Source organism: Colossoma macropomum, unplaced genomic scaffold (assembly GCF_904425465.1).
Source record: "Colossoma macropomum unplaced genomic scaffold, Colossoma_macropomum, whole genome shotgun sequence".
NCBI classification, from domain to species: Eukaryota; Metazoa; Chordata; class Actinopteri; order Characiformes; family Serrasalmidae; genus Colossoma; species Colossoma macropomum.
Genome location: NW_023494799.1, coordinates 26,688,873 through 27,230,576, shown reverse-complemented (window position 1 = coordinate 27,230,576; position 541,704 = coordinate 26,688,873). Strand labels below are relative to the sequence as shown.

The 541,704-nt window shown below is 39.4% G+C and overlaps 9 protein-coding genes across 15 annotated transcripts; 3 read left to right on the top strand and 6 right to left on the bottom strand.

Annotated features, from left to right (window-relative positions):
- Window positions 1–45,385: 45,385 nt before the first annotated feature.
- On the bottom strand, window positions 45,386–122,077 carry nek7 (NIMA-related kinase 7). Of its 2 annotated transcripts, XM_036586919.1 has the most exons (10): window positions 121,839–122,077; window positions 97,962–98,043; window positions 91,912–92,073; window positions 88,367–88,429; window positions 83,996–84,106; window positions 80,274–80,382; window positions 79,263–79,370; window positions 72,157–72,251; window positions 50,630–50,743; window positions 45,386–48,056 (listed from the first exon to the last, which is right to left on the bottom strand). In XM_036586919.1, exons 2-10 carry the CDS (start codon window positions 98,013–98,015, stop codon window positions 47,946–47,948), a joined length of 927 nt encoding a protein of 308 aa, XP_036442812.1. In that variant the 5' UTR covers window positions 98,016–98,043; window positions 121,839–122,077; the 3' UTR covers window positions 45,386–47,945. The 2 variants fall into 2 exon arrangements, with proteins under 2 accessions (XP_036442812.1, XP_036442813.1); XM_036586920.1 differs by lacking the exon at window positions 97,962–98,043.
- Window positions 122,078–136,137: 14,060 nt separating this feature from the next.
- On the bottom strand, window positions 136,138–145,561 carry lhx9 (LIM homeobox 9). 4 transcript variants are annotated; one of them, XR_005008140.1, is made up of 6 exons: window positions 144,958–145,561; window positions 143,847–144,049; window positions 143,077–143,432; window positions 139,975–140,177; window positions 136,684–136,943; window positions 136,138–136,475 (listed from the first exon to the last, which is right to left on the bottom strand). XR_005008140.1 is itself a non-coding variant. In XM_036586918.1 (5 exons), exons 1-5 carry the CDS (start codon window positions 145,129–145,131, stop codon window positions 136,887–136,889), a joined length of 993 nt encoding a protein of 330 aa, XP_036442811.1. In that variant the 5' UTR covers window positions 145,132–145,561; the 3' UTR covers window positions 136,138–136,886. The 4 variants fall into 4 exon arrangements, 3 of the variants coding, with proteins under 3 accessions (XP_036442811.1, XP_036442809.1, XP_036442810.1); XM_036586918.1 differs by having other exon boundaries at window positions 136,138–136,943; XM_036586916.1 differs by lacking the exons at window positions 136,138–136,475; window positions 136,684–136,943 and adding an exon at window positions 137,651–139,066.
- A 17,357-nt stretch (window positions 145,562–162,918) lies between these two features.
- cunh1orf53 (chromosome unknown C1orf53 homolog) lies at window positions 162,919–167,988 on the bottom strand. 2 transcript variants are annotated; one of them, XM_036586555.1, is made up of 3 exons: window positions 167,597–167,988; window positions 165,309–165,406; window positions 162,919–164,075 (listed from the first exon to the last, which is right to left on the bottom strand). In XM_036586555.1, exons 1-3 carry the CDS (start codon window positions 167,879–167,881, stop codon window positions 163,844–163,846), a joined length of 615 nt encoding a protein of 204 aa, XP_036442448.1. In that variant the 5' UTR covers window positions 167,882–167,988; the 3' UTR covers window positions 162,919–163,843. The 2 variants fall into 2 exon arrangements, with proteins under 2 accessions (XP_036442448.1, XP_036442449.1); XM_036586556.1 differs by having other exon boundaries at window positions 165,305–165,406; window positions 167,597–167,981.
- Window positions 167,989–172,637: 4,649 nt separating this feature from the next.
- On the top strand, window positions 172,638–304,470 carry dennd1b (DENN/MADD domain containing 1B). The gene is given in 25 exon segments (XM_036585923.1): window positions 172,638–172,909; window positions 173,571–173,635; window positions 207,415–207,458; window positions 229,656–229,705; window positions 230,682–230,801; window positions 237,089–237,158; window positions 239,723–239,803; window positions 241,434–241,493; window positions 245,213–245,266; window positions 246,653–246,763; window positions 254,344–254,444; window positions 256,470–256,515; window positions 258,141–258,242; window positions 269,537–269,662; window positions 274,012–274,113; window positions 279,195–279,285; window positions 279,565–279,605; window positions 283,064–283,111; window positions 283,386–283,442; window positions 285,398–285,484; window positions 291,021–291,062; window positions 297,580–297,662; window positions 298,096–298,309; window positions 299,125–299,720; window positions 299,722–304,470. Coding segments are annotated over 25 exon segments (2,460 nt in total). The 5' UTR covers window positions 172,638–172,892; the 3' UTR covers window positions 299,774–304,470.
- Window positions 304,471–306,941: 2,471 nt separating this feature from the next.
- On the bottom strand, window positions 306,942–341,416 carry crb1 (crumbs cell polarity complex component 1). The gene is made up of 13 exons (XM_036586725.1): window positions 341,341–341,416; window positions 335,566–336,159; window positions 332,296–332,491; window positions 331,109–331,248; window positions 330,415–330,597; window positions 327,103–328,023; window positions 325,164–325,717; window positions 324,584–324,749; window positions 322,128–323,112; window positions 318,720–318,764; window positions 318,084–318,206; window positions 316,921–317,047; window positions 306,942–307,160 (listed from the first exon to the last, which is right to left on the bottom strand). Exons 1-13 carry the CDS (start codon window positions 341,414–341,416, stop codon window positions 306,942–306,944), a joined length of 4,329 nt encoding a protein of 1,442 aa, XP_036442618.1.
- Window positions 341,417–342,264: 848 nt separating this feature from the next.
- Window positions 342,265–367,986, top strand: aspm (assembly factor for spindle microtubules). The gene is made up of 30 exons (XM_036587321.1): window positions 342,265–342,667; window positions 343,940–344,083; window positions 344,742–346,194; window positions 346,847–346,915; window positions 347,022–347,123; window positions 347,693–347,839; window positions 348,835–349,071; window positions 349,317–349,384; window positions 349,488–349,629; window positions 349,747–349,877; window positions 351,680–351,855; window positions 352,061–352,206; window positions 352,351–352,436; window positions 352,978–353,187; window positions 354,309–354,507; window positions 354,651–354,799; window positions 354,921–355,049; window positions 355,136–355,330; window positions 355,981–360,333; window positions 360,463–360,612; window positions 360,798–360,964; window positions 361,065–361,224; window positions 361,930–362,139; window positions 362,699–362,848; window positions 363,781–363,972; window positions 364,104–364,296; window positions 364,395–364,549; window positions 364,748–364,924; window positions 365,018–365,190; window positions 366,679–367,986. The coding sequence occupies exons 1-30, from the start codon at window positions 342,371–342,373 to the stop codon at window positions 366,779–366,781; spliced, it is 10,263 nt and encodes a 3,420-aa protein (XP_036443214.1). The 5' UTR covers window positions 342,265–342,370; the 3' UTR covers window positions 366,782–367,986.
- Window positions 367,987–368,640: 654 nt separating this feature from the next.
- On the bottom strand, window positions 368,641–377,325 carry LOC118819496 (complement factor H-like). Its single transcript, XM_036587322.1, has 9 exons — window positions 377,184–377,325; window positions 376,824–377,045; window positions 375,492–375,597; window positions 375,336–375,412; window positions 374,580–374,771; window positions 372,975–373,166; window positions 370,049–370,240; window positions 369,639–369,818; window positions 368,641–369,133 (listed from the first exon to the last, which is right to left on the bottom strand). Exons 1-9 carry the CDS (start codon window positions 377,248–377,250, stop codon window positions 368,937–368,939), a joined length of 1,425 nt encoding a protein of 474 aa, XP_036443215.1. The 5' UTR covers window positions 377,251–377,325; the 3' UTR covers window positions 368,641–368,936.
- A 5,046-nt stretch (window positions 377,326–382,371) lies between these two features.
- strn (striatin, calmodulin binding protein) lies at window positions 382,372–453,273 on the bottom strand. 2 transcript variants are annotated; one of them, XM_036585915.1, is made up of 18 exons: window positions 452,878–453,273; window positions 414,698–414,801; window positions 411,211–411,284; window positions 409,003–409,084; window positions 401,377–401,553; window positions 399,535–399,670; window positions 399,254–399,419; window positions 394,875–394,985; window positions 393,422–393,565; window positions 393,031–393,167; window positions 390,677–390,852; window positions 390,191–390,238; window positions 389,510–389,631; window positions 389,253–389,420; window positions 388,191–388,337; window positions 387,560–387,661; window positions 386,851–386,937; window positions 382,372–386,712 (listed from the first exon to the last, which is right to left on the bottom strand). In XM_036585915.1, the coding sequence occupies exons 1-18, from the start codon at window positions 453,091–453,093 to the stop codon at window positions 386,543–386,545; spliced, it is 2,367 nt and encodes a 788-aa protein (XP_036441808.1). In that variant the 5' UTR covers window positions 453,094–453,273; the 3' UTR covers window positions 382,372–386,542. The 2 variants fall into 2 exon arrangements, with proteins under 2 accessions (XP_036441808.1, XP_036441809.1); XM_036585916.1 differs by lacking the exon at window positions 394,875–394,985.
- Window positions 453,274–459,181: 5,908 nt separating this feature from the next.
- Window positions 459,182–461,485, top strand: map1lc3c (microtubule-associated protein 1 light chain 3 gamma). The gene is made up of 4 exons (XM_036586615.1): window positions 459,182–459,315; window positions 459,534–459,589; window positions 459,673–459,779; window positions 461,272–461,485. Exons 1-4 carry the CDS (start codon window positions 459,192–459,194, stop codon window positions 461,453–461,455), a joined length of 471 nt encoding a protein of 156 aa, XP_036442508.1. The 5' UTR covers window positions 459,182–459,191; the 3' UTR covers window positions 461,456–461,485.
- The last annotated feature ends 80,219 nt before the right edge of the window (window positions 461,486–541,704 follow it).

Genomic DNA, 541,704 nt, shown 5'->3' with positions numbered 1-541,704 from the left:
ATAAATAAATAGCTGTCTTAATCTTGAGGGTAAGGGACTTCTTCACTTCACACATCAACTGTTCGAACAGTCAGCCGAACCAAATAAATCAACCACTGACATACACAAATGACTTATGAAAGTACAACCTTGTTTCCAAAAAAGTCGGGACCCTGTGTAAAATGCAAATAAAAACAGAATGCAATGATGTGCTAATCATTTAGACCCAATATTTCATTGAAAATAGCACAAAGACAGCATATCAAATGTTTAAACTGGCAAATTTCTTTGTTTTTAACAAATATCTGTCTATTTTGAATTTGATGCCAGCAACAAATTAAAAAAAAGTTGGAAAAGGGGAACAAAAGACTAGTAAAGTTGTATATTTCTATAAAAATACTTTTATATAAAAACAGCTGTTGGAACATCTCACAACTAATTAGGTTAATTGGCAACAGGTCAGTAACATGACTGGGTATAAAAAAAAAAAAAGCATCTCAGAGAGCCTGAGTCTTTCAGAAGTGAACATGGGGAGACGTCACCACTCTGTGAAAGACTGCGTAGGCAAAAAGTGCAACATTTCACACACAAGAATAATGTTTCTAAGCATAAAATAACAAAGAACTTACGGATTTTATCATCTATGGTACATAATATCATTAAATGATTCAGAAAATCTGTCCGAAAACTAATATTGGCCGATCTTTGGGCCCTCAGGCGGCACTGCATTAAAAACAGACATGATTCTGTAGTGGAAATCACCGCCTGAGCTCAGGAAAATTTCTGAAAAACACTATGAAAACTGTTCGTCAATGCATCCACAAATGCAAGTTAAAACTCTACAATGCAAAGAAAAAAACATATATAAACAGCATCCAGAAACGCTGCCACCTTCACTGGGCCTGAGCTCATTTAAGATTTTTCGAAGTGGAAAAGTGTCCTGTCGTTTCTCCAAATCATGGACACCGCGTCCTCCGGGCTAAGGAGGAGAGGGATCATCTGGCTTGTTATCAGCGCACAGTTCAAAAGCCAGCATCTGTGATGATATGGGGATACATTAGTGCACATGTAATGGGTGACTTGCACATCTGTGAAGGCATCATTAATGCTGAACGATATGTACAGGTTTGGAGCAACATACAGTGCCATCCAGATGACATCTTTTTCAGGGATGGCACCATATTTTCAGCCTTCCTTATTTCAGCAAGACAATGCCAAACCACATTTTGCTTGTATTACAACAGCACGGCTCTGTAGCAAAAGAGTCTGGATGCTAAACTGGCCTGCCTGCAGTCCACACATGTCAGCCATTGAAAACATTTGGTGCGTTATGAAACAAAAAATATGATAAAGGAGACCCCAAACTGTTGTGGCAGCTGAAATTCTATATCAAGCAAGAATGGGAAACATTGCAAAACTACAGCAGTTGGTCTCCTCAGTTCCCAAACACTTACAGAGAAGAGGTGATGAAACACAGGGGTAAACACAGCCCTGTCACAACTTTTTTGAAATGTGTTGCTGGCATCAAATTCAAAATGGGCATGTATTTTTCAAAAAACAATAGAATCAGTTTCAACATTTGATTTGTTGTCTTTGTACTATTTTCAATTAAATATAGGGTTTGAAATGATTTTCACATCATTGCATTCTGGTTTTATTTACATTTTGCAGAGTCCCAACTTGGAAATGGGGTTGTAGTTAAGGAATCAAACTGATTACCAGTAAAATAATATAGAAATGTTTTTTTTTTTTCAGAGTTAATGAATCCATTTGAATTGATTTATTCTATGAATGAATGAATGAATTCTGTTAGGCAATGTTCAATCTTCTACATTTCTTCCGGTTAAGTTCCATTATAGTGCACGTCCCTGGGTTCCTGCAGTGCATTTTAAAAATCACTCTATGACTTTTGTGTGTACTAAGTAAGCTTGAGCCTGAACACGCTGACTCTGCTCACCATCCCCCCGCCTGAATGATGTGAAACCATCTATATTCAACTTTGTACTAGGCTAAATCCATGGACAGCTTTCTGGGGTTACAGTTTCAAACCACTGAAACAAAAAAAATAACAGTCAATAATGCTAACAGTGCCTGTTGCTGCTTATTGTGTGAATTGTTTTGTTTTTTGTGGGACTCATAATCCCCATAATCAAGGGAGGTGATGCAGGTTCGGGAGTGGGTGGGTGTAGGCTATAGGTTGTGTTGTTTTGTATAACACACAGTTATTCTTTTTATTTGTTTGTTTATTTGTTTATTTGTTGTTTGCTTACAGAGGGTTGAAGGGGTTATTTATGTAGTAAGCCATCCTGTTCTAAGAAGGGAAATACTGAATGTTATAGTAATGCAATCAAACTAACATTAGAGCTGGGCCTAAACCAGACACTGCCAGCATGTTGAAAGTCATCATCAAAAGGCCTGCCCACTGTAACTCAGTTTATGATTATTTAACTGACTGGTAATTTGAATGCAGAGTATTATGGCAGGACAGGATTGCTTGTGTACAGCTTAACCCCCTAAAATCAAGGCTGCCCAAAGTGTGGCACATGACGCCAAGCTAGCCCACTTGGCCCACCAGATAGTTACCTAAACCTCACTAGGTTTTAGATGATGATTAATTGGCATATAAATAACTGAATTTAACAATTTGTTTTCTTTGTGCTCTGTATGCAGTTATTAAAGTGCAAGCCTGAAATGCCCATTTTAGCTGAATAGTTATCTTGCTTCCTGGTTATTGACACTTAGGCAGCTCCTAAATGATGACAGGCGCAGCTCGAGCTAAAATAAGCAAACAAAACTTAACTGCCTCATTGCTTTTTCTGTCTCAGAGCAATGCTGAGAAACTTGTTCATGCATTTGCAAAATTCAGCAGCACAAATCCCAACAAAAACAAAACAGAGAGGTCATATCACTTGTGTTTTCAGAGAACTTCACTGGCTATCTGTATATTTCAGGGCAGATTTTAAAGTTCTTCTGCTAGTTTTTAAAGTTTAAATGGCCTTAAAGCCCCCACGTACCTCACAGAATGTCTGTCTGTTTACGTTCCTGCACGTGATCTTAGATCTGCAGATACAGGCCTTCCACAAACACCTTCTGTGAAACACAGAGAATGTGGAGAGACTCTTTCTGTTATTATGCTTCTAAACTGTGGAACTCAATTCCACTTTTGATAGGCAGTCAAACTTGTACACATTTTTAAGAAACATTTGAAAATGTATTTCTATCACGTATCTCTTTTTTGGGTATTTATCTTCTTAATTTGATCTACATCACTGCTTCCTATGTTTTTCATATATGATTTGTACTTTTAACCCCTGAAATCCCAGGCTTATTACATACTAAGGCTTATTATTCAGTAACTACAGGGACTTCAATGCAAACTGACTGTATTATTCTTAGCTTATAGAAGTGTGTAATAAAACTTTGGACCCACCGGCAGGCTCTGGCCATGTAAGGGATTCACTCTTTTTTTTGTCTTACAGTAGAAAAAAAAACAAACTCAACTTTAATTTATCCTATTCCTATTAAACATTATGTATGAAAAGTGCTCTATTAATAAAGTTATTAGTATTAGCAGTAGTAGTAGTATTAGTAGTATTTTATTAGTTTTTTTCTGCTTACTTTTATTTACATGAATTTGCCTCAACCCAACTCATTCTGTTAGTCGTGATGTAAATGTGTGGTTGTGAAAGCTAAGAACTTTGGAAAATATTTGCAGTCAAATAACTGTTCTGATTCTGTAATAACCGCAGCAGGCCCAAACTCCACCTCCGCACCCAAAGAGAGAACAAACATGTTTCAATACAATATATATAACTTATTAAACTCTGTTTTTTGAAGTCATATAGTAACAAAATATAGTTTGTTATAAAATACATATTTAAATCTTGAAGCCTACCTCTTTATTTGATTACTGTTTTGTCTTTTTGGCCTTTTGTCCTTCAAGACAACAGGTGTGGGCACCTCTGCTTTAACCTTTAACCACTGATTAATCTCAAGACCTAAAGACAAAAGAATTATTAATCAGTAACTACAACAGATTTGATAATTACATGAAAGTAGTACGAAACTTATGTTGTGTTGAGTGTAGAACCATTTACCGGCCCTCAGAGCTGAAGGGATTCATATCTGAAACTAACACTAATGCTGAGTATTCATATGGCTGAAATCTGATCTACAGATTTCAGTACAGAGACAGTACACGTGCTTATGAACAAACGGATGTGATTACAGAACAGAGACAAATGTGATCTGACTGCAGGAGAGCTTCAATACAAATGTCAATAAATGAGACATAATCCACTGATGGAAAGCATGCAGTACAATGTAGCTGCCAATAACAATACAGGCATGCGGTGAGTCTGACCAGAAATATTCTGACTGCTTCTAAATGCTGAAAGCTGTGTGGAAATAGCAGCTAATTATGTGCTAATTAAATCTGCTGGTGTTGGTGAAAATTTCCTGTTTCTATGACCTTCGACATCTGTCCACTTCCACCTGCCTCTGTGGGTATGGGTAAAACGTAACTCACCCTTTGACCTAAGGCAGCACTAAGCGTATGATGACACCTACGATTATTCATCTCTGGCAGCGCTCCATAAGGTGGTGTTATGCTGTACAAGTGGAGCAGTTCAGGGCCGCACATTTGACCAACATAAAATGATACTTGCGTCCTGCTGACCACCGACTAGCACAGTTTTTTCTTCATTATTTTTAAACGCCTACCGTTAAAAGCATCATGTAAGTAATAATATCTCTTTTAGAGCCTAGTTATATTAATAAAGCTCATATGCGTTCATTCAATGGGAAGATCAGAAACTTTGCATCTGATAAGATACAGCAGCTTCTCTATTTTTAACTCTCCGCTTTAAATGTGTGAGAGAAGATAGGGGTGGGGCCTAAATGTCACACAGAATTGCATGGTGGGGGTGGGGGTGGGGGTAGGGGTTGGTTTAGCAGCTCTGAGAAAAGATGCCCTAAAATGAAGTGGCGAGCTATTATATTTATAATGCAAGTGTAAATTCAAAGAAACCAACAAAAGATTTTCACAGGCCAACTCCTTTCCCAGACTACATGCTTGCTGGCTGCTACGTTTACTTCACTCTAGTTTCATTCTCCAGCAAGTTGCAGGAAGTCATGACAGAAATCTTTAAGAGGAATAAGTAGCAATACTATCAACAGCTGGAAAATCCCCTCCCAAAGTGAGTTCCTCTTAGCGTATACAGGTGTTGCATTTATGAGGTTAGTTAGCACGGTAGCAGTGCATCTCTCTCTTTCTCTCTCTCTCTCATGCACACACTTGTATCTCTTCATCTCAAATGACATCCGGTTATTTCAGATTAACAAAGAACGCCCAGACACAACTGACTAGACATATGATTGTTGGGAAACACTTTATCTTGATGGTTGAGTGTAACAGATTAAATCTAACCCTACTCTTAACCCTAATTCTAACCCTAACCTTAACTTCAACTTCAAACTTACCCCTGCTCCTAAACCTAAACCTTACCCTAATGATGCTGACAATCAACCATCACCATCAACTATGTTAATATCTGTAGATCACCTATAGGGGACTATCAAAATAATGTGACATTGATAGCTGTCAAGAACTTAAAACACAAAAGGCCAGGGTTGATTTCTGCTTCATACTGGTTGGCACTAGTTGACATAATTATAACTCCTCCTGTAGAGTCATGTGACTCAGACTGTTGTTTCACACTTACAAAGTGAGAAAATATGCCCCCGTCTGAGTAAAACCAGCAAAAATGCACACACTCCTAAACACAAACACAATGCATAATGCAGAGGTTAGAATCAAACATTCATTAATTCAAACATTAATGTATATATATATATATTCTACTATAAGCTGTAACTGAGGAAACAGACTGAACTAAAACTGAAACTGTGAAATTTCTGAAATTCATAATTTTCACAAAGTTCTCCTTTTTTCTTGGCTTGCATACGCTTTACAGTAATTTGGAGCAGTCATGTGACGCCAGATCCACCCAACTTGCGGCTTGTTTGCATGCACAGCCGCATGCTTGCCTTTTGCTAAAGCTGGAGACGAGCTATCGTGAACAGAAACAGTGACATCACAAGCAGCAGCAGCAGTTTCATTTCCTCATCTAGCTTTTCTGCTCGATGGGAGCATCAAGTTCCCGTCTATCTAACCCTCTTTGCAGTGTGCACAGTTACTATTTAACTTCCAGGACTCCAGTGTCATCCATCATAAAAATCTCTTTTGTTTGTACTGTAAAGGATAAGAGAGTATCATAAGAGAAGAAGTCAAAGTTCTTCTAAATCAACCCAGTCATTTTTACTAGAGCTGGCTTAAAGTGATTTACAATGAAGAAACACTACTGCTACTGTAACATCTAGTAAAATGAAGCACTTTGGAGGGGAGAAAGTTCCAACCTAGGCCACTGGATGGCAGTGTGCATCCACCTTTCCTCTTCAGGCCTCTATTCCACTGACTCCTTTCTCTGAGAAGGACCAGTAATTTTACATTCACTATAAATCCAACTGTATCCAGATACTCCTTTTAACTAGTGCATTTAGCTTCTTTAAGGTGCACCCATTGCTGAAACGGATGTTCAATTATGGAGTTAGATTTAAGCCAAAACATATCGTATTTGTGAACTGTGATTTGAAGGCATGCATCAGCTTTTGAATAGATATTTATTAAAGTGCAAAAATAAAAAGTGAGTTATGCGAGCAAGTTTAGTCTTCAGTTCCATTTTCTGATGTGCAAATGTGCATTTTGACCATATTTTCTACCTTTCATTCATTCAGTTCAACTTATACAAGTTTGTGTTACAGTTTGCTAATTGCAAACTCTTGTGAATACTGTTGCACTGCTACAGTGTGCCATAAAATGTGTACCTTACTTGCAAAGTCTAAATTGTATACGTATTACAGTTTGCGAACATGAACGTACCAACTTCCCTTCATGATACGTTCATGTGGATTAACTCACTTAAATTTGCGTCTCATTTTCAATACATACAAACTTTTGACAGAGTCACTGCACCTCTCTTGGAATCGTAATTGTACCAGAGAATTTGTAGTGCGGAGAACTGCCACTCTGTAATGTGTTCCAGGTTTGTCAGACACTAGAGGGCGCTCCCAAGCAAGTCCAGAATGAAAGACTTAACATGGAGCATTTGAGCAAAATAATAGCTTGTAAATCCTTGAACATTTTTATATAGAAGAATGCATCCATCTGCTGAATACATAACAGGGCTTAAAACATTATAACATGGACGTTTATGATGTCATTGAGCGCAAACCACTTCACTCAGCCAGTGAGCACTCTGTAGCAGTAACACTAGCGCCCTACTGTCCAAAACCTGTGTGCTGTAGAAAAAAAAGAAATATACAGGTAAGTTGTCTTTGCTTTTTTAGTGAAATGCATCCTTCAACTTTCCAAAATTAAAGGAAGATTCGTGACAAGTGGTGAGAAACTATTTTAACTTTTCGTTTTTAACTGTTTAGCTCCATGTTCTCCCGTTCACTTAGGACTCGCTTTCAGACACCCTCTGGCCTTTGCAGTCATGTTTTTGATATGACGGGAGAAATATTAAGTGTCCAGACTCCCCTTAAACTGGCTCTGAGTAGTGTATGAAGCTGGCAAACAATGGTCACTTCTGGGTTGTGACATTATTCACAATAATAGACCACAGCTGTGTCTGAAACTAGTGTTATTTGGTGTGAAGATGCATCTTGTCATTTCCTGTGGAAGTATGTGATTTGTAGCTGCAATTTAGCAACTAGCGGAAAGCGACATGGTGACATAGCGACAAGCGAAAAGTCGAGTTGAAATTTTCTCAACTTTATGCAAATGAACTGTGATGTGGTGAAGTGACAATCTAATTGATTGGCTCAAACAAATTCCTCAGACCAATCGTAGACACAGTGGTCCAAGATCCACAGCCACCACTCTCTCAACTTTTTTTTCTACCAACATTTCATTCCAATTTTCAATAGTATCACTCAAAGTGTTGAAAAGAATCTTATAAAATTATAAACCTATAATCACATTTCATATTTTAAACAAAATGGCAATACAAATATAGCACATGATGGAATCTTCTGTCACACAGCACTGAGCAAACCTGTATGATGTAGTGTCTGAAATCAGTTACTACCATCATGAAATCTGTTTCCTCTAATAGTGTTCTACACAGTGATCCAGATTTTTGAATGTAGCATGTGGTAATTAGTGGATTATTTCAGATACAGCACCTGTTTTCACTGTTTGCCTTTTTTAAGACACTTCATTAAAGCTTGCTAGTAACTAGAAAGAACCAGAACCAAGTGCTCAGCCACTTCCTATTGCTCCCACCATATTAAAAACTACTAAATAACGCAAGATGGCACCTGAGCGAGTCCTTATTGAATGAAGGTAAATGAGGCAAAATGGAAAAATGTTAGTAATCATTTACAAATGAAAATTTTGCACAAAAGCTCCATATAAATCCATTCATTTTGGACTTGCTCAGGAGCGCCCTCTAACTTCTGACAAACCCAGCAGGCATGCCCGGGTGGGAAATCTCCTCAATACAAATTTTCTGATAGAAAAGGGACAATTTTTCTATTGTGAGGGGTGGCAAGCAATGATGACCCAGAAGTGACCACAGTTTTAGCTTCCCACACTCGTCTGAGCCATACGATTATGATTCTAAGAGAGGTGCAACACTATGTAGCAAACTGTAACACAAACAGTCTGAATGAAGGAAAAGTAGAAAATGTAGGCAAAATGCAAATTTGCACATCTGAAAATGGAACTGATTGCAATAAAACTCCAAAATTACTGGCCTAACTCACTTTTTATATTTGCACTTTAATACATTTATAGTCAAAAGCTGAAAGCCTTCGAATCACAATTCACAAATACGATATGAACTCCACAGACTAAGCTTGTGCAGTCTCCATATATTTCCTATAGGAAACCCTTTGGACTACCTGCATGTGCCCCTAAGGTCACCATGCCCAATGCCAAGTGTCAGCAAGAGAGAAATAAAGCCCCCCAGCATTGGGCTGCGGTCTCTGCAGAGATAGAGCACCATCAAATGCCTCTGGGATAAGGTGGAGTGATGTTTGTGATCCAGAAATAACCAGTCAATATCAGTACCTGATCTCACTAGTGACTGAATGCAGTCAACCCTTTATAGCTATCAACTTTTAACAGCATGCGAGAAGACTTCCATAATAATCTCCTACAGTAATCACATACTAAACTGTACGAAATCTTTCCAGACGAGTAGAGGCTGTTACAAACTCCTTATTAATACATTGATTTCAGAAAAACACTGGATGACCAGGTGTTCACAACCCTTTCCCACCTAGTTTAAAAATAATCACATTATATTTAAATCATCATTTTAATCATGGATTATATTTCCAGACTCTGAAGATGCATCATCAGCCATATTTTCTTGCTATGAAGCCTCTGAGAGCTTTACAAGGCGGCTGTAACTCAATTTATGTCAGCAGGTCAGTGCAATGTTTTTTACTTTTGTTTAAACTAGTTTTGACGTTTGGTCTAAAAACAATGTGTGCTATCTATATAGGTTTTAATAAACACAGCTGATGGTTGCCAATGCCTTTACATCCGCTCTGTACACAATGTTAGCTGTTAAGTTGTCACTCGATTTGTACTCTTCACATCATCACCTACAGCTCTATGACCAGAGAAGCACCACCAAAATTTTAGCTAGCCTCTGTTCCAGCTTAGCTATTGTGGTGCCTTTCAGGATGGTGAATTTATTTTACCTAAATGGCTTTTTTTAAACAAAAAATGTGATTGAGCATTTTCTTACTTTGTTTATAAGTCCTTGTTTCTGCTTTAAAAGCCAAACTAAGAATATTCAGCAGTGAAACACATCAGAGTCTCTACTGAGGCTCACCGAACAAGCTAGCCAGATCAGCTAGCTTGCTTCGGCTCGCAGAGCATGAGCAGACAGGTGTAGCAGTGATGAGGACAACTATTCACAGACTAACCAATCAAAAATTAACCAATCACAGGCTAACCAGTCATAAATGAAGCAATCATAGCATAAACAATCACAGGCAAACCAATCACAGGCTAACAGGCTCTGTAACCAATCATAGCCTATGCAAAACTGATTACTTGTGGGATTTTCCCAGATGGCAGATGATGGATTTATCTGAATCTTTTCCGTTTACAACTGTTACCTTGTCGAAGGGCCACAAAATTAAATGTAGGTTACTCTGAACTTTTCTCTGATTATTCCCATGGTTTTTTAAAATTAAAATCAGGAATCAAATGTTATTCAGTCTCAAGGCCTTAAAAAAGTGTTAGGAGTGCAGAAAAAGTACATATACTTACTCTGTGGTGTAAAGGCCTCTGACGTTGTGCGTCATTCTGTGGTCCGAGTCATGTCCATAATAAGAACTCTAGGTTTCTCTCTATGACAGAATAGAACAGCATTTTTGAAAATCTCTGATATTGTGACCTGTATTAGAAAAAATGTTCCAAAGTCTATACGTCCTCTGAATTTTTGAGGTCATTAAAGAGTCAAAATACAAATACTGGTACATGCATGCTCGCAAGCTAAGACTCCAGACAGAAAGCTTAATATTACCCTGTTTTTAATGGATTTAGATTTTTGAGTCTTAAATGCTGAACAAATCCAGGCTTGCCCTGTGTTATATAACAAAAAATAAAAAAGTGCACAGAGCATGCTACTGTCTTTTCTGTAAATAATCAGACAGGTAAATTATTTTTATTTTACCAACAAAGTGAAATTTAGATTTTTTTTAAGAAAGCATGTCTGTAAATTTATGAATTTTCTTGGGGTTAAGGCACCTGGTCTTGACTGACAGCTTCCTATCGAGGACAGCCTGAAGCTCCCCTCCCACAATGCTCCAGGAAACAGACCATGGGGGTGTTTGCCTTCATCCTTCTGTACCTACACACACGCACACACACACACACACACACACACACACTCACACATACATACACATAAAACACCACATAACTGTTACACTACAGGCCAAAAGTATGCAAGCAAGCAGTAAAGGTTCAAAAATAGTTTACAATAAAATCTTTTGCCAACAACCCATACAACACAGATCATTCACTGGAAAATATGAAAATATGACTACAAATTTAGAAACACAACAGCAAATTCAGAAATACAAGAACTTTAAGTCAGAAGGTAATGGGTAGGTCCTTACCGAACCAACTCACGCTTCAGTAAGGTTATGGTTGCAGCTCACACTTGTCTGGGCTGTGGAACGTAAATGAAGAGCTGAAAGTGAACATATAAGTCTAAAAAGTTGACAGCAAGTGTAATATAATTGAATATGTGAATGCTACACAAAATATACATTTTTTTCCACAGTCATTCAGACTGATACAAGCTTTAATAATCAGCAAGTATTACAAGCATTTCCATCTTCAATTAATGTTGTTATGTTTCTATATTTGCTGATGTGTTTTTGATTTGCAAACAAAAACAGCAGAGTAAACATATTAACTGTACCTCTGAAAAGAAGAAAATATGTTTAATTTTTTACAAAGCTAGTGTTGCATCCTCACTTTTGGCCTGTAGTGTATGAAATCGAGCTTTGTGACAGACTGCACAGAGCAAACCAACCTTTTTGTCCTCACTGACTGAAGGCCAACTTTGTGTTGCTCTTGACAAGCTATGCACTAACTTAGATATATGAGGTAGCAGGCAAAATGGTTAAGTAAGCTCATTAGCAGTATTAGCAGGCTACAATAAAATCATTAGCGTTATTGTAAATACTGGTAGCTTAAAGATATTCAAAATAGCAGGCTACATGATAGAGTAGTAGTGTAAATACTAGTATCTTATATATATACGAGTTAGCAGTCTACACAGTAAAGTAGTTAGCAGTATTGTTAATACTGGTAGGTTAAAGATATTCAAGTTAGCAGTCTACATGATAAAGTAGTAGTGTAAATACTAGTATCTTAAATATACACGAGTTAGCAGGCTAGCTACATAATGAAGTAGTTAACAGTATCGTAAATACTGGTAGCTTAAAGATAAGTAAGCAGGGTACATAATAAAGTAGTGTTGTAACAGTTAAATACTAGTAACTTAAATATATAAAAGTTAGCAGGCTACATTATTAAGTAGTTAGAAGTCTCGTAAATGCTTATATCTGAAAGATATACGAGTTGGCTACATGGTAAAGTAGTTAGCTTAGCAGTATTGTAAATACCGGTAGCTTAAAGATATAACTAGCTAACGTTACAAACCTGAGCTTATAAATTTGAGTTAGTTAGCACGGTACTTAGTAAATAGCTGGTAGCTTATAGCACATTCCCAAAATACTCATTCTCGATGGAAGAAGGAAAATAGTTATCGTTTCAGCTGCCCCACTCCTCTGTTCTGTGAACAGAAAACACAATATTTGACTTTCATAAATCTGATTAAGGCTAAATACAGCTGGGCTATGCCCACACATTTAGGTATGGAGTTATTATTTGCTCCTGTTTGGGTCGCTTTTGGACGTCTTGGTCAGTTAATGATCTGCTTTGCTTAAATAAACCCCAAAGCAGCTGAACAGATTCTGCGTCCTCTGTCTTGAAGAACGGCTCCAACGGCGATGAAAGGTTTCTAAGACCGAGAGCTCGTGCTCGCGTGTTCCTGTTTCTAATGGGGAGTCGTTTTTCCAAAGGCGGGGTTGCCATGACGCTGTCTCGAGGATGCGTATTTGGCGGGCGAGTGTTCCTCGCGGGGAATGAACGCACCGAACAGGCGCGCGTGTTCATTATGTAGCAGCAGAACGGCAGTAAAGCAGCATAGCTGACCGCTAGAAACCTGGAAACCAAGAACACCTGTTCAAAAGCCTGCTTTCAAAACATTCCCCGCGTGGTGTGGAGAGAGAGAAAAACACTACAGATTGCAATTAAAATTCCACTTCAAGGGATACAAGGGCGCGAGCCACTCGTTTGACAGCAACGAGCCTGGTCCATTTCATGTGCGCGCGAGGCCGAAAGAACAGAGCTGACCGCGGCCTCGTATCCTACTGTCAGCAACGGTGGAGAGGTGGAGGAAGAATGGAGGGGGAGAGAGAGAAAGGGGAGGGGGCGAGAGACATACATCACACATACAAAGAGAGACATATGAAAGGTTGCAAACACCATACTGAATGCAGTTTGATGTAGACATCTATTTTTAAATATATACATACTGAGCATATAGCTGTATGTTTTTGGGCCTTTGTAGCACATTCCCCAGGGATGCTAGTCTTCTGTCAAACACAGGCGGTGTCCAGGTCCATTCCTCATTCTCTCACTCTTTCTCTGTCTTTCTCCATGTGGAACAAGCTGCCGATCTCCAGCCTATAGCCTGCCCAGTCTTCTGTTCATGGCAAATATTTCATACGTCCTCAGTGTTTCATCATTTGTAGCCATGCAATGGAGTGATGAGCCCTGTGGTCCCTGTGTGGACCGTTAGGGGCCACACTCTCAGAAAAAAGGTATGAAACTGCCTCTGGGGCAGTACCCCTCTTGTCACTGGGGTGGTACCCTCAAGGGTACATCTCAGTACCTTTAGTCAGGGAACATAATTGTACCATAATCTATTGAAATTATATTTTCTAAGTTGTATTGACGCCACACGCCCCATCTCGTCTCCAGGCTTTTATTTTATTGTTCTGTTTTAAAACATAAGGTTATGAAAAGATACAAATATGTACTTTTTATCTGGAAAAACTTATTTAAGGTTCACAATTGGACCTTAAAACCCACTGTTGTACCTTTGAGGGAACATTTACATTGTTTGTACCTTGATGAAAGAAAAATGTACCTGCACAGAACCTTTATTTCTAACAGTGCTGGAGCTCTTGCTTATTACAGTGTAACACTGCCAGCTTTGACATTGTTGATAAGAATGAATGTATTTGGCTGATCAGCTGATCAGTTAAACAGACTCAGTCATTTCTATCTGAAGGTTCACATTCTTAAAGGGGCAATGCGTATTAAAACTAGCATTCAATATGTTATTGGTTATGTTATGTAGCATTCTTTGCTACATAGACGTCAGATGTCACAGATTTTATATTGTTTTTGTACAGCGTTCTGTCACTACAATACCCTTCATGCATTACGCAAATACATGCCACAGTCATTGAGTATCTTTACGGTGCAGAACAAATCTTAAATCCTCAGAAACAGGAACAAACGAGGACGAGCTCTTGGTCTTAGAAACCTTTCATCACCATTAGAGCCATTCTTCAAGACAGAGCTCTTCTATTCAGCAGCTTTGGTGTTTATTTGAGCCAAGTAGATCATTAACTGACCAAGACACCCAAAAATGACCCAAACTACAGCAAATTATAACTCGTCAGCGTATAGCTACACTCTCAAAAAAGATGGTCCTTCAAGGGTTCTAAAGTAAAGCGAATAGTTCTATTTAGAACCATGAGTTGTATATAGAATCATGCAAAGAACCCTTTAAGTATGCAGACGGTTTCATGGTTCTATATAGAAGCATTGTCATTACTAAAGAACCCATCAAGAACTATCTTTATTAAGATTGTACATACCGATAACATATCAGCCACTGATCTAGAGGCTAATCTATGGTGCTAGCAAGCATTAGTCATATAGCACTAGTTTTAATTAGTCATCAAACATTTTCCTTTATAAAAGGAATAATTTAGCCAACTAGCAAAAAAATGCCAAACGACTCACCCCTAAATATCCACCCCAATAAGCTTGTAGCCTTTTACTTCCACCTTCAAGATACATCATCAAAATAGGGTTTTCCTAGTCTTTAAAAAAGGACATCTCGCGTTAGGGACTGTAAGAGGTGAGTAGGCATGTTTACAATAGATGTAGCAATGGTTACATTTTTCATTCTAGCCAGAGTGTCCCTTCAAAATGAAGGTTCCTAAATGGCTCTTGGCTTGGACATATGGTTGAAGGATAAAGCTTTAATTAATAACTTAAGAAGTAACTTTTATAAGTAACTTACATTACATGGAGGTTCGTAAAACCTCTTCACACTCACACATCTCTAAGAACCAATAACAGTTCTTTAAAGAAGACTGAGAAGTTCTTTACGGAATAAACAGTGGTTCTTCTATGGCATCGCTCCACCCCTTTTTGGTTCTGTTAGTTTTATGAGAAAAATTTATAATGCACGTGAGAGGTTTATTGCTACTAGCAAATGCGACTTATGGTCATTGAACAGCATCAGAGTGCATCCCCAGTATTCCTTACTGTGATAGCCTTTATCTACTGAGAATTTGAAAAAACATTAGGGTTTATTCACACTTCCTTTAAACTGGGTGACATTACCAGCGGTTCTCGAATCAGAGCAGAACAAATCACCGTCTTCTATTGTCTTTGTTATAGCGACACTTGCTAGAAGCAATGTCTTGGCCTGTGGTGGCTTGACCAGTGCAGACAAATAGAGCAATTTAAAGGTGACGTACAGTAGTTCAGCGTGACTACGAGAGCTCCCTGGGCTGCCCAGAGGGATTTGAGGGAGAGCCTGCTACTGACCGTGCATCTAGTGTGAGATGTAGCAGAGCCAGGAGATTCGGCAACCTAATGAGGATCTATGGCCTCCCCCAGATCCTGCTCACAGCCAAGCTGGACGGACATGGGCGCCCTTTATACTGACTGTAATGGCCAGTGCTGACACACTTCAGGATATAAACATACACTTTCCAAGTCTTGACTGAAAATGCAGCATGTTGGTGCAGTATTGATTGTAATAGTGCTGAATGTGCATACAGACATGCAGTACACATATGAGATAATGGACACTGAATAAGTTTTTTGCTGAAAAATAATCTCTACAATATCCCTCTAAGTAAAAGTCATTCTATGGAACCACCAGCAGTATAGGCGGAGCAGTCAAGGGTGGGGTGGTGCCATGGTGACTGGGCCCACACCTTTATTGGAGGTCTCATATCGCCACTTAGGAATTTTATGTGGGTGCCTATGATAAGTTAGTAACATATTTCAACCAATAGCCTACAGGAAGGCCCAAAGTTGGCCCATGAGGATGTTTGTTTTGGTCCACCAGAAAGTTATCATAAGCTTACTATCTCACCAGATGAGAGAACAAACATATATTCTATATAAAACATACTAAATCCTTATTTTCCTGTCCCCTCACAGCAAGAAGGGCCTGGGTTCAATTCCCTGGCCAGGTGAACAGGGTTCTTTCCGTGTGGAGTTCTCCCTTTGTCTGCTTGGGTTTCCTCTGGGTTCTCCGGCTTCCTCCCACAGTCCAAAGACATGTAGTCAGGCCAACTGGAGATACCAAATTGACCCTAGGTGTATGTGAAGGTGTATGTCTGGGTGTCTGCCCTGTGATGGGCTGATGGCCTGTCCAGGGTGTTTTCTGCCCAATGAGTACTGGGATAGGACTTTAAGACTGCATCTATGGACATTACATATACTTATAGCTCATAACTGAGACAAGAACAGTGTAGTTGCTTTGGCATTCATGAAAGAAGAAAACGGAATATTAAATTGGGAGTATTTAAACGCATTTACTCCATGATAAAACAGGGTTAAATTGGTAATTCTGAGACACACAACAGTATTCCCCAGAGAGGTGTCCTTTTGGAAATGTATAATTTAGCTGCACCCTAGAGACACGGCTCTCAAAGCTAGCCACACACAGGGTGTTGCCTTTGTTCTGCTGCTTTAGCAACGAAGATACAGCCACACTCGGCTCATATGAGTGGTGACGCACGACTAACACACCGTCTGCCCACTCCTTCCTTCCCCCTACTGAGACTGTGAAAAACAATAAAGAAAAGGTTGGAACCTTCAGCATCAAATTCTCAGCCAATCACTGTTCAGTGTTACAGATGTGTATGGAGAAAAGCTCAGTGTTATCTTACTGTTCCTAAGAGGATACAGGACCAAAACACAATATGTACAAAATCTTAATGCGGAAAAACAATCTGCATTTTATTTTAAATGTTATTATAGATGTTATGAAAATAACACATTTAACAAATCAATAATGGATAAAACAGCTTAATCCTTCAAAATCCAAGGCTTATTACATACTAACAACAGGGACTTCAGTACAAACTGGTAGAGCTATTCTTAGGTTATAGAAGTGTGTAATAAAATGTTGGGCCTGCCACCAGGCCCTGGCCATTTAAGGGGTTAAGCCCTTAATCTTATTCAGTTATTACTATTATTATCTTTTATAATTTCTGAATAATGTGGTGGAGATAAACAAAGTCACTCAGGTATGATGTGAAACTCCGATTTCTTTACAGTGGAGGAACAAGGTGTTGCTATGTCTACAATGAAAACATAGCCATTTTATTCACTGTCCAAAACAAGACGTAAATCTTCTGAGTGGTAAATCTGAAACAAAAGCTTTCTTTAGGGACTATTCTGCCTTACAAAGTGCATCCCCACAATGAATAGATATGAAAAATATGTTTTAGGCCAAAACCTTATCACGAAACTATTCTAAAACATCTCTCAGACATCAGGCAACGTATTTGTAACCTTTTCATGCAATAACTTTCTGTGAGGGAGCTTTTTGAGGTGGACGTCTGGTCCTATCACCACCACTGTGAACAATTCTGACCCAGTAAGTTTCTCTAGAATAAAGCATTTCATTAAACCACTCTGAATGACTTTGTTTACATCTCAAACATTTAATGGTGCAGACGTTTTAAAAAGTCAGTGTGATTCCTCTTTAAATGTAAGACTTATTTATTCTGTAACTACTATGAAACTAAAATATAACTTTTGAGAAAAGAATCGAAATGTAAACAGATGTATGGGCCCCTTAGAAGTTAAGAGGTTAGGGTGATATTTGTACTGTAACCAACAGAAATTCTATTGAATCCAACCACTCGCATTAATGAATTTACTTTAGTCTTTATCCCCTTTAACCTTAAGCTGACTACTCAGACTTAACAATATAGTTGCTATGTAACTACTGTGAATTATTTGGTAATTCCTATGAAACTAATATGTCAGTTAAAGGAACAGTATGAAATACTGACAAGCAAGCTTTTAAAAATGAGTACTGCAGTCCAAATTCAAAATATTGGTGAGAGTTGTCTGCCCCGCCCTCTCCTCCCCAGACTTGAAGCTCACATGGGTTGCCAGGTTGAGGAAACTGAACCTACACAAACAAGTGCAAGATGAGCACAACATTAAACTTTGACAATAGCATACAACAGTGAGTCCTACACTGTAAGTTGATCAGCTAATGTATATGTTCGCAATGTTTTTATTGTTTGCAATTTACAAACCAGCTCATATGGATTATTATAACTCTGTCAATGTGAGCGAGATGTGTGGCTGGCTATGTGCAGAAGCCTGTTATCAGAGTATGAAAGCGAGTACTTGAATGTTGAAATTACTTAAAATGCCCTTCCCCACTAGTGGCCATGATAAATTAGTTAAGGTTAGCGAACCTTCAGTGTTTCTCAATGTTTACCTGTTCAGAAATTAGCAAACTCAGCATCCATCTTAAAGTCCTTCTGGGCTTGTCTCCATCTTTCAAATGTATGGCCAATATTTACTACATCTCTGCTCATGGAGCCTTTTAAAAGGATGCAGGGGCTTTTTAGGTCGGTTAACATTATCTCTGTTGATTCAGTTCATTTGATTGCCTCCATGGCTGCAGCACGCTGTGTTTGCCGGCCAATTTTCTTTCATATCTTGCAACCTGGGGTGTCAAAATGGTACTAGGAAGCGGGCAGTGGGCAGGATCACAATTCAAAACACAGACAGACTTTCTGCTCTCTAACGGTAATTTCAAAGAAGTACCTACTAGCTGTAGCACTGTTGTCAGGGAAGCCAGCATTTCAACGTAGCATATTTCCTTAATCTCTGATGACATATCATAGTCATTTTCTGATTTAGTACAGTAAATATATTACATATTGTTCCTTCAAATAGAGGCTCTTGTACAGATATGGTGGGTGGGGGGGGCTTAAAGGACAAACAACCAATCTAAACTGTGAATAAAATTTAATTTCATTCATTTAATTTACAGCATGGCATCCATCTTTATCCATACAGATAGTCTTATTGTGTTTCAGATTAGGGTAAATGCAGGGTGTCTTGGCCAATGACTCTTATAGGCAGCCTAGAATAACACAGAAATCCCTGTTTTTACAATAGCAAAAAACTTATGCACATTTTAGTGCCCCTTTCTGTCAACATTGTGTTTGGTTGGTGTTCAAAATAATAACATTATGGAATGTGATGCTTCATAAAGAGACATATTATCGACACTTCATTGGTGTGATTTCCAACACTGATGAATGCATCCCTGAGAGGCTGGAATTACTGGGGCAGAATCTTCACAGGTGGTCAGCACTGCACCAGAAACGACACTCAAGTGTGACCTTGTGCAAGCTGACCCACTGGCTCTACACCCAGGGCGAGACTGAGAGGAGTGTCCCTGAAATGGATATTAACATTGCTCATACAAAACTATATGTGTATGTGCCTTAAATTACAGTTCCTGACTTGGAAAAAATGTAATTTCTATAAAACCTTTCCATTATGGGGAGGTTTGTTAAACTTTAGTGGGGGTTCCTGAATGGGGTAACCGTCTAAGCGTTGGCCCTGTCATTAGGATCTTGCAAGCTCAGGCCTCAGGGATGCCACAGCCATCCGTGGCAGGAAGTCCAAGAGACCATTATTAGCCTCGCACTCTCTGGGTGGGTGGGATGGCCCTCCCTCTTCACCCATCACTTGCATGTTAGCCAACATAGGCATCTGTTAGCTGCCACAACAGAATTGGCAGCTAGCTTTTCCCATCAGGCGTGTTGAGCTGTTCAGAGACACTACATTAGCGGCAGTTCGAAAAGATTCTGTGACGCAGATTCATGTTTCTTGGTGAAAGCTAGTCTTCACATATATTATTACCAATAAGAGGGATTTCAAAATTTCTGCATAATTAAATTGTTATATTGTCAACAAAGCCATTCACTGTGCTCTCAAGTGAAATGCTCGGGTGTCAGTGGTGACAGGAACCAGACATCTGAAGTGATTTAAAGCTCCCTCACAGGAAGTTATTCCATGCATTATGAATTACGTAGTGATAAATATGCTGCCTGATGCTGTTGCTTTAGGATACTTTTGAGGCAAAGTTTTGGCCTAATGTGTATTTTTAAAAACCATTCATGACAAAGAGGTACACACAGGTAAAATGGCTTCAGTTACATTTAAGACATCATATGCTTTCAAAGAGGGGGGGGCAATTATTTATTATCGCTCAGCCCTTATTCTTTGGTGATATGAAGCTGAAGTTAGCTATTCGCCAGCTCCTCATTTGAATTTTCCTGTTCCATCTTAAATGGAGCAGCTGTTAGATTCTGGCCCTTCAGGCATCAGAACTGCTGGAAAATTTATGGTGGAATGAGAAATTTAACAAGCTAGCTACCAAGACATCAGCATAATACTAGCAATTTTTTATGCTTGTTATAAAGAAAAGCACGATAAAACATTGAAATTACATTGAACTAAGATAAAATAATGATTATCGTAATTATCTAACGGATAATTTGTGGCTTTCTTTGGTGCGCCGCCATCTTGCCAGTTTTTCCTTTATTCTCATAACACTCTGTTTGGAGTGTGCCTCTGAAACACATCAGTTTGGAGGGCCATGTAGCCCTAACACTTCACCCTACCACTCTATCTCAACAAAAATCGGGACACCCATATCCCTAGGTGAGAACACGCAAAATGGGGTAGTAAGGGGTGAAATGGGATTTGGCCAATGACTCAGTCTGTTTGTGGTTTGGATAACAAATAAAATGGCTACATTTGTGTTGTAGACATGGTGACCCCTGGTTTTGAACACACTACTGTAAAGGGATCTGAGTTGGTAAGTTTCTCTACAGTGCACCATTTTAAGCCAAACCACAAATCATACCATCTCAAAATAGCTCTTAAATATTGAGTTATACAAAAATTTAGAAAAATTGATGGAGTTCTCTTTTAAAGATCTGTTCACTGAAAGTGGTGTTTATATTGTAGCTATAAGAGTGAGGAAGTCTATGAAGCACTATGAAGGGCATCAATTGAAAACAACCTTTAAGAAAACAGATAGAAAAGTCACTTCTGGCAGCTGAGCCTCTGCAACCAGCAATTTCTGGAGGATAAATGAAAACTATCATATTTTCTACATTAGCAAATCCTTCTCTCTGCCTTCAGCCTCTTTCCTCACCTGCCAGAGCCCCTCTCCTCTCCTCTCGCCCTTTCCGCCTCCCCTCCAGGTTAACCCTGTGTGTCCGAGCTAATGAGGAGTTTCCGTGGCGTTCCGGGCACCCGGCTTGGGCTCCAGCTTCCCCCACCCCCCCTCCAGCTTGGGGGCCTGAGGAGTGGGACAGCGGCCCTGAGTCCCGGTGTCAGCCGCCGCTCCATCGCACATACATCATGCTGGTCATTAGCGGAGGATCAGGCTAGACCTTTGGCCAGTGCACCACTGGCGGCAGGGAGAGGAGGGCGTTAAAAAAAGAGAGGGGGCAAAAAAAAAGCCCAGGATCTGTCACTCATTGTCACTTAAAGTGAGAATTTATCAGGGGCCTCTGCCTGCACGCACATGAATAATGAATGCGCTTTCGGAGCTTTGCCATTGCGCCCGGGTACTAATGGGGCCGGAAAGCAGCGGCAGAAGCTTCCTTTGTGCTGAGAGGCTGCTGTGTGGGGGCCAGAATCTGCCGGTGGCCGGGCCGTAGGTCTGCTGGCAGATTCACACTGAGAGTTCACCTCAGCTTCTGCTTTCTGAGCTCACACTGTTCCATACTGCAGAGTGGGAAGAATTCTCACAGTACTAGACAAGTTCAGCATGTCTTTTTATCAGGTGCAGCTTTAGAAAGCAGTTCATTTGTCTTTCTTCTGCAGGTCTTTCTGCAAACTTACATATTAGCTTTATAGAAATGACCAAATAAATGAGTTATGGAAAAATAAGCCTCAAGATTAGTAACTGAAAAATAAGTCTGTATTTTAATAGTTTATCTCACTTGTTCAGCTGTTCTATTTGTGTCATAACTGCACTATCTGGTGCAGCGCAGAGGAGGACGGGTTCCCCTTTTGAGTCTTGGTTCCTCTCAGTGTTTCTTCCTCATGTACTTAGGTAGTTTTCATGTCACTGTTGCTTCCGGTTTGCTCTTGCTTTTCTTCACTTTTTTGGATGTAGTATGTAGACATCATTATAGGGCCCATTATATTGTTCTCCTTGAGGTCCACTTATGAGATCTGTGTGGGTTTATGTATCAAAAACATGTGTCTTTAAGACTGGTATATGCAAATACAACTGAACTGATTGGCTGCCCTGTATTGTGCCTCATTCAAAAAGCAGTTCCAGCTGAAACACTCCTTATAAAGTCAGTGTGAATGGGAGGGGCTAAACTGCTGTAGGCAGATATTTGACAACTCAAAAACATTGTAAGTTTCTATATGGACTTTATGGTCTGGGGAATGAATGATAGGTCTGGAAACTTTAGTATGTTTACAAACTACATCAAGCTCTTTTATTTAAAAAGGTGAGGCAAATGTGTTTTTCCTTGATATGGACCCTTTAACGTTTGATGTACTATTCACTTCCCAGTCTACGCAGTGCATATATTAAAATCAAGCCAATTTCAGTTCAGTATTTTGTGATGTCATGGAAACCAACACATTTACATATCATCGCTGTCTGGGACAAAATGTGATATTTTCCATCCGCTGTGTAGACTGTGTCAAAATTTCATGACAAACGGATCAATACAAATCGTTCATAAAAAGGTTAAAAAGGTTTTTTGCATTTTATGTAACATTATGATACAAGGTTTTGTGTTACAGTGATGTGTTCAGCACTTTAGCCCCACTCATCAAAGCTGAAATTACAAGGAGTGTTTCAGCCTGGACTGCCTTTTGAATGAGGCACAATAGCCAATCACATATACAGTGTTATGTGAAAGTTTGGGCACCCCTGGTTAAATGACATGTTCTGTTGATTTATAAAGTGATTTAACTCAAATATGGCATGTTTCTGCAACATCTAGTGCACTTTGAACATATTGGGGATATTTATATATATTTATATATATTTGTTGCTGTCAGAAGAAAACCTTGAATCTCCATTGCTCTTTACATTGTGTGTAAATGTCATGATAAATGGACCAAAAAAAACAACCCAAAAGTACTTGAAAAAAAAATCAGGTTACCTTGACTTACATTAAAAGTAAAGTAGGTTTTTTCCTTCTCCTGTAAAGTTATCATTTTGGAGATTTTCTTCCAAAACAGCGATATATATATATATAATTTTTATCATTTTAATGTGCATAAGAGTGTTTTATGTATTTCTTTTCAGTTAGAAAATCAACAAAACATGTAATTTGACTGTGGGTGCCCAACCCCCCATAATTGACTTCTTAATAATAAAGGCTGAAAAGAGGTTGGTCATGTAAAAATGAATGATTGTGACTGTTTTGTTCCACAAATGCTATAAATGATAATAGAAAAAAGTAAAATAGGACAAAAATGTAGAATGTGATTTGAAAACATTCACGAAATACCCCAAAAATCAGAACTCACAGATGACTGTCCCTGTTCATCAGCACTGAGAATCATCATATCAACAAACACTAAGAGACACACAGAAATAACAACAGAGACCAACTGCAAACGTCTTAATGGCGAAGCAGACCATCACTTCATCTCCAGTCTTCAGTACAGAGCAGACTCAGGCAGGACGGAGTGAGTCCAGCTCCGTCTGACAGCTCTAATAACACAGAACCAGGGGAGCAGATGGAGAGAATCAAGAAATTTCATAATCTATAAATTAATCATAGCATCTCCGCGCGCACGTTCCCTGCATGGCCTTGGGTGTAAATTAAAACGGGATCTATACGGAACGCAATGGAGGATTGCAGGAAATATCATCAGCAAACTCGGCGGAGCCACAGAGGCGAGCAGAAGCATCAGAGGGCCCGGGGCCCGGGGCCCGGAGTCTCGGGGATGTTTGAAGGGGTTTTTGTTTGGACTGTAAAGGACAGCTCAGTCGGCGAGTTCACTCTCTAATGTGCTGTAACTAAACGTAAGGCAGAGCTGCTAATAGTAAAGAGAGGGAGTGAAGGGCTGAGACTCGGGCTCATATAGGCTGCTATACTCTGAGAAACGCTTTGATCTCATGGAAGATTCTTGGAGGGGTGAAAAAAGAAGAAGAAGACAAATAAACAAGGAAGACATTTCTGAGCTTCAGCCTGAACTCGCCTTTATGTCAGAGCTTGGAAAAAAGTTTCAGCTAATTACGAGCTGAACCCCCCCCCCATCCCCCCCTCACCCCCCTTACACCACAGAGAGCATCCGTCACCATCTGAGGATGACAAAAGGCTGAGAGAGAGAGAGAGAGAGAGAGAGAGAGAGAAACAAACAAGCGCGTGGAACAAGAAAAAAACGCTTTTCCAGCTCGCGGGGCTCGAGCCTAATCAGTGGTATGTGTGCGCGCGTGTTTCCAGGGCGCGCCTGTAGCGGTGCGTCGGAGGCGCGCGCTTCCTCTGATCAGCGCGCACAGAGACTCCCCCTGCTGAGCCCAGTCCCTTCTTCCCCTGGACCACCGGGGTCAGTCCTGGGCGAGCACAGCGCTGCCTTCATGCCTTTGTGTGAGCGCCTCGCGCCCTCATTACGAGGCTTGGAAAGCGCGCGCCAGAGGTAACGCCACCCCAAGTGCGCCTGGAGGGGGATGTGCCGCGCGCGCGGCTCGTCGGAAGGGGGTGGAAGTGGAGTTGTTCTGAGGGGTTCTGGGTGGGTTTGAGGGTTCGGAGGCGCGTGGAGTGAGTGACTGACTGACTGAGCGCCTCGGGGTCAGAGTGGAGGCGAGGCGGCGTCTACCTTGGAGCGCGCGCAAACAAGGAAAGGACCGTTAGATCTCCTCCCCCTCCTCCTCCTCCTCCTCATCACGCGCTTTATTATGCTGATTCGCGCCTAAAAGTGTAAACTAATCAGGAGAACTTCCACCTCATCCGTGCCACCTGGGAGAGCGCGCGGAAAGGTTAGGAGAAGAGGGAGAAGCCTGGCCTCCAAAACTTTGGCGCTCCCAGGACCTCCCAGGTTCCAGGGAAGCTCTGACGCTCTCCAAAAAAATAAGAAGAAAGAAAGCATGCATAGTTAATTGGTGAGGCGAGTTTTGATGGACCTCCACAGAAAAATAGTCCATCTCGGTGGGACCCAAGTTGTAAATAGTTAATTATGACTCTGTATGCAAATGTTGGCCTTTAAATGTATTCAAGGAATAATTCCCATTCATGCATTTGCATAAATGCATATTACATGCATTTTGCAACCCAGCTCCTCAAAATGTCATTAAGAGTGACACAGTTTCTCAGAGTTTAATTCCAGTTTGTCCGTCAGAGTTTCAGCAAACAAACATCTACCATAAACAAAGCAAACATTAGCGCGTCTCCTTGATACACATCAAGTAGCTGTTCTCTTTTTCCCCAGAGAAGCCAGAAGTTATTCTGCAGGTGCACTGATACAGCAGATAACACCAAGGTAAAGTGTACAGAAATGCTCCTCAGATTTAAGACCTCCTTACACGTTCACTCTTTACACCGTTGGGTTCCAGCTTGGCTCCTGAAGCTCTCCAACACTGAATGCTTGGGGGTTTTGCTTCTCTAACAAACCTGATCTGACTAATCAGGGCCCAGTTTCCCCAAACAGCAATCATAAGATCATCTTAACTGGAAGAGAGAGTGTTCAGTGTAATGCAGCTCTACCAGTTAGGAATAATCTTTATGATAAGATGTTTTCAGGAAACCCAGTCTTAGATAATTAAAGGAAACCCAGGCTGTTAATACTTTAAAACAGTGTACATGTCCAACACTATTAATATATGACATATAAAAAAATAGGAATGTTTGGTTTATTATAAAAAGACATGACAAATAGGCAAAATTCCTCTACTTGTAGGCCACCAATTGTCCCACTGTCATGATGCCATATTGCAGCGAAATCAGTCCTATGGAAAACAAGGCAACCAAAAAAAGTGTTTTGAGTAATGTTCTACACACTTAAAAAAGATGGTTCTTCAAGGGTTCTTTAGTAAAGAAAATAGTTCTATATGGAACCATGAACACTCAAATAACCCTTTGCATGACTAAAAACTTCTTTGCATCATTAAAGGGTTCTTCAGACTAATGGACAATGTGCTTTAGATGGTCTATATATAGAATCTTTTTAAGAAGCATTCTATTTAGCACCAAAATGCGTTCTTCTACTGTTACAAGATTGACATTGTAACAATAGAAGAACTATACAGAACCCTTTTTAAAAAATGTTCTCTATAAAACCATATACAACAGATTCTCCATCAATCTGAAGAACACTTTCACCATGCAACAAACATTTTCTTTACGGAAGAACGCTTGAAGAACCATCTTTTTTAGGAGTGTAGCTAAAGTTGGAAGGCTGAATGATATATTACAGTTAAATGAGATATTTAGCTCTCTGTTTCTCACTCACTGGACAAGAGAGAGAGCAACTACTTGATGCAGCAACAGAAATGGCAGACTACTAGAAAAAGTATTTTGTCTATTTTTAGTAGTAAACAAAGTATTTGGCTTGGTTCATACAATATATTCAAGTGGTACTGGACATGTCCTCCATTTTGGGGCCTATATGTCTTAACAGTCTGGGCTTTAACAAGCCCTTCTTGAGCTGAAGTGGGTTTTTCCAATATACCACTCTAAGAATTTTAAAAATGAGCATAAAGTCTCATAAAAAATGTTGTTATGCTTGAATAAGGTGTAGAAATTGGTTTGTGGATAAAGAAGAAATGTGATGGAAATCACATGGACACCTTCAAAGTCAGAGTATGAAGACAGGTACAAATTTTCGATGCAGCAGGAATTGTCCAGATTGTGAACGTTACAGCTACTGCAGCATTCACATCTGTTAAAAAAGACATTCTGCATTCTGCAAATGCTCTATTCTCCAGCTGTTGTTGGCCACAGCCGTACATAAGTGGAGTGTTTCTCTAACAGCTCACACCTCTACACTTCTTAAACCAAGAGTGTTTATAGGGAGTTTGTATCTTTGCAGCCTCTACTTTTCTGCGAAGGCTTTACACTGCAACTCCATATCCAAAAAAGTTGTGGATGAATGGTGTGCAAAATACCAGTAAAAACAGAATGCAATGATGTGCAAATCATTGAAACCCTATATTTAATTGAAAACAGAAAGACAAAGACAACATATCAAATGTTGCAACAGAGAAATTTTATTGATTTTGAAAAATGTATGTCCATTTTGAATTTGATGCCAGCAACATGTTTCAAAGAAGTTGGGACAGGGGCAACAAAGGACTGCTAAAGTGCAATGGTAAAAAATGGTACCTGGTGGAGCACCTCACAACTAATTAGTTTTTAACTGGCAACATGTCAGTAGCATGACTGGGAATAAAGAGAGCATCTCAGAGAGGCTGAGTCTTTCAGAAAATGGGGAGGGGTTCACCACTCTGGGAAAGACTGCAACAATTAAAGAATAATCTAAAATAGCTAAGAATTTGGGGATTTCATGGTCTACGGTACGTAAAATCATTAAAATATTCAAATCTTGATAAATCTCTGTATACAAGGCACAAGGCTGAAAACCAATATCGGCTGGCATTAAAAACACACAATTCTGTAGTGTAAATCACTGCATGGACTAAGGAACACTTCCAAAAACCACTGTCTGTGAACACAGTTCGCTGCATCCACCTTCTCTGGGTCAGAGCTCATTTAAGATGGACTGAGGCAAAGAAGAAAAGTGTCCAGTGGTCCAACAAATCAAAATGTGAAATTATTTTTGGAAATGATGGACGCTGTGTCCCCCGGGCTAAAAAGAAGAGGGACCATCCAGCTTATTATCAGCACCCAGTTGAAAAGCCAGTATTCATGATGGTATAGGGGTGCATTAGTGCACACGGCACGGGTGAGATGCACATCTGTGAAGGCACCATTAATGCTGAATGATATTTACAGGTTTGGATCAACATATCCTGCCATCCAGACGACGTCTTTTTCAGGGAAGGCCTTGATTATTTCAGGAAGACAATGCCAAACCACATTCTGCACGTATTACAACAGCATGGCTCTATAGTAAAAGAGGCCAGGTGCTAAACTGGCCTTCCTGCAGTCCAGACCTGTCACTCATTGAAAACATTTGGCGCATTATGAAACAAAACTATGACAAAGCAGACTTTAAACTGTTGAGCAGCTGAAATCCCATATCAAGCAGGAATGGGAAAACATTTTGATTGTGTTCAGCTGCAAGACCATTAGTGAGGTCATGAATTGATGTGGGATTTTTAGTTCATGATTAAAATCTCCAGTTAATCACAAAGGTACTGGATGAAGCGCCATCACAACAAAGACTGCAGTTCCACTATTCCACAGCCCAATGCTGGGGGCTTTATACCCCTCTAGCTGAAGCTTGGCATTGAGCATGGTGACCATAGGCTCATTCAAATTTTTCGTTCAAAATTTAGCTAGCTACAGAGACATTAGCATACTGTTCATGATTTTTTATGCTTGTTTTGAAGAAAATGACCATAATTCATTAAAAGGACACCAAACTAAGATAATACAATGATTATGGTCATTTTTTTCATAACACTCCGTTTGGAGTGTGCGTCTGAAAAACCTCTGTTTGGAGGGCCGTGTAGCCCTAACACCTCGCCCTACCCCTCTATCTCAAGAAAAATCAGGACACCTACCCCTAGACACACGTGCAAAATGGAGGGCTAAGGGCTAAGTGGTACGAGCAAGGGGTGAAATGGGATTGGGCCAAAGTGTAGAAGTAATAGTGTAGTACGTGATTACAATAGAAGTGTATTTTCCATGTGACCTTCACGGAGAAGAGGGCCAAGAACCCTAATGTAGGTTGCCTTTTAGCTGATTCAAGAACATGCAGAACTGGGGAAACACTGTGAGAGTCAGAGGAACTCCAGGACCAGGGTTGCACTCTTATGCAGAGGAATATGTGAACAGGAATATGTGAAATACTGTCAACCCCCAGCCTGGTGGGCTGCAGTAAGCTGAACGTGCGCTCAGGTAAACGTGCAGCTGAGCGCAGGGCTGTGCGCTGGAGAGGAGCTTTAGGCTGACGGCGTTAATTGGACTTTACAGTAGCAGCATGGCAGGTGTTTGGATAGGAAAAACTCTGCAAACACTTAGCGCCTGGTGACAGGAAAGGAATGCTTTTTCTTTCTCTTCCCCCGTTTCCCCGGCTCCTCTCCTTCCTCCTCCTCCTCATCCTCGTCCTCCTCTACGCAGCCTTAAAATAAAACTCAACGCCTCCTGCTTGTCTACCACCTTGGTTACAGTAAGGGATGTACAGTCCTGCCTCCATACACCTATTTGGCCCTCATGCATGGGGGGTGGGAGGTGGAAGGTGGCGCTTAGTTTAATCCCCACTCTACGCCCTCTGATATAGACTTGTGTTGTACCAGAGATATGTTCAGCCTGCCGGTGTCTTTGGCTGGGGGTTGTACATAACTCAGGTATAACAAGGTGTTTTCTCAGATTCGGCAGGTCACGCTGCTTTGTTGTTGCGCTCCTGTCAGAGCGAACCACTTTTTTAAAACACAAGATGTCTTCCCTCGCAATAAAAGCTGTCAGCTCTCTGTGTTGGCAAACTGCTCCTTCTCAGCATTCTCCCCCGGCAAAGGAATTTGTCCAAGACAGGCGTTTCACCTCTAAATATAGTGCTGCGCGCATTGAGGTTGCGCACAAATAAGCGGAACGCAATTTCTGTTTTCTGTAACTACTGATATACGCTGCGAATTCTGCCAGCCTTACAAAAACACCTTCCTCCATTTCTGTCATCTCCAAATGGTGCGCAGCATGCTGTGCTTTCATTCACGAAAACGTGTCTTAAAGTTATATTATGGTATTTCTGTGTAGCACTTTCTAAAAGGAAAGCTTCAGAGATTTTTAGGCCTAATCTCTATATGCGGCATCTGACACACAATCTCAAAGCTTTTCCACATACTTACAAAAGAATATATATATATGCTTACTATAAAGTCAGTGGGCAGTTGCTGAATTTTGTTTATGCAAAAACATTCAGTGACACTTTATTTTGAGTTGTCTGTTTAGATGAAACACACTCAATGGACTCTCAGTAACACATCAAAAACATATGAGGGTTAGGATTAGGTTTTGGGTTGAGGTTGAGGTTGAGGTTAGGGTTAGGATTAGGGCCAGGGTTAAGGTTAGGTTTTGCATAATGAAGGTAATATTAAAATACATCTACTTAATGTATGTAATGTATCAACAGTATCTTCAAGATATTTACCTCAATGTATTCAGATGCTTCACTACTGCTACTTCACTGGAATGTTGTTGATGTGTTACTGATACTCTGTTAAGAGTTTATTAATCATCTACAAAGGACCTCTCAAAATAAAGTGTTACCAAACATTTCCATGAATTTTTTAAACGTATTTGTAAATAAATTGTAAAATAATACTGTATTAGTTCCGTTAGAGATGGGACTAGTTATCCAAAATTCAGAATTTGTTCAAATATTACCATTTGAGAGATTGTGTAGGTGGAGTTTTCACAGGCTCTGTGTGATCTGTGTATAAATACCACTACTTTTTCACTGTTTTGCTCCAGTACTGGATAAAACTGTGGTAAACATTACCACAGCTATTCTCATTAAGTGTGATCCTACACTGGAGCAATACAGTTAAAACAGTTGTGGTATACAGTATATGGGCGGATCTAGAGGTGGGGACAGAGGAGCACTGGGCTCCATTAAAAATGTGATCGGCTCCTTAAGTGCTTCTCTCATGTCACTTACCACCACAGAGCATGCAGGGTTGGGGTGTAACGGTACACAAGTACTTGGAATATGTATTCAAAATGCATAAATTAAGTATCTGTATTCAGTCCAAGGTAGATTTTGTAAAGGCAATATTCAGAATACAGTCGCTTTTCACATTTTTAGAATACTTTTAGAATGCATACCCACTAAATCATAAAAAATACACATTATTCAAAGGAAACACCATCTATAGACTATTTTAGAATCAGCTCACATGTTAGACAAACTCTCAAAAGTTCAAGTAACACTTTCTTTACTAACACTGAAGTTCCTGCTAAAGCCTGAGTAGACTGATAAATCAATGTGATGATCAGTTATTAATCTCAGTTTTACTGAGCTCTGCTAAAGCCTGAGTAGACTGATAAATCAATGTGATGATCGGTTATTAATCTCAGTGTTACTGAGCTCTGCTAAAGCCTGAGTAGACTGATAAATCAATGTGATGATAAGTTATTAATCTCAGTGTTACTGAGCTCTGCTAAAGCCTGAGTAGACTGATAAATCAATGTGATGATCGGTTATTAATCTCAGCGTTACTGAGCTCTGCTAAAGCCTGAGTAGACTGATAAATCAATGTGATGTAAATGGTTCTACATAGCACCAAAAGGTTTTTTCGTTGTGATGTCAAGCCTGTAACAATAGAAGAACCCTTTTTGGTGCCACATAGAACCCTTTTTAAAAAGGTTTCATATAAAACACACTCTCCATCAATCTGAAGAACGCTTTCAACACACAAAGAACCCTTTAATCACGCAAGGGGTTCATGGTTCTATATAGAACCAGTTTCTTTACTAAATAACCCTTGAAGAACCATCTTTTTTAACTGTGTACATGAGCTATACATACATACACCAACTGTCTACTCTAAGTGAGTTTCGAAACAACAGGGTTTCGGTTCTAGGTACAGAGGAACATGCTGAAATGAATGTCCGTTGTCCACTGACAGTGCGATTCGGATGTGGCACATAGAGATGAGGCTGAAAAATGCTGGAATATTCCTCGAACCAAGCACAGACACAGCAGCTCATCAGCTGGTAACAAATGGAGCTGCTTCTCCTTTCAGCCGCTCTGCTGTCGCCTGGCGCTGCTTCCTTTCCGCTCTTAATGGCGGGAGAGCAGTGAAGCTGCCTCTGCTGGCTGGCAGAACAGAGGAAAGCGTGGGAACGAACGAGCGCACACAGGCTGGAGCTCCAGCGCGCCGCAGAGCTGCGGCCTGTTTTTTACGCAGGAATGTCTGTGGTCGCGCGCTGGCGGTGTAAATCAAGGCCCCGAAAAGACCCCGCCCCCTGAAGCGCAGCCCGCCAGCATCTGCTAGTGGTTTTGATTTACTGGAGACCTGAACAACATTACAGCGCTGGAAAACGGTGGGGGCCGCGAGTCCAAAGGGCTGAGACGCGGGGAGAAAGGGCGCGGGGAGGCGGGCTGTGCCGGCTGGCCTCCAGGAGCGCTTCATCATTCCAGAGGATATGAGGAAACGAGTAAACACGCTGGGCTTGATTAGCCTTTAAAACCGCACGAGGGAGCTAATGAAAAATCGATGTGACGTCAGCGCGCAGACTGCGATGCAGTCTGCAACCTGATCATTAGCAGCTCTGTCACGATCACTCGATTACATTCAGATACTTCATTAAAAATCGACTGCATACTTAAAAAACATGGCTCTTCAAGGGTTCCTTAGTAAAGACAATGGTTCTGTATAGAACCATGGATTTGCATGCTGAAGGGGTTCTTTGCATGGTGAAATGGTTCTTTTATATAGCACCAAAAAGAGTTCTCCTGTTGTTACAAGCCTGACATAGCAACAAGAACCCTTCTGGTGCCATAAATGTTCTATATAGAAACATCTACAGCACATTCTGAATCAGTCGGAAGAATCATCTCATCTCACCATGCAAAGAACCATTTCAGCATTCAAGGGATCTTTAGGAAAGAAAATGGTTCTGTATAGCATGAACAAGAACTCTTAGCACGATTAAAGGGTCCTTTGTGTGGTGAAGCGTTCTTCAGATTAATGGAGAATGTGTTTTATATGATTCTGTATAGAACCTTTTTTAAAAGGTTCTATGTAGCACCAAAAAGGGTTCTTCTGTTGTTACAGACTTGATATCATAACAATAGAGCCCTTTTTGATGCTATGTAGAACGCTTTATAAAAAGGTTCTATATAGAATCATCTACAGCACATTCACCATCAATCTGTAGAACACTTTTGGCAGGAAAAAACCTTTTAATCATGTAAGGGGTTCATTGAGTGTTCATGGTACCACTGTCTTTACCAAAGAACCCTTAAAGAATCATCATTTTGAGAGTTATGTATTTAAAATATGTACCTTGACTAGAGTGTAAAAAAAGACAAATCTGTAAAAAAAAAAAACGGAAAATGGACCGGCAAAAAAACTAATTTTCCGTAAAAGTAAAAGTAGCAGATAGTTCTGGCACTCCTTTAAAGGAAGTGTACTTTCTGGTTGAATGCAGTTATTAGCTGGCAATATGCATACTTTTTTCTTGTATTGATATCTCTTACAGTAAGAAACTTTAGCCTGATAGATTTTTTCTGTTTTTTTTTTTACAAATTTTATAAAGTTGTTACTATCCAGTTTTAATCTTAAAAATAATCGATGGATTTCTCAGAATTAATCAACAGTGTAAAAATAAGTAGAGGCTAAATGATAAGAAAAAAATGAGCAAAAAAAGAAAGTATGATTCTGATATCTATGTACAATAATTTACAAAATAAAAAAGTTAAAACAAGTTCATAAACTCACAGGAAGAGGTGGAGTGAGATTGAATGTAAATATAGAGCTTAAATCAACTAATAATCCTTTGTTTCGATGGTCCCCTGCAGATCCTTTGCAGATGCTTACCTTGTTTTAACCTAGATGTTTCAACAAAACATCACTAAAATTGTAATAAACACAACCTTTTCTTAACACCTAACATCTTAAACCTAACACTCGCTTGAACCTGTTGAACTTGAGGATAAACTGTAGTGGACTGTTGAATAAAGTCTAATAAACATAAAAAGTGCATCACTGTTGAATCCTGTGTAAAGGAAACATGCCTCACTGCAGGTTTAGGACTAAAGCTCACTTGTCAGACGTCTGTGGGCTCTTGCTGGGAGGAAAAACGCCGGACATCTTAAAAGTGACTCTTTAGTTCCTGCTAAACGGAGGGGACAGATGTGGTTATTTGAGGACAGGTCATTGGCAAGTTTATGGCCGGGGTGCTTATTTTACTAGAGCAGGGCATTAGTGGAAGTGACCCTGAGGGAAATCCTTTAAAAGTTCACTGTATGTTTTCACACAGGACGATTTAGGATACAAAACAATGAGATTGTACCATCCAGTGCTGAGGTTAAGCTTCTGTGACACACTGAGTACTGCTCACTGAAGAGGATCGCACGATTGTGCTGAGGATATGTGCCTCCATACAGCTGTATCCTGTAATAAAGAGGTAATAAACAAGTATTGCACAAGATTATGGCCTTGAAATGAATATAAAAAGGAGGAAATAACATTGGAAGGTTTTTAGAAAGTGCTGCTTACTGTTATGACCGAGATATCTCTGAAAACAAAAACAAACACAAAACACGTTTATTTATATATAAATATGTTTGGTTTTTTTTTGGACAGTGATGATGGATGTACAGTATTATTCAATTATTAATCTTAGGACTGATCATTTTTTAAAAGGGTACTATATACATTCTTTAAAAAGGTTCACAGATACCACTGAAGAACCACTTTTAGTTCCCTAGAGAACCATGTTTTTCAGATTTGTGAGGGTAACTAATATTAATATCTTCACATAATGTAAAGGTTCTATATCAAATTAAGGTCTCAGAATGGTTCCATTATGTGGAGGTTCTTTAAACTTTAGAAAGGGTCTTCCCAATCACATCTAATTTGCAAAAAGGGTTCTCTGAAGAACCATCCATTGAAAAGTTCTTGAGTGGTTCTTCTATGGCATTTTGCAAATAACCCTTTTTGGCACCTTTATTTTTAAGAGTGTAGGTGCTATTACCTGTAACAATAGTGGAACCCTCCAGGAGCATTTTCATAAGGTTATTTAAAGAACTATATATATACTATATATAGGTTCTCCACCCTTCAACTACAAAACTATTAATAAATACAACAGATATTATAATAACTGGTAATCATAATAAGAACAACACATAAAAAGACCCATTTCAGACCTTTTTAGGCATTCAGTAGGTTCTCTTAGCTGTCATGGTTCTATACATACTATAACACTGCCTATACTGAAGACCCGTTCAAGAACCCCATTTTATAAGAGTGCACTATGAATTATTCAGCAGAATTTAATATGTAAACTAGTATGTAATTTAAGCAGTAATAAGAGTGAGGAACTGAACTGCGGACCCTCATACAGACCCTCGAGTTTAACAAGTTTATTATTATTAGTTTCCAACTTCAGATCAAATCAAAGCCACAGGCAGCTTCTTCTGTTCATTGTCTGCTTTCTCTCAGCCGTCTGCTTTCCCTCTCTGTCTCTCTCCTTTAGCAGGCTGATGAGGAAAGGCGACGGAATGGGACGTGACATTTCGGACGGCTCCACAACTAGAATCAGCTGCGGGCAGCAACCACCTGTAAAGCCCCTCTCTGGATCAGGCTTCTTTTGTAACTCTGGCCAAGCATTTGTTTCCAATAGTTACAGAATGTGAAAAGCCCGTAATGTTTGTGTGAAGCTTCCTTTCTTGGCTAACATGGGCTAAGCGTGCCACGCAACACTGTACATACAGTTACTGGGCCGGTTCACAGGCGTGCTAACTTTGAATCAGTCCAGAAGCACCAGGAAGTGGTCAAGCACTGAGCTTGACCGCTTGTGAGGAAATCTGATTCATTACTAAACGTGTTTGTGTTTTGTTATTTATGACAATAGAGTGTTTAAAATCCAAATTTACAAAGATTTCCCCTAAACTCAAATGCACTCGGTCAGCTAAGTCTGTTTGGTGTCTGCAGTTTGCTTCTTAGGTTTTGAACTAGAACGACAAGGCTAATGTAGCTTACAAGTAATGGAAGCTTATGACCACTAGGTTAGCATGGGGGAAACTGCATGCATAAATCATCACACTCCTGCCTTAACCAGTGTTGTGTTGTTAATTACTATCACATAGACTTGCTTATGTTGTGTCTGACACTGCATGACATCTGTATCTATAAAAGTAGAAAAAAAATGTTGAAAAGCTAAAAACTGTAGAGCCATAAAAACCAGATAAGCCTGTTAACTGATATTACTTAACGATTCAGCACAGTTTGAAGCAGGTATAAAATTTATGCATGTAATTTACACAGTGCTAAATGGTGGTCATAAGCTTCTATTACAAGGTAGCAACTTATAATAGAAACTTATTTTATAATTACAATGGAAAATGTGTATGTTGCGTTGTGTTGATTTTCTTGGCGAACTATTCATTTAATCAGGTCTATCACACTTGCCCATGTTCATCAAAGCTGTACAAAAAAAAGAGTGCAGATTTGACCACATTTAATGACACACAGACTATTCTGCAAATGAAACCTTTGTATGATGTGAAAACAAGCGGAGATCTGAGAACAAATAATTCATCAGCTTCAGTGCGTGAAATCAAGTGCCATCCTACCAGCACCTCATTCAATATCATTTACATGAAGCACGTCCTAATCCATGCAGATGTTTCAGTAGGGAGCCAATAAAACTACAGCATTCAGTGACACGAGTCAATGGATCTGCTTACAGGTGGACTTTGAGGTCAAGCAGTGAGTCTTTGCTCTCCCTATTGACCAGACTTTATTGTGTTAAAATTACAATGAGTAGAAAGAATAAAATGTGAAAATAAATGTAAAGTGTCAGATTTTAAGACATTAGAATGATGTAATTGTTTTTCATTTTGATTTGTGGGCGGAGTCCAAATAAACAAAAGCACAGTGTAATATGACTTTAAATGGAACACAGAAAAGTTGCAGCATTTGTTTATACCAACATGCATGTAAAATAAGTGCATTCACTTTTTTACTGGATTGCCATGCAAACAAATTATTAGTAACTGTTATTTTCACTCTTATTATTGGTATTATAAACCAGTGGTTCTCAACCTTAACCACCTCAAGGTCCACCTATTCATCACTAGAGAGTAAGAAAGCCCACAGAAAAAAAATGGGGGGATTTAGGTGAATAACCCCACACTAAGCGACGTTTATCACTAAACGAAAAAGATCTACAGATTAGGCTAATGTTAGCTTGTTTTATACCAGAAATCAAGCAAAATGGCTGCAAAGTAAGCAGAATGTTGCTGCATGTTTTTGGAATGTTTTAGCGTGAAGGAGCACTCTTAAAAAAGATGGTTCTTCAAAGGTTCTTTAGTAAAGACTGGTTCTATGTAGAAGAACCATTTGCATGTGTTCTTTGCATAGTCACATAGTTCTTCAGATTGATCGAGAACGTGCTGTGTATGGTTCTATACAGAACTTCTTTGAAAATGGTTCTATATAGCACCATTATGGTTCTGCTGTTGATCCAATGTCAAGTTTGTTACAAGTACCTGTTTTGGTTCTGTATAGAACTATATATGACACATTCTCCATCAATCTGAAGAACATAATGCAGAGAACCTTTAAAGCAATGCAAATGGTACTCTATATAGAACCATTGTCTACTACTATTGTCTATTTTTATTATTAAGTCAATAATTTTTTCACTGATTTTTTTGAGAACATGCCATCAATGACCCACTTCAGACCACCGGCTCCCCCTCCATACAGGCCCAAGAACCACCAAAGGATGTTGAGCAGCCAACTTGTGGCGTACAACCCAGTGGTTCAGAAACCCTTAAATGGCCTGGGCCCACCAGCAGGCCCAACGTTTTATTACACACTTCTATAACCTAAGAATAGCTCAACCAGTTGGCACTGAAGTGACTGTAGTTACTGAACAATAAGCCTAAGTATGTAATAAGCCTGAGATTTTAAGGGGTTAATCACAAATCAAGCATTTTTTTCAGGTTGTTAAAAGATTACACTCATATTTACAGTGTGTGTATTGGACATAAGTCTTATCATACAGACATGACAAAGATGACACTCATGAATATTAAGGGTGGAATGATTCTCCAAATCCACAGTTCAGTATATACCTCGTTTTTTTTTTTTTGTCTTTTTTTTGGGGGGGGGGTTAATGAGAAAAGACGAATGAGAAAAAAATTAAGTTTTTATTTTTTTAAATCACCAACAATTTGAAACACTAAAGAGAAGAAAACTAAAGAACATGTACAGTTTGCCCTACACAATTAAAAAGGTGGTTCTTTCAGGTTTCTTTGCATCATTGAAGGGTTCTTCAGTGACGGAGAATGTGTTCTATGTGCTTCTATGTAGAAACTTTTTGAAAGGGGTTCTATATAGCACCAAAAAGGGTTGACATCATAACAATAGAAGAACCCTTTTTGGCGCTATATAGGACTCATTTAAAAAAGGTTCTGTATAGAACCATCTACAGCACATTCTTCATCAATCTGAAAAAAACATTTCACGATGCATTGAACCCTTTAATCATGCAAAGGGTTCTTTGAGTGTTCATGCATCTATATGAAACCATTTTCTTCACTAAAGAACCCTTGAAGAACCATCATTTAGGGGGTAGAGGGGGGTATCGTCTTCCGGAACTGGGACACGAGACCGTGGACGTTTGTATCGCGGTTTCAGTCTCAGTTTCAGAATCGTTAGACCCCTAAAGAATCACAAAAGTGCTGGTGAAATTTGCGTCAGATTTCATGGTCAGATTGACTGTTGTTAAGCAGGCCTAAAAAATGTCAACCCAACTCCAGCATTCAAAATGGACCAAGTCCAAAACAAACTGATTTCTTGCAATTGAGAAATGGTCAGAAAAAAAAAGAATTTCAGCAGCGTCTCAAATGATTAACTACAGAGTGAATGGTGTATGTTTGGGGAGCGTCCCTTGATAATTCCTTCTTTTTTCACCACCAACTAATATGTTTGAAGTATAAGTTGCCAAGTGTGCGCCACGAGCTATGAAGAATCTGCGCGCTATTGATATTTCACACTTCAGAACACAAACCCTTTCAGTACGGAGGAGAAAAAAACACAATCCTTGTGAGGAGTTAGCTGTTTTCCTCCCTGCCTGTCCACTGGGGGCAAATGAGGAGGAAAAAAGCATGGGTTTTAAGCAGCTATTGTTCATACCCCCACACCGCTCCTCCTCTGCGCGGCCCTCAACGCTCCAGACTCAGCCGAGTTTTCGGCTTACGCAGTGACGCGCTCTGCTGACCGCAGCCCCGAGTCAACACAGCGACAACTTTCTGGCCACTTCAAATACTCGACATCATAGTGAAGAAACTTGTTCCAAGAAACAGACACAAAGCAGCAGAGCTCCTCTCCTCGCCTGTGTGCTGAAAAATCTCCGAAAAGAAAAATGCTTCCAGCAGCCGATTCCGGCGCCGGTGCAGAGGGGACACATTACAGGTGCTGGTCCCTCCGGCAAGCGGCTGGATATGGAAGCACCTGGACGCGGACAGGTTAAAGAGAACACAGATAAATGCAGCACATTCAGTTCAGCGTGTACCAGCACAGCGTCGGCCAACACTCCGACAATGAAATGTAAAAATGTCTCCCCATACAGGTCAGCACAAAAAATAAATAAACAAACTAAATAAATAAATAAAACAGCAGGACACCTTCAGCACTTCAGCAACACTGTGAGACATATTTACTGAAATATTTCACCAAAAACTCACTATTTCCAGCTTTTCTACAGACAATAGTGTCATCACACATCATTAATACTGATATATGAAGCTTTACCTTACACACAAGAGGGTTCTTGTTCCTCACTGGTTCTTCAGTAACAGCAATGGGTCTGTTTAGAACCATGAGCTCTACACTCTTAAAAAGATGGTTCTTCAAGGGTTCTTTAGTAAAGGCAATAGTTCTATTTAGAACCATGAGTTCTAAAATCTTAAAAAAGATCATTCTTCAGAGGTTCTTTAGTTAAGGCAATGGTTCTGTTTAGAACCATGAGTTCTAAACTCTTAGAAAAGTTTGTTCTTCAAGGGTTCTTTAGTAAAGGCAATGGTTCTATTTAGAATCATGTGTTTTTACACTCTTAAAAAAGATGGTTCTTTAAGGGTTCTTTAGTAAAGGCAGTAGTTCTCTTCAGAACCATGAGTTCTAAACTGTTAAAAAGATGGTTCTTCAAGGGTTATTTATTAAAGACAATAGTTCTTTTTGGAACCATGAGTTCCACACTCTTAAAAAGATCGGTCTTCAAAGGTTCTTGAGTAGACAGTGATTCTATATAGAACCATGAACACTTAAAGAACCGTTTGCACGCTTGGTTCTTTGCATAATGAAACGGTTCTTCAGATTGATGGAGAATGTGTTGTATATGTAGAACCTTTTTGAAAATGGTTCTATTTAGCATTCAAAAGGGGGCTTCTATTGTTACGTCTAGCTTCTAACAACAGAACTCTTTTTGATGCTATGTGGAACCACATACAACACATCATCCATCAATCTGAAGAAAAATGTCACCATGCAAAGAACCATTTAATCATACAAATGGTTCTTTGACTGTTCATGGTTCTGTATAGAACTATTGTCTTTATTAAGGAACACTTAAACAGCCATCTTTTTTCTTGCATAAATGGTTCTTTACATGATCAAATGGTTCTTCAGATTGATGGAGAATGTGTTATATGTAGTTCTATATAAATCCTTTTTGAAAGTGGTTCTATATAGCACCAAAAAGGGTTCTTCTATTGCTACAAACCTGACATCATAACAATAAAAGAACCCAGTTTCAAAAAGGTTCTATATAGAACCATATATAAAACATTCAATCTGAAGATAATTTCATCATGCAAAGATCCTTTAAGCATGAACACTTGAAGAACCATCTTTTTTAAGTGTGCATTGTTCAAAAGTTTGAAATCACTTGTTATATTAATAATTGCTGCTGTTTTATTCAATAATAACCTGTACAGTGTAGACTGGAATACTATAAGCTAGATACCAGTAGATATTTTAAAATATGCAACTGGAAACAACTGCAATAACTTATCAAATGATAAACAATGTTTTTTATATGTTTATTATATCAATAATATATATCCAGTCATTTATCAATAATAAAAAATGATCGATTTACAATGATTTCGTAATGAGTTATGAGCCTGAGTTTTGATCACCACTATTCAAATACGAGGCTTTCTGGATGTTCATTTATTATAACTTTTTATTATAACAAAACCTGTGAAGCTCTAAAGGAGCATCAAATAGAATCATATTCAACATGTACAGTGCTGTGCACAAGTCAGAGACCACCCTGCATCTATTATCTGTTCATTTGTCAGCGTCAGAAATAGGCCGAAAACATACGTATAACAGAAAATTACACAGAAGCCTGAACTAAATATGAAACAAATGAATTCAATATTTATTGTGTTCACTTTTTATCTTCATTACAGCTTCTATTCTTTTCAGAAGACTCACTTTCAGATTCTGAAAGAAACCTGCAGGGATATTTTTCCATCTCCAGAGTTCAGTCTTAGAAGTTTTTCTGCTTCTCACGATCCGAGTCATCCCAAAAACATTCAGTGATGTTGACGTCTGGACCCTGTGGTGGTCAGTCCATGGGCAGCTTCTTTCATTTGCAGTTTTACTATGTTGTTTCTATGTTCTTTGTCTATGTTCTTTTCTCAGTAAGGGCTTCTTGACAGCTACACATCCTTTCAGACCCAGTGTTGTCTTCTCACAGTGGAAGGATGGACAGAAACACCTGTGGATTATTTCAGATCTGAAGCAGCTTGATTTTCTCCTCTCTCTCAAAGATGAAAGTGCTTTTTACCTGATGGGTTTCTGGCGGTCTGCCAGGCCTTATTAGGAGACATATTTTGTCTTTTCATAATTTTTTTAAACCCCAGTTTTGGAAACTCCTGTTTTCTTCCACTTATTCTTCTTTGACTTTCTTCTTCCTTATGCAAGTGAATCTCACATCTAACCTCCTCCTGAAAATTAAAGAACTTGTACTGGCCATTTTGCAGAAAATGAAGGGTTTCTTACTTTTGCACTGTACTTTATGTAAAAAAAATGTTTTTATCTCATTGAAAATTCAGAACTTTTGAATGGCAGTTAAGTGTCACAATTGCTGTACGCAAAAGTTTAGCAATTTCATTATGCATGTCGCACAACAGGACAGAACAAACAAAATATCATGAGGATCACTACACTCTCAGAAAAAAAGTATGACACTGTCACTGGGGTGGGACCCTCAAGGGTACATCTCAGTACCTTTAGTCAGGGAACATAACTCTACTATAATCCATTGAAATGATATTTTCTAAGTTGTATTGACTCCACACTCCCCGTCTCGTCTCCAGGCCATTTTATTGTTCTGTTTTAAGATTATGAAAAGGTACAAATCTGTACTTTTCACCTGGTAAAAACTTATTTAAGGTACAAAATTGGACCTTAAAAACACTGTTGTACCTTTGAGTGAACATCTACATTATTTATACCTTGATGAACGAAAATGTACCTGCACAGAACCTTTATTTCGAACAGTTTATTCCAAGAAAATGTATAACCTACTTTATTGAAATACTGCAGGTTAACCATAAAACAAATACAACTGTCATCACTTCAGCAAAATTCCTTACAGATTTGGTTGAAATGTTTCACAAAAATTTTAAATTGGTAATATTTATTTGGCATAAAAACTGCCATTAGTAAATTTCATTCCCATATCATCAAACAATAATTTCAAATGAATTACCTTGTTCAACAATAAAGACAGAGCAGTTTGTGTTTTGAGTGTAGTTGGATATTCTTACCACTAGATGGACGCGTGTGACTCTTACATGAGAATGTAAGTAATATCAAAGAAATGTATATCCATGTACATATATATTTATTCTAAAGTTTATAGGAGCTGTGCTGAAACTTTTACTAACAAACTGTTTTCGCACACATCCGACATTCACTCTCAGCCCATTATGAGGGTAAAAATAAACTTTTGAGAGGTGCAAAACCCCAACAAGCCAGATATCAATTGTGGAGCTTACTTTTGTTTGTTTTCATTGTGTGTGCACTTTCATGGGAGCAATTTCCTGTGATGACATTGAACTGTACTCCTCCTGGAATTCATTAGAATGCAAGAGCAGGGGGGGCCCATGCCTCTGTCTGTCCACAGGGGGAATAATCTAAACGAAGACCCAGGGGCATGACACACCGCAACAGCCCATAATAACGCTCGGGGCTAGCAGAAGGTGCTTGTTAAAAGGATACAAATAAACACAATCAAACGCGAACGGGTGGGGCTACGGGAATTGACTGGCATGCACTAGCAAGATGATTCTATTAGGAACTGAAACAGTACATTGTTACCCATTTCACTTCCACAAGCACTTAACTCATTAACAAATACATAAATTCTACAATTTGCAAAACAAAGTGCTTTAATTGTAATAAAATACATTTACTGCAAATATATATTGCCATCAGATGATATTTAAGTTTAAATTAATGTAGTTAATGAACCCACCCATGTTTCGTGGGGAGTGGAACTAAAAGCTAATAATGTCTTACAAACCCAACAAAGCTTTGATTTTGTTCTGCTTCTTTTAAAAGGGAGTCTTACAGTATTAGAAACTTTAACGGGTCAGAAACCACATTTCCAGAAAGGAAGCTTACTATTTATTTGGTTCTTATGTATTTTGAATTATCAATCTAAAGCACCCTGCATGCAGAGTTTATTATCTATCAAAACCTCTAAAAATAAAAATCAATATTATTGTGTGACACCAGTTCTGGTATAAATGACAGAAGCATAGATATAGAGTATCCTAAACTCATACTCAAGTAAAAGTACTGTTGCTTAAGTGAAATAAGGACTTGAGTAGAAGCAAAAGTTCCTTTCCAAAAAACAACTGGAGTAGAAGTACAAAAGTATCAGGTCAAAAAAACCTTTGAAACTTATAGAACTGCTGTTTATGTAGTATATTAAATACTTAAATAGTGAGTGAGTTGTAGAACTGCCATTCTATACAGCATCTTTAAGTACTTACCAACTGAGTAACTTACAAAGTGCTATTCTATGCAGCAACTAAAGTACTTAAGTACTAAGTAACAGAACTGTTTTTCTTTGCAGCAACTAAAGTACTTCAGTATGGAGTAACAAAGAACTGCTATTCTATGCAGTAACTAAAGTACTTACTGAGTAACTTACAGAACTGCTATTCTATGCAGCGTAAGTACTTAAGTACTGAATAACATAGAACTGATATTCTATGCAGCAATTAAAGTACTTAAGTACTGAGTAATAGAACTGCTAATTTATGCAGTAACTAAAGTACTTATGTACTGAGTAATGTGTAGAACTCCTATTCTATGCAACAACTAATTAAGTACTGAGTAACTTCTAAAACTGTCATTCTATGCAGTAACTGAAGTACTTAAGTACTGAATAATTTACAGAACTGCTATTCTATGCAGCAACTGGAGTACTTAAGTACTGAGTAACTTACAGAAGTGCTACTCTATGCAGTAAAGTACTTAAGTACTGAGTAACCAAACTGCTATTCTATACAGCAAGTAGAGTACTGAAGTACTGAGTAACTTAGAACTGCTTCTCTGAAGCAACTCAAGTACTTAAGTACTAACAACTGCTATTCTATGCGGCACCTAAAGTACTTAAAATACTAACTTATAGAACTGCTGCTCTATGCAGCAACTAAAGTACTTAACTGTGAAGTAACAGAACTGCTACTCTATGCAGCAACTAACGTACTTAAGTAATGAATAACTTCTAGAACTGCTATTCTATGCAGCACCTAAAGTTCTTAATTACTGAATAACTTAAAGAACTGCTATTCTATGCAGCAACTTAAGTATTTGAGTACTGAGTAACTTGTAGAACTGCTATTGTATGCAACAACTAAAGTACTTAAGGACTGAGTAACTTCTTGAACTGCTATTCTATGCAGCAACCAAAGTACTTAAGTACTGAGTAACCTATAGAACTGCTACTCTATGTTGTACCATAAGAACGTAAGCACTAAGCAACTTACAGCAAAGTTTTATGCAGCATCTTAAGTACTTAAGTACTGAGTAAGTTTTAGAATGGCTGTTCTATACAGTACCATAGGTACTTAAGTAATGAGCACCTTGTATAACTGCTCTTCTATATGACATCTACCAGCTCAGGAAGTCTGTTTGGTGCTGTTCTTCTCCTTTTCTTTTTTCTCTTGATCCACAGTGAAATGATAAAGCTCCTAAGTCATACATGTAAAACTGCTAAGCAATCCAGATGCTGCCACCAATGTAATGAAATTCAACAGAAAAAAAGGGTTAGTAACTAAATTTTAGCAAATAAAATTAAGTAGGCTCCCTTCCTCACAAACATACTTATAAAAGTAATATCTGAAAATTCTAAAAGTTACTTAAGTACAAGCACCTGGGTAAATTTAGAGTTCTTATCTACCTCTGCAGGTGATATATTACCAACCAACACTAAAAAAAGCTTTAAGAAATGTGTATATTGTCATGGAATAACTCAACAAGTGTCATGCAATAAAAGAAATTCAAATTTTATTTTATTTTCAGTTAGCGTAGAAAGTATTAATGTGCATCTTGAAAGTTAGACATGTAAATGTTCAATTGATCCATTGAAAACAAAACAGAACAAAACAGGAGATAAATAAATAACAGGTGTCTTTACTTCCCCCCGCCCCAAACGCTTTGGGTGTAAGCAAAAAGTAAAGGCCGGGGGACGTTCAGCAGGGCTTCACGCTGTGAAACGTTCAGCTGTAGGTTACATTTATAGAGCAGGCTTTGTTGTCTAACAGAGGAGTATCTATACGTCCACTTGTATGAATGGTATCTCTGCACTCAGCGTTCCACAACATTACACTGGTGAGCGTGACCCGGCTACGGATGTGACACTGAGGAGAGTCAACAGCAGATCCACAGCACATTCTCTGTCAAGTTTTGCAGAGGCTTCGTTTGTAAACACATCACCATGAATCTCGCTGGAGAGGCACTGGAACTAGGAAAAAAAAACAAACAAACAAAAAAAACCTACAGTCTGTCCGACCTCTTTAACGAGCACCGCGTACACCACGGCCGTTCACCACACACCCTGTGTGACTATTCCTCACCCCGACCCTCCGCCTCAGAGTTTAATATCAAGATAAATACGTTTATAGGAGGCAACAGGAGTCAACTCTGTTACTGTGTTAACAATATGAGGGAAAAAAATAAAAGTTACAAACTGATTAAAGCTAAATATAACAATAAAAGGTAAACACTTAAAATGCTCTCAACTACTCTGTTAAAAACAAATACCATTTGTACACGGATACTATCACAGCAAATCAATTATTTTACTATATGAGGAGGGTGGTACACTATATAGCTGTTACAACTGTAAAGTACAAGCTCAGATGCTTGTGTCATTTTATATCCAAGTCTGTGACGGATCACAAGCCACTTCACGAAGCACTTTTAACAAGCAGTAGGAGGAGTTGAGTTTGTAACGGGTCAAAGAGTCACTGAAATGGAAAATTCTACAGAAGCTCTTGAAGAAACATACCGTGACAAAGTAATTGCTAACCAAGATGTAAAATTCATCTCAAAACTGATTTGTAAAATGTACCTCCTACAGAGCATAACTTCTCTTTCAAGACTTATATTGCTTGTAAACAAGCTTTAACACTCCCCTCCCCCCAAGAAAAAAAACACCAACAACTCGATACCAAACTGATAAAGATGAAAACACATTTCGTCTTATGATGTGCTGAACACTGCTCATATTTGGTTTAGGTGAGAAAAGGCACTTGATGTGCTTTCTTCTGTTAAGGTCCACGCTGGCAAGGCTTTCAGGGTGAAGAAAAAAATTCATTATGTCTAAAATTCATTTGAAAGAACCCAATCACATACCAACTACGACACAGCAGATGTGCATTATGATTGTTTGCTTTAAAATTGTCGAGCTGTTCATGATATACTACATTTTATTTGTGTTCCTTCATCAGTTCTGGTCCATAATCACATCCGACATTACTACTTCTAGTTGTTAACAGAAAGGACCTGTAAACGCTGCTACTGTTCAAACCTAAAAACTGTAATGGATGGCTTGTTTTAGCCAAAGTGATAACAGGGATTTGGGAATTGAGGGGGTTAATAAAAAGATAGCCACTATAGTCTATACTGAACGCACAATAAGAGAAAAACACACAGGCGCAATAAAAAAAGCCAGGCGGCTGAACTTACAAAACTCTTTGGAAATATCATCTAAAGTACTAGCTCTTTTTCTTTAAGTATGTGTAAGAAACATAATATTTCTCTAAGTATGCCAGATAAACACATTTGAAGGCACAGGGTTAGTTATGAAGCCCATGCAACCTGCAACAAATACCACAATGACTTCATTCTCTTTTAATAGAACCAGAAACCTCTAGCTATTCAAATGGGGAAGCTTTTTAGGGGAATTTCAGTTGACTTTTATAGAGACCAAGGGAGCTTTTTATAAAACTTGTTGTGAGATGGTTTTGGAAGGAGTGTCATGGGACCATGCAAAGCATCTCTCACCGACAATTTCTTTTCAAATAAGAAATAAAAAAGCCTCCTCTGTGAGGTAAATTTACATTCAATGATCAGGGTGTTGCATCAGCTGTACCAATATCCAAAAGTGCATAACAGCAAGATGCTTTAAGGCTGTGGTTTTCTTCTGTGTTTAGGCACGCTATTTTAAAAGAAGGCTGTTCAAACCATTTCTTCTATGCACTTCTATGCATACGTTTCTGTTATTCAATATGTAGTAATTGTACCTGTGTGCACGTGTACTTTAACATACACATACTGTGACTCATCTTCAGCATTACTTTATAACTATATGGAAGTGGAACTGTCAGGGACAGCTTCTGTGTATTTATTGACAACTTTGGTTTCATAGCTCCTGAAAACCAAGAAGCTTTTTAAGGCAATCTCACCCTTACTTGATGGTAACATTACTATGTGATGGAACAAAGGAGCAGTTTACATGACTTTTGCAAAACAGCTGGCAAAACGTCATCCGGAAAGTGGGCCGTACAGTGGAGAAGCAGACGAAGAGGCTGGGTGATGGACTCAGTTCGCGAGCGTCAGAGCGTGCATGTGTTTGGCGATGTCGTACACGTAGGTGATGTCGGGCCGCTTCTCTGGGTCCGGGTTGATGCACATATCTACCAGCTTTCTTAGCTGTGGGGAGGGGACAAAGAGAAACAAAAGGGCAAGAGGAGAATCACAACACATTCAACATTTCACTCACTGTCTGAAATCAGTGTGAAAATGAGGATGAATAGCAAAGTGACATGCTGTGTATTTGTGGGCACATTTCCTCCCAGAGCTAGTGAAAGGGCTTGAGGCAGAGCTACTTCCAGCTAGGAGTCTTAAAGCCTTCTGCATGCTCGTTTACCCGCCACACGCACAATCCCCAAAATTTACACTCATATGCCACGGAAAGAAAGAGAGATGCGACCTCAGCCCTAACGACCGGCATCATTAAAAGCAAAATGGAAAGAGAAAAAAAGCAAAGAAAAAGGAAGGAAGAAGTATCCCCCCCCAATGCCTGATCACCATGGCAACCAGCTCTTTCTAGCCGAGGCCTGGCTGGTGCTGCGTGGCGCGCCGTCTCCTAATCAGCGCGGCATGTGAAATGCAAATCTAGCCAGTTGCAGAATTAGTGGAAAAGAAATGGCGGCGGGAGGTAGAGGGGGTGGGCGAGGGGCAAATCAGGATGCAGATATGTAAAATATTCATATGCTTGGTGAAAAAAAAAAAGATGGGGGGGGTGCAGAATTTTTGATGGGGAAAGGGGTTGTCTGTCAGGTGAGAAGCAAGGAGACGGTAAATGACACACCAAAGATGAGCGGCTGACAGTTTTTTGCCATTCGCCTTCAGGAGCATTGTTTACACGCAGACAGGGGAGGATGCAGGCCCTCTGTCTCCGCTGGAGGGAAAGGGGGTGAGGGTGGGGGGCGGCTGGCAGGGTGGGGGGAATAGAGGCTCGGCAGCGCTAAGGCGATAGAGAGCAAATCTCATGAATGGGGGGAATAACGACTCCAGCTGTAGGTGAGGCTGGCTATGGCGGGGAGCCTTTAAATTAGGTACTGATGATGGCAGCTAAGGATATAGGAACATGAAGTGAAAATCAGTTACAGCCCATCAGCCAGGCTTAGAAACCTCCAGTAAAAAGAAAAGCCAGGCTTCTTGCCTCTGTGTTTTGCAGGAGACAGCATAGTGTTAAAGTATGTCCATATATGGGTCTGTGTTCATGCTGTTGCATGTGTCTAGGTAAACTAATGCCTATGAATGTGTGCATGAGAATATAAAAGTGTAAAATAATACAAGCACTTCAGGGCTGCACCGTTCATGAAAATTCATTTTATGATTATATTGCTACTAGTGCTGTCAAACGATTAAAATTACATTACTTTGTGTAGTTCATAGTGTAAGTAATTGCAATTTTCTTTCAATTTTACCCATGTTTACACGTTTTTCTAATAAACACTTTTCAATTCAATTTTCAATTAAAAGACTTAATTTTGTTATAGCTATATAAGTGGAGCAAAAGAAGTTTCTTCAGAATGTATTTTTAATTATTTCATATTATTATTTTCATTGTGTGATTGCTGGGTTCACAAGATTTCCATAGTGAACACAGTTTTCAATTTTCCAAGTCAAACTAGACAAATGTCTTAGGATCTAACGTGCATTCAACCACAATGAACGGAAAAGTAACAGCAAAAAAGGAACGGACTACAGCCACAATAAGCTTAGGGCATTAGGCTGACTTTTTACATGACAATAACAGAGGTTACAATTTGAAAACATTTTTTGATATTCAAAAATAGCAATGAGAAACGTCGGATGAATAACGGAAGCCACCTCACTGGCAGAGCTAATGAGCTAACCCTAAATGATACAAAGATGGATGCTAATAAGGACTCGTCGTCTACACAAGGTCTTTTCTCCCGATTTGCTCATGTTACTTTGCCAGAGAAATATATTTTAGCTTTTTCCAGACCTAACAACAGCAAAAGCAGTCAGCCTAGCTAGCGAAAAGCTGCACCAGGGCCAGCCGCACTATTTATGCCTCCTCAACACGTCCCTGACAATGCACTCACATTAAGGCATTCTTTACAAGTCTGGTTACAAATGCAAAACCAGCATTTTCTCTGTCTTACCATGAAAAAAGTAATGCCTGAATCAAGTTTTCAGTGTTTGAATACTGGCACCTCAAATGGTTAACTGAGTACTTGAGTACCCATGTACGTTCCTAGTTAACAGTGTAAAAAGAAGAGTTAGTGCTATTAATAAATGTGTTCATTTGGACAGAACTGTTAGATGTGATTATTATACAACTCAAAAGCAAGTAAAACCACATTAATGACCTCCTGATGTGATCCTAATGACTAGCCTGTGTTATTTCTAACCAAAATGACTTGTTGGATCATATAAATGCCAAGAGTGACAGCACACAATAAAAAACTTTATCTGTTAAAGAGTTTGTGTGCATGTTGAGTCTTCTGCAATATTAGCATCACTATAATTACCAAATGATACACTGTGCAGCCCTACAAAGCACTTAGTAGACCAATATGAGACACTGGTCATTTCAGACAGTCTAGCACTTTGAAACCACAAGGTAAGAGGTCATCTAATAAATGTGCATTCTCATACATCTGTGCAGACCTTTATGCATACTTTGCCCCAGCACGTGTTTGAAAATCGTTGAGCCCTCTGCCCAGAGTGCGCCCCAAGTGCCTTACCTCTTCCGAGTAGTGATCAGACGGGAGGGGAGGGTAGTCACACTGCTCGATCTTTTTACACAGAGAGTACAGGTTCATCTTGTCCCCATAAAACGGACTCTGGAGAGCAGCCATCTAGTAGCAAAGGAAAAAAATGAAAGGGTATTAGATTTTTTGAAATGGCTCAACCCCCGAGCATGTACAGAATGACTGCATAGACTCTATAACTCATCAGCATTATCCTTTCTTGCTTTGCCCTTGCTACAGAATACACTTGCTTGTTTTGAGTTTCTACTCTTCCAACAGTTTGACTACACTATATAGAGCTGCTGACTTCGCTAGTCTCCTCAGTAAACTTGGCCACTGCTTCATTTACTGAATCCAATAAGTCTGAAGGTCTGAAGGCAAATGACATTTCAGTGTATTTCTAAAGTCACTGTACTGGTGCCATTTTCAGTACATCAAAAAAAAAATAAGGGAGCCATGTCACCCATAAATTTTTTTTCTTCAAACTTCTACCAAATTGTGGCACAATTATCTTCCTGTGTAAACCTTCTTTCAGAACTCAGAAACAAGTTTACAGAAGTTGTGGTGTACCTTTAACTGAACACAAAAGTGCTACTATGCCAAAAAGTTATTTATCCAAAGAAGAATACTAGGTCTTGCATTTATTCATTCACGTATATATGCGTCTTGCCTCGTTTTTTTTTTCTCATTTTAATTTGAAAACACACACACACAAACAGGGGACCAAGAATGGCTGACATTTTCCTGAAGAAATGGTCCTAATATTACACATTGAGAAGATGAAGAGAAAGGGGACTGAATGAGGAGCTTGACCACAAGAAATGCAAATCTGTTAAATCAGCAATGGCTTATTCTTTGTCCTCGGCTGACAAACAGAGCCTTCTACAGAAACTGTTTAAAAAAATGTCCAAAAATCTGAGACCACACTGAATATCTGGGATTGTCATTTAAACCTGGAAATAAAGATTATGAAAAAGAAAAGTTATGCCAAGTAAAATGAGAAGACGTATTCGAGATTCAACACTATTTCTAGGTCACAGTTCAAAATTAAGCAAATGTGAAACTGACCATGTTAGGCCTTATAGCCTTATCCCTTCCGTTGAAGCACACGTTCAGGTGACTCTCAGATGGATCTGATCTCCTCATCAGAGGCTTCTGCCTCCATACCAGAGTCCATGCCAGCCTGAGTGCTCAATGTCAAAAACATACCAAATACTAAGAAAGTCTGAAATTCATGATAAAATTTCAAAGATTCTACTTTTCACTCAAACTGTTATGCTCATAAAGTATTAAATTAGAACAGTACACAAAATAGAAGCATTTTCGCTGGTGCTCTGAGACCTCTGGATCCCACTGTTCAATGCATGTCCTTGTATTAAAAAAAGTCAAGGAGAAAGAGTGGGCTTACCAAAAAGGAGGTTAATTTGATTGTTCATTTGGCAGGAATATTTTTTGAACTGAAAGCAGTGCTGTAGTTTGTTTCAGCCTAAAACCTTAAACTAAACGAACAGACATTCCTTTCCTGCTATGCAATAGTAGTGCATAGCAGAAGCCCTGCACACAGCTCGGGCAGACATATTTATGTGTGAAAAGGCATCTTTTTTTAATTGTTGTTAGACAGGATATTCATTTTAGGCATCTGTTACTTATCTATGTGTCAGCTGACAAAAATTGAGAAAGTAAGAAAAACTGCTAATAAAAAGCCCAAACTTTCCTGAACTAAGAAATGGCCAGTTTTAAATTTTGGGGAGCTTTATAAACATGAGAGGTGACACAGAACTAGCAAATGTTATGGGGAAGATGCAAATATTACAGTCACCTTTCTGAAAACACAAACATTACAGGCATCAGCTGTGGAATTAATACTATAGTGCTTTGGTTGTAAACACAATACAGTATCCAGGGTCTTGCCACAAACTGCTGGTCTCTCCAGTCATATTTTGTTCTGCTATTTTCAAGTGATTCAGGCTAACTGACAAGTGATCTTAATGAGTCTGCAAGTGCAACGAAGCTATGAGAATGCGGTTTAACAAATCTGCCATACACAACTCAACTGAATGACTGCTACGGGGATGTAACAGGAAACAAATAGCCATTATGGCTGGAGTCACTTCCTTTCCAGATGTTTCTCTCTCTCTCTTACCATCGTTGTCATTTATCAGATTTTAATCAGACAGCTGCCGTTCCCTAGCAACCCCATAAATTTCAGATGAAGTGTGTGGAAAGCTTACACTTGCGAACCGGTGAAAATATGCACAGAGAAACCTTAGAGAGAATGAGCGAGGAAACTCTACAAAAACATGGCCAGATGTAAAATGTGGGGAAAACTGAGCATATTGTTAACATACACTACACTTGATTACACTGTCTTCACTATATGAAGATGGCACATTACTTCTTTTCTGATGCTGAAATCCTAAGATCAGCCGATACATAATTGTACTGGTTTAAAATGTTAAATTGTTTTTAAATGAGCCAATTTTCCAACTGTGATGCAATACTCTGAAAAATATTGACATTGGATATCGTTCTTGACCCCACAGGATTTGGAAAATAATATTTGTCTTGACAATTGTTTTAAAACAATGGCTGTGACGACAGCCAACAACAGGTCACATGAGCAACAAGGCCTAAAAGTGACCAGATCAAAAGGTCAGCTTAGACTTGATCAGAAACAGCTGGAAACCCAACAACAGTGCCATATGCACCTGAACAATGGAGCAAGTGGAGCACCTGTACACTTTTATTATTTTATTTTTTTTGCTCTATCTGTCTGTCTGTCCCCCTTCCTTTCTGCTGGTGTTGGCCTCATACTAATACTTGTTATCAGACTGGTGCCACCTGTAGTTAAGATTCTTCCAATGAAAGACATAGCAGTCATCAGAGTTTCAGTGACTGAACAGACAGCAAGTCCTGAATACTAAAAAACACTGGTGCTATTCTAAAATGAAGTCTGCACCAAGTAAAAAACTTTAGATATCTAACATTTCATGTGGATGTTATACAATACAGTGTGAGTCTGAGGCTAGTACCACAAAACTGAAACATCTAATATAAAGCCACACGGGTGGGGCCTGCAGAGCTTAGAATGAGCCTCAAGAACCTGGCAAGCTTTGTGGCTTGGCTGCAGTCTCATCCTAAATCATAGAAGTTTCTCAAGCACACACACACACACACACACACACACACACACACACACACACACAAACACACACACACACAGGCACAATCTCTCTCTCTCTCTCTCTCATGAAACACTCCAAGTAGAGCCACTCAATCTTCATCGAGCAGTAGCTGACAGACTGGCTGGAGTTGCAGGACAATAAATAACAGACATCACCGAATGACTGCCTTCTGTTTGAGTGAGACTCCAGGCAGCTGAGACGCAGCCTATCGGACCTATGATGTAAAGATTTTATAACGCTAAAGTCTCAAACAAGTTGCCTAGCACAGGAATACAATTCACAGAGCCTGTTCAGAACATCTTTAAGGACACAGATAAGATAGCCCTTGTGAAGCTCTCCTGGGCTGCACAATATAGACACAATTAGGGGTTTACAGTTAATAGAGTATACAGTGCATAGTTAATAGAGGGGTAGTGATACATTCAGTCCACGATTCAATTTGCTTCTGATACTGTGTTCGCAATTTGGTATTCCCTCAATATTTCGAACAAATCTGAATGGAGAAAAATCATGACTATCCAACTTACCAATGAACATGCTGGTGTGGGCTGTTGACTGGTGCTGCTTGCTTGTGAACGCTGGGGCTTAAACAATGCAATAGTATTCAACACCATCTTCGAATATCATACAACAGTTATAGGCTGCTACTGTTTGTGGCACAAAGAACTGACAACATTAAAGTACATTTGATACCATGTTCGGGGCTTCATTGCTTTACTTTTTTTCTTTATTTTGCAGAACTGCAGTAGAAAAGCAATCGAACACTAAAGGTCACGTGTGATCGCGAATAAGACCACGTTTTGCCACAATAACTGTACCATTCCGCTGTGCACCAGCTGCTAAATACCGACTCACTTTACACTGCAGCTAATCTTTACTGCATGTCGACTTTACTACATATAAAAACAGAAAACGGATACATCATACTTACATAAGATACTGTCTGCAGCCCATTTGATCAGATTCTGAAGAATAGTGTGACAGCAGAGCTACACCAAACTCCGAACTTGTTGTGGTCTCTAAGCAAGCTTGGCAGCTGTGATGGCAGAACAATTAATCAAACTAGAACTAGCTAGAAATAAACTGAATACAGCTCAGCAAACAAGATGGGCTGTGAAAGGCTTTGCAGACCAGAACAAAATGACATTTAGGTTAATCTGGGATGCACTGAAAACGCTGAGCAGAACCTGATAAGTTTTATGGCTCTATCCGCAAAAGTTTGCTACTTTTTGTGGTGGCAGGAATGGTCAATATTAAAGCACATTTGATACAATGTTTAGGGCTTTTTTGCTATACTTTTGTATGTTGTATAAAAGCAAGAGAACACTCAAGGTTGTGTGCTATGGTGAACATCACGGCTATGATTCAGTCGCAGGCATGAGGCTCTAAAGGACTTTCCACATCAATAAAATAATTAGAGCATGTGTGTACCTGATAATATCTTGCACTCAAACACAATTTTTTTGTTGTGACATTATTTTATTCACCCTCTGCTCGATTTTTGTGAACTATCGCTGAATCATGAACTCACTGGCCAGTCATAATCTCCAAAAGCATCTCCGATGCACTGTTACACCACTACTGCCTAACACTTATGTATGCCTAATTTGCTTAGGGCAGTTTTCTATCATTACAGTACTGTAAAAACTAATACAGCAACTAAGATTAACAAGCATAGTGTGCAGTAATGCCCTCACTTACAACAGTCTTTTTTCAATCTTGCTCCTGGCAACCCAGAGTACTGCACTGTGTAAATTATTCCCTGCCCCAACACACCTTATTCAGCTCATGCAGGGCTTGATAATCAGGTGATGAGCTGGATTAGGCATGCTGAATTAAGGAACACTTCAAACCGTGCGCTGCTGTGGGCCGCCAAGAACAGGATTAAGAAACACTCGCAAGTAGCAAAGAGTCCTATCGTCCACTGGGGGTCTATAACCCCATTTTATTCATGCTGCTTTAATTTAGGATTTTGGCCTGAAAACACCCAACACCTGAACCACAACCAAGCATGTGAACCCAGAGCTTGCTAAAGCAGACACTGCAAAACATGAAATATGTTACTTTTTTAAGTACAGCCAGGTATGCATGCAGAAGACCTTGCAAACATAACTGAAGCATGTTAAATGGCTTACTTAGTCCCCCCGAGCAACCGAAACGTAATCGAAATCATTCCAGCTCACGCAAGGAAAGTACAACACTGAGCTTGTCTTTATCACAACCATATCTCTGCATTTTAGAACCTCTGTTTTGCAATACATTTACCATAGTTAAAACACATCACTGTGACCTTGCACTAGTCTCGAAACAGTGCAAGTTTTCAAAGCAATCACTACAACAAACAGGCCAGCGAATGATTTGCAACAGAACGCAACTGGCACTCCCCCATCGAGAGCTCACCTACGGACACCTGTTGATAATAAAAGCCATGAGCTCAGAGCCTCTTTGTTGTTTGTTTCAAGGAAGTCCAAGACAACCAAATTAAGCAGTATCATAAACACATCACAGAGCTTGTTCCACAACACATTAACAAATGTGGTGGGTTAAAATAATCTCAACCTACTCAGTTAACAAACTTCTGTTTTTTTCTCATACATTAACTACTCCTTAAAGTGTTAATAGTCTAAATCTGTCCAAGATGTGAATGTCAATTCTGTTAATAGCCTTATTTCTACTAAAGGCATTACAGCATGTAAACCGATTCTATTGTTCTGTTAAAGTTATTAAATCAATGTAACAATGTAACATTTTCCTTGTTAAATTTCCTTGCACTCATGTGGAAACACCTGTTGTTGAAGCAGAACAAGAAACATAAAATTCAAGACATGAAAATGTAACTTCAACTATACAACCAACCACAAAAATAAGACCCAATCTATAGTGTTCTGTATTCAGACTGTAAATTCATAAACTTTGGATCAACATTTGCTATCATTCAAAAGCTTGGGGTCACTCTTTTTAATACTATTTCTTTAAGGGGTTACGAAAGCTATATAGCATCGAGAATTAACCTACAACAAATTAAATGACCAGACTGCTTCATATTTAAAAAGCAATTACCAGATCTCACTGACCAAATGTTTATATAATGATTCAATGACAAGAAATCACTATACATAGATAATTACAGTGTATTGTTCAATAACATTACTGTTTAACCATAGCCTCTCATTGTTCTCTAAATACTTTAAATTGTGAACAAACCACTGGTTTATGTTTTAGCGTCTAGTAATACTAAAATCTATGTATGAGTTATAACTGATTAACAATTATTAATACAATTGTTAATTGTGTGAACTTTTGAATGGTTGTGTACATCTGCAGACAAAACTTTCAAAATCGCCACTATCTACATTTGCAATAACAGCAGTACAGCTCAGGGCTAAAAATCATACGCTTAAACATCTCAGTACTGAAAAGCCTTCTATGAATTTTCCACAAACCTCAAGATGTCCAGAATATTCATAAACTCTGCTGGTGCAAATGAATTATGGGTTGTCAATTCCAGTTTCTTGCTGAAGGTCACTGCTACAGAACCTCATCAAAAAACAAGTAAAAAAGGGCAGATTCTCCCTCTGTTCACAAAATAAGAATCTGAAATGCTGTTAAAATGCCTTCCACTTAAAAAATGGATGTTAACAAATTATCAATAACTGATTCTCCATTCCAAAGTCACAACACATGGCACAACACCACCTTCTCTTTTCTGGTGACGATACTGGAACCTTAAGTATTGGCCGATACCGATCCGATTATATTTTCTTCAAAACGGCAAAGCTTTAAAAGGAGCACTTCACTTAAGATGAATATCTAAAAGGAGTCTTTTATGCTCAGTCTTTCGACACTCCACTACCACAAAGAAGGAAAAAACACACAGTCAACATCCCACAGCGTGACTGTGTGCCATTTGTAACAGGCTTGGATAGGATTCATTCTTTTATCCAATATGGTATCCAATCCAGCATTTTCTGATGTCAGATCAGAATCTAATATTCTCTAATATTCACACTGATAAAAGTTAATGACTGAAATGATGATCAATTTACTTTGGGACACCTCATGATGTACAAAAGTCACAAAAAGTGGCAAAAGCGCCAAAACAGTGTAGGAAAAACAATTTTGTCAGACTGCAGCTCAAAACAACAACAGAGAATAACACTGTGGAAAAGAAAAATGGCAAAAACAAGTGAGAAACAGCAGCATTAATACAAGGACAATCGGAAAGAGTTTTCCAGATGCAAACAATATACAGACCAAACCGCACACAGACAGACCCAAGCGCACTAGCCGGGAACTCAATTAAAATGAGAGAGAGAGAGAGAGAGAGAGAGAGAGAGAGAGAGAGAGAGAGAGAGAGAGAGAGAGAGAGAGAGAGGCAGAGAGGCGAAGCGAGTGAGTGAAGTGGGGGGGGGGCATGAGTGTCAGAGCGAGACAGCATGGCAGTCTGGGTTGTCAGTGACGGAGTGGAGGAGGCGAGAGAGGAGCCGTGGAGCGGAGCTGTGTGGAGCGACGTTTCTCCGGAGCCTCATCGCCGCTCATGCTACACTAACGTAGGCCAGGCTGGCGCAAGGCCACCGCCAGCTCCTCTCTAATCACTCACCAGCACAGTTACAGCACAGCTGGAGCAACAACTCCGCCAGCTCACACTGGGCCGACTCACGGCATTATTCATCACTTCTCCAGCTCCGTAATATAGCAAACAACATATCATCAACAGGTCACCCTATTTTTTTTTTTTAGAAAGATTTCACTTGTACATAAAAAAAAAACGTAGAGCAGTGATCTGGAAGTAATGTATATGCACACACACATACGAGTGTCTGTGATAAATGCTTGTCATGTCAGCGAAATCTGTTCAATAAGTCATTTTAGGTATGCACAGAAGTTCTGGCCACTGAAAATTCTCGACTGAAAATTGCCGAAAGTGGTACTTAAGGTTTTCAGCTGAAAGAGAAGCGCTTGTTTTCTTCGCTCTCCTGCCGACAGTTCAAACAGTCTGAGCAGCAGCAGATCGACAGTAAACACTCCAACATGGTCCTATGCAGTTGTGTTTAGTACTTACATGCTTTTTAGCATTAACTGATTTAATGTAATTCTTTGGAAATCACATATACTAAGCAACCCAATATCTTACGATGATCAGCTTTTTTCCTCTGGCTTTTAAAGTTACTGTAGTTGTTGATGTAATAGTGCATGTGTGGGATGTTTATGGTTGCTTTTTCATTACGTAACGAACAATAAACATTTCTCCCCTGCTGGAGAAACTTCAGACTGCTAGGTGGGAGATTCAAAGCCACGTCCACATGCTTTACACATTATAGACAACAAGGTGCTTTCCTTCATTATAACAGAGGCCCTCTGAAATTCAGCTTTAGAGGCCTTTTGGAAAACATTAAGTAATCATTCATAACTTTACAACTTACAATATGGAACACTGTTTAGCAATTAGTCCTCCAGTTGTCATCTGAATTTGGCATGAATTTCAGTTTTAGTGCATCAGTAATCTATTAATTTGTACAAAATTACAGAATATGACAACAATATTTTAAATTAAAAAAATTTAATAAAAAAATAAAAAGTGGAATTGTCAAAGTCAGCAACCCTTTACACACAGTGTCCAAGAGACATCAAGGCTAAAGCTTCAGCATTAGAAAGAAAACAGTCACTCATTATAGTGGCCTTAACCAAAGGTTGACAGCACTGAGGGAAAGAAACACACTGTATGGGTGGGTGATATGGCCACCCAATTTAACATTGCAATACTTTCCACAATACAAAGATGCACTACAATATTTTTCTGAGGTTTGCTATACTGGGGAAAAAAAATCATAAAAAACAAAACATAAAAAAGCCATTAAAATGAATACTATGATGTTTATTCCACATTTCACATATTGTTCTGCACTAAATCCATTTAAATAGGACATATCATTTTGTAATGGAAAATTGCTCAGTGTTCTTTAAGTAGCCACGATATACTCAGAAAATGTTATTGACTTAATGCATCATGATATCAAAAAATATGGTCATACTGCCCCCAAATATTGCACTGCAACGTTCCTCTCAGTATCAGATAAAAAGCGTTAGGCTTATAAACATTAAGTGTGTAATTGGGAAATGGCTTGTAAAAGTGCTGTGCTGCAGAACTATATCTGATGAGGCCTTGTAAAGACGCTACTGGCGATGGGTTACTACAATCAAATGGATTAAAGATCAATTAACGATAAAAAAAAAACTCTTTGCATGCCAGATGAGGATGTGGCTAAAGCTGTGCTTGTTGTAAAAATATAAAGCGGACCACCGACACTTCTACTGGGGGAAAAAAATAAAAAAGAAGAAGGAAATTCAAAGCATACCGCTCGTATCTAAATGTGATCTTCCTGAGGACGTCGTTTTTATATCAGTTAACTAAGACCGAGACAGTGTCTGTACGTGACAGTCCAAATGTTTCAAGGCTTTTTAAGTGTGTTTTCTGTATGGAGTGAAGTGTCCAAAAACACACGAAACCGACACAACAGCCTCCAAAAGACTAGTGCAGATGGGAAGGATGAGGGTTTTTCAAGTGTACCTATGGGTAAGCAGAGGAATACTCTGCTGTTTTACTGCAACATCTGGCTCTGTTCAATACACCGCTGCTCTTGCAAAGAGTTCCTCAGGATAATTACAGTGTGCAGCGTTCTGCCGCGCTCTGTTTAGTGTAAGCTAAATGTAGCCAGTCCTTGTGTGCGTGTACCTGTAAGGCGAGGGGAGATGCAGGGGGCATTACCACATGTGCTCCCAACACAGCTTTCTGTGTTTGTGTGTGTGTGTGTGTGTGTGTGTGTGTGTGTGTGTGCACATGCTGAGATATGGTGTGTGTGCTTTGCTATGGGGGGTGGTGGGGTGGTGCAGCAGCAGTAGTGGCAGCTGCAGTCAGCAAAGGGTTAAACAAGGACCACAGTATTTTCATGCATCTTCTGCTTCTGACAGATGAAAAATGTCAACTGTCCTGTTTTTATTTTGGAGTTTTTGCACTATTCATCTGGTTCATTAGTGCCCGGGTGCTCCTGGCCCTGACAGCTGCTCGCCCCGTGCTCCTGGCCCCTGAATTTTTCAGGCTAATTTGATTCGGGGCGCCGGGCGATGGTTGAGATGATTGACTTGCTCCCTGACCCCCGGAGCCCAGCAGCTCTCCTCATTGCTATTCCACAGCAGAACACACCCCGCTCCACGCTGGCCTGCTGTCTGTCTGCGGGGCTACTGCTGCTTCTGCTACTGCTGCTTTTACTCGAGCATGGTGGCGCAACAGCACACACACACACACACACACACACACAAATATACACACACATATACACATTCAAACACACACACACACAGGCCTGAACACATACACATACAAGCTTAACCATATATACATAGACACACATGCAGGCACAAAACAGCCCCCCCACACACAGACAAACTCTACGTCCTCATGTGTGTACACATGTACATCCGCACACACACACACACACACACACACACACACACACACACACAACAAAAAAAGCAAATACAACAGAGACACAACTGAGTGTGCATGTAAAAATACGAGCAGTCATGGTCACTAGGGGTGGGAATCTCTAGGCATCTTATGATTTTATTTGATTTCAATTCAGGATGCCAAGATGCAATTACAAAACAATTCTCAATGCATCTTCAATCAATGCAGTTTTTTTATTTATATAGCCTACATTACAAATGCATCAGCGTATTCTAACAGACATGAAGTTTAAAAAAAATAAAAAATAAAATAGTAAATTAGGGTTTTTGATATGCAAATAAGCTCTTCTCTAATGTTATGCATTCTCATAAGAACCATGAAATGTCTGAACTTTGTACCACATCATAGGAAAATAAACAGCCTGTTTCTTTGGTTTTCACGCTTGTTATCTTTTTACACCAAAGAAAAAAGCATAGAATGACTACTAAAGCCAGCTAAAGGCTACCGCACACCAGACAAGAATCTTTGCGCCGTGTCACAAAAGGATATCTGCTACATGGCGGCAGACATTACACAGTGATGCTATAGCACATAGCATGGTGGAGATGCACCACTAAACAACAAGCTCAAGCTTTTACAAATACAATTTGCCTGTTTATCTTCAAGACTTTCGACTGACACCTTTCTTAGTGTAAATTTTAAGGAACATAACCTACTATGAATTTGTGGCCCGAGTCTGGGTTTAATATTAGTACAGTAACAGTAAGATGCTGTGTGTCAACAGCTCCTCCCTGTTTGAGAAACTTCAGAGGGCTACATGGGCTCTACTTCCAAAGCCATGTCCACGTGTTTTCCATCATTAAGGTGGAGCTGCTTTGGAATGCAGCTATAGATGACAGTGGGAAACTATGAAGTATTATATTTTCATAATTTTACAACTCATCTACACCATCGGGACACTTACGTTGAACAGAAAATGCAGACGGTACCTTGCTGTACTCTGGTTCCCAGCATATTTTTTGCTTTGTATCTTGCAGCTTTACAGTTAATCATTCAGCAAATATTTAAACTTAAAACCCAATAGTACTGTATTAGCCTGACTGCTAAACAAAGCCACATTCTTACATAGGTTACATTTAATACGGTTTTAAGCTTATTATTTTATTTACATTAAATTTGCAATTTATTTCTGACATGTTTCATTACTGAGATCATGCAAGTATCCTACTTTATAATGTGTCTGGATGCGCACAGAGTTTTCTTTTTTAGGAGGAAACGCAGAGCCTGTATAAAAATCTGATTATGATGCTTTGTGAAGAGAGAACTGCAATGCATCTAACAGCGAATCCTTTCACCCACCCCTAATGGCCCCAGACACAGCATGGGGATACAACTATACAGTTAGAGCTGGACACTGCATCCACTTGTCCACATAAAGGTCTTAGCCAAGATTAAAAAACTCTAACCTTACCCTTAACTTAATATTTATCTCTCTCTTTTCTTTGCTTATTCTCTGCAAGTCAATTAAAATCCAAGCGAGGGCTCCACGTGGCCCAGCTCTCAGGAGCTACAGCGTAGGTTGCAGCCCCAGCAATAATTCAAACGTGAAAAAACCCATCATTATTTCATCCCACTAGTTTTTTTTCCTGGAGTCGTACTTTAATGATATATTAATAAAAGTGAGGGCACACGCAAGGCACAGGGAACAAAATCAAAAATACATTCGCTAAAGAAGTTCCCATTTGATGACAGACAGAAGCAGCGACTTCGCAGGGACGGCGGCCGCACACACCGTCTGGTTTAAACCAGCCAACTTTCCTTCTCCTCCAAGCCAAACGAGAAAATGGCTTTTATTCCTTTGTAACGGTAAGAAGACAAATTACAAGGAGAAAAGGTTTACCAACGTCTTGTGTTTGTATATTTGTCGAAAAAAACAATGCAGCATTTCTTGGTTTTATGCTTCATTAGTAAAACAAGAGAAAGACAGCTTATCAAAATGCACACAGTTCTGCCAAGCTGGAGCAATTCTCACCCACAACGCTCCCCCAGCATCTTTAACATGCGCATTCTGCAGCTGTACATGCCCGAGTCAAATTAATTCACTAAACTAACAAATTAAAACCTGAATGCATGACAATGAGAAAGTGAAGGGAAATATAAACCTGAGTATAATGCAGATGTTAGAGAAAAAAACAAAATCACACCATTACATTTAGAAAATTTTTCCTCTTTAGGATTACACTGGGCAGGCTTGACCTGTAATAACCAGCTACGACAAAAGCGGTGTTTCAAAATCTTATTGTGTTCCATGGTGAATCTATGTTAACTGACATCTTTCATTGGTTAGCCTGAGTAAAAGATGTCAAATAAGAGCCTAAAAATAGGCTTCATTTCATTTGTCACCTCTTTGGCCAGGATATTCTCGCTCTTTAACATTAAACTTTCATTTACCAGATTTCCCATTGTTAGTTTTTTTTTTTTTTTTGGATTTTTACCCAATTATCTCCCCAATTTAGTCGTTTCCAATTCCACCCGCTAGTTAGGACTCCCCCAATCACACGATGCTATCAACGCTAGGAGGGTGAAGGTTAACACAGGCTTCCTCCGAGACCTGTGAAGCCAGCCACCACTTCTTTTCGAGCTGCCGCTCACGCAACGTCATTGGACAGCCGAACGCGCTCGGAGGAAAGCGCCAACCGCCAGATCTGTTACGTCAGCTAACAGACGCCTGCGCTGACTAGCATCGCGCTGAGTGATGGGGGGAGAAGGAGGGGCCATCCTACCCACCCAGAGAGAGCGAGGCCAATTGTGCTCTCTTGGACTCCCGGCTACAGATGGCTGTAGCATCACCAGGGATCGAACTCGCGATCTCCTGATGATAGGACCAACGCTTAGACGGTCGCGCCACTCGGGAGCCCCCGTTGTTAGTTTTAAGAATGTACAAAGGTACTCGAGTACTCAGTTAACCTTAACATTTTACTTGCGTGTAAATCTGTCTCAGTATGTGCTGATGTACTATCTTAGGCTAAAAATATAAATGAAAATGCAGACTTACTTTGCTCTACTTCAAGCTTTAACTCAGCTAGGGCCAATTTTCTCACATCTCCAGCAGGAACCTTTTCCTCAAAAGTGGAACAGTTTCTTGTAAAATGTCTCCTAATGTTTGACTTTTTACAAGCTGAAGCCAGCTTCTCATTCGAATTTTCCCGTTCCACCTTAAATGGTGCCTGAGGCGCCAGAATGTAGCTAACTATGTAGCTAACTGCTGCACCATTTAGGGTGGAACGTGAATATTCAAACAAGAAGCCGGCGAACGAAAAGCGACTTCAGCGTCACGACTTTTTAGTGTTTGACAGTTTCTCATTGCAGATTAAATGTATCAGGAAACGAGCTGGAGTGCTTTTAAATACAAATAAGTCCATTCATCTCCAAATTATCAATGTTTGTCTTAAATTTTTCTCTTTGCCTTCTCGTTAGCTACTCACTAGGCGAGATTCTTGTCTGCATTGCTATGGCGACCAGCAGTCTGCACGCCAACCTTCAGGATTAAAGAGTGAATTAGCAGTTATGCATCAACTCCAGTGTTTAAGACAATTTATTGTTAATACTGTGTTAGAACGATCAGCAGAGCTTCATTTTACGGCAAAAGAGGATTATTTTTTTATTATGTTTACCTAAAAATCTAATTCTGCTGGGGAGCCGCAACAGGGCAGTTAAAGAGCCACATGCTTGCGACTCCTGTTTTAACCAATTATTCGTTCATTAACCCTTATGGAAAGTTGAATAGCAACATTAGTTGGAATGCACACTGCTAGTTCATCCAGGGCAAATTCTTGTCCCAGTACAATTCCACCCCAAATACTACACTTCAGGCTCCTCTCTTATTGCTGACCCAGTTTGGAGGAACAACCTGTTCCAGGCAGGATAGAAACAGAATGTGCCTCTCTCTTCTTAGTAACTGTTTTAGCAGTTTTCTAATCTGACTAGAGGTCCACCCATCAAATTCTGCCTCTCTGCAGTTCTTACAATGGTCTGCTCCAAATTCTTTTGTACTTGAAATGGAGTGTTAGCTTTTAAACAGGCTGAGAAACTATGTGCTCAGAATTAACCCTGAAACCACTTAAATGAACATGGCACAAGTGAAGACAACTCAATATGCCATATGATATATGCCATATGATGTTAATTCGCACCCGATTTTAAGTAAAATTTTAAGAGAATGAATACTTGTCCTGCACTAATTTCAGGGTGTTTTATTATCCAATATATCCCATTTTTATGAGCTGAAAATAATAATAAAACTTCGTTTCCAGTCATCTGAATTCTAAACTAAGAAAAAACAAAATGCAAACATTGGAACCGGGCTGAATATTCACCAGAGCCAGTGTAGGGTCATAAATGAGAAACATTACTTCGCACCTATGTTTGACTTTTAATTATAAAAACCTGATCAGTGAGCCCAGGCCATGGTTCAGTGCTGAAGGGAGATGTAACAGACTATGGGTCTTCATTTATGTTAATATAAATTCCTAACAGCCCCAAAGACAGCTATTATGTACAGGTTTAAGAGCACTTCAAAAGGCCAGGCCAGACCATGGGAGCACAGATACAGCAACATGAACGCAGTCTGTACTTAATAGAGACTGGAGACAGTAAGTGGAAGACACTGACAGGACCATCTGGCTAGCCTGAGACGACCCTTTTATTTCAGGCGTCATAAAACCCAACACCAAAACCCATAGCATGGAGTCCCGCAGAGATGAGGGCGCAAGGATGCTGTGACGTACAATATCATACCGCTGTAGGTTTAGGTTGAAACTGGAACGAGATGTTGGAGAACGTGCTCAGAAGTCTCTCTTCTAGGTTAATTAGTAGTGCAAAAAATAAAAAAAGAAAGAAATAACGGAAGTTAAGCTACACAACACTGCAGTTGGCCTAGTCATGCTCTGTCCACAAATGCTTTCTTTTGTGGTCACATTTGCGAGGAAGCTTGACATAAAATCTCATTCAAACTAATGAGAAATTGTAGGGCACAACTAAGCTGTCATCATACATACTTTTAGAGGTTTATTCATTTTAAATTATATTTATTGTGTCACAGATTTAAGGACAGAATGGGTGTTTTATTTTAATGTAATCTGATTGATAGACTAAGCACAAACTTGACTGTCTTCATCTGTTACATTGTTGCTAGTTAGATAAGTAACATTGCAGCCACTGGTTCCTGCAGCATGGCTGAAGTTACTTGAAAGATTTTGCCAGCGGCATTTCCCCCTTTCGTACTTTCCATATTTAACATTAAAGCAAAAAAAGAAAGTGTGACAATAATTTTTAATTACCTTAAACAGGACTTTTCTGTATAGTTTAAAGTGTGCCCAACCTAGCCATGCTAATAAAAAAACAACAAACAAACAAAACAAACACATATCTGGCTGGAATACAAAAAAAAGGAATATAGCCCTAGTGTTGTAGTCAAGACCGCTAGGTCCAAGTGCAAGTCAAGACCAAGACCAGGACTGGCTGAGACCGAGTCCACCTTACCCCAAGACTGAGATAAGACCAAGTTTAAATAAGGTCGAGACAGAGATTGCTCGTTTATGGGGTCTCGAGAGCAAGACCAGACTTGAGTACTACAACAATTTACAGCCCACGTTAAGATCAGTGCATGACTATAAAGGATTTGCGAACAACATTCTGTATTAACTGAAAAACTAAGAACTAGAGTATATCTAGGTCTTGGAAACAGGCTTATAAATAAGGTTGCACAATGATATCGGCACACCAGCACTGGCAGATAACTGCTTAAAAACATCAGGTAGACATTTAGATTGGACAGACATTTCAAACTGATAATTGGTGATGTATTTACTGTACTCCAGAAGAGCAGAATGTTTAGGTGACGCTGTGTTACAAAGCTAAAATGTCTGCATTTTATTGACTTTACTGTAACTCTATAGAATGAAATGCTACATTTCACTGTAATGCTAATCCAAGTAGATGAAGTCCCAACTTCTGCACTTAATAAATGCTTATGTATCAGTATCAGCAGACATGTGGCATGAAAGGCATGGAGTATTGGCATCAGAACACACTTCCCATATGGGTGCATCCATACTCATAAATAAGCATACTAATATGCTTTTAATATAGGTCTATAGTCCTCTAATGCTTTGTTCACTCAGCACCTCAAAATATCAGCTCTAGCGGTCCCAAGGCTTTCTAACTTAAACAGAAACACACACTTCCTCCTTAGCGCAGACTGAGGTGTCAATAATGGAAATGACGTGCTGTGCGTGGCTGAAGCTCCAGTGGTATTGACTGAGAGCACGTGCCCCGCCTGCTGTGAAGGTCAGCTGGGAGCCAGCCCCGACGCTGGCCGGGGCCCCACCCAGCCCTCATCACAGGGCCACGTAGTCAGCTGACCAAATCAGCTCCAACAGAGAGGCTGCATCAAACGGAATAATAGATGCAGATGCAGGAATACAATGCACAGGTATTGATGATTTTTAACCAAGGCCTTATGACCTCAATCACCCCCCTACCCCCACAATCCCTCATCCCCAAAACCCCAAGGCAGATTGGCTGAAAGATTCATGCTTTCGGAAGGCAGAATTATGTGCATATGTGTAGGCCCTTCACACAAAGGAGATCAATGGAGATCAATGGGAGATGGCACAAGCCTCCAAATTACCACTGCAGCTGTTCACAGCTGCAATGGTGCATGGCAGTCGTCTCCAACACTAAGACACTGGGGCTAATAAGGCAAAGAGTATTTGGGCCATATCAACAGTCAAAGACAATAGAGTGCATGTATAAGCGCAAGCACAACTTGGATACTCAGTAGGGCTGTCACTAGTGATTATATTGGTAATCGGATAACGTAGTGATTATTTTGATAATTAAGTGCGCAACGTTTTTTTTTCTTTTAAACCCCTCAGACCATAGCATAATTCTAGAAAACACTAGAGTCCTGTTGTAGAGTTCCTTACACTTTAAAGAGTAAATGCTTTTACACACCGAGCGTGAATTATTCATGTGATTTATTTACACAACAATAAATGAATAAAAGCATGGGTATAACTGACATACCAATATCTTGCATACCAAAAGCAATTTTTCTGAAGATGAAAATGCCTCAGTATTTTATTTGCCCTCTGTTCAATTTTTGCAAACTTTTGCAGGTGACATGAACTCACGAATCACTGTTGTCTCCAGCATTGGCATGGCGACAGCTAAGCTGCGTCCCAGCCAAATAGATTACTGCTTTGTCACGAATGGTGTTAGCATCTCCAAAAACGCCTCTAATGGGCCTCAAACAGAGTTATGGACATCAGAGTTATACGAGGCAGCACTCAAAGTTCCAGCTCATGAATGAAGCAATGAAGCGCTCCATTTTACTTTCACTTTTCCAAAATGGAGAGAAGCCTCCCCACCAATTTTTAAATGACAAAGTACATCTTTCTGCCTTTGATGACATACTGCTCATGTGTTTGTTTTGGTCACAGTGTGAACAACATGGCAAATTATAAAAAAAAAAGTTCTGATGCAAAAATACTGCGAAAAATATTCTGCATTTTCTTGTCGTATATGTACGTCACATTCACCTAACGGCCTTTGGTTACGCTTTTTGATCACTGTTTTAAAACATTACTGGAGAAAAAAACAGAAAAATGACAAGCTGAAAATGAATCAAACCTTTTTAATATGAAAACAAAACCAATGGGAAAAAAAAAAAATCAACATAGAGTTGTGAATCAGGACTAAATGGAACATGGGCACCGAAATAGTTATCGGCATTATAATTGTGAATGCTAAAAATGCATAATAAAAATAAAATTTCCTAGAAAAAAACAACAGGGATATGAAACAAACTGACTACAACGTCTAACAAAGTTCAAAATTATCACTTCCTAACAATTAACAAGATAGACTACTAGGTTATCACCATGTCATACCCATGCAGATGACAGCTGTACATTTAGCTCAAGAACTCTACCCAGCTACAATTTTACGAGTCTTCTCCCTTTATTTGAAAAACTGAAGACTAACTGTGAAGTGGAAAATACAGAATTGACAGGTACTATCAGCTTTAGCTGATTAATATGGGACATGAAATGTCTCTATAAATTGATACTAATTGGCATTAACTGAAACTGAATGTCAAGTTATCGATACTGAACAAGACTCATGTTCGTCTACCAAATTATTTCACTTGCAACAGGACATGAGAACTTTATGACAACCTGCTAAAATACTTATGAAAACACATATCTCAACAAAGCCTAAGCAGACTCATCTGTCTCCGTATTTGATAAACAGCATGTACGAAGACTCTTTTGAGCACTGTAAATCAAAAGCAACTTGCATGCTAATAACTCCCCCTCGGAGAACCTTCAGACTACTGAACATGGCTTCATAATGACTGCAGATACCATGTTTATCTTAGGTAAGCCGATTTATCAGCACCATAAACTTTAATCAATTATTTTTTTTATTTAGTAGCTGGCTTTAATTTTAATTGCATTAATTAATTTAGTTATTAATCTTAGTAGATTAATCATGACAGCCCTTAGACTCATTTATGTCCATTTTGTGCATGTGCCTCATCAGCCCTTCTCTTTGCACCACTAAGCATGAAGAATCCGCCTGCTTCCAAGTTTGCCACAAAAACAGAGACTCTCTGGCTTTAACACATACACACACTTACTGCCAGCGGGTTCGCCCATCATCAGACCTGTCACTCGAGCAGATGTCAACTCATCACCTCCCAACATTCCCCCTCAGGTCATGTGACCTGCTAGAGGCGGGACAGGATGAGAGACCCCCTCTGTTCCGCGGGGCGAAGGGAGCGATCTGTTCTGTTCAGGGCCCAGCGCTTCGGCCCCGTTCTTCAACAGAAGCTTAAGAGATCACAACCGTTCCCCGTTTGCCTCGGCGCTGCACTCGGCTGACCCGTGGCCGCTGCCAAGCGGGGCACACTGCCGGGCCTGGTGCATTGTGGGAGACTAATTAGCGCCAAGAAGCGCAGTCTCCGAGCAGCGGTGAACTCAGATGGATGTTTTTCAGCCCCAGGCACTTTGGGAGGTGCAGCTACTGGTGAGCTCCCCAACAAGAATAAAAAAAGATGAGTGGAAAAAAAAAAATCACTCAGGGGGATTCAGGGAAGAATGGGTGCTGGACTAACAATGTGTCTATTTCTACTCTGCAAATGTGTCTGTGTATGTGTATGTGTGTATGATAGCATGCATGTAAGTCAAGATTTGCATGATGCAGAGGACAGCATGTTACCTTCCATTCCAGATTGGCTTTATTGACCCTTAAAGGACAAACGTTGCACCAGTGGCACAATAACGTGTTTAACCTTAAATAACTTGAAATAAACAAACCAAGTTTCAGCTTAAACTACAGAAGCTGAACTTTCCGACAATATGCCATGTGTGATGTGTGTCGTAAATCCTTGTGAAATCCCAGGTCTGATCAACACTACATCTGCAGAGTCCTGTATATTGTCTCTGTATTAGATCACTTTACATAGATCAAAATTTATTGGCCATTTCTTTCTACATATACTTTTTTGTTCTCAGCGCTTGACAGCCAGTGAGATTAAGTACACCATCCAGCAGTTCCAATCAAAGCAGGGGTTTACCCTTACAGACCCACCCATGGCAAGTTCCAAAACAAGACTGCTGGCATAGCAATAGCGCAACTCCTAGATTCCAAAGCAGGTGACATCAGACTTCAGACAAACATTGTCTTCAAGATGGGTGCTGAAAATGTACAAATGTTTTTCGAGGGCAATGAGGGGGCTGGAAACACCAGAGAAGTGAGTGTTATATGGCTCTGTACAGCTAGATAGCAATAAATATCACCAGTAAGAGCATACCTCTATACAATACTACTACTAAAATAACTAAAACGACTACTGACAGAGCTGGGAAATGGTCACAAACCTATACATATACACAAGAGTGGTTTAATAAAGTGGTTTGCTGTTAATTCAAAATGTTCCATTCTGTTTGTAATAAAAATGCGAAAAATCTGTATGTAATAAAAAAAAAGCATTAAAAATTCTATTTTTATGCATACTATTTTGGTTTTTAACATTTATGATTTGTGTTCAATAACTGATGTTACTGATTTTGCATAGGACTGTATGTCCAGGCAGACAATTCCTAGGCTTATCCCTTAAAGGGTTAACTAAGTCAAAGGAAATCCTGGCCAAAACACACAATAAACGTAGTTGTTGTGTGTTCTAAGTTGTTCCTTAGACACAGCTATGTTCCAAAAGCCTCAATGCTGCATTACAACATAACTTAGTTTATTTAAAAGTCTGACTCACATACTGATAGATCTAGCAGAAGGAAGCAAACATTGATTACGGTAGGTGGTAGCAGGCTATGCTACAGTAAAAGCATGCCAAAGATCTCCAAGCTCAATGTCAAAACATTTATCTCGGTATAAAAACACTGCTGACCTTTGTGCAACTTCTACATCAGTCTGTGCTGAGTGCTAAGCAAAAACTCCGTCCCTGGAGCCAAAGGGTTTACTTCACTGTGTGTCCAATAATGTGGTGTACGTTATTCAGGCAGTATCATTTCAGAGAAAGTAAGCTATGCGTCTTATCTAAAACACATGTAAATGTCATTGAGATTTCTCTGCCAACTTTGAAACACACTCCAGGTTTCCTATGCAGGGACGTTTACCTCATAAAGTACAAAACCACACTGCAATTTTCACGACAGACGGCGCGGTCCGGCTCAGAGGATCAGGAAAGGAGTGTAGCGCTGCGTCTCAGAGAAGCATCAGTGGGGGTTTGGGAAGGGTTCAGGAGAGAGTTGGTGTTGGTGGTGGAATGGTTTTCTATACATTACCTCGTAGAGCAGACAGCCTAGCGACCAGATGTCAGATTTGAAGTTATATCCGTTTTCGTGTATCCTCTCGGGAGACATGTAATAAGGGGTGCCCACTGGATCAGAAAAAGGGGAAAAGAGAGAGAGAAAAAAAAACAGAAGTTAAAGGCATGTCTGGTTTGCTAAGTGAGGCGTTGTGGAGGTGAGAGGTTCACCCATGGATGCTTCATTGACGGGGGTTTCAGACTGAGGAGAAGAAGCAGCAGCAGCAGCCTCGGATGACTAGAGAGCAGATAGAGGCTGCTCAGAGCTAAAAGAGATCCTGAGTCAACGATGCATGCATACAGTGAGGAGTGACAGAAACAAACTTAGGGCAGGGAAGAATGGAGAGGAAAGGGTGTGTTCATTAAATCCAGTTAACTGATAGTGACTCAAAATCGGCAAGTGAAAAATTATTTGGAGCATGAAAGTAGTTCCAAGCGACTGATAGCAAGTTTTGCTGTAGAACATTATCAAGTTCTAAAAGTAAGAGGGAAAAAGTTCAAACGTTCTGTTTAGCTGATATCTTGGTAGGCAGCCATTTTCATTCAGCAGTGTCTAAGGCAGAAACATAGGCTTGGAATATATGATCGATATTAAATGTGTGCATTGTTTATACATAAAGAGCCAGTCATAATGGTTTTTAACAGTGGAATCCTGAGCCAATTTTAATAATTAATGAACAAATGACTCAAGCTGGCTATGAACAAGGGTCTGCTCTCACTGTGAAGCGTGCTGATAGCGTGGAGGTCAGACACACAAACGCTGGTCACTTTACATCACTCTTAACATATACCCGCCAGGAATACACTGCCCATTTTGAAACACACTCAAACGCAGTTACAACCACCTCCCAAATACAGGTGGACACTAGTAAGCTAGCTAAACAGAGGCAAACAAGTCAACGTTTGTTACCAAAGTCCATATATGCCGACTTTACTCTGACTGAATACAATCACAGGGTATAAATGTTAACACATTGATTTTTTTTAACTGTCTTTGTAAAATATGCTATATAGAGACTGTATTGTCCTACTGTTTACATTTCAGTGCACAGTCAAGCTGCTGTAGCGCAGTTTCTCAGTGTGTTTGCAGAGTACTTGGTGCGCAACGTGTTATTCTGAATGAAACTGTTTTATTGGAAACTGTCCATAGACAGAGCTGTCTGTAGGGGCTGCATTTCACATATAATGTTAATTGGACCAAGTGTTTTCATACAGGTGTGAGCATATAAAATATGGGCTTTGTTGGGACACGACGGTTTACTCAAATGTCCAGTATGAGCCACCAAAGACAATACTGTCTGGCTCTAGAGGACATTTAACTGCAGCTCAATCAACCAGTCAAAACACAGCAAGACATAAAACTCCAGAAGCGAGCTCCTCGGATGCATTAGCCTCGGATGTGATTCCAGTTCTCACCGTGACACAGGCACTGTTGTAACATGAGATCAATGAGGAGCATGAGAACAAAACTATGAGACATACTTTACTTACAGCAGTACAGAAGCGCTGCTTCTTCTCCACTGCAGTACTACTTGTTTTAAGGGAATTAATGCAACATAGCTAGCTAATGCATGCCATTTGAAATCTGTTTCAATTTGTTTAATTTGTTTTAATGATTTAATTGTGCATGATTTAAAGTTGCATTGCACTCATTTACACTAACAACTACTTAATTCTAAGTAGGTAATTCATTATTGTATTGGACTTGATATTGGCGAGTACTAAAAAAAATATGTACTTGTACTCGGTCTGAAAAAAAAAACGGTATTGATGCATCTCTAATCAAATAATTGCAATTAGATTGTTATGTAGTAATTGTGGAAGGCCATTTTAAAACAGATCAGTCATTTTAAAAAACAATGTGCCCAAATTTGCATCCTTGGTGTACAAGCAGGTGGTTGAATGAAGGTATGCCCATGTATATTTCTTAGGGAAATGAAGGAATTGGGGGAGTTGGGTCAACACATGTAAGGTGATGTGTAAAGTTTGTTTTTCCCCATCCATCACCAAAAAAAAAAAACACGATCACATGCAAGCAGATAAACAAACCTTTATTTAGCTCTCTTTTTCAGACCGTATTTATATGAGCTTCTCTACCTGATTAAACCAAAAAACCCACAGCAGCTGTGTCAAAAAACTCATCCCTCGGAGGGTCTGCCCCGGCCTGTAGTTCTGCTTCGCTTCCACAGGAAGGAGGAAGTCAGCTTGTGGGCCACTGCTCCCTGCTTACCCAAGCCACAGCATAGTCACAGTTTACCCTGTGGCTAACACAGCCTAAACATAGTCTACACTTCAGCTCTCAGTCTATAACCTCTCAATTGGTTTTTGTGGGGAGGGAAAAAAAAAATGACTCCAAAAAAAAAAACTATACAGAGAGATCGCAATATCTGCCATGGCATGAAGGAGAAAAAAGCTTGAAATCTATGAAGATACACAATCTGTTCCATTTAAAAAAAAAAAAATAGAAGTTAATACTGGGTAAGTAGTAGGACAAAAAAAACGCTTATTTAGTGATACCATTGCTGTCAAGAGGAACACATTATGTTTGCATTTTATTGCTAGTGATTCTCTGTAATACACGTATTACCAAGACCTTGATTCAAAAATTGATCTCGCATTCTCAAGTGAAGATCAAAACCAAGTCATGCTGTTGTGGCTATGTGAAAATCTTTTATAGTGAATGCTGAATGCTGTAATACCATGAGACATTGTGCGTGGCACAACATTGTGAAGGCCAAGCAGCGGCGGCTTTCCTGGTCCACGGCCGTGCGCAGGAAAGCAGCTAATTGGCAGTGACTAATAGCCATCAGGCAGAAGAGCTGGACCCAGGAGGCCATTCAAACTCCCCACACTGCTCTCTCTGGAGCCAGCCACAAGTTCCTCGTTGCATCATCACAGCAACGAACGGGCCAACAAGCGTGAAAGATTGATGATGGAGGGAGGGCGAGTCACGAAGGGGGAAACGAGAAAGGGAAACGTTCTGACAAATGCTTGCAGCTTACAAAAGTTTAGCCCTGGCACAAACACCTCAGATCTGACAGAGCGCAAGGAGGTCTCAAGTGGCGAGAACAAAAGCCAGACAAACACTTCAACACCAAACGGCATCAGGACGCGAAGGCAGGTAGCAGAGCTGCGGATATCACTGACAAAAGCACAGGGAAGCGCCTCCTCCATCTCACTGCTGCGTCCTATGACGCAATTTGTACAAATCAAACCTGCTGTCCACAACTGCTGCCCTTTTTCTTTTTTTTTAAGTGACATAAGAAAAGAAGATAATCACAGAAATGATGATCTGAAAGTGTTTATGCAATCACCACTGCAATTAGGCGGCACTGCACTGCTGATTTTTATTAATTTAGTAAGTCAAGCACACAGATCTATGTTATGTCCTTAAGGTTCCTGCATAATAATGGCTGATCTATAATTCCAAAAACCAGCAATTAATCTCTTTATTGACTGAATAACTACCGAGATCTTTTAACGGGTGCTAACACTTGCGCTTCTGCTTACGCTCGGGTCTCCCAGCGCTGTTTGAACAGCGTCCCTCAACAACCATTGTTAGATGATTAAAAATCATCTTCTCTTATGCTAATAGTTTCATAAAAGCCAGATGCTACAGCGAGAGCATTCCAGCAGCATACCAAATTAAGAGCACATCACTTATTCATGCAAATAAACAGAAAGTCGTGTTGGGATTGATTTCCATTATTATGAATTGTTATGACATTAGGATGCATTCTCTGTGAAGTGAGTGAAATAGTTTTCTGAGGGGGCGGATGCTCAAAACCCAATTACCACTGGCTCTCAACAATACAACAATTATAAGGAAATTTATTATCCTGATTGATTTAAAAAATTAAGTAAACAGACGCCCCTATTTTAATTGTGCACCTTTACACAGAATCAGAAGAGCACTCTAATGTAGACAATGTGGCACTGAATGAGGAGCTAAAATGTAATTAATGTGACTTGATTCCACTGTTAATTGCAAAATAAGTAAACTCTAAACCCCTCCATGTTTTTTTCCACCTCTTTCAACGTTATCCCCCTACCCCAAAATTTTCCTTTGCGCTGCTGTCCCCTCCACACCCACTAACGCACACCCCCACCCCCCTTTAATTTAAAGGGGAAGAAGCCTCTGGCAGGAAGTGCAAAGAAAAGAGTGATTTTTTTTCACTCTCTATCTTTCACTCCCCCTCTTTGGCTTTGTTTGTATCTGTGGGCTGCAGAGCCACTCAGAGACAGAGTTAAAAGGCTACGGCTCAGCTTCTGAGGGGAAGAATTGACAGGCACGGAGCGGCGCTTCCTGGACCTCCATCCAGTGCGCATCGCAGTGTTCTACCACGGTGGTTTGTCTCATTACAGCCCAAACTGTCAAGCCACAATCCCTCCTCCAGCACCCTCCCCGCCTATAACCACCACCCCCATGCAGCCAGGGAGAGGGAACGAGGGGCGAGAGAGACACACACACACACACAGAGAGAGAGAGAGAGAGAGAGAGAGAGAGAGCAAGAGAGACAGAGCTGGAGCAGGGGGACTTTAGTGTACCCACCCAGAGGGAGACATAGACCTAGGTCTCCATGCCCCTGGGTGAATTTAACCTGCCAGGAGACACTCATGAATTTCATACTCCACTTTAGCTCAGCCTGTGCACAGAGAACCCAGCACGACTTGCAACAGCAGGAGAGTTCTATGACGTGATCACACACTCAGCAGGTCTGCATGATACAGATGAAATACCATATTGCAACTTTACTACTGTATATTATGATTGTTATATTTCTGGCAATTTTAGATCACAATGGTGTATCAATAGTGTGACATGCTCAAAAACTGGAATGCCTTATTTTGATCAAAAGTATTGATGTGTGCTGGATGACATACAACACTGCAAACGTTAGAGGCCATCTGTCATTTATTCAATTCCCAGTCAAAACAGTGATTAAGTGCAAGTTTCATTTTATTTTAAAGAAATTTTTTTGAGTTCCCATTCTTTTTGGTTGACTTGCTTTCAGTATTTCAAAGAAATCTCTAGAAATATTTTTCCACACCTCCAAAGTTAAGTCTTAGAGGCTGGTTGCATTTTCGCCCTCTCACAATCCAAGTAATCCCAAACACGTCTGTATCTTTTGATCATTTTTGAACTTTAGTTTTAGAAACTCAGTTATTTTCCTTTGACTTTGCTTACACGAGTGGGTTATCTTTTATCTCCTCAGAAATGTCTCTTCAAAAATGAATATCTTCAGTTTTTTTGACTGGTAATTAAATTAAAGATGCAGGGTCTTGCACTGTCCTGTAAAAGTCTTAATTCATCCAAACACAGAAACTCACGTACCATGTGTGTGTGGATTGGTGTCGTGATTCTGCCATGATTACTTGAATCATGAATTACTTAAAATTTACCTTCTCTTTGAATTGGAAATTATAGGGTTTGCAGTTTGAAGGCTGAATGCATTGTTTGTTATTGTTCAGTTACATCTTAAATGAAAACACTGATTCCTTTTTTTCACTGTCAAAAAAATTTGTAGATTACTGAATTACTAATATAATTCGTAATAGCAGCCCTACTCAGGGTGATCACAGTACCCTAAACTACATTTGGTGATTTGTTTGAGGGCTTATTTACACACTGCAAGTGTTGTCAAATCACAATTGCAAAGGCTAGTATTGGGATAATGATAACAAAGCAAATACTGCACATCCTTAACACACACACACACACACACACACACACACACTTTTTAACTGCATGTGAAAAACACCCCTCAAGGCTTACCTTTAAGCTGTGTGTGAATTATTTCATCTGTCAATACTTAAGCACACCAAGCACATCTGAGGCACAATTTGCAAGTCTTAAAAGAAACCTGGTTACGACACCAGAACATGGCCGTCTGTAGGAGATCTGGCAGGACAACACTGCCAAAAGTACGTGTAAATGGAGCACAACGTTTCCCCCTACATGGTGGTCCTCTGGTGACTCAGGCATCATTCAGACACTATTATCAAGTCCCGAATAAGGTCTTACTTCCTAACTGGGGTCTGACTGAGGATGGACTTCACTAAGCTGACCTGTAGAGGGTGCTGTGGACTCAGCTTTTTTGTCACATCTGTCATACGCATTTTCTGAGTCTGGTTTTTGTTGTGAGCTGTGCTGAATTCGAAAAAACAAGCACATTCGGTGGAGCCACAAGAAATAAGGCTCAATTCCTTTCCCATACAAAAACAGATATTCAATCATTTTTATAGTAAGGTTTGGGTAGAAAAACAACAGAAATGAATGAAGTGAGCTGACCTTGCAATGTAACTTCTCCACCATAAGACTATGCTACATGATAAAGCGAAGGGGACAGGCTGAGCTAAAATTTAGTTCTGAATGACCAATAGTAACACTGGGAGGACATACCGCTGAAACAGTCATTTTGGGATTGATTTCCATTGCGAACAGTTTCCACAAAAGGATTGTATTATTCATGAAGTAAGCAAAACACTGAGTAAACTGCTGATGTTTCTCCAAATTACATGTAACGCTGAATAAACAGTGCACTAAAAAGTGTCAAAAGCACCCGTCCAGGCCAGCACCTCCTGAGTCGGCCTCTTAACAAGAGGAGGCGACTATGACGTCTTCATCTGCCATGAGTGTATCATTCCTGGGCAGATGCAACTAGACAAGATGGGGTGTACTAGATAAGAGTCCTCGACACCACCAGTCAAATTTTCTCTTTCTTTAATTTAGAGTCGTAGCCTGGCTGCTGTCTCTATGTAGAAATTATGTGTGAGGAGAAGGGTCGCAGGGTCAAGGCAACAGGAAAGCCCTAACTGCTCAATGAAATGGATACACAGCCTGCCACGCTTTGCTCCCAACTGGCCGCGGGGGCTGGCGGAAAGTACTGCTTTATAACGGACACATGGTTCTGCTCGCAGCAAGGCCTAATGAAACACATCCAGCTCCTCCAGTGATTAAAGGGCCTTACTGCCGTACTCTGTCTCTCTCTCTTTTTGCACAGAGAGAGAGAGAGAGAGAGAGAGAGAGAGAGAGAGAGACAGAGAGCGAGACAGAGAGAGATGAAGATGAAAGAGGTTTACCTAGAGAGTGTGCAGCAGTGGTTTTGGAGCTGAAGAAACGTCCCAAACCCAGGTCACCCAGTTTCACCACTCCAGTGGCTGTGATGAACACATTGGCTGGTTTTATGTCTTTAAAAAGAAATGAGAGAGAGATGGAGTAACTTATCAGACTGACACACACTGTACATGAGTGAGGGGAGGGAAACATACAGAAATAAAGTGAGACAGAAAGTAGGTGGAAAACTACCTATGCTCTATAAAACACTCAAAACAGAACTGCATGGACTACACAGAACCAAAGGAAACATCCCTAAATCCAGGAAAGGACAAGATATAAATCACCTTTAAGAGACTGGGGGGACCAGCGTTAGACATTTTAAGGGCAGAGTGTGTGTATGTGTGTGTGTGACGTTATAGGAACCATGTGCTTTGAGACACACCACACTGTTTCAAGTTTAGCACCTGAGGACATGAGGCCTTCCCAGCAATAACAAACACACTGAAATATGTTTAGAAGCCAAGGTGCGATCTGGAGAATCAGATGTGAATTGAATGGCTCAGGTGTGAAATGGCTGTATACAGGGGTGGCGAATGACAGAGCAGAGGCCAGTGTCTGTACAGCGTTCTGCTTGTGGAGGGGAGGTGGTTTCCAGTTGTGCTGCAGTGCTGAAGAACTGTATTGTATTATCTAATGTAGTGACATTTTATTCTAATTATTCTAATTTTGAGCCATTTCTATTAGTTTACAAAATTTTATATATATATATATATATATATATATATATATATATATATATATATAAAACAAGGACTGCTGGCATAATAGAAAAACAAAACAAAAAAGGACAAAGTTTTATTGGCACAGGGGGAATAAACAAGCATAAACAACAAAATATTAGAAAGAACATTTACGTCACCAAACGTTTTAAGGGGAGCAAAAACATCTATTTGGCCAAGCAGGTACACAGTTCAAATGATACTAGCAAGTATGCAGCTCAAATGGTACAGAAACATCTGAGTGTATGCGTGTACCTCTGTGCATGACGCGTCGGGAGTGCATGTGCTCCAGTGCACTACAGAGCTGAACAAAATACTTCCATACAGTCTTTTCAGGGATCAGCCTCCTCTGTTTCTTGAAATGCTGCAGAAAGAAGAACACAACCCTCAATGCAAGACGAGCTCTCCCTGAACAAGGCTGGACATAAAGGCCTGAGGCCAACATGACCACAGACAGTCAATGGAGATTCCTCATGAACTGAACCACTTGAGCTTGAGCATTTACACAATGTTTCTTGAGAGAACATCACTTAATCATGGAAAAGGAACAATGCCAAAAAAGACTTCTCCATTACAGGTTTGAAAATATGGCATATGCAGATACACCAAACAACAGCAGCGAACAGGAAAGTCCCTATAAGCATTATGTTATGTGCAAAAGTTTTTGAAAGGACAAAAAACATTTACAAACACTGTCAAAGTGCAAAGTATATAGTCGCATACAAAACTTTGAACACCCCCAGGTTAAATGACACAATTTGCTGGTTTTCAACAATTGAGTAAAACTGAGTAAAATGAAGTTAACACATCCTCTACAGGGAACAAAACCAAAAATCTTCATCTACTGTTAATATGATAAAACATGCCATGTATGTTTTTTCCAATATGTTTGGAGCTGCAAATAAACAATAATTGTTCATTAAAATGTGCAGAAGTGTTCTTTGTAGAAAGTTCAACGTAACTTGACTAAGGGCACCCAAACCTTTGCACACAACTAAACTGCTGGAACTGTACCTGTTTTTAAGGATGTTGAATTCTGTGGCAGAAATTTCACCCAAAAATTTTTATTTCGGTGCATCAGTAGCTCAGACAGTTTGAAAAATGTGTTTAGTATCATGCTGTCTGCATTGAAATGATCATACTGAGAAGGGAGGCACATGTTAGTAAGAGTTCAGCTAAGGGTAACTTATCAAACAGACAACTTCTCACTCATCACATCATCTCCTCTCGACTCTTCCTAGATGGGACACCTCTGTGTGTGCCTTGTAATGGACCACAACTCTACTAATCTGAGTATGTGTATCTGCACAATGAAGGTTTGACCACTTAATTCACCTCTGAACAACCTCTTGGCCTCACTTGACCTGTTTTCACCTCTTAAACACCATGTAGTGCTACAATTAGGAACTTAATTAGGGGACAACATCCATGCTAATGAAAACTTTACTTAAGCATAATGTATGTAAATATCTTTTTCAAAGCAGAGCATAACTACACTTTATTACCACTGAAAACTAAACTGGACCAAAAGCTGCTTCAGGAGGTTAGCTAAACATGAAACTTACCAATATTCTGGACTTTCATGTGACTGAAAGTATTGCAGGCCTTTTGACAGTGTCATTACCGCAGCGTTATGGAAAGTCACTGTGCTTTTAGCACCAATGCTCTCAGCATGCAGAGGAGGTGCATGAGTGGTCATGAACCCAGCTTCAAAGTTCCAATTAATTCAATGTTACACAATTAAGACAAAATGAAGCTTACTTAACCAAAACAACAGTAATTATCTGACCTTTTGTGCACTGACTAAATAATTGAGTCACCAGCAATGAGGTGATCCTGCTTGTCAGCACAGGTAAATGTGGTGGAAAAAAAATATATATATATGTAGTTGTGCAGGTTATTTAAGGCCGATTTATTATTCCATTGTGCAAATGCTCACTTTGCCTGTTTTAACCCCCTCCCTTTCATTGAAATGATTGGAGCGGCTGTGAGCATGCAGTCTCAAGCCCAGGAAACCTTGGCCCACATCCAAACAAAGCCGGTGGATCTATTCTTCCCCAGCCCTTCTATTTGCATATCAGAAGGCCGTTTGATGTCAATGGGGGAGCGCAGCAGCCCCCTCCGTGCCTTTAAAAAGCAAACACGGCACATGCAATATTCTGTAAGTGCATGCAAATGAAGAGGCCATTTGATTTCATTTGAATCCTGAGATGGACAGAGAAAGAGGGGAAAGAGGAAGTGAAAAAAAATCAAAAAGAATAAAAAATGGTAAATTCATGCATTTGGAGCTTCTGTTTTACATATGGCACGCTGTTCGGTCATATTTATTTCACAGTGCGGAGGGGATTAACCCTGATGTGCACGTTTGGAGTGACATTATTTAATAAATAAATAATACTAATTAAAGGAGTGCGGAATGATGCGCGAATGTGAACAGGTGGAGAGAGGTGAGGAGTAAGCATGAGAGACCGTTGAGGGAACCGCACACGTGAGCTGACGGGGCCTTAATATCCGACTGAAAGCATCGGTATGTTATGATGCCTCTTAAAGGCTGCCAGGCTGAAGCCCTCGTAAAACTAATCCTCCATGTCCTCATTTACCAGCTCCTATCTCTCAGATACAACTGAGTAAAGCCTTGCCCCGAGAGCTTGTTTGCACTCCACATTGTTAAAGAAGGATGAGATTTGGGGAAGGGCGCCTTTTACATGCACGCCATTCATTTGGAAGCATCAGGTTGGAAGTGCTGAGTTGTACGGTTGTCAGGAATGGAAGAAATGCTGAGGGAAAATAGACTGCACACAGAAAACTGATGTGAATGAGGACAATGAAGGATATACTTGCAGATAAGCAGAGCACATTAAAAAAAAATTCTGCATTAAAAGTTAAGTTAGAAGACTGGAAGAACACTGTGTCAAATGCGATCACTATTCTTAATCCTTTTACAAGAAAAATGTGCCAGTCATGTATGAGTATTGAATCAAAGTGAATGGCAAGATAAAACAATGTTTCCCAGACCCAGATTTAGCCCAGATTAAATGGGGTTTTTAACGGTGCAACACCTTTGGTATCTCAGTTTAATCCAAGATCAGGCTTAACCACATTTAATCTAGGTTTAGGCTTAGTCTGGGGCAAATGTGAAATGAGGGAGTCGGTGGAATTTCAATTATGTCAAAGATTCGACAGTTCAGATTTTTGCTTATGAGATATGTCCATGGTACTCAGAGACATTTGAGATTTTACATTGGACATAGGTTTCATCTCAAGCCCCTAATACCACAAGCAGAAGTATCTTACTTATTCTATCTTACTTATATATCTACACATATTTACATTTACTCTCTCTCTCTCTCAATATATAGAGAGAACGACATGCCCCCACACACACACACATACACAATACTGTGCAAACGTTGAGAAAATTAGATTAAATAACTGTCCAGATAAATAGCTTTTCATTTATTTGTTCAGAGTAGCACTAATATTAGAACAAATACAAATAATAACACCTTAAATAAGATTTTATGTATGTTTAAGTTCTTGTCGATTTATTTCCAAACCACTCCTTGAGGAAGCCCATTATTTGTAGCTGTCATCCAATACCTGGGTGTGGCTAATCGATACTCCATTATGTTAAATCAGGTGGGCTGGTGATGGAGTTTATCAAATCCTAGTGACAGCTGGCATCCATAAGAAACATAGAACAAAACTTTGTTAAACTAGCTCACAAGACATCAACTGCTTCTTTGAAAACAAGAAATTGTTCTAGTAAAAGCACACTTAGTGGTACAGATAAGTGCCAAGATAAGTGGTACAGGGGTACAGTACATTACACACACATATACACATCTACAATAATTTACATTTTTTGCTGAGCATTTTGAGTCATCAACTATGCTCATTCATTCCACTCTGCAGCAGCCCCAATGCAGAAAATGAGCACGCAGAGAATCTGCTGACACAACGCCAGGCGCCCATACCTTTATCATACGTGAGAGGTCCCCAGCGTCTGCAAGTTCCAGTACTATATTTAGCTCATTGTCTTCAATGAATGATGCGTGATATTTAATTACGTTGGGGTGGTTCAATTGCTGTGGAAGAGAGGGGAGAGAGAGCAAAGTATCAGTGACTGTTAAATATTAAACAGATTTCATGAGTCAAACAATGCTTTCAAAAGTCAAGACAGCAGAAACAAAAAGGCAGATGCTGGTTCAGAAGTAAACATGCCACTGTCATCTAGGCTAGTGTCCGATTCACCCAGGACACCTTCAAAGCCAAAAAGGCTCAAATGGAATTCATTTACAACAAAACCCATTGTGGGGATGGCACCGAAACGAGAGGAAAAACGAAAACGACATAAACAGTTGCTCATGTAAAATGCAGGAGTGTTTCACTCCAGCTAACTAAGCCAGGCAGGGAGGGAGAAAGGAGGGAGGGCTAGGAGGAGAGCAGAGGAGAGGAGAGGGAGGTTTATTTCGGAGGGAGAGTGTCTTGCCTTAGCCCGCGACAGTGTACTGAGCCATGTGGCATTTCAAATAATTAAATAAAAAAAATAACTAAATAAATAAACAAACAATCCCTGGCTGATGCTAACATGACGGGCCAGGCAGCAGCAGTGCGTAGCATAATCTCCCTCCTCCGCTCACCCTCGCCTTTTTTTCTCCCCTTCCACCTCTCTTTTTCGCTTTCTTTTTCCCATTGGTTGGTCAATAAGTGGAAGCATCCGACATGGTAAACAACAGTGAAGACGACAGCGACAGACAGGAGGCAAAAAATAAATAAATAAAATAAATAAATAAATAAAAACACATAAATAAGTGTATGAATGGGAAGCAAGAGAGGAGAACAGCTATACACCCCCCCTTCTGGGGCCATCAGCGAGGGAGAGCGAGCCGGGGCCGGGCGATGTGCTGTGACACGGCAGAGGGGGTTATTAAAGAAATGTTCATGCTCCGAGCTGATATAGTGGAGGACGCGCGCGTACGTTTCCATCGCCATCCCGCGCCTTTTCCTTAGATGTATTTTTGGATCACACAGCCGCAGTTTGAGCAGTCGGCGGTGTCATCCTCACTCCTCTTCCCCTTCCCGACCCTGAGCTGCAGTGCCGAAACGTGGTGAACATGAAACGCGACAACACGCGCAAATTGGAGCACCGCGTTTGCTTTAATCACGCTGAGCGCTGTAATTTTGCCTTCATCTTACATTCTGAACGATATGCAGTAAACCTTCTGTTTATGACTAGGCAGATTAAGGTGATGCAGTTATATCATGCTAATAGAGCTCTTAACATTTCCCACAAGCTTCATAAGCTAAATTGCTAACACAGTTCAATCTTGCAAAATGAACACACAATACTGATTAAGGCATCAAATCTATAACACAAAAGAGATAGAGATTAATATCTTTGGGACAGAATAATATCTTTAAAACAGGATGCACAAAAAAAATTAACAGGATTTGCTTCGTGTAAACATTTTAAGCAGCATCAGGAAGGAAGAAAAAAGCGTCAAAGTAAAAGCGTCCTCCCCCCATAATAGCACAGTGTTGGTTACAGTATGTGAGGGAAAATGACAGATAAATAAACAGACAGACAGACTGAGGGAGGGGGCTCCGCCAGTTCAGGTACTGCCAGTCTTGCTCATTATTTTGATTTGCGACTCTCTCTTCCTTTTGTTTTTTTCCTCTGTTCGCTTGTTCTGTCCGCTGAAGTAGAAGACATGGTTCCCTGTTTTACACAAATGTCTTATTAGCTGTTGGAGGTGACTGGTCATAATGACCGCATTCATTAGCAGAAAAGAGCTTATAGAGAAGAAAGGAGTGGACGAAGGGGGGTAAAAGGTGGGGACACTGGAGACAAGGTCAGTTTCTCTGTCCCCTCTGACTCCAGTGAAGGGCGAGCGCTCGCCTGGCAAAGCATCACCAGGAGGTATGACTGAGCGCTCTTCCCACATCATGACCTTTTCATCCCCCCACTATCCTCTTCTTGCTAGTGGAGGTCTGCAATTTCTTCTAAGTTCTTCCTACCTAGGTGTCAAAAACAGTGCTGGAGCGATGCCATAGAAGAAACAGCTCCCAACTGAAGATACAGCTTGAACTCAAATAAACAAACATTACTCAAACCTGCTCTTAAATGCATGACAGCATCAGTCAGATCTGCTAGAACATTCATTGTTTCCGACCCATTACGCATCTCAATAAATGCATTTTCAGCTTTATTGTATTTACCATGTTTCAGCCTCAACTCAACTAATGAAATCATATCCAATTACCACGGTGTTTATTGCGATGTCAACATATGATTATGAAAGCTAACAACTGTTGACAATTATTGTGGTCATCTTAAACAACTGCAATCAACTTGAGTAACTGCAATTCAGAGATTATGTATGAACTGTGACAGGCCAAATTAACTAACTGTTCTTCAAAGAATCTCACAAACGAGACGTGTGAGTGTGAAGAACTCTTTGAAAGTATATGAAGAGATTATGTAAAGGTTCTATTTCAATTAAAGGTTTTTCCTAGAACTGTGCGCCCACACCAGGAGCCATTTCATCTATCATCTATTTCATCAGTCATCTATCCTGAAAAAGAAAAAAAATAGGAAACAAAACATGGTCACCAATAGTTTTGGGCAGACTACTTCAGAACTATAATCTGGTATTACTTACAAATTACATCACTACAAGATCATCAGTAATGTAATCACTTAGATTACTTAACAAGTCTAATCTAATCCAATTTCTTCTGGACTGCTTCTGATCTAACTTCCTATTCATGTGTCTTTAAAATTAAGGTTGTTACTCCCTATCAATTTGCCTAATGCCGCCAACTTGATCTCCAGGTCTGAAATCTGAAGATAATGCTCCTGGTATCTTCTCTGCCCTCCTTCTTCCTCCTAAAACTACATGTAGTTTATTGTTACTGGTCATGACGCAGAACGTACCTTGAATTGCATGCATGAGGAAGCAATAAGCAACAAGCAGTTGGTAGGCTTACTGAAAAATCAATCACACAGTGCTAAAATAGTGTTCAGGGCCACTTTTTGAGAGGAACTACAACGATGTATCACATTGAATGCAAACATCTGCGAGCAGTAAGACCACCATTTTATCTTTGTACGTGAGAGACGGTAACAGCTTTTGAGAGCTACTGAGGTACACTGAGCCAAAGCTGCTCTGGTCATGGCATTTATGTTTGTTTTAAAATAACTTTTGAACTTGAGAATATAGAATTTTCAGAAGCCCATCATTATACACTCCAGCCATTAAATCAACTTTTTAGTTTTTGCTCACATAAACCATAAAACATATTACAGTTGTCAGACCCTCGGTTTAAATGTAGGGTATATTTTATTGCCAAAAATTGCATCAGTAATGTAAACAGATAATTACAGTATAAAAATGCATAATTTTATTCATTTTTTCTCAGAGAATCCTTGAAATATATAATGACACATCTAAAATATGCTTTGACAAACAGTTTTAATTAAATCCAAATCATGTATGTTATTACTGTATTTAAAATAACAAAAACTGTTAGTCTGGTAATGTATTTGGTAGTGTATTCCCTTACCACCCAACACCGGCCACCAGTTACCTAGTCTAAAAAGAGTCTCTATCAGAGAGAGATAGAAAATAAGCAGGCACAATTCTGGACAATCATGAAAACTCGTAAGGAATAAACACAGAGATCTGAGTTGAAGCAATTAACATGACAACATGGGAGTATGTGCGTGCACACATGGAAGCTGATCTGATGAGAGCTAGCAAGAAAAAACAGAGCAGAGTTCAGTGAGACACCTCTGATCACCCAGACGCTCCTTTTTATTGGACCTGTCATTAATTTGTTAGTTAGCGCTCATGCTAGTATGGGCCACAGCCTGTTTAAGGCGTTTTGATGAACGCAAACGATACATTTAAAAAAAAAAAGGGAGAATGTTATGAGGCAGAGGACGTGCAACATCAAAAGACACATGAGGGAGTCAATGTGAGGGAGCTAAATTTCCACGCTGTTGCTCTCATGCCCCCCACTCATCCCCCCTCAATGCTAAATATTACAGAACAAGATAAAAACTATAGTTTTGGCATAAAAAAAAAAAAGAGTCAATCTCAGCCTGGAGGAATGACACGAAGGAGCCCGTGATCTGTGCTTGCCTTACACAGGGAGAGAGAGGGAGGGAGAGCGAGCGCAAGCAAGAGAGAGAGAGGGAAAGCAGTGCGTCTGGTACAGATCAATTGTTTTCTCTGCCTCTATCTCTGTCTTTTTCTCTGGTATTAGGTCTCGGCAGAGGCACCTTTAGAAAGCGTAATAGCGGCACATGGCTCCACTCTCTCCCTCCTCTTGTTTCTTACCTTCAGGAGATCTATCTCTTTGATGCAATCTTGCCGAGCTTTGGCATCCATCAAATCGAATATCTATCAAGAGATCAAAAGGGAAGACGAGAGAGAGACGGAAAGAGGGAGTTATGACACAGAGAAGAGAAAATAAAGAAAAGAAAAAAGAAAAAGAAAGTGGCCATGTGGTACAGGCTTGTGTGGCAGGTAGGGAAGGTGGTACTAAGCCAATGCCACACTGCCTCAAGGCAAGCAGAGGGACAGCCCAACCTGACCACCCAAACACCTGCTTGGGCCAAACACAACAGCCGTCTCACCACAGTCAGAATGTTTCATTTACAGCAGTGACTGGAAGTGAGGAAAGCACTCCAAAAACTGCTGTCTGTTGGCCTAATTTTATACAATTATGTACAATTTCAACAATAAAAAAAAGACCTGTAATGTACAGTGAATACTAGGGGTGTAAATCTCTGACCTTTTCAGTACGATTATGATTCTTTAGGAATTATGTGTTATCTAAAAATTTTGAGATATTTTGGTATGATTTATATTCACAATACACTGAACACACAAATGTGATTGCAGGAACAATTTACACATTAGCAATTTACACAATAAATTACATAAATACACAAAGTAATTCTTTTTAATTTTACATCTGAAAATAGTAGGGCTGGCCCAAACAACATTTTATAGGCTTAGAATATTTGTTAGTATTGAATGAGACAAATACTTGTCCTCAAAAACACCTATTAAAAACAATAATATTTGTGTTTCATACTTAACCACAATCATAAGTATGTACTATATTGCAGTTCAAAATATAAGGCGGCAACAATGTATTGTAGCCCTCTCGCTCAAATACAGCTTTTATGAGTTGTGAGTTATGAGAGGGTGTATCGAATTAAAATTAGCATTTTATTTATCACCATCACAGTTTTAGTTTGTTGTAATAAGTTGCTGTTATTTTTTGTTTTATTTCATAGAGTTATTTTATTTGGTTAGTTCGCTGTTTTTTAATAAAGGAAAGCTGCAGTAAAGGGCAAAGAGTAGAGCCAGATGAGCTCAGTTATAATCGAGCTACAGAGAACAGAGGGGAGGACTGAGCAGCTTTTTAATCTAAAGACCCGCCTGAACATGAGGAGAACCACCCTAGAAGCAGGTCAGCAGTTACCCAGCTGATGCAGTCTGTCCTCATGGACCTGCTACCGAGCTTGAGCTCAGAGGAAACATAAGCCAATGGGACCACTGAGCCTGGCTCTTAGTCTGCGGCCTAGAGGGTCGCTGGCTAGAGTGCACTTTACCTCCATGCCACACTCCTCTTCCTGGAAGAAGCCATGACTGTGTTTCCCTTCCTCCTCCACTGCCAGAAGTCACCAAAACAAACAGGTTTGAGGTTCTGAGCTCCCTGGTTTTAGCACCAGTGACTAGTGGTACTGAGGTAAGCATCGCTTACCTTGCATATTTGAGATGATTCATCAAACTTGTCATGACTCCATGGTACAGCAATCTCTTATTGTATAGTTTGAAGTAACAATTTTTTTTTGTTGGTTAATAATTTAAAGTCACACATTTCTTTCTGAAGCATTTTTGCTCTTTTAGCTTCAACGGCTAGGTGGACAGTAGAGCAGTTGGCTGAACTCACAGGCAAGATAGCGTGGATGCTTAGCATGAATGACTTTATTATTTAATATTAAATATTAACCATGTATAATTGGTGTATCTAAAGGCCTTTGCTGAAAAAAAAACTTGTTTCTGGCTGCAATTTTTTGTAGCTTGAAAATAAGCCAAAGCTTTAGAACACTAAATACAGAATATAGAGTATTTGGACCAGCCCTAGAAAATAGCATACATTTTTTAATTTTGGCTGCGTAGTTTACTAAAAACTATGATAATCAGCTTCTTTATAAAATGAGTTACAAAACCCCTACAATTGAATCACCACCATCACCAATCACCAACGTTACACCCCTATTGAACAGACATCAGACCTGACAGCTTAATTTTCTGTTTAGCATTTTACAGTTTACCAAACATGCCTTTGGGCATAGTCATGTCTGCAATCATATTTGCTTTAAACTCAGTTTAAATCAACTACTAAATAAATAAAATAAACAGTAGACAAATTCTAAAACCAGACAGAAATAAAAAGCACAGGATTGTCACTGAAGTATTAAAGCAAAACAAGGGCGAAGTACAAAATGCTAAAACTCAACACTCTAAAATGTTATACTCTCATATAACGTTATATGAGCTGTAGTGGTGAACATTCTCAGTGCTGAATGATGTTTGCGTAAATCCACAATTAACATTTTGTGTGAATATTTCAAATAATTTTATGCTCCTAAAAGAACTTAAAAATGGTTGCAGAGCATCATTCTGGAAGATAACCAGCTCAGGGTGAAGTCTGTGGGTTGCAGACGTTTGATGACCATCATCCACAGACGCTTTGAAAATAAGATTTAATGTGACAGTTGTACTGTTTGTTTGTCCAATTACTTATGATCCCATAAAAATGAGGAGGGGCTACAACAGGTGCCACACGGCACCCACAAGATATAAATATCTTCAAGTTCAAGCTGAGATTCTGGGATTGTTTAGTGAGTGATTTGTATTCATGTATTACATTCTAAAATGATTAAACAGTAACGTTTTTATACTGAGAGATTATAAATGAACGAACAAACGGACGAACAAGCAAATAAATATAGTCCTGAGCTGCCTTTTCCAGGCCATCTTCACAAAACCTGCAATAGTCTACTAACAGTTTAGTTACTAGCAGGGATGCATGTTGATATAACAATCATATTGGTATCATCAGGTTAATGCATAAAAATGATCAGAATCAGAGAGATGTTTAGATTTGGCTGATATATCAAACCCATATTTGATGACGTATTTATTCTGGAAAAGCAGAGCATTTAGGTTATGCTGGGTTACAACGCTAGAATGTTAAAATTTTCATAATTTTACTGAATTTGTAACCTTCTACAAATAATTGTTACATTTCTCTGTAATGCTAATCCAGGTAGATCTAGTCTCAATTTCTAGATGCTCTAAATGTTTATGTATTAGCAATGGTATCAGCAGGTAGGTACATAAAAAATATCGAATAATGTCATCAGCCCACATTTCCCACTATCAGTGCATCCCTAGCTAAAAGCATTTAATACGAACTTTAAATACTTCATTAAGACCAATGAGAAATGGTTTGATAGTTTGGTTGTCAAAGAACATGTCTGTAAACCAATGAATGATAAGCACCTTTGCCCTTGCTCTGTCATCACCTTAATAAAAGACTGCTCTTAATAGTCATACTTAAAACATCCAAATTCAGAACTTACATTACTACAAATACTTTTCATATAAACAGAAGGAAAACCTGAAAGTATTTTAAATAGCAGTTGATAGTTTGCCTACTAACCTTTATAATTCCAGCGTCATTTAAAATCAAAAAGGTTCCAGGTTCAAATACTTTTGAAGTTCACTGTATCTTTAATCTATCATGGTATTTTGTTGTTTTTGACTTTTTCGTTTAGTAAGACTGTTTGACAGCAGCTTACCTGTACTTTTTTCAATGCTACCGGAGTGTTGTCTATCAAGTACGTGGCCCGATAGACCTCACTAAACTGTCCTCTTCCAATCTTCTTCTCAATGTGAAAATTGGATAAGGTGTTGTAGCCCATGTCCGTAGGTGCTGTAGGGGCTTCAGGCTGTAGTTGCTTCTGTTATAAAACAAAACGAAAAAAAACATTTCAGAAAAAAACAAAATAAATGTTCAAATAAATCTGATAGCATTGCGTTCCTTAAAATAAAATTAACAAAAACATTTCCCTTTAGAGCAACCGACCCAAGTTTTATTTCATATGTCTAGTAAGAGAAAAAGGACGCCACTGGGTGATTGGTAGAGAATAAGAGATTAGAGTAATAATTCAGGAGATTAACATTGGTATCAACATTAACCATGTCCAAAACTTAATGAATATCGCTTTCCTTCCACTTTGTCTGCCCGGGTGCATCAGGCCAGCATGACATTGTAGCTTCTGAAGTGACTTATGTTGGACCAGTTAGTGATAAATCGCCCAGAGTGCTTTTCATGAAGAATCATGCGGCGCCTTGACACTTGCACTCTAAAATTAAAAAGCTAAGCAATAGCCAGAATTAGCCCCTTGGATATAAATCTGAAGAAAAAATACGCCAACTTGACCTTTAGAGAGATTTTTTTGGTAAACCTCCATCCCAGAAATGCTCCAGCAACAAGAGGTGACACATTAAAGAACAACATGTGTGTCATAACTGAATACCCTAAGACGGCCACAGGATAGCCTTTAAGGCACATAACTTTACACAGAGATGGCAAGGAAGAGAGGGGATGAGACAATTGCATCCTTGAGAAACAAAGGAGCAGTACTAGATTCATTCAGTTCTATTATATTTCATAGTTAAACAGTCAAGTGTGAAAACAAACCTGAGGCAGAGCATACTGCATGCCCTGAGCCAGTGGGAAAGTGCCATTTCCTTCATCTGAAAATTCCCTTTATTCACAACTGTATTTTATACCTTGTTCTTCAAAGTTTAGGTTAAGACTCATATCTTCCAGAAATCCAGAGTTTAGAGCAAAAGATAATTAATAAGAACTTGTGTTGATGGCTAAAGCACAAAATGCTTTCTTATATTCTACTGATGTATGTACAGGCTGTCTGCTGAAGCCATCAAATACAATAGTACATGACTGGATGAACCCAAAGGGCTCACAGAAATCTCAAGAAGCAGCTCACTGCACTACTGGCTGGATGCTAGAAGGATGGATGTAGATCAAGGGGCAGCCAATTCAAGCATTTCATTGTTTCCTAACTTGACAGCTTTAAGGAGAGAAAAAAAAGGTGAGAGCTAAAGAACTGCCCCATCCAATTAACACACCGAGGTAGCTTGTTTTTCCTTGTGACACCACACACTCAGCCCTTATTGCCGGGACACATCTGGTGTGAGAGAAGAAATTCTTCTTTTTTTCCCCCCACAGTGATATCAAGTTGAGAGGAATTTTGAATGTATTTTTCCTTTCTGTAAGAAATAGCCGTCTTTTAAATCTTTTTTTTTGCTTTCATCTCCAAAAATCAGTGAATTATACTCTTTTGTCGCAACTATATGCCTGCCACCAGATGAACGGTATTTCATTCAGGATGGAGCTTTTACTCATTTTCTAACAATCATTATTAACAATGTCTTCTGGAGTGGCCATTTAAGGACAGGCTGGTGAAAGGGCTTCACACAGGGTGGGAGGTCGAGTGACGGAGGAAGGCGGGGTGGGGGTGGGGGTGAGGGTGGGGGTAATGTGGGTTGGAGGGTTGGTTGGTCAGCAATGGACGGTCCACACAGCCAAACAGTGAAGGGGTGAGGCATTGCTTTCACTCCCTGCACGGTCGCTTGACAAATGTTAGCATGAGCCTCTAAAGCGGCGTGACAAGCGCATGCTGAGAGCAAAGTCGCGCTAATGTGTTCTGGCATGCGGCTCGCTAATCACACATTTACATATGCAATGACCTACATTTGCATGTCAGCTTGCACACTGTCCGGCCTGATTAACGACGGGCACCTCCCAGCACTGGGGCGGCCGGCAGAGCGGCGGGAGAGGGCCAGAGGGTGGCGGCTTTTTTGGCAGCCGAAGGGACGCGCTGCCAGCCAGGATTAGGCCTGACGCGGCCTGAGCCCCAGACACTTCATTAGAGGTAATCTGTTTAGCAGTGGGCAGTGTATGTAAACTTCACAGGCCATTTGCGGCACCTTTTCGCCCCCTGGCCTCGCCTTCAAAGGGCAGTGGGGCGCACTGACTGACAGGCCATCTCATTCAAGGCTTTGCGCTGTCACACAATTTAGAGCGCCGAGCTGAGACGGGATGAAGCACAGCAGCCGAGGACCCTGATGACCGCCGGGGTCATTCACCGCAGACGCAATGCAATTTGTACAGATCGCAGCTTGCAGAAGGAGAGGAAGCGCGAAGGGCTTGTTTCGGCTCGGCGGGAGGGGGAAGAAAACAAAAATAACCGGCGGGAGTGTGGACAGGTGGACTGCAGAGGAGGCTTTGACCCCAGTCACACAGCTTCACCACAGATAAGCTGGTCCAACTGGTGACTTTTCAATATTGTTTCTGAAAGCACAGAAATAAACCCAGCTTGACGTGGCTTTTAATTTTATCACTTGTATTTTACTCTACTAAAATCTACCAACCTTTAAGTTTGAAATTCACACATCAATCCGGCCTTAACATTAAGAAAACATGCTTGCAGAACAAAGAAGCATGAAAGACCTTGTCTTTACATAAAAGATCCAGAGTGGAATCTGGAAATCTTCTGGTACTGAGTTAAAGACAACTGTCACAGCAGGATAACTGTGGAGTGGCAGCATCTAACTACTATAATGTATTCCCTGTGATTTTCAGCAATGTCACAGCAATTGCCTCACATCAGTCAAAATGTACCTGTTAGGAGGTACAATGAGTGTAGGAGATATAACTGCCTAGCAATTTAGGCTAGGACTTGACAGACACTGTCTGTAGTTGAATTACATAGAGCATGGAGGGGAGGGACTGGTCAGAGGGAGCCACAGATGCAACAAGGCATGCAGGGTGATGACTCGAAGGGAAAACACATCATAAGAGGAATGGCAGGGTACGGAGGGTTGGCCACTGGTGACATGGGTGTAAAAAGAGAAACATAGGCATGCGGCCCAGTGACAGGAACATAGGAGACAAGGGGGGTGGGGGGGGGGAGTGGGGGGTAGGAGAGAAGAGCGATGGAGGATGGGGCAGTAGCAGCATGGAGGACTAGGTGTGAGATGACAGCACAACACTGCCAGAAGCTGCCAGGGAAAGGACAACACAAGCAGCGAAGAGGTGCGAGAGCAGCGAGCCAGGGTTGGTGGTGTTGGTGGGAGGAAGAGAGTTGCAGGGGGGTGTGACAGGGCACGAGGAGCAGGGGTGGGGAGTGCAAAACATGCAGGAGATCCAGTTCCCATCCTTTTCATCAGCCCGCCTCTCCAGGCCTGGCCCATGCAATATTTATGCCTCCTTCACCCCGACAGTGTTTCTGCTCCTCTTCAATCTGTTTCAGTATTTAAAGCCCTCCTTGCTTTACACAGGGATTTTGCTCTGTCAAAAATCCGAAGTGACGATCAAAATCGAATCTGAAAATCTCACCCTCCCACTCGCTCAGCGAGCAAATGCGCCATTAAATATGCAAGTCTTACCAACTCTTCCCGTATCTCTAATGCATATGTATTATACCTTCGGGACTCACCAGTATGATCTCACCAGCGATACCGAATATCCATGACTGCATATACAATTCTCAACTCTTCTCAGCCTTTTTTTTTCCTTAAGGGATGAGAGTTAAGGGGATGCTTGTTGAGTGTAATCCATCAGACTTATAAAAGTCATCTTCTTGAGTTGTCATTGTGAATTGCAACTCTAGGCTTACCATTGTTCTTTCACTACTTTCCAGCTTCACCAAAAAAAAACTAATACTTAGAGGGCAGTATGGTAATATTTATCGTTTTCTGCAATACATTACATCACAGGATGCTTTTCTGCGCATGTGTACTTAAAGAACTCTGACCAACTGCATGTTTCATAACAAAAATAGCATAATTAATCAAGTTTAATTGGATTTAGTGTAGCTCCATATGTGAGTGCTGAATAAAAATCGTTTTCGTAGTTTTCCTTTTCCTTTGTTCCAAATCATCAAACCTCTGAAAAATAAAATATTGTGATGCATTTTGTACATTGCAAAAATGTCTTAAAGTATCGCGACAATATATTTTTGTGCTATCGCTCACTCCTACCACTGGTGCAGGACTTAAAATGAGAGAGGTCACAAGCAAAACATGGAGGGAAAGTCATCTTAAAGAGACTGAAGTGAAACCTACTGTATATTCAAAAGAAAATTATTTATTTTATTCTAACAGTTAATCATTACCTTACAGAAGTGAGCCTAAACCCTAATGATTAGCTACTGTATCTTTGAATGGGAGCTTGATATTGAAGTATACCTTCTACATATTCAACATTCATCTCATCGGTAGATAAATGAAATTGGTGCTGGGTGCCAATTATCCTTAATTCAAGAAAAGTATGCACATAATTTTTGCAGAAAGAGAATGAGAAAGAGAATGAGAGGCACATAGTGAGAGAGAAGGCAGAGTGAAAGAGGGAGAAAGAGAAGCAGTAAGTGAGAAAGCGAGAGAGAGAGAGAGAGAGAGAGAGAGAGAGAGAGAGAGAGAGAGAGAGAGAGAGTGCTAGCAGCTGAGCTTCAACACCTCTCTGTCTCTGGCAATGCAGTGGAGAAAACACATGATAGCTTTTGTGTGCAGGAAGCACTGCTTGTGCAGAGAACGGAATCTCATTATCACTTCTCATCTAGCACACAGGAGGAGCCAGAGAGGAAAGACAGTGTGAGCAGACCACCGCCTGTCTCTCTGCAGGAGGATTGACAGTCGGAGAGATTCGACGGGAGCAGATGTGGAAGGGGGCGACAGGCTCATGTTGTATGCTGGCAAGCGAGCAAGTTGTGGCTAAGGTTGGTAAAATGGAAATGAAAAGGGGAAAAACGGACAGCTGTTATAAACAATTGCAAAACAATCAATGAAGAGGACAAACATAAATGAAACAGCCATGTCTCTGTTCAGCTATTCAGTAAGCAATTCCACTGCGCATTACGAACACCTTAGCCTTTCAAAGATTTAAACAAAAGGACACAAACTACAGTGCAAGTGTGTTTCTGTTAACAAAAATATGCAAATGAAGTACCACTCTAATGCTATTCTAAGGTACTTCCCAAGAACAAGTGAACATAGTCCACTGAGAACTAATTAACACTGGGCAGATTATCACCACTTTTATTGGTAAATTAACCACAGTATTTCATGGTATCATTGGAGACCATAGCATCAAAACTACTGCAAGTAACTCCAATCAAATTGCAGCTAGCACTCACTAAGGTTTATGCCAAACTTTTGAGTCACTTGCAAAAGTCATTTCCATCATGTATTTTTAGGAGAGTAGCAATTAATTCGCTGAATTGCTATGAATTACTGCCAATTAGAGATGCACAGTGATATCAGAATCATATCCATATTGGCAGACTGGACAGATGTTTAGATTTGACCAATATTTCAAACAGATGTGATGTATTTATACTCCAGAAGAGCAGTAACACTGGACTACTGTGCTTAAATGTTTGCATTTTATTAATTTTACTGCATTTGGAACCCTCTAAAAAATAAGTGTTACATTAATGCTAAACCAGATAGATGTAGCTCTAATTTCTACATTTTTAAAACATGTTTATGTACAGTCATTGGTTCTGGCACTGGCAGATACATACATACATGAAAAGTGTCAGGCATAAGCATCAGCCCACAGTTCCTGTATCAAGTGTATCCCAACTGCCAAGGCAACAACACTATTACTTTATTGTTTGAATCAATCTGAATATTAAATTAATCGTGATTCCATAAAAAAGCAATATAAAGCAATATAAGACCAAAAAAAGTTTCTTTTTAGAAAAACTAAGTACTGCACACTGTCCTCATTTTTGTGGGAATGTGCGTGTTCACCAACCTGTGGTTGAAACACTGGTATTGGTGGCTGCTGGCCTTGCGGTTGTGCGTCCATACTGACAGGAGCTCAGTCCCTTACACCCCTGTCAGACAAAGAAACACACCAATAAATCACATGAACATATACCACTTCCCTTAATTTCAGTTTTCTCACTCTGGTAGAGGTAAGCCTGAGAATCTGGTAATAGAATTAGAGGAGCAAGCAGCACTCTGGCAATCACATGCTGCCAAGGAAATGGCTGTCTGGCGTCACCTTGTCATGGAACTCTATCCAGTGAGAACACGACACCTATTGTGATAATAAGACCTGTCAAGGAGTCACCAAGTCAGAGAGCAGTAAGAATTCAATTTTAATCTTCAAACTGAACTGCAAAAACCTTCCTCCCCACAGGAGAAAAATAATTATGGACAAGTTATTGATAATATTTGAATTAGGGGGCATTTCTATTTGCTTGTTCATGTTGATCACCACAAACACTTTTTCAGAAATAAGATTACAACTGATATGGGAGACATCTAGTGCCCATTAGCTTCAAATCTAGGCTTTTTCCCTGCAAACAAAACTTCTATGTCCCTAAAACTCTCGCACTGGCACAGCAAAACACTATTGTTGTGCTCTCAGACTGGGTACTATAAGAAAGCTTCAGATTACAAATATAATCCCCGTTTCCTGGTAGCATGAATGAGGTCTCTCGTTGCAGATGCAGGCACACAGTCCTCAGAAGTTCTTTTTCTCAACTGGCTGAGACATATAGTATGTATTGGGAGGGGCTACGCCTCCATATTTAATAGATGAAGCAGTATCTATTCGTCACTTCATGCAAAGAGAGAAGTGTGGTAAGGTACATCACGCATGCTATCAGTGAATCAGGCTCACGTTTGTAACTTAAAGGGCTTGTATGCTACATTGTTCTTGTATTTTATTTCATTATCTGAGGTTCTCCTACAATATTTGTGGAGGTTTTTGTAGACATGAAATAAACACACCAGACACAGTATATGCAATCATTGCTGCTCATGAGAGACAAACAGAGAGGCATAGAAATATATTAAAGAGACACTGACATAATAACCTTAACGCAGGGTTAGGTCTCAATAAATGAGCACATGTTCAGTGCACTAAAAATGTGTGAACAGCAACCCATTCTGCAGAAGCTAGTGCTATGAATTGGAAATGCTGGCTGTTTCCACTGGCATAATGCCAATGCACAATTTACTGTGATGAAAACACTCAACTGAGTGGCTAGTTGTCTGTGTTTGTGGCCAGACAAATCAGCCCCAGAGCGGCACAAAGGTCACTTTAGAGCAATACACAAAAAACCCGCAAATATTGGAACGGAAGAACTAGATATTAATAGATCACACCCTGAAAGGTAATTTCCTGTGAGGAGGCTATATAGGGATGTAACATCCTTCAGCTTAACAAAGATTAATCAGTCTCTGGGGCATTCAAACTGTAAAAGCTGTATGCATCAGCATGTGTGCATCTGAGGTACATGTTCAGGTCACTCAAAACTGAAACAAGCCTTTGGAATAAGAAAATTCCTTGAGTAGGTATAATTTTCATCACCCTCTTTTGCACTGTTTTTCAACACAGAGTGCTGTAAACGTGCGACAGCACCCTTTGCTCTACACCTTGCTGCACTAGTGAGAACACATTTACTCGAGATTTGAGGGTGACTCCAAAAGGAACTTTCAACTGAACACTGTTTCACCTTTTCTTTGTGGTGAGGTCAGCTATGAGAGGATGGAGAAACCAGACAGAGGAGGGCTCTGTCTGCGGCATGAGGCACTTCCAGTCTAGGTCTGGAGAGTACCAGCAATGTGGTAGTCTGCATTTACTTCTCTGCGTTTCCCTCACATGACTGCTTCATGGTAGCAAAAAGTAGAAAACAAAAAAGCACTTCAGGTCTACACGAGCATTCAGGGGCTCATGAGCGCCCTTATGAGACACGCTGAACAAGTTGAGCAATCAAGCTTCTTCTGCACCACCATGGGGCCATTCCAGCCACCTTGACAATGCATCTGTGCGGGCCCAGGCAGTGATCAGTCACACTGCAGATTTCAAACAGCATGGAAAAGGTCTTGGAAGTTACTGCCTTCTCAACTTTAACATGATATACTATGCATAGGTGAGACAGTGAGACCTCTACAACTCAATGTGATGTGGCTAATGTCTTCTGTTCATGGAAAACTGGGAGTCTTAAGATTGTAAAGTTGGGCCAGCAAAAGCTATAGCCTTCTAACAAATCTGCAGATCAAAAAGAGAAAATCCTCTTACTTCCATGTCCACAAAAATCAGAACAAGACAGAACTTTTGGCAGAGAAAGGCTCACTTCAGGAGCAGATGATGTCTGTGCCTCATAGATAAGAGCTCGTCTTTCTTCCCCTTCAAGGAGGAACCCATAGTCTCTGGTCTATGTTAGGAGATGGAGAGCCCAACTTTTGCACACATCCTTCAGAATCAAATTAAGAGGTAATATTATTCCATCTGCATCACTGCCATCAGGACCAGGACTCCTGGCAGCCCAGGATTACTGCATCGGTGGAAATGTGCTACATGGCCACAAGGCTATCATCGAATTTAATAAACACTGTCAAGCTGATCACAAGTTAACTCTTGCAACAGCCTCAGAAAACTCTGTGCATGTCATTGACAGTCCTAACCGGACAGACCAGCCTAGCATGAACATATGAGCAGAGTAATCAGAGGTATCGGTGATGCTAATACTGCCAGGACACGTCGTCACTCAAGGCATGGAGCATAGCTGGTTGTGGCATCCATGTTTAAAATCTTATTTCTGCAGGAGTAGTCTAGCAAGGGTCACTTCTTCTCCTTAGAGGGAGGGTAAGGGGATCTGCACCACTGTTTTCAAACAAAAAGAGAAAAAAAATGCCTTTCTTAATCTTCTGCTTGGAAGGTATCTTGGATGCTTGTTATTCAGCAGACTACCTGGATACAGGATAGCGAGCTAGAGGGTACTGTTTGGATACAAGGTAGCTTGTTCCTTGAAAACCACGCGATCCAGGTAAGCTAGCACCGGGTGACAGAGATGTTAGCTCAAGCTTTGGAGGGCAGTCCTGTTGCAAGATCTTATTGAAAAAGAGATGACAATAAAACATTTTGTATGGAAGTGAAGTGGCCTTGACCTGATGGATACATCTTGATGGTCAGACCGTGGAGGCTGGTGTACTGAAAGAAGAACTTCTGAAAACTACACCAAGATGCACACCCGTTGTGAGATACAGATACGATTGCTTGAAATAGAAAATACTGTTGTTCAATACAGTCATTAGTGGCCATGATAGCAGCATTCCAGTATGGCATTTATTCAGTATCATAATCAGCACCTTTCAGCTGAAAAAGCACTGCTGTCAGTGTATGTACTGGACTCTGAGCTGCAGTCAACTCAGATATAGACTGTGTTGTAGACATGAATGTCTGAGAAAAAAGGCTGTTTTCTTTTGCACCTAAGCTTGTACAAATACTTCAACACATTTCTAAATTACATCCTATCTAATATGTTCAACTTTGCAGATAAGGATCTTGGAATTACAGATTTCTTTAAAAAGAGTTCGCAATGTACAAGAAGACAACAGGTGAAATGATAAGAACATCATTAACAAGATATGGTAAAATGTCAGCTTTAGCACTCCTCAATAATTACTTTTTTCCAATTCCGTAAGGTACCATCTTTGCCTCATTATAAAAACCCTAAGAGTTTAATTTTCAATATTTTAATTTTCATTTCATGTGGCCAATATCCTCAGATGGCAAGTGGATAATTGTTACATGAGAAGTTCTATGAAATATATTGGATGTCAGAAACATATCACTTTCTGTTTTTTCAGTACAATGGTGCAGTACAAAATCGCCACAATGATAGCGCCTCCTACAGCAAAAAAAATCCTTTCATGACAATATATAAATTAACAAAAGCAAACAGATACCAAGATAAATTGGAAAGGGTTAGACATCTATAGAAAAGGGAATAAATTAGCTCCAGTTGGTGACAGAGAGCAAATACAAAAGACAGCAGTACGCTCTTAAGCTGCTGGAGATAGGCCTATACATGGCAGCCATCAAAAATTTTAATGATTTGTCGGTTGTCACAAGACTACTCTGCACGGCACCGGGAAGCTCAGTGTCCCACCGTAGTGAAGGGATATGAAGAGAAAGAAATCCCCCTTTCATAAAAAGGCCATTTACATGTCGCTCACCTCAGAGAGCATCCGCCTCCGCCATGCCGTCAGGAGTGTGGCGAGCATGGAGCTGGAGCCAATTAAAATGCTTCATGCAGGAGAACGGAGGGATACAGCCCAAGTTGTCACCATAGCAAAATAAAACCAGCCTGATTTTCGTGAAGGTTAATAATGCTAATTAAGCACAAAACCCAGGCCTGGGGTTTGAGTGGCAGCTCTGGGAGGATAAGGTTTCTTCACCATTGTTTATTGTTTATCATTTTCCTATGTCCTTTTTATTTCTGGACTTGAGATTTTAACAAATTGAACAATCATACTTTGCCAAGTATGGCTACTGGTACCACAAACTTGTTAGTGGGTACAACCTAATTTTGAGTAATGAGAATTTATATTAGCGTAATAAAAAGATGCCAAAAGATGACTAAAGCCACAGTCACACCAAATGCAAGTAAAACCTGTCTGGCTAAAAAAGCCAATTCAGTGGAAAAGGACACGAGAACATGAAAAATCATTTAGCTTTCGGTGAATTTGAATGTGAATTCAAGAACCTCTGCCAGCCAATACAAAACAAGAGGATGGGCTATCTTCGTGGTATTCTGAAAATACTACATGGAGAAACATCACTCAATCAAATTAATGTCTCTTATGACTCACAGTTCCAAAAAACAAACTAGTTAACCAGCTCACAGTAACCGCTTACTCAACCGCACATTAATTCCAAAACCACCCATACTCGCCTGATTTTGCCACCCGCCCCACAAAGAAAACAGCAAGGCAGCAATCCGGTTTGACCACAGCTTAAAACTAACACATTAAGGGGTGTGTAAATAGAGCTTCTGGATAAATAAGCGCTCTAAAAAAGCATTGTTTTGTGAATACAGCTCTTTTGGTAATAAAAAATATATATATATATATATATGTCACACATTGTTACGTAGCTTCCTTTCTTGTATTCAACATCAAGAGAAAGTTTAATTTGGACTCATTTGTTTTATTAATAGCAAATTCCAACAGTAATCAATGTGTTATAACAGGAACGCCACTGTGACTTGCATGGGCCTTCAACATTGCTGCCATGAGACAAGGTGACTTCAGTGCCTGCCCTGAGTGAGTATATGCATTTTGTTGTCTGTTGGGCAAAGGAAAAAACAGGGCTGGGGTTTGGGCGAAAATGAATAGGACTCAATAGGAGGAACAAGGAATGACAAAAACGACACATAGAAGAGTGCCGGTCGGTATGGCTGTGTAGTACAGTTTGAGGTCCTACCCTTAGGGAGTACATGTAGTTTGGTGACTGTAGGGCAACAAAGTAATAGAGTTTGTGTGGTGGCGACAACGAATGGGACTCTACAGGAGAAACAAAGGCTGGAAAGAAAATGACAAACAGATGAGTGCAGATCAGAACAACATTGAATTTGTGCTCAGGGGCCTGCCCTGAGATAGTACATGCAAAACAGTGTCTTTTGGTCAAGGAGAAGTACAGTAGGTGGTGGTGCAATTTTTCACCCCATTAATTTTTTCAAGAAATTTTTTTTAATGAAGACTGTATGAAAACCGTGCATCCGATCAAAAAGCTGTATACTTGCCAGAATCACACAATCAGACTGGATAATCTGGAATTGGACCAGTGTCAATATCCTGAATACTGCGGAGCGAGCTGCACAGCAAAAATCCAACAGAAAAATAAGAATAAAAGAGAAGAATAATAATATAAAACAAAGAACTTCCTTTCTTCTATTTAACATCAATCACAATGTGTTGTAACAGGAAGGCCATTGTGACTTACATGGACCTTTGACACTGCTGCCGTAAAATAAGCTGACTTCAGCTGCAGTTAGGTCCACATCCGTCTCAAGTGGTTCTGACCCAAGTCTGGCACTACTGGTCCCTTTCTTGACCGAATATCTGTGTCAACATGTCTCCAGGGCATCAAGCCATTCCAATCACAACTAATCCTTTTCTAACATCCTCATTAACAAAATCAATTAACAATGCCAGATTATATTAGTGCACCAGTACTGAGACAAAGGTGGAAGAACTACCATTGCTGGAGCTCACCATTTGAAGGTGGTTCCCGATTAAATGTAGATGAGAGCGTTGGCTGGAATGCAAAAAAGCTACCCCGAGTGGGAGCATGAGCTTACCAAAAATCTAGCACTGTTCAGATGAATAGGAGATAGGGTATCAGCTTTAACTTCCTTTTAATCTCAACTTCCTTCCTCTGCACTATTCATTTACCAGGAAGATGGGATTAAAAAGTGAATCAAGGAACATGAGAGATTTATGTAAACAGGGTGGCCAGATTAACTGAGCACAGAGAGAGCTTTGCACACACGAGGTGGCAGGCAAATTGCAACAATTCAAAATCTGACCAAGGTGTATTCACACTTCTTCTCAGCATGCAACAGTCCAGGCACAGTAAGAATTCATGCAAGCATTTTGTAATTTGAAAATAAAGAACCTTAAATCATTTCAGGGCTCATTCTACTGAAAGATCTTCAACAGCTGAGGAGAAGGAAGAAATCTGACAATAGTGGAGCCTGGTAAAAGTGCACTAATCAAAGGCAGCTTTGAGCTTCTGAATTCAGTAGAAGAGGTGTCCATGATTACAAGAAATAGAGAAACCTTTAATTTTTCTTCTTCCAGAAAGCAAAGACAGACCCATCTGACGGTTTCACAGTCTTTGACTGTGAGAGAGGCTAATGATGGAAGGGTCGGAAACGAAAAGAAACACATTTGGCCATTTAATTATTTTATTTTATCCCTGCTGAAAAAGGAAAAGTAAAAAAAAGCTTAAAAGTATGTGCTACAGAAAAAAGGGCCAATTACACCTCCCAGCATCTCTGTGACTACATCAGCACTTGAATCAGATGTTTGACTGTCAACCCCCGGAAGGGTCTGTACAAGCAACAGCATCAAAAATGCTTTATTTTTTCCTGAGGTGGAGACAGAAATATTTGATATTAAGCAAAATATGAAACCCCCTGGTATTCATCCAAGTCACATGCAAATGATCTTCTATGCAGGATGTCCTTTTCCTTCCCTTTCGCCTCTGTATATCAGCCATGGAACTTCTGCTGCAAGACTACATTTCAGGTGGAGAACACTGAATTGATTTCCACTTGAAATGCAAAACAGAAGAGGATCGACCGATTCCAACTGTACCAAATTGAAAATGGAAGACATTTCACAGAATTTACACAGCCTTACTTAGCGCTACAGGAAAAGTTACGGTCCTGTGTTTTATATATATTAAAAAAAGGTTTCTTGGCTTAACAAGCTAATTAGCTATAAAATTACTGTCTATACTGCAATTTCTGATAAATCCAATACAGTCTTTAATACTATTTCAGGAAATGCTTTACTTGACTATACAGTATCTACAAGATAAAGAAGAAAAAAAATGCTGAGGACTTGAGAAATTCCCAGAACAGCAATTCATATTTTCAGCTCACTGACTATTTATAGACCTCCTTTACATTTTTCACTTTCAGATTTTATAGGGTAATGATTATTTCCTTGCAGAAGTAAATAGCACAGCACAAACTGCCTCTGCATGTGAGGGCCGTGGCTGATTTATACCCACACAGAAAGTAGCTCACTAGTTCATGCTTTTATGGCTGATTCCTCACCACCTTTTACTGTTTGTCCCCTGAGAGCCGGTACCCTCCTTTGCTTCACAAGTCCCACCTCAGCCCTGGTCTTTCTGCCTTTTCTCTAAAAACAATGGACACAACCTACTCCTGCAGACTTGTGTGTACGTGTGCGCCCCAATTCAAATTTACCACTCTGAAGCGGTACATAACCCACATCTTTCATGCAACAGGAGGCTGAAGTGTGTGCAGCTGTGAAGCTCCTCCACTCTTTGACTCAAAAGGATGGCTTGGATGAGCTGGCACAGCAGCAATAGGCCATGGCCATCTTACAACCTATCCATTGTTGTTGCCCTCTCGAGTACAAGTGTAATGAATCAGGATTGATCTGAGGCTTTTGTTGGTCTGCTGTCAAGCCTGCAGGTGCTTTATAGTAGAGGGACTGAGTGGAAACAGTTAATTACACTGGAGGGGAGAGCATGTCCTGCGCTACTGTTTGATGTGTTGAATCTGAATGCAGTGGGGGGAGTTGGGGAGTGTCCAATGCAAATAGTCTATTAGAGACAACCCAATTTAACGGTTTGTTATGATGACAAATGTAAATGACGGGAGAGGTGACAGACATCTTACATAAACACAAAGTTATTTAACCCTTAAAGGCAGAACAGACATGCCAGCGTCTATAGATTTGCAGCAAAAAGTTCTCTGAAAAACAGGCCAATAAGATAATGAAGTAATAAACTAAGAAAGGAAATCCATCAAGTCCCACCATACAACATAGCAACTATCAGCAGTGGAAAAAGGCTATTCATTAGTGTAAAGTTGGCCTGCAGCAATGGAACAGTAGATCTGGAAGAGCATAAAGGACAGCCTTATATCTTTTGTTCAAAAGAGTAAACATAATAAATTGTTCTTCTTAGTAATGGATTGCTATAGGGATGTAAGATTATATCAAAATCATATCAGTATCAGCACATTATTCACTGTAAAAATATGCAAATTTGTTTAAGTCTGGTTGACTTAAACCTTTGAGTAACTTCAGTTAAAACATGTAAAAAACAGACTATGTTGTGCGTTTTTTTATTTAAAAAGTTGCATAATTTTTACACTATATATATAATCAGGCAATAAAACATTTTGGCATTGAAATGATGATTAGATTTGGTCAGTATGATTCTGTGTTTAGTAAACTCTGGAGAGGGCTATCAGTTTTAACTGACAATTAATTTATTCATTGTGTGCAACAATTAAAATACAAGCCTAAAGTGGATGATTAGCCACATTACTTGCTCACTAGCTATGTTTACTAACAGGCTTTTATCGATCCCTGTTGAGGAACTACATTCTTTTTCGAATTTACATTTACATTATCTTAGAGGGATATTTTTGTTAACACAGGAAGAAATGTTGGCAACAAAAATTTGTGCACATTGTTCTAAAAACGTAAAGTTTAAATCGTAGTCTGTGCAGGAAAAATGTCAGGATAACTATACAGAGGGCTCCAATCAGAGCTCATCTACGAACCATCGAGACAAAGCAGGCCAAACAGATCAGCTGTCGGGCGGGACAAATCCAGAGCCTAAACATGATTACACGCAGATCGCAGGAAAATATGGCAAAACACATTTTACTGCTAAATTATATTTATTATCTTTCTGATTTCCAAGAATTGCAGAATTTATGCTACAGAGGATTGATATTAACTTCTACCATTATATATTTAACATCTTCTAAACACATCAGTGTCCTACTTTTTTCACACTACTCACCACGTCTACCGCAGTGGTTGCAGCAGTCACAGATAATGACCCCTATAGAATTTCCTCATAAATTGCTTTTTTTTTTTTTATACATGTTTGTATTGATTTGTATATACATGAATTTCCAGTTTACAGTGTTTCATATTGTAACTAGTTTATTATTCTTTGGCTGATCATGTAAATGCTGAAAAAAGACAAAAATGGCAAAAGTTGATTTGAAGTGTTATGAGATTTGAAAGGATGTAAAATATTGATTTTGTTCATTTAAATTAAAATTTTGCTTTGCATTGTTTCAGTGAAAATATTTTTTGAGTTGAATTAAACCACTTAAATTGCTTGTAACCACATATAACATTTTTAGGTTAAACTGACAAACCATTTTTCAGTGAATAAAAAGCGATCATTACATCAGAGAAACATAAAAACAGAAAGATAAGGCTTTATTGTATAGGAACAAATGAAGTACTAGAGACTAAAGAATCTATGTTTTCATCCACATCACACCTAATGTCCTCTCTGCATGTACACATACTAATAGTCATTTGCTTATTATGCTATGGGCCCATAATGGACTATGCAATGTGAATAAAATAACTCCAGAAGTGACCCCTTTTTATAGATTGTCATCACCTGGGCAGGACAACTCAGATAGAAATCAATTTTAACTGATAAATAAGACAAACTAACACAGAGAAGACATTTATAGAAACAGTCTGTATTTATCTGCTCACATGCTGCCTATTAAACGTAACTTGCTTTTATGCTGCAATACGAAAACTAAGATTAGTGATGTAACCCTCGGTTCACTGATCTGTCTGCCAGTTTAGTCTCTATTCAGAGGGCTGGTTCCAACTCTATCTTATGATGAACTGATAAAAATACCAATTAACTGTTCTCATAATTTTTCATCAGACATCTTTACATTATATAATATTTACCAGTTATGCACATACTTAGTTTGTCTAACCAGATAAACCTTTGTGCAAGCACAATTCTGAGCTGTTCACCACTGCAGTTCACTGCACTGATACTGATTTGCTTACTGAGAGAAAAAAGGCGATGCAAGACATTTGATCGGCCACTTTGTTTAGCTGCTGACGGCGTTTGCCCAATCAGCTATATGACTTTGTATAAAGTTGTGTTAAAATGTGCACAAACTGAGAATGCCAAAACGGCAACTGCAATCACAAAAAAACAAAGTGTGTGATAGTGAGTTCTCACTCAGTTCTGAGCCAGGAATCCATCAACCCAAGAACTAAAACAGATACAGAGACTCGACCCACCACATATTAGTAGCTTACACTTATTATACGGTCAAATCAACACTGCACGTGCACACAAACTCACACAAATGTCCACAGTCAGACAGAATTATGTTTAGTCAAGCAAAGCTACTTGTACTTCACAAGGGTGAAAATAGAAGCAAAATACACTCATTCTACCAGCATACATTATAAACGTTAGAATTAGCTACACAGCTAACAAAGAAACACATTATTCAGCGCTGCCCTCCACAGCACCAAGCTCGAACTTTTTTGTTTTCTTAAGTCCCGTGATGTCTCGATAAATGCATTTATTGCTCTCTTTCATTTATATTTATTTGCCTCAACCCAGTGCATCCAACTCACATTTTGTTTGCTGCAGCATAACGTGACTGTGAAATTTAACAACTGTGGAAAATGGCTGCAGTCGGCTTAAATAACTGTGATTAGGCAGTTATGTAATATCTGTGACAGGCCTGACTCCGGAAGAGCAGAACGCTCAGGAGACACTGGGCTTCTGTGCTAAACCGATTTATTTTTATTAATTTTATTTCATATCATTTGAAATCTTCTACAGTGTTAAACTGGATTTAACCTCAATTTCAACATCTGACAAATGTTTATGTATCTGCATCAATGTCTACACTGACAAGATATGCGCATAAAAAAATCAGATATCAGCATCGGCCAAGAACTCCCCAATTGGTGCACGCCTAGACTGCAAGAAATTAAAAGAACTGGGGATGCACGATTATATCTGGATCATATCAGTATCTAGATATTGATGTTGTGGTTTATATTTGACTGATATTTCAACCTGAGCAGAATGTTTAGGCGACGCTGGGCTACTGCATTAAAATGTTAATATTTTATTAATTTTTCTGCATTTGTAACCCCACAGAAAAAAAAAAAAGTTACATTTCTCTGTAATGTTAACCCTGGTGGATGTTTATGTATCCACATCAGCATTTATATACATGAAAATATCAGACATGGACACTGGCCCAAAATTCCCAGATTTGAATCCCAAATTGAAAGCTATATATTTGCCTGTCAAGAGGTTCTCTGGGCCTCTTGAATCAGTCAACACAAAAACAGAGACGTGTGCAACTAAAATAAATAAATAAATTAGTTAATTATTTAATTACTTACTTAACATGAAAATAATCTACATGATGACCTACCTTCTTACTTTGGATGCATAATGGCACAACAACTCAAACATGAGATTAACAAAGTGCTTTTATACGTAATTCATGTTTACTGTACCATGACTGCACTAGTAAAATGCAAAAGAGAACGGAAACGATATCTGTAATTACACCTAAATTCCATATCGATCTGCCCTTTCTTCCTGACCTCTGATATACTTTGAAACCCTCTTTGTTACTGCACACAACTAACATAACCTAATGAGGACCTTTCCCTTTTGTTAGCAATGTCACTGACTACAAAATTATCCTGTTAACCTTTGACCAAAATGGACTGTGACAATTCCCAGCACAGGGCTAAATCCCTGTTATTTGTAGCTAGAGGGTCAGCCCAGTAGCTGCAAATCATGCTAATCTGAGTCTACAGTCTTTTAGATCACCCTACCTCTAATTCTAAGCTTTCTCTTTTTTTTGGGGATGGGGAGCTAGAGAGAAGAAAAAGCCTGAAAACAAATGCCACACCATTCTGCCAATCACTGAGCATACATAATCCCTCATTACTGCTAAACTCTACAGCTATCAAAACAAAACAACAGCTGTTGCTTATGGCCTGTTTTGTACAAATATTCATGATGCAACAATGTCAAACATATCGTTCAACAACTTCTGAGCTACCAGAAAGTTAGTTTAGATAAAAGGAACTTGGGGAAGCAGGTATATCATACAGGACTCTTTGTAGACTTAATACACTTAATATAATTAATATGCAGATTAATATGTCTAACCTGTCTTTTTTGCCTTTCAGATGAAAGCAATGTGTAATCACATATTTGTAAATCCAACATGGTGGGCCAGTTTTCATTGCATTTTATATATATATATATATATATATATATATATATATATATATATATATATATATATATATATATATATATATATATAAGCTTACAAAAATAACACTGTTGTTTAAGGTTTGAAAACTAATTTTACCAAAAGCCTTCACAAATCAACAAAAACAAGCACAAAAACAAAACACATATTGAATGCCATCTTACTGTGAAAAAAAAAAACGTTCACTAAAACCACTCGAGGTCCTATTGTCATGCCCTATAACATTAGCTTAGAGGGAAGCTGTAAAGGAAGTTAGCATTTAGAGCTGTTCACTCACAGGGGCTGTTTATTTTTTGCGCAGCCCATTCGCCTGGCATTCCTGCAGCGAAGAGTAGTCTGGATCACAGTGCCCTCGAGGGGCTCCGTCTCCCGCTGCCTTCATGTGCCTACAGGGACTTCCCTTTTTAACTCCAGAGAGTATGCCACATTCCGTACCCCTGCTACACTGCCACACAGCTTCATCAAGCTTGATCTGCTCTCGTTATCCAAAAACACATACTTACAACTACAGCCGTTTCCCCTCTCACCTCACTTTATCCTCTGCTCCTTTACCCTTTATCCTTTGACTTTGGAGTCTCTCTTCCTTGAATGCTTTATCATGCACCAGGAAATCACGCTTTCAATTAAAAAAAAGGACGTCCATATTATCACTAAATAACTGGACATACCTTGAGTGATGTACATATTCGTTGATTAAATCTGATTTGGACATTTCAAAGTCACAGCATACGCTGCTGTTTGCTATACTGTGTCATGTTGTCTGAACGCTCAACCAGACTATCAGAGCCTTAACAGCCTAACAACCTTACACAGGGTAAATTATAAAATGGATATTTATGTACTGAAACAGGCTGAAGTAGAATATGCTTTTGGTCATATTTTCATATTCCCATGACAATGAGTGTATTTATATACACTTAATAATGCAAAACAGCAGAAAATCAGATTTTGTCAATGATTCGTTCAATGCGTTTACAGGCACTTGGGTAATCAGATAACAAAGAACTCTGGGTCTACATGAGTCACTCGATAATCGTATTTCTGCTTTGCAACCTGTCAATAAAATCACACTAGAAGAAGGATCTTACGTAACAAATCAAATTTCATGCTACTGCTTTTTTTTTTTAACATGGCATCACTTTAATGACAAGTATGAATATACATCATCTAGTCGATTAAGAATTTTAAATTTCGTCAAGCATGTAGTTTTATAGTACAGGGAGATTCACTCAAAAGAGGCCCCAAATATTCCGTAATAACTCTCGCTAGGACGAAGCAATCTGAACAAAACAACATGCAATGTGCTCCGCAGTATATGGAGCTTCGAAAAAGCTGGGATGCCCCTGCGTCGGACAGCCGTCGCGACAATTAACCTCCATTTGAAACTTCCGGGTGCATTCCCCCGTACCCCTTTTTGTGTCTGGCAGAAAACGGAGATCACTGCCAGCATCACATGTAATGCAATCGATTACACATACGTCAAGGTATGTAGCGGATGTTTTTGGTTCAGATTGCTTCATCCTAACGGGAGTTACAACAGAATATTCGGGGCCTCTTTCGAGTGAATCTCCCTGTATTACTCAACAAGTGTCATTTGCTGCATTTGTAGTAGAGATATGTAGATCGCCTGTATAAAAAAAAAACATTATATCTTGCTGAAGTACTTTTAAAATTATTTATTTACCTGCAGAGTACGAAATATTTTCTTTGGCTATTTTTGAATAAGAACACATTTTCAACTGAACACCTATGTGAGCGGCACAATTTTGGTTTGTACTACTAATCTATTTTAGCCCAGCACACCCGCCTTCCCTGATACGTTACTATTACACAAAAGCCTGTTATTTTCTCTCCCACTTCATCTATATAATCTGTGTACATCTTTTCACGAGTTAGCATGCTTCTACATGAGTGCCCTCTGGTGTGTGATCGTCTTGTTCCCTCTTTCTAGACCTGCATCATAATTTCTGTATATTTTTACTGTCCACTAATTAAACTTTTAGATTTAAGGCCATTGAAGTGCAACTCAAAAATATGCCAAGTAGAAGCAAAAATTCACCTACTCATAGCGTCAGGCCAACAGACGATGCCATCATCCATCTTCGATGGCTGACAGACATCACAATGTTGAGTCAGCATTGAGATGCCACAACCCCCCCTCCTTGTTTTTACAGATAGCTCTGTAAATAAAAGCTAAGTAGGTGTAAATAAAATCAAAATAGGCTATTTTGATAGCTTAAATCACCATGTCATAAATAAAGCCACTATTAAAAACAAGTGAAGTCAGTTTCTCATTTACCAGCTTCTTTTTCTGGCACCGCAAAGTGCACTAAGACAACAGATCTATTTAAATCCCTACTGGTGTCATCGTCCATCGCAATGTTTCCCTATAGACATTGTCATATGTCAGTTAGGTAGACATTGCCCAACACTACCTACTCATACAACTACAACTGCACTGTCACTGAGAAGGAAATGCTTTTACCTCTTATATCCGCCTAAGCAAAAGGGAAACCCTCTATTACAACAAGTATTAGAGACCACTGACTCTACTTTATACAAGTACTGTGATTAATCATTAACCATTTTAAACAAGCTTAAAATGAGACAATAATTAAAAAAAACTTTTAAGTTTTAAAACACAAGTGCCACAAATATCTAACCAGGCAGAAATAAACGCTACTGAACGTAAATGTGTATTACTGTAAGATCCAGGCTATAAACCACCGAACATCTAGGCAATAAACTCAACTGTTACAGAGATTAATGCAGAGGAAGAACATGATAGTTTCTTAGAAGTACTGCAACAGGCATCAGTACATCAATTAATTTTTACTTAGTTTTAAGAACACAAAAAAGCTTGTATAAGGCTACAAAAAAAATCGCAGCAGTTGCATAATCTGCCATTCTTCTCCAATAATTCTGATAACTGATCACTGACAAGTAGAAAAAACTGATCAGTGTATTATGAAGAGAAAAAAAGCCTAAAGACTGGAAAATGTTAAGTAGCATATTCATGAATGGAGCACTGAAAATGCTGAAATACTGAGTCAATAAAAATGACTACAATATGATGCCACTGTTTTTTTGTACAGACTATTATAGATCACTGCAACCTTACATTATCAACATTAATGAGATGCCCTGGGATTTTTTTGGCCAACTGCAACATGAAAAACCATGACTTCCAGCGGCTCTGCACACAGTTTGACCCACAGGCCCGCAGACACTAACGTGACAGACTCACTGTTCAAAGAAACTGGCCTCCTTTCATCTCCGGCTTTTTTTAATAGCCACACTGGCCCATGCCATCTGCTTTATTCTAATACGAGAGCTTAAGATGCACATTTTTGAGGCTTCATGAGCGAGATAAACAGACTTTACAATGCTCACCCTTGATTATAATACACAGTACATTATGCTGTAAAATATTCACTGCTAAACTGCCAGCGACGCTGGCCACCCGCCTGGTCTTCACAGTATGGTGGCACGAGGCCTATACGCTTCCGCCCCCGCGACCTTCTGTGTATTTCCTTCTCACTGTCAGCTGAGAACAGTCCTGCTCCCTAAAACCTTCCAGAGCAGCTCCAGTACCCTGCCAGCTACCATGCCTGGCTGCAGACATCTGTAAAATATTTTTATTCACTGCCCCACAACCACACTGGCAAAGGTCTCCGAGTTGCAACTTGGCATGACTTCTGAAAAAAAAAAGGGGGAAAAAAGCAGTATGACTGCTTCCTGCAGCTTTCTAGCAGGATGTCTGTTTCCCTCAGTGGTGCAGGGCAGAGTTCATCAAGCATCGAGGGAGAGCACTGTGGCTCGTTCCAGGCCGGGGGCACAGAGCCCCAGCGCCGGACAACCAAAAGAAATCCTGATGAGTGCTACTATGCCAGGCTGGCAGAGCCAGCTATCTGCAACACATGTGCTATTCCATATTTAGAGAGACAGCCTTTCAAAACATGCAGCCTCCTCCCTCTGCTCCACTCCATCCCATGTGAAATATTAAGACTCATTTGCAGTGAGGACATAACAAATGCCAATAGCGTGCCGTATGGAGAACAGCAGATTATTTTCAAATAGCGCAGACTCGTTCTGATTAAGTCTCGTTTCATGACAAATGCCTACTGCCACTGTGTCTGTTACTGTGTTTACGCTGCCATATGCATCGTGTAATTATTCCATGAAAGAGAACTGATGTCCTGAGGGATTTGTATAGGAATCAAAAGCAATGCTAGGGAAAAAAAAGGGATGGCTGACAAATCTCACAACACACAATTTTTTGCCTTTGAACATGCTTTAAGCAGTCTAGTCTGCAACAACACGCCCCTAATAACAGAAAAAATAATAATAATTACATCATCTACCACATATGTTGACAACCATGTGCAAAAGCTCATGGCAAAAGAGATAAATGCTGTATGTGAACGTGAATATAATGGCTGCGTTATCTTTTTTCACCTTATTATGTAAAAGGATTTTAGTGTTTGTTAAAATGCTAGGATTTAGGAAATTTACACCTTCTGCCACAGTCCAGAGGCCCAGCTATCATTAAGACCATTAAAGTGTGCATCCAGTCAGGCATGTTACAGTAAACTTACAGCACCAAAGACATTAGGTTGTTGAGCAATTTTTAATGAAATTGCATAAGTAAAGTCTATCTGGGTGCAGGTTTTGCTATAAGAGTACATCTCAGCTTATATATATATATATATTTTTTTTTTATTTGTTTTTAGGGATGCCCCAAATCAGTTTTTTATGCCTCATTTGCATTTTTATGACCTAGTATTTCTGGTTTGGGACATTACAAAAGTTGGATGCGTACCCATAGAAAAAAGGCCACAAAAAGGCCTCATAGTATTTCCAGCAAGAACTTGGTAGACAAAACCTTTTGCTGCTTGTGTCTAGAGATGAAACGGTATATGAATTTTTTATATCACGATTCTAGTTAAGCTACCTGGTCCACAGAATTCATTCTTAAAGGGCATTCAGCTCGCTCTGAGCCTGAGGTAAAAAAAAAAAAGCGTGAGTGTTCTAACAGTTTGTCCTACTCATTGATCAGTCCTAACAAGCATGCACATATGCTTAGTACAGCATAGTAACTCAGAGTTTTAAATATTATACTGTGTTTTTATTTGTAATTCAGTACAAAGCCAGGTTAATATTATTACTTAACCTAAATCAGCTTGTCAGAGGGTATTAAAATATCCTAATGCTGGTGCCACTTTCCAAAAAGACATCAGCCAGCTTCTTGTTTCAATTTTCTCATTTCACCATGTTTCACCACATGGTGTGGAAGTTACATTCTGGTGCCTCAGCTTCGTAGTTTTAATGCTGATAGTTTTTTTTATAAGAAGATTTAGGTCTACCTAGTTTTATTAATGGAGCTACCTATAAATGTGCTATGAAAGGACAACTCGACAAAGTAGCACAATTCGTCAGATCACATTCGCTATAAAATAGTGGGTGGTGATCCTGTAGAGGAATCATAAGATTTGAAGTGTTGCCCCTTTTGCAGCGATTTTCTTTCTGCATGTTCTGCAGACATGATGACCATCTTCAATCAAGTTTACCTCTGAACTCTGATAAAAAACAAAATACAACCACATTTCAGACTTAGTTCTCTTAGAAGGCTGAAAAATATCCAGAGTGCCCACCATGTTTTCACTGACACAACACAAGCCCACGTTGCGTGAGGTGTCTGTTTGCCTGTGTCTGGGAGAAGGCTGCTCACTTGGGTTGATGCTGGACAGTATTTAACATGAATTTTTCAAAGCATGGTAATCAGCCACAGTTTTAATCTTAATTAAAACTTGAAATAGTAATACTAACTGCCTGGAATTTTGAAGTGGATTTGATTCCCCCTCACTGTATGTTATCCCCAAGCTAACATGCTAGTCACAATACAACAACACAATGTGATACAATCTTATTCACTGCAATAAAGTTCATTTTGTTGTATTACTACATCTCTGACTGGCTCAAAAGGATTTAATCAAATTTTATTTTGAGTGAAAACACACCTGGTCAGACTAATTGCCGGAGCAGTTTACAAAGTTTATAAAGGGTTATACAACTAGCCATTGATTAGACATTATCATTTAGAAATTAGTACTTTTATTGTCAAACTACGTCTTGTAGTAGCCTAAAACAAAATGACTATCTTGAAACTGGCTGAAATTCACAATCTTGCCACCACAGATTTGGACAATTAATGAGTTTTAACACTGCTCTGTTCTGAATCAGAAAGATGAAACTTAAAGACGGAAATCAGAACAGGAAAAAAAAACAACAGTTCTCATTATGAATCATCTGTCATTTTCTGTTTTTTTTTTCTTTTTTTTAAATAATGAGTCACAGATACTCCATGATAAATCTTAACATTGTAGGATCTTTCACACTTTATAACCTCTATCCTTGATTTCCATCACAGCAACATCCATGCACAGCATAGTTATGTTTTTTCTGATATAACACAGTTAAGAATCATATCATTAGCAAATTATTATCCCCACTGTGAGCTCAAAAAGACATGTTTTTGAAAAAAGAAAATAGGTAGTGCAGGAAGGGCTCCAGGACTGGAGTTGGGAGTTACTGCACTAGACGATGTGGATCTGAGACATTACAAGATCTGACACTTGTACAGACCACACACTATGTTTAAAAAGTGTAAACTCACAAGATCAGATCTTTAATAATATGGACAAGTAGTTGTGGCAAACTGGCAGCACTCTACTGTGAGCTTACATCTCTAGCATCTCTGGCCACCAGGCTGTAATTACATGGCATTGATCTCACTTACTTTATTCATCATTTTATGCATTTATTTATTTATTTAATCTCGATGCCTTACATGCAAGCTGCCATCTGTAGTCTGTAACCTAAGCGCTGTGCTTAGAAGTGAGAGATTCATAATTTCAGCACATGGTCTTCAACAGGGATGAGCAAAGAATTCCAACATTATTAGAAGAATGCACAATGATATCGTAATCAGATCAGCACCGGCTTTAAAAAAATGTACTGGCGCTAGACAAATCTTACCAAAGGTGGTATTTAACTTAGCGTAATCCAGAAGAGCAAAATGTTTAGGCAACGCTGGGCTGTTATGCTAAAGAGTCAGCTTTTTTTTTTTTTTTAATATTTCACTGCATTTGTGACCTTACAGCAGGGGTTGGCAACATGCGGCACCACAGCAGAATTAGATTTTTAGGTAAAAATAAAATAATCCTCTTTGCATTAAAATAAAGCTTTGCAGATCGTTTTAACACAGTTTTAACAATAAATGGTCTTAAACGCTGGAGTTAATGTATAACAGCTAATTCACCCTTTAACCCTGAAGGTTGGTACGCAGACTGCTGGTCACCATATCAATGCAGAAAAGTCTCACCTAGCTAGTAGTTAACGAAAAGGCAAAAAGAAAGATTTAAGATGAACTTCGATAATTTGGAGATTATCTGACTTATTTGCATTTATAATCACTCTAGCTGGTTCCCTGATATGTTTAATCTGCAACCAGAAACTGTCAAACACTAAAAAGTCACACTCACCAGCTTCTTGGTCAAATTCTCCCGTTCCACCTTAAATGGTGCAGCAGTTACATTCTGGCCTCAGGCACCATTTAAGGTGGAATGGGAAAATTCGAACAAGAAGCTGGTGAGTGTGAAGCTGACTTCAGCTTCATAAAAATCAAACGTTGAGAGGCATTTTACAAGAAACTATTCTACTTTTGAGGAAAAATTTCCTGCCGGAGATGCGAGAAAAGCGGCTATAGCTGAGCTAAAGCTTAAAGCAAAGTAAAGTAAGTCTGCCTTTTCGTTTATATTTTTTAGTCTAGTGTTAATACATCAGCACATACTGAGACATATTTACAGCCAAGATGGTAAAACGTTACTTCAATAAAATGTACATAAAATGTTGTGGCTCCCAAGATGGTTTGATTTTTGTTGAAAGGACAAAATGGCTCCTCTTAACATATGGGTTGCCGACGCCTGCCTTACAGAATTGTTATATTTCTCTGCAATGCTAATCCGTCTAGTCGATCTAGTCCCAATTTAACCATTTTATATAAATTTATGTATCAGCATCCATGTCAACAGTTTAGATGAAAAACACTGAATAGCAACATTAGCCTACATATCGGTGTGTCCCTAATTACTAGGCATGACAAACGTCACTGGTCAATTCTGTGACAGTCTGAAAGCAGTCTGTTTGGTAAAACAGAAGTGCTATTTGTTCATTACAAAAAATGCCAAAGGGAATTTGCACAGACATGTTGTGAGCTGACTGGTTGTGTGACTTTATTAACAGCCTGACAAACGTCATGCCTTGTACATCTAGTACAACTTAGGCCTGGAAAACATTTTATTAATAGGGAAATTACTGATCTCTAGTTAAACATGTTACATATCATCACTGCCCAATTAAAACAAGTATCTCCAGAATGGTAAGTTTACAGGAGAGGCCAAAAATGTTCTTTACTTTCAATGTAAGTTAATGTAAAGTGATTTTATTCAAAGCAATTCTGGAGCGTTTCTATTGATCCATTCGTCAGGAAATTGTCACACAGTGTACAGAGCAGCTGCCGGGCTCAAATGATGTAGAAAAGTAAAAATGGAGATGTTTTTCTTTGGACAGCAATGATATGTTTGATTCCAGAGCTCTACCGTGAGCTGATTTGGTTCCTTATTATCTTTTAACACAACTATCAAGTTTGGGGGCTTCTAAGTAGCTTAGCCACCTACAGAACCATTTCTGCAAGCAAAGATTTTGGTTCATTCACTGTTACCTGATCTTTGTCCTGAAATACTCAAGGCTACAATGGTCCCTTTTCTAACCGACAGGGACCGGCACGTAGCTCATAAAGATAAAGTAATTGGATTCACATGCTTTGTAGCAGCAGCAGCATGTGTCTGTCCATGTCCTTCAAGGTTGGTAGCCAAAATGTGAGAGGGAACAGACTTGCAGGGTGCAGAAAACTGAAAAGTGTGCACATTTGTTAAATTGGGGGCTAAAGCTGCTTTTCCACTGCATGGTAAGGCTCAACTCGAGTCGTTTTTGGTACCAGCTACTTTGTTTTCCACTGCAGATATAGGACCCCTTCAATGTAGCTGGTCATCATAGCGACACCAAATGAAAGCGCCGTGAGGGGAAGGAGACAAATTTTGTTGAAAAAAAAAACGAAATACTGCTTAAAAAAAACAGGAGCATTTGGGAAAAACAACATCAGAGTGCAAACGACGAGACAATTCTGGTTGCTCAAAGGAGATGCAAGAGGCTACGCTAACCTGGTAGCTAACGTTAGCATATGTGTTTAGCGAGTCTCTCTGACCAAACAGTAGCCTGCAGCATGTTTGCATCACCTTTTGGTATCGGCTCAGCTCACTTGGAACCTCAACAGCTGTGATACCAAAAACAGTACCCGGGACCAGGTACTAGATTTGCTTAACGGACAACCAAAAAGGTGGGTCAAGCAGAGCCAGTACCATACAGTGGAAAAGCATCTTAAATGGGGTGGTGACAAAGTACACTCTTAAAAAAGATGGTTCTTCAAGGGTTCTTTAGTAAAGAGAATGGTTCTATATAGAACTATGAACACTCAAAGAAACATTTGCATGCTTAAAGGGTTCTTTGCCTCATGACGGAATCGTTCCTCAGACCGATGGAGAATATGTTGTATATGGTTCAAAATAGAACCTTTTTCAAAATGTTCTGTGTAGCACCAAACTATTGTCTCAAGCTTGGCATCACAACAATAGCAGAACCCCTTTTGGTGCTATATAAAAATCTTAAAGTGCCATTTTTTTTTGTCAAGCTTGTAACAATACAAGAACCCTTTTTAGTGTTATATAGAACTATTTCAAAAAGGTTCCAGCTCTAAATAACATTTAGAACTATAGCACCGCATAAAACCATCACTTTTACCAAAGAACCTTCTCTTTTTTTGTCAAGTTTGTAAGAACACAAGAACCCTTTCTGGTGCTATGTAGAACCATTTCAAAAAGGTTCCACACAGAACAATATACAACACATTCTCCATCAACCTGAAGAACCATATCACCGTGCAAAGAACCACTTAAACATGACATGGTTCTATATTGTGGTAGCTAGAATAATATTTAGAACTACAGTTCCAAGTAAAACCATTGTCTTTACTAAAGAACCTTTCAAAACCATCTTTTTAAAAGCGCAGCGCCAGAAACTTTTGACGTAATTTGAAATATTCAGCACCGACGGTGAGATGAACAGTTAGTTTGATTAAGATGTAGCCAGTCAAAACGCCTGCAGACGCTAGTAACTCTGTTCTTCTGAACGGTTTACTGTTACGCATAACTTGAAACGACGTGCCGAAGCGCACAGCCCCAAAAATAACCTAAAAACACATTTCGTGCTGGTCATTTTGAGCAATTGTACTCCGCACTGGAGGGAAAGGTAAGCCTCGGGTACTAACTGTAGTATTAGCAAATTATAACGTGTTAGCTAACAGGTTTCTCAACTGCGCCTCTACCACGAAGTTAGACTAACAGCTAAGCGAACTATTCAGCGGCATGTTTCTGACACCTCGCTGACAGGTCGATACGTTAACAGCCAGTAGTTATTTAACGACCTAGTTAAGCTGACACAAACGCAGGAGCTACTTTTAACTGCTCACAAGCAACACTTTAATGCACTGAAGAGGACTCAGTCGAGCTGGTTGAGTCTAATTCCTTGACATTTATGCCCACGTCAACCGAGGAAGCTAGCAGCGCTCGAATGCTAACTAGCCGTTAGCTAGCTCAGAACCTCAGCTAAACTTTTTCCACAGTGAGCAGCTGCTTCATTTCTACCAAACTCACTCGTTAACACAGCTCAACCGAGACACGGTCGCCTTATTAACACTCTAAAACGCCTGCCAGCGTTAAATACGAGCTATAACAGATTTCAAAGCTGACTTAGGACTTCTTAAAAGCGAGCTGGCTGTAGCTGTTGACACAGGATGAACCGTGTCGTTAGCCGGCTAGCTAACTTCGCTCTATCCTTACCAGGAAGTGCCAGCTTAGCTTCCACACAGTCGGTCCGCGCTGGAACTCGAGTTAGATGATGGCGCCTCAAGTCAGTCCAAGGTCGAGCTTCAGCTCACTTCTCCAACTTCGTTCTTGTGTGGCTTGCCTAGCGCGCAGAATTACGGCGGGTACTCCAAGACTGCTAACGGGTGAGAGATATGCGCGTCCGCAGACCGATTTTCTAGCTCGCCATTCCTGAGGTGTAAAACACACATCCCAGCATGCCCAAAGGAAAGGGGGCGGGCTGCAACACAGACACAAGACAACAACACCAGCGAGAGCAGCAAGTTAGCAGCAGCAGCACACGGAGCCACTGTCGGAGTTCTCTGTGGCATTGAAGTCCTGTTTATCGCAGCTTTACGGCAATTATTTTCTTGTACTAAAACTTAATTACCGAAACTAAGTCTAAAAAACACACTTCTTGTTGGAAAAGTTGAGCTTTCGTAACTTTCTCCGTAGCGCGATACTAGACTGAGGTTTGCTACTTATTCGAAATTTCCGTTCCACCTTAAATGCGCCAGCAGTTACGTGCATCCATTAAAGGTGGAACGGAAATTTGAATAAGTCCACTTCAGCCTCGTCGAGCTCAGACCAAAGGTTTTCTAAGCAGTTGATATTTATCGTTAAGCATATATATATTTATATTAAAAAATAAGGCCAAAACGTCTAAAAAACACATTTCGCGCTGGAAAACTTTAGCTAGCTCTCGTAGCTACGCAACTCCGAGGCCGTGCGTACAGATCACATTAGCCCTCAGATGACCAAGCACTGATTTTGTTTATGTATTTTCCTTTTAAGCTGCCCTAAGGAAACCTCTGACCATAAAAAGTATCATATTTTTATATGGATTTTGAAGGAATGCAAAATTGGAATCCGGCTTTCAAAGGTTAATCATAATCTTATTTTGAAAGTGCGTTACACATACAAGGAATCTGACTTGGTGAGCGCACATGACTGACATGTAACACACTGATCAGACAGTTATTAAGTAAGTACACAGACTGAACAGTTATTTAAATAAGGGACAAATAAAATAAAAATACAATAATTAGAACAAATAACAAGAAAGAGCCAATGTGAGAGGAGCTAAAGAGATGTGTGAATATCTGTTCATTTGATGAATATCTATACATATGCAGGTCTGAGTAGACTATAGACTAAATAGACTAATATTACTGAATGATATGAACATTTGTAAAAATGAACATTTATACAGCTGTGCAAATCAGCATTGTGTTAGAGGAGGAGTTGTACTGTAACACAGGAAGGAGGTTTGTTGGGTTCAGTTCAAAGTGTGACGTGTTCACTGTGGTTAATGAGCACTGCAGCTCTGGGGAAAAGCTGTTAGCATGTCTGATTGTGCCCTTATGAAATTTTCTTTTTTCGCGATTTTTGTTCTTTAAATAAAATCTTATGTAATATTATTGGAGCCTGTAACACATGAATATGTATATGTATGTTCTGTATGAACAGTAAGTAATCTTCATATTTTAAATTTAATAATATGAACAGCATAAATAGTAGACATGTATTTACATTTTAAATGCATTTACATGTTTTTGATGTAAATGTAAATATAAAAAATTAACACTATTACATGTTTAATTCATATCTGCATATATTTTAAGATACTGACATATATGTGCATACACTGGTATATATTTATTCACATTCAGATACATACATACATATATATATATATATATATATATATATATATACACATATATATATTATGGGTGCAGGAAAAAATCGATTCTTAGATGCATCGCGATGCGGACGTGAACGATTCTGAATCAATTCACAAATGTCAAAAATCGATTTTCTAAATATTTAATTTATAACGTAATGTTGACGGAACGCAAAAGGCGGAACTTGGAAGTGCAGCGCCCGGACAGTCTGTGGCGGCACATAACAAAAACACAACTGGATGAGCGAGAAATCCGACCGGCTCCCTCTGCATTAAAAGCCAGGTCAGGAATCACACCATAAATGTTAACATTTTGTCCTTTCAACAAAAATCAAACCATCTTGGGAGCCACAACATTTAATGTCCAGTATGTCTCAGTATGTGTTAATGTCCTAGTATAGGCTAAACAATATAAACGAAAAGATTTACTTTGCTGTGCTTTAAGCTTTAGCTATAGCCGCTTTCCTCCCATCTCCGCCAGAAAACTTTTCCTCAGAAGTAGATAAGTTTCTTGTAAAATGTGTCTCAATGACTGTTTTACGAGGCTGAAGTCGCTTTTTATTCTCTAGCTTGGAACGGGAGAATTCGAAAGAGAAGCTGTCTTCAGCTTCGCCACTTTTTAGTGTGTGACTGTCTCTCGTTGTAGTTTTAACGTACCAGGAAACCAACTGCGCTGCTTATAAATGCGAATAACGCATCGCTGCTATGTGACCTGCAGTCTGCACGCCGGTTCTCAGTCGTTGCGAAACAGGGCTTTCGCACTATGTTGCACACGTCCCGTCTCAAAGATACTTTACTGACACAGCGATCCCCCCGTCTCTACAACAAGACCAAAACCGAAGTTATAAAATCACTAAAGAAAACGGGTAGAATAGCTGTAACATGTGCTGCATGGTCATCCACTGGATCTTATTTCACCGTAACTGCGCATTTTATCGCAGATGAGTAGCTTCTCGTGCTCCAAACAAGAGCACTGAATGAGAGCCTTCTAGTTCACTTGCCACATCACTTCCATTTGTTTTATTAAAAAAGATATTGGAAGTAAATTCATTATGGATCATTACAAATACTTTGCTTTAAAAGTACTAAGTCACTTTAAATAACAATAACACCAAGTCACTTAGTCACTTTAAAATGTATATTGTCTCTATATTCCGTATATATTCTGTGTATATTTTGTGTATATTTAATATATTTCAGTCGGTTTTGCTTGTATTTTTATTTTTACTTATTTACTTTCTGTAGAGTGATTAGCTGAGCCTCACCACAAGCATTTCAATGCATAAATGTCCTGACATGTTGTGCAAATGACAAATAAACTTGAAATTTGAACTTGAAACTTGAGCTCACACAGTGAGAGAATATAAATGCTATATAGAAAAAAAAGATGCATCGAGATGCATAGATAATCGTTTTATAATCGCATCGCAGCCCTCTGAATCATAATCGAATCGTGAGGTGCCTAGAGATTCCCAGCCCTAATATATATATATATATATATATATATATATATATATATGTGTGTGTGTGTGTGTGTGTGTATATATATATATATATATATATATATATATATATATATATATATATATATATATATATATATTTACACATGCATAAGAGTGGAGAAACTGTGCAGAGTCGATGACGGAAAAATTAGGAGTGGGTTAAGAGGCCTATAGTTGCACTTTTGCAACATTTATGAAAAACTGCATGAAATGTATGTAGTTTTTATTTAATTACTGTAAATTTCTACTGCTAAACATGTTTTTGAATAACAATATTACAGCCCAAATAGTTACTTGAAAGATTGCTAAAAAAGTGTAGGCTTATAGTTTCATTACTATCTGTGAATAACAGTATACATTAACATACATCAAACTCAATGGCCTGTTGAGAGCTCAGTTAGCAGAAAAACCTCTCAAAAGCTTGAGGTCAAAAGTTTCTGCTGTGAAAAACGCAATTCAGTTTCTACTGGTGACTTCTTAGGCTTAGTGTTGGTCCAAAAGCAATCTTAAGTGTTTAAACTGAGTCTGCATAAAATTTGCCAGCCAGTTTCCTGTATTGTAGGCCATTCAATGTTTATTAACTAAATATGATTTCATTTTGGACAATGACCACTATGGCTTGGGCTCAGTGTCAGGAAGTCATAGGTTATTATGACCATCTCAGGGCACAACAAACCATTATGGCTTTTTTGGTAATACTGACAAATAAATAATTTTCTTTCACAGTGAACTTTAATTTCACAGTGAACACTGACTGTACAAAACCAATTAGTATATGTTCTAATTGAAATTTTGCCTGGTTTAAATGACACTGAAATGAATTACAGAGGATTTCAGCTAATATAACAAGTGAGGTTTAATATGCATTTTGTTTCAGAGCAGGGGTGGGAAACATGACAATATTTATTGTCATTGAGATAAATTATCTCACATTCATTCACAAAACGCTTGAGTTTTGCATAGATATCATCAGTACTTAAAGAACACTGAGCAACTGCATATTTCATTACAAAGAGATCATAATAGTCCTGTTTAATTGGATTTAGTGCAGTGCAGTATATGAAACATCACTAGTCCTTTTTTTTTCTGTTCCAACTTTTGAAAAACTGAATATTGTGATGCAAATCCTGTATGGAAAAAATGTCTTGCAGTATTGTGATATTATATTTTGCCATATTGTCCACCTGTATTTCAGAGTTAATTAACTTTAAATGTATGTTTTATGTTTGTCCAATATGTTAAATGCAGTAAACAAACAGTCATTGTACATTTAAATGTGCAGAGGTGTGCTTTCCGTGGAGGATGTGCTCTTAGTTTTACTTAGGAAATCAAAATGTAAGTTGACCAGGGCAACCCAGACTTTTGCATATAACTATGTACAGTACAGCATGTGGTTTGTAGATAAGAGAATCTGTGCAGTGACTGTTCACAGACTTTACAGAGCGCTTTAAATTTGCAGTAACACATTATTTGTTGCATGCTATCTTCCTTGCATGTTGAATTAGCCTGAATTTCAAAATAGTAAGCCTGAATTTCTTTAGTTCAGTCCAAATTTAAGTTCTTCACAATAATTTCACTTGAATCCTGATAAATTTCCAAATTCATATAGACTCCGCGTGCGCTGTTCAAGGTAAACAAACTCAAAGAAATATCTCACTAGGCAAGTCCTTTATCTTTGTCAGAAATAAGCTTGATTTACCATGCTGAAATTGAGTACAGCAGGTTGACATGAGATGCCTTATCTTGCATTTAATCAGACGATGCATTCTAAAGCTTTTTTTCTCTCTGTATGACAAGGGAAACAATATTATTCACCTCTGTTTTGACAGTTGATAATCAACAAGTGATGTGTGCAGATTTTTTTTCCGCCTGACACTTCAATAGCGCAGCTGCTAACCTTCGCACAAATACCATATAAAAAAGGTAAAGCACGCGGTGTGTGTTTTCTCCTCTTCTTCAACAACGGCGGAAGATTAAAAGAAACATCTCTGGAAAATCTGTCAATTCTGTTGGCGAATAATGCTGGGTTGGATTTTAATGGTATGAGTTATATTGGGCTCCCTCAACACCCACATTTTCTCTCAATGAGATCAATGCCTTGCCATGACAGATAGGGACTGTCTTTAGTATCTTCAAATTTTGGGTTTCTGAGGGAATAATTAGATGGATGGATGAGAGGCAGTACTTCTGACTGTAAAAGGGGGCTCCATCAAGACGCTCTGGTTCAACATGCGAGTCTGTTTTGCTGAAATCTGTCTAATAATCGTGTCGAATCTCTATTGTTCTAAAAGTAGCACACACTGCCAGTGCCGTATTATAAACGTATTGTAAACTTTTTTTCTCCTTTGCCGATATTATTTGTTTTGCCGCAAGGACTTTTGTTTGATTTCGGATTTTTCTGGAATGCAGATTAGATTCACTTCAGGTCTTTTTTTTCGTGCTACAAACTTTAGAGTCTGGCTTATCGTTTCAATAATACAACACATTTTTACAAGTATGAGAGAAAGGATCACGTTATAGTGGGAAAAAAAACAAAGCATGACTCTATATTATTATATCTGTCGATAAAAATCAATAACCGAGGATCTGCCTAAATGACTTTTTGAGTGTGTGCGCTTGCTTGCACGCCTCATGAGATGCTTCTTAGTCAAACTGCTTTTTCTTTTTTAAATATATTAACTGAAGCAAAAATGACAATGATAAAATGCCCCGAGGGATGCTAAGCATTTGTAATCTTTTGCTTTTGAGCTTGGCAGTGGAGAACAGTGATGCAGAGGTTATGTATGGTGTTTCAGTGGTCGGCTATTATTGAATGTATAATGACGCCTAAAATTGTCAAGTACTTCAACCCCTTTAAATGGCCCACCGGCGGGCCCAAAGTTTTATTGCCCACACTATAACCTAAGAACAGCTCAACCAGTTTGCACTGAAGTCCCTGTAGTTACTGAATAATAAGACTTAGTATCAAATCTAATCACCTGTATTGTCACATCACATTTACACAGATGCAAAGGTGAGTAAAAATCTTAGGTGTGTGGCCCCCTTGTAGTTCTTAAATATACCAAAGAAAAAAATAAAAATACATACATACATGTGTGTATATATATATATATATATATATATATATATATATATATATACACACACACATATATGTATGTATGTATACACACACACACATTACACTTTTAATATATGCACATATACACAATATACACATTAGTATACACACAGTATTGCACCATTCCAATGTACAGTTTTTTTATACAGTAATATGTACAGTTGTACACATTGCCATATATGCAATTTGTGAGTCTGAGGTAAATAAATGAAATGCAGGGTAGTATGTAACAAGCCTGAGATTTTAAGGGGTTAAATGAGTTTGTCCTGTGCTTTCTTTCATGTAAATTACAAAGCCTAAATCATGTGACTACAGGTGGGCCTGTCAGATTATTACATAATCTCAATTAATTATAATTTTATGCAGTTTTTAGATTTCACAACCATTTGTTTACACCGCAACAAACACAATGCAATTTTTTTCCATCAGCTAGATTAATACATGTAGATTTAAATAATAAAATAATGCAGAAACCACATTATCTGAGACAAGTCACTGGGCGCATGAGTTAAAATTCCATCAATTTTTCAAAGTTTCTGCATAATTAAATGGTTGAGATGTAAACAAAGTCATTCAGATTGATTTGGTGTGAAATGTTTCATTCTAGACAAAAATTAATCAAGTCAGAATTGTTCACAATGGTGTTGATAGTAAGCAGATATCTGAATCATTTAATGCCTCTTAATGCTCCCTCACAGAAAATTATTACATGAAATTGTTCTAAATACTCAGCCTGATGTCTGAGACATTGTTTTATGGTAGTTTTGCAATAAAGGTTTGGTATAAAACACATGTTAATCAATTTATTTTAATCTATTCATGATGGAGGGATGCATGAAGAGTGTTGTAAGGCAAAATAGTCCCCAGAGAAAACTACATTACACATTACATATATCAGGATTACATATAAAAACGTAAGAAGGCACATGTAGGTTCATTGGTGGTTTTGTATAGAAAATAAAATGGCTAAACTATTATGTGTGTTGTAGTTGTGACCCCTGGTTCCTATCACCACCACTGTAAAGAAATCTGAGTCTGTCCGTTTCTCTATGATTAAGCATTTCACACCAAACCGGTCTAAATAACTCTGATTACATCTCAAACACTAAATTATGCAGACATTTTGAAAAATCGGTTAAATTTCCCTTTAAGCGTTGAGCTCGAGGAGCTTCTGTCGTCAGTTGGAAGTCCTCTGTCTTTGCAGCTGAAGCCAACGGACAGTTTAGCTGATTATGGTGAGGCGAGTAGGAAGTCACCAATCACTATTACATGACCAATAATTACACCAGAATGCTAAATACAATCGTTTATTAATGTGTCGATTGCTGTATTTTGAAATTATCACTGAACGTTAACGCAAACCGCTAAAGGGACGTTTGGCTACTTAGCTAGGTTAGTTAGCATTTACGTCTCACTGTTAGCATTTATGCTAGCGGCCACAGAACGAGTGTTTTTGCGCCTACTGCTCACTCTCATAGAAGTCCAATAAAAGCTTTGTTTGACGCTAAATATGATTTTGTGTTATTGTAGATATGAGTGTGAGCACAGAGCAGCGCACTATTTCTCTTAAATGTGAAAAACCTAGTGTTGGCTTGTAACTTAACCTAGCTACTGGAGCTAGCTGGCTAGCTAATTTGTCATTAGGTTACACTATAGAAAAGGATTTGCGAGACTCGTTACGCATGATTCTACACTCACTAAAAAAATGTGGTTCTTCAAAGGTTCTTTAGTAAACATAACGGCTCTATATAGACCCAAGAACACATTTGCATGCTTATATCGTTCTCTGCATGGCGAAATGTTTCTTCAGATGGATGGGAACGTGTTGTTACGTTATATGGTTCTATATAGAACCTTTTTGAAATAGCATCATTTCAACATGGAAAGAACCATTAAAGCATGCAAATAGTTCTTTCAGTGAACCACTGTCTTTACTAAAGAACCTATGAGGAACCATCTTTTTTAAGAGTGCGTGCAATCGTAGATGTATGAGTTCATGTCATTAACATGAATAGCCTAGTAGTAGCCCAGTAGCCTAATTAATGACCTGGATAATAGCCTAGCTAAGCTAACTAGCAAACAAGACCCTTATTATCTGAAGTATTTTAAAATATTTCTCACCATCAAGAAGACTTTGAACCTCAGTTTGCCCCTTTCCTGGACTTGCAGTCCGGCCCTGAACTGCAGTGCTGCAATCATGGAGATGTGTGAGTGGCTCAAAAACCCTGGAGGCTAAGCTGTCAGGTAGCTATGTAAGTTTGTTGTAGGGCCAAGGTTTGCAGAAGAGTACTGACCGAAAAGAACAGTATATTTGTCCCTTAGGTTAAGGTGGCACTGTGCAGCAGCAGCTCCTTGAAAAAAACATGGTTATAGAAACTTTCAGACAGAACTGAAGTATTTCTAAACTGCAATCTTACACTGTCATCCTAATTACAGTTAAATCAAGAATTAAATAAAACATAGGACCCTCAGCATTTCATTAATTGTGTTTAATTAATTATCCTCCATTTTTAAATTAATTATGTATCTATTTGTTTGTTTGTTTACTTAATTATGTCACATTTTGTCCCCCATAAATTCTCTGTAAATCTGTATAATGAACCACCTCAGTGAACTCACCTTTCACGTGTGTCTGTAGACGTCTGAATATAACCCATGGCTTCTTGTTCTAAGGGCAGGGGTGCCAACAGTAGCAGACAGCTAAGGACATCCCAGTGAACTAAGCTCACTTTTAAGTATCTAAGAAAGTACAGTGTAGTCTTGAGAATGTCTAGCTGCTCTTTTGTGTGTGTGTGTGTGTGTGTGTGTGTGTGTGTGAGTGTGTGTGTGTTTGTACATTTTCAGGACAAACGTGTTTTAACTATAGGTATAGGGATATGTGTATATCTGTTAACAAATAGACATTAGACGTATGCATGTAAGTATATATGTGTTTAGGAGTAGATATTGAATATATAGACAGTATGCTCATGTACAACACTAAGCAAAAAAAGACCACCCTTTCAATTATTTAATTTCCAGTCAAAACAACCATCAACACCATTTATTTTTCAGTGTCAGAAAAAAGGAGAAAACATTTTTAACAGATAGAAGCCTCAATAATGAAATATAATAATCAGATTTTCAGTCTTTAGTGTGTTCACTGTTTGCCTTTATTACAACTTCCACTCTTTTCAGGAGACTCACTTACAGTTTTTCGAAGAAATCTGAAAGATATTTTTCCACTCCTCCAAAGTTCAGTCTTAAAGGTTGGTTGTATTTTCTGCTTCTTACAATCTAAATATTCACAAACACATTCAGTGATGTTATGGTCTGGCCTTTGGGGTGGTCATTCCCATTGCTCTGAGAACACCAGCAGCTTCTTTTTATGTCCTTTTCTCATTAACATCTTAACAGCTAGACATCCTTTTAGACCCATAACGTTGAGTTGTCTTCTCACAGTGGGAGAATGGATAGAAATGTGGAGTTTTTCGGATCCGAGGCAAGAGTGGAGCTTGATTTTCTGCTGTTTGTCAACGATGAAAGCTGTAAGTGTTGTTTATCTGATGGTGACAGTTTCCACTTCCATATACAAGTAGATTATTTTATATCCAATCTCCTCAGAAATACACACACATTTTCTAAGACACATCCTTCAGGGTTGCAGGGTCCTCAGAAATGTCTCCTGAAAAATTTAATTTCTTTATGGTCTTTTTGACTGGTAAATGAATTAATGAAGGGTGGTTTCTGACTTTTGCACACTATTGTATATGAGCTAAATTCCAGACTCTACTTACTACACTCACTTTCAGCTCATTCTATTTGGCCTCCACATTCCATGAATACATGAAAACACCAAGAGAATTAAATCATATCTAGCTAAAAATCTAGTTACCATTATATTTTTAAAAAGTCTTCTTATTTGCTACCAACAGTGTTGTCCTTTGTTCGTGCACTGACTCAACCTAAGCTCACATGAAGAACGCTGATGAAATTTGAGCAGGAAATGCTGTTGTTCCCATTGCGTTTGTGTGAATGAGGCATGGACAAACACGCATGCATTTATTTGAGCTGTGTTTTTTTTTCCAGGCTGGCAATGTGCCCACGTCCCTACATGCAGTGTGGCTCAGTGGAATGTGAGAGAGTGTGTCGTGTGGGGACTGTCATGCATGTCTTTGTGTACATGTGTGACAGACTGTATGTGGTAATGTATGTATATGTTCAGGGAGAGATGGGTGCTGGTGCAGAAACTCAACGCAAACACACACACACACTCCATCGTGCAGGTGGATGTTCACGTCTCCTCACACTGCTCTCTCATCTCTGCACAGTGTGTGTTGAGCATGTCGCTGTAAAACGTCTCTGATCAGCCCCGTCTCTCTCTTAGACTCACTGTATCTATTCTATAAAGTACCTAATAGTCGTGGGGAAACTGAGCGAAATGCTGCGTTAAGAACAAATCCCATTTACTGTAAAGCTAAATCATATCTCTGCATGAGTTTAGCATGTAGAGGATGATGATGCATAAACTTCCGCACAGAAAATCTTAAAAACTGTCTTCTTGCCCCACTATTGGGGCAATATGCCCCCTACCTGGGGTAAGATGCCCTGGTGAATCCGTTTGTTTAAAGTTTTACAGAATGTATAATTTATATGTCAGAAATTTCAGAAGCAATTACACCTTAGCCATTCAGTACGTGTTGAGATTAGATTTGGCTCCATCATTTGATCAGCAGAGAAAATAAGATGAGGGGGGCAACACATCCTAGAGGGCTTCCTTCCTCAAGTTACCTCTACTTCAGACAAATTAAAGTACTTCTATGGAAAATATCTCAGATAAAAGTTAAACTAACCCACAGGAAAGTACCAGATGATACATGTGGGATGCAGTGTGATATCAGAATCATATCTGTATTGGCAAACATTTGTTTACGATTATCGGCATCAGACAGATGTTTAGATTAGATTGATATTTCAAACTGATATTTGATGATTTATTTGTACGCCAGAAGAGCAGAGTGTTTAGGTGACGCTGGGCCACTGCTCTAAGATGTCTGCATTTTATTCATTTTACTGTCTTTGTAACACTAAAGAAATACGTTATATTTCTGTGTAATGCTAATCCATGTAGATGTAGTCCCACTTTCTCAGTTTTATATGTTTCTGTGCATCAGCAGACATGAAAAATATTGGACATCAGTATTGGCCCACTATTCCCATATCGGTCCATCCTTAGTGGCTTGAAGTTCCCATATTGTACATTTTCTTATGTAGGATAGTTTATATGTTCACTTAGATCCACTTATGACGTTTATTTGCATTAATGTACAAAAAAATAGTCATATTTAATTTTTACATGACAATTTTTCCAACCTTACTTTATCCCTTGGAATTTAAGATGGTTTTGGTTACTGTGCAGTTAAGACTGATGTGTAAATAACATGTATTCTTTTATATACATTTTATATATAGTCAAAAAGTCAAGAAACTCGAGTCAGGCATCTTCTTTGCACCAAAAGAGAATGCGTTATTATAGTGATAAAATACGCTTTTGCAAAGTGTTTGTATGTTGTTCAATACTGGATTTAATCCAGGAAACATTGAGGTAGTAGACTTATCTCAAGATTTATTCAAAACTATATACCTCTCAGTGGGTTCATGCACTGTACCTGTCAGTCTTCCTGCGCTGACTCAGGCCAAGCTGGTAATAACCATGGTAACCTAGTCGAGTGGGTAGGGCACTATAGGGTGAGTTTATGTGAGGATGTGTAGCTGACTCACTTTTTCAGGCTACATTTGCAAATGTCTTGCTTTCATTGTAGCAAAAGTAATAGGAAACCGTATTAGAGTTAATGCATCTATTTTCTTTCAAAATGTAACGCCAGCACAAACATTTATGACTGACTAAAGTAGAAATATTCCAGAAATCTACTGAAGTACAGTGACAAATTATTTTTCTTTGTTACTGTTCACCACTGCACGCTACCCAGTCTGTTACACCAGGCCCATATACAATAGCCTTACCAGTGTAACCACTTAAAGCTACGGCCCATTCAAAAATCACTGAATGAGCATATTTTATGTGCATACGCCAGTGTTTGCTTCACTTTGTGTGTGTAAGCATTTTGGTTACAGTACTTAAAATTCAAGTCAGCATGATGTACTCAGCAGTTCAGCGAGTAGATATTGCTTGATTTTATAGAGAGGCACATATAATCCAGTGATATTAGGCCACATGAAAGGACGAAGGCAAAAAACAAAACTCATCATATGCAAAAGTTTGGCCACCCCCAGTCAAAAGACGTGCTTTGTTGATTTTCTAAGTAAAAACAAGTAAACACATCCTCTACAGAGAACATGCTTCTGCACATTTTTATGTACAGTTGCTGTTTATTTGATGAATTTGACAAATTGGAAAAAAAGGAATGAAACATAAAATGTGGCCTGTTCAAATGTTATGGCACATTTTATATTTCATTTTTTTTTAGTATGTTAAAATCAGCAAAAATAGAAAGTGTGCAACAAAACAAGTTAACACGTCCTCTAAATTGAACAAACTTAAAAATGAAAGTGCCAAGTTAAGTTTTCGTTTTGTTTTGAAATTAACCAAATGTGTCATTTGACTGGGGGTGCTCAAACTTTTGCATACAACTGTATTGTCACTGTCAGAATAAAACATTCTATTTTCATTTTTGCCATTTATTGATTATTTGTTTCTTTATTTGCAAAACTTTGAAACACAATATGCCCTTTGCATCATCTTAAAATTTCTCGACATTACAAAATGCTTGTTATATTAACTTGCATTAAAACTAAGAGTGTTTTTTCCTTCTGATATAAACGTACCATTTTGAAATCTCATATCTCTGTTTTTGTCATTTTGAATTTTTTGACATAATTTAAAGAAAGCAGTTGCCCTTTATGTTGTGTCAAAATTTCATGAAGAACGGACCAACATGAATGGTCCAAAATGACTTAGAAAAAATATTTCTCTATTTACTTCCATTAAAAGTTGAGAACTTTTTCTTGTCTTGTAAAGTTCCCTTTTTGGAGATAAGAGGTTTTGCTCCAACAGCAGCAAAATATACATATATATACATATATATATATATATATATATATATATATATATATATATATATAGCTATAAAATGCCTGCTTATGTTAATTACTTACATGTGAAGGGTCAGGGGGTTCAGCTTCTTGCTTCCTCCCGGCTATGGTGGCCGTCTGCATTTCCGCACTCTTTGTGAAAGTTCTTCAGCATGACTCATCATAGTCTCTTTTCGGCCTCCCCGAAGGACTTTCGTTTTACAGCAAATTCCGAAAGGAACTCCCTGAAGTCCCAGGCTTTAAGAGGCTCTGAAGCATGCCATGACTTTGCTCCAAGGACTAACCACTGTCTAAACTTTTAAAATTGGTACCATTTGACGTTGTCAGCATGTTTTACACCTAAAGTGTACGTTTTAAGAATGGAGAATGTCATATGTAAGAGAGTTTAATAATACTCCTTGCTAGGTCCACTCTGTACATAGAATACTATACCAGTTTCTAAAAGAAACAATGTTTAAACAAAGACTTTAATTGAAAGCAAGCATGAAGGTATAATAAATGTATATTTCTGCTAATAGTAACTACTTTGGCCTAAATGTTAGTGTTAACGAAAGAGGAAAGAAAGCAATAATGTGAAGATATAATAAATGTATATTTCTGCTAACAGTAACTACTTTGGCCAAGTTGTTAGTGTTAACGAGAGAGAAAAAAAGCAATAATGTAAAGACTAAGTGCAAGTTTGTATATGTTTTGTATGTCCATATTTACCATATTTACAGAACAATGTTTATGTCAGAATTCAACACCATGCTGCTTATTGGCTTCCATATGGTTCAGTATTTATACCTTTTATTCCTTTATTTATTTATTTGCAACAATGCACCAGTGCATACTGTGAAAAGTAAACCCAAAAGTGAAGCAAATTATTCATACCTCTGAAAGAAGTATTTTATTATTCAAATAATGCATGCATTTGTGGAATTTATTGTTCCATTTCCATGGGAGGATCTTGGTTTCACAAGGGAAATGTATTATGTGGTGTATTTTACAGTTCGCAACAAAATGAAACATCAAACAAAAGAATAGAGCTACTCATCTTTGAAAAATGTAAACAGATGATAAGGTGCATGCAACATATGAATCTTTTTTTTTTTACTTCCTTTTCTGATAGAGTCGTATGGCAAAGGAGCGACTCCGCAGTTCTCTTCACCAGATTGTGTCTGATCAACATTCTGCCGTTCTGCTGTTCAGCTTTAAGGAGGCCGTGTCTGTATGACAGTGACATTCATGGTGAGAGTTTTATAGCAATTACAGGCTTGTGTATGTGTATTATTTATGTCTCCTGTCTCGTCATCTGGTCATCATTACTCTTTTCTGTTATATACAAGCAGAACTCAATACAAGTGTCATTGCCATTCTTATAATACAAAGAGCAATTGTAGCTCTGTAAGAACAAAGATATAAGAAAAAGCTCACATATTGAGTGGGTTCTCCTCCGAGCGTGGACTCAAACATTCAGAAGAAATCAGAAGAAAGTTTTTAAAAAGAGTTTTATGCTTTTTTTGTTGTTGTTGTTGCTGTTGTTGCTTTAGCTTTTAGCACTAGCATCTTATCCTAATATTGTCTTTGTCTTCAATGGTGAGGAATTCCGATCAAAGTTTCCCCCTTCTTTTAATACTTTAGGGAATTTTCAAACGCCGTGAAGTATGGCTGTAATGCCCCAAGATTTGTTCTCCCTGAAAGAAATCATAAAGTAAAAATATATTAAACTACAGAGCAACCTGGCTTTAAGAGGTTTGCATTTAGTTTTACTTCAGTGCTGTTTAAAATATCAATATGTGCTTTCTAGCATTCCTCTGAGTTCAGTCTCTTTATAAGGTAGCCATATTCATGCATTAAAAATCAATCCTCATATTTTTCTTTTTTTGCGTATCGACCACAGGGCTTTAGTGCAAATCCATGGGGCATTACTTTGGAACAATAAAGAGAATGAAATTGGAAATCAATATCAAAAATGAGAGCAAGAGATGTGCGGGAGGGAGTTTTGACTGGGTATCAATTATCAATATCATGTTTCAGTTGATGTGACCAAAAAACTGCAACAACACAAAAAATGGTTGTGTAATGAAAAATAAAACTCTGTTAAAGCCAAGTGTTTTTTTTATTCACACAAATTTAATAAGATATAACAACCGTTTGGTCCATAAATATTTAAGGGGAAATAGTTTCTATACACCATCTTTTTTTTTTCTCAAGAAACAAGGAAACATGGACAATCTTGATAGAACACGTACTGTACTATTAACACGAAGATCAATATATAAGATTCTTGGATTTACCAACTATATTTGAAAGAGTGCACAACTGCTTTCTATGACATCGCTGCCCCCCTTCGTAACAGAATACACCATTTAAAAAGATCGTCGAAAATCAGATGAACACAGTACAAAACTAGTGAGGCGTTTCAAAGGATGTAAATCAGTTAAACAAACAAGACATGTATCTCCTGAATTTCACAAACTCTCTTCCAAGTTATAGCGTAAGGCACATAGCAGAACTGAGTTAGGCATCTACTTCATGAAGTAGATCTAGAGTACCACTTTGTTCTACAACAGAACAAATTTCCCATCACATAATGAAATATTTCACCCTAGCAAGGAGCCGGATCAGTCCTTAACCGTCCCTCACTTAAGTTTCCAGACAGAATAAATGAGGTTGTTTTTTTTTTTTTTGGTCTGTTCAGTGGCAAGTGTCCAGAAAAAAATGTGTGAATATGTTTGGGGAGAGAAAAAAATGGACTTTCTCGCAAAAATAATGTCCTCCAGGCTTTTGAATCAGTTCTAAAACCTCTACAATTTATAAAACTCCCCGTTTAGCATCCCTAACTCACTGTCACCCTGAGCAGCACCTTCATAATGCACTTTTTACTAATTGTATACCTAACAGTTCATGGGCTGTTGGACTACAAAAGTTGCTTCATAATTGTTAAAAGTGCTTATCTGTACAAACAATCAATTAAAACTTAGCCCATCCATCAAAATGACTCAAGAGGAACTGAGATGAGGTTTCCTTCCTTCGTCCTGCCAATATATTGTAACGTTTTGAACAGTTACCACTGCACAGATGATATTTTATTTCTAATTAGTACTTTGTTGGCATGATAGTACTAGAGGTTAAAGCATCCACCTGGCATTTGAGTTGTAAAGTGGTAATAATGTCTGTTAGCTACAGTTGTTCGGGACCATTGAGAAACAATTTTAGAAATAATTGGTTGTTACTGATTAATGCGAAAATTTAGTTCACCTAAAAAAAAGAACTGACTGTGGTTTAGGCATATTATCCACTTCCACCTATGAATGGCTAATACCAAAAGTAGGCAAACTTGCTAACTAACATAGTGCATAAAAATAAAATTAAAATTAAAAAAATACATGGAAACTCAGCTGCCAAGTGGTTGCAAATGCTACACATCAAGTTTTCCTCAATTTTTTTAATATCTCCAAATCCGAATAGGTCTGTCTCTGGTCGCTTAAGGGTGATCTCGTGAACAACAACAAAAAAAAAATTTTTGAAGGGAAAAAAAAAGACAAAAAACAAATTTGTGTTAGAAAAGGTTTGTCAAGGTAGTTTGTGGGGGACTCCCGGAATCGTGGCTGTCCAAACTAGAGGTCACTGATGTTACTACGGTGATAGAGGGATTGGTCAGGTCTGTTAGTGTGGTGGCGGTGCTGGGCGGGGTCAGTGCACCGCTGTCGGAGGAGGGTGGAGGAAGTGACGTGCCGTCAGCCTTATCAACACCCCCATTCTCCTGCCGCAAAACGTTCCTTCTGAATTTGGCCCGTGCGTTTTGGAACCAAACCTGCAAACCAATCCCAATGGCTTTACTGTTTTGATGTCCGCTGCGAATTGTCATATTCCAACCTCTAGAATATTACCATCACAGTTTTTCTATCACTATATCACTACTGAACAATTCCATAATACAAAAAAAAAAGCTAACGAAGAGCTATCGCATTTTATAGAGAAAAAAATTTGCCTCAAGTTTTGTTGCAAGTCAGTTGAACAGAAAGAAAGCATACAGTCGCATGCAAAGGTTTGGGCGCCTGTGGTCAAATTATATGTTTTGTTAAATTTTTAAGTGAAAATAAGCACACAGGCTCTACAGAGAACACCCTTCTGCACATCCAATGGATAATTACTGTATATTTGCTGAACTTAACTGTCACATATATGTCACCACTGTCATATATGTTATGTTTTATTTTTCCCAATTTGTTAAACAATTTTTTCAGTCAAGGTAAAATTTGATGAAATTTTATTCAAGTGTGTTTTCTGTAGAGGATGTTAACATACTTTCACTTAGAAAATCAAGAAAACAAGTCAATTCCAAATCAACAAACTTTTGCATACGACTGTATGTCCTATTGTCCATCTATGTACGTCCAAATTACTGTTGCCTTTTTGGGTTCCTCTAAAAACCTGTAAGAATCTTTCTCCCTGAACTTTAAGTGCACGCAAGTCTCCGCTTTAAACAGTAAGAGTATGAGAGAGTGTCTGTCTAAAAAGCAGTAATAAAGTCTGTTTATGCTGTTAACTTGCAATACGCCTTACTACTCAACAATAAACTGCTGGTACGACTATGTAGGGAATGGATGGAACACAAAACAGAAAACAAAGGGTTGGATGGCTGATGGCAAAAGAAAATCTCTGATAAGGTTGCATGTGAGATGACGTCTAGCATTTCTCAAAGACTAACTGGGTGCTTACCTGAAGAACTCTTTTGGTGAGGCCCGTCTTCTGAGCGAGCTGCTTTAAGTCCTTGGCATCGGGGTTGTGGTTAATGGCAAAGTAGGACTTCATGGTGCGGAGCTGGTGGTGCTTGAAGGATGTACGCATGCGTTTGGTCTTCTGTGAGGGAGGGTAGGACTGCTGATCTCGGTCCAAATGGTCAGCTTCGTTCTCATTACAACCTGAGCGAGGAGAAGACAGCGAAAAAGCGAAGGCTCAGTGGAAAAAGCCAACAAAAATGCACAAACGTGAGGAAAAAAAAGCCTAACTAGGGTATATGTTTGCTTGGACTGAAGCTCTGGGTAACTGCCAGAGTGTGAAGATATGTTCAATGGTATCTGAATTCCTGCTGAAAAGGGGCCATGTACAAGCCAAAAAGGATTTGTTTACAGTCTAAAATTGGAGATATTAGAAGAGAATAAAAGCGAGCTACACATAATAGTGGACTACATGGCACAGATATGGGAAGGATGAGGGGGTAAGAGTAGAAAAGCACACATATAAAGAACAAAATTAAATGAAAAAGACCTGGTTTAGACCTAGTTTTCACAAAACATCATTGTGTTAAAGCCATATAGGTTTACTATATTTACTCTTCTATATTCAGAGCCAATCTCGCTCCTGCGTTTTGGGATCTTTGTGCCGAGACGTTTTAAGAAGCTCTCTTAAGTACTTTTTTTAAAAAGGAAAGTGAGGAAAGTAGGTTATCTACGTGCTCGTCGTCTTGTGCCCTAACAGTTTGATTTCGGTAATATTTTAATTGGCCGACGTGTACAGATTGTCAGCGAAGCACGTGACGGTTTTTCGTGGCCTCGTAATACAATGTACACCGAGGAATAAACAGTAAATCTCTGAAAATGAGCTTTTAAAATGTACAGAATTTCTCTGCGTTTTAAACCGCACTATATTCAAACGTATACACTTTACGTTTTGCATATATAGCCTAGGATTCAAAAAGAAAAGCAGAGCTCGCTGAATTTTTTCCCTACATTTTGAGAGCCGAGCTGCAGGGTCATTCTTGGGTCACGCACAGAGCTGATGCCTTTTGCAATTATTTTATTTTCCCGTATGCGTGACTTTAAAAATTAAAAGTAATTAAAACATTAAAACATACATTATTAATATATATATATATATATATATATATATATATATATATATATATATATATATATATATATATAATTTCAGCGCATATACAAACGAGCACAAACACCCTTAAAGTGTGAATCTTCTTGCTCCATTTAATGAACCTCTCGGACGGAAGATCTTCCAGCTCTTACTGGCGTTTCACACTTTAATATCAGCGCTCAGACGACTCCACAGTAAAATATCCCAGAAAACTATCAAGAGCTCGGCGTATATTTTGACAAAATGTTCCTCCGCGCCGCCGCAACAAGTAAGCTTGCGCCACTTTCCGCCACCAGGGGGCGCTGCAGCTAAACTGATGCTGTTAGACAGACTCAGCTGAAACGGGCCACATGGTGGAAAAAAAGAAGGAATTCGGAGTTTTCGCCGCTGTGATTAACTAAATGTTGCATGTTAAATGCTGACATAAAGTTTGACAGCCTACCAAACAACGAAGCACACAATATAATTGACAGAGTCGAATTTGTTGTGCTGCTCTCGTCTCCATCTTCATCTTTTTCTTTTTTTTCTTTTTTTTAAAGAACTCTTGGCTAACCCTCATGCTGAGGCTAAAAACTGACCTGATATAAAAACAACGAGCAGTCCCAGCACTCTTTGTGGAAAATGGTGATAATATAACTGTGGTAAGTGTGATAAATATTCAGAGCTGCTCAGCTGAAAATACACCATAACACAGGTCAGACCGACCAGGCAGAAATGTGAAAAACTATTAAATTCACACAAACTACAAAATATATCAGAACTAGCGTCTAACTGGACGGCTCTTTTTTCATTTTTTTTCTTTGACTGGGCAGCACTGACTGACCCTCTGCAGCTCCGTCTCGAGCGCGCGGAGTCCACGGATTCCGACGTCGCCTCCAATTAACACAGAACAATTAACGCGCAGATTGCCCTTATTCCTCTCCATTCATGAAGAAACGGCAGAAACTTGGCACACCGAGCCGGCCTTTTTTTATCCGGCCGGGCTTTAACTGTAACGGCGATGACAAAAGAGGCGCAGCGGGTCGCGCTGTGACAGACCAGCAGCTCTGCGGAGGAAGCATTATGCAGAATTATGTAGGTGTTTATTACGGCATTTTAACATAAAGGTTCAGAATGATACTTCTGTCCTTACTGACGTGAAACCGCTTTAATTAGGTATTGTTTTTTGTAGTTTCAGTTCTGCTAGATTTGTTAATTATATATGACATTTGGTTACAGGCCAATGAGCTAAATAATCATAAACAGGGCCTTTAATTAATTACTTTAAAATAATTCACACCTTAATTAGCTGAAGTGCACAACACAAGCGGCACTGTTAGCGTGTCGTGCTTCAGAACGAATTTCGCCGTTTATTTCGTTTTTAAGAGGTTTTTAAAAATTGGATATTTATACATATATTACATATATCGGTCTGGGGAGGCATGATTTTTTTCCCTTATTGTGTTAGTTTTAATTTGTAACTTGAGCCTAATCTACAGCCAAACGGTTCTGGACATTCATTTTGTGTTCATAATGTGAATAGTTTAATTAACAGCGTTTAATGTTGTGTTCATTTTAATTTTTAGCATAAATTGCGTTAAATATTATGTTGATTTTAACGTTTAACTTAACATTTTCTTCAATATTGTGTTGATTTTAACATTTAACTTAACATATTTTTCAATCTCGTGTTATTTGAACGTTTCACCCAGAACTGTGTTTATTATTGTAACTTCGCGTTGTGATCAACACTGAATTAATCTGAACATCTGATTTAGCATTTCTGTGTCGATGATTTTAGCCTTTAACTCGACGTTGTGTTCATCACCGTGTTGATCTTATCTTTTATCTCCAGTGCTGAACTGGTCAGTGTTCACTCCTGACCTGCTCGGTGGTGATTTAAGCGCTGCGTTGTTGTTGGTCTGCTCTGTGCTCACTAACAGGACTGCAGGACAAACACCAGCGTCTTACCTGAGTTGTACGTGCTGATGTCGATGCCCATGGCGGGGCTCTTGCGTTTCCGCGGCCTGCCCTTCTGCACCGCGCCCGCGCCGTTGAAGTAGGGCAGCGCGAGCCCACCGCCCTTGGCCGCGAGCTCAGCGTAGTTGAGGGGCGCGTGGTACTCCCCCTGCACCAGGCTCTCGAAGTGCGCCCGGCAGTACACCAGGTTCTCGCGCATGCCGAAGTGGTCGCCCGTGGTCAGCGTCTTGTTGCACGACGTGCACGTGAAGCAGCTCAGGTGGTACACGGACTCCCGCGCGCGCATCACCATCTCCGAGGCCGAGATGCCCAGGTGACAGCGGGCACACCTCTGCACGGAGAACCTTCTGGAACAGCCAAGAACACCATTTACGATCAGGCCGATTTTAGCTGCCTTTTTAAATGTCATTCACTGTTAAATGCCGGATTGCTGGAGTAGTTTTGTGGCCTACAGGCTGCAGGCCTGGACTGCTTCACTGAATATGGGTTTGAATTTAGACAGAAGGGTAAAAATGCAGTTTTTTGAAAATAAAAACTGCAGAAACGAAAAGTAAACAGAACTGGGATTTAGCGTGATTTGGGCTAGGCAGACGTTAGCTAAGCTAACATGTGGAGAACATTAGAATAACGACATACTGGAGTTCAGAATGAGCTCGCTTTGTTTCAGCCCTGCTTGCAATGCTGATGTAAAGTTATTTTAGAGAGATGGAGTCGGAGAGAGAAAGAGAGAGAGAGTCAGGGAGAGATGGAGGGCCTCTTACCTGTAGTAATCCTCTTTGCAGTAAATGCTGCCATCCTTGGCGAAGCAGGTCAGCTCCGACTCCAGGGCCAGTTTACATTCACAGCACTTGAGGCAGCGGAGGTGCCACTGCTTGTCCACCGCCAGTAAGTAGTACCTGTCCGAGATTTTGGACCCACAGCCGGCGCACAGTGCGGGTTTCTCCGGGCTCACCGAGGGCATGCTCTGCGGAAAGCACCCAACACCTCTTACATTTACTTTAATGAGCAGAAAGGAGGAATTTAAACAGAAGCAAACGGGCCTGAAAACATGAGGAATGAACTTAGACTCTAAAAATAATGTGTTAAATAACAACACACGAACTTGTAGTACTCATTTTACACTTTTTATGTAATACTGTTTTCTGATTTAACTTATTCTGTGTAAACAGCAACTCAAATTGTGTTATTCTTAACTGGGTATAGAAATATTTCAGCACATTTTGTGTTAAAAATAACAAAATGTGTCATATCCACCTGAACACACTGATGTGTCTAGTAATTTTGTTAATATATATTTTAAGAGTGTAACTAGCAGTGATTGTTAGTTAGCTTGGATGGATGAAAAGTCACTTTATCAGTGAAAATGACTGGGTTAAATAATAGATATTTGGGTTCAATTGGCCAATAATAAGACGTTTTAAGAGTCTCAATTAGGCCTAATTAGTTTCTTTGCCAATAATACAAAGCCAGAGTATTATTATTATTATTATTATTATTACGTTTAAATTATTATTCTTATTCATTTAATGGAATCCACATTATTTAAACTGTCTGAAAACAGTTACTATATTATTTCCAGCGTTCTAGATAAGCTCACTTTCTTGCTAATATACAGCTTTTCCATTTTATTAAAATGAACAAAATCTTGAACGTTTTCATTTATTATTAGCTGTTTTTTAGCACTTTTTTTTTTTTTAATTTTAGGCCAGACTCGCGGTTCTTTATTTCACCAGATTTATCCCTGCTAAAGTGAGCCAGCACTGATTTCTCAGCCTTCTCCACCGGTAGCCCCCCGCCATAACGCAACAGCCCCTCTATCTCTTTTTTTCTTTTCTTTTTTTGGGAACCAAACATTAAACGCCAAAGCCTCACCGACTCCCTCCCGTTCATCTGGACCGTTTTGGCCAGGCGGGACTCCGTCTTCGACCTCCTCTCCATCTCCTCCATGATCCCTTGGATGTGCTCCCCGGAGATGCCGTGGAAAAGCATGGCTGCTGGACGCAATGTGCAACTGCTCTCTCTCGCCTTGCACCCCACCACTTCCATATACGGCGCTCCGGAGCCTCAGACCATCCGAAACGGACCTTCACGCAAAACAGTTGCACCCCAAAAAATTTCGCAGAAGTGTTGGGGTGGGGAGGGGGGGAGAAAGAAAGGAAAAGAAGAGAGGAGGAAAGAAAGCAGGCACGCTTCAGTGCGCCACCTCGCCAGCAGCAACGGAAGAAAACACGAACATTTGGTGGAGACTCCGGCAAGACCTTAAAAAAACAACAGAAAAAGAAAGAAAAAGCAGAGTATAATCCTGGTGATAAGGCAAAGGCAGTCAGTAGGAAAAGGCTGTCGCACGTTTGCGCGGTTAGAAGTGTTTTAGCTGCTGCTGTTGTTGTTTTGTTGTTTTAAGGTAGTAAGTCCCGGGTAGTTGTTAGGGATCCGAGTGCTGTACAGTGGAGTTTGGGACTGTGCTGAGTTGCAGAGCCCGTGTCCTATTTGTGAAGAGAGCACACGCCTGCCCAGCCTGGGCTAGCTGAGGAGGAGGAGGAGGAGGAGGAGGAGGAGTTCTCCCTCTCCTCTCCCTCTCTCTCTCTCTCTCTCTCTCTCTCTCTCTCGCCACCGACTTTTCCTCACCAACAAAGAGCTGTCACTCTCTCCTCAAAACCCTCATGATGGGCGATGAGGAAAAGCCCTCTCACTGTTTTTAGCTGTTTACTTTATCACTAGCCTCTTTAGCTGAGCACTCTAGGTTTGGCTTTGTTTCTTGTGATTTGAAGGCTGTTCTGGCGCTCAGAAAGAAGCAGATGAGTTGAGTGAGGGTTTCAGTCAGTGGACAGTGGTGTTAAAGATCTGTCTCCCTCAGTTTAGTCGTAATAAACGAAATGGAGATGCTAGCTGTGAGGAGAGTGATGCTAACGGTGGGCTTGTTGGGAAAGCTAAATCTGAGAGTGTGACTCAGTGTTGAGTGTAAAGAGTGTGAACGCGTGTGTGTGAAAGAGAAGAAAAAGAAAGCTAAGTTTTAATTAAACTAAAACTTAACTGCTGCATTTCCCTTTTATTTGGGTGATAATCAGTTTATCGATTAGCTTACCTGCTGGTGGCTCATTAGAGATGATCACTAAGTTGTGCATATGCTGAGAAACTGCTTTTAATAAATGGTGTAAGGTAGATTTATTTTTATAGCACTCTTTTAAACAGTTTAAAAATTGCTTAATGTGGTTTTGTGTAAGATAAGACGATTTATTTCTTTTTGTTTGAGAACCCTTAATATATTTCTTCAAGGCTAAATAGTTTGACTCATTTCAGCAGTTGTGGCTGAATGCCTGCTGTAAATAGCTGTAACAGGAGATCATGTTAGCAGCGTGATGGAGGTAAATGTCCTGATGCTTTTGTCCCTTTTTCGCTCCGTCAGTCTGATCGGATCGTGTGAGGCGTGACGGAAAAAGAGCGAGAATTAGATCAGAATTAGATTCACTTTCACACAACAATCGCCAACTTTAACGCTATTAGAAAGACTGACTCCAAACGCCGTATTAATAGGTGCTCGCGTGCGCCTACAGTCAGATTTAGATTAAAGAAAAAAAAGATATTTATCCTAATTGATCTGAATCTTAGAGTTTGCAGATGGGATGCGACCTGAACGCATTTTCTCCCATGCACGTGCAGATTTTCTACTTGCATATTTAAAATGACATTTTTATATTTTTGTTTGTTTGGGTTTTTTTTTTCTTTTTGAAATCCTTTTCCTTTTTTTGGAAAGAATGACGTATTAGCTTGTGATCTGTAACTATGAAAGCAAAATGTAAAAAAAAATCTGAATTGTCTCATTTTCGCATCAAGTGACGATCAAAATAAAAATAAATACAATTTCGTTTATATAGACATTACAGTTAATTCTAAATCGGCGTTTTAGAAATAGTCAATTAAACAGTAATAATAAGAAGAAATATCATAATACAAATAATAAGACCTTGATTACAGTTACATTTCTTTTCATTTACTTCATCTGCAGACCAAACGCAATTTTAAAAGCTTTATCAACAGGCCTAAAAAATCTCCAATGAAATATTTAGTTTCGAACCAGTTTACTCAGCACGAGCCCTCAAAAGAACGGCTAAGAAACGGAAACTCGACTGATCTGCTCTGATGCTGCTGCGCTGATCTTACCTGTGTGCGTTAGTCAGAAATAGAAAAATGGAGGGAAAAAAGGTCTCGAGCTCCCGGTTCTGTTTCGTCCGTATATGAAGAGCTATACTGTGCAGAACGCGGTTACAGAGAGCGCGGAAGCAGCGCAGCGGAGGACGGATGGAGATGGAGGTGAAGATGGAGCTTTACCGTGCGCTGCGCTGAGGCGTCCCGTGCAGAGCCGCGCTGGAGGAGGATGGCCAGCCACGCTGCAGCCTATGGCAGGAGAAGGGATGCGAGAGAGATCCTACCAGCAGATGGGGGCTGTTCCTCCTTTCTTGTCCTCCATGTGGGTGTCAATTACAACAGAGCCAAGCTCGGGAGGAATTTACATGTGTGTGATTCGGTTTATTATTTATCTGGAGCGCGAGGCCTGGTCCGGGGCTTGACAGAAATATTTGGAAATAACTCCCATTTCCAGCTTTTTTTCTGACCTAAGTGAGTGCGCGCGCGCGTTTGCGTGAGGAACGTAAAGAGCAAGCAACTATTATTATTATTATTATTATTATTATTATTATTATTATTATTTGTTTTCATCATGTACTGACATATCAAGTCAATATGTGAATAAACGTCTGCTGATCAATACTTAACACGTACATAACTTTAAAAAAAAGCACGCTTAAAAGCTCAGACTGGCGTTTACCACCGATTTATTATGTCTGATACGTCGTGCATTGACATGCATCAATGAAAAATATCGATACAATAAAAAAACCGTTCTCGTACAGAAGAGCTGCCTGATACGCTGATAGACTGTAATAAGCAGAACCGTAGGCTACTAGACGTTAGTTGATATTTGGCGTCTATAAAATGAACTGCTCACTGAAACAGACTGGCCCTCCGTTGTAAATATAGATATCAGCTTGACCTTAACTATTATCGTTGGGGTCAGTTTGACCCCGTTCAATGTTTAACGTCTGTAGATAAATGATTGGCATCATTTTTGCTTCATATTTAATGCATTTTCATAATTTAATGGGGACAACTGGGTAAACATGAAATTAACGATAGGTTTTCAACGTCTTTGCCCACGTCAGTGTTCTTTAGGGTCCATTTGAGGCAGTTTTAGCTGTATAAAACATAATATCAACATTTTAGCCATTTTTTTGGGTTCTTAACGATGATATTGAGGTCACTGTAAAATGCAATTTTATAATCTTCAAAAACTTCCTTTTGCTTAAGGGGACTAACCTATAACCATACCTGTAGTAGTGTGAGAACCACACAGCATGGGGGAGGGGGAACTTAATTCACACCAGAACTTTGATATTTCCTCGAGGTTTAAATTGCTAGAGGTCAATGTAAAAGGTGTTAGTAAATTTGATGATAACAGGAGGGTTAAGTACAGGATATAGGCTTTCACAAAAAAAAATGCAATACCTCTGGTGTTGGTTTTAATCACTGAGTGGGTCTCATTCACAACAAACCAACCATTTTTAAAAAGGAATTTCTTCTTAAAACCCACTCGCGCAGTTTTCACGAAGATTCCGACCTTCACTAATGTTTTCTTATCTGAGGTTTGTTCTTCGGTAAGAACAGAATCTGCACACGCTCAAGAGCACAAAGGTGTGAAAAATTCTGCAGTTTAAGAACACGTCACGAGTCTGACGTAGACTTTTTCTTAGGACCTATCTCAAGAACAAGTTAAAGAAAAAACTTAAGAAAATATTGGTGGATGAGGCCCATTGATATTGCTTAATGTTAATGCATATAAGTCAGTGAAACTTGACTTGATAAGTGTTTGTTGGGTCAGTGTAATCTTGTTGAGTGAAACTCAGCATCTTTCCTAGTGGCTCCTCTCATATTTGCGTGTTGTTTTGCTTGTTTTCTCACCCTCTTCATGTTGTCTTTCTCTCTGCATGTGTACATTTTTCTTGTACTCAGTTAACCACTTAGCCTACACCATTGTTGGCTGTAAGTGCAAGTTACCATGGATTTAACTGCTGGGTGTAATTCTACAACAGCTCAGTATCGCAGTAATAACTTAAACCTAGCTTTATGTTCTTTTTCTGCTTTAATTAGCACATACTAATAAGCTGAGCATCTTAAAAGCTACAGTTGTGTGGAACCACTTGCAAAAAACATATATGTTTAGTAAATATGACCCTTTGCTTTACTCAAATCACTTTAATTTGATTGACTTGAAATCCTCAGGTACATATTACTCAATCAAAAGCTACTTAACACAGTTTGACATAACATTTCTGAAGTAAATCTAGAAGGCTAAGAGGCTAACTAAATAACTGCATGCATTGCATTGACCTAATATGCTCAGCTGCTCATTTACAGCAGCCTTTTTTAATACTGTTTGTTTTTACATTTATTTCGCTCTCAGGTGAATTGAGAGGTTTTGGATCACTTTATCAGCCCTCATTGATGTTCTTTCAGCTGGTGCATTGAAAGGAAATCATCCAGAAAAAAACTTCACTGTCCCACTGGCTGAAACAATGTGACGTAGTTCAAAAGGGCCTGTATCATGGACAACCAGATTGTCCTCACGTTTTCTTTTTAAATTTGAGTTTGTTGTAGTGTGTGAACATTGTTTAAGTTTCACACCCCAATCCATATATGAACGCTTAACTGCAAAACAGACCATTCTTCAAATTGATTGGTTTTGTAAAGATGGAAGCCAATGTATTTATGCATTTACATATATCCACCTGTTCAGCTTATAGCAGTTTAGCCCCACCCACCAAGGATGAAGCTATAAGGAGTGTTTCAGCCATGACTGCATTTTAAATAAGGCCTGTCAATACAGTGCAGCCAAAACAGCTCACATACATCCATCTTAACAGCAACAAAAACAGCCTGTTTAATTGTAAGGCATAAAGAGAGGTCAGAAAATGGTCATTCATAAAAGAAATTTTGGTACATAAACCTACACAATCATCATAAGTGGTCTTCAGAGGAAAAAAGCCCCTTTAGGACTTTTGCTGACTGGGCTCAGACCTTGTGGGAAGTCATTTACTATTACTAGTGCATTCATAAGAGCTCACTCTTAAAGATAAAGGTTCCAAACACTGCAAAAAATAGTATTTTAACAAGTGAATACTTAAATCTAGTATTTCTCCTTATGAGATTGATGTGAGAATATTATAAGATTTCTCCACCAGTTTCTTTATGTTTTTACTTGTTTTAAGTGATTTTATCTAGTGAAAGTGTCTTATTCCATTGGCAGATTAGTTTACTTGTTTTGAGAAATAATTAATATAATTTTGCTTATTTCAAGATGTAATGCTTAAAACAAGTAACATGATCTGTCAATGTAACAAGACACTTTTATAAGATAAAACTGCTTAAAAGCAAGTACAAATGTCTAGAAATAAGTTAAATAATCTTCCAATATTCTTAAAACTATTCTCATCATGAGAAATTGTAGATATATTGACCACATTTAAGATGTTTACACTCACGGACATATGATTTTTTTTTGCAGTGTAAATGGTTCTTAGGTTGGATGTAGAAAAAAATTTAATTGGTATGGGCATTTTACATAATGTGGACCGAAAGTGGTTCTTCTATGGCAGATGCATTGTTTGAGTGAAGCAGCAATGGCTGTATTCAAACTATAGCCCTTATAGAGCTATAATAGTTAATGTGCCAGTGTTGGCTAAGCCATACAGCATTTCACAGTTTTCAAAATAGACCCGAACCCAGTGAAAAACCATAAACCTTACAGACAGTATGAGCAGATTTTAATTGAAATATAATATTTTATTCTCCTGATTCTACCGTGTCGTTTGCATTCACTCATGCGGCCTGTGACAGCAAACACTACAGCATTTACACTCAAAGATCCGTTTTAATCACAGGCCCAGAAATGTCCTGTGCTGTCATGCTACACATTTGGAAGCCTGGAGTTTACGTAGCAGATGCTGTGCACCGGCATTTAGAGCTTTGATTCTGATAGGGGATGTTCATTCTGGAGAGCCTAATGAGAATTTACACCCCCCTCCCCCCAACCACACACCACACACACACACACACACAAACTTTCTCCTTCCTCCCTTCCTCCATCTCTCTGCCTGCTTCTCTTGATGCTGAGCCCTGCTCTGCTGATGCTACAATCACAATTCCCCGCGTGTTGACAGATGGAGGATGGCTCTGTATGACTAGCTAGAGTCCCCACAGTCCAACTGCTGCCTACCCAACATTTTTTTTCTCTCCCTGTTGTAATTCAGAGCTGACTGATCCTTGAATCATCAGATTGGTTACTCCACAATACGTATCCAAAACCTAATCTGCTTCCTTTTTAACATGGACAGTATCTGCTTCAAATCAGTCATGTCTTTACTCAAAACCTGAAAAATACAGCCTAAAATGGCTTAAGTGTTGAAGCCTAACACTCCATACTCTTTTTGGACCCAAAAGCTTCAAAAACAGTTCCTACATTGAGTGTATACAGTACTGTGCAAAATACCACTCTTCATTTATTTGACTTCCAGTAAAAAACAGCCATTATCCATTTTTCAGGAGATTTCTGAGGAGGTTAGATGCCAGATAATCCACTCGGGAAAAGGAAAGTGAAATAAGGCGTTTCCAAAACTAGAATTAAATAAAAATGTTAAAGATACAAAGAAAATGGGACTCTTCATGACCCAGGAGACCACCAAAACTGTCCCAATCAGATAAGCAGCATCTAAAGCTTTCATCTTTGAGAGAGAGGAGAAAATCAAGCTGCTTCAGATCTGAAAACATCCACAAGTCTTTCTGTCCATCCTTCCACTGTGAGAAGACAACTCAGTACTATGGGTCTGAAAGAATGTGTAGCTGCAGAGAAGCCTTTACTGAGAAAAGGAAACAGACAAATTAAAGAAAGAAGCTGCAGGGGTTCTCAGAACAATGGACTGACCACACCAGAGTCCAGACCTCAGCATAATGGAATGTGTTATTTACATCATGAAAAGCAGAAAATTCATTTTGGACATGTGGAGACATATAACTCTCCTTTGAAACACTGAAAGAAAGTCTCCTAAAGAGAATGGAAACTGTGATGAAGGCAAATGGTGGACATTAAAGAAAAAACAGAAAAAATATAATATTTAGTTATTGAGGCTTCTTCTTCTTTTTTCCTGACACTTGAAAAAGAATAACTTCATTTAAATGCTGTCATATTGCTTCTTTGGGCCTTTGAGCAAACTGCACAAAATCTAAAAACTTAACCACAATTTGTAGTAGTTGTCTGTGGTCAAGTGCATAAACTACATTACATTTAACACCCATAATTACTAGATATTGTTGTAAAAAATGCCGATAATATTTAGTCTGAGCTTTCAGATAGGAGGTGAAGGAGAAATGCTAGCACATGAGTTATGGATTAGTGCCAAGTGAGAGAGAATTTCTAGAGCAGAGTTGCTCCTGCACACTCATTGGCGCCAGCATCCAAATGTACAAGCAAAAACTGTCTGAAGAACTTATCTGGTTTCAGCTTCCTGACATGAGTTTTAGCATCATGACTCCTCAGACTAGCAGCAGTGAGCAATTTCAGCCAACTATGGATAGCTTGGACTCGTCTCACTTGCTGGTTTCAAAAGTGGCTTGCTGTGTACTTCAGAAAAACGTTTTAAAATGAACAACCAATCCAGGGACATTTCCAGGTCAGTTTTCATAAAATGAGGCCATTAATGGAATTCAGTTGCCATATTTAGTGTTATCAGTATAACACATGCAGTTTTCATTACAGTACAATGTAAGTATGGAGAAGAGTGCTTAAATGACCACAGCACGTCCCTGACCCAGGAGGACAAGCGGCTTAGATAATGTGCGTGTGTGTGTGTGTGTGTGTGTGTGTGTGTGTGTGCGTGTGTGTGTATTTAAACAGATTTAGACAGATTGTTTATTGCTTTTGACTTCAGGGATGGCTATGGGTGGAACCATTTAGAGAAGACAAATGAGAATGCTCTTTTCAAAGAAGGGCTATTTTATATTATTAGGTAATATAAAAGATTTGTCTTTCACGTACCTTAACTTTATGTTTCTTGCCTTGTTTTGCATGATAGATGTTGCACCTTAACGCTGAAGACAAACCACATGCATAAATGTGGTTGAAATGATATATAAAGAAGTGCAAGTTATAGCTGTAGTAAGCGATAGTTGCTTAAAGCGATTTCCCTTTACCCCCAATGTAGTTGATCAGTGTCTGAAGTTTGTTTCTCTAGTTTCATACTGGAGCTATGAAGCTTATGCAGCAAGCAAGTAATAAAGCTTATATCCAATTATCAAGGCATCACACATTTGCCTCAAATCATATCAAATTGTTAAGTAATCTCAAATAGACTTGTTTATGTGGTTTCTGATACTGTATGACACACTGTTATCTACAAACCCCATTTCTAGCAAAATTGGGACATTTTGTAAAATGCAATAAAAACAAGAATCTGATTCATTAATTCTCCTGAATCTTTATTTAACTGACAAAATTTGTAGAAGAAAGGACTTTTAATGTTCTGGCGGTCCAACTTGATTGTGTTTCATAAATATAAAAAAAAACTAATTCAATGCCTGTAACATTCTCAAAGAAAGCTGGGATGGGTCAAAATAAGATTAAAAAAAAGTAAGCAGAATATTCAAGTTACACTGCTTTAAAACATTCCACAATAAGCAGGTGAATTGGTAACAGGTCAGGGTATCATGACTGGGTATAAAAGTAGCATTTACCAAAGGATAGTGGATCGTGGCTCACCACTTTGTGGCAAACTTTGTGAGAGAATTGTCAAACATTTGTCAACTCAAGGTTGCAAAGAATTTAGGTCTTTCACCATGTACGGTAATAATATTGTGTAAAGATTCAGGGAATCTAGAAAAATCTCAGTCTGTGTAGGGCAAGACCAGAAACCACTTTTGAATGTGAGTAACCTTTGAAACCTCAGATGGCATGGAATGAGAAACTGTCATGCTACTGCGTTAAAAATATAGCGATATGTGCCTGAGAGTAATTCGGAAAACCGTTGTCACTTAACACAGTCCACCGCTGCATCAAGAAATTTGATTTGAAACTCAAAGAGAAAGCCATACGTCAATTCTATGCAGAAACGATGCCGAGTTCTCTGGGCCTGAGCTCATTGCAGATGGTCCATAAAACCGTGGAAATGTGTGCTGTGGTCAGATGAGTGCCGGTTTCACCTTGTTTTTGGGAATAATGGACATTGAGTTCTCCGTGCCAGAGACGAAAAGGACCAGCCAGACTTGCAGTGAAAGGTACAAAAGCCAGTATTTGTCATGGTATGGGGTGTATCAGGGCCCACAGCATAAGTGCATATGCGTGAAGGTACCACTGACATGGAAGAGTAAACTGGGATTTTAGAGAGACATATGCTGCTGTCAAGATGACGTCTTTTCCTGGGAAGTCCATGGTTATTTCCGCAAGATAATGCCAGGCCTCATTCTGCACATGCTACAACAGCGTGGCTTTGTAGACACAGAGTGCTTGTGCCTGTCTGCAGTCCAGTTCTGTCTTCTATTGAACATATAACCTGAAATCTCGTATCAAGCAAGAATGGGCAAAAATTCCACGTGTCAGACTGCAACAATAAGTATCTTCAGTTCCCAAATGATTAAAAAGTGTGAAAAGGAAAGGTGATGTAACACAGTGGTAAGCAAACCTCTGTCTTGTGTTGTTTGTTGCAGGCATCAAATTCTAAATTTGTTTATATTTACAAAATTAATTAGGTCAGTGAAATTTATTTGGTAAGCTATGAGTTATTTTTAAGTCTACGTATTATTGATTAATAACCCAACTAAGCCTGTTTGACAACTGTGTAATTTACTGTGTAATGATGCAGTTTGCCCAATGCTGGTTTGTAAGTAAAAGCTTCCATTCCTTGCTGAGCTACACTAGTGTTAAAAGTTTGGAATCACTTTTCATATGAATTATTGCTGTTATTTTATTCAATTTTAACTTATGCAGTGTAGCTTGAATTACTGTCAGCTAAACAATAGAACGTATTTCAAGATGTTTTATTCCATATTTTTCTGAGAAGGAACACAAAAAGTTATACATATAAATGTACTGTAATTATTTATTTATAGTAATTTCTTGGTAAGTTATCTGAGATTTGATCGCCATGTTTCAAGTACGAGGCATCCTGGATGTTAATGTTATTTATTCTCAATGGTTTACATCTTTCTCCATCATTAAATGGTCCATATCCTACATTTTTGTTGCATTTTATTTTATTTTACTTATGAAGCTTGTGTGGTTCTGTGTACCAAAAAATAATACATTTTACATGAGCATTTTCCAGCCTCCCTTTATCCCTTAGAATCAAACAGGCTGTTTTTTACTGTGCCTGATATATGAAAATGACCTCTGATGAATGTATTGTGCCTGGTTCAAAAAGCAGTCTGGGCTGAAACATGAGTGGGCGGGGCTAAACTGATGCAGGCTGAATAGGTTATATATGTACATATATATGGAGATACGTAAATGTTTTGCTTTCTTAATGACATCACAAAAACATTGAATTCAAAATAGACAGCGTAGTTTGCATATGAACTGTATGGACTTGGTAGGGGCAGTGAGTGATACATTTAAAACCTTATCCGAATTAAAATCTTTTATTCAAAAAAGCAAGGAAAATTGTTTTTTTTTTTTTTCTTGATATGGGCATTTTAAGGAATCTATAAGCATCTACCTCTCTGCTCATCACCAAAAATGTCTTCCTTTTTACAGTTTCCTACTAAATAGATCTGTGCAGCTTGCAAATCTGTTACTAGCAGCATAATAATAGAATGATTTCGTACATTCAAACACTAGTGTACATATGCATAGGACTACATTTGTGGCAAGGTTAAAATTGTGCAAAGTAGATTTTCTTTTGCTGAAATATCCCTTTGAAGGTGCCATATCTTAAAGTTAGCTTGCACTTTATGTTTTGCACTTTATTTTTTGACTTTAAGTTTATGCAGGTTTATTGAAAAAACCCTCTAATTCATTTTTATATGACCGTTTTTGACCTCTTAGAATTTAACAGGCTCTTGTTACTGCATCTTTAAGACTAATATATGTAAATGACCTTAGTCCATGCTGAAACACTCAACATGAATAGGCATGGCTAACCTGCTGTGGGCTGAATAGGCATATATGTGTACATTTCTATGATTTCACAAACAGTGAATTCAAAACAGACTGTTTTTGTGGCTTAGTATCCATATATGGACTAAAGAGTAAATGGTACGCTTTGAAACTTTAACAGTGTACACATACCCTATCAAACACTTTTATTAAAAAGAGGAAATTTGGTTTTCTGTGATATGGGCCGTTTAATGGCCCTTTAATTAAATGTATGGAGTGATTTGAACAGTGCATCTGCCTAACATAATATAATATCACATCTGGACTGATATGCTGAGACATTCTGGCTGGAGCACTTTGGAGGGGTCTTGGGGAGATGCCCTACTGTTTTGTGTGGCTATTTGCAGCCCTGCCCAGAGGAATCTGGCCATGTGAATGACAGTCAGATGTGGTGAGCTTTGTGCAGCAGTGCTGGCACAACCACAGGGAAACTGGTTGTCCATCTGACCACTTTGGAGAGGCTGCAGCCCCAGGGCTGAGTGACATTGTCTCTGTTGCATGACCAGACGGTGATACGGGGGCTGCTCAGCTGCTGCTTGATCCAGCACACACACACATACATACACACACATACAAACCGGCTGGAACAATGCTGTTAACTGAGCACAGAATCCCATTCTCGCACTCAGAGGGACAGCCCAGATGCTGAAGCGGATTTTTTCAGCCATCACCCAGTTGACATCCGCTCCTCTCGGCCAACTGCGTGTCATCCGCAGCCTGGCCTGAATGCATGGGTGGCAGGAGGGAGCAGCCGTCTGTGGCTGGACGGCTGCAAGTCTCCACTCTTGGCCCTCGTCAGCCAAAGATGATATCTCTCCGCAGACCTGAGTCCAAACTGGACGGCTTTTCCTGTGCAAACTGACCAGTGGCAGCGTGGTACTCCGCTGTAGCATATGCTCTAGCTGAAGGTCAGCTCAGACTCCAAAGCTCTTCTGATGCAGACACAGTCTCCCCCACGGCAGCTTGGGTGCATTTCAGTATAGAGCAGATAATTATTATAGCCAGAGCACGGCTGACATTTGCTGATGATGCGAGGTACTTAATGACCTATCAATAAAGCGTAGAGATATGAAACTCTCTCAAAACAGAGATTAGATGGTGAAGGACAAATGGAAAAATGAAGCTCCACATATTGCCATTGATTAAATTGCATGGCTAAATCATAACACTTGCCTCAAGTTGTTAAAGGAGTATTTTGGGAGAAAAACTAGAAATTAAAGAGCCCATATCATATCATAACTTTTTTTTGTAAATAAGCGTTAGATAATATGTAAACATGTAATATGTATATTAATATGTAATATGTAAACAAAAAGCAAAAACAGCCTGTGTTGAATTCATTGTTTTTGTGAAAAACCAGCACATTTACATAAATCCACCTATTCAGACTACAGCAGTTCAGCTCCACCCACTCAGCCTACAGCAGTTTAGCCCCACTCAGTCACTTTGAAATTATGAGTGTTTTGGCCTGTACAGCTTTTTGAATGAAGCACAATATGGGGCAGCCAATCAGAAAAGAGCCAATTTACGTATTTCTCTCTTAAAAGAATAATAAAAAAGAACAGGCTTTGAGATAAAAAGAGGTTGGAAATGGTCATGCAACTGTTTCTGGTTTTTAAACCCACACAAAAATATATAAGAAAAATATAGGACATGGCCCCTTTAATATGTAATTAATCATGTTATGTATTATTATATATGTAGGATGTGCTTTGTATCCCTCATGCAGAATTTGTCAGAATTCACGATTATATATCTTTTTCATGTTTTCAATCATCAGTGGTCTCTCACTATAGTACATGCAAATACATCATACAACCACTGGTGTCAGCTAAACTGCTGGCTAATATACACAACCAGGGTTTGCAATAGTGTAGCTCCTGTTCATCAAACAAAATCATGAAGAAAACAATGAAGTTTTTCAGCCAGAGAAAAGAGGCTAAAGATAAGTATGTAGATATTTTGTTAAATTAACCTTCTAGCTTGTCGTCCTTCTCATCTCACAAGTCATTTCTGTTGTTTGACTAATACATTCTTTTTCCACTGCAATTATGGTTTGAAGATGGTTACTACAGTTATATGACCACAATAAGATAATTAGCTTCCTCGTAGAAACTACTGCAGCACCTGTGAAGGATGTAAGCATGTCTACAACAGATGTAGTGATGGTTACATTTTTCATTTTGGCTGGAGGCCCCCTTTAAATCTTAAATAGATGGGTACACATATCCACCAGCACTTTGCACCTCCTTCGGCCTTCAGAGCAGCATTAATTCACCTGAGCATGGATGCACAAGATGCTGGAAGCATTGTGCAGGAGTGTTGTACCATGTGGAAATGATTGTTTTGCAGGAATGGCAAACCATGACTATTAGCGCTAGGCCATCAGTTTGAGCCATAAATTTCAAGACTTAATCAAAATCAAGGGCAAAAAACACCTCTGTGTTAATGCTAATTTCTGCTAGCGCCCCTATATGATTCAAGGAGTCTGTTAGAGGTAAGCTAAGGGTGGTTCGTGTGAACAATTTTTGGTTGTTCTGGATCTCTAAAAGCTTGTAAGTGACTTTTTTTTGTTTATCCTGCTAGAAAAACCAGGATAGACCAGCATGGCTGGTCATCAACAAAACCAGCATATGTTTCGGATGCTGGTATGCTGGTCAGCAATGGAAGTTAATATGTTGATCACTAGCAAAAAAGCATATGTTGTGTTTTGGATGCCAGTATGATGGGCGACCAGCTAAACCAGCACCAGACCAGAATTAGACCAGCATGGAATCTTAAGCTATACCTTGTATATATTAGTTCTACAGTGACTCTTTCAGTAAAGACTCCTGGCATTGAGCCTCCACTGTTTTCCTTTTGCTGGTAATTTCTGGACACCCAGAAGGCCTAGAGTGATGTTTTTTTCTCACAAAATTGGAATTGGAAATCAAAATTTAATTGGTTGATTCCACTGCAGTTCCATATTATGTCAGTAGTTGATCTGAGCTTTTAGCCATTCAGTCCATCTTGTGAAGGCCTAACCAATGGGAATGTTCACTTGGTTGTTTCTACCCAGATACACACACACACACACAACGTCTAAGCCGGTTTTCTACCCAGACACCACAAAAAAAAAATCGGATTGGATAATTTTCCAGAATTTACTTACATTGTTTAAATTCAAGCATGACGATTCTATAAAATAAAAACGAACTAAAAATAATTGGGATGTATTTTTTTTTATTTCACAGAAATCATTAGGCCTTCTCTGAAGCCCTAAAGGCCCTGATGGTTCCCCTCTGCTTCACACCAATGTTAAATTCACCAATGATATACTCAAATATGATGTGCCTGATTGCGGCCTGTTTGTTTGCTTGCATTTTCCTTTAACCCCACTTTTCAACAGGCTGATTTTGTCCACTGGATTGCTGATCACTGATAGTTTGTGTGCTTTTTGCCATTATCAGTAAATACTAGAAAGTGTTGTGTGTGAAAAGCCCTTTAGGAGTGCAAAATATTGTGCTACATTCAAAGTCACAAGGGTCACTTGTGCCCATTCCAATGTTCAACTAAACATTAAATGATGCTAGAAATGCTGGTCTGCCTCATTTACACCATACATATACCACCGTCACATACGACAGATTTATGTACAATTTGTGTGACTGGCAAACTGTCAACCTATCGTTTGTGGTTTATGACATTGTATGACTTGTATGAGTATAAGCTCCTGTTACTTGTTGGCAACTTTAGCCTCATAGCTCCAGTACAAAAGTGAAGAAGCTAAGCTCAGACAATAGTTATGTCCTATTGACTACAGTTGGAGTAAGAGTAAAAATAAGGAGGCATCAATACCACTTTTTCCCCTCACATACCAATACCGATACCTGACCCTCAACCATTTACCAAAACTGATAACCGATAGTAGTTCTATCTAGCCTAACTACTTGACAAGTCCCTGTAAATCCTGATATTTATACCATTCCACATTTTAAATATTATATTTGGGTAAAAGCAAAGTTCTATGTCAAAAACAAAACATACTAAACTTGAATGAATGGCATTTACTGGTTGGATACACATTTTGAATGGTTTCAGAGCTACAAAAAAGTCACTGTGCTCTTATGAATCGCTTTATCTTCAAATGATTAATTAATTTGATGTAAATCCCACACTACTGACATGTTGCCTGTGTCAATTAATCTCTATCTACTGCTACTTTTGCAATTTCTCAGTATCGCTCAGTAGCACTCATGCACACCATAAACTTCTTAATGGTATTGGTGCTCTCTATTGCCAATACCAAGTGCCAGTATCAGGCTGATACTGATATGGTATCTGTGCAGCACTAGGGAAAATGTGTAGATGCAATTTCTTTGTTTTTCTTTTTACCAAACTAGTCTTTTAAGAGAGATATATTGTTCCTAAGATGCAGATCCAGATAAACAATTGGATATCGAAGGACCTTGTGGTTTTCTCATGCAACTGTTATTCATGCAGTTGCTCCCATTTCCAACATATTCCCATTAGATTTCAAATTCATCTGTCTCTCTCTGCCAAGTGCTCAAATTCATGTTTGCTTGTTCAGTGGTTATGAATTCAACTCTGGGTCCCAGCACATGACAAGACTAGTGAGTGCTTGTCTAGTGAGTCCTTTTGCTCCAGCAAGCCCTCCTGAAATCTGTCTGCAGAGGGACCGGGAGCTGTGCAACGTTTGCGTCTCATTCGCCAACTGCTAGGGAGCGGAGTGAGGAGAGAGAGCGACAAGACTAGGCAATCTCTGAAGTCTCAGAATGCCGAAGAGTGAGGCAGACATGAAAGTTGGCCTATTTCATGGTCAGGCAGTGGGACTGGGGAGGGTCCTGAATGGCAACGCATCTACTTTAATGTGACAGACAAGTCCCTAGGCAAAATGAGCACACCCGTGGCAGGCAGGCCCAGGTACTTGATGAGTGTGACACCTTCACCATTCCGCTGGAAACGTTGTTGCCGCACGCTCCGCTGCCTCGCCTCAGAATTTGCCCAAATAAATTTGCTTCTCATGCGGAGTGACGACGGCGCCAAGCCCTCGCCAACCTGTCCGCCCCGGCTCTGTTGAGATCATGAATCTCCTTGTCGACGCTCGCAGGCCTTTGCTCCCGATCACTGAGCGCTTGCCTTGGGACCCACCTGCCGCCCGAGACTGCGGCCCGCGTGAGCCAGAGGGTGAGGCTGCAACGATGCTCTGGTAAAGACACATTCCCACGTTCAGATGCCGTTTGCTCGGGTTGACAAACATGGCCTTGCCCTACTGCCCTGTGTGCACTGAGTGACAGGTTGGGGGGCCAGTGCCCAAGGGCATAGCGCTACTTACGTTTACAGAGCTGTGGATGACTGACATGTAGAGACAGGCCAAAAGCAAGAATGCTTAACCCCACATCATGCTGCCAACACACAGCAAAATCACTTGGATAAACTATATGGGTATAAAAATGCATCTGTGCATTCTGATGCATCCGTCTGAAGGTGGAGATTCAATTGTATTGATTTTGGAATGTTGCAATAGATTATAATAGATTCTATTAATATTTTATGATGTTGGCCAAAGTAAAAGTCTTGCATTATGTCCAAACGTGAACCAAAAAAAATGCTTGCTGTATTGTTTTTATTGTTTGTACTCCACTGCTGTGTTACATTTGTATGGAAGCCCATTTCAGCCAGGCAGAGGAGAAAAAAATCACCCTATTTCTCTGTCAGGCAGCAGTATGTCCAAAAATTGACATAGCATCTCAACATAATGAGCTATTTTTCTCAAAATGTTGACTACATCAAAATAAATAATTTTCTTGAAATATACCATGTCAAAATAATGACTTAGTATCTCAAAATAATTACTTTATTGAAATTTTAGAAATTATTTTAACATAGTATCTCAAAATCTCAAGGTAATAAATTGGAGTTAGAGTTATTCAGTCAGTATTTCAAGAAAATAAGTCATTATGTTGAGTTGCTAAGTCAATATTTGGAGAAAGTAAGTAATTACTGTGAGATGCTAAGTCAATATCAAGCTAATAAGTCATTATTTTGAGATGCTGAGTCTATATTTCCAGAAAATAAGTCAGTATTTTGAGAAATTAAGTCACTATTCTGATATGTCAATATTACGATAAGTGATTATCACAAAATGCCAAGTCAGTATTTTGAGTAATTAAGTCATTATTCTGGGATGATAAGCCAATATTAAGGTAATAAGTGATCATCACAAGATGCAGAGTCAAAATTTTGAGAGAATCAGTCATTATTTTGAGAGGCTAAATCAATATATTAAGAAAATGTCATTATTTCAAAATAGAAAAATGAATATTCTGACATCCTGCCAGAAACAGAGAAGCAGGAAAACAATTATAGGCAATTTTTCTCCTTTACCTGGTGAGTTCAGGCTTCCATAAATGTGTGTATTCAATGCATTTGCCAAATAACTCTGAATCTTACTAAAACCAAAAATTGTAAAATGTATATTTTCAATATGTGTGAGGTCAGAGATTTACACCAATGATAAACCAACACCTACAATATGCATTCAAATTTGTTGAGACTACACAACAAATACTGTGGACTCCTTTAACATGGTGGTAAACTCATTTTATTGTGCTGTATTATAAAACCATCATCTTTTTTTCATACTCTATATGTAAATACACATCTGTATGTGTTGGAACAGCATCTTCTTGAGATGAAAATGACAGTGACTACACTTGGTAGCAGCCCAAGTAATAAGCCTCAGGGAGATATGGAGAAGAACATGAATGCCAGGAGTCAACACAGTGTACACAGATGGAAATGAATATGTTGATGCATGTGCCGTGTTTGTTAACAGTATGAATCCATCAACTCATGTAAAAGTAGGCCTTACAGCGTGGATGAGCACTGATTAATGTCAGGCAGTTACAGCCACACAGATAACATTACATATGTTTAATACCAAAGATCTATCATAATCCAATATTCCTTTGTGATTTGACCATCTGGTTTTCAGTTAAGTATTACAACGAACGACTAAAGTTTCACAAGAATAGACAAATCTTATTTACGAAGAGATTTACTTTCATACAAAAGTACAGTGACCTGTTGAAACTGAATGTTGAACGTTACTCAATTTACAGGCTGGAAAAGAAACAACAGCAAATGTATAATGACAAGAGAAGCAAATCTAATGAGTGGCAAGGTCATAAACCTTAGCTAGATGCTAAATAAATATAAAGATTTCTTGCTGAGTAGACATTCATCACATATGCGCATATCTTGGTGGTTCAAAACAGATCATTTATGTGAAAATTATTAAATGAAAAGCTCCTGTAGATGTTCTCTGCCCTTATTCACATTTCAGTTATTTCATGTCAAGCCTTTCATTGATTGAGAGCTGTCAGAACTAACATCTGACAGTATAAATATTTTGTATTGCAACCAAATTCACACCTACTGAATTCATAGGCTTGAGGAGCAGGCCAATCCCCGGTGACACAAATCACAGTGGAGAGATGTGATTCATCGTACTAGTTCAAGAAGTGTGGGTTGCACATCTGGTGTGCAGGATTTCATCATTTCAAATGGAGAGTAAGGAGAATGCACATTCAATCCAAAATCAGTATAAGCACACACGAAAAAAAAAAAAAAAGACTTGCTTGGGAAGCGGTTAGCTGCACGGCTATACATAAAAGGCAGAGTTGAAGGTTTTCTTCTTAGATGGATCTTGCACATTAATTTGGCCATATGGACACTGTGAAAAAAGATAATTACAAATCAAGTTAAACCATTTACAACAGCTTAATTTCACTAACACATTTGATGTCATGCCTATAGGCTGGATTGTTTCATGCCAAATTCATCATATCGTCGTTCTGTAGTCATGCCCATATCAGGAACTCCTGGTCTAAGCTGGTTTTCTCCATGAGAAAAATGGTGTTTTCGAAAAACACCTTGTAGTAAGTATGTGTTAATGTTACGATCACAGGCTCAAAAAGAAGGTCAGACTCAATGTTTAGGTCTCATATGCAAAACCAATATTAATTATTCTGATGAAAATGTGATGACAATATTATACAACTAACTTACATTCTCAGAGGACACGTCCTTCACCAAGTTTTGACTGGGTTCTCTTTGAAAACTCTTTCAACATACAATCTTCAAAATCATCCACTCACGGAAGGGGTTTGAGGCAATTTCACATTTCCACCATAGAGGCCTCCAAATCCCCAACATTTACATAGTGTAGCTTTACATATGGCATCTTATGCACACTTCAGTGCAGAATTTCTATGTATTTGCAAAGTTCGACAAATAAAAATACAAAACATATAAAATGTGTTAAATGTCAGCAAATAAACAGTAATTGTGCATTAAAAAACAAAATATGTCTTTTGACTAGGGGTGCACAAAATGTACATTTTTTCTCTGATGATTGTTGGATCCTCTAAACTATGAGGTCATTAAGGAGCCAAAATACGACTACTGCTATTTTCAAGCTAACACTGCTGCACTGAAGTGATTTCACAAGACTGACAACCTCCAAAAATACTCCATGCAAACCAGTAAGCTTATTTAACAGTGTTGAAGTTTAGTAGTAGATTTTCATGTGATGTAATTTCAGTGCACAGTGGCGTAAGCTTACTTGTGGCATGTACGTAGTGGGATTCATATTCTGACCTCACAATTCAGAGGATCAGGTGACACATGTAGGAGAAATGTACAAAAGACAAAACTTTTTGTTTTGGAACATTTTCACTGCAGGACACGATACTGGTGATTTTAGAGCACATTCATTTTTGTCATTGAGAAAATGTGCTTAGATCCCAAATTCCTAATATGGGCAAGATGTAATCTACAGAAGGTCTATGATTGTAGTAGCTCACATTAGCCAATTTGCTTCACATATACAGAGAATTTTCTCATCTCAACATTAGATTGAGTTACTGTATTTGTATCTGAGTTGTATGAAGCAGAGCTTACATGCCTACATGCACATCCACAGCACCTCCCCCTCTGCTTATGTGCAAACTCAGTGAACACCTTGTATCCAGATAATGGGTCAATGTACGTCTGTTCCCCAGCCTGAAAATGAATAAAACGTATATAAGACATTGGAAACATGGCTTTGGACGTGCATAGTCCTGAGCACAGCACCCTCCTACAAGTTGCTAAGATGTTTCGTCAGAATCACAGATTGTTATCATATTTACTGCTGGCTAAAATGATACTCGCCTACACTTCTGTAGACGACCATTTTTGTTTCTGCCTTTAAGCGCCCATGAACTGAACTGAACTCGGTCAAAATGGAAAATGGTAGAAAGTTTGTGGACGTCACCTCCGACTGGGTTTAAAAAGGCAAGCACGCCAGTTTCAGCCGTGACAGGCTCCAACGGCAGGAGAGCCTGCGGCGGTGTGGTGACATGCCATTTCCCATGCCATCTCTGGGCTCCATAGTGAAGCTGACACTGCCTGTGCATCCACTGCTTCTGTGTGTGCACTCGCTGAGGTTACAGGTCTTCTGGAACTCCCTTTCTGCCATCAACTTTGACTGCACCATCAAAAACTATCCCTGCTGACAGCCGCAAGGACACGGGCTGAATCCTGAATGGCTTTCTATTGGACATATAGGGCTGGTTTCTTGGACACAGAATGAGCTTATACTGGGATTAAATTGTAATGTCAAAATGATCAATTCTGAGCCCACTGTTATACAGTTTACATGTTAAAGGGCTTGTTTCATACATTTTTCCTGTCTTTTATTTTTCACTTCCATTTGTAACATTTGTGTGGTTCTATGAATAAAAAAGAAGTAATAATTCATTTTTACATAACCATTTTACAACCTCTCTTTAACCCTTAGAAGTAAACACGCTGTTTTTGTTACTGTACATTTAAGACTGATATATGTACGTGACTTCTTTTCTGATTGGCTGCCCTGTATTGTGTCTCATTCAAAACAGTCTGGGTTGAAACACTTTTTATAACTTCAGCATGAATGGGCAGGGCTAAACTGCTGGAGGCTGAATAGGTGTATAAATGTATGTAAACACATGCAAATATGTTGGTTTTTTTGACATCACAAAAACAATTCAAAACAGGACTATTTTCTATATCTGGAATAAACGGTACATTATTAAACTTTAGCAATGTTTTTAAACTATTTTTAGTACGTGAGCAGTGCTAAATATTTAGTATTTTTTGTGTCTTTAAATTTGTTATTTAAAAAAAAAAATTCAGTTCATAAAAATTCAGACTGAAGCACTCCATAAAACGTTGGAAGCTAAACTGCCACAGAGTGAATGGGTGGATATATGTAAATATGTTACGTCACAAAATGAATTCAAAATGTTAATTCCAAATGTTTACATATTACCTCAAACTTTTTTGTTTCAAAAAAATAAAAATAAAAAAATAAGTTTGATTTTTCATTATATGGGCCCTTTAAATAAACAAATAAAGTAACGCCAATTGTGATTTACCATAGAAAAGCTATGTTAGTCTGCAATCTTAACAATATGATTCTTTAAGGTAAAGGCAGTGGTTCTATTTAGAACTATTTGAGAACTATTGAGTTCTATATAAAACCATTTCATGCTTAAATGGTTCTTAATATGGTGAAATAATTCTTCAGACTGAAGGAGAATGTGTTGTGTGTTGTTCTATATTGCACCAAAAATGGTTCTTCTAGTGCTACAAGGTTGGACATTGTGCTATACAGAACCATTTTCAAAAAGGTTCTATATTGAACCATACAATACATTCTCTATCAATCTAAAGAACCAGTTCACCATGCAAAGAACCATTTAAGCCTGAAATAATCGATGCAGAACTCATGGTTCTAAACAGAGCCATTCCCTTTACTAAAGAATCCTTGAAGAGCCATCTTTTTAAGTGTGTAGGCTTATACTTGGTGAGGTAAACCGGCCTATAGGCCTCTATTTGAGTGGTTTATGTAGCTAGCGCACTATCTAGGGAGTAGAGACTCTTTAGAGAGTCACCCAAGTTTGTTGCTCCGTATCTGTAGCAGTAAATTAGCGGTTTGGCATTAACCTACACCAGCCTAGTACACTAAACGGTTGGTCGGTGAACCAAAACATGGCAGGATGTTCGTGGTCACACTGCGCTGTATTACTTTTTTTCGGAACAGCCACAGAGTTTGGTTTGTCTTGTTGGGGAATCGCCTCGAAACAAGCCGGCAGCTCCTCGGAGCTTCCGTGTGCTACACGATTCAGTTTGGGTGCAACACCCCCAGGCCGTCCCCTTCGCTCGTACCTTGCACGCCTCTTGGTGAAGCCTGTGAATGACCTTCTCCTGCTCGGACAGTCTGTTTTCCTCCAGCAGCTGTGGGGGTCCTGCAGTCTTTCCCACACTCCGCTCTTCCGACTTCGCCTCGTCCTCGAGTGTATTGTGGTGTGAGCAGGTCAGAGTGTCTCCCTCCTCTCCGAGATCGGAGCATGCGCTGCAAGTCTGAGCTGACATTATAATCGGAGCTCTACCAAGTTTTGGACCGCCACGCAGAGTCCAGCTGCTTCTGCACAGTCCACTGAGAAGAAGCATTTCGCCCCCAGCTAACTGCTACCATACTGCTGTGACTGTGTCAAAATGGTGGAAGAAAATCTGAGCCAATAGGTAATGGAGATGTCACCAGCCATCACGAGGACCACTGTCAGGCTATAATAAAAAAATATTCTTCTTCAAGTTATTGCTTTCGGAAAGTGATGGCCTTAAAGTGGACATTCCATTAGTGTTTCAAATGTCTCCATAATTTAGTCGCTGAAAGGCAAACAAAGTCATCCAGGTTGGTTTGGTGTGAAATGCTTGGTTCTAGAGGACTTCACCAAGTCAGAATTGTTCACAGTGGTGGTGATAGGAACCAGACATCTGAAGAGTTTAAAAGCTCCTTCACAGAAGTTTACTACAATCGCAGGGGGTAACAGTGTGCCTAGACACTAGAGTATGCCGGAAGTGGAGTTTGTTATACCCACATTTAAAGATTAGTCATGTGTGGAGTGTTTTTGCCCCCAACAAAATGAGAGAAACTAACTTTAAGATTCTTAATGATTACTATCCGTGTAATGCGTTATGTTCGTTTTTTGATAGCCTATCTCCTGTAGCTGCTGTGCCCACTCTAAAAAATGGATGCATATTTCTGTTTTATTGTTTTTATGTTTTAATAGGTTATTTAGTAGGTTATATATTTCTGTTGTTTTAGATTCTCAAACAAAACACACTGACTTTGACAATGCTGTAATATTGCTTTGTCTTCTAGGAAAGTCTCATATTTAGAAAGCCAGAGCTCTGAAGTCTAAACCTAATTTCAAACTTTCTTGTTTTGATATAGTGTCATTTACATGTCAACAACAAGGCCTTTGAACAGCAAAGCTACTAAAACTTACAACATACTGGACATTATTGTTGGCCTTTTGACATCTTAACTTTGCTTTTTGCATGCATGATATACTGTATATTCCCAAAATGTGAGTTTCTTGTAATCTCTTGAAAGATATTTCTAAAAAAAAAAAAAAAATTTACTACAGGAAATGGTTACAAATATGGTACCTGATACCTCAGACTTTGTTTCACGATGGTTGTTAGATCAGATTTTGGCCTAAAAATATATTTTTCCAATTTGTTCATGGCAGAGAACGCAGGGCATTTTAAAGGGGACCTAATATTAATTTTCAGTGTTCATAATTTTATTTTGGGGGTCTACTAGAATAGATTTAAATGCTTGAATGTTCCAAAAACACTATACATCTCTATTCACCCCTGAAATACTCTGTTAGAGCTCCTGTGTCTTTAAGCTCCGCCTCCTGATGAGCCCACCATGCCCTGATTGGTGCCCAATTTTATTTTATTTTTTCAGATTTACCACCATAAAAACTTCACAGTCATATATATACACTCACTGATTGTTTTGGACAGTAATTAAAATGTATTTGTGTTATAAGTATCATGACGCCTGGTTCCTATCCCCGCTACTGTAAAGAAATACAATACAGAAATTGTGAAAAAAAAGTAAAATAACCCTTTGAAGATTCAGGAATGTGACCCTGAAGTCATGAACTTTTGCCACGTCCATGAATCCGTTTGAACAGCTCTTCAACTCGTAATTCCCACTCAGAAAGTTGAATTTTCTTAAGCGTTCTGACTCCGATTCTGAGTTGCAGTTCCATGATGTCACTTTAACATGGCAGCTCCCATAGATTAAGAAATAATTTTAAGCATTGTTTCAAGCATTTTTAAGCCAGCAGTTGAGTTTGTATTTGTATATCTTTAAATACATGAAAGATATAAAAAATTCTGGTATCTCTGTGCAAGATTTTTGATCATGCTATCATGTAATTTTTGGGCCTATATTACTAACAAATTGCTGTACATCCACATTTAAAATAAACTAAAACACATTTTAATCTCAGTGTAAAGGCTTAATAGCCCTTTATACGCATTCAGCAGCCAAATAAACACTGTACTGTGTCTATTGTTTTCTAGCTTCAACCAGATGAGGTGGTGTGAAAGTTTGGAGGTGGAAAGTCGCTCCAAAATGAAAAATTCCTTTTGTTCCCTTTTGTTACAGATGCAGCATTAGCCAGCATTCTACAGGCATACTGTAGATGGGCAAAATAAGCTCCCATAACCTGTTCTCCAAATGTTAGACTGTGGTCTAGATAGGCTGCATTGCTAACTGTCATCAAAGGCTGTTCCAGGCAGAAAGATCCTTTGAATACAGCCGAGAAATGCAGCCTACATTCACACAATTTTTGAAGATGCTACCAGGGTATCCCTCAGAGTTTTCTGTCACTCAGAGTGTCTGACCTAAAGAACATTCTGGCAGATGAAACCACCACATCGGCAACCTCAGCTAGCTATGCTTAGTCAATTGCACTGCCAATACTAAAACAAAGCGCTATGCGAAGTGTACTACGTGTTGTTTGAACAGGCCGGTGCGCTACTTCTTTGCTTGCGTATAAACTGAATGCAGAGGGTGAAATGTTTTTGCTCTCAGTGAGGTGAACAGTAAAATAACATTTACTTACAAACAAATTAGTGCTCTGTTTTGAATTATGTAAAGCCATCCTAGAACAGTGCTACCAACTTTCCTGTCACTGTTTTTACTCCTTTATTCTTGAGCTTAGAGTTGAATATTCAGGCATGTTGACTTCAAGACTTAAGGTTGTCCAGAATTCTTTGGCATCTCATTGTAATTTACATTTTAGAGCAAAACAATGAAGTGAAGAAGCTGGTAAAGTGAATTTTATAAACTGATTATTAAACAGACTATTTATTTATGTTGATTGTACTCATCCTCTACCGAGAACACACTTCTGATGATGCACAATTACCCTTTGTTGGCTGAATTTAGCACTTAAAAAATGGCAGAATGGAAATGAAACTACTGCCATCCACCTATGTCATACTCCTGTCCAGTTCTTCAGGTGGCCATTTCTATTACGTTTCCAGGTGGCAAGGGGAGGTCAGTAGTGTTAAAAACAGTAACGTACTGGCGTCCTAATTCCAGATCCACACGGCCACTTTAATCTGAGCGTGATGAACACTGGAGTGATACTCAATAAATTACAACAAAATGGCCCCTTGTGACTAATTTTGTGAAGCTGAATTTCACCATAACAGCAAATTATTACTAGTAAATTTGACTTGATGTATGTATGACAGCAAGTTATGGAGTATGTTCACCTGTAAGAAAGCATTAGGTTATGTAGGTTACATGACTACTTGAGTGAAATATTCAGTGTGAAGTTCTACGTTGCTGTAAAATATATCAATTAGGGGTCTAACGATTCTGAAACCGAGACCGAAACGACGACACAAATGTCCATGGTCTCGTGTCACAATACTCCCCCCAACCCCAACCCACTGCCACCACTGCGTGTGCAGCCTCTTGAGCTCTCATTACGTTACTAATGTAACAAAACTCATTTTTCATTTCACAATTAACACTATAACACATGTAAATCACAAAATTAGTGTTCTTCTCTTTAGTGTTCCAATTTGCTGCCAGATTTTCTTTCCTTGTTTTTCTTATTCACCACCTGCCCCCCTCAAAAAAAAAAAAATATATCAGTGTATGAACCTCCACCTTCTCATTTATTTTAAAGAAAGAGGAAATGACAGTGTTATATTCTTAAACTGCAATGTTTTTTTCGTCATGGGTAGATAAAAGGCCAACGCTGTTTTGCCAGCTTTGACTGGAGCTTGTTTATTTATAACTAGGCTCAACAGGCATTTGGTGTAATGACACCTAGTCATTTTCTCAAAACCAGTGGGTGGTGTGGAAGATGTGCTATTTCCTCCTCAAGACCAAGACAACCTGCCTATATTATTAAGTAGGCCTTGTTGTTCTAGACTTCTTCTTCCTTGCTGCTGGAAGAGAGCAGTAAGCTCTGGCACAGAGGTATATGGCACAGCTGCCCAAAGTGTGGCACGCAGGCCAATTGGGTCACTAGACATTTACCCCAAACCCTCACACAGTGACCTCAGATATATTTATAGACTATGTGTAGTTGGTTATTTATTTAAAAAAAATGAAAAAAAAATTCCCTGTAAAATTGGATTTTTTTTAGTATTGTAGAAGCAAAATATTCAGTTGTATGCAAAAGTCTGAACACTCAAATTACATGTTTTGTTGATTTTCAAAGTGAAAATAGGTCAACACAACCTCTACGGGGAATCAATTTCAATGCATTTTTCTGGAAGTTGTAGTGTAGAGTTTAACATGTATAATGTAAACTATAAAATGTGCCATAACTTTTTCACCGGCCACATTTTACGTTTTATTTTTTTTTATCAGTATGTGCATTCAAATGTGCAGTAATATGTTCTCTGATGATGTTTTAACTTGTTTTTACTTTCACAAATCATCAAAACATCATTTGACCAGGGGTGCCTAAACTTTTGCACACAATTGCAGTGTAAGATTATATGTATTTTTTTAATGATAAACATTTTTTTTTTTTTAATTTAAGTTTTAAAAAATCGATTTGAAACCTACCTACATTCTTTACCTTTTGTATGTTGTTTTGTCTTTTTTGCCCCCAAGACAAAAGTTTAACCTTTGGTATGTCTGTGCGTGATGATGCCACAGAGGCACGAGGTTAAAAATGAAGGAAAAAGGCAGAAATATTAACTTTTTAAACCAGCAGATATCTTATTTCATTCTAAGGATTGTTTTCGGTTCAAACATGATCCAGAATTCGCCCAGAAGTATGCAACCTGAGTCAGATGAATTCCTCCAGTTCACTTCTCTGAGAGCTCCTCACCGCCCAGGTGTTCAGCTATTACGGCATGACGTCACGCTGTGCTGGCCGCACTTCCTGGTGCTCGCCAAACACAGCAGGAGCAGAAGTGAAACGGCCGGACAGTTGCGAGCTCGGCTCCCAGGGAACAAAGTTTGTACGTCGCGGACAGGAGACACGAAGTGGCCTAAAATGTGCTTCAGGTAGCCGGGAAACAGAGCTCCAGAGCGGCCGGCCGCAGCGTCCAGGCGCCGTCGCTTTAGACTGAAAGCCAGAGCCGGCGAGAAGGCGAGCGGGGTCGCGATGCTGTAGTCATGGACAGCAGGATACGGTACGTCCGAGCTGTTTACTTCTGGGGGAGCTGTGCGTTCCTGCCCGCACTGAGCGAGCAAGCCCTGTGACTGTCCCGAAGCCGAAGCTACTGTCAGGCTGAAATGAATTACTCTGACTTGGGGGGTTTAGCTCAGTTAGCTTCGCGGGCTAGGAGGAGGAGGAGAAGAAGGAGGAGGAGAAGAAGGGCTCTCTAACGGAGCGCTCTGTTAGCTTAGCTTAGCTTAGCCAGCCACTGCTTTAGGTTACCACCGCTTTCTGTTTTTAGGAGAGGGGGACACGGGGCGCTAAGGAGCCATGACAGGCCAAAGCGATACGTCCTCAAGCGCCTCTGAACTAAGAGTCCGTTTTGAGGAAGTTTAGCTGGGCTGTTAAACGCTGCATTAGGCGCTCTGCTGTCCGCTGGATGCTCAAATTAGCCAGCTTAGTTAGCTGTGCACCTTCCACTGCACGGAAGAGGTTTGAGTGAAGCAAAGCCGCATTAACAAACCACAAACTGATAAAAAAAAAAGAGCTTGACATGCTTCAGCGCATAGTATAACACTAAGACTTTACTTTAGAGATTTATACAGAGAATGTGAAAAATACATATCTTAATACGAAAAAAACTACTTTATCTGTGTCTGATTTTATCTAATTGTATCTTTTGTAATTTGTTTCAGTGAGAACCCAGAGAGAACATTTGATTTGGTTCTACAGGTGGCATGTCCAGCGTCTGAAAATGAAGGTGAGCTTTTCATTTAGTTGATTGTCACCAGAGATGGTACAATAGTTCACATACTCACGTAAAAGTGCTAATAACTAATATTGTTTATGGTATGTTTAAAAGTACACTCACCAAAGTACTAGTTAAAAAAGACTTAAAGGGCCCATATTTTAAAAAGACACTAAATTATACTGAACATTTCTATGCTAATATAAAATTAAACTAAAAATTAAACTAAAACTAAAAATGGTTTTAAAAGTAACATTCACTCCCTAGTCCAACCAAACAGTCCGTATATAGAAAATAAGCTGCAAGAACAACCTGTTGTAAAGTGATTGTTTTTATGATGCTGCAAAAGCAAACAACTACATGCTGAAGTTCTAAGGAGTCTTTCAGCCCAGACTGCTTTTTGATTGAGACACAATACAGGGCAGCCAATTGCAACCGAGCTCATTTACGTATCGTCGCTGTCCAAAGAAAACAGGTATCTCCAAAATAGTAGCTTTACAGGAGAGGGCAAAAATTTTCTTTACTTTCAATGTAAGTTAATGGAAAGATATTTTATTCTAAGCAATTTTGGAGCATTTCTATTGGTCCAATCGTCATGAAATTGAAAAGTAAAAATCACAAAAGAATGGCGATACATGTTTTTCATTGGACAGCGACGATACAGCCTGTTTAATCCTAAGAGATAAGCGAAGTTGGAAAATGGTCATTTAAAGGTGAGCGGTAATGTTATAAGTGAGCCACAAGGAGAGAAAAATAAAATGCAAGAAAAATGCAGGATATGATTGAATGAGAATAGTATTGAGTATTTGAAAATATTCAGAAAAGCACAAATCTATCAAAATTATTACCTGAGTATGTGCAGCTAGCCACTACCCACCTCTGATTGTTATTTACACAGTCTGCGTTTTGCAATGTGAACTGTGGTGACCTTTTTAAACGCAAACTGTCCACTGTGTGACCCAGTGATAGTCCTCAACATGGGTGTAAAGCACCTCTTGCTGCTATTTCTATTCTCTGACAGTTTAGTGGGCTATGTTATCAAGCTGAATATAAGATGCCATGGAAAGATAGATTGCCTGTATGTCAAAATAAGTTGTCATCTCCGTTGTTTGGTTTCTGTACTCCTTGTGCAACATCACATGCTCTCCAGGCGCTACCCATCGGTAAACCTTGCATTTCATGTGTGGTGTTAACTATGGCAAAACTATAATTTACAGAAATTACATCCCTCTCATCTTGGTTTTCAGTTTGATGAATGCCTGTCTGCTTCTGTATTAGTAGCCTAATCTACATAAAGACCATTGTTGCTTTTTCTGTTTAGTTTGGGCACTGAACTAAGAAGAAATATGTTTAATATGCCGCTAGTGGGCTGTACAGAGAAGGCTGTGTTGTATATCTTTGTTAAAGGGGAATTCCACCCATTTTTCAAACTTTCCACATAAATCTATTGAGATATAAACAAAGTCATTCAGGGTGGTTTGATGTAAAATAGTGTAGAGAAACTTACAACTCAGATTTCTTTGCAGTGGTGGTGCTAAAATGGCTGGTGACTTCTAAGGTTTTATATATATTTTTATATATGTTGATAATGGTAAAATAGTGGTAAATTTAATTAAATGATCTTTGTGACCTGTTTTTGCCATACAATGACCTGCATGAACCCTGTGATGGACTGGTGATCTGTCCTGGGTGTATCCTGAACTATATGAAGTTTTCATAGCTAAGAATGTGATTTTAGTGCATTAGACATTATATCTATAAACCTTCTATTTAGTTATGAATGAAGTGCCTTAACTAGATTCTAATATAGAGGCTTATGAAAATGTTGGTTAAGGTTTATTTGGAAAAAATATTGAGAATATAAAAACAATGTTGAGAGCCGTTCTAACCGTGGAGCTTCTGTGGTTCTTCTCAGTACACGATGGTATATGCATAGCGCATTGTTGGACAGGTGGCCAGACACCAGGTGGACATATGTGGTCTTTTATCCATTAATGTGTTGGTCAAAGCAAAATAAATAAATAAGGCGGGGCTAGCCAGCATCAAGCATGTGCTGTTTGGAGTTTGCAGGATGTCAACATAAGTTATCACTTGGAACAACTGCAAAAAAAACACACACACACAACATTGGTGCAGTGTGCATGCGGTTGAAAGCACACAGTTGGTTCTTCCCTTTAATCTGGAGCTGAAGTTAGACTTTCCTTATGAGTACTGTTGGCAGTTGGCTTTATGTTTAGTTTCCCAATGTGCCATTTGACCATGACTTGCAAACACGATCGTACTGCCATTGTCTAAAGCAGAGACTTGTGGTCAGTTGGTTTTTCAAAGATTACTTAGCCGGTTTGCGGACGATGAAAACAATGGTACTTGTTCGGATCAAATGTTTGAATTGCCGTACAAGTGAAAGGCACATGACTTTCTGTAATTACAGCTGGGTTGAGTATCATTTAAAAACCTGCAATAACCAAACAGATACATTGACTTCAGTGCTGATTCCTGAATGATTTTTTTTCCTTTTAAATTAAAAAACACAAGTCTTTGTGGCTTGAACCAGAAATGTGATAATGTGCTGGAAGTGCGTCTATTTACTGACCTCAGTGACGTGATCAAGAAGTGCTGATGTTACTAACATGCACGCAGAATGTGATTTCGACAGCCAGTCAGCTGTCTAGATTTTGGATCAAGCATGTTCGTTAGGCCTGTGCTGAGTGATAGTTAAGAGTTACCATGGTAACAGCCCCGTTCACTCATTTACTGACATAGTTAATTCAGACATTTTATAAAATAAATCATGCTTGCAAACCATAGCAGGACACCAGCACTCTCACATGTGAATATATCAATCTTTTAAAAATGTTGTGAAATCCTACGTTAATACCACAGTTGTTGTACCTAACATAGATGAGACTGTTCATGCCTGTACATAAAGCTGCTTATATGGTGTACACTTTAACACATCTTCAGATCGCAGCATCAGGTTTCATACATCAGATAAAGGATTGAGGAAATTGTGCAATCAGGCTAAGCTAAGGCTAAAGATAACACAGCACTGGTTAAAGTTTGCATGGCATTTAAATTCTGTTCTTTTTTTACTAATTTAATTATATTTTTAATAGCCGAATTCAAGATAATACATTCAAACAACACATTTTACTGAACTGTGCTGTAATAACATTTTTTAAGATTAAAAAAAACAAGCATCATCTAAAACGCTAACACCATGCTTGCTCACGTGTCGCCTTCAGTATTGAAATCCATGATAATAATAACAACAATAACATTAATAATAATAATAATAATAATAATAATAATAATAATAATCATTATTATTTATTATTATTATTATTGTTGTTGTTGTTATTAGTAGGCTTAATCATTATTATAATAATTGTTAAGCCAATGGGGTCTAATTAGAAAGGACTCAGTAGCATGCAGTGGTGACTTAGAGTCCTGAATTATCCAGGTATGTATTGCCAATAATTAAAAGGCACTGCTCGACTGCTTGACTCTTTTATAGTGTTTTTGGATGAATTCTCTATATTTATTGTCTGCATATGGAAGGCAAAATATTACAAATTTAGACCTAGTGCAAGAACATTTTTGTCACTCTTGGGTTACCATTTTTTTCGTTGGCTTCAGTGGAAATCACTCCCCTTGCATTCTAATAAACAGAGTATTCATAATATGTTGTATTGTGTAGGCCAATATTGCAATAATAATAATTGATGGCATAACGGATATTGTGCAGCCCTCTTTGTGGGGCGTGGGGTAAGGTCAGCATGTCTTTGTTTTCATTTCATCTCAGCACTCAGGTCACTGAGTCAGGTTATTCTCCTCTCTTGTAAGTAACGACGCTTGCTAAGGCTACCAAGCACTCAGACTGGACGACATTTTATTGAGTTTCTCTGCGAATGTATTTGTACAGTAAGCCTCTTCCCCTCAAAGACTGAACAAAAACAGACGAGGAAATGACCACCGTTGGGTCGAGCATCATTTTCTATATAGAAAATAAGAGCACAATTTCCACACTGATATCGAGCATTAAGTAAAAGGATATGAAGAGTTGTGGTGCAGACATTGTATGTGGTTTCCCCCGCCTTTGTCATTTATCATCACTGTTTGACGTTGAGGAGGTGAGGCGCAGGTGGGCCACTTTAGCTGTAACCGAAAAAAGGAAAGCAGCGCGCGTCCAGACGCTGACGTGAAATTTAAAATGTGTTCAGGTCTCACATACTCATAGCCCACTTCCCTTATGATCTGCCGGGGTTATTCTCATTTCCTGACCCAAGCTCTCAAGAGTGCAGCTACATTTCAGCCAGCCAAAGGCTAAGGAGAAGTTTGATGTGTTATCCTAAAGCTCAAGCGCTGTAGGGACAGGGAACGTTTCTGATGTGTTATGCTCGACGTATCATTAAGCACCTTCAGTATCTTATTACAAATAAAATGTTTTTGTTTGAAGAGCCTCCCCCACCAAAGTCCTTTTAAGATACCTGATTAAGCTGCATCATTTATCAATAAGAATGACAGTAGTGTTTATTTTGTGTAGTGTTGTAATTAGTACGATAGAATATGTGGTCAGAGTGCACTCTACAGAAATGTGACGTTTGCCTGGTAAACACTTGCTACTAGTGCAACAAAACCTGTAATGCACATCTCATTGTAACTGCTGTTTGCTTTTGGAATCCCAGTTCAGGTCTAGTTTGGATGGGGGTCCTCAATTACATGTATTAGTATGAAATCAAATTTATATCACAATAGTCTTCTATTGTCCAGTCTCCCGGCAATAGTGACATGATCTAATGATGTATACGATATCGTATGACATTGTCTTTTGTATACAGCTTGTATATGCTGGACAGTGCTCATGGGAGACCTACGGATAATTGAACAGGCAGCAAGATAACAAACGCAACAGCAAACTGGAAATCTTCAGTTCCCCTCGAGAGCCTCCTCTGTAAGAATCCACAAGATGTGTGAGTGCGAATAAGAACAAGAGGGTACAATCACAGAGGAGTTGAACCGTTGTCTGTATATATGATACATATGATACATAATCGGGGTGTAACGATGTACTCAGCCCACATTTCCTTTCGATTCATGATGCTGGGTTCATAGATCAATATTATCATCACTTTGGTCAAAACAAAAATGAAGAAAAGGTGGTTATAATCATGCTGTTGCAGCATTTACTATCAACAGTAGAGTTGGAGTGAGCTGTTGGCTCTGGTTGTTTGTGAACTTATTCAAATAATGCAACTACATTAGATGATATAGTTAATAGAATGTCCATGGACACTACACATGGTCACACTTTTGCATCACAGTATCACAATGTGTGTTTACATGCACTTAAGAATCCGATAACTGCAGAAAATCAGATTTCGTCAGTAATCCGTTCAGTGCATTTACATGGACTTGAATAATCAGATAATGGTGAAACTCTGGGTCTACATGAGCCAGGCAGTAATCAGATTTCTGCTTTGCAACCAGCCAGTAAACTCACAGAAGAAGATGTGATGTAAACGTAATGTAAAACTCAAGCTTTAATAAAACCACAGCTTTTTTTTTAAAAACATCAGCGCACTTTACCTGAAAATATGAACATACGTTGTCTAGAAGATAAAGCATATATAAATCTTTTGTTTCGTCAAGCATGTAGTTGATTTCAGCGTCGCTCCAAAAGTGTTTTGCTGCTGTCCGTGTAAGAGTTTAGATGCGCAGAGAAATCTGATTACTGAGCTGAAATTCAGTTCTCTTTATCGGATTTCTCAATCAGATTTTTTAGACCTTACTAGGAAATCGGAGCATGCTGTTCACATGACCATTTGAATAATCAGATAACGTGCAGCCACTGTTGCTCTCACTGAATGTCAGTGATGAAAATAGGGAACGGTGTTCACTCTGTGGAAATTACATGGTGAAACCTACATTCACACAATGAAAATAATGTTTTATTAATTACTGAAAATAATAAATACATGCTGATGATGCTTATTTTATCCACTCTTGTAGTTATTACAAATGCACTGCTTTTAAAAAGGAGATATACTTTTGTCCTGTGTTTTAAAAAAAGGGAGAGAATATATAACAAGTTATCAAAGATAAAAAAGGTGCGGTTAGACAGAAATTGACACCATCATACGACATTCACACACTTCGCTAAAGAACTCTGACCCATTATGATTATTCAGCTGTGGTTGTGATTGCGGGTGTATGGACAAATGGGCCCAATTCACATTTTTATTTGAAATGTTTAAAAGTACCTCTGTATGGCTAATAGAAAAACAGCAGTATGTTTATTGGAATCATTATTGAGAACGAGCAGTGGACTCTTTGTAAAAAGTGAGAAATTTGTACTCAGAATACTACGGTCAGATTTGTTAGTGGTGAAGTTGTGATTGGGAATATGTGATGTATATAAAGGCTCCGTTCTATATTGAATATATAATACTACATTGGTGGAATGTTGCAGCAGCTGTTGTAATAAAGGTTAATTAACATATTATATCCTGGGGAGATTCTTGCTACGTTCATAGTTGTGTATTCTACTTCAAAGCAATATTTATAGCCAGTTTAGCAGCGTTTTATCATGTTGGAATGAATGTATGTTTAAATGGAGAGCATGCTGAGCGTTACATGAACTTCTTCAGACTCTGTGTTGGGGGTGGACTCCATGACTTTGGATGCTGTTATGTATGAGTTCTGAATATGCTGTCGTTCTTCAAACCTCAGCAAAACTTGATTTACAGGAAGCCAGCTACAACAGGAATGTTTTCTAAAAATAAGAATTTTAGCAGATGGTGTGCAAACCTGCCTTTACCACTTCCTGAAACAACATCCACTTGTTCTGTGCTCATGGCAGAGAAACAGGTTCTGTTGTTTTTGTTGTTTTCCTTTTTTTTCTGTCTTCTCTTTTTTTTTGGTTAGAATTCATGGAGACCTGATTTCCTTTACCAATTATCTTCTTACTGCAAAACAAATTTAGCCACCTGTGGAGGTCAGTTGTGGGTTTTTCTTTCTTCTTTTTTTTTGCATAAGATTTTTTATTGCATGTTGTTAGTTCTAAGATTTTCACTGCATCTAGAAATTTATAATAGACTAAGGGTTGTCATGCTGATGTCAAAGTGAAATTGACCATTATGTGTGGTCAACACCAAGTTCATGTGTTTTTACGATAATTGATTTGTTAATATAACCCCCCCCAATGTTCTTCATGGACAGGTTTCATTATGAGCAGTTTATTTTGCGACATAATGCTATCACGCCTTATTAACTTAACACAGAACTGGAGCTGACAGGACCTTAGGCAGTGTGGCATGTGGCTTATTTTAGCCAAGCGGTAACATTAGAAGTTGAATGCTCAGCCGGCTCTCATTGAGCATGACTGGCATGCTCGCACATGGCTATATTGAGCCATATTGATGTTTTTCCAACTCTGTGCCAAAGCTAGCAGATGATGCTAACTGTGCCAAGGCAGTAGGTGGAGACAGATGCTACCTGTCTTGCCTGCGCTTTTCATCCAGATTGCTCCAAGTGATAAAGCAGTAAAGATAATGGATCTGAAAAGCGATTTTACAACTAGACTTGTGCAGCAGTTAGTGAAAGCTTTTTCCATTAATAGCCCGCAGCTTTATTTCTCTTTAATCTGGTAACTGGTGATCTTTTTGAAGCTTGTCAAAAATTCGTAACTAAATCTTCTGGTATGGATCACTGGAGCAGCTAAGCAGAGAGTATTTGTAAATGTTGCTGATGGTTTTTCTACAGGCTTATTTGGGTAGATTACGTTCACAGAGATTGATTAAAGTGCTGTTGAGCTTATTGCCTAAGTAGTGCATTTATATACTGTACTATGCAGAAGAGCACACTTTATTTGTCTAATATCCAGTCAAAATGGCAATTGACAGCCAGGTTATTCATTTTACATTATCGAAAACAAAGAAAATTACACAGCAGCCTTAACAGCTAAATATAATAACACATTTTTCGTAATTTTGTGTGTCCACTCTTTGGGCCTCATTCACCAGCCTTTTATGAAGATTCTGACATTCACCAATGTTTTCTTATTTGGGATTGGTTCGTAGGTAAGAACAGAATCTGCACACACTCAAGAGCGTGAAGGTGACGACAGTCCTGCGGTTTAAGAACACGTCATTAATCTGACGTAGACTTTTTCTTAGGACGTTTCTCAAGAACAAATGTAAGAAAAAGGTATTGGTGGACGAGGCCCTTTGCCTTTATTACAGCTTCCATTTTGTTCAAGAAATTTGCTCTCAGTTTTTCAAGGAAATCTGCAGAAATCTTTTTCCACACTTCCAAAGTTCAGTCTTAGAAGTTGGTCGCATTTTATTTAATGATGATGAGATCTGGACTCAGTCAGTTGTTTTGAGGAAACCAATAGCTTCTTTGATTGATTTGCAAATGTTCTTTTTTTTTATTTATTTTTTTTTTAATCCATGTCCTTTTCTCAGTGAGGTCTTCTTGCTACACATCCTTTCAGACCCATAGCACTGAGTTGTCTTCTCATAGTGGAAGGATGGACAGAAACACCTGTGAATTTTTTCAGATCTGAAGCTGCTCCATCTCTCGAAGATGAAAGCTTTCAGTGCTGTTTATCTGACCGTTTTGTTGGTCTACCAGGACTTCTTGTTAGGAGTCCCCTTTTCTCTGTATCTTTTCATCATTTTTGACCTCCAGTTTTGGAAACTCCTTCATCTTTTCATTTATTTTCCTTTGACTTTTCTTTCCGTCTGTAAGTCTGATCTCTTAAGAAATCTCTACCGAAACATGAATGATTTTTACTTAATGTCATTTTCACTATAAATGAAATAAATGAAGGATGGTGTCTGACTTTTGCACAGTACTGTAATAATATTGCCTTAATACAGACAATCACAGCCTTTGAAATTTTTATGCATTATAGTCATTGGAGAGAGAATTTCAACCACAAGAGAATTTTAACCGCGAGAGAATTTGCTCAGTGGCCGTCTGCGTGTGTCAGTAGACACTTGATTGGCCCACAGCTGTGTCTCTGGGTCAGAGCAAGCTCAGAGTTCATTGACAGACTAACAGATACCGCTGTGAATAAGATGGTGTTGATTGGTCATTAGTGATAACAGGCTATGCAGTCATTTGCATCGTGCTGTTGTACTGATTTACATGTGATTTTCCTTCCTTTTCTTTTTGCCTTCATGTAGACAGCCTTATTTGATCTGGCCTCATTATGTTTGCTGAACTTCATGTAGGAAGTTTTTTTTTCCTCCAATTCCCCATTTATCACCTAAAGTATCATGATGAAACAGTCTATCTTGAGGCAGAAGTTGTCGTCACCCGCAGCTCCATGTTATAACTGAATTCAGTTTGACCCCCATTTAAACGAGTTGTAAATAGATGCTGATTTACACACCATGGAGTTTGCGTAGTTACTGCTCTGACCATTCATTCTGCTTTATCTGTAGCAGACCTATCGCAGAGCATTTGAATGTTTTTCACTCTTATTGCTTTGTTTTGGACTGTACTGTACAGTTGTAATTCTAGATTAGAGATTCATGATAGGTTGTTTAACCTAAGCCTGTAGGTCACTGAGGTATTCTACAGTATATGGACTTTAGGATTTTGGTATCCGAGTGAATCTTGTCATGTTATGCTGGCTGCTAATTCCCTGATGCTCCGCAGTGGATGGTTTTGTCATGATGTGAAATTCATATTGTCGGACACTCTCCTTAGTGATCAATGTTGAGTTGCGTTTATTTGCTAGGAATGTGAACATTTCTTCACTCTGTCTTTCTCTTTTTTTCATGTACTTGCATCACCACAGCAGCAGCGCTCTGTTGGCAGAAGGCTTTGGAATTCTTTATTTGCAACTTGATCTGTTGAATTTGAAGACATTTGGTCATTTGAAATGTTCCCAGTTGTCTTCACTAAACATCTGCACATTTCTGGACATACGCTCTGGTCAGTCTTGTAGAAGCAACCACTAATGGAACGATTTTCTTTTTGTTAGATCAAGCATGCAATTTAATGATGCTAGGGAAGGAACTTTTATTTGAAATGTAGCTGAGAGCCAAAACTGCCAGGAACATGAAGTGAACATATAGACAGTTTAATTGTATTTGCAAAAGTTAAAGGGCCCATATTCTGGAAAATGAATTGTCCTTATGGTCTTTGGAATAAAAATTTGATGATGTATGTAAACATTTTTAAATTTTCAAAACATTCTATTCACTCCTCAATCCATACAGTCCATTTATGAACAATAAGCTGCAAAAAACAGCCCATTTTGAATTCATTGTTGTTTGTAATGTTACTAAAACCAACTAATTTAAATATATCCACCTACTCAGCCTTCAGCGGTTTGGCCCCGCCCATTCATGCTGCAGTTATAAGCTGCTTTTTGAATGAGACACAGTACAGTGCAGTCAATCAGAACAGAGCTCGTATCTGTCTTAAAGTCACAGTAACAAAAGCAACCGGTTTAATTTAAAAGGATAAGGAAAAGTTGGAATTGGTCATGTGGATATTAATTATGACTGTTTTTTGGTACATAAAACCACAGAAGCATTGTAATTGAACCTCAAGGGAAAACAAATAAAATACAAAAAAATGTAGGCTATGAGCTCTTTAATTAGAAATTGAAAATTGAAAATGTATTTATCTAGAAGATTGCATTACAGATTTAGGAGTAGGGTTGTCACAATTTTAGCATGATTACCTGATCGCAATTATTTGAGCTGATAGCAGTTATCTGTCATATATGTTTGTGTGTATGGATGGTTCTATATAGAACCTTTTAAAATAGGGTTCTGTATAGCACCAAAACAGGATCTTCTATTGTAAAAAGCTTGACATTGTAACAAGAGAAGAACTCTTTTTGGTGCTATAAAGAACCCTTTTCAAGAAAGGATCCCTTGAGGAACCATCATTTTTAAGTACGTGTAACAATTAATTATCGTCTAGAATTCCATAATTTGGTGACAGGCCTACCTAACCACTATCAACTACTGTTTTCATGATCATAAATGGTCTAAGTGAACAGTGAGCTTGGCCATCGAGTAGTGATTCAAAATAGAGAGAGTGATTTACATGAGCTTTTATGATACACACTTGATAGAGGTGAGCACAGCTGTAGCTTAGGAATTGAGATTTAACAATTAAGACTTTTCTTTAGGACGTTTTTTACATGGCTGGTCTTTTATCTTGGTTACCAGCTTATATACAATACAAAGTTCTTCTTTCGTCCTTTGGAGCTCTTCACGATCTTACCCCTCAATATTTTTCCAACTTACTCCATCCTTACTCCCTGGCCCGTGTTCTCAGATCCTCTAGTCACACTTCTCTTGCAGTTCCTAAGTTTCGAGACAGTTCTATAGGTGGCAGGTCTTTCAGTGTAGTGGCACCTAAACTCTGAAATGAACTCCCACAGAGCCTCGGTAGCATGTCCTCCATCTCAGCTTTCAAATCGCAGTAAAGGATTTCAAAGGCTTTCATCCTACATTTCTCCTGTCTGCTCACAACCGTTCTGTAGTTTCATGTACCCAAAACAGTCATAATTTTTACATGACCATTTTCTAACCTCTTTTTATCATTTAAGCAGGCTGTTTTCTTTACTGTGCCATTAAGACTGATATATGCAAATAATCTGTGTTACGATTGGTTGTCCTGTGTTGTGTTTTATTCAAATAGCTGGGCAGGATGAAACATTTCTTGTGGGTGGGGCTAAACAGCTGTAGGCTGAACAGGCAAATATATGTAAATGCTTTGTTTTTGTTGACATCACAAAAGCAGTGAGTTCAAAGCAGTCTGTTTTTATAGCTTCATTTCCAAATATAGACTGTGTGGACTGGGGAGCAAATGGTAAACTTAAACAATATTTGCATAAACTTGTTTAATAAAAGTGAGTAAAAGTGAGAGACCTTTTCTCTGTCCTGTCCATCTCATTCTGCTGTTGTCTAGCCGAGTCATGTTATATTGCTGTGTCCTCTGCTCTGCATTATCTGTTATGTTTTCCTGTTTTATTTCCTCATTGTTATGTTCATATTTTTCTTTTCTGTTAAGAGGCAGTCTAATGTCTTAATGTCATTTTTATGCTTTCCACATGTTCTAAATTTGATTTGTAAGGGCTTTTAAATACAGGAAAGTGCTGTATAAATAATGCCGTCTCTATTAACCCTCTCTGTTACGTAAAGAGTGTCTATACAGACTGTCACGTTATTTTGTTCTTAGTTTCATTGCTGCTATTGCGTCTTATCATTTTTAGCTCACGTGCAAGTTTCGTTCAGTGTCATGTGTCAGTCAGTGAGTCAGGCAGGGCTGTGGTGAAGACAGTTGACCAAGTCTTCAGCTCCTTAGCTTTCTGGCAGCCGCTGCTGCTCTTGGATGACAGTTGTGCTAGCAGGGTGTGCAGGGCTGGCAGAGCGGCTGAGAATCAGCAGTTGTGACGGGAACAGTCAGGCCCTGCAGGGAGTGGGCCTGACTCCTCTCAGGTGGCTTGACCTTCCTGATGCTGTACAGGAGCTGCTGGGCTCAGTTTGGACGGGTCTTGCGGTCACAGCTCTGTTTGAGCGAGGATGGCAGCGGGAAAGATCTGCTTATTGTAGTAATGAGTGGCAGCGTACTGCGCGGCCCGTCACAGCACGCAGACCAATAACCCCAGCTTTAACCCCGCTTTTTTGGCTCATTTCCATTCATTATTGCTGTTAGTCAGTAAGAGCATGGAACAGTGTTTGAGCAGTGTTTTGAAGATGTTGTTGCAGAGTTTTTTTGATCATGCTAAGTACAATCAATAGAGATGTCATGGATCCAGTATCCATTTGTATGGTGCGAATAAGCACAGAAAACGCCTGGTCAGACATCAGAGGAGTAGCCTGAAATAAACAAATCTATCATTGATCTGACAATATTTGCCATGTTTATGTATTTGTGGTGTAGCCAGATTCTGGTTGGATTCGATTTACGTCACGTTTCACAATCTTAACAATATGTTAAACAAATTTGAATGAAGAAAAATGAGGACTGTATCTGTGTTGCTTCCCATAAGTATTGAGATTAGAGCTGCAAGGTGGGTGGAGTGCAGCATTCAACATTAACATACTGGAGTAAATTAGATTGTTGCTGGTTGTCTGTGAACTTTGGTGTTTAAACAGTGCAGCTATATTGGATGCCTGTTCTTCATAATTGTCACACCGTTACATCTCCACGATACACTTCATTTTTTAGCATTATTACAATGTCACAGTCCATTGTTACACCACTTATACATATTATGCTGTTCCTTTGTTTTAAATAGTGTAATTTGGTACACATTTGTACTGTAAGATACACGAATTTGAGAATTTGATTTGATAAGTTTTACTGATACAGCAAAAATAAAGAGTGACTAAATGTGCATTATGTAAATATGTTAAATGGCCTCTATTTTGGAAACACTGAATCCTCCTTTTGATGTAGTATGTATACACTGGTGTTTACTCCCCAATTCATGCAGTTCATTCTGAATTATTTGTTTTTTGTGATGTCATTAAGAACAATGGGCCTCATTCACCAATACCCTCCTATGTTTTTTCTTAATGTGTTCTTGAGAAAGGTCCTAAGAAAAAGTCTACATCAGATTCATGACTTGTTCTTAAAGCACAGAATTGTTCACACCTTTGTGCTCTTGAGTTTGTGTAGATTCTGTTCTTAGCTAAGAACAAATCCCAAATAAGAAAACACTGGCGAATGTCAGAATCTTCATGAAAACTGCACAAGTGTGTTTTAAGAAGAAGTTTCTTCTTAAGAACTGTGGGTGAATCAGGCCCAGTATTTTTACTCAGCTGTACAGCAGTTTAGCCTGCACCCTGAAGTTATAAGGAGTGTTTCAGCATTGGCTGCTTTTTGAATGAAGCGCAGTACAGGGCAACCAATCAGAGCAGAGATCTTTTACATATATTAGCCCTAAATGCACAGAAAAAAAAACTGGTACATAAAACCACACAAATGTCATAAGTGGCCAAATACAAGAAAAATGTAGGATGTGGGCCTTTAATGTTTCCATTTTCATTTTATTAGAGCATTCAACATTGTAAGCGTGCAATATTTAAAACAAAAGCTGTGGTTTATAGTGTCTCAAACTCATGTTCTAGCCGCAGACTAAACGCTTCCCCTAAGCTTACACATTAACCATAAGATAATATGCTAGTCATAGTACAGTGATACAGTGAGATACATGGGGTTGTTGCAACCCTAATTGTAGGTGATATTTATAAAGAAGCTGTGGTTTTGTAAGTTGAGCATGTTTGAGCATGGTACACTCAGATGGCAGTCTGAAGGATCATCTGTAAAAACAGCTCATTTTAAATCTTTGTAGTTCTTAAAGGAAATAAAAATTGGTGGATTGGTGTCAAATGATTAAGGTTTTGTTATCAGTACTGGAAAAGAAAAAGTGGTGTTGTGCCATCTCTAGTAATAAGTGGTTAATCTTAATCTTTCAGTCGTTGCCTTTTCTCTGTCCAGGTTTTTTTAACCAGTCTGTTATCTGAATATCACATATACCTTTTGGAGGTATGTGATGTTTTAGACAGCATGTGAAGAAAGAAGCTCTTACAAGCTTAGAAATCGATTGACTGTTGTTTTGGGTTTGCTACACTGATCTGAGCTGCTGCCTTTTCCTTAGGCCTTGAAGTCTCATCTCAAAAAATAAATAAAAATAATTAACAGTTGTAGTCATTTTTGTATTGTATTGTATTTTCTTGCTAAGTGAGAGCATTTCTGATGGAGAACTCAAAAAAAGAGAACACACCTTGTGGTTCTACAAAAAAGCAGAATGCGGTAGTTGACCTATTCTCCTCTAATGGCTTAATTCTGGTGAAGTATCCCATGGCACATCTCTGTGCTGGTATCCCATTTAGTGGAACTAATGGCTTCCTCAGGCAAACAAAAACAACAACAAAACCCTCAAAGAATTCATCCCCCCTACACTCATGGGCACGCATCCAAAATGAACAAAGGTACAAGGCCCATCCCGTTATCAAAAGTTTGTTTTCTCAGCCTTTTATTGGCCAGTGTTAGGTATGCTTTAAGCATATTCTGGCATATTTTTCCCTGGTTATATGCCTGCTTGAAATGTTCATGTGAAGAGTGACACTTTTCTGGGCTTCATGTTGCAATCTTGGCCTTTTTAGGCTGTAGTCCATTTTTCACCACTGAATATAGGTCAGCCCCAATGCATGTCTTTGTGAGGGCTTAGCTGTGCTATTTGTCATCGAGTATCATGTGATTCATCCATGAGGTCTTTGTTGTCACACATGGCACAGCATTCTTTCACCTGATTGGCCTGCAGTACCTCCTGTGATTCAGCGAGTGTCAGACAGAATTAGTATAAGTATTGTCATTTGCTTAAGTATGCAAGCATGTCTTTTTTCTTTTTTTGTCTATTCCACTCTAAACCATTCATCTTTCAGCAGTGATTGTTCCTCAGGCCATTCATATGCATACTAGAGCTAATAAAATGTGCATATTTAATATAAAGAGGAGTGAGTGATGCTTACTTTCTACATTTATTTTACAGTTGTCAAATTTTAAAGTATTTCAAGAATAGTGGAGAGTAAACAGAGTATCAGCCTTTAACAAAGTTAAACTGCTAGAGACACAAAGATTTTAAAGTTTTAGACATCAACCACTGAGGCCTGACTGACATAAATTTTGTGACCGATACAAATTTTAAGGAGAATAAAATGCAGACAGCTGATACTTTCAGTTGTTATAACTTACTAGACTAATATAGCTTTGGTCAAACAGTGCTATCAGTTGCTGTGAATTGACAAGTATGATGCAGTTCCGGCAACTACGACATCTGCAATCTAGGCTACCTGTAGTTAGCCCATTGGGTAGCCAATGCTAATGGTAAAAGAGCTATGTAAATTGGGCTACACATTGTTTTAAAAGGCCAGTAGACTGCACAGTAAGTTGTACAGTACACGGTTTCTTTGTGTGTCTAAGAGGGTGTGAATTCAGTGCAGGGTGTGAAATGCATAGACTTTCGGTGTGTTGATCAGTTTTTAGCTTGCAGGATAGCATTTAATTACGAACAAATTAATGTTTTGCCTGCCATGTAGTTATCGTCATCAAGAGCATTTTCACCGTTACATTTCCTAAGCTGCCTTTTACAGATTACGTGACAGTGTGGCTTAACAAAACATGTCATTTTACCAGGGGTACCCAAATTTTTATAAAGTTGTGAGTGAGTGTGAGCAAATATTGATGGTCAGCTGGACAGGTTTTCTTAAGTCTAATGGTTTTCTTTGTGTCTGGTCTTTACAATATAAAAGTAGCCACTAAGGATTGATGATACTAATAAATATGTGGCTGATGTTATCAGCCAGCTGACATATTGGTCAGGCTGTATGTATACTGAGTGAGTGTCACCTAGTTTACTATGACATAAATACATTTTCTGCTGCCCTCACTAAAAATAGCAGTCCAGCCTATGAGTATTGCACGGTATTGACAATGCCGAGCATAATTGGCTGGTAACATCCCTTAGGCATGAGCTAGGCCTCGAACATTGATTTTGCAGTGAGAGTATGACTGGTAGCTCTAAGCTGGATGTCTGGGGCCAGTTGGTATTTGTCATCTCCCTGAATGGATGTTTTTTTTCCTTTAGGTAGCCTGCTATTAGATGTGTGTATGTGTTCTGCGTGAGGCAGATGGTGCGAGCATATGGTTTGCAACTTGTGATTACCTGCTGCAGCCCTTCTCCAGCTTTTCTGCTCACACACCCTAACGGGAGTTGCGGCTGCCCCCCTTTAAGAGGTAAAGACATTTTAATGTCTGCGAGATGTGGTCTAGCTTGTGATAAGGCAGTCTGATGACTGATATGATTAGCGTACTTAGCTATAGCGCCACAACAGAAGACCCCACCCCCCCTCCTCGCCTGCCCCTGAAAAGTGTGTACTGTGCATATAAATTACTCTTGAGTCAGGAGTTAAGGTGTGATTCGCGAGGCAGATCGTTTGAACGTTGTTTATTGTCTTTGTCGAGCTGTAGCTCGCCGTTTGTTGCCTCTCAGTGCTAGCCACTGGAGTAAATGGTATGCGAGCAAGATGGGGGGGGGGTGGGGGGGGTGGAGGGGTGGTTGGAGAAAATCCTCTCACATGCAGACAGTTGATAAACATTCCTGGCTTTGGACATGTATTGTGACAGACTGCGCTAACATACAGTGCTATGCTGCGACTGTCACATAGACGACATCCATATGCTGCTCCACTCAGTCATGAAGCTGTGAAATTGGGGTGTACCCCAACCTAGCTTCATGAATCTAGATATGCTTTTTTTCCCTCTTAGTAATAGTTTTTTTTCTCACTGTATACTAAGAAGTTTAAGCATATGTATAATACGCAAATTAGGTTGCAGCGTTTGTTACAGATTATAATAAAAATATGCTGAAATTTGCATTTGGTGGTAGTTTGCAGGTGGGGAAACTGATATGAAAAGTGTTTTCACTTTTACAAGTAATTGTGCTTCTTTTACAGAATGGTTAATGGAAGAATATTGGAAATTATTCTGATTTGGATATATAAAAGATGGTTACTTGTAAATTACTGATAAAGCTATTCATAAAGCCAGATTGAATAGCCAGGCCTTTCTTGCATGGAATGGGCCAAACATTTAGCCGATTATCATAGCACTGAACAAGAGAGAGCCTTTTCTTCATTCTGTAGGTTGGCTTTTCTCACTAAATTGTATTTATTGTATTATGCAAGGTGGTGTATGATGATAGACTGTGATAGATCAAGTGACAGTGTGCTCTCCTGTGTGTGTTGTACTCAAAGACCTGCATGTTTTTATAAAAAAATAGAGCATCATCAGGCTTCATTAATTGAATTTAATGCCATGCACAATGTGAAATATTGAATAAAAATAATTGTGTTCAAAGTTTTTTGATAGTGTTTTTAACTACTGGTTCTTTTTTTTTCTCTATTCCAACTTATCAAGCTGCATAATCCATATCATGTAGCGTGAAAATCTGATGTATTTTTTGCTGCATCACCTACCTTTAACACAAGGTACCTTCTGAACTTATGGATTTTTATAGCTGGGAGGACACTATGAACTTCTCTGTGTATGTATTACACAATATATGCGCTTAACCAACAACTGCTTGTTTTCAGTGGAACAGTACATTTAAAATTCTATTAAGTCGTCAAGAAATAAAGCCGTTCAGATTGTATGTTTCTACACAATGGAGCATTTCACATCAAGCCAGAGTCAGAAGTGTTCACAGTAGTGATGATGGGAACCAGACGTCTGAAGTGTTTACTAGCCTCTGAAAGCTACGTCACAGAAAGTTGTGATTATTAATAAGCTGCCTGGTGCCTGTGGCGTTTTGTCTTTAGTTTTGAGAAAATGTTGTCCCAAAACCTTTTTCCGTTAATAATTTATTAATTAATTTTTTCATAAATCATTAATGATGGAGGGGTACATGCAGGGTGTTGTAAGGCAAAATAATTCCCAAAGAAAACTACTGTTTTATCATTATCAGAATTACATATAAAATCTTAGAAGAAATGAGTAGGTTTAATGTATCAGTTTCAGTATAGTGAGCAGTACATTCAGCCTATAACAATATCCTTATCTTAACAAGCTTTGCAATGTGACGTTGCTTTAAAAATATAAATATTCTGAAGGTACTGAAGATACTAAATGGAGAAGAGTCATTGTTGTTAACCTATCATGGATGAAACTTAATAGTCACCAGCTTGCAAAATAGAACTCCAGGTAAAAGGAACACAAGCTCTGTTAGTTCCCCTATGAGTCGGTTAGTTCCTCTAGAAATGAGGAAACAACAGGTCACAAAAATGAGGAAAATATATCTATTTATTGCCTACCTTACTACACTCAAAACCTCAGGTACGCATATCACATTTTCTGTCACTGCTCCTTTGACTCTGTGTTAATCCCAACCAGTTCTGCCTGACTGACTGCAGGTCTCCTGTGTTGCTAAGTGTTAGGGGTAGCATATAGATCCTCTTTGGTGCAGGTAGCCAATCATAGTGTCTTTCGTGGTGCTGCTGCTCATACAGCATCACAGGAAAGCTGATCATACTTAGAGCAGAGAACTGTTCAGTTCTGTGTATACAGCCTAAGAGACGTCCTCGGTTTTGTTACCTGGTAAAGACGAGGAGGGAACTGAGTCCCATGAGAGCGTAGCCAATTGTACAGTCATGTAGTCCTGGCTATGCGTTGCTATGGCATTCTGGCATTGCTAGGATTCAGACTACACAAATTAATTCTCTCCAAAATCTAGCCCTTTACTGTCCCTACAGGCAAATAAAATGGTAAGCCCAGAGTTCTGGCATTGAAAGATCAGAAGAATCCATAACAGGAGCTGAGATGTGAAAGTATAGCACTTGAATATGAGTTTTTAGCCATTAACTAAATCTTTTCAGAGTGAAAGATTTTAAGCTTAATGTTTCTGTGCCAGAAATATCACAAATTCTGGAATATAAAAACCAGGGATCTGCACAGGTGCTCGAGTACTAGGTTAACTGTTCGGGGTGCCAGTGTTTGAATACAGGAATCACTTTTATTTGTTATGTTTTATCACAGGAAGACTGAGACGACATACAGATCAACAATTCTGTGCAATGAGGATTTTATGTTTTAATATAGTTTTTGCTCTAATTTGTGAGTGAGTGTGTTATGTTAAAATGAGAGTGCCTTAACGTGTTGCTTAGTTCGCATTATTAAGGACGTGCCTGAGAAGAGCTTTCATCGCTCAATAGAGTCACATTCAAAGGTTGGAACAGCACTGGTCAAATGACGTTTTGTTGATTTTCTAAGTGGAGCTAAGTTAACACATCCTCTACTGAGAACACACGTCTGCACATTTTAAAGACCCAGGGAATTTAAATCTGTGCTTTCTTTCCAATTAAGGTTAATCTTGGTCTTGCAGGCAAACAGTAAACATGTACTAAGTGTATCCTTTGAGTATGTTCCAATGGCCAATAAATGACCAATATATTTCACCATATTTTTCTGCTCTCTGTGTAAACTGGGCAGTCCGCATCTTGGGTAATGCTTCCGTTAGCCTTCCCCTGACCAATCACAAGGCTAGTGTCTCTTGCCCCGCCCACACAAGACAGTTTCATCAGTTTGTTCGACCATCTGCTCATCTGTCCATCCTTATTTTCTTTGCCCAGTTAGTGTCACATAAAAGCTGGATAATGATTTTAGTTCTATATGAGTGGCGAAGCAGGCTAAGAGTGTTGGATGGAGAGCTGTCAATCAAGCTGCTAATTAGCCACACCCACACAGTTCTCAGATCGGTCTGGTCAGCAGTTTTAAGCCATGCTTTATCATATTTATATCTTAGATTTTTCTTTTTAACACTCAAGTTTAGTATCATACAGACATTTTTAATATTTTACTCTTTTTTCTCCTGGGACTTTAATACACAATTACTGTTTTTTTTTGCTGAGTTTAACATATTGGATGGAAAAAAAAAATAAAACATAAATTGTGGCCTGCACAAAAGTCTTTTGTGTTAAACTCAGCATCATGCACCAAAATGATATTTTTGAAATATTTAAGTTTGTGTTTTAACTTGTATTTCAGATCAAAAATTCGAATATATTTTTCTGGCGAAGGTAATATCTTGGCATATTGTCCTCTGAAGTGAAAAAAAAACACCTTTAGAAGATGATTAACTCATCTGAGGAAGCCTTTGTTATGTTACTCATCCAACACGAAAACCTACTGATTTCCCTCCAGGTTAACTTTTTTTTTCTTTCTCATCAGTTATTCCGATATTTGTTCACCAATTCTGCTGGATACTCGAATAGCAAGATTTGTCTGAATACACATCCCTAATAAAATGTACATAAATGCATAAACATCGAAATGCCAGTGTTTGAGAAGAACCGTCAATTGTGGTTGTAGATTAGGGTTGTTTTGAAATAGTTAAATTCATGGTAAACAAATTTCCCATTGTGTAGTGCTGATATTACCATGAGTATTTAGAAGTCTTCAGTAACCGTACAGTCTTACAGCCCTAAAAAAACAAAGTCGCTAACCTTTTGCCACAAAAGCACAGACTGTCATTCAGTAAGAGTCATGGGTTTCTCCTTTCACTAAAGTTCACAGGCAGCAAGTGATCAGTGTGATAACTTTAAGAAGCATGTCATTGCAGTGTAGTATGTCCTTTCTTGAAGGCCTTGCTTGCTAAAGTAGCATGAAATGTAATGCCATTTGCAGCAAGCAATCAGGGGAGCCAAAAAAAGAGATAGAGAAAAACATTTTTGAACAACTGTGAGTGTTTTCTTTCTGCCCGAGCTTCAAAGATGCCCACTAATCTGCTTACCCCTTTAATTGTGAGCTCTGGAGGCGGAGCTGCTCGTCGCTGGAATAAAGCTACTGATCCAGAAGTAAACTGATGACCACAGTTATTCCCTGCTTTTGGCACTCAAACACCATCCTCCCCTCCTCTTTTTGCACACCCCTCATTCTGGAGGGGGAGAAAAAGCTCCTTGTTCCGACAATAGAATTTTTTCTCTCTCTCTCTCTCTCTCTCTCTCTCTCTGGCCATATGTTCAGTTGACATCTTCATCAGGTTCACAGCAGGTTACCTTAGTTAACTCTCACTCGACCGCTTGATGGGATTTTCTCCCAGTTCCTTGACTCTCTTGCTCAAAGTCTAGACGAGCCCCAAAAGAAAACCCGAGACCCTTCCAGTGTGCCACTTACAATGGCATTATTGTGGGCGTTAAGTAGCTGCAGCTTCCTCTAACTGGCTGCCTCTTTCCACAGACCTGTTAGGACACACAGACAATGGCTTTGTTCTGGGGCATGGAGTGGGCTAATCCGGACTACTACATACTGTGAAATAAATCTTTTATAGATAAGAGTGGGGGGAAAAAAGAAGAGGAAGAAAAAAAAAAAAGACTTTGCCAAGAAGGTTGAGAGTTCAGCAGTTTAACCTCTGGCCGAGAATGAGGCGCAGAGAGAGGGAGAAAAGGGGAACGTGGAGACAGGCATTACGTGACAGGCGTTCTTCATCCTAGGTTGTCGACAAGTAGGCCTTGTTCATATCTATTGATTTTCTGTTTTATTGATTTTGAATTATAGTGTATATGAGCAAGTCACGACTTAAATAAAATGAACTAGATGTTGTGATCCAAAGAAGAGCGCGGTGAGAGGCGATCCCAACATTTCGACTATATTAAGTCCAATCCAAAAATATAAAACGGAAATTAAATTGTGGTATCTGCACTGCTGGTGTTTTGACTGTCGTTAAATTAGTCACCTTTTGTTAAAACACGGTTAGTTAGTTAGTTAGTAAGTTGCATGTATAATGTGAGTGCATAGAGATCATGCTCATCAGATCAGAGCAGCCAATCAAATAGGATCATAAGTCATTATAGGGCACACTGTAAAATGGTACTTAAAACAGATGCCTGTAAAACAAAAATCAGTTCAGAATTACGTACATACTGAAATGAAGTGATTTAACTGTAGCATTATTTGACAGCCTAGAATGTCTTACATAGATTGGATTGGTTTTACTCACTGAACACTGTGCTGCTGTATTATCCATGAAAATACAGATATCAGATCAGAATCGATAATGATTTACAATTGCATGCAAACGTTTGGACAGTCAAATGGCATGTTTTGATGATTTTCCATGTGGACATCCTCTATAGGGGACTGACTTAAATATTGCTTTTAAGTTTGACATATTGGGGAAAAATAAACAGAACAATTTGTTTATAGGCCACATTTTGGTTTTTGTCTTTCAGATATGTTACATTTAGCAAATAAACAATAATTGTATATTGAAATGTGCAGAATTGTGTTCTGCGTAGAGGATGTGTTTGTATTTTAAAGTGTCGAATCAGTTTAGAGTTGAAACGGTGCCTCTTTTTTTGATGCCAATACTGATTCTGAAGCCTTGAGTGTCAGCCGATACGGTTCTGATATTTTTCTTTAACTACTGTGCTTTAAGATGAGCATTTTTAACAGATGTGCTTCATTAAATATGAGCGTCTAAAAGCAGGCTGGTACTCCACAGGAAGAAGTACACAGCTAAGATCACATAATGTGAGTGATTGCTCTTTCAGGATAGATTAATCCCATCCAGCATTTTCTGATGATATTGTACCAATACCAGTATGTCATCTCTAAACTGGGGCAAAAAATTGGGGTGACCCAGCAATGAACCAGTAGTAGTGTGTAAACATCAGCTTTTTGATGCTCATGACTCCTCTCTGCTTTTTGCAGATCAGTGTGTGAAATATGGGACTAGAGAGTCTAGAGTCTCCTTTTGTACATACAGGTCCGTGTTATTGCTTGACAGGTGTTCTGCACTCAGTAGCATCAGTAGCACATCACTCATACTTATTCTTGTCTTTCTTTTTGTTCCAGCACAGTGGAATGTGTTAGTAAGCTTACTGCTAGCTTACTATAGGTTCAATGAAACACAATGTCATAATTAACAGAGGAGGATGCATCGTAACTCTACACCATTACAGCTTCACTGAGGTCATTTATGAAGCCACGTATTTGGAGTGGAAACCTGAACCTTTACGTGTTGAATGATGTGGTCTTCTTACTGCTTTGGCATCTCACTGTTGAAGTGCACTTTGCAGCATCAAAGCCGGGACTTTCACACTGAAGTTTAGCCTAGGTTATCTGCTTTCACTTCCCTAGTTCAAACCATGCCTAGGTGTGTTCAGAGTCATCGTCCAAATGTGTGAATCCGAAACTCGAGAGATATTGTTTCCTTGTTTCTGCTTTCAGATCAAGTAATCAGCATATATTAAGAGTGTAATTTCATATTTGCATCTAGCAAATTGTTTTTATTGTTTTTACTTTTGTCTTTTCTGCAGAAGTATTTAATGTAGATGCATTCGGTCAGGCTTTGTATTTAATAAACAATGAAATACATAGTATCTTTAGTGTTGTGAGTATAATACGCTGTATACTATATGTACTTATATCTAACTTCTTACAGCTTTAAAGGTTTCTAATCTAAACTGTATTAGTGGTCTTAGTTAGCTATGCTGATACTGTTGCTGCCTATATTAGTCACAGACTTTGCCATAGTTCTTGAATGTTTATACTAATGTAGTCAATTTAGGTAGCTTATTTAAGGCTTAAATACGAGCATTCCTTTGGAACTTACTGCTGCTAGCAAACAAACCTCTGTTTATCTTGTTGACGCATTTTAAGCTGTACTAATTTATTAACTTAAAGGCAGGATTTCCTCTTTTATTCTTCTTTCAGTTTTGTAAACTGCCAAAAACATTTCCTGTCAGTCTTTGAGTGCATCCAATCCCAACCTTACTATCTAGAATCTAGCAATATACGTACCAAATCATATGTTCCTTAAATTGGTACTAGAACCAAACATCAAGATAATGATGGCCCATTCTGTTGACATACTGGCATCATCACTGCTGTTGTAGACCTTTTATTTAGCACAGCTCGACCCACGACGAAATCAAACACATGAAGCTACTGGCAGTTCTATTAACATACGATGACAGCCAAGCAGCTGGGCTGGCCTCAAGTCTGACCCATGTTGTTTGTTGTGTCTGTATATTCTTGCGATATCTCCTTGGCCCATCCAGAGTGCCGACAGACAGACAGAGGTGGTAAAAAGTGGTGTCAGCTGTGAGAGCATGCTGGGCTCTCTCCACCACTCACCTATTAACCTGCTCCCCCCCGGCCCAGGCTCGATCAAAGCGCCGCATATCGACTTTTAAAGGCAGGCATCCCCGGGACGTCAAAACATTGATTTGCGACTGACCCGCGCCGCCTGCGCTCAGGGCACTAGCGTGTTGCCACGCGGCGGCGGTCCTGTCGAAGGTTAGCTGGGCATGAAGCCCAGGGGGGATCAATGGAGGGTTCTCCTGAGCCCCGCCATCAGCTGCAGCCCTGCTGCACTTTGGGTGCGAAGCAATCGAAAATAGCTCACTCCTCTGAGGTGATTTCAATTCAATTCTCACCCATTAGTCGGTATTCGTGGCACAGTCAAATGACTTTTCCCCGGACTGACGTCGAGAGTGTGCCGGATTGTTTTCCACTGTCACTGACAGACAACACATTTTAAGACTTTACCCAAGTGGCTTCTTTCGTCTGTTAGATAACAGCGTTTTCAGTGAATAGCACTGCGAACTTTTTGGCAACATTTTTTCATTTTTGTTATATTTACACATTTTACTTTTTGACTACCTTCTTTTTTTCTGTAGCTTTTTTATCTCTGCACTGTAAAGCACTTTGAGCTGGTTTTCAATTATATGAAATGTGTTATAAATAACGTTTATTATAGTTGGATAAAAGAGCTGTGATAATAGTAGGCCTATGATTGCAGCCTTGGTTATCATATGGATCACTCTGTCTTTGTCTGATTAACAGTCTATAAAGCTCTAATGACTCAGACAATGGTAATTAAACATCAGTGTTGAGTTAGGATGTTTGTAGGAGTGGGCAATGTGGCAAAAGTGCATTATCTTGTGCTTGACATTTTCATGGTTCATGTTATGTATAACTGTATTTAGTCTTTCTGAGGCTTGGAACAGACAATTCAAGGGCAACACAGGCCATGGGCAAGGAATTAGTTGTGGGCAGTAAACTAGTTCTTCGGATATACCGTGTTAAATATTTTCTGTTATGAGGTTTGTCATAACCTTTATACTGAAGTGCCATAAATAAGTGCAGGTAACACAACATGCAAAATTTACTCTTTATCTCGTTTGGTTGAATGGCTCAGTGAGTCAGTAGTGGGTTTTCAATCCACCAGTTTTTTGCAAATTTGCAAAAAGAGATTTTTTACGCTGGGATGAGATGGAAAAGTTACAGTATTGCTAAAAGGGTGGTGGAAAAAGGTTTTTCGAAAAAACAATGACATATTAAGCTGTAAGTGAGAAATAATTGGCCCTACAGATGGTTCGATCGTGGCGCATAGGTTTTCAAAGGTTGTTTTCAACAATCTAAAATGCCAAGGATCGTTTGAAGAATTGCTTCCAGGACTGTCTGGTGTGTTTGTGTTCCCAGATTACAAGGTGGACATCGTCAGGGTGGCACAGAGATTTCGGTCCTCATTAGGTGGGTCATTGCTTGTCCTGCCCAACAACTCTAAGCTGCAAACAGTCATAAAAAGATGGCAAATGGCTGTAAGGATGATTCTACTTAAACAAAAACAGAGTTGGATCTCTTCATCTTGCTCGTTTTGATGCAGCCACTAATCATGTTAGCTTAAGTCATCTAAAGTTTCTTCGCATAACTAGTTGATGGAAATAAGACTCAATTCACTTTTTTCTGCCGAAATTTCGGAAATGCGTTTATCATTTGCAAAAGATTTGAATGGAAACCCAGCTAGCGATGTTTGTCACGTTTCAAGTGAAAATTTAAACCTCATCACCTGCTGTGTAGTCAGTTGCAATCTGAGGTAGTCCAATTTGTCTTCTCATGGGGTTAGCCTTTAGCCTATCATGGACAGCACACTGCTTGCTGCGCTCCTGTTTCCTCTTGCACGGCCTGTTCCGCCACCTGACTCAGTCAGCTGCATCAGAAGATGCCACGTTCTTGGGGCCTCATCCTCACAGCAAGCTTCTTCTCACACAAATGTCATGGGTACTTATATACACACACATATTCCATGGTTAATACTGAAAGAGTCAAATTTTAATTATTCTGTGATATAAATTTTATGACCATACCACCTGCTACTGTAAGGAAATTGTTCTGACAAGGACTCACAAAAGTTAAATTAAAAAAAAAATGTTAAAAAAATAAGAACAAGAAAAATGTAAAATGGTAAAGAAAAGGTTCTATAGATTTATATTTGTATCCTGGATTCTGTATGTGAAAGTGTGAGTTTGATTGATGTGTTATGATTATAAATGAATTTTGCTGTTTAGTGTAATATGTGTTCTTGTGTCCAGCTCGTGTGTGTGTGTGCTGGTGTGTATGCTGGCTCGGGGCAGTTCACAGACCTGCTGGGAACAGGAGCGCTCTCAGCATCAGGCCCAAGGGGGGCAGAGGGAAGGCCGTTAGGGAGGGAGTGAGAGGGGTGAGGCGGGGTCTGTATGCGTGTATATGTGTGTGTTGGGGTGGGGTGAGGTGGAGTGGGGATTAAGCAGCCTCAGGTCTGTCATGGTGACATTTCTCTCTGGCTCAGCAGTAGGGGTTAGGTTTACCCTCCTAACCTTCAACTTTCAGCCTTAACCCATTAATCCCCTTTGTGTCTGTCTGCCCGTACGCCTCGCCCCCGCAAGAACGCTCACAATATGGCAGCGGGAGCCCGCAGAGGCAAGGAGCCGGGGTCTCTTTGACAGCTTTTCACCCTCAGACAGGGGCCTTCATCTCACCACATTCCCTAGTGTAACACCCCCCCCCACCTTCACCCACACCCACCTTCCCCCAAAAAAAAAAACAGGAGGACAGTTGGTGACTAAATCAGAGTGAACAATGATTTTGGCCTGCTATTTTCCACTGATTAACAGATCAGTTGTCCTCTCTGTGGCAGATTCAGAGTCTTCAAGGCTGCCATGGATAGAAAATTTAGGCCTTAAATGAAAGTGCACAGCGTGTGTGTGTATGTGTGTATGTATATATGTATATATGTGTGTGTGTGTGTGTGTGTGTGTGTGTGTGTATATATATATATATATATATATATATATATATATATATATATATATATATATACACACAATGATAATAGCCTACGCAGTGTTGATAGAACAGTATTGATAGACTACAGTATTCTACTGAGCTCTATAATAGTTCAGTTTTTATTGTATGCCATGTACACTCTAACCAACCTTGATCTAAATGTGATCCAGGTCAGTTTCTGTGGAGATTTTGGTGAATCAAGACATTCACATGACCTGCATATCAAATGTTCTCACACAAATGATTTTGGTCAAAAATAACGAAAGCCAGTCTTTTATCATGTTTTTAGAGATTTACCAATAAGAATGAATATATTGCAATTACAGTATGTACACATGCATAGTAATTTGTACAGTACTATGCAAAAGTCAGAGACTGCACTTAATATGTTTAATTTCCAGTCAAAGTAAGCCAGAAAACAAGCTGTATACCTATATGTAACGGAATATTACACACAAGCCTCAGCATCTAAATATATCTTTTTTCAGTATTTAATTTTGTTCACTCTTTATCTTTATTACAGCTTACATTCTTTTCAGGAGACTCAGTTCAGCCTTAGAAAGCATTTTCTGCTTTCCGTGATCCAAGTAATCCCAAACACATTCAATGATGTTAAGGTCTAGACTCTGGGCTCCGCTATTCTGAGAACGCCAGCTGTTTATTTGCAGTGTGATTTGCAAATTTTCTACTATTTTGTCTATTTCCTTTTGTCAGTAGTGGCTTCTTGACTGCTACACATCCTTTCAGACTCATAGCGTTGAGTTGTCTTCTCACAGTGGAAGGATGGACAGAAACACCTGTGGATATTTTCAGATCTGAAGCAGCTTGATTTTCTCCTCTATCTAAAGATGAAAGCTTTGTGTTTTTCTGATGGTGACAGTTTTGGTGGTCTATCACGTCTTGAACAGTTGTTTGGGGTCCGATATTCTCTAAATCCTTTAAGCATTTTTTTCAGCCCAGTTTTTGAAATCTCAGAAATATCCCCTGAAAAATGAATAACTTGTCATTACTGGCCACTTTGACTGGAAATCAATGAAGAGTGATCTCTGACATTTGTACAGGACTGTACAAATCACCCAGCCCTAGTGTTGCTTTAATTATATCACATTAAACAGAACTTTTAAGGGTAACACTTTATATGGATGGTCCACTTTAGATGCTGTATAGATACTTAATTTACTTTCGAGTTACATTCAGCAAAATATCTACTAAATTGACCATAATTTTCTTTAAACCTGCTCTAATCCTAACCCTAACCTTAACCTCAACCCAAAACCTAAACCCAACCCTCACCCTGGTCCCGGTCCCAGCCCCAACCCTGGTCTTAATCCTGACCCTACCCCCACCACTGTTTAGAATCAACTGAGTTTCAACAGATAGTTTAACAATTCTGTAGAATCAATAGGAGACTATCTAAATAAAGTGAGACCTTTTTAAGTACTTATTTAGGGTCCTATTTAACTACACTCTGTCCTTTGCTAGAGCTTCATTTTGGAATATTTTACCTGATGAAGTTTTCTTTTTCTTTTTTCTTAACATATATTGTAAAAACCTGAAATGTCACCGTTTTTTCCAATACCGATAAGCTCTTCTTTTTAGTCAGAGATGTATTAGAATGTCTTCTTTTCTACATTAGAAAGAGACAAACCTCCACAAGTGTTACTGTAATGTTACAATCAGCCACAAATTTCTTGTTGCGCAGTTAAGATGATTACTTTGAATATTCAGACTCTTCCAGTGTTTGAGCAAATATGGCACTTTTAACCCAGACTAACAGACACATTTTGTTCAAGGTGGGACAGTAGAGAGAGGCCCTTTATGAAAGGAGCTCATCTGAATTCTGGGCTTTTCATGTGAATCCCCCATGGCGAAAAAAAGCTGAATTCCCTCGGGGGTTGAGATTTGCAGGTTCATATGAATAAGCATGTCTTGAGGTATGTTTGAGTACTTTACAATACGGGACCCTCTTGGAGGGGCAGCCCCTCCCTTGTCCATTTTTTTTCCTCCCCACCTTTGCCTTTTTTGTCTACTCTTACTGTTCTGTTTTTATGTGTTTATTTCTTTTTCTGCCTCTCCTTCAGTCTCTCCATCTTTTTTACGCACCCCTTTTCTACCCACTCTTTCCCTCCCTTCTTTTTCCCAGCTCCTATTTCACCTCTTTCTTTCTTTTTTTTCCCCCTCTCCTTGGCACTGGTGTTCATCCTGTCACCCATAAAATCAGCATAAAATTGACCCAGCTCTGCCAGATCAGATGAAGGAGTTGGACTCGCAGTCCCTGGGGAGAAGCAAATTCAGTTTTGAGAAAGAAAAAAAAAATCTTATAAGACAAGGTCCGTGAAATCTTGCAATGGGATTATGTAACACACCTCTGTCTGCCAACTACCCCATCCCTCCCCCCACAGTCTGTATTGGAGTCATGTTTGTTTGACATTGTGAAAAAAGTCTTGCTGATAATGGAATGTCTGAATAAGACAAAAGAACAGGAAGAAAGACGGAAGAAGATTGTTAGTTTTGAGCACTAATTCATCTGAAAGAGTGGGAAGAGAGATGTTTAATCCCAGAGAGAACTTGTACTCCTGAGAGAGATCTGTACCACATATTGTTATTGGTGAGATTTAAGGTTCACTTAGAAGTAATCATTTGTTTGTCATTGTTGGCAAGCGGTCAAAGCCTGCCAGATTTTTGGGGTAGAAGTCTGATGCCATCAGGGCTGCACATTTATTTAGTTTGTTGATCATCACAATTTTGATCTTTGAAATATTGATATCTCAGGGATGCAAGGTTATTTTGACTGATAACACAGTCATTATTAGGTGATCAATTGTTAAAAAAACAAGCCTAAAATCAAAGAATGGTCCTATCAAAATACCAATTATAAAACTAATCATCCCGATTCTGAAATCCAATTGGCAAAGCTGCATTGCAGGCCATTGTAAAATACTTAATATATTAAGCACACTTAGCAGCGCGCACATCAACTGAATTCTGTATTAATGCACATATATATTAAGAAGTGTTCCTTGTATGGAGTGTGTAACGTAGTACTGATATGTTGGGCCAGACATCAGTGTGCATATGAAGTAACTGCTGCCACACTGCTAAGGAGTTCTATTCTATACCATGCTAAACCAAGCAGTGACTGAATGTACTTTGCATTGAAAAGTTGCATTGGTGAGATTTAGTGTGTTTATACATGCTATAACTGACTAATTATGAATACATTGATTTTTCACACACTGCACTGTACCAAGTCCAATTAAACAGCACCAATTATACTTTTTAATAAACTTTGCAACTGGTTAGTGTTTTTAAGGGCTGACAATATCCACAGTATGCTCAAAAAAAGCGTATTGTGTCATGATTTTTCACAATAATGTTAAAATTTTTCCTCTCCTGGAAAAGGATGGTATGCCCCCTCCAGGTAAGGGGAGAGGACCTGCCCCAGGTGGAGGAGTTGAAGTATTTTGGGGCCTTGTTTGTGAGTGAAGGGAATTGTGAGGGATGTGAGATCAGCCGCAGGCTGGGACAGGCGGCAGGCGGACTGTCGTGGTGAAAAGGCAGCTTTATAGTAGTGTACAGTATAGTATCCAGTAGGGGTGGGAATCTCTAGGCACCTCACAATTCAATTCGATTACGATTCAGAGGGCTGCGATGCGATTATAAAACGATTATCGATGCATCTCGATGCATCTTTTTTTTCTATACAGCATTTCTATTAACTCACTGTGTGAGTTCAAGTTTCAAATTTATTTGTCATTTGCACAACATGTCAGGACATTTAAGCATTGAAATGCTTGTGGTGAGGCTCAGCTAATCACTCTACAGAAAGTAAATAAGTAAAAATAAAAATACAAGAAAAACTAACTGACATATATTAAATATACACAGAATATAGAGACAATATACATTTTAAAGTGACTAAGTGACTCAGTGTTATTGCTATTTAAAGTGACTTGGTACTTTTAAAGCAAAGTATTTGTAATGATCCATAATAAATTTACTTCCAATATCTTTTTTAATAAATCAAATGGAAGTGATGTGGCAAGTAAACTAGAAGGCTCTCATTCAGTGCTCTTGTTTAGAGCACATGAGACGCTGCTGCTACTCATCTGCGATAAAATGCGCAGTTACGGTGACAACAGATCCAGTGGCAGTGCATGTCCACGCAGCATGTTACATCTATTCTACCCGTTTTCTTTAGTGATTTTATAACTTGGGTTTTGGTCTCGTTGTAGAGACGGGGGGATCGCTGTGTCAGTACAGTATCTTCGAGACATACATAGCACGAAAACCCTGTTTCGCAACGACTGAGAACCAGCGTGCAGACTGCAGGTCACATATCAGCGATGCGTTATTCGCATTTATAAGCAGCACAGTTGGTTTCCTGGTACGTTAAATCTCCAACAAGAGACTGTGAAACACTAAACGGTTACGAAGATGAACTCGCTTCTCTTTCGAATTCTCCCGTTCCACCTTAAATGGTGTCGCATTTACATTCGGCGCCTCAGTCAGAATTTAAGGTGGAACGGGAAAATTCGAACAAGAAGCTGGAGAATAAGAAGCGACTTCAGCCTCATAAAACAGTCTAACACATTTTACAATAAGCTGCTCTAGTTTTGAATAAAAGTTTCCTGAGGGAAAGGGGAGCAAAGCGGTAAATTCAGATTCAGAATCGTTCACGTCCGCATCGCGATGCATCTAAGAATCAATTTTTTCCCGCACCCCTAGTATCCAGTATGCAGCAGTTACAATCATGTACCATGCTGCAGTATCACTTGACCACCAGACAATTATGTTCCTTGTCAGTGTCCTTCTCAAGTGACCACATTGCATCAGAGGATGCAATATATCATGATGGTAGCTCTGGCTGCAAACGGAAATATCTGGCCAGAGCAGTACTGTGTTTCTTTGGTGTACTGGAGAAATTCATGTTGGTCACACTCCATAAGCTACTACATGTTACTTTTGGGCACAGTCAGTACTTGAGCTGTATGTATTAAGCTATTTCGAACACATCCATTGAGTCAATGGAGAGGGAGGTGCTTTTGGAGTCTTCCAAACTCCTGTCTGTGAGCATCCATATGTGGTTTTCATGTGTGCGGTGTATAGACTGTATATTCATCCCCAGCTTGTACTGAGGCTGTTGGTTCCTCTGTTTAGCCTGTAAACTTAGATGTCTCAGTTGTTATTGAGCTTAAGGGCCTCGCTAATAATATGATCGTTTGATTAATTGATTGGATGAGTTTTGATATCCATAGACCAACACATTGTGAAGAAATTATAATAATCTTCCTCAAAGTAATGGGTAGGATATGCCTATTGCTGCAGTTGGTCTTAAGGGACTCATTAATAACAGAATTTGTTGATTGGGTCAGTTTTGACCTGTGTGGAATAAAATCTTGAAGAATTATGAATAAATCCTGCTCATAGTAATGGGTGGGCTTTGGTCAGTGTTTAAATAAAAACTATTGATGGAGGTCAGTATTGTCTCTAGATGATAAGTAGGCACAGCATTGTTCATCTGGGGTTAAAGATTTGTCTTGACTAAGTCAGTCAGCTCTGTGAGATTCTGTGACATTTGACCTGTCCATATGGTTTAAGTAAGGGCTGACCTCAGAGCATGATGTTTAATGTATAATCCCAGTATTAGTATTATGTTCTAGCTGTCATTACCTAACCTCTTATCTATGCAAAGGCAACTTTACAGGAAAAGGACAAAAAACAAAAACAATTCTGTGACTTTCATGGATGTAAATGTATTTTGGGGCCACTTCTATTGGTCAGTTCCTCATGAAATGTTCACACAATGTAAACGACAGTAAGCGTTTTCAAATGGTGTACAGAAATAATAACAACAATTCAAGCTGCAGTAATTCTACCAATAATACATCATCACATTTTTCAAGATTGGTGCAATATGAAATTTTCATTGCATGTATGATTTGTATGTCTGTGGGCCTCTGCACGCCTGCTATTAGCATATGCAGAATTCCTCATACTTCTGCTCTGTGCTGCAGTGTGTCGGCACATAGGAGAAGCCACCCTTGCCCCCACCCCCTTCATTAATATGTATGTCTTCTGAATGGTGCGTGGCGTTGTGCAGCCACTGATTAATGCTGTCTGTCAATTGCTTACAGATCCGACAGTGCTGTGGAAGTTCCCCCAGGACTTCGGAGACCAGGTTGGAAACAGAGGAACTTTTTTTTTTTCCCCCCCTTCCCTCTCCCCCCTCCTCCTCCTCCTTCGCTCATTTCTGTTCAAATGAACCTCCTCACCTCATCCGCGACCCCTCCTTTTCTGTATGTCTTGCTCCCCTTCTCTCTGTCTGTCTCTGTCTCTCTCTCACTCTCTCTCTTTCTCCCTCCCTCCCTCTTCCCCACTTTTTCCTACCCCCCCACCACCTCACAGTGAGCTACTGCCGATAATGAAAAGCAGTGAGCAGGTCTTCAACTGACGTACGGGTAATTATCATGTGGCCGTGACAGGAATGAGCATGGATGGAGCTTCACACACTCGCAACCTTCAGCATAGCTGGGCTTCTTTCTCATCCGCCCGCCACAGCAGCGATGTCCCTACCAAAGACGTTAAGCCTTTTATTTTTCAATGCTTTGCTCGTGTCACGTTACACCACTCTTAAATCCCTCTTGAAAGAGCGTGTTGAAAACAGTGGGGGATCCTTTTGTCTCGTCTTATCCTAATAAAACATGTAAACTGATAAAATGTATCTTAATAGATAAATCCCATGCAGGCCATTGCAAATGGGTATTACAAGTGTATTATGTTCTATCCTCTATATCGAAGTAAGGGACCTACAGATTATGTTTGAGAGAATCAGATCATTTATCAAGCCTGTTACTTCTCATCATGTTTTTGTTTTTTGCAGATCTTGATTCTAATTGGCTAGAATTGCCCACTCATTTGTGTTGTGTGAATAGATAAGGACTTACTTCAGAGTATGAATGAACAACCGTGACCACCACCACCCCACACACACACACACACACACATCCTGCCTGTCTGTCCACATTTTATTTCTTCGTACTCACAGCCTAGACGCACTTCATAAAGCAAAACCATCATGGTGACAAAAGCAAGAGATCCTAATGTTGGTTTATGTTTATTATATCCACTATGGCTTTGCTCTGTGTATAATATTATGTAATTTGCACTGATGAATATTATGTGTCTGATTTTGGAATTGCAGCCGATAATTGCAATCAGGCTGTTCTTTTCAAAGATTGGCTCATGAACAAGCTGCTCAAGTGTATAGCATAGTGGATAACGTCACACAAAGCAGTAAGTCACTAGAGGCTGTACGTTACTGTGATTTTATCACGGGTAAAGAGTGTTGTTAGGCATGACACAAAGCGTCAATTTCTCAATAAATAGTTTACAGTAATTAATTAGAACTTCAGTGCTCAATTTTTTGCTCAGAAATGTGTTTGTTTTTCCAAACTGGGTTTAATATTACAAAAGACAGATCTAACCAAAACCAGAGACATTTGAAGCGTGTAAGACATTCAAGTACCATATTCTTTTTTTTATTATTATTTATTTATTTTATTTTTTTACAGTGACTCATCAGTAAGTATTTCAGTTCAAAGCCTCAAACCGAATATGAATGAAGGAGTAGTTCAGCCTGTTAATTATCGTTTAGCCTGTTTGGCCTGCTATCTTTTAGGCCAGTTGTTAAGAAAATAAGTTGTCGGTCTTTCAGCTTAAAAAAAAATGTGGTCTTTACTTCATCTGTCAGTACACTCTGTGTTCCGTGCCAACAGCATAACTGTTAATTCCCAGGACTATTTTTTTTTTTAATTAAATTGACACATTAGTGCAGAAATCATTTGCTGTAAAGTGGTGAATATGTTGAGTATTTTACAACAACTTTCAGTGCAGCTCAGTCAGATTTTAGTATCAGAACAATCTGTTTTATAAAGAAGAATTTATGTCCGTCCGAGCAGGATCACAACAATAAGAGTCCATGGGCAGAACTGCCAATGCCTACATTTGGCCTATTTACAAAAATGACCAAGCAGACGGCAAATCAAGGGAGAACTCATTGAAGGTTTCTGTTTATGTACATCACATGGCACAGCTGGGATTCAAACACAAATCCCAGGACTAAGACCCACCTCTGCACTGCTAAGCAGAGTATTTACTATTTAATTACCTTGGGGGAACCTCATTCGAAGGTATTTAATTAAATGTCTTAGGTTAATAGCACCTGTAAAAAGCCGTTTACTCCTGACTTAAACTGTTTCTCTGTCTCAATACCGTATCGTATTCATAGAAAGCCATATAGGATAGTTGTATTTCTTAATTCTTTCTTCATTCAAACTAGAACTGAGCCATAATTGGAGTCACTTTAGAATGAGTCATACTTGGCCTTAGAGCGTACTCGTTTGTTGTTGACCTAACTACGTAAGGCCGTGGTTGCTGAGAGTGAAGTGGTTCTGGCTTTTACGGCAGCATATTGTGGTCTGACATGGCTGCTGTTTGCTCATGGTCTTGAAAGGCCTGTTAGCAGTTCTTCGAGGACTAAACAGAACGGACTGTTGATCAAAAAAGAGACAAGAAGGAGAAACAAATAAGCGTAAACTACTTGGTTTAGTTCAGTCTAAATGGCTTTGCCTTTCTCATGCACTTTGAAGTCGGAGCATTTGCAGTGATGCTGCAGGCACTGCCTGCCCCACAACAACAATAAGCGCAAGAAGGAGAAAAACAGAAGAAGTGAAAAACTCACACATTATGGTTGGAGAAACTGGCTCATGCCTTCAGAAAGCATCAGCGGTGTTAAAGAAGTCTAGCCTACTTCTTTACACTGGTTTCTCCAATTTTTTCCTTTTCCTCTTTCTCCTTCTTTCTTTTTTTTTTTTTGATTAACGGGATCGTTTCTACGGTAGGACGGCGCTTTTGCTCGGTGTGTACAGATGGATCGGCCTTTTCCACGTCCACATAAAGACTCCCATTCAGTCGCCTCATTACCAGGATTAGGCTCCTTTTCCTCTTTGTGGAGCTGCTCCCTCTGTAGCCGGAGAAATCCCTTTTTTCCTCAAGTTAGCCAGCATATGGCAGCAGCAGACCCAATCTCTCCAGGCCCCCTTTTGTTTATCCTGTTATTGTTGCGGAGCGTAATGACAGTTGTAGGCCGTAGATAGGGGTGGAGGGGTTAGTCTTCCCCAGGGGAGCAAGAGAGAGTGAGCGAGAGAGAGAGAGAGAGAGAGCGGGAGTTAGAGAGAGGGAGCAAGGGAAGAGACAGACAGACAGCAGTGTGGATTATGGAAATATGGATTTTTTTTCTTCCCTTCTTCCTCTCTTCTCTTGCCTGCTCTGCTAGAATAGGGGCTCTAAATAAGCAGAGAACAGACTGGAGGCTGGCACCGAGGGGCGGTGAAATATGAAGTGCAAGGACCTCGGCCCCTGAGACTGCGCTGTAGTCCTGGTCATCTACAGCTGCTATGTGGAGAGGCCAGAGCGGCGGACATTTGAATTGCAGCAAAGCTGTTTTTTGCAAATGAAGGAGACAGATGGAAATCCGAACTCAGATGTCCACCCAAAACTTCAGAAAAAAACAAATTATGAAGAAATGGCAGGCCGGATGAGGTTTTTGTGTGTACGTTTTATGCCAGTCGTAGAGCTGTTATCTCAGTGTTCTTTTCGGAGGGTTGACTGGCATTCCTTGGAAACATTTTAAATCCACTGAAAGCCATTAAAAAGGATAAATTACTGGAAAAATAGGTGTATGTTAGTTGTCCTGTGTTAAATGTTACAGAAAATTCCCCATTTTGATGCCAAATGATGGCATTGGTGTCAGTTATAGATCATATTCATTCGGTGAGGCTGGTGACCCTTTACAAGAAGTCTTATCTGTTAGTCATATGTGTACTCAGGAAGTTACAACTAAAATTTTCTGGTAAATGTGGCAGCGTGTAGGCTCGACTAAATATGAAGTTGTCATGCAGTACATCAGAGGGGAGCCGTCAGGGCCTCTAAGCCTCCAGAGAAGACCTAATGATTCCATTTTGAAGTCATTTTTAGTTCATTATTTATTGTAATTATCATGTATTTTGTTGTTTTAAATTCTGCAAGTATTGTAGTAGTGCTCTTATTTAAATGTTCAGTTTTGGTCGTAAACCCAAAAGTTAAATTTCTGAAATGCCCCTACAAAAAATGATCCAATCAGGATTATTTTTTCTCCACGGGATCTAGGTGGATACAGCCAAGTGAGCTCTCTTAGTCTTAGTTAGCTGTCCATTTTAATACCAGTTTTAATGTACCCTCGTTCCCTAGGCCTCACCATTTCCTGTTGAGATAATTTTAGACACTGTCTTAAGGGCCATTTGGTTATTTATTATCTCATTTGACGCTTGTTAGATGAGCAGTCGGGGGGGGGGCAAGAAATTGAGTGAACATAAGTGTTGAACATAAGCAGCAGAACTCATTGTGACCTGATGTTTTTCACTTTTTCAATCCCAAAAAATGTGGGACAAAGCTGTTTATAAGCCATAGCAGTAAGCTACTATAAAATACAACTTTAAAACTCTAACTTCCAATTTGCTGGACTTTAGGTTGTAAACTACTCCACGTGTTATATACGACTGCCAATACACCACCACTTTACTCTGCTAGCTTGCTTGTTGGCATGATAAAGGCTATATGACTAACAACAACGAAATAAAAACATTACACCACAAATCTACGCCAAATTTATAGTCATACAAACTGATTATTCACAAGTTTTATGTACATGATGTTCAGGCGTCTCAAAAAAAAAGAAACCTCTTCCAATGTAAAGTTTTTGTGGCTAGCAGCTTAGCACACTAAGGCTAACCTGCTGAAACTTCCTGCCCTGTCCTCCCCTTGTGCTGCAGTTGGCCACTTGTATAAAACAGGTGAGTCAAAGTTGGCAAGGGCATGTTAAAAAAAAATATTTAAGTGTTGCCTGTGACCTCAGGAGCTGAACAGAAGGCCTAATGTGTCAGATAAACCACTAACATAGTTAGGAACTGACAGTACAGTCGGCCAATCGGATCTGACTTGCAACGGGTGGGACCAATTTAATCAGAAAAAAAGTTACTCTAGACCTTCTGGGAGTCCTAGATTCATCACTGACTGTGATTATGTGTGGTGCCCTGACCAATGAATTTCAGTAAGACATTAGAAATGGAAAACTCTGTCCTAAGACTCTTCACTGCAGAAGTCACTGTGAAACTGCTGCAAGGAAAAATAAATGTTAATGGCTGTTACAGGCATCAAATAAAACACAGAACGACTCTTACAAGCTTTAAATGTCTGCAGTTAATCTTAAATTGGGCAAAAAAAAATATGTGCATATTGCCGTTAGCTTAGTGCTAACATGCTACCAGAATCCCATAGGGACGCTGGTAGAAAGTAGCATTATTTTTTCTTTGTTTTTTGACCAAGGAGAACCACGTTTGGTTTCCTAAACAACCTTTTAATGCGTGATTCTTTACAGAATTAGTTTTGTTAGATGCTAGTGTGAGGAAAATATTTACAGTTTCATGAACCTGTACATAATTTAAAGATTTTATAACAATTACAGTTTACTTCCAAGCCAGTAACCATTTAGGAATAGATAGATGGCTGTGAGTTTACGTTTGTAAATAAGATTAGAAGCCCACCAGGTCAGTTTCACCCTGATGGCAGTCAATCTTCAGTCCTTAGCGATGCTCCTGCTCCTGAGGCCTGGTCCCCAGAGCACTACAGAGCAAATATTTGTCTGTTTTTGACATAGTGTTCAATCTCATGCCCCCAGTCTGACACTTCATGATTGGTGGCCTCTTCCTCCCCACACTCCCTTATAGGATGTTGATGAGTACCCCAGGGGACAGCCAGCCAGTGGAGCGTCATGCTGGAGCACGGGGGCAGCCAATGCGGTGATAGCTATCTCTTTAATGCTTTAGCTTGGAGGGCGTGTGAGAGATAAGCCATGATGGGAGAACAACATGGCAGAAGTTGGAAGGAAGGGAGGAGTGGCAGGGATTCCTTTTTCTCCTTCAGTGCACACAATGACAGCACTTCTGCACGTGGCCCTATAATGTGCATTCCCTCTGTGCCTTGCATTCTGGGGTTGAGCTTTACCCCCTCCTTCTCCAAGCCCTGAATCCTCTGGGACCTGCCCAAGCTGTGGGTCACGCGCACACCAGCCCTAGTGAACTGGCCTTTGTGCCGGCCTTAGCTGGACCCCCTCATTCAGGCCCCAGTGTTGCTCATGCCTCCTGATTACCCTGACCTCAGGGCTAGCATCATGGGTGAACATGAAGTTGGTACCATTTTTGTTTATTTGTTTAGTTGTCAAAGTCAGAGTCAGAGTCAAATGCACTGGTCATTGTTGTTAGTCTGGGAAACGTTAGGCTTTGGTGTACCGTTGTTAAAGCAATGGTTATATCCAAAAATCAAATGTACACAAATTTTCCCATATGCCTTGGTGTCTGACGTTTGCTTCTTTAGTCTAGCCTATAGCTCCAGTGCACATGTAGCTAATAAGTATGGAAACCTTATAGCCTCCAGTTAGCATTGTGTAAACTGAAGTTATCACTCTCTTGCATCAAACCGCATAAAGGTGTTAACTTACCTCAGATAGACTGTGGTTGATCTGCAGTACTGTGCAAAGGTCAAAGACCATCCATCATGTATTTCATCAATGCCTCTAAACCTCTGCAAAAACTCAGATTTTACAATATTCAGTTTGTCCAGCCTTTGCTGTAATTACAGCTTTAATTTTTTGGAGACTCACTTTCATTTTTTCTGAGAAACCTGCAGGTATATTTTCCCCACATCTTTAAAGTTCAGTCTTAGAAGTTGGTGTTTTCTTCTCCTCATGATCCACGTAATCCCAAACAGATTCAGTGATGTGGAGGCATGGACTCTTCTGAGAATACCAGCAGCTTCTTTTTTGGTCTACCTCGTCTCTGGTCTTGCATGTTTGTTAGGAGTCACATTTTCTCTATATCATTAAATATATTAGGGCAACTTATTTTTTCTTTCCCTTTATGCAAGTGAGCTAATCCTTTTAGAAATATCGTGAACAAAGAGTAAAGGATAATCTCTGGTTTTGCACTGCATAAAATGGATGAATGAAAATTGTATACCTCAGAAGAGTAGTAGCATCCACCTTGAAGCTTAATTTTATTTGTAAATTTTTAGGAAGAAAATTGTGTATATGTGATTTATGGCCAAAAGGTGAGATTCTCATGTCTCATTTTGAAGATTGAAGAGTCTGTCTTTACTTGCTGCCTTCCAGAATAGCTGCTGAACAATTTAAGAATGATTTTAACTCATTTTCTACATTGTCAGAGGTCAAACAACAATTCCTGCTTTCTGAGGATCCAAGTGCATAAGACATGTTAGTGGGATGATGGTCTTCTGCCCTGTCTGCCAAGGAGCATTAATATGCCAAAAGTAGATTAAACCATGGATAGTGAAACTCATAAGAGAAGAGAGAAAAAAAAAAGAAGTGAGAGAGTGAAGAGGTGACTCTGTTGCTACAAGTGTGTAGACTGAGAAGCATACGCACACAGTGAGAGAGAGAGAGAAAGAGAGAGAGGAGAGAGAGAGAGCTCCAATGGGAGATGACAGCTTAAATGCAAAAAATCCCTCAGGCCACTTGGCACTCAATTAATGATGTTTCTGGCTCCACACTTTTGGGGCATATGTGGCTGAATCTCCACTTGGCCCAGATGAATATCAGTTGTATCATAAGAACAAAACCATTCGCCTGTCACTTGCTAATTTATGCAGCGTGGAGAGAATATCTCCTTCTGTGCTTGTCTTTGAAATCAAGCCGAGCCTTGCTGATGGAATAGTTCGCTAATTTTTTTTTTTCTCTGCTGATTTTAATGTGGATTGAAATCATTTGACCTCAGAATTGATGCGTTTTTGTGACTAATTTGGTTAAATAGAAATTTAGTATTCAGCTATTTTATTTTTCTCCCATTGTGTTGTCATTCGGCATAGTTTGATGTGAAATGCTTTGTTGTACAGCAGGTTTGCATAGGCATAATTCTTCAGAATTGGTGATTATTTAATTGTTTATATAAAAAAATAATTAGCATAATGTTTTCTGGTTAAAAGTGATTATCTGCTCTCTCTATATACATAGTAGATATTTAATAGATGTTTCTGAACGTGCATTCTTGAGATTCCTTCTGGTATAGATTCATTGTGACCTGCATGCTAATAGCACCCCCTGCTGGAAACTGCAATACTCAAAATGAGTAATTTATATTAAACAATGACATGTCTTTATGGAGTCACTCTGGAATTCCGCTATAGATGCGTTTGGAAAGCCATTTAGTATTATTTTTTCATCGTTTTCATAATTTCACCCCTCTAAACCAGTGGGACACTTAAGCTGTGCGGAAAATACTGGACATTTTTCTAATATTTTAAGTCACACTCTGGGAAACCCACAGGAGAGATAGTGGGTAATTTACTGTTACCTAACAGCTTTTTAAGGCCCCATTATAACTCACTGTTTAAAGAGTACAAGTGAATAAAACATCATGTGCACATATTAATTAATATTATTTATTTATTTATTTATTTTTTTTACTGATCCTGTTTCCTGACTGTGGACAGTGATCAGAGGATCTTTCTCTACTTCTAAAGGTTCCAGGGCTAGAGCTAGCTGCTCTAGGGTAACATCCAGTCACTTTAGCTTGGTTGTTTTACTGCAGCGAGGCACACTAAAGCAACCATGTGGTGGGTAAAGCTGGCATTACAGTGCGTAGCAGAGAGAACTAACAGGCAGCTTCTTAACAAACCCCAGTTTCCCAACATATTAAGCACGCTGTTTAAAGGTAAGTAAGGCCTCTCTATGTCTCTGTCAGTGTCCCAACACAGCGATTAAGCATCGTCATCATCACTTATCAATCGTTAGAGATGTCTGATTATGTCGACCTATCGCTCAAGCCTAGTGAAGATAGCAGATGTCTGATGCTTTGAATACATTTAAAATCACAGTTATTAAATAACATGGTTATGAATATACTGCCGTTTCCAGGAACTGTATCATAGTTCTGCTATAAGGCATTTTTCTTAAATTAAGCAGGACATAAGGCAAAATAGTCTCCAAAGAATGCATATTATTTCAGATTTACTGCTGTTTGTCTGTTGTCGACGTTGCGTGTATAAACTCATAAACTCAGAAGACATGTGTAGGTTGACTGGTCATTTTGTGTGGTAAATAAAATAGGTAAATTTGCATTGTAGACATTAAGTTTCTCTGCATTGAGCCTTTTCACATCAGACCACTTTGAACGACTTTGTTTGCATCTCAACAATTGAACTGTGCAGAAATTTGGAGAACTTCCTCTTCAAGTGTCTTCATGTATATTCATAGCTGTAGCTTTCAGAAGCCAGAAGGGTACTTGTACTTTTTTTTCTCTTGAAATGCTGATTGAAAGGAAGAAACACACTGTCTCCTTTCACATTTGACCACTGGGTCTTTTGGAGAGCTTTGAACGGCTATTCTGGAGCCTCTCTGCCCATCTTGCCCAGTTTCAGGTCCCTGTGGCCCTGTCACAAACTTGTCAGTGCTTTTACGAGCGGCTGAGGATCAATACTTCACCTGCTACATTTCCTTAAGCAGTCTCATGAACACAGCCCGTGTTTGGGAGCGAGAGAAATGACCTCTGCACTGGCACACCGAATATTAACTTCTTTCCACCTAAGGGTCGACTCGAGAAGCCGTGAAAACGAAGGAGGGTGGGGAGGGAAAGTGAGAGAAAAAGCAGAAATCAAGCACCTCCCTGCTCTGCTCGAGTCTTTTTCAAGTGAAAATGTAACGCCCAGCGTCAATTTGAAACTGCATCGAGCCTCACACTTCCCCTTTAGCACGTTGCTTTGGTCCAGGGGCAAAGTCGGCACTTATTAAAGGCGCATAGCACAGGGTCAAAACGGCAAGCCAGCAGCATACGATTAAAATATAATGAAAGAAATCTCGGTTGGAGGATTGGAAGGTCCAGAGCACACAAAGATTATTTTCCCCCCATTGATCTGCCATTGCATCAGACCGTGGTGCTGAAACGGAATGGAGGTGTGATGCTGTATGCATTTAGAGCCGTATCAGGATATCAGACACTCTAAGTAGAAGTTAACCTTGTGTGATTTTAAGATGGGGTTGCCACATTCGTACCTCTCGCCTTAACTGTTCTAAAATAGCAGAAAACTTTTTAAACTGCAAAATGCAACATCCTTTAACACTATTAATGGGTTGTTGTAATTTGCATTATAAATGAGGAAGAAGCTGTTACAGAAAGAAAGAAGTGGCTGGTTTAGTTACACGTCATCTGTTTCCTGCTGTTCCCAAAGCATTTTACTGTTCTCCAATGATATCTGCTGAAATTAGAAATTAGTAATGTTACCAGGCTGAAAGTGCATTCTGTAGTTTTTATAACCACAATGTGATAACTACCATGCAGTTAAATCCTTTGTATAGAGATTGTAGCTGTCTTAGTATGTTTACTAGTTTTCTATACTGCTTTGTTCTAGTTTCATTGCATCATTAACTGAAATAAAATCGCCTTAATTGGTGAGCCTGCAACCGAAAGGTATTCACATCCCAAGACTGATGGAGTGTACCTGGTTGTGCACTGGGCAAGGCGCTTAACCCCCCATTCTACTGCCAGACTGGGATAGATAGGCAGCAAAATTATAACCCCCCCTTTTGCGGCTATAACAGCCTTTACTCTTCTGGGAAGGCTTTCAACAAGATTTTGGAATGTGTCTGTGAGAACTTGTGCCCTTTCAGTCAAAAGCGCATTTGTGAAGTCAGACACTGATGTTGGACAAGAAGGTCTGGCTTGCAATCAGTGGAAACCAAACTCAGAGAACAGGTTTCTGCTGCTCCTGAGTCCAGTGCCGGCATACTTTACACCACTCCAGCCGTCACTTGGCATTGCACATTGTAATATAAGGCTTCAAGCCATTTCATGAAGCTCCTGACACACAGTTCTTTTGCTTCTAGAGTCAGTTTGGAATTGCGTAGTGAGTGATGCGACAGATGATAGACAGTTTTTATGCTCTGTGTGCTTCAGCACTGGGCAGCCCTGTTCTGTGAATTTGTCACTGAGCTGTTGCCGCTCCCAGGCACTTCCATTTCACAGTATTAGCACAAACAGTTGACTTGGGCGGATCTAACAGGGCAGAAATTTCACAAATTGTCTTGTGGCAAAGGTGGTGTCCTATGACAGCGGCATGGTTAATGTTTTATGTTTCATTGAGCTCTTTATTATGACTCATTCTACTGCCAGTCTTGGTCTATGGAGATTACATCGGCAATGGGTATGGCTGAAACACCTGAATTCAACAATTAGGAGTTATGTCCACATTCTTTTGGCCATATTGTGTATCACTTTAGCTCACTATGGCAAGGCATGTCACTTAATCTTTGTCAGAGTTTCCAAAATTAGAATTCAAGGATGTGTCCAGAATTGAACACCAAACACACAACAATGTGGAAGCCCATGCTAAACAAAGAACATAAATTCTTTGTGAAAGAATTCCCTCACATCAGTCAGAGTGCAGTAATGCCAGCTAACATCTACCGAGTGATTAAACAATGGATAGATGGAAATATCTACAACCAAAAGCTTATTTGCCTTGTTGGCTTAAGATGTTAAAACAACTTGCTAACAGTAAACTAGCTGACAAAAAGTAAACATGCACACATACAGACAAGGGGGTGTGCCGTGTAGTCATGGTCTGTAGCACCACTGTAGATGTTTCCCACAACTGTTGGCTCCAGCGAATGACTTGGTCTCTTAAAGGCCGACACTTTTTGAGGGAAAACATGAAAACTGTTCCACTGAAAGGGGCTAGAAACAGCACCAACTTGTGATGTTAGTCAGCAGCTGTGAAATGTTGAAACAAAGGTACTTCCCCGTTTATTTTGGGTATGTATTTGCTTGGGTACGCTACAAAAGCTCTTATTCCTGCCATCATTGTTATTGTTGTTTTAGCAGATGCGGCTTAACCCAGCAAGCAGTAATTCCATCAGGAAAAACCTGGAAAAGTGAAAAGAGACTATTATGATGGAAACACATTTCCGAAATAAATAATGTATATGCTATTTAACAGATCACACGTTTACCTTTTTTGCCTGGCTTTAGCTACATGACGGAAAGCAACAGGTTCCAATGAACTGACGAAGAAGTTAAAACATATCTTAATCCTGTCAAAGACTCTCATGATGTAAATATTAATTTTATAGGCATAATATGGAACAAAACAGCAAAAGCTGCCTAATATTAAAGATTTATCTGTAAACTCTGCTCATATCTTTCAGAAATGTTTCACCAGACGTGACGTAGAAACTTTATTCTGTTATGTGAAGCTGATTGAAATTCAGTCTTATTTGTAATTTTTTATTTTTTGGCAATATTTCAGCTTTTCACCTGAATTCAGTTCGACAGCTGGATGGAAACCCTGGCTATTGAGTTGTTTGTTTTTCTTTCTTTGAGTGTTATGTCAGGACCGTACTGTGGAATTTGACAGCATCCACCCGTACCTGCCAGTTGTTTGCTTTATAGCTGAAGATACAGGTTGGGGGGATCCTGCTCCATTCGTAAAGAGAGCTTTAGGTACAACCAGGCATTGATAATCATAAAACATGAGCTTTCTCTGTATTGATCTGTCCATGATGTGCCCACAGAGGCGTTCTTTCAAAGGAACTTATTAAATTATATGGAAGAAGTAATATACTGAGATGTTTTTAAATGCTAAAAATGATTTTGACACAAAACATTTCAAAAACATGTATAATTTTAAAACTTTCAAAAGTTGCAGTTTGCAGCTGTTCATAGCCAATTGCACATATTGATAATGTAGACCTAGTAACATATAATAAAAAAGATCCAATAAAATTCTGTTTGACAATTAATTGCCATATAGATAATCACAGTTAACAATTTCTTTTTTGTTAATTATATTCACCTATTAAAGTGCAAGCCTAAAGTGACTTCCAAATAGCTTAGTATCTCCCAAATGATGACAGACATAGCTTGAGCTCAAATAAACAAACGTTACTCACTGCCCTCTAAAGATGTTATCACCAGTCAGAGGTCAGAACTTCTGTTGTCTTTTGTAAAATGTATGCTGTGTCTCAATAAGTGCACTTTCTGCTTTTGTTTATTTACGTGAATTTGCCTCAACTCATTGCATCCAAATGTACCCAGTTCACATTCTGTTGAATTGCATTACTTTAATGTACATTGCCTTCTTATGTAAAGTTACAACTTTTAAGAGACTTTTTTGGACATCAACAAGTCAGTGATGTCAATAAAATGACTTTGCAGTGTGCCCTTAGGTAGAATTTCAGGTTGCTTCAGTTTTTGTTCTGACTAAGGTAGCACTGGCTTATATGTACACTATGTCCAAAAGTATCCGCTTCTAATTAGGTCATTCAGCTACTTTTAAGGTGAGCCCATGGCTTACACAGTTGTTAAAGTGCGTTATATAATCTTCTTAGAGAAGCGTTACCAATAGAATGGGGTGGTCTGGAGCAGCTTTACATGAGCCTAAGACAGGGGTCGGCAACCCAAATGTTGAGAAGAGTCATTTTGTCCTTTCAACAAAAGTCAAACCACCTTGGGAGCCACAACATTTTGTATTTATATTATATCCATCTGTAAATCCGTCTCAGTATGTGCTAATGTATTAGTATAGGCTACAAAATATAATATTAATGAAAGCGCAGACTTACTTTGCTCTGCTTTAAGGTTTAGCTCAACTATAGATGCTTTTCTCACATCTCTAGCAGGAAACCTTTCTGCAAAAGTGGAATAGTTTCTTGTAAAATGTCTTTCAACTTTTTACAAAACTGAGATCAGCTTCTCATTCGCTAGCTTCTTGTTTGAATTTTCCTGTTTCACCTTAAATGGTGCCTGAGGTGCCAGAATGTAACCATTGCACTATTTAAGGTGGAACGGGACAATTGGAATAAGAAGCTGGCAAACGATAAGCTAACTTCAGCTTCATGACTTCTTGGTTTTTGACAGTTTCTCGTTGCAGATTAATCGTATCAGGAAACCAGCTGAAATCATTATAAATACAAATACGCCCATTCAACTCCGGATTATCGATGTTCGTCTTAAATCTTTCTCTTCGCCTTTTCGTTAGCTACTAACTGTGTTGTTATGTGACCAGCAGTCTATGTGCCAGCCTTCAGGGTTAAAGGGTGAATTAGCAGTTGTAGGCTACATTAACTCCAGCATTTAAAACTGCGTTAGAACGATCAGCAGAGCTTTATTTTACTGCAATGGAGGATTATTTCTACCTAAAGATCTAATTCTGCTGTGGAGCCACAACAGGACAGTAAAATAGCTGCATGTTGCCGACCCCTGGCCTGAGATCAGCATGTTCAGTGCCAAGGGTCAGCTAGAAGGGTTTAAACCCCAGTCCCTCCCAGCACTGGGCTGTGGAGCAGTGGTTTGATATAGCTCCATTCAGTACCTTTAGGAGTTGTGTTTGTAATCCAGAACTAATCATCGATTATCAGGGTGTACTTCCTAAAGCAGGAGTTCTCTGTTTAACCAAACAACATTCCTATTTGACAATCCTAAACTTTGAAGTTATCTAGCTAACTGAAAAACCCGGCTTTGTGAAATACCCCCACAGTATCTGGGGTAAAGCCTTTCCAGATGTGTAGAGGCTGTTACTGCAGCAAAGGGGAGACAAATGCCTTATTAAAACCTTCATTTCAGAAGAAACGTTGGATGAGCAGGTGTCTACAAACTTGGGAGATATAGAATATCAGCGTAACACTTTCTGTTTCCGTAATAAGTCAGTCATAATGTCAGTTGTGGTTCTGTCTTGAAGGCAGATGATATCTCATGTTGAGCAGTAGGTTGGAAATGCTTGTTTGGGGACGGAGGTTTCTCTGTGTCCTGGTAGTCCTGGGCCTCTGTACCCGCATACATTACAGCCGGACTCTCAGTGGCCAAAACAGAGAAAGGACCTAATTGGCTGAGGACAAGCGAGAGGCCGGGGGCTGCAGCATTGATCTGTGGGTGAAACTGTGGATTAAACCTGTCACCAGCACTTCTGTACCATCAGCATAGTGACTCTGCCAGTCACACACACACACACACACACACACACACACACACACACACACACACACACTCCCCCCGACCCCCGACCCTCGCTGCAGACATTCAGCTTCTTGGTGGTGTGTAGACCTGCTGGCTGGCAGAATTTTTAAAGAGCATCAAGGTTTAAAGACTCAAACCCCCCAGAGAGGAATCCCACCAGCTTGAGGAAGAAGGGGACGTCTCTCTCTCTCTCTCTCTTTCTCTCTCTCTCTCTCTCTCTCTCTCTCTCTCTCTCTCTCTCTCTCTCCTTTTCTCTCTCTCTCATTTTCTCTCTCTCTCATTTTCTCTCTCCTTTTCTCTCTCTCTCTCCTTTTCTCTCGCTCTCTTTCTTTCTCTCTCTCTCGCAGGCTAACTGTGTCTTTTCTGTGTATTTTCTCTTTCAGTTTCTTTTTTTTTCTCTCTTTGTCATACACCTGGTCTGTTGTCTGTTTTTCTTACTGTTTTTATCTCTTTTAAACTTGGTTTGTTTAGTTCTGTCTTTCTATCGTTCAGTCTTTCTTTCAGCCTTCCTTCCTTTCTGTCTTTCTTTCTGTCTGTGTTTTTCTTAATGATTTTTGGTCTTTCTGTCTTTCACATTTGGTCTCTTTTTTCTTTATTTCAGTCTTTATCTCAGACTCTTTCTCTTTCTTCTGTCTTTCTGTACTTTTCTTTCATTCTGTCTTTCTCGTGCTTTATTTTCAGTCTTGCTTTTAGTCTTTCTTTCTGTCTTTGTCTCCTTTCTTTCTTTCATTCTTTCTTTCAGACTTTCATCCTTCTTGTTGTCTTTCATCCTTTCTGTGTTTCTTATGGTGTTTTTGTTAGTTTTTCAGTCTTTTTCTCTGTCTTTCCATATTTTAGTTTTTTCTTTCTTTCTTTCTTTCTTTCTTTCTCAAATGTACTATTTCTTTCTCACTCTCACTTTTCCCTTTTCTTTATCTGTCTCAGTCACTTTCAATCACTATAACTGTCTCGTTCTCTCATTGTCTTCCTTTTTCTCTCTCACTGTCTCACTCTATCCTTCCTCTCTTACCCCCCCCCACACACACCCCACCTCCCAGCAAGTATTGACACTGTGAGGTTGCGTGTGTGTGTGTGCGTTGTATTTCTCTCTTTTACCTAGTAGTGCTAGCATACGCTGCCAAGTTCCCCCAGCTAGCATCCCATGGCCAAGAATCTCTCTCTCTCTCTCTCTCTCTCTCTCTCTCTCTCTCTCTCTCTCTCTCTCTCTCTCTCTCTCTCTCTCTCTCTCTCTCTCTCTCTCTCTCTCCCCCTCTCTCTCTCTCCCTCTCTCTCCCTCTCCCTCTCCCTCTCTCCGTTCTGTCTCGCTGTTCTCATTTAAATATCCCCAGCTCAGAAATGCTCCTGACACCCAGATACACAGTGAGCAAGCCCACTGCTCCAGTCCCCAGATTCTTCCTTCTTTTTCCCTTTTTTTTCCCCTCCTTCCCTTCTTTCCTCTTGCTTATGCAGCCCCCTCGTCCAGCCCTGGAGAAGCTGCCATCCCTCTGGGGGGAGTGAAGGAAGATGGAGGTGTGAGGGGGGGGGGTTAGTTTCTTGTCGATGTGTGTGGAGGTAATAAATGGAAGGTAGAGAGAGAGAAAGAGAGAAATGCGTGAGAGAGAGAGAGAAAGAGAGCGCGGCTGTGATTGCAGGGCCTCCGCAGTGGGACCTGGGCGGAATGGAGACTTTGCTGTCTCATTGAGTGATATCCCTGTCTCAACAGTAAATAAATAATGCAGCCCGCAGAGTTCACCCCGCTGCTGCCTCCAGTGAGTTGTAAATGTATTAGCTGCTTTATATTCTTTTGTCTTGGGAAAATGGTTGGCGAGGAAGAAGTGAGGGGAAAAGGAAAGAAAGGGTGTGTATATGTGTGGAGGGTGGTGGGGGGCAGCAGAGGGGAGGTATACAACCCAACAACAACAACAATAGCAACACACACGTCGTACACACACACACACCCCACCTCCCGCCGATCTGCCTCCCCTCCCCTGACACGCTTTGCTGTAGTCCCCTGATCACCTGGATGAATGGTAATAAAACAGTGAGGGAGGGAAAAAAGGTACGTTAGCACATGCGTACTGCAGGGTTTTAGATTCACTAATGCCGCGAGGAGAGTCGTGGGAACGTTTCGCTCGCTCTTGCTGAGAGGCTGCTGCGAGCCCAATGGCGCTCCTTTCTCTCTCTCTTTTTACCTTGCGTATGGATTTTTAAACACATGCCCAGAAAGGAATTTGTAGTAAGCGCGAGGCAGCGGTTTTGCACATTTTGTTGTTCTGCTCTTTTATTTCCACAGCTTAGCGTTTAGCTACCTTCCCTTCTCACCTATATAATGTCTAAATGAATTTCCTTCAGTACCTGTCTGATGAAGTTAAGACTTTGAAATCTGTTTACTGATGTCATTGTTGAGGTTTTTAGTAGAGATGCACAATCAGATTGGTATGATGTTTAGATGTGACAGATATTTCGAACGGATATTTGTTTGCGAATGTATTGGGCTGTGAATGTCTAGGTGATGCTGGGTTACTATCATAAAATATCTACTTTTCATTCATTTTACTACATTTATAACCTTAGAAGCATTACATTTTTTCTAAGAATAATCTGGGTGAGTCTGTGCCCCATTTGTACATTTAAAAAATATTTATTTAAGCGGTTTACACTGCACCTTCTGCAATTATTGTGTTTGAAGTCTGCAGGTGTGTTTGCAGTGCCGATCTTGCATAGTGTTAAAGCAGTAGCTCGGTATTAGGTTAAAGGGATGCTCTGGCTGAAATGAAAGATATAACCATTGCTGCATCTGTTGTAAACATGTCAACTCATATTTCACTGCAAGGCCACAGTAGTCTTTAAAGTGAGATTTTCTAGTATAAAACCCCCCTCTGGTGATGTATCTTGAAGGTGGAAGTAGTCTCTGCAAGATTATTTTAGGGTATATATTGCTCACTGGCTAATTCCTCAGATGAAATGTTCCCCTGAACAAAAAGAAGTTTAATGACTAATAGAGATTAATGCTATATTAATAGTGCTAGCTAACGGATGTGTGCATTAGCCTCCAGATCAGTTGGCAGGAGTCACGTTTTTTTGAGTGCCTTAGAGATTCCGATTGGTTGTGTTATGCATTTGCGTAATGCATGCTGGGTATTGTAGTGAGATTGTGAATTTTGTCAAACTGATGAGGCAGAGTAATGTAGTGTTGAACTACAGAATACTATGTTACACAACAAACAACATTAAATTCAAGTCAGTCAAGTCATAGACTTACTTATGGTTTCAGCTTAGCTGTGTACAGTAATGTACTTCGTAAAGCTCCAGTGCAAAACAAAAGAAGCAGACTTTGGACAGGAAAACTGTGTAAATTTGACTTGATTCAAATGTAACTCCACCAGCAAAGGCTGGCTAACTGTTAGAAAGCAGGTAGCTGGTAGGAATGAGTGAATCAATACCAAAGTATTGATGCATCTTGTCTTGAAATTTCCTTTTGAGAATCGATCTTCACATAAAATATAAAAGTGTTGATATGAATTGTTTTGTCTGTAGTTTTAATATTTATTCTCTGTAATGGAATGTGTGTCTGATGTTTGAAAAATTGGGGGAAATAATTACAGCAAATGATCATGTAGATTAGGACCTACTTTTCTTTGCAATCTCATACATGCACAAGTCACACAATTACAATGCTGATTGCAGGAAGAAAATTAAGCGTGCTTTGAATTTACGCCACCAAATACAGGGGGGGAGCCCTTAAGCCCACATGACCATAACTAAATATATTTCAAATGGATTATTTTTATTGTTAGTGTTTTAGCTTAGGATAGAATTAATCTGTCTTTCAACATAAGTTTTATATGATTTGTTTTAAAAATGATGAAATAAAGAACCTAAACAATGTGAAGTCTGGGTTTAAAGGAGCCATCTTTTAAGCTCACTTTAGTTCCTGATAAGCTCATTCATTGTTTTATTTTATTTTTTCATTGAAAAAAAAAAGCATGAACAGCTTATGAATGACAGAAATGCTATTTTAAAAGGACTAATAATAAATGCTTACACATTTTCAACATTTTTATGCATTAAAGCTCGGGGAGGTCCCTCTAGTCCACTGATCAACTGATTGTAGCATATTTAGTTTATTGAGACACATTTATTTTGTTATTTACAAAGCTGGAGATATGGGCATTGTGGGCAAATGCTGATATCTGATATTTTCCATGTACGTATCTGCCAATACAGATATGTATGGATTAAGAAATAAAAATGGGACTACATCTGCTTGAATTGCCATTATGGAGGAATATAACCTTTAATTATATAGGTTTATGAATGCAGTGAAATGAATAAAATGCCGAAATATTAGCACAGTATCCCAGCTATGCACATTAATGCATCATCAAATACCAGTTTGAAATATCAGTCAAATCTAAACATCTGTCCTATACTGATTTTTTTTTTTTAAGTATCTGCTGATACTGATGTTATTCCAATGTCATTGTGCATCTTTAATAAAAATCCTTTATGTGTGCGCTCTTCAAATCTGTAAAAATGATTCTTAGGTCGAATGTGAATTCTGCAAACAACATTTTGCTTCCAGTATTTCAAATATGATGTAAGCCTAACACTTACAAAATGTGAGTTGTTATCATGCTAAATTGTATCCAGTCAAGTGTAATAAAAACATTTAACCTATGTTAGTTCAGAGTTAATATTCTGTCAGGTTTTGCATTTACATTGAATTCACAGCAAATTGAATTTACAGCAAAGCGAAGAGTAGAGTGTCTGTAATATTTCCTTTAAATATTCTGTAAAAACCCAGGCTGTATCCTTGTGTTACTTATAGACATGTTAGGCTTAAATCCAGACTCTGTTGACAAATGCAATAGAAGTGGGTTAGTGGGATTATTAGGGCCCACCATGTCAAGTAGGAATTCAAGCATATTTTTACACACAAAAGTGAGTCAATACAATCAATTTTTATTATTTGCTTATATTAGAAACAGAACAATAGAGATGCAGATGCAGTGATCCTTTAAAAACAGTTTTCACTGTAGAAATCAGTGCACAAAGAGACTTTGTTACTGCTATTGGTATTCATATTCTAGCATTGACATCACTCTGTATCATATCGCCAAGAAAATCAGCAGTATCGCCCGTCCTCAGCAGCCGGGCCAACACGGGGGGCGGCCATGACAACTTCGGAATGCGGCGAGCAGACGAGTTTATTTACACCGGGGCTGGCGCCATATGCACGGCTAGGAAAGCGAGGCGCAGCGGAACATATTGGAGTGCGCCTATGGCAGTTAATAATAGTAGCGGGCACATACGGCAGCGCTGAGCGTGCTTGTGTGTGACACTCTTTTATATATTTATTTATTTATTTATTTATTTATTTTAAAGCAGTCGTACAGTCACAGGCCACAGAGAGACAAGGCACGGGTAGCGTTGCCTCTGCCAGCTCTCCTCTCCTCTCCTCTCCTCTCCTGCCAGAGTCTTCAGTCTCTTCTGCTATCTGCTATTTCACTTTGTCCCCCCCACCACAACCCCCTCCCTCACCAAACCTCCACCTCCTACTGAGCCGTACAACAGACAGTCATCAGCTCTGCACACTCGCGCACAAATAAAAACACACAGACATGCACGGATACACGCGCCAGCGACACACCCTCCCTCCAAGTGGTGGCAGCTTTCGATATTCTTTTTATATATTTAATTTTTTTTTGAGTGGTGGGGGATCGCTGGAGGTTCCCCATGGCTAAGCTGTGGTGCAGGTCCGGCCAGACGTGGCTAACCCATATGGCGCTGGGCAGGCTGTGGAAATCCATATGCTGCTGGTGCAGGGCCTCTCCCTGTGGGGCTGTGTGGGGAGGTAAAACCCTTAAGGCCGCTTCCCCTCTCTCCCCTCCACAAACTTCTCCAATCCCCGCTGCCGCTCAGCCATTGTCCCGGCAATCTGGCAGCACCTTCAGCCCCCCTCCTGCACCCCCCTCCTCTGCTCCACCTTGCCAGTGGATGAAGTTAATGGTAGCTAATTATTTAAGCTACTGATAACCCCCCTCTGCTAGCTCAGTCACCGTCGAGCTTAAGTGCTGCACATGTCGACTGATTTATTTCATTAACTCGTTCAATTGCCTTCTTTGGCAAACAGCTTATTTGTACTAACACACAGAAAGCGGTGTGTCGTAACATCTCATTGGGATATTTACTCATTGTTTAGATTCGGTGTTCAATGAGACTTTGAGCCAAAAGGCTTTCCTGATTCTAGCTGTGTCATCAGACCTAATAGAGCTGCTCAATATATCGGTTGCAGGGATGGAACCATACGGCATGTTGTATTGTATCGAACTGTATCGCAGTATTTCATATCATTGTATTGTGATAGCTTGTGGCTAGTATGTTAGCTTGGGACTTACATATTAGCTTGTGGCTAACACAGCTTTTGTGTTAAATATTGTACTTTTTTGATAATGTTGGAAGCTCTAATAAACCGAATATGGAAACATTGTTATTAACATAAGGCACATTTTCAGCTCTTCTGTTTTTGCTTTGTCAAAAAATCTATGCATGAATTGAATAATGAATTTTGTGAATCGTTAAACTGCTAATCGTTTATCAGTCATGATCATGAATTAGGCCTAGTAGTCTTTTAGTGGCAAGAGGTTACAATATGCAGATGAACTCGCTAACCAGTTTCAGTGTTTTTAGTGTGTGCAGTGAGTTTAGTGACCGATCAGTAATTCCAGAGGAGGGGTTTTAGTGATGAATTAGAGTATTCATGCAATCCATCAAAAGTAAATGATGTTGGTCAGTCTAATGCAGGCCAGTCTTCGTCTGTGTTGTTAATGTGTTGTGTATTGCAAATAGGGAATGCATCAATATGGAAATTCTCCTGTATCAGATAGTTTTTATGGATACATCCGGTGATGCTTATTCATAAACTTTTTAAAAAATGTAGAAATTGAGACTAAATCCAGCTGGATTAGCATTGCAGAGGAATAGAATATTTATTTCTGTTCGGTTACAAACGCAGAAAAATTAATCAAATGCAGATATTTTTGCGCAGTAGCCCTGCATTAACTTTGTTTCTGTACTATAAATACATCATTAAAATATTGACCTAATAAAAGCATTTATAGTAGGTATCTGCTGATACTGACATGATTCAGATATTATTGTCCATCTCTAATTGCAAGGTCTGTTGCAGTATGTTGCAATAGAATCACAACACTAGCATTTTGTCCATATCGTGCTACCTTTTTCAGATTTAATTTTGATGTGTTCTCCTTTTCTTTTAGGAGGTCCTACAAACTGTGCCCAAGTTCTGTTTCCCCTTTGACGTGGAAAGGTAGGAATTCTTTCTCATTGTCCCTCTAACCGCCAGCACTTATGTTTTTTTTTCTTTAAATATGCAAAAACAGTGTATAAACACCCACGGATAACGCACAGTACACACCTGCATGTATACACGGTGGGTAAATGAATAACGGGAAGTGCCATGCACCCCTTTTCCCCTCCTTAATCACCTGACCCTACTCTAAAACCCATATATTGAAACTAACCAAAAACCTACAGAGGCCCTCACCTCTGTAAATAAGATTGTATGTTTGCATGTCACTATTGGGTCCTTGGGGACGTAGTGGGGGCCCGATTCTCACAGCAGCGGAGTGTAGAGTAGACTTGCTGGTGGAAATAAAAATGTGAACAGTGCTTTTGTATAGTTTATAGGTAGTGGGGGTGGGGAAATGCCTTTCTGCTGAAGCTTAACTGCTGCCATCTAGTGTCAACGCACACACTGATTCAGCTGCTCAGCCACAGTTTAATTCAGCCATTTGAACTATAGTATCTTTTCTTTTCACAGAGAAGCAGTTTTCCCTCCTTCACTTCTACACATATACATAATGGACCTTGCACTAAGCCATGGGCAAACAGACCTGTCCAGTAATTCACATAATGCATATAATGCACATAATGGCAAAATCAGCTGGAAGCTACTACGTCACCACACAAAGCTGTTTTGTCTGTAGATCAGCAGGCCTGTTCAAATAACCTACACTTGTAGTTTTAAAAAATGCTGCTGTTTCTTTTCTCCATTTTTTTAAAATGAAAAATTGAATCCTCTGATGGCGCATAACTGAGCAAAGGTTAATAAACGCTTAGACTGAACACCCCCCCCCCACCCTTTGAGTTTCTTGCAATTAGTTTAAAATATGAGTCAACATGTTCTAAAGTCACTCCTGAGCTGGATGTCTCATTAGCTCATACAGTGCGCTGGGCCGTTTTTGAAGCACGCTCGTGAGCTCACTTCTCTGTGCTCGTTGCAGAGTGTCCCAGAATCAGGTGGGCCAGAACTTCACGTTCGTTCTCACCGACATCGACAGCAAGCAGAGGTTCGGCTTCTGCCGCCTGACCTCCGGCTGCAAGGTGTGCATCTGTTTGCTCAGGTGAGTAACGGCACTTCTTTCTCACTCTCTCTAAACTCCTGCGGTGCTACTGTAGAGGCTTTTTTTTTTTTCTTTTTCTTTCTTGTTCTTTCTTTTTTTTGTTGTTACCCAAGCAAACAGGTTATTTTTCAAAATGAAAGGTGCATCTTGGAAGATTAAATATCTGTAAATCAGTGAGAAGCTTGGTATTAATTTGAATGAAACTTTTTTTTCTGAAAAATGCAGCTCAATGTTGGATATTGCTGCTGAACTTTTAAGTGTAGAATTTTCAGAGATTTTCAGTGGTGGTTTTTCAGAATTATTTATTTGGTTTCCAGTCATGCATGAGGGCAAAAATGTTATATTCTGAGGCAATTCAAATTTCATTAATGATCAGTGCTGACAAAAGACTGCGCTTTTGTTTTTCACGTGAATATGACAACTGAGAAAATAAAACAAAATGCTAAATTATTCCAAATTATTCTACAAAGTAGAAGCTAAGCAGGAGAATACAAAGCTACAAAAAAGGCATTTACACAATTAGAAATTCACAGCAAGGTTTCTTCTCATTTTATTCTACTAAAATGTTTGCGTGATATTGATGGACAATTGCAGGTTCATCATAGACTTGATGAGCTGCTGTCGAGATCTTTCCTCCTCCCACCCCGGTCTGGATGGCCTTTGTTTTTTTTGTTTTTTTTTTCTTTCTTTCTTTCTTTCCACTCGTTATTCGGCTACTGGCACAGAAGCATGCCAGAGACGCTTCGCCGATAATTATGCATGAAGCCTCACTGCCAATTAGCAGAAGTCTCCCCTGTCCTTCTCACTGAGTTTTACATGCTAATTCATTTGACATATGATGTATAAAATTCATTATGCATTCTGAGTAGTTTGCATGGCTTACTTCATTCATAATAAGAAATGCACTGAAAGTTTCAGGCTTTTTTTTTTAAATAAAGGTCTCAGAGTTCTTTGTTTGCATTGAGAGGGAGAACTGAAAAATTTAGAAAACGCTTATTTATAATTTTGTGTTTAGTTTGTTTATTAGAAATAAAAAAAATAGTGTGCTGCTGTGAGAAATTTAGCAAAGGGAATTTTTCTTTTTTAAATAAATATTTCAATATTGTTACGTTCTTGATTAAGTTTAATTAAATATTAAAAACAGTTGTGTTCAAAACTAGAAAAGGAAAAAAATACGCGAAAGCTCAGTGAATCGCTTTTCTTCAAGAAGATACTTCTTCATGCTCCTCTGCTCCAGCTCTGCGCTTGAATATAAAACAAAGTAATTAAAACAGTTTGTGTCCACGCGATAGTTGAGGTGGTGGGACCATAAAATTGTCACCTATGCTTACACGAGGAAGTAGCCTAATGAGAAGGACAGTTTTATGTGGTCAGGCCTTTGTAGCTGAGTGTCTGGATTCCAGGCCAAAAGGGCAGGGTTCCTTTAGGCCAAAGCGCTTTTAAAAGCAGAAGGAATCCTTTTTACACTCCCTGTACTCGCCCCTTAGTCACTCTGGAGCAGAGTGAGCCGTAGCCTTCGCACGTCTCAGAGGCCCAAAGTGGAAAAGGCCTGCTTTATTCGATGGCTCAGACTTACGACTCGCTATCGTGATGTAGAGGCTTTCTACTGTTACTGGTCACTTAGCAGCTCGGACAGAGAATAATTCATTTTCTTTGCTTAACCTTTAACATGGGGGGAAATAGACAAGCTGTAATCATATCACAGTCTAAGCTGCTTACAAGGTGCAAGCTGTCTTAAGTAATGCACCAGAGCAGTTTAATTTAAGTTCTGTGATATATATTATATCTAATGAATGGAGACCCAAAGGTCCACGTTCGCATGTCTTTTACGTGTATGTGCAATATATAATACATGTATTTAAGCCGTCACGTAGGCACTGTATTTTGTAGTAAGACAAGCTTTTATGTAATAGTTATGAAGGCTGGATCAGCTAATTTAGCAAATCCAAATTTAAATATTTACCGTTTTACAGGCACTTTCATATCAAAACTTTGTAATGTTGTGTTTTTTAGATTTTTAATTTTTTTTCATTGAAAACAGCAGCTGCCCTGCACATTTCCCCTTCTCCAACAAAGATACAATTGTTTGTCACAATATATGTCTTATTTATGTTGCCTAAAGTGCCCTTTTTTCCATCATCGTAGGCCAGTTTGCCAGGCTGTAGATGTAGTTAACGGTCCGGGGCTAACGCAGGTGAGGAGTTGCGAGTGGGCCGCAGATTAGCTGGTTTACTTTGCGAGTGGCCGTACCACTTTGTAGCTGAGAGTTTAAAGGTGCCGGCAAGATTGCTTCGCCCCAGCGCAGTTCAGAATGACGAATGTTCTCTATTGGAGGATTGGTCGAATACAAACACATTTTTACTCACTAACCGTGAAGAGATTGGAGGGGTTTGGTTGAGGTGGGGGGGTTACCTCTCTTCCAAGTTATTTGAGGGGGGACAAAACAAGTATCAAAAAGTGGTGTAATTTCAGTTTATTACGTTGAAATAAAACATTGTGCTGGGAATATGTGAGAGGTATTCCTCCCTGGATATCTTGATGAGCTAAGGTTCGCTGCTCATACTGCAATAATTTATTTGGCTTTAAAACAAAAGATTTACAGGCTCCCTCATTTAGGAGTATAATGAGTGTTTGGGTTCTTCGAGGCCTGTCGAGCCTCTCTGACAGCAGGCACTCCTATTTAAATCCCCTTCACAAGTGAAAAATGGAGGATTAGCATCCAGGAGCCTTGCATTTTAAACAAAGAGAGCGAGGGAGATAACGATTGGCTTTGTTATGCCAGGCAAACAGGCTTGTTCAAGGTGTCAGTCGATTGCGATATGCTAAACGATGTGTCACGCTGACCAAAACGCAGCAGGAGCCTGTTTGTACGTATTTAAAGTAGGGGTGGTCAGCATGACGATATGTTATTGTTATCAAGATAAAGTGAATAATGGAGCAGATGATTGGTATCATCAAGACTTCTGGAACACATATAATAATATTATTATTGTAATGTAACAGAGATTTAGACCAACTACAGAGATCCTGTAAACAGCAATCAGTGTACTAAGAGTATAACCTTCATACAAGTAGCTGATTGGATGACATCATCTTAATTCACTGATTGAATCACTGATTGATTAAGTAGTTTTGCAAATGCTGAATTACAAAATCACTGTAGTTTTTTGTAGCCCTTTTTTGTGAGGCACTACTGTTTTTCTCACTTTGTGGACACAATGTCAAGTATCATAGTGTTATATTATGCTACATGGCCCACCCTTAGCATATAGGCTATTGTTTTTTTTTTTTGCATAGGCATATTTCATTTAGATCGTGTGACCTGGTTTAGGAGAATCTTCCTTCGGATGTCAAAATATTGGCATGTTAAGAGCTGATTGTTTCAGGTTAATGGTCATTCAGACTTCTCGCTCTCGCGCTTGAGCGCACTTGCCTGGGAACGGCCCCGTCATTGGCCTCCTCTGCGGATTTAGCAATATGAAAATTTGCATTACGTTCACTTTATTGTTTTTCTTGTTGTCTGTTAATTCCAGTCTGCCGGAGCGCTCACTGACCCATGCAAAGATGAGGGGGGGCGGCTCTCATCATCCCACTGTCTGTGCTGTAGTTCAGTGAGGAATCAAGTGTACAGAACCTGTTCTATGAAGAGAGAGAAAAAAAACAGGCTGCATTACATTATTCAACTTTTCTGTCACCCATTAATTAAAACCTCTCATTCTTTTTTAGCCACATCGATGCAAATGAAGGTAATGAAGCATTTATGACGATTAGACTCTGCAGCCCAGTGTACAAAGTGATGTAATCGGCCTCAGTTAAGTGTGAGATTTCAAATTGAGTCAAAATGTGGTGTTGAAATCAATCCTAGTATAGCTAGCTGTCTGTGATTTTCATTAGATTGCATAACAAAATAAATGGTGTGTGTTCTTGCAACCTCTAAGCCAAAACAAAATGTTGGCCCTGTTCCACCTCCAGGATCCTGTCAACTTTGCCAAGAATCTGTCAAGCTAAACAAAAAACACGATGTTGCAGATACATGGTACTGTATCTCTTGGCGAGGTATGGTGTGATTAGTTAAACCAGAGATACAGTATAATTTATTATTTTTTCCTTTTTTTAAATTCAGTGAGCCCGGCTAGGCTAAAATTCTTTTTTTTTATTATTATTATTAAAAAAAAAAACACTGTTGGTGGTGGGGGGTACTCATCTAGTGGGTGAAGTATGATGCCTGGTGCATCTGGGTGCAGCATGCTTGTAAACCATTGCATCCCTCTTTTTCTCCCTATCCCCCGTTTATTACAGGCTACAGTGGCTCAGTCATGTTTTTGTTGAAGAAACCAAATCCTTTTATTTACCCTCCTTTTCCCCACTCCTCAAAGTGCAGCCTCGACTGGAATGTTTAAAATGCGGGTCCCGGCGAGTACAAAGAATGTGATAATAGGGGATGGTGTACTGTAGCAGAAAACGCTGGAGGAAACGCAAAGCCACTAGGTTAAATGTCAAGGTGAGGGAGAGACGCTGTTAACGGTAGAAAGTGATTTCAGGCTGTTTGTTTGTTTTTGTTTTTGGGACGATGGTTATTTATTTTTTTAATCTGATTTTCGAATCTAGTTTATTTTTAAGGGCCAGAGCTGTTGTCTAGCGTCACTAGTGTTAGGGGTGTCCTTATACGATACCAATACCAAGTGCAGTATCACAATGCTCAATACTGTGGCAGCAAAATAAGCACTTATCACTCTCTGAACACCAAATGTTTATTGGACTGAACACAGAAGAAATAAGATTTTTACAGCTTAATTAACACTTTTAGCATTTTTTTTTAATTCAAGCTCTTTTTATCTGTACAAAATTTTTCAAATGCAGGCAGAATACAATGTCAACTAGAGATGCACCACTGTGGGATTTCTATGCCTAATATAACCAATAAATGATACCTTTTTGTGGCTGATACAGATATTAAATATTAAATAAAATTAATTATTTAAAATTTTAATGGTATTTAAACAATGTTAATGTTTTAGATTGCTTTATGTTGATATTCTACATAAATTAGTTGACATCACAACAGTAAGTAAATAGATATAACAATTCCTAAAAATGAAGAACAGGAATATGTAATCAGTTGTCAAACAACTAATAAAGATCAACATTGTTGCCTATAAAAATTCATATCCTGCCCATATAGCTAAAGGCTGCACAGTAGACTCACCCCAGCTACCACTTCTTCATTCTATATATTGTAGGACTATATAGAATAAGCTAAATATCAGAACATTAAAAAAGCTAAAGGGTTTAGCTTATTCATATAAAATACAAAATCCTATAGAAAATGAAATTGTTTACTTTTAATATTAACATCAATCTGCCCCGGGACTGCAGATGTAAATTAGCCATTTGGCTAAATCCAGCACATTTACATTACGAAATGATGTTGACTGAATGCATATAAACAAAGTAAAGTTAATGTCTTCTCTGTAAATCAACACAAATACAAACTTCATATCACACTGGTAGGCCTTGCTGAACCTCAGTCCTGACTGAGATTTTGTTAGTCTATCACAGTTATTTCACTCATGATAAAACATGAACTTGGCTTTGTATGTGGTAAATTAATGATGAAAACACATGGCTACACAAAAATGTAAGATATTTACATGTTGTACTCACCTCCATTTCATCAGTATTATCTAGGATAACAAATATCTTGTCACTTGTTTTCGTATCTGACGTGAGCTACTTTAACTCTTACATGTGCTGTTAGAGCATTTAGTATAATAAGGAGTGTATAAATGTCTAATACTGTTGTAAATCGAAATATTTTGTAATGAAAAATTTAAATATAAATTTAACAACAGTTTACACACGCACAGATATATGTGTGTTTGTGTGTGTGTGTGTGTGTATATATATATATATATATATATATATATATATATATATATATATATATATATATATACACACATATATGGCTATATACATATATATGTATATATATATATATATATATATATATATATATATATACACACACGTGTACACACACACACTTCTGTATGTTTGGGTTCATGTGTACTATATACACACTACTATATATACTTCTTCGCATCTTCTGTGTCACCTTGGCGCTGGCTTCTTAAATCAATGAAAGTACTGTTGAACTGTTGTTTGTGGTTGTTATTGTTGAAATGTGCTGATTAAGTATTGAACTTTAGTTACTATGCATTTTCTCATTATAATCACATTTTCTCCACAATACCTGATTCAATGTCTCTCTCTGTTTTCCTCAGCTATCTCCCGTGGTTTGAGATTTACTACAAGCTGCTAAATACCCTCGCAGACTACTTAACAAAACACCAGGTAAGTTTATACTGTTGTCTTCAACAAAAATACACATTGCGGTCGTTCAGGTGTGTTCTCTGAAAAGAAAACTTCTAGCGGTGCTGTTTTTTCTCTCTTTGGAGCCCCAGTGTGCGCCACACTCTGGTCACTTTCTCACATTGGCACTCTGAAATGCTAATGAGAGCTTTTAAAACTTTTCTCTGTGATGCCAGTGCTTCATGTGGCTGGCTAGAGCACGCAGAGCCCTCTGCTGAGCAAACTGCTAATGTCACAAATGCGAAAATTACCCTGCTTCCCTGCATCCAGCGCCGGGACGAAACTGCAGCCGGGAAACCAAACTCAGTTGTTACATGGTGAAGTGTGAAGAAAGAAGAGAAGTAAAAGACAAACATCGCTGCACGGCTAATCCGGGCCAGTTAGTCAGGCAGCGCTAGCTGGCACTCGCGCGTTTCGCTTTGCTGTGTTGTTGACATTTAACAGACCAAACATCGAACAGGAAGTCAATCCTCAGTGATTTACTGGAAAACAAATCGCTGGGAAATGCACCATGCCAAACCCTTTTGTTGTTCTTTTTTTCCCCAAAAAAGTGCACAGTATAGTGTAACTGCACAGGGAGAGGGAGAGAGAGAGAGAAGGAGTTTGGGAAAGGAAAACATGGGGCTGAAATATGCAGCTTACATGAGGAGACGAAGGGGGGAGCAGGGTCTTAAAGAGTTAGCGTTTAGCACAGAGGGAGATGGAGGAAGTTGGAGTTGCTGTATCAGTGGGCTGTCAGGCAGCAATGCTTAGCAGAGCTACGGAGAGAGAAGTGAAGGGGACGAAACCTCCTCACAGTTAACACAAACAGATCACAGGCTAAGTACACTGGGAGGCACAGAGAGCAGGGAAGCAGCAGTACGCTGCTCCACATCATCAAGCCACCCACAACGCAAGCACTTCTTCATCTGTCTCAGTATATCTGTTTATTTATTAATTGAGCAAAAGGTTAACTGCACTTATTTATTTTTATATTTAATGTATTTCATAGCGCATATCAGCCACATTCTTTCTTTCTACATTTTATGAAGTATATCAGCCACTTGATCACTCATTTATTTACTTATTTGCTTACTTACTTGCATATGTAACAAAAGATTAACTGCTCTTGCGTATTATTTTCATGTATATTATGTTTTGTAATACATACCAGCCACTTTATTAGTCTTTCTTTTGCATACACTTCTGTTTCATAATGTGTATCAGCCTTTTTATCAGCTTTACTGCTTAATTACTTACGTACTACACTAAAGGTGAACTGTGCTTAATTTTTTAAATGATTATTACATTTCATAACAATTATCTGATTATTTTTTTGTTTATACGTTCGTAAATTTTGTTCATACATTCATTCATTCCAGAAAAGGGTATCAGTCACTGTCAGTCTTATTTACTTGTTTATTGTTTTCATATTTATTACAATTATTACACTAGATCAGTTTATTCATTTATTGTTTTCATATGTGTTGCATTTATTACACTTAATCACTTATTTATTGAGTAATTTACATATTTACTTATTTATTAATGAACATCAACTGCACTTATTATTTTTACATTTATTATATTAATACATAGTATACATAGCCACATCATCAGTCTGTTTGTTTGTATGCTGCTTTGTTCACCAAAACATTAACGACTTATTATTTTCTTGTATAATTTTTTTTCTGACCTTTCATTTTTTATTATTATTTATTACTCCTGTTTTTCTACACTATTATTATTTTATTTTTTATTATATCCCATAATAAACAATACAGGATATGGGAAGTTGTTACACTGAATGAAAGAATTTAGTTTGCAGCAAAGTAAGAAGCCTGCGCAGTGTGCTAAATGACAGGCAGTGTGTGGTGAGTGTGTGCGCGGGGGTGCGTTTGTATGTAGCATGGCGTGGCGCGTGAAGCCGAGGTTGACTGACGAGGGAGGACAAGAGCGATGACGGTTTAAGGCGAGGGGAAATGAAGTGCTTCCCCGGGCTGTGTTACTGACCATGCGTGTGAGCATCCGGCCTATCGTGACAGCAGCCTGAGCTACACTGATGCACACACGCACACAAATACACACCCAGCAAACAGTCCTCACAAACAACTGATCAGGAAGAGCCTTAAATAATTTACTGCAAACAAAGCGCACCTCTTGTTTTGTCCAGCCGTATTTCTTTGCAGCAGCAGAATTCTACAGTTTGTGGAGTTAGACAGAGTAAATTTTGCCCTCGTCAGAAGAGCTCGTAAAAGGCCAGCGTTATAATCCTGGGGCCTGTTTTGTGGCTGAAGCTTTTCTCCAGTGCCTTCTTAAAGTCGCGTTCCCTGAGTGAGGGCCTACGGTTAATTACGAACAGCCGATGTTGGCCATAAATCATGGCCGGAATAATAAGAGTCTGCCGCGGCCTAACTTACCGTCTCTTAACCTCAGGATTGCTTGTTAAATGAGTGTCAGTCGGATGTTTTTCCTCCCCCTTTGGCCTTGCTGCTCCAAATTGGTCACCAATTGCCAGGCGTTCACCATAACTTGTATGTTTTCTTTGTGTCTTCTGTCTCTTGCAGGAAAACGATCTGAACGACATGCTGGAAACCCTGCACGCTCTGGCCGTGCCCAAGCCCAACACGCCGGTGAATCTGAGTGTGGTAGGTACCAGAGCTTAAAAATATAGTTTTGTCCATGGCTGCTTCTCCTGGATACCCTTAACCGTAATTGCAACTTTTCCATAAACCATCAGATCCAACTTCAAGCACTCTTCAAGAGCCATCTGTCAGTGCCACAAGTTTATATTTATCAAGTTTGACATTCTGTCTGAAAGTATTACTAACTATTAGGAGCTTTACTTTTTATAGAGACCTGTTGCTGTGCAAATAATTCAAATATGGCAATGTTTTGCTGACCTGCAGTGTTTACATACACTTTGGCAGAGCAGTTGCATTGAATATATTCTGATGCTGTTTCAATTTGAACAGAAACATATTTGCGTTAGTAACCACAGTATCATGGCTTCTTGAACTGAATCATAGTTTACATTCAAGACTTTTGGTAAGGTTTATATAAGCTTTGAAGATTTACTTTCATATTTAAAAATGAATATCTTCGTTTTCATTTTATTTTTCTTATATTTTGTAGATTGTAGTGCATTTACACATTTATTCCAAAAGCTTTTTCCGTTTGTTTTATATTAACATGTAGTAGGTTTATATATCTTGCATAGTCTTCCCTGTGTTTACAATTGAAGCACATAAGCACAGTTTTACAACCCCCCCAAACCAGTTTTAAATGTATTTACAGTACTATGCAAAAATCAGAGACCACCCTTGCTTTATTTATCAAGTTTCTAGGAAAAAACAGTAACTAAGCTCTTCAGTTATGTTATTCATTTTGAGGGCATTACATGTAAGATAATCTACTTGCAAAATCAGATAAGCAAATAAGCAAAAAACTGAAGTTTACAAAATTGTAAGAAATATTAAAATAGAATATGTAGAGAAAATGGAACTCCTAACAACCATGCAAGACCTGGTGGACCACCAAAGCTGTCACCGTCAGATACACAGTAAATTGGAGAAAATCCACTCTTGCTTCAGATCTGGAGAAATCCATGGGTGTCTGAAAAGGAGTGTAGTTGTCAAGAAAACGTTACTGACAAAGAAGACGACCTCTTGAATTCAGCATCATTGAATGTGTATGGGAATACTTGGATCATGAGAAGCAGAAAAACTAAACCTTCTTCTAAAGATGTTCCTGTGGATTTCTTTGAAAAACTGAAAGCAAGTCTTCTGAAAAGATTGGCAGCTGTAATGAAAATGAATACTTTTTGAAACTGTAATTTTCTGTCAAGTATGCATTTTCTGCTTTTGTTTTCTGACGCTGAAAAATGTTCAACTTTTTTTCGGTGTTTATGACTGGGTCTCTGTTTTTTGCACAGTACTGTATATTAGTGGCTCAGTTGCACTGTGAACCAATTAGGCTGCCTTTTTAACAAGGACCTTACTTTATCAGACTCGTGCAGCTATGAATCAGCAACAATTCATTGTTAAAAAGGTGCAATTAAGTGTCATTAAAATGGGCATTTTTCTGACGTTTCCCCAACTTAACAAAGGAAACAAATTATACCAGGAGGTGATGCTAAAGCAAGAGCTGTTACCTGAAACAAAGTTTGACATGTGATTGGTGCAGCAGTGTGTCTAAAGTGAGTGATTGCAGTGTAAAAAGGCTGATATCTCATTCTGAGTGTGAACCCCGTTTTACTCTTTCTTCTCAATGTGCAAGAACAAGTGTTTGCATATTGCCAGTGGGCAAGTTGTGAACGATCCAGGAAGCCAAAAGCCGGTGAGTGGAAAGTGAGCAAGTGTGGGTGCATGAGAGAATGAGAGAGAATGGGCTCCTGAATCCGAAGCTGCGGTGCTAATTGCATGGAAGACGAAGCTTTCCAGTTTTGCCAAAGAATCCAGCGCTGTCCCTTTTAAATATGGCAAAAAAACAAACCGTCTGGGGTGTTGGTGTCTGTTTCTTCTTTTCTGGAAAACAATCAAACTTCCTAAATGATTAATGTTCTTCCATGCTGCTGTATTCTCTTTCTTAATATCAAAGCGGTTCTTTAGTTTAGCGTTAAAAGCAAAAGGCAGTTGTGCTCAAGAAATCTCCTTGATGCTTTTCCTGTTAACCCATATTTCATGGTTTTATATAAACATTGCTCAGAAAAATGTAAGCAAGCCACAATTTTGAGCGCTTAAATATCTGCTTAAGAGGCAGCAGCATCGTGTAAGGTTCCCCCAAAAAATGTAACTCAGTAACTTATATCGGGTCCTTTTTTAGGCAGTTAGATGAAAGATAATCTCATTCTTACAAATGAGGTGTCAAAAAGTGTGTATGTGTTTTTTATATTAACATACATACATACATACACGTGTGTGTGTGTGTGTGTGTGTATATATATATATATATATATATATATATATATTTGTTTTCTGCATAACTTGAGCTCAAATTTCACGAATATATGTGTATATATATATGTGTGTGTATATGTATGTATATAAAATATAAATGTTTTGGTTTGAAAAACATAAGTAAGTGTGAAGAGTGAAGAAACTTTTTAAAGCTTTAAAGATTTAAGGGTTTTGTTCTGAAACGTTTACAGTGTATGGGGGTTCCTTTAACTTTCAAAAAAAAAGGTTCTTCACACTGACGCATCTCATTTACAAAAATTATTCTCTTAAAATCCTTTCAAAGGTTTTTAGGGAACCAAAATTGGTTTTCCTATGTCACCTCTTAAAGATTTCAAGATTTAATGACACCTTTCTGTAAAGCTGCTTTGTGACGCCTGTTGTAAAAAGCGCTATATAAATAAACTGTGTCTTGACTTGACTTTTAAAGGTTTAAAGATATAAGGGTTCTTCTTAAAACCTTTACAGTACATGGAGGTTAAACTTTTAAAAAAAGACAATAAAAAGGTTCTTCATGCTGGGATGTCTCATTTAGAAAAATTAATTTCTAACCATCCATTCAAAGATTTTTAGGGAAGCAAGGGTGGTTCTCTATGCATCTCTTTTAAGATTTAAGTCTTTTAAAGGTTTAAAAATCTAAGGGCTCTTCCTGCAACCTTTACAGCATGTAGAAGAAAAAAATAAATAAAATGTTCTTCATACTGGAACATCTCATTTAGAAAATTAGTTCCCTTTTCAATGGATGCCTCTTTAAATAACTAGATTTGAAAATGAGATTTGAGTGAATCTTTGTTTTTTATGTTTAAAGAACCTCAGCATAATGTAAAGGCTCTGTACCAAGAGGTTTTTCCTAGAACAGTATATCCAAGCCAAGAACTGTTTAGAAACCTTTATTTTCATGAGTGTAGGAATTGTGTACAAACACTTGTTTTGGTATTAACCATGAAATGACAAGGCGAGGAAGCTGAGATAGTCAATCATTTTTTCAAACAGATTCATAACAGCTTCATTCAGACTGCTGGATTTGTCCTCGGCTGCTGAAGCTGAAAGTGTAGTTGATAAGCCTGCTATCTTACGCCATCGCTAAGCAGAGATTCAGCCTGGATGTGGCTGCAGAAAAGCCTGGTCCAGTCATCAAAGGGGATTTCTTAGAGTCGCCTTTGCTTTTAAGTCTTGAGCGCCTTCTCACCAGGTGGTGGGTTCACCTATCTGCGTCCTTCTCCAGGTTTCCAATGCTGGGAAAGGTGGGGAATGGCAAAATCATGAAAAGGGTGATTGGGTTTGGAGATTTGCAGTGAGGGCTGTGGTTTTTGCCAGTGCTACTGTCTGTTCAGTAATGTAGAACGCAGTGCTGGTTGTGTATGTGTGTGTGTGGGGGGGTGGGGGGTGTGTGGTTGTTGGGGGGGTCTATCTAGGATCCTTCTCACACCAGGGAGAGCAGCAGGCAGGCAGACAGGCAGAGCACAGTGATAACAAGCGCTCTGATAATGTGTGATTTTTATAAACATGGCTACAGAGCGCCGGCCACCGCCAGCTGGAACTGCAGCCCACGACACAGAGGCCAATCAGAAGCTCTGTGTGGGAAAATAAACACACATGTGCCTGCACATTGATGGGGACCATTTCAGAGGCTCTACATGCTATTTTTGGCTCCTTTTTTCTGTTTGAGGCAGCCAAAAAACATTTTTATGGACCCCCTCCATTTGTAATCCCATAGTCTCATATCTAAATACACACACACACACACACACACGCACGCGAGGGCTGCATAATGAATATATGTGATATTAAGTCATTCATTTATCCAGAAGTCTCCCATTGAACACTGTCCAGCGTAGTCTGTTGGGCTGAATGTGTCGCTTTAAAATAACAAGAGGGCTACAATGGTCGATTCTATCATAAGAACATACAGCGTGCTGTACCTGGGCCTCAGCCTGGGACTACTCTGGATGGTTCGAAGGGTCAAATAAGGAAAATGTGCCAAAAAAGATTGAGTTAAGAATTTGTCATTTTACCTGGTGATTCACATTAGCATAGGTTCACAATCTCAATCACAATATGTAGCAGTATATACATTCCTGGTATATGTTTGTAAATATATGATCACTGTCTGAACAAAGCCTTGTATCTCCTTTTTTGTTTTTATTTATTATTTTTTTTTAACAAATTTATTTATTTCTTAAAAGGTCATGGGGAATGGACCAATAGAAATGCTCCAGAATGACTTGTTACAGTAACTCACATTGAAAGTTGACAATATTTTCTGCTGCTCCTATGTGTGTGTGTATGTGTTTTGATATGTTCATGTGTGTATATATATATTTATATATGTATGTAGTTATTTATTTATGTATATATATATATACACACACACACACACACACACACATTATTTTTAAGAGAATCTTTTTTTAATTTGATATCAAGTCACTTTCTTTTTTTCCTGTCTTTTTTGTGACAATTAAGATTTGCTGAGCATAAAACAAGCGTTTTTGTTTTTGTGTTTTTTTTTGTTTTGTTTTGTTTTTTTTATTGTTTTTTTTTTTACACATTACACGAGTTAAACTTGCTTTTGTTTGTAGAACATATGCAGAGGCAGGAGAGAGTTGAACCCGAGCTCTCAGCAACAGATGGGCACTCTTCACACACAATGAGGCACGGCCTAGCCTGGGGAGGTAGAGAGAGAGAGAGAGGGAGGAACACCACACAGGCAAACAAAAGCTCTAAAGTTAGCGTGCAGTGTGAGGATCTCTTGCTCCGGAGCCTCTTTGATCCAGACATTAAACCTGCTCGGCTCGCTAAAACGTGCGCCGGGCGGACCCCTCTGATCCTGTCGGAACAGAGCAGTTGGCTTTCTGTGCCTTAATAAAGACTTTCTCCCCCTTCACCCCTGCCAGCAGTGTCCACAGGGGATCCATCCTGGTGTTGACTCTAGATATGCTGTGTGGTGTGTATGATTAGAAACTTTTTGCCGCTGCTCGGATCGTTCAGTCATTGAAATGCACAGTGAGGAAGAGGAGGAGTGGGTGATGACAGAGGAATGTTTCTTGTCTTCTTGAACGTTCTGACCATTTTCTTTCTGCTTCATTTGTCTTCCCCTAGCATTCATACTTCATAGCCCCAGATATTAATGGACTCCCCACCATACCTGAAAGTGTGAGTACATTGTTCCCTTAAGTCAGGAAATCTACTTTTCTAATCTGTAAAGCGCCTCAGTTTTTCCCTCTGCTAGTACAACCGTTTTAACCTCCTTAAAGGGAATTCTGGCAATTATTTTTAAAATTCAGAATTCAGTTGTTGAGGTGAAATGCTTCATAGTAGAGAAACTTTGTCAGATTTCTTCACAGTCATGGTGATACGAAGCAGGGGTTGTGATGTTTGCAACTAAAATATAGTCATTTTATTTACTATCCAAAATGACCAGTTACTCTACACGTCTGCTGATTTTTTACATGTGATTTTGATAATGGTAAAAAAGTGAGAAATCGAAAGTACATTTTCTTTGGGCCTGTTTTGCCTTTCAACATCCTGCGTTTACCTCTCCAATGTTATAATATTTAAAAAAAAAAGATACATTTTAGGCTAAAACATCATCGCAAAACTATCATAAAACAGTGTCTTAGTCATCAGGCGGTGTATTCATAACCATTTCATGTAATACATTTCTGTAATGGATGTTTTAAAGGCTTTAACCTCTTTAGACGTCTGGTTATTATCACCACCACTGTGAACAATTCTGACTCTGTGAGTTTGCCTGGAATGAAGCATTTCACATCCAGCCACTCTGGATGGCTTTGTTTACATCCAAGCCATTTACTTATCCAGAAATCAAAACAGCTCAATCATTAACAAAGTCATTTAGAGTGGTTTGTTGTAAAATGTGCAGTTTTAGAGAAAGAGTCTTTTTTTTTCCCCACACTGTTGGTTATAGGAACCAGACGTCAGAAGTCTTTAATGGCACTAAAAGCTTCATCACAGAAAGTATTACATTAAATGGGTAAGAATATTAAACCTGAAGCCTAAAACATTGTTTTATGATCTTTTTGGGAGAAAACTAAAACTTTTTTTTTTTTTTAATCCATTCATGGTGGAGAGGCACAAGCAGGGTGTTGTAAGGCAAAACAATCCTGACAGAATACATATTTTGCCATCACCAGCATTTCATATAAAATCTCAGAAGACATATGTAGACATCATGACCCCTGGTTCCTATCACCACCACTGTAAAGAATCCTGACTCTCTAGGTTTATCTACGATGCACCATTTCATATCAGACCACTCAGAATGACTTTGTTTACATCTCAGTGACTGAATTATGTAGAAAGTGGGACCAACTGAAAGAATTCCCCTTTAATTATAATGAGTGCAGACTTTATAAGAAGCATAAACATTAAGATATGTTCCCCTGATAACTGCCAACTAATGATTCTGAATATCTTTAAAATGGAGATATTGGTCAGTATTGTTTAAAATACATGCTTGAGAGAGTGAATAAAAATGCATTTTTTAATAAAGTGCACTTGTATTTTTCTCCCCATCAGAGAAATCTGACAGAGTACTTTGTGGCGGTGGACGTGAATAACATGCTGCAACTTTATGCCAGCATGCTGCATGAGCGTCGCATCATCATTACCTCGAGCAAGCTTAGCACTGTGAGTACCTCTTCCACTTTCCTCACCCTCTCACTGTTCCCACCACTTCCTGAAGTGATGTTTTCTCAAGTGTTCACTTGCGTGTTTTTCTGAATCAAATTATTCATGTTGCTTAGTTCTGTAGAGTTACAGTAACACCTACATGTACAAAGTTGTTGTTTTGCTATACATTTTGATTCACATCATGTAATGATTGATATGTACAGTCATGTTAACAAGTTTGGTAGCCCCTTGATAAAATTACATGTTGATTATTTAAAAGTGAGAATAAGTTACACATCCTTATAGAGAGCACACTTCAGCACACTTGCTGTTTATTTGCTGGACTTAACATGTGGGCGTTTGTTTAAATGTCTAGAATAGATTAAAACCATAAAAAAGATAAAAAAATTCTCACAAAACAAGACTGTACCTATGGCATTACTTACTCAAATTCAAATCAGAATTAAAATATCTCCTCTACTCTACTTCTACTTAGAAATGAAAGTGTGATAATGATCGAAAGATGTGAATCTGCACTTTTAACAAAATTTCTGTATTTCATTTGTTTTGTATTTGTTCTGAATAATTGAGAAATTATTTAACAAAATACAAGAGGCATTTCAAGGCCACCTCATTCCAATATAAATCATTATATTCATTATGTAACTAGGAGGACTTGTCTATTCTGTTATCATCTTTTTTATACTGTGTTTTTCTAACATTATAAGAAAAGTACATGATCAGACCTCATATTGCATATACTTGCAGACTCATTGCTCGTCTTCATACTATTCTGCTATAGTGTCCAACTGGCTTATATTATCGCTTATTACAGTTCCAACTCTTTCACATAGTTTCTGTCCAGCTCCTCTTCCCTCGGAAAGGGAGTAGCAGCTTATCATGTGGGGAAGGGGTGCAGGGGGGGCGAGGGAGGGGGTGGGCCGCAGCCCAAACCTTCAGCACGGTTCACGGAAAAGGAGCAAGTGATGTCAGGCCAGTGATATCTCTGCATTCTGTGGAGTTATCTGTAGCAGGAGAGAAAGCGCGCCTGCCCAAAGCGCCGGAACCAGTGGCCTCCATCAGGATGACCCAATCTGCGGAGTATTTCACTCCTCCGTCCCGCCGCCATCATTCCGCGTGCTCACTGACACGGGGGGTGTAGAATGTGTAAATCATTAGCCTCTTGAGTAAAGAGCCCACCCCCCCAACAACCTTTTTTAATGTGATTTACTGTTTTGCAGAACGAGGAGGCAGCCGACCTCCAGTTTATGAAACTAATATGCCAGCAGACTTAGTATGAAGTCTGGTGTTATTTGGGTTCCCCTTCGCTTAAGCCTTTCATCTTTCTAGATTTTAAACCCATCAGTCGTTCTTCGTTAGCTCACCCTCGATGGTTGAGCACACAAGCAGAGGGTGAACAGCAAATGAGTATGTGCCAACGTGTGATTAGCTTTATCATAATTTCTGTCACTGTAGCTAATCTACGAGGCATTAGTTATTCAAATGTGTGGATATCTAAACTAATCCTAGTATTTATTCATTTATAAATGTATTGTTTGGAAGTTCAAATTAGGCATAGTTTGGTATAAAACAGACAAATAAATTGTTTGTTTTGTAATTTTTTTGAGTATGCGACATAGAATCACAGAGAACTATGGGACAGCAGCACATTAAGCACATTAATAAACTGTGACATCTAAGTGGATTTATAAAAGAAGAAAAGTTTGTACTGGGTAATGTAGTTTATTTTTTGTAGGCCAGCTAGAAATATGTTACATTTGCTGAGGCCTAAAAAAAATCACTAAATCAGCAGAACAATCAGTTGGATCATCTGTCATAGCTGCATGCTATAAATGGATGTTTAATTTTCTGTTTTATTCATAAAATGTTTTCTTTGGGATACTCAAATACTATTTGTTTAAAAATGTGGTATTCAAGTAGCAAAAAATTGTTAACATGCCTATTCCAGTGATCTACAAATGCTACACTAGTTAAAGTAGCCCTCTTGCCCAAATTAAAAATGTAATCTGTACTGCACAAGTTGTAAACATACCTACTCTTACACCACAGTGGTTCAGTAGCAGTGTCTAAAGTGAGATGTTCTGGTTTAAAGACCAACCCCCCCCCCCTTCTGATGATGTATCTTGAAGGTGAGAGGAACTTTTGCAAGACTACAAGGGTTTTGGGGCAGATACTTCAATACAGACTGTTTGAATTTTTTTTCCCCACTAGCTGGCTAGAAGGAAGCCAATTAGCCTCTACATCAGCGGCTACGCTAGCAGTCAGGATTTCTTTATTGCCATTGGGATGTTCTCAATGGTGGCATGCCATATTTGTGCAGTGCATTCTGGGTATTGTAGTTTCATTGATGTATGAAAAAAGAAAAAGGGTACATAATTGTCTGAGGCATGCAGTGCTGCACTACGGAATATTACATAGCATACCAATTAACATGAAATGGCCGGAATGGCCTTTTAACACAACTTGTGAATTTTCAACAGCTTTAGGATTAGGGTTAGTACCAGTGTTAGGTTTTGGCTTCAGATTAAAATTAGGGTTAAAGTAAGTGACGGGGACAGAGAAAATGTTAAGTTGACTTTAATATATATTCATTTATATTGACTGTCACTCAAAAGTGAGGATCTATAGTGAATTAAAATAAAGCATCGTTTCCCAGCCCCGATCCTCAGGGCCCTCCAGACATTCCACATTTTTGCTCCAACCTAACAAACAACACATAGGGATGAAGGAAGAATGTGGATCATCTGGGGGGCCCTGAGGACCAGGTTGGGAAACACAGAATTAAGTAAAATATTACCATAATTTCTTTAATCCCTGGCATAATCAGGAGAAGACGCGACGGTAGGAGGGTGTGGTCAGGCTTGGATTTGGTCTTGCTGTCCTTGCGGTGAGCTAGGAGGATAAATAAAGAGAGAAGGCGAGAAGGTGAGAGCGAGGCATACATTATGTATGCTTCAGGCCGGCCCTCTGTGTTTGGGCCCCCGGTGTACCTGCTGTGTCAGTCTAGCAGAACATGGGTGCAGCCTCGCCTGTGTTGGAAAGCAAAGGAATAAATCATGATCTTACAACAATGCATCAGTTGACTTATCGCTGTTTCGTGACCGGAGGTAAGGAGTACCACTGTTTTAAAGCCGTGTCGCCTGGCTCGTGAGTGCAGCCGCCCGTGCAGCCTTGTCATATGCCAGTATAATTGTGCTGCATCAGGCACCCTCTAACTAGTCAACTGGGAGGCCCCTCGCGCGTTTCATCCGCGAGACCCCCCTCGGCCGGCCCCCAGTCCTGACAGCAGCCTTCTCATCATGCTGTCAGTGGTATGCTAACAAGAGCTGATCCTGTCTTGGCCTGTGGTGCTAGCCACTGCAGTTCCTTTTGGCCTCAGACTTCTCACTTTTTTTTTCTTCCCCCCTTCCCTTACTTTCTCTTTGTCAGTTTTCTTTTTTTTTTCTGCTCAGCACTCTGCGGTCTCATTTCTGTGCCCTCTCCGAGCTATCTCTCATACCCTGGCTTTGATAGATACTTCTATACTTCTCATCCCGTGCCACTTCCTCTCTTTCTTCCCCATGTGTGCTACAGGGATGGATTATTATTATCTCATGTTTACCTCCCTGTGCCCTCTCCGCACCTTTTTCTTTTCTTCTCTCTCGGTGCCACCTGCTTCTTAGCGGCGCGTTAGTCTTAGCAGCATGCTAGTTTGTCGACAGGAGCTGGGAAGGAGGCTGTGGTAATTGGGAAGCAAGCGGAGGACCAGGGGAGAGGAGCCTGGCGGCTTGCAGGAGAAGCTGGTGCACACGCCAGTGTTGTCACCCCTTGTCATGCGGAATCACACCTCCACTCTGCCCCCAATCACAGCGATGCTGCTGTCTGCAGCGTTGCTCTTATCAAAGATCAGGACTTTTTGTCTTTGTCTCTTTTCCAAGGTGTTGCTATGGACACCTTCTCTGATGCAAAGAGAACAAGAAACTTCTTCACATGGACGTAAATGACTAGCTGGTGTTGTTGGAGGCATCGGCCGTTATCTCAACCCAGCACGATGGAGTAGATGGAGTGTGCCTGGTGGCGGATATGCTTTAAATGTAGCCAGGAAGCTTACCTGATCCTGTCCTGTCATTCTGTATGAGTTCATACGAGGAACACTACTGAATTATTACACTTTTTCTTCTCTGAATCAAAGCCCACCACTTCAGTACTGTCACTTGCCCTAGGAAAGTGTCCGTAATAGGGCTAGATCTTCAGAAATATCGCCTGTTCCTCTTGAGGGAAATTTGCAGGCCCGTTCCTCAACACACAGCTTAAATGCTCCAGACCTATTAGGCCTTCTCAGCTCGTTCTCTGTCATTTCCAGGTCTACGTCAGCTCAACCTTGACACCCGAGAGCTTTTTATGTCCCTCTTGACAGGAAAGACTTGAGCTTCTGTTTCATGAATGTGTTCAGTTATCTTAAAAGCGGTTTCAGCATATATTGTAAATATTTCTTGTTAACTAATCCCTTAAATCACAGCGCAATAAAGATTTCAGAGCCCTTTGTCTCACGACAACAGCATATCCAATCAGTCTGTTTGGGCTGCATTGAAGACACCCAGCTGTGGGATGTCCCTAATGGTTGGACGGGGTCGTTTCTCAGAGCCTGGTCACCTCTGTATAATCTACCATGTGCGGCTGGCCTCCACTCAACATGCTCCGAGCCTGCTCATTAGTACCACAGCTCAGGGGCCCCAGCAGGCATCAGGTCTACACCCAAACAAGCCATAATCCAGCATTTGTTCTCATAGACGGGATCTGTTTCTTTTTTTTTTTCTTTTTTTTTTGTCCTATAGAATATCAAACGCACACCTCCCACCTTTTTTGGGGGGATCTATGTAAGCCATTTGGCTTTTTTCATTAAATATTTATCAGCTTAGCAAATATTTTATCAGCAGCACTGATCCAGCAACTGAATGTGGTGGAGTGACTGAACTGGAGTTTTGTTTTACGTGTTGTTTTTTTTGTTTTTTTTTCCCCTACAATTTCATTCCATTAAAACTGAAAAAGGAGTTGCTGGTTGGCTTCTATGAGTTCTGGGTTACGTAAGGTCGTCTATTTGGGGTAGAAAAAAAAAAGCTAATTTGTTTTCTGAATTTCACCTTCAAATATTTATCTTAGTTTCACCACCTCCTCTCCTTCCTGTCCCTCTGAAGAGAGATAGTGGCTCCCTTTCAAGTTCTGAATAAATCAAGCCAATGGGGCTTGTGTTTAAGCTTTGTTGAAATAATTGGAGTGCGATCCCGAGTCATCTTCCACATCTCTACGTGGTACGGAAAGGTTTCTCTCCGGGAAATGAGACAGCAACCTGTTTGCACAGTTGAAGAAAAGTGTTCCCGAGCAGCGCAGTGACCTCTCGACATCACTTACCGTTGCAGGGTCATTTAAGGAAAACAGTAATGAAACAGAGAATGTCTGGTGGCTTTGATATCATCTGATACCCACCTGGTGTGAGATGATATTAATATTCATTTATTACTCCTAAATTACCCAGACACAATTAGATGTCACTGCTTAAGGTTCCTTATTTACAAAGAAAATGGCACAAACAAATTTGCATATGTAAAAATGCAGAACAAGGCCTGGTTTCTTCTTCTTAATTAAAGCTCAACTTAGCCGAAGTGGGTGCGTTCAGTGTTTCTTGTTTAGAATGTAACACAAAGGCACACGTTATACCAACTTGCACAATGATATGCTTGCCCTGCTTTACGCTTGGCCTTGTGTAGGTAGAGAAGGGAGAATACGTTTTAAGCTGGCTGCTGTACCGCCGTTTTTACTGGTCACTTGTGACATTGTGTGTCAGCAAGCGGGGGGGTGGGAGTGGGGTCTCATGATAGTTTAGAGCAGGGGTTCACACATTACTGGAAGCTCCAATTGTCAAGCAGACCACCCCACCTCACCCCACCAAAAAAAAAAACCCTCACCCAGCCCGCCTCCCTCCGGTATTCCAGCGGCTCACGGTCTCTCTCAGCTAACTCATGTTTCATTCTTTGGCAATTTGCCCTAATGAAGTCCCAAAGGAGCCTTCAGACCTCTGTTCTTTTTCCATATTTAATCATGTTATTTTAATCTAGTAGATGAGTGTGTATGTGTGTGTGTATGTGTGTGTGTATGTGTGTAGGTCATTACAATTGCTAGGTAGCCACAAGCATGGATTGGGGGTGTGAAGAGGGTTCACTTGGGTTTTCACCACACCAGCCATACAATTAACTGTTGGCTTTTTGTTTATTGGCTTTATTTATTCCTCTTATTGAAGAATCTTAAAAACACCTAATTACATGCTAATTATGTTGCAGCAAAGGAACAGTGGTATACTCTTTAAATTAAACTCAATTTCATTAAGTTAAAACTCTAAACTCAGTTTCAGTATGTGAATACTAAGCTCTGTGTAAAAGTCAGGGACCACGCTTCATTTAATTTCCAGTCAAAATAGTCATAAAAACACATTGTTCGTTTTCCATTAAATATTAATGAGGAGATTAGACATAAGTTGATCCACTCGCATTAAAAACAGGAAAGTCGAAGTAAAATTAGTGTTATAACAAGAGTTTCCAAAATGGTTCAAAAAGGTATTAGAAGTCATAGACAAAAGAGGACTACTAATAAGCATGCAAAACCTGGTAATAAACAGCACTTAGAGCTTTCATCTTTGAGAGAGAGGAGAAAATCAAGGTGCTTCAGATCTGAAAACATCCACAGGCGTTTCTGTCTATCCTTCCACTGTGAGAAGACAACTCAGCACTACGGGTCTGAAAGGATGTGTATCTGTCAGGACGCCACAACTAAGTAAAAAGAAATTTGCAAAGCAAATAAAGAAGCTGCTGGTGTTCTCAGAACAATGGACTGGCCACCCCAGAGTCCAGACGTCAAAATCACTGAATGTGTTTTGGATTACTTGGATTATTAAAAGCAAAAATACAACAAACTTCTAAGACTAAATTTAGGAAGTCTGGAAAAATATCCCTGTACATTTTTTTAAAAAAACTGAAAGTGAGTCTGAAAAGAGTGGAAGCTGTAATAAAGGTAAAGACTGGACACACAAAATATTGCAAATATTGAAAAGTGATATTATATGAAGGTGTTACAGATTTTGTGTAATTTTCTGTTAATGTGTCTTGATGCTGAAAAATGAATAGCTTGTACTTATTGTCCATTTTGACTGGAAATTTCGTAAATGAAGGTTTATCTCTGACGTTTGCACAGCACTGTGAATAAATAAATAAAGAAAGAAATGGATAGATAGATAAATACCACTTGATAGATGCCATGATCTCAGTTTAGTCTCCTAAACCTGTATGCATCAGAGCCAAAAAGCGCAAAGAAAAAAAACCCTCTTGTGTTTAATGCGTGATTTTAAAGATGAAAGGCTAACTCTGATTCTACTTGCTCTCCTGGCCCACATTATATAGAATCCCCTGAAGCATAGCACACTGAACATGGTGTTCTGTACTCTACTGTAGCTTTTCTAAAGGAGTGCTTTTTTGACTGTGATTACAGGGGGACTCATAAGTATGTCTCTGTGTCATTTTTTTTATTTTTTTGCTCTCATTTCCTTGTAGTTAACTGCATGTGTGCATGGGTCCGCCGCCATGCTCTACCCTATGCACTGGCAACACATCTACATCCCTGTACTTCCCCCACACCTGCTGGACTACTGCTGGTAAGATCACTGCTCATACGCTCACTCGCTCGCTTGCTCTTCCACTTATTCAGCCTCATAGAGATACAACTTTCCACACAGGCGTGCAGATACTCTCCTAGATGTCTTTCACTCAGGCTTGCCCATGGCTTTGAGCTCAGGATGCGCACGGGTGCGTGCTTTGCTTTGGTGTTGGATATAGCTTGCACGTTTCTTATCTATTCTTAGAGAAATCATCCAAGATTCATGCAACTTTACTTGCCATCCATTTCTTGTTGGGGTCATTATTATTTGAGTTATTCAGCGGGGCTAAGTGTGCCGCGCGCTCCAGTGGTGATTAAAGCCCAGATTCGGCACAGTTCTGGATGTCTGGCATACAGGGTCGTCTGTACGTAATGAACATTCAGAATAACCTTCCTAAATATTTGATTTCTTCAGCTGGTTAAGCTCATCTTCCAGCGTGTCTGAAATCTCGGCGGATTTGAATATTACAAATCGGACTAAAATCCGGTACATTTGAACCAGCATTGCCCGCCGAGCCTGGCTTGCTGAGTCCTTGTTGTTTTGCAGGGGGATATAGCTACCACAGGCGCTTTGGTCTCTGCATGCCAGTTCTGGACTTTGGCCATTACCACGGGCTAACGTATCTCTCTGCTCTGCATTAGCTAGCCATACTGTTAATACATTCTCGCTTTGATTGGCCCATGCTGCTGTGCTTGACCCCAGTGCCACCTACAGCACTTCCTTTTACTTTACAGCACAAATGAGCAGACGAAATAAAGAGTGCATTTATACGCAGTATAATTGGCCTGGTAGGCACTCGGTGAACTGTACGCTTCGGCTGATGTGGAGAATTCAAAGTGGTCCGTATGTCTTAAGGAAAAACTCTTTTCCAGAATGGCTTCATATAGCATTGCTGGGGTTTTTGTTTTGTCTCATTTATGTCAAGACCTTTGTTCCAGCATGGAATGCCAACGCTTATAGATAAGTTTGTCAACTGCTTATTTATTACAATATATTACAAATAATACCCTGTTTGCATAGAGTTTCTGCTACGATGTGTGTTACCTAATTAAAAGAATATAGTACAAAAAATACATTGTTTGAATAGTTACAGCTCATGAATGCTGCTCATTTATTATAATATATTACAATTAAAACCTTGTTTTTACAGTCTTTCTACTAGAGTGTCCAATGCTTATTTATTGAAATATATTACAATTAATACCTCGTTTGAATAGCCTACTAGAGTGTCCACTGATTATTTGGTAGAAAATATTACATACAACACCTTGTCTGAGCAGACTAGAGTGTCTAGTGCTTGTTTTATTTATATTACAAATTATCCCTTTTTTTAATAGTTTCATTTAGTGTCCAGTTAAGTTATTCCAAAAAGTACCTTGTTTGAATAGAGAACGTACAGTAGTAAAAAGTACTGGAAGTTAAGGCTAGACCTTTAGAATGAATTAATATTACAGGCCTGGTCAGTAATACGGTAATAGCAGTGAATGCATGCTCTCTCTCTCTCTCTCTCTCTCTCTCTCTCTCTCTCTCTCTCACTCTCACTCTCACTCTCTTTCTCTCTGTCCTTCCCCACGTCTGCCGAAGCAGAGGCCGTAGCAGATGCAGCAGCAAGACTAGCCTATTAGCCGCGTAACTTGATTGAGCAACCGCAGCAGCAGCTACCCAAACCTATCTAATTATGCGGCCCTGCCTCGCTCCACACTCCAGCAAGCCTGAAAAGTGACGCTCACCAATTACACTAATCACCTTCACCGCTCAGAGTGCCCCTTCCTGGAAACAGCCAAAGACGCTAATAAAGTTTACCTCTCTAAGCGCATTTTGTCTCAGATATTTGTCAGTTTTTTGTCTATATATAAGCTCTGTTCATTTGTCACTATTCTTTAAGATTGCTGAGCTAATGCCAGTGTTTTTAAATTCACTATGTTGGGCTTGACCAGCTCCCTCTGCATTGACTGGTGAGCAGTTTGTAGGTTATTATTAGTTCTGTTGCTAATGACTGTGGCTTGCCTCTATTCCCAATAGTGCGCCCATGCCATATCTGATTGGAGTTCATCTGAGCCTGTTAGAGGTAAGCAACATCAATCTACTGTCAGCAGCTCAATGTCTGTTTATCCTCCCCTAAACACTTCACCAAACGCCTTTATCAAAAACAGCTCTCAGGCTGCTTCTTACGTTATATAACACTATGCTTTTTTGTTTTTTATGCTTTTTTTAATTTTTTTTTTTATTTTATTTTAGTCCATCTACTTTCTGTCTGTCACTGTGCAGTATACATGTGGTCATTTCAGCTCAGCTGTCCTAATTCAACCGGTCTGTGCCAATAACGTCACTGAAATCTGTTCAATTGTTTGAAATTCTAATGGCGCGATATTTACTTTGACGCCTCGGCGCCGAACACAAGGATATCTACAGAAATTGACAGATTGTTTTGCTTTTTATCTCCCGGGTGCGTGCATAGCAGGGATATGAAAGAGTGGGATAGAGCAGAGAAACAAAGAGCTGGTGTGTATGGTTATTGGAAGCTGGCGTGTTGGTTGGAGGTAGACCTATAGCAGCGCGTGTGGATTTGATAGCGCTGACAGTCGCAGGCACTGGCAGTATTTATCACACTTTCGCATTAGTGACAGTCCCCCTGTCTGGCTGCACATAATTAGACCAAATCAGCACGCGGGCCTCCGTAGCAGCGACTGTCAAAAGTGACAAACCAGAAATTTTTTTACACACTCGGCTGTTTCCCCACCTGCACCGTTAGAATAATTGCGGGATTTGTCGCCATCAGGATGCGTGACTACCTTTTTTGTGCGGATGCAGGAGGCACCTCAACAAAAAATATTGTCCTGTACCCGAAGTGGCTGAATGCAGCCTTTTCCATTTTTGATAAGTTTGAAGTGTCTTGGTGGTTTGTGAGCGATAGTTTATATTTTTTGGTTTGGATTTGAAACTGCATTTAAATTATGTTCTTTAAGTCATTATTAGTTTGGTAAATACTGAATATTAGGGATGTACTAATATGAGAATTGTGGGCTGATATTTTTGAACATCTACTTGAATTTGGAGAAATATAATGTTCATTTCTGTAGGGTTACAATTGCAGTAAAATGAATACAATGCAGGCCTTTAGCACAGCAACCCAGCATCAGCTTAAAAGTTCTGGTCTTCAGGAGCACAATAAATAAAAAATCTGTATGAAATCTCCAAACCTCAGCCTCTATCTCATGCAGATCATGTATTAGGCAGTTAAATGATTCCAAGATCATAGTGCACCCTGTGTACTAAATATTCATTATGATTGTGTTGCATATTTTGTGCTGTTTTGATAACACATTTTGCTGCTGTCATTGTTAAGACTGGAATCTTTCAATTCATGTTTCAGTCGTGATTAAAATTGTCATAATGCATAAAGCTAGTATTTGTTACCCACAGATGTGTTAGGGGGTGGGGGTGGGTGGATACTAATTGAATGCAGTTATAATAAGCTTGTCTCTCACTGTGTTTTAACTACACATTTACTAATATAGCTCAGTCACTCTCTCCTCAGGTATTATGCTAGAAGCTGGTAGTTAGTGTAGATTATTGCTTATTTTCATTGATACTGCAAAAAGAAATTTTCAGTCAAGCAGTCAATCAAAAGAAAATATCATTGTCATACTGTTATTTTGGTTGAAAAGCTTCTAATCTATTGTATTCCTGCAGAGAGTAAAGAACAAGTCCCTTGAAGACGTGGTCATTCTGAATGTGGACACAAACACACTGGAGAGCCCCACAGATGACCTGCACAACCTGCCCAGCGATGTGGTGAGTGCCCACAGCTACAAGTGCTTCAATACATGCTTCTCACACACACACACATACACAAACACACACACACACATTCACATACACACATACAGTACTGTAGAAAAGTCAGACAGAGACCTCCCTTCATTTATTTAATATCAAATCAAAACAGCCATGAAGTGTAAGATGTTCAGTTTTCACCATCAGGAAAAAAAGGAAAAACAACATGGAAGTTTCACTAAATATAATATAAAAAAATGACTAAATATGATATTCAATTTTCAGTATTTAGTGTGTCTGTGTTTTTCCTTATATCTTCCATTGTTTTCAGGAGACTCATTTTCAATTTTTTAAAGAAATCTGCAGGAATATTTTTGAACTCCTCCAAAGTTCAGACTTAGAATTTGGTTGGACTCTAAGGTGGTCAGTCCACTGTTCTGAGAACACCAGCAGCTTCTTTGTTTGATTCTTCTTTTTATTCTTATTGTATTTCCCTCTTGACATCTCCAGATCTTTTCAGACCCATAGTGCTGAGTTGTCTTCTTACAGTGGAAGGATGGGCAGAAACACCTGTGGATTTTTTTCAGATCTGAAGCAGCTTGATTTTCTCCTCTCTCTCTCTTATGCAGGTGGATTACAATATATTTGATCTCCTCAGAAAAATCTCCCGAATAATGGATTACTTGTACTTAATTGCTGTTCTGACTGGAAATTAAATAAATGAAGGGTGACCTCTGATTTTTGCACAGCACTGTATAGAAGCACAAATCTTGGCATTTTTGGTTTCTGTTTTTCTCTTGTTCTTCCAAGCCGATACACACACACTCAGTGCCTCTTTCACACATGCTTCCTCTGTGTGTTCCTCATTCTCTTTCTCACCCACTCCAACGCTTTAACAAACACACGGGCTCTGGCCACAGAAAAACACCCCCCCCCCTCTCTCTCTCTTCGTCATTAGTATCTGCAGTGGTAAATCCTCAAACTGCGCTGGGTAAACTCGTCTCGCCTCGTTTAAAGGCCAGCGCTATTCACTGGCCGTCAGAGCCTCAGCGAACGCGCAGCTTCCAGCCTTCATCTCATTTTCTTTCTTTCTCTCTTTCTTTTTTTATTTTAATCATTATTTTTACAAAGCGTGCCTTTTCTGCCTGCCCAGTGGCACGTCTCGCTGGAAGAGAGCGCGCTGGATTTTTCTGAAGGCGCAGTGAGAGAAGGGGGCCAATTATCAGTCGCCGCTTTCCAGCCACCTGCCAGCGCCTTCTCCCTTTAATTAATGTTGTGGTGACACCGGTCAGTGCAACAGGAAATGCAGCTACCGTCAGGGTCAGAAATATGTCTGTCATCTGTCCCTTTTTGAACATTAAGGAATTTGTTTGTTTTTTTTTTCGCCCCCCCTTCCTTTTCTCTGGCTCGCTGGGGGGTGTATTTTATTGGTCCTATATGAATCATTGGAGCCCTGCTGCTATCTATCTAAGTGGGGGGAAAAAACCCTCACTGTTTTGTGATGCTGTCACCGCACTGGCGTTCCATTTGTAAATTAAATTGCAAACTGAGAGTGTCATAAAAAGGAGTAAGGTCTTTTGAAACTGACAGAGAAAAGCAAAAAAAGCCCTTTGTCTTCATACTCTGATAAATTAAGTGCCAGCGCAATGTTTGCTTTGATCCTCTCATGCAATTTTTCATTGACTAATGATAGAACATGCTCTGCATATCATGTTAAATTACCCCTACCTGAAATGTAGATGTCACCTGCAATAATATATTTATCGCCACAAAAATTTCATTCCTCTTTCTCTTTTACTGGCTATCCTACCTTTGGGGATATTAAAATTCATAACAAAAGGAAAAGGCTCTAATTGAGCAAAGCTCAAGGTCTCTTTTTCCCCCCCGTTTGCTAGTTAAACTGTCTGTCACACGGCATTTTCCTACAAGACACCAACTGCAAATCAGTATGATTGCAAATATGATTTACATGAGAACACGGTTAAAGCTTAAAACTACTTACTACTTACTTGTAATTCTGAGTTTCATAATTCAGAATTATAACAATGAAAAAAAATTCTTTAGGCTTTTACTTTACAGGATTTTTAGCATTCCAGCTCCAAAAGAAAATCAATATCTTTTACTGCTAAAAAGGAAAATATAATAAAAATGAGCCCTGCAGCATTTCGTCTTTGTTTTAAAGAAGTCGTCTTATATTGATTTAAGCTGAACCTTTTGAGATTCATATAATTATGGCTGCGAAGACTTTTTTGCCATGTGGACTCTATTATTGGGTGAGTCTGACCATTGGTCTAGCTCTTAGACGGGTCAGAGGTGACAGTTGTCCTGCATTACCTGCCCCTTTTTTCAGACGGGACCCTATGCTGAGCTCTTTGCTGTCCATCGCTTAATGGCCATTTTCCCCAATTTCACACATAATATTTTAGATTTATTGACTATTAGAAACGCTTCCATGCCAGTAGCGGTTCCGTTCCATGCAGAATCTATGGATTTACAAATAGAGAGAATAATTGGTGTGGCTTGGAGAGGATATGGCAGTCGTTTGAGAATTTTTAGCATGAAATTTTATTGAAAACACTGAATGTGACTGAATTGAGAGTCCGTTGTTAATTACGCTTACTTTCGACGTGCTCTGAGAAAGTCTTGACAGTGAATAGAGACAGGGCTGCTGTTCATGTATACCTTGTTTAGAGTTTACAGCAAGTTTTTCCAAGTTTTGAATAATTTTCTTCACAACTTGTCTTTTTCTACTTTTTTTCAACAAGGGGAAAAAAGAAAACACTTCAAATATTGTGCCATAGTCTTAAAATGTAAATGCAGTAATTTATACCAGCCTTCCGGTAAACAATGGCATTATATTATATCCCAGACTGATCCTTCATTAATTTTTATCTTTGGTAACTCCACTGGTTTCATATGCACGTTTCAATAAGACTTGCTCTCATTAAGAATTTTAAAAATAGAAAAATTGAAATGGTTATTAACAGGTTGTTTAGATTGCCGAAAAAGGGGGAGAAGCTTGATTTTCCTAAAATTGTAATTAATTTATTTATTTTAATGGTTGTCATCCCCCCCACCACCACCACCACCAACAGATGAAGGTGTTTTTCTCTCCTCTCAGAAATGGTGAAACTGCTGCATTTTCTTTTTCACTTATAATTGGAGTTCGGTAGCAGGGAAAGGGGTGTTTACTTCTGTAGTCATTAAAACTATCTAAAAATAGGAAATTATGAATCCATTACTGCTACCAAACAGCTAACAATTGAGTTTGATTTTTATTTGATCTTGCCTTCGCAGGTCGCGCATCAAGCTTAAGATAGACGTCTTCATGAATTTCTTTTGGTTTTTATTACGAGCCACAGGAACACAAAGCCCCATTGTTTATTTTCTCTCCTTCTTCCACTCTTTTGCTGTTGCTTTTCATATGACATCCTTTTTTTTCTGGTCTTGTAGACACAGCTCATATTTGTATCCTTCCTGCATTTGATCATTTAGGTTTTCAATCACGAGTGGAAATTTGAGTTTGCACACCCACCTCGTGTACATTAAGGCACCAAATGTAAGCTAACAAATGAATCATAGAAAGTGCAATATCAAGGTGTGTCCTCTGAGATCACCTGGCACAGCAAATCAAAAGCAGGGTGTTTAATTGGGAGTTGTGCAAAGCTTCCAATGTTTTGCAGAGAGAAAACAACAACAACGACTAGATAAGCCAACATGCTGAACAATTACAGTGAAGAGAAGGAAAGTTCAGTCCTTTTTAATATTTGCTGTCTTTCCTGTTCTATTTCTTCAAGCACTTTCCACAGCACAAATGAATCAAGCATGTCCTGCAGCCTCTCCGTGAAGAGCGGGTCTTCACACCTCGCACTGTTTCAGCTCTCTGTGTGCTGCAGCGTCCACAGCCGACCCTGGCTGAATATCAGGGTCACGACAGGAAAGGCTGAAAAGATTCTTCATAATGACTGTGCAACATATTCTGCTATTTTATTGACAAATATATATATAATTTGTAATGAGACAGAATTTGTATGCGTGCTTCCCTGTACAGTACTATACAAAAGTCCACCCTTTTGTCTCTTTTTTTTTATTTTCATCTCATTTTATTTTCAGTCAAAACCTGTATGAAGTGCAAGTTATTAATTTTATTTTCATTTTCAGGAGATTTTTCTGAGAGGATTAGATATAAGATAATCCATGTGCACAAAACAGGAGGTATATCAAAGAAAAAGGGGGGCAGTTTCCAAATCTGAAGTTCACACAATAATTCAAAGATGTAGAGGGAGTTGGACTCCTACTAACCACCGACAAGACCTGGTAGACACCAAAACTCTCCCCATCAGATAAACAGCACCTAAAGCTTTCATCTTTGAGAGAGAGGAGAAAATCAAGCTGCCTCAGAACTGAAAACATCCGCAGGTGGTTCTGTCCATACTTCCACTGTGAGCAGACAAAGCTGAGTCTGAAAGGATGTGTAGCTGTCAAGAAGATCTTACTGAGAAAGGAAATAGAGGAAAGAAGAAAATTTGCAAATCAAACAAGGAAGCTGCTGGTGTTCTCAGAATAATGGACTGACTACCCCATAGTCCAGACTCCAACATTAATGAATGTGTGCATTCTGAGAAAGTGAAAATGCAACCAACTTTTAAGACTGAACTTTGGAGGTGGGTAAAAGGCAAATTTCGTTGAAAGCCTAAAAGCAAAGTCTCTTGAAAAGAATGGAAGCTTTTATAAAAGAAATGAGTGAACAGTCAATAGTGAAAAAATCGAAATTACATTTAGTTATTAAGGATTCTGTGTAATTTACTGTTAATGTTTTCTGCCTTTTTTCCTAGCATGAAAATAACTTGTGCTAAACGGCTGTTTTTAATAAAAATGAAATAAATGAAATGTTTATATATACATTTGTTTTGCACCATTTAAAACTCCAGCTGCCAGTTACATTAACTGAACATTTCATGATGAATGAACCAAAAGAAATGATCAAAAATAGCTTAAACATATCTTGTTACTTTAACTTATGTTCATAATTAAGGAAGCCTTTCCTTCTCTTAGAAAGTTAAATTGTTTTTACAAGATTTACTTATTTATTTATTTATTTAAGATCATGGCAGTTGTGAGTTCAGACATTACATTTTTTGTATCATTATTTGTTGGTCATTTCCAGTATTTTTCTATTGTATGCTTGAGACAGTGACTACGGAGCACTCCATCATTAGTGCCTTTATTATTTTCTTTAAATTGTCACAGCTTGTTTTTACCAATCTCCCTTGTTCTCTTATAACTTTTAGTGTTACCCAGCTGTGTTAAGCAGGTCCTATAATTTCTGGCATTTAATCAATCTACATTAATAAGAAATGTAAAGATCATGCTTGTATGAGGAGCAGGCACTGGCCTTTATTTGTCACGGATTCCTTTATCATTATGGTTGAAATGTTAGCAGCCTTTGTGTTCTGTTGCTGGGATGGTGCATTCATTCCGTGTGTATGTATACACTTCACCCTGCTGCACATCAAAAGAAAGCAGCAGATTTTCATAACTATTCCTTTTTTCTTTGTAGTTCTTTTAATTGCATCCCCACGGCTTTCCATCCCTGGACAGAATCCTTAACAAAACACCCTCCTCCCCACCAGCACCACTACTGACTTACAGAAAAGTTTCAGCCACTCTTTATGAGCGTGATACCAGTATTTAGCTCCGCTGGTGTTTGTGTTGATTCATTTCAGAAGAAATGTGTGACTTTTTAGGAATTATTTAAGTGATTGCCATCTTCCCAATGTATTTTCATCACTTGCATCAGCGGTTTCATGGGGACAAATGTCCTGTGGGTCTTTAAAGTCTTATAGGGTCTTAAAATAGATTTTAAAAATAATCATAAAACGTCTGAAATAAAAAAAAGTCTCTTATTTTTTACTATGAGAGGTATGCATTTCTGAGTCATGCACAGTACTTTGCAAAATTTTTTAGACACCTTAAAGAACAGTAATATTAGAATAAATACAAATATCTGAATATATGTGTTGATTTTAAGTGTTTCAGTGTGTTTGTTTAACCATTTCCAAACCTCTCCTTAAGGAAGCCCAGTATAATTTGTAGTCAGTTATTTTTAATGTTAATTCTGCGTTAAATTAAATCAGGGTGCTGCTGATGGAACCAGTCATTGCAATGGCTGGGAGCATCAAGGAGAAATCTGGAACCAAACTTGTGTTCTAACTGGCTCACAAGATAGCAAGAATTTTTTGAAACAAGAAAATCTTGTAACGTTGGACATTGCATTTATTTATTTTCATGTATTCAAATGTAATTTTTGTTTTTTCATTTTTTTTAACAAACAAATTCCCTGCTGAGATCTTTCTAAGACCTCTTAAGACTGTTGAACAGTACTTTATATTGAACCAAGTGAGAATTTTTTGCCAACCAAAAATATCCAGCCAGCAGTCTTCCTCTGGTCTGGAACCTGACCACTGATGAAGGGCTAGGGGATGTCAGAACTGACGAATCAAACACACTGAAAAGACTGGCTTAAAATATAATCTATTTAGATTCTCAGCCAAACTGGTTGAATAAAATCAATGCTGATACATACCATATTTGAGAGAACTGTGTTATTTTTCTCTTTATAAGGACTTGGTGTTAAAAAGCACTGAATTTGATTTTAAGTGTAGCAAATCGCTTTTGTGTTCAAGTCACAGTTTAAAATTGCTAGAGTTGCCGTTTTAATTGTTGCCTGCATTATCAGCGCTGTTGTCTTAGAAATGTAACTAAATAACATGGAATTTGTGAACCACCTGTAGATGAGTTAGACCATTCAAAAACAACCAAACTATTATGTGCTCTGTACATGACACCACGACCACAACTAATTGTCAGACTGATATGCTCCAGCCAAGTGTTCAAGCCTCAAGCCAGAAAAATATGGATATGCTGGTCTTCTTGTCCAGAAAAAAAACAGGCCAGAACCTTAATTTAACTTAATCAACTACACATTCGATGCAAAATTGTGGCCACCCTTCATGTTTACAATTTTTAAATGAAAATATGTTAATGCATCATCCACAGAGAACACCCTCCTGCACGTTTTAATGCATAATTACTGTTTATTTGCTGAAATTAGGCTGTTGGGGGAAAAAATAAAACCTAAAATGTGGCCTGTGCAAAAGTTCTGGCATATTTTATATTATGTTTTAACTGAGCATATAAATAGAACTTCTAAAATTTGCTGAAAAATGCCGCATTTAAGTTCCCTGTAGAGGATGTGATAACTTATTTTCACTCAGAAAATCAGTGTAACGTGTAATTTGACTAGGGTTGTTCAGACTTTTGCATACAGCTGTATCTGTCGAGTGTAAGTGAGGACAGCTTTGCAGAGCAAGCTATCAGAATTCAATCTCTAGGTGGCGTGTGTTGAGTTTGCCCTGAGAGCTGAATCGTTTATGCAGTATGGTGTGTGTATATTTGGCCAGACCTTGTCCACTTCAATTAGATGGACGGGCTTGAGCATACGCAGCTCATTGTTGAAGCAGGGTGTGTGGTGGGGCAGCTCGGAGTGTATAATAGCAGCCCACCATACAGAGGAGAGGCTCATGGCATCATCCCTTTTTCGAAAAGGAGACAGTGATACACCTGCTAATTATCATCTCCAGCTGGTGAGTTAAATGGAGATGTGTTTTGCGGGCCACCTCTGACCCCGTGCTCTTTACTTGACGCACTTCAAACCCTGTTGGGGAGTCCATGCAGTAGAGTTTAATGAGGCCCCATGTTTGCCCTCTGCGGGCCCTGCGAGTCGGACGCAGCACTTTCATCCCGAACCATCCTCCCTTGATGTAAATTGAAAAGATCACAGCTACGGGGAAAAGACCTATACTGGAAAGGCCTCTCTGCATAGATTATGAATATCATAACTCAACATCAACCCCCCTTCCCCTCTTTCTCTCTTTACCCACCCCCTACAATACCATGCTTATAATTGGACCCAATGGGGGACTCTCCCTTTGATCAGATCATAGGCTGAGTGACTTTACACTAAAAAATGTCACTGCCAAATAGGTTTATCACCTGTAGAGCTAAGCTCCCTTCTGAAGCCCCCCTGCTCGTGTCTCGTTAGTGATACTCAAAGTATAATAGTTAATTAGTCTGACAGATCAATTACTGTTATTGCATGCTTGATGAGATGCGTGTGCCACTATCAAAAACCTATTATTAATTTGAAGTTTACCGCCACAACTCGTTTCGCATGCAAATAAGAGCAGTGGTATGAACAGGAGCATGTAAGGACATAAACTGTAAAGAAACATGCATGCATTTGGTTCAGTTTAAGACTTTCTCTTTTAAGTATTTATATTGCCAAGTCAGAGACCAATCACAAAGGCACATAAGTAAGTTGAGATATTACTGAGATTAGATATCAGATAAACCAAAGCAGTTCAAAACATTATTAGAAAATACCAAGACAATAAACCTCCAAACAATCTTGCAAGACCTGGTAGACCACCAAATCTGTCACCATCACATAAACAGTACTTAAAGCTTTCATCTTTGAGAGAGAGGAGAAAGTCAAGCTTCAGATCTGAAAAAATCAACCGATGTTTCTGTCCATCCTTCCACTGTGAGAAGACAACTCAGCGCTATGGGTCTGACAGGATGTGTAGCTGTTAAGAAGCTCTTACTGAGAACATTTGCAAACTGTGCAGAGAAGCTGCTGATCTTCTCAGAACATCATTGAAGGTGGATTACTTGGATCATTAGAAGCAGAAAATACAACCAACTTCTAAGACTGAACTTTGGAGCAGTGGAAAAACATCCCTGCAGATTTCTTTGAAGAAGCAAGTCTTTTGAAAGGAATGGAAGCTGTACTAAAGGCAAAGTTTGGATGCAATAAATGCTAAATATGGTGTAATTTTCTGTTAAATATGTTTTCTGATTTTTTTCTATTTCTGAAAAAGTAATAACTTGTACTTAATTGTCGTTTTGGCTGGAAATGAAATAACTAAAGGGTGCTCTCTGACTTTTGCTCAGCACTGTACATTTATTCTTGACACATTTTTTGTGGAGTGAATACCTCGTCTCATTAGACGTATTTACATGCTGATGACTGTTGCGAACACAATAACTTCTTGTTATACCTCCTCCTTACTCGCCTGCTGGGTACGCTCTCCCGCGTGTGAATGACAGTTTGTTGTCTTTGATTTTTCAGAAAAAACGAAGACAGTTTAATGGATTGTTTGGGGAGAAAAAACAGTTAATGCATCAACATGAAATATTAATACGGTGCCAACTTTACATAAACATAAAAGCTCTTAGTCCAGCGTGAATATGGAGATGACACATGTTAATTTAGCACTGCTAAACTTTCTGTTTGATGCTTGTGAGCATTCGCAATGGCAGCTTTGGGACGCTATGAGTGAGAGAGAGTGCCCCAGCAGAGACACGGGACAAAAAGAAGATGTTTAAAAACGCTCAGAATGAGCAGTGCAGCACTCTGTGAATGTCCTTTGAATTTCCAAATCCATGACTCTGCTTCTCTTCCAAGTTTTCCTCATCATATCATCTGCTTCGAACAATGTCAATAATGATTTGATGCAGGGTGCCGCCTCTGCATGCTCGATGAAGCCTCTCCTTCTTTAGTATTCACTCGAAGCCCTCTTTGACTGAGTTAAGGGTTCTGCTCCTTGCTTGATATTCACTGATGAACGAAGTCAAACTGATTATTGATATGCTAGGTGCTGAGCTCGGGATGCAGGAATGCAAATGAGGCTTTAGCAGATGGTGCGTGCTTTGCAGTCTTCATAATCAAAATTAGTAAAGCTTATGTTTCACATTCTCACTGGTTTTAAAGCTCAGTCCCTGGATTTGTGTGTTAATGTTGCTGATGGTGAATAAATTTGGTTCACGGCTGAAATATTTGGTTTACTGGCAAACTTTTTATGGAGAATCTTTTGCTTCATTGCTACAACTTTGATGTTTGATGTTAAATCAATTGATTTACTGCTGAACATTTTTTATGGTGGATCGAATGTTTTACTGCTAGAAATTTTGTGGAATTTTATGGTGAATCCATTGGTTTTCATCTATAACAATTTTACAGTGGATCTGTTGGTTTACTTCTAGACATTTGATGGATTTTCATCATGAATTTATTGGTTTGCTTCTAGAACTTGTATTCATTGGTTTGCTTGTAGAACTTGACTTTTGGCAAAATCACTACACCTTTGGGGTACATTTATTGGTTTACTACTAGAAATTCTATGGTTTATTATGGTAAATTGGTTGCATTCTTATGTGTAGGGATTTTTACGGTATTTTTTTTGGTTCACTGCTAGACATTTAATGAATTTTTATTGCTAATTCATTGGTTTTCTCTTCTAAACAATTTTACAGTGAATCCATGTGTTCAGTGCTAGAAATGTTATGGTGAATCCATTGGTTTACAGCTGGACTTTTTATAGATTTTCATGGTCGATTTGCTGTTTTTACTTGTATTATCTTACTGCTACAAGTGGATTGTTATGATAAATCCCATGCTTTTTTACTGCTAAACATACTGCGATGAATCAGTTGATTTACTGCTGGAAATTTTATGGCTTTTATGGTGAATCCATTGGTTCAGCTAAACAGTTCTGCTGCACTGGTTTACTGCTAAAACTTTTTTTATGCTGAGCCCATTGATTTACTGCTTAAACTTTTATGGATTTTTATGGTGAATCCATTGATTTTACTGCTCAACATTTTTATGATGAATCCTTTTAAAGTTGAACTGAGACTGTACTCCCTCCTGTTTCAGTGAATGGCCCATGCCATGTACCCTCTGGATAGAGTGAAATCATGCCATGCTTCCTTAACCATCCGGTACCTTCAGAAAGATGACTGAAAGCAGGGCTGGTGGCACAGAAAACTAATTAAAGCTTATGTGTGTCAAGATACTTTTTAGGATGGAGAGAGGGGGTGAAGAAGAGAAAGATGCCCTGTCAAAGTCTCTTTGCTTTCAGCTTCCTCAAGAAAAAAAAGAAAGAAAAAAAGCTAGCTCCTCCCCCACACACCCTGCCATTGCCTCAATTAACAGAGCAGCAGGTGCTCTCAGCAGCACAACAGATAAGCTACAAGGGGAGCGAAGAGGCTCCTCTTTATTTCTTTTCTCTTTCTCTTCTTTTTGGGGGTGACCTGCAAATGTGACACTTCACACCCTGAATGGTTTTGCCTCTTCCCCCACCAATTTCAGAGGTGCTAATTTAACTCTCTCTCTCTCTCTCTCTCTCTCTCTCTCTCTCTCTCTCTCTCTCTCTCTCTCTCTCTCTTTCTCTCTCTCTCTCTCTCAGGTTTCCAGTCTAAAGAGTAAGCTGAAGAAGCAGTCGACTGCTACGGGCAGCGGAGTGGCTCGGGCCTTTCTGCGCTCACAGGCCGCTCTGTTCGGCTCCTATAGAGACGCTCTGAGATACAAGCCTGTAAGATTTCCCCCAGCTGTCTCCTTTCCCTCGTGGTGAATTACTCCATCAATACATCTTAAGGCCCGCACCATATATATGCTATACTAAGACTGAAATTTGCCGTGATAATATCAGAATCATATTGATATCAGCAGATATGATGTTTAGATTTGATGACATCTTTATTATACTTTATACTTTATTTTTATTCTGTTCATTTTAGTGCATTTGTAACTCTACAGAAATAAAAGTTGTATTTCTCTTTAATTCTAATCCATCTTGAGTTAGTCCCAATTTCTACATTTTATAAAGGTTAATGTATCAGTATCAGCATCAGCAGATATGTACATGAAAAATATCAGCTATTGGCATCAGCCAAAAATCCAGCCCAAAATTATCCTTAATCACTGTGTGTTTGTGGGCTTTGACCAACTCGGCCAATCACAGTTCCATTCTGATCAAACTGGTTTGGTCAAAATAATGCTGGCAGAGTTTTAACCATATCTTATTATTGATTTACCAAATAGTAAATGTTGTTAATGAATTTTAAGCTGTTTTTTGGGTGATACCAATCCAATATTTTTTATATTGGCCCATTTCCAATACCCATCGATACTGATGTGCCATCACTGTATGTGGCAGTATAATCCCAGTAGTACTAGGACTTTGTGTGCTATCATGTACATCACTGAGACATCGAGCTTCGCCTTAAATCTCTACCACTCATTCATATTGTTCCCCTAGCATAATTGCCGTGACATAGTTTTACTGTAATTGATGAATAATTCATATTGATTACTTAATGTTAATAACTGACAACAAAAATTTTGAGACCAAACACAGGCTAAGGATCTTTATATCATAATGTCTTCCAGTACTTGAACTGCCATTCAAAAGAAGCCAAGCAAAGTGCCGTCTATAGGCAAAAAGAAGGGCGGGGGGGAGGGGGAATGGCTGAGTTAAGGTGGGCCAGTCTGTATCAGTGAAATGTCAGAAGTTGAAAAGCCGGGACAGCCTCTTTGAAGCCTCCTTTCAGGCCTGGTGTGGTATTCTTCTCAGGCCCTTCTCAACTCCTGAAATGCGCCTTTCAGTCCTGCACCCGGAGTCGGGTAAAAACAAAGTACGCTCTCTGTTTGTCAAATATGGCTGCCTTTGTTGGAAAGGGTGAGAGTAATTGGTTTGTGTAGACCCACAGCGTGAAGATACATAATTGATGTTGCGGCAGTGGTGTGTACACAGGCTGACTTTTCTCAGACACAAAAAAACACTTGTGTTATAAAAAAAAAGAAAGGCGGGTTTGCACAACTCTTAACCTTCAAAGCACTGTCTCAATTGAGCACAGCGGCATCAGATCTTTATAGAATTGTAATCACTTTCTCTTCTATGAGAAATGCTCGCCTTTGCTTGGGCTTTGAATTTGAAAGACCTTCCTGTTAGTTGAAGGCACACCCATGTATAATGAAAACACGTACCTGGGACTTTTACCACTGAGGACTGCTGCTGTTATTTTAATTACAGCTAATTTATTTTAACTACAAATCGTTTTAACAAAATTTCATGATCATGTGGCAGCTGCAGCGTGATTTATTGTGTTTTGAGAAATTGGGTTTGAGGTTACATCGTATAGGGTGAAAAATAACTTGGGAGCCACATGTCGAGTGCTGATTTTCTTCTAACATTGGAAAACAGTTTAGAAAGATCTTACGTTTGTTCAAGAGAATTTTAAGCATAATAATTTTAAGCATAATAATCTTAGTTATTTAAGCATTGTAAAGTATAAAGTGGGCATAGAACTAGATACAAGAACAGAGAATGTGCATGCTGACTGTTCTGTTGTTGCATTCATGGACTGGTAGTAGTGCTGTTTTGCAGATCTCTCATATCAGTAAAGAAAATGGACCTGCAATTTCTGATAGGGCTTTAATAATAATAATAATTTATATAGCACTTTTCTTGCTCTAAGTGCTTTACAGACAAGTGATTAAAGTTTAACAGTAATACAAGAAATTGAGTACTAAAATAAAATCAAAGAAAATTACACAGATCAAATAAAAAGGTAAATACAGTTTTATTTAAATGCTAAATTAAAGAAGTACGTTTTTTTAGATGCTTCTTAAAAGTGAACACTGAGCTTGACTGTCTAATAAAAGGTGGAATTGAGTTCCACAGTTTAGAAGCAGAATAACTGAACAAGTCTCTCCATGTTTTCTGTATTTTACAGAAGGTGTTTGCAGAAGGTCAGTATCTGCAGATCTAATATCACGTGCTGGAACATAAACAGATAGACACTCTGTGATATAAGCGGAGCTTTATGGTCATTTAGAGCCTTAAAACTATTAGCAGAACTTTAATATCTGAATTCTGAATGACACAGGTAGCCAGTGCGGTTATTTTAAAACGGGAGTGATGTGATCTCTCTGTTTTGCTTTTGCTAGGATCTGTGCTGATGCAGTTACAATGAGTTGTAAGGGATGTATTGTTTTCTTAGGAAGTCCAGTAAGAAAAGCATTGCAGTGATCAACTCTGCTTGTAACAAATGCATGAACAAGTTTCTCTGCATCGCTCTGAGAATTTTAGCAATATTTCTCAAATGATCAAAAGCTACTTTCGTCACTGTGTTTACATGCGGGATAAAACAGAGCTCAGAGTCTACGATCACACCCAGGTTTTGTTCGTCAGGTTTGGTATATGAAGCTAAAAAAACAATTTTCTCATAAAGCTGCTTTCTCTGAGTTTTTGTACCACCGATCAGTATTTCTGTTTTTTCGTGATTTAATTGTAGAAAATTCCCTTGCATAAGAAAGGGGAAGGTCAAAGGAACATAAGTCTATGCACAATGAAAAGCACGTGTACCTGTCAAGAAGCTATCACTGTAAAAAAGGAAATAGACCAAAACGATTTTGATCACACAAGGAAGCTACTGGTATTCTCAGAACAATGGACTGACCACCCCAAAGCTCAGTAGAAAGTGTAAAAGCCTGCTCATTAAATAGGTTTAACACAACTACTATAAAAATACACCTTAATTTCCAGTCAAAACAGGCATTAAGTACAAGTTATTAATTTTTCAGCATCGTGAAAAAGCCAAAAGCATATATTTAACAGAATTACACAGGAGCCTCAACAACTATAATAAATAGTTTTTGGTGTCCACACTTTGCCTTTATTACAGTTTCAGTTCTTTTCAGAACATCTGCTTTCAGTTTATCAAGGAAATCTGCATGTATATTTTTCTCCAAAGTTCAGTCTTAGAAGTTGGTTGCATTTTCTAATGATCCAAGTAATTTCAGACACATTCAGTGATGTTGCGGTCTGAACTTTGGGATGGTCAGTCCATCATTCTGAGAACACCAGCAGCTTCCTTGTGTGATCAAAATAGTTTTGGTCTATTTCCTTTTAACAGTGGCGACTTCTTGACAGCTACACGTCCTTTTTTTCATAGTGCTGAGTTATTTTCCTTTGACTATCTCCTTCCTTGTACTAGTGAATTGTTTTATGTCTAGTCTTCTCAAAAATACCTCATGAAAATTTTATTAATTGTACTTCATACATGTTTTAGCTGGAAACTATACAAATGAAGGGTGCTCTGACTTTCGCACAGCATCGTATATAATTCTTCTCAAATACCATATCTCCGAAACAAATGAACAGTTACATCATACACACAGCGTGCTATTGATATGGTTTACTTATGAAACCCATGTGCCTTCCCACTAGCAGCTCTGATAAGCATTGAAGTCTAACTGAGCTGTAAATGAAACAGTGCAGGCAAATGATAATGAGCTCCCATGCAAGAGGTGGCAATCGCAGTCTTACTGTATATAGGTCATTAAACTCTGCTGTGGAACTAGCCCGCTTCTGTTATTGATCCTTGCAACACATCTTCTGTTCCTTTTCAAGATTAGCTTTTGTTAGCAAAAGCACATCAGCATCTGCAGCAGCAAGCTGAGTGCAACTTGCACTTGCGTCTGACAGATCTAATACAGTATCCTAGCTGTTGTGTATGTTAATTTAATGAATGTATAATTGGGTCTGAACATCTTGAGAGGGAAATGGAAATAGCTCGCATTCGTTTAAAGGAAGTGCCTGGCAGAGGTCATGCTAACTCATCCCCAAATAAATCATACAAAGGGTGAAATATGCATATGCATGTACATTAATATCCCTATTTACATACCCATATGGACCATGAATTAAATGTCTCTCGGTGGCCATTTACATATTCTGTTCGTGTAACTTGAGGACACATGAAAATGATGTAATTGATTGCAATGGATTGTAGTGATGATAAAGTCCAGGTACCTTCAGATTCAGCCAATCGGAGCCTCTAGATTGTCATTAAAGTAAGCTTCGTTTTCTCTCCCCAGGGAGAGCCAATCACCTTCTGCGAGGAGAGCTTTGTGGCACACCGCTCCAGCACCATGAGGAATTTCCTCGAGATGGCCGTGAACCTGCAGCTCTTCAAGCAGGTATGGCACACGTGATTGAGAAGATCCAGCTTCATTACCTCTTCTTTACCGCACTGCCTCTGGCTTCTGCTTCAGCTAGTATCCGGACACAAGCTTAAGGTTCCTCCTTCGGACTTAACCAAAGCCTTTTCACTGAGTGGTATGTGATTGTTCGAGTAATCAGTTACTGATTAGGACGTGTGTTGACATTGTTATGAAAAGAATGTGATAAAGTGAACAGGCTTCAAAGTAAATGCTTAGAAAGTGCTGGATTAAAAAAAACAGTAATAAATAAAGATATGATTGAGATTAAAAACAAACATGTAAATAGCCCTTGCCTCTCCCCTCCCCCACACCACCTCCCAAGGTCCACTTAAGATATTTGTGTGGGTTTGTGTAAACATTGTTAAACAACAAAAACTATCAAATTATTGTAACTGATTTTTGCAGGACCATTTTATGACCTCTTTTCATCCCTAAAGATTAAACAGGCTGTTCTGTTACTGTACCTTTAGGACTGATATGCAGTCATAAATAGTGAAAATAAGTAAACACGTCCTCTACAAAGAAAACACTTCTGTACATTTTAAGGTACAAATACTGTTAATTTGCTGAATTTAACGCTTTGTGGTGAAAGCTGTGAGTGAAAGCTACATTTTGAAACTTCAACATGTACGTACAACAGTGAACTTTTAATTTAAAACAAAAGTGACAAAAATTCAGTTTTCCATGTTAAAGGCAAAGCAAATTATGCTAGAGATTTGGAATTTTTGATTTTCCATTTATGATAAGAAGATTTTTGAGTTTAAAGTTTCACTAGGTACGTTTTTGCCCAAATGAAAGAAGTAGCATTGCTGAGTCAGGAGACAAAGACACTAACTAAAATATGGTGTACGTGGGTTGTATTTTGTGGGATTTTTGTAGGACCACACCTTTACATACCTTTACATATTAACGTCACAGTTACAGACTAAAAAAAAAGGAAGGTCCAGCTCGATGTTTAGGTGTCAGATTTGCTTTCATCCTCAAAAGACACGTCCTTCACCATGTTTTGACTGATTTCTCTTTTAATAGTCTTTCAGTGCACTCGCAATCATCAGAGTCGTCTGCTCAGGGAAGGGGTCTGAAGCACAACTAACATTATAAAATGTTCTTCCACACATTGCATGCAATTACATATTTCCACCAGAGAGGTCTCCAAATCCCCAGATCTTGCATAGTATGGCTTTACATGAAACCAATCTAAACTGACAGTCTTAAAGGACAGATGGACTGATTGCCATGTTTAGAACTTTAAGAATTTGATCAAAGATTACAGACCATCTCTCCTTCCCTATTTATTGCAGCAATATTTCCCCACTTGCATGTGTTTTTTGCTGTAATAGTCAAAATATTTATTATTCTTTAATATTTACTTTTGCATCATTCATTGGATGTTACAGAAGATGTCATTATTCTCAAAATTATCTTTCAATATAGTCACATTTATTGTCTAAACTCCACTTCCATTAATTATTCATTTCATTTAGAACGAATCATCATTTCTCAGTAAAAGACAGATGCACTGAATTCTATGATTTGGAGTTCGATTAAGAATCTAATTCCTGCTCCCTCACAAAATTAGAGACCATCTCCTTCTATTTATAGGCCTGATAGTGGGTCCCTGTAACCCCCCAACTGAATCGGATAAGCTTTAATTTATCCCCTGGAAAGAGCTGATATGCACTTAATCACTGCCTTTGTCTTAGACGCTTCATCCACATTACTTTTTCTCCAAGATCCAGATAGTGACCACCAGTTCAAAGCCATACGCCCCTCCCATCCGCGCAGTAGCTCGGGGAGAGCCGTTATCTACTGGCCGGCCACGCTGAGAAAGGCCAGTGCCGCCGTGCCCCGTTCTGACCATGAACTGCATCCGCTCGGAGGCCAGCCCTGCCGAGAAACTAGCGGAGGATAGCTGCCAAGAGAATGCGGGGGAAGCCTGTCAGCATCGACCTGCTTTCTGTCTCTGACCCCCCTCCCAACACACACACACACACACACACACACACACACACACACACACACCGCTCTGCTTCTGCTCTGACGCTGCTTCATGTTCACACTGCCTGCGAGAAAGTTTCATGCACTCGTGCACTTCCACACACACACACACACACACACACATCAGTGTGCCCTATTTTAGTTAGCTGGCACCGTTTCACAGCTCTCATCACGTTAACCATTTAGTGCTCTCGTGTAGGATGACACACAAGGTTTTTTTGTGTTTCTAATTGCAGCTTTGTTACGCTATTCTGTATTTTTTATTTATAAAAGTGGTAGCCCATTCTATTCTCAGTACTATGCTTTTGGGCTTTTTTGAGGGAGGTTGTAATAGCATGTGTCTCTCATTACTGTACATAAGGGCATGCATATTTTTTTGCGTTGTGTACTATGACTTGACTGATATATTGTCAGCCAATAATAATGTTCCACTGATTTATCAGTATCACCAAAAACCCCTACTGATAGTGTTGACAGTCTCCACCTGTTCACCTTTATTACAGTAATGACAAGCTGAACTGATAAAGTTGAACACAAAAACCTGTCGACAACACTGAAATTTACAGAATACATCCAAACTGACGTTTTGGCACGACATATAATGTTATAACCAAAATAATACAAAAAAGGCAAGGAAAAAAAACTCAATTATAAGAGCAAAATAAGAAAAGACTTAAAAGGCACTTACTAAAAGCTGAGGATTCTGGGATGCACCATACCCACACTTCAGTATTACTGAATTTTGTGCTGTTTATTTGCCTATAATTGAGTCCTAGTTGAAAGCTGACATTTATCAGTCAGTGAAACACTGTTTAACAAAAATCACTGGCAATTTTATTATCAGTATTACGGCTCTCAAACAATTAAAGTAATTCTGATTGATCACATACCTTTTGTGTAATCACACTTGTCTTATTTGCTCAAGTTGACCCTGAAGAAAAAAATAGTTTTCATTTAAAAAGCAGTGCATTTTTGTATTTTGTTGTAGCTGTATGAGTGGACAAAATGAGCTTCCTCTGAATGTGTATATTACAGTAAGCCAAGGCAAGTTTATTTGTATAGCACCTCTCATACACAGTGGCAATTCAAAGTGCTTCACACAAACACAGAAAAATAAAAGCATTAAATAATAATGCAGCTCATGACATCCTGCAATCTAGCACCTCAGAAAGGCTTTTGCAAAGATACCTACAAAGGCATAATTAAAAGAAAGTAGAAAGTAGTAAAAACATAAAAGAGAAAAATATTAAAAAAAAAAAAAAAGAGAGGCCCAAATATTTACAAAGAAGTTCCCAGCACCCTAAGTGAGGAAGTAATGCAATAGCATTCATTGAACACAGTGTTCACATAGAGTTGAACATGTACATCACCAAACGTCACTGAATGTGTTTGGGATTACTCAAATTGTGAAAAGCAGAATGTGCAACCAACTTCTAAGACTGAACTTTGGAGGGGTGGAAAAATATCCCTGCAGATTTCTTTGAACTGAAATTGAGTCTCCTGGAAAGAATGGAAGCTTGTAAGGAAGACAAAGGGCTAACACTAAATACTGAAACATATTATGTTTAGTTGTTGAGGCATCTGTGTTCTGTTCATGTGTTTTTCTGCTTTTTTTTCCTGACACTGAAAACTCGAGTTTTGCACAGTATTGTATATTACAGTATATATGCAGTCAGTGGATCCAATTCGTCTGTGAATGTTAGCTTCTTGCTCTCTCAAGAAGAACTTTTCTTTCTACTTTGCTGTTACTTTTGTTAGTTTGCTGCTCATTGATGCAACAAGGTGTCAAAGATATTGCTTTAAGATATTTAAAAGAGATATATTTGAAAGAGAGGGCTACAATTGCAGATTCTATCTAAGCAACACATATGACACAAGTGTCTGGGTTTCAGCCTGTACTTCTACAGATGGTTCGAACTAGGGGAGTTTTTATGGCATTAAAAAAGTACAGGCGTTAATAATTTGGTGTGTTAACATGTTAACTTTGACAGCCCTAATATTAACATTATATCTGTGTTATTATCACAATTTGTAAGTCAGGAAAATCTAAAAACGATGAGTCATATTGGTCGGGCCCTGTTGTGTTCATTATACCTCATTATACCTCTAATAACTCAGTCATACCTGCTTCATGTTTGCAATCACCAAATAACCTTTCATTTTGTCACATTGTAATGAGCCCATTATTATGACCAGTTGATTTGAATATAGACAACGACTATAATTAATGTACCCTGATCACTGGTTCTGCCAAGATAAACAAACACAGACCAAAAAAAAAAGCCATTGCTGGAGCTGTGTGTGCGGACACTGGAAGCAAGTAGCCAGTTAAGAGAACAGAGGCGCAGTGTGTGTAATGTGATCCTGAAGGAAGGGGATAAGTGGGGGATTTGGCTGGGTGCTAATTTGGTCTGATTATGTGCTCTAATTAGGGGGTCAGACAGCGCAGGCTGAGCCCTGTGCTCTCGTCACTCATTAAAGTTGCTGTAATGAAGTTAGCCTCCATCAGCGCCCAACGCAAAGCCTTGAACCCCAGAGATGGCTTTACCTTTTACTGTGGAAAGCTACACACATTCTACTCATGCACCTTTTACAGTGGTTCTTCAGCGCCGCTCGCTACTTTTAAAGCACTCATGCAAAATGCATTCAGCAATAATTTGTTCTGCTCTGCTCAGTAGTAGTAAAGCTTTGTAAAATAGTTTTTTTCGCATCATTAATGGCATATTGCAAAGAATATTTTCAGTATTGTCATGTTTATTGTCTGAGCCCCGTTGCTGGACTGGCACTAATGGGCAAATTTATTGGATGCTGTTTTATAACCTTTACGTGACAAGGGAGGAAATTGAGTTTCCCACAAAGCATTGCATGTGCAACATACCCGTCTGAGATGTTAATCCTTCACCTGACGTGAATTATAGAAAACGCACACGTGCGCACAAGCGAATGTGTCCGGAACAGACTGGATGGAATTGCTGCAGTAGTGTTCCCCCTTCTCTCTCTCTACCTCGCTTTGCCTCTCTCTCTTTTAATAACTCTGATACTCTGATTTATGGTTGCAGTTCATTGATGGCAGACTGGCCAAATTAAATGCAGGAAGAGGTTTCACAGACGTCTTTGAGGAGGAGATCACAGAGGGGGGCTTCTGTGGAAGTGAGTGGCATTTCTCTGTTTGGAGGTGGAAAAAGAAGTGGAAAAAATAGGCAGCAGCTTTTTCCTTTTGAAATAGTTTAAAAAAAAATGACAAACTACATTATAAGATACAAATTAGAGGCCGAAATAAAAAAAAAAATCACAGGCCTGAAAGTATTGTGAAGGCTCACTAACTCTATCTTTACAGTTTCCAAGATTGCAGGCTTTTTTAGGTCCATTTGCTCACGTTTGGTTTTGTATGTGTGGATGACAGCCTTTTCATGCCCCATTGTTTCTCAGGTAATTCAAGGTCCTATCAACAGTGGATGCACACGGTGAAGGTAAGCAGCAGTTTTTGATTCAAATTTTCGTTTAATGAATATTCAATTCCACCTGAATGATTGAGCCTGATTGCTGAATCGTGCTTATTGTCTCTCGCTGGTTAAACAAGCATATCCAATTGCTCTTGAAGCGTGCGCAAAGTCCGGAAAAAAACGCGGCGGAAAAGAAGCGGAAGGCAGGGAACACACGCATGCGGGACGGTTGAGATGTTGAGACAGCGTTGATATGATGTGACAGCCAGTCATCTGAGATGACACATGGATTCTGGCAGGAAACACAGCCATTACTCAATAGATTGAAGGAGAGAAAAGCCCCCCCCACCCACCCGTATGCTTCGTTCCTCTCTTTTGCCCGCCACCCATCAGCCCGTGCCGAATTAGTTCTCCGGAGTGCCTTTTTCAAAAGGTTTCCTTTAAAGTTCACATCATCTGACTGACACAAATCCATAAGCGGGGCCTTCACCTCCATCCTGCTGGTCGAGTGTTTGGAATTGAAGCACTAGTGTTAGTGCGAGACCATTTTAGCTGTTTAGCGTGTTAGTCCAGCGCTGCTCTGCTGCTGCAATCTCTCAGAAGAGAGAAAGGGATGGACTAAGATAAGAGCGAGGGTATTTCAGAAAAGCAGGATTTCTTAATAAACTGGAAAATTAGTAGTAGAAGTTATGGAGGCATTTGCAACAGCAGTAAAAATAAATTAATAATAATAAGATGTAGTGATGCCATAGAAGAACCCCTTTTGGTTCCCTAAAGAACACAAAATTTGTAAATTTCTTCGAGATGAGAGAGTGGTGTCTTAATTCAATATATATATATATATTTTTTTTTTTTTTGATACAGTAAAAATAGAATGGCTGAAAATGTGCCTTACATTAACTAGGGTTCAAGCACACAGTGTGAGCTGTTGCTTTTGCTCGGATTTGTCTTCTTCTTCTTCGTATTGTTGTTGTTGTTATTATTGTTATTATTATTATTATCATTATCTTTATTGTTATTATTATCTTTTATTGTTATCATTATTATTATTATTCTTTTTCTCCTGATAAACTTGTTGTGGAAAGAGACCGTAAGTCTAAGAGGCACCAAACTTGGTAGGTAGGTGTAGTTTGTGTGCCTCTAGCCAGACAACAAAAATTACCCTGATTAGCCAAAGGGGGAGCTATAGCACAGCAAAACATGTTTTGCCTCATAACTCCTAATCCAATTGTTTTCAGTTTACTAGAGCATTCAACATTCAAGTAAATAATTAAGCAATAGAACACAAGAGGGAGTGTGTTGTCATGAAATAACATCACCAGCCGATGGTGAGATCATCATAGCCGTAAGAAATGAATAAATTGGGCCATGAACGTGGCATTTAATATGTTTTAATGTTAGCAATTCCTTCTGCCAAATTATAGTTCCTTAACAAACAGCTTGTTGCTACGTCAGAGTAACGAGCTCCGCTCACTCGCTGCACAGCCGGCAGTTCGTTCTTCAGCTCCTCACACAGACCAGCTAACAGTTTGGGAATTTAGTGTAGTCTCATCTTCAGAGTCCGACCAAATCGGCTGTAGATCAAATGTAATCTTAAAAGTATCCATTTTCTCTTTGTGCACAAAGTAAGAAGGAAAAAACGTTCAAATGGCTTGAGCGTCTCCTACAGCTGTCAAAGTCATTGCTTAGCAACAGCGTCTCAGCGGAGTGATGCAGTGTTTGTGAAAAAAAGTTAGAACGCTTCTCAGCCAGTCAGCTTGTGTGGCCGGAACTAACTGTTGTATAATTTTAGATAAAAGCTGTACTTTTATAGTGTTCTGATCTGTTGCTTTAGCCATCAGCTAATATGTTAGCCCTGAGCTAACACACTAGCCACAAGCTAACATGCCAGTCATGAAACAACAGCCATGGTTGAACAAGAGGTTTGTGAGCATGAAGAACCTTTTAAAGGTTTAAAGAATCTTCACATAATATAAGGGTTCTTACAGAACCTTACAGAAATTTCAATTTAAGATTTTTTTTTAACCTTTTAAATTTAAAAATGCTCTTTCTCACACATTGTATTTACAGATATGAATCTATAAAGAACCATTCATTGAAAGTTAAGATGAAATGTTTTAGCATTTGTGTAGCTATACAAGCTATTAAAATAGAACAAGATTGTTAATGCATCGTTTAGTGTCATGTATGACCAAGTTGTCCTGTATATTCTAATTTTGATCTCAGAAGCATGCAGACTTTATGGGACCTGCCAGCTGCCCTTATTCAAGAAAAAACACCCAGAACTAGTATTATCAATGCAGTAGTACTTCATTTAGAACATTAAGCAGACCAGCACTTGATCTTAAAACATGATTTGGAATGAATTGTCAGACGTTCTCAAATGAATAAAAGTGCTAATCTATTACGAGTTTTAAAAACCAACAAAAGAATCTGAAAAATCAGTTCTAGCAGAAACAGGCAGCCAGTGAAATGATGGTGTAAAAACAGGTGCTATATGTTTGAAAAGTCTGGTGAAACAACTTTATCACTGTGCACAAAAGCTGTGGAACTTTACCATTATATATTCATCAGGCATGTACCATTATAAACAACTAAAACATTATTTATTTAGAATATAATGGCAATTTTGTCATAGATATATTGTGTTTTATTGATGATATCCATTTATGCTAATCTTCTTTATTTTTTGTTTTTGTTTTACTTTGATATTTAATTTTTATTTCATTTCTTCCGTTTTTCTTCTTTTTTTCTTAGTAATGCTACTTAAGTTCTTATGCTATTGTTTTTGCTGCTTTATGATTTTATGCTATGAAGCACTTTGAGCTACATTTTATGCATTAAAGGTACTTTATTAATAAAGTTATTATTAGTAGTAGTAGCTGTATCCTGACTAATGGAAAAGAATCAGAAACTGTAACTGCATGAACGAGACGGTAGTTGATTAAAAAAAAATATGTACGTTTTGGTTGTGCAAGTAGTTGAACAGCTAACTTACTAAACAAGCTGAAATCCAACACCCAGACTAGGTTTCGGTGGACAGGCTTGACTTTGGGCTTAAATTATTCTGTTTATGGAGAAATCCTGCTTTATGAAAAAGCCCACAGTGTGTGGTAGACCAGTGTACACCACACTGCATACTGCTGTGACTGAAATATGACCACTGCATTTGTGGACAAGCACTCTCTCGGGAGCAGACCTATTTAATATTTAGTTTTAATGGCGTCAAGCGAGTTTTTGGTACAATTTCTCGTACATTAGGGGCACTGTCATTGAAGTTTTGGCGCAGGACACAAGCCGTTTATTTACCTGCTAACGATTTTGGAGAGCGTGGCCAGCTGTGTTTGTTTGTACGTCATATACATATCCAATAAATTACATTTTTCAGTAATTTTTTGTTAAAGTTTTGTTCAGTCAGCAAAAGTAATGATGTTGGTAAGGAATTCCTTATTACTCATTCAATGATTCTCTTTTTTTCTGCATAGAGAGGAGTGAATAAAGCCAGTCCAGCAGTGAAATCAGCATACAAGATTGTAAGTTTTTGAACTGTGGTGAAATTTCAAGCTAGCATTTTTTTCCAGTAAAGCGCTTCTGTTCTCTAATATGGTATGTCATTTATTGCACTGTAAATTGCTCTGTTCTGACTGTGCTCTGTTACTTCTGCGCTCTTCAAGGGTCTTATTAGTGTTATCAAGATTCATGTGATGTTGAATTGCTATGGAGTTTCTCATGGTGGCCAAAAAAATCACCATTTTATTGAACAACAATGCGTGTTTTTCCATGTTTCTTCCTTTTTTTCCTTGGAAGGCCAAAGTTCATGCAAAAAAAGGCCTGCGGGGTGTGAAGGACAAGATTAGACAGAAGGTAAGTCACTCAAATATTCTGATTTCCACACACCTGCACTGCTTAACATAGCACCGATAGTTGAGCGCAGGGTGCGAGCTCAGGGTTTAAAATGGGCTTATGAAACCTGCTTAGCACTTTGTTCAGGAGTATACATTTTTAACAAGTCTGCCTCTGGCGATGGGCTGTCATGTCATACCCTCGCTCGGAGATGCCCCTTTATATTTTTTGCATATTTCATCAATGAGTGAGTGATTTGTTCAAAGCCAGCGTAACGAGGTGTGTGTTTCTATAACGCTGATGGCTTTGATAAGGCAATTGTGACATGAACTGTCAGGCCATGGTGATCCTGGTCCACCGAGGATTCTTTCACATCTGATGCAAATTTCCTATTGGTGCCTTCTTTGATTTAGCTAAAACAAAACAGACTGTCACAAGATGGAAAAGTCTGGATGATGGACGGTGGGTGTGTGCCTCTGCAGGAATATCTGCATATGCAAATATGGAAATATAGAGGACATGGGATTCCTAACAACAGGGCAAGACCCAGTAGACCACCAAAACTCTCCCCATCAGATAAACAGCACTTAAAGCTTTCATCTTTGAGAGAGAGAAGAAGATCGAGAACATCCACAGGTGTTTCTGTCCATCCTTCCACTGTGAGAAGACAGCTGAACACTATGAGTCTGAAAGGATGTGTAGGTGTTAAGAAGCTCTTACTAAGAAAATGAGATATTTGGAAAACTTGCAAATCAAGCAAAGAAGCTGCTGGGGTTCTCAGAACAATGACTGTTGAATGTGTTTGGGATCACTTTGATCATGTCAACCAACTTTTAAGACTGAACTTTGGTAGAGTGGGAAAATGGCTGCAGATTTCTTTGGAAAGCTGAAAACAAGTCTCTCAAAAAGAATAGAATCTGTAATAAAGACAAAGGATTGACACACACAAATGATATTACATTTAGCTCTGTCATTTTCTGTTAAACATGTTTATTGCTTTTTTTTTAATTTTTGGATAATTTTACATGGCTGTTTTGAGTAGTAATTAGATAAATGAAGGGTGGTCTGTGACTTTTATACAGTATTGTACAGTGTTAAAAATAAAGGTTCTGTGCAGGGAAGTCTTTTGTTCATCATGGTACAAACAATGTAAATGTTCTCTCAAAGGTACAACAGAGGGTTTGTACTTTTTCATAACCTGAAGTTTTAAAACAGAGCAATAAAATAAAAAGCCTGGAGATGAAACGGGGTGTGTTGAGTCAATACAACGTAGAAAATATCATTTCAGTGGATTATGGTACAGTTATGTTCCCTGACTAAAGGTACTGAGATGTACCCTTGAGGGTACCACCCCAGTGACAAGAGGGCTACTGCCCTAGGGACAATTTTGTACCTTTTTTTCCGAGAATGTAGATTGGTCACGAGGGGACAAATCCTTGGTTTTACAAAAATATAAGCAAAATAAATAGCAAAATATTGTCCAGTCTTATTAATTGGAAGTTGCCAAATTTGTAGGCTTTTGTTTATGCATAAACTTCTCAACTGTTGCTGGTATTAATCACTGGATTGTGCATGATTAAATGCATGATCAATGCCATCAACAAAATATTCTTCCGTTTTTTTTAATTGCACAACTACAAAGGATTTAGTTGTGCACATACGTGTATGCGTTCAGGAAAAAAGGTATTGTACAGGTAACTACTTGCCCCACTCCCCCAAATATAAGCAGTATAAACACACTTTGGAAGATACAACTTGATCCTTAAGGTCTGGTTCAGTATATTAAATTTAAATAGTTTTAAATTATACTATGAATATGCATCATAGTATCATGAGGCTTTGTTTCAGTTACCATGTCAATTATATTCAACCTTTGTCTATGGCGCTTTATGCTTATTCATTCTCTCTCTCTCTCTCTCTCTCTCTCTCTCTCTCTCTCCCCCTCTCCCCCTCTCCCTCTCTCTGCCTCTCTGCAGGACACTGAAGACGTGTATGGTCCATACTGTGCAGGTTCTCCCACCAGCACTAAAAGCCTCTCACCCAAGAGGCTTCAGAAGCGAAGGGTGAGTGTGTACGCATGCAGCTCAGCACACACACACACACGCACAGTCGATGTGTTTTCGGACAGTCCGGCTCTTGAAAGCGATCGCCCATTTGCACACCAGTAAGTCTGAGGCGATGTGAGGCTGCGTGACTGACAGCTGTGGCTGCTGCGGCCGTGTGGAGTGGATGTGTGGTGTGTGAGGCTCAGTGATGTGTTGCCAAGCCTAGGCAGGGAGGCTGCGCGCCCCCCCTGCAGACACAGGAGGTGGCCTGGATTCCAACCACTCTCTTTCCTGCCTCCATTTCACACTCAAATAGGCCACAGGATAACCCACCGGCTCTGCGCTCATGATATTTTACACTGCCAGAATTTTTTAAGGGTCGATGGTTTTGATTGATTTATTTTTTAGATTTTTTTTAATTAATGGAAATTTGTTCATAGTTTTGTAGAAGTCTCTTGCAGAATGCACTGTCCAGCATCCTCAAGAGAAACACTAAAACAAACCACACAGGTACATTAATTATTAGAATTAGATTTAAAATTGTGTAGCCTCCTTTGTGTAGACTCTGCATGTCTCCATGAGGCTTAGAATCCTGTTATGTTTTAGCTTGTTTAATCCTGATATGTTTAAACCTGTTTGCATTCCACATGCATAGATGCAGCTGTTATTTTACAGTAACAGTCCAATCTAAAAAAGCTAGTGTTGCTAAAAATGATGGTAACGGAAGGGCTGCATACTAGCATTAAGGAAATGACATCATGAAAATTGATGCTCCTGGATTCTGGATTCCGTTTGCTTTTATGCCACATTAGCATGTTAAGTCAAGCTTATTTGAATGCAGCTCTTTTTTTTTTTAGGGCGCACGATCAGAATCGGCAAAAATCGGTCGTAAAATGTTAAACAGGCAACCATTTTTTTATTCATTTAAATATTTAAAATGCCAGTTTTGCCAATTAAAGAGCAAGTATTGTTATTTATGTTGGACCTGAAAATGAATGCTAGTGTGCTATTGTGTTTTGTGTGTTCATTTAGCCCAGACAATGTGATATATTTAAAAAACATAATAATAAAACCTGGCTAAAATCATCTGTAGGGCACTTTGGGTGTAAAGAAATGGTAATCTGAATCAGCCACTCAAAATTCAGTGCTCCCTAATCTTACAACTGAGTGTTCTAATCAGTGTGTTTGTGTGTCCATGTCTATGCCCACTGTGCATCTGTCTCTCTGTCAATCTCTCTGTCTGTCTGTCAGCGTTGGCATTAGGTATTGACTGATTCCTTAGGGATCAGTCAGCCGCCATTTCCACCCCTGTTCCCTCTCAAAGACACACATACTCTGCGACTCTCACTCATGCAGTGTGGCTAGGAGCCTTTGGGACTCCAGTGCTGTGCTGGCTGCATTGATCCGCTCCTTCATCCTTCCTCTCCTCTTCCTCACTACTCCCCGCCACTCCCCTTGCCCTCCACCCAAGTGTCACTGCTGAGCCTAACACTCATATAGTATTGGAAATGTATCTGTTTTTTTTTATTACCAAGATTAATTTCTCAGTGCCCATATTCACTGCTTTTAATCCGGGTCAGTGGAAACAACCCTTATTATCTATGGTTTGACTTCGTTGCCTGAAACTCTCCTTCACTAGCAAAACTGGCACATGAACTGCATCATTGGGTTCACTTTGTTTTCACTGCATTTGCAGCTCATTTTCCGAAGTCTTTTTTTTCTTCAGTATGCCCAAGAAGAGGCCACATCTTCCGCTCCATAAAAAACAGCATCTGCAAGTCAGCAGTTTCTGAATCAGTTTCCTGTGGTATCATTAAAATGCCATGTTTTCTCTGCCTATTTTATGCAAAGCTTTTGCATACACATATTCACACATCCTGCTGAAGCATATAGATACACAAACCAGCTGTTAGTGGACATCAGAGACTTTATGAATTTCTGCACTAGGGCAATACAATGTATCGTTTGTTAATCATTATTGCAGTATTGGTCTTTGCAGTTACTGATATCGCAGAAGGCTACGATTATGCGCAGTGCAAACATCCCCACAAATCAGTTTTCCAGGTGAACATTCTGTTAAGGATCAATGTATTTATGCAGAGGTGGAGCCAGCTGGAGGGATGGGGAGGTTGAGGATATGATTATTCTTAACAGAATTCTGGTTGGTGTGAATGCAACTGCAGTGTTATAAATAACAGAATAGTACTTGCTGAGCGGATTTGAGGTCCGGTACAGAACGTGACTACATAGCAAGGACACCAGACTGTCATTTATAACACTGAAAGGAGAAAAGATGAGAGAGAGCTCACTTTAACTAAACTCAGTTACACTTACTTTTTTCTTTGTCATCCAACAACTTCAAACTTGAATGACCAAATGGAAAGTGACCATCAAAATGAGAGGAAGAAAGAGTTTGACATGAAGAAAATGACCATGCAAAAAAGTCAGAAACATGAGATGGAGGGTGAGGAAACATTAAACTGAATGAGAGACAGCAGGGCGGTAGGCTGTCTAGCAATAATAATGAGGGAGATTAATGTTTTGTTTAATGATAGAGATGATGGTGCGAGTGGACTGTCATTTATGCTAATGACTAATAATGTTTTTAGCCTAGCAGTAAATATTTCAGTCAAAATAATGCAGGCGAATCTTAAACCATGTCATATTATTGATTTAGCTGTGTTTTAATACATTACAAGCCATGTCACAATTACTATATATATCAATGTAATTACAGTACTAGTATTGTGCCCATATTGCGCATGCCTGCACTGTATGAAGAAAAGAACCTCAAATATCTCTCTTAGACTCGATTGAAATAACAAATTAATCCAAAATCTGATGTAATGGTCAGCGCTACTGAAAAATGTCATACAGGCAGTGCGGTGTTTAATGTCCTGCTCTTGTGTTCACCCACAGTCCCACCTACACTCATGCTGGAGAAGGGCAGCGGGCAGAGGATCTGATCTCGCCTCTGTCTGGCCTCTGCCGCCGTCACCGACTCTTCTCCACTCTTTTAATTAGCGTGGCTATTCGCTGCGTCGCCGTTGTCTGGAAGGCCGTGGAGGGGGGGTAGCGGTATTAAATAAGCAATACAAAAAGGTGTAGAGACAGAGGTCTTCCAATTAGGGCCTTTCAGAGGGAGGCCTGGACCCCCTCCCTGCTCTGCTCCACAGTAACGGGCCCCAGGGGACTGTACACACACACACACACACACACATACATACATACATACACACACATACACACTCAGGATGCCGTATCCTACACGGTGAGTGTGTTTTTGTGCATGGTGGACATGGCTGACACAAAGCCCCCCTGCACGATCAATGCCTAAATCAATCAGCAGCGCAAAAGATCTTCAAAGAAAAGACCAAACCAGGACAGGCCAAGAGCGGCGTAGCACTAGGCCAACACATCTTCCAATACAGCACACTCTTTCTTCACTGAAGAACACACAGCAACCACTCATTAAGTTAACGACATCAGGCATGATTCTGCTGTTCCTGCTAGATTTCTCAGTTTGGGTTTTGGTCCAGTATTTATTCTAACTGTTCCAATACATCTTAAATTACTTACAAGTTATTCGAAAAAAGACATTCACATTTTAGGATCATGTGTGACCAAGTTTTGATGTATTTTCTAGTCTTGATCTCACTGGCGTTAACGGAACCTGTGAATTGCTATTTTGTAAATCAGTTTTACTTGCGCAAAGAGCCAAAATAGCATTATCAATGCAGAAACCGTTTCTGGGTAATGGAAAACTGTAGATTCATTAATGCATTGATAGTGCAAAAAAATATGTGCCATCTGGCCAAGATGACTCAACTCCAATTTGAGTCACACTTGAGTCACATGTTGACTGACTCTGAACTCAACTTGAATTCGTCCTTAAATGACTCGGAGTTCGGGCTCCATTAAAGGCTTTCAGCCTGAGATAAAACGCAACAAAACCAATATAACTAGGATTTATAACTTTAATGCAGTAAATTAATAAAACTTGTCATTTTCAACCTTAGATGTCTTTGCATGTCTGTTAGTCTGCGGTTATGTGCCGTTGTTACTGCAGTGTCATTCTCCAGCAGCCAACAACAGCACGAAGTTCGACACTAATTCAAATGAGAGAATATAGAACAGCCTTCAGTTTGATGGACAAATGGAGCTTTATATGCAGTTAGTGTGATGTTTAAAGGAAAGAGGCAAAGCAACTTGAAACATTTGGCTAGGATTTAGAGAGTTGGCACCCCAGTGATTCGAGACTCGTCTCAGACTTGCATTCCAGTGACTCGGGACTCAACTCAAACTTGCACTCCAGTGACTTGAGACTCAACTTGGACTCGCACGCCAGTAATTTGAGGCACGACTCTGACTCACATTCCAGTGACTCGAGTCTCGACTCGGACTTGCATTTCAGTAACTCAACGCTGACTCACACCCCAGAGACCCGAGTTACTTACATGGCACCCCAGTGACTTGACTTGTCTTGGACTCGCACCCTATTGACTCGAGACTTGTCTTGAACTCGCATCCCAGAGACTCAACTTTGACTCACGCCTTGAGACTGGAGAGTGACCTCGGACTTGCACCTCAAAGAATTGAGACTCTGATTCGTTCCCCAGTGACTTGAGACTCCACTCTAACTTGCACCCCAGAGCCTCAAGGCTCGACTTGCATACTTCAAGAAGTACAGCTGGATATAGCTAAATTCTTTTAGCAAATCCCCGTTATTGTAACCAAACCTACCAAATGGTGTCTCTGAACGCTCTTGAGTTTAATCCGCATAAATATAATCTAATATAAGTGATTTTGGGCCATCTCCGTTGGTCTGTTCATTCTGAAATGTCCACACAGTGTGAATGGCAGCTGTGGTTTTCAAGTAATGAAGTCATAAGGTTTTAATGCCCACAATAATATATAATTTTCCTTTTCATCACAACTGTAGATGCAGTGATTAAGTGCAGTACTGAGGGAGGTGAGGCAGGAGAGGTATCCGGGGCAAGCCCGTGTGCTGGTGAGAGGCAGGCTTGGGTGTCAGTGGCACAGCCTGAGGTGAAATGCAACTGATTCCTGCGCATCTGCATACTTACTGCTCTTACTGTTCATTCCAACTGAATGAAGCTATGGCTGTATGTGTAAGTGTGTTTATGATGTGTGTGGCCAGCTCCTCTGAGTGTCACAGCCTCTGGGGAAGGACTGCACACACACATGCGCACACACACACACACACTGAATGAGACAGGCAGATGGATCCCCCCTCAGCCAGGCCAGTTGAGCAGCTCTGCATATTAAAGAAAGCCCAGAAAGCCCTGTTCAAGTAGTGTATAATTCATAGACATCTCTGCTGCAGCTCCTAGGCCTCCACCTTCATTTCCATACCGCTTCATGCACTGACCATATTATAACAGTGCTGTTGCCATTTAATATCGCATATGATATCATCCTCATCCTGAAATGACTCAAACAAGAGAATGCTTGATCTGTGGCACTTGACCCAGTCTAAAGTAAAACTGAAAAGAAATGCTGATGATTTGTTTTTATGTTCATCTTTTTTCAGACTTTGAATCTAATTGAGCGTTTGAAATCTCAAAGCCATCATGTAAGTGTCTCGGTGGAAAAACTACTTGCGATGGTGTTCCTTGCCGTGTGCATGCTGAGAGGTTTTGTATTAACCTGAGATTTAGATTTAGGAGCATTTCATCTACATCAGCCACAATTTTATCTCCATGCTGGCTGATGCCTATTTGTATGGCTATGTATATGTGTGTGTGTGTGTGTGTGTGTGTGTAGGTACAGTACTGTGCAAATGTCTTATTTTTGAAATTGTACAGTTTATAATTGTTTACTATTTATCTTGTCAGTAAGTGTTTTTGTCTGTAAAGACGCTATGTACGGTAACTTAGAGGAAGACCCCAAGGTAGAACCTCCCCTCCACTTATTTTCTCACCAGGTCGAATAATGGGGTCATATATAATTTCAGCATGTTTATTGAATGGCTGTGGTCTAATTTATACTTTATTTATACTATTTTAATTTCATCTTGACCACATCTCTGAAAATTATTGCCCCAGAAGCTTTTTGGGGTCAGTTGATGTAATTGTTGTCATTGGATAGTACTGATCTGTGCATTTATATTAAGTTGTACATGGAAAATTAGTCAAAAGTCTGCAATTGTAGGGGTTTTGCAGAGAACGATGCATTTGGTTTTTAGAATTTTTTTTTCCTTTTGAAGTGAAAATGTGAAATTAGACTTTTGGGGTAGGAAGTCTCCTTAGACACGGACCAAAACACTCCCCCACACTCCTTCACACTCCCCCAGAAATAATAGTTCGATTTTCCCTAAAAAGTCAGAGTTGCTAACTATTAGCTTTGGGTTGGCTATCTAGCATTAGCATTAAACTTGATTGTTGCTTTGTTTAAATTATTATTGCTTTTTATTGATGCCATACTAGTAATAATAATAAGAATATTAGTAAAATTGATATTTCAAATGTTTAAATTTTACTGTCATTTGTTTAATTTAGAGCTCATTAAAATTAAGTGGAATCATTACCAAATGAATTGATAAGGGCTTCAGTTTCATTTTAAAATGTAATATTTTTCGTGTTTCTGATTTTCTTTTAAAGATTTAAAGACTAGAATTTTTTTGTCACAGAATTTATGTTTTTTCATAACTGATGGAAGATCTACTAAGGGGGCTTCTTACCCCAGGTACGGCTAAGATGTTCTTTTTTTGTTTTGGTGGTTTTTTCAATTGCAAGACCTAATAGATATCCTAAGCGACTGCTTATACCTTATAGCAAGTTACAGCTTTCAAATAGTATTAGAATAAAAACAAATATACACACATTAAATAAAATGTAACTTTGTTGTTCAAAAAAGTTAAAATCTTTTCAACATAGAACACAGGTTTGGTTTCTGACATCTCACTCTAGCCATCACAGTTTAATGAAGGCTTGATTGACGATGATGTACTGGATGGAAGCTGTGAATACTGATCTTCTTTAAAAAGTGGAAATGGATAAGCTTACACACATCAAATCACGTGTTTATTTGTTTATTTGTTGTTTGGGCTTTTTTTTAAACAAATAAATGCTCACTGCCAACAGAACTGGTTTTACATATAATTTTCTAAGATGGTCCAAGACTTTCGCACAGTACTGTAATGTATATGCCTACGTGTGTGTGTGTGTGTGTGTGTGTGTGTGTGTGTGTGTGTGTGTGTGTGTGTGTCAGCCCACTGTGACACTTCATGAGTCTGGAGCACTGCCAGTGTTGGGATGGATTTGTTGGGTGTCAAAAAACATTGACATACAAATAGAGAAAGCGCTCTTGGCTAGTGGGCAGCTTTGCAAACAGGAGAAAGCAGCACATCTGCATGGCTGTGATGAGACTGAACGCATTGCCTTGTATTGCAGTCTAGGGGATCCACAGTGGGAGGCAGGTTTTGGACCGGGTGCAACCCGGCCTCCTTTAGGACGGGCAAGTGCACCTCTGCTGTAACCAAAGTGCCATCTACTGGACGCTTCTAAGCAGTGCGCACGCGTTTATGCTCAGCGAGACTTGGCTTTTGAAAGCGAGATGCACCGAAGCGCCTCCCTCTGATATTCTTGAAAGCGTCTTTCAGCCGGAGCCAGTTGGAGCAGGCAGGACGGCGGGTCTTGCCTGAAACGAGGGTTCCAGGCTTTGTTTCAGGGGAGGGGGGCCTCGCTCGAGCGCCTCGGCAGATGCTGGCTGCGGTTCGGCCTCTGAGGCGCTGGGGTTTTGTTTTGCGTTTTCCAGGCAATGTCTTCTTCCCTTCCAAACGCTGCCAAGCTGATGAGATCAGTGGCCGGACTGAAATAGCATGTGAAATGCATAATGCACGTCTCACTATTAAACTGGCAAGAGCATTGGCTGCAGTGGAAAGGCCTGTAACTGTTTTGGACAACATAGCCTATATGGAAATGCATACACACACACCCCATGAAAAGACATTTGATGGTGAGCAAAATGAAATGAATTCTCTGTCAAGTCTTGATGAACTCAGTGCACATGTCAATTCCTTAGACACATGCAAATATAAGCAATAGTATATATTCTGAAATTTAAAGGGCCCATATCAAGGATAACAAATTTTTGTGGATTTTATTAAATAAAAGTTTGTTGTAGTATGTAAACTTTGTTAAACTTTCAGAACATGCCACACTCCCGAATCTGTACTGTCTAAAATCAGAAACTAAGCCCGTTTTGGTGGATATATCCACCTATGCAGCCTATAGCAAATCAGTCCCATCTACCTCACGCTGAAGTTATAAGAACTGATTTTTTAGTTTAAGACACAATATGGTCAGACAGTCAGAACAGACATTCTTTACATACCTCAGACAAATTACATTTACATTTATTAGACATGTAAAAATGAGTGATTAGGTACATAAAAGAATGACTGTTTTTGGTACATAAATTTATAATTGGACCTCTGAAGGGAGAAAATAAAACACACAAAAAATTATAATATGGGCTCTTTAAATTATATCACCAAACCTCTTTTACTGATACATGCATCAGAATCTATAGTTCTACAGTTGAAGTGTCTTAGATCTGGAGTGGAAAGCTGGTCTGTATGGTAATCTCTGCATTAACTCAGACTAAAGACAGCTTCTTTTTTTCTAGCAGCACTTTTAAATGTAGGACCTGACCTGTAGCAGCTCTAAATCAGCAGTCCTTTCTGATTTAGAGCATGTGTAACAGAATAAAATAGGCACATGTGTATTTTGTCTCTGCTTCCAAACTAGTGGTTTTGGCCAGGCTCAGTCCAATGGCTTAAACGATTTTTTCATTCTTTTATTTCATACGCTGTTTCTTTTCTTGGCCTCTTTGAGCGCTCTGAATATAACCACGGAAAGTATGAAAGATGAAATGAGCGGGTAATCTGTAAGCTTTATTTTATTTTGGTATTTTTGCCCAGGTCAGTGATCGGCGCCTTAAGTTTAAGGACAGGTTTCTGTGACTTCTGTGACAAACACACACAAACCAGCCCCCAATTTCTTCTCCATCTTTGCCTTTGTTTCTAAGGAAACATAGCCATACCTTTGCGGAAGCTGTAAAACAACGAATTAGCCTTAACACATTGTGCGCACACAGACTGACAGTGATCTTGTGAAAGGTGTAGATTTATTTGGACTAATTAATGTGGAGCATTGTGCAAGGCTGATGGGAAATGATTGTGGATGGTGTATGTGTACTGATCGCTGCCATGTGCAGGAAGGTGTGGTGGTGTGGCTCTGAGCTGTGGGCCTGGTGTTGCTGTTCTGAGGGGGGAAAAAAGGCAAGAGCTCCACTGTACTCACCTTGTTTTAATAAACACCTCTGCTTACAGAGCGAGTGGGGGAGGCCATTGCACACCACGCCCTGCTGCCTAACGGAACGGGCTAAGTGACTGCAAACAGTCAGAGCAGCTGCCAGTGGAGCAAAATCCCAGCCGCCAAGGCTCATAGTTCGAACAAGTTTAGACCCTTTGAGACTGAAAGCCAGGCTGCACAATATAGTATTTGTTTATGGTTATCGCAACATTGGCTTTTTCAGTACTGCTATTGCAGAAGGCTGCCATACGCAAAAAAGCCGTCTAACCCAGATTCCCAAATTTTGTGTGTCTGCTGGACAGAGTGTTTCCCCTAGATTTTGTTTTTTTTTCCAGGACAGGTGGTAGATGCTTCACAGCTAAAAGGCTTATATTGTGTCTTTAAATGTGCGGGAGCCAGGGTAGTATCATTATTATTTTTTATGTATTGTAATAAACAGTACTGTGCAAAAGGTTTTAGGCACCTAAATACATTGTTCAGAAACATTTATTCTGGCAGCACATGTTTTTTTTTCTTGTAAAACACAATATATCAATATGATTTATATCAATATATCATTTTATCATTAGAATAAAAACAAACAAAGTATATATTGGAAACCAAAGTTTGGTTCCAGATTTCTGCTGGACACCTCCAGCCATTACTGATTTATTAAATTTTATCACCGGCACACTTGATTTAATCTAATAAAGTATTGATTAGCCAAACCAGATTTTGGATGATAATTACAAATAATACTGGGCTTCTTTGAGGAGATATTACGATAAGAGAAGCACACTGACAGACATAAAATCACTACTTAACGTGTTAATGTTGAGTGTTTTTTTTTTCTCAACTAATACACACTTACTGCTCAGAACACCTTGTTAATTGTAATTTTCTCACTGCCTAAAACGCTTGCACAGTACTGTATTTCTATAGAAATGTATAGGAATAGTGTTAATAGTTTTTAATTTTTATTTTTATATTGTACAACCTTCCTAGAATCAAAAGTAAATACTGTTTGGACTGTCAGGTCTATAAGGAACCCCAAGCAGGTCTGCATTTGATTGTAAGGCATTATTAAGAATGCTATAGGAAGCGCTACTCACCGATTAAACGTCAAAGGTGAAGCACCATGTTTTATTTTCACTTATTCCAATTTCAGAAATACATCACAAATTTCAATAAAAGTAAAACCACCCCAGATGGCAGAAAAAAAAACATGTTAATGAAATTCTGTGATTAAAGCCTACTGTGACTAGATACTAGAACACTACGCTGCTCCTTGGGCACAAACCAGCTCGCCTCTGCTGCACACTTGCTTGCAACTCACTCACTCATGTTTAGCAGGCTTAAAAAATTTCCACAAGGGCACACCATTAGTAGTGAAATAGTCTGTGATGCTTCATAAGAGCACTGCTTCACATCAGTGACACTATGTTAACTTGTTTTTATTGGATGCTGAGGTCAGATATGGTTGCAGATGTTTCTCTGGGTGTTTTGATGAATGTTTTTTCATGTAATCCAAAAAAGTCAATTATTTCAGTCATTATAATTGGTAATACAGGGGAGTTACTATTGATGCACTAATGCATTTTTGATATATGGCAGGTGTAGTATGTAGCAATACAATCACAATACAGGTTATTTGTCCATATAATGCAGCTCTAATCTAGACCAACAAAAGCTTTATTACACGTCTGGGCTGAAAGAAAGGCAAAGAGAAAAACAGCACAGTGTTGTGGTCATAAATTATTACTGCATGAAAATTTCCAGCAAGTACTGAGACTGTGGTCTTGACCAGGACCCAGACCAAGATCCTGTTTTTATAGCTTTCACAGGTCTGATGGCCATGTGATGATTTCTCCATCTTCCACCCACACTCAAATTCTCTTATATACATATGCACCCTCTCCAAATGAATGTGACGGTGTTTCCGCAGGTGCATCCAGTCCCTTCTCTCGGGCAGGAGTTGCACACAGGCCAGATTTACGGCCCTGACACAGGAATCCATTAAAGCCTTTTGGGGAATTCGAGGCCTAAACTCCCCTGTAATCGCTTTCATTATAGCTCGCAGCTACCAGCGAGCAGGGCAATCAGTGCCCAACATGTGTTCCTGTTTATTCCAATGGCAAAGGGCCTTAAGTGGCCGGCGAACACTTCTCTCAGCTATTTTTATGGAGCGGGTGGCGCTTAACCCTTTCAGACGTTGCATGTAGTCAAGACAACGGGTCCACTTGACCCCTGCTAGTCCGGATTGAGGCTGCTGCCCTTTCCCTTAAAATGAGATGAATTGGTGGATGGCCGTCGTCCGTCAAGGCCAGCCCAATCAAAGCCCTTAAAGAGCCTACTTCCCTACTTCCTTTCCCCGGCCACGGACACTGTAAATGGCCTCCAGTTTAGTGGCAGGCTTTGATAATGTGGCAAACGCTGGTTTATGGGCTGCCTTAGCGACTGGCCAGCTTTCTTATATATACATGTATGCGAGTGTGCGTGTCACAGCAGTGCTGTTTAATGACAGGCCTCGAGGCCTGAAGCCACAGCATGGAGCCATGCCCTATAATGCTTCACTACTTTAATTTGCCAATTAAAAGTGTTACTCAGGTGTGTTATAAAGCTCAGGGATTAGCAGTCTGACTGGTCTGTACCAGGCCAAGAAACTAATGTTGTTGCTTTGTAATTACGATCGGAAAATAATGCCTGAACGTTTGCTGGTCACTGAACAAATTTTCAGGTTTTATAACATTGTTCCACAAGGTTGTGTTTTCAACCTTTTCTTTTCTCTTTCAGGATCAGGCTCAAAAGTCACCCGTGCTTGCTGGCTTTAATGACTATTTCATTGATGGAGAAGACGAACAGGACACAGCCAGCAAGTAAGAGCCTGACTTTAATCAGATTTCACCCTCAGAGTGAACTGTTACCTACACATAATATGAACATTTGTCTTTTTTCCTTTAGAGTTTCATTTTATTGGAAATAAGGCAAGGCTTCTTGAGGCAATATGAAGGATTCAGTAATTCATTGGTTGATATATTGGTTCTCAAATTCCTAACAATACTGCCATCTGGTGTTCATCACTACCCTCACATTGATCTCAACAGTATTGAAAAAATCACAGATCATGAAGGTGTTTTATGAAGGGTGATTTCTCAGTTAGCTGAATAACCTAAGCAAGAAGGTAAGACTGTTCAATAAGGAAGTGCCTCATACTGAACAGCTATTTGGCTAACTAAGATATGTTTCCTTCTCAAATACTTGCGAAGTTTGATTGTAGCTGATAATATTAATGTTTGTGTTTGTCTGTAGGATCTCCTCGGAGGACAGTGGGGAGGTGCCGTCCTACACAGAGGACAGTGATGACTCAGAGTTGGAACGCGAGGCAGGACGGACAGGGCAGATGAATTTGCTGGAGGAGATCCTGGACTCTTTGAGCACCACCAGTATAGAACAGGGCAAACTCTCTGCTGCCAAGAGCCTTGACTTCTTCAGGTCACTGGAGGACCTCGATTGCGATTCCACGGTGAGGAGGGGAGCTCTGTTTTATCCTCAGCTACTTAACAGTTTATGAATGTGAAGACACTGTTGATTTGTTAGATTTTTTTTTCCGTTTTTTTTTGGTCTGAATAAATGTGGAAGGACATTGTTTACCATGAGCGACATGAATTTCTGACTTAGCAACAATTTAATTCAGTTCTGATTTTTAAGGAAGTAATTACATGTATTGTGAAATCACAGTTTATACAATGATTCAGTTTGAATATTTGGTTAAATTGAGAATTATTTGCAAAAATTCACTAACTACATTGAACAGTTTTGATAGTACTGGAATGTAGGTGATAAAAACAAAAATAGCGCATGGTTTTGTTTTGTTGAGAAGTTCAGTTTGGATGAAAAATGAAAGCTTTATTACAATGCAGATTTTTTGCATATTGTCATAACTTATACAAGACAAAGATAACCTGAGAAAACACAAAATAGTTTTTAAATAAATGTTTATTAAATATAAAGTTGTCCAGCATTAGCTGGCCTTGTGTGGAACAGTTAATCTTAGATACTTAATCAACCAATTAACCAAATGTACCAACTACTTTTTCACAAAGAGGATATAGGTGTTGCAGAATGTTTTTCCTTCAATAAATGAAATTATCTTTTAAAAGCTGTTTCTAATTATAAGACGTTTCTCTGTCTTATGTTACATGTTGTATGAGGATCTGAAATCCTTTACTGTGTCAGATGAGCAATTATAACAATGCAATTGCAGTTATATGACAATCAATTATAATATTCCAAAATATATGCAGTTCACTTGACACCTTATTAATGCATATGTTTCAGAACAAATCCAGATCTTCAAGTGGGAGCAGTCCGGCTCAGGCTGGCTCAGTAGGTGGAGTGGGCAGTGGAGATCAGAGTGGCTGGAACATGGGGCAGGATGACAGCGCTCTCCATGGCAAGCATCTTCCCCCTTCACCCCGGCGCCAGTGCAGCACCAGGTCCCTACCCGTTCCCTTGCCCAAAGCCTCCAAGGACCCTCCTGACACAGGCCTCCCGCAGCCTTCGGCCAGGAATTCTCTCCAAGAGGAACCTTTCCAGCCTGAAAAGGGCAAACCTCCTGTCGCTGACGCTCCTGCCCACCTAGAGCCCCTCTCAGACCAGCAGCTGAGCCCGGATGACCAGCAGCTGAGCCCGGATGACCAGCAGCCAGCGGCCTCCTGCACCCTCCGGAGGAAGGTCCTGTCCAAACAGACACTGAGGCAATACCAGGAGCGGCAAGGTGGGGCTGGAGCCGTGGTGCAGGGCGGCAGGCAGCCCTCAATCCTCGTGCCCTGGGAGAAGGGGCGACAGGGCCATGGAGGACAAATAGAGGAAGAAGGGGTGCAGGAGAAAGGCTTGCTAGAGGAGATAGAGTCCATGTGTCTCCTCAGGACAGCCCTCGACTCAGCTCAAGCAAGTTCATAACAACACCGGCCTGAACAAAAGCTGAGAATGCAAGCATCCTCTAAGCATGTTCATCCTCCCATCCTTCGCTTCTTACATATGCCACCTTCTTCTCCTTCTGCGTCTGAGGTACTGAGGATAATAGTGCTTTGATTTCTTAAGTGTGTTTCATGGTTTGAAGTTCTTGTGAACAGTAGATCTACATATTTCTCATGTTTGAACTCATGTATGAACATTTGAAAGGCGTGTAGAAACGGGCATGTTGCGAAGACAAATGAACGGTGAAGAGTGCTGTAATGGATGAAAAGGGACGGCGTTCCACCTTTTTTCTCCTGTCTCACAGTTAATATATATATACAATATTTTATATATATATATATATAGTAGATACGTCCCAGTTCCAATATACTTTGCAAAGACATTAATCACTGTAACTCTAAATTACTGTGTTTGGAAAACAAAGTTCTATCCAGATTAATGTATTTTTGAAAAGAAAAAAAAGACAGAGAGAATTTTAGCTAAACAAGATGCCTTAAACTGAGTTCTGATTTGCTTCTGGCACTACGTAGTGTTATCAGACGTTCACTCTGGAATCTACACATGAATGCTACCTTCGGTCGTCTGTAGCTGTAGGTTAATCGTATTCCTCCATGGCGTGTTCTTTGGAGGTGTGTGTGTGTGTAGCTTGGAGAAAAGCCGGCTATTTACTTCACATTTTCTGTGATTAATGAAACTTTTGTTTTTAGAGGCATGTTTCTTTTCCAAGACTATTCTCAGGTCGCTTCAGGTAGTATTTATATGTCGACTCCGGCCTTGCCGTACGGTAGACTGTCAGTATACAAACTGACCCTTGACCCTAGAGTGGTATGTGAACATATAGATAGTTAACACTGAATGATTCTAGTTTACTCTCTTAACGGTATGTTTGTCGCACAGCCTTAACATGTACAGTGGAGGCCAGTACACAGCACCTTGAATAATATTTTGCCTGTTTCAGATGCATGACCCCTGCTGTGCTGTACCAGAGCAGTGCAAAAATTATCGACTAATCACACCCAAAGTCCAGAAACCGCCCAGAGCTGAGCAATAGATTTCTTAACGATAGTTTAAATACTGAGTGACACATTGAGCTTTCAGGGAAATGTCTTTTATTTCAAAGTATGCCTGGCTTCTTCGGAGAGATTTGAGCTTTTTGTATTCACTTCGGTCACCTTTGGCTATTTACTCCAAAGCCATATTGGAGCAAACGAGTAGAAGTGTCAGTTTTGCAGGCACTTGTTTCATTTGAGCAGATTAAGTATTTAGGCTCTTAGGCTTAGTGATTTACGCCACATGCCATTCTGTCAGACACTTTAACAGCCGACCTCACCCCCTCCTGCGCACTGCTTTGTGGTAACGATGTGCTTGTAAAAGCATTCCATGATTTTTTTTTTTTCCTCCTTTTAAAAACCTCGCCTCAAATCTGTATTTCAGTTTTTATTTAGCCTGTTCACTCTTGCTCTAAAAGTCTGAGGCTGTCACGAACATATATGCAGGCTTTTCCAAGGCTTTCCTATTCTTTGGAAAATTGAAAGGCCCTAAAATAGAACCCTGATGAACTATGCAAATTCATTTTTCGGGTTCTAATAGATATTAAAGTTTTCAGCCCTTTGCAATAAGATGTCATTATATGAGTCTCCCACAAAGTCGTATGTGGTAAATATAACAAAAAATAACAAAAAATCTCAGTTGTATCATAAAGATAATCAGTTTTACTCTGAACTGCTGCTGAAGTGGAGTTTAGGAAAATCTATGAAGATTCAGAGGTACTGGTACTGAATTTCAAAGGTCAAAGAGCATTTGCTAAAAATGAATGTGCCATCCATTAGCAAATTAGCATAGTTCTGTTTATTAGCACTATGCTAATTTCATTCATTATTAATCACACTAGTATTTCTGAACAATTTATAACCTTAATTATTATGTAGCCATTTATGGATATATTTGGTACAAAATTAGGTTTGCCCTTTTATCTTTGCTATGTATTATATAACCTTTGTCTTTGCTAAGCTTGATAGAAACGTCGGTACAGGCTAAATTTTATGCATTTTTGTTTTTAATAGAAAGTCTTGCACTAGGTTTCAATTTCCAATTCCTCTTCAAACTCATTAAAATAACAGCAGCATCAGCAGCAGCTTTGACTTCTAGTCTGAATGTTAGGGTGTGCCTTAAATGAATAAGCGATTGATACTCAAGGACGGTTCAGAGTAGGTTCATTATTCCTTTCTTTCTTTTTCACAGTTTGCCTGATTGTACAGTCTTTGTTTTCATGCACGCTGCACATAATCTCTGTGTTATATAGATTCCCCTTAAAAAAGCTTTAAAAAGATGTATAGCTGAACATCATCATGTTAATTGAATTATTCGGTTTTACATACAACTTGTGGATAAAAGTTAAATGTTTAAATGTTTTGGATGTCACTCGGAGGGCCTGTTCGATCAAATGAGCACAGGAAATCTCAGTGGAATAGCTGGGACTGTCTCAGTGTAGCTTTGTCAGTATTATGCATTTAAAAGCTGCATCTAAACTAGCATTTAAGTAATACATTTTAGTAATACATAATACAGCAAAATACATTTAAGTATTTGTCTTTATTTTCATTTCACAAAATTTGTTTGGAAGAGGTATATTTATCAAGCATTTCGGATTAGAACACTGATTTAAGGTCTGTTCATGTGGTTCTTTTGAGCTATATAAAAGGCATAAGATGATCTCAGATCAGCATTTTTACTGTTTGATAAACATGTGCTTGAAATAGTCGTATGCAAAGGTTTGGGCAGTCCTGCTCTAATGACGTTTGGTTAATTTTAAGTGGTTAAAAAAATTCCTCTGCTGTTTTTATTGCCTGAAAAACAGTAACACTTTATTTGGATGGTCTACTGTAGCTGTTTTGTAGACTAAATGTCAGTTAAATGCTACTAAACTTGAGGTTGGGTGTGAAAGGTTCTATTAAATCTGTCTCTAACCCTAAACCTAACTGTAACCTTAACCTCAAGGCAAAACCTACACCTGCTCCTAAACCTAAACCTAACCCTAACCTTAATGTTGTTGATAATCAGCTATCACCAGAAAGTTTGTTAATGATATAAGTATCCGTAGATCATCTTTAGAGGACCATCCAAATAAAGTGTGACCAAAAACAAAGTGTGCAAAAATTACAGTACATTTTATTTTTTGTTTTATTTTTCCCAGTTGGATAATTTCGTCAAATAAATGTACACTGTGCACTTAAATATGCAGAAAGTGACATATTTAAGTGTGTTCCCTGTAGAGGATGTGTTTTCCCCCTCCTCCCCTCTGTACTTTGCCCTTTTTCATCAGTGACGATATATTTTGTACTTTTTCAGGCTTACGTTGCAGTCTTAGTGCTGTCGATCCAGTTTACTTCATCACTCTGTTACTTGTTCAGTACATTTAAAGTGATTTATGAAATCTTAAACTTTGTTAGGTACAAATGTGGCTACTTTTCTTTTCAGACCACATAATTTCCAAGTTAGCATAAATAAATAATGTTAAATGGTTATTATTTCTTTCTATTATTGCATTTGTTGGCATTCTAAAAACACTACTAGGCAGCAAAGACATTTTGCAAGAAAACAGCAAGTTCTGAAATTTAGTGGGAAATACTTGATCTGTAGTAGAAGCTGTTCTGAAAAGTCGTCTGAAGTCTTCGTCTCCTGTTTACAGATGATTCCTCTTGTTGAGCAGCCCTGGCTCTTAAATTGAAAGCTTACTACTGTGCTTACTTCCACCATACTTAAGGTTCTTACAAAGTGCATGATGAAAGATATATACGTTTAAAAGGACAAATAAACATGTCAGATTTCTTTTTTGTCAGTATGTTCATGCATGATCTTTTTTTTTTTTATAATTTTTGCTTAATTAATTTTTTTTTTAATTCTCTGATTTTACTGTGCAGTTATTTGACATTATATATTGTAGTGGAACTACTGTTGTTTTCTAGAATGTGCTTTTTACTACGAGTCAAAATTCTGCTTGTCAAAGATAAACTATGTACACATTTGTATGATTTTGAGCATTGCTGTAAGATGTCCTCACCAGAAAAAACAAAAATCAGCTTCTGTGCATGTGACCCACACTCCATACAGTCTTTTAGAGGAATTATAGGCTTAAAGAAATAATCAGAATATCATTTCGACACCACCATGTCAAAGTTTGGACAGATTCTCCTGTAATGATAATATATACCCAAAATGGCCTTTTGCTTCAGTGCCTACATGCGCAGCCCCACATACTTCAGCTGAGCTCTCTTGAGTGGCTGTAAGGGCTGTATTGAGTGTGAGTGCAATAAATAATGCTCAAAATCTTACATATTATAGCTTTAAACGACAAATGATCCTGTCTCCAGCATACAATCCCTAATCAGATCTATTCAAACATTCTCCTCCTGCAGTGACAATCAATCGCTGCCCTGTAATGACACACAAAGATAAAAATACAAAGATGTCACAAAGGAATGTGCTTTGATCCGTCAGGTGCTGTGGTGATCAGAGTATATGCATTTCAGTTGTGGTCTTAAGTGGTAAAAACTCTGTCCAAGTGCAGTTGCATGCCCTCTATTCAAACGTAATAGTGTTCAAGGACAGTAAAGGTCAATCTAATGTGTTGTTTCAGGAACTACTGGTACAACTGTATGCACTGTGAACTGAGAATAAATTATATAGATGTTTATGCAACTTTCATACCGTTTTGTTGTGTTGTTTTTATTTTTCTTGTAAAGTTTTGTGACGACATAAATAGTTCTTTTTAAAAAGTCACACAGAAAAATGATGAGGCAGATGAGTATAAATAAACCAAAACAGACATGATTCTCCATATAAAAAACAGAACTTACAGCATTACAGTGTTACACCGGGATGGTCTAATCTATATTTAAGGAAACTCTTTGTCATCTACATCTGACCATTCTTTTCAAAATTTCCTCAAGATCTACCATTCAACAATTTCACAATCTACTTCTACAGCTGATATAGAGCCAAGGCTATGCAATACTTGAGGCTGTCTGAAACCCTACTTGAGCTGGATTAGTTTTACTCAGGGAGGTACATTTAAGTGATTAAAGGGTCCCTTGCATCATGAAAGCGTTCTTCAGATTGATGAAAAGGATTCTATATAGCACCCAAAAGGGTTCTTCTGTTGTTGTCAAGCTTGTAACGATAGAAGAACCTTTTTTCAAAAAAGGTTCTATATAGAACCATCTACAGCACGTTCATGCATACTCTCCATCAATCTGAAGAACCCTTTCATGATGCAAAGAACACTTCAATCATGCAAAGGGGTTTTTGAGTGTTCATGGTTCTATATAGAACCATTTTCTTTACTAAAGAGCCCTTGAAAATCCATCTTTTTCAAGAGTGCAGATGAAACAAGTTCTATATGAGTTCTATACTTTTAATAGCCTATGAACATAATTTTTATTCTTTTTTTCAAACAGTCCGTAAAAGTTATAAAGGAAATCATTTTAGGACTATCATGGTAATAATATTGCCCAATTGGCTGGTTCCTCTAGTCTGACTGGCTGGCTGAATTTTCCCTCCTGTGCTCTGAGTGGCTAATTTTTTTTTACACTTTGGTTGGCTAGTTGAATTTCCCCTCCAATGTTCTGATTGGCTAGTTGAATTAAGCTTTTTGTTTCTTATTTAAACTGGCATAGAATTATTTAGCTGTATAAGTCTTAAACTCAGAGAGAATAATGATATTAAGAATATAAAATCACCCTAAGATAAATGCAATGATAAGGTTCTTGTAAGTGTACAAAACAATATATGACTATAGTAGTAATGGTCATATCATTGTATTGCTCAGAATAAAGAATTCAAGTTAAAATGAATTCATCTTAAATGAAAAAAGAATAAAGGTAAAAGAAATAATTACTAAAGCAGGTTATATGTCAAAATCGCTGCAAACTATTTGCCTTTAAATACATTTATTATTTAGCAGGGGTTCTTATCCAGTGGTAGGTGAATACAGTGTTAGGAGTCTAGCCCAAGGGCTCTAACTGGTACAGCATTGGTGTTCCTCTTTGGATTGGAATATTGAACCTTTGATCCATGACAGTGGTGTTATCCACTTGGCTATCCAACACGCTACAGCTATAAACAACTTATTTAGGCAGCTAATGATGGAAGCGCGTGTGACGTAGGCTAATCTCACTGTGTATTTACAAAACAGGTGGAGGATGTTTGGTGGGATGCTTGCTTACAGCCCCAAAAGGTTCTGAAATGACACTGATATGTAGATCCAGGCTATATATCTGTTTTATACAACAGTTAGTTCCGGCCACGCAAGCTGATTGGTTCGTTGAGAAGCGTACTAACCATGCTGTTATTCTCTATAACAGCATTGTTTCTTCACACTGTATCACTCCGCTGAGATGCCGTTGCTAAGCAACCACTTTGACAACTGTAGGAGCCATTTGAAGGTTTTTACTTCTTACTTTGTGCACAAACAGAAAATGGATACTTTGAAGATCACATTTGACCGACAGTCAATTTGGTCAGACTCTGAAGATGAGACTACACTAAATTCCAAAACTGTCATCACCACTGAGCTGCTTTTCAGTTGGCAGCTGTGACAGAAGAACAGCTAAACAACCTGAAAGCAGCCAGAAATGAACCGAATACCGTTCCCCAAACAAAATGGGCTGTAAGATGCTTTACAGACTGACCGGAACAAAACAAGGAGCTGGAGAACGAACTGCAGACTGTGCAGCGAGTGAGCGGAGCTCGTTACTCTGACGTAGCAACGAGCTGCTTGTTAAGGAACTATAATTTGGCGGAAGGAATTGCTAACATTAAAACGTTCAATGCCACGTTCACAGCCCAGTTTATTAATTTCTTACTTTATTTCTTTAACTGTTGTATAAAAGCTATAGAACACTTGAGGTCGTGTGTCGCGAATAACATCACGCCTTAGGCTCGTGCCTGCGACTAAATCACAGCCATAGTGTTATTTCGCGATAACACATTCCCTCTCATGTTCTATTGCTTAAGTATCTGTGGTAATCTGGGAAAATGACAGATACTTTATCACCCAGCCAGATTAACCTCCTGAGATAAAACCAATCCAGCTCAAGTGGAGTTTGTTTCATTTGGCAGTTGAATCACAGTCACTGTGACACCTCAGACCCAGTTTTTTAAAGATGGCTTCCGGCTCAGATGAGTCTCTCTGCAGGTGGCGGCTGAACGATGTTCCACATCTCCACGCGGGACCCCTCCTTCTCCTGTCGGCTCGGGCTGTAGGTGCCATGGGTAGCCCGCCGGTTCAGGGCCACCACAAGAGCCGTGGCCGCGGCCAGCAGAGCCAGAAACAGCACCACCGACACCAACGTCACAGACAGCAGCAGATCAGACGCCACACTCTCTGCATTCAGCTAGAAGAGGACACAGAACAGGCAGGGTCTGAGACGCGTTTGGTGGTAAAAAGAATAATCTTACAACTCTGTGTCCAAAAAAGTTGAAACATGCAAATCATTTAAACCCCATATTTACTTAATAATAGTAGAAAGACAGCATATCAAATGTTGGAACTGAGAAATTTTGTTTATTTTTTTTTAAATATTTGCCCATTTGGGTCCCTTGGAGAATATATACCCTGAACACGTCATATTAAATTTTGTTTAATTATCTCTCAGTTGTGACTCTTTGAAATAGGGAAAGAAAACCTGTCAAAAGCATGGATTAAACTTCCAAATGAGACCAATTTCGTGTTTATAATAAGGACAGGAGATATTTTATTGGTGTAACTATATACATAACTCTGCATTTATTGATACAGACTATACATTTAAAGGTAGCTCAACAACTGTAATGAATTACGTAATGATCTATAAGTAATTACGGATTGTAAACTTAATGCATAGCAAAACTAGATTTGTAAGCGTAAAGCCGGACCAGTTGTGTTACAGCTGGAAAGAACGAAATTGTGCATTCCTGATCTAGACTTTACGTAGAGAAGATGTCCAGTTTGTGAAGTTTATGATGCGGTCATTCTCCTGGCCTGGCTCAGTCCTGAATGCTGAACTGTGGAAGCCATTTAGAGACCTACTGGAAGAAAAACTGCAGTATTTCTCCCAGAGCATATCACCTCACTGCAGGCACGCAGACGCCTAGAGGTCCAAACAGCCTTCTATAAAGTCAACTTATAGCCTTACTTTTAAATATCTTTAAATACTTTTAAAAATATCTTAAGCTACTTTTAATTTGAAATCATTCATTTTGTCAGGGACATTAATATTATTAGTTTTGACATTTTATCTGTGAGGCCTCTGGAAGTTTAGCTGGTTTCCTGAACATAGAATAAGCCTAGTCTTAGTCTTGGACTAAATTGTAATATGTAATATGTAACTTTCTCACTATTATGTCTCCAACAAGTTGGTTTCAGGACATGCCACTTCACCTGCTAGCATCTAACATTAAACTAAATGTTTACATTAGGCTACCTATTGAGGATATTAAAATGATAAATAATGAATAACAAATGCTGCCAGGCAGTGCACTGAGGCAGGAAGGCGTCCTGTATGGCTTGAACTTTGATATAAAACACTGCCCACTGCAGTTCCTCCATTTGGCAGTTTTTTTGAAGGACACCTTGATGCATCCCTAACTGCCGTACATTTCCCATAATTCTGTGTGTTAGTGTCAGTTTGGTCAGTGGTCGGGGAAAACAAGTTGAAGGCACCTGCACAGTGGAGGAGAGTGGTTTGTGTACAAATTCAAGTTATTTGTGATTGTTTTTATGTACATGAAAATGAAAGTTGTTTTAAAAGTGTACCTGTGTTTTGCTATGTAAACTTCTGTTTGTGTATCTCTATATTACTTGTAACCTACAGGGGCCGTTCAGATAAGCTGCAGTATTCATTATAGTTAGGCTAATTGCAAAGTAACTTTTAACAGAGTTTTTATATAAGTAAATCACAACCATGTTATTTTTACTTTAGTATATTTCTAATAAGTAATAAACTTAGATATTTTTAAATTCTAATAACCATTTCAGGGTTTAAAAAGGCCTATATTTCACAACTCAACTTTAGCAGGTTGACTGATCTAATGTTACCTAAAAAGCTACTTTTAAGCTAATGTTCAAGGTGAGCTAATTCTTAGGTAGGTTAGCTTAGCCAGTAAAGTCAGCGAAATGTTTCTTTTTTTGTGAGGAGTTTCTTTAACGTAAAATACCACATTTTGATAAAAAGTGCAATATCCTCGTCTACTTAATGCTAACGGCTAACACTAACGCAGCTAAATGCTAACAGCTAGCAGTGAGCTGTTAATTTTGTGAGAACTTGTCATATTGCTGCATTTGAAGCGCGTCTCAAACATATGAAAGCCTGTTTCCACCACTTGAATAAAAAAGTGTTAGTGAGATAACGTCTCATAACAGTGAGGTCACTCCATTTATGCTAATGACTTAACATCTCAAAATGACTTGGTGTCTTATAATGAGTTAATCTCATAATAATGAGAAAGTTTCTCATGATTTAGCATCTCATAATAATAGTGTCTCATGCGTTAATCACATAGCAATGAGAAAGTTTGATTGAGAAAGAGAAAGAAGATTTAGCATCTCATAACTATGACTTAGAATCTCATAACAACAAAATATCTCATAATAATGAGTTAATGTCTCATAATGAGTTAGTATCTCATAACTATGAGAAAGTTTTCAGTTATGACTTGGTATCTCATGAGTTAGTGTCTCATAATCATGGCTTAGTATCTCATAATAATGACAGTATCTCACAAGAATGACAGTATCTTAGGATAAGATGCTAAGGCATTATTAAATACTAGAGACTAGAGAAAGTCATAATTATGACAGTAACTCATTCTAATTAAATCGTATCTCAGTATTATGGGATGTTAACTCTTTATTATGAGATAGCAAGTCATATTTATGAGATGCTACATCAAAACAATGAGATACAAAGTCATAATTGTGGGAAACTTTCTCATTATTATGATTGACTAAATGACTATATGGTGGAAATGGGCTTCCATACAAACACGATTCTGTTACAGGTACCTTCACCACAGCGTGAGCAGTAAGGCATCGAGGCAGCTGCTTTCAGTTTCAGACACGGGCAGAGTCGCAGGTTGCAAAACATTTGTTTGACCACACTTACTATGTATGAGATGTATATGAAATATACAGTAGAATGCACAGCGATTGTAAACTAACTGCATAACTCACTACGTAACCATACATAATTACATAACTACATCTGAAGAGTCTATCAAAACAAGTAATAACACTCAACTAAGGGTTAAAGTTCAGCCTTTAAATCAGAATTAAAGGCGCTCACACATTCCCGAAGTTCTGACTGTGCTGTTCTGAGCAGCAGTGACAGGTAGAGGCTCAGAGGCCTTTGAAGCTTCATTCTCAGTGAGTGGAGCTGAGCTCATCACCTGTTCTATGACTGTGGGCGGATTTCTGTGCCAATGTGTGTATGTGTGTGTGACTTCCTCCAGATGAACGACCCTGTCATCGGGATAAGCTGCTCCCATACATCTAGCCTGCGTTTTCCCGACCTGCAGCGATGCTGCCACCGCTCTGCTGAGTTGCATTTCGTGGAGAAGCGTGCAGCGTCTTTCTGCTGGCCCAGCACTATTCACTCACTCTGAAGGCGCACACGTCTACAGTACAGCCACCAGCTCAGCTCAGACTCTCCCAATCCTCCGAGATTTATGCTTCAGCACACACAAAACTGGCCCCGGCTCATTTCTACCCTGTCGCATGATTTCTGACTTGTTTAAAGTTGGTAAGATTTTTAGTTTAAAACTTTCCAAAATTAACTACAATTATCAACAGAATGTGAAGAAATAACAGTTTTGACATTGTCAGTTTCGACTTTGTACCATGTTGCAGAGATATCTACTGAAGTTGGCATGCTAACCTGCTAATCCTGGCCTAGCCTGTTTTGTAATACCACTTTGCATTGTAGCGTTGAGTCTCTCATCAGGCCAACATGAAGTAGCACTGTCCTGAGACTGCATTCTAACCTCTTGTCAGCCATACTGAAGGCACCGCCCCCAGTTGGACCATTTAAGGACACATAGCCAATGAATGGACCAGTAAACACAATGACGGCTGAAGCTTTTGGCAAGTGACCATTATCACCACCACTGCTCACTCCCAGCAAGAAGCCTCAGTTCTTGGTGGATAAAGGGATGAAGCTTGATGCTGATTTTTTTCTTCTAGACTAGTAAGAGGGAGGTGGAGGGACTGTGCATTTCCTTGTGTCTTACAGTAGGGGTGGACACCACATCATTCTCGTAATATGCTGCCCCCTATTTGGAGTGTGGAGTATGAATTCAACAGGTTGTGTCATCTTACATACTGCACCTTTAAAGGGAAATTCCATATATTTTTCAAAATGTCTGCATAATTATATGGTTGAGATGTAAACATAGTCATTTAGAGTGGTTTGGTGAGAAACACTTCATTCTACAGAAACTTACTAAGTCAGTTTTTCACAGTGGTGTGCCTCTAAAAGCTCCCTGACAGAAAGTTATTACATGAAATGATTCTGAATACTCAGCCTGATGTCTGAGACATTATTACAAAACTACCGTAAAACAAAGTTTTGGTATAAAACGTATGTTAATCAGTTTATTTTAATCTATTCATGATGGAGGGATACATGAAGAGTGTTATAAGGCAAAATAGTCCCCAGAGAAAACTCTTTTATTAGATTAACTACATCACATATATCAGCACTACATATAAAACTCATGTAGGTTCATTGGTGGTTCTGGATAGTAAATAACATGGCTATATTTGTGTTGTAGACATTGTGACCCCTGGTTCCTATCACTACCACTGTATAGAAATCTGACTCTGTAAGTTTCTCTATGATGAATCATTTCACACCAAACCACTTCGAATGACTTTGTTTACATTTCAACCACTGAGTTACGTAGATGTTTTGAAAAAATGGTGGAATTTCCCTTTAAGAGAAAAGAACCGAAGGTGCTCTGCTGCACATATTAAAACAACATCTATAGAAGCTTCAACATGTTTTAAGTTATCCTACATTTTACTTGTATTGTATGTATTTTCCCTTGAGGTCCACTTATAACATTTGTGTGGGTTTATATACCTAAAACAGTCGGAATTCATTTTCACATGACCATTTTCCAACCTCTCCTTTTAGCTTAGAATTTACAGTGACTTTTTTGCTACTGTGTCTTTAAGACTGATATATGTAAATGACATCTGTTCTGATTGGCTGCCTTGTAGTGTACCTCATTAAAAAAAACTTCTTATACCTTCAATGTGAGTGGGCGGGGCTAAACTGCTATAGGCAGATATCTGTAAATATGTTGGTTTTTGTGATGTCATTAACAATTTTGCAGCTTTGTTTTCATACATGGCCTGTAGGGACACTTTGAAGCTTTAACATCTACTACAGCATTTACAGTGGACGATCCAAATGAAGTGTTACCAAAAGCAGTGACTGTAATTGAGATGACAAATGTTAAAAGTATTTTCAGGTGCTGCTTCCGAAGCAGGGCAAGCAGTCAAAAAGTATTTGGGGGTGAGCTTCCATGAGGTCACACAGTGTGTCAGATAGGCAGGTGCTGTCAGGTGATCGCTCTCCCACATGTATCCTGTTAGTGAGGATTAGCAAGGAGGCTATCTTTAAGTCTCACACTAGCATGCTACACATGGGTTTAAAGAACAGCTGAGGAAACTCTTTAGCTCTTTAGCTGATTCACAAACCAAGAAATAGTCCAGAAAGTCTAATTTACACAGTTTATCCCACAACATGTTTGGTGTTTGAAGCTTGCTTCTTCAATTCTGCACTGACCATGAGGCTAATTTAGCTAACGAGTAAGAGAAGATTAAACTTCAGCAGTTAGCATTGTGCTTAATAAATTCCTAAGTCATCATTTTACCTCAGACCATGTTGAGTTCTTAAAAAAAATATGCAAAATATATGACTAATATGACAAAATATATTACAATATGCTTTTCTGAGTGTATTGTAGATATCGTGAGTGCTCTAAGAACACTGACCAACAGATTTCATTACGAAAGCATAATTAGGCCTGTATTGTTGAATTTAGTTGAGAAAATCATTGTATTCATAATTTTTATAGTAATCTCTTTAGTGGTTTTTAGTGATTTTTTTGTGTCTGTTCCAACTTCAAACTTTCAAAAAAAAATATTGTGGTACATGTCATGTATTGTGAAAGTATTGCAGTTTCATATTTCTGCCATATCGCCCACCCTGCTACCACTACTGTTTTCAGCAATGCTATGTACTTTTTAGTGCGCTATATACTTTCATTGCTTGTTAGCAACATTAACCCCTTAAAATCTCAGGTTTATTACATACTAAGGTTTATTATTCAGTAACTACAGGGACGTCAGTGCAAACTGGCTGAGCAATTCTTAGGTAATAAAACTTTGGGCCTTCTGGTGGGCCCTTGCCATATAAGGGGTTAAACTTGTAGCTCAAGTACAAAATAAAAGAAGCAAATTTTGAACACCAAATATGTCTTGGCTGGTCAGGGTAAAGTAAAAAAGATACAAATTAGATTTTTTATTGATGTATGGTAGAGTCATCTAGTGGGTTTGCCTTCTCAGCTCCATCTTGGTCTAATTTTGTGTTTTGAACTGAATATTTTTTTAACAACCAATATTACATCTGTTGAATGCTTAAACAAAAATTGGTGACACTTTATTTTAAGTGGTCATTTGTAGATGATTAGTAAACTAGATTATCAGTAACACATCAACAACATAGCAGTAATGAAACTTCTGAATACAGGTAGAGGTAAATATCTAATATCTAGGCAAAACCTAACCTTACCAACCTTACCCAAAACCGTAATCAAATGAAGCTCCAGTTACAGAATAGTGTCAGCAGTGTGACTGAAACAGCTTGTTGAGGATGTTGAGATGGTCTGTATTAAACCTGTTACATGTTTAGTAGCGTCTCAGATTAACATCTACAGATATGAATTTGGACCCTCCAAATAAAGTGAAAAACAACTGAATTCAGCAGATTATAAACAAATCTTATTTACGCAGTTTATTAAAAGTCTCTTGATAATCTATGAATGTATTCACTGCTGCTACATCATTGACGTTGTTGGTGTTACTGAGAGTCTGTTGAGTGTTTATTTCATCTAAAATGGACCACTCAAAATAAAGTGTCACCCAAAAATCACTACATTCTTTAAAAAACAGCTCTTCAAAGTTTCTTTAGTAAAGGCAATGGTTAGAACCTTGAATACATAAAGAAGCACCTGAATGCATACATCATTCTGAGCATGGTTACATGGTTTCTGATGGAAAACCTGTTGTATATGGTTCTTGACAGAACCTTTTAAAAATGACTATATAGTTAAAAATATTTCTGCTATTGTTACGAGTCACCAGTTTCGCCAAGAGTTTCCGAACTCCTGGCCATTTTCATTGCGACACAGTTTTCAAATCAGTTTCAAGCTGTTTCAAACTTGCACAATGCTCGCCAGCCCCCGGCATTCAGCAGAGTCAGGATGGGCACCAAGACAGTGATGACTTGACAGACTGCAGCTGATTCTTTGACTGCATTTTCGCTCGTGATGGCTTGACGTGCCTGCTTCAGTTGGCCTGTCCTTCAAAATCTGTAGCAACAGCATCTCACAGCGTACGAAAAAGACAAACTATGGGGAGAGTCACAGCACTGTGATGACAACAGACAATAGACAGCTAAACAAAATTTACATCTACAGAGACAAATAACAGCACAAGAATGGACAGAATGGAAAGAAATGTTTTATTAAAGATAACAACGCTAGATGACATCATTAGAGAACTATATACAGACACATGACAAGAGTATGTTCTGGTCATGACACACACTAACAGACAGATGAACAGACAGATGAATGCATGAAAACTATACTAGTAGATGCTAACAAATACACATATTTAGGGTCAAAAGTGAGAAGAGTTGAAGTTGAATTGTAGTAATATGTTGTAAATTATACATGAATAAATAAAAATGCATAATAAATAGAAATACTTTATGATGATCACTCGTGAATAGTGACATAAGTGCTTGTAAATGACTGAACTAAAGATGAAATACACATAAAAAACAGAACAGTATGTCATATTTCAAAAAAACTGCCTATGTCTAATGTAAATCACTAAACTTCTCGGCTTAAGACGATATGAAAAAAAGTAAATGGAGGCTATTACATGCTCAAGTACTGTCATAACCAATAAATATACATATTTGGGATATTTTAAATAACCCATATCCAATTATGTACATTTTCAATATGTGAACTGTTCTCCCTGTTCAAAGCTTTGTGCAGTGTTTTATACAGCACAGATCTTAATTTATTATAACTTGAAAAATTGTTTATAACTTTATTATAACTTTAAAATTGATAGAAAGGCACAAAATAGATCCCTTTTTGTCTTTATTTCAAGTACTGGAAGTTTGATAACAAGGAAATTTTACTGGTGTAGCAAATGGACAAAGTAGTATTACTGAGGGCCTCAAATCATGACATTATGACATACTCATGACCCACCTGAGATAAAACCTGATGACAATGGACCTCCACATGGACGTAATTAGTCCTGGTGCTTAGGTAGCACAACCAAATTCATAGTGAACTCTGCTTCACTCTCTTATGAAATTCTTCTGTAACCTCACCCACTGGGGTACTGCACTGCAAAAAATCTTGGCAAGTAAAAGCATCTTAAATACAGGCAATATATCTACTGTTTCTCTGTATTGAATTGTTTTAGCAATATTATACGATTATTTGCAAAATATGGTTGCAATATGAGAAGAGATTGTATTCCTCCAGGAGGGGAAAGAACTCTGAGAACCTGGTCTGGAGTTCTGGGTGGTTCTGCTTCAGCATTTTTTACAGCAGCCATAAATTCATATGGTTTTTAATGTCCTGTTTTTCTTCAGTAAGCAAGCTGGATTTTTGCCTCTGTAGTTAAGACAGCAGGTCAATATATATAAAATAGTTTTTTGCATGTTTATATGCTACTTTTTATACGTGTGGCAGCTGTACACAATTTTTGACATCAAGAAAGCTGCAGTTGTGCTGTCCGTTTAATCTCAGCACGGCTGTCTTTGTGGACAGGGCTGAATTTTTCACAGCAGGAGGTTCTCACTACACCCCTTTCACCACTTATTGCTCACTAGCAGCTCAACAGAGTTTCAAACAATCGACAGAGAGAGAGCCAACAGTGTCCTAGTTACTCTGATAACAGAATTACAGGGAAAAATATTAATTTTAAATATCCAAGTCAATTTCCTTTCTGCTGGTGATATGGTCACTAGTAGTCCTGCAGAAAGGGGCCAGGCTAGAGACCAGAAACATAACCCCTCCACCCCCCCCTTGAAGAACAGAGGGTAGAAATGGACATTTATAGGAAGGTAGACTGGAGGGACGAGGAGCTTCAGACATGGTTCTCCAACCAAACATAAGTTGTTTTGAAGTCTATTTCAACCTATTTCTAGTTTTTTTTTTTTTCATTTCATCTTATCAGGTGAAATTATCCCACTGCACTGGCAGTTCATTCAGCTTGATTTCTGAAATAATGCTTAAGGAAAGTCAAATTCCTTCATCAATTAATTCAAATAAAAATGTCTAGAAATAATATTCTTAAACAGTCTTCTAATGAGAAGTATCAGAAATATTACGTACATGTAAGAAGCTTTCACATGTGAAGATGCCTTACAGAGCAAGTTTATAATTGAGCTTATAGCTGAGGGAATAAAACGTTTTTGTTTGCAATAAAATATATTCTGTGTAGAAAATACTGCAGTTTAGAATAGCAGCCCATGACATAAACTCTAATGACCAGCATATCTCAGCAGCGCCTGACAGTTTTTGCTAAATTGCTCACGTACACCCCTCTTCTACTGGACTTGACTGTTTATCAGCAGTGGAACAGGATTGTAAGTATGACAGCCAGCTCTTCTCATAACCACACACACACACCCACACACACACACACACACACACACACCCACACACAGCTCATTCATTCTCCCCCCAGTCCACGGCCGGCTCGCCTTCGTCCAGCCGCAGTATGAGGTAAGAGAGCAGCTGGAACAGGTTCTGCCAGAGTAAAACAGCCACGTAAAAGTAGATGTCGCTTACATCGATCTGACAGGTCTCGCCCCCGTAGCTCAGCTCGCACACGCAATGGAACTTGTTGACCAGGTTGCGGCAGTAGCCGCCGTTCAAGCACGGGTTGGACTTGCACTCGTCCAGCTCCTGTTCACACCTGAATGCAGACACATGTATGAAAGTCAAGTGGGAAAGATAAGCTTTAATTCCTAAATAGGGAAGACTGGAGTTAGTTGTAATATTTTCCATGTTTTTGGTAAACATCAGTGACCTAGTGCTCAAAAACACTGATTTTGGACTCATTTTTTTGTCTGTATTTATACCAAAGCCTTTCTAAATGTATTTGATATTAAAGGGCTTTATTCTACTTTTTTGTTGCATGTTTTTCATGTTTTTCCCTGAAATGCACTAATAATGTTCATGTGGTACCAAACACAGCTATGATTCATTTTTACATGACCACGTACACATCAGGGTTTCTCATCCACTGGGCCGTGGACCACAGGTGGGCCATAAAGCACCCTCTGGTGGTCCTTGGGCCCTCAGGGAGAAACCAAGTGGTCCTTAGTGGGCTGGCGACGGCTCTTTATGTCATAAAAAATTAGTAAATCTGAAGAAATAAATATAAATTTTTTCAAACGGTAATGTTAACACAAGACCTGCAACAAAGGCGCTCAAAAAAGGGCTATACTTTGGTATAAAAAGTGCTTTGCAGAAACATTCTGCTTAATTCGCTATCATTCCTCTCAATTCCTGCTATAAAACAAGCTTACTGAAACTCATTCAAACAGCTGTTTCCATTGTATGAACTAGAAAGTGATACCAGCTCCAACTCTTACATCAATAAGGAAAGCAAAACTTGGTTTTCCGTGATATGGGTTATTTAAACCAATAGATCAAAATTTTAAATTTGACCCCAGGCATTTTTTTTAATTGAACTGCTGTTGACTGGAGCATTTGGCAGCTGACCCCAGTCTCCTGTAAGTGTTTCCTGAATGTCTTGAATAAACTCCTTCCTTATAAGTCAAAGTTATTCATCTCAGCAGTGTTCATAAGTAAATTCCCCTCTTTTGAGAATGGTCATTCAGTCTGGCCCTCACTCAGAGTGCGCAAGAGAAACAGAAAGAAAAGCAAGAGAGGATGAGTGACCGAGTGAGTGAATGAATGACTGACTGACAAAGAGACAAACTCACCGGTGACCGGTGAAGCCGGGCAGGCAGTCACATGTAAAGGCTGCCTCAGAGCAGTTACCCCCATTAAAGCACGTGTAGTTCCGTTTCTCGTCCCCACAGATGGACACTGGGAGCTTGGGGCCTCTGGGGTGAAAAGAAAAGAAGAGGAAAGAAAAGAAAATAACAGAAAAGAAAAGATGAGGCAGGCTCCCCTGTGCTTTGGAGAGCCCCATGAGGGGCCACCGGCTGTCCCCCCCATCTCCATCCAGCACAAAAGCGGATTAGCCAGCGATCAGGATAATGAAATTAGCATCTGAATGGACCCCCGACTGCTAAACAAGAGCATATTAAATCTTCGCTGTGTCTGAGGATTAACATCAGTCTAATATGGACCGCACTAACAATATCAATGTACTGTAAGGGAAAAAAACGCAAATGTCCGATTTTACGAATATTCTCAATGTCAGGATATTCCAAGTCATGGAATATGGAAAAACAATGAGGCTATTATTCCTTCTTTGGAATGAGGATGCTGTAAGTGGCCTCATTTGATCACTTTATGAGTTAATGGTGCTGCAAGCATTGTGGTGGTTTGATATTTCAGGAAAATACAGCAATAAGTACAGAGGTAACGAAAGAAACAAAGATGAAACTCACATGTTCTTGACAACTATGTACCAAGGAATCTCTTCAACTTGGTCGCTGTGAGGGGGCAAACAAACAGAAAACAGAAAATGTGATTCTTTTTTGTTTTTCCACAAGAAAACTTTGCACCAAAGATGTCTCTCGCTCTGGAGGGGAGAAAAGATGGATGTATTACATCTCCCCGCTGCCTGCGAAGCACTTTCAAAGGAGACGAGAGGAAACGATGTGGCAGCAAGACGTGTTTACGAGATAAATGGTTGCAGGCGTGCCTCTGATGCTGCCCTAAAGGCAAAGCACAACCACGGGGGGGGGGTCTGCCTCAACAGAGACACTATTATAACCATCGCTGCTTTTAAATGACACTTATGGCAGCAGTCATATTACCACAAATACACTCACACACACATAAATAATATCATAAAAAACATTTGCATTCTCAGGCTAACAAATCAGTCCCAGAGGGCACTCAAGTTCAGTAAAAGGAAGACACTGTTGTGCTTCTTAAAGGAGATTCTTTGTATTTGCTTTTCACCCCATTAAAATTTACAAAGGGTAGAATATAGTTCTGTATTCTCTTTATTAAAAAGCGCCACGTACTGCTTCATGAGAGTATTGTTTTTTCATATGTGTGTGATTTAAGCTCTTGCTTTAGTTAAGATCAATGGTGCGTGTTCAGACTTGGGACCATGATCACCCTGAGCACGGAACACACTCTAATGAGGTGAACAGAGAAGATGAGTGAAGAGAAAACGAGGAAAAGTACTTCATACTTCACAAAGATTCCCTGCCTTAGAACTGCTGCTACAGTGGTCAGTCCTCATTTATTCAAGTCTGATTTTGTAGTTTTGCACTAATAATAGAAACTGACCACCAATTAGCATAATGCAAACTGCAAACTTAAACCATCAAGCACTGATTTAACCCCTTTTCACAGTGCATGCTAAGGATGTGCATTTCGACTAATATTCAAGTGTCCGTGAGGGTTAAAGAAAGGATAATAGGGAAGTAAAACCAACAAAAATTGGACTTCGGCCAACACTGATGTAGGGCTGTAGCTTACCTTTTTATTGTATTTAAATGTTTAAATGATTGTGGTGATTTTACACAATTTTTTCACATCAAGAAAGCTGCAGTTGTGACCATTTCACCTCAACATGGCCGTCTTTGTGGAGAGGTATAAGTTGTTTTTACAGCAGGGGGGGGTCTCTCCCACCTCCTTTTACTTCTCATTGCTCACTAAGAGCTCAACAGAGTTGAAAAACTTCACACATAAAGAGCCAACAGGCTCTAGTTACTCTGATAACAGAGTTAAAGAGAAACATATTACTTTAAAATGTCCAAGTTAGTTTCCTTTTTGCTTGAGGATTGGTCACTAGTGATCCTACAAAAAGAGGCCAGGCTAGAGACCAGAAACACCATTTTAATCCATTTTTAGTGATCTTATCAAGTAAAATTATACTGTGAATAAACTATTAAAAGAAGTGAAATTCCTTTATCTCGAAACAGATTAAATATATTCTTATAGCAGTCTTATAATGAGAAATATTAGAAATATTAATGTAAGATCCTTTTACATACAAAGAATTTGCCTTACAGAGTAAGTTTAGGACCGAGTTTATGCTGACCTCCTTTCAGGAAAGGAGTAAACAAGAAAAAATGGACATAAATGTAGGGCTGTGGACCTACCGTTTTAGTTGATGGCACACAGTGAAACACATTTTAAAACACGTTTTATTACTGAAAACAGAGGCTTCCTCTTCAGCTGACAGAGCTAAGTGACAGCACTGCAGGCTGATGAGGACTAGTTGGCCCAATACCATTTCACCACTTGCTCCTACCACTCAGCCCTTAGCCCTTTTGTGCGTTCACGTCTAGCAGTAGTGTGTCCCTATTTTTGTTGAGATAGAGGGGTAGGGCAAAGTGTGAGGGCTACATGGCCCTCCAAACAGAGGTTTCTCAGAGGCAACACTCCAAACAGAGTTATGAGAAAAAAAGAAAAACCGGCAAGATGGCGGCGCAAGAGACCAAAGAAACTCACAAATGTAAGAATTTTCTCAGTTAAAGTTCACAATAACCATTGTATTATCTTAGTTTAATGTCATTTCAATGTATTATGGTTCTTTTATTCATAACAAGCATAAAAAAAAATTACTAATAGTATGCTGATGTCTCGTAGCTAGCTAGCTAAATTTCCCGTTCCACCTTAAATAGTCCTGCAGTACTGATGCCTGAAGCGCCAAAATGTAACTGCTGCTCCATTTAAGGCGGAACAGGAAAATTCTAACCAGAAGTTGGCGAATAGCTGACTTCAGCTTCACATTACTGAAGAACTAGGGGTCTAATAAATAATTATTGTGTCCCCCCTCTGGGCCAAAAGACAAATGACACCCTTAATTTAACCAAAGCCCTGCAGCGAGGTTGGTGAACTTTACCCTCCTCTGCTATCACTGCAGACTGGCAATGTCACCTACAGAGCACCACTAGTAGTCTGTTAATGAAGTAATGTTCTTTTTTATTTGAGGGTCCCATTTCACAGGGGAAGATTTCAACCACTACCCCCATACCTCAGTTCCCAGGGACAAGGTAACAAGGGCAAGGGGTAAAAATAAGAAATGGGATTGGGCCTTTGTCTTCCTACAGGCGAATCATGTGACAATGTGTTAGTTTGTCAGACAAATATATTTTTACTGTTTCTGGACCTAGCCAACATCAGCTAGAGTAGTAGATCTAGTTAGCGATACTGCCACGTCAATTGCAATGCGCTTATGTTCAAGCACTCATTTTTCATTGTAGCAAAGTGTTATAAAATATACTTACACACAAATACGAGTGAATTCACTACATTTTACAGTCCTGTTTCAGACAAAGTGGTGTGAATTGTTTTCACAGCAGGAGGTTCTCACCCCTCCTCTTTCACCATTCATTGCTCTCTAGCAGCTCAACACAGCAGTGTTAATTAGATAACAGTGTTACGGGGAAAACATTTTATTTGATATCATTTTATATATGAATTTTTGTTCTTTCGGCTTACAGAAAGAGGCTACACAATGATTTCAACGGGCTTGTTTATATGGTTTCTGCACTGTGTGTCGCATAGCTAAAAAGTGCAGTAGAAGCCATTTTGAAGTCTGTTTTTTGCATGTACTTTTAACCTTTTTTGTATATAACAGCATGTCATACAGTGTCAAAAACTACATTAAGCAAGTCTATTTGATAGCACATAATTTGGTTTGAGGCAAGTGTGTGATATAGTTTGCACAATCCATTGCTTGTTAGCTAGATTAGCCTCATAGCACAAGTAAAAAAAGCAAACATGTCTTTGTTCATTAAGTAAATTGTGTTAATTAGATTTTTCGCTAAACTATTTCTTTAATAACTATTTAAACTATTCCTTTATAGAGAATTACTGGTGGGACTCACGTGCAGTATGGCCCGGTGTAGTTTTCAGCACAGAGGCAGGCGTATTTACCAATGCCGCGCAGGCAGGTGCCGCCGTTTGCGCACTGGTGCTGTGCACAGGCGTCCACCTCCACTGCACAGTTCATGCCAGTGTAACCAAACTCGCAGGTGCACTCGTACTGCAGGCCCTGAGTGGTACAGTTTCCATGGTGACAGGGGTTGGAGGCACAAGCATTGGTGCTGATTTCACAGTGCTGGCCCACCCAGTCGGAGGGGCAGGTGCAGGTGAAGAGGTCAAAGAGATCCTCACAGTCACCGCCATTGAGGCATGGGTTGGGTTCACACACTGGCCCACCCGTGCACTCATTGAGAACTGAAGCTGTGGATGTTTTCTGGAACTGCTCCTTCTGCATCTGGGGCAGCCTGACGTCGTCTGGACCATGATACGGCAACACTATTCCACCGATCTCTATGCTACTCAAGCAGCCAATCAGGTTCCAGCCTGGCTTGGTGCCCAGTCCCCCTACAATGATGTCCATGCCCTCTCGGAGGAAGTCCAGGTTGCTGCCTTCAGAGTCAGATGTAATGGGTTCCTCCCCATTGTCCAGCACAAGCATGGTCCATTGAGAAGAGTAAGCCCCAGGTGCAACCATGAAGAGCTGCACGCTATGCCACTTGCCATCAGCTATAGGTCTAGCACTGCGCAGGCTTAGTGTGGAAGAAAAGGAAGTTGAGGGAGAAGAAGTGGATGTGGAAGATGAGGAGGAAGTGGTGGAGGAGGAAGAAAAAGAGGATGAAAAGGAAGGTAAGCTAAACAACTCAAACACTAGCAGGCCATCCTGTACCAACACGTTAACAAAGCCAGAGCCGCTGACGGCGTGGAGTATGGCTGCATTGCGTTTACGAGTGCGAATACTGAAGGAGATGTTGGTGAGGTGGCGGGAGATCAGCCCGTTTCCTCGATACGTTAGCCTGATGTCATTCTGAAAAGTAGCATTTGAAATACCTGTAAGCATAGAAAACATTTTAGGTAAGCTAGCGGTTTACATAGTGCTTCCAAAAAATGGTTCTTCTAACCTATATTACTTAAGATTGCCCTATTTTGAAGTGCCTAGTGAGAAATAAATGGCTATTAATAACAGTCTTAGCTAGTCATTGTGGTTAGCTGCCACAAGGCTAACCATCTTGGATGGCAGCTAATTTAAAGGACACAACACTAAAACTGACATTATAAAGACAGCTGGTGACACTGAACAACGCATTTTTTCTCAGCTTCATTCACCAAAACTTACCTCATGAATTCACCCATGCTAAATGCACACTTGCAGAATGTAAATTAGTGTAATAGAGTTAGCCTGGATTCATCTTAACTGTGAAGTTAATCCAAGTCAAATTGATTTATTACTGTGGGATCATGTGGCTTGACATAGCAGATGGATGTAACTCATAGTTAATCCAAAGCGGGCTAATCCTGACTAGAACAAATCTGTCTGCTAAGAAGGCTAACAAACGACAAACATATTGTCAGATTAAATACTTAATGAACATACAAGGCAAACATATACTCTCTTCATTAGGTCCAAATTCAAAAAGGGGAAAATAGGGAAATGTTGTTTAAAAGAGGAATTCTGGCCTAAAATCAGAGTTTAATCTGTTGTGTTTAAAAGTGTTAGCTTTCTGTAGCACGACACACACCCCTTAGCCCCATCGATTCTTCAGAATTCACCATTTTTTACTTTTACATGTTTTTGTTCATCAATGTTCTTTCGCTAGAATACCCAGCATGCATTATGCTATGACATTACCTAGGAATAATATTGGGAATCACTGTGGTGTCAACAAACCCTGACTGCTAGCCTAGCGACTGATCTATAGGCTTATAAATAAAACCAGGCTAGCCTTAATAACTCTTACTTCAGTTGTTAAACAACTAATAAACACAGCAATTCTGTCCTTATTTTGCACAGAAAAGGGCACCATTTACCTTTTCAGTCAGAGAAAATGAGCCAATCTGAGTTAAGGTATCTACATAGCTGGGTAAGCTATCTTGCTAATTTTATCATTCTAGCTTGTTTTCCTTATCTGAGAAGTCATTTCTGTCTATAATCTATTCTCTCAATTGTAATGATTACATTACTACACATCCTAGTAGTAAAGTTAGTTATCTGGCATCCTTCTGCATTCAACAACTAACAAATAAGTAAATAAGTAAGTAAATAAATACATTCAAAAGCAGAACCCCCCTTAAAAAACTGAAGTAGTTTTTCAAAAGAAATATCTTTAGAAGATGGTTATAATAATAAGCACAAAGCTTTCAACTACCTTTGTTCTGACAGCAGTGATAATTTAGAAAATAGAAAAGGGCTGATATAAACTGACTGTAAAACTAGTAAACTGACTGAACCAGTAACTTTCTCTACCTGTTTCTTCCCGTCAACAATTTGAAAGAAAAATGCAAAACATGCAGTTCCACTTACATTCATAGCCCTGACTAACGGTCCTGCACTCTGCTTGGGCAAGGCAGGGGGAAAGCTCACACCAGTGAATGTCCTCACAGTGCCGGCCAGAGGTACTGGGGGGACAGGCACAGGTGAAATCATCCCACACCGAGAAACACATACCACCGTTCTGACAGGGGTTTTTCTGTGGATGAGAAAAAGAAAATGGATGAACTAACATACTTGTGTTCATTGTTACAGATTACAGTGTGCAGACTACATAAGCAAGTCCATTTGAGATTATTGAAGAATAGTTTGAGGCATATGATGTCTTAAGCACGCAGGTGCTAACTGGTGGGGTATAAGCTTCAATTACTTGTTAGCTACATCAGCCTTGAAGCAAACTTCAATTGCAACCATTTCTTGCCCCAACTAGACCTAATCCAGCTCAGGAGGGGACTGATGATCAGTTGAAGAGCTGAATCAGATGTGTTGAAGCAGCAAACAGCTAAAACTGTGCAGAGCAATTGGCCCCCAGAAGCAGAACTAATAAACACTATGAGGTTAATCTAATGATTACTATTAAGTAAAAGCTCATGGCATATGACTTGTCACTTACCACACAGTAGTCATCCCCAATGCAGCCTTCAGAAACATTAACCAGATGCTCTGGACTGTATGACTTCACAAGAGTGCTCAATGGGAAGAACAGCAGCGGCTTGTCATTGAGACGAAGGTCCTGAATGCAGCCTTTAAAGGGTCCACCAAATACAGTTAAGGCATGTATGTCACCCATGCCAGCAACATAAACCTTGTCCCCAGCATGAACATGAACAGGGCGGACTGCCAAAGGCCCGGACACAAGGTCAGATTCCAGCAGGATCATCTGGCCCTGCTCAATAGCTAAGCTAACAAAGTGGATATCACCATCACTAACAGTGTTCCTGCCCTCAATGCTTGGGGAGTTGTCGACCTGCGCTTTGAGTCGTCCTTGCTCCAGCCACACATGAAGGTACCGGCTGGTACTGTTGGTCAGCGCCAGAAGCAAGCCCGACTCTCGTCGTGTACGAAGGAACATGGAGAGGGTGATGATGGTTGGATCAGGCTCATCGCTAACAGTGAAGACAGCGTAACTCAAAGAGTTTTCCTGGCCAAACCTGGCAGGGATGTACTCTGTTGGACAAAGGAAAGAGACTTGAAACAAAATGTTTCAGGTTCATTCACCTCTGATATTTACAATATAAATAAAACTTAGGCTGCATTTCTGTCCTCCCACCTACGAACTTCAATTAGGAAAACATTCAAGTGCAGGAAAGGCCTTGTCCTTTATTAGCAATTATAGGCGAGGCTTGCCATTGTGCCAAAAAATACACCAGTGAATAATCCATCAGTTCCAGGGAATCCAGAGAAATTTCTCTGCATAATGGGCAAGGCTGAAAACCACAACTGAATCCCTGTGACCTTCAAAACCCTGAGATGGCACTGCATTAAAAACTGGCATGTTTCTGTGATGGATATCATCACATGGGCTTGGGAAAACTTTGACTAACACAAATGCAGATTAAGGCATGCCCATGTTTATTTCAACAAGACAATGCCAAGCCAATTCCATATGTGTTACAATAGCATGACTGAGCGTGAGTGCTAGACTGGCCTGACTGCAGTCCAGATCTGTCTCCCATTGAAAACAAGTGGCGCATTATAAAGCGCAAAATATGACGAAGGCCCTGTAGCAAAAACTTGCATTACCGGAAAATGGCAAATCAAATCAAGACTGATTGGTGTGTTCAGGCCCCAAACAATTAATAAGTGCTGTTAAAATAAAATGTGATGTAACACAGTGGAATGTGTTACAGGCATCACACTTGGAATTAGTGTATATTTACCAGAAAAAAACGATAACATTCGTAAGGCAAAACATCACAAATACTGTTTTTGTACAAGTGAAACAGAATTTACTGCTTTCTGTTTTCATTAGCATTTGTCACATGCTGTCCCAATTTTTTTGGACCTGCAGTTTGTACTTTGACATCAATACTGGATGCAAAAAGCAAATGGTGGAAAACTGCATGATGCTTTAGGCCAGTAGTTTCCAACAGTGGTACTGGGGTACCCTGGCAAAGATTAGTGTTTTCCCTACTCTAGCACACCTTCCACTCAGGAAAAGCTTAGTATTTAGTTGAAAGTGTATATAAGCAATGAAAATACTAAAATATGCAGAGCAGGTGTTCTCCAGGACCAGGGTCAGGAACCACCACTTCAGTCCTAGGTAGTCCACACTGCACATTTTAGTGTTTTCCCTGCCCTAACACAACCATTCTAATCTCATAAAGAGCTTGTTAATTAAGTAATGAGGTTAGTAAGTGTGATCAGAGGTACTCCAGGACCATGATTGGGAAATACTGCTTTTATATTATACACCTGAACATAGAAGGGTGCTCCAGAGTGTATGCAATTGGTAACTTGTTTGTTAACAAGCCTGTAGATGACAGAAGAAAAAGATAAAACTAGTTATGTATCATCCTACAATGTTATCAGACTGCAAATTTGCAGCTTACCGTCAGTGCAGTTGTATCCTTCATACGGCCGCTGGCACTTGCACTGGTATCCTTGCCACAGATTAATACACTCGCCTTGATTTTCACATGGAACATCCAGGCAGCGGTTACGGTGATCGCAGCCATGCGTGACATTCACAGCTGAAGAAATTAGCCAGTCCTCTGGCACCATCAGCTGCGAGTCCACATACAGGTCCCTCATGCAGCCGATAAAGAAACCAGAAAAGCCTCCATCTGCCAGGCCTCCGATCAAGGTGCTCAGCAAGGCTGACTCCAGCACCAAAGGTCCAGTCTCCACCTGAGCTGCTGCCCCACAATATTCACCTTGGCAGGGTTCCAGGAGCTGGAGGAACACTGTACCTTCAGCTAGCATGGCCTCCACTGTGTGCCACTCACCATCCGCCACATTCTGAGGTAGCTTCAGAGCCCAGACAGGGCCTTCTCCTTGGGAGTCTGTTCTTAAGCTTAGCCGCAAGCGGCCATGCAGCAGCTCCAGGGTGAGCAGCGGTCCTTCAGCGCCTCGCTGGAAGAGCACAGAGTTGCTCAGAACTGTCCGGAAGCTCAGGGTGATGTTGGAGGAGTAGTCCAGAAGTGGAGTCTGCAAGCTCAAGTAACCCCCAAAGGACTCAAAGGAAAAGGCGGTGCTGGTCTGGCAGTGTGAGCCAGTGTAGCCGGGCAGGCAGGAGCAGCTATAGCCGTGCAGGCCCTCGCTCAGGAAGGGCCTACAGGCTGCCCCATTCAGGCACTCGTGGCCCTCACAGCCCACCAATGGCTCACTGCAGTTCTGGCCTCCATACAGGATGCCATCCTTGCTCTCTAATGGGCAGATGCAGATGTAGCTGCCAAGAGTGTCTTTGCACAAGCCTCCATTATGACACGGAGCAGAAGCACAATCGTCAATGTCCTCTTCACACAAGGCACCTAAAGGGGTACGATAGAGTTATGGAGAGTATAGTTATAAAATAAGTGAAGTTTGGAGGGAAGACCACACATGAAGCTTCTCCTCCCTGCTACACTATATAGACAAAAGTACTGGGACACCCCTCCTAATTATTAAGTTTAGCCACACCAATTGCTAACAGGGGTGAATAGTGTAAAGCACATGCCAGGAGAACATTACCTGCCTGACTGCACTGTGCCAAGTATAAAGTTTGGTGGAGGAGGGATAATGCTATGGGGTTGTTTTTCAGGGGTTGGCCTAGGCCCTTTAGTTCCAGTGGAGGGAAATCTTAATACTTCAGCATACAAAGACATTTTTGACAATTCTATGCTTTATGAGGAGAGTTTGGGGAAGACCCTTTTCTGTTCCAGCCTGACTGAGCCCCAGTGCACAAAGCAAGGTCTATTAAGGCATGGCTGGGTGAGTTTGGTGTGGAAAAACTTGACTGGCCCACACAGAGCCCTGACCTCAACCCCATCAAACACCCTTGGGATGAACTAGAATGAGTGAGCTGCGAGCCAGGCCCTCTTGTCCAACATCAGTGTCTGACCTCACAAATCCTCTTCTGGATGAATAAGATAAAATTCCCACGCACACGCCAAAATTTTGTAGAAAGCTTCCGAGAAGAGTGGAAGCTGCTATAGCTGCAAAAAATTAACTTAGTCCTCGGCCTCATCAACAATCAACAGTTTAATCGTGCAGAAATTTTGAAAGATTTCCCTTTCTAGCGGAAGCTGTCCAAAATTCCAGCTCAGCTCTTTTCTCAACAGTTCTCTCCCCTCCTACAGTCATACCGTTTGGTCTCGGTTTCATGTTGAAGTTGACCACATAAACATAAACCCTCTGAAGACAGCATGTCATTTTTAATTCATTATTTCCCAGAGGACAGCTGGGAAATTTGCATCATGCTCTTAAAAATGTTAATTTCAATCTAACCATGACCTAAATAGGATCCAGTATCTTCTCAATATCTCAGATTCTCCACTCAACATGTTCCAGACTGATTCACTGATTTGGCTCAGTGAGGATTTATTTCCCTTTATTTCTGCTTGTGTGGGAATGGATATCAATTTGGCCCTGCTGATGCCGAGGATAATGTGGGCATCTGTCAGTTGGTCGTTCCTCAAGCGGACAGTCACGCAAAGCTGGCTTCATAATGCCCAAATTCTTGTGTCACTGCTGCTGCCAGAGCTTGGCAGAGCTTCGGGATTATTAAATTTAATCGGTATGCCCACAGTTTGAATCACGTCCACGATGACTAGCATGTCATCACGTTAATATGAAATACAAATAAATAAAGAAATACCGATCTAAACAAGCAAAAAGCAACTATTTGTTACATGATGCTACACAAAAAGATGTTTGAGGAATTCAAATCTTTAACATAAGCAATAAGACTTCCCCAGAACCTTTCGACGGATCCGCATAGCAAAACATACGTATGATAGTACTGCTAATATAACTATTCTATAGCACAAATTAACCTCATACCACACATCTACTTCACAAAACACTAAACAGCTACCTAATATTTTTGTTTTGGCTAACTTACACAAGAGTTGAGAGAGACGGAGACATTACCTGAACTAAGTAAGAGGGCACTCCAAACCCAAATGATGTCTGTCCTCATAATGCTACAGATACTCTAACCGGTCACCAAACTTTCCTGCAGTCGCTTGACTCTGGGCACATATCCATATTTCTTATTGGCCATCCCAGTGAGTAGCCTTCACTGCTTCATGATGTACAGCTCCAGTCAAAGCCAGCGCCTTAAGGATTATCTTAATGCTAGTTGAGCATCTTACAACAGCAAGACCCAATTATAGACTGCGCCTCCGAACCACTTCTTAAGCTGTCTACCTGATCTGCCTCTTGCAGTGAGAGTGGCTGAACAGAAAGCGAGGGAACAGTTGGTTTTGTAACTCGCTGATTGGCCTCAAAACCTCAATCTGGTGCGGGCCTGTGTAGCCTATATTGGGTGAATCGTGCCGAAAGATCTATTTTATAGCATGTACTACCTTAAAGTTTCATTAGTCGATTTATTTATTTTCTTACTAGTGCAAATAACCTTGGACAAAAGTAGAACATGATTAAAAATAAATTGTTTTAGCAATGGCATCATGTGCCTGAGAAACCCCCATTTGGAAAACTGATTGGTGTACACAACAATTTAAGATGTTTGAAGACATGGCAAGAATGGCCTTCTCAGCTGCCATTAGCCATGTTTACATGCAGCCTGAAAATCTGTTAATAATCCGGCTAATAGCTCAATCGGAACATCATACGTCCATGTAAACACCTCAAACGGAATAGACTATCGGAATACAATTTATATCCGATTGAACAAGGTGGATAATCCTGTAAATAATTACCTGTGAATCCTTGCGGACACCTACATACATATCCAGCAGCGTGCCTGTGGTCATAGCGGTCAGGCAGCAGGTTCTCTGTCCCATAGTGTTTCTCCCAGGAGCGCTCGATGCAGATGGCTCCGTTTAAACAGGGACCACTGCCACATTCATTCACATCCAGCTCACAGTGATGGCCTTCAAAGCCTGCAACAGAGAGGACCATTACATAGTCTAATTGTATTATATATGCTTATTGTAATAAGCAAATAAATTGAATACTTGTGTTACTTCAAAATAATTAAAAAAGACACATTTCAAAAAGACTTGTTTATGTGGTTTCTGACACTGTATATGATACTGGTATCTATAACGATGGACAAAAGTACAAACAGTTCAGTATGGCTGCTACGACTGTTTTTAGTTATTCGACATACTTTTGTGCATTTTAGGTAACAGTATTTCATACAGTGTCAGAAACCGCATAAGCAAAATCCAAGACCTGAGGACTGTCATCACCCTCAGGCTACTTTACTTCATTTAGCATTGATGTTTTACTCATATTACATTCTTTACAGGTTAAATTTGAAACAGTAATGAATCAATGAATAAATAAATAATGCATATGATCTCTAATTAATTTATTAATGCAAAAAATCTTTGACATCATCAAGATGCACCTACTTGCCTTTGTGACTTTTACTTTAGCTGGGCTTACCTGGCCAACATTTGCAGGTGTAGTTCCTCCCCTCTTCCTGACAGAGGGCGCCATTGAGGCAGGGCTCATCCCAGCATGGTGGAAGAGGCACCTCACAGTACAAGCCAGCGAAACCGCTCTGGGAGCAATCACAGCTGTAGCTGCAAGAACAGGTTACAAACTGTGAAATAACACACGTTTCTCAAGTGCATGTGCAGTTACTGTAAATATGAATTATTTCTAAGAGCATCTGATTTTAATGCCTATCTGGGCTCCTTTTTTCACATATTCAAAATTAATTAAAGCAATGAACTGGTGAAAAATTAAATTTACCTCAGATAAAAACAATTAGCCAAAGCATGTTTTCTCCTTTAGTGTGGCACTGTGTCTGTCATGTAGATAACAAGCACAACTGCTGGAAATGCTTGATGTGAGTAGTTTAATGTGAAATGCTGTGTTGTACAAAAACATACTGAGTCAGAAGTGTTTACAGTGGTGGTGATGGGAACCAGACGTCTGAAGTGTCGAACACTTCTAAAAGCTCCTTCACAGAAAGTTACTACATGAAATGGTTATGGATACGCTATGAAGGCTATGAAGAGGGGCTGACATACACGTCATCTGCCTCTCATCATGTGTCCGTCTACATTTTGTGTGAAACTGACCAATGGACACTCAGGAAATCACTAAGGACTGACTCATCACATCAGAAACCCTTCATTCTTCATTCACTTGACATTAGAGACACATGAAATGGTGTACAAAGAGTTCACAGCCTCTGAATTTGCTGCAATGGTTTTGGAAAGTAGCAACTAAGATAACAGAGCATTTGATATGAAACGTATGGGCGTCGTTTTATATGCAAGTCAAAGGCAAATTCATGAAGACATGCATAAATCGAGAAAATGCCCTTAGAGCCCAGGGGGTTAAAAAAACACTGTAGGCCAAAAACTCTCTCTAAACGATCATAAAATGAGGCCTCAGGCGTCAGGCAATGTGCTCATAACCAATTCAGGTAAAAACAGTTTATCAAGTACCTTTTAAAGACGTTAAATTCTTCAGCTGTCTGGTTCCTATCACCACCACTGTGAACGATTCTGACTCTCTAAAATGGAGCATTTCACGTCAGACCACTGACTGTTTACACTTCAACATAATGAATTTAGCAGAAATTCTGAAAATTCAGCAGGAAACAATAAAAATCCTACCTATCGATTCCGTCAATGCACAAAGCTCCGTTCTGGCACAGGTGGTCTGTGCAGTCATCAATGTTGATCTCACAGATGCTTCCCTGGAAACCAGCCGGACAGGTGCATGAGAAGCTGTTAATGTGGTCGTGGCAGCTACCGCCATGAAGACATGGCTGGGACTGACACTCATCAATCTGCACCTCACAGCTAGCACCTGCAATCACAATATCAGGGAAAAGATCATTTAGCGACAGCCTGAACATGCCATGTGGAATGATACCAGACTCATAACAAGAAAGCCAGAAAAGAGTTGCTCCAGTTTCATGTACTAGATATGACAGTGATGTGGCAAAGATGTTGGCATGGCTTCTCTTTGAAAAGAAATGTTTTCTGGTTTTATGCTTAACATTTTTCATTAAATTCCTGAAACAGGTTGCTTGGATCAAATCCGAATAGGCCTACGACTTTATGGAAACACTTTAAATATATGTACTAATAGGTAAGTGCTGAATAATACTTCCAGCACTGTAGGGAGAATGCTGTTGTTTGAGCTTGACCCTGTGCAAACCAGTAATCAACTGTTCGCAGCAGTAATGTAATACCACAGTTCCACCACTAGAGGGCAGAGGAATCTTTGAAAAGAGGTACTTTTATTAGAACAGTCAAAGCAGATAGGCCACTTTCGTCAGCTGCTCTTACTGGCCACGTAAACACCTGCCTTGTAGGTCCACCTTGGTGATGTGCAGTAAGAGGCTGCTCCTCTAAATCTATCTGGGCTGTGTTGAGAATGGTCCACCAGTCAGATAATACTCAAATAACTGTTGTGGAGTAGCCACTCTTTGAGCAGTACTTTCATATATACACTACTATTCAGATGTTTGGACTTGTCATATTAATATTTTCTGATTATTTTATTCAGCAATGACATACAGTATGGACTGAAATATTAGAAATCAGAGGGTGTTTATACAGGTTTAGACCATATTTCTGGGAAACACAGTTAATGATGATGATACACTGTATACTTGTCAAGATATCTGCCTTGATATTTGATCAACACCTTTGCAATTTGAAGATTCCTGAATGTTAGTTTTATTATTATTTTATTTTATAGATATTATTTTATAATTACAATAACTAATAATCTGCAGCTTACACAAACATCATATTATTTAAAAAAAGTTTTATTTACTAAAAGCAGTGATTTCAAATATACACACCTTATTTGCCTACATAAAATCATTAAAGAGTGAAAAAGGTAATGCATTAAACTCGATTCAAAATTGTTCATCATTTCCACACGAATAAAACCTATTACATCAGGCATTTTTATTGCCAAAAAGTAAGTAAACTGAAAGACAAAATTGTCTTTATGTAGTTTATTCATTTAGAAATTGTGACCATCATTAATACAGAATTTCACCCATTTTTAAGAATTTCTGCATAATTCAATCACTAAAATGCAAACAAAAGTCATTGATGTGAAAAATATCTTCCTAGAGAAACTTTTAGAATTGTTCAGAATTGTTCACAGTGAGGTGAGGGGAACCAGACATCTGAAGAGTTCAATGCCTTTAAAAGCACCCTCACAGAAAGTTATTACACCAAATTATTAGGAATTTGTCACCTGATGTCTGTTTCACCATAGTTTAGTTTTGTGATAAGGTTTCAGCCTAAAACACATTTTTAAATTCATTCATAGTGGAGAGGTACATGTAGGGCTTTGTAATGCAAAAGAACACTTATTTACCACTATTTTACCATTGTTATAAAAACTGTACATGTAAATGTACAAATACATCTAAAAACTGAAAAGACACATGTAGGTTCACTGGTCCTTTAGGATAGTAAATGACAGGGGTTGCGACGTCTACAACACAAACATAACCATTATATTTACAATCCAAAGCCATCATTTGTCTTCTGTGTTGTTCATATATAAAATTGTGTAACATCTGAAAAAAATATATATAAAATATATTTCTAATAAATATATTATCCGCCACAACTGTTGGCACTCCTAGAAATTCTTGAGTGAAATTCTTGAGTGCAAGTTCACCTGTGTGATTAGGAACACTTAAATGGTCAGCCACTTCCTGTTTCTCTGGAGAATATATATGAGATGAAACACAGGCCAAATTCCCTCAGTTATCCATCACTATGAGAAAGACCACAGAATACAGCAATGATGTACAACAAAAGGTTGTTGAGCTGCACAAATCAGGAAATGGCTACAAGAAAATAACAAAATAGTTGAAAATGCCCTTTTCCACTATCAGAGCAATAATTAAGAAGTTTAAAACTACTGGAGATGTGAAGAATCTGCTGGGAAGAGGACGCATGTCTGTACTAACCTTATGTACATTGAGGAGGACAGACAAAGAATTTCCAAGGATCACAGATGGGGAATTGCAGACATTAGTTAGGTCTTTGGTCAGAATGTCTCCCAAACCACAATCAAACACCACCTCTATCACCATAAGTTGTTTGGGGTGGTTGCCAGACGTATGCCTCTGCTGTAAAGGATCAAAAACTCAAGCGTCTACAGTTTACTAAACACTACTGGAATTTTCACTGGGACTGTGTTTTATGAACAGATAAGGTTTTTGGCAGCAAACACCAGAGGTGAGTTTGGCGTAGACACAAAGATAGCCATGCAGAAAAGCACCCTCCCCTTTGTGAAGTGTGGTGGTGGATCTGTGATACTGTGGGGCTGTTTTCCTTCCAAAGGACCTGGACAGTTTATTCAGATACACAGCATCACAGACTTCATCAAGTACCAGCAGAAATAAAATTAAAATCTGACTGCCTCAGCCAGGAAGCGTAAACTGGGCCATAGTTTGGATCTTCCAGCAGGGCAATGAACCAAAGTACACATCAAAATCAACACAAAAATGGTTTACTGACCACATAATTAAGGTTTTGCCATGGCCACCCCAGTCCCCTGACCTAAACCCCATAGAAAACCTGTAGAATAAGCTGAAGAGGAGAGTCCACAAATGTGGACCTTGGAATCTGAAGGATCTGGAGAGGTTCTGTTCTGTATGGAGAAATGGTCTCAGATCCTCAGATCCTGTAAATGTGTAAATGTACGACTCCTGGTTCCTATCACCACCACCATAAAGAAATCTGAGTGAGTACGTTTCTCTACATTGAGTCATTTTACACCAAACCACTCTAAAAAACATATAGCTCATAAACTGAATTATGCCGAAAAAAAAAAAATCAGTGGAATTCCCTTTATGCCGCCCCACTCAGTCCAGTGAAGAGTGTATCCCTCCACCTCACCTGTGTATCCTGGTCTGCAGATGCAGACGTAGCGTCCGATCTTGTCCAGGCAGGTTGCTCCGTTCATGCAGGGTTGCGAGATGCACTCGTTCACCTCAATTTCGCAGCGCTTACCCTGGAAGCCTGGCACGCAAAAGCAGGAGGGGCCGTGCGGGCCGGTCCGGCAGAGGGCACGGTTACGGCAGGGGTTTGGCATGCACTGGTCTGTCTCTCTCTGGCACTGGGGGCCGGTATAGCCCGGTTGACACAGGCAGACATAGCCCGGGTCCCTGTGGGCCACAGCCAGGCAGCGGGGGCTCTCTCCGCACAGCGTATGGGCACATAGCTGGGCACTGGACTTACAGGCCTGGTCAGACAGGCCTGGCCAGCAGCTGCAGGCTAACTCCCCAGGCCGGCCACCGGTGGACTGGCAGGTAGCGTTACTCTGACAGATGGGGAGGTGACAGAGGGCATTGGAGGCACAGCTCTCACTGGACAGCACCGCAGCTGAAGACAGGCACTGACACAGAAATGTGGAGGGGTCATCCCGGCACTCAGCCCCGTTCTGGCAGGGTTTAGACAGGCAAAGGGAGGAGGCCTTTAGTGGTGCTGCACCTGAAAACAGTAATAGAGATGGAATGAAGAAAGAATAAAATCCCACAGCACAGTAGAAAACTGCAAGGCCTGTCATGATTAAACAAACTTGATTACTCTATCTAATTGCCTATATCTTATATTTTCTAAGATAATATTTTTTGTAGCAGAAATTGTTATAATTCATTTTTATATGACCATTCTCCAAGCTCTCTTAATCCCACAGAATTAAACAAGATGCTTTGGTGAGTATTGTATAATTAAAAATGATATATGCAAATGAGCTCTGTCCTGAGTGGCTGTCTTGTATTGTGCCTTGTTAAAAAGCAGTCCAAGCTGAAACACTCCTTATAACTTCAGCATGAATTGGCAGGGCTAAACTCACATACACAGTCGAATGCACAAGGTCAAATTACATGTAATGTTGACCCTCCAGGAAGGTGATCTTGCAATCAGGAAAATTTCATGCAAATTTAACCAATCCTTGCAGTATTTGCCAGAGTTTGCAATTTTGCCCAATCATGGCATTACTAACACACTCAACATGTAAATCTTTAAAGTGTTTTCAAAATGAAGCCACATATAGATGGAGCGTCTGATATCTGAGCTAAGCTGGCCACAATCAAAATTTTGTCCATTCCATGATTGCCTGTCTGCATGTCCATGGGAATGCTGCTCAGTGCCTTTTGCAAGTGGTTCCCCGCGCTATGTGCCATATCTGAGCTGTTCATAGCAATTTAGATACACTGTGAACTGTGTTGATTGGTGCAAATTGAGTTCATATTAGTTGTCATAGTGTCACTGGAAGCTCCAACTACTGTATTAAATACATTTCCTCAGACTTCCTGATGCATTAAAATGTGCAGAAAAGTGTTCTCTGTAGAGGATGTGTTAACTTGATTTCACTTAGAAAATCAACACCACGTCATTTGACAAACTTTTGCATGCAGCAGTAAATGCACTGGTTGAATTTCACAGGGTAGGTGAGGTTTTCTGGATGGTTTTACTGTTTAGTTAAGACCAATTTTTTCACTTTCTTAACTCAGATTATTCGAGTAAAGCCAAAATAATCAGTAGATTAACTGATTAATAATGACATCTTTTAAGAAGTACATGTTAAAATGCTCAAGTTTACAATTTCCACACATTGTCCAGTGGTCAGTCGACAGTCCTTCACAAGGCAATGCTCACTCGCCTGCACATGAAATGCTGCCTGGTGCCTCTGCTTTGTCTTTGGAGTGCTTTATTTTTGTTACGATGTCATTTTGTCTGTAAGTAAGCAACAGTAGAAACCCAAATCAGTGGTGAGGGCACTTGAAGGCCCCAGGAGGGCAGCATCTGCATCGGTTGTTGAGTGAAATGAGCTGGGATGAGAGCTTATCAGGATTTGTACAGAGATCTGAGCTGCTTGTGTGAATTTAAATAACCAACTGCTCTGATTTCAAGCCTAGGTAAGAGCCACTGACATCATCTCCCAGCTGAAGCATCTAATGTAGAGGCCATTGACATTCCCTGATGAACAGGACAATCAAGTTACATATATTTACAAGTTAAATAAAACCATTTCTCAATATCTTAAGGACCACCTTGGCTCTACTGGATCTGTTGTCTTTATTTGTGAGCGTTTTTGAAATATGTCTTTTTAGAATAAAAGCTTTTGCAAGAATAATTTTTGAAAATGCTGAAAAGCTTCTTAAAGAAAAGGTTTTTAAAGGGTTCATTATTAAAGGCAGTGGTTGGTGTGTGTGTATGTATATATATATATATATATATGTATGTATATATGGGTTAGCTGTGGCGCAGTTAGCCAGTTAGCTGCTCAGTGGCTCATTGTGCGGCCTGTCAGCGGTCGTGCTGTTGTCGTGTTATCGCTGAGAGAAACGCCGCTCTCGCGCTGAAAGGCTCCTTTCACGTCCCGCGAGCCCCACAAGGACATTTGCAAACTTCAGCGTCTCAACAAAGCGTCAGATCTGTCGCCATGGCAACCGATTCCACGCTTCCCGCGCTGAATTGCCCGGGTTGCTATGGTGACGGGTCGCGGACATAAGTCAGTCATTACGGGGGGCGTTTATCACTCTATTGAGCGGCCTCTGTCCTCTGTTATTTTACTGAGCAGCGAGACGGAGCAAATGGCACTAGCGGTGATGGTGATGATGACGGTTTTGTGGTGGAGGACGAGCTTTCTTTGTATGAATTGCCCTCATTTGCGGCCCATGTTTTTAAAGGACAGCTTTACCGAAAACCGAAATTTACTTCTCAACCACTGGGACCACACGTGGGCCGCAGAGCACCCTTTGGTGGGCCAATGCTCATAGTCCATAGTGGGCTGGTGATGGCGATTTGTCATAAAAATTAGTGAAAAAATAATTGCCAGAAAAGTTTCTTTTAAGTTCTGCCCTGGAGCTACAAGGCTAATGTAATAATGATGTATGGAAGTCTACGTCACCCAAAATCGTATGTCACCCATATACAGACGTTTGGGCACCTCTAGTCAAAGGACATGTTGTGTTAATTTTTCTAAGTTTAAATAAGTACAAATCCTTACAGAGAACACACTACATTGTAATACACAATTACTGTTTATCTTCTGTATTTAACATAGTGGAAAAAATATTTCCAATATGTTAAACTCAGCAAATAAGTAGAAACTGTGCATCAAACTTTGCAGATACTTAAGTTTGTTCCCCGTAGATGTGACTTATTTTTCCTTAGAAAATCAACAAAACGTCATTTGACCAGGGGTGTTCAAACTTATGCATATGACTGTAGACTATTATTATATTATAATGTAAATACAACAAATCTGTCTTATATGCTATGTAAGTAAGGATATTAATATACTTTTATTCCTACTCTCTCATACTTTACTCTATTTTTTTGTATGCCCAATTTATGTTTTTTTATTCCTATTCTTATTTCTGTGTAATATCTGTAAGTTTATGTGCAATTATCTATCTCTATCTGTCTCTTAGCTCCAGTACAAATCTAAAGAAGCTAACTTGGCACACCAAACATGTATTAACTGACTAACTTTAATTTCAACCTTACAGCATTTGTCGAGCAGGGATGATCAAAATCATAATCATTTATAATATATCCTCCTTATTCAACAGGCTTCAATGTCCCCCAACCCACAACTCCCTTAATACCTAAACTTCAGCTGCCACTCCTGAGGAGGAGCAATGCAGGACTTCAGGGAGTCTTTATGTACCTCATAATTGGGTTAACAATTCTCATTTTACATGGAGTGCAATAATGTCACCTGGGGTTTTAACCACCAAGCTCAGGATTCTTGTTACTTTAGTCACAAATTCAACAAGTGAAATTGTTTGCCTTCAGTCCACTTGACTTTCTCAATGTCAATGATATGCAAAGGAGCAAATTTCAACAGTTTGGGCGAGACCCTGACAGAAAGCTGTCTGTCATGAGAGCACTTTAAGTGCACTTTCAAACTCTTTTGCAAAGAATACATTAGGAAATGTGCTTGAACAGTAAATCAAAGTCTGGGCACATGACCACTCAGTCGAGACCATCTGTCATGCATCTTTACAGAACTCTGTGCTCTTCAAATGTTCTTTAGTATAAGGAATTGTTCTATTTAAAACCATGAGTTCTATATAGAACCATCCATTTCATGCTTAAACGGTTCTTTGCATGGTGAAATGGTTCCTCAGATTGATGGAGAATGTGTCTTATATGGTTCTATATAGCACAAAAAAGGGTTCTTCTATTGTGATAAGCTAGACATACACTCTTTTAAAAAATGGTTCTTCAATGGTTCTTTACTAGGGCTATTCCATGCTTAAATGGTTCTTTCCACATACAACACACTCTCTACCAAGCTGAAGCCAATCAAACCTATAGAAGCCATTACGTGTTTCTGTTGGTTCCAAAAACAGTTGGTTTTGTAATGTGTATTGATTTTTGTAATGGGTTGATATCACAATGTAATCCTAATGCTTTAACAAGTCATGCATCTGTCATACACCTTTACAGCACTCATATTACATTATATGGCATCCAAAACAGGGACAGGGAAGGCCTTGGAATGCAACGGCAAGCACACATCATAGCTCACAGCATCAATTTAGAATCATTCAGATTTAAAGAGAAGTACAATCATCAATCCTGGGATTATGTACACCAGCTGTATGACTTCACAGACATTAACTTAAAAGGAAACCATCTAGAAACTCCATTTGGAGGCCTTTTAGAACCTGTTTTGCCTTATAGAACCCATTTCACAGAGGTACTTTATGAAAGAAAACATACAGTTGTATTTCCTCCTATAGCAGGCTTCTATAGCAGTTCCAGTGAAACACTCTACACATTTGGTTGGGATTTCCATAAGACCCACTTAGTCTAGACCACCTCACAGCATGACCCTGGGCCACAAGGCCTTGGTGACGGGGGGTTGGGGCTAAACCCAAAGTGTTAGTTTGTCTAGCCATATGGACAACTTGACAGCACATCTTAAATCTACACAGGACCATAATGGTAAGACTGGATTTAGCATTAAGGAACCACAACACCATTCACTCCAATATACACGGAGGGACAATGTAATAAACTCATAACACAGACAGACAGACAGGTTTCAAAGCCTGAACAACAGTTGTTGTTTTTGATGTAAGACATCAAAGTTTCCTTTTAAAAATGTGTAGAGTTTCTAAGTCTTTGAAGACTAGCCTTTTATGTTTTCGAGCGCTATTCTGACCCCGTCTCTGTCTGACTTTCTTTCTCCTCGTCTGTCTCTCGCCACATCGTGATCACGCATTACAGACTCAGTGCAACACTTCACCGTTAGAGCTGCATTTAGGCTGATTAACTGAAGCCCACCTCATTTTTTTTCATATTTAGGTTGAAAAAGGTGAGATTATGCACTAAACTAAGCCTAAATACAATGCACCACAATTACAGCAATAATAACTAATAATAATAATAATAAATCAAACAAAAGTAAACGTAATAATAATAATAATAAGAAGAAGAATAGTAATAATAATGTAAGAAAAACGTAATAATAACAACAACAACAACAATAATAATTATAATAATAATGGCAGTGCAATAACTTTATCCTATGTCTTGTAGCATTTTTGTTTTTAAAAAGTGTATTAATAAATAAATAAATAATTCAACAGGTGCACGAGCTGCCAAGTAAACTCGTGCTGTACAACAGGCCACAAACAGGCTACTCACGTTGTGTCCAGTGCGCAATAAGGATGAGAATCGCTAATGAGTTAACGCTCCTTGCTCGCACAGAAGCAGAGCCCATGTTGAGCAGTCATGGTGTTTGTGGTTTAGCTGGTTTGATCATGGTGCTCTTGGCTCCAGCAGCAGCTTCTCCTCGCTGTGCACGCTCTCCTCCAGCAGCCTCTTCTGAACAGGACCGCCCTATGAGCCCCGCTCCAGCCAATGGGAGGCGGCTCTGCACTCCATCAACACAAAGACGCCGGCGGGGATTGGAGGAAAAGAGGAGAGAAACGACGAAGTGCACTTCGAATGATAATTAGGGGACGCTTAGAGAGGGAAAAAAGGAGGGAAGTGGCAGGTTAAAATGCGCTCTCCACATTCAAATGCAATCAGTCTTGCACATTTGCATTTCATAAAACTGCTCAAAGTGAACGCCTCTGTTCTGAAAACGCACCAAGAGCTGTGCACAGAGATGGTGCCTGAATTAGTGCCTGAAAGCCTCGATATTAGACTGTTTTGAGTGCTGAGTGATTGTATTTGACATAACTACAATTTTAACACATTTGAAAACGAACGTGCTAGTCTTATTTTATTATTTTCGTGGATATCCTTAGCTTGTCTTGCTTCTTTTGCTTTAAAAATGTCAAAAACGTGTAGACTGAAAAAGTCTCAGCGGTTTACAGGGAAGCATAGAGAGTATTTCAACAGGTGATGCCATGCGGTTGGACCTACGTGATCATCTGAATGAGGCGTCAACTGCCCGTGTTGTGGGCGTGGCGTGTGAACGTTTAAACTCATCGCGGAACTCTGATAGGCTGTTTTTTGTTTTCCTCTCTGTGATTGGACAGACCAATGTAGTTGCTGTGATGCGATTGGTCGACCGTTTCGGCATCAGATTCAAAATACAGTATACAGATAAGCTAGCTGGTATTGGAAGTGTCCAGTGCGGTTCGCGTGTCAGAGGAGGGTTTAACAAAGCCAGTGTGCGGAGGATGTTTACTGTGTTCGGTCCGAAAGAGTAACGTAGAACGGGGATATGTCGCATGACGTTGCGAGAGCGGGTTTGTTGGATTTCAGTCCAACGTTTAATCCTCCTTCTCGCAGAAGCGGTGATAAAACCAACAAGGAAAACGAGGCGTCTGTTCCAGTCCTCAGCCTGGTCCAGTTCTCCAGGTCTCCTTTCGTGGCGTTTGGCACGATAAAGTTAGGCTCATCAAGATCTCTACCTTTACGCATCGAAAACCCCTGCGAGGACGCTTTTACGACAGTAACGGTGGATAAAATTTCATCGTCCAAAGGCTTCTCAGTGGATCCGACATCCTTCACAATCCAAGTGAGTATGCTAACGTTTTGCTAACTGTCTGAGTTCACAAAGCTAACGTTAGTTAGCACTGCTTAGCCTTTTTAGTGGTTGCTAATGCGGCCCAACAAATTGTCAGCAAACGTTAAACGTTGGAGTTTCAAAGTGTTGACTGTGAATTTGACTGTTAGTCTTAAGTGAATTTGGCTGTTAGTCTTAAGTGAATTTGGCTAGAGAGCAGGGCTGGGTGGAGTAACTTGGCCTAAACCCATAACATAGCTAACCTAGCTAGCTTAACGTTACTTTACGGAGGTAAAAGTATTGTTACTTCGGAGTAACGTTAGGGCTGAACGATTTGGGAAATATAACCTAGCTATCTGTGATTTCTTCTCAAGAAGACCACAATATCGACCTTTTCTAGTACTAATGTACTGTGACAGACTGCCAGTAAGTTGTGGTTGTGATGTCACAAAACGTGGAGGTTTGGTTCCCTTTAATTGATCTAATTACCTACAGTCATTTCTCAAGTTCTGTGTTATTAGGTTAAACTTCCCCTCTTAAAACTTTAGAGTGTTTTTGAAAATGTAGGTTATAATTTAAAAAAAAAAAATTGCAGCTCTTGCAGTTTGAAAATTACACTCTCTTAAATTGCCATTTAAATATAAAAACGATTGATCTTTCAATCACAAATAAACTGGAGCAGAAGTACTCTCATTTGACTATACTTCAGAAAAAAAACATCTGTCAAAATGTCGGCTGAGTAAAAGTAATTAATTACAGGACACCTCTACAAGTTTTTGCTTTTTCTCAGGATAGCACATAAAGCAACCATAAATGATTTTGGTTGTGAGGTGCAAGAATAATTTGAACAATAAACTGTAACATGACTTTAAATAATCGCACAGTAGTACCTGTAACTGTCTAGAAACCTTTACGTTACATGTGATTATTCTTTTTTTGTGGCTTTGATATTTCATGTTGTATATATGATTCACACAGTTGTTGACAATGATAAATAAATATGAAATCATTATTATTATTATTATATTTATTTATTTAAAAACATACTTCTATATGGCACCAGGAAAGGCTTGGCTATTGTTACAAGAGTCATAGAAATGTTTTTGATGCTATATCAGACCCTTTTTTGCGAAGACTGTATTATACATAAAGTGAAAATATGGACACATCCTGACATCCTAAGATTAACAGGCAGCTCTAATTTCACATGTTCAAGGTTAGATTTGTTCATCACCACTTTAAGACAGCACGTGTAATTCCTTTCATTTATTACTCTACTAATAGCCTGAAGACAGTGTCATTATAACTGTAACATGGACACCTGTGGAAGAAGGTGGTGTGAGAGAGCTGCTCAGCTTTGTTGCCAATGGTGTTGTGAAACATCAAGCAATTTTGCTTGGAAAAGCAGAGGCTACAAAAAAGAAAAAGGTAAGCATTTCTCTCATTATGAATTTTATTGTATTTTCTGTGATCTAGGCCAGTGGGCCAGGTCACTGTACAGTTTAGTGTGTCCCTGCCTTATTTTGCATGCCTGATTAGACTGATCTGCAAATTGCCACAATTTTGAAATACTGTACACTGTTAGAAAAAAGGTTCTGTGCAGGTACATTTTTTTTGTTCATCAGGGTACAAACAATGTAAATGTTCCCTCAAAGCTGCAACAGTAGGTTTAAGGTACAGTTGTGTACCTTAAATAAGCTTTTTCTCAATGGAAAAGTGTGCATGTGTGCCTTTTCATAACCTAATGTTTTAAAACAGAATAATAAAATGAAAAGCCTAAAGATGAGACGGCGTGTGTGGAGTTAGTACAACTTAGAAAATATCATTTCAATGGATTATGGTACAGTTGTTTCCTTACTAAAGGTACTAAGATGTTCCCTTGAGTGTACCACCCCAGTGGTAAGAGGGGTACTGCCCCAGTGGCAGTTTCATACCTGTTTTTCTGAGAGCTTAGGTTAATTAGACATGTGGAAATAAGGAAACATTCAGCTCCAGTGTCCTGTTTCCATTTACCTTACCGTTATCGTCAAGTTAAATGAGGCCTAGTGGTATTTGAATAATGACCGATATTCTCTTGCTTTCGTAGAAAAGTCTATGGGATTCGATCAAATCCAAGAGAGACATTTCTACAGTCTCAAAAGGCGTCAAGGAGGCTACCATGCCAATAAAGTCAGCCAACAAGACATTTCATGTCTCTCGACAGCCACAGTACAGAAGAAACAGAGGATCAAACCCACTGTCACCCTTAAATCAGGAGAGGTCTTCTCGCAGATCCAGTGGCAGCAAGGATAGAAATGGCCTGTCTGCCTGTCCTCTGATTCCTCAAGATCTACCCAAATCTATTCAGGCTAACTTAGAAAACCTGCCCCTTCATAAGAACTCTCCAGTTGTTCTGTTGGTTCCAGCTGATAAAATTCTAGACGCTTCAGATAAGACCAATAGCTCCTGTTTGCCTCTACCTAAAGAAGTCAGAGTGTTAAATAAGACGCTCTCACCTATTAGGACTCCAGAGACGTTTTCCAATCCCCTGACATCCTGCTTTCAGAGTCCACTTCCTGTCATTGGTAAAATAGTTAACGATGGAAGCCAAGAACCAAGAACACCAACATTGTCTGTGAAAGATGCTTTAGCGGTCATTGAATCTGACCTGACTCATGCTGTTAGCCCACCAAATGCTTGCTCAAGCTTTAACTTCTCTGATTCTCTGGAGTCCGAACACTTAAATGCAGACTGTGAACCTGAAGCTGCCACAAGAGCGGTTGAGAATGTTCCCCCACAGGTTGATGTTGCTCAGCCAAGGCTAACCTTCTTTGTCAAATCGAACAAAGTCTTAAATGACAAGTCAGGTCATGATGGCTTCATGCACAGCACTGCTGTTTGCTCATCCACAGTTATCAAATCTTACAACAGGTTAGATGATGAACAGGATCAGAAAGGCACTAAATCCAAGAAGATACTTTTTAGTTCTGCTACAGTCACCAAAGCCAAAGCGGAGGCCACTGTTGAGCACAGTCCTGGCACACGCAAAATAAGAACCTCCCGGCGTAGACTATTGGAGAAAACGTCTTCGCTTTCAGATCCTAGCAACGCAGAGTCAAACACAGTCTTATCTCAAGGGGTCTCTGCTCTACCTGTCATCAACTGTGACACAGATGTTGAATTCAAATTTATAGTGACTTCACCACAGGTGTCACCACAGCGTCTGATGACACAGCAACCGGCCCTCAAAGATCAGTCCACCTCCACTTTCTCTGTGCCGCTCCAACCAGCCTCTGTTACTGATGCTAACCTTAATCCTACAGTTCCAGTGGACAGACCCACGTCTGAGATGTTACCATCCTGTGTGTCTCTGGACTCATTTCCTGTGCACAGTCAGGTATCAAAACAGAATAAAAAGAGAAAAAGTGAAGAATTTTCAAGAGACTGTTCAGATGTAGCAAAATCCATCCAAGTCCAAAAAGGCTGTTCTGTGGCCCAAGAATCCAAGAAACCATGTCCTGAGAAGAGGCTCAGTGCAAGGACAGGATGCAAACCAACTGGTAAGGAAAATGAAAGTGTTTTCTGTGTGAAGATCACAGGTAAATTTAGCATTAAGTGTAAAAACGTTTGTATAATTAATTCATTAAGACGTTTAAAAATTAAATTGGAGAAATTTGATGTGAAATGCTCCATTTGGAAGATTTGTTGGTGTGATAGGAACCAGACATCTGAAGCATCTGATGTGTGTGTGTGTGTGTACGTTAGTTTACCATCAACAACATTACAGAACACGTGCAGTTTCACAAGTCAGTTTTAGATGGTAGATAAAATGGCTATACTTGCATTGTTGACAACGTGACCCCTGGTTTCTGTCACCACCACTCTAATCTAAATTGGTGACTTTCCGTACAGTACTCCATTTCACAAACCACTCTCACCATTTACATCTTAGTAATTTAGTGAAAATTTTAATGGACAATAGCAGTGGACTTTCCCTTTTAAAAATGAGTGCCACAAATCTATGTTGCCTCATTTTATTTCTGACATGGTTTTTACTCTGTTAAGATTCTGAGAACAGGATTTGATTAATATTAATTTGAGGCCTTTATATCAGCCATGACATCTTTTATGAAACACTAGCAAACTAATAAAATTCTTGCTAGATATGAAGATGTTATATCTGTGTAATATATGCGATTTGTTTATTTGTAGCACCACCAGCCTCAAGGAAGTCCACAAAAGTACCCCCAAAGAAGTCCTGCCCAAAGTCAACTCAACAGGGTAATTTTAGACTTTATTCTTTCTCAGTCGATATTGCTATTAAGCACATTCTGCAGCTATAATGTAGCACTATTACTTTATAAAAATGTGTGTCTTGTCTTTACAGGAGGACAGTCTTTAAAGTCATTCAGCACCTCCTCGGTAAAAACATCGAAGGTTATAGCTGTGGCACAGGCCCGACTTAACTTCATAAAGCCAACACAGACAGGTATACATGAATTCCGTTTCTATTCTGTTTCAGATTCATATATATTTTTTTTTCTTTCTTTCAGGTTTGTTACTTTGTTGTCTGATATTTGGCTTGTTTGCTTTGCTTGTATTTCCTCACTGTGTCAGCATCCATCCTCTTTCAAAATCTGAATCTTTACTCATTTCCTTGGCCAGAAATCTATATCTAGTCCTTAGAGATCCTCAGCCAGTCCACATTTTTGTTGTATTCTAGTTCCAGAAAGTCAGCACTCCTCAGTTCTGTGTGTGCTTACAGACAGAATAAAACTACAGGTGGGCTAACTGTGTCCCTGAGTACTGTATTGAGATCCTCTAACTTGGGTTGTAATGCTACAGTAATATGCTCTTTAGAGTGCCCTCCACTGCTACGTATAGTAGTGGGAGACTTACTGGCTCCATTACTACAGTGACAAAGGAATTCTGTTAGACCTGTGGCTAATGAAGGAGTTTAGTACTATTGCTCAAAGTTGTTGTTGTGTTTTTGTGTTTTTTTTTCTCAATTCTAAATCTATGATTTCTAAATATAGTATTATTTTGTAATGTTAACAGCCATACCGAGGCATCCTCTGCCATTTGCTGCCAAGAACATGTTTTATGATGAGCGATGGCTTGAGAAGCAGGAAAGGGGGTTCACATGGTGGATGAATTATGTTCTCACTCCAGATGACTTCAAAGTTACCACGGAAGTCGCCAAAGGTGTGTTGTCTGTTTAGCAGTTATTCATTATTCAGGCTATTCATTAACTGTTTCACCCTTAAAGGAACAGTTTGGTGAAAAATGTATACTATTTTCCGCTTACACCAGATGTAGTTGATCAGCCAAGACATGTTTGGTGTCTGAATTTTGTTTTTCGTTTATTGCTGGAGCTTTGAGGCTAACGTTACTAACAAGTCCATAGTCAGCAAAGTCTTTTCTGTAAATACATGACATTACATTTTCTCTCAACCTGCTCAAACCACTTGTAGGTCTTCATTAAGGTTGTGCAGACTTTTTGACGTGGACAATATGACTTACTGCGAACTTTGAAGTTTCACTCTATAGCTGAACACTGCAGTGAGCCATTTTTAAATCCTGGCTTCACATGCACACACATCAAGCAGGCATATGGGCACTAAAGTACATACCCAATTTCTAATTTCTGTTGTTTCTATTTATAAACATCTTTAGTTTTGGAAATTAAAGACTAGCAATTATTTATATAATAGCAACAACAGAAACCATGAACGTAATCTAGCATCTTTATACCTGCGTGACAAGGATAGGAATTCAACACAATACTTCTATAAAAAGGCAGCAATCAGCTATACAGTGAAGTTTTGTTAATTTTATAGTTCACGTAAAGTTATAGTCTGTGCTACTTGACAGGTCTGCACAACCTTAATGATGACCTGGATGAACTGTGAGCTGGTTGATAGGAATTTTTGGGATGTATTTGCTGACAGGATTTGGGTGACTTGACTTCTAGTGTTTGTTAGCAACGTTATCCCTGTAGCTCTAGCGAAAAGCTAAAGAAGCAGCATGTGTTGGCTGATCATACACATCATGGGTGTGTTGAAAAATTGTGTAAATTAGATTTATATTATTATTATTATTATTTTTTCTTTTTATTATTATTTTTTTTTTTTGATGAACCATGTCAGGCTTTATTGTAGCTCTGAGATTTTATGATAAGATGTTTTTGGTTGTTTTAGTGAATGCCTTATCTCTGACTATGGGAGAAGAGAAGTTTAACATACCCAAAGCACCAACCAAGGAGGAGATGTCCTTCAGAACCTACACAGCTCGTCGGCGCCTGAACCGTCTTCGCCGCGCAGCCTGCCAGCTGTTCACATCCGACAGCATGGTGAAGGCCATCCAGCGCCTAGAGCTGGAAGTAGAGGCCAAGAGACTTCTCGTACGCAAGGATCGTCACCTCTGGAAGGATATAGGTATGTGAACAGAAGAAGAAGGTTAACTGAATATAGTATTGAAGTTGTTTAAGTTAAGCTGAATGTCAGAATTTACCTGGCTTAAGGCACATCAGTATGTGTACAATTCCGATTGTGTGTCTAGTTTTGATGATATTATATATATTTTAGGCTAGTCACTAATTACTGCAGCTCATTTGATCATCTAAATTATGCATTTAAGTTATTTTGTTTTATTTGCTGAGTTGCATTTGTCTTATTCATAGGTGAAAGACAAAAGGTTTTAAATTGGCTTCTGTCCTACAATCCGCTTTGGCTACGAATCGGCCTGGAGGTATTTTACCATTGAGGTTTATGGATTCTATCAGGAAATTTTAAAATAAGTACTTTAAGTGCTGATTTACTTACAAATCCCTCCACGTACACTCCTATTCCAGACTATCTTTGGAGAATTGATTCCCCTGGAGAGCAACAGTGATGTCATGGGCCTGGCCATGTTCATACTCGGCCGGCTGCTTTGGAATCCAGATATTGCTGCAGAGTTCAGACACCCCAAAGTTCCCCACTTGTACAGAGATGGTAATTCTCATTATAGCTGGAGTTTATTTTTTCATTCTCTATGTTCAAATAATGCTTCACACACTTGCCTGTTGTATTTTTATTTATTTATTTCTTTATTATTTTTGTACACAACAGGGCACGAGGAGACTCTATCCCGATTCACTCTAAAGAAACTGCTCTTGCTTGTGTGCTTTTTGGACAAGGCCAAGGAGTCCAGACTGATTGAGCATGACCCATGTTTGTTCTGCATGGATGCTGAATTCAAGGTTCTTTAAGTTTTTGTTACTGTGGTACTTATTACATGGGGATGAGGATTTCCACAGATTTTTCACCATTTCTAGATGAGTAGATGATTGAGATGCACAGTTATTCAGAGTGTTCTGGTTAACACGGTTCACTGTAAAGAAACTCACTGACTGATTTCTTCTCAGTGAAAGGAACCATTTTATTTACTATCCATGACAACCAGTGAACCTACACATATCTTTTGAATGTTTGTATGTAATGTTGAGGATACTATAGGAAGTAAATATAAAAAAAAATGGGGACTGTTACCTTACAACACCCTGCATGCTCTACATGTATAATGTATTTTAAAAAAAAAATGCAACAATGTAACTTCCTGTGAGGGAGGTTTGGAGGTATTAAACTCTTCAGATGTCTGGTTCCTATGACTACCACTGTGAACAATTCTGACTCTGCAAGTTTATCTAGAACAAAGCGTTTCACATCAAACCACTTTGAATGACTTTGTTTGCATCTTAACCATCTAATTATGAGGAAATCTGTTTAAAAAATCTCTAAAGCAACTGAGATATGAACAGTACATGGCAGTGTTTCCTTTCTAAGATCCTTTTGTGTGGTGCAGTTTTGTTTCAACATAGCCCAGTGCTATTAAGCCATAATGAATTAATGCAAAATCTGTATTATCTATTTGAACAAGTTTTGGAATATGGTTTGTTTATTTATTAATCTATGGTGTTCCAATGCAAAATTCTTCTCTGGGTTAATTCACAGGTTTACAAAACATGCATCACTTGTGTAAATATTTCCATAACACATAGAAAAATTCACTGCTGTGTAAAAGTCAGAGACCATTCTTCATTTATTTAGTTTTCAGTCACGACGGCCACTAAGTGCAAGGATTTTTTTTTTTTTTTAGATTAGATATAAAATAATTCACTTCTACAAGGAAGTGGAAAGTCAAAGGAAAATAAGTAGAAGAAAGAAAAACAGAAGTTTCTAAAACTGGAGTTTAAAAGATTATTAAACATTTAGAGAAAATGGGACTCCTAACATCTGTGCAAGACCTGATAGACCACCAAAACGGTCAGTGGCAGATAAACAGTGTTTGAAGCCTTGGTCTTTGAGAGAGAGGAGAAAATTTACCTCCACTCTTACTTTAGATCTAAAAATGCACAGGTGTTTCTGTCCATCCTTCCACTGTGATAAGACAATTCAGCGCTATGGATGTGAAAGGATGTGTAGCTGTCAAGGTGTTGCTGAAAAAAAAGAAAACGGATAAATCAAACAAAGAAGCTGCTGGTGTTCTCAGAACAATGGATTGGCCACCCCAGAGTCCAGACCTCACCATTACTGGTGCAGCCAACCTCGTAACCTAAGACTGAACCTCAGAGGTGTGGAAGAATATGCCTGCAGATTTATTTGAAAAACTGAAAGCAAGTCTCTTGAAAAGAACAGAAGCTGTACTAAAGACAAAGACCGAGTGGTCACATTTTGTTTTTTTCCTGACATGGAAAAATGAACAACTTCAGTGTCTGAATTTTGTCTGGAAATTAAATAAAGAAGCTCTCTGCATAGTACACACACACACACACACACACACACACACACACACACACACACACACACACACACACACACACACACACTTTCTAAGCCACTTATCCTGGGTTGCAGGGGGGGGAGCTGGAGCCTATCCCAGCAGTTCTGCATAGTACAGTCAGCTTATAAATGTTATTAATTTATTCATGTAGTTGTTTTGAGTTTGCCTGAGTTTTGATAATAATTTGTCTGCTTTGATTCTGTGTTGTGTTTTTCTCCTCAGTCAACTAAGGATTTGCTGCTGGCATTTGCACGGGACTTCCTCAGTGGGGAGGGCATTCTCTCTCGCCATCTCAACCTTTTAGGCCTCCCCGTGTCTCATGTCCAGACTCCCCTGGCCGAGTTCAGCTTTGCTGTGCAGAATCTTGCTGTCGATCTGAGATGTGGAATCCGCTTAGTGTATGTTTGAGAACATGTGCATTTTTCTTCATTTATTATAGCATTGTTTGTTTGTTCACTACTTTGGTGCTCTTCCACCGGGCATTCTACAAATGTGGGTGTCTGTCTGAGCAGTTCTATGTCAAAGTTGTGCAGCGTTCACAAAAAAAAAATCACCTTCATGTTCAGTTACTTTAATGGTTGCTACTGTTGGAATATTTTTCAGACGTGTCATGGAGCTCTTCACTCAAGACTGGTCTCTGTCGAGTAAACTGCGGATGCCGGCTATTAGCCGTCTTCAGAAAGTCCATAATGTTGACATCGCGCTGCAAGCACTCAAAGAAAAAGGGGTCGACCTGAAAGATGAGCGTGGTACTGAAATGTTTAAACATTTACTTAAGCATTTACCTAGTCATCCTTTTAAACATACAGATGCCCATATATGCGTATGTGTACCATAGTTTTCTGGCAAAATAGGTAAATGATCCATCTGACCAGCTTAATTACTTTTTTTAGGGACCGTCATTGACTCCAGGGACATAGTAGATGGACACAGAGAGAAGACCCTTAACCTCCTGTGGAAAATCATCTTTACTTTTCAGGTACTTTGACTTGTTCTGCTTAATGCTGTGTGATATTATGACTTGGTCAGATTTTATAAATTCATAAACACACACCAGTCTCCACATCACCTTCTTGTAAGTTCTGTTTATGCTGCTATTCTGTAGGTATGCTACTATACTGTAAACACTACTGTACTATGTATTGAAATAGCTAGACAACATGGTACAGCTGAATGTTTTTATTACTTTTTTATTTATTTATTCTGATGTTAAGATTCAATTCGATTTTTGATATTTTGTGTTTTAAAAGTGTCTTGATTGATATGATTGAGTGATATGATTCCCCCGGATGCCTAGTTTTGATTATTGATTTTGGTTTCCACGAAAGCTGGTAAATGAGAGACCCTCAGAAGAGACTAAAGGATTCATCAATGATGTAGTTCTGAATTACAATACATGGTTTCAAATTCATTTTTCTCTATACATATTGGAATTTTTACTCCGTTAGTACTCTGCATGTCATTTCATTCAGCTGTACTAGGCAACTACTAACAGTGATGGTTTGTATACACTCAATTAGGTTGAGGTTCTGCTTGATGAGGAGCAACTCAAAGATGAAATCAGTTTCCTCAAGAAAACCTGGAGGACAAAGCAGAAGCTGGCTTGGTTGAAGGCTGATAAATGTGCTGTGAAGATTTCAAAAGGAAGTCCAAGATTTGAACAGCCCAGTGAGAAACTAACTCTGCTAATGGACTGGGTCAATGCTGTATGTGACTTCTACAATTTAAAGGTGGGTTCTAATGGTTTGTAGTGCATGGATTTGCTATGCTTCATTATTGTCTTATTGAGAGAAAATAATTCAGTCCTCTGCTTCTTCTACCTTTTCTGTTTTGAGAGAGAGTTTTTAGCCTACTCCATTTACATGGTGTTCCTGTCTCAGGTTTTAACAACCACCTTGTCAGTATTATTAGGTCTCTCTCTCTCTCTCTCTCTCTCTCTCTCTCTCTCTCTCTCTGTCTGTCTGTCTGTCTTAACAGTCAGTCAGTCAGTGAAAGTAATGAAACGCTAACTAGTTAACATTAACAGAATTGTGCTTTATATAACTTAGACAAACGCAAAACATCCTTTGTTATTCACTATAGCTTGTTCCCTTCAAGCAGGAATAAATTTTGATTCCCTCTGAGACTACACATTAGTACATGTTAGCATTAGCCCTTTGGATTGACATGTTTCTGAGCTTTACCTGGTCAGGTTTTGGAGGTTTCAATAACATTATGACTGATTAGCTTAGCTGCTGCTGAAGTGAAGCTCTCGGGTCTGATAAACTTCATCACTCAAACGGTTTGTAGCCACTATGAATGCACCTCTGAAGGCAACTCTGCTGGGAAACCTGCACATTTACGGTTGGGGTTATTTATGAATTATATAGGGTTATTTATAAACTCTTGTTAAGCTTCACTGTAAGCTCTGGGGATTTGGAGATGTGTAATATAAGACAAGACTGGCCCCCTCACCCCCCTAAGCTAATGATTGTGAGCACGTTGAAAGAGTTGTCAGAGAGAACAGTCAAAATTTGATGAACATCTGAGGATGTGGATTATCTATTATTGCCTTCATATCTTCATTTTTGCGTTTGAAACCTAAATGTCAAACCAGACTTTCTTTTTTGAGCCTGTGCGTGATGTTAATGTGTAAAGTCATATGACGTCATCTGAAATGTCCTGCAAAATGCAGTTTGTCCAGTTGAACAAGTAAGTTCATCATCTACTTGTCCAGCACAAACTTTCCAGTGACCAGTGCCCTAGTGTTAATCTCAAGCCCTTTGATCACAATTTTGCCATATGATTTATACCAAACAATTGTTACCCTCAGCTGTATAATTACACTTGTCTCCTTTGTCTTTCCCTCTAGGCTGAGAACTTCACAGTGTCATTCTCTGATGGTAGAGTTCTTTGCTACCTCATTCATCACTACCATCCAAACTGCCTGCTAGCTGAGAGCATTCAGCAGAAAACGACACAGACCATTGAGTGTGACCTTCGTGGCAAGGTGGAGCTAAACAACTCCTCCAGTGACTCTGACTGCTCTTTTGATTCCTTGGAGCAAAAAGGTAGCATTTCTTCTCCCTCTAGTTTTGATTGTAGTACTCAGTGAAGAGGTGTCTAACTTGATTGTGATCAGTTTTTATATTATCGGTTTTATTCTACAATTAAGAACGGTCTTAGACTTAAGTTTGAGAAATTCTTTTTTCAGGCCCAGGATCACCACCTGTAGATTTCCGGGAGCTCCTTGAGAATGAGAAGGGTAATTTCCAGCTGGTGAACACAGCTGTATCTTACCTTGGAGGAGTTCCTGCCATGATCTCTCCAGAGGATATGTCTAACACAATCCCAAATGAAAAGGTGTTTTTTCTAAAATCATCTCTGTATCTGAGACCACCAACCCATGTGATAATGCTTAAGAGCAGTATGGATCAGTTGTGGGTAGATAGGTCCTAAAAGTATCGTGTTTTGTGCTCTTCAGGTGGTTACCTGTTACCTGTCCTTCCTTTGTGCTCGACTTTTGGATCTCCGGAATGAGACTAGAGCAGCCAGAGTCATCCAGAGTGCATGGAGGAGGTATAAGCTGCAGAAGGACATCCAGCTTAATCAGGTAATGTGCATTGCCAAACTCCTTTACAGTATAGTGTTCTGTATCTTAGAAATTGTCTTATTCTTTAATACCTTTTTCATGAACAGCAAAGGAACCTGGCTGCATGTAAAATTCAGGCTCTGGTGCGGAGCTTTTTACAGAAGAGGAGGCTAAAAAGACACAATAGGGCTGCAACTACCATTCAGGCTTTCTGGAGAGGTTACTCTGCCCAAAGAGAGCTGAGAAGGATGAAAGAGGCAAAGCACTTTGCCATCCAAAACAGAGCTGCCGTCTTAATCCAGGTATGACTTATCCTTTATTGACCAAAATAAGCCTATGAAATATCTCTTCTGCTTTTAAAACAAGTAACAATAAGTAAATGTCGTTGTCTTAATTTTTTTCTTTTATTACGTATATAGAAATTAACATTTTATTATTTATGTGCATGATTTGTTTCTTACTACCCTATACTGTAAAAAAAAATATATATATATATATCTTGGCAAGTGAAATCATCTTATACCTAGTTGATATGTCTAATATTTCATGTTTTGAGATTGTTACTCTAGGATTATTCAACTTATTTAGTCATTTTTATCTGGCAAAATTGTTCATTTCTGTTTGTACATGACATTGATTGTTTCAAGCATTATTTCTTGAAACAAGCAAAATTACCTGCATTGTCAAACAAGAAACTTTTGTGCTAGTTGAATAAGCCAGCTTATCTAAGTTAAAAAAAAAATAACTTCTAGTTCTTCTGTCATCTTATACTTTTACAACAGTTTCAACCATAATGTGAAAAATTAGACGTATTGACGAGATTTAAGATTTGCCAAGATAATATTTCTGTAGTGTTGACTAACACTATCCACAAGCATAAAGCCATTGAAATTTAAGTATTTTTATTTATCTGAAATTTGAAGTCACGTATTACAATTTCTTTCTTGTACAGAAAACCTACAGGGGATGGAGCACTCGAACATTCCTAAAGAAGAATCATGCCTGTGTTATCATCCAGACAGCCTTTCGAAACTGGCTTGCAAGAAAAATGATGCAGAGAAATGCTGCTGCTTTGAGGATACAGACCTGGTACAGAATGCATAGATGTCAAAGACAGTATTTGGCCATTAAATCCACAGCCATCTACATTCAGGCATGGCTCAGGGGTAACTGCCAAAGGCGCAAGTTTCAAACTTTAAAGAAACAGCATCAATCCGCCATTGTCATCCAGAGTGCTTTCAGGGGCTCGCTTGTCCGAAAACAGATTCGTCAGATGAGGCAATCTGCAGTCATCATTCAGAGATGGTATCAGGCCTGCTTGCAAAGGAATGCAGAGCAGAGGCGGTATCTAGAAATTAAGTCTGCGACAGTAACTCTTCAGGCAGCATTTCGAGGATGGAAGGCCCGTGCTGAAATGGCCCAGCGCCATCAGGCTGCTCTTGTGATCCAGACTGCTTACAGAAGATTTGTGGCTCAAAGATTTTTCTTCTCTTTAAAACGTTCAGTGGTGATTGTCCAACAGAGGTACAGGGCTAAAGTAGTTGGAGACAAGTTAAGAAAGGAGTACCAGGCTCTCAAACATGCTGCTGTGAAAACTCAAGCATTGTGGAGGGGGAGAGCAGAGAGGAAGAGGATTAACCAACTTCATCAGTGTGCTACTGTGATCCAGTCACACTATCGTAGATATGTGATGCAGAGACAGTTCGTAGCTTTGAAGCATGCCGCTTTAGTCATTCAGAGACGATACAGGGCCTTCAGAGTGGGAAGGAAGATCCAGGCAGAATTTTTGGCGATGAAGAAGGCTGTAACTGTGCTTCAGAGTGCATATCGTGGCATGAAAGCTAGGCGTGAGTTGGTCAAGAAACACGAAGCAGCCACTTTGATTCAGACATATGTGAGGGTGTTTATGTGCCGTAAGAAATTTTTAGCTCAAAAAAGCGCCGCCATTATCATTCAGCAGCACTACCGGGCACATATCCTGAGGTGTTCAGAAAGGGACTATTATGTTCAGCTCAGACAAGCAACAATAAGCCTACAGGCCGTATATCGAGGCTCTAGAGTGAGAAGAGAACTGAATAAAAAGCAGCAAGCTGCTACAGTCATTCAGGCATTTTTTAAGATGTATAAGGCGCGAGTGTCCTATCTGGCCGCCAAGTGTGCCGCCATAATCATACAGCAACGTTACAGAGCACACATCTGTGGAAAGCGCACCCGTGCATCTTATCTAAGAGTGAAAACTGCCATTGTAACTATACAGTCTGGGTTCAGAGGAATGAAAGTTCGCCGTGATCTTCAAAAGATGCATCTAGCAGCAACAACAATTCAGGCTTGTTTCCGGGGACACTCGCAACTTGTGAAATACAGGAGACAAAAATGGGCAGCATACGTTATACAACGACGGTTTCGAGCCAACGAGATGAAGAACGCTGTTGAAAAACAGTATATGGCGATGAAAAAGGCAGCTCTGTGTATCCAGTCAGCGTATCGTGGCATGAGAACGAGGCGTGAGTTGGTCAAGAAGCACAAATCAGCCACTTTGATTCAGACATTTGTGAGAGCCTTTATGTGCCGTAAGAAATTTTTAGCTCAAAAAAGCGCCGCCATTATCATTCAGCAGCACTACCGGGCACATATCCTGAGGTGTTCAGAAAGGGACTACTATGTTCAGCTCAGACAAGCAACAATAAGCCTACAGGCCGTATATCGAGGCTCTAGAGTGAGAAGAGAACTGAAGAAAAAGCAGCAAGCTGCTACAGTCATTCAGGCATGTTTCAGGATGTATAAGGCGCGAGTGTCCTATCTGGCCGCCAAGTGTGCCACCATAATCATACAGCAACGTTACAGAGCACACATCTGTGGAAAGCGCACCCGTGCATCTTATCAAAGAATGAAAACTGCCATTGTAACTATACAGTCTGGGTTCAGAGGAATGAAAGTTCGCCGTGATCTTCAAAAGATGCGTCTTGCAGCAACAATAATTCAGGCTTGTTTCCGGGGACACTCGCAACTTGTGAAATACAGGAGACAAAAATGGGCGGCTTACGTTATACAACGACAGTTTCGAGCCAACAAGATGAAGAACGCTGTTGAGAAACAGTATACGGCGATGAAAAAAGCAGCTCTGTGTATCCAGTCAGCGTATCGTGGCATGAGGACAAGGAAACAGATTGCAGAGATGCAAATGGCTGCAAGAGTTATCCAACGGAGATACAAGGCTTATAAGCAGTACAATGATTATCAGACCCTTAAACAAGCAACCATCATCATACAGAGAAGATACAGGGCTAAACTTTTGGCAAAACAGCAGCGTGAGAGGTACTGCGCCATGCAAAAAGCAGCCATCTCCCTGCAGGCTGCATATAGAGGGATGAGTGTCAGAAAAGAGCTCCAAAAGAGACATGAAGCAGCCACAGTAATACAGGCATGGTACCGAATGTACAGAGTAAGAATGGCCTTCCGAGCAATGAGGCTTGCTGCGGTCCTCGTCCAGAGACAATACAGGTGTCATCTGAAAAGAAAAGAAGCAAGGAAAAGCTTTTTAAAGCTGCATCACAGTGCCATAGTTATCCAGGCTGTTTTTAGAGGGAACCGGACAAGGCGTGAAATCACAAAGTTGCATTCCGCTGCTACAGTGATTCAAAGGAGGTACGTGGCTTACAAAGAAAGGAAAAGCTTCTTGTCCATCAAAACTACAGTTGAGCTTTGTCAACGAAAGTGGCGGGCCGTTTTGGCTGCAAGGCGAGAAAGGAAAGCATACCTTGCAAAGCGTAATGCTGCGATTGCAATTCAGGCAGCTTGCAGAGGAATGAAGGTTCGGAGACAAATGCGAATGGAGCGTGAAGCTGCAATAACCATTCAGTCCCACGTCAGGAAGCTCATAATCAAAAGATACTACCAGAAGCTACTGTGGGCAACCAGGACGGTTCAGCAACGTTTCCAAGCTCATCGAATGATGAAGCAAGATGTGGAGTCCTTTAAGGAGAAAAAGAGGGCTGCTGCTGTTCTGCAGGCCGCATTCCGTGGTATGAAGGCCAGGCAGGCTTTGAAGCAAAAGCATCAGGCTGCCATTGTCCTACAAAGCGCTTACAGGGCTCACTGTGCTCAGACTCGGTATTTATGCATGAAATATGCCGCTATAGCCATTCAGCAAAGATATCGCTCCATGCTTGCTGCCAGAAAGCAGAGACGGGACTTCTTGAAGTTGCGCCATGCTGCCATTTCCCTGCAAGCCCTCTTCAGGGGTCAGAAAGTCAGGAGGGAAATTATTCAGCAACATCAAGCAGCTACGCTGATTCAGGCTTCTTTCAGAAAACATAGGGAGGTAATGAAGTACCAAGCCATGAGGCTGTCCGCCATGATCATACAGAGACATTACAGGTCCTATGTTGAGGTTAAAGTTGAACGTGAGAAATATCTAATGGTGAGAAAGTCTGTCATACTAATCCAGGCAGCATTTAGGGGGTACTCTGTTCGACGGACTGTTGCAGAAATGAATAAAGCTGCCACCATCATTCAGGCTGTGTTTAGAATGCACAAGCAACGATCAGTGTTTAAGAGGCAGTACTGGGCGGCAAGTGCTCTCCAGAAGAGGTTCAGAGCATGGAAGCTTGGACGTCAGCAAAGGCAGAGGTACCAGCGATTAAAGGATGCAGCCATATGCTTGCAGAAGTCATTTAGAGGTAAGCAGGCAAGGGACCTGGTGAAACGGATCAAAGCTGCAAGGACAGTCCAGTCGTACCTAAGGATGTCCATCCAAAGACGACGCTACTTGAAGACGAGGGCTGCAATTGTGTTGATTCAGTCTGCTTATAGGAGACATTACTGTAGGCTACAGTATGCCAGGACGAGAAATTCTGCAGTGCTAATTCAGCAGTGGTACAGATCATGCAAACTAGTCCAAAAACAGCGAAATGACTTCAAAGCAGTTCAGAAAGCCACACTAACTTTGCAGTGCGCTCTGCGAGGATTGTTTTCAAGGCGACTAGCAAAAAGAAGACGTGCTGCTGTCAAGATTCAGTCCGTTTTACGCATGCATGTGCACCGCAGCCGCTACACGAAGCTGCGTTCATGTACTATGAAGCTTCAAGCTCATTACCGAATGCAGACAGCCAGGAGAACTTATCTGAGACACCAGACTGCTGCTGTTGCTGTACAGACGTTCTACAGGGCCTACAGAGCAAAACTGGAACAGAGACAACGTTATCTAAGGACACTGGAAAGTGTTCGGACCCTTCAAGCTCATGTTCGTGGATTCATTGAATACCGACGATTCCAAAAAATGAAAGAAAGTGCAGTCACAATTCAGGTTAGTCTTTCTGTAATTGCTTATCTATGTCAATCATTTTGCAGTCAAATGATTTAGGGGAAATATTTTCACATTTTATTGTAACTTTGCATCCATCTTATTTAGATATCTGCCCTTTTTCTCCCTCAGGCTTTTTACAGGGGAATGATTGAAAGACGCAAGTTTCAGCACCTCAAGACAGCTGTACATGTTATTCAGAGTCGTTACAGAGCTTACCAACTTTGCCAAAGAGAGCGGACACAGTTCCTAAAACTGAGGAGGTCTGCAATTCTTATACAGGTAAAGCTGACCGATTATAGTGGCGCTTCTGATCATTATAATGATTAAAAAACACACACACACTGAGAAACCATTCTAATTAGATCATTCCTAGAATGTTTTTTGAAGTGAATGGGTTTTTTTTTTTTTAATAATTAAATTCAGCATTTCAGTCATTCCTTTTTTTGTCTTCTTTTTGTTCACAGGCAGGATTTCGTGCCTACCAAACAAGAAAATTCGAAGCACAAACACGAGCTGCACTAACAATTCAAGCCTGGTTCCGAGGATGCCAAGCTAGACATGACTACATCTCAAAACAAACTGCTATAGCATTCATCCATCGGTGTCTTCAAACAAGACTTCAGCGAGCCAGGTACATTTGGGTGTTTATTTTTTACATTTTATTTGTTTATTTGATATTGCTTACTTAATGAAGTTTTTTGCTGTATTTATTTATTTGCTTCTCTGCTCAGATTTCGGGCAATCCAGCACAGTGTCAGAGTCATTCAACAAAGATGGAGGGAAACTCTGATTGCGAGGAAACAGCAAGCCGACTTCCTCAGAATCAGAAAGTCAGCTGTTGATGTACAGGCCTTGTGGAGAGGGTCTAGGGTCAGAAAGTCAGTTCAAAAGGTAATCGTCCTTCCATTAGTATTTCTCTACTCCCCTCTAGCAGAAGAAATGTTCTCCACTGAAAGAACATTTTAAAACTAGGAATGCTTATTAAGATCGACTGCTCATAAATGTTGTTGATTGGAAGAACGTGAGTTGAAAAGTTGGTGGAGTAAACGATTCTGTATGCTCATTTCAGACTATGTAGTTAAATATTGTTGTGATCTGTTTGTCCAATTCAAAGTTCATTTGCACAAGAGTTGGCAGCTTGGCACAGGATTCTGGTGAACATCTGCTTTGTCATTGCCAGTTATTTTGAGTAATATCTTTCAGTGTATTCCAGTAACTGTTGTGGTGTTGACTAGGGGTGTAGAGAATTATCAGTTCTGGGTTCATGTTTTGATATTTCCATAGTATTTTGAGCTAAAATTTGATGTTGCACAACTTACTAATGAACATGCTCATATGGGTTGTTGTGTGGTGACCCCCTCCCCCCCCTTTTTGCTCAAACAGAGCAATAATAGAGCAATAATTAATAGAATGCTCATTCTCAACGATGTATTGTCTTAAACGTTTTAAAATAAAAAGATAAAAACCCAAATACATAAGATTACAGCAGTAAAAAAGAATTATTAAAAAAACACTTTATATACTTTATACAGTCAGCAATAATATACATTGTAGAGACATGACATCACTTTAGTATTTGTATTTCTCTGTGCGCAGGAAAGAAATGCAGCTGTGGTGATACAGTCCGCTTTCAGAGGCTACAGACAACGACAGACATTCAATCAGAAGAAAGCTGTGGTCCTTAAGCTCCAGCGACATTTCAGAGCGTTACAGCTTGCCAAAGCTGAGAAAGAGAATCAGCGCAGGCGAAATGCTGCTGCTGTTACTATCCAGGCTTTTGGCCGTGGCTGGCTCGCAAGGCAACGGGTAAACACTTAGCATTATATCAAGCATTTAAATACATTTTGTGAAAGGATCAGATGTTTGAGAGTACATTTCTCAGAAGTAAAATGAAATTGTTCCTAATGCATCTCAGACAGGAAAAAAGAATATAATTGTGAAGCATTTCTTTAAATATTGTCTCTCTTTGAAGTCTGTGTTAGCCATACTGTCATTGCTACTGCCATCAACACCACCATTAATAAAAAGTATCTTGGTGAGAGCAATGTTTGAGTGGTGGCACAAATTCAGAATGTCAGTCATATAAGAATTAATTAATTGAATTTTAAATTAAATCTTGTATCATTAACCTCAGCTGGCTGTTGAAAAAGCTGTGGGAATTAGTAACAGCCTCATGTTGTGCCACATGCAGTATGATATTACTCACCATGAATATTTATTACACTCACTTCAGCCCTCATACAGTTAATATCTACTTGAAAATGATCTTTTTTAAAAAATGGCAATTTGAACTATAACTGCATTAAGGCAGAAGATTTTTTTTCTTTTAAATTTTTATGTTTTGTATCTTACAATTCATCTTTAGGCAAAGGAAGCCGCCAGTGCTGTGAGGCGCCATCGTTTTATTGCTGCTGCTTACCATAATCTGTGTGCCGTGAGGATCCAGAGAGCCCTCCGAGCACACTGGGCACTGAAAGCAGCCAAGAGGCAGATCTCTTCAGTCATTTACATCCAGGTACTGGTAACCTTCTGTATTAAAGTTAAGTTCAAACTCTTTCAGTGTAGCAGTGTCAGCATTGTTTTTACCACATTTTAGGTGAAGCATGTCCAAGCTTAGGGCCGCAATAGGTTGCTTTTATGCCAGACAAGAAGAGGTTAGATTGGTTTACTATTAGCAATTTAACAGCTGCAAATGTAGAGTTTGTATTGGTTTATCTGTAGCTCCAGAGGTGTAGCCCATTAGTGGAGAACATCAATTTGATGGCATACAAGCAACACCAACATAGTTATACTCACTTTGAAAAGTCTGTAGTAGGGCTGGATAATATGGGCATAAAATGCAATATTCAATCAAGCTGTTGGATATAGCAACAGTATGAGTGGAATGAAATATGATTGAAATAATGTACCTCTGCCAGTACACTATTTGAATCATTTCAAAGATTTTACCTCATTTTTTTCTTTTGTTTTGCTTTTTCCGTTTTTACACAGAGACTAAACTGACCATTCATTTAAGCATTTGAGCAAAAAAAATGCAAAATAAAAATAAAATTTTTATAGCTAGTTATATCACAGCAGCAAGTACTCGAGTCTTAAAGTCTTCAAAAAATAAAATCAAGCTTTCAACAAAATTGTGTTTCAGAAACTACAAAAAAGGTACCATCAAAATATTGTAGTACTATTTTAGTACAAAATATATGTAGTACCATCAGAGTCTGACTTGTTTCACTCAGAAATGTCTTATTAAGAAAGAAGAATCTTTTCTGATTTCAGATTGATGTTGACTGTAACAGTGTGTTTACCATTGAAACTCATATTATAAACACACTTTTTGTAGACCTGCTTTGTAGATGTTGATACAGAATACTAATAAAAATGTGTTTCATTTACACACTAGCTGTTTGTTTACCTTGTGTGTAATCCTCATATATCTGTGTGTTGTTACAGCGATGGTTCAAGGCCAAAATTCAGAGGAAGAGATATCTGGAGCAAAGACAGAAGATCATCACCATGCAGAGAGCAGTTAAGGCTTGGTTAGGTCATCGCAATCAAGCTGCTACTGTTATCCAACGTGCCGCCAAAGGATTCCTCCTGAGACGTAGGAAAGAAAGACAGCAGCAAGGAGTCACAAAGTTGCAGGTATGTGGTGATGATGTGCCCCCACCCCCCCAACCACCTATATTGGTCTCATATGTTTAGTATGCCATTGTTATAAAGCTGTAATGATGTAACCTGATGCCCTGATAACCTGGTACCTTCTGTTTCTCAAGGCACTTTGGAGAGGTCATTGCTCAAGAAAGGTTCATGATACAAAGAAAGTCATTTCCATCAGACATCGCTTAAGGAAAGTCAACAGAGAAGCCAAGGAAGAAGACAAACTGTGTAACAAGACCGCGACTGCCTTGAGTTACTTGCTTGGATATCAAAATTATGCCTACATTCTTGCTGCTTTGAGGCATTTGGGTAATATATTAATACATTCATAATGTAAGACTGCACTTCAACCACACGTGGTTGAAAATGAGGGCACAAACTAACATACTGTGTTGTTTTGATTGAAGAAACTGCAACCAGACTTTCACCAGAGTGCTGTGAGCGTCTTGTGAAAAGTGGAGCGACACACACCATCTTCACCTTGATAAGAAGCTGCAACCGGAGTGTGCCTTCAATGGAGATCATCACCTTAGCAACCCAAGTTCTTCTCAATTTATCTAAAGTATGTGCTCGCATCTGTATGGACAGACTTTTTTTTTGTGTTTTGTTTTTTTTAAAAACCTATTTTTGTACCATTTTCACTGTGGTTCAAGTCCTTTTTGTCACTGTGCAGTGCTTTTGTTTCAGAAACATCTGTGGAATTTTGTTCATTCCAAATGCTGTTTTATTAATTAGCTGCCTGCATCGCTTTTTTCTGTAGTACAACAAAACCATAGAGGCTGTTTATGAAGTCCCGGACTCCGTGGACACACTCCTGGATCTGCTCCAGATTTACAGAGAGAAGGCTGGGGATAAGGTTGCAGACAAAGGGGGCAGCATCTTTACCAAAGCATGCTTCCTTTTGGTGATTTTGGTACAGGATCAAGAGCGGGCAGTGGTGTGTTGTCCTGAAATCTTTAGTATGCAAAGTTTTAATTTTGATACTGGCATGTCCTTAATTTTGTTTTTCTAATTTTTCAATGTTGTCTAGGGGGTGAAAAAGCTTCCCAAGGCTTCAGAACGCATTTGCAGCATCTACCGGCTTACGCTTCGAAAATACAAAATGGATGCCCAGAGAACCCAAGTAAAGCAGAGGATGAATGTCTCGCTGAATGGAAGCTTCCTTCCTCCACCCACTCCTCAGAAATCCAAGCCAGTGGCCAGGTACGTGTGTGCAGAATGATCATCTGGAGGTCTTCTGACCCACACCTGATCCATCTAATCAACAGGGGCAGGAACATGTGAACTTTAGAAATTGGTGTGTTGAGTTAGGGTTTGAACTGCAGGGTAGATCACCAGGAAGAGGGTTGGGTTTCAGTTGTGTTTTATTTATAAGAAAACAACTGAAATCATGACTGTAATCTAGAACAGACATGTCAAACTGGGGCCTTCCGGGCCAAAGTGCTGTGGAGATTTGTGTTTACTCTCATCTAATTCATCTGAATTCAGTTCATGAAGGCCTTGCCAATTAGCTGATAAGCTGAATCAGGTGTGTTTTAATAAGGCTTTGTGCTGAAGTCTGCAGTGTTTTGGCAGGTGAGGACTGGAGCTCGACACGTGTGATCTAGAGTCTATATGCCTGCGTGATGTGCATTTCAATGTATTATGGTCGTTTTCTTCATAACAAGCATAAATCGCTAATAGTATGCTGATGTCTCGGTAGCTAGCTAGCTAACTTTCCTGTTCCACCTTAAATAGTCCAGCAGTTCTAACGCCTGAAGCGCCAGAATGTAACTGCTGCACCATTTAAGGTGGAACGGGAAAATTCGAACAAGAAGCTGATGAACAGCTGACTTCAGCTTCATATCACCAAAGAATTAGAGGTGGGTGATGATAAATATTTGTCTCATACCCCCTCTTTGAAAGCATATGATGCCCAAAATGTAACTAAAGCCGAGTGGCGAGGTTGGTGAACTTTTCTTTGCTATCACTAAAGACAGGCCGGGTCGCCTACAGAGCACCACTAGTAGTTTTTTTTTTTAATTTGAGGGTTGTCCCATTTCATAGGGCAAGATTTCCACCACTACCCCTTGTAACTCAGTTTCAAGGGGTTAGGATGACACTCGAAAACAAGGGGTAGGGGTAAAAAGAAGAAATGGGATTAGGCCTTAGTGTTGTACCAGTTTACTTAAAATGAAGGTTAAAGTTGCCACAGCATATGCAAGTCTGACTTGGCTTTCCACAGCATTACCTTCAACATGCTGATGTCGATTCAGAAGCAGCAGAGCAGTCAATATATTGATGAAGCTGAAATTGGTGTCTTACAGGTGCCACAGTGTATCTGCTGCACCATTTAAGGTGGAACAGAAAATTCAAATAAGAAGCTGGTGAAAAAGAAGCCAGGTTATAGCTCAAAATTATGGACATTGTCCTGTAGTGTTAATTTAGCTCTTGGTGAACAGTGCCCTTCACATTTACAGGTTATAGTAATGCCAATTAATCAATAACTACTAATTCACACAATCAATCAAATATTAGAAAAAAATATTGCAGACCTACCACACTTTGTAAGTGCACCCCTGTTGCATGCAGCTGTTTCTCTGTGATAAGTGCTGACATATCCACCCAAACGTGCACGTCACTTATTCTGCATTTGAAACATTTGGTTGATTTTTATTACCGGTTGACTCTTTGATTCCTCATCTTCACCAGATTCGCACCGGACTGGGTTCTTCACAGAGGAAAGATGAAGGATATTGTCGATCCTCTTGGTGCCATCCAGATGCTGGTCAAAGCTCTTGCCCTCATGCCTTAAGAATGTAGACGTGTAATCTGTGTGTGTATATATGGTGTATATATTATTTTAACATTTTTGTCTTTTGCCTAACAAAGTAAACTTGTACATACTTTGTAAAATAATGCTTTATATTTTTGCTTTTACCCTTCCAAAAAAGTCCTTCTCAGTTATCAGCTTTGAAGATGATGCTTTTACCTTCAGATATTGTTCTGTGTAATTTGAAAGTCGGAACAAAGTCAGCTACAAAATTAGTAGTGGATGATGACGCAATAAAAATTCTTTGCTACGCAGTTATTTTTGTTTCTTGGCTGTATGAATGAAGCATTATTTGATTCAGAGGGAAATGTGATCTTGAAAAGCTTAATGATGTGCAGTGATGATGGCAGCTTGGTACAGGACATGTTAGAGTAATGTGATTATGTTTTTTTCTGTAATGACTTGTATTGCATTGTGTATTGCATTACATTGTGAGTTCTTTTGTGTGCTAATTATGCAAGATGTATTTGAAATTCCTCTGGTCAGATTATCCATCCCTGTCCTTTTATGTAATTTGCACTATGTAATGCTTGTGCTCACCACAAAAGCTGACTGTTTAACTTGGGTGATACTGCATGAACACAGGAAACTACTTTCCACCACCGTCAGAGAGCCTCGCCTAAAAAGACTCTCTTCTTTCAGGAACAGCTCTGTAAGCTTCACCTTTTACTCCTAAAGATGTTATTTTGAGGCAGCTGTTTTTGGATGGTTTTTAGGTGCTCGTTTCTGCTTTCAAACAGCAACAGCCATTCACCATTTTAATTTTAACAGCACTGGTGGCTGTGCCTTGTTTAAAGGCAACTGATAATAACAGGCCTAAATTATGTTTACTGTGATTGGCTGTTTCTTTCAAAATAATTTACTGAAGTGGTCTGTTGGGCTTTCCCTGTACTTCCCGTTTGGTACAGATCTGTTTGAGATATAAGGAGTAATGTAGTGTTACACTAATGAGCAGCAAGATTTTGTTTTTGAGTAGTCTGATTGCAGTTTGAAGTAATTAGTAAATTGTAATGGATTTCTTTCTCATTTTTTCCCCCAAAATGCTTGACCTTTTAGGCTGCAGTGAGCTATACCATCCACATTTAATTCCATTTCCTTAAGAAGTTTTAGCCCAGAAATGTAATTGCGAAGGGTGACTACCCTGTGGTGTTACAGAGTGATGGTTGTGGGGCCACTATTAAAATCTCTGGATCTCATTACTATATTCTTTTGACTTTTCAATGACATTGACCATGTTAGCATGCATTTAAAAATACAATAACTGCAGAAAATCAGACATTCAGTATGTTTGCGTGCAATGGACCATTCGGTTAAGAAGCTGGTAAATAGGAAGCCAACTTTAGCCATGCCTGTTGACAGCTCGGTTCCTTGGGAAGGATGTGAAAAGTGCCAACATCCCCTTCACCACCTGGAACAGTACATTTCTGTACATAGTCCACCATTTTCATTGCTGTTGTCATGGTTATGTCCTTTACAATACCTGCTGGACTAGAACGTGGGCTGGTTTATGTCACTTTTGGGGGTGTGAATATTAATGACTCAAGACTGTTATGTAACAGTTTAGGATTTTGGAATCGGCTCGTTTTATCATCCTCTTTTGCAAATGCAGGCATTGCATTTGAAAGAGGAGACTACAGTGCTACATGTACCAAACTCTCCTTATTCAATGTAAACAGTTTTCTATTCTATAGCACCTTTAAGATATGGAACTTAATCAGCCTACATAAAAGTTTTGTTATTGTGAAAGTGAAATCTTTGATTCACTGTATCTCAAAACTGCACTGAATGCAGAAAGAATCTGATCATTCCAAGTAGTTAAAAAAGCAGATGAACCAGACAGCTGAATATCCAAAACTGCTTTATTGGCTTTCTTAAAATTATTCATAAAGAAGTTAAACAGCAGGACAGCTATGCATGTTTACAAGATGATGCGTACAAATAATCAATATAAAATTAAAGGAAACAGGTAAAAATGCATTCCTTAACTTGATAATTTGCCTCTAATCGATAATCATTAACAGAGAGTCAGTCTGATTTGCTTGTTTCTGAGATTTGAATGAACACAAGCCGTATTGTCACAGAATTAAAAGGTTCATTACTTCACCAACTAGGATCAGTATTAGTGGCCTAAGCTACACTATTGGCAAAAGGGCAAATACATTACTCCATTATTGCACTGCGACATAAAGTAGGTTCTGCTTGTTGCTGGTCGTCTTCCATATTGACATACAAAGGCCATATAGTAGCCATGAAGTATCAGTAGTGTCTGTTTCCTGTAGTCACGTGGTTCTATTTTTTTGTCATCCATATCTTCATCTGTCACAATACAGGGTTCTAAAACAGAGTTGAATATGCAACAAAGAGTGTTTAAAGTTATTTTAATATATTACCATTTTAACTGAAATACTGTCACACGTTGCAGTTTACTGACAAACAAACTCTTCTGTTGTCTTTACATCAAGCAAAGAGATGAATAAACAATGCAGCAACATGATTTTCACATTAATTGCTAATTTACACCTCATGAAATGTGAATAAGCTGTTGGTCATGATATTAGCCTAGCTGTATTATATTACACAGCTTTTAGGTTCTCTCAAGTTTTACAACATACAACAACATAATCAGAATTACATGCTAATGACACTCCACTGAAACTGCTTGTACAACAGTGCATCACTGTGCCACTAGGATGCGACTGCACATTTATAACTTTAATACTTTAATAAATGCACTCAGAGTTTCTGGTGATATCTAGGCAGTCCTGAGGTCTTCTTGCCGAGTTTGACATAGTTCTACCCATCTACATGTACAACTGATCATTAGCTTATCACTACTTACCTAAACACCTTAAATGTACTCCTGTCCATGTTCCCTGATTACAGGTTGAATAGGGGTTACCTTCCATAATGTGGTTTCTCTGGCAGGTGTACTGAACAGTTTCACCATGCCTGTACCGGGCCTTTGGGGTAGTGGTTAGTTTGCTAAATCTGCGGTTGGGTGGTGGACCACAAGCACCGTCTGTTAACACAATATTACACAATAATGACATTAATATGATGATACATTTTTTCTAATGCATAGAATACTGTACTTTATGCACAGTACTGTCCAAGTTAGAAAACAACTTTACAACATATACTTGACAATAAAACATCATCTTGACAATAAAGAAGTGACAAGAGGTTGAGGGATTTTGATTATATATATATATATATATATATATATATTAAAGAAACAAGAATTTTTACCTATGCATGTGGGATAGGGGCTGTTCCATGTTCCATCTGATCTGCATGTAATTGATGAAGGTCCCATCATAATCATGTTAGAATGGCTACATTGAAAATATAAGATATGTTTAGGTTTATATGGTGGAGCTCTGCCAGGAACTCCCCTGACAATTCTCACATTATTCAGCTGTCCTTCCTTGCAGGTAACCGCTGTGGAAGAAATGAGACAAAAGTTTAGCAAAATGGGACTTTTTCACTGTGTAAATAAGTGTCAGCTTTTATATATAGCCATTGTTCAGCATTCCAGGTTTTTTATTTATAACAATTATTCCTGATTTGCAAATAATTTTACCATAACCACAAAGTATCATGACTTAAAGGGCCCACATAACGGAAAAAAAAAATTACACACTTCTTTTTAAACAAAAGAGCTGGTGACCCGTTATTTTGAGTGGTTTTTAGATGAAACAAATGCTCAACAGGTTAGGGTTAGGATTAGGGCCAGGGTTAGGGTTAGGATTAGGTTTTGGGTTGAGGTTAAGGTTAGGGTTAGGATTAGGGCCAGGGTTAGGGGTAGGGTTAGGTTTTGGGTTGAGGTTAAGGTTAGGGTTAGGATTAGGGCCAAGGTTAGGGTTAGGATTAGGGCCAGGGTTAGGGTTAGGATTAGGTTTTGGGTTGAGGTTAAGGTTAGGGTTAGGATTAGGTTTTGGGTTGAGGTTAAGGTTAGGGTTAGGATTAGGGCCAGGATTAGGGTTAGGATTAGGTTTTGGGTTGAGGTTAAGGTTAGGGTTAGGATTAGGTTTTGGGTTGAGGTTAAGATTAGGGTGAGGATTAGGGCCAGGATTAGGTTTAGGTTTTGGTAAGGTTGGGTAAGGTTAGGTTTTCCGTAATGGAAGCAACATCTAGAAGATATTTATTTCAGTGTATTCAGATGTTTCACTACTGCTACTTCACTGATATGTTGTTGATGTGTTACTGATAATTTGTAAAGAGTTTATTAATCATCTACAAAGGACCTCTCAAAATAAAGTGTTACTAAAGAGTTTGATTATATAAATGGCCATTTTTATTGTTTCAAAACATACCATTCACACCCAAATCTATATAGTCCATATATGAAAACTCAACAGCAAAAATTGCGAGGGCTGTTTGATGTCACAAAAAACAAGATTGTATGGGGCCTTCCTTTTTATTTCTCTAATAAAAGTGATATTAATCTTAGCACTGATCTTTCTTGTAAGCCTGCCCTCAGCAAAGTATATCTTGGAAAAAAAAAATAAAAATTTTAAAGTGGTCTTAAATGCATTTTGCAACAAAACCCTTTAATTCAATGTTTCTATGATGTTATAAAAACAAACACAACTACATACACAGCAGTTCAGCCCTGCTCATTCACACTAAGGTTATAAGCAGTGTTTCAGTCCAGACTGCTTTTTGAATGAGGCACAATACAGGACAGCCAATCAGAACAGAAACATTTACATATACTAGTCTTAAAGGCATAGCAACAAAATAAATAAATATAAAGGACAAAGAGAGGTTGGAATATGGTCATAATAAAATTAATTATTACTGTTTGTGGTACATAAAATCACACCAATGTTATGACTGAAAAGTTAAGTAACAATAACAAAAGTCTGTTAAAACTGCTTAAACTTTACAGCAGTAGTAGATCTGTAACCAACTCTTATTTTCATCAATAGCATCATATATTATCATGTTATGCTATCTGCAATGAACATAACTGTTTATCAGTATAAACATGTTGCTTTAAGGCTTGCTGTTGTGCCTGAGTGGTTTTTGCTTTGTGCACAACAGCATTCTTTGCCTACACCAGGGGTCAGCAACATGCGGCTCCCCAGCAACAGGAAATAATCCTCCACTGCAGTAAAATGAAGCTGTGCTGATCGTTCTAACACAGTTTTAAATGCTGGAGTTAATGTAGCCTACAACTGCTAATTCACCCTTTAACCCTGAAGGCTGGCGCACAGACTGCTGGTCACCATAGCCACGACAACAATCTCGCCTAGCTAGTAGTTAACGAAAAAGGCAAAGAGAAAGATTTAAGACGAACATCGATACTTTGGAGACGAGTGGACTCATTTACAATCACTCCAGCTGGTTTCCTGATACGTTTAATCTGCAATGAGAAACTGTCAAACACTGAAGTCAGCTTCTCTTTTGCCAGCTTCTTGTTCAAATTCTCCCGTTCCACCTTAAATGGTGTAGAAATTACATTCTGGCACCTCAGGCACCATTTAAGGTGGAACAGGAGAATTCGAACAAGAAGCTGGTGAATGAGAAGTGACTTCAGCCTCGTAAAAAGTCGAACATTGAGGGACATTTTACTAGAAACTCTTCTACTTTTGTGGTAAAGTGTTCAGCCGGATATGCGAGAAAAGCAGCTATATATGAGCTAAAGCTTAATGTTATATTTTTTATCCATACTTGTACATTAACACATACTGAGACATATTTACAGCCAAGATGGTAAAATGGATATAAAATGTTGTGGCTCCCAAGGTGGTTTGATTTTTGTTGAAAGGACTAAATGTCTTAACATTTGGGTTGCCGACCCCTGGTCTATACGGATGCTACAAAGCTGGGCAAAATACAGACAACCTCTTAAAATGAAATTAGCACTGACTGGGTGCATATCACTCTAATCTTCCTGTGTTCCACATTGAATGTGTTTTTCAAGCCAGAATCATAATACTAAGAAGTATAAAACCCATGTGAACCCATGTAATCTATAAGGTCACTTACACAGTATAATCTGTTTTATTTCGACACAGTAACAGAACCAGTTTGTTTAATTCTAAGGTATAAAGAAGATGGAAAATTGGCAAGTCATTGTTTTGGTACATAAATAGACCTTAAGACTCAAGAAAAATGAAGGATATGGGATCTTTAATATACATAACTCACTATGAGATGTGTTTACCTTCACATTTGGGAAAAGGGCTGCTCCAGGTTCCTCCTGCTGAACAAGTCACTTCACCACGTCCTGTCAGAGCCATCTCTGGGTGAGAGCAGTAGAACTGTAACTTGTGCCCGTACTTGATGAGTGCATATTTTTCTGGAAGCCCAACCACAGATACTCCGCTGCTGATCTCTTCAAGCTCACACGTGACCTCTGAAGAAGTTGACGACAGAACAGTTCAAATTAATTTTGTTTTAATAATGTTGGTGCTGTTGCCTTTCAGGACTGATTCTAAATCACCATCATGCTGTTTCTAGTGGAGGCTATGGAGATGACTCTACAGTGATGATCTAGAATCAGTCCAAAAATTTCAGAATATGTTAGCTATTTATTTCCTTTGTATTGTGTGTTTTTAATAAAGTTAGTTGACAATTAGCAAAATAATGATTGACACCTATAAGTTCTCTCTAAGGCAAACCTCCCAAAAAACTCTTCACAACAAAACCTATGTAAGCCCATTCTCACAGGGTAGAGGAGGAAATATACCAACAGGGCAGTTTTGTTTCTGATAGCTAATCCCAACTGGTTAGCTTTGCTTTACAATCCAGCTAACGTTAAGTTACGTTACTTGCTGTGCTGTGGTTCGCTTGCCAAAGGGTTTTACGGCCACAAAGACCTAAAAAACAAGTTTGCAGCCCAGCGTCTTTCACCTTGACAATGAATTTGGGGGGAGAGCTTCTGGAGGAGCAACGAAGGGAAGAATGTATTTGTTTTGCTGTTGAGTTTAAATATCAACAGTTGTTCCTCAGAATCGCTACTGGACTTTTAATGTAGTAATTTTTAAAAACAGGCTGTAGTGAGACCAAACTGTCCTACCCATGTACATCATATCCTGGTGTTAGTTTCAGGTCACGGTGTGGAACAAGTTAGCAAAGTTGCTGTAACACAGTTTCTCGTTTTTGCTCGGTACTTGGATGTGTTTTTTTTGAATGAAACAGCTTTATTGGAAATTGTCCATATACAGTGCTGTCTATAGTGACTATGTTTCATGTGCAGTGTAAACACCCATGTCGCAGCATGCCAACCAGATTGAGAGTGTTTGTAAAATCGCAGTGTGTGCCTGGATTTAGAGGAATAAATACAGTCATAGTGGTACTCAACCGATGGCAGCATGAAGCCATGCAAACGTTGGTGTAGTGATAGCGTTACTGATGAAAAAGAAGGAGATATTAGCAGTGTGGGATGTTCATTTAAGGTGGAAAAAGGAAGGAGGATGCTCTGTACTTTTTTTGTATAATGCTGGATTTGTCTGGAATTCAACAATGAGATGTTCGGCATCCATGGCACCCAAAAAAACATCAACATCTGGTGTATTTCACCGCTGCAGTTGATGGCAAAAGTTCTGAAAATTGAAGCGCAAGTCCAGACTGGCAGTGGCAGAATTTTCCGTCACAGCTCTATTGGAAAAACAGTGAGATATCTGGTTTGCTGTATAAATATAAATAAAAATAATGTGTGCCCACGACTTAGTAAGGCGTGGGAATTCGATAATTAAGTCGTGGCCACGTGTTAGGATCTCATTTGCTGCCATCACTGTTAGTCAAAACACAAGTTGTGAAACCTTACCTTCACATTGAGGAAGACGATTACTCCACTCCCCATTTTCTTGGCATGTTGCTTCATTTGGTCCCACCAGTTTGAGTCCAGGACTGTTACACGTGAACTGTATCCTGTGTCCGTATCTCAGTGTGGTGTCATAACCAGGCAGTGCATCCATAATGACGTTGCTCTCAGTTTCAGGTGGGGGGCATGACAGCTCTAAGAGGGAGAGTCTTATTTTAATGCCTTGGCTATTGATATCTATAGAATTGCTTATCATTTGGATGTGGATGATACATATCACTAAGTGAAATCATCACAAATCTAATCAATATATAATATTTCTCTTTTTTAGATCAGTATATTTTGGAGAGTGGAGAGTATATTTTAATGCTTTCAGTAAATGATGGCATCATTTCTTCTGAGAATGCACAAACGATAGAAAGCCTAAATAATCACTACATGCATTGCATAATACAGAAAATTATTATAAGAGAAAGTTATGGAAATAGTGGAATTATAGTGGGAGTTGTCCTCAATCATACTCAAATACTACAAATATCTGAAACCCAGCTTAACTATAATTCACTTCACCTTACAAGCACTACAATACAAAGCAAAACTCCATCTGTCTAGCAGTCTCTGTCGTGTACACAGTCACAGCAAAGCAATGTGCATTTAAAAGGCCTATAAGGTTGCATGCTGCCTGTAAAGCCAATGGAAAATCCTAAGCACACTGAAGAAAGCTGAGTTCCCATCAGTTGCTCTTGACATTTGTGTTACCTGCGCACTCAGGTAAGTGGTTGTCCCACCCCATAGCCAAACACGTCCTGGTGTCCATCCGACTCACCATCTGGTAGCTAAAAAAACTTCAGTTAAGAAGAAGCAGCATGCAGGACTAAGCTGTGTCCACATTCATTCAGGACTGACTGGACTCACCCTTCTTTGCATATGTATTTGACAGTAGCTCCATACACAAAGTCAGTGCCGTTGACTATAACAAAGCGGCCGTTTGGTATGTCCGCGGGGAGCTCACAGCGTTTCCCTGGTGACGTTTCAAGAACAAAAACAAACTTATTGATTTCAGTCTTGGACAACCTGGTCAAAGGACATGCTTTGTTGATTTTCTGAGTGAAAGTAAGTCAACATGTCCTCTATAGAGAACACACTTCTGGTATTTTAATGGAGGATCTCTGTTCATTTGCTGAATTTAAGAATTTAACATATTGGGGATGCAAGAGAACATAAAGTGTGGTCTGTTCAAAAGTTATGAATATGAACTTTAGTAAAGAATCTATTTGAGTAGAAAATTACAGTAAAAATGTTAAACCAAGAAAAAGTACTATTTGTGGTGATGATGATGTGCATTTCCTGAAGAAAATGCAGTGGTTGGGCAGCTTAAGCGATTTGAGAATAGTTGCTAAGGTGTTGCCAGGCTGTTGCTATGGTACCCAAGGTGGTTGCTAAGGTGTTGCAAGGTGGTTGCTATGGTATCACAGGTAGTTGCTAAGGTGTTGCAAAGTGGTTGCTATTATATCCCAGATGGTTGCTATGCTGTTGCTAGCCGTTTGGTATAGTATCTAAGGTGGTTGCTAGGCAGTTGCTATAGTATCTCAGATGGTTGCTATGGTTTTGCTAGGAGGTTGCTATGGTATCCAAGGTGGTTGCTAAGTTTTGCTAAGTGGTTGCTATGGTATCCCAGGTGGTTACTATGGTGTTGCTAGGCGTTTGGTATAGTATTCCAGGAGGTTGCTAGGCAGTTGCTATGGTATCTCAGGTGGTTGCTAAGGTGCTGCTAGGTAGTTGCCATGGTATCCGGGGTGGTTGCGAGGTGTTGGTAGGTGGTTGCTATGGAATCCCAGGTGGTTGCTAGGTGGTTGAGCAGAAGGACAGTAAACGGACGTGCAATTTTTTACCCCATTAATTCATATGGGAAAAAATTGAACGAAGTTTGTGTGAAAACCGTAAGTCGGATCAAAAAGCTGTATTCAAGAACACCATTCCCGATCAGAACATACATTCCAGATTTGCAACGGTGTTGATATCTCAAAAATTGAGATAGCGAGTTAGTGGACAAAAATCCGGCAGAAGAATAAGAAAAAAAGAAGGAGAAGATAAATTGAATAACAATAGTGTTGCAATTACTAATGACCTAATAATAGCCTAGTCAGGTTGAACCAGTCAAATGATCATCACTGGACTGCAGTAAATTCAAGTCAACATTAAACACTTATCAAAAATATCCATCACTTATATGGAAACTGTACTCACGTGAACATTTGGCATTGTCTCGAATGTTGATCCACTGGTTCTTTTGACAAACGAAAATGATTTTTCCCAGAGATACATAACCTTGTTGGCAAGCGTACAGCAATCTATCTCCTTCAGTGTAGTTACTTTTCAAAGACATTGGGGAAACTTCTCCATTGTCCACTACAGGAAGCGTCTCTGGACAAGCTTTTGCATCGGCTGATGGACCCACGTCCACAGCATCTGTTACAGTAGAATCAATATTATTTTAGTGTTACCCTGCGTTTCATACACACTATTTAGTGACATTCAGTTGCAATAAAATTAGATGCAATAAACTATAAAAGTGAATGAAACAGTGAAAGAAAATAAAAGCTTTACCTTCATGAGCTGAAGTATAAACACAGGCAAAGAAGGAAAGACACAGGAAAACTAAGCCTGACTGCATTATTCCAAAATCAGTCAGTTTACTCAGAGCAGCAGGAGACCACTCGTTATGTGAACTTCAACAGGGTTAATATATCTCAGTTTAGGCCCTGCCCCTTCTGTGTGTGTACAAACATAAGGTCAACAGGGTCAAGCAAGAGTACGAACATTGTGAAATAAGAGCAGATTTGTGTGCTTAAGTTGTGAATCATCAAGTGTTGTACGCTTTGTACAACTTGACCAGCGCAATTCACAGTAATGAAAAACGGAAGATATTTACTTGATTTAATGACGAATATTTGGCATAGGAAAAAAACATCATGACATCAAATTAACTTTGAACAAATTAAAGGAGAATTCCACTGATTTTTTAAATTCTACATCAGGGGTGTCACTAGAGATATGGATAGGGGGGCTAAGCCTTTACTTAGGGCAGGGGTGTCAAACTCAACCACTTAAAAGGAGCATTTTAAAAAAATCTCAACAAACCCGTGGGCCAAAGAACGCCTATGTTTTTATTTCATTTTTAGTTAATGCTGTGTAACAACTGGAACTGACCACTGTTTATTCAAAGTACACAAAAAAACGTCTACAGTAAAATATAGACACTTGAAGACCATGAAATATTACATGAATACTTGAAATATTCAAAATTTAAATGTCCCCAGGAGCTCAGTCTTTTAAACCTACCTATTTACTTAAACTAGACACCTGGCATCCTTTCTTTGCTGCACATTCATTAAGACTTGGGCTCAGTTTCTGAGCTGCTGCGCCGACGTTAGGTGTAAATGCAGCTACTGTGTTTGGTGATATGACTGGTGTGGAACTGTGTAGAACTGAGGTGTAACCACTGTCCCATAGACTGTTGTTGGGGTATTAGAGTCAGAGCTCATTATGTTGCAGTGCATGCTGGGGATTGTGGTGCAGCGCATTGTGAAACAAGCTAATATTAATAAAAATTAAAATAGGGCGGATAGGATTGTGTCGCAGGCCTGATTTGGCCCGTGGGCCTTGGGTTTGACACATGGGACTTAGGGGCTCGGGAGGAGGATGTTTCTCATTGGCCCCAAAATGTCAGTTAATCATTAATAATGGCTATTTGGTCAAGTTGGCTCACAGAAGATCTGCATAAGTACAGACCTTTTATGACTTAAATACTTGCACAGCTCACAGATCAAACAAAGGAATTAAGCAATGTAATGTGATCTCCTCTCTCTTAGATAAGCTGCAGATCATTATTGTTGTAACATGCTGTGTCAGTTCTCCCAAAGAAGAGTCCTGACAAACCAAGGTCTCAGAAAAGTGTTATCTGAGTTAACAAAAGCAGCCTTTATGACAGATGACACCTCTCTGAATAAGCCTTTATAAATGTTTATGTAGGTTTACGTTGACTGTCATGATAAGCTTATGTAGGTGCTACGTAGCTTTATGAGCACAGTCCTACAGTACAGTGTACTTAATGGAAAGAAATAAGCATTACAGCAAAACCAAAGGAGCATTTTTGAGCACTACTGAGAAAACACTTAACTAAATCATCACGAGATGGCAAATTTACTGCCATCATGACTCAGAGCATTAATCTCTTTGGCCTATCAGAGAACATCCTGATTATCTCTTAGTTATTACACATAAGAATCATATATCAGTGTCATATTCAGAACTATACATCTCCATTTTTTTTTCTACCTCATTTTCACTCAGCAGCTGCTAGACTGTGTGAAAATTTCATGATGAATGGACCAATAGAAATGTTCCAGATTGACTTGGAAAAAAACCTCAAAATATCCTACATTTCATTTAGAATTTACCTTTCCTCCCCTGAAGCCCACCAAGTTTCACCAAGTACATTGGTCTTTAGTCCTTAAACAGGCTGTTTTTTGGGCAGTGTGTTCTCCTCCAAGCACGCTGAGCTGTCCAATGATCTTGTGTTAGCTGCAGCTCAATAAGATGTGGCGGCGCTTCATGCGTCTCAGAGGAAGCACATGTTAGCCTTCACCATCCCAGCATGGTAGCATCAGGTGATAGGAGGGTTACTTTTTGTCATTTCATTTTATTAAATGCAAAACACCTCATGTACCTGGCTTGTCACTGACTGACTGACTGACTGACTGACCAGCTAACTTAATTAAGTAACCAATTAGCAAACTAACCAGCTAACTAACTAACATTATCCAACTAAGGAATCAACTAACTAAATAACTTGGTAACCAATTAGCACACTAACCAGTTAACTAATTAACTGAGCAGCCAACTAATTAACTAACAATTAACAAACTAACTAGCTAATTAACTAAGTAACGAACCAGCCAACTAATTAAGTAAGCAAGTCACAAACTAACCAGCTAACTAATTAACCAAGTAACCAACTAACTGACCAGCTAACTACTTAACCAAGTAACCAACTAACTAACCAGCTAATTAACCAAGTAATCAACAAAGTAACCAGCTAACCAGTTAAATAACTAACGAGCCAACTATTTAACTAAGAAACTAACCAGATAACTAATTAATTAGTAACCAGCTAATTAACCAACCAGCTAACTAGTTAACTAAGTAACTAACTAGCCAGATAATTAACTAAGTAACCAACTAACTAAGTAACCAACTAACCAACCAACAAACTAAGTAACAAACTAACTTAGTAACCTGGACTGTGTTTCCTGAAAGCACCCTTGAGCAACCATCATGGTAACGGTGGAGAGAGAGTGTTCAAAATTATAGTCTCTCTATCATTTAACTATGACAGTTGTTCATTGACACTTCCGGGCAACACACTCCATCTTAACTAACTACCGAGGTAACCAACTGAGTAACTAAGCAACAAACTACGCAACTAAATATCCAACGAAGTTACTGACTAAATAACCATCTAAATAACTGACAAAGTAAATAGGTAACCATCTAATTCACTGACTCGTGTTTAGCAGACTGAATATTGTCCACAAAGGGGCGCTATTAGTACTGACATAGGTTTTGCATCACATCAATGACACCATGTCCCTGATTTTTAGGTTAGGCAAGTAAAGTTTACAGTTACAGATGATAGTGTTAATATATTAAACTAGAGTTTTAATATGGTAGGTATAAAAGTGCACAGAGCTCATAGCTGTTTTTCCATAAGGTCCCTCATTCTCTCACTAGAACATCTGAAACGGTTTCAGTTTCTTACTTAATTCATTTGAGCATGTGATATTAGTCATTATGATCATTTACACACAGGGACAGCATCTTTCTGGGTTCAGGCCATTTGACTTGATGAAAGCGGTCAATGAAGCATCTTTAATGAAGTAAATGAGATTTACTCAGTAACTGTGAATCAGTTAATGAGATGAGCACTGCGCTCGGAGCTTTTCCTCATGGAGACCATCGCAACTCATGGGGAAAAACATATCTACATGCTATATTATGACATATAGAGCAAAAGAACATAACACAAAAAGTGCTCATCTCATTTCACATGCGCATAACTGAGCATCAGGTTTCCGAGGTGTCTGAATCCCTCTTGTTCATTTCTAGAATTAAAACTGACATAGGTCGCCCTCTGGTGGCACAAACAAATAATTGCAGAAATAGTGCCACAGAGTCATGCCATATGCAGCTTATTCACCAATCAGCCTCCTTGTTTCTACATTCACCATCCATTTTATCAGCTCCACTCACCATACAGGAGCACTTCGTAGTTCTACAACTACAGACTGTAGTCCATCTTTTTCTTTGCATTTTTGTTAGCCCCTCTTTCACCATGTTCTTCAAAGGTCAGGACCCCCACAGGAAACAGATGGACTACAGTCTGTAAGAACTACAAAGTGCTCCTATATGAGTAAGTGGAGCTAAAAACTGGACAGTGAGTGTAGAAACAAGGGGGTGGTGTTAATGCTATAGCTGACCACTGTATGGGCTTTTCAAGAATGTATTTGACCTTCAACAGGATTGAAACAATAAAGCCACTTTGTGTGCTGTGTTTTAGTCCACACCAATGTGAAATACAACATTCTCTTTTATTATTGTATTATATTGATAAATGTCTTCCATCTGAAAAAAAGAAAATACAACATGAAAAAGAATAAACTATAATATCAATAATAAAGTATGTACAAGAGAATGAACATATATCTCCAATCTGTTTGCTCTTCTGTACTCTCTACACAACCATGGGTCAGAAACCCCATGTCGATTCTTTACAGGAAGGAAATAAAATCCATAGCTTGAACTGTTACATTGAAACCCTGTACGTCTGTAGTGATGGCATGCAAACGCGAAGCCACTCTCGGTCAAGGTGTATTGGTGTTTAAACCCTCTGTAAAACCCAACAACCTAAAAATATTCATACTAATCAATGGCTCATATACACAGTCATGGAGTGCTGGACTGAAATCATCAGACACTTCACTCGAGACATGACTGAGGCTGGAAATCATGCTAATTTAGTCTGGTGACCAAAGATCACTCTGTCAAAACGACGCTGCTTTTTATAGACTAAAGTGTCCAGAGCTCCCATTATGGGCCTATTAGTAAAAGGAATACTCCAGTGTTTTTCAATCTGATTGAAATCTGTAGCATCTGTACTGCAGGATTGATTACAACAAACAATATGTTTAATCCTTTTCTCTGTACTCAGAAAAAACTTGTTTACTTGAATCTCCTTATAATTGAAGTCAATGGGCAGTTGCTTCAGCTTTCGCATCTGCCCACTGGCTTCTATACGCTTTTCTCCTCATTTACTAAGTACAAGTCTATTATTATTATTGTCTGTGGGAACTGACTGTATGCTACATATGTAGCAGATATTAAGGTTGAAAAATGCTTAGGTTTTCCTTTAACATACTCAGTAACTACCAAAGTACAGCAAGAATTTAGCATGTGACAGAATTAGTGTTGATTTAGGATCTAAGCCTTTCGATCCTGACAATCACTGCACCTGGCGGCTCAGTCACTTGGTAAATGTTGATCCAGGGCTAAGTGCGGCTCTCCTTTCATTTGAACCCTTTTTAGGTCAGCTAATCAGTTCCCATCTCTGACCAGCAGGGGGCACTACACAACCTCATGAATCAAAGACAACTCAGGACAACTCGGACGTCTGACAAATAACTCTGCTTCATTAGTTTGGCATGCAGAAAACTATAAATGTGTCTGGCTTTTTTTGTGAGATTTCTCCCCACTAGTAAAAGGGGAGCGCCACCAATTTTTCAAAATTTCAGCATAACTAAATGATTAGTCAGCATTGTTCACAGTGGTGGTGATAGGAAAGTCCACCTCTAAAAGCTACCATACAAAGTTATTGCATGAATTGGTTATGAATATACTGCCTGATTTCTGAGGCACTGTTTTATGATAACTTTGTGATAAAGTTTTGGCCTAATCTTGTTTGTCTTGTTAATCTGTTTACTTTAATCTATTCATTGTGGAAGAATACATGCAGGCGTTATAAGGCAAAATAGTCCCCAAAGATAAAATTTTTTTCCAGATTTTCCATTAATTTACCATCAGCAACATTACATATAACAACTCAGAAGACATGTGTAGATTCACTGCTGGTTTTGGATAGTAAATAAAAATGGCTACATTTGTGTTGTAGACATGGTGACCCCTGGTTCCCATCACCACCACTGTAAAGAAATCAGAGTCAGTTTCTCTAAAATGAACCATTTCACATCAAACCACTCTGATGACTTTGTTCACATCTCAAGCACTTAATTATGCAGACATTGATTTAAGTCAGTATTAAGGTATGACAGTGGTTCCAAGCCCAAAGCTTGTTTGTGCCTGCTAACCTGAGGAGCTGAGTAAGGCGAGTTAAGTCAGGAAAAACAGAAACATGTAGATCATGGGGTTCCTCTGTGCTATTAGGGCCCTGAAGCAATGATGGCAGCAGAGACCGCTGATCTACTACGACAGACACATCACTTTGCTACAGCTGCTAAAAGGTCCAGTTTAAATGAGTTAGTCTCACCTTTGTTCGTTTTGAATTAGAATTTTATTTACAGTAGGTTTAGATATGATTCTGTTTCTGCCACTGGAATAAAATAATACAGCCATTAACAAGTCATAATAAAGAGAGCTTTCCATAATTATGACTTCCACAATACTATCCATATACTATCCATAATAATATGACCATAATATATCCATAATTATGACAAAGCATCTTAAAATTATGACTTAGCATCTTACAATTATGATTTAGCATGTCATAAATATGACTTAGTATCCATAATTATGACATAGCATCTCAAAATTATGACAGCATTTCATAAGGAAGATGTTACTTTCTCATAATTATGACTTAGTATCTCATAATAATGAGATTCAATCTTTTTAATATGACTTCCTCTTAATTAAGACTTTCACAATTATGACTTTCTCATAATGACTTACTGTCATAATTGACTTAGCATCTCAATCCAGGGGCGGAAATGGGCTTTCCACAAATTCAGTGCAGAATATTCAAAAAATATGTCAAGTTTTATCTTTTTTGAAGGCAAGACATAAGGTGTGCCATCATGTTAGAGTTGTTGTTGTTTAGTGGCTTTGACTGAATCTCAAACGCTCCCTACTCCCTATACAGTGCACTGCAGGGGTCATAAAACTACGCATATAAACGCAGATATATTTCCGGTCGCCATAGCCTTCCAGCTGATGCTTCCACAGTGCACAGCAGAAGCTGCTGAGATCATTTTTGTCCTTTATCAGAACTTTGTGTAGAAAGTGTCTGCATATGTTCATCACACGGCAAAAAAATGGAGCAGCAGACTATTTGCCAAATCGTCAGCGTTGTCCTGTTAAGACTGTTCACTACTAAAAGCACGCATCATTGGGTAACATTGGTTAGCTTTTCGCAGTTTAATATACACTGTATACTGTATTCATAAATAGATTGTTTGTAAATACTTAAACTATACACACTGAATTTCTCTTATCTTTCTAAAATCAAATATGCACCAAGATAGAACAAAAGGATAAACATATTTACCAGTATATCGCACACATATGTCACTTTCTCCATCCATTTCTGCCAATCCAATTTTACTAAATTATTCCCCATTTGGTTAAGTAGCAAAAATTCACCTTAAATTCCATTAACTCAAGATTTAATGACCTGAAAATGAAGAGACCACACACACATAAACACGCGCTCCTTTTGCTTTGTAGTGCTCGCGTCATCACTTTAAAAGGCATGTAGAATTCTTGATAAGACTGGCAAATCTTCCACCATTCAGTAAAGAGAATATTACAGGCACCCCCAGAGAAACACTCCTACATTTCAAGTAATCACAGACAGAAAAAAAAAATCCTTAAAAAATATCGTCTTGCATCAAATCCGGGTTACGATCCATTTGCAACCTCAGTCGCCAAACATACAGTAAGGAAATAAAAAAAAAAAAACCTAGTATTTGCTTCAAACAATTATATATAAAATATATATCCAAACATACAGAAGGTGTAACCAACCAGCCCACCAGGTAGGTTGAAGCAGGAGTGTAGCTGTATGTGCAAAAAGGTTGAAAAAGGTTGCATTGATTCAGAGAGGGAGAGTTTTGTTCTCTGGCTTCCATCATTCTTTACTTTAGCTTTAGCTTAAACTTAAGACCACCCAGCACTAACATGTACAGACTGCAGGTCCTTCCTTAAAGACAAAGTTCTTAATTCCGTTTGACGAAAACAAAAAAGGCATACATAAATAAAAAAAAATAAAAAAAAATCAATAAAATCGTCCCTTAAAACCATAAAAAGCTATCGCTGCAGTTTTAGTACGACTTGTCCAAAGTTTGTTTAAACACACAGTGGGGGAGGTCAAGATGACCTCTGCTCGTGCATTAGCTGTCCACTGTGTTGGAATCCAAAACACAATAAGCATCATTCATACGACTGATCTAAATCTAGGCAAATTTAATCACATGACAACAGATTTCATTGGACTTCACCACTTCTCTAAGTTTGTCGGAACATTACAATGTTGGCATTACACAATAGTGATGGTGTCTCAGGTACTCCATGTACAAAAAACCCCCAGTAGCAACCCAAAAAAACAGCAAAGAAAATGATTATACTGTAGCTGTTGCATAAACATACAATTCTATTGGATCAGTTGGTCGTCCTCCTCAGAAAAGAGGGCGGGTTTAGTACTGAGTTTTTCTAAAACAAGCTTAGATATCACAACCTAATGCTTCGAAGAAATACTGTATAGAAACCTATCTGGGGGTTTACTAGCTAAAGTTAAAGGTGCTTAAGAAACTAGAGGATAAACGCAGTACAATAAAAAACAAAAATCATTCGTATTTAGATGTAAAGCCACAGAGAAAATTTGGTAATGGTTCCATCAATAAATAAGTTACTTTAATGTCATTCTATGTACAACTCTAGCCCTGGTTGAACTTTAACTGAACTATGGATTATGACCATTGAAGATGGTGTATAAAAAATATATCCAACTCTACCTCAGAGAAACTCTTTAAATGTGTGTTCAGAAGAGCGTACTGACTGAAAATGGGGTAAAGAAATATTTTTTGATGACTAAATTTAGAGACATTTAGCTTGGGTACTTTAAGTATCCAGCAAGCAGAAAGCGTGGTTCCAAATCCAGTATGGAAATATCTGGGAATAACTATCAAAACGCAACACTGCCGCACAACAAAACGATTGGTATTTGTTCAGTATGCTATAGAACAGGGCCCTCTGCATAAATAAATGTGATAAACTAGGGATAACTCCATCTAATCCGAACCCAACCGAGATCTACAAAGTTACCGCTGTTTACAGAGATTTGGAAGCAAAGGCACATCGTCATTGAACTGAGGGAACATAAGAGAGGCTATCTGGACTGGGAACTGAAGTGTGGCACTCTTCCATCATGTCGGCTCTCTCACGATCTCTCATTTCAAAAAGGTGAAGAAGAAGAAAAAAAAGAAGGGAAAAAAAGTGTGGGAAGCACCCAACTTCCTGTGAGGCTGACAAACAAGGAGTAGCTCAAAGGGCCCCCCCCTGGTGGTGGAGACTTGTGATGTTTGGTGTTTTTTTCCCATCATCCTGCACTGTAGAGTTCTGTCCACATCACACACCCAGGCCTGCCCGGATGAGGGGTTACGCATTTCAGCCAGGGGTTCATGAGTAAAACGGCTGGAGTGAAGTCTGTGCCTTTCATTTCTTCCTGCCACCCACCATCTTCCCAAAATTCCAACCCAGACCGCCTTGTCCAGCTTGCATATCACCAAAAGAACTCTCAGCTCTATCTAAAAGGCACCTCCTGCCCATCCTGTTAGGGTCTGCGGTCAGGCCTCAAACCCCTACTGGTCCACGGAAGGAACAGAGGTCAGAGGTCATACGAAGACTTTGGCGAGGGCGTCGGCACCGGCGCTGCCGATGTAGCACTTGGTGGGGTGGAACGCCACGTCGTTGATGGACTCATCAAACTTCTTCCGGTGAGCTGTGAACTCCTGAATGCACGTCTTGCTCTCCATGTTCCACAGGCGGATGGAGCAGTCGTGACCTGAGAGTGCGAGTTTTTCAGTTAGAGAACTGAGGCCTTATGATATGAAAGATACAAAATTATTATCAAGGTTCATGACTGAACTCCATCTACACATTAGAAAAGAGACAAAACCTGCATTAGGCAGTGAATACTTACTACCAGACATCAGGTAGAGCCCATTGGGGTCCACTGCTAGACTAGTCACAGCATCCAGGTGGGCCACCATGGAGTGAATCAGTTTGCCTGAAGACAGAAGGAGTTTTTACATAGACTTATAAAAATAAACCTTAATTTGCTTCAATCTGCTAATAATTCCTTTCAAGATGATGTGAGTATTCTACTTGAAAAGTACTATAAATACTGTATACCAGGAGATCGCGAGTTCGATCCCCGGTGATGCTACAGCCATCCGTGGCTGGCAGCCCAAGAGAGCACAACTGGCCTCACTCTCTGGGTGGGTAGGATGCCCCCCAACTTCTTCCCCATCACAGAGCGCGATGCTAGTCAGCACAGACGTCTACTGGCTGACGTAACAGATCTGGCAGTTGACACTTTCCTCCGAGCGCATGTGGCTGTCTAATGACGTAGCAGCAGTTTGAAAAGATGCGGTGGCTTTACAGGTCTCTGGGGAACCCTGTGCTTTCACTCTCCTAGTGCTGGTGGTATTGTGTGACAGGGTCCTAACTAGTAGGTGGAATTGGACATGACTAAAATTGGGGGCATGTACTTTGGGAGTACCGTGACACTTTAGACCTTCCCAGATTAGAATATTGAGCTGGACAGGGTTCATATTCTTTGTACCATCTTCTGATGATCGTGGTGTACAGAGCTTTTGGGAAAGAGCTCCAGACTGGGTTGGTGTTACCTGTGTTGTTGTCGAAGAAGCGAATGTGGCGGTCCTCCTGTGCTGTGATGGTGATGGGCAGTGTCGGGTGACTCAGCACCTTATTAATCTGATGAGGAGCATCTGAGAAAAAAAAAAGGTGGAGTGGGATACCACCAGGTAAATGAAGTCTGTAGTTGAGTGAAAGTAGAAATACATATGCTTGGTAAATAAAATACTATTACTACAAAAGTAGACGTTTCCTATTTGAGTCCATTTGGTATTGTTTTGTTGGTCGATTAATAATTAGGTGACTTTTAGTAAAAAATCAGGATAATAATTTCTTATGTGGGAACAGCCCTAAATTGTACACACATTTTGCCTATTAGTTGCGATGGATATCTTAAATTTTTATGGCTGCTGCTTAAACCATTTTCTGCTACTCCCCTATTCCATCTCAAGCTGTACAGTAAGTAACTTCTTCACAAGGGGGCACTAAAAGAACTCAAATCACTTTTGTATGTCCTTGTTACACTGTATATGTATTTGGACTGCATTTTGTATTTTCTGTTGCCAGAATAAATTCCCCGTATGTGAACTTTACTTAGCTAATAAACAGTTCACTGGTCTTCAGGGTGGTTTTGTGAGGATACATCTGGTGGCTGTAATGTACCTGGTTCCCCTGCAGTCTGGGACTCCAGCTCCAGCACCAGCTGCCGCGTCTCCATGTTAAAGATGCCCATCCTGCCATTGCTGAAGGCGGTGACCATATGAGCTGGCTCACTGCACACTAAGTCCACAGACGAGGGGATACCCAATTCTACCATACACACACACACAAATACACCAGAGTGAGGGACAGCAACCTAGAGAAAGACACACTAGACTACATCTCAGGAACATTTCAGTATTGTGATATACTCTGTCAATAAACAGGCAGGTTAACAGGGTGAAATAATCAAGCTGTTAAGTCACATTACAACACTCATGTAACATGAAGCTTTTGGTGGAAGCTGCCTAGAAGTAGTGTTTAAATAAATGAGGCCTGCCACATGTGTTTTAGAGTACAGGTAAGCTTTAAATGATGATCAAAAAACCACCATCACCACAAGTACCATCACTATGTCCCCTTACAGTTTGGTCAATCATGACACGTTTTTATGTCTAATGAAGCCAGACATGACCTTGTAATGAGAATATATGTCTGGGGTTAAACACTTGGTGCTGGATTCTGGCGAAATCAGCCACAAATAACCCAGCCCCCTCTTAACCCAGCCTCCAAAGTCCTCTAGTCTAGTGCTCTTTCAATATTTAAAGTAACCAATAACATAAGCAAGCTGTTAAAACACTATCATTGGCCTATGGAGCTGTTTTTCCAGAGGTAATGTTTAAATGCATGTAATGTGTTCTAATGTGAGTTTTTTGAGGGGCCTTTTCAAGGATGCTTACTTATGTTACATCCATGAACCAATGACAGGAAGCTTGGACAATGTTGATAAATGCATCATCGCCCCCTTACTTTGAGCTCTGCTTTCACAAGGTGTTGTTTATGAATTTCATTCATACTCAGTTTGTTCTCACTCGGATAATAATAAATTAATTTCAACCCACATTTAGCCCACAATTTTTCAAGGCTGTCCCCAATATGAAACCATGTCTAGTCTTACATACTAACAGCTTTGCACTCAGAGCAAGGGAAAAAAAAATCTTGGCTGAATCTTCACTTTGTTACTACCTTTATTCTCGTTAAAGACAGCGAGAGCAGGCGAAGTGTCTGCAGCATTCCACAGCCGCACCGTCCCATCCGCTGAGCACGACAGCAGCCGATGGTGAGCCGAACTGTACACTAAACCCCACACGGCATCGGTGTGACCACACAGCGCCCCCCTCAGCACAGAGGGCTCTATTACAGAAAGAGGATGATGTAAGTGGATCAAGCTTAGGTATATCATATTCACACAGTCACTGAGTGAATCTTACGAGTCAGCATACCATAAGAGTCGTAGGGGTCAATGTTGGGATTTGGAGTGTTCCAGCTTTGAATGGTTGCATCCACTCCCCCACTGAAGCACTGTTCTCCATTACTGCTCATTACCACACACAGAACTGCACCCCTAAACAGGATAAGAGAGGGTCAACAACAATAAACAACAAATGCTTCATTCCAGTCAAGTGTTTGTGGACAAAGGAAAGGTATTAAAGCATTAATGCCTTATGCTTTATCATTCTGTGACACTTGGGATTTTACCAAGTAACTTTTCAAAGGTCTGTTTAGTGTGATTCTGTGCAGAGTTGAGTAAAGATGACAGTATAATTCATGCAACAAAAACAAAATCAAACTACCGCCAAACACACTGTCACAAGTATACTTAAAAAAAAGAATCTCAGTTAACGTCTTTCTCACTTAGCACTGGTGAAGGCTGTGCTAAGGTCTCAGAACAAAAATGTGGTGATTAGGACCAACCGCAGTCAGAAAAAGGTCTAGACTAGAACATATCGGTACATATCGACTAGAAACAATCATAGTCCGGTTAGGGGAGGGATGGTTTCAGAATAAACAATGCAGTGGTCCAAATCCCCAAATCTTACATAGAGCAGCTTTAGGTGGCCTACTGGCTCAAAGTGATGCTCAAAACGGCTTCTTATCCAAGTCTATGTTCAGTGCTGACTCACCTATGAGCTCTAAATGTGTAAATGGGCTCCACATCAAGAGCAGCACACCTTGGGAGAAAGAAAAAGAGAGCGAGGGAGAGAAAATATTATACAATTGGTCATTTGTACCCAGCATGCCAATTAACTCAGTATATTTCAAGGGGGCGACTGCTGCTTTTGGCTGCTAATAGTTCAGCAATAAATCAAATTTATCCAATTTTCCCCTTATTGCTAATGTGGCCGTTCAGCCCAAGCATGTTTGGTGTTCAAAATTTGCTTGCTACTACTGGTTTTTCTATGCTATTTACCTCTGTCCATTTGTATAGATTACAGTACATTATACAGTGTCGGAAACCAAACAGGCAAGTCTGTGGGATTAATAACACAAATCGTTTTGTGGCAAGTGTTTCATGATTTAGCCTTGCAGTTTGTAAGGTACTAATTGATGGTATATTATCTTTGACCTACTGCTTTAAGATCTAGCTTCAGTGAGAAAGGAGTTCATACTTCTTGGTGGGGGCTGTCTTCTGCAGGTTCCACATCTTCAGCGTGTGATCCTCTGAGGCTGTGACCAGCACCGGCTCTACTGGATGGAAGGCCAGACTGCGGATGGAGTCGAAATGGCTCCTCAGAGTAAACTTTGGATTCCACGTCTTCCTCAGAGCATCTTTGTTATTCGTGATCTGAAAGAAAATATGAATTTGGCTTAGCAAAAGGAAATACAAATGCATGTACACATTTAATAAGATGAAGGAAAGATCCATTTATTGAATGATCTGATGCACTTTACAGTAGATACCAATATGACAGGGTTCTATCTGGTTAATGACTTGGCTTGATTGTGTGTGTATGTGTGCACAGAAAGAGCAAACAACTGCAAAAGCCACCCTGATTAAAGCCCTGCCTGTGTATTGACATTTAGGCAGCCTAGCTTTAGCTATTTAATTCTGTATTTCATCTATACAGGCTGTTACGAATTGTTAGATCAACACTGAACTTGTTAGTTTTAGTTTGATGAATAATAAATCTGAATATCTTTGAGCCTTATAAAGATGACTTATTTGGTATGTACAAATGGAAGTAAATGCAGTTTGTATTAACTGAACATTATGGGCCAAATACATAAACTACACTGATACATTTACAGTGACATTAGTATTCCGGCTACACATTTGCTCATTCATAAATGAGGATAACTGACTTGCTTTGCAGTTTGCGTGACAATTGCAAATTTGCATGTGCCATTAGCATGTCGTAACAGGACGCCGCTTGGCAAAAAATTCCACCTAAACTAATCTAAAGGTAAATGTCATTGGTAAGAGTGTAGAGTGAATGATGTTTATGTTGCAAACTTCTTTAGTCACACATGCAATTCATTAACAAATTATGCTTGTACACCTACTTAGTTGACTTACAGCGTTCATACGGTCATGAAATTCCTGGAAAAGTAACAGAAATTTGGTTTTCCAGGCTTGGAAAAGTCATGGAATTTCCTGGACTTCCCCCATGTGGTTTGTCATCGTCACATTTAACACGCAAAAAGCACTCCAGACTAATGTATCTGCACATGGACTAGCTTCAATAACATGTTGTTAATATGAATCTCGGCTAGCTAAGTTGTAACATTCAGGACATGTGAAAGATGTTTTGACATTCAAACACTGGAGAAGATGAATTAACAAGTCAAATATGAGAGGAAAAAAAAAATCGCAGCTGCTTCTCACACCCAAGACCTGTGGGACCAGTCAAGTTATGATAAAATGCTAAACCCCTCTTTACAAACGTAACCAATTAATGTGTTTGCACATGAGAATATGTGATGAACAAAGAGTCAAACAAAATATATAGGATCTGAAATAATGAACATTAAAGTATTTAGCAAAATGACACATAAATATTAAAATTACACTTAGATACATTAGGTCTTTATTCCTCTTGTAATAACTGCTTATATGTTAAATTAGTGCTGAGCAGTTACTGATAAAATTCAATATCATGGTATTTTCAGACATAAAACAGTGCTGTCAGGTAATACTAAAGTTAATGAACTCATTCACTTTTCCAAATAAGCAGATGAGTTAAATTGAAGTCATCAAGGACTGCATACCATGATTAAAGGGCACAAAATTAAATGGTCCTCATGGAAAAGTCATGGAATTCCACTGGAGTAAGCAATATATTTAAATGTCAGTTTTAGATCTTTTGAAATAATCATTGCATACTAGAGTTGTTGGAGTAGAGAAAGCTTGAGATGGATTTCAGAGCAAATTAATAAAGTATTCAATGCTGAGCATTTCAAACATGTCTCAGCCAATCAGATTAAAAAAACAGATACTGATCGAAGACAGATATTTGGGTGCTTTTTCTTTCACTTTTCTTTCTTTTTTGTCCTGTCTCACCAGTCCCTCGACTGAAGTTCCTGTTATATTATTTACCTTTGTTTTTGTTATTGTTGCTGCTACTTTACCACTGCTCTGCTTTACGATTCTCTTTGCCATACTGTGTCCATTTTGGGACCCAGCATTGGTCATCAAAATGCATTAGCTCATTAATATATCAATACCACAGCAGTAAGGAAAGGCTGGTCTGCTGAACACTTCCACAGTGACTTTATGAATATGACTTCATTAAAGTGCAGCACATTTTTCTGTGGCATGGCACTGCTGCCTCTTGAGATTTATAACCCTGGCACAGTATATGTATTTACAGATTATGTACTGAATCTTGAACTGACTTCATATCCATGACTGATTTGGTTTGACTAAAAAGAAAAAGCATTCAAGATACCAAATAATAAAGCTGTATGGAGTTCTATGGATCTTAAAAGAATTTTGTTGTAGTAGGTAAGCTGTAGCACTTACGTCATAGGCCAGGCTCTCGGCTTCATTGGCCACAGTGAGACCAGCCAGCTCCCCCAAACCCAGCTCATTCTCCAAAGCTTCATCTGCTCCCATTATAAATGACTTGCCAGAGGAGGGAGGGAACGTAAGGGCTTCCACTGGAACATATACACAGACAACTGATCAGGAATATACAAATAATGAAGAAGCGCCTATGTATGCCTGAGTTACCCCTTGAAATAACAACAGAACCCGACAATTCAGGTTGGGTTTGCTCAGGTTGGGACATCATTTCTCAAATATCTCGAGTGAGGTTGAAATTTCATGTTTTCAAGACCCTCCTCCACTATAGGTTTTCCTCTCTACTTTAATCTTCCTATGGTTATGATGTCTACAAACAGGAGAATAATACCTTCATCAGCGCGGCCCAGATCATGCTCATTAAGCCGGGGGAGGCTGGGTCTGGCAGGGGGTGCCACCGGGGGCTGCATGGAGGGAAGATCCTCAGCATCTCTCAGATTAGCCAACATGTCCTGCAGCTTAGACCTGTTTGGCCCTGCAGAGAGAGAGAGAGAGAGAGAGAGAGAGAGAGAGACAGAGAGAGAGAGAGAGAGACAGAGAGACAGAGAGAGAAAGACAGAGAGAGACAGAGACAGAGACAGAGAGAGAGAGAGAGAGAGAGAGAGAGAGAGAGAGACAGAGAGAGAGGGACAATAAGATAGTGAGAGACAGAAAGAGGTGGGAGGAGAGGACATTTTGTAACTTTGTTATCCTCAATGTAAATACAGTCTACTGAATTCATTCTTTCTGCTTTTTTATGAAGAGTGAGATGGAGGCACTGCAAACAAGACAGAAATATTTATAGAAATCATAACAGGAGGAGTGAGAGTGTGAAGAGTGAGAGACCTTCTATAAGAGGTGAGGTCTGCAGCATTTTCTTTGCTTGAGGGTCAGAGTTCTAGTTATTATATGGCCACAGGGTGAAGCCAACACAAGACCACAACCTCTACAAAAGCTCCAACTCCTCTTACAAAGAGGAAAATTACAGTAAGGCTGGCTTTACACAGTGATACTTGCATGAAACTTCAGTTGGTTGAAACCTACATGAAACTACACTGCAATTGAGTTGCATAATGTAATTCATTTGGTAACATAAAGCATCTTTTTTATAAACTGATGGAAAACAAAATTAAACAGAAGATGGTTTATTTGACAACTGAAGATCCTGATTCACTTAAGGTGAAAGTTTCACTGTGTAGAACCAGCCTAGGACAACGAGAACATGATTAAAAGAAATAGAAGCATTAAGCATAGTCATGAAGTAAAAGTAAACCAAGGCAAAGAGAGAAATTAAGGTCAAAGAAGAAGAACCAAAGGAAAGATGATGCTGTCGTACATCTGTGCAGCAGAGGATCCTATAGATAGAAAAAAAAAGTAAAAAATGATAGGGACAAAATGAAAGGAAAGAAAAAACAAAGGACGGGTAAAGAGGGAGCAGGTGCGAGGCTTGCTTATTCCGAGCATGGCTGATTTAACGGAGAGCTGAACAGAGATGAACGAGAACAAACGCACGAGAGTGGAAAGGAGAGGGGGAGGCAGAGATGACAGCACAGCGGAGAATACAGATGGATAAAGGAAATGGCCTTTACAAAGAAATCCCATTAGCATGGTGCTGTCTCTCACACAAACATACACACACAGAGGGGGCTAGGAGCAAAATGAAGGTGTCACCAACACAAAGATACAGGAAGGGAAGAAGAGAGCTGAATGGAGCAGTGGCTGCTTTTTTTTTTTTTTTTAATTGAAGACTTTTTCAGAACGATGCCTTTTCAGAGAGAAAGAAGCGAAAGCCTGGCCCAACTTACTCTTCACCCCCTTTTTGCCCTTGCGTTCCTTCCTGTACTGCTCCTTGAGTTTAGAGATGAGGCCCTGGTCCACGTCCCAGGCCTCGGACATGGGGCTCTGCTCCTCCTTGTCTACACGGGGGGAGGAGGAAGACACCGTTCAGTCCCAGAGCATAAACGCCTGCTTAAGGCCACAATTCCCAGAGCCTTCATTTCAGTAGTTCAAAGCAATGCTTGTGCCAAAATTCAGATCTACACAGTTTCCTCCCTTACTGCCAATGCTGTTGATCAGTTAAGACATGTTTGGTGACATTTGCCTCAAACCATGTAGAGTATCAAGTCTCAAATTCTTATGGTTTCTTATGGTTTCTGACGCAGTATTGCATACTGTTGCAACAATATGATACCGTATATAATGTATATGCAATGTATATACATCAAAACTAGTATAAAACACTTCACTTAAATACAGTATCGGTATTGTCAATAGAGAACACCAAGACCATGAAGCAGAGCTTATCTGAAGCAAGCAACATGTGGGCAGTGCTGGATTGGTTTACGTTTGAGACAACTAGTAATAAAAAAAAATGCTAATTGAAAAAAATCCATAAAGCAAGGTGGTCTCGGGGCCTGATACTCGCATCAAGCTGAGAATCCGTGACTAAACAGCTGCTACTGATAGTGTGAATGATGGCACTGTTAACTCCAGCAGAGTCTGACGCTTAGGCTACGTTCACACAGCAGGTAAAATCTTATTTTTTCACCAAATCTGGTTTTTGGTTGGGCTGTTCACATTATCTTTTTAATGTGACCTGTTTGAGACATTAGTCTGAAAAGATCACACTCCAAAACCAACCCGCATGCGCAAAAGAACAATGCTTCACGTTGCTTTAAGTGGCTCATCCAGACTGCCAACCGACGCCAGTTGCTCCCGGAAGGTTCAGTTTCACCTTTGCCAGTGTCACAGGAGCGATCACGAAGTTCCAATGGTTGTCAGCTTGGCTCATCACCCAGAATGTGTTGGAGCTCACCGTAAAAACGGCTTCGTCACTTCTTTGGTTCGTGTCCTCAGATTCTTTAAACTTTGCTTTCAGACTTTTAACTGTTACTTGACGCTGCAGCCTCGTTCTCCTCCGGCCGCATTTGGCCATTTCTTTCAATATCTCTTTGAACACGGAGTGGTTGCGTTAAGTGCCGTCTAATGTTTTGGTTCAGAAACATCAGCATAAATGTTTATGAAATCTCAGCAGCAAGAAATTATGACGAATGTCAAGCTGGATTGACGTAAAAGTCGCATGAATTCTGATCTGGATGTTTAGGCTGAGTCAAGTTGCCGCATATCGGATATGGATCGGATTTCAGTACCAAATACGAAAGCGTCTCAAATCGGAATTAAAAATGTCAGATTTCATTTTTTGCTGTTCACACTGCCACACAATGTATGTGATGCATGTACAAGACAAATGACTATGGAAATTTAGACGTGAACCTTTGGCACTGTTTTTGCTGAGCCAGAGTAACCACTAATGCGTACACACAACAGGTTTATGATTATATATAATGTTCACTTCTATTTTTACTATTTTGAACAAGTGGAAATATTTTACATTTACATATTGTTTAATATGGTTCTGAGTAAAAGTGAAGGGGCATTCTTGAATAATCAGCACACTGCTATTGCTGCTGACGGCGGCATAATTTTCCATGGCTGCTGCAAATCAGATGGAATGTCATAATGTAATGCAGCATTAGTTTGCATGGTGCTATCAAATTAGGTTATAGGCATTCATTACTAGTTGGCCACATTAGCTTCATAGCTCCAAAAAGCAAACTTCCAAAAACTAAACATGTCTTGGCTGATCGACTTCATGTGGGGTAAAGGTTAAAAAGGTGTAATCTGATCTTTCACTGAACCACCGCTTTAGATTTTATATGGGCAGGGAACAGTAACTGCACTCCTCATCCTGCAGTGCTTTAAAGTAGAAAAACACTAAAACCGATGAACTTACATACCCAAGATGCTTTCAGTTTTTCATATACGCTGTGAAATAAGACAGTGGTTTCCAGTCCTGGTCTTCAAGAACATCTGCCATGTACATTTTGGAAATTTTCCTGCTATAATCAACCTGACACAACTAATCAGCTAATTAACAAACCGAGTTGCAGTAGCTATATTAGAGTACGGAAAATCTGCAGGATGTGGGTACTGCTGGACCAAGACTGAGACCTCATGAGCAGATTTTTACTGATAACGCACTGTAAACCCCACATATCGTGGCAGTTACTGGACTTGACCATATTTAAAAATAAAGGCCAGCTGTTGTAATTCAGCTACAATCTCTTCAGATATTGCTCCTTCTTTCTTTAAGGATTTGCACCAATTACTGATCCTGAGGACACATGAGGAACTCAGAGGATTTCTGGGAGAAAAATCACTTCAAAAACACGAATGGAAAGACTGAGGGACAGATCAGTGGGCTGCTACAGTACGATACAAACTGCACACTCTAAATACAGAGTGTGCGGGGACACAACTCTCATAGGGGGGAGAGACAGAGGAGACAATTTAACACAGCCTGACAAGACAGTGCACTCCAGACATCCAATACACGTTCACATTAGATGCCTTGCAGCCATCCTGAAAATAAAGACTGCACTCAATACTTCTAGGTTAAGAAGTTCATGCATTACATAAAGGAAAGTGTATTGTGTGCTAAAGTGCATGGTGCTGGGAGAAACAGTGCAAACATAGGGCACAAAATAAAAATTAGATTTTTTTTTTGAAATAGGAACCTGTATATCCACTGCACTGTCCTTTGAGAAGTCCCAAACTAAGCTTCTTAATAATCTCTTTTTAATCCTTTAAAACCTGGGCTTTTCTAGTTAGATACTTATGTGGTAGTTGAATACAGACAACAAAACATATACCAAGCTTTTTCTTTGTATTTCTGAAAATAGCCCTAGCTTTCTAAAATAATAATACTTATATCATAAGTACAGGGTAAACACAAGCTTTATAAGATTTATGCATTTTGCTGTTGTCAGAATAAAACTCTCCATTTTTAATGTTTTTAAATTTTTTACATAATTTGAAAAAACCTGTTTTCCCTTATCTTGTTTGTAAATTTCTTGATGAAAGGACCAAAAGAAACGGCCCAAGTTTGGTTCCATTGACTTACATTAAAAGTAAAGTATGTTTTTTCCTTCTCCTGTAAAGTTATCAGTTTGGAGATACAAGGTTTTGTTCCAACAACAGCAATATGTCATTCTACCCTTGCGGTGGCAAATGATGTCTGACAACTTTAAAGCCATTAAAATGAACTCAAAATAATAAACAGGAAATTGATGTGCCTGTTCTGTTCCTACATTAGCCAACAAAACTATGGAAATTCTTTTTTTGGATTTTTTATTTTAGCGATCACGTTGTGCATGAAAAACAGCAGGTGATTTCACCGATGCAGAAGTATTATTTTTATGTGAAACAACAATTTTGATTCCTGTTTTTCAGTTTAAAGTTATTTTAAATACAAAAATATCGTTTCACTTTAACAATAAATCTTTTCCTAAGAAAGAAAGACTCCATAGTTAGTGGAATCTCTGGCTAAATTACTGATAGCTTCAGAAGTCACAAAAAGACTGTCCGTGGTGTTGCTCATGCAAATTGAAATAATGTTAATGCAGCATTTGTGATTTTCTACATACAACTTGACTTCAAATGTAGCAGTGAACTCTATTCTAGAGAAAATATTTTTTTTAGAATTTTGTCAGGAGTGATACAGCTTTCAATATAACAGACTACATATTACACTTGAATTACATAACATTCATACTCTGCTTGCCACTGCACTGGTAGAATGACCCACATCATGATGCATCAATGCATTTTTACACCTCTACTGTGTACAGTTGTTTGCAAAAGTTTTTATTGTTTTGTTGATTTTCTAAGTGAAAATAAGTTAAGATACACACTTAAATAATGCATTTTTTGCAAATTTTAGTGCATAATTTCTATTTATTTGTCTAACACATTGGGGGAAAAAACTTTTGCACAGGCCACATTTTATCCCTCCCAATGTATAAAATTCAGCAAATAAACAGTAATTATGCATTAAACTGTGCAGTAATGTGCACTCTGTGGCATGTTCACTAAGAAAATCAACAAAACATATGACTGGGGCGCTCAAACTTTTGCATACAGCCGTAGTCATGAGAATGAAGAACTGAAGTGTGGGTCCACATACTTTTGGTTTAATTAGTAATTTTTATATATTTAAAAAATGCACCGCGTACATAGACAAGATGCACAGAGAACAAGAATAAACTACATTACCCACAATTCTCCACACATACATTTCTGGTCCCATTTCAGTTGGTGCTTAGCACAGGTGCCCCAGTCTTACCCCAGTCAGCCGTATCTCCTGTGCCAGGAGACTCTGATGACCCTTCCATGTCCTCACTGCTGGCCAGGAAGTCAAAGCCCTTCAGAGCCTCCTCAGTATCCGGGTCATCACTCAGGTCAGCTGAAGAGGAGGAGGGAGATGCGGACACCTTTTTCCTCACCATTTGCTGGATAGTGAGAGAAAGAGGAGAGGGTTGGGGTAGTTTGGTGGAACATGTTGAGGCACTGTCAAATCAAATCAAGTACTAATGAGTGTGTGGGAGTGTATTCAGCATAACGCACTGTGGCCAGGTCTATGATGGTCTTGTCCCTCCCTTCACTGTCTTCTTCATCATCCTCATCACTGAACTCCGCTGCTGCGCTCTCGATGAACTTAAATGCCTCCAGAACCGTTGCAGAGTCAGACATTTCTGGTTTCCTGAGAAGAGGAAGCGACAAACTATGAAACATCTATTAAAAAAAAAAAACTGATAAAATAAACAAAAAAATGATCCTTAATTATCAAGTATCTTACAGTAAATATAGTGATACAGGAACAGTGGTCTGTCTCAACTTAGGGTTCCTAACTAAGTTTCAACTTTACAAAACCTAACAAATGGAACTGCGGTTAACTTGTTTTCTCTGTTAGGTTTAGATACTCAAGCTAGGATGAAAAGCTAATCGCATGAAACAAAGAGGTCAAAATAATTCTACATAAATATGCAGAAAGGAAAGCATTTACAATGGTAAAAAGCAATATGGACTGCCACTTAGTGCTTACTGAAATACTAACTGCTTTAAATTCTTAATATCTACGTAGACTCATTCGCTTCATCTGCTAAAAAACAATCATCTATAAGTGACTGACGCCAGGGATCCTCCTCTGCCAATGCTTGATTGGAGCTGTTGATAGTCTGAAATGCTAAACTCAACCTGCCCTGGAGGAGATCAGACATGCAGCATAAGCTGCCATGGTGAAAAGTGATGCACTGTCATCAGACAGAAAATCCAGGTTTAGATCGAACTTAAAGATAGCTGGCTAAGCAAGAAATCCTGCTTCGTGAGACAGGACCTAGTTCAGTGTGACAATATTTATTTTTAAATTATGTGAGCAAATATTCCGTTCCTACACAGCTGAATAATTTATGGTTGCTGGATAATAAGCTTGCAGTTTCAAAGAGAAGGTTTAGTAATTTTACACAATTTTCTCTTTAGCCCAAATGTCTAATCCAAGACATATTTGATGTTCAAAGTTTGCTTCTTTAGTTGTGGACTGAAGCTACGAGGCTAACGCATCTAACAAGCGATGGAAGCTTACAGTGTGCAAACTGCACACCTAAATCATCAAACTCATCTCAAACTACACTGAATTTTTCAGTAATCGCAACGAGACTTGCTTATGTGAGACTGTATAAACTGTTCTCAATGAAAATGGACAAAATATACACAAAATTCACACTTCAAGATGCTTACTTCTGCTGTTTTAAGCTATGTGATGTACTTTTGTCTATTTTTTTTGATAACAGTATGCCTTACAGTGTCCAAATGCACACAAGCAAATCTATTTGAGATTAACAAACAACTTGACAAGCAAACCCAAGACATCAAACATGTCCCCAAAGGGACATCTTTCCTGTGCTGGAGTTGTGTTTTCAGAAATAGTATTTTGAGGTAAGTTCATTTAACAGATAATGAGGCTAAACTACACATTGTTTTTTTATGAGTGAAAAAGACATAAAAAGGATTGATAAACTACTAATAAAAAGTAAATAAAGTAAATGCAGTGAGAAAAACAGCAAAATGCAGTTTGCATAAGCTTCTTGTTAGCTACACTGGCCTTGTAGCTGTGGCACAAATCTCAAGAAGCAAATATCAGACACCAAACATGTCTTGCCAGACTGGACATTTGACTGACCTTGACTGATCAAATACACATCAGATATAGAAGGGAGAAATTGTGTTAATTTATTCTTGGCTGATAAATTCTTTTGAAAGGTTAAGATTTAAAAAGCAAAAACTGATCGTGTATCGAAGCTCTCAGAGGTTTTGAGAAATACTGGTCTAATGAGTGTCAGGAAAATAAAATAGCAAAATCAACATTGCTGATTCTCTCTATGAATGGATCTATGTCTCTCCCTAACTCACCCCATCATGGTGGTGGTGCTATCCTTCAGCGATGAGGGCTCTGTGCCGTTCACCATGGGCTCTGGCCTCCGCTCCCCGGGTCGCTCTCCGCTGTCCCCGGCCAACCCCAGCAAAGCCTTCACCCGCTGTGACTTCACATCCAGAATCGTGTCCGTGTAGCCCACCTCCTGGAGGTACCTGGAGAAGGAGAGAGAGTTCACCCAAGGGACAACTTTCATGAGCTATAGTTGAGGTGAACTGCTGCCCTTTAACATACAATGAGGCTAAACATCTTGTTTTCTATGTGTGAAAAAGACACATAAAGAAGACAGCTAGCCTACTGCACAGCAGGTGAGAAAAAGTCCAGAGGAAAAAAGCGAGCTCTCAAGGTCGAAATCATGAAGGCCAGACACCAAACTTCATTACAAAAACCGCATGCAGCAATAATCTCTATAACATTGATATACAGCACTACAAAAAAAAAATCCACTCAGTAACTCATGTTAAGCCCTTGCAAAAAAAAAACAATTCAACTGCATCAATCATTACAAGCGTTTCCATAAATGAGAACCACTCATAACGTACCTTGTGCTGGCTTCTCACAAAACCCCCCAAAAAAACTAGTCAGCTATCCTCTGTGAAACTTCCCTCTAGTTCTGAGTTGCGGCTCTATAAGCTGAAGAATTCGATCAGAATCTTTAGGAGCCAGCTTTAAGAAAGAAAACGGGCTACAGAGGGGGAGGGAAAAAAAAACAGGAGAAAGAAAAGCGTTCCGTCTCTTGCTGTACCAGTCTCTCCAGGCACAGGAAGGCTGAATGCCCCAACACAATTCTCCATTCATTCTCCTTCACTGTCTCTGACACTGTGTTCTTCTCTCTCTCTCTTTCTCTCTCTCTCTCTCTCTCTGTACAGCTGTAATGGCAGTGGCCTTCATGAACCCATTTAACAGTAGGCAGGTTTCCCTTTGACAGATTTTCTCCTTAAAACGTTTTAATGCTTTGAAACCTCTGACAAAATATGCCAAGAAAACATTAAATCATTAATATTTTAATTTTTTTTTTAATATTAAACTATTTTCCATTTGAATTAGTAAATAAACAGTCAGTACTATAAATGCTGTGAAAAATAATACACATGGTTTTGAATCAAGATTAACTTAAAACGGGTTTAATGTCATACATATTCAGAACACAGGCCATTCAAAAATACAATGAAATTCTTATACTACAGAAGCATGCTCCTACAGATAAAAAGGACAGATAGAAATAATGCAATTGTTCATAAGTTTAGTGTCATATGACGGGCTTTTCATCATATAGCTCTCCCACAACAAACCAACCAAACAAACCACAGCAGGATGGCGACAGAGCAGCACAGCCAGGCTGAGGAGAAGACAATCTTTCTTAGTTTAATTCTAGAAAACATTCTGACAACCGTATTTGACAGGAAACATCAGAGAATTGCAACCGCCTTTCAGGATTAGCAGAAAAAGAGATGCATAAAAAGCAAAACAAGATATGAAACATGAGACAAAACTGCCCAATATTCACCAAAAAATTGCCCAAAAAGTGCCCAATATTCACCAAAATAAACATGATAAGAAAATGCAACCAACTTTTAAAACTGTACTTTGGAAGTGTAGAAAAACATATCTGCAGAGTTCTTTGAAAACAAGCCTCTTGAAAAGGAGGAAAACTGTAATAAAGACAATGTGTGGCCACACTTAACAGTGAAAAAAAAAGCATCTTTTTTTTCCCATGATGCTGGAAAAGTAATAATTTCCCTCTAATGGCCGTTTTGACTGGGTATTAAATAAATGAAGGGTGGTCCCCTATATTTGCACAGCACTGTGTGGTCCCTATCTTTTTTTTTTTTTTGGCTTCTTTGCTGCACACGCCCACCACACAGTGAGTGTAGAGATAAGGGAGTAGAGGCTGCTGTTAGGCCTCAGTGTGCTCCTCATTCACTGCAGGGCACAGATACACACACACTCACACACGCACACTGCACCTGTTGGAGTTAGACTAGCCCCAATGCTAACTGCTTCCCTGCACCCAAGCAAAGGACATGAAATAAATGGGTGCTCTAATGAAGCCAGCAGGCTGGAACAGCTGGATTAATGTTTAGCGTGTTCTCATTTGTCACTGGTGCGTGACGGATAGCGGTGAAGGGCATTCTCATACTGTCTTTGTGTAAACTCATGGACACGTAAGTGCATTCAGTCAATCTGGCTGATTCCCACAGCAGCTTTGTGTCAATTAATCGCTCTGTGTCCAACTAAAAGTTTTACTGCAAACTTTCGAACAACAGTTTGGCCAAAAATCTAATTTTACACAATCCCCTTAAATCCCTGCTTATGCAAAATGTGGTTGATCAACCAAAAAAACCAAAAAAAACAAAACAAAAACAAAAAAACAGCTATTCACAAAATTTATGTATGCTATGTTTATACTTCTTAAAAATTGCTCTGCATAAAGTTTTCACGGATAACTAATTAGTTCACTTAGGCTAACCTAGCCAAAGTGCACCATATGGCCAAAAGCACAAGGACACTTGATCATCACAAAGTTGGAAGCATATAATTGCCTAAAACTACTTTCTATGTTGTGGCACTAACATTACTCTTCCCTGTAACTACGCAGCCTGGCCTAAACCCCGAAAAACAGCCACAGACAATTATCCCTCCTCCACCAAACTTTACTGTTAGCACTATGCATTCCAGTAGATAGCGTTCTCCTGGCATCCACCAAAACTAGATTCGTCCACTGCACCACCAGACAGTGAAGCGTGATTCATCACTCCAGAGAACACGTTTCCAAAGCTCTAAAGTCCAGTGACGGTGTGCTTTACACCTCTCAGTTGACACTTGGTTTTACTCATAGGAATCTTAGGCTTGTGTGCAGTTGCATGGCCTGCTCTGTGAGTTTGCATGGTCTACCACTTCATGGCTAAGCTGTTGTTGCTCCTAGACACTTCTATTTCACAATACTAGCATGTAAAATTGACCGGGGCAGATCTAGCTGGGCAGAAAGACTTGTGGCATAGGTGGCATCCTTTGACAGTGCCATGCTTAAAGTTGCTGAGCTCTTCAGAAGAACCCATTCTTCTGCCAATGTTTGTCTATGGAGACTACCTGGCTGTTACCTGTTAGCAATGGGTGTGGTGGAAACACCCAAACTCAATAAGTAAGAGGTTCACATATTTTTGGCCATATAGTGTAGGTGTACACAGTGGTGAGCTGAAGTCAGTAATGGCATGCTTTTTTTAAAAAAAAATAAATAAAAAAAATAAAAAAAAAGTACTACACATCTTCCTCAACTTGCATGGAGTTGTCTATAAAAGTGGGCAAAACTAACTTGGCCAACTATAAACAGCAGCAGCCGCTTTAGGTCTTAACTCAATAGTCTTGGATGTGTTATACATAACAGGACGTCACACAGTGTCAGAAACCACACATGCAAGATGAGATTGCTAAACAACTTGATGCAATAACGTGTGATGATTTAGGCACAACATTTAGACGATGCCAACGAATGGTTATTAACATTCATTGCTTGTTAGCTACGTTAGCCTCATAGTTCCAGTGCAAAACTAAATAAGCAAATGCTGCACACAAAACACATCTACATCTGGGGTAAGGAGTGCATTGAGTAAATGGCCAAACCATCACATTTCATACCAGCACCATTTGGACCTGTTTGAGGCACTTAAAACGAAGCTCTCATGAACAGATGATTCTGATGAACAGCTCTGACTATTGTGAGCTCTGCTTCAGTGCTTAAAAATATACTAGGCCTAATATGGTTATATGCACTAAAGTGATGTTTGAGTACTAATGCTGTGTACTATTTACTCTGCGTGTTTTTCTTTCTCCTTTATCATAAGTCAAATGAATCCTTTATCCAGAGGGCATCCAGCAGAGCTGGAGCTTGTGACAACCAGCTGGACAGGTGTCGTCAAGGCATCATATGAGAAACATGATGAGCTGGGTCGCAATACTCATGCGACGCACATTCAGCATGTGTGACTGCATTAAATGGTATAGCCAAAAATCTAATTTACACCATTTGTCTAGTGTGAATTGGATGCAACAGCCTAGGCGCGCAGGTTATTAGCCATGTGCACCGAAAGTGCAAAATGCACTTCATGCATATGCATTTACGGGAAGACGGCACCAAAAAAAGTGGGTGGAGATATTACATGTGCAGCTGACTACATATTTAGCTCAATTTACAAAAGTTTGAGCAACTCATAATGGAGGTAGAGGAACTTTCTCCACCTTTTGAAACAAAAAGGTGTCTCAACAGCATGTTGTTTGATGACTTTCTTTAACAATGGCAGCAGACACAGCAGCTAGATTGAGACACAAGTCTCGAACACACGCTGAAAGAATAAAAACTGACAGAATAACTATAAATACCTTTTACACATACGCAAAAGAAACCATGATGTGGCCACAACATACACACTCCGTCTGTGTTATTGTTTCACAAACTCTGTTTTCTTAGATCTAGAATTAAACTGAGTAGAATTACACCACTACAGAATGTTTTGGTGGGGAAGAACACGACTACCTCTGTCAATTAACTTTTATATTCTTTTTTGTCTAAAGCTTCAACACACAAGCACACAGTAAGTAGGCCCTACCAGCCATAGTAAATCAAAAGTTCATTTCAGATGCCTTGTGGATCGGTATCGGCACAGATACAGCCCCAAAATATGATTGAATATGAAATACTGGCCCAGTGTGATTCATTAAAAAATTTCTAGCTTACAAAAATTTCTTTAAATATATACATCAAGTTTTGGTATAAACTCTTTAGTTATATAGACCATTCTATTCTATCTATAGTTCAAACTGCTATTCTACAGTAAAACTATTTAAAAAAAAACAAGTATTCAGACCTTTGACATTTACAAGGATTATATTATGATCTGTTCAACCCAAGGCATTAAGGCAGTAATATGCTAAATATACACAAAATCATCATAATATAAGGTAGTTCCTGTTGTAAAATTGTAAAATGTAAAATTGTAAAATGTAAAATTATGCTTGTGTATTTTTCTCAATTATTTTTTTTTTTTTAAGATCTTTTTGATTTCTTTTAAAGTTGAAAGATTTTGGCTTATTGTTAGTTTAATTTTTAAATAAGTAAACTTTTATTTTAAAAAATGTTGTCATATGTTTTCACATCACTACTGAAACACAGAGTTTTAGTCCATAGGTGGAGCCTTATTTTAGCCACAGCCCTGCATTTTAGAGCAGGAATAAGACTGCATCCCTGTCCCTTTTGGCCACATAGTGAACACTGTTTTGAAGTAAAAGTGTCCTTCCCAGTCTGAAAATCAGAATTGTCATATTTTCTGCAATTAAGTAAACATTTTTTGTGTTGAAATGAAAAATACTATGATTTTTTGTTTGTACAACTACTCAAAGCTGTGTTTGCTGGTCATGTACTGGCTCGTGATTCTGAGTTCTACTCAAACTTGGCTACAATTGTCACTACCGAAACATTTGGTAAAGTTTCTGTAGTGACATAAACATAATAAAGGCAGGAAGTCATTCAAGGCAAAAGTCTGTAGTCTGTTAAAGCATTTCCACTTAGCCTGACAGATTACCTGAGGAATATATTCAAAGAGTCTGATTATATCATAGGGCCTTTACAGAGGGGCTTATTTTAGCAACACTTGTTCAAGTCTGTGTTGTGTGAGAGAGAAAGAGTTCACACACCCCGGCAGTGCTGAAGAGCACTTCTTAGTGGTAGGAACAATCAACATTACATAATGCGCAAGTTCCTCTAACTGCCTACCCGGGGGCAGGGGCGGTCACCAAGGCCCTGCCTACATCTGAGCACGTAGCAGAGCGTGTGGAGGTGTGGGAGTGTGCTCTCTGCTCTGCACGTCTCTATGTGGGAGTGTACTACACTATGTGCTTGTGCTTGCGTATGGGTGTGTGAACATGCATAAGCTCGCTTGAATATAAATGACTGGAGTTTGATGTCTGAGGCTGTGACTGAAATGGATCCCTATCGTTTTAGGCCACTATTAAGTATGTCTTTTTTCTGTTAGAGTTTGAGGGAACACAATGCACTCGTAATTTGTAGTGAACACTGTAGATCACTACATTAGCTGAATGGGGACTAATGTGCTTTAAGAGTTTCTTGGTACTAGTGATGCACCAATTCAATACACTGGACCGATTTTGGCACCGTTACTGACCCTATTAAGTGGATCGGGTATTGGCCAAACATGACCAATCCACTATCAGTACTGTTTCTTAGACACAATCACTCTAAAATGGAAGAGTGACATTTCAAAACACAATAAACATCTAATTCTCACTGTGTTGTTCTAAAATGGAACCGAATGCTGTACATACAGGCAATAACTACGAATGATCACAGGCAGATATATAGCTGTGTCCCAATTCAGAGGCTGCATCCTTCGGAGGCTGCATTTGAAGGCTGAGTGCGTCACAGCGTCGCGACTGGGCTGTCCCACTTTGAAGGCTCTTATATGCAGCTGAGAAATGTGTCCTTCTTCTCCATGACAAAGAAGGATCCAACGGGTGGATCTTTCGCCAGCCAACATAGAGAGAAGCATCTCCAGCTCAAATAAATGAACAAATAAAAAAACTAAATCCACGTTTCTGGCTCCGTCTGTAAACAACTTTAAAATAACTTGACAGGAGCGGCGTTTCGTGATGCAATGGTAAGGGTGGGAACAGCGGTGCTGTGACGCAAACAGGAAATCCGCCGTAGAGCAAAACGTCTCATTATGGTTCAGCCTTTGTGGGTCTACGCAGCCTTTGAAGGATGCGCCTTTGTAGACCACGACCTTCAAAGAATGCAGCCCCTGAATTGGGACACAGCTAACGTTTCTTTGCAAATGTGAAATGTGTCATGCGTTTCTCTATAAAAGTGCCACAGTGTGTCAAAATAAAAGCACCTTTTAAGAGAGCATGACATAATAAAAGCCCTGTGCAGGAGGGCTTTTCAGACATGTATGTGTTTATCAATTTAATGGAGACTAAAAAATGTAAATTGTTACATTTTTTAGTGATTTTGAGATAATAAGGTGGGACAAGGTGAGAAGAATATAGCTAAATATGAAATAATTGTCCAGTGTATCCGATTTTAAAAATCTCTAATTACAAATAGATTAAAAACATATTTTGGAACTAACTTTTTTTAACTGTAACAGCACATTTTCTGCAGTATACAGATTTGAAACAATATCAGTTTGGCACCATATTGGCTGATGTCCGAACTTCAGGTATTGGTTTCAGTATCTGAAAAGAAAAAGTTGAAACAGCGCTTCCCTACTTGTTACTAAGCAATGGACCAAGGAACGCAAGTTAACGTTAACAATGATCACTGAGCCAACAAAACGTACCAGACTCTCTCAACTTTCTGGGAAAACAGTTAAACAGCAGCTCTGTACAGCTGAAAATACAGACTGCTAATGCTGCTCATCATACAGCAGAACACTGACTGGCAACTGCAGATTACTACAGTTTTACTGCTATTTATTAAACTAAGCAGATCACCCAGATATTGCACAACATTAATGAGGGAGTAGGGGCCAGTCACAGTCCGAGTGTGTGGGTGGTATAATGTCCTCTTTATTTGTGTGCTTGTCACTCACTGCCTCAAAAGCTGTCTTCCCTGCTTCCAGCTCAGCTGGCTGTTGGGTGGTTCTGGAAGAGCCTCATTCTCATTCCCGTCATCTGGAGGGTAGAAGAGGGGCAAAGTTTATCAGCATCACTCACAAAAGCACACAAGCTAAAGGTACAGTTTGAAATATTTGAGTCCAGTGTGAACAGACAGTTCGTGTTGGGTTTGGACCTCATTTCCCAAATATTTGTCAGGCTCTCGTTCAAATTAAACATTCAGGTTTCTGACATTGTCAGAACAAAAGAGGCATGGTATTTAATGCAGCTTTAGTTTTTTCCCCCCTTCTTTAACCTTCGTTCCTTCCTACTTTTATTGCCCTAAGCTATTTTTATTTCACAAGCTAGAGTTATTGGCAGCGAGGTCCAGCAAGGGCCACCAGGGTCCACACGGCTAGCATAAAAACAACACAACATTATGTTTATCCAGACTAACTTTTGGGGTGTCACTGGAATGCACTAATTGATAACTAATACTTTTAATTTAAACTTAATTTTGTACACCTGATGATTACACAACATTTTATTTTAGTAGTTAAAAGTAGTTTATAGCAAGAGAAAGGACTGGAACAGAAATGAATTGAAACAGAATGGAATATAAATCAATTTGAATAGAACAGAATAAGACAGAATAGACCTTCTTCTCGCTCCTAAAGATGCTCTGAGTGATTTATGGACAGAACTAAACAGACAACATATTAAATAGTGACATAACAGACATACACATAAATAAAAATGCAAATAATCTTTATTAAAATGCTTGAATGTTTATAAATGATCGTCCAACAGAAACCTGAACCTGCGTCAGAGAAATTCTATAGTCAGAGGATTCTATTTATAGCCTACAGGAATTATTTATGCTAATAAAGTAACTGCTTTTCAACCCAAAACAGTAATGTTTTATATAGAAATGAATGAATTTGCTTAAAAAAAAAACGTGTTATGAACACTAATTTCTGCTAGTGACCCTGGTATTTTCACCATGCGTGGTACTGTACGGCATTTTGATGTCACTTCAAGTTTAAATACACACATTTCAGCTTTTAACAGTCATGCAAGTAACATGTTCCTTACTTTGTAAGTTGCTTTATTACAGGTACTCTTTCTTTAAAGGCTTAATCTTGAAGGCTGTCTTTTATTAGTGGAGTGTTAGCCTGTTAGCCAGTTAGCTTTCTGCTGACCTGCTCAGCCTACTACAGAGGACTGAATATATCAAGCTACAGAGAACAAACAAAGCATAAACCAGTTAAAAAGAGAGTCTGTTATCGGTGACCTGCTATGTTCGACTGGTAATTAATCATCTGGTTGGATTTTATAGGCACACATTTCGATAACAACAGGCTTTTTAAAAGTCACTGTGAAGCCACATTGTCTTCTAAAGCTCTGCGCTTTCTTGAGAGGTTTGTAAGATTCATGTTCTTGCTATGCTTTCGTCTTCACTCAGCTGTAGTGACAGACACAAACAGCACGCTTTCACAGAATGTCAGACATTTAATGGGCAATAAAATGATAACCAGATAACTTAACGAGTAAGAATATTTTTTTCTTTTGTTTCACTAAATACAGATGTGTCTTCCTTCTCAATCACATATTTCAGCAATATTCTCAGAATACAGTGGTCACATGAAAAATAAAGATAAAATAAAGATAATTAGTATTTTGTTTTTGACTATCTGGTTATTTTTGCTACAAGGATATTTAACAGGAACTTTTATTATGAACGTGGAGTTTTATTCAGTCTTCCCTTGGTGGTGGTCAGACTGGTACAGAATTTTGTCAGAATAACTCAGAATTCTGAGAGGCTATAGTCGGGTTCAGAGAGAATTCTGTTGGGTTACATTTGGTTAACTGGATGTTGAACTTCATGAAGTGCATCAGGTCAGTTTGGGCTGAACTTGGGCAGAATGTTGTTGAGCTACATTCAGGTTCTGATCAAAATTTCAAGCAGGATAAGAGCTCTAGCATATCGTAACAATGGCAACATTTAAATTTTCTACAGCAGAAGCCAGACCCTCTTTTAAGCAAGCATTCCTTTTAACCCCACACAGAAATGCGGTTATGAAACTGAAGGGAAAAAAAGCATTTTTACTGTGACCACGATTTGCTGGCGCTGCTCTCTACATCCATAACATTTAGTATCAGGTATTGACCCTGAAGGCTTGTGTGGTGTGGGGAAGGCCTACCTGAGTCATAGCTTGGTGCTTTCATATCTCCCTGCTGGAGTTCAGTCCCATACTTCAGCTTGTGGTATTTTGCCCTGAAGGAAAGAAAAAAACCTGCTTTAGTGGTTCTGTTGCCATGGTTACAGCTGAACGCCTACTTTGTGTTCTGGAGTCGCGTTGAATCTACGGCTGATTGAATCTATAAATTGCTCACAAAGTGAGACGTCCGTGGTACCTCAGAACAGCAAGGAATTAAGAGAGTAACTCAGTTGAAAAGAAAGCCATATTCATCAGATAAGTAATCCCACCCCATGACAGTTAATGGCACGAAACAATGCTTGAACAGCTCTGAATGCAGCAAAGGGTCTTATACGTTATTAAAATGCGTCATTAAATCGTGACAGCTGATCGTCAATGGGATGACTAACACTGAGCATCGTCTCCAGCGCAGTTCCGCAGAATGCAATCACGACACAACGACACAATGACTTGTAAAATGTAATCCCCCCTAATCACCCGCTTTAAACAACAATAAAAAGATACAGAAGTGCTCTAGTAACATCACTGGCTTTCATCTCCATCCAGCAGACTGAGCTATATATACACACACATCTCCATATTGTCCTGTTACAGGATGACCTTGACTTGCATTCACTACAAGCTGCTGCTGAAAGCAGATGTGAGCACCTGGAGGCAGGACTGCAGCATCAGCACTGGCAGCAGCTCCACACCACAAACTCAGGCCTACGTCAACACAGTCCAGCGCAAAGGCCATACAGAGTTAAACTGTACAGCAAACACGTAAGCATGATTCTTCAATTTTACTGTCTTCTGGGAAGATTTTTAACTAGGTTTTTTGTCTTTAGAAAAATATTTATTGTATTTCAAGGTTTATTGTGCCTATAAATGTATGTTTCACTCTTTCACTGTATTTTAGTTTCCCACCCACACATTTTCAATTCTTCTACATAGAAACTACTGCATAATAAAGCAGTAAACTTCTGCCTTGTATTTTTCATCAAACTCTTAAAGGCCTCATATCTTACATTTTTCTGGTATTTTATTTTTACTGGAGGGCCACTTATAACAGTCATGTAGTTTTATATACACCAAAAACAGTCATGATTCATTTCACTGAGCTATATTTACACATTGGTGTTGCAACAAACAACAACACTCAGCACATCATGCAGAACTGGTGACGATGCAGCACGGCAGCATGCAGATGTATGTGAATAAGTGTGCATGAACTTCAAATGTGAGCATTCAGTGTCTGTGTCCCTGCCCCCCACCCGAAAAAATAAAGAAAGGAAAAAAAATTGTAAAAATCAACATTTGGTTTATTCCACCACCGTAGTCGTTGGCTAAAGTTGGGAAACTTTCCGTCCGCTTTGCTGCCGCCCATCTGCTGCCAACATATAGACGGAGTTCTACAATTAAATTAAACAGGCTGTTTTTTGTTACTGTGCCTTTAAGACTGATATATGTAAATATGCTCTGCTCTGATTGCACCACATTTGAAAATCTGTCTGGAATAAAACACTATTATTTAAAAAACAGCAAGGAAAAGTTGTTTTCTTCTATGGAGCCCTGCTGGTGACATCCCATATAAATTAAAATAACGCGTGGCCACGTCTTAGTAAGGTGTGGGGATGAAATTATTAAACCATGACCACGACTAAATATGGCGTGGGAATGAGATAATTAAGTCTTAACTACAGCTTAATAAGGCATGATCTCATTCCCACACCTTACTAAGTCGTGGCCATGCACTAGCATCCTGTTGCCATGCGTTAATACGGCGTGGCTGGGCTCTATTTTTATTTATATGAGATGTCAAGAGCAGGGCTCCGTAGTTTTCCATGATATGAGCCATTTTAAAAATGTATGTCAAATTTATACGGTTTATATAACGTATTGTGCAAAAGTCCTAGCACCTCAGCAGATTATTTAAATACATATATTCTTCGCAATAAGTGCACTAACACTTATCATCATTAGAAATCATTCAAATAAATACAAATGCAGTAAAAAGTAAAAAGAATTTGTTTTTTAACAAAACAGTGCTAGGAACACAGGTTTGGCTCCAGATTTTTCATCAGTGCCCCCAGCCAACTGAAACTGCATCAGTATCTTTATAAGGGTCCCAATAAAGACTTCAGGGGGCATTGTAACCATGGGTTTGTGGGCTACCATGGTAGAAGAGACACTTCTGTGGTCAAAAATTTAAGTGTATACCTCATGAAAATATGCTATAAGTGTTATTTTAGTTTGGAAATAGTCAGCTTAATTTGATTTACATACCTTTTAACATACTTTGCATGGTAGCTATCCAGTTGCTTTAGCAAGTCCAAGACTTGTCAAAGTCCAGCTTTTTGGTTGTGATAATAAAGACAACTTGTTACCTGATCAAAGTAGTTAAGAGAGTGTAATTGAATTCTGAATTTTCCCACTAAGACATGTGAACACTGCCTAACATGAAGTTGCCCCCAGTTAGAGAATCCCAAAAAACACAGTACAAATATACTGTACTGTACTACAGCACTACACCATTCCATGAGGGCTTAAACTGAACAGATGAAAATCTAGTGGTAGCAAAGGGGCTTTAGAAGCATATAAACATTTTAGAGGAAGGAGAAAGTAAGCAATTTAGAGAGGCACAAGTGCAGGCCTGAGGCCACAGAGCTATAGAGACTACTTCTAAATAGACTATTTCCATTTCCACTGCAGGCTCTGTTGCAGTAAATGGGTTTCTGTGGTCAAGGCTTTTCCCTGTTTGAATGACCGGTTATAATTTTGGCCTGACCTGACAAAGGATGACTCGTCCTCTGCTGAAATGGAATGAGAACGAGACAGAGAGAGAAAGAGCGAGGGAAGCAGAGAGAGAGTAAGAGCAAGAGAGAAAAGCGAGCTGGAGTGTTACACCTACACGGCTGAGAAAGAAAAAAAAAAACCCCCAAAAAACACAACAATCTTAAACATACCACACTTTTGGCAATAAACATACTTTAACCTATTGAAAGTGGACAGGGACAACCACCACTCCCCATCTACAACCTACTGCTTTGCTACATATACAATTATCTAAAAGCTAACTGCAGTACACTTCAGTCATTTTTTACAGTCCACACGATTTAAAGGGCCCATATCCTACATTTTCCTTTACCAAAACTGGTCATAGCCAACCTCTGTTCATCCCTCAGAATTAAACAGGCTGGTTTTTGTTACTGTGCCTTTAAGATTTATACAGGTAAATGACCTATGTTCTGATCAGCTTCCCTGTAAGGTGCCTCATTAAAAATGCAGTCTGAATCGGCGGAGTTAATCTTCTGTAGGCTGAATATATGTAGGCGGATATATGCAAACGTGTTCGTTTTTGTTGACATCACAGAACATCAAACTATTTTGCAAAACTATGGAAAATTTGTTTCTCCTTGATACTGGCCCTTCAAATCATTGTGTGTGTCTAAGACAAGATGTGTGGTCATGGGTGCTGCTGGGATCAGACCTTTCCTGCTTCAGAGCGTACTCCAGCATCTTGATCCTCCTCACCAGATCCTTCTTCAGGTTCTCCTGGCCTTTCCTCTCACCCTGCAGGAAGGCAATCTGAGCCTGGAAAACACAAACAGACATGCACACAAACACAGTTATCATGTGCATCAGACCTGGGGGTATTAAACAAATAAGTATTTTTGAGTAAGTTGGATAATTTTACATCAAAAGAGAGTCCAACTGGAATGCCCCCTAACTCTCTTCTTAAGACGTTCTCGTTCAGCTTAGTTATCTGGCTAACTGAAAAATTAAAGTGAATGTTTGAAAAGAATCAATTATTCAAAATTTCTACAAAATGCAACCAATGAGATGTACACAAATTCATTCTGTATGGCGAAAAGTCTCGTTGTAGAGAACTCAGATTTTCTTTATGGTCATGATAGAATCTAGGGGTGTATTGATATGCAGGTTAATTATTTTTTGATATGGTGGTCACCATTTCAATTCAACATTGCCCATGACATTCCTAAAAAAGTGATTATTACAAACCACAAAAAACAAGGTTAATCAGCCAAGCTGACTGAAATAGTGAGGTTTTCAGACAAGTACAATAAGGATAGGCAAAAAAAAAAAACTTTAAGAGTGGCAAGAAACTTTTAAGCTTAATAGGAAGCCAACTTTAGCGTCAGCAGCTACTTCTCACCACAGGATTTAAGTGGCAGCTAAGTGTCCATTCTGAACCGGCGAAACAAACAACACAATGTTGGGTTGTACAGTCCATCTATATTGAGTCGCAGAGCCCACCTATGTTGGGTCATGGAGTCAACCTATGTTGGGTTGTAGAGTCCACCCCATTCGGTCGTAGATTCCACAGTTTGCTGAGTGACTGAGCCATGCTAAAAAATCCCCTCTCACACTCATTTCAGCCCAAAGGTCAGAGCCAGACTTTATATACACGACATCAGATAAACGTGTTTATCTTTTACTGAGATGTCATCTTATAGTTCACATTTTTTGGTTATTTTTATATTGATATTGCACATTTGTTTTTATTCTTGACTTCTGCCAGTCATCCCTTAACAAGTGATTGTCTTTTGGAAACAACAGTGGAATTAAAAAAAGTCTTGGAAATTCCAAAAAAAAAAAAATATAAATAAAAATAAATGCTGAAGTTATGTTGGCATTTCTTTTCTAATTCTGTATTGTATCGAAATGCAAAAAAAGGACAATGCGTATTATATCATGAAATTTGCTTAATTTTGCACAGATCTGGGAATTCTCATCTGTACTTATCTGCCAAAGCTGATGCATCACCCTTACTAAAAACTGGAAATAGAAATTGGAACTAAACCCTGATTGCCATTACGAAGAAATTTAGCATTTATTTGTAGAGAGTTATAGATAAGATAGATACAGGGAGTAAAATTAAAAAATGCTGACATTTTAGTGCAATAGCTCAGGGTTACTTAAATGTTTTGCTTTTTAGAATCCAATAAATACATCATCATATATTGGTCAAATCTGAACATGTCCAATGTCGATAATTTCTTTGAAGCAGTTATCATCCGATACCGATTCGATTCCAATGTCATCGCGCATCCCTACTTTATTTGCTGTCCAAAGTGACAAGTGAACCTACATGTGCCATCTGAGATTTTATACGCAATGGTGAAGTGATGATACAGGCTAAGGCCACAAACTTCTCAAAATTACTGTAAAACAATGTTTCAGGCATCAGACAACGTATTCATAACATTTCAAGTATTAAACTTCTGTGAACAAGCTTTTACGGACATTAAACTCTTTGGACGTCCAGGTCCTAACACCACCACTGTGAACAATTCTGACACTGTAAGTTTCTCTACAATAGAGCATTTCACACCAAACCACTCTGAATGACTTTGTTAGCATCTTGATGATAGAACTGTGCAGAAATTTTGAAAACATGGTGGAATTCCCCTTTAATGATCTGCTATTCGCAAGGTAGAACATTCTCAGCGCTGGTCTAGTTCCACTGTACAGCAGCAGCAGAACTAGTTCCTGTAGAGATGCATGTGAACAGGACCCCAGGTGAAGACGATGAAGCTCCACCTTTGCAAACACGGAGGGTTTTACAAGACAAATACTGCTGAAGGTTAAAGCAGCCAGCCTAAGGTACATTCTACAGTGTTTCTGAATACTCCGTTCTCAGATGGTTAACTGATGGAGCCAAATACCAATTTTAATGTTTTCCATCCAGCTGCTCATTGTTGTATTGTGTCTTAGTGTTGGCTTCTGCGCCGCGTCCACAACGTCTTGGACAAACGGCCCATCTGTGGCTTAATGCCTGCCTCAGTGACAGCCTGAATTATAGCCTCAGGTCCAACAGTGATGGCACTGAGCGAGATTAATCAGATTTAGCACACCCATACATCCACACACAAACATGCAAACACTCTCTCACACACACATTTCAAAGTAAAAAGGAGGACAAGGTAGCCCTGTCCTGAAACGAGAACACAAAGAATCCTCATTAATGAACGTAATTTATGTCAAACCAGCCAGTCAGAGACCACCTATCCAGTTATCCAAAACAATTAGTGCAGGTGTGCTCACGTTTAATATGTACAAATTAGGCCTACAATGTAATTTCTCTGCTATTTCCTTGCTACTGTAGAGTGTGAAAATGACAGAGATCATAAGAGAGATCAAAATGATACCACTGCAGTCTGCTATACATGTATATGTACATGTATATGTAAGGCAGTAGTGAGCCTGCACATGCATATGGACACACAAACATATGTGGGCCAATGACATGATGTGCACTTTTTGTGCCAAAGTCCAATATTTTCCCATAAAATAATTTAATAATTACATGACATATTACACTATTCTACAATATCACCTTTATGTGAACACTATGGAAGCCTGTTGCCGCCACTATAAATCCAGCACCCAAATGTTATTTCGTGAAGTCATTACTTTGAGATAGTAAGCCATTATTTTTGAAATACTTAGTCACTATATATATATATATATATATATATATATATATATATATATTATATATATTTATTAAATTTTTTTAAACAAGCGTTGCGAGACAGCACGAATAGTGATAGGGTGCCAACACCGCTCACTGTGAGGATTAAATACTTGTGCTAATGCTACCTCAAATAAGCTAACTCATCTGTCAAGACATCACACTTTATATATAAACACAAGATTAGACTGTAAATAAACAGAATGCTCAGTTTATATAATATTGAGATGTAGCCTTGTTGTTTGCACTTTTTTGTTTTTGTTGATTTTTTACAATTTTTAGATATTGCACTTTTGCTTATATTCTTTATTTATGTCTTCTAACAAAATTACTAAAACAAGCTGCCTTTTAGAGACAACAATGAAAATTACAAAAGTCTTAAAAATGACAAAAAAACTTACTGTATCTTGAAATGTGCCTCTCATTAAGCTCCTAGTGTCCAAGTTGATTAATAATCTATATATCCATGCACATACATATACACTCAACAGCCAGTGTACACCTGCACAGTCATGCAATTATCCACTCATCAATCACATGGCAGCACCACAACACATAAAATCTTGCTGACACGGGCCAAGAGCTTTGGTTAATGTTCACATCAAATATAAGGGTGGGAAACAAATGTAATCTAAATGATCTTACATGGGGTGGTTTGAGCATTTCAGAATCTGCTGATCATCTGGCATTTTCACTCTTGAAAAATAACAGAGTAGTGATCTGTAGTTCTGTGAGAGAGATCAGCGGAGAATGGCTAGACTTGTTCAAACTAACAGCAAGGCCACAGTAACTTGAATAACCAATCTATACAACAGCACTGATAAAAAAAAAGCATCTTTGATTAACTAAGCACTCCTGTTCACTAAGGACAAGAATCTGAGGCTACAGTGGGCACAGAAACTGGAAGACATGGGGGCCCAACCCACAAATACAACGGCCAGTGAGCACATATCCACTTAATTCTTCATTAGTAAATAAAATATCAAAAATAAATAAAAATAGGAATATCACATAATAAAGTGTGCAGCTCAACCTTACCACCCTATCAATGTCAATCTGAACATGCGTCCCTCTGCCTTCAGCCCAAATGGAGCTGCAAAGACCACATGTAATCAACAGTCACCCAGAGCATCAGTGACCCCAGCGTAACTGGGCATGACTCATATTCTAAACAGGACCCTAAAGCCCCCGAATGATATGAATCATCAGCTCGGCATAAAGAGCAGCAATCTATCAGCGCCTTGGCTCGAACGCTTCTGCAATTAGAAGAGCCATATTAGATTGAGCTGGGAACATTACAAGGTCTCTCATTCTCTGTTGTATCTCTGTTGATTTCTTTCCACATCTTGTTCTCTGGCGAGGTTCGGAGGTGCTTTTATTAACCACTGCAATACTCATTTTGCAGAAAGTATAAGCAGCTCATTAACCAATAATAATGTTTTTAACTGTGTGCTGTGAGCATCCCGACCAATCACAGTGCCACATTAGTGTTTCTGTAGGTGTACAATCCAGCAAAAGTCATATTTTGGTCAAAATAATGGAGGCCAATGTGTCACATTATTAAGTCAACAATATGTTTTTTATATGTTGGAAGACATTACAAACACAACTCTAGTTTTTTTTCAATAGCCCAACAGCACAAGCCTGTAGACTTATTTAATTTCAGCTACAACAAGAGAGTAACGCAAGGCATGAAAGCTGCTTTTTTGATATCAGATAATACAGAGTAATTACCAGAGCAGGTACTTAAGAGGATGAAATCAAGCTAAACTGTAAGCACCGAATAAAAGGAGGGGGAGAAAGTGGATAATGTATTTTTAATCACAGACAACTCCATTATAAGCCGGTTACACTGTAAAAGCTGATAAAGCTCCATTGAATGGAGGAATAAATTGGCTGGGGAGCTACAACAAGCACATGAACAATTCTGTCATTTATTCACGCTACACCACAGGGCGTTTCAGAGAGACTTCTTTCCGAGCCATTGAAGACTGGAAGAGGTGTTAAATGGTTGGAGACAAGGTGGTATAGCAACAATTTTGGGGACGCATCTATGTGGAATTTCTGGTCAACTGATCTTTACCACCTTGCTGTGGCACATATCAAGACCAACAACAACAACAGTTTTGAAATAATGCAAATGCCCCTTCAGGAGTAACTGTTCATGCATTAGCTCAAATGGCCACTAAGTTTTTAGTTGTGATTATCAACTGTGCTTCCAAAATTGGACCAATAAAATTTTCTTACACTTATTTATGAATATCAGAAGACATTAGACTTTTTTGGCTGCAGAACTGCAAGGATTTCATTCTGCAATCTCCTGACTATAAGGCAAAACTTTACTGTATGTTCACAGTAACAGACAAATAGTCAACTATGTCCCTTGTGGGGATGTTCTGTTGCCTCTCTTGTTGTAACGTGTGGCGTTTACAGTGTCCAGCTTCTGACAAGCAAACGTGAAAAAGAATATCTACTACATACGAATCGCCGTTTTGTTTAGAAAATAAACCCTTGTACAAGTTTACAAGTTCAGAGAGAAGAGACTGGGGGCAACTGATTTAAAATTCATTCAGGAGCAAAAAAGTTTGTTTATATTGCAGGTCTGGCTAACAAAAAGTACTGGAAATGGGAGCGTTTTCTCTGTTCATTAAGCCCACACAGTGTAAGCTTCGGATTAAAAAGGCAAACAAAAATCGGCCAAATCCGAGCATAAAGAAATTACAATCAGCTAGGGGCGTGGGGAAAAAAATCGATTCTTAGATGCATCGCGATGCGGACGTGAACAATTCTGAATCGATTCACAAATGTCAAAAATCGATTTTCTAAATATTTAATTTATAACATAATGTTGACGGAACGCAAAAGGCGGAACTTGGAAGTGTGGAAGTGCAGCGCCCGGACAGTCTGTGGCGGCACATAACAAAAACACAAGTGGAAGAGCGAGAAATCCGACCGGCTCCCTCTGCATTAAAGCCAGGTCAGATCAGGAGTCACAACACAAATGATAAGTAGAGCCATTTTGTCCTTTCAACAAAAATCAAACCACCTTGGGAGCCACAACATTTAATGTCCAGTATGTGTCAGTATGTGAAAATGTCCTAGTATAGGCTAAACAATATAAACGAAAACGCAGATTTACTTCGCTCTGCTTTAAGCTTTAGCTATTGCCGCTTTCCTCCCATCTCCGCCAGAAAACTTTACCTCAGAAGTAGATAAGAAGTAGTAAAATGTCTCTCAACAACTGTTTTACGAGGCTGAGGTCGCTTCTTATTCTCCAGCTTCTTGTTCGAATTTACCTGTTCCACCTTAAATTCTAACTGAGGCGACGAATGTAAATGTGGCACCATTTAAGGTGGAACGGGAGAATTCGAAAGAGAAGTGACTTCAGCTTTGCAACTTTTTAGTGTGTGACTGTCTCTCGTTGCAGATTTAACATACCAGGAAACCAACTGCGCTGCTTATAAATGCGAATAACGCATCGCTGCTATGTGACCTGCAGTCTGCACGCCGGTTCTCAGTCGTTGTGAAACAGGGCTTTTGCGCTATGTTTCACACGTCCCGTCTCAAAGATACTTTACTGACACAGCAATCCCCCCCGTCTCTACAACGAGACCAAAACCAAAGTTATAAAATCACTAAAGAAAACGGGTAGAATAGCTGTAACGTGCTGCATGGTCATCCACTGCCACTGGATCTTATTTCACTGTAACTGCGCATTTTATCGCAGATGAATAGCAGCAGCTTTTCGTGCTCCAAACAAGAGCACTGAATGAGAGCCTTCTAGTTCACTTGCCTCATCACTTCCATTTGTTTTATTAAAAAAGATATTGGAAGTAAATTCATTATGGATCATTACAAATACTTTGCTTTAAAAGTACCAAGTCACTTTAAATAAGAGTAACACAGAGTTACTTAGTCACTTTAAACTGTATATTGTCTCTATATTCTGTATATATTCTGTGTATATTTTGTGTATATTTAATATATTTCAGTTGGTTTTTCTTGTATTTTTATTTTTACTTATTTACTTTCTGTAGAGTGATTAGCTGAGCCTCACCACAAGCATTTCAATGCATAAATGTCCTGACATGTTGTGCAAATGACAAATAAACTTGAAACTTGAACTCGAAACTTGAGCTCACACAGTGAGAGAATATAAATGCTATATAGAAAAAAAAGATGCATCGAGATGCATAGATAATCGTTTTATAATCGCATCGCAGCCCTCTGAATCATAATCGAATCGAATCGTGAGGTGCCTAGAGATTCCCACCCCTACAATCAGCCATAAAAATTCATGATAAGTGCCTCCCATTTTTTGAGCCAATGATTTAGACTGTTGTTTTACCATGTCATTAATTTGCATAAAGTTGAGAAAATCTAAACTCTATTTGTCACTCATCGCCCTCCCACAATGTCACTAAATCACTACAAAATCACACACTCCCAAAGGAAATGACTGGACACCTGCTAATAGGGGTGGGAATCTTCAGGCACCTCACGATTCGATTACGATTCAGAGGGCTGCGATGCAATTATAAAACGATTATCGATGCATCTCGATGCATCTTTTTTCTCTATACAGGATTTCTATCTTCCTACTGTCTGAGGACTTGGTAGTTTTAAAGCAAAGTATTTGTAATGATCCATAATGTAAATGCATTATGGATCATTACAAATACTTTGCTTTAAATGTCTAAAATATCTTTTATTAATAAATCAAATGGAAGTGATGTGGCAAGTGAACTAGAAGGCTCTCATTCAGAGAGACGCTGCTGCCACTCATCTGCAATAAAATGTGCTGTTGCCCTGAAATAAGATCCAGTGGTAATGGGTGTCCACGCAGCACGTTACAGCCGTCCTTCCCGTTTTCTTTAGTGATCTTATAACTTCGGTTTTGGTCTCGTTGTAGAGACGGGGGGCGGGTATTTTCAAGACTGGACGCTGAATCTCGGCTCCAAAGTGTGCAGCATAGCACGAAAGCCCTGGTTCTGAACGACCGAGAACAGTGAGCAGACAGCAGGTCACACAGCACCAAGGTCTGTCCTCGCCAGTAGCGAACGAAAAAAAATCTGCAACGAGAGTTTAAAAAAAGCTGCGAAAATGAACTCGCTTCTCTTTCGAATTTTCCTGTTCCACCTTAAATGGTGCAGCAGTTACATTCGGCGCCTAAGGCAGAATTTAAAGTGAAAATTAGAACGAGAAGCCGGCAAATGAGAAGCGACTTCAGCCTCGTAAAACAGCCGGATGCTGAGACATTTTACAAGAAACTCTTCTAGTTTTGAAGAAAAGTTTTCTGGCGGAGATGGGAGGAAAGCGGCTAAAGCTAAAGCTTAAAGTAGAGCAAAGTAAATCTGCGCTCTCGTTTATATTTTTAGCCTATACCACGACATTAACACATACTGGACATTAAATGTTGTGGCTCCAAAGGTGGTTTGACTTTGTTAAAAGGCAAAATGTCTCTTCTTAACATTTGTGTTGTGACTCCTGATCTAACCTGGCTTTAACGCAGAGGCTGTCGGTCGGATTTCTCGCTCATCCAGTTGTGTTTTTGTTATGTGCCGCCACAGACTGTCCGGGCGCTGCACTTCCGCACTTCCAGTTCCGCCTTTTGCGTTCCGTCAACATTACGGTATAAATTAAATATTTAGAAAATCGATTTTTGACACTTGTGAATCGATTCAGAACCGTTCACGTCCGCATCGCGATGCATCTAAGACTCGAGTTTTTCCCGCACCCCTACCTGCTAATGTGCGCGCACAGTCAGTAAGTTGTGCCACTAGGGAGCTCAATGTTGGTTACCCCTTGTTTAACTATAAAAGAGCAATTTAAGTTGAAATAGTAACTCTAAACACAGAACAGTATTTCGGTTAGAATAACAAAAGTACAATACAGAAAAAGGTATCCATACCGGCAACAAAACTCATATCAGTCGGTAATTTCAACTTGCCTAGGTGCTAATAAGTAACTCAATGCTAGAGCTCCTTCTGTTTCATTTGCAGGGTTGCCAAGGCAACCGCTGATAGCTCTTGTTAGTGACGGTAAGTAGCATATGAGCAAAATGACAAGACACTGACCTTTCCTCTGTTCTCCAACTACGTTAGATTAAGCCTGACATCTAGCTGGCTGTTGAAGTTAACTCAAAGACTAGTATATTAAACCTATTAACCATTATAGTCATACTATGTGTTCATAAGTGAAAACTACAGCTTTTCTGAACAAACTGAGTTTCAAGGGTAAATTAACAGACACAGCAAGGTCTAGCAATCAGGAGGCGTTTGAAAGGGAACCTCCAGTATGGAGGCAGTGTGGCCTATATGGAGGTGAAACTGGGTAACCCAATTGATGAATATTCACTCATTTCAAGGCCTCTGAGATCTATAAAAAGAAGTGGGTGTGTTGAGCAAAGCTATCTAAAAAGCACAGCAAGTGTATAATGCTCACATCCTTCATAGTCAAGGACATTCAACATCTACCTGGATCAGCATTACAGAGAAATACAACAATTATTTGTACAGGGTTGCGAATGCAGTGAAATACATGAAATAAAGACATCTGAGCGCACTGTCACCTAAACAATTTCTGGAGTACATAAATAAGTCAAATATCGATTTGAGGTTCAGGTCTAATGTCGATATTAGTTTTTCAGCAAATATCTGCCGACATTGATATTAACGCACATCCCTAATTTGAAAACTCCAACATTACCTCATGATGAATAGGCCAACAGAAATAATCCAAAATTACTCGAAATAAAATCTCTATAAGTTCTGGAGGATCTGATAGAAATGTGTAATTGTGTAGAATATGCGGAAGAAAATTTGTAACACTGGTTGTGCTTCTCCATGTCGGAGATACAAGGTATTGTGAAACCATGACTAAAAATGAAATAATTCCATCATGACATAATCTCAAAATCAGGTAGGGAGCTTGAGGGACTACGGCCTGATCCCATTTCACTCTCGTCCCTACCACTTAGCCCTTATCCCTCTCATGCTCAGGAGTAGGGTGTCCTGATTTATGTTGAGACAGAGGGGTAGGGTGAAGTGTTAGGGCTACACGCCCCTCCAAATGGAGGTTTTTCAGAGGCACACTCCAAACAGAGTTTTATGAGAATAAAAGAAAAAACGGCAAGATGGCTGCGCAAGCAAGCAAAAAAAACCTCACAAATATAAGTAATTTCTCAGGTTAAAAAAAAAAAAACGAAAACCATTGTATTATCTTAACTAAATTCCTGAACAAAAAGCTGGTTGGTGATAATAAATAATTGTCACATCCCCTCCCTTGAAGGCATATGATTCCCTAATTGTAACTGAAGCCGAGCAGTGATGTTGCTGAACTTTACCCTCCTCTGCCATCAATGCAGACTGGCAGGGTTGCCTACAGAGCAGTGCTAGTAGCGTGTTAATAAATTAATGTTCTTTTTTATTTGAGGTTTGTCCCGTTTCGTAGGGGAAGATTTCAACCACGACAAGTGTAAAAATAAAACTGCTGGGCTGAGGGTCACAGAGGATGCTACTGTATGCTAGCCTGGCTGTTCTGGCCTGACAGGGTAGTTGGCCTGAGTGAACTGCGGCACTGGTGCCTCTGTGTGCAGAAAGTGCCACAGGGCTACCATCTCTCACCTCTGATTCTATACTGTAGAAAAGTGGGTCTCCTTTTGATGAACAGCACAGAACAACAAATTCACTTTACAGCACTGAGCTCCTGTTAAAGTTTACATGCACACATGCTAGGAAGGGGTATTTTAACCATTTTTTAAAAAATTCTACATTTTTAAACGCATAGTATTTGAATGTCTGAACAAGAAAATTATTTGTACTATTAAGAATAAACACAGTTAACATTCATTACGTGCAGGCATGATTTTACGTGACAGTCAAAAAAAATTCCAACAAAAAAGTTTGCAGCCTGTATACACCAATGAGCCAATTCATTAAGCACACCTCCTTGTATCTACAATCTTTTTCCATTTTATCAGCTCCACTTACCATATGGGTGCACTTTGTAGTTCTACAATTACAGACTGTAGTCCATCTGTTTCTCTGCATACTTTGTTAGCCCCCTTTCACCCTGTTTTTCAATAGTCAAAACTCCCACAACACAGCTTTTACCAAAAAATAAAACATACAAATATCAGGACTTATAGACTAGTTAGGCTAGCTAGCATTAGCATTGATATCAGTACTCTGCCTAGGCCGATATTCCAAGATCAGAGAATCAGTATCAGAAGGGAAAAGTGGTATCTGTGCATCTCTACCAGTCAGTGTAAAAGATAAATAACCTAAATAAGAAACAGTGTAGCATCTGTGATTCCAAACAGCCAACAGAAATGTGCTTAAATATGCTATGTAGGCATTTCGTTTGACGTCAGGTGCAACACCGGTTACTTGCATCACAACATTCTCTGTGGTTCTATGGCACACGCTCAAAACTTTCTGATTTACCCCAAACAACATGGTGCATTTGGACAAATACTGAGTTAAGTTTGGATAGCTGTACTGTGGACGTGCATTTCGACTAATTATGATATTTGAGTATCCGTAATGTTAATGAGTTAATAAGCAGATATCTGGTTAACCACATCAAGGAATAAATAACACCCTGCCTCAGATGAGCTACTGAGCTGCTAGAGCTAACTTGAACAAAGCTGGGTCTTGGCGAGGACTTATCTTCTACACTTCTTCAAATGTGCCAGCATTAGTTTATTTGTGTTTTTTTTTAACCTTGCCTAGTTGTTGATAAAGTTGCACTATCTCTGCCTTCTCGATCATGTCCTTAACACCACGTCTACAGCACTGCATTAATGATTGTTGTGGTGTCAAATCCTATTTAAAATTCAAGTGCGGAAAAACCACTCTTGTACAAGGAAAACTACTCTCACACACAAAAATGATTCTGGAAGCCAAAAAAAAAAAAAACTACTTGTGCAAAGAAAACCACGAAAATTGAAAATCTAGACCGTTTAATTAAAAATAAAGTTGTGTTATCTACATTTAGCCAACAACAAAAAAAAAGAAAAAAGAAAAATCAATCCTAAAGTTAAATACCGAACTCTTACTTAATGAAGAAATTTCCGGATAGTCGAATATTCACTACTAGCCTATATATTTCCTTTTGCACATAATGAAACATAAATGCTCAAAAAGTTATATAAAAATTCAAATACTGGCACCTCGAATCGTTAACCAAGTACTTGAGCACCTGGGCACATTTCTTAAGTTTTTACCCGATTTTCTCCCCAATTTAGTCGTCTCCAATTCCACCCGCTAGTTAGGACTCCCCCAATCACACAATACTATCAACGCTAGGAGGGCGAGGCTAACACAGGCTTCCTCCGAGACCTGTGAAACCAACCACTGCTTCTTTTCGAGCTGCCGCTAACGCAACGTCACTGGACAGCTGAACGCACTTGGAGGAAAGCGCCAACTGCCAGATCTGTTACGTCAGCTAACAGATGCCTGCGCTGACTAGGATCGCACTGAGTGATGGGGGGAGAAAGGCAGCCATCCCACCCACCCAGAGAGAGCGAGGCCAACTGTGTTCTCTCGGACTCCCGGCTACGGATGGCTGTAGCATCACCAGGGATCGAACTTGCGATCTCCTGATGACAGGGACAACACTTAGACGGTTGCGCCACTCGGGAGCCTGGGCACATTTCTAGTCTGTATTACAGCCCAACCAAGACCTTGGATGGCCAACAATATCATCCAATATTGACAACATGGCTTTATTGTTACCTGCAAAAACAGCTTTGCCAAGATGTAAACTCAACAATCTCCCAATGACCGGGTGAAACCTTGAAAGGTTAGGCCGCTGGGGAAGCTATTGGTTAACTACATGGCAAGAATACAGACTGAATGGATGAATTTGAACACAAAACCTTGCAAAATCTATCCTAAACAAACCTTTACCATGAGAACATAACACAAAAACTTTTTTTTTTTTTTTATCAGAGACGTAACAAAAAATGAGACAAATAAAGTTAATTAATAGACACTAAAACACTACTGAAGTCCAACAGTACCTGCTGTTTATTTGAGTTTAAGAAGGATGATACTTGAGACATTAAAGTAAAACACTAAGTAGCTACTACAGAATATTATTTAACATTTAAAATGATATCTGCTGATGTTATCTGTTATTGCATCTTTTAGCCTGTTAAATCGGTACTGGACACAAATTTTCACATCGGACAGGCCTTAATCGATCAAACCTGGTTGTCTTTATTTCCACAGTCCATGAGTGCAAAGTGTTCTCTGCAGAACCAGGAGGAAAAGCCCTCAAATCTGGGCCATAATGATGACTCAGAGAGTGGGCTCAGGGAGTGCTGAAAGTGTGACAGAAAAGCAGACACAGAGTCATCCCTCATATGTGCACACCAGAAGTGCAAATAAAGCAGTGAACACACTCAAATTCCCCCGAGTTCCCTCTGAGAAAATTACACACTAAATCACATCACATTTGCATCTCCTTCAGTGCGCCAGAGACGAGTTGAAATGACCTCAATAATACTGATGCTCAACAGTCTCAGATGCTCTCGCTCTTTCCCTCTATCTCTCCTGCGTCCGGAATCATCGTTTACTCTTTTATTTAGAAAAGAGAGGCCTACTGAGGATCCCACAGGAAGTTGCTGGAGGAGAATCTATTGTAATAACAGGGACGAGTGTGTATTTTCACAATAAATGTCTTTAAATAGACACTTGATCACATATTTACCCTCTAAAGTCAAGGGAAGGAAAAGCGGAGTGCAGATTAGAGGATACAGTCATTCTGCATGGGCTGAGAATGCGAAAGAGAGAGATACAGAATAAGTACATGAGAAAGAAAAGAGAAAGAAAAACACAAGGCAGAAAGAAGGGATGTATTCAGAAATAGCACAGTGACGTAGCCCAAACCCACACTATTCCCCTCGAGAGTGTCTCTGACAGTCCTTTCTTGAAGAGGTGAACGGCTTAAAGCACACACATACCGTCCTCTATGGGCACAGAGAAAAAGCCCTGCTGAGGAGGAGGCAAACAGCGAGGAAGAACCATTCAGCGAGGAAGAACCATTCAGCATAATAACCCACTGAACGAACTAGTGCTGCTGACAGAAAAACATCAGTGAACTACAGTTGAGCAGTATGCACTAGTTTCACTAAACACCAAACCATCTATCTAACAATTTGTACATGTTAAACAGTGCTGCTAACTAAAACAGAGAGGAGCTTGCTAGCATTAGCTTAGCTAGCCAGATAAATGCTCTGCTCACCACAGAACATGTTTGATTCTGGCTAACTAAAGCACTGACACGTTCTGTTGACAAATCTGAAGAAATGTGAATAAAATGAACGGACAGAAAGGCATAATTTAACCTGTTCCATGGTGTTTGGATTTGTAGCCTAATCAGCTAACAACATTAGCTTAGCGAGCAGGCTACAGACTAAAACAGCGCCACATACCACAGTACAGGTATGTAATTTTATCTAAGTGGTCTGCTGACAAATTTAGATGATGATTAAAATCTGAAATAAAGAAACCTGAGGAAAAAGAAGGGACAGAAAGGATTAAAAATGAAACCTGTTCGTGGTGTTTGGATCTGTAGCCTGATCAGCTAACTTAACGTTAGCTTAGCGAGCAGGCTTCAGACCCAAACAGTGCCAGACATTTTAACTAAATGGTCTGCTGACAAGTTTCGATGGTAAAAGCTAATGCCTGAGGGAGCGAAACCGCCGAGTAACTGGTGTTGGAGCGACAGGAAGCCAAAAGCAAACTTGTGCTGTGGTGTTTGTGGGCGAAGCGTTTTGGCTAAGCTAACATTAGCTTAGTTAGCAGGCCAAATGTGCCACACACCACACAACAAGCTTGGTTCCAGCTAACTGATGCTAAAACGTTCAGAGGATATCTGAGAGGGTTTTCCAGTTTAAACACTACGAAAACCCTCTTCTGATGAAGTATCTTGAAGATTTTACTGCAAAAAGGGGGATTTTTTGGGGGCTGGTTGTTTTTCCCATTTGCTGGAGAATGCAGGGAGAAGGCAGGTAGCTAATGCTACTAGGAAGCTGAATATCTTTTTGCATTACAGTGGAGAGAATGGATTACTCAAAAGACAGAAATAAGTTGTGAGATGAGGTGGACAACATGCTAAAAGCTAAAGTTAGCAAGATAGCTACCTGGCTGCGTCAGTTTGGATTCTTTTCTCTGGCTGAAAAGGTAAAATTGGGATGCCCGATCCTGGTCCTGGAGATCTACCACCCTGTAGAGTTTAGCTTCACCCCTAATCTAACACACCTGATTCAGTTAATGAAGACCTTCAGGAGCATCTGAATATTAGAGGCAAGTGTGTTGGATCTGAAATCTCCTGGACCAGGTCTGAGCACCCCTGGGACATCTCTCTGGAGTCTATTGTGTGCTGAATAAAGAGATCATCACTATTTCTTTAATAACTGAGGTAAGAGTTACACTAATGCTAGCTTGGTTGTATTTATTAACACCATTATTAGCATAGTTCTACTAAACCTAGAGAAGAGCCTACAACAGGAACAATTCAAAAACCAAAACAAGTTCCTCCTGACTACAGGCCATCTCTAGAGGCCTGGAAATATATAGGTATGTTTTTACATAGAGGGAGCTCATGCAACAAGAACTAGCTCCAAGAGACTACAGGACCCATCTAACCAGCAACACTGCAGTGAATAAAACCTGAAGAAATAAAAAGAAGCTGCGTAGGCAAATGAGAAGCGCTCAACCCAAGGTTTATGTCAGCACCCAAACTCACTTCATCTACTGTGAGTGAAAAAGTCTGCACTTGATGAAATTCACAGTCCATTTGCCTGTCCCGTTTTAGCAAGTTAGCTTTTAATCGTAATGTGCCATTCAGTTGAAACCATTTCCAGGGAAAGAACGCAGTCATTTGTTCCAGGGGGTGCTTTTAAGACTGTAGAAACACTGCACAGAGGGGTGCAAATGTTGTTTATAAGGTTACACGTGTTTATTAGCTGGTTATGAGTATGTGTTTGTTCATCAAGGTCAAGTCTACATGCCCTGAAGAACATTTCAGAAACGTCAGACTGACTGAGAAACGGTATGTCTGGTATGTAAGGCTTGTGCATAGGTGTTTAGAGAGCTGCTGCGGTGAGGTATGGACACAGTGCTCCACTGTGTATTTGACCGGATGGAAAGGGAAACAAGCCCGTTCCAAGGGCAACGGCACACACTGGGTGCATTGACCACCTCAGTGACCGTTTGGTTCTGGCTGAGTAAATTGGAGGGTAGAGGAGAGTTAGCGGTTACTGTGGTTAGCACACTCGAGATGCAGGTTGGGCTCTGTTTTAGACAGCTTTATTTCATAAAACTGATTTGAAGGCATATTCAGAGAATAAATTATTGTTTTTCATCTTAATCATGATTTGAAAAAGTACGATTTTCAAAACGCAAGAGCCGCAATTTTAATTACGGCCTGCATTATATACACTTGGTTCAAGAGGTAAAATTCAAACTAATGACAACAAATATTTGAACTGCTTGTAGAGGAGTTTCACCAATCAGAAGCAACCTCTCACCAACGTCATATACAGTGCAACTATTAAGTGGCAGCCTGGCACAGAGCAGTTACAATTAAATGATTAAAGTTGATAGCTCAATTTAAAGCTGCACTTCGTAACTTGGTGAGTTGGCGACCTCTCTGGTGGAAATATGTAACTGCATGAAAAACCATTTTGTAACGTGACTCGGCTGTAGCTCCTTTCCCAAGCGAAAATTATGGTGGGTCACACCATAGAGGACGACTGGGTTTGCCGTTCAATCGTCTCCATATTCAGTGACGTCTCTCTCCTTCCTTTCATTAACTTTTAGCACTGTGAGCAAGGAAGTGAAAGGAAGGAGAGAGATATTATAGATTTATAGATTTTATATATAGATATATATATATATAGATTTTAGTAGATTGTTTTTTCCTCTTGAATTCTTTCAACTTCAACAAACAAATCTCACATAGTGTAGCTTTCAAGAAATGCATCAATTAAATGCATATTTGTTGATAAATCAGCTTAGTGATTAATTTGCAATTTGAATAAAAAACATGGTCTTAGCTTAGCATGCTTCTCCACAAGAGGGAGCTATGGTACTCACGTCACTTGATTTACAGCGCTCAAAAACAGTAAATCTGAACACTCAGGCTTATCAGGTACGGAGCCAGATGAATCTAACATGACTTCTGCTTACCTAGATAGCAGCGATGATGTGGAAGTTCAAAATGTTTTCAAATCTTCGTTCAGCCATGTATGTAAGTTCATGTTCATGTTCAATCGCGAGTGAAATAACTTCAGTAAGTAAGCATATGTATTGATGAATTATGGGTAGCTCCATCCTAGCCCTACAACATTTCTTCCAAGACTGTGAGTTTCTGTTATTTATTTGTGATTAAGATGTTTCTCAGTTTTTATTAAACTCGAAGAGTATAACAATAAAATAAAAACTACAAATATCCCAGCCAATATAATCAGTTATTGGGAGTTTTAGCCCAAAATTGGCTACAGAATGTTTATACTGATCCAGGCCTAATTGTAACATTTTTGTAAAAAAAAAAAAAAAAGTAAATAAATGTAAATAAAAGAAAGCAGTGAAAGCAGTGTTTTGCCATGAGACTCACAATTTTTCCTCAGGCTGTGCAAAGAAATCTCATACCAGCATGCTAGCAGAATGAGTCTTTGTTTGCTTTCAAAACAGAATGTAGCCTTGCTCGGCTCTACACATTCTGTGTAACTGTAAATATCTGTGTGAGTTTGTGCGTATGCTCTCAACAGTGTAGTGTATAATTTTGATGGTACAGCCAGTGCTAGCTATGAAGTAAACACAGCTAGCCAATTTTAACTTTAATAGTTGCATACGAGAAATGAGAACAAACAATTAAATCATTATTTATAATTATTTATATGATAGTTAACTGTCAGCTAAAATTTAATCATTGTGACGGCCCTACTGACCCGACAAACTGATGCTGTGGTCACATTTTTGCACTGAAAAATACATTGTTTCAGGGCTCCCGAGTGGCGCAACCGTCTAAGCGTTGGCCCTATCATCAGGAGATCGCGAGTTCGATCCCTGGTGATGCTACAGCCGTCCGTAGCCGGGAGTCCGAGAGAGCACAATTGGCCTCGGTCTCTCTGGGTGGGTAGGATGGCCCCTCCTTCTCCCCCCATCACTCAGCGCGATGCTAGTCAGCGCAGGCGTCTGTTAGCTGACGTAACAGATCTGGCGGTCGGCGCTTTCCTCCGAGCGCGTTCGGCTGTCCAGTGACGTTGCGTGAGCGGCAGTTCGAAAAGAAGCGGTGGCTGGCTTCACAGGTCTCGGAGGAAGCCTGTGTTAGCCTTCACCCTCCTAGCGTTGATAGGATCGTGTGATTGAGTCCTAACTAGCGGGTGGAATTGGAGACGACTAAATTGGGGAGAAAATCGGGTAAAATTAAAAGAAAAAAAAAAGAAAAATACATTGTTTCGCACCTTATAGAAAAAAAGGTCCAGCCTATTTCACCCCTGCATTCGACAGCAAAGTGAGTCACATAACCAGACATCCAATTTAAATCAGATTCAAAACCACCTACAAGTATGGCTTGAATTGGAGTGGAGAAAGTCAGATTTCATGTCGTTTTTTGCCATCCGGAAAATCTGCCCTGCTAAGATTGGATAAACAGAAACATGAGACTTGCGCTGACTGTCTGAACAAGGCCAAAGAACTACAATCAGTCCTTCTTTTTTCTCATTTTCCTACAGCTGCAACGCTTCTGTTGCACAGCGGCACAGGCAATTAACAAGAACAGGACCCTGTAATAGTTTTGTCAGAAGACACGTGTTCTAATCCAAAGTAGCTCCGAGGTGCTAAAAAGTCAAGCAATGAGAGAATACCCATCCTCGCAGTTTTTGCCTAAAGTACTCAACACAAAACAGCCAAGTGAGGCAATAAGGGCCTCAATTGATTTTTCTTAATAACCTGAAAAGCAGTTAGCTAGTGAGAGCACGCTGAAAACAACAGTCAATGTTTTGAAGTAAGGAGGGAATCAAGCTAGCTGCAGCACTTTTTATGAGAGATAATTTGGTTAAACAAGTTCCACAGCACCGGGTCAGTAAATATACGGCAGTAAATTGAACGCTTTCTGCATAGACGAGTCTGTAATGGAAACAGCAGCTTTGAAAACAGCCGCCCTGCTTTGAAAAACAACTTTTTCAATTAAGCAACCAGGAATCATTACGGAACAGATAGGCTTCTTACAGAGGGGCTATTTTTTGAATAGTGGAATGACAGTGTGACATAAATCCGTCTTAGCGCAGGCCTATCTGCAGCAAATTAACATGCACCGAAAAGCAAGCAGGGCAAGTCCCGGTAGAGCCACATTCAGCATGCAAAGTTTGACACAGGTGTACAGGTGCATAAAAGAACCCAAAATAACTTGTGGGTGCTTTCTACCTGACAGCCATTAACTGAAGAGCCGCTGAAAAGCTTAAAGACTAAAAGCTGCTGGAAGAGCTGTCTTGATAGGCAGAGCCTCCTGCGAACATAATCTTCAGTACATCTTCAAAATACAGTAGGGATTAGTGTCTGAGCTGCTCTCTAGCCCGAATCCTCCATTAATTCCACTTCAAGGCCCTCGAGTATGGAGTTTACAGACACCGCTGAGACACCAAGTCTTGATGCTACACAAATACACTCACACAGATCAGATCTCACACTCTATTGCTGCAAGCCCCCAGTGCTCATTCAGCTAAGAGGAGTTATAGCACTGGAGCTATTAGGCTAATGCAGATAAAAAAAATAGGCATATGTGATACAGTATCAGAAACCACATAAGCAAGTCTATTTGAGATTATTTAAAGAGCCATTCTGGCCTAAAACTACAGCTTAATATGTTGTTTGTTGTGTTATGCTGTATTCTGTACCACAGTATTACATCCCTCAGCCTTACTTATAGTTTTATATCATTTTCATGCTTTTGTTCTTCAATATTCACTACAATACCCAGCATGCATGATCCAAATACCTCATACAATCATTGGGAATCCCAGTGGAAACCCTGGTAATCCCTGTGGTGTCAACCATCCCGCTAGCCTTCCCACTGATCTATAGGCTAATAAAAACAACCAAACATTACTTTGTACATCAGGCAAAAGACGGTCATCGAACAAAGTGATTTTATCTTTATTCAGCACAAAATGGACACCAAAGACGATTTTTTTACCTTTTAAGCCAGAGAAAAGTAGCCAATCTGAGGCTTTCAGCATTTGTTCTCCTCATCTGGCGAGTCATTTCTGTCATTTGAGTAATCCATTCCCTCCTATGTACCAATAATTTGAAGACAGTTGCTTAGGCTGCCATGATCATGAAATTTTGATGATTAATTAATGATTTAATTGTCTTTTCTTATTCATTCTATGCATCTATTACAGTACAAGCCCAAAGCGGACAAACTGACGTATCAGCCATCTTGCTTTCTAGCCACATTTACTAGGCAGCTAACACTGGTAGTGCTGTTGAATTGGTACACTACGCTGTTGTCTCGGTTACACAGAATCATGTGTGACATGTTAGAACTGTTTACTTATTTAATTTTCGTTTTTCGTTTCAAGTCCCATGATGTGTCTCAATGAAAGCATTTACTTTTATTTTTTATTTGTTTGTTTGTTTATTCATTATATTATTTATTTATAATTTGTTTGCCTCAATTCTACACACCCAATTCACATTTTGTTTGTTGCGGCTTAATACTGCTGTAAAATCTAATGTGGAATATAATTATTGCAATCATCTCAAATAATTGCGATTATTATGTGATTATGTCATAATTGTAACAGGCCTACCGTTACTACAGTTACATGGTTACAATAAGAGCTTCCTAGCAGCAACGTTAGCCATTTGGCTATAAGTAAGCTTTCACTGCTTCTTAGCTTGATTAGAAAAAAAAATAATAAAAACTGCAGAAGCAAACTCCAAAACACTAAACATGTTTTGGCTGACCGAGTACATTTTAGGTAAGGGGGAAACTGTGTACTTTGATTTTAGGATAAATCATAACTTTAAGCATAAGAGATCTGTTTTTGAAAAACTAAAAACTGACTGGATGAACAATATAAACAATATAAAGCTTTCAAACAGCAGTTTAAGATGCCTGATTCTGATATGGAAGTGTACAAGGCTTTTTGACAGAGCAAGGAACAAAGTGCTAGCAATAAGGGCAAAATTAGCAGAGCTAAATCAGAACAAAAAGGCAAGACAAGCTGAATCCTAAATGATCCCCTGCTTGATGAATAATGCACTTCTCCAGGGGTACAAGCGAAGGTTTTTATGCCCTAAATAGTGCACTACGCTGGATGTCAGTTAATGGCATATATCCTACGAAGCACTCTTCACAGGGTCCTGGTTAATAGACTTGTACGCTACATTGTACAAAACAACTACTTAGGGAGTTTGGGTTCCCTGGGGGAAGATGCTACGCAGCCTGATGCTTCAGTGTGTGGGAGGCCTCTCCGTGCGTCATCTTTTTTTTTGAACATGTGACAAAAAAAGCAGCATCTGGAGGATACGCTTATGCCCAGCTGATCATTTTGCAATTCAAATCAACACATGAGCGTTAAACGAATCACACCATTAAGGATCGCGCCCACATATGCTTTACCCCACCAAGGGGAAAGCTTGAGAAAAGAGTTTGAGAGATGTTTTCCAAGCCCAGGAGGTGTTATTTCAGGCATGTTGGATTTTCTAAATGTGGATATTGGAGGGGATTTTACACAGAGAGGTGCAAAATGCTTTGCGTGCTTTTTAAGGAACAAGATGAGCCATCGTCATGAAATATTTAAGCAAGCAGGAACTTGGCTTCCCGGCCAAAATCTGAGAAGGTGGAAAATATTAGTCTAGTTTGTTGTCGGTTTGATCTGAAGTAGATCCATTCGTTTTTCGTATAAACATATACAGTACTGTGCAAAAGTCAGAGACCTTTCATGTAATTTCTAGTCAAAACTGCCATTAGGTACAAGATCTTCATTTTCCAGCACAATATCAGAAAACATATTTAACAAAAAAATACACAGAAGCCTCAACAACTAATTATATTCACATGTTTCCAGTATTTACTGTTTCTTTACTTTTTTTACTGTTTTTATTTTCTTCACTTTTTTGGGAGAAATGCTGTCGGTTTTTCAAGGAAATCTGCAGGGATATTTTTCCACACCACCAAAGTTCAGTCTTAGAAGTGTTTTTTTTACATTTTCTGCTTCTCACAATCCAAGCAATCCTAAATAGAGGTCTGCACAAGTTGGGTTCACCTGTGGGTCCTGCATGATCTGCTACATAATTTGAGGGCGGCATTCATTTTGAAGCACCGCCTCACTGTGGGTAAACAGCCAACAGGTTGCGGGCTCGTGCAGGTGCTGTCCGCTTGTCGACAGTGACATCATGTGACGCGGCGCTCATTGTGTGGTGCCATGTGTAAGTTCATATGGCTTTGTTTAGCCTAAAATGCACAAAATATTTACGTTTCTTTTGCAACACTGAAACACTTATTTTGCTGCTAGCTGTGTGGTGTGGAGGTGGTCTGGAGATTCTGGCGTGTCACAAGATTTGCATGGACACGTCCTACACCAGTGGAGCGGGTGTGCATGGTGTGTGGTTGAAGTAGTGCAACAGTGGTGCTACGTTTTGCAGGTGGGAATGGGCAAGAATCACACTAGACTATGCGGATGTGATTAGTGGCTGAATCAGGTGGGTAACGGGTATTAATAATCAGGCCCATGCAGACCTCTAATCCCAAACACATTCAGTGATGTTGAGGTCTGGACTCTGGGGTGGTCAGTCTATTGTTCTGAGAAAACCAGCAGCTTCTTTGGTTTGATTTGCAATTGTTGTTCTTTTCTTTTCTCAGTGAGGGCTTCTTAATAGCTACACATCCTTTCAGACCTATAGCGCTGAGTCGTCTTCTCACAGTGGAAGGATGGACAGATTTTGATGGTTTACCAGGTCTTGCATGGTTGTTAGGAGACCTGTTTTCTCTATATTTTTAGTAATTATTTGAACTCCAGTTTTGGAATCTCCTGCTTTTTCACTTATTTTCCCTTGACTTTACAGAAGTTTACAGAATCTGGTTGCCCACTTTTATTAAAAAAATAAAACAGGCTGAAATAGTAACTAGTAAACTAAGTGAACTGGTAAAAAACAAATAACAAAAACATGGCAATGGTTTAAAAATAAGAACAATTAACAGTTAATTAACAGAAACAAAATCAGTATGGGCATCCATGACAATATTTTAATTTTGGTCAGTCCCTATTATTAGGTCATGCTGACCACTGGGTGTAGCAGCACATCGCTGTTACCTTCCTCTTCTGCCGATTTTAGGCCAATCAAACAGTCCTCTGACCTCCTGTCCTTTCCGCCTGGAGCTGAGCCACCTTGAAGCTGAGCTAAAGAGGCAATCAACTGAAAATGCAAAACAAATCCACAAACAGCAAAATATCTCTGACCTGCCTCTGCTCTGAAACCCAACAACAGATCCTGACCCCTCCACTCAACTGACCACTACATTACAATATCGTGCTCTCTCTCTCTCTCTCTCTCTCTCTCTAATCTGCAGATATAACTACACATTTTTAACCAACTACAACTCTCTAAAAACCTAAATTAAATATGAACACAAATGTGGATGGTTAAGGTAAATTAAATTCAATCTTTGCATTAGTCTGGCTGCTACACAGCAAAGCTTCCTTGTCGTCAGTGCTGCAAACAGTCCTAAAATCAGGTCATTTGTCTAAACACATCAGCCGCAAATATGCTCTGAAGTCACTGGCTTCGATATGGGACTCCAAAAATGCTCCTGGCTCCCAGGGCACCCTGCTGGCTGGACAGTATCTGATGTGGTCCAAGTGAGACTCGGATGAATTCTTGACCTCAAAGGAAAAGCAAAACATGCACACATAACAGACATATCTGTGCAGCACCCTGTTAAGGCTTACAGCACCATAATGGTTCAAATAATAGTTCTGTGAAACATTCCTACTTCTTCTGCCTTACACCAAATAAGGATCAGCCAGGTGTCTGGAGTTTGCTTCTGTATTAAGTTTAGATCATTAATTAAAAAAAGTTTAATTTATTAATTAACTGTAAACTGTCCTGTACAGCTGTAAACTGTTAAATTTACAGCTGATAAAGTTTGCACTCACATGCTGCTCTGATGCCAATCCATGCGTAGATATGTACGCATGTATAAACATACATATGCTGCCTTTTCGTTTATATATTATTTTTTGTTGCCCTGTTTAGTACTTATTGTCTGGCGTATTTATTGTTCTGTATATTTATTGTTTTGTATATTTATTGTATGTTCTGCTCTTGTCTCGCACTGTTGTGTATCTGCACTCTATGCAGTCCGGTTTAATGTGCTGCTGTTTTGTGTTGCACCATAAAGCCAGAAGAATGGTTTGTTCTAATGTATACAAACTATATTGAGCAATACAATAAAGGCCACTTGACTTGACACTTGATTACTGGGGATGCACTAATCTGACGTTTTCTCTCCCAATACCGATTCTGATACTCAGGAAAGAGTTACGATCTGATTTTTCCCTTCTTCAGTTTAAAATCAGTTCACAGTTCTGCAAAACATTTGAATGCTCGTGATAAGTTCACATTATCTACAGAGAACTTAAATATGGATTTTTTCCTGCAAATTTTAGTGTACTATTTTGAAGTATTTGATGAATTTATCATATTGAAAACATAATTGAAAAAATAATAAAAGTGTGCCATAACTCTTCACATGCCACATTTTTTTTTCCAATATGTTACATTCAGCAAAAAATAGTCATTGTGCACTAAAATGTGAAGAAGTGTGTTCTCAGTAGATGATGTGAAAATCAATAAAACACTTTATAGGAGCACCCAAATCTTTGCATATGACTGTACCTCAAATAATGTGCTGTTACAATTTAACAGTTCATTCCAAAGCAGGATTTTACAGTGCCCATATCACTGAAAACCTCATTTTCCTTAGTCTTTTGACCTAAGAGGTTTAGGAAGTGTGTAAACACTGTTAAAGTTTCAAAACATATCATTCACTACCCAGTCCATTCAGTCCCTATATGGACGCTAAACTGCAAAAATCCAAAAAATAATGGATTTTATGTCACAAAAAATGCTTTTACATATATTCACGTATTAAGTCCACAGCCCATGTCCATTCGTGCTAAAGTCGTAAAGAGCATTTCAGCCAAAACTGCTCATACTGATGATACTGATTCCTGAACAATACTGATACCTTCTAAGTTACAAACCAAAAGTGGGTGTGTCTTAAATTCCAGATGAGTGAGAGGTGCAAGAAATGGGTATAATTACTGACCCCAACGGAATGCAGACTAATCAAGATGCGCTTACTTTAATAACATGCATACCGAATGTAACTTAGACATCCAAACCAGTCTGGAACCAGCATGCTTATTGGCTCACTTATGTTAATGAGACTCACTAAGACTCACTACTTAGATACTGAAAACTTTGGGGTATTTCACACAGCAGGATTTCTCAGTTTAGCCAGATAGTCAGTTTAGCCTAAAGTCAGGCCTGTCCATTAGGAAAAGAGCTGCAGGAAGTCCTTTTGGACGATTCTCAACTTTGTGGAACAACAAGCAGTGGTAAAAACGCTTCAGGCCGAATCTGTAATGACAGTTTTGGTGTGAAAAACAAGCTAACGCTTCTCTTGGTAATCACTCGACTGCCGCTGTGTGGTCACTTACAGTCTGAGTTAATGTTACTGAGAAAGCAGAAAAAAACATTGGACTTTCGGCGTAATGATAGCCTTTAGTCTCAATTTAGACATTAGCGTAGCAGCTCGCTGGCCAGGCCTGTGCGTCCACTAGCCCCGCCTGTGGTGCGCCTCCGTCGGTCAGCTGTATCACTCAGCAGCGGGGTCTTACAGCACGTCGCTTCAACCAAGCCAGAAAAAAAAACACTAAAAAGTTGCTAATACTGACAGCGTGAACGACGATGATATTTACTGAACTGACACTGACATGCAGAGCACATATGATGCAAATTACTTAAAAAAAAACTAAATTCAGCTCCGTTTTTGATCCAGAGAAGCTGCTGTGTGCTGATGTGTAACCACTGGTTTATCTGTATTATGTTCAGTTCTTTTTTTAACTGTTTTTCACAAAAAATTACATTTCTCAAACATGGTTCTTATTGGTACTAACAGTAAATAAACAAAAAAAAGTTTTCTTAAGTATCTAATGAACATAATCCAACAAGTAAATGGCATCTAGCCAAGCTGAGTGTGTTTTATTTGAGACGCAGAACATAGATTTTACCAAAATAAAATATTTTAAAAATGTCTGTATAAATATCACGGCTTACACGTGAGTTAATTTAGACAGAATTAATATCAGTATCCGTTGTTACCAAAGGATCAGGTATTGGTATCGGATGGGAAAAAGTGGTATCGGTGCATCTTTAGTGTCGACAGTCTTGGTTTGGAGGCTTTTATTGGCCCAGAGTGAAAGAAAACTCCTGTTTTTGGGCTAAATTCAGCCATCTTTCATTTCCTCGTTTATACACTCACCTGCTAGCCAGCGCTCGGCAGACACATTTCCGCTCACGTAATTGTACACGGATAACAAAAACACATTCTGTTAACACTTGTGCTAAATGCAACCAAGATCCGTCTCTGACCTGAAGGTGGTTTGAGTGATCCAATCGCAATCCACTCACAATGCATCCTGGGACGGTCAAATGAAATGTGATCTCATCACCAAAAACACGTTTTAAATAAACTCTGTATGCCACACTGTTGTAAAGCTGAACAACAGAAGCAGCAGCCAACTTTGAATGGTGCCCATAATTTTGTCCATTTTTTATCCATAACTGGATGTCATACATTGTCAGAAACAAGCTTATTTAACACCTCAACACGATTTGAGGCAATTTTACATTTTTTTTTTTACCAATTAGGCAGTGATATATTCACAGACTCTAAGGTCAATGACTGAGGGTGACTCCTGAGGACTGACAATGCCACCACGCTGACTGGAAAAAGAAGTGGACACACATAATCTCTCTCCACCCTCCCTGTCTGACGATGATGATATCAGACAACATGGCTCCGGTGACAGGAGGAGAGGTGTGATCCAGGGCGTTTCACAACCCCTGAGCACATCAACCTGACTGAACAGGTGTGCATACCTTTCCATACAAGGCCAAGCCCTCACTGCCTCTCAACCTGCAGGCTGGCCTACTGACAGTATGCTGGAGAAAAGCAGGCGAAAGCCAGGGAACCGTGGGAACACATACTTCATGTGGTACCATTGGAGCATGATTCTTATCGGAAATGTAGCATTCCAGTCATCGTTTTTTCCCACAATAATGCTCAAAGAGCTTAAGGTGTTAAGAAGGCTAATGTCAGCTCTCAATAGCTAATTGGTGATAAGCCAGAAATCAAAGGAAATACACAAAGTCACCAATGCTAGGAATTAACCTAGTTATTATGAGATTACAGAATCAGATGCTATTTTAAACTGACAGAGTAAGACTGATGCTCAGAGTTTCCATGAACAACACTTATGCTTAAAGGCAACAGTTTGGCTAAAATTGACAAAAGTATGTCACATCGATAAAACCTGTAGCAGAAGACATTTTTTGTTAGTAATCTGATAAACGCGTTTACATGCCTCTGAGTAATCAGATAATGGGAAAACTCTTGGTCTACATGAGTCAGGCCGTGATCAGATTTCTGCTGTGCAACCAGCCAAAAAACTAACAGAATAGGACGTGACGTACACGTAATGGAAAACATCAAGCCACTTTAACCAAAAATATGAACATACATCATCTAGAAGATGAAGAATATTTAAATCCTTCATTTCGTCAAGAATGTATTTGGTTTCAGTGTTGCTCCAAAAGTGCCCCAAAACACTGCTTGCTTATTTCCGGCACCACCGTGTGTTTTCGCACATGTGCAGGCTGAGAATTTCAAAAGAAATCAGAGTAAGAGTTTACATGCCCTGAGAAATCTGATTACTGAGCTAAAATCCAGCTCTCTTTATCAGATTTCTCAATCGAATTTCTAGACCTTACTCAAATATAAGAATTTGGAGTATGCGGTTTACATGACCATCTGAATAATTAGATAACTGCAGAAATCAGATTATGATCAGATTTTTGAGTGTACATAAATGCACTCAACGTCTTCGCCGACAATACCATTCGGCTAAGAGGAAAATTGTGTTAATCTGATCTTCCATAAAACTCATTCAGAGTGGTTTGATGTGAAATTGTTCATTAGCTGAAGGGGAAAACTTACTGACATTTTTTTGGTGGGTAGGAACCAGGGGTCACAATGTCAGCAACACAAATATAGCCATTTTATTTACTATCCAAAATGAACCTAGATGTGTCTGAGTTTTGTCTAGTCCAATATATTATCTTAAAACTACCATAAAACAACATCTCAGGCATCAAGCAGCGTATTCATAATCATTTCAAGCAACAGCTTTCTGTGAGGGAGGTTTTAAAGACATAAAACACTTCAGACCCACCACTAGTGCTGTGAAAAAACTAAATCTGATTCAGTTTCTCTACACGAGACCACTGAGACCACTCTGAATGACTTTGTGAACATCTAAAAGATGGAATTATGCTGACATTTTGAGCAATTTTTGAAATTCCCCTTTAAGTGGTGAAGGCAGTCACCCAGCCGCAGTGAAACCTGACAAGGGCCAAAGCCTTTAGTTCCACCACACAAGATGTTAATTTGATACTGCATATGGGGCTTGGTTCGCTACCACTCCCACGGGGTTCCCTGCCCGAGTTGCCTCTGATTCTACAGATAAAATCCCTCCCTCTCCCTCTCCCCCTCCCCCTCACACTCACACACAAACCTAACTACTAGGACTGTCTAAATTAGGGCTGGGTATTGTGAAAGTAGGTGTGGCTTAAACAAGAAATGAGTGTGAGGCACTGAAAGCGGGCTAATTTACTGACCTGAATGGATTGTAGGCTAATCAAGAAGTGCTGATGTTGATAACACACATACAGTATGTAATTTAGACAAGCAATTAGCATTCCAGATTATAGAACAAGCTTTCTGATTGGCTCCCTGAAACTAATAAGAGTGATTACTTAAATGTGATTTCGAATAACATGAAATATTTTGAGGCTCCGAGTATCAAAAGTGATTTGTTTGTATCATTAAAGTATGTTGTTCTGATATCATTGTCCCAATTTTTTATAAACTTCACAGTGTACACAGTATTTACTGTTGGTTTATCAAACTATTAACACTATTAATTATTACCAATATCTACAGAAATGCACTACATGGCTAAAGGTATGTGGACGCCAAATTATTGATTTCAGGCATTTCAGCCACATCCATTACTAACAGGTGTATAAAATTAAGGGATCAGCCATGCAATCTTTACAAAGACTGGCAGTAGAATGGGTCATACTGAAGAGCCTAGCGACTTTAAATGTGGCGCTGTCATCGGTGTCACCTTTGCCACAAGTCAGTTCGTAAAAAATTTGATCCAGCTAGATCTGCCCCGGTCAACTGTAAAGGCTGTTATTGTAAAAGTTAACATCTAGGATTAGCCATTAACTGGTAGTCCATGAAAAATGAAAAGAGTGGGGCCACCGAGTGCTAAAGCACGTAGTGTGCAAACATTGCCTCTTATCTGTTGCATCACTCACTACAGAGCTTCTAACTGCCTCTGGAACCAACATCAGCACAAGAAATGTGCATTAGTAGAGTTACGAAATCGTTTTCCATGGCTGAGCCAGCTGCACAAAAGCCTGAGATAGCTATGTCCAATGCCAACCATCGGCTGAAGTGGTGTAAAGCACATCACCACTGGACTCTAGAACAGTGGAAACCAGAATGCATAGCACTAACAGTAAAGTTTGGAGGAGGAGGGATAATGGTCTGGGGTTGTTTTACAGGGTTTGGGCCCCTTAGTCTAGTAAAGGGTAACGTCGATGCTGCAGCATATAAAGACATTTTAGACAATTACACGCTTCCAACTTTGTGGCAACAGTTTGGGAAAGGCCACTGACTGTACACCTGTGCACAAAGCAAGTTCTGCAAAGACATGATTTGGCAAGTTTGGTGTGGAGGAACTCCAGTTACCTGCACAGATCCCTGACCTCAACCCTACTGAACACCTCTGGGATGAATTGGAACATCAATTGCGAGCCAGTTCTTCTCGTCCAACATCAGTGCCCGACCTCACAAATACCGACTGAACGGGCATAAATTCCCACATACACACTCCAAAAAGTGGAGGCTATTATAGCCACAAAGGGAGGGGAGGCAAGTCCACATTATTGCCTATAGTTTTGGAAAGGGATGTCCAAAAAGCTCATATAGATATAACGGTCAAGTGTATATGCAAATTATTCTTTGGCCCAGCATGAAATGTAAAGCATTCAGATGCACATGGAATCTTCTGATGTAAATTAACTCACGCAAATCCTCTATACACTTATTGAAAATAAATGTATAGACAATGTAAAACAGTACATATAATTAATCTGCACAATGAAACTACTTCAGCCCTGAACCGGCTTTAAATCTAAATGGGGAAAACACTGCGTAACTACAGAGCAAAAGCAGAGGGGATGTGCAGGTGTGGGTAAATTATGGCTTATCCTCCTCTTCACGGTCCTCTTCTGAGCAACCCAAAAGTTTATTCTGCCTGTTCGGAGCAACATATGTCCAAATAAACAGAACTGTAGAAATTAATAGCTCTAAAAAATAAATTAGGAGTGCTCTGACCTTCGGCTAATTAATGGCTCAGACCAGTACAGTCTAAGTGATGAACGTGGTCGAGACATTGAGGACCTGATGCTAATAAAGTCTGCTGAAAATTGGAACACCCATCACTGACATTTAGATGCTGAAAGTCCATTTGGACGTCCTCATCTGCTGATAGAAAATGGAATTACTACACAGTCAGCAGGCTACTTCAATTCTGGATGAAAGCAGGAAGTAATGCATGCAAGTATAAACTTGTACTTAAGGAAAGGTGTTCTGCTCTGAGCTCCTTAGTTGAGTAGAGTGCAGTGCTAGAAACAGAACTAGGATGATATGCTATTGCGGTCATGATAAAACTGGTCAAGATACCCAAGATATACTCAGAAAATTGTATCATCAGAACTTACTGAACACTGAAAAACTTCATTTTTCATAAAAAGGACAAATTTAGACCAACTGTAGACAGCCTGTAAACAAAAATAACCAGTTTACTGCTTAACCTGCATAGCAACAAGCAGCTCATTGGAGATCAGCACATTATGCATTCTTATTTTTACCAATGGTTTTTGTTTTCCCTTTTGTCTCTTCTTAAAAAGGAATTCCATTGATTTCAACTAAATTTAAGCATTGAGATGTAAACAAAGTCATTCAGACTGATCTGATGTGAAAAGATTTATTGTAGTGAAACTTACAGACTCAGATTTCTTTACAGTGGTGGTGAAAGTAACCAGGAGTCGTGATGTCTACAAGACAAATACAGCCATTTTATTTACTATCCAGAAAAACCAGTAAACCTACACACAAGACTTTACATGTAAAGCTGATAACAGTAAAATAACGGCAAATGACCGTGAAACTCGGTTCTCTAGAATGGAGCATTTCACATCAAACCACTCTGAATGACTTTATTTACATAGTAACACTTTAATTATACAAACATCTAAAAACATATATTTCTGCAAGGGTTGATTGATTTTGGCTGCTCACAAAAAACTCAAAGTATTGAGATGTATTGTGAGAACGTCAATGACTTAAGTTCATTTAACAGAACTCAGTTCTACCAACGTCTCTCTTACTATGTAGAACAAGTAAGAACCAATGCATACAAACACATACACTCAGGGAATGAAAATAAATCTAGCAGTGAGTGAAGGAAAGACAGGGAGAGGGAGAGAAACCTGTTGGAGCAGCTTCTAAGTAATACATACCCCCAACACACACCTGCAAAATAAACTACTGCTGAGTGCAGGACTCTCATTAGAATACCAGACAGGGTTACTCATAGCTGAAGCAACAGGGCAGTACACAAGTGAAGAGGGAGGTCCTCCTGACATCTCTGGCACCCACAGTCAAAACAGGCACACACATGTGCACACAAAGACTTCTCTATTACACAAACATCAGTGCAGAAGTATCGTCCATTCAAAACAGCCATTAAGTTATTCTGAGGTATTTCCGAGGAGATCAGATAAAAGAAAGTGAAAAGAAAATAAATGAAAAATCTGGGGTTCAAAAAATGAACGCAAGACACAAAAACTCACTTAAAGTGTTCATCTTTATGATAGAGGAGAAAATCAGGCTGCTTCAGATCTGAAAAGATCCACAGGTGTTTCCGTCCATCCTTCCATTGTGAGAAGACAACTCAGCGCTATGGGTCTGAAAGGATGTGTAGCTGTCAAGAAGGACCTCACTGAGAAAAGGAAAGTCGAACATTTGCAAATCAAACAGGGAAGCTGATGTTTTTCCTCAGAACAATGCACTGACCAACCCAAAGTCCAGACCTCAACATCACTGAATGTGTTTGGGATTACTTGGATCATCAGAAGCAGAAAATGCAGCCAACTTCTAAGCCTGAACTTTGAAGGTGTAGAAAAATATCCCTGCAGATTTCTCTGAAAAACTGAAAGTGAGTCTCGTAAAAATTATGGAAGCTCTGAATAAGGCAAAGAGTGGACAGGATAAATACTAGAAAGAACGTTATTATATAAATTTGTAAGACTTCTGCTTTATTTTCTGTTATATGTATGTTTTCTACTTTTTTCTTAGCAGTGAAAAAATGAATAACTAAATAAATAAATAAAAGAAAGTTGGTCTCATTCTTCATGCTGTTTATTCTAGTTGAACATGCTATAGAGACACTTTCACACTTTCAAAATGTATCATATGCACTCCCCACACCATATATGGAAACCAAGTTGCAAAATCAGCCTGTTTGGAAATCATTGTGGTTGTGATGTCACATTTACACCACCCATGCAGCCTACAACGGTTGGCCCACCCACCCATCCTGAAGTGATGAGGATGATAACCTGTAGTAGAGTTATTGAGGAAGAGTATATCAAAATGATTAAACGTTGTGCTGTTCCTGGCTGTCGCTAGGCAAATGCATTGTTACTGCCTTTCAAAGTATCCAGACATCCAATATGAGCAGGTAAAACACAGGGCAGCCAATACTGAATTCAGCCACTGAATCCTTTACATACATTAGCCAGTGATGAAAATATCCCACTTAATTCTAAGGGATAAAGAAAGGATGGAAAGTGGTCATGTAAAAAGTAATGACTGTTTTTGATACAAAATACCCCACAGAACTGGATTTCAAGGAAAAGAAAATTCAGATTATGGGCACTTTAACAAAACTACAGCATACTAGGACACAAACTCCAGCTCAGTGGGCAGTAACAGAGCAGCAAGCGTAAATTCAGCACAAGCGTTCTGGCCTGGGTGTTCAGCAAGATTACTTCTGGGTAAAGTCTGACAGGAGAGGAGAGACGCTTGTTTTTTCTGTATCGGTGAGAATGTTTCACAACAGAGAGAGGGAGAGAGACAGAGAGAGAGAGAGAAAGCCTCAGGATGAGGGATAGAAGGCAGAAAGAAGGCACATAATCAGGAATAGCACAGTGATGTAGCCCAAACCCACACTACTCCTCTGACAAGCCTGTCCTGAAGAGGGGAACAGCTTAAAGCTCCAGTCAGGACCTGCTGAAACAGCGCCACTGCCACTTAGCTGACAGCCAGAATGTGTGGCAAACATACATACTGTATGTTTCAGCATGGAGGGAAGCGTTGTTGGGCTCTAAATATGGCAATGCCCCGTTGGCAGGCAATGTTTCGTAATTGGGACTTTAAAAACTTTCTTTCCTGGCCACATACACTATATATTATGCATGGCACAAGATGAGCTACAGTCAGTAACAGTAAGAGGAATGTGCACGGGTACTTGAGAACTCGGTAGAGCCTGAAATATTAATCCAAACCCAACAGGACCCGACCGCTCATGTCCGCTTCGGACGTCATTTCACAAATGTGCTAAAGCTCATGCTGGGCTCAGATATAACGTTTAATAGATATAACCATTTCTCCTTACTTTATTCTTCCTCGCTACTTTTTACTACCTTAAATCTGTTTATGATCTGGCACACTGAAGTCACCAGCTCCAAGGACTACCACGCTCATGAGAAACCAGGCCATTGCTGTTGGCGATATGAAAAGATTCAGCAGAGTGCAGCCAAAGGAAAGTGTGATTTCTAATGTTCAGTGTTGAAAACATTCATGTAGGGTTTAAGGATTAAACGGGTAAAGCTAACATCTTGCTTTAGCAGCATTGCACAGTGTGAGAATAGCGAATTATGGCACATTTGTCCAAACTAACAACAGACGCAGATTCAGAAGCATCACTTGAATAAATTCATTAAAGCAGAATTTACACTTTCATAGCATTTCATACTGTTCAATATTTTATTTAAATCTGTTACATTACGGCTACTGCTGTCACCATGCAGTTACCAGTGCTGTCCTGTCAGGTTTTATTCGGCACTTTGGGTGATGGGCCAGTTCAGGTCAGTTCTGGACAGACTTTTGTTGAACCAGAGTCAGTTTCAGACTTAAAACATGATGTGATTCGGGTTGGGCTTGAGTCGGATTCTGATTGGAAATATGGCACTGTGTGTCAAGTCAGGTCGGGCTCAGGCTGTGTTTGGGTTCGGCCCAAAAACCTAGGCCTAATTAAACCCCTAGTACTTGGTTACTCATTTGAGGCACTGGCTTATAAATACTGAAATCACTAGTCAGGTATTCGCTGACTTCATCACAGGAAGATGGCTTTTATTGCTACACAGGCTAAGCTGATGTTAAGACTACAAAGAGTTAAAATACACTCTCAGACAAAAGGTTTGTAACTGTCACTCAGGTGGTACCGTCAAGGGTACATCTCAGTATCTTTAGTCAGGGAACATAATTGTACCATAATCCATTGAAATGATATTTTCTAAATTGTACTTACTCCACACACCCCATCTCGTCTCCAGGCTTTTTATTTTGTTGTTCTGTTTTAAAACATAAGCTTATGAAAATGTACAAATCTGCACTTTTCACCTGGGAAAAACGTATTTAAGGTACACAACTGGACCTTAAAATCACTGTTGCACCTTTGTGGAAACATTTACATTGTTTATACCTTTACGAATGAAAAATGTACCAGCACAGAACCTTTATTTCTAACAGTGTACATTTCTTTAACAAACTAGCATTTTGGCGCATCATTCACTGCAAAAGAAAAATATGTAGAAGATGATTAGTGTCCATCAGCATCCAGTGTAACCGGTTAGCTTCAGTTTTAGTTCTTAAGCTCATCTCAGAGGGTCTTTGTTGAGTTACTCATCCGACACGGAAACCATTCCCTCAGATATTTTGAATAAAACATGTTTTAAAATGTAGTCTGTGTGATACATAATCTTTGGGCAACTGACTGACTGCTGTCACCTAAAACAAACAGACCAACAGCTCTACATTCAGCTCTACAATCTTATGGACACTTGAATATCAAATTAGTCAGAATATGCATCCCTAAACTATAAACCTACAAAGAGCATCTATATGGTGGATGTTTCTGATAAACTGGCCAATGAGTCCTGAAATAAGCTAAGTAGGCCTAAAAACTAGCAGCTCAGTGTTTATCTACATACAGACATGTTAACATACATAGAGCATATATGTGTGCCTGTGTGAGAGAGCGCGAGAGAGAGAGCGAGAGAGAGAGCGAGAGCAAGAGCGAGAGACAGAGAGAGAGCAATAGAGAGAGAGAGCTGTGCAGTGCAGTAGGATGAGTCACCACAGAGGCCAGCTCGTAAATCCCAGCTTCTTCTGCTCTCCATCCTCTACCACACAGTTATTGCTGGAACTACCTGCAAACTGAGTTCTAGGTGCTAAACACATGACACACGCAGAAAAGCAAGCACCGCTGGAGCTGATCTGCCTACGATGTGAGCAGACAGCGACAGGCTTCAGTGCCATCCATACAAGGTCACTACTGTCCAGAGGTTCAGCTGTAGAACAATCATTATTATATACACAGCAGGAATTCTCAGCACACTATTTACTGGGTGGTCACGATAACAGAATTTTGATATGTGAGTATGACAACAATGCTCAATACCAAATGATACTATGATAAAAATATATAAAAAACCTTCATAATAGGTGCACTAACTACACTAACTGTCTGCCTGCTTGCTATTAATTAACTCCCATAATCGTTGCAGGAGACGTGTTTATTCTATGGAATCATAAGATGGCAGGGAAAACAGATGAAAATGATCTAATGGAAACTGCCTCAGACAATTAAATCAGTGACTAAATAAATCCTAGTCAAACTGGCATGACCACTTACATTCATCTACAGACAATGGTGTACAATCCATATGTTATGTGAAGGCTCTTCAAACAAAAACGGCTCTTCACACTTACTCATTTACAATCTTTTTTCATAGTTTTTTTTACTTATGACATTTGTTAGGGTTTATGTATCAAAAATGCAACATGACCATTTTCCAACCTATAACACTTATAATTAAACAGGCTGTCTGTGCCTTGAAGACTGCTGTATGTAAATGAGCTCTGTTCTGATTGGCTGTCGTGTATTGTACCCTATACAAAAAGCAGCCTATGCTGAAACGCTCCTTATAACTTCAGCGTAAATGGGAGGGGATACATTACTGTGGGCTGAATATAAGTGGATGTGTGTAAACATATTCGTCACAAAAACAATAAATTCAAAAAGCTGTTTCTGTAGCTGCATGGACTGTATGGGGAGTGAATGGTGTGTGTTTACACACTGTATCAAACTCTTTATTGAAAAAAGAGAGGAGAATCCAGAATCGTTTACTCGAGCAAAAATGGTTTAAACCTGTTTTGGCACCTTTTTTTTTAATAATGCAGGTCAAATACAATGTTAACCCAGTGCTAGCTTATTTAACCATAAACCACCAGTGGCCATTACATGGTTTTCACAGTGTTTAGGTCCTCACTTTCACATAGCCCTGCTGAAAAGCATGAAAAACGCACCAGTTATGAGAGCAATAACAAAAACAGAAAGCAGCCAGAGGGGAAAATGCCAGTGCACAGGAATCTGCCCATCTCTTGCCGTAATCACACCCTCTCCAGCATTTCTCAACTTTAAACTTCGCTCACTCTGGTCTCAAGTGAGATAAAAAAAAAAAACTTGCTTGGCCACCGGGAGTCAACTTCCACCTACAGCTGTTCTGCATGCCTTCCATACTGGATTTATCCACAAGTAGATCAGCAGCTTCCAAATCAGTGATGCACAAATGCCAATTAGGGCTACAGACCATTAATATTCAGCTTAATGAATAACTGGCCTTTATACCACAACAGCTCATATAAATCAAAGGGAAATTAAGCATCATACAGATGTGAAGTATGCAAAACATTGTGCCATCTTATAGGGTCATAAATACGTTTGCTGGTCAGTATAACCCAGGCTTATACTCCTTAGCAACTCATCATCCACGACTGGTCACTGGAAGGTGAAGTGAGTGAATCTAAAGGGCACCAGTGTCACCTAGTTAAACGGACAGATTGCATGATATCCACTCTTTGCATCAGAGGTGACCTGCACGTGCTGCTATTCATATACCTAGACACAGACCCATTTCAATTTCAGTGTGCACAGCCTAAATCAATCAAAAAGCAGAGGATAAGATAGTTTCACAATCCAGTTCAAGCCCATAAAAGGCACGGATCGTGAACTGGTTGTGTACAAGATCAACAGTTAGAGCATTTCTGGAATGCCATCACAGCTCCATCTCACAATAGTAGCTTAAGTCAGGCGGCCAGGCAAAAATCTGCGAGCATGCAGAGTTTTAGACGCATTTAACAAACACCATTTACCAGAAAGAGGTCTGGTTAATGGCTAAAGATCTCTATTATGCTGACAAATTAAAAGTTTAGCTGCCTGTCAAGGTAGACAGCGTTTCGAGGCAGGCCTAAAGCTAGCATGCTAGCTACGTTAACTGCACGAAAACAAGCCGAGGAACGCTGGAGTCAAACCTGGCACGACACACAAAAAACACGGCGCTAAGCCACAGCTGGCTGAAGAAATGTGTATTCACCTGTAATTCGGCTCGCTCCACCTCCCACTGCGCCCTCTCCACCTCGAAACGGGCCCATTCGTGCTGCAGAAAGTGCAGGATCCCCGGGATGCTGTACTGCGCCCTGGCCGCCTCTCCGCCTCCCACGTCGCCCGGCTGTGGCGCTTTCCCACCGCCGGGCAGCACCGAGTTGTTGTTGTTGTTAAAAAACACGCCGGGGCCCGCCTGCTCGTCCATGGCCGGGCCAGGGAGTGGGAGATACGGTTCGCCCAGATTAGGCACGACCACTTTTTGGTCCGTCGACTCCTATCTGTGCTCTTAAAATATAAATAAATCCGCTGGAGTGAGTCGGAGTGGAAAACCGCTACTGACGGATCTGCTGCTACTGCTGCTCGACCGAGCGGACTCGATACGAGGCGGCCGTTGGAGATGTCCGATTCGTGAACGAATCGGCTCTTTTGACCCAGTCGAGTTCAATACATCGGTCGAACCGATTCGCAAGTCCCAACTGAATCGAACATTTTTTGCATCCTTTCTAAAAATGTTTTAGGGGTGGGCAATACGACGATATTTTATCGTAATCGTGATAAATTATGTCACAATAAACTCTGCTGCGCGTATTGTGGATATTGTCAGTACATGAGGAACACTGACTACTAAATGCTTGACTCATTATAGCGCCGTTCAGTTTTTAAAATATTATATAGAAATCATTGCTGTTGCAGGCTTTTAATTATTATTATTATTATTATTATTATTATTATTATTATTGTTGTTGTTGTTGTTGTTGTTGTTGTTATTAAATTGTTATATGTGGCACTACAGGTTCTATTTTGCCTGTTATAACTTTTAAAATTAAATCTCAGAAAAACTAAATATCGTGATGCATATCGTGTGTTGTGAAAATGTCTTGAAGTATCGTAATACAATATTTTTGCCATATCACCCACCCCTACAATGTTATGTTATCGACTGAAGGCGTCTAATAAAAGTAAAATCATTCATATTTCAGCTGCTGTCAGGTCTGGTTTCCTGGACAGGGATTAAAACTATTCCTGGACTAACCTTACACTTTGCTTTCAAAATGCATTGTAGCCCAGGACTAGGCTTAATTTATATGTACAGAAAACTGGCCCTGGTAAATGTCCCAGCCATGTTCTTAGAGACGAGTCTTGTCTCTGCAAGTAGCAAAGATAAGACTCACTCGCTGAATCAAACGTCGCTGTACACGGGGGAGATGGACACAAAGCTGACTTAACATGTGAATCGATGAATCCTTGAGTCGGACGTTTGGTTCATTGAAATGAACACTTCGAAAGAATCGGCTCGCCAAACTGACTCGAACTTCCCGTCACTTGCGGCCGTTGTTGTTTCGTGACGTCGACAGCGAGGCTGGTTACGCCCACAAACATAGCGTAGTGTCGACACGCTCCGCTCTGGTTGGATACAACAAACGACTCCTAGAAAACAACCAATCAGAGATGAATGTGCGATGAGCTGCGCGCTAAGCATGATGGAACTTGTAGTTTAAAAGTTCCAACGGGCCTTTTGGTCGTTGCATTTCTTGAGCTTGCGATACTGCCTGTAACATTTTCAGTGTAATTTATCAACGCCTTATTTATATTACCATAAACGTTCATACTAAAATCGAGATAGTTGACAGAATGCTCTATCACTAACTCTAAAAACTACATTAAAAATGGATGCAGAAATTGAGATCTATAGTAATAAAACAAAAAGGAACTGAAGAGGCATTTTGGCCTAAGACATTTGATGTTATTTGTCTGGTTGTGTGATATTCAATATTGCATCCTTCGACCTCTTAGGTTTGACAGAATTGATGATTTTGTATCCTTTTTGTTTTTTTGTATATAAATGTTCTCTAACCACTATACCTATTATGCCACAAAACCATTAGCAATACCCCCCAAAGCGATAAAAAAAAGAAAAATTCCAGTGATGTGCAGGCTAATCGATATAAACATTATATTTAGCTTCCAAGCAGTAATGTTAACTAGCTGGCTTTCTTTTGCTTCAGCCAGCAGAGTGGAAAAAAACTATTCAACTCAAAGCAGGTATAGTCCTCAAAACCTTCAACATTCATCATCAGAAAGGGTTTTTTCTTGTCTTTTAACAGGAAAATGTCACTTTTGAGATTATTGCAGCACTGCTGTAAGAAGGGAGTAAGCATGTTTACAACAGAAGTAGTGATAGTTAAAATTTTCTTTCTGGCCAGAGATCTCCTTTGACTGATAAACAGGCTATATCTAGCAGGCTGCTGGGAGTGCATGTAAATCAATGTACTGCCCGTAGCATTATGTAATGCGGCACTCAGTTGGTAACAAGACTGATAAACATGGAAGACAGCACAGCACAAGCGTTTTATTGTGAAAGAGAAGCTGGAGGTTAGTGCACGGATGACATTTGTTAACGTCATTCTTTCCACACATAAGAGTGCACTTATGTCTTTTACAAGCAGTGAAGGAATGCACGTTTATAGCCACACACACTGATAAGAAAGAGGTCAGGGCTCACTGGATTCTGCCTAACTGTGATACAAAACATCTCACATCTGCCTTACCAGCAAGGCAATATATGTCTAGGCCCATCAAACTGTACATCTAATTCTCATACTCCTCCCTTGGATTACAGGGGTGGGTAGAGCAATCCAAAACAACGCTCCAGTAAAAGTCATATCAGTTCAATAAAACTTGAATAGAAGGAAAAGTAAATGTAGGTAGAAAAAAATCCACTTAAGTAGCAGAATTAAGTCAAAAATGTCTCAATTACCGAGTTCCCTAAAGAAATATATTGGAACTTCTTAGTACATCCAGCATCTTTATCCTTTTTGGATCCGTTTGGTATAAAATAAAATACTAAAGGTCAAAAGTGAGATACGTGAATAACAGCAAAGCAGTCCAGGCACTGAAACAACAAAACAGAATGAAATTAACCCCCCAAAATAGGAATTAGAAGCTATGTGAGTGAGAGATTCCTTTTCTGAGTGAAGCCCTGTCCCAAAGGGTGGCCTAAACCCTGCAGTCCTCTTCCAAGTCTGCACTTTGTTGACGTCAACAATGTGCAGACGTAGAGGGAAAGGGACCTCAAGGCGCTAGGCAGTGTAAGAAATACCCGCTGGTATTTGGAGGGTCCCATGTTGGCTGGCTACTCCAGCACTGGTTGGCTGCTCACTCACTATAGTGGTACTGATGCTAGCTTTAATGGCAATAGAATGTTTGGTTTAACAGTTCTTCTTTTGGAAATGATCTCTTCTAGTTTGCCAATGCTCTCCTCTACACATTAACTGAGATCTTACACCTCTTTAGTCTTCGAAAAGTGACCCTTATTAGTTGCACAACAGGGAAGTTTCACCTCCGCATTTTAACACATCCGTGCAGTGAAACACCACATACACACTAGTGAACACACACACTAGGGAGCAGTGAGCAGCCCTATCGACGGCGCCCGGGGAGTGGTTGGGGGTTAGGTGCCTTGCTCAAGGGCACTTCAGTCATGCACTGTTGGCTCAGGGGATCAAACCGGCAACCTTCCAGTCATGGGGCTTGTTCCCTAACCTTCAGCCCATAACTGCCCCAATGAGTGACAATTCAAGTGTGTAACAATTTACTACTTTTGGGAAACTGGGCAAGTTTTTAGATTTACAAATAAGCTACAGCACATTATAAAGTTCTTCAGAGGTATCCCTGGTATAGTTACAGCAGAGCTGGTTTATGTGGAGCATGGCTTCTTCCTATTCCCCCCCGTTATATCAAAAACATGACTGCAAAATGCCAGAGGGTGCACGCAAGTGAGTACTCAACAAATGGGAGTGAATGGAGCTCAATGTCTAAAAACAAAAAGTTAAAATAGTCATTTGCCCAGAACTTTCCTTTAATATGAGAAAGTAAAAGGATGTATTTCACTAAAAAAGCAAAGTAAACTTACATATATATTTCCTTTTTTCTACAGCAAACGGGTTTTAGGCAGCAGGACGCTAACATTACTGCTACTGAGTGCTGATTGGTTGGTGAGCGGAGCAGCTTATTGGCTGCTCGCGCTCACAGATGTCATGAACGTACATGAGCCGCCATTTTGAACTCCTATAACTCGAGTGTAAAAGCTCTTAAAATATAACAGTGGTGTTAAAATGTTTTATGCTATTCAGTGTTCAGGAAATAAATTTATTCTTTTACATTAAAAATGTTTAAGCATTTATAAACTATGATTTTACTCAAATGCTCCATCTTAATTCATTCATTTTGGACTCACTCTGGAGCGCCCTCTAGTGTTTGGGAAACCCAGAAGACGTTACAGAGTGGTAATTCTCCTCTCTACAACTGGTTACAGTTGCTAGGCTATGAAGGACCAACTAAGTGAACCATATTGCTACAGCGCCACCATGATGCAGACCAGTGCTTCATCTTCAGTTAAGAACACCAAAGACAGAAGCTCACCTATTGTGGGTGAAGCAGCTAAACAATGATCTTTCCCAGAATTTGTAGCAGAATGGGCAAGTTTATTTTTTGCATTTTGAGACATTCAGGGGGTCCAAGAGGTTAATTATGGGGTCCCGCCCCCCCAGGAGCTCCTGTATTTTGTGTACCTTGGTGCTTGGTTTAAAACCATGTGACTGGGACAGACTCATGTGATGTGCAGGCTCTGCTTGTGCAGTACCAGAAGAGATTATCAGCTGTATTTGTTTTTCATTAAATGAACTAATCTACAGTGGAAGATTTAAGATGATAAGCATAATACAGCCCATCACAAGTTAAAACAATAGGCAATTGCTTTTTTACTAACATCTGAATATCTTCGTCTCTGCCATATTGATCAGACGGCTGAAAACCCTGCAGCATAAACAGTTTGATATCAAATAAACAAACATTACTCACCGCTGCCCTCTACTGAATATGTATCTTTTAATAAAACACACGGTGTCTCCTAGGCTGAAAAGTAAAAAAAATGTATGAATGTAGCAAATAAATGTGCAGTACAGGATCTTCTTGTTCTTTGAACCTTTCCCTCTGCTCCTCATAAGTGCACACACAGGCACAGACAGCCACAATGTCAGATCATATGGAATTATCTTGCACTATTAAGTAGTCAGTTTATACTGTTTACTTAATACTAATAAAAAGACTTTCAAAAAGAATTTTTGATGTCCATATTTACTGGTTTTTACTGTTAAAACACAAAGCATGACTCATTTTACATGTACAAAAAGACTTTTAAAGGGCCCATATCATACAATTTTCCTCACTTTTTTTATTAAAAAAATTTCAAAATGTACCATTCACTCCCCAGTCCATACAGCCCATATATGGAAACCAAACTGCAAAACCAGCCCATTTCGAATTCACTGTTTTTGTGATGTTACAAAACCCAGCACATTTACATATATTAGCTTAGTCAGCCTACAGCAGTGTAGCCCTGCCCATTCACACTGAAGTTATAAGGAGTGGGTACCTGGTTTTCACTCAGCATGTGGCACTCTCTTAGATAAACTGTTGCGTAACCTTTGAAAATTAAAAAAGTCATTAGAAACTGTTGTAACTGTCCTTATTAGGGGACAAAATATCAATTGTGGATTCAGAAAGTACTATTCAATTGTCAGTTAAAGGTGCATTAACAAAAACAGCTTGTTAAATTAACATATACATAATTAAAGGAATAACACGAGGTTCGAATTATGAATTATGGCTACTTTTTCTTACTGTACCTTTAAATTTTTAATCAAAGGTACATTCACGAAAACGGCTTATTTAATTCTAAAAAATAACAGGAGGTACGACAATGAATTATGACCGTTTTTTGTTACGTAAATTACATAAAAAAACATAAATGGGCATCAAGGATGAAAAATAAAACACGAGAGAAATGTGGGAAATACGCCCTTTTAATAGTATTAGTATCAAAATATTAGGGATATCATGATATCGCGCTGCGTTCGTGTCGGAAAATGGGAAATTTTCCCACTTGTAAATTGCGTGACGTGTAACGCGACCTTTCACCTTTTACACTAAACTAGCAGTGAATGTGAAAAAAATATACAGCAAACTGATGAGCTTCTATTAAATGTGCTTTATTTTACAGCAAAGAAGAAGCAGGATTGTGTTCTCCAGACCTCCTTGCTTTGTTTTTCTGTGTAGTGAACGTATCTATGAAGACGTACCTTTAACTACATGTAACTGAATAACTGCAAATGACTCAACTGTTTTGGTCTTTTTTTTGTTGTTTTGCTCCTCTAATCTGGATCTGGAAGGGCAGCATGGGAAGGATCAGGCCCGGCTACGTCACCGCACCGTGCGCTATTTAATTTGTGTTAGCTGCGCTTCATGAGTAATCAGGCCGGGCGGGTCAGAGGCCGTGGGAAAGCCGAGGGGAGAGACACATCAGACAGCATGCCTCCGTTTGAGAAAACCCAGCACCCAAAGCCCTTCAAACAGAGGAAAAGTTTCGGTAAAGCGCGTTTCCCACCACTTTAATGTAACAGCGGCTTACAGAGCTTTAACGCGGTTTTCACAAAGCTGATTCAGCTTCTTGTTTGGATTTCCCGTTCCACCTTAAACAGAATGTAACTGCTGCATCATTTGAGGTGGAACGGGAGAATTCGAACAAGAAGCTGGCGAATAGGAAGCCTCGTGGATTTTTCTAACTTTGCTCTCATCTGTCAACAGCAACACGAAAGCAAGAAGTGGCAGGAATCCGCAGCAAGTTTCCAACCAAGGTTCCGGTAAGACATCCCCAAAAATGTGTTGCTAGCTGTGCCGTTAAGTGTTTTGTATGAGTGAACAGCTCGTTTCTTTCTGTTTACAGGTGATTATTGAACGGTACCATCGGGAGAAATACCTGCCACCTCTGGACAAAACAAAGTTCCTCGTCCCACAAGAGCTGACTATGACCCAGTTTGTCACCATCATCAGGTGAGCTCTTTAAGTCTTAAGTATTGTTAAACTGAATCATAGATCACTTATCTGGTGGCTAACAGCTTCAAAACATTAGCCGTGGTTTGTGGATTGACTAGTAACTAGTCCAGTTTACCATTGCTTATGTATATTTTTTTTAAACAATTTGAGGTATTTTCAAAGGTTAAGCTCACTTTTGCTCAAGAGTTTGTGGAGAAAAATCTTAATCTTCTTAATCAAATTAATCAGTCCATTATAAGACATTCAAACCTAAAACTACACAGTTAAGACTTGTTTTTTAAAGGTTCTTTAGTAAAGTAAACCATGAGTTCTGTATAGAACCAGTTCATGCCTAAGTGGTTCTTTGCATGGTAAAAAGGCTCTTCAGTTTGATGGAGACTGTGTTGTGAATATGGTTCTAATATTACACAAAAGGTTCTTCTATTGTTACAATGTCAAGCTTGTAACAATAGCAGAACCCTTTATTGTGCTATATAGAACTATATAAGAAGAACCCTTTAAGTATGAAATCATTCTAAACAGAATCATTGTCTTTACTGAAGAACTCTTGAACCATTTTTAAGAGTGTAGGGCTTAATGTTTGTCCATTTCATGCAAAACTAAAGTGAATCTTTTGGTTTGGTGGAATTCAGTTTCATATTGTTTTCATTCATTAATGTTCTCTTGCTACAGTACCCAGTATGTATTACACAAATCATACAACTTCAAACAACCATTGAGAATCCCTGTGGTGTCAACCAATCCTGACTGCTAGCCAGTGTAGCATAAGTGTAACTTTTACCTTGGTTGGTGAGACACATTGGAGAAAGTGATTGTTCTTATTCAGCCAAAAATGCCAGACAATTTTTTTTAAAATTATTTTTTAATGCCCTTTTAGCAAGAGGAAAGTTAAACTGAGGTAAACTGTCTAATACCCAAATAGCTGCCCTGCTAATGGCAGCTTTTGCCATGTCCTCTTCATCTGGTGTTCTGTAATCTATTCTTTTATTTAAAAATTTCTGTTTTCTAGTTCTTTATTTTTTAAATAAAAACCAACAGTAACAAGTTATGTCTTTCTAGCAGTAGTGATATTTAGCTGCTTTTCAAAACAGCCTACCCTCATAAATTCCACTGCCAAGCAATCCCAGCTTCAAGATACATCACAAGGATGTCACTCCCCGTTTGGGCCAGAGTTCCCCTTCAAAAGCCCCTAATCCCCCTCTGTTCAAATTTCATTCTGTCTGGTTCCAGTTCCTGGACTGCTTTGCTGTTGCTCACACCTCTCACTTGGGACTTTTCTTTTTATTAATTAATTAATTTATTTATGTATTTATTTATTTTTATTATTATTAGTATTATTTTAATAATAAGTAGTAGTAGTAGTAGTTGTAGTAGAAGATGGTGGTTGTAATAAGATGTTGGTGGGATAAAATTAAAATATTTAATTTTAGGATGGTTTTAGTCTGCCCACCACAGTGTCTGCCATTTTTGTTTGTGGTTGTCTTTTCAGAAACAGAATGACTCTCATGCCAAGCCAAGCTTTCTACCTACTCATCAACAACACGGGCATCGCCAGCATGTCTCTGACTATGGCTCAGGTGTACAAGGACCACAAAGATGAGGATGGATTCCTTTACATGACCTACGCCTCCCAGGAGATGTTTGGATATTGGGAAGTGGGACCACCTCGATAGAATGAAATGAAGTATATAGACTGTTGGGTCAAAAAAAAGACATTCTGCACGTAGCAAAGTTGTACTTCTAGTCCTATTTAAAAGTTTGTATATAGGGTTTTAAAAGATGTATTCTGTATGTGTATTTTGATTGGTTTGTATTGTATGTTTTAATCAACAAAGTAATAAATTGTGCCTGTCACTCTTGTGTCGGTCACTAGAAAGCAGCATGGAGTCAAATGAGGAAAGCAACATAAACTAACTTCAGTAGAAGCAATGTAGAGTTTTAAGCCACAATTGGGAATTAAAGCTTGTCTGATTTATAGTTCTTCTTGATGTGGCCTTCTTAAATAAGCACATTTTTCCTACTCCAAATACTACACCACAATCTAGTGGTTTCTGATCGCCTCACTCCTAACTTCAATTTGAGTCTTGGTACCAATGATTATTTTATTTATAATTTTTTTGTATATAGCTGTCAGTAAATTTTCCAAATTATTGTCTTGTAGTTTTTAGTACTTTTGTCCTGATTGTGGCATCAGTAGAACTGGATTCATGCAGTAATGAATAAGCAAGTTCAGCCTGGCTCTGTTTAGTACCACAGTGTACATTGGTCTATCATGCTACTTCCTACAGCATAACTTATGTAGTTTTAATATTGAGCCATTTACATGTAAAAATGCAGTTTGATGTGCTTCAGTGTATTTAAATAAGTACATGACTTAAATGGTCAAACATTAAGCTTTTAACAATCTTAACAAATCCCTAAACAAATAAACTAACTTAATATGGGAAATCTGATCTAATGTTGAAGTCTTGTGTGTAAACCTGCAGAAAATCTTTTTGAAAAAAGAATCTTTTTCCACTCAATACTGATGGGTTCAAACAGTTGAAAAAACATTGCCAAGTTAGCAATATGAGACTAAATATTCTCTATAGGGTTTAAATCTGGATTCTGACCAGCCCAACTTTAGACTTACAGAACACTATTATATGAAATGGTGACAGTGTTACCTGATGTCTGAGACATTGTGTTGTGGTAGTTTAAAACAATTTTGGCTGGAAATACATTTTCTCAAGTGTATTTACGGTGAAGAGGTACATGAAGAGTGGTTGAAGGGTTATTTTTTCACTTGCTCCACTATTTTACCCTTAACAGCAGCATCACATTACATATAAGTTCACTGGTCATTTTGTATAGTACATATTAAATGTAAGTACTAAAATGGCAAGATTTGCCATCGTGTCATCATGATCCCTGGTTCCTGTCACCACCACTGTAAAGAAACTTCTAATTGGTAAGTTTCTCTACAGTGGAGCATTTTAAATCAAACCACCCTGAATCACTTTATTTACATGTCAATAATTGAATTATGTAGAAAATTTACAAAACTAAGGGAATTCTACTTCAGTCATGAAACATAGGAAATAAGCCATGTGAGACAGTGCGAAATCCAGCAGATGGCACTCTTGAGCTGTAAAATAAGTCCTGCTGTCTTGAATTCAGTTGTCTCAGACTCTTGATGATGGTTTGCTTCAGTACCTGTGAAGGCATTATTGTTTCGAAGTGGTTCTAAATCCTTAGGGAGATTCCTCAGCAATGTCTCAATCCATCTTGTTTGCTTGTGCTTGTTGAGGGGACCAGGCATTTCTTTTCCTTGTAGTTTATGGTAGGTTTATGTTTCATGAATAACAGGCCTACATCAGAATTAAACAACACTGAACTGTGTATTTGTGCCTTTTACTGTGAATATTTGGACAGGGTCACATAACGATAGACTTGTATTTCCAGCAACACCATATGTAAGCCTAACATGGCTGTAGCCTTGCCCAGGGCCTTATACCTTATTTCCTGTTATCTGCAGAATTAACTCAGTGATCCTGCTGACCAAGCGACATATTTGAGGCCATGTCAGCTCCATCCTCTGCCAAAACGATCCTCGTCTTTCAGTGGCTGCGTTTATATTGGTGCCGTGGGGAATGGAAAGTTCCACTGACTCAGTAGTGAGACACAGGTCTATTTGTGTAATGGCGTGAGGATCTGAGTTTAATGCACCGTTGCAAGATGCAACAGCAGATCAGCTTTGAAATCCAGACTCAAAGTTAATGAGGCCAGTCTTGCTCCAGGCTTCGCAAAGGACCATTTGAAGCACTCGGTGGACAGAAGGCATCGGCCGTCGGCCATCAGCCATCAGCAGTGGAGGAAGACGCCTTCGTTTAAAACAAAGTCTTTCATTACTATTCAATATTAACTTTCAAAATGATGATCTGGTGCCACAATGATAGGTTACACTAGGGCTTGTCACAATTTTACATAGCCGATTTTTCAAAGTGGTTATATTTCACAATCATGTGAACGTCACAACAAACAATCTTTGGTGTGTTGGGTTGTATGTAAATAAAAGAAAACAGAAAACGGGCGGTGGTGAGTAATGTTTGTTTATTTGATGTTTGTTAATAACACCTTTAGAGGGCGGCAGTGAGTAACGTTTGTTTGAGGGCGGCAGTGAGTAATGTTTGAGGGCGGCAGTGAGAAACGTTCGTTTATTTGGTGTTTGTCAATATCGCCTTCAGAGGGCGGCAGTGAGTAACGTTCGTTTATTTGGTGTTTGTCAATAACGCCTTTAGAGGGCGGCAGTTAGTAACGTTCGTTTATTTGGTGTTTGTCAAAAATGCCTTTAGAGGGCGGCAGTGAGTAACGTTTGTTTATTTGGTGTTTGTCAATAGCGCTTTTAGATGGTGGCGGTGAGTAGTGTGTGTTTGACTAGCTGCGTATCGTAAAACAAAAAAACATTAAATTGTTAATTGCAAATTTTTATAGCAACTAATTATAAGCTAAAATTTCGTGATTGTGACTCAAATATATCTGAGTACTACAGGAATATACAGTTCAATTCAGTGTATTACAATGGAAGAAATCTCAAATTCCACCACAATTTGATTAGATTATTTTGGCATTTTTGAAAATAATCTGTGACTTAAAGAAATATTTATACAGTAGTGGAATACAAAAAACATGTCCAAAAGTTTGTAGACACCTGCTCATCCAGTGTTTACCTTTAAATGAAGGGTGTTAATAGTGAGTCTGTCCCCCTTTGCTGCAGTAACAGCCTTTACTCTTCTGGGAAGGCTTTACACTAGATGTTGGAACATTGCTGTGAGGATTTGATAGAGCATTAGTGAGGTCAGGTACTGATGTTGGATGATCAGTTCTGGATCACTCCAGCTCATCCCAGAGGTATTGGATGGAGCTCCATTACTTCAGAGAACACAGTTCCAAGCAGTTTAGGCACTTTCGGCCTCATGTGCAGCTGCACCAGAGTGGGCAGATCTTTTTTATGGAGATTATACAAGCAAAGAACAATATACCATGTTTACATTTAAGCCTGAGAATTTAAATTTTGTGCTAAAAATGAATGCAAAATGTATTAAATACTTTTATAGTGAATTCTAATCTATTCTAACATTTTAAAATCAGTGTAGATCAGCACCTTCAAACTGATCAGATGGGTTTGAAGGGATGTGTAGCTGTCAAGAGGCCCTTACTGAGTAAAGGAAAGAAAAACATTTGCAAATCAAGTAAAGTATCTGCTAGTGTGAAGAATGAACTGATCACCCCAGAGTCCAGATCTCAACATCACTGAATGTGTTTGCGATTACTTGGATTGTGAGAAGCAGGAAATGCAACCAACTTCTAAGACTGAACTTTGCATGTGTGGAAAAATATCCCTGCAGAATTTTTGGAAAAACTGAAAGCAAGTCTCCTGAAAAGAGTGAAAGCTGTGATAAAGGTAAAGAGTGGACACATTAAGTACTGAAAATGTGATATTATATTAAGTTGTTGGAGCTTCTGTGTAATTTTCCATTAAATATGATTATAATATGTATGTGTATATATAAATATGATATCTGCTTTTTTTCTGACACTGAAAAATGTATAACTTGCGCTTAATGACTAATTTGATTGGGAATTAAATAAATAAAGGGTGGTCTCAGACTTTTGCACATAACAGTACCTACATGCGTATTACTTCCGCACATTCGGGCCTTTCTTTTTATGGCTACTGCGGCCTCAGTGTCTCTCTCTTCCTGTCTGTATTGTTAATAATGGATGCCGAACGTGTCACGCTCATCAGAGCTACTATTGCATTCGCCCTCCGCGTCCTCTGGCTCCGTTTAGCCGTGGCATGCAAGTGTGTGGGCAGCTAATGGCGTTCTGACAGGTGATGGCAAACCTGCTGCCCCCCGTGTGCCAGTCTGTAGACAAACACTTAATTGTCTCCAGTGCCAGCCGGGCACACAGTACTATAATTAACAGGCTGCCAACACAGTAATGCCAACCCTTCAAAAAGGGGGCAGAGAGTGCACTGACAGTGATTTTGTGTGCATGCATAAGGGTGTATGTGTGCACTGTGACAGTCTCTAACTAGAGGAGAGTAAATTATACACTCTGTGGTCTCTTACTTGTTGCTTCGAGGATCCGTCCATCTGTCGTTTGCCAGCTTTAAAACACAAAGTGAATGGAACTGCACTAGGGCTGGCCTGAATAATCCAAATTCTTAAGTATTCATTTGTCATGGTGATGTTTGTTTCCTTATTTAGCATTCGGAAGCTTCATTTTTTGTTAGGCCTTTAGACCATTTGTACACCGACTGGCCGCTTGTTTCTACATTTTTGGTCAATTTTATCAGCTTCACCTACCACATAGGAGCACTTTGTAGTTCTACAGTTACAGACTGTAGTCCATCTGTTCTCTGATAGACCCCCTTTACCCTGTTCTTCAATGGTCAGGACCACCACAGAGCAGGTATTGTTTGCTTGGTGGATCAGCACTTCCCAGCACTTCATTGACACTGACGTGGTTGTGGTGTTTTTGTGTGTGTTGTGCTGGTACGAGTGGATCACACTCAGCAGTGCCGCTGGACTTTGTAAACACTGTGTCCACTCACTGTCCACTGTATTAGACACTCCTGCCTTGTTGGCTCACCTTGTAGATGTAAATTCATAGACGATAGCTCATCTGTTGCTGCGCAGTTTGTGTTGGTCATCCTCTAGTCCTTCTTCAGTGGTCACAGGACGCTGTTGGCTGTTTATTTTTTTTTGGTTGGTGGACTATTCTCAGTTCAGCAGTGACACTGAGGTATTTATAAATGTCTGATCCACTTGTTCCACACTAACACACCACCACCACATCAGTGTCACTGCAGTGCTGAGAACGATCCACCACCCAAATTGGCGGCCATATTGGTATTCCTGCTCTACACTATAAAATGAATGCTTGTGTATGGGCGAAATGTCAACGTACTCCCAAAAAATGCTTATATAATACTGTGTTTTCCTGCAACAGTAAACAATATATGGGCTGTGTCAAGACACTTTATGTGTAGAATCCATGTAAAAAACCAATATAACCTCATCTAGACTGTTCTAGAATTTCATAGGAATATGCGTCGCTATTTAAACATATGGATATCCACACTTCTCTTAGTATTTCTGTAGCTTACTTCAGGTATCTGAAAAAGATGTGTAGTCTTTAAAATGACTTGGTCAGTTGACCTTATGCCTTAGCTATGTTTATTTTATTAAAACATAGGAATGAACATTTCATTTTGGCACTATCAAAACAATAATAACACGACCAAAACTTTAGCAAAACTTTCCGGTAGTGACAGTTCCGGTAGTGACCATTTTAGCTCATTTTGAGCAGAACTCAAACACGCTAGCCAGTATGTGACCAGCAAACACAGCTTTGAACAGTTGTACACAAATAAAATAATCTTATTTTTATTAAAACACAAAAAGGTTTACTTCATTGCAGAAAAGACATGTTTCAATAGTGACAATTCCACACTGATTTTCAGACTTTAGGACAACAATGGGATCTACCTGCTCACCATGTGGTCATGAGGGACAGGGATGCAGTCTCACTTCCTGCTCTAACATGCAGGGGAGTGGCTGAAATAAGGCTCCGCCCACACACTAAAACTCTTTGCTGTTATATACTCTTATACCAGCAGCAACTTTTTTCGCTTCTTGTCGCCCAAATCGCTGATCACTCATTGCCTGTGGGCGTTTCTGATCTCAAACTGACTGTTGGTTGCCATGGTTTCACTGACACCAAGCACGGATCAGATGCATTTCCACAAAAATCAGTCAGTTTGTGAGGAAAACAGTATTTGGTCTTTGCTATTTCCGTCTATTTCCCATGAAAGCACTGCCGCCAATATTCCATCTCTAGTAGGAACAATTATTTAGGAACCAAAAAAAGGAGCATACCGGCGGAGATAAAAGCATGTACTACATTGCTCAGTGCTAATTCCCTATTGGTAATTGCCACGTCACTCCTTATTCTCCAACTTCTCTGTACTCCTTATAATCAAACAGGCTTTTTTGTCATTGTGCCTTTAAGGCTGATGTTTGTAAAAGACTTCAGTTTTGTTTGGTTGCCCTGTATTGTGTCTCATTCAAAAAGCAATCTAGGGTTAAATTCTCTGGGACAGAATTAATAATCAGTCACTTATATCAGATATGTGGACCGTTTGGAAGGCTGTAATGATTCATTTCCTTCCTGATATCAAGAATAGCATGAAGTTAATTGTTTTCTCACATCTTGCACTGCAATAACTCAGTGCTACAGACTGTGTGCAGTAAAAACACTCCTTATCGTGTCAGTGTGAGTGAGTAGGCGAACTATACTGATGAATGCTGGCTGGGCAGTTATACACTCACAGAGCACTTTGTTAGGTACACCTGCATTGTATCTATGTTTATCGTCCATTTTGTCAGATCTACTTACCATATAGGTGCACTTTGTAGTTCTACAAATTACAAAAAGTTTCTCCACGTAATTTGTTCTCCGTTCGGCAATGGTCAAGACCCCGACAAGACCACCACAGAGCAGGTGTTATTTGGGCAGTGGATCATTCTCAGCACTGCATTGACACTGATGTGGTGGTGGCGTGTTAGTGTTTGATGCACTGGTGTGAGTGGATCAGACACAGCAGTGGTGCTGGAGTTTTTAAATACTGTGTCCACTCACTGTCCACTCTATTAGACACTCCTACTTTGCTGATCCACCTTGCAGATGTAAAGTCTGAGACAGTAGCTCATCTGTTGCTGCAGAGTTTGTGTTGTTCACCCTCCAGTACTTCATCACAAGATGCTGGATATTTTTGGTTGGTGGACAATTCTCAGTCCAGCAGTAATACTGAGGTATTTAAAAACACCAGCAGCACGGCTGATCCACTCATACCAGCGCAACATACGCTAGTAGCATGCCACCACCATGTCAGTGTCACTGAAGTGCTGAGACTTATCCACCACCCAAATAATACCTGCTCTGTGGTGGTCCTGTGGGGGGTCTTGATCTTTGATGATTGGGGTAAAGGTGGGATACGAAAGTATGCAGAGAAACAGATGGACTGCAGTCTGTAATTGTAGAACTACAAAGTGCTCCTATATGGTATGTGGAACCAATAAAATGGGCTAAAAATGCAGATACAAGGTAAGAAAGTGCTTGTGTGTATGTGAGATGTGAGTGTATGTAAATGTGCATGACTGTGACATCACAACCATGACAAAATATGTGTGTGTATATATATATATATATATATATATATTGTATATATAGACTAAGTGTTTTTGAAACTTTGACAATGTTTACATGTTTACACTAAGGAGAATATTTTAATTGTCATGATAAGTAGTTGGAATTTAGACACAAGGTTTCAGTTAAAGCAGCCATTGACCTGCTTCAGGATCTGCCTGTGGCCAGTCCAGAGCTGTTTGCAGAAGGGTCATCCATTAAGCCTCAGCACTCCTGCCTGCCTCAGCTGGGACTGTTGGAGGCATTCTCTCTCATTAGAGCTCTTTCTTCTGGGGTTCCTTCTCTGGCAGCAGCATATAAAACGGCCCTCTCAGGACAATGGAATGCATCCTGTATGCAATCAAGCTGCCTGCCGTACATCATCTTAATTGCATTCTTCCCGCTACTATGTCACTTAATTCAGTGGTCTTCTGCGGTGGAGAAGCCCATGACACAGAGCCGGTGACTCAAAGGCCATGTGGTGATTCAGTAATGGGCAGCCACGATTCTGACCATCCTGTCCAACCCCGCTGTTAGGAAATGACAATGTGACTTTGGAATGAGGCCGAATGTAATGTGATGGGTTTTTGCTGATCTCGAGGTTCAGGAAAACATCTGGGTGTCACACACTACACGCAAATTGGGTTTGGGTCACGGCCGTGCGGTTATGTGACAGCGAAAATGTCGTTTTCACTCAAAGAAAAAAAGCTGATGCTGGTCTGGTGAAAACAGACTGCTTTACTATGTTCTTTAAAGAGTGCATACACCACTGGCCACAAGAATGGAAACAATAAGTGCATCTGTGTTGTCCCATCGTCTTCCATAGTTGGTATAGTGTAGTGGGTAATGCCTCTGCCTTCTACACTATACACAGGGATTCAATCCCCCTCTAGACAAGCACCCTATACTATACTATAAGTGTCCTTGGGCAAGACTCCCTTCGCCTACCTGTGTAAACTTACCAAATTGTAAGTCGCTCTGGCTAAGATTGTCCGTCAAATGCTGTAAATGGTTTCCATAGAGAATATTTTTCAGTGCATTTTTCCGTGCTTAGTATAAGAGAGTGGAGAACAGTCAAGGACTTCTAGGCCTTTGGAGAAGGTCAAATAATTTCTGAGAACTAAAAAACACTGTAATACTGTCTGTAATTTTTAGCTTGGTTTTATTTAATCATTATTTAATTATTTGCACAATCATGCATGCTTGTTGTATTTAAACTCTGCATTGTAGCAATACTCTCATTTCATCGTTAAGTTTTGGTTGGAAAGTAAAGGGCTAAACACAGCAGAAAATCATTCTAATAGAATATTTTTCCTTGTGGTACCTACATAGATACAGCCAAGAGAACTTGCCCTTTGGTTAGGACTTCAGGAGCTGAACAGAAGGCTTTACATGTTATATCATAAACTAACATAAATAGGAATTGATAGGAATCAACCAACCTCGTTTTGATTTTCAATGGATGGGACATATTTTCTGAGGAAAAAAATCTCACTTTTAGCCTTTTGGAAATGGAGAACAGTCACAGTAGCTCTATCAGGCCGCTTCACTGAAAGAGTCACAGTTTAGCTGCTACATGTGAGGTACACAGATGTTAATGTCTGCTACAAGTGTTAAATGGAATAAAACAGCATGTTCACATACTCAAGAGTTGGCATAGCGTTAACATACAATTGGACCTCATTGTGTAGCTAGCAGAAATTAAAATTTAAATTTATTATTCAAATTTCATCAAAATTTCCTAAATGCTGTCCTAACTTTAAGACAACCCCAGAGCTGTCTTAACTTCTGTTTTAACCATCTGTTTCTATTGTTTTGTGCAGTGACGGGCAGGACAGTTCACTATAACTAGCATAATGACGCTACCTCAGACGCCGCAGACACAATCTCCACCGTCCACTCTTATTACCTTTGTGTGTTAATGTTGATGAAAACCCGTCAGATAAAATATTATGGTGAGTCAGAGCTGAACGTGTGTCTGTTTAGTAGGAGGAATAATGTTAGCGTGTTTGGGAAACCAACATTTTATTTGACGTTTTATTTCAGTAACGGTAGCTATCTGGCTCACTTGATTATTTTTATTACGTGTTTATGTTTCAGCTGTGCGCGTGTGGTCGGTTGCTAGGTAACATACATGACAGCTGATTGTTGACTTCGATCCACAGATTTCCTAACTTTAGATTAAATAAAATGCTGTAAGATAAGATTCCTTAATTAAGATAAGATTTGCTTCTGTAAAACGAATTTGTGAGAAATTTTGTCGTGACCTGTCAGATCTTAACACAAAAAGATAGGAAGTTTCTGTAATTCACCCCAGACTCCTATCTCTTTAGATGGGGACAGACCTAAAAATTCGAAACTGAAAGTCAAGTTACCATTTCAGACGTATATTTGAAATCATTAATAAAATCTGACAAAAACATAAGTAGTTTGTAGCGTTTGACTCAGTAACGCACGAAAAAACGTCTTTTTTCGTGTTGTGTCGGCTACTGCGCTTGCGCAGATCTCCACAATAAGCTGTGGCTTTCCCCGGTTGTGGTGTAACCAGCAATTTAATTGCCTCCATTTCTTGAAGGGAGAGACGCTTGTGGCGTAATCAGCAAGCTGATTGGCTCTTTTTCGTAAAGGGCGGGACTTTAACCGTAAACAGAAGCCATGTTGAACGTTACGAGCCGGTCTCCCCATTTATAACGTCTCTAGCTCTGGATAGCTAGCTAGCTGGCACACTCTCGTATATGAACATAAGTGAACATAACTGAGCGCCTGCTAGCTAGTTAGTAAGTGAAAACTTGTTTGGACTGCACCTGTGTTTAAAACTGTCTCACAGGCTGTATCAAATCGCAAGGAGTCCGCATTGAGTCTGGTAGGTGCAACTGCGTGCTACTGCTGAGAAGCTGCTGGCTTGATATACGTTTGCTTCCTGACAGAAGTGCCTGGCTTCATAAAGACATGTCCTTTATTCAAAAATTTCCATTTTAGAATATTTTAATTATTGAATGAACCTAATCAAATATTTGCTGCAGTACTAAACGTAACCCAGATTTCAAACTCAGAACATACCTTTGCGAGGTCGGCGTGATCTTTGACCTTGCCTGACCTCATTCAGAATGTCCACAGGTTAAAAATTGATGAGGACCTTTCAAGTGCACAGCAGAGGTGAGGTGGGGACATTAATAATTGACTCGCTCTCTATGGAAATGACAGCTCGCTCTTACATCACTGCTCCCAGCGTGCCTCCGGCCTTCTCTGGAGCAAAGCCTTGTGGGTAAGGTTGGGACTGTTGATTTTTTTTCTTTCTTTTTCGACGAATCACTTACGTGGTACAAAGATGAATATTTCATAATCTTCCCTCGAGGTCTAGAGAAGGAACACATGATTATTTAATGGCTGCTGGGGTTAAATGAGACATTCTATGGAGTTAAATGGCTCATCAGCTGCACGGCTTTTCGGGATTCTGCCTTCCGTGTCAGTAAGGCACTACGCTGTGATGCACCTCGTAATGAACAACACTGTTAAAAATGAAGTTCAGGAGAAATGCTGAACAAGTTCAACGGAAGCGTCGAACATGTATGCTCACTTTTGTAATGTAATCGCTGTGTGTATAGACAACATGGTAATTGTGCGTCCCTTGATAGAATCGGTTTCCATGTAATTGTGGATGATGTCTGAACACGAGCTCCACTGCCAGAGCCTGAGGCAGTACCTCATATGAGCCACATTAAATTACTGAGCAAGAGAATGAAAGACATTCGGTAAGGTTCAGTAGAAAAACAGGGAATCCACCTAAAGGCGTAATGAACATAGGGCTGCCGTGATTAAAAAAATATTTTATTTAAAATTTACCCTTTGCAGTGATTAGTTGCCAGTTTGCATGATGTTAAGGCGTATTTTAAAGTCTCTTACTGCCACAATAAGAAACATAGCCTGATAGACGCACAGTTATGTCTATTTTTATTTATTTATTTTTTTATTTACTAAGCTGTTTATCATTGTTCAGTTAAAGGGATATTCTGGGCTAAAACTAGTTTATTTGTTATGTTAAAGTAAACATCCACAGCTTTTCTGGCGTAATTAAATGGTTAGTATGTAAACTGTCATTCAGAGGTTTGGTATGAAATGCTCTGTTCTAGAGAAACTTGCTGAGTCAGAATTGTTCACAGTGATGGTGATAGGAACCAGACGTCTGAGGAGTTTAATGCCTCTAAAAGCTCCCTCACAGGAAGTTATTACATGGAAATGGTTATGATTACATTGCTTGATATTTTGAGACACTGTCTTACAGTAGCTTTGTCATAAGGTTTTTGGTCTAAAATGTATTTTGATCAATTAATTACCACCATTGTAAAGAGACAAATTCTACAAATTACCAATTCACATCATACAACTCTGACTGACTTTGTTTATACCTCAACCACTGATTTATGCAGAAACTGTCAAAAATTAGTGTAATTCCTCTTTAAGTAATATGCTGTTGTGCAATGTGGTATTTGTTAATCAGTGTTCTTTCACAATATCCAGCATGCATTACACAAATACATCATACAAACATTGGGAATCTCTTTGGTGTCAACCAATCCTGATTGCTAGCCTAGCTAGGCTAAAAATTATAGCCAAGCTAGCATTAGTATAGTATAAATTTGAAGAAAACAACGATTCTCTCTTTATTCAACACAAAATGGACACCAAAGAAACGTTTTTACGCTTTCTGCCCGAAAAAAAGAAGCATACATTCAGCATACAGAAATACATTCTCGCCATTGTACTGATGATTTGTAGACATTTACCACAGTTAAACAGCTGCAATAAGATATTCAGCATCCTAGCAATAATGTTATCTGGCTTTCTTCTGCTTTCACCAGTTGGCAAAAAAGAAAAATTCAAAACAGCTCAAGCCAAAAATTCACCCAAAGCATCTAATGTTTTTCAAAACTTCCTCATCAGAAGGTCCTTAAAGTAGAAATCTATGGGTGAGTAAGTTGCGATATAACAGTGGTTAAAATTTTCATTTTGTTCCATTTTTATTGTTTGGCTTTTTAAAAAACTGCGATTGCTTGGTTAGTCATTAAAATTATCACAAGATTATCAAAATAATCAATAGCAACAGCCCTATTTGAACCCTTGTAACTGGCTTGTTAGCTTGTGAGCATCTCAAAGAGCTGGAGTTTAGAAATGGAGAATAAATCTCTGGAGTGTATGGCATAACTGAAAATGTGTCACCCGGTGTCTCATAGGCACACATTCTTACTCCAGTGACAACAGCAAGACACCGACAGATTAGTCACAGTGCTTTTGCCGGAGGCCTGCATGAAGTTAACAAAACAATTCTGTGGTCAACAGCATGCTAGTTGAACTGAAAGTGTGGGGTAAACACGTTAAAATCAGTGTTCACCTCAAGGGGGCACTGTTGCTTCAAGCAGCAAAGGTCATCAACAGACATAGTTTCTTCTTTTCTCTCTCTCTTGCTCTTTCTCTCTCTGTAACATTAAACCTTCCCTGATATTACATTTCACCAAGAGGCATTGCATGTGAGAGCGGCCGTGTTGTGTGCGTGCTGACCTCAGAGGAGGCCCTTTGTCTCTGTTTTGAGCCACGCTAGTCAGATGCGTGAGCAGCTACAGTAGATGAACAGCTTTGGCATGGCCCTCCCCTCGTGACATGGACCTTGAGTGGTGACAAATCACTCCCGACGTCATCGAATCCTCCTGTGAAAATGAAAGCGGTGAGCCTAGCTGGGCGCCATCACCACTTACAGGCCTGACATGCTAATAGCCGTGGCTAATGCATTTGGCTAATGGATATGGGTCAGAGTGTCTCTCGCATAAAGGTGCTGATCTCGGGGGCTCACTCCATGTACCGAAACCGGATCCGTTGTTTACATCCAAATTTACGGAGAAGTAAAAAAGGGTGACCTTGTGGCTCTGGGATGCCGCATCTGACCTCTGACCCCTGACTCTCTTTTTTAGTCAGATTGTGTGAAAATGAGAGGACAAAGGCCAGGGCTGTAGAAGTGGACACATGAGTAATGGCTTAGTTGTCTAACGAACTTGAAACTTTTAATGGTCGTCATGTGGTCCAAGCAGCCCCACAGTGCTCACCTTGTTCAACTGTTCTAGCTCAGTCGACACACTAATGTAGGTTCCCACCTCTTGTCCTTCCACATGTTTATAATTAACATCAGAGGTAACCTCTCTAGAACCAACACAGTCAGGATTATCAACCATGCACACAACTTCACTCTCCTCTTCTCTGGAGATGAAAGAACTGTCCTATATTTTTGTCCTGCACCGCCCAGGGTGTCCCAGGGTGGACAGTCAGGATGATGAGAGGATGTGTGACTGAATGGGGGCCATTTGTTGTTTGAGAGGGAGAAAAAAATAGAAGGATAGACATCAAAGGTGGGAAAAGAGAAGTCAAGCTGCCCCATTCATAATGAGGTCATTATGATAGTGTAGGTTTTCCTCTCAGGTCAAAGGTTAAGGATGGCTTTCATTTTGCCCATTCCCTCAGAAGTGCACAGCAGCAAGGCAAAAAATGAAGTGCTAATGCAGAAAGAGGAGCAGGATGTGACACAGTGTCATTGTAGACTGTAGTTCAGCGGTGATAAGCCCTGATCCAGGTTTGTCTGCCCCTCACTGGATGGTGTCCAACCTTTTTTTTTAGTTTTGGCCTGAAGCTACAAAGCTAATGTAGCTAACAAGCTGGAAGACAAGTAAAACAAGCAATTGTTTGGGCTCTTGGTCAAATCAGTTGAATCCTGCAATCTGATAGGGTAGTTCAATGCTACTCTCAGGTTGACAAGTTGAATTTTACAGCAAGAATCAATGTATTCTGTCTCTAGTAGCAGATGTTTCTCTAACTTGCTCGTACTGGCATTAATGCCCATAAAGCTACACTATATACGTTCTGGGGATTTGGAGACCTCTCTGGTGGAAATGTGTTATTGCATACAACATGCAGAAGAACACTTTGCAAAATGGGTTGTGTTTCTGACCCCTTCCCTGAGTGGATGAATCTTATGTTTGCAAGTGTGTTGAAAGAGCATTCAAAGACAATAAAACTCGGTGAAGGGCGTGCCTTCTGAGGATGTGAATTGTCTACTGTTGTCATCATATATTTATCAGTATAATGTTAATTTTGCATTTGAGACCTGGACATTGAGCCGAACCTTCTTTTTGAGCCCGTGCACGTTAACGTTATTATACATAAACACATAAGGCGTGAACATATGAACTCAGAATGGACTGTTTTTTTCCTGCTGTTTTAGTAACGCTACTTTTTTCAACTTGAACAAAAATAATCTTATGTAGTACAGCTTTAAATATATTTAAACAGTATTTAGCCATGCCTGTTGTCTAGAGTGACTTACAGTAATAGTGTTAGAAGTCTAGCCCAAAGACTCTTACTGGACTGCTACAGCAGTGGTGTTCTTGCCTCAGTGAGGAATCAAACATTTGACCCATATGCAGAGCAACAGTGTTATCCTCTATGCCGTCCAACCACCAATAGGCTACTAAGCAGGGAAACTTATGTTGGAAGTCTGTGTAGGCTACATCACTATGCTTTGACAATACAGGTCCTAAATGCCCCCAAAAGTTCAGGACCCTCAAAGTTTCAGAAACACTACTGCTAACAAATAAAGGATGCTTATACTGCCCATATAAATCTAAACAAAATACCCACAAAATTTAGGCTTGGCTGCTAGTGCTGTTTTAACTATGCACTGTACTTCTGTCAATTTTGATACAGAAACCACAAAGATCACATAGCAAGTATATTTGAAATTACCTAAAAACTCAATGTGGTTTGTGGTAACTGTTTGCACGGCCTGCTATTTTGGTGCGGTGAGTATGGGAAAGTAGTTGTGAAAATATCACAGATATTTCTCTCTCTAAAAGGTTCATTTTTCATCACAATGTCCATCTGTTTGCTACTTGAGACTGGAATTTAGCTGGAAAAACAACATTTTGTTTCCTATTTCCTGTTAAAAAGCCGCACGGAAGAGCACATACATGGGTGTGCAGATGGCCAGTCAGAAAGCACCTGACAAAATCCTGATACTTGTGGCCAGTTTTGTGTGCAAAAGATATCAGGCACTCTGTTTCTGTATGGGCAATTAACTCAAAGCTGACATAGTCGCTAAGCTTCTTTTACTTAGCTACATTAGTGTTGTAGCTCCATGGTTTTACGAAACATCCACCTAAATAGGAAATCTGTTGATTCTCACTTGAATCATTTGTGGTTAGCTTCTTTTTAACGACCCCCAGCCCCTCTGTGGTATGTAGATGCCCCACTTATGATTCAGTTCTGGCACCACACCTAGCAGAACCATCATTTAAAGGGGAATTCCACTAATTTTTCAAAATTTCTGCATTATTAAATCGTTAGGATACATACAAAGTCATTCAGAGTGGTTTGATGTGAAATGCTCCACACTTACCAAGTCAAAATTGTTCACAGGAGTGGTGATAGGAACCAGACGTCTGAAATGGTTATAAATACACAGCCTTATGCCTGACACATTAGCCATGTTTATATGCAGCCTGATAATCCGTTAATAATCCGACTAATAGCTCAATCGGAATAGAATACATCCATGTATACATCTCAGTCAGAGTAGCCTAGTCCGATTGAGGCCATTCGGATACAATTTCCATCCGATTGAACGAGGTGGGTAATCCTGTAAATAATCTGTTAAATAGAAGAATAATAACCATATAAACGCCTGTATCCAATTACATTCCCAATCGGAAAGTTTAAGTATGTTCTGTGCATGTGTGTCACGTCATAGCAAAAATTTGTAACGTTCAACTTGGTGGGAGCAGAAACTGGTCTGCAGAGGAGACAAAGTTTATGCTTTGATCTTTAATGATGGCGGTGGGATGGACATCCAGCTTATGTGTCTCAGAACATGATGGAGATTTTTCATCAGATTGTTGAGTAGAGTGGGCATATAAACACCTCAGTCTTGATCTAAAACCGTGATGTTATGGTGAAATAACAGCAAGTTTAGAACGCTTCTCAATCGATCAGCTTGCGTGGCCGGAATTAACTGTCGTGTAATATTCAGTATTTACTATGAATAACTTCTGGCTATGAAGCTAATCTGTCAGTTATGTAGTTATGAAAGTTAGGAACTGAAGTGCATTAAGGTTTGAGGGGGGTTAATCCATTATAATGGCAGCCTCGTTGGCTCTCCGCCTGGCTCCCAACAAATAAACACTTCTATTTCGGTCAGCGTCAGGTTGCGGCTTACATTGTTCCTGGCCTTTCTCGCCAGCTTTGGCGGAGATATCTTTCAGCGGGGCAGGGGAGGAGTAGGAGGGAGGAATTGAGGCAGTTAGGTAATCAGATATGGCGAGCTGATTGGGACACAAACAGGCGGCCGTGTCTCCGGGACGACCGTGTCCTATTTCTCTCCCCCTGCTTTAAACTCATGATGTCATGCCGCTTCCCACGAGGGCAGCGCTTCGGATTTCGCCATTAGTTCAATTATTTACAGTGTTTAATTGAATCAGTTGAGTTCAGGAGAGACCTGCCATGATATGCTTCAGGCCCCCACCGCAACTCAAAAAGAAACTGGATCCCTCCTCTGGCAGCGAGGCGGCCCTTCATGGACTCCCCAGCCACATCAATGATGCAAGAACGAAGAAAGAGCGAAAGAAAGAGAGAGAGAGCGAAAGAGCGATTGTGTAACCAAGATGTGCATGGCAGATGCCAGGGGAAGGAAACACTAAGCCATCGGCCTTCTTTCTCTGCGGTCTCAGACCAAGGCATTGTGTCAACCGAAATCTCTCGCGCCCACACAAACACACAGCGGGCAAACGCCCGGGTGCGCTCCCATACACACGCGCAACCGCAAAGATAAACACGCGCATGCACACACATGCACGCCCAGAAACAAACACAGCGTGATAAACAGATTCAGACACTGTCATATACACAAGCATATACTCACTCATGCATGGCCACAGAAGGATAGCCACATACAAATATAATAAACTCAGATATAGTTGTGATGGTTGTGTACACAAACAGGCGCCCGCGCACACAGAAACACAGATACGCATCTGTGTGCTGTCCCAATTTCACTCAAGCTTTTTAGGCCAAAAATCTTTTTGAAGTCCAGATGCTCCCCCCTCGTAATCTCAGCAGTGTTCACCCCACATGCCTTATTGCTCAATTCTGATTTTTTGCAGAGATTCAGTCTTTACGCATTGTTCCTGTTCATTTTTGTAAGAGACCTTTGTCATTAGTGTGAACAGAATTTGTGCCCTGAAATGGGCTTGTTGTGCTGCTGCTAACTTGGCACTGCCAACACAGGATGATGGCAACAATGGGCCTCATTCACAATATCTTCCTAAGTTTTTCTTTAAATCTGTTCTTGAGAAAGGTCCTACGAAAAAAGTCTACGTCAGATGCATGACGTGTTCTTAAAGCACAGAATTGTTCACACCTTTGTGCTCGTGACTGTGTGTAGATTTGGTTCTTACCTAAGAACAAATCCCAAATAAGAAAACATTGGTGAATGTCAGAATCTTTGTGAAAACAACGTAAGTGAATGTTAAGAAGAAATGTCTTCTTAAGAACGGTTGGTGAGTGAGGCCCAGTGATATGTACATGTGTAGTGAAATGCAATGTTAATAAAGGCCACATTAATACCGATCTCGTTACCTCTACGTTGCCATGTATCTGATATCTAGTTGTGTTTTACGATGGACGAACCCCATGATGATGTATAATTTTTATTTAAAATAATCATGCCTGTACTTAAACTCTTCAAATATTGTAGTACAAACCCAATTCCAAAACAGCTGGGGTGGTATATAAATTGCTAATAAATCAGAAAGTAGTTATTAAATTCTGTTTGACCTGTATTTAATTAAAAATGGTGCAAAAACACAATATTTGATGTTTTACCTTATAAACTTTTTTTTTTGTAAAAACAATTTAGACATATCCAGTTTCACCCACTAGGTAGGACTCACTCAATCACACAATACCACCAGCGCTGGGAGGGTGAAGGCTAGCACAGGCTTCCTCCGAGACCTGTGAAGCACCACCGCATCTTTTCGAACTACCACTAACGCAACATTACTGGACAGCCAAACACACTCGGAGGAAAGCGTCAACCGGCAGTTCTGTTACGCCAGCGCTGGGTAGCATTGCACTGCTTGATGAAGGAGATGGGGGGCCATCCTACCCACCCAGACAGAACAAGGTCAGTTGTGCTATCTTGGTTTCCCGGCCACGGATGGCTACAGCATCAATAGGGATTAAACTCACGATCTCCTGATTTCCTGATCTCCTGATTCCAAGTTTGATGCTTGCAACAGGTTCCAAAAAGTGGTTCCAAAAATGGTAGTATGTTTACCACTGTGTTACATTGTCTTTCCTTTTAACAGCAATTAATAAACATTTCAGGACTGAAGAAAAGTGTAATTTCTTTGTAAGTCTTCTGTTATACAAGTCTTCAGTACAGGGCTTTTGTTGTCGTATTTTGACCTTAATAAGACACACGTTTCAATGGGAGACAGTTCACAGCCATGCTTTTGAAACGTGCAGAATGTGGCTTGCCGTTGTCATGTTGAAATAAGCATGGATGTCCCTGAAAAAGACGGTGTCTAGTAAGCAGCACATGCTGCTCCAAAATGTGTTTAGCATTAATGTTGCTTTCACAGAGGTTCAGGTAACCTAATAATACACCCCCCATACCATGACAGACCCTGACTTTTAAACTTCATTCTGGTAACAATCTGGATACTGCTTTTCTTCTTTGGCCTGAGAACACAACATCCATCGTTTCCATAAATAATCTGAAAGGTTGGCACATCAGACCACAATACATGTTTCCACTTTGCATCAGTCCATTGAGCTCAAGCCCAGAGAAGTCACCAGCGTTTTTGGACACTGTTGATGTATGACTTCCGCTATGCATAGTACAGTCTTAACTTGCAGCGACAAACAGTGTTTATTCACACCCATGTGAGTACATCCATCACAGAAACATCAGTTTTGAATGCAGTGCTGTCTGAGGGGTCAAAGGTTACAATGTTGTAGCGACAGTGATTTTTGTGTCCCTTATGCACAGAGATTTGTACGGAGTCCCTAAATCTTTCGATGATATTTTGCACTGTAGTGAATAAAATACCTGAAATCATTTCAATTGCTCACTGAGGAACGTTGTTCTTAAACTTTTGGATTTTTTGCTGATACATTTTTGACAATGTGGCGCGCCTCAACCCATCCATTTTGCATTTTATAACGTTCCTAGTCTTAAATAGCCACTATCCCAGCTTTTTTGGAACATATTGCAGTCATCAATTTCAGAATGAGCAAATAATTATTTAAAAAAATAATGAAGTTGATAAGGTAAAACACTATATATCTTGTCTTTGTACTGTTTGTACTGTTATTGGTCCAAATACACATCAAGGTAGATTTATAAATTACTGCTTTCTGTTTTATTTGCATTTTACCTACTGTGCCAGCTTTTTTGGAGTTGGGTTTGTAATAGTCTTACTTCATTGTTGAGCTTTGGTTGGAAACAAAAGGGATAAGATCTTGAAATGCCCAACAGATAATTGTCCAGTCAGATTTTCCTCATGGCATCTCCCGCAGTCAATTGACCTCTACCATTGATCAGGACTCAATGCGTGGGTTTTCTGAGTTTTCTGAGGAAAAACATCACTCTCAGCTTTTTGGAAGGCTTTTTTGTCTGTCACAAAACATATGGGATGTCTTTTACAAGCTTCAAACATCAATATTTAATTAAGAATGGCCAAAAACAGTTTACATACACTGGCGTTAGCTTAAGGAGAGGTACGCTAGCCCAAACTAGCATTAGCACAAAGGTATTTGTTTCTCATTTTTTAACCATGTTTTGACATTTATGGCCCAAACTGAAGTCCTAGCTGTAATAGTCAGCACAAACGTCTTTCAAACCTGCAGCCCTTACACGGTATTATACTGGAGTGCTCACATTCAAATTTGCCATGACAGTCCTGTTAAAGAGGATGTGACAATCTTTGCATGAATGGCCATCAGCTTCTTCTGTTCATTTTGAATCATGTTCAAACGCTCCTATGGCATTTGTTCTCACCCTAAAACGTATAACTTTATGGTAAAAGCAAACGCATGAGAAACATCCTAGTTTGTGGACCATGCCATGACATGAGTTTGCACAGTAGCAGCCATCAGCGCAGAAAAGGCATTTTTACTGCTTTGTTCTAGATCATGTATAAAATATACTCCAGCCTGAAAACTCAATTGTAAAAACACAGAAACGTTCCGTTTTGATGGCCACAATCAAGATGTCATGCTCTCCCTCGGGAATCGTACTAGGTCTCGTGCAGGTAAATTGCCTTGTGAGCCTTACTGAAATTCCAACTCTGTCTTCAAGCTGAACGCCTTTGTGGATATTTATTTTTATATGTAATTACAGTTAAATTCCCATGTAAAAGTATATGATATGAAAGTAGTAAAGTTCTGGTTTGCAACGGTCAAATTATTGTTTTCACACAGCACCGAAAAAGGTAACACAGCCTTTAATTTTAGTAAAACAAAAAACAGATTTGGGCTTAAAACCTGCAATGTGAACATAGCTAACATCTCCACTAGCGCAAGAGTGGGAAAAACCCTGCCTTTGAGCTTTTTTTTAATCATCAAGCCCGTAAACCCACCCACCCCCCACCCGCTTCCTCCATTGCCATCCAGCTCCTTTTAATCTTGTGGCGTTTTCCCCTCACAATCTGACAGCTGGTTACAGATGAAAGCAGTAGGCCAGAAAGCATAGCTTTCAGTTCAGTTCAGTTCAAATTTAGCGTCACTTATGAAAACCATAACATGTCATAATCTTTGCAGCGAGCTCCCAGGGCTGTGCCTAATAAAACAACATATAAACATCTGAAAATACAGAATAAATCTCAAATGTGTAAAATACAACCTATATAAAATATTAGAAATAAAATTCAATCTAAATAAGGCCCGAGGGATAAACCAGTGGCACGCTGCCGAGATTACCACTACACGCACGCAGGATTCGGAGCTTTAACCAATCACTGAGCGGCTTTTGCACAAGAAAGGTCACTCAGGGTTGGAGAGTTTTAGTAGCCTGCTTTATGCAGAAAAGGAGGTCAGTTATCTCTACAGGGACACTCACTTTTTAGAACACACCGGACTAGCTGAGCATAGAGGCAGAAAAATCTGACCTTACATCAGCCGCGGCTGCTGTCAACTGTTTTGTATGGCCGGGACGGCTGCTCAAACGGCGGAGATAAGAGATGCTGTGAGATGCAAGCAGGGGTTAGAGATTCTCTCTGCTCTACAACATAAAAAATATTCTGTTGTTCAACCTAAAAAATGGGCTCCATATAGTAGCAAGCAGTTTAAGTAGTTTTATGAAAGACACACAGGTCTAAATGAAAATGAAGCAAATTAACACTTTAGATGAACAAAAGATGTTTGTCACAGTGGCATAATTTTTTTTTCACAAACCTATATAATATATATTTTTTCTTTCAATTTTGTTTAAACTGAGAACCAGATAACATCGTAAAATCATGAACATGGACCATCCACACGTCTTTAAATAGCAATTTTTACTGCCAGAACCAAATAATTTGCTTCATAAACAGACTGTGTTGTCTCTGCCCCTAAAGAATTCCCTATATTATGTTGGCATTAGGCTAGTGGTGGTGTATATTATACATATTATGTTATACATACGTACATATTATGGCATTTATTCTAAGCTCTAGCTTAAACACATCCATTTGAAACTTGTTACTGAATACTTAAATTTGTATGTCTTATGTCTTACATTGTAAGACTGAAAATTAAAGTCTGTCTCTGAATGTTACTGGAGTTTGTTAGCTGCCAAGCTGTTAAGCCTCTTCTAATGTAGACCAGTTACAGAAAACCTGTTAAAGTCAATGTAAAATGGAACTTGGCAGCATTTTTCATCTTTAAAGTTAGTATATTATGTTAGCACTAGGCTAGCAGTGGTGTATAACAAACAGCTTTTCAGAATGTGGCGAAGTGCCAGTTAGCAGGCCAGCCTTTTAGCATCCCTGCTACTTTCACTTTTTTTACACTTTCATGGCAAAAGCAAGAGAAAAAAGACTTCAGGAAAGAAGTCAGGTTATTGTTAAAATAAGTCTGTGTATGAGTGTAATTACCTAATGTGAGAAAGATGGACAGTGTATTTGTCTAAAAACCGACAGTGAGAGAGTAAAGTGAGGAGAAGACAGGAGGCTGTCGCTGATATACTTAAACATGTAGCCGGTAATACAGGTGATGACGGGCATTCCATGCTAAAATATTATTGGTTAGTATAACTGTTTGAATGATATGACACAATGAATTGTGCTTAATACGATGAAGAACATGAACTAAGAAGGCCAAAAACATCCATTTTGATTTCAGGTCGACTTTAACTTGATTCAGAAGTCCCACATTATTTTTTAAATCACTCTTTGAAATATAACAACAGATTATTTGTCTTTTTTTATCATGTAATCCATAATCCTTCACTGAATAGGGGAGTCCTATGACACGCTATGTTGTTAAAACTGAAATGTGCATCACCTCAGACAGAGCCGGTTTGTGAGGAGCCTGGCCACTTCCTATTTCTCCCATTATATCAAAAACATTACTGCAAAACACCAGAGGGCGCCCGCGTGTGAGTCCTTAATGTATGGGAGTGAATGAAGCTCAATGGCTAAAATTGAAAAGTTAAAATAGTTTCTAATCACTCGCTCATAACTTTCCTTTAATCTTAGAACGTAAAAGGATGTATTTCACTAAAAAAGCAAAGAAATCTTACCTATATATTTCCTTTTTTCTACAGCAAACGGGTTTTGGGCAGCAGGATGCTAACACTACTGCTACTGAGTGCCGATTGGTTGGCGAGCGGAGCAGCTCATTGGCTCATGAGGCGCCATTTTAAACTCCTATAACTCGAGTTTAAAAGCTCTTAAAAATATAACAGCAGTGTTGAAATGTTTTATGCTGTTCAGTGCTCAGGAAATGATTGTGTTCTTTTACATTAAAATGTTTAAACATTTATAATCTATAATTTTGCTCAAATGCTCCATCTTAACCCATTCATTTTGGACTTGCTCGGGTGTGCCCTCTAGCATTTGAGAAACCCGGAAGACATTACAGAGTGGTAAGTTCTCTGCCTCCGATTCATTGTGAACCCACATTTTCAACGCAAACAGCAGGGGGCAAACAGATGACTTTCCTGCTCTTTTTATCCATTAGCCTACTTGTTATCTACACTAGCCTCTTAGGCTACATTTAAGGGAAGGGAAAATTGTGTACATTTGATTTCTGTCCTAGTTGTTGCTTTATAATTCTAGGTCACGCTGAAAAGGCAGCATCTACTCAGTGCACCGAGTATAGTTCACTCATCACATGTTCTGTCTTCACAAAGACTGCCCTTGTGTTCCAGTTTGGACCATGCTCTGAATGGGCATCCCTCTCTACACACACACTCTCCATGCTTCCTCTCTTACCCAAAGCGGAGACTAAGCAGAGACAGTCACATGGTGCTCTTCAACAGCTGCCTCTGAATCAGGGTGGACGTTTCTCTTCTAACAGAGTTTATTTTAGGTAGCGGTTGTTTAGCCGGGTGTACGGTTTAATTCTGTTAATGTTAGACTTCTGACAGAACATGTTATAAACATTTAGAGCAAAGGTCATCAAATAGACATTATTTGGGGCAAAATTCTCACAGAGCAAATAGTCTATGGGCCAGACCCCTGTCATACCCCATACCCCTATGCTTTAACTGTGTCTTATAACCTTTAAATGTCTGATTTAAACTAAAGCTGCCATAAGTAGTATTGAATTCAGTGAGGAACAGTGAATATGCACCAGCGTTAGCTTGGTGCTAAAATAACAGTGCAAATCTCATAGAAAAAGTGAAAATTAGCTTTATTGTTGGGGCCAAAATGAGAAAATAAGATCCAGAAAATCACAAAAAATGGGTTGGAGTATCTCTTTATTATGTCATTGTTGAGAAACATTTGGTCTGATCTGCAATTAAACAGTGGCTGAACATGCATCCTCCACCACACTTGCTATCTCAAAAATATACGTTCAGTATGAGCTATTGGCTGTAAGGCTGGCACGAATAATTTGAATACTTTTTCATGTTGGAATTCAGCTCGGCAACTCTCAGCACTGTTTCATTTCTCAGGCCGCCACCCAAAATTTAGCCATTACTGCAATAAATGAAAGCCATATTGGCAGGGCCACCGAAACCACAGTGGCGAGCGAGCACCACTTTTCAAAGTACTGGGATGACGCCACACGACTTTTTGAGTTCAGGATGCAACATAAAAACATCCGCTTTCCTTAAACAGCATGAAGCGCTGACCCGCACCAACAGACAGAGTAAAACTGAACGACAGAGCCAATCAGAATCTCCATTTTAGCTGGGAGGTGCTTTCAGACCTGCCTTGGTTGGTGCAGACCTGTCCAACTTTTTCTCTAGTTTGGTCCACCCGAACTCCATCCGAATTCAGGCAGTACCAAACAACTGAACGGCACTAATTCACAAGAAAATTCAGCGTTTTTTTTCCACTGCACATTTTCGCTGTACTGTCTGCACAACCTGCTGCTAAGATTTCACTCTTTACAAATGCTCATTTCCTTACAGTATTGCGAGCTGCTGTAAATAAGGAGAGACAAGCAATAAAATAATGATAGGCGTTAGATTTTGGCACATGGACAGTGGAGCATATTTTGGCCAAGCATTAGCAACCTGATTGGTTAAATTGAAAATGGTATCCACAAAGATGAAGTATTCTGCAAAACTTCTATTTTGCTTAAGTACATGCACTTGAGTATATGTAACAACTTACTGCCCACCTCTGAATAGGTTTATAAAGACATGTCATTAGCATGGCATGAAAGGCAATTTTAGTCAGTGGCCTAATTGCATTTCATCACTCAGCCAGCCATTTTGCCCCACCACTTTTGGAGGTTTGGCGCCACCACAGAAGGCCACAGTAGATCACATCACCTTCTGGTTTGTGCACCATGTGATGCTTCTCCACAGTAACAGCCATGTGCGCACAAACCGCTCTTCTCTAGAGTCATCTGTAAAATACACCTCTGTGACAGCCTGAAAACTCAACTCCACAAAGGCAGTCAGTCTTTTACATACTGATGGTATGTCACCTCAGCTAATGTTACTAGCCGTGTTTATTTTCACCACAGCGAACGTATACAGCGAACTTGTGAAGGGGTACTGATGCCAAACATGATGAATAATGTTGGAAGTTTTATTTCATTACATTTATAAGAGCAGAGTGTAAAAATGAACGTGAACTTGACATTTATCAGTGCTCTCACTGCATGCATTCTGTAGCAGTGCTTTGCTATGTGGCACTGTGTGACGTGGCATGTCCAGTGTGAGGTAGCCTTAAGATACGAACAGCTGTAAATCTATACAAATAAATATAACTAACACTGCATTGCTAACAAATGAGATCTATCGCAAGTGAAATAACATTGAAGATTGATTAGAGAGCGAGTTATTTTGGTGTTTTGTGGTCATTCGTCTAGATCTACAGCTCTTCATTGCACATCCAGTGTGCAGTGGCCTAAAGATATTAACAGCTGTAAATCTATACAAATGAGTACAAAATAACTCACTGACTCATCAATCTTGAATGAGACTATTCAAGCACACTTCAAGAGGAAGCACCAACAATAATCTGTAAAGCCTGTAAAATGCTGTTCAGAGCTCAAAGCTTGACCCTTTTTTTTAGATTCCATGTCATTTTATTAGAACTGAAATGTTTTGGAGGACAGATCAGGAGCAAAACTTGCTCACAGGACACTCTGATGATATCAGATTTAAAGGATCGTTATTAATGGCACAGATACATTTATATTACTTGGTCTTGCAGAATAAGGAAGAGTAAGTGCTGAAGTATAATGCTGCTAAATTTAGCTCTATTTTTGCTGTGTTGTTATAATCAGTAGAAATAGTTTGGGACTATTTTCGCTGAAACAGCTGTGGAGGGTTGAAGGATCAACATTAGGAGAGCAAAGTAGGTCGCAAAAGTAGTAAAGTGGAAAACAGTGGCATTCTTTGTGTGGAATTTGATGAGGCCTCTCTTTGAGGTGGGAAAAGCCTGGAACCGTTCTAATGTCGGCTTAAGACTAAAACCAGCCTCAGTATCCAACCAAAATACCTACACAGCGAACCATAAACTTACAATTTCCTGAAAACACAGTCTCTTGAAATCCCCCCTAAGCTCTGACCACAAAATATGCTTGGCTCAGATGTACACACACCATACACACACACACACACACACACACACATGTGCATTCCTCCGCTCAGGCCGCTGTGTTGTGACTATGCAAATGGTTGTTTTTGAAAGGCTTCCACCTCTCCATACAAAGCAGAGATTACGGGGGCTTTGGGTTTATATGCTTAGTGGACTGTCATGCACACATACACAAACACACACAGGCCTAGAGTGAATTAGATTGTGGGGGGGCTTTGGGAAAGAAAACTCTCTCGTGCTCTCTCTCTTTCTCTCTCTCTCTCTCTCTACCTCTCTCTCTCACACACCAAACACTCTCACACAGAAAGGGAGCAGTCTGCTCTATTTTCCATTAATGGTAACTGGAGCTAATCCTCAGTGCATGGGAGGTCACTCTGCTAAACAGACCAAAACACTGACCGGGCCATAATCTACCTCCTGCACGAGAGAGAGAGAGAGAGAGAGAGCGAGAGAGAGAGAGAGCAGAAGAGAGTGTCAGAGAGAGCAGGAGAAAAATAGAAAGGAAGTAGAAAAGAGAGGGAAAGAGAGATAGAAAGTAAAAGAGAAGGAGAGAAAGAGAGAGAGAGCAATAGAGAACGGAAAGGGAAACGGGTAGAGAAACAGAGAAAGCAGAAGAAAGAGAGAGAAAGCAGAAGACAGTGAGAGAGGTATAGAGAGAAAGTAGAAGAGAGAGACAAAAAGAGGAAAAGAAATAGAAAGTAAATAGCAAGAGAGAGTGAGAGAGAACAGAGAGAGAAATAAAGGGAGAAAGTGGAAGGGAGAGAGAAACAGAAAAGACAGACAGTGAGAGAGAGCAGAAGAGAGGTAGAGAGAGAGAGAGAGAGAAAAGAGAAAGAGGGAGCAATAGAGAACAGAGAGAAAGAAAAAAGGAGGGAGAGAAATAGGGAAAGTAGAAGAAAGAGAAAGCAGAAGAGAGTGGGAGAGGTATAGAGAGAAAGTAGAAGAGAGAGAGACAAAAAAGAGGGAAAGAGATAGAAAGTAAATAGTGAGGGAGAGAAAGAGAACGAGAAAGAAAAGAGAGAGAAATAAAGGGAGTGAAACAGGAAGTGAGAGAGATAGAACAGAGAGAGAAACAGATAAAAGGAGACAGAGCGACAAACAAAAAGAGAGAGGGAGAGAGACAAAGAACGAATGAGAAAAAGAAAGTTAGTAATAACAGACAGAGAGAATGTATATTTATACCTTTCTATGAATTATTTATCTTTATGAACGTGTTTAATTCATTTATATATTAATGATAACTCAAACGAAGCTTTGCCCTTTGGCAGCATAGATCTCTTTTCCTGTCATACCAATAAAGCATATCTGATTTGATTTGATTGAGGGAGGGCGGTGGCAAAGGGGGAGAGAAAGAGAGAGAGACCGACAGAAACAGAGAGAGAGAAGAGAGTTGGTTGCATGGCTTTGGCAACAGTTGGTGAAAGTCACCAATAAAGCTACTTGACATAGAAATTGAATTGAAAATTAAAAGGGAGGCAGAGAAAACAGGAGAGATACACCAAGAACACTGAGAAAAAGAGAGAGAGACAGATAGTAAGAACAGAGAGAGAGAGAGAGAGAAGATTAGAGTCATGTTGGGGTCAGTTCTTCTCCATCTGTCCATCTGTGCACATGTACATGTTGCACTGCACGTCATTCAAATGTGTATATCACTTATTTACATGAGCACAACAGACACAACACAATGTTGTTTTTGTTTTAACTTAATTTTGGCGATAATTACATTAATGTGAAATACGGTATTCATGTGGAAACAATGTACACATTAGAATCAGTGATTTCAATCTTAACCCTACCCATAATACCATCATTTCCCATCAGGCAGGCTGTGAATTCTTTAGCTATAAGCTGTATTGGAAACAGGCCTTGAACAGAATAAACAAGAGCTATTGCTTTCATTACATCGATATAGCAAGAATGACCCAATAGAGAAAAAAAACCCTTTCTGTTTGTTTGTAGTATTAGTTTATAGTATCTTATTTCTGCACTGATTCAGGAGACGAGGAGAAGAGTCCCCATTCGCTCGGTTTGGCATCTAAATATTGAATGGCAGGGCTGATGCAAGAAAGAAGGTCATGTTCCTGTAGGTAATCTTAGCTAATGGAAACGCCTTAGACCCAGCGAATCAATAAAGCTCAGCAGTGCTGCGAAACTGCCACGCTCGGCTTCCAGGAAAAAAGCCTCCTTCACTTCATCCGCAGAGTTTCCACGGAAACAGTGTCATTCAGATCTGGATGGCGGCCAGCATGCCGTAGAGTTTCCATCACCATACAAACAAATGCAGCAGTGATCTAAGCAGCCAATCACATGCGTCTGTATGGGAACAGACCCACTTAATAGTCACATGCCTGCAAGCACTCAAGTTTCAGCTCCCTGCCTCCTTCACGTCCTAAAGGAATGGATCAGTCAATAATGCTAATGTTGCTACAAATGAATGAAAGCGAATAGCCACGAATTAGCGTCATAACAGTGACCTTATGCTAAATGGTGGCTACTAGCATCCATTCATTGTAAGCAAGGATGGTACAAAAAAAACATCCTTTATTTGTTTAATTTCAAAACAGCCATTAAGTTTTGAATTATTAATCAGAGGATATTTATTATGAGATTAGATTTAAGATAATCCAAAATTGGAGCTGTGAAAACCTATTAAAAGCTACAGAAAATGGGACTCCTCACAACCTGGTAGACCACCAAAACTGTCCCTATCAGATAAACAGCACTAAAAGCTTTCATCTTTGAGAAATCTGTGGATGTTAAGCTCCAGTCTTGCTTTAGATCTGAACAAATCCATAGTCCATCCTTCTACTGGGAGAAGACAATTCAACTCTAGGGTCTGAAAGGATGTGTAAGGTGTAAATAAAGCCTTTAATGAAGTAAACAAAAAACAAACCAAAACAATAAGCAGCTGGTGTTCTCAGAACAATAAACTGACCACTCCAGAGTCCAGACCTCAGCATTACTGAATGTGTTTGGGATTACTTGGATTGTAAGACTGAACTTTGGAGGTGTCGGCCTGTAAGTTATGACTTTATTTGTTTATTTTAGTTGTTACGTTTCCTGCTGAAAAATGAATATCAACCTCTTATCATTTCAGGTTTATTTCATATTTCACAAAGGCTTATTATTCAGTAACTACAGGAACTTCAATGCAAACTAATGGAGCTATTCTTAGGATACAGAAGTGTGTAATAAAACTTTGGGCCTGGCCTGTAAAGGGGTTAAATAAATGAGGGGTGGTCTCTGACTTTTGCACAGAGCTATGTGGTTGAACTGTTCCTTTAAAAACATGCACATTCTTGAAACAGAACCCTGATTACCTCACACTGTTTAATGAGATCCACCCTTTGCTAACTAAAGCAACACACATCCATCAGCAGCCAGTTATCAGCGAATGCATCACAAGTTCCCTCTGACCTCATGACCCCATGACCTTTCACCCTCGTTTTGGTGGTGTGGACATAGCAGGCGGTACCTGGAGCCTGGCTAATCTGCTTTAGCTCTTGCAGAAGCCTCAGACCGGCCTAAGCCCATTGATCTTAAGACCAATCGATTCCTCTGTCAGTCACTCTCTTGTATCCTCTCCAACCACAAGGCTGACTTTGGCCTGTAATTTAGCCAAACACATGATCTGCTTTTTTTTTTTCCTGCCATTGTATTAAGAGTCCAGCCAGAGAATGTGGCCTAGATTTTTGCCCGCTTGGCAACCTTCAAAAGGGTTTGAACTGTATGTAGCTTAAAAACTTTGTCTATTACCACATACTTTTAGGATTTGGGAAGGTTATTCCAACAAGGCCTCAAGAGCTCTTAAAGGCCCCAGTGATTCGGTACCTGTTTTGTGTTAAGGATTGCATGCTCTGTGGAGCTTTATGGTTTCAGCCAATGCAAAATTCTCACAGATAACAACGTTTTCCCCGAACGTAGGGCTTCCAAGCACCTTGGCCAGCATCCACGGACAGCAAGATGAGCCCAAAATGATAAGACACAAAACGCTATCCGATACGTTGTGAACGGAAGAAGGTCCCTGCTGCCTTTGTGCTAATGCAGAGTACTCTGGGAAGGAGCGAAGAAGGGTAAGAGGGGGGGAAGGACGCCAGACTTTTGGAGGACAAGGGGTCCGGGATCCAGGCCAGGAGTGTCTGAGAAGAAACATTTGTTTCTCATTTGGTCTGCAAGCTTGAATGAGTGGAGCGGATACTCGCATTTCTCTGGTTACAGGATCTGTCCCCTTTTGTTATGTTCCAAATGATGAAGAGCTGGAGGCCGTACAGCAGTTAAACCCCAAACCCAAGAAGTCAACCCCAAGACTGAAGCATTGTTGGCAAATGTTTTTGGCCTCGACGGCTGCGTGTCGACTCTGGGAGATAGTGGGGCTCTGTAGCCGCCTTGAAGGCATCCAATATTTAGCGCTGCTTTCTACAGCGAACGCATTCTCTTTGATGTGTGCAAGAGCATAGCAAAGCAACTCTCCTTCAACGCAATGTAAACAATTTTAAAAGAAATTAAAAAAGCGCTGGGCCGTTGCTTTTGCTTCGGAATGGAGACATGCCCCGCAGCTAAACTCTGATTACTTGATGGATGGTTCAAAGAAAAGCTACGCCAGTTTACACTCGGCGAGAAGACAGATCCACCGAGTCAAAGCCATCAAAAGTCTGTCTCCAGGAAACAAGCCTTGTGCTCAAACAGGAGTAAAATATAACGCAATCCCCACATGTGCAGCCCAGATGCGGGCTGTGAAAGGAGTGTTGACTTAGTTTGAGATGCTGTTGATGCTGGATGAGGAAGGAGAGCTGGGGTGTGTATGTGCGATGAGAGACTTTGCCCCCAGTGTTCAGGCCTTGGTGACTGGGGCACATCTGGTTTGGGGTCAGGGGAGTCAACCCTGGCCGCTCACACTGGACCCTTTATAACAGTTGCCATGGCAACGTCCAGTTAGCACCTGTGAGACCCCACCCCCATCTGACCCAGTCTACTTTCGCAAAAATATCTACCGCCCCCTCAACCCACACCTCCCGCTTAGTTCAGCTGAATCTCTGCTTTATTTTTCTTCCGACGTAGTGCACCACATAGAAAACAAAGCAATTCTACTACCCAAATAGTGGCCTAAATTTGGGCATAAATTATATTGGCTTCTACATCTAAATAATGTACTACATAGAGCTTGACATGATGATTTTAACACCAGGTTAGTGCACTACATTTGGCATAAAATGATGCCTTCTACACATGAATAGTGCACTACCTTGGGTACACTCAGATAGGGTCCTTCATAGAGTGTGAAATAACAGGATCTAGACCCAAATAGTGTCCTACATAGGATATGAAATAATGATTGCTACACCACTTCCAAGGGCATGAACTAATGGCTTCTACACTCAAATAGGGCACTACATTGCGTATTAAATAATGGTTTATAAATCTAAATAATGTCCTACATAGGGCATAAATTAATGGCTTCTACAGCCAATAATGCACTATATTGAGCATGAAATAATGGCTTCTACACTGACACAGCGCCCTACATAAGGCATGAAATATTAGCTTTTATGCCCAAATAGTGCCCTACATAGGGCGTGAAATACTAGCACAGTACCCTACATAGGGAATGAAATACTAGCTTTACACTTACATAGTGCCCTACATAAGGCATGAAGTAATGGCTTCTACATTCAAATAGGGCATGAATTATTAGCTTTTAGGCACAAATAGGGCATGAAATACTACGTTCTACACTCAAAGAGTGCCCTACATAGGGCATGAAATAATGCCTTCTACACTCAAATTGGGCACTACATAGGCATGAAATACTAGCTTTACACTCAAATAGGGCATGAAATATGCACAAACAGTGCCCTACCTAGGGCATGAAATACTAGGTTCTACACCCAAACAGTGCCCTACAAAGGGCATGAAATAATGGCTTCAACACTCAAATAGGGCACTACATAGGGCATGAAATACTAGCTTCTACACTGACACAGTGCCCTACATAGGGCATAATATAATGGCTTCTACACTCAAATAGGGCATGAAATATTAGCTTTCTCATCCAAAGAATGTCCTAGTATGTGGCTTAAATAATAGGGCATGAAACAATGACTTTTACACTCAAATAGAGCAGAGGGGTGCAGAAGTTATTTCTATGCCCAAATAGTGCCCTACACAGTTTCTACAGGTAAATAATGCGCTATACAGGACATGAAATAATCATTTATACACGCAAATAGTGCTTTACATAAGGGATGAAATAGTGAATGCTACACCCAAATAGTGCACTACCTAGAGTACACTCAAACAGTGCCCTACATAGGGTATGAAATTATGGCCTCCACACTTAAATAGTGCCCTATATACAGCATGACATAATGATCTCTGCACCCACATAGTGTGCTTTCTGTCCAACAGGAATAAGGAGCCATTCGGGATTCGGCCTTCTTTTTTTTTTTTTCTTTTTTCATTCTCTTCCTCTCCCTTTCCTCCCTCTCCCTCTCACCCCTCTGCTATTTTTGTCCTCCATGTGTCGATTCATTATTTATACCTGTTCTATTGTTCTCCCCTATTTTGTCTCCTTGCCCCCCTGCAACGAAATTATCCTGCTCTGCCGCTGCTGTAATCGCATGAAAGACTGCAGAACAACCCCTGAGGAGGAGAGAGAGAGAGAGAGAGGGAGAGAGAGAGAGGGAGAGATGAAACAGCATCCGTTACGCAACACGTCTTCCCTGCTCTGTTTTTCGTCTGCTGGAAAAAAAAAGAAGGTGCAATTACTGTCAGAGCCCCTGAGGCCGCAGACGCTGTCGTCCAATCAGAGCGCAGGACCACCACCATGACAACGGGTTACTAAGCAGAATCTCCTCATAGGAGGAATACCATGGTACCCGCATCACCGCCCAGAGGATGAGTGGCAGAGATAAACAAACTCTCTCTCTCCCTCCCTCTCTCTCTCTCTCTCTCTCTCTCTCTCTCTCTCTCTCTTTATTCTCTCTGTTCATCTTTACCTCTAGAGAGCGGATTACGCAGCATGCACTCGCAACATTTTTCCTTTTTTCTTTTATATATTTACATCTCTTTACTTGCGCCTCATGCTCGGCTATTTCCAGATAGAGTCACGAAACAAATCTGTCTGTGATCGTTCTCAAAATAACACGGCTAACTCGGCCCCAGCTGCTTTCCCCTGCTTACAGAAACAGACTGTTTTTCCAATTATATTTCCCCTGGCCTCTCGCCCTGCTGAAATGTAGACCACCCACGAGGCCCTAAAGCCCATTTAAAAGCCCCGATAGTGGCTGGGGTCCCAGGTAGGAACCTGTCAGATGGGCTTTGTTGATTAGGAAACACAGGGGCTCCTGTCTGGCCCGAACGAGAAGTGATCTTGAACGGAGGCGACGTTTCCTATAGAGACCCAATAAACACTGACACGAAAGCTGTGCGTGTGCATGTGGGTGAGCAGAGCTGGGCCATTAGGGCTGCTGCGCCTCACTACAATAACAGGTTTATAAATAGAGTGATTTATCATACGGAAAGGGAACGAGGCTGATGTTAATGAAGCTAACATGCACGGACAAAAGACAGCGGTAGAACCGTTTGGGCTCTCCGCAGTTCACCCAGATTACTCAGCAGCCCTGGGCTAATGAACGTGGCACGCAAAACTTGACAGCTAGCGTCTGCCCCATCGTCTTAACCTTCCCAGCTGTGGTGGCATGATGGATGGATTGTCTGGGGCAGTTTGACAGCGCACTGCCAAAAATGATGTCTTGGCGAGTGAAAGCATCTTATATGCAGAGAATATATGGATTCTAGGGGTTTAACGATACATGTTTTCAAGTTTGATACAGTTTCGATTATAAGGTAAGATTCGACCCACTTTTTGATGTTTTATGTGTTGTTTCTGCAGAGCTCTAATTATACACTGCACAGATTGGGTTTGGCTTGAATAAATGAAAGTTCCTAAAAAGAACTTTTTTGACCCCTGCCACACCCAAAATAAACCCCAAAAATGACAAACCCTACAATTTATAAGTGACCTCAAAAGAAAACATGGTCATCTGAGTATGGGTGGATGCATAGCATAAGCCCCGCCCCTTCTTTTACACTTAAGGTTGCCCACAGAGGTTTCAACATAAATCAATCCACTTTGGGAGCCACAACATTTTATGTCCATTTTACCATCTTGGCTGTAAATATGTCTCAGTATGTGCTGATGTACAAGTACAGGCTAAAAATATAATATTAACAAAAATGCAGACTTACTAGATGTGAACAATGCTAGCCTTTATCTAACTTTTGCTAATGTTAACAGCTGAAAGATAAATAGTTGTCCCCCTAACGGAGCTGCAAACAGCAATTATAACTTATCTGTTTCTGGAGATTTAAATGATGTTCGAATGGAGAAACATAAACGTTAAATATAAGACTGAATGTCGTGGGTCAGAAAACTACATTGTGTTTCGACAGACGTGATTTTGTAAGTTTGCTAGTGCAGTTAGTGCAGAGTTCCCAGCTCCAGTCCTGCAACCCCTGCACTGCATTTCCCTGGTTAAAATACCAGATATTATTAGGTAATTAATCCCTTCTTGAGCTGAATGAGGTGTGTACAGCAGAGAAAAACACTATACAGTTCAGGGGCTCCAAGCCTAGAGTTTGAAAACTCTCTGTGTCTCTCGTCTTCTGTCACGTCTTGCAGGTGAATCATTCACAAAGCGCAGCAAATTGAAGCCATCACGCAGCGCAGTCACCCTCTGATTCGGTCCTCAAAATGGCAGCGACTATACAGTGTGATGTCATGCAAAACACAAGAATATGTACTCACGAATGCACTGCTTATCCAACCCCCAAAGCTCAGTCTTGTCTCTAAGTTGGTTTAACTTTTTGTAACTCTATTTAATTTACTTGTTTATCATTTCTTCGCATAGACACCAAGAAAAACTCAATATAACTACTCGGTGAACAAAGATTCTTATTCTTTGCTGTCTACTATGTCAGTGGGGCAAACGAGTTTGTATTTGTCCAGCTCTGATAACTGCCCACTGGTTTCTTCACATGCTTCAGTTGACTGAGTCACTCAGCTCAGTTCCTTTACAGCCCTGTGGCTATGTAAATAAACACAACGCAGGATTGAGGGAGTCTAATGGCCTCAGGGTTGTGCTGGGGGTCTGGAAGGCTGTGGCACTCAAATGGTGTGTTCCAAACCCCTACAACATGGACCTCACACACTGCTCACACTCTTATCCTGCCCAGGCCTGCTGCTAAAGACCCCCAACACAAGCATGTCTTTAAAGCAGGCCAGCTTTCAGGCAAAGCGCAGAGGTCTCATAGAACAGGCCATTGGGTGAAGGTCCTATTTTGTCACACAGATAGCAGACAACAGATCTGACAACAGATTGACTTATATAAGTTGAAGTTTCATGGCCATAGCTAGCCTTCTAGCCTCTCTATAGGTCCAACTGGTCAAACAAGATCAGCAAATTTGAAGGTGCATCATGTTCTATTGATATTGAGAGTAATGAGTAATGACAAGCTGCAGAAAGGCAGTAGAAAAGAAAAGCAGAATATATTATTAGAATGTTATTATATATTATTAGAATATATATTAAGTCTAATATTACAGGTAAACATTTAGGATATTGGCTATGCTTTACGCAGCTCGGCCATGCAAATCCATTTCATGAACCTCCTGATGCATAGATCTTGTACTGAAGTCGCTTCAAGAGGAGCTCTGTAGTGAGTGAAGCAGCAGCAGATAGGCGATTTTTACTAGCTACTCACTCACACTTCAGCACACAGCAGCCCTGCTCTGTGAGTTTGTGTGGTCTGCTGTTTCGTTGCCGAACCGTCGTTGTATGTGGATGCTACCATTTCATAATAATGGTACTTACAGTTGACCAGGGCAGATCTAGCAGGGCAGAAATTTCACAAACAATGCCATGTTTAAAGTCACTGAGCTCTTCAGTATGATTCTACTGCCAGTGTTTGTCTCTGCAGATTGCATAGCTATGTGCTTGATTTTATACACCTATTAGCAATAGGTGTAGCTGAAACACCTGGAGAGTTGTCCACATATTTTTGGCCATATAGTGCATTTTGAAAAGAATATGAAAAGCTTGAATTATTTGCAGTGCTAGTGTTTTAACTGTGAGCTATTTATATTTCATCTAAACTGGCATGGAAAATGTGAGTGTGCGGCAATATTACACAATATTATTATTATATTATTGTTATCATTATTATCCTTATTATCATTAGTAGCAGTAGTAGTGGTAGTAGTAGTATAGTAGTGGTAGTAGTATAGTAGTTAGTAGTAGTAGTGGTGGTAGTAGTATAGTAGTAGTAGTAGTATAGTAATTAGTAGTAGTAGTGTAGTAGTGGTAATAATTAATAATTAATATAATAATTATTATTAGTCTTGAAGTGAGTCCTTTAATTAGGGGATTAAAGATTAAAACTCTGTCAAAACATGAGGAAAAAACCCACCTGTATGATAATGCTAACTTCTGTTAGTTTTCTTACAGGAGTTCTAGTAGTTAGTTCTAAGCTAACAGCGATTTGCATGAACGCTTTCTGACTAGGCGGAAGTTAGCTTCTTATTAGAATTTTCCGTTCCACTTAAAATTCGCAGCAGTTACAGTCCGGCACATTTAGGCACCAGAATGAAACTGCTGCAGCGTTACACGGAACAATGGACATTCCATGTTTTATTTGAACCTTGTGCCAAACATATTAGCATATATTTTAGCTGTAGCGGTTTCACAATCACTCTTTCCATAGTGAGCTCTAATATAGAGCTGCTGCCACTGCGGTTCTCCATTTCTAAACATAAATGGTTGTTTACTCTGCCACTTCGTAATTGTGCTGATAGTTAACCGACGGCTTTAGGCCTTCTCTTCAGCTCCTTAAGTTGTAACCAATAGGAGAGCTTGCCTAATTATATTCACCTAGATACTGTGGAGAAAATTCCTGATTGGCCAATTTTCCACTTGGCATTTCAAGAATTTAACCCTTTTGTCTCCATCCTAAACTTTACAGTGAACGAAGGGTAGTACTGTAATACTTGCAGAGTTTAAATAGAAGCATGATTCTGTTGAATAAAAAATAACTAAAAATTACAGACATGTACTTTCTAGTTCCTAGAAACCATTAGGCCTTCTCTGAAGTACTGAAGTATCAAGGGGCAGAAAAACTGGATCAGGACTTCCTAGATTTGTTCCTTTGAAATGTACTAGAGTCAAACAAAAAGTCTCAGCAAATGGGAATACTTTAGCCGCAACTGTTTTCTGCATTACGCAGGCCTGCACAGTGGGGGAAAATGTTGTAGAGACAACATAACAGATCAAGTTTGCTAAATAGCTAATGTTGTTTACAACCACAAAGGACTTGAATGATAAGACTTCGTAATTCTGACGGCAAACATGACAATCCAAAGAGTTTGTGAGGGCAGCATTCATCCAACTGCACTCTTTTGTGTCTCCAGTCACTGTGGTCCAACCATAAACATCCTGACCTTTACTTTTGTTTCTCCTGGCCAGTCTGCCTCTGCTCTCTCGAACTTAACTGAGTCTAACTGGAACTGAGTGATGTTTATCAATCTTTAAATACACAGACTCTATGTACTTCTGAGGATGTGAGCAAGTTTTCTGGTCTACACTGGCTGCTGTTATTGTATACAGAGCGCATGTGTTGCATTCCACAGCATAATCGTAATAATAACTGCTGGTAAAGCATTCCACATGACCTCCAGCGGCCTCTGACCAAGCCAGCATGCAGCAATTATCCGGGGTGGAGGCAACGCTCCGGCTTCTGCTTTTTCCGGAAATCTCGGAATATCTCAGCCACTTGAACGTCTTTTAACTAAACATAGGAAAAACAACAACTGAGCAGTGGTGGAAATATAAGGAGGCGAGGAAGAAAAAGGCCCGAATGTGTGCCATGTGGTTGCGAAGCGTCTGGGCTGTCTTTACAGATTACTCCACCATACCGTGCATCTTTAACACTGGCCGCAAGCATATGGAAAAGATCCCCACAGAAAAAAAAATCAAAGAATAGCTGTGCTATTTAAACAGTTCAAACCGTGGGCACAACTCCTACACCGCCTCGTAAAAGAACAGTCCGTTCTGGAAAGGTGGACGAAAACATCTTGGTTGCAATCGTGAAGCATGTGACAGACGTGGGGGGAACAGATGGTGTGCATTTCTTGTGAATGGAAACATGTGAATGTAGCAGTTTGATTACATGCTTCTGGTAGTGCAGGTCCGACAGTCCAGTCTTTTCTTCGGTTTGTTTGACCCCCCCACGCCAGGCCTGTGGGGCGTGTCCTGAGCCATGCACTCTGATTGGCCAGAGCCCTGGGACAGCCAGGGAGCAGGAATGTTGCCGTGGCGACGAGGCCTGTGTGAGAGAGAGAGAGAGAGAGAGAACAGAGTGGCTTTTTGAGCCGCTGGCTGAGGGAGTTTACACTTCCTGACCACCATTAGGCTGCAGAGAGGAGCTTTTGGAAAATAACTGGTTCGCATCTGCATAAACACAGCAGGAGACGCGTCCAGCTGGACAGCCACAGCAGAGGACAGCAGCTCAGATGATCTGTATCAGAGCTACACGCTGAAAATGCACTGCAGAAAATGACATCAAGTGAAGCCATCTTAAATGCAATATACAGACAGGTGACAAATTAAATGGAAAAATGTCAATAAATGAGTGAAGGAATATAATGAGTGCAGATGATTTTCGACGGGTGTGCTGCATGATACAATTTAACAATTAACATCTTACCGGTGGGGAACCCTCAGGGCCTTCTGGGCCTTCGGAGAAGTCCTAATGATTTCTGTAACATACAAACCCAATTCCAAAAAAGTTAGGTAGGTAAAATGCAAATGAAAACAGTACAAAGTACAAAATACAAAATTTAAAACAGCACCAAGAACAGATATTTAAAATTTTACCTTACCAACTTTTATTATTTTTGTATGTGCTAATTCATATTTGATGCTGGCAAAACATTACAAAAAGGTTGGCACAGGGGCAATGTAAGACTGAGAAGTTTATGGAATGATGAAGAAGTCCTGTTCTGGAACCTTCCACAGGTAAACGGGTAAATAAGTAACAGGTGATGCTATAAAAGGAGCATTTAGAAGAAAATTCTCAATGCATAATTGCAAGGAATTTAGACATTCCACCAGTCCATAACTTTATTAAAAGTTTACAGAATCCTGAAAAATCTCTGTGCATAAAGGGCAAGGCTGAAAAAAACAATATTTATGCTTGTGACTTTCAATCTTTCACTGCATTAAAAACTGACATGCTTCTGTAATTAATATAACCACATGGGTTTGAGATTTATTTCAAACAATTGTCAGCAAACACAGTTTGTTGCTACATCTACAAATGCCAGTTAAGATTCTACTACACAAAGAGGAAGGCACATATTCACAACATCCAGAAACGCTGCCAACTTCTTTGGGCTAAAGCTTATTGGAGATGGACTGATGCAAAGTGCAAACTAGTGCTGTGGTCTGACAAGTTGACCTTTCAGATTTTTGTAAATAAATAATAACGTTTTTGGAAATAATGAACATTGCATTCTCCAGGCCAAGGAGGAAAAGACCATCCTGATTTTTACCAGCGTTAAGTTCAAAAGCCAGCATCTATCATGGTATTGAGGCGTGTTAGTGGGCAACTTGCACATATGTGAATGCACCATTAACACTGAGGGGTACATACACATTTTGGAGCAACATGTGCTGCCATCCAGATGACGTCTTTTTCAGGGACATCACTGCTTGTTTTAAAGAGACAATGCCAAGCCACATTCTGCAGGTATTGGTTCATAGTTAGAGAGTGCAGGTGCTAGACTGGCCTGCAATCCAGACCTGTATCCTATTGAAAACATGTGGTGCATTATGAGGTGCAATATATGACAAATGAGACCCCAGACTGTTGAACAGCTGAGGTGTCATATTAAGCAAGAACAGGAAACAAATCCAGTTTCACAACTAAAACAGCTGGTGTCCTCAGTTCCCAAACGAGCATGGTTAAAAGGAAAGCTGGTGTAACAAACCAAAGTAAATTAGTTAAAACATGAAATATCCCATATTTGTATTGTTTTCAATTGAATACAGGTCAAAAAAAGATGTTCCAACTTTTTGGAATTGGGTTTGTACTTACAGACCGTGGTCTGTTAGTTGATGACCCTAGCTATAGACAGCCTTGAGGGTTCCCTACTGCTTGTAACAGAACCTTGTGCCTCAAAAATGCCACTTTGTAGTAGAAAGAAAAAACATTGTATTTAATATGCGTTGATATAAAGATTTTATACCAAATCATTTTGGCCCTCTTCTATTGATTTATATATCATGAGATCATGAAATGGTGTTAAAATAAAAACAGAGGTTTTGAAATGACAGTTGCCATTTTTCATCCCACTAATTGTACAAAGCGTGAACATCTCTTTAAAAATAACAGATCAAAACTTTAAAGCTGGCGATGTTGGGTGATATATGGATCTGGTTTATTTGTAGCTCACTGTGTGTCATAAAACTGGATTCATCTCTCCAATTTGAGCGTCTCGGAAGTAATTGAGGGGGGATAAGTGTGGCCTGTTTACACGCTAAGCACACGAGTGTATGGGAAACTGCTGCTTGATGCCTTCAGGAAGGGTGGGACAGGAGAAACTGTGGATGGGGGGATGATGCGATGGAAGTATGTGTGTTGCTGTGTGTGGGTGTGTGGTCTGCTGACGGAGGGGAATTCCATGGCCTGGATTAGCCCTGCCTGACTGTGAGCCAATACACAGAGGACACACGGAGAGACACGTTCTCTACAGGAGAGGGAACGTACAATAACACAAAACACAGCAGAACAATAGGTGAGAATAGGACATTTTCTCAAGCACAAGGAATGTTTGATTTTCCCTCGTGGTTCACAGGTGACCCTAATATTAATGGCTTTAGCAGCAGTATTGGTGGTAACAAGGTTCACAGTAATTTGATTACTTTTTACTGTAATGTAGTGTAATGTTTAAATTCTTGTAGCCACATTGCACAGGGTTGGCAACTTCAGTCAGGTGACTGGAGTGAGATTTTCAGTCATCTGATATCTAGTTGATATAGCTATTATTTGGCATTTTGAAATTGTTGTAAAAATATTTTAAGATTATTTAATTTATTTCTGAAGTTTCTAAAATTCTAAGATTGTCTCACTATATTGGTAAGTACTTTTGCTTGTTTTAAGTGATAATGCTGTCTATATTTGGCTAGTGCATGATGTGAATAAACAAAACAAAAATGTGAAATATTTGACAGAAATTTTTTGCATCAAAACTATACACACCAGAGGCATTTTAAAAAATTGTTTACTGTATTGTTCATGCAGCAAAAACAAAAGAACAAACACAAAATGGACAAATGATGGCACTGGGAAATCTACTCTCCACTTCAGAAAAGAGAAATTAGGGTTGACAACCTTCATTCAGAAGTTAACACTCAGATGTCCACAATCCAGTTTGAACCTTATTTGAGGTCCTTCCAGAGAGACTAGAATCACCAGTGACAAAGAAGTGGACCAACTAATTCTTGTTTTAAACGTTGTTTAAAAAGTTCTATTTGCTAGGACACAGCTGGGTAATACTATTTTGTAAATGCTCTGTGAATGCTTATCTTGCATTTAACATTCTACCAATTACCTCTTAAATCTATCTTAATTTATTCTAGCCTAAACCTCAACCCTAAACCTAAACTATACCCTCACCATTATCCTAAACCTAACTGGTACTAATCTAGAGGTGAACCCTGACACAGTTGAGACTTCCAATAGACAGTTTTTTTTAATAACTTGAAAGTCTATAGATAATCTATTGCGGGATAGTGAAATAAAGTGAGGCCAATAGCTGTCAGCTTGGTTGTCACCATGCCAATCAAACAGAGGGTGAATAAAATCATTTTCACCATCATGTTTGGTGTGCAAGATATCATCAGTCATGCACATGATCAGATTAACTTATTCACATCCAAATTTATCCCAAGAATAAATCATGCTGGTGTGTAAAGGCCTTAAGGAGTGAGACAAGTGAAAATCCATAGTTATACTGCTTAAAGCCACACAGTGTATGTTTTGGGGATTTGGAGACCTCTCTGGTGGAAATGTGTAACTGCATACAACATGCAGAAGAACATTTTGTAAAGTGGGCTGGCTTCAGACCCCTTCCCCGAGTGGATGAATCTGATGATTGTGACCATTTTGAAAATGTATTCAAAGAGAACTCAGTCAAAACTTGGTGAAGGACACGTCCCCTGAGGATGTGAGTGAATCATCTACTATTGTCATCATATCTTCATCGGTGTAATGTTGATTTTGCATTTGAGGCCTAAATGATGAGCCGGACCTTCTTTCTGAGTCTGTATGTGTAACATTAATTTGTAAAGATGTATGACGTGGCCTGAAAAACTCCTGTGAAGCCCAAAAGCTCTGACTATTTCAGGCTTTAAATGGTGACTCGCAGCAGCACACAATGTTTTTTTGTTTTTGTTTCTCCTGACTCTAATATCAGAATTATAACATTAAAATAGTTTACTTAAAGGACATATAGTATAGTTTCTGCATAATTCAATTGCTGAGATGTAAACAAAGTCATTTAGAGTGGACTGATGGGAAACTATTCATTCTAGATAAACTTACCAACTCTGATTTCTTTACAGTGGTGGTGAACGTAAATATAGCCATTGTATTTACTATCCAGAATGTGAGGCTACACATGTTATTATGCTGATAATGGTAAAATTGTGCTATGTCCTAAAAATTGGCTGTGTTAAATTTATCTGTGAGGAACTAGACTTTTCTTATTGTTTTCTTTGGGAGGCTTGATTGTAACAGTGCCTTAAAAATAACCCCACCATGTGAAGGCTGTACTTTAGCCTGGCTAGCTCTCACTGTAAATTCTTTACATGCTTCAAAAAGTGCTAAATACAGCCATATATAGGAGAGAATTCTGTGACTTACACAAAGTTCATAACCAAAAAACATTTATGATGAAAAAGTTACTTTTATGGTACAAAAACAGCGTGAATCTCCAGGAATATGTTGGATTGCTGTTGATATTCACAGATGATGTTGCTATGGGGATTTGAAGGGCATGACTAAACACACGCTGAACTTGAACCTGTTTAGCTACATAAAATATCCATGTTCCATTTTATGTTACATTGCAAAAAAGTGGAGTTTTGTGGATCAAAGAACCACTTTTGATTCCTTAAAGAACCCTTAAATGAAGTTCTGTAAAGAAAGTGAGATGCAAATGAGACGTGTGAACTTTTTAAAGTTCAAAGGACCTCCACACACAGCTCCATAATTATTGGCACCCTTGATAAAGATGTGCAAAAAAGGTAATGAAAAATGACCTTTGTGGTTAATCAGCTCAGCCACACCAACATGAGAATAACCCAAACTTCAGTTGAAGTAACTTTAGTCTGAGGAAACAAAAACCCTCGACAATTATTTTATTAACAAATCCATGTGTCAAAATTATTGGCACCCTCAATACCCTCAATGTCAAAAGTATAGGTAATCTCAGTTTGTTAACATAACAGCAGTAGCAGTGAGTCTTCACCTATAATGCTTGATGAGATAATAGAATACAGAGCAAGAATCTGAGACCACTCCTTAATACAGAAACTATTCAGATCCTCCAGGGTTCTGTTCAGCTCACCTGACAGGCTCTCAGTAGGGTTTAGGTCAGGGGACTGGGATGGCCTGTCAAAAGTACTGTAGCATCAGAGCATGCCTTGTTCTATTTAGTTTAAAAGTAACAGAGTAGCCTATACAGAAAGTGCTTGTGCATTGTAATGTTAGGTTATTTAGTTTGCTAGCAATTGGTTTATTCGGTTCTTTTGCATGGACTTTTATTGTGGAGGGCTAGGAACAATTCAAATAAACAGTCCAAATAAAACTCTGTTATGGGCACAAACATCCAGTTGTCTAAGCTTCTTCTGAGAACAACCCACACCACAATGGTGTCAGAAGTGGTAGAAGAAGCAGTGCTGAGAGATCATTTGAACAAAATTCCACAAAATTTCTAAACGGTTAAGATGTAAACAAAATCATTCAAAGTGATTTGATGTGAAATGCTCAGTTCTAGAGAAACTTACAAAGTCAGAATTGCTCACAGTGGTTGTGATAGGAACCAGACATCTGAAGGGTTTAATGCTCCTAAAAGCTCCCTCACAGAAGGTTATCACATGTATTGGTTATGAACATGCGGCCTGATGTCTGAGATGTTGTTTTACGGTAATTTTGACAAGGCTTTGGGGTAAAACATATATCTATTTAAATGAAAGGCACAGACAGGGCCTTCTAAGGGTAAATAGTTCCCTTTTCAGATTTACCACAATTTTACTATTATCAGCATAATAACGTGTGTAGCCTCACATTTTGGATAGTTAATAAATAAAATGGCTATATTTACATTCATCACAACCCCTGGTTCCTATCACCACCACTGTAAAGACATCAGAGTTGGTAAATTTATCTAGAATGAATAGTTTCCCATCAAATCACTCTGAATGACTTTGTTTACATTTCAACAATTGAATTATCTAGAAATTTTGGTGGAATTCCCCTTTATGTTGTGAAGTAATCTCAAATAGACTTGCTTATGTGGCTTTTGACACTGTATGACATACTGTTATCTATGAACAGGGACAAAAGCAGTAGCCATCTTGAAGCCTAAATATTCGGCACTTTTGTCCAATTTAAGCTACAAAACTAATCGTGAGAGCATCAGACAACAAACATGTCTTGACTGATTGAGTACATTTGAGATAAGGGAGAACTATCCCACACTACACCACCTTAACCTCCCCTCCGTTCTAATGCCCTCGGTGACCCCGTGCAGCAGAAGGCCAGAACCACATGTTTGCTGCTTTCTTCCAGGCTTTCTCTTTACAAACAGTCGTTACCTCCCTCCCTGCTGGCATGTTTGTGTAAACAATAAAGTCAGCATTGAGTAACTCCTCAGCTCCAAGGCTGTGAGTCAAACCCCCCCACGCCCCCCCACCCTCTCCAAGGGATCACTGTGTCATTCTGTTGAGTGGATTTTGGGGGAGGTGTTTGTGTGTGTGTGTGGAGGTGTATGTGTATGTTTGTGGGTTTGTGTGTGTTTGGGTGTGGTAGGGCTGTCTGTGTGTGTGTGTTTGGATTGTGAATGCATGCATGTGTTTGTGTGTGTGTGTGTGTGTGTGTGTGTGTGTGTGTGTGTGTGTGTGTGTGTGTGTGTGTGTTTGAGGGTTGTTAAAGGGAGATTCCAGTGTTTTCTTTGGCTGAGATGATTAGTTACCCTTCAAGGCTCACCTCAGTGAACTCTAGCCATTAGACATAAAGCAAGAACAACATATTATACAAGCACTGATGCACCTGATGCACTGCATTATTTTATAGAAGAGTTTAGCCTGAAGTTTTTCACGTTTTAATTGAAGTACCACAATCCAAGATGCATTTATATGATGTTTCCATCAATAGGATGTTTCTTTGAACATTTCATGGAAGTTTGAAAAAGCAAAGCTTTGAAGTTTTTTGCTTTTAATCAGAACTTCACCAATTTTTCCAAAATGTCTGCATGATTGCATTACTGACCCATAACCAAAACCTAACAGACTTGTAAAATGGTTCACTGTAGAGACACTCGCCAACTCAGATTTTTTACAGTGGTGGTGATAGACTACCAGTGAACCTACAGGTGTCTTTTACATGTAATGTTGATGATAAAAAACAGGTAAATATGGTTTTGGTAACATTTTACCGGAGGGTACTGTTCATAAGGCTACATGACACCTACATAAGCTTGTCTTGACAACTGACATAACCCTACATGAATGTTTATAAATGCTTTTTCCAATAGGTGTCGTTTGCTGTAAAGGTTGCATTTGCCAATTTTGATCAAAGTTAGCTAAAATAGCTTTTATGACAGATGACGCCTATTGGAATAAGCTTTTATAAACATTTATGCAGGGTTATGTCAGTTTATGTAGATGTCATGTAGTGTTATAAACAGTACCCTCCAGTAAAGTGTTAGCAAGTTTTCTTTAGATGCTCTTTTGTCTTATGACACACTGCATGTACCTCTTCACCAAAAGTATATTTAGGAAAATTAAGTTTTAGGTCAAAACCTCATCAAAACTATCATAAAACAGTGCAGTGTATTCATAACCATTTTATGTAATAACTTTCTGTGAGGGAGCTTTTAAAGGCATTAAACAACTTCAGACATCTGGTTCCTATCACCACCACTGTGAACAATTCTGACTTGTTAAGTTTCTCTAGAACTGAACATTTCACATCGATTCACTTTGAAGGACTTTGTTTACATCCTGATCAATTAATTATGCAGAAATTTGAGAAAAGGATTAAATTCTCCTGTAAGTTAGTATCAGTGGGAAGCCAGCAGAGAAGGCCTACGATTTCTGTGAACTAAAAAGTGCTTCTGTAATTTCATTTTATTTAAAGCTTGTAACAGACATAAAGTTAACCCCTTAAACTTAAACCCCTAAGCATTATTATTCCATTATTAATCCTAAGACTTATTGTTCAACTATTATGAGTCTAAAATATACATTAAGTAGTTATTAGAGTGAAGAAATGAACTTGGTTATAGAGTATATCCTTCAGAGGCCTAGAGACATCGTTGTCAATTTAATATGCATTAGGCTTACATTTCATAGAGATTTACCTGTAATCACTTAATTTCACAGTTTATATTTGATTTGCATTTGAAGTTTGCACACCAACTTTTTCCCTTTATTTCAGTTTCAAAAAGTAGCAAAAACATGGCCAAACTTTGAAGGATGGTTTTTCATTCTGCAAAACAAGCCTCTGCACACAACAGTAACAGATCAGATTCAAATCATAATAAAATATCTCTCCCTGCTTTGGCTGGCTTTACATGGTAAAACTTTGATGCAACTAGTTGCATGTTATGAGTTGTATGCAACTTGACAGTCATAAAAAGCAATTCAAAAACAGTCAGCTTTTACTGCACATGATACATCTGATTATGCAACTAGTTAGCAAATTTAGCAGCTCATATTTTGACACACTCTATATACAGCCACCTGCGAGATATGATTTACATATTTGAAGCATTTTTATAATCTTCTTAGATTTTTTCCAGCCTTCATTGTTGTTATTTTTTTCAATATCTGTATATTATTTTTTCTGTCTAGGGTTGTTTATAATTGAGTTACTCTCTGTTGTGTCAAGATTAAACCTTTGAAAATTAATGTAAAAGTAGCTGCTACTTGATGTCTACTTTTCAACTGCCCAATAAATCATCTTCTGTTTTATTTTTCTGCCCACTGATCTGGTATAATCAGTGATTTGAAAGCACATTCTTTAGCCAGATCACATGATACATTATCAGCATTTTGATTGGCTGTTTCATGAAGTTGAGACAATTGCAACTGTTGCGACTGAGTTTCAAATAAGTTGAAGGACACTTTACGCAAGCCTGTTTTTATGCTCACTAATCTGGTAAAATCAGCTATTTGAAAGCACGGTCTATAACATGATCACATGATGCATCACCAGCAATTTGATTGGCTGTTTCGTGAAGTTCAGGCACTTGCAAATGTTGTGACTGAGTTTCAAATAAGTTGCTGGACACTTTACATAAGCCTATTTTTCTGCCCACTGATCTGGTAAAATTATTTTCACTATGTAAGGCCAGCCTTACAAACACAAAGGACTAAAAGTGTAAAATATATATGTCGGAAATAATTTATAAAAATTGAAAGAGGGGTTTCAAGGGTTTTGTATGCACCATGGTGGTCCTAGGAGGGTCAAAGGGTTAAGAGCCTTTTTTCTCCTAAAATGATGTCTTTATGAGCCTTGGTTATGACAGTGACAGAATATACTGTATCTGTTCCAGAAATGCTATAGAATCTCAAGCTGGAGTCAAACGGGAGGCTTACAGAGTGTGAAGCCAGGCTTTTCTCTGCTGGGGATTGGGTTCAGATGGAAGGCGATAGCTTTGAGAAGCTGGCATTAAAGCGTGGGTGGTGGAGCTCTATAGGAGTATTTTGGTTACAAGCACAGCGATTACTCACACAATGCAGTCTGCAGAGACACCGCATGTGAGAAACAGGGTGGCAGAATTCACACAGTAGCCCCCCACAGTGTTGTTTTTCACATACACACATTTGTTTTTGTACAATATCAGGACATAGGTGTCATACATACATATTTTGGGTATAACTCCCTTTATATCAGTGTATGTTTTCTATATGTATTATAGAAGTGTATATATATATATATATACATATATATATATATATATATATACACATATATATATATATATATATATACATATATACATATATACACATATATATACATATATATATATGTGTGTGTGTGTGTGTGTGTGTGTGTGTGTGAACATTACATATGTAATTATCTGTATGTATTAAGTGTACTGTATACATAAGTTATAATGTTAATGTTGTAATATGTTATGTATGTTATGTCACTACTTTGGGTCTATAATAAGTGTAGTAAATATACAATATATAATACCTAATGCATACTTATGCATAAGTATCTATTTGTATTGAGTGTACAATATATAATGTGTTTGTATAACATATATTGTATGAGTGTTAAAGTACCTATATTTCTGCTGCTGATACAAAACCTTGTATCTCCATTTTTGTCGTTTTGCATATTTTGAAAATGCCTGTTGCCCTTTACATTGTGCATAATTTTTATGACCCAGAATTACTTGAAAAGATGTCTGGTTCCACTGACTTAAAAGTAAAGTATGCTTTTTCCTTCTCCTGTAAAGTTTTGTAAGCACCTACACTTTGTGTATACCTATATGTAACTATCTATAAATAATAGATGTGCTATTATGCATAAGTATGTCTATGTGTTACATGTTATGTAGTACTCACACCTTAACTACTTATATGCAATAAGTCTACTACATATAAGTAGGTGTATGCCTACTAGAATTGGCTAACCCTAATCCTAACTTTGACCTCACTTACCAAAGTGGCTTTATCCTTTTGTTTTACTAATGAAGTCAGACATTTTAGGTTAAACCTGTTTTTCTCTGTGCTTTTATCAAAGTCAAGACTATTTGGTCCTGAAAATGTATGAAAACTAACACAAACACACACACAGAGGAGGAAATGGTATCCTCACTGCATCAGAGTGGGCCAAAGTGCCTGCAAATGTCACACATATCAACACACACACACACACACACTGATTGTAATAGGAATCCTCTTTGCAGCACTGTGAATCTGACCACACATACACACACACTGCTGCGTTAGGTGACCCTCTCTTTCCCACACTTAATAATTGACCAATGAAACCTGAGGCGGGCACCTGAACTTTTCCTGCCCCCCAGGCTGCCTCTATAACACGCACACACACAAACACAAACACGTCACACCACTCCGTCTCACGGGACGAGAGCAGCTTCATCTGTTTGTGTGTGACATAATGGGCTCAATGTAATTAGCCTGTCCTCTGTGTGAGTGTGTGTCTTTTTCCACAGTAAATGTTTTATTAGTGGGAGGCCATACGCTATCCAGTGAGGCTGGGATTGGAGTACGAGTGTGTGTAGGAGGATACTGCTGCTCAGGAGTCTATAAAAGCTCTGGGAAATGTACATCAATTACTCAACATATAGTACATTTAAAAACCTGTTTATCTGGCCAGCACTTGTTTGCTCAGAAACACTGGACCTTCAGACTTTTCAGTTTGGTCTGAAGCAAAATAGCAGGTGTGAAAGGTGCCTTGGACCATGGTGAAGACCAAAGGACCAAATTAAGTCCGACCAAATGAGGTGGTCTCGGTCTGAATCAAACTGAACTATAGTATTCAGTGTATTCAGTATTCAGTAAACACTTTTTTGGATGGTTCGGACTTTCTGACTAAGTATAGGAAGTTGAGGCAGGCTATCGTAACCCATTAAACAATAGAAGAAGAAAAAGAACCAGGAGAGAAGTAAAAATGAGCCATGGTAGCGCATGGAGAGAGGAGGAGCCGAAATATTTAATTGTAATTTGGTCCAAAGAAAAAGTCAAAATTCAACTTGAAAAAATGCCTAAAGAAAATGAGAGAGAGGATATGAGAGTGCTGCAGGTAGTGCTCACTAAATTACAATGTAAAACCAAAACTAAACGTGAACCAAAACCTAAACCTGATTAAATGTATTCAATGTAACAAAAACATAAACCTTGGTTCAGTCCTTGGTCTAGACTTTCAAGTGAGAAAACGCCATAATAAGACATAATAAGCAGTGAGTTTATGCATATCAATGTGTTTGTTTAATTATTTAATTTCCAAATCTCTCACTGAGGAACCCCAGTATAATTTGTAGGTATCATTCATTCATCATGCCTGGTTTGGCTAATCAATACGTCATTAAATTGATTTAATCGTTAATGGTGACTTCACAGATGTGCAAGTTACCCAAGCAGTGGGCACTAATACACCCTCATACTATGACAGACCCTGACTTTTGAACTTCGTGCTGGTAATAATCGGGACAGTCCTCTTCATTTTTGGCCCGTAGAGCACAACGTCAACTATTTCCATGAAAGTTTGGCTCGTCAGACTACAGTACGTTTCCACTGTGCATCAGTCCATTTCAGATGAGCTTGAGCCCAGAGAAGTTGGTGGCATTTCTGGATGTTGTTGACATCTACTGTGCAAAGTACAGTCTTAACTTGCATTTGTGGATGATTTGACAATTTGACTAATAATTCGGACTAATTTGCAGCCATTGTTCCAAACCATTGTTCTCACTGCAGGTTTGTTTTTTGTAAACCTATAAGTGCACCTATATTGTCAGTGTTACACTTCCCGGTTCTCAGACGATCTCTAACTATTATACGAACTCCAACTCCCAAGATGCATCAGTCAGTCATGTGACCCAGCCGATCTATCATCTATCAGTCATCAGATCTCAGTCACTGGAATTGTAATTGTAGTCACCTGTTATCTTTTGTATATAAACATGTCTGTTTCATTCAAAATATATGCTTTATTTGACATCTGTGAGTGTCTGGTTCGTTAATCCAGCGTGACAGTCCGTGTAAAACAGGTGGGTGTAGGAAAGGTAGGTGTTTCAAGTCAGTGTATTTCAGGGACAATGCACATTACCTTATGTAACTTAAGTATGGTCCCATCAGTGGGCTGGTCCCTAGAGATTACAGACGACTGGTTGGACATATTCAGAATGCAGTAATTCACATTGCACTTGAGTTGCATAATGTAAAGCATCCTGCATCTCATTTGAAACTCAGCCGCAACAGTTGCAAGTGTCTCAAGTTCATGGAACGAGTTTCATGAAACAGCCAATCGAAGCGCTGATGACACATCAGGTGATCACATTAAATGACATTCTTTAGAACTATTGATTTCACCAGATCAAGATGCAAGAAAATGAAACAACGCATTTTTTTTTTTTAAAGTGAGCTGCAGGACGCTTTACATTATGCAACCCAGGCGCAATTTAGTTTCAGATAGGTTTCATGCAGCTAAAGGTGCACTGTGTGAAACCAGCCTACAAGCCTGCAAGCTAATTTTCAATTGTAGTCCAGGGTACTAACATTATGAACCAGAACAACTGAAATAAACAAAAATACCAAAACAAAAACAAAAACCGTATGTAGATGCACTAACAGGGTGTGGTTAAATAGCTCTGAATTTTGGGGTCAGACTGGAGGGATTGAGTTCCTTTATGCATTTTTCCGGGTTCATGACCGCACTCAACAATGCTTCTCTATTACAAAAGCAGCTGTGTCCAGAAAATACACCTCCATGTTATTCTTCACCGTCCAGCGATCTTCACATGTACACACACACATTTCACGGTACACATGTGTGCGTTTGGAGGAGTGCGTGTGTGGGCGGGGGAGCAGGGGCAGGCGGAGGTTAAGGCACAGAGGGCCACGTTCACGTGTTTTTCCTTTGAACAGCAGTACAATGAGTACCCAACAACAAAGAGATAGAGAGAACAGGCGAATTTCTTTCTCCTCCCTCGTCTTTTTTCTCTCTATCTTTCTTACCAGTCCCTAAAGACCGTGCAACAGTGCAGCATGAAAAAGGGGGTTAAACTGTGCTTGAATCTTCTCTGTTGCTGCACCGTGTTCACATATGTGGAGTGTCATGAAGTACCCCCAGCGAGAACACGTACTAGTCTGATAAGGATAAACTCACTGAAGCATAATTGAAGCTTTAATCACTGGCTGGCATCAGCTAATGATCTCTCTCTGCTTTTCACCCTGAGACGGTTGCCATGGCGACAGAGAGCCGCTCTGTCTTTCTCTGTCTCTGTCAGACTGGCTCGAGACATCGTGGTGACAAAGCACATATTCACCACTTAAGCTGTCTGAAAAATGATCATGAAGACAAAGTTGGGTGTTTTATGGAAGGTAAATAATAAACGAAAAAAAGATACATTAGAGGTTTATATTTTATAGTTTAAGCCATATTACTGTGATGTTTGGAAAAAATCTAAACTATACATGGTCAGTGGGGATGTAAATTGATGTAAATCGAAATGATTCAGTTCAATTCTGATTCTGATTCTTTAGGAAATGATTCACTGCATCACGAATCTCAAATTTTACCACAGTTCAGTTCAATACGGTTCAATTATTTTGGTACAACTCAAAATTATAGCCCTCATCACAGTAGCAGCATAGACAATAAACCACTATACCATTGCTAAATGTTTAGCTTTGAAAATAGCTTGAGAATTTCTAAAAAAAATGGCTTTAGACACACTAAAGTTTTGGCAAAGAAACTATTTTTCACATTTTTCCACTTATCCTGGATGCAGTCGATCAGCCAAGACATGTTTGGTGTCCAAATTTTGCTTCTGTAGGTTAGAACTGGAGCTACAAGGCTAATGTTGCTAACAAACACTAGATGTCAATAGTCACCCAAATATTATCTGTAGATACATCTGCAAAACTCCTCTCAACCCACTAAAACAGCATCCGGGTCTTCATGAAGGTCACAGTATGACTATAAGAATGAACAAAACTTCACCGTGTATGTTAGTAACGTTAGCCTCATAGCACCAGTTCTAAACTAAAAAAGCTGAATTTGGACACCAAAGATACATTGGCTGATCAACTACATCTGGGTTAAGTGTATAAATTTGATTTTTAGTTGTCCAAAATCCAAATTCTCAAGCTATTTTCAAAGTTAAACATTCAGCACTGATGAACTGTTCCCTTAAAGATGATGCAGTATGGATGTGAATTACAATTGCAAATTATCAAATAATATTTAGTTACAAAATGATTCATTGCATTTAGGAAATTCCCGCAATTACTTTTTCACAATTCAGAATTATTCTTACAAAAATGCTGCATGAACAGACATGGTTGGAGAGTCTTTGTTTACGTCGTATTCATTTAATTACGCACAATATTTTTTAACAAAAGGCGGAATAATGTTCAACTTCACAAACAATGGCTATAGGTAGTCCAAGAACAAGCCTGAGCAAGAGAGAGAGAGTGAGAGAGAGAGAGAGAGAGAGAGAGAGAGAGAGAGGGAGAGAGAGAGAGAGAGAGAGAGAGAGAGAGAGGGAGGGGCGGAGAGTTTTTTGGTTGGTGAAAAAAAAAATCTAATTAATCACCTGCTGCCCTGCTTCTGGAGTCATATGGGTCATATCTGCCTTTCAAATTAAAACTGAAATGATGTGGCTGCGGTTGTCTGATCTGAGATCAGACACGTCTGGTACATATGGGCCACAAAGGACAGAAAAAAGTCAAGCTGAGCCCCACTTCTGTTCTTACGAGCCGAATGACACTGGAACTGCCCCCACTTGTCTCACACTGGCTGTAGGGGAGCTTTCAAAGTCACATTGAGAGCTGCAGAGAGAGGGAGAGAGAGAGAGAGAGAGAGAGAGGGAGGATGGCATTCCCATGGTTATCTCACTGGGCTCCTTGAAGGACTATTTGTGTGCGTATAAATGTGAGCATGTGTGTGGAAGGCACAGCTGGCGTACCCCTCCCTCCCCAAACAGCTCCCCCAGCACTCGTCCTTCTCTCCCTTATCATCCTCCCCTCGTCCTTTGGCAGCCATGACGACGCCTGCGTCACTCCTCCAGGTGCTCCGTGGGCAGTCGCCATGGTTACGGCCACGGGATCACACCCAATCAAAAGCCAGTCTGGCTCGAGAGGCTTTCCTCAAGGGCGTCACCAGCCGCGGGGCGCTAACAGGGAGAATCTGGAACTCTTTGTTTGAAAAAAAAAGGAGTTGTTTTTTCATCCCCCAAAGGCCCTCTGCACTGAGATCATCAATTCTGCTGTTCTTGTTGTGTCAAACGCAGACACGGACAGGCAATTCAAGCAGCTTTTTCCTTCAAATCGCAAATGATACACAAACACGACTGTCAAGCTTTACCATTTACTCCATGATCTACTGCACTGTATTGGTAATAAACAACGTGGGTGGTCTCGCATCCTTTGCAGTCGATGCTGGATTGCACCAAATGTTCTGCAACATCGCTGCTAATTAAACGGTACACAGTTTGTAGCAGTGCTGCTGTGGAAACACAGCAACCAACAATTGAACATAAGGAACAGCTTATGTAGCCGATGCAACCGAGTGTGATATACATAAATCGAAAAGAAAAACAAGATTTATCCAAAAACACAAAACCCACCACACTCAACCATGCAATTTGATTCAGATTCATGGCATTTGTTTCAAACTGCCTGAGAAAATCAGGGCTGCTTGTATTCCATCAGAGTGCAATCAATTTGGTTTTGTAACACTGATCAAACTGCACTACCAGTTATTGGGTCCACCAACTTTGTGTCCACTTTATCAGAAACATCTACCATATAGGTGCACTTTGTAGGTTTACAATTAATCATTTGCAAAACAATGATTGACACGTATCTTAGTCAGTCACAGCCATCTTTCAACACTTCATCCTCATCAGGCAAATGGAAAAACTCAGATCCAGAAAAACTCAAAATCCACAAAACAAACCTGCAGTGAGAAAGTCGCTTGGTCAGAATCACTAAGCTGGCGGTATACATCAAACAAAAAAAGCCATTTCACATAAACAGCATACTCTGATCTAGAAATCCAATTAAGAAATCCGAGAAAGAGAGCTGAATTGTAGCTGAGTAATCAGATTTCTCTGTGCATGTAAACTCTTGAAAACAGACCGTGGTACCGGAAATAAGCAAGCAGTGTTGCCGCGAGATGGCAGTAAAACACTTTTGGAGCGATGCTGAAACCAAATACAAACTTGACAAAATAAAGATTTTAAATATTCTTCATCTACTAGATGATTAATGTTCATATTTTCAGGTAAAGTGCGTCAATGTTTTTTTAAAAAAGTGCGGCATGAAGTTTGAGTTTTACATTACGTTTACATCACGTCTTCTTCTGTGAGTTTATTGGTCTGGTTGCAAGGCAGTTGTCTGATTACTGTTTGACTCATGTAGACCCGTAGAGTTTTAACATTATCTGATTACTCAAGTGCATGTAAATGTATTGATTGGATTACTGACAAAATCTGATTTTCTGCAGTTATCAGATTATTAAGTGCATGTTAATGCATTTAATGTCTCTATGGACAAAATAATACAGTGTTTTGAGTTTGTATAGTGCAGCGTACAGCGCTTGCTGAGCACAACATCTAATCACGGTGTTGTTTGTTCAGAGACCTCCCTTTGATTTGATTGGTCCTATTGCAATTTAATTCAAGTACACACTATCCTGATCATCTGGAGGGTGAAGCTGTTTTTATTTCATTCATTAAGATGAAAAAAATTTTGGATTAAACTCAATGGAAGGCCAAACTCACGGCTCAGTGACAAAACTATTAACAGACTGGCTTTAGGGTAAAGATCAACTTTATAAGGGTTACTGTATTTCCTATAGCAAATTGTAATATGATGTCTAACATTTAAGTGAAACCTAAATGCTAGGATCACTTTTTATTAACTTCGGATGAAGCAGAACTGCACAGCACTCACATTTACAAACATCAGTACACATGCCATTCACTTATTGCTGCATCAACCAGCTCCACTGTTTAGGGTTTAGTGTTAGCTTTAGCATTAGCTCATCTGAAGGGGCAGCCCAAACTTCCTCCTTATTAGACATAAATCCTGCAGCCTTATCGTTCTGTTACTAAATGATTTCCCTGGTCTGATTTATGTAAACATGGCTCCCACAATCCATTTTTATTTATATTGGCTTGCATTCATATTGTCAGTCCTCAAACATGTATGTCTATACTGAACATCTTGTAAAGCGTTCAGTATAAAATATTAGGTACTCCTATTTGTGCTTCTAAATTTGCATTTGAGCTACTGAAATTTTTAGTCTGACAGCAAAAGGCTGGGTGGCCTGAGCTGAAAGTTTGACAGACTTAGCAACAGTGACAGTATAGGAGGTGGGATTTGACGAAATATTGCGGTCACAGGCCACGCTGCCATGGGAGCTTTGGAGGCATGGCCATGTGAAGAGGCTTTTGGGAGATGCCTCACTTAAAAAGGTACTGCTGCCATATTCTGGCTGTTGCTGTAAGTTTAAGATGTGTCATATGTGCTGCATGTGCTTTATTGTGTGGGGCTGTGGGAAAGGGTGGGTGTTAGGCCAGAAACATACATGCGAACGCAAATTACAGTGCTCAGCCAACACATTGTAAACACTCAGCCTTTCAGTATGAACTCATTGTGCGTTCTTACATTGATGTGGCAGTTAAAACACACAGTGCTGAAGGGGGCGATAGAGGACAAATCAGAGAGGGATCTACTGTTATTTCAACAGCCTCAACAGATAAACGTAAACAAGTAGAAGAGAAGGAGCTTCTTTACCTCTTCTGTTGGAATGAAAAGGCGATAATGTATCATATTTTTTATGTTTATCTACGCCATCTTTTGAGACTCAACAGTACGTCTGCTAGGGCAGTTGAGAAAGCACGCTGGTGGTATAAAATCACTTGGACAGGCTTGGCTGTCGTTATAACGCTCCTTATTGTAACGCTCAGATTGCCACTTGTGCGGCAACGCTCGTACCATGCTGCAGTACGTTATGAATTGCATCGTGACACATTTTTGAATGCAACTACATGCGAAACCCCGTCTGCATAGCTCGAAGCGTTTGCATTCGCGTTCTTGCGTGAGGTATGTTTCGGGCCTTATTGTCTACTGTGAAGTAAAGCTGTATAGCTAGAAGTGACGTGCCTGCTATCCTGCTATATTTGCAGCAGCACTGGGTGGCGGTTTTCTCTTGCTGCCTGTTCAATAGCAGAGCACTTGCCTGGACGCGCAGTGTCTCTCGTGTCTTATTCTACGCCCACGCCACAGTATGTTATGTTGCAAGCCCATCTGTTGCTGCACAACTTATCAGCCCCCTCTATCCCATTCATCAATGGAAATGGTAGTACTGGGATGAGTGTATCAGGCACAGAGGTGTTTGGTTGGGTTTTTAAACACATTTTAAGCGGCCCACCACCCAAAAATATCCAACTAGCCAACAATAGTCCTCCACTGCAAAAAATGTTAGCAAGTAAAACATCTTAAATCTAGTCAGCATATCCAATATTTCTCATTATGAGATTGTTGTAAGAACAGGCGAAGACACCTTTACTAGTAAAATGACTTAAAACAAGCTAAATTGTATAGAAATGGCTGGAATAACCTTTATATTCTCAGTCTCATGACAAGAAATATGAAATATGCTGACTATGTTTTAGATATTATCACTTGTTATGATTGCAGTTTGTAGTCATAAACAGATCACTCATGAGGGACTAACATAAAGCATATGTTCTCCACCAGCATGGCATACCAACAAGGTAGGGTTTCTAATAAAGTGGCCTGTAAGTGTTCACAGTGCAACACCACTCTAGCACATGCAACCATGTCAAAGTCACTGCTAAGCTGAGAATGTTCCACCACTCAAACAATATCTGGTTAATGGTCCTTTTGTGGTCCATTTCCATTAATGGTTGGGATGGAGGCAGGTTGATCATTTGTACAGCAACAGATGGGCTGCAGTCAGTAACTGTAAATCTACCAATTGCATGCTACACAGTAGGTGTTACTGATGAACTGGCAACACAGTGTAAATTGAAAGGGTTCCTGGTCCAAGATCAGCCCTCTCGCATTAAGGTTCTATATGAAAACCGTAGCTCAGATCATCATAATGGATGAGCATGCTTTTCTACCTGGCCTGCATGTGGTCTTGAGTTATGAATAGGACAAAGCATAATGAGCACTGAAGGTCTAGAGTGTCTCTCCCACCTATGGTTCAGCCTCAGCGGTGTCACTCCTAATGAAGTCTCTAATGCAGTCTATTATGCTGGGTGTCAATTCTGCCAGCAGGAGTGGAGATGCTCGAGCCCCTGAGTTACTGTCTGCCATGGCAACAGCTCACTCATGTCTCTGTCATTACTGACACTGCTGGGTGGCATGGGGAAATGGGTGAAAGAAGAGATTTAATAAGGCCTACACGACCTAACAAATTCACAGAGGTGCAGATAAAAGAGTTAGTGATGACTGGAATAGAGAAGCTGCATCAGCCTGATTCCAATGATGTTTAAACTTATTTTTTGCTTGTAACTGATGCCATTTTCACTTGTTCACATTAAAGAGCTGGATGGGGAAGTTAGCGCTTAGGAAACATGGATGGTCTTCTCATTAAAGCAGTGGTTGGGCCTAATAGCGGGCGGTATATGCGAAACTTTATTTCATAGTATACTTATGATTATGGTATATATATCCACGGTTTCGGTATATATATCACAGTATAATGTATTTATGTAGATTTTTGTCAAATAAAACCACTTTGGATTCTCAAGTAAACCCTTTTTGTAGAACAACAATGGCATATTATTCTGGATGTCCCTTCACTTTTAATAAGAACCATATTTAACAATGAAAGTAAATCTAAAATATTTTTATGGGCAAAATAAATAATTGACAATAGACATAACTATCAACAGATGTCAGTATTGCTTTCTAACCCTAATGAGATAATGGTGAGTGTATGTAACGCCCACAGTGGCTTCTCTGAGCACAGCAAAAACAGTGCTGAATGTTGTTTTATGTCCAAAAGTTATTTGTCTCTTACACTCGAGCTTTAATCTGTAACCGGCAGACGCTGCCGTGCCATCGTCTGAAGCAGCCGGCTGAGCGTGGAGCGCCATGAGTGGCCAACATCTAATGTCTAATGTTTAACAATTTGTTTCGACAAGACTATACGGCAAGATGAAAAGACCTAAATGACTTTTGAAAAAGGGTGTATTATTGGGGCACGGATGGCAGGAGCCTCAATCACAAAGACTGCTCAACTGTAGTGTAACTGGAACAGTGACTAAAGCAACCTCTAAATTTAATGAGACATGATACATTAGTGAGAACCTATGAGACATTTCCCTTCACTGGAACTCCACTTGGGTATTGCCCAAACCCTGAAAAACAGCCCCAGACCATTATTCCTCCTCCACCAAACTTTACTGTTGGCACCATTACTGTTGGCACTACGCATCCTGGGAGGTAGTGGTCTCCTGGCATCTACCAAACTCAGATTCATCCATCAGACTGCCTAGTGAAGGGGATTAATCACTCCAGAAAACACATTTCCACTGCCCCAGTGGTGGCATGCTTTACACCACTATACCACTTGGCATTATGTGCAATGATCTTAGACTTGTGTGCAGCTGCCTGACCATGGAAACCCATTTCATGAAGCTTCCACACACGACATGCTTCAGCACTTTGGGGCTGGGGCCTATTTTTGCTCCATTTCACAATAATAGCACTTACAGTTGACTGGGGCAGACCTAGCAGGGCAGAAATTTCTACTAACTTGTGGCAAAGGTAGCATCCTATGACAGTGCTACGTTTAAAGTCACTGAGCTCTTCAAGACGACCCATACTGACAATGTTTATCAAAGGAGACTGCAGGTCCATGTGTTTTATTCTATATAACTGTTAGCAATGGGTGTGGCTGAAACACCTGAACTCAATAATTAGGAGGGCTGTCCACATACTTTTGGTCATATAGATGTCATAGATGATAGCAGTTCATTTTTAGATAACAGTATGTCACACAGTGTCAGTTGAAATTTCTTAGCAAATTGAGTGTGTGATAATTTGCTATAATGATACAATGCTAATTGGTGCTGCATAAGCTTTAGATACTTGTTAGCTACATTAGCCTTGTAGTTCAATTTCCAAAGCAAAAGTAAAGAAGCATACTTTGAAATCAAATACATCTTGGCTGGCAACTATATTTGGCAAATATATGAAAATATATGAAAATCTGATTCTGATTTTTCTCCTTTCACATGTAAATTTCAGTGAAATACCTTTTATCACTTCAGAAATAAGGATTGCATTGTGGTTACTGGAAAAGACCTCACCACTGGATGTGTATGTGCTCGTTGTAATACAGTAACATGCTCCGGTTCTTCCATTAGTGCTAAGAACATGAGCTAGCGAGTGGTACGAGGGGATCAATACAGTGAAGGAGACTGGAGCTTCCTGGAAACGGAGTGGCAGTGTTAGTCACTGTCAGTCATGAGGAACAGCACGCCTGACCCACGCTGGCCATTAACCTTTCAATCAGCCCTGCAGGAATCAGATTTACAACAATGCAGCAAGGTGAAGCCGAGCGCTCCACACAGCATTACAGCTCAGCTACACATTCTGCTGAGCACGTCAATGGATTATTACACGTACAGCGGGCCTTCTTTCAGTGCGACTGACACAGTGAACAAGCACGTACTGTAAAAAGATAAGCCGTGGACTTTCGTAACCCGCACAGCAGGCTGTAAATGTTTGTCTCTTCAGAGAACTGCGGTCATATAGTAGACAATCATGATAGTGTGACTATATTTAGGATGTTGAGAAAGGCTTAGAGTGATAAGGTTCTTTGAAATCTGTCCAGGCTGAGTAACCTTTGGATGTGCGCCACTGTAAACGCGACCCTTTCCTGAGTTGGGGAAACAAGCTACAGCTGTTATTTGTGTTTTCTCCGTGACGTGAAATTCCAGAGGTCCCAGCAAACGCAAAGGTCAAAGGTCGACCCAGTTAAGACAACAAAACCCACTGTAGAGAACAGCAGTGTGTTACAGCTGGAGACACTCAGATCTAATTTCAATCTGACACTTGTAGACATTTTCCATGCACTGTCCACATCAGGCCTGCCAAAAGAGTGGTCCGAGGACCAAAATTGGCCCGCGAGGATGCTTGATTTGGCCCACCAGAAAGTTGTGCTATGACCCCACCACCCTCACTCGATGAAAAAACGTTTGTATGCTATTTAAAACTTTTCTGACTCATATTTGTCATTATCATTTATATTCATATATTTCCTTTTAAAGTTACACTTTTTAAACACGTTAGACGCAACGCCTCCAACCCAAACAACACAAAAGGTGTGCAGGGCAGAGAGGTACATGCAGGTCATTTGTAAGGAAAAAATAGTTGCCAAAAAACATATTTTTAGAATTTTTATTATAACATTATCAGCATGACATATAAAACCTTATAAGACACATGTAATTTTACTGGTCATTTTGGATAGCAGATAAAATGGTGATATTTGTAGTGTTGACTTAACGACATCTGGTTCCTAGTACTACAATGGTAAACAATTTTGACTCCAAAGGCGCATTTCGCACCTCTGATTTTATTTACAACTAAACCATTGAATGATTAGTAATTTTGCAAAATCGGTGGAGTTCCCCTTTCATTTTTCTGCCAAACCAGCGTTTAACTGGCGAACTGTTTTGTTTGATTGTTGCTTCAGAAAAAGTTACCCCCATGATTAAACAAAGTCTTGGGCCTCTCTCCTCTGCCGCCCACTCTAGCTTGCATAATTTAGGGGTTATTTTTGATCAACCCTTGTGGATCGATACTCATGTTAAGCAGCTGACCAGATCTTGTTTTTTCCACTTAAGAAATGTTAGTAAACTGAGATCTGTAGTTTCAAATGCAGAGCTAGAGATGCTTGTACACGCCTTTACTTCATCTCGCATTGACTACTGTAATGCTCTTCTTTCCTCGCTTAGTATGTCTTGCCTTGATCGTCTGCAGGCCATGGATGCTGCCGCAAGACTAGATCTAACAGACGGTCTTATAAAATCCCTTTTGCTTATATCTCTTCACTTGCTTCCTGTTGTGTATAGGATCCAGTGTAAAACCTTACTCTACAGAGCACTGCACGGTCAAGCTCTGTTCCTCGTACCCACTTAAAGACCTGCGGTGATTAAGCATTTGAAGTCAGAGCTCCTAAACTGTGGAACACTCTGTGCACTCCTTTAAGGTCAGCTGATTCTGTGGAATCTTTTAAAAAGCAGCTAAAGACGTATCTTTTTAGACAGGCGTTTGGGTCATTTGTGTGCACCAGGTCTGCATTTCATGTGTATTATGTTTGTGTAATATTTCATTTCTCTGTAAAGCACTTTGAGGCTTTTTGTCTGTGAAAAGTGCAAAATAAACAAACTTTACTTACCTACTTACTTTAATTTCTATTTTTTTTTCAACCACTTGTTGGAATTTCTTAAAACTTTCAAAACCAGTTCCTTTCAATGAGGCCGACCCAGAATCACTGAAGCAAATAACAAAGGATCTATTGTTTCAAAAATCAAACAACTAGAAATGTGCATTTCCTGAAAGAAACACAGAATGATTGTGCAGCTTAAATGGTTCCCATATCCTGCTAGGTTGTTGCTAGGCGATTACTATGGTATCCCAGGTGATTGCTAAGGTGTATGGGCTGTTTAGTCGTTCGTGGGGAGTTGCCAAGTGTTAGCTCTGTGTTGTTGAAAATGAATCTATGTGAGGAACGAGGGATGAAATAACAACACATAGAGGAGTGTGGGTCAGTTTGACTGTGGATTAGAGGACCTGCCCTGAGTTAGTACATGCATTTTGGTGTCTGTTGGGCAAAGGAAAAACCAGGGCTGAGGTTTGGGTGAAACTAAAAGGGACTCTATGGGAGGAACGAGGGTTGAAAGAATGACACATAGAAGAGTGCGGGTCGGTATGGCTGTGCAGTAGAGTTTGAGGTCCTACCCTGAGTGAGTACATGTAGTTTGGTGGCTGTAGGGCTACGAAGTAATAGAGTTTGTGTGGTGGCAAAAATGAATGAGACAATATGGGAGAAACAAGGGATGGGACAAAAATACAAACAGATGATTGTGGGTCAGAACAACATTGAATTTGTGCTCAGGCTGCCCTGAGATAGTATATGCGAAATGGTGTCTTTCGGTTGAGCAAAGGTACAGTAGATGTTTGTGCAATTTTTCACCCCATTCCTATAGGAAAAAAAATTCGTAATTTATCGAAAATTTTATGAAAACCGTGTATCCGATCAAAAAAGCTGTATACAAGCTTGAATCACACAATCAGGCTGGATAATCTGGAGTGAAGTTGTGAAATTTTAGAGAGCTATCAGAACATTTTAAAAGCATCGTGACACCACCAAAAGGGGGAGATACTAAAATTATTGGTTCATTATTATCAGCAAGAAAAATAAAACAAATAGAATTGGCTGTGCTTTACATCATCTAGTGTCTACATAAACAGATATCTAAATGAACTCAAAAGGTGACCGCTGAGCTCAGAGATAAAGTAACTGTCATAAGTAAACTCCATATATGTCTAATAACTCATCAAGCCCGTTTACTGCTAACAACTGAGACTAAGTGTCAAAAGGAAATTGACGGCAGATGTTTGAAACTCAGATCTGATTTTGATAAGAAAAAAGGGAAATTGGATGTTCGAGGCCTTTCCTCACAGACGTCTAGCAAACTAAGATGACCCTTAAATGTGCTGACACAGCATAACAGAGACCCAATGTACATAAGAAATATGTAGATTAAATAAGAGACGTTAATAATGCCTACACTGTATTATGGATTAAATTATCTTGGTCAATTATCAGCGCTGACTAAATACTGATTCATATGATTCTGTAACAGTGAACAATTATCCTTGAACATATCATCTTCATCATCTTCTTCATCGTCATTTAAGCCGCTTATCCTCGTGGGTTGCGGTGCTGGAGCCTATCCTTGGATATATATTATATGTAAATAATATCCCAAAATCATCGAGTCTAATTTACTATCTTTAACAGTTAATGATTATAAAAACTGACTTGATTGGTTTGTTTTAAAACCTTTCACAGGAGATCCATCATTCAAAAATCTAATCAGACTGTATCTTCACACCCTCTTTCTCAGTATTCTGCATGTTCATGAGTTACTTATTAACCATCTCCTCAACCTATATGAGCTAATATAATTATCTGACCATTCTGTGAGAATGAATTAGAGCTGCATGTTGTAAATGGCCTATGAATAAACACAGTCTGTTAGATTAGGTGTTCCCGCTGTTCAGGTGAACTCAGTATCTGACATAAGAGGTGTGTAAGGTCATTTGATTTGTGCCCCTGTATTCCAAAAGCAGCAGCCAAACTTGGCAGCCCACAAATACATCAAAGTAACGACTGAAGGGAGAGAGAATGGAAAGCGATTCCTCTGTGCCCTTATTTAAATCAGGACGTTTTGGCCTGCTTTAAGGCCCCCCCTGCAGCGCGCTGTGTCATTGAGATATATGGGCTCATTGCCGTTGATGAACAGCCAGACAGTCAGAGGGCATCAGGGTGGTGCAGAACTTCTGCTCACCCTGTTCAGACCTGCACAAGCACTCAGCTTCTTAATTCTGTTGTAAGTCTGAGATATATCACACCCTGCCCTCGCCTGTCCTCTGGTGGGCGAGTGGTTGGCATCGGGTATACATTCTTAAAAATAACAGTGCCAGACCAGAGCTTATGAAATAGATCTATACTTGTATATAAGACAGAGCTGACTTCATAGTTCCGTTACGCTTGCTAAGTTAGCTTTCGCTTGGTTGCTAGCTGACATTGTTGTAAGCTTTTCCGGCCATGGTGGAAAACAGATTTGTTCACTGCAAAAAATGGTATCTTGTCAAGTCAAACTATCTTAAATATAGTCAAGAAATCTAATATTTCTCCTGTTGACATTGTTGTAAGCTTAATTTGAGATTATTTACCTTATTTATAGACATTTTTACTTGTTTTATGTAACTTTATCAAACAAAATTATATCACTATATTGGCAGATAATTGTGCTTGTTTTTAAAAATGTGCTTGAAACCAGCAAAATTATCTGCCAGTATAGTGAGAAAATTTTTACTTAATAAAATGACTTAAAACAAGCAAATCATTTCTGAAAATAAGATAGATAATCTGATGCACAACCATCTCAGAATGGGAAATGTTGAATATATTGACTAGATTTAAGATTTTTTGCAGTGTTCAAACTGTGTGGGAAGGAGGAGCCAGATCACCTTTGTGATTGGAGAGGATACTGTTTACGTACACATGACCCAAGATTAGGACTGCCCACTTTACATTGAAAGTGAAAATATGGGCAAAATGCATTGGTCAATTATTGGATATTCACAGAGTGTACAATGAGCATGTGAATTGTGTGCCCACAAGAGCAACATTAACCTACTTAGAGAGAAAACTTAGAGAGATTTAGGGTCCCTTTTAGAGGCTTTAAAGGGGATGTATTATGCTCATTTTCAGTGTTCGTAGTTTTTTTTTTGGGGTCTACTAGAATCGATTTACATACTTCAACGTTCCAAGAAACACATTAATTTGTATTTCTCTCACTAACACCTCTCCCTCTCTTCATTCACTTTCTAGCTTGCTCGACCACAGCTACTCTCTCTCGGCCAACTTATAATGGTGTGTTCAAACAGCAACTGACAAATCCTGCTCATTCTGCCTTTAAGGAGTCTAACACGACACTCTATCTCTTTTTAGGGTAGGCAGTAAAATTCGGGCACAATGATAAAAAGAATGGCTCTCACGTATGACTCCATTATTTTTCCAAGGTTGTCGGTTCCTGGAAGTCAGGTCAGCGTCTTCCCGTCATGGCTACAAAACTGAACAAACTCTTCACCGCCTCCAGTAGTTGCTGTGTGAGGGCGTGCCAAGGTTGCCAGTGGGCGGGCAATAAGGAATGTGTGACAAGATGACATCACCTTGTAACAAAGGAATAGGGCTGGAATTCAGGCAGCTGAGAAAAGTGGTTTCTGTGGGAGAGAATTACTCATTTATCTTTTAAAAAGCTATATAACAGACTAAAGGAAAGAGGAAAACCTAAACAGCATAATAGGCCCCCTTTAAGGAACCTCCACATAACTGGAGCGTGGAGAAAGACATACAAATTACATGGTGTCCTATTTATTAAACAGTCATAGAACATGAAAAAAAAACAAGTAGAGATTTGTGAGTGGGCAACTAATAATATAAGGTTCTATACCAATTTTAAGTTTTTCCTAGAACCATGAGGATTAAAGAATCTCCACATAATGTAGAGATTCTATACCAATTAAAGATTTTTCCTAGAACCTCCACAAAATGTAAACATACCATACAAATTAAGTGTTTTTACAAAACATCGACACAACGTAAACACTCTGCACCAATTAGGAGTTTTTTTTTTAGCTGTACAGTTTAAAGAACCTATATACAGTGTTAAAGGCTTTCCCTGAAACTCGACGTCTGCACCAAGACCCTTTATTTTTAAAAGGGACTTTTATTTTTAATAGGGATTAAAATTCCAAGTTCTACATGGTTTTCCTATTATTTTTCGCCCTAGCTGAGGAAAATGAGCAGGATCTAATCCGCCAGTTGTCACATCCTTTGATGTACTTTGTCCTCATAGAAATGACTGCTGTTTCCAGAGAGTAGAAAGTGACTCATTTGAGTTAATTGCCTTTGGATTCATTACAGCCTTAGCAACACAGATTTCTGCACAGCTACAGTAATTATGTCAGATTGCTTTATGGCATGAGACTGGACACACAATTTAACGGGACCACAGCAGCAGCGGCGGCAGCGGCAGCAGCAGCCCACAACAACATTTCTGGGAAGCTGAGGATCTGGCCGAGTTCGTGGAAGTCATTTTGCTCTGTGTGCTGTGCTGGCCACTTCTGGCTATGGACTGTACGCTGTGCACTCACTCACTTGCTGACCTCTCCTAAGTCATGATCTTCACACTTTCACACGTTTCTCAGTATACAGCATTTCTTTTTGCATATTTCTGAGTCTGGATATGACTTTATAATATATGGAGTAATTAAGCGGCATAATTAAAAATGACTAAGGGGCATGACTTGTAAATGCGTATAGTTAGCAGGTAAGAATATCTGATGTGGGGTTTATAGATTAGATTCTTATATCTCAAATTTATAGATTTTAATTCAGAAAGTAATAAGCCTTAAGAGGTCTTTATAAATAATAGATGCAATAATTATACAGGAGCTAGACTGATATTTGGCGCCGCAGTCCTAATGTGGATGTCTCTAAAAACCCTTCTACAGTCCCAGTCAGGTCGAATTTCTGCATTATTCTTTTGTTGAGTTCATAGTGGTCATTCAGAGGCAATGAACAGCCTGTAACATATGCTCCCTGTCTGCATGGGCTACATCCTGTACACTTACACATGTTTCTAATGAAGTGGACGGTGAGTGGATGTACAAGGTAGGAATTTCTAATACAGTGTCCAGTTACTGAAAATACAAGGTGTTTCTAATAAATTGTCCAGTTACTGAAAGTACAAGGTGTTTCTAATAAAGTGGCCAGTGAGAGGACGTACAAAGGAGGTGTTTCTAATAAAGTTGCACTGAGTGAAAGTACAAGGTAAGAGTTTCTCATAAAGTGTCCAGTTAATGAAGGTATAAGGTGTTTTTAATAAAGTGGCCAGTGAGTGGAAGTACAAGGTAGGTGTTTCTAATAAAGTGTCCAGTTATTGGAAGTACAAGGTAGGTGTTTCTAATAAAGTGGCCAGTGAGTGGAAGTACAATGTAGGTGTTTCTAATAAAGTGGCCAGTTAGTGGAGGTACAAGGTAGGTATTTCTAATAAAGTGGCCAGTGAGTGGAAGTACAAGGTAGGTTTTTCTAATAAAGTGTCCAGTGAGAGGAAGTACAAGGTAGGTGTTTCTAATAAAATGTCCAGTGAGAGGAAGTACAAGGTAGGTGTTTCTAATAAAGTGTCCAGTTAGTGAAAGTACAAGGTGTTTCTAATAAAGTGTCCAGTGAGTGAAAGTACAAGGTACTGGTCATTCAGAGTGGTTTGATGCAAAATGTATAGAAATTTACTGACTCAGATTTCTTTACAGTGGTGGTGATAGGAACCAGAAGCTGTGACGTCTACAACACAAATTGTAGAGGACAATTTAGGACAAACATTTGTCTAGATATTTTTTAGATTTTCACTTGCCAAGATACCATTGGGTATGAACTGTATAGTTTCTTGCTTGCACTTCTTTCACCATCAGCTTTATTTTTCTTCGGAGCAAGCAATGTTCTTCTGTCAGTTCTGTATGGACGTCAGTGAATGAGGCTGTGGCTCATCCTGGAGGACCAAACCCAGGTGTTGTTGATGGCCACGTCAGTTCTTTAGAATGACATGAATGAAGGTATGTAGGTGAGCCACCACTTCCTCATGACTAGGGGAGAAAAATATTTGAGCACTATATTTATATTCATCAATCAATGACATAACTCTTACATAAGGAGCTCACTGTAGCACACCCTGGGCTTCTATTCTGACTCAGGAAGACTTACTCATCATTAGGCTTCATTACCATATCGTCACTGGCTAAAAAAAAACAAGTATCTCCTAAATGGCAAGTTTACAGTGAGTGGAAGCACAAGGTAGGTGTTTCTAATAAAGTGGCCAGTGAGTGGAAGCACAAGGTAGGTGTTTCTAATAAAGTGGCCAGTGAGTGGAAGCACAAGGTAGGTGTTTCTAATAAAGTGGCACTGAGTGGAAGTACAAGGTAGGTGTTTCTATTAAAGTGGCCAGAGTGTGATAGTACAAGGTATTTGTTTCTAATAAAGTGGCCAGTGCGTGAAAGTACAAGGTATTTGTTTCTAATAAAGTGGCCAGTGAGTGGAAGTACAAGGTAGGTGTTTCTAATAAAGTGGCCAGTGTGTGAAAGTACAACGTAGGTGTTTCTAATAAAGTGGGCAGTTAGTGAAAGTACAAGATAGATGTTTCTAATAAAGTGGCCAGTTAGTGAAAGTACAAGGTAGGTGTTTCTAATAAAGTGACCAGTGAGTGGATGTACAAGGTAGGAGTATATATATCATATATATCTCAATTTGACATACCTTGTGGCAGCATTGTTGCACTATGATATGTATTTTTGATACAGAAGTAAAAGAGAAATGTCAACATTCATGTTGCTTTTATTTTTTGGCAAAAGCCCAGTTGCTAAAACAAGACCTCCACAAGTGAAAACATAATGAACACAAACAACATTTTTTTTTAGAGAAGACAAATAAATGTATATGAACACAAAGTACAACTGGCTTTGGGTGCAGAATAGTGGAGTCTTACTTTTTTATCTAGGAATATTATGTAATTTAATATAGAAGTGAAAATTATTCCAATTTATGAGAATAAAGGAAGTAAAAAACTTCACAAATGGACACTAATGTGTTAATATGTGTATGGTGACATCCCTAATAGTGGGCCATCATTAGACTGTTCCTTGAAGAACACCAGGGCGGATGGAAGCCTGTCCGGAACAGCCCTCTCTCTCTATTAGCGAGCTCTTAGGGCTACAGATGCCGCTGTGGTTAATGGAGCAATGACATCATCCGCTTAGTCCGAATGGCATCAGGGTTTCCTGCGCTGTCAGTAGCGGATCGGGTTTCTGCCCAGACAGAGCTTCTCCACCAGCAGAGTGAGTCACTCTTAGAGCCCAGCCGTCTGCTGGCAAAGCAGCCCAGCGCAGCACCAGCATGGCCTCGGCCACAAATTCAATCACTCCATCCAACGCAAGCAGAGCTCTGGGTAATGGAGGTGAGGTCATGCTCCAGGGGAGCTCACTTCCTTCTGTGGGTTCAGTCATCACACATGAGCCAGTCCTGCTCCATTTAGAAAGTACTGAGAGCAGTAACGGTGAAACTCCCCCTCCTTGTCTGCGGTGAACTCTTTTCAAAGTGCATGGAGGCCATGCTGTAAACACAGTATGTGCTAATATGAGAGTCCACGCAGACTCACTTTGTTTAGATCTCACTGCGGTTAAATTATAGTGCCATGTTCACTTATGCCAGCGCGTCTGAATGGAGAGAATCGGAATGAATGGTGCCTGAATACTGTAAGTCGGCAGCATTAAATTCCTCTTAGTCATGCCTATTTACTTACTCACTTATTCGCTAGAAGAGTTATAGCTGTAACACACTCCCCTTATTCCCAAAATGGGGTGGGGGGGGGGCTAATTACAGTGCCACAGTGAAACATGTTCAGACAACATTATTTCCAGATTGTGTTGTAATTGTATATATATATATATACAGGAAGAGGACAGTCAGCAACAAGATGGATGGATGGAGACAATCAGACAAATCATGAACAAGACATTAAAAAGCCTTAAGCCAAGATATTCTGGAGAAACACTATCCATACGGTGACCGGTTCCTGGAACCAACTCGATGGCACTAAATAAAAGAAATAAATACAATAAATAATATAAATAAATTACATACTAAAAAAAAACAATACAAAGCCAAGATATGTAATGTTTTACCTTATCAACTTCCCTGTTTTTTGTAAATAAATGATCATTCTTAAATTGATGCCTGGGGATAGTGGCTAATTAGGTCTAGAAACATTGGGCCTCATTTGCCGTTTTTGAGAAGCAACCATTCTTAAGAAGAACTTTCTTCTTAAAGCCACTTAAGCAGTTTTCATGAAGATTCTGACATTCACCAATGTTTTTGTAATTCGGATTTGTTCTTAGGTAAGAACAGAATCTACACACACTCAAGAGGACCTTTCTCAAGAACACATTTAAGAATAAATTAAGGAAGATAATGGTGAATGAGGCCCATTAATTCTTTTAAAAGCAAGGATGGGTTGAGCCAAAAATGCATCGGCAAAATATCCAACAGCTTAAAAACAATGTTCCTTAGCCAGAGATTGCAAGGATTTTAGGGATTTCGCCCTCTAGAGTGCATAATATCATCAAAAGATTTGAGGAAAGTAAAGAAATCCCCATGTGCAAAGGACAAGGCTGAAAACCACAAATGAATGCCTGTAACCTTTGACCCCTCAGATGGCACTGCATTTAAAAAACAACATGTTACAATGATGGATATCACCACATGGGTTTAGGAATACTTTGAAAATCATTGCGAATAAACATCATCCATTGCTGCATCCAGAAATGCAAGTTAAGACTGTGCTCTACACAACAGAAGTCATATGACAACAATGTCCAAAAACGCTGCCAACTTCTCTGGGCTCGATCTGAAATGGACTGATGAGTCAATCTTTCTAATTATTTATGGAAATAATGGGCGTTGTGTTCACCGGGCCAAGGAGATAAAGGACCATCCAGACTGTTACCAGCACAAAGTTTAAAAGCCAGGGTCTGCCATGGTATGGGGGGTGTATTAGTGGGTGACCTGCACATCTGTGAAAGCACCATTAACACTGAACACATTTTGAAGCAACATGTGCTGCCTTCTAGACACCGTCTTTTTCAGGGACATCCATGTTTATTTTAACATGACAAAGGCAAGCCACTTTCTGTGAGTGTTACAACAGCGTGGCTGCTTAATCAGAGTGTAGGTGCTACACTGGCCTGCCTGCAGTCCAGAATTGTCTCCCACTGACAATGTGTGGTGCATTATTAGCTCAAGTTATGACAAAAAAACAACCCATACTGTTGCACAGCTGAAGATTTATGTGATGAAAGAATTGCAAAAAATTCCACATTCAAAACTTGATCAATTGTTATCTTCAATCCCCAAACAATTACTGAACATAGTTAAAAGGAAAGGTGATGTAAAGATGAGAGGTAAACTTGCACCCATCCCAAATTTTTTGGAACATGTTGCAGGCATCAAATTTGTGACGCGCATATATTTACAGAAAACAATGAAGTCCATAATGTAAAACATCAAAAATTGTGTTTTTGTACCATTTTCAATTTAATACAGATCAATCAGAATTTACTACTGCTTTCTGTTTTTAGTAACATTTCCTATAGTGCCCAACTGTTTTGAAATTTGGTTTGTATATTATATTAGTGCAGATTTATGTGACATACACATATTCTTCTCTTCTTCAAAGTGATTTGGACATGGAGTATGCATAAGTTTCAACACTCTGGTCAGATTTCATGTTTTGTTGATTTTTGAAGTGTAAATAAGCACATCTTCTACAGAGAACACACTTAAAAATCACATTTTTCTGATAATTGTCCTGCACAGTTTCTGATTTTCTAGCTTTTTAAAGATATTTGAAAAAAATAAAACACAAAATATAAAATATACCATAAAATTTGCACAGGCTATTTTAAATGTTTATTTATCCCCCAGTATGTCTGTACGAAGCCCTGCGATGGACGGGTGACCTGTCCAGGGTGTTTCCTGCCTTCTGCCCTATGTCCGTTGGGATAGGCTCCAGCTCCCTCTGTAACCCAGAAGGATAAGCGGCTTAGAAAATGTGTGTGTGTGTGTGTGTGTGTGTGTGTGTCTGTACTAATTTAATGCCATATAATAACACATCATATTTATTTTATTTATTTAGTGCCATCAAATTGGTTCCAAATCCTGGTGAACGTATTGTTTCTCCAGAATCTTCTTCAGTCTTTTATTGTTTTGCTCAAGATTCCTCTGATTCTTTAAACTTTTCCATGCAATTGTTTATTATATCAACACAATCATGTCTTTCAGTGCTGATAATGCTGTTGTTGTAATGATTATGTTGCTGAAACGATGTACACGTTTGAATCGAGCAAATTCACTGCGGCTCAGTGTTCAAGCGCTTCTCTTTTTGTCTCTGGCTGTTCTTGCTGAAGTGGATTGCCACGTCTGGCGTGAGAGAGAGGAAGCAGTTTATCCCTTGTAACCACGGAAACCGTTCAGCCACAGCGGAATTCCTCCAGCTCATTGATATGATGTTGCCAAATGCATGTTAAACCCTCCTTTCACTCTTTCCATTGCTCTAATAATCAAGGGGGCCTCAGGGGAGACACAAAACATTCAGACAGTGCAGAACATTATGACTAAGCAGTTGTCCTACTTATGTTTCCAGAAAACATCTCCCTCCTCCCTGAACTGTACCTGTCAGTCATTCAGCAGGGCTGCCAGAACATCACAAAAGTTGTTTTAATTCCGTCCCGTGGGCTTCAGAGCTCTTCCAATAACACTCACTCAGCCTTTTTCCTCATCGTGCTTCTCCTATAGCTGCAGCACGGCAACTGCGGGGCAGCCGGAGGAAAAAGAGAGGAGATTATGCTAGCTGGGTGAAATGTAGCCTCTCTAGAGAGCTTTGGGTTACCCCGTCTCTGCTGGCAGCCGTGGGGCTCTGTGGCCCTCCTGTGCCGCTCCTTCGAGCCAGGCTTTTTAAAGCCATATGTGGAGGATAGGGTTGCCAGAGCCTCACTTTCAATCCTCGTAGATCAGACCTGCTCCAGTTTCCAGATCTATTTCAGCCTATTTAGCAACAATGACTAGCCTTGGCTTTACATGCTAGAGTTACACAATGCATCAAAAGTTCAGCTCTGTTTCAATACTGCAATGAAGCAAACAGCCCAATAGTACTTTCATGGCTTTATTTTCACTGCAAAAAATGGTAGAAATAATCTCACATCTAGTCCAAATATCTAATATTTCTCATTTTGAGGTGATTTTATGAATATTATAAGATTATTCAACTTATTTCTAGATATTTTAACTTGTTTAAAGTTATTATTATTTTATTGAGTAAAACTATCTCACTATATTGGCAGTTAATTTTGCTTGTTTCAAGCACATTTTGTAAAATAAGCAAAATTATCTGCCAATAGTGAGATAAATGTACTTAATAAGATTACTCAAAACACACAAGAAATGTCTAGAAATAAGGTAAATAATCTTATAATAAGCCTACAGTCATCTCCACATGAGGAATATCAGATATTTCCACTAGATTTCAGATCATTTCACTTGCCAAGATATCATGTTTGCAGTGTATGTAAGGTAGCACAGGTCTGACATTATATTTTGCCTACATTATTAAATATAAAGGTGTTAAAAAAGGTTCTACACCAGTTCTAGGTTTTTCCTGGAACCATTGGAACCATGCATCCCAGCCAAGAGCCAATTAGAAATATTTATTTTTAAGAGTCTGTTAGGATAGGCAGAGACACACTTATTAGCAGGTCTAACAAATATTCATCAACTTGTTGGACTTATTTAGCATCTGAAGGGTGTTGTATTGTCAAAAGAAATGGATTTCAGATCCATAAAGTGATTCAGAAATGTTAATTAAGCCGTCCAAAAACAACCCAAACACACAAACAAAAACATCTAACTCCAAAATGGTAACTTTACAGGAGAAGTAATTTTTTAGCATTTATATTGGTCCATTCATCATGAAAGACAACTGCTGCGTTCAAATGGTGTAGAAAAATAAAAATTTAAAAAAGGGAGATACTTTTTATGGAAAGCGATGATATATTTCCGTGTTTATTAAAATAAACAATCAGTGTACAAACAATAATGACAGTTTTGTAATTTTTTTTGCCAGACTTTCGCAAGTATAAAAGTACCAAAATGAGATCTAGACGAACTACTTTTAGTTCCCTTGAACCTTTAAATAGATCTCTTTGGAAAATCTTTTTGTAAACAGATTTTATGAATGTGAAAAATCTCTAGCAGAGTCAGTGTGTATTAAAATCTCAAATTCGAGTTGTTTATTTTGCTATGAATTATTTTGCTATGATGAATTCTATTTAGAAATTCACTACACAAGTGTGGTAGAACAATTTATGCAGTAATATAGACTTCAAGCTTTTTGGGGGATTTCTACATTCAAGAATTGTATTTTTTAAATTTTATAATCAACATATAATCTAACATCTAAAATCAATGCAGTTCTATTGCATATTGCATTTGCACCCCTGCAAAACAGGAAGTAGATAAAAGATAATGCACCCAGAAACATGCAAAAAAAGTCATGTGTAACTTCACGTTGCCACTTAGGCCAAAAAACGAAGGCAAAGAAAATCTAGACATATTTTTCTGTGTCGCGGTGTGACCGTGTGCTCGATGAGAAACTGATTAGAGATCATGTTGTCTGGCTCGGAATTCATCAGCATAAATTAGAACGCACCACCTGTGCAGATGCATATTAATCATCTCAGTGTGTGCATATTATTTTCTCCTCTGCTGCTTCTCATACATATCTGAGTGCTTTGCAGCCTCTTCATGCTGATGTAGGACAGGCTTCATCTACACCAGTGGTCCTCAACCCTGGACCAGGAGTACCCCGGCTCTGCGCGGTTCAGTTTGCCCTGCTCTCTCACACACCTCAGCTCATCAGCTTATTAATAAACCCTTTATGAGTTGAATTGTGTGGAAAACACTAGCACTTCAGGCCAGGGCTATTCTATGCTATGCTAGGCTACACTGCATAAAACAATGAGCTGCATTTCATGATGAACTTGACAAAAACATTAAGAGAAAGTGAGTAGAATTATGACTCACGGTGGTCTCAGAGCTGGGAAAAACACCAGGGCAAGAGTAGGATTAGTTCTTCACAGTAACCAGCGCTATGGAAGTGAAACACAAACATATCACATTACTCGAGCTCCACTAGAGCTGGATTCGCTTTACACTGATATTACACTGTAAAAATATATTTAGGAAAGTGAAAACTTCTTAAATCTAACCAATATATCTAATAATTTTCATTATGAGATTGTTTTAAGAAAATCGTAACGTTATTTAACTTATTTCTAGGCTTTTTTCCTTGTTTTACGTCATTTTGTCTTAGGAAAGTGTCCATATGTTCCGTAGGCAGATAATCTTGCTTGCTTTGAGACATAGATGTTAAAAATTAATAAATTGATTTGCCAATGGAATAAGACACTTACCTAAGATAAAATTATTTAAAACAAGGAAAATGTTAAGAAATAAGTGAAATAATCCTATAATATTCTTAAAACATTCTCATAATGAGATATTTGGTATGTTGACTAGATTTTGCAACCTTCAGGGCCTTCTAGGCCTTCAAAGAAAGTCTAATGACTTTCTGGAAACTAAACAATACATTTCTGTTATTATTTCTTAAGAAAATTTTTCGTTTGTTTTAACTCTGCTAGCATTGTAGCATCACTCGTTTCAGCAGAATGAGTGAGACCAATTTCATGAGGAACATCACCGTAGGCCTTGTGGATGTTCTAGATATGTCACCGACAGTCGTAGGCATATCCAGATTTTTGGTATATCCAGATTGTATCTAGAGACGTGACAAACAACAACAATGTCAAATCTTGAGTGATGGAAGCGCTGGGATTCAAGAAGAGCGCCAAAGATTCATGCTTATTCCAGGGAATTCTGAAGAGTTTGGAGGATGAGATGATGCACCTCCATCTCTCCTGCATCCATGTTTGAAATCCACCTCACCAACGTAGCTACGTAGTTACTGACGCCTGCATCGTTACCACAGCAAACCATGCAGATAGGCTGGTGATGTCTGGACACACAAATCTGATCTGATCACTTGCAAATAACAGTGCAGACAGTGATCTCAAAAGATCTGATCTGAGAAACAAATCCAATTTGCCTGCAGTCTGAACATTCAGACTTAGTCTAACCAAATTTCAGTCAGTTATTAGAAATGAAAAACAGTCTCATCTCTCTGCCAGGACTTTTACTGAATTAGTAACTGTAAAACAGCAACATGCAAAATACAATATATGTTAATGTCTGTTACAAGTTTCAAATGTCTGTGTTTATACAACAGTTTTTGTTGTGAGGGTGGGCACACTAGACGATAAGGCAAAGATACAGTAGAACTCACACAAGAAGTGTTGGCTATGAATAAGAACTCAAAAATACCAATATTAAAGCACATTTCACACAATATTCAGGGCTTCTTAGCTTTACTTTTTCATTTATTTTGCAAGCTTTTATACAAAGAAATAGAACAGAATCACAGCCATGATGTTATTTGCGAACACCATCCCTCTTCTGTTCTATTGCTTTATTAATCCACAGCTCATCTGTAAGCTTAGTGATAACACACTATTGCAAACCCCTTAGGTGCACTAACAGAAATTTGCATTATCGTAAGTTTTTTCTCATTTTTTGACATTTTTTGAACCGAACTGAAGGCCTAACAGTCAAGGTTCGCCACTGGATTTACCAAGTAACTTATGTGACAACTAACAAGATGCATGATTTTAAGCCTGTATGAATCTGTAACACCTGTAATGAAAATATTTTTTAAATGAGAGCAAATGACTTTTGGTGCATTTTCCACCATGAAGCTCAGGAACTCTGAATAACAAAAAGAGAAAACTCCAGAACTTTCCAGAACAGGAACCAAACTGTTCCTGCAAGAAGCATGAATGATAATAAAAAAGTAATGGCAATGAGAAGTTAATGACAGTGAGGAGTGACATATACACTGTGGGTGAGAGATAAAATAAAAAAACTACATTAATCAGATGCAAAATACACAGAGATTAGCAAAATACATTAAAATGCTCTGATTATGATCTTGAGCCCTGTGCAGAGTGATGTCATATTGGCTTAGGTGTGGCATTAGCATTCGCTCACAGCTAGATGGCAGGTTCCCAGCTAGCCAGCTGACTAACCAGTTTGCTAAGTTGTTTGGTTGCATCATTACAGTGACCCATTTTTAACTGTGTTTGTTGTGCTGTGGTTTCTATTTTACTTGGCTGCTGCCTCTAAATAGCATATGCTCATTACACTTACTAAATGCTGACAGTTTAATAGCAGTTTAAGCAATTAATGGCCTTTCCTTTGATCAATCAGCGCCAGACCTGCAGGCTCCGCCCTAACTGGCTAAACCTGTAGAAATTAGATTTTTTTTTAAATGGGAAGCTCCTCAAGGACCTGGCTTGTAACTCACTCTCTTAAATTTAGCAAGCTAAAAAGTCTCCATAAGTGGGCGCCATTAGCAGTTAACCTTTTCAACTCCAAAACGCACTTCATCATATTCTTCATAACTTTCATGTTTCATAAGCTACATTCAAAAGGTGGGTGTCATATGAGAGCTGTAACTGTATTCTTTCCAGTCAAATAGATGGGTAATGTAATTTTAAACCCTTATAATAAAAGAAGATGAACTCACAATTTTTTTTGTCTACTGAAAGTCGACCCATTTTTCCACAAATCTGGGCTATAAACTATAAACAGATGGCGTCTCTTCAGTGATCTGCTCTGTAAAAATGTTTTTTATAAAATAATACAAAGAGTGTCTAAGATTTTTGGCTTTCAGCAGTAAATTGTAAGCATATAGCAATATGTGTATGATCATAAAACATGTTCTGTTAATTTGAGGGGAGCTTTTACCAAAAATAAATAAATAAATAAATAAAATAAAAATGTACAGTTATTTATTATTATAACAGTGCTTTACATCAGTGACACTGTGTGTCATTCTTCTAGCGAGTGGATATTTACTCATAATGCAATTTTTTTAAAAACATACATATCTACCTAATTAATCTAATTAATTAATAACTAAGCTATATACTTTTTCATATGCATGGAATTTTTAAGGAAATTTTCTGAGGGCTAATTTTACATTTTTTACTGTTTTATACTTTCAAAATTTTTACTCATTTATTGTTTTCTATACACTTTCTTCTGATTCACGCTGACCTTTTGAGTTGCATGCAAAAGTTTGAGCACGCCTGGTCACATGGGTCTCATCACATTTTAGTTGCTGAATGTAGCATATTGGACAGAAAAATGTAAAATGTGGCCTGTGCAAAAGTTAGAGCGCATATCCATTTTATGTTTTATTACTCTTTCAATTTGTTAAAATCAGTAAACATGAAAAATGAAAAAATACCTTATTTAAGTGTTCTCTGTAGAGGACGTGTTACCTTATTTTCACTTAGAAAATCAACACAACGTATCCTTTGACCATGGGGTGTCTAAACGTTTGCCTATGACTATATATGTGGGCTATCTGTGGTAATTTGGGGAAAATACAGATCCTCATTATCTTTCAGTCAAATCAGCCTCTCAAATCACTTAAAGTTTGCATTATATAACCTGCCCACATTAAACTAATCCAGGTATGATAGGACTTTGGTATATGCATAATCACTGTAAGAGAAACTGGGTCAAGAAAAACCATCACAAATCACTGCAAATTTGATAGGGCTGCTTTTTGGTTGTTGCCTCTGTCATCATACCACATGAGCTCAAAGCGATGTTTATCTAAACGGCACATGCCTTCCCTCTAACCTTAGGAGAAAAGAAAAAACTCCCTTCTAACGGCAAAAATCCCCACT

Excerpts from the sequence above, each read along its gene's own strand:
- nek7 (XM_036586919.1), bottom strand. The coding sequence starts at position 98,015 with ATGGACGCACAACCGCAAGGCCAGCAGCCACCAATACCAGTGTTTCAA. Across the intron at positions 72,252-79,262 it reads CACTGCTGCACACTCTCTAG|TGGGCACCCCTTATTACATG; the intron begins GTAAACCTCTTT and ends TTTCTGATCCAG. Across the intron at positions 50,744-72,156 it reads TAGGCTGTCTGCTCTACGAG|ATGGCTGCTCTCCAGAGTCC; the intron begins GTAATGTATAGA and ends CTTTGCTACTAG.
- lhx9 (XM_036586916.1), bottom strand. The coding sequence starts at position 145,131 with ATGGAAGTGGTGGGGTGCAAGGCGAGAGAGAGCAGTTGCACATTGCGT. Across the intron at positions 143,433-143,846 it reads TGCAAAGAGGATTACTACAG|AAGGTTCTCCGTGCAGAGGT; the intron begins GTAAGAGGCCCT and ends TGGCTGTTCCAG. Across the intron at positions 140,178-143,076 it reads CATCAGCACGTACAACTCAG|GTTGTAATGAGAACGAAGCT; the intron begins GTAAGACGCTGG and ends CTCCTCGCTCAG.
- cunh1orf53 (XM_036586555.1), bottom strand. The coding sequence starts at position 167,881 with ATGCTTCTTCTCAGTGGACTGTGCAGAAGCAGCTGGACTCTGCGTGGC. Across the intron at positions 165,407-167,596 it reads TTCACCAAGAGGCGTGCAAG|GCTGGGGAACAGACGTACAT; the intron begins GTACGAGCGAAG and ends ATTCATTTTCAG. Across the intron at positions 164,076-165,308 it reads TGCTGTGGATGTGCATGTAG|TGTCCATATGGCCAAATTAA; the intron begins GCATGTAAGCTC and ends CTTTTTTCACAG.
- crb1 (XM_036586725.1), bottom strand. The coding sequence starts at position 341,416 with ATGGGCTCTGCTTCTGTGCGAGCAAGGAGCGTTAACTCATTAGCGATT. Across the intron at positions 318,765-322,127 it reads TACACCGGGCCATACTGCAC|CGACCAAGTTGAAGAGATTC; the intron begins GTGAGTCCCACC and ends GCCCCCTCACAG. Across the intron at positions 317,048-318,083 it reads CCCGGCTTCACCGGTCACCG|GTGTGAACAGGAGCTGGACG; the intron begins GTGAGTTTGTCT and ends GTCTGCATTCAG.
- aspm (XM_036587321.1), top strand. The coding sequence starts at position 342,371 with ATGTCGCATGACGTTGCGAGAGCGGGTTTGTTGGATTTCAGTCCAACG. Across the intron at positions 347,124-347,692 it reads CATAAAGCCAACACAGACAG|CCATACCGAGGCATCCTCTG; the intron begins GTATACATGAAT and ends TAATGTTAACAG. Across the intron at positions 362,849-363,780 it reads CTTCAGTCATTTACATCCAG|CGATGGTTCAAGGCCAAAAT; the intron begins GTACTGGTAACC and ends GTGTTGTTACAG.
- LOC118819496 (XM_036587322.1), bottom strand. The coding sequence starts at position 377,250 with ATGCAGTCAGGCTTAGTTTTCCTGTGTCTTTCCTTCTTTGCCTGTGTT. Across the intron at positions 374,772-375,335 it reads CCACTTACCTGAGTGCGCAG|AGCTGTCATGCCCCCCACCT; the intron begins GTAACACAAATG and ends TCTCCCTCTTAG. Across the intron at positions 369,819-370,048 it reads CCCCTATCCCACATGCATAG|ACGGTGCTTGTGGTCCACCA; the intron begins GTAAAAATTCTT and ends TTGTGTTAACAG.
- strn (XM_036585915.1), bottom strand. The coding sequence starts at position 453,093 with ATGGACGAGCAGGCGGGCCCCGGCGTGTTTTTTAACAACAACAACAAC. Across the intron at positions 399,420-399,534 it reads CCATCATAGACCTGGCCACA|CAAATGGTGAGGAAAAAGGT; the intron begins GTGCGTTATGCT and ends CTCACTATCCAG. Across the intron at positions 390,239-390,676 it reads AAGACAGCCCCCACCAAGAA|GTGTGCTGCTCTTGATGTGG; the intron begins GTATGAACTCCT and ends CTTTCTCCCAAG.
- map1lc3c (XM_036586615.1), top strand. The coding sequence starts at position 459,192 with ATGAGTAATCAGGCCGGGCGGGTCAGAGGCCGTGGGAAAGCCGAGGGG. Across the intron at positions 459,316-459,533 it reads CAAACAGAGGAAAAGTTTCG|CAACACGAAAGCAAGAAGTG; the intron begins GTAAAGCGCGTT and ends ATCTGTCAACAG. Across the intron at positions 459,590-459,672 it reads AGTTTCCAACCAAGGTTCCG|GTGATTATTGAACGGTACCA; the intron begins GTAAGACATCCC and ends TTCTGTTTACAG.